Source organism: Macrotis lagotis, chromosome 7, assembly GCF_037893015.1.
Source record: "Macrotis lagotis isolate mMagLag1 chromosome 7, bilby.v1.9.chrom.fasta, whole genome shotgun sequence".
In the NCBI taxonomy this organism is placed as follows: Eukaryota; Metazoa; Chordata; class Mammalia; order Peramelemorphia; family Peramelidae; genus Macrotis; species Macrotis lagotis.
In genome coordinates, this window is record NC_133664.1 from 52,752,102 (window position 1) to 53,318,004 (window position 565,903).

Genomic DNA, 565,903 nt, shown 5'->3' on the forward strand with positions numbered 1-565,903 from the left:
TCTCTGCCTCAGAATTTTCACTGGCAAAATGGGGATAATAATAATAATTAATAATAATAATAATAATAAGTAACAACCCTCTCAGGGTTGTTATAAGGAAGGGTTTTGTAAACCTTAAGGTACTATGGAAATGTAAGTTGGTATCAGTGTTGAAAATAAATTCTCCACTATCCTTACAATCTCAATGGGGTTATGAGACACACACATATGAAATATGACACAATCCACATGATGATGATGATAAGCATTCATGCTAGCCTAGATACTCTGATCAATACATGATCCATGATAATCCCAAAAGACTCATGATGGAAATGCTCCAGAGAGAACTCTGAGAGCAGATTGAAGCATAGTTTTCCCTTTTTTGGGGGGGGGGGATGTTATTTTATTTATTTTTGGCAGCATGGCTAGTAGGGAAATTTTTTTTTGTATGATTTCATATGTATAATTGGAGTCATATTACTTGCTTCTAGGTTACTTCCCCCTGGAGGTAAGGAGAGAATTTTAAACTCAAAATTTTTAAAATGAATGTGAAAGAGAAACAAAGAGACAAAGACAGACAAAAAGAGATAGACTAAGACAGAGAGAATGGGATCTGAGCTGGATCTTAAAAATTGAATAATATAGGGTGCCTCAAAAGTCTTGATGGAGTTATAAGTTTTTTAGTTTATTTTTAATATCTATTAAAGTTTATTCATTTTTAATAGTTATTGAGGCTTACAACTGCACTTAATTATTTGGGACACCTTGTTTTTGGCAGGACGACATTTCAAAGAGGAGAAGTAATCTGAGCATAGGACAGAAGGGAGATCAAACACAGGAGACCAAAGGAACTGAGGGGACAGTGACAAGATCCATCTAACTGGAACAGAACCAAGAAACAGAAGGGGATATAGTTCCAAAGGTAGACAGGGCTCTCAACTGTAGACTCCCCTTGAGTGTCCAAAAGAAGAGTTTGCACTTGGCATGCTCAGCAATGAAGAGCCATAGAGTCTGAGCCTGGAGCAGTACAAAGGGTGTCAAACAAGTATTCTAAAAGGAGAACCTGGTTATGGTCCTACAGGATAAATTAGAGGGGAGAGATCCATAAGAAAACTTATCATCTCTATTACATAGATTCAACGTGAGTTTATTCACTTCAGACTAGGTCAATGAGCTTTCCAATCTCATTTATACACCAATGATTCATTAGAGAACTTGTCATATTTTCTGTCATCTAGTATCAGAGCACTTTGACAAGAATGACAATCATAATCTTGAATAATGTGGGTACTAAATCCATAATAATACAAAAAGAGAAAGTAGAACAATTTCAAAGTGATTTTTTTTAAAACTCCAAATCATTCCCTTAAAATTCTGGAATTTCTAATAACTAAAACACCAATAAATCACATAGGAATAGTTCCCTGAAAATTATTCCCTTGAGATTCTGAAATTTCTAATAATTAAAAATTGAGAAATTACAATGAGTCTAAGTTTGTTCTATCTGATAGCTATGAAGGGTAGTTTTTTAAAAAAGTAATTTTCAAGGGAAAAACCTTTCCCAAAAGTTTTCATTTTTTCTTATAATTTTAGATGGTCTATTTAAACTTACCATTTACAAAAATCTCTCTTTTTGTCTTTAAGGTAACCTACACTGAAGTGATTAGAATAATGATGATAAGGATAATCTGATTTATAAGATGCAATATCTGCATAAGATTACATGAACAGTCATGTTTTTTGTGCTAATGATAAGAGCCTGTTGAATGACTCTGGAAACTTTTGTTCTTTAAATATTATGCATATTTCTCAGAAGGGCCCTATAATTTCTATTCATCTGTATATTAAAAGCAAGTATATGAGTGGGTGCAGCAGATGGATTTTGAAGGGAAACCATTAGGAACATACTGGTAAATGCTTAACAATTGGTTCTGGGAGGGGTGGATGTACCCAAGACACATTTTAAATTTAACCTGAATTATTTAACATGTTCTCTTTCACCTTATTAAGTCCACGCAATCAACAAAACAATAAATCAGGCCCTAATTTCTTTAGTATTTCCCAGTTTCCAAGGTTTTAATGTTCACACTGAAAATTTAACAATCAGCTATCCCAAACTGGTCTGAACTAGCTTTGGCAGGAAATAAATCAATATTTCTCTCTTGAGTAATTTACCTAAAGTCATATAAAGCTTATTTATGTACAGCACCAAAACACTTTTTATATCCCTTGTATTCATTTTCCAGTTTATCTGTTAAATCTACTCCATAAGTCATGAGGACAAGGAATTTTTCATTTTTCATAAACCAGTGTTTAGTATGGTAGATGAAACATGGTAAAAATGTGTTGCTTTGAAATATTGTTGAATTAAATTTTCTGTGATATGCAAGGAGTAAGCTTTAGCATAAAAGTATAAAATACTACTTTTCTTTCCCCAAACAAAATTTGCCATTAGTAAAAAAAAAAAAGTAATAATGCATATCTTTAATAAAATCATGCTCTTTTAAAATAATCTACCAGGTATTAACAGCCCAAGTACTGGTTAAGAAATAGAAACATTATTTGAAGTTGTCACAGTGAAGGCAAAACTGCAGCAAACAATATTTTTTAAAAAGAAAGGAAAAATGAAGAGTCCCCATTATTATACACCTGAAAAGTGGTCCTTGGGCCTTTTTTTGCAGACCTGCTATAGGGGAATGTGAAAGTGCACTACTTTTGGGGCAGCTAGGTGGCACAGTGGATAAAGCACTGGCCCTGGAGTCAGGAGTACCTGGGTTCAAATCCGATCTCAGACACTTAATAATTACCTAGCTGTGTGGCCTTGGGCAAGCCACTTAACCCCATTGCCTTGCAAAAAAACCTAAAAAAAAAAGTGCATTACTTTTAGAGAAATACTATTCTATTTCTTGATAGGTCTAATTGAGGATGATTTTCTGGACATTATCTAGTTTGTGGTAGTTTCCCTTTCTCAGAAGGCTCATGACATCTTCACAATGAGCTCAATCTAGCTGTGCCAGAAAATTGAAGAGGTACAGAAGGATAGACAAGATAACTAGATGCCTAAGACACAACAGACACCTAAAGAATGGGTTACAAGCCAAATTTCAGTGAAAGTCAAGATCAAGACACTTCCTGGTGGATTAGAATCTATCATCAAATCATCCTTAATTGAGGGCAAAATGTCAGCTTAAAAGAAACATGTTCAAGAGAGCCTTTGAATCGGAGGTTGGATTCAATTACCTACTCAATCATGAATCTCTTTTTTTCCTAAGGGAAGAGGGAAGCTGAGCTAATCTAGGGATCTGTGAGTTGAATGCATGGGGGTGGGATGGTATAAGGACAGAGTATTTATCTCCAAGTTCATGCTGAATTCTATCACGGCATGTACAAGGCTAGGGGATCCTTAGAAGGATAATCTGTATGCCATTCAGAAAATACTTCTTTTTTAACCATATAAAGGATATAAAATCTGAGAGCAGCTCCAATCATTTGGAATACAAAAACAGGTTTTTAAGTCCATAAATAAGAGCAATAATTTTTCTAGCATAACAGAGAACCTGTATATATGTTTGTCCATTTATCCAAAAGGTTCAACAGACATAGTTTCTGGATACTTTAATCATTTTATTAGTAATGCTAGCAGGTTCTTAATAAAAGACTGTCTTAGCAGGTTCTTAATAAAAGACTTAATAAAAGACCATCATGGCAGCAGATTCATGGCTTATATAAACTTCAGAATTGCAACTGGTCCACCAAATAGTAATCAAATCTAATTGGTTAATGTGACTGGAGGTGAAGTATCTCTTGGATGTGGAAAACTTGTTTGTCCTGTGACATCAGGGAAGTGATACCATGACATGCAAGTAAATTAGATTTAAGTGAGGAAGGGCTGTACAACAACATCATCAACCATTCTCCTAAGGAATCATCAGGGACCAGTGACCAGATATGGATCTGGATGATTGAAGATGGCCCTGGTTGGTTGATTCTGGTCCTTCATTATCAAGGAAGACCAAAATGACCTTACTGTGTTAAGAGACAAGTGACAATGTGTCCAACAGTGACTGATTAGACCAATACAAAGTCAATCTGCTCTACCAGAGGTCAAGTACAAATAGTTCATGAGAACAACTGGGATGCGTACTCTAAACTTACTCATCCTTTGAACTACTTTAACTCTGCCATGCTCATAGAGTACAACACCCTCTCTGATGAGGGCATGCCATGCTGGTCAGTCTTGTGCCAATATTTCCCATGCTGGACAATCAATTCCAAAGTTTTTAAGAGAGACCTTCAAAATGTCCCAGTATCGCTTCTTCTGACCCCTCTCCAAGTGCTGGTTTTGTGTGACTTCTCCATAAAATAGTCCCATCATAGTTGTAGTCTCTGAGTAATGTTTGAATACTTGGCATTTTAAGCCAAGGCCTTTAACAGGTTTCAGTTTGATTGAGGAAAAGCCCCTTCAGTCTAGGTAAGAAATGAGGCAAAGAATGGCCTCTTTTAAAAAAAAAATATTTTGGATTAGAATAGTGAAAGTTTTTCTGTATCAGATCAATCAAGTCAGTGGTTATCAATTCAAAGAAATGACTCACATAAGCCTGAGCAGAACAATATTAGCTTTTCCACCTTATATTAAATTCCTTGTAAGATTGGGTGGGGTCTGACCAAGATTGAGGAGAGTTAATGAGACCTCCTTCATCAGTAATGCCCTACAAGAAAATAACTAAATTAAAATCAGGACTTTGGAAGAAGAGGGAGCTCTGAATCTCTTAAAAGATATTGGATATTAGGGGTGGCTAGGTGGCACAGTGGATAAAGCACTGGCCTTGGAGTCAGGAGGACCTGGGTTCAAATCTGGTCTCAGACACTTAATAATCACCTAGCTGTGTGGCCTTGGGCAAGCCACTTAACCCCATTTGCCTTGCAAAAATCTAAAAAAAGATATTGGTTATTAATAATTCTTTCATAGTAGACAACAAGAATTTTACCAGGGTTGGCAAGAAATGAATGGCTGTAGCTGACTATTATGGGTCAATAGAGAGAACATGCTAATAATATTGTGGTAGGTTTTAAGAACCAAGTTGGAAGGGGCAAAAATAATAAAGATGTGAAGGGAAACATCAAGGGTTGGAGATCTGGGCCACATGAACTGAAATTTGATTCCTGAGTGGTGAATACTCACCGGCCACTGAGCCAAGATGCTCTATCCACTACACCACCTAGCCACCCCTACTATTATCTTTGCCAGGAAGACCCTAAAATGGGGTTACAAAGTGTCAGACACCATTGAAAGAACCCAACAACAATAAGAGAACTTAATAAGACTCACATGAAATAGCATGTTCAAAATTCATTGCCACCCTTAAAGTGAGATATCTATGCTATCATCATCATCATTATTATTAGAACATTTGTTTTAGAATAAGTCTACTTCATCCCTTCAAAACTTCACCCCACATATTCTTTCTGTATTCCTTCATCTATAAAATGGCAATGATTCTTACTGAAAAGAATGTACTTTTGCAGAGATGTTATTTATTATTATTAATTGTCTCAAGTTTGAAGAAGCAGATTATCTTACAGAGACAAAAATATTCCTAGTGAAACCTCCAATTTGTAAAGCAATGAGCAGTTGAGCACACTAATGCTGAAAAAGATGAGCTTGATAGAGAGAGAGAAAAGGGGGAGCATCACTGCACATTAAGTCACCTTGCCTAATGCATAATGGAGACCCCAGATCCCCAGTCACCATGGTTCCAGTTACACTCTTGGAACTCTGCCACTCTCTTTCCCATAATCTAATACTCTATTCAGGAAATTATGAAAGGCCAAAGGATCATCTACCTTGTCCTTCAGTCACTCATAAGCCCTTAGAACAATCTACAGCTAGCCATCTTCTTCAAAGTCTCTCCCCAAGTCCACACCAAACACTGATCTCTCTCTTCTGTCTGTCTCTGTCTCTCCTGTCTGTCTGTCTCTGTCTGTCTCTCTCTCTCTCCATTTCTCTTTTCTGCTCTTTCCCACTTTCTTTCTCCTTCACTCATATTCTCTTTTTTCCCCTTCTCTCCTCTTTTCTCCCTCCCTCACTTCCTTTCCTGTTGTTTTCTTCCTTCCTCCATCCAATCTCCCCTTTATTTTTAATTTTCTCTTTTTGTTCTTCCTCTCTCAAAAATACTCTAATAGCAAAGATGGTCAATTCCTAGGAATATCTCTCAAAAATGGGGCTGTAAAAATTGAGGCACAAACCTATAAACTCATAACCATTTTTCAGCCCAATAGATTTGGTGCAGTTTATGTTTCATAAAAGCTTGCTAGAGGGGATTACAAACTTGGCCTGCTGTGAGTTACTGCATGCAAAAATACTTCCAAAAACAGTTCTGTACTTGGGAATTTGATAATAGTCTTTATAAACAACTTAAGTTCAATGAATTCTTACTGGTTTTTTTTATTCAATAAACTATTTGTTATCCTTAAATGTACTTAGCTTTTTAAAAAAAATATGTTTGTAGGGGCGGCTAGGTGGCGTAGTGGATAAAGCACCGGCCTTGGAGTCAAGAGTACCTGGGTTCAAATCCGGTCTCAGACACTTACTAATTCCCTAGCTGTGTGGCCTTGGGCAAGCCACTTAACCCCATTTGCCTTGCAAAAAAAAAATATTTGTAGGCCTTACTTGATCCCATAGATACTTTCCTTTAGGGTTTTTTTTATTTTTTTTTGTTTTTTGGGGGTTTTTTGCAAGGCAATAGGGTTAAGTGGTTTGGCCAAGGCCACACAGCTAGGGAATTATTAAGTGTCTGAGGCCACATTTGAACTCAGATACTCCTGACTCCAGGGCCGGTGTTCTATCCACTGTGTCACTTAGCTGCCCTGATCCAATAGATACTTAAAATTAAAATTTTTAAAGAGCAACAAATCACAATTTCATGAAAATATTCACTCAGAATTGTACACAGAATAAGAAAGATCTCCCCTAAATAGAAACTTTTATTAACTGTATTAGTATTATAATAGTTTAGGTTTTAGGGTAATGGATACATTCTAGACTGATGATTTTTCTCATTGCCTCCTCCCTTCTTCCCCTCGATTATCAGAGATCTTTTGTACCTCTTAATATAATGAGATTTATCCCATTCAATCCCCTCCCTCTTCCCATCTCCTTCCTGTCCCCCTTTTTAAGGAGGAAGGATCATTCTATCTGAGTCATAGAAAATTCTGAATATCCATCACTTCTAGTTAAGTATATTCTATCTAATAGAGTTACAATTTTTGAGTTATTAGAGTCTTTCTCCCAAGTAGGGTTATAGCCAGTCTCATCCCATTGGATAGCAGTCTCATGGATAAGTCATGAGTTAGACTGATGATTTAAAAAAAACCTTATTACTAATATTGTAGCAACATAAATGAAATGAAATTAATTTCAACTGTATACTTATATCAAGATAGCCTTAATTCATAATTCCTTTCCAATAAATAATAGCACAAATATCAGTACCTTTCATAAGATCATGGATTTAGAGCAAATGAGGGCCTCTTAAAGGTGAGCTAATCTAAAACCTTGGTTTTATCAATGAGTAAACTGAGGTCTAAGGAAGTGACACAATTTACTAAAAATCATCCTGGAATAGTTAATCTGGGATTTGAACCCAGGACTCATGATTCCAATGTGTAAATCCTCTCCACTATACCATGTTGATTCCCCTTATTCAAGGGGAATTTTATAAATTTTTAAAATTTTATAAATAGATTTTAGCCCCAATGTATCTTAAAGACACACATGGAAAGGGTTGTTAGTTAAATACTCCAACTTCAGCCTCCTACTCAAAGCAATTCAAACAAAAATAATTATCTCCTTCAGCAAGCCTGAAGTGGTAACTGTTTGGAAATCAGTATGGGGCTATTCACAGTGAGTAATTATCTTTATTGATGGAAAAAAAAACAAGTGTAATTATTTGATTTTGTACTTTGACTGGGAAAAATAAAATTGGTGCCCTGAAATTTTAAGATACAGAATGCAGATAGAAAGTTACTTCTATTTGTCATTCAATAACGAAAGTCTTCTCCTGGAGCCCAAATTTTTAATTCATATTCAAGCACTACAGACTTATTCTCAGTGACTGCCAAGAAGAACTACAAAGGGAAGTGAGAATAAATTCATTTTGAAAATATATTCTGTAAACAAAGATATGATGCATAAATGAAAAACAAACTAGTAATCTTAGCAATGTTTCAATGAGCATGGGCATTGTGGAGCAGGGGCAAGGTGCGGGGGTGGGGGGAAGAATAGTAGAAAGTAGTGTTTGTAGAAAGAACCTCTGAATTGAAATCCACCATGTGTGACCTTGGTCAAGTCACTTATCCTCTCTAGGATTATAAAATTAAGACTTTAGATTAGATGACTTCTAATGTTCCCTCTGGTTCTAAATTTATGATCTGATATAAATATCATTGATTGAAACATCTAAATTAAGTCCTTGAAATTACCTATGCTTTGATGAAAACTTTTAGATGACTAAAGTATGAACTCAGTCCTTCCTGCCCCTGTTAATTTCTACCAGCTCTGCAAGTTATTCAGTTTTCCTTTTATCTCCTCAATCATGGTGAACATTTATAGATGTCCTTCTTGAGATAAAATGTGATAGATACTTGAGATACCAATAGTTTTAAGATATGGCCTAAGCTGTTGATGGGTTTATAAACTAGTTGAAAAGGTATCAAAAGATATATAGATATAGATATAAAACATTCTAAAATAAATTCCAAATGGAAATCAGAGGTGGATACTAATTATAGAAATGGTTATATGAAAAGCTATGGTAGACCAGGAAAGATTCACAGAAGCCTGACCTTAACTGGACCTTGAGAAAAGGTTAAGACACAGACAACCAGAAAGGGGTGAGAGGAAAATTGAAGGTAAAGATAGAGAAGTAGGTTCGTGACATATTGAGAACCAGTAGTCAAATATTAATCAATCAACAAACATTTATTAAGCATTGGGTTAGATCCTAAGGCTATAAATATAAAAATGACATTGTGCTTAAGTGTGATAATGTTTATGTCACTTAAATTCTCTGTACCTCAATTTCCTCATCTGTAAAATAAAGGCATTTTCTGATTAATTACCACCAAGCTTCCTGGCAGTTCTTAATCAATAATGCTATGATTTTAAGTGTTATGGTCAGGAGACTGGAAAATGGGGAATAGTTAAGGTCAGAAGGAAATATGATTGCACTGAAATATGTATTAGGTTTGCAGTATAATGTAATTTCACTTTACTAATACAATGTTGGGATGAAGAAAGCTGAGGAAATAAGTCTGGATGTTAAAATGAATTGATGAATGTCATAGGCTAGAAAAAATGTATTGAAATTCAAGCTCTCCTGAACTATTGGGGGAGTGGGAGGAGAGAGGGTCTTTGATAAAAAAAAGTAAGGATATTTTCTGTCTTTAGTTCTTTTAAGGAATTGTGATCAATATGTGAATTCTTTTCAAGAGAGCGACAGACAGTTGAATTGACAAAGGGCTCCATGAGGAAGAAATGGTTACTAGTGACAAAGAATCAAGACCCTTAAGAAGGAAGCAGCCCTGGATGTGACCATATATAGTTATATTTCTTTGTAGATGCCACAATCTTAGGACCAGGGCTTGAAACTATCCAGATAGAGTAAGACGTGAACAAGAACAATTACTTCATAGTATATCAAAGGAAATCTTTCCACTTGTGTTACCTTATTTGGAATCAACTTGAAGATGTGAGTAGTTATCTAGATTTCCCTCCAGGAATGTGCATTTTATAAGGCAATTAATAAATCTGAGTTGGCCAATATATTCCAAAAGCTTACTTTAGGGATTCAAATGGAATGGACCAAACACCTCAACTGGTACAGGATTAGCTTTTTGTGGTATTTATTTGTCCTCCGATGGATTATAATTATAATCCTTAGGATGGTACTGGGGTAGAGGGGGAAGAAATAGATTTAACTCTAATTATTGAGCTCTGTAAAAAAATATCCATAGCCCTATCATGTATTGAAAGCTTGGTCAAGGCCAAAGATGAGTATTATATCAGGCAAGAAGATACACAAATACCCAGACTGATTAGTCCTCTGTTCCATTTAAGTACTAATGTAAGAAAATTCCCATGCTTCGTGTTACTTCTGAGAGGTTTGTCCACTTTTTCTTTTCCTTCTTTTCTCTTCTTTTTCTATCCTTTCTCTCCATACCTTAATAACATCATTATGAACTTATGGTGCATTCCATGAGACATAATTAGAAAACAGAACTCCTACAATGTAAAATTCTTTGGTCTATTCTACCTACACCCCTATATACATGTCAGTTTAGATTTGACAAGGACATTGAATACTAATTTAAAAAAAAAGACTGTTAGCACAGCCTTTTGTCTCTCTTTCAATATAGTCAACATAATCAATCAAGTTAGATGGGGGGGTGGCTAGATGACAAACTGGATAGAGCACCGGCCCTGGAGTCAGAAGGACCTGAGTTCAAATCCAACATCAGACACTTAATAATTTCCTAGCTGTGTAACCTTGGACAAGTCACTTAACCCACTGTCTTGAAAAAACAAAAGAAAACAAAAAAATTAGATTGGTCATCAGCAGAGTATAAGGGACTGTGGCTAGGTGATTTGGATACAAAGAGAGATAAGACCTATACCCCTGCCCACAAGAAGATTATAAACTAGATAAATGAAAGATGCATGTCAAAAAGGTGAATGATCACACAAATGGTTTAGGATAAGTACTAAATGAGTGGTACATACAACAGGCCTGAGGGCTGAGGTTTGATAGATGCTTGTATAAATGCTTATCTATTTTTTCTAAAGATCAAAAATAAAACAAGAATAGTACGATAAAGAAAAAATTCCCAACATTAGCTGATAAAGTGGCTTCCTACAAATATACTCCATCCCACTAGAGTCCCTTGGGAGAGGGAAGACCAGAATGGGGGTGAAAGCTTGGGGATCAAGAGACAGAAATATTACAGTGAATTTGAATGTTACAGCAGTTAAGTGATCCAGTAGGTGGAGTATCAAATCTGAAATCAAGAATACCTGAGTTCAAGTTTGGAATCATACAATAATTGTGTGACCCTGAGTGACTCATTTACCTCCTACTTGCCTCAGTTTTCTCAATTATATCATGGGTACAATAACAGCACCTACCTCCCAGGATTGTTTTGAGAATAAAATAATAGTTGTAAAATGGTTCATTTCAGTTATATCTAACTCTTCATCACCTCATTTGGGGTTATCTTGGCAAAGAGTGGTTGACCCTTTCCTTCTCCAGCTCTTTTTACAGACGAGAAAACTGAGGCAAATAGGGTTAAATGACTTGTCCAGAGTAACATAGGTAGTAAATGTATGACAGATTTGAATTTAGGAAGATGAACCTTCTTTATTCCAAATCTGGCACTCTATGTGCTACTCCACCTAGCTGTCCCAAAGTACTATATAAATGCTAGCTATTATTAGTATTAATTATAATAATTAAAATTATCAAGCACTCAAAAGCAGAATGAAAATAGATAAACAGATATAGATAACTAATGTCTAGAAGCAAAGAGAAAAGTTTTGACTAGCCAACTTGTGGCAGCTTAGTCAAGAGTGTTTAAAGTCAACACAGCAGTGGGAATATAAGACTACTAATAGAAAACAAACAAAAATAACATACTCCCACTCACTACATGTACACATATTTAATCAATAATTTAAAAAACTCATCCAAAAGAAAAACACAAAATAGTGTCTTCTGAAGCTCTTTTCTCCATCGAACAAACCAGAAGAACAGTAGGTACCAGAATGAATTGCTGGGGATGTTTTCCCCTGGTTATAAGCCAGCTCACACTTGGAATAAGTCTCACAGTCAGGTTTTTCTGATTTCACTTCTAGCACTCTACCCACTGTGTCACCTAGGTGCCCACTTGATGAATCTATGCACTGTTTTCCCCTTTTGTGGACATTGACTGGTATTATTCAGCTATAAAATAACCCATGTGTTATGCCAGTATCCCTCTTTACTGAGAAATCAAATATGAAAAGCCAATTTTCAAACCAATGCAATTGTAACTACAATCAACAACCTGTGGAGAGGTGAGAATTCTGATACCAATTTAAAAAACACAACTAATTTCTTTGCACTTAAGAGATTAGTGATTGACTACAGCATCAAGGGAATCATGTTTTTTTAGGTTGCTACATATTTTATATTCACATGGTACTTGATAAAAGTTTTGAAAATGTTAATACAATATCCCCATTAAAAATGCAGCAGGAAATGTTGATATAATTATTTTAAAGGTGAGGACACTGACAAATTGGGTGACTTGTTAAAATAAGGATGGGGAGTTTGTGATAAAGAAAACAGGATGGGGGCGGCTAGGTGGCGTAGTGGATAAAGCACCGGCCCTGGAGTCAGGAGTGCCTGGGTTCAAATCCGGTGTCAAACACTTAATAATTACCTAGCTGTGTGGCCTTGGGCAAGCTACTTAACCCCATTTGCCTTGCAAAAATCCTAAAAAAAAAAAAAACAGGATGGAAAATGGGCAACATTTGAAAAGAAGTAACAAACCAACTAATTCAATGCTCTCCTTTTTGACCCATATTTCTCATCCTCCCAAACCAAGTTTGACCCTGTTCTCACTGAGGTGCCATCTTACAGTAACAAGGGAGAGAACAAGATGGCAGCCCAACCAACATTTCCCAGTCTTCCAAAGCAAAGCTCATAACATAGGTCCCAAGGAAGCAAGGGTACAGAATCTAAGTGATAAACTCAATGTCTCTACCCTTTCCTACCTGAGCCTGGGAAATCAGGAGGATCAGAATGTGGATATATATAGTACAGAGAACAGACCAGTCTCAAAGGGGAGAAAGGAAGAAGAAGAAAGTCTAGAGAAAAGGAGGAAAGTAGAGAAAGGATATAAACGTGGCATGGTCCCACATGCAAAATATGTAAAGCAATTCTTTTTATCATGGCAAAAAATGAAAAACTAAGGTAATGTCTGCTATCAGAATAACTGAATTTATTGTGGTATATGAATGGAATACTATGACACTAAGAAATGATCAAGGGGAATTTCAGAGAAACAGACAAGAGAGACAGAGAAAAAGAAAAGGAGTCATTTTGTTTTGTTCAGTCATTCAGTTTTGTCTGACTTTGTGACCCCATAAATAAATAGCATAGGAGGCCCTTCTATCCTCCACTATCTCCCAAAGTCTGTCCAAGTTCACATTTATTGTTTCCATGACACATCTATCTATTTCATCCTCTGCCATCCCCTTTTCCTCTTGCCTTCAGGCTTTCCCAACATCAGGACCTTTTCTAATTAATCCTATCTTCTCATTAAGTAGCCAAAGTATTTTTCAAATTTAGACAAGAGAAAAGAAGGAAGGACAGAAGGAATTATAGACAAGCAGAACAAATGTAAAAGTTACATTTAAATTTTACCATATATTTAAATGAAAAGCAAGTTATGCATAATGGTCACTCACATGCAAATTTCTTTTCTATTCTATTAAATATAAGGAAATATTCATTTTATTCAGTGTTCAAAGCCAGAACTTAAAAACAACATAAAAATAATAATGTCCTGGATTCATTTCCATTTAGAACCTAGATATGTAGGTTAAGTAGCTGAAAATCTATTAATATACATGTAAATAAATATGCATGTAAAGGAATTTATTTTTAGGGGATTTTAGCCTAGTACATTAGAGTTTACAAAGTGGGGGTCAAACTGAAGAAGTTTCATATACCCTTTCCAGTAAGTTCAGGAAATATGCTCCCCTAAGCCTATACTGATTGTTCTACTTCTAAATGTACATTCCTATTTTACTTATTTACTGCTGAGCTTTGGATCCTGGAACTGGCTATGCTTTGGAATCATTTCCCAAAGCCAAAAGTTCCCACACACTGCTAGGAAAGAGAATTCAAGCAAACACACCATAGCACATGCTATTTTACTAGAGAAAATACAGAGGGGAATTCACAGTCCAATCAATGTGTTCAATGCAGCTAAGCAGTCAATGTTTTCCCTTGATATCTTTAAGCTAATGTACCATGAATGAAAATAACCTAGCTGGTTTACCTTCATTGATCAACAATCAATAAATAAACAAGCATTTATTAAGGCTGACTATGAGCCAGACACAGTTGTAAGTGCCAAGAAGACAAATGCAAACAATTTGAAACAATCCCCACCCACAAGGAGTTCTATCCTCTTAGGTGTACACATATGTGTGTATGCATGTGTGTATGCATGTAATATATATATGTACATTCACATATATACATAGATAGATAGACAGCCTTATACTTGTGTGTACCAAAAAAAAAATACAAAGCCGTTTTTGAGTGAAAGGCACTGGAACCTGTGTTTCTGAGATTCTGGAATCAGTTAAGGTCTCCTGCAGAAGATAACATTTGAGTCGAAGCTTAAAAAAAATTATGGATGGGGCGGCTAGGTGGTGTAGTGGATAAAGCACCGGCCTTGGAGTCAGGAGTACCTGGGTTCAAATCCGGTCTCAGACACTTAATAATTACCTAGCTGTGTGGCCTTGGGCAAGCCACTTAACCCCATTGCCTTGAAAAATCTAAAAAAAACAAAACAAAAAAAAATTATGGATTCTAAGAGGTAGAGAGAAGGAAGAAGTATATTCTACATATGGAGGACAAAACATAATTAAAAATATAGAGATAGCATTATCAAGGAATTATAAAATCAATATGGCGGTTCCATAGACGATGTGAAGGAGGGTGATATGTATGTTGAGGGCAGGATATGAAGGACTTTGAGAACCAGACAAAGAAGTTCATATTTGATCCAAGAGGCAATAGGGAGCTACTGGAATTTTTTGAGCAGTGGAATATCACAGTCAGACTATACTTTAGAAAAAAATCAAATTAATAATAATATACAAATGGAGAATGCACCGGGTTGTGGGGTGAGGGTAGGCTTGAGATTTTATAAGTAATAAAATTCATACTTTATATTTCTTTGTTGATACTTTGATAAAAGATTTATGATCTCATTGCTATAGTAAACTAGAGAAAACAAACAACATATATTTACAGAGAACAACTCTGTGCAGTGTACTATGACAGATACTTGGATCTCAAAACCAAACAGTCGTTGCCTACCCTCAAGGAACTTACAAATTATATCTTATTCATGTCTTCTTTCCTCTCCAATTCTTATTCAAGTACTTTTATCAATACTCAAAAGTACTAAATATACTAAAATACCTTTTAGCAATATCATGGCTCTCAATGAAGAATGGACTATCAATCCATTAACCCTCATTCTTGATATAAAAGCAGATCATGCATTTCCTTGATGATACAATTTAAATTTCTGTTTGCTCTCAAATTGTCTTAGATAATATGATGCAACCTACATAATACCCATCATATCATGTCTCTCTCTATTATTCTTCCATTTTTTCAAAGATTCTATTTTTCCTGATTCTGATATCCTCTTTAGCATCACTAGGAAAATACAAGTACTCAAAACACAAGATTTTTGTATTAGAGAGCACCTCAGTATCATTAAAAATGATTAAATTAAATGATTAATTAAAATCATTAAAAATACACTGCAAATCCCATATTGTCTATTCTCTCAATTTCTTATTCATTAATGGGTTCAGATACGTAACTGCTTACCCAGCCATCTATCTGCTGTCTATCTATCATCTCTCTATCTATTTACAGGATTCAACATCTAAAGTTAGAGAAATCTTAGAAATCATCTAACCCAACCCCTACATGCCATAGAAAATGAAACAATGCAAGGAAGGTGGGTAGAAAATGGCAGAGCCAGTCTTCCAACCTGGATCTAGTAACTCAAATCTGGTGCTCCCAGAAGACAATAACTTCCATTTATATCAGGTTAGAAGGTTTGCCAAGCTAACATGTCTTATCTTTGCAGGACTGTGGTGAGGATCAAAAGCCATAGTATGGTGAAGGGTAGTGAAGTGGATAAATTATTGGGACTAGGACTCAGGAAGATGTGAGTTGAAATCTCTGCCTCAGACACTTACTAGCTGGGGGTGATTACGGGCAAGTCATTTGATTTCTTGTGATCTCAGTTCCTCATATTTTAAAATAACTAGGTTGGACGAGATCAGTTCTTTCAAGTTCTACAGATTTAAGACTCTATGCTCTTGTAGGTAAGGCGTCATGCTAGGCATTAGGGATAGAAAATCAAAAAATAATCCTTTCCTTCAAGTAGCTTACATTCTACTGGGGTGGGGAGTAGGACACATACTGAATTTGGGAGGAGTGGAGTTCATAATCAATAATGTTTCTTATCTTTATTTATTATTTATTTATTTATCTTTATTATCTTTACCTACCTACTTAGCAACCTGCAAACATACATAAATACATAGACACAGAGATGAATTAACTTAACGGGCTGTTTCTCTGACTGTTCTCCATTGACTTGAGTTTTCCTGTATGGAATGTTAGATAGATCTCTTTTAAGTCACCAAGGACTTTATGGATATGTCAAGTTCCTTAGTCTTTAGTCTAGTATTTTCTCTGAACATATGTCTACTAATTAAATCATAAGAATGCCGTAGACTGGAATTGTAAAAGCTAAATATTAGATTATTTCCAATGTGGTAAAGACAAACAAGCAAACAAAAGTACATCAAAATCAATAGGGGCTCAAGACAAAAATACAAATACAAGTGATATTCTTTCCCCAGTTGGTAAATGAAAAAGGATAGGTACAAAGGATAGAGTAGCCTTGAAGAAAAATCATGGGGAGGAAGAAACGGAAGGAAGAGAAAAGGCATTTCTCAGAGGCAGAAAAACATATTGTTATTAATCCCCTGAAAATTGCATAAACTCTAATAATCAGAAGAATGCATGTTCAAGACAACAGAGATGAACTTTCACCTTACATTTATTATTATATGCATAGAAATGCAAAAATTAAGTTTTGGTAGGGCTACACAGAAAGAAGCATGCTATTATATGATAGAGCTGAAAATTGGTATAAACTTTGGGAAAAGACATGTCAAAAAATGATGATTTTGAAAATTTGATGGGTCATTTTGATGCAGTGATCCCATGACAAAGAACTGTATCCTAAAGATGTTACCAAACAATAAGAAGAGAAGACCTTTTTTGTAGAAGATATTAATAATGGTTTGCTTTGTCATATCAAAAAACTGACAACAGCCTATGCATTCAATGATTTTGGAGAACAAATTATAACACAGCCATGTAATTAAATATCATCATTCTACCACAAGTATGAAGAATGAAAAGAACCATGGAAAGATAAAAAGGAAGCAACACACCGCAAAAGAAGAAATGATCAGAATTATTAAAAATAGAGTCACAAAATCTTATAAACACACAGAAGAAAAACAATTAGAAGGGGTTTCCAAAATAGACAAGATGATACTGCTATCCTTTACTTATAGGTAATTTTTCCCTTTAACAAACTATAAAAACTGAGGTTTCTAATTCTATATTTTTCATTCTGTTTGTGTATATGACCACTTTTCTTTAGGGTTGTTAGGTTTGACTAAGAAATCATCTTTACAAAATGAAATATCTGATTGTCTTTCACAATAGACAATGGACAAAATCTATGAAAAACACATGAAGACTAATGTTAGAGGTTCAAATAGGAAAATTGTCATTCTTGGTTTTGTAAAAGGGAAAAAACAATGTTAATGTGATGTTTTTTAAATTCAATTATCATACAACCATCTTTATTTTTTCCAAGTCTTTTAAGCTATAATCTCAATGGGAATAATAAATATGAATACAATTAAGCAGTACATTTTATTTTATATTTTTGACACATATGGCAATAATTCCCACATTGACATTTTGCATACAATAGACTTTCAATATTGATTTTTCCCTATAATCTTTTTCTTATTTTTAGAAATTATTAAAAAAAACCTTCAACCAAAAAGAAATTGTAAAAAACTAAAAGACTTATAATTGTTGCATAGTTTCCTGCCCCTCCCAATGTCCAAAATTCCTCCAGGGTGAGAGTATTTTATTCCTTTAATTCTTGGGATGGGAAAAATTAATAATAGTTATCCACTACTACAGCATACCAATTAACTCTTGGGTTTGGCAGAGAAGTAAAAGAGAATAAAGAAATATTTTCCCTCAAATCTCAGTTTCAAAAAGACAATTGATTCTTATTACTAAAATCATTATTATTTAGTGCTGTCATATTTGTGGAGAACCAATATATTCAGTGATAAAACCCACAAGTCAAAACTACCACAAATACAAGAGAACATTTCACTGTATTAATAACAAGAAATAAATCTCACTATTACCCTGGCACATTACCAGAATGGAATAATAATTTCAGTGTTTATTTTTTTCTTGATGAGAAACCCCTGGGCCTTAATTAAGGCCCATCCTAAGTTTCTTTTTTACTTTATCACTCCCTTCCTCAATCTGTGAGAGAAGGCCTAGATAAAATCAAGAACACTCTTGATTGGCTCATTTCTAATTTCAGATTCAAGCAAACATATTTTGGAGATTGAAACCTATAAAGCCACATCTTGGCAAATGTTATTTTAAAAAAAATCATTCATTTCTCCAAAATGTGATTTTTGATACAAAACTTTTGGCAAGTGAATTGCAGTATGGCAATACAATAGTATTGTGACATAAAGATGAGCAAATATAAGGAATCTAAAGAACTTGGATGTATCGATACTGGGCAAAAAAAAAACAGCACTAGAAAAACAATAAACATAATTATCATAAAAAGAGAAATAAATTTAATGCTACAATAAAACAGGGTTTAGAACAAATGCAAGTAAATAATGATGTTTCCCAGTGATTTACACACTATCTTTTTTGTTAAGATGTGACAGTGGATTATTGGTATAGAATCATTTTTTTTAAATTCAGTAATGTAATTTTTTGGCATAGTTTTCTTTATTTTCTTCTTGGTAACAGGGTCTACAAGGAAGGTAGCAAATGTTATGTAAAAATCTTACCTCAGTAAGAGAATTTCAGAAAAACCTAGAATGCCTTGTATGAATTGCTGCTTAGTGAAGTAAGCAGAACCAGTACCCAATAACAGTCACATTGCATTAACTATGATAGACTTAGTTCCTCTCAGTTCAGGGATTGAGGACAATTCCAAAAGACTTGGGATGGAAAATGCCATTCATATCCAGAGAAAAAAACTCTAGAATCTGAATGCAGACCAAAGCATACTATGTTCACTTTATTTTATATTTTTTCTTTCTCATAATATTTTCCCCTTTAGTTCTGATTCTTCTGTCACAATATAGATAATAAAAAATTATGTTTGACATGTACATGTATGACCCATATCAGATTACTCATCTTGGGGAGGGGTGAGGGAGAGAAATGTGGAACTCAAAAATCTTACAAAAGATGAACGTTGAAAACTATCTTCAAATGTAATTGGAAAAAAATTAAAATTAAAGAATTTTTAAATCTTACCTCAGTTACTTTCATTTATTCATTTAATAACTTAATTAATTAATTAATTTAATAATAAATAATACACCTACTATGTGCCAAGTCTTATACTAGCCACTAGAGATATAAAAAGGAGGCAAAAGCTCCTCAAGGAGTTTGCAATCTAATCTAGCTGTATTACCCTCAGAAAGTCATTTAATCTCTTTCAGCCTCAGTTTCTTCACCTGTAAAATGCCTACCTCACAGTAAATGCACAAATGATAACATGACAAAATCAACCTCACACTATTTTGCAAACCTTAAAGTGCAAATAAATGTTGGCTATTATTGTTACTATTACTAATGAAATAAAAATGTATCAATACTTTTGACTCTCTTCATATTTTCCAAGTGCTTCACAGCTTCTTTTTTTTCCTATTCATTCCACAGCCCTTCTCTGGAGATCGGAACTGAAATTATGGGCCATGGGACCCTGGACAATGAGAACCACAAGATGAACAAATCGTGTGTGTGTGTGTGTGTGTGTGTGTGTGTGTGTGTGTGTGTGTGTGTGTGTGTGTAATCAGCTTCTTCTCTGTCTTGGAGGGTTACCGAAAGAGAAAAATAATAACAGCGGCAATAACAACTTAAACCCAAATTTCTTTGGGACTCATAGAGAAAGGAAAGGACCTAGAGAGATAATGCAGATTATATTAGTTGTGTTTTTTAAAGATCTTCTAGCCCACTTTCATTATCTGCTGTGATTTCTTTTATTTTTTTGCATATACACAACAATTTACTTTCTTGACCAGTATGCTTAGCATGAGTTAGCTATGACATATATAATATTCTAATTGAAAATCTAGTAAACTAGTAGTATGAAAGTAGAATTATTATTCTACTTCCCTTTTAAACAAATTCTCTAATCACACCATTCTTTACTCCATGGATCAGTTGGTACATAATATTGGAAATTTTCATTTGCAGGTTATTGATATAGACCAGAGCATTTAAAGTGCATTGTGTCGTGAAATGTCTGGCATAATTTACTTTCCTCTGGAACTTGAGAAAAGAAAGGTCGTATTTAAAAATGGCAATGGGAGGGAGAAGTTCTAAATGAATTTAACTTCCTTTGGCTCCTCTTAACAATGGTTCAGGAAATCAGATTCAATAGAAATGATGGGGAAATGGTTCAAAGTAGTGCTATTATCTTTAAAATTTCAAAATCATTGTGTTATTACTTTAAAAAGCTTCTAATGAACCTTATTTTTTTTAACTCTGTGAAATAATCACATCTTGCCTAAGCAAACAGAACATTTTGGAAGCTCTAGTAATTTTTCTATGAAAATCAGGTAGTGAGGTTTTTTTGTGCTTTATTCATTTATCTATCTATCTATCTATCTATCTATCTATCTATTTATCTATTAGGTTTTTGCAAGGCAAATGGGGTTAAGTGGGTTGCCCAAGGCCACAGCTAGGTAATTATTAAGTGTCTGAGGTCAGATTTGAACTCAGGTACTCCTGACTCCAGGGCTGGTGCTCTATCCACTGCACCACCTGCCCTGCTTCATTTATTTCTAAATTTTATTTTTCTAGATTTTGGAATAAGAAATCCATGGTGGATTGAAGCTTTTGGACTAGGACCCATATGGTCCTCATCCTATTTGTCACTACTCGGATTAAAATCCCTCATGGGATTATTGGTAAATCTAACATTAATTTATTAGAGAATTAGATTTGATTTTTGGCAAAATACTTAGCGGAATTTGTTTATTCTGGATTGCTGGGCAAAAAAAATGTAAGCTCTCTTTGATTATGGAAATATTTAATCAATTCACTTAAATACTGCTTGCCTCTAGGGGTTTTCTCATTCTGAGTATATGTATCCAAGAGCAAAACAGGAAATATATATGCCCCTGGGAATCCTTAAGGATTGGTTAAATTAGAAAATCTTCCCTTGCAAAAACTCAATTTCTTTCTTTTCAATGTGCTTTATTGTTAATGCATGTTGGGAGGAACATGCAGATGTTCTGTGTTCCATTCCAATCACATCATCTCTTCTATGAAATTTGTCTCTCCCTTGTTTATGGACAAACAAGTGCCTTCCTGTTTTACTTGTGGAGCCATATGGACAATGACCTAGAGCTGATAAAGTGTTTGAATTATTAATTAGCATTTATTTGCAGATGTGAAGTGGGATATAAGACTTTACAAACATCCACGATCATGAGCAATTATGTCTGATGGTGAAATTGTTTACTGATTGGACAGAGCCAGGAAAAGACCCCTTGTTGACTACAAGATGAAGCAATGGGAAGAAGAGAGTACTTGGGGTCCATTTACTGAAAGGAAATGGAAACAACAACAAGCTTCTTCTTATTAGCTTAGCTGCATCTCTCCAATACACCTCTTTCTTGACATTCGATGCCTCAATTTCTATGAATGCCTGCGGTAATTAATTCCAAATGCTCAATATAAAGGAAGTAAGAAATGCTGGAGACATAGCATTTTAGTCAAGACCTTTAGGAGACCCTAGTTTAAGACACTTGGTTAAGAAAAAGTAGCATAGTTTCCTCACCTGTAAAATGAGATCAGTAATTACATATTTCACAGTGAAGAAATGGTGATTAAAATCATCACAATCCCAGTAAGACTGTCAGACTCTTTAGAGAATGGGGGCGATGTTCAAATTTCTTCAATCAACCCTTATCAAACCTTTGCCCCTCCCCTGTCCAGAGGTCTCCCATTTAAAGCTATTGTGTTTTGGCAGATTCAATATCCATAACCTATTTCTTTATAAGGCATCAGTGATATCAAAGAAATCCTGGTTCTTTGGAAATAAGAAACCAGTCATCTGACACATCAGAGGGAGGCAGGTTAAGTACCACAGAAAGATTTTGAAGAGAAAATGTTGATTTGAGTTCTGCCTCAATCACTCGCAATCTTTATGACCTTGGCAAACTCATTTAACCTCTGTGAGTCTCAGTTTCCTCATTTGTAAAATGAGAGTTTGGGACCTGATGACTTTTAAAGAAGAGTCGTTCAAATCCCTACATCTATGGGTGCCAGCTGAATAATGATATACTTTCTCTAAAAAGTCCAGGATTGGGGCAGCTAGGTGGCACAGTAGATAGAGCACTGACCCTGGAGTCAGGAGTACCTGAGTTCAAATCCGGCCTCAGAAACTTAATAATTCCCTAGCTGTGTGGCCTTGGGCAAGCCACTTAACCCCATTTGCCTTGCGAAAACATAAAATAAATAAAAAGTCCAGGATCTGAATCTCAGACTCAAATCAGGACATCCGAATATTCTCATAAAAGAAAAAAAACTATTTTGGTAGTTTGGGGGGGCAGTTGAGGGGAGATGCCATGACTGGAAAAGACTAGAGTGAAGCTGAAAATGTTATCATTTAATACTAAGTAGCTGTTTGTCACTGCTTTTTTTTTTTTTTTAGGTTTTTGCAAGGCAAATGGGGTTAAGTGGCTTGCCCAAGGCCACACAGCTAGGAATTATTAAGTGTCTGAGACCGGATTTGAAACCAGGTACTCCTGACTCCAGGGCCGGTGCTTTATCCACTACGCCACCCTAGCCGCCCCCTGTCACTGCTTTTCAATGTCTAAACTATGAAGAAAGATGACAAATGAGCCCTAATAATCTTTCAGAGCAAGAATTTTTCTTTTAATCAACTAATACCTAACTACTGAAATTAAATACCATAAACTAATCTTTAATTTAAAAAATTATGAATCCCTTCATGAAAAAGTAAAGGGGCGGCTAGGTGGCATAGTGGATAAAGCACTGGCCCTGGAGTCAGGAGTACCTGGGTTCAAATCCGATCTCAGACACTTAATAATTACCTAGCTGTGGGGCCTTGGGCAAGCCACTTAACCCCATTTGCCTTGCAAAAAAAAAAAAAAAAAAACTAAAACAAAAAAACTAGATAATTTGCCACTTTAACCCCATTTGCCTTGCAAAAACCTAAAAAAAAATCAAAGTAAATCTTCTTACAAATATGAAAAGATCATGCCAAAATCTTTATATTAGTGAAAATCAGTCATTTATAATCTTTAATATAAGAAAGTTGTCCAGAGGGTTAGGAGATGGGGAAGTATGAAACTGAAAACAACACTGGAATCTATCTGGACAATGGTACAGTCATGGAATAGAAAACAAGTCATCAATTCATTAAGTTAATAGTGATATCTCTAAGAAATTTGCTTTTCAAGTAATTTTTACATAATCTGGATATAAAACAAAGGAAGTTTATCAATAAAAAGCAAAAAAAATCTAATCACTTAAAAAATTCAGGTGTAGCATGCCAGAATAGATCAATGCAATTAAATTTTAAAAAAAATCTCTGGAAACCAAAGCAATGTGTCTAACCCATGGAATAGCACAAAGAGGGTGGCAACATTCCAATGTACTGAAAAGGGAAAAGAGAAAGCCAAATTTGTCACTCTTCTTTCTAGATTTTGTTTTTTTAATGACACATTTGAATATTTGTACTCAAGCTCTATTATATTTATTAATTAATAAAATTCTAGAATGTAGATTGCTTTTTAGAGGATTAAAAATTATTTTCCTTTTCAGAGGACTGCCCAAAGGAGTAAATGAAATGTGTGATTTCACCCTCATTCACAAATTTACCAGTACCCAAATGTAAATATTCAGTTTCTATGTGGTATGAAATATTTTTAAAGCTTTCCTAACAAAGATAATAATAATAATGGCTAATGTTGATAAAGCACTCACTATGTGCTGGACACATTGCTGAGTACTTTACAATTATCTTATTTGATCCTCAAAACAGAAATGGGAAGTAAGCATTACTATCATTCCCACTTTACAGATGAGGAAACTGAAGCAAACAGAAGATATATGACTTGTTCAGAGTCACACAGCTAGTATGTACTGAGGTGAGATTTGAACTAAATACAAAAATGGACAGCTCTCACTCTATCAGATGGAATTTCTGTACAGAAGCTTAGGTCCCAAAGGGAGCAAAGGAGGCAGCAAATTAAATGAGTTCAAAGGCATTATTTCCAAAAACTAACATTCTGGGGTTGCTGAATTGAAACACTTTTCTAGTTATTTTTAATTTTTATTTTCTTCTTTTCCTTTCTCCTTCTCTTTTCTCTTCCTGTCACCTCTCCTTGCCTCCCTCTATTCCAATAAGCAATGAGGACCATGACAGAATCTCTAACTCCTGCTCCTGGGCATGCTATGAGGCAAAGAGAATGATATCAGAAATTCAGATCTGGCAGGAAGCAATATTCTATACAATGGGATCTCACTATCCATCATTAATATACAAAAATAATACAGGAAGTACCCAGAACATATATACGAAACAAACTTTCCCTAGATAGTAGGCTCACTACCAAAAGCATATAATATACACAGAAGGGAAGACCCCTGTGGACTTCGGCCTTGCTCTCTTGCTATGATGAAAACTCTTCATTGTTCCTTATTTCTCTCCATATACTCACTCCTCCAGCCAGCATCTATAAGATTTCTGGGTCAACCTAAGACAAACATTAAACAATACCTCATTGTTCTTTCCTTTCTTAAACCATTAAATTGCAGCTCTGCTAGAGTACTTCCCTTTATACAAGATGATGGAGTTGAACTAGGTTATCATTAAGATCTCTTCCAGCTCTGACCCTTATGAAACTATGAAGGTGTCCAAGAAGATGCTTGTAAAACTTCTTGACTCTCAGCATAATAACAAGGGTTTCTTTCTTCAGTTTTGGTTCACATAATTGTGTAGTATACAGACTTCTCAGAGAAGTAGCTGCTCCCACTTCCTGTTGCCCCATGGATTAGCTGTGTTCCTCCTCCTATTGTTGTTTTTAAAGAAAAGATGGCAGTCTTGTAAGGTAGACAGCAATGTGTCCACTGGAAAGGTGGGAAAGACTGGGGACAAGGGAAGCAAAGGAGGAAAGGGCAGCTTCTTTTATCCTAGGCATTTATTTGAAAGTAATGAAATGTGATGGTAACAGTTCAGAAAGGGCTTCTCATCCCCAGTTCTTTAAAATCAAATAAGGCAAGTGAAGGCTCCCTGACAGATATGACTAGGGATCTGAATACTATGCAACGGGGGCAGCTAGGCAGTGCAGAAGCTAGAGCGCTGGGCCTGAAGTCAAGACTCATTCTCTAGAGTTCAAATCTGGTCTCCAGTGGAGTGACCCTGAGCAAGTCATTTAACCCTGTTTGTCTCACTTTTCTCATCTGTAAAAGGAAATGGCGAAGAAAACGGCAAATTTCTCTGGTATCTCTGCCAAGAAAATCTCAAAATGGGGTCACAAAGAGTTGGATATGACTGAAAATGACTACCAACAACAACATTGTGCAACCAAGTTTTAACTGATGCAGAAAGAGAGGTTTTAGATGGAACCTGATAGAAATAACTGGAGCCATTTTTGAAGTCAAGAAAGAAGTCCCATTCCCTTGTGATGGTCTTGCAAAATCTATGCAAAGTTTTAACCACAGTATCCTGGATACCTACCAAGGACAATTAGATGATTTTGGTACATTATGCTAAGTGATCTGGTAAGTGATGAGTTATTTTTCTTTGTGACTTTTTTGATATGAGAATCAATTCCAGGGAACCTGCCATAGTGTATCATGAGAATCTATCCTGGATATAGTGCATACAGTTTGATCAAGACAATGAGATGACTACTTTCTGGAATAAAATGATTTCCTCTGCCTAAAGAACATCTTTTAAGACCATATACCTCATATGGACAGCTTGCATTCCTCTGGCAGCTTCTTTGCTTCCCACTCCCTCCACACCCAGTCCAAGACACAGACCAACTGGGATCATGTCCAATAAATTGTGCAATTTCGTCTGCCTAGGAGGACAGTCATTTAAACTTTCAACATTTAAACTTCCAGGGAATGTGGCAGGATATAATCTAATCCCTAGAGTAGCAGACAGGAGCATTTGATAGTGTTCTTCCAGATGTGTAGCTGTAACATTGAGCAAGAGCGCCCAGTGTTTCATATGTGGTGACATGAGGAAGGGTGCTGGTTTATTCTTAGAGGAGAATGGGGATGGGGAGGGGAGGGGAAGAGGGAAGAAGAGAAAGGGAAGGAAAGAAAGAAAGGGAAAAGAAAGGAAGGAAAGAAGAGAGAGAGAAGGGAAGAAAATAAAGAAAGGAAGTAAAGGAAAGGGAAGGGAAGGGGTCTCCAATAGACTCATGGCTTGTAAAAGAGGCAAGTAAGTGGGCATATTATCCTTTCATCTCCTGAGAGCAGTCCCTAGGGTTCGGGAACCAGCCTCCAACGCATCTGGTCTTGAAAAGGGAAGGTGGGACATTTGGAGTGAGACCCAACTGAAGGCGAGAGTGATTTTCCATCATCTCCGAGGGATTTACCCCACATTTAGCATAGGACAAGGAGGTTACTGAGCGACTCAGTGACCAAGCCTAAATATAGATTTGGCTTTCCTTTCTCAGATATTAGGTATCTTGGGCATAGAAAGGTGACATTTTAACTAAGGAGGGAATTTTATATAGTGGAGAGAGTGCAGTACTTAAGATTCAGGAAGATATGGACTCAAATCCTGCCTCAGTTACTTCCTAGCTGTCTGACCCTGGAAAAAATCACTTAATCTGTCTCTGCCTTAGTTTCCTCAATTGTAAAATGAGGGAATCTAAATCTATGACCTTTAAATCCCCTTCCAGTTCTAAATCTCTGAAAGGGATCCTATGACTCTTGGCTCAGGACAAAGGCAAGAAGTAACAGAATATTTTTGAAAAAAGTAACAATGAAAATAGTCCAGGAAAATAGCAAAATGAAATTTAAGTCCTGTCTTTGCCCTTTACTTTGTGTTATATATGCAAGTCAATTGACCTCTCTTGACCTGCATTTTCTTATTTGTGAAATGTCTGTAAGGACACAAGGAGTTTGGGGTAATCATTATCATTCCCAAAATGAAACCCTTATGTTTATAGATACAAAAGATATGAGATGTCTACTGGGAATCTGCCACACTCTGCTTGGCTTAAGCATCTCTCTAAAATTCCAAAAGATACACCTGGAATCCTAGAGGATAGCAAATCCCAAAGCCTCCCCGCATTGGCATGACTTAGAGTTAAATTTACCAAATAATTTTTATAACAATAATAACCCCCAAATTCCCTACAGACAATGGTTCCTGAGCTTCCTATCCCTTTAGAAAGCCTCAGCAACTCAGGCAACAGCTGGTAGCAGGTCTTATTTCCAAACCCTACCCCATGTGGCTCAAAGTTGCTTTTCATAAGTTTCCCAGGAAGGGTGCTCAGTTTATTGAATGAAACCACCCTCTAGCTCCAAAGAACAGCAAGTTCCACCACCATGCCTACTCGTGAACACTACACCCAATGTTTCTGTGCCAGGGCTACCTGTGGCTGCTGCGTGAGCTGGCCTCACCAATACACTGGTGAGAGTACCTCGTCTGTATTATCCAGACAACATTCTTTTCACTACTTTGTTATCACCGATTTAAAAACAAAGCTTACCATACTCCACATAGAGTGAGTCAGGTCTTGTTGTAAGACAATGGCTTGGAATATTCTCTAGGAAACAATGGTAGGTGGCCCTGGTTTTTTCATCTCACCCCCCACCCCCACCCCCGATCCCAGGCCCCATTCCCATAATTCCCTCTCCAGAGGGAGGGTGATCAGGAAAGCGCAGAAACACCACACATGAGGGGCACATTGCCCAATCACAATGACAAACCTCATTCGGTTCTTTATCCTTTTGCAAACTCTCCAGGGCCTACAGAAAGCATGTTTGGTTTTTCCATTTGTAGTCCTCTCTCCATCTCTTTCCCTTAAGCATGTGGACTATAGTAGCCAAAGGGCAGAAGTTCCAGGGCAAGCAGCCAAACTCACAGCATCAGTTATACCCAGTGGCCAAGTCATGAGGGTAGTCTCTCAGGGCAGGTTCCCTAGGCACATGCCCTCCCAGTATCTCTTCCACCTTCACATCCTGCTGGGCTTCTCTGGCCTCTTCTACTGACTCATTCAAATCCATGAGGCCTCACAGAGAGAAATACTAATTAAACACCCACACTCAAAAACAAAGGGCCAGCATGGGTTGCCAGTATTTAGAAAAATGCTAACGAGGCTTTTGTAATTTTTTTTAAATGCTCAGAGAAAGCTTAACTGGTGTGTGTAGAAAGTCAGTGCAAGACACAAGATCTGGATTCAAGTACCACGTGTGACTTGGCTAAGTCACTTGCCCATTCCAGACTCTGCAACTCTCAAAGGACAACTGAAAAAAAAAGGTGTTGACTTGCCTTTTTAAGGGACTTTCCTAACCCATGAGTTTCCTATACCTATGAATTCATACAGCCAGTCCCTATATCTTTTCATGCTTTAATTTTTATTCTAAAATAAATTGTCACCTTAAAAAATTGATATTTTTGTAGTATGATTATTAAATCAGTCTCTATATATCTTCAATGATTTTGCTTTTGCTTTGTGAAACTGACCCTCAGCCTATGAATGCCTCAGAACAATGTTTTTAAATGCATAAATGAAAATGAATAGGATTATAAAGGAAATTGATGAAAATAAAGTCATTTTTCCCATCCAGAGCTATGCACCCCCCCATATGAACCCCCACACACCTTGTGGGAAGACAGTGGACTCCAGATTAAAAATCCCTTCCACAAATCAAGGTTTGCCAAAACAGCTCAGTCACTTGAACCAATTTAAAACTAGAATGACATTTTTTTTCCTTTTGGGCAGAAGCAGAAAGGAAATGTAAACCAGGACAGAGCAAAGTCACCAGAAAAAATCCCATGTCTTGATCCCCTTATTTTTCTAAAGGATGAAGAGCCATAAATATTCATGTCTTTTCCTTTTCTCTGGTCCCTTCCAGTTATAACAGTCTTTCTGATTTAGTTCACTAAAGAAAAATCATACTAAAATTTCTTCTAAAATAATGACCCCAATAAATTCAAAAAATCCAACAATAGGGGTCTTGACAATGATTCAAATAAAAAATTATAACTCATCAAACAATTTAAAGCAAATCTCTCATCTCCCAGTTAAAATCTTTCACCATAATTTACTAACTTAATTAATATATAAATGTAATGTCATTTCTTTAGTACTATTGCTTTCTGATTAGCATTTATTACAGGATAAAAAAGCTAAATACAGAAAAGAGAAATTAAATGGAAAGGAGTATTTGCTCCTAGTAAAATATGGTGATAAACAAAGAGCTTCAAAATGTATTCATGAAAAGACTAAGTTTGCAATTACATATCAACAATAAGCAACAATTAAGTGCATATTTCTATAGAAAACATTATACTAGATGCTGGAGAATATACAATATTCAGATAACATAGTTCTTGCCATCAAGAAACTTATAACCTAGTAGATAATATTATATGAGGGCAGATAGTTATACATGAAATATTACATGATATGTATTAGAAATGTATCAAAAAAAAGTGGGACTGAAGGTTCTTGGATCAACAAAGATCTCTTGGACATAGTGAAATTTGAAGTAGGTTCTAAGGATGGAAACAAATTCAACAGATGAAAAAATGAAAAGAAATACATGCCAAGCCCTATGGGAAACAGTGAGCAAAAGAACAGAGAAGTAAGAATATAATATGTACTTGATGACAAAGGGATCTATCAGAGCATAGGGAGTCCTATTTTGGAGTACCCTAAAAGCCAGAAGGAGCATGGTAAGCTTACTTGACAGGCAAAAAACGTTGAAGGTTTACTTGGTTTTGCATTTAGTTTTGATTTTATTTTTAGCAGAAGATGGACATGTCCAGATCTGGACACAAAAAATGAATATTTTCTTAGTAAGATGAAAAAGAAAGAGAAGACAGGAAGTCAGGGGACCTATTCACACTCATTCAATGTCTCTCCTGTCCAGGTGTGTCAGAAAACATGGGACTTTCTGGTGGCTTGGTGTTGATGGCAGTGATGATCTCTAGAGATGTTTATAAGAATGCAAAATGATTATTGAATGAGTATGTAAAAGTCAGTTGAAGAATAACTGTCAATCGATCATCAAACATTTATTAAACACTTTATGTTAGGCACTGCTAGAAAGGTAAAGAAAAAGTTAAAAAGTCCTTGTCCTCTTTAAGTTTACATTCTACTGTGGGATAAAAACATGTATTTATATAAACAAATACAGAAAAGAAAATTTTAAAAATAATTTTAGGAAGAACACATTGAAACATAGCACCTCCTGAGTGGATGGTGAGTACAGCAGAGAAGGGCAATTTATTTTGCTTGATTATAGACATTTATTACAAAAGTTCTGATTTTCTTTTTTTCCAAGAAGGAGGGTTGGTAGAGAGAACAATTACTTATAAATGGAGAAAAATTAATGTGTTGCATAAAACTTTTTCAATATGTTCTTAAAGAGGAAGGGGAAGAAGAGAGAAGACCTAATCTTGATAGGACAAAAAAACCAAGGGAAAGTTTTTTTTTTAAAACATCTGAGCATTTTGGTACAGTGATGGAAAAAGAAACAATGGCAAGAGGGTGGTTGGAGATCTATGAGGGAAAGAAGATGATGGCTAGAGGAAACTCCTGGAGGAGTCAGGAAAGAGTGAGATGAAAAATGGAAGCTGAGATCAATTAGCCTTGATGAGCATCTCAGATGTTTCATTCTCTGTGACCAGAGAGAAAGAAGGAAAAGAGGCTGGTGCTGCTGAGTAGATTTGAGGAATGGAGGACAGGAACAAAGGGAACTCATGTCAGTGAAGTAGATACTCCTCATACAAAATTTTAAAAATTACATTTTTATAAAAATTTCAAAATATATTCAGCCATCTTTGTGGAAGAGATGGATAAGAAATGGAGCAGTTTTTCTATAATCAAGGAATTTCATTAGCTAGCATCTAATTCAACCACTATTTCAAAGCGTGAATTTCCTTTATGATATCCTCAAAAAACAGTCATCCAATCTGCTTGAACACGACACAACAGGGAGCTCATTTCCTCCATGGGTAGCCTATTATACTTTAACTGCTTTAAGTGCTAGGATGTTTTAAACCAAAATTTTATCCCCTAAAAATTTTAATTCTTTTAATCCTAATTCTCCCATCTGAGGCTATATACAAAATCAAATCTTTCTCCCATATGATATTATGACTGTCCATGAAATATTTGAAAATGATTCGAATTTCTTGTATAATATGACATGGTTTCACCCCTACCACAGTGGTTACTCTTTCCTGATAATGGGCAATGTTGGAAGATTATAGTAGGAAGATAAATGGTTAAGAATTCTTGGAAGCACTATGTTGTTATTGTTGTTTAATCATGTTCAACTCTTTGTGACCTCATTTGGAGTTTTCTTGGCAAGGATACTAGAGTGGTTTGCCAATTTCTTCTCCAGTTCATTTGACAGATGAGGAAACTGAGGCACATAAGATTAAATGACTTACCCGGGGTCACACAACTAGTAAGTGTCTGAGGTCAAATTCGAACTCAGGGCACTCCTGACTCAAGTGCCAAAATTCTATTCCATCTGCTCTTTTCCTCCTAATTAATCTAGGTCTCATTTCTAAAACATTAATTTCATAAGAACTTAAGAGCTGAAGGGAAGTTTGAATTCTTCTAGTCCAATCCTTTTATTTTGCACTTGAAAAGTCTGTAGCCTATGATATGTTCAAAGTCACACTGCCAATAAGCATCAGAAGTGGGATAGTAACCCACTGGACCATAATTACTAGTATTCTGTCTTCAGTCCCTACTTAATCAGATACTCCCTCCAAACAAATAGAGTGGAAAGAATGATTAATGAAACTGAACAGTCAAGTCAGACAGACTTTGAGAGAACTTTCATAATACAGTGAGAATTACCTTAACAAAATGACCCTTTTTTTTGGCTGCCATTTTGTGATCAAGTGTTTTGATGTTTGTTTTTCATAGCTTGTTTTCAAGATTAAGATAAGCAAATGTAAAGTATAGACTGGTAAACAACACTTGTATACTTATAAACACAAGTACCTTCCAGATAGGAGAGACCACTGATAAGAAAACTAGGTAAAAACCCTTGTCATTGGTATATGTCAAGGTAAATAAGTTGGTATTTATTTGATAAATAAATTGGTAAATAAATTGAGTCACTGGGTATAAATTGGTAAATAAATTGGGTCACTGGGTATCAATTCAGGATTTGGATATATACAGTTAAACCCACAACATAACTATGTGAAACCCACTGGAAACCTCCAACCCTTACACTGCCTTTGGATTATGAATGAGACTAGCTCCTGAGTGGCCCTGAACTTCAGTCTCAACTATCCCCCATGTTTGCTTGAGGACAGTGATGATTGACAGAGATTTGTTGACTTTCTATACAACAACCTTAGAAGGAGATACTCAGTTTCCAGCTGTGGAGACAAGGAACCCTGTTGGTAAGAACTAGTAAAAGACATGCCTACTGGGAAGCTTTAGGAAATCAGGTTGGTTGGTTGGTTTTTTGTGGGGTAAATGTTTGTCTAATATAAATTAATATTTGCATGTATTTGATTAATAATTTTGATTTTGCATACACACAATTAGTAATTCCATTGTACTAGTTAGTATAAGTAACAGCAAGTTAGTTTTGCATGCACTGAATTGGACATAATCAGTTTAATCTGTTCTCCAATACACCAGCAAGATCTGGTGAAGGAAACTGGTTTAGGTACTATACTTAAATAAGAAAGTCTTAAAACAAAGATCTGAGTTTGTCTTTCCCAAGCTACTGATTAGCTCTGTGACCTTGGAACAGTCACTTAACTTTTTGTTTGCTATAATTTCCTCATCTATAAAATGGGAACAACATCCTTATGGGATAGATAATATATGTAAAGCCTTTGCAAATCTTAAAGGTTTCTTGTTGTTCATATATTCAGTTCTTTGTGATCCTATTTTGGGGTTTTCTTGACAAAAGTGCTACAGTGGCCTATCTTTGCCTTGTCCAACTCAGTTTACAGAAAAGGAAACTGAGGCAAATATAGTTAAGTCACTTGCCCATAGCCATTTTGTTAGTAAATACCTGAGGTCTGATTTGAATTCAGGTCTTCCCAACTCCAGATACAGAGATCAATGCACCATACTACCTAGCTGACCCTATAAAACGTTCACTTTTAGAGGGGGGTAGGGGGATAGGGAGAAGATAATATGGACTTGAAGTCAGAAAGCCCCAAGTTAAACACTACTTCAAACACTAACCACCTATGTAACCCTTGGCAAATCATTCAACCTCTCTTTGTTCCCAAGTTGGTCTTGATATCCTTGAAGGTCCCTTCAAGCTCAAGTGGTACTGTTTTTGGTATGATACCCAGAGGACAGTTCTATTTAAATGACTTCTGAAGGCAGCTAAGGGGTATATGGAGAAACAAGTAGACTAGGAGGCAGACATTGCGTCTGAATCCTGTCTCAATCTCTCTATGCTTCAGTTTCCATGCTTATGAAATAAGCAGTGTGGGTACCCTCTAAAGTCCCTTTCAGCACCAAATCAATGATCCTATGATGATAATAATGGGGAGTAGGAGAGGGAAAGATTCTCATACAAACCAGGTTACTCCCACTTTCTGGATTTCTATTTCCTCATCTGAACCCAATGGCTTCTAGGGTCCCTTCCAGCTCTAAATTCATGACTCTATGATCAACCAGTCAGTGACATTTTCTATCAGGTATTACCTAGAATGGGGTTGCTCTTTATTAAAAAAAAAAAGCTTATCCTTGCCCTGCTTATAATTATGTAAAAATAAATAAGGAAAGCTCCTAACGGTCCAATGAAAACTACTGTCAAACAGATCTAGCTATTGTCATGTGTTACCAGTTAACAAAGAGGACCTAAAAATGATTCTGTTGGAGGGTTCAGTTTTTCAATGTTATTTCACCATGAAGACTTTGAAGACAATCTTTCATATGGGAAGAAGTTTTAATTGGCAAGTTTTATTACTCATTGATGATACACTTGAAATGGAAATTACATGGTGAAGTGGGAGTTGATCACTTCTATGACCTCTGCTAAGCTTTGTTGTCTATTAAAACATGATGTCCATATGTTAGAAGGGAAAACAAAATTGGAGTGAGGGAGAATTACTTGAAAAATCTGAACCAGGAGAGACCACAAGATTAAATATGTAGAGGCAAAAAGCTAAGAACAAAAGATTGTAAGGCGCCTCCTCTCAAAAGAAGTATATGCTTGGGAAAGAATGTTCAGTGATGTGTTCATGACTGGGGAACACATTTTGGTTCAAAACAGCCACTGTCCCCACTTCAAAACATAGTTTTAGGAAGAGGAATATTTTTCAGCCTGTCATTAAAACCAGATAATTTAGAAGATTCCTACAACAAATGTGAATTTTGGGATTCCTACTGAATCCATCCTCAGAACCTGTCAATATGGTACCATGTACATATGGATTTATGCATACAACTTTTTATTCAATGTTGGCTCTTTCCAGTGGCAGAAGATGCAATCCCTTAAAATGTATAATTTACAGGAAACTACAGGGCTTGAATAGTTCACAAATGTGTTCCTCACTAGCTTGTGATATCACCATACTATCTGGTATAGAAATCTCCACATCAAAGACATCCCCTTTGGGCTCAAACAAGACAAGATACAATACCTCTTGAAGGCTTCTATGAAAATGAATTTGGTAGATAGGTAAGATGGTGAACAATAGAGTAGACTTCCAAGAGTTCGCAAATCACCTCTGAAGTTGACCCTACAACCTTCAATTCTTCTTTATGGCAAGTAAGGATATATTTTCCTTATAAATATCTAATCCCCATGAAAATGATGACATTTTTGAGATCCCATGAGATTTCACAAATTTTAAATCCTTGGAGGTCAGGAAATTCTCAAGATAAGTGAGAAACTAGAAAACTGGGTGGTAGATTCCTGGATGGGTTCAATATTTTATAGAAAGAAATAAGAGCCAGGTGACAGAATTCAGGATAGTTTATGATTATGAATTACTGTAATGATGAAATACACAGATGAAGAAAATTAGTTTGAATTAGTTTGTACCCTAACCTTGATGAAAAATAAAGTGTAATGTAAATTATCAATTTATCATAATAGAAAACAAATGGTGTCTGCAAAGCAAGGAATAATATAAACTTTTAGCAAGTGCTAGACTTATATAAAGTAGGTCCAGTGCCTGTGATTTTGGTTCTCCTATTTATATTTTCATTTGTACAACAATTATCCATCAGTTCATAACCACTTTATTGTTTGATTCACTAAGAAATAGAGGAGATACAAAGTTTAGGTCAAACATGGTTCCTGTCCACATGGAGTTTATAGTCTAGTAGGGAGATCCAACATATAGACAGATAACCATAATATACAAGGACACATGAAAAGAACATTAAAAAGGCATGATGTAAATAGAGAACATTAAAAAGGCATAGGAAATAGCAAGAAAAACTCTGTTTTGGTTCATAAAGATCTGAATTCCGATCCTATCTCTAACCCATACTGGTCTTGCAACCCTAGGAAAGTCACTTAATTTTTCAGTGCCCTGAGGAGATTCATTAGTTATAAATTTAAGAGAAGATGCTAATCTAGACATTTCCACAACTTGAGAGTTCCCAATACCAAAATTGCAGATCTAAAGGAAACAACTCCAAAACAAGAGAGTGATGCCATATCAAATGCTCTGTGAAACATTACCAGAGCTTGGGGAGTGGGTCATTCTTTATAATCTATACAGCTGTTACTAAATAAAAATAGTAAATATAGAAAGAAAAAATCATATCTAAATTCAAGATAGTGAACAGCAGAACTGGGGTGCAAACTCAGGGCACATAAATCCAAATTCAATATTCTTTCTACCATATACCATGTGTCATTCTTTCATTAAAAATAACAAGCACCCGAATTGGATTTGAGTCAGAGAGTGTTGCACTAAGACCCCAGTCTCACTTTCTTCTCCAGAGTCATCTGAATATGAATCAGGATGACTGGAAATGATACTATATATATGTATATATATATAATATATATTTTATACGTATATACATGACAAAAATTAGAATTATTTTTAAGAGTCTGGCTACTTACATTTGCTGTGAATGAGAGTTAAGGGTAACTATTTGCTTATTTGTGTGAGTATGTGTGCATCTATTTAGCTATTTATCCTGTGAAATTTAAGATCAGGCCACTAATGACCATTCATAAATGGAAATATATTTGTTTGTTACAGGTTAATTTCAAAACCTCTTATTTCACACCAGGGAACCAAGCTTAATCAACAATTTTATATGAGAACACTTCAGTTCAAGACATAAGGTTCTGGCATAATAGACTAACCTGTAGCTTTTGGAAATAAAGCATACTAGGAAAGAGAATTCTTTTATTTGCCAGTTGTTCTTCCTTGTTGGTTGAGAAAGCATACATGTATAAAGGCTAAGACATCCCGCAATCCCTTTACTTTAGGGTATTCTGTATTTTCCCAAAAAAGATAGATTCTAAAAATATCTTTTGCTATAATAAAATAATACCAAGAAATGTTGACTTTTATTTATCTGTTGACTAAAACAAACATAGATCAACACCTAGCAAGCATTATTTCCATGAAGGAGTCATACCTGGTTTTAGATACAGCCATGATTGGCAGCCAAACTCACTACCATATATAATAATTAGGAGTTCAATATCTTCTTCCAAAGTCTTAATATTGTAATATAATGAATTTAAGTAAGTTGCACTAATTGCTATTATATACTAATTGTATTCTTGAAGTTAGGATGTGCTAGTTGTTAGAGCTGTTTATATATATATATATATATATATACACACACACACACACACACACGTACATTTATGTATACATATATACATACACACAAAACATTAAGAATTATGTAAAGCAGAGATAACAATAGAGACTGGACCTTTGATTTCAGTGGTTTAGGGAATTACTAGGTCGGAAACTCATACCAAAAAAGGTTAGCACCTTCTCTATAATCTAAAGCCTTACTAGCTGTATGATCCTAAGCAAGTCACTTAACCCTGTTTGCCTCAGTTTCCTCATCTGTAAAATAATCCAGAGAAGGAAATGACAAATCACTCTAGTATCTATGTCAAGAAAACTCCAATAGGGTCATGAAGAGTTGGACATGACTCACTGACTCAACAACAAGAAGCTACACTAATTCTAAATTATTTGTCCAAAATTGTACAGCTAGTATGTGTCAAAGGTTTTTGGACTCCAACCCAGATCTTCCTGGCTCTAAGACAACTTCTAATATGACACAAGGCCACTGCTCAGAAAGTTTAAAAATTCAAGTAATATACAAGTACATCATATGAGGTTACTGTGTGAAGCTGCCAATTATTCAAAACTGAGTCATTTATGATGCCAATATTTTATCTACTGACCTTTTTAATCAATCATTTTAGAAAATCAAATTGCACTAAATAATCTCCTTCAAGAATTTTTGCAAAAGCGGGAATAATTTGGTACCTTAGAGAAATAATGCAACGGATGCTGGTATCTACAACATCTGTTCAAATTGTTGCACAAAAAATGCAAATTATGTTTCTATGCAATTATAGAAAAAAGTTAATTTTATTACAGGCTTTGCAGTGGGACAATAAAAATGTTGGCTCTTCTAGCAAATGCATTTTTTCCAAATGTTTTCATAAATTCATGATTAGAAAAATACAAATAACTCCAGTCTTCTAAATTATATGGAATATATTTTATGGGTCAAAATAAAGTCCACATAAGTGTATATGAATAAATGACTATGTCCTCACAGAGATGAGAATGTTTTATGTCACAATGGTAATTTTTCTCTCTAATCAATATTGCTCCTATGAGGTTATGAAGCCTCTTCCTACTTAGAGCAAAGGGTAGTGCAGCTTAAGATGTATATTAATGGTTAACTGTAAACAACTATGGACAATAAATTTGCAAATATGAACTATAAGGTTAAAGTTAAGATGATGTTTGTGTAAGGGTGAAGTCAAAACCACTCTACTCAGTTTGAATTCTGATGCTTTAATCATTTGATTAAAAGCCTTGAGAGCAAGTCAGAAAGGTCTTTAAACTATAATGACTCTGAAGACTTTGCAGCACAAAGATAGGTCTCCAGAAACTTGAGCATTCCTTGTGCATTGTCTATAAATTGTCAAGAAGGAAGGAAGAGAGGGGGAAAAGAAGAGAATTCTAAAGATAGGGGTGTGGAGTTCTAGCCAAACCCCACTGAGATGGAAATAAGGTGGTGAGGGGAGGAAAGAAAAGAAAGATTTGGCTTTGATTTTGATCAGATCTCTTTCCATTTTCTTTTGACCAGAAGAAGACTCCTGATTCAAAAGATTCATAGGATGGCTGATCTGCCAAGATGGTTAATCACAATGTAGACACTGTGCAGGCTACAGCTTCTTGAAGTTATAGATGGGGTGTATGGGGTATTCATGTAGGACTAGCACCTCTGATGAGGTCTTACTTGGCCTTTTTCAGGGTTGTTCACCCATTTTGGTGTCCAATTGTCACACAGCTTTCACCTGTATTCTATGACTATTAGTTGGGAGATTATGTCACAAAAGTTGGTAGACATATTTTATAACAATTGTGCTTACTCTATCATCATAACAAATACTGGTATCTAGAACACTATTTAAATCTGACTGATTAAATGATTTTCTTTTTTTTAATTAAAGATTTTATTTATTTTGAGTTTTACAATTTTTCCCCCAATCTAACTTCCCTCCCCACCACAGAAAGCAATCTGTCAGTCATTACATTGTTTCCATGTTGTACATTGATCCAAATTGAATGTGATGAGAGAGAAACATAAAGTATAAGAGCTAACAAGATCAGACAATAAGATATAAGATTTTTTTTCCTAAATTAAAGGGAATAGTCCTTGAACTTTGTTCAAACTCCACAGTTCTTTCTCTGAATACAGATGGTATTCTCCATTGCAGACAGCCCCAAATTGTCCCTGATTGTTGCACTGATGGAATGAGCAAGTCCATCAAGGTTGATCATCACCTCCATGTTGCTGTTAGGGTGTACAGTGTTTTTCTGGTTCTGCTCATCTCACTCAGCATCAGTTCATGCAAATCCCTCCAGGCTTCCCTGAATTCCCATCCCTCCTGGTTTCTAATAGAACAATAGTGTTCCATGACATACATATACCACAGTTTGCTAAGCCATTCCCCAACTGAAGGGCATTTACTTGATTTCCAATTCTTTGCTAACACAAATAGGACTGGATGAATGTTTTTGTACAAGTGATTTTTTACCCTTTTTCATCATCTCTTCAGGGTATAGACCCAGTAGTGGTATTGCTGGATCAAAGGGTATGCACAATTTTTGTTGCCCTTTTGGGCATAGTTCCAAATTTCTCTCCAGAAAGGTTGGATGAATTCACAGCCCAGATTTCCCACAACCCTTCGAACAATGATCATTATCTTTTCTGGTCATATTGGCTGGTCTGAGAGGTGTGAGGTGGTACCTCAGAAAAGCTTTTGATTAAATGATTTTCAACAAATGATCTTGGAAAGAAGTGTACCAATGGAGATTTGAATCAATACTTTTAGAAAATCACTCAACTCCTTAAGGGCTATCAGAGAACAATAATGGAGAGATATGGCCAGCCTGGCTCTGGAAATTCAACTTGGCAAGAAAAAAAACAGAGTGGGAGTTGAAAGAAGGATCCTCAAAGCTTGTATTTTCTAAAATGACACAGAGTTCTGCACATGAAGTCAAAAAATACCTAAATGTAAATCTTTCTTCAGATTCTTAAGAGCTGTATGACCCTAAAAGGTTAAATAATCTTTTATCCATAAAATGAAGATATCTGTAGTGTTCATCTCATAGGGTGGGTTGATAGGCTCATAGGTAGTTGATAGGTTCAAATCAGTATGAAAAGCAGTCTACAAAAACCAAAAGTCCTCAATGAAATTTCTTCTTCTCTTCTCCTCCTCTCCTTTTCCTTCTCCTCCTCCTTTCTTCTCCCTCATCTTCTTTCTCCTTTGTCTTCTCTTTATTGTTTTTAATAGTAGTAGATGTATGTGAATGGTGAACTTTTACTTTTGTTATGCTCAATATTAATCAAATATTTATAAATTTTGATTTAGTTCTACAGGTCATAATATCAGACATGTAGAATATACTATGGCAGTCAGAGAGCCCCACAAAATTATTACAGAGTTGGAAAATACCACATATTAAAAGGGTGCTGTAATGGAAAACAAGTTGTCCTGGCCCACTACAAATTTATGTGAGCTCATGCTCACTAGACCAAGCAATCCTACTTCTTTCTAATCAGTTCCCTAGGCTACTCTCCCTAGTGGTTGTTTCTATCTTTTCTTCTCTTAAGCCTTCCACACCATTCTCTCCTCTCCATCTCTTTTGCTGAGGGCTGAAAAAAATGGAGACTCTTTTCTTTTCCTCATCTCCTCAACTCATATCTGTTTGATATCAACCCCCCACTCCCCCTTCAACCCTGATTTGCATAAAGTCATTCTATTGTCAAGAAATTGACACATAACCTTGATCCCTTCCTCTTCTTTATTTTCCATCAGATTGTCCCCTCTGTCATCCCCACTCTCTATTTTCTTCATTCTTTCCCTGTCTATTGTTTCCTTTGCTGGTACCTATAAACATAACCCAAGTTTCCCCATTCTTAAAAAAAAAACCCAAAATATTCTACCTTGCCCACCTACTATCATCTGATATCTTGTCCCCTTCTTGGCTAAACTCCTGTGGAAAGCCATATACATTAAGTCTCTCCATTTCTTTCTCCTCTCACTGGCTTCTAAAATCTCTGTAGTATGTCTTCCTTCCTTATTATTCAACAGAAATGGCCTTCTCCAAATTCACCAGTGATCTCTTAATTGACTGTTCACTAATGGGCTTTTTTCCCTCAGCCTTCTTGATGTCTCCTCAGCCTTTGGCACCACTGATAACCTTCTCCTTCTGGAATCTTTCCCTTTTCTACGTTTTTCAAGCCCTTTTCAGATTTGTCCCCTCTGTCAGAATGCTACTTCTCAGGCTCTTTTGTTGAATTGTCATTCAATTCTTGGCCGCTAATTGTGAGTATCCCTTAAGACATTGTCTCTACCTCCAGAAGCAAGTCACTTAATTGCTCCGGGTCTGTTTTCTCATCTGTAAAATAAGAGAATCAGAATAGATGGACCGCTAATGTCCCTTCCACGTGTACCATTCAATCATTCTATAATTTTAGAAGGGAGTAAAGGAATTCTAACAGCAAAGACTGTCAAGAAGATAGAAGAGTAACTTAATAATAATCTTTAAGTAAAAGAGAGTTACTTATAGAGAAAATTTATCTGTTTCTATTTCCATTAACAACGAAACTAAAAGAAATCAGGGTCTTGAGCTGCAGAGAAAAATATTACGATTTCTGTACATTTCTTTAAGATGAGGACTCTCATCTCAGATGTTCAAAATGCAACAAGAAGGGCAATTTTGTTACTACCTTGTAAAAATTAATATACTTAAAAAAACTACTTAAGTTCATGGTTTCATATTCACCCCTCTTTTAAGTCCTTTGTTTATTGAAATGTTTGTGGCGTAGGTGATTACTAAGTTCCTAATAAAAATGAAAATGTTTTCAGAGATGAAGTTTGTTCTCAAAAAATGGATTAGAAAAAATGGATTAGAGAGTCATTAATTTCTCCACTGTTTTGGACTTTTTAAAAACAAAATTAATCTCAGAATCAAAAAAAAAGGTTAGGATGGGTTTAGGATTCTCTATGGAGATGAAGTCACTTTCATCTTTCTACAATTTGAAGATTTCAGACTGACAACAATGCTCCAAACCGGCAAATCTTTGTCTGAGGTCACTGAGTTGTCAAGTTAGGAATTTTTCTGGATTTCAAAAAAAAAAAATCTCAGAAAATTTGTATTCTCACAATAAGAAAGTCAAAGCAGAGTGAGGGAAATAATTTCTGCCAGCAGCTTAGGCTCATAGTTCTGATGAGTCTAGCTGCTTCTCTCTTCTTCCTGAAGCTGATAGACAGGAAAAAAAAGAGACACAGGACCTCTTGGCTATTGTTTTATATATAGGCTGCCCCACTGTACTGCTGTTGTATCCCCTGACGATTCTTGAAAGAACAAAAGAAGAAACAGAATTTTCAGTGAGGCAGATCCAATGAACAAGACCACTGACTCTGGAGGTTAAGAATTTTGATTCAAATTCTGTCTTTGATGTAACCCTAAAAAGTTTGATTTGAATAAAATACTTAGATTCTTTTAAATTCTCAATGTAGAGAGAATCAATTCATTTTGTAAGGTGAAGAATATTTTATAACATATTAAGCTACTACCCCAAAATATGTTTTCTTATTTTTATTTGAGCATAAATGATTTTATCAGAGCAAGACAAAATCTGTATAATAATAATCACTCCTATTTCCATAGTGCTTTAAAATTTACAAAGCACTTTCCCCAAAATAATCTTGGTAGGTAGGATGTGCAAGAAAAATTATTCCCATTTTACAATTGAGAAGACTGAAGTTCACCAGGTTGAAATGACTCACTCAAGATTACATAGTTAATGTGGTTCATAGAATACACACCATTATAGGACCACAGGAGTTTAGAAGAAATCTTGTCCATTCCCTCTCTTTAATAGTAAGGAAATTCCTTTACTAGAATTCCTGTAAAGGATGTTTTCAAAGTCATGGCTTTGTATCTAAGTGCTACTTTGGCTCCAATTCCATAGATTTTGATACCATTATAACCTCTGATGGAATCTTCTAGTCTTTTTGTAGCTTCCTCTTTTAACTCATCACTATTTAATAAGTATAGTAACTTATCCAAGTCGCACAGATTAGTAATTCTTTTCAACCTGACTCTAGGGCCTGCTCTCCTTCCAATGCTCTGCTATCAGAGTCAGAATTTCAATTTACTATGCAAAGTCACATCCAATTACTCTGATTCTCTCATGAATCACATTTAAAATATTTAGTACTCTGATTATTTTTTTAAAAAACTCAGATGGATCAACTTAATATCTACCTATATGAAAAAATAAGACATGAAGAATATTATCTTCATAACTTCCATTATGGACTGATCATACAAAAATCCCTTATCAGTCTGATTCTATGGGATCCAAATTACCTTATCTCTTCACTGATTTTTTTGAAAGCGCATTGTTTTATTCTAATTGATACTTATACTGACAACTAAGAATTCTAGATCCCATTGTTACGCAATTAATGAGAAAAGTGATTATCAGTGAAATTAAGTGACTTAACCAAGGTCAAACAAGTGGTAAGTATCTGATGCGTATTACCTGTGTGACCTTGCACAAGTCACTTAACTTAACTCACTTCCCTCACCTACAACTGGTGGACCAGATGGCTTTTATAGGGAATGGAAGAGGCATGGAACAATTTATTAAACTCTTAATCTGGACCAAACACTATATTAAGTACTTTAATAAATATTATCTCATTTGATGATAACAATAATAAAATGACCGAAACAATAATAACAGTTGAAATTTATATAATACTTACTACAAGTCAGAACCTTGGCTAAGAATTTTACAATTACTATATTATTTTATTTGCACAAAACCTTGAGAAATATTATTATTCCAAGTTTTACAGTTGAAAAAAAGATAGAGCTTAGATGATCTGCCAAGGGTCATATAGCTACTAAGTGTTTGAAGCCACATTTGAATTCAGGTCTTCCCTGATCCCAGGTCTAGTACTCTATCCACCAAAACACCTAACCACCCAATTAATTGGAAATTCTTTACAATTCTACATCTATTTTCTTAAGATCTTAAGAGCATGACATCAAATAAATACGCTGTTAGATTTGGTGAAAGATTTAGTGAAAAGTTAATTAAAGACTCAAATTTCATTGTATTGTTATACTTAAAAGCTTGTCACTACTGGGAATTTTTGGTATAGAATTACATTATTATTTAAAGGGGAAAAATATGACAAAAGGATGAAATACACATTGAATGAAAATTTTACTGGGTAAAAAAGATGGCATATAAAGAGAATCCATGTCTCAATATCCTTTATACATTCAGAAATATGATCTTGTTCACTGACTCCTGAAATATGACATTCTACCAAATTCTGTTCAATATTTGTTGGTGTGGAGAAGTCTAAGATCCTAGGACATGGAGGTTTCAGGCAGCTTTCTCAGTAGCATGCCTGTTCTTGAAGTCAAATCTCTGTGCAGCTAAGTAGGCTAATGTTTGGTTCATGTACTTACTCTCCTGGGTTCTCAAAGACTAAGCAAGCAAATCTCAAGCCCTGGAAGACTCTACCAAAATATGGGCACAAGAGCAATGGTATTTCTATTGTTGAAAGATAAGTCTTGCCAAGGATAGAAAGATTTATCAACAGGCTGGATGCAAGGGAATGAATTTCTAGCTAGGCTACTCAAAAAGTTTATTAAGTCTATATCTGTGTTTATAGAGGGAAGATAATTAAGGGGGTGAAAATTTCAAATCCTTGAAATCTCTGATTATTTTCTATTATGTGAATTCATTAGCATTGATATCAAGAGTAATAAGACCAAGAGACAAGCAAAAAAGAAAAAATTTACTGACTTACTTTTCAGTCAAAACACTTTCTCCTTAAGCTTACCTATTTTTCTGCTCTGGTGTTTTAAAAAAGGGGGGGGTTGGAAGTTCTTAATACCATTTAAAAGATAATTTAAACACTGGTAGTATAGTTTTCTGTCCCACAAAAATTATAGTAGCTAATTCAATTCAGTAAACGTGCATGAATGCCAACTCTCTACAATCAGTCAATTCAGATCGAAGAAAGATCAAGGGTCAAGTTTTACCTCTGACATATATTGACTCTGTGACTCGGCGGATTCATCGCTTTTCAAGCACTCTAGCCAATTCTCTGAGACTCTAAGTTTCCAAAATAAGGTTCTGATTTGATTTGGGAAAGGAATTTTTCTATTGAAATCATAGTCCAATCCTCATTGCTATATACAAAATTATGTTAGGCACTGTGTAAAAAATAGAATTTAGGAATTAAAGGACTATTTACCTAATGAATGCTTCCTCATACTAATGAATGTGGAAATCAATTCTGGGATACCAGATACATTTTTGGTCATCATTTCAAGTTTGCTTAAATGCCACAAATATATAAACAATGAAATGCCAATTTCAAAGGCAAATGTACTCATAAATTTATTTCCTACTAACTTAATGAATGAAATTTTGACTTTTGCAACTTTAAAATGTCCAATGACTTTCCCTGTTCCTAAAAGACAATATCCAAGTTCCTGTCTGCCATTCAAGAGTCTTTCTCTCTGTTATGTATCTAATCTTTTGTTCCTTGGCCTACATAGCTACCCTTTTAATCAACTAACTTCTAACTGGGGGAAAAAATAAAATATTTTGCATCATTTGTACAAAAATATCCATGGCAGCTCTGTTTGTGATGGCAAAGAATTGGAAATTGAGTGAATGTCCATCAATTGGGGAATGGCAGAACAAATTGTGGTGTATGTACATTATGGAACACTATTAATCTATTAGAAACCAGGAGGGATGGGAATTCAGAGAAGCCTGGAAGGATCTGTATGCATTGATGCTGAGTGAGATAAGTAGAACCAGAACAACACTGTACACCATAACAGCAACAAGGGGTTGATGATCAATCTTAATGGACTTGCTCATTACATCTGCGCAACAATCAGGGACAATTTGGGGGTATTTGCAATGGAGAATACCATCTATATCCAGAGATAGAATTGTGGAGTTTGAACAAAGACGAAAGACTATTATCTTTAATTGAAAAAATGCAATCTTATTATGTAATTTTGCTGTTATATTTTTTTCTTAAGGATATAATTTCTCTCTCAACACATTCAACTTAGATCAACGTATAGCATAGAAACAATGTAAAGACTAATAGACTGCCTTCTGTGGGGAGTGAGGGGAGGGAAGTGAGATTAGGGGGAAAATTGTAAAATCCAAGAAAATAAATAAATTCAAAAAAAAAGAAAGAAAATGTTTTGCTTTGAGTTTTTTTTTAAAGTTGGCCTTCTCATTAACCTGATAATGTTTTATTATTTCCAGCTAAAAGTTCTTGTTCATTTTTTCCCTTCTACCTTTAATGTACAAATATCATCATCATCATCATCTACCGTTAATAACCTTTTGTCTCTACTTATCCAAATTATACCTGTCTTTCAAATTTCACCCTCTCCTAGGTTTCTTTGATCATCCTCTTTGATGATTTATAATGATTCACTTTTTGGAATTAATGTAGCTTATTGTGGAGCTAATCATATATAACCTCTCATTATTACTTTTTTTTAGGTACCTTTCATTGTTACTTAACCTAAACTTATTTAATCTGATATAAAATATTGTGACATCAATCTATATCATTTACATCCCTTTTATGAAGAAAGGATAAATTGCAGCAAGGGATGCATGTTGCACATGTGCTGGGACTAGGATCCGCTAACAAAATTCCAGAGCACATGCCCCCTAGAGAGGGACCAGAGGATATGTCCAGCTCTCTGGGAAGTGACCTATGCTTTCTTGTTACATAGTTCTCCTGTTAGTAGATGTTCTAACTACCAATACTTGGGGGTCAGGGGTGGAGTTGAACTGGGAGTTTACAGAAAGATGTCAGTAAGTCCATGAACTTATATATGGAAACATCACAGTTTTCTTTTTTCTTTTTTTTTCTTTTTTAGGGTTTTTTTGCAAAGCAATGGGGTTAAGTGGCTTGCCCAAGGCCACACAGCTAGGTAATTAAGTGTCTGAGGCCAGATTTGAACTCAGGTAATCCTGACTCCAGGGCCAGTGCTCTATCCACTGTGCCACCAAGCTGCCCCAATTTTATTTTCTTTTAAAGTATTTCCCTGCCTTCCTTCCATTTCTATTTTCTTCCCTCCTTCTTTCCTTCCTTTCTTCCTTTTCATCTTTATTTTCACTACCCCTGAGATTTGCCATTTCCTTCTATTTTAAAAACATTATTCTTAGACTTTACCAGATTATTAAAAACATAAATATAATGACAATGACATAAAAAGATTAAGAACCCCTTATCTAGAGGCAGCTAGGTGGATCAGTGGATAGACTGAGACAATCAGGAAGACCCAAGTTCAAATTCTACTTTGGACTTTTAAAAGCTAAGAGATCTTGGGCAAGTCACTTAACTTCATCAAATTTCAATCTTCTTGGTGGCAAAATGAGGATAATAGTAGCGTCTACCTCATAGAATTGTTATGAAAAGCATAAAATGCTTTAGAAACTTTTAAGTTTTATATAAATGCTAGCTAAAATAGGGATTTTTAATTACTAAATTTCCACCATAATAATTTTGATATAGACACACAGTTACAAAAAACCTTTCTGGGCTTCAGTTTCCCCAGCTATTTAATGAGGAAGTTATGCCATATGCTATCTAAAGTTTCTTTGGGATCTGAAAAAAAAAGCAATTCTATTTACTATCCGTGGTGAGAGATCTGTTAGGGTTTTTATTGTCCCCCTCATCACTATCATTAAATTATTATAATCATTGGTGTGATTACTTGGGTTTTTTACTATCATCATAATCTTCATCGTGGGCCAATTACATTGAGCCTTCATCACCACCTGGGGACCATTCTACAGTCAAGGATAGCCAGCAAATTCAAGACCCTTTCCACAGACATCTTTGAAAATTGTCTCTCCTTATTTTGTTACAGGAACCATAATGGTCTAGTGAAAACAATGATTTTTCATTAAAAAAAAGAAAAATAAGGTTGGGATATTTCATTTGTAAGCAGTTTGGTTTACCTTCCATTGTTTTGTCTGACTCTGCTCCTCTCCTACCTAACCTTGTTGTCACTCCTCCCTTCTTCTTCCCAACCTATATTGGGACTTTACTTATCTAGTGCTTGACAATATCATCTACTGATTTCTGCCATGCTGAGTTATACTCTGGGCTCCCACTCTGAAAAGAACTAAGAAGAATGAAGAAGGTCAAAGAAAGAGTTAGAGAATGAGAGAAAACTTAGTTTGGGTTGCTTTTAGGATAATTTGGTTTTTTCTTTTCTTTAGACCAGGCTTGTGATTTCATTGTTCAAGGGAACTTTCACAGATAAAATGAAAACAGGTAACTTACTCTGCAAACTTAAAGAGGATCTGGGGACATTGAGAGGCTAAGTGATCCAGAAGAACATGATCAATATGTTTCAGAGGTGGCACACAATTCAGTTCTGGCTGATTCCAAGGCTGGCTTTCTATCTACTGGGAAGAATTGACACTACCTTTTTCACAGGTCAAATAATCAACTTAACAAAAAAATTTTTAGAAGTGAAACATTCATGATCTAGGAATGAGGTAATAATTTTCCTATTTTTAAGGGCATTATAAAAGAGATTGCACAATATAGTGTCTAAAGCTGACCCCAGAAACCAGACAGGCTGGAGTTAAGCCCCATTTCTGATATAATGACTTTTGTCACCCAGGGAAATGTTGTCATTGAACTTAGACTCAGAAGTTCAAGAGAAAGTACAGGCTTATTAGTTCCCTATACCAGTGAAATTGCTTGCTGGGTATCTGTCCTGAAAATAAAAATGAACTCTTTACTTAGTGGTAAATTCCAGGAGCCTTAATGGACTCGGTGGAGAAACAATGATTTTGCATAAAAGAAGGAAAGTGAGATTAGAATTGACCATGTGCAAAGAATTTGGCCTACTTTCCAATGCATTTCTGCACTTCTGATTTCAAGAAAAGCTAGCCATTAGATATACAATATGACTATACAATTATGAAAGGAGCAAATTAAGGACAATTCTTTAATAATTTAAGACCTCTGATTTTATCAGGATCCTCTTTCTATATGTGAAAATTATGACCTTTCTTCCAAGCTTAAGGTTTTGCCACAGTGCTGCACTGTCACTGTCTCTTTGTATATTGTCCTTTGGCTAATTCATTTCTGTTTCATGTTACTAGTACCATGTTGCCCATGAGAGTATAGTTTGTACTAGATGTTGTGAGAAATCAGATGAGACAAAACAATCCAAGCCTTAATATAATATATAAATATAATCAATTATCATTATAATAAATTATTATTATTATTATTATTACTGTTGCTGTTTTTAGGTTCTCATATACTTTTTAACTTTTCTGCCACTGACAATGCATAATTATAAGTGTGAATCTATTAAATATTAAACGATGTTCCCTATCATTTTCCTCATCATATTAGCAGACATTGCACTAATCAAACTTACTTTTTCTTACCTTTCTCTACTTTTTATCTTCTACTTATAGAAGTTATTTAAATTTGGATTTCTTAGTGTTACAACTCTTTATATTAATTTGATTTTCTGACTAGACTTTTGATAAAAAAGTCTTTTCTACTCCAATATGAAAGCATTTTGTGGAAAGCATTTACAGATGAAGTCCAACTTCAAATACAAATTTTAGTCTAATTTACCTCCCTTTAAAAAATTATGAGCATGAGCAGCAACTTATCAGAAGCCCCTAATCTGAAACATGTTAGCTTATCTTTTTTTATTTTTAATCAACATAAAATCAAAAGTGCAGAATGTTCCATCTAAGTGAAGGAAAAATATATTTGTCAAATCATAATTGCTATTACAATATAAGTAAGACGCCACTGTCCATAGAGGATATACAGATATCTAGCATAGTTTCATCTTCAAAGAACAATATACCTTTCATCTTTCATAATCCTGTCAGTCTCAATTTATACTCTCATTTTCTTCATATTTGTTATAATAACAGTATTCCTACAGTAAAGACTGTATATTATCATTATCATGCCACTTTGACATAGGTTCATTCTTCCATTTCCACTCAATACTAATGATAACCTTTGTTTTCCTGCATTTATTTCTCTGAAGAGCTCAGAATGTATCAGCACTCAACACAGAATCCAACAATGTGACACCATTAAGGTTTAGATGACCTGGATACAAATAACATCAAACATTTATAAAATGCTCTGCCCCAAGTACAGGAGGGAGACAGTGAGAGAGATGCAAAGTTTAAATAAAACTTTTTCATCCAGATATAAAAAATCACAGCTAGTTATATCACCTATATCCCCTTAGCACTTGAGATTACAAACTCAAAAGAAATGATTCTTATCTTATGATTTCATAATACTAAATTACATTGCAATTTCAATTATATAGACCTGACCTCAGAACCAGAAGACCTGAGTTCAAGTCTCTCTTTTTTCTGACACTTACTGACTGTATAACACTGGAAAATTATTTAGCCTTTTACTGCTAAGATCATAAATTATAAAGAAGAACCTGCACTTGGAGAAATTCTCTTTAACAATGAAATCACAAGTATGGTCCCAATCCCTCAATTACATTACAACTGTCCAGCATCCAACATTCATTTCTTCATATTAACCTTCCACTCATGTTTATTCAATAGTTATTCATTCACCTACAAAGTCATCATCAATGACAAAAACAAATAAAATACTATATCAATTTCATGGAGCCAATGTAAAACTGCCAAGTTATCTCTATAGCAGATAATGAAAATTTGAGGCATTAAAATTGAAGAAAATTTAAGAGGAATATCCAGAGCATGCAATTTAATAAAAGAATAAAAAGATGAATTTAGTGTGACCCTAAGATATCATTCCCATATGGCAAAATACTTACTGGTTGAGTACAACATCGAGAATGAAAGTTGATCCAAAAGCATCAACCTGGAAACTCGCCTGGTCAATGTGAGTAGACTGTAATATTAAAAAGATAAGAGTTATTTGTTAGGTAACCATAGTAGAAAAATATTTAATCAGCTAAGATGTATTCCTATGATCACTGGTCCTTTAAAAGTATTCTGAGGAGTAAAACAATTCAATGGAGGCCAAAACAATAGAAAGAATTAAGATAAATTGGCTTCTTCAGCAGGGATAGGGCACTTGAGCTGAGAATGAGAAAGATTCATCTCATGAGTTCAAATACAATCTCAGAATTTACTAGCTGTGTAACCCTGGACAAATCACTCAATCCTGTATGCCTCAGTTTCCCCCACTGTAAAATGAGCTAGAGAAGGAAATGGCAAACTACTCCATTATTTTTGCCAAGAAAATCTCAAGTGGGAACTCATGAAAAGCTAGATATGACTGAAACAACTGAATAACAACAGAGAGATGAGGTAACACTTTCACAAATTTAGTCAACCAGATTTTATTAAGCACTGACATTATGATAAATGTTAAAAAAAAAAAAAGGAGGGGGGGAAGTCCCTTCTCTCAAGGGACAAAATGTAAATAATGTAGAAGTAAGATTTCTCTTCATTCATTTCAGTGTTCATGACCTCAGTTGAAGTTTTCTTTGCAAATATACTGGAGTGGTTTCCCATTTTCCCTTCCAGCTACTTTTTTTTAGATGGGAAACTGTGATAAATAGGATTAAGTGTCTTCCTTAGGGGCACACAGCTAGTGTCTGATGTTTGAACTTAGGAAAGTCTTCCTGACTCTGGACTGGTACTCTATGCACTGTACCACCTAGCTGCCACCTCAAATAAGATACATAGGATAAACTGGAGGGGGAGAAAAGGCACTGAGATTAAGGAGAACTTGACTCTTTGGAAGTTGGGACTTTAGCTAAGACTTGAAAGAAACTAGAAAAGTCAGAAGGCACAAATCAGGAATAGCATTCCAAGAATAGGGTGAAGTGAAGGGTGAAGGGTTAGCCAGTGAAAATGTTCAAATTGAAATATGAGGTATTGGGGTAGCTAGGTGGCTCAGTGGATAGAGCACTGACCCTGGAGTCAGGAGTACCTGAGTTCAAATCCAGCCTCAGACACTTAATAATTACCTAGCTGTGTGGCCTTAGGCAAGCCATTTAACTCCATTTGCCTTGCAAAAATCTCAAAAAAAAAAAAAAAAGAAGAAGAAATATAAGGTATTATATGTAAGGAATAGGATAAGGAGGTCATTGTTACTGGATAACAGAATGTTTGGAGAAAAGCAAAGAATAATAAGACTAGAAAAGGTAGGAAGGGACCAGTTAGGAAGGAGCTGGAATGCCCAACAGATTTTCCAGTATTTTTCAAGAAAGGAAACAAAAATATTTTTTATTCCCTCTCAGTCTACTACAAGATTTTCCCCAATAAAGTAAAGCTGGGGGGGGGGGGTCATAAAAACTATATTATAGGGCAACTAGGTGTCACAGTGAATACAACACCAGCCCTGGAGTCAGGAGGACCTGAGTTAAAATCCAGCCTCATTCAATTAATAATTACCTAGGTATGTGACCTTGGGCAAGTCACGAAACCCCACTGCCTTGCAAAAAACAGAATTCTCTTTATCTCTCTAATGCTTAAAGGTGCAAATGACTGGTCACCAAGGCTCCTGAAATTTTGCTTGTTGCAATGTCTTTCTACTTAGGGGAAAAAAACAAACAGCACATATGCCATGAATCTGAGAACAAATTCAGTGAGTTTCCTTCATTAGAAAAGTTGTTGGGCGGATCCAAAATGGCAGCATGAAGGCAGCATTTCCTGGGAATTCCTTCCCCAAAGAACTCTAAAAGCCATCAAATTATGACTCTAGCCAAAATTTAGAGGGGCAGAACCCACAGAAAGACTGAGTGATACATTTCCCAGTTCAGGATAACTTAGAAGTTCCATGGGAAAGGTGTGTTTCACCAAGACCCAGAGTTGGAAAAAGCCCCAGTTGCAGCCTGGGAAAACAGCTTGAACTCCTTCAAGTGAGGAGGACCAGCAGCAGAACCTGTAGCAAGAATGTGCTGCAGTGAGAATCAGGAGAAACCAGCCTAAAACTCCAGAGCACAGCCCATAGATGGTAAAGTCAGGGGAAACTGCAGAAATATCTCTGCTCTCTCTGTGGGCAGGACGCTGCTGTTTGCCCACACTCAGATCCAGGTTGTAGTTTGGGCTTCCATACTGAGATAGCCAAACAGGGACCCTTCTTACACTTCCAGGGTAGAGGGGAGTGTTGTGTTCATCTACATATCAAAGCACAGGCAAGACAGCATAAACCCTGGAGGAATAAAGGTCCCGGTGGGGTGTCCTCAAAAACAACCCCAAATCTTTGGAAGTGCTGTAAATTAGTCTTGGGCTAAGAAGATGAGTAAACAACAGAAAAAGAAGAATCTGGCCATTAGAAAATTACTTTAGTTCCATGGAAGATCAAAACATATACTCGATGACAAAAATCAAAGCTTCTGTATCAGAAATCTCCAAGAGAAATAGAAAATGGGCTCAGACTATTGAGGCCAAATGGAAAAGGCAAACAAAAGGCAAATGAGAAGAATGCCCTAAAAAGCAGAATTGGCCAGCTGGAAAAGGAGATTGAAAACCTCTCTGAAGAAAATAACCCCTTCAAATGCAAAATGGAACCAAAGGAAGCTAATGACTTTGCAAGAAATCAGAAAGAAATAAAAATCATTCCAAAAAAAAACAAAAATTAGAAGAAAATGTGAAATATCTCATTGGAAAACTGACCCCAAAAACAGATTCAGAAGAAATAATTTAAAAATTGTTGGGCAACCTGCAAGTTACGACCAGGAAAAAAGCCTAGATTTCATTTTCCAAGAAATAATACAGTAAAATTGCCCTGAGATCCTAGAAGCAAAGGGTAAAGTAGAAATTGAGTGAATTCACCAGTCACCTCCTGAAAGAAATCCCAAAAGAAAAACTTCCAGGAATATTATAGCCAAATTCAAAATTCCCAAATCAAAGAGAAAATTCTAAAAGTTGTCAGAAACAAATAATTCAACTACCGAGGCTCCATGGTCAGGATTACACAGGACTGGCAGCATCCACATTAAGGGCTCTTAAAGATTGGAATATGATATTCTGGAAGGCAAAAGATCTTGGTTTACAACCGAAAATCAACTACCCAGCAAAACTGAACATCCTCTTTCAGGGGAAAAGATGGACTTTCAATGAAACAGGAGACTGTCAAACTTTCCTACTGAAACAACCAGAGCTGAATAGAAAATTTGATCTCCAAGTACAGGACTCTGGTGAACCATAGAGGGGGTGGATGAGAAGGACTAACTATGAGGAACTTAATGATATTGAACTGTTTGTATTCCTGCATGGGAAGAAGATATTGATAACTTATATGAACTTTCTCATTTATAAGAACTATTAGAAGGAGCATATATAGACAGGGCACAGGAAGGAGTAAAATCTAATGGCATAATATAGTAAAAAGATGTTGTCAATGGATAATAAAGGAAAGTACTGGGAGAATGGGAAAGGAAATGAAGAAGAAGCTAAGAAATTTCATATTAGAGTCAAGAAAAAGTTTTTTCAATGGAGTGGACAAGGGGAAGGTAAGGGGGAATGAGTGAGCCTTCATTCTCATCAGAAATGGCTCAGAGAGGAAATAACATACACTTAATAGAGTATAGAAATCTATCTTACCCTAGAGAAAAATGACAAGAAAGGGATGAGATAAGGGGAAATGGAGAGAGGGAAGGGGAGGAATAGGTGATAGAAGAGAGGGAGATTGTGGGAGAGGGTACTCAGATGCAAAACACTTTTGGATAGGGCCAGGATTAAAGGAGAGAGAGATAATAGAATAAATGACAGTGGGGAAGAATAGAGTGGAGGAAAATACAGCTAGTAATAGCAACTGTGGGAAAAATATTGAAGCAACTTCTCTGGTGGACTTAAGATAAAGAAAGCAACTCACCCCAGAGACAGAGTCATTGGAATCTGTACATTTTTTTCCTCTCTCTCACTGTTCTTGAGGTTTCTCATGTTCTGGGGGGGGAGGGTTTGGTCACTCTTATAACAAAATTATTGTAATAATATATAATAAATCTAGATCCTTCATTAAAAATATAAAAAAGAAAAGCTGTTGATTTATAATTTTTAATTACCTTAATATTAATCTACATTTTCATCCCCATTTTTTAAGCAACAATCTTTGATGGGTGTCCAATAAATATGTGTCACATTATCCACCTTCCCCATTCTTGTCATAAAAAGGATGGTGATGAGTCAAAAGACATAATAAGTGACAATAGAAATGACAATAAAATATGATTAAAATGACAACAAAAGATTGTTGTTGTCTGATGACAGTGAATATAGTTGGACAAAGTTGGGATGGGCTGTATTCATATAAAATTGTCAAAATCTTAATTATTCACAAAATCAAACAACACTAATCTGTTTCCCCTTTTAAATAAATATCTAGTTATTTCTGCTATGTTGATAGAGACATCAGAATGCTTATCCAATGCCAAAATCCTGAAGTTGCTTCCAGATTCTGCAACAACAGAAATGTATACCACACAGATACAAAAATTTTCCTAGAAAAAATTGTATTTCATAGGTTTCAATAACTAATTAATACTATGAAAGTACTACCTGTCACACATACATGATTCTCAATTTTTATTTTTTTTAGGTTTTTCGAGGCAAATGGGGTTAAGTGGCTTGCCCAAGGCCACACAGCTAGGTAATTATTAAGTGTCTGAGACCGGATTTGAACCCAGGTACTCCTGATTCCAGGGCCGGTGCTTTATTCACTACGCCACCTAGCCGCCCTGACTCTCAATTTTTAAAACAATTTCTTTAAATATACAGTACTCAAGAATAATGAATAAGTCAATAACCAAGGGACTGGCTGACTTCAGAAAGATCAGTAAGTGATGAAAATCCTTTCATCATCATCCATGGTACTTTATCATGGACCTATGAAATCCTGACTAGGGCAAAGATACTAATTCAAAAGTCATCCAGAATGAGTGTGCTAGTTTATTTAGTGACTGGCTGACATGTTGTTCAGGTTCCACCAACTGCACAAGTGCAGAGAATTCATATGAAATATTGCTGGGCAGAAGCAATTCTTGTGTACAAGAACAGTTCACAGGCTGCAGAATTCTAAAGAAATTTCCACATGTATATTCCATCAGAACCTCAAATTCAACACATCCAAAATGAAACTCTAGCTTTCCCTAAGCCTGCTTTCTATTTTTTTTGAAGGTACAGTCTCTCAGGTTCCTAACTTTGGAGATATTCTTCACTCTTCCAAAAGCCTTGGGAAAAACTATGCTTACAAATCAGTGCCCTGAGGCATCACCCTGGGAAGCAACCCCTGTGGAGATCCAATCTGGCAAAAATGTCTAAGCACAGTGTCTCTGTACAGTAATCACTTTACAAATATTTACTAATTTGACTGAATTGGGTTCTGCAGGGGCTATAGCTAGTTATTGGAGACCCAGAAAAGAAAGCTCTTGCTTGCAAATCCTTGGCTATATCAAATTATTTAACATCAGAAACTGATGGGATTTTATCAATGAAAATGACATTAAAAAGCATTGATATTCCATTTTTGCTTTGTTGTTGTACTCTAAGGACCATAAGCTCTTTCCATTTGACTTTCAGCTGAAACCTTCTAAAAGAACTGTCTCCCCTATTAGAAAGCAATTTCCATGAGAGAAGGTACTGTCTTACTTTTCCATTTTTTATCCTCAGTACCTAGATAACACAATGCTTTGCACATAGAAATAACTCAATAAAGACTCCTTTCCTTCCATTCTTCCTTCTCCATTACCCTCCCACTCTGAATCATTTGCCAGTTTTTGTCAGTCCCATCTCCACACCATCACTTGCATCTGTCCTCCTCTATCCACTCTACTCCAATCCCTTCTCATCTTTTTTTAAAATTAGTGTAAGGAAATGACTAATCAGGAAACATATTTTACCTATATCAGATTGCTTACCATCTCAGGGAGGTGGGAGATAAAGAAGGGAGGGGAAGAAACTGGAACTCAAAAACAATGTTTAAAAAAACTATTGTAAGAGTCTCCTAATTGGTTTATCAAATAATTGAGTGCATCATGAATATCACTAGATTTTTCTTAAAAAAAGGGGTCTTGACATTTTCATTCATGTGCTTTAAAAATTTGGTAGTAGACTATTGTAACACATTTTTCACAAATTAGTCCTGTAGAGCATTGATCTAAAAATTTTAACACACCAAGATTTAGACTGTGTCAACTCAGCAAACCTGGCCGGTAAATATCATGGAGTTCAAGTGAGCATTCTACAGGAAAAGGAATTTTCCAAGCTTGTGCCACATGAAAAACAATCTCAAACTAGTAGCTATAAATGAAACTTCTTAAAATAATGTGGTTTATGCATATTTCAGAATAATACAAAATTTTCACATTTTCCCCCAGATTCCATGAGATACTGGCAAAAATGTTAATGAAAACATTCCAAATTTCTCTTAAAGATCACTTAGAAACATGCTGATCTTCAAAACCAAGTGCAATAAAAACCTTGGGTTTATAAATAACATCAATTTATGAGGTTTTGAGTGATATTTAGATGCTATCACAAACAAGTTAACAAATCTAGAAATGATCCACATTCTCAAATCACTTCCATCCCATAGCTTTTCCTTTTTTTGCATATATAAAAGCTGAAATCAAAATGAACTGTGTAAATAAGCAGAGACCTACAATTTTTTAAAAACCGCAAACTAATTTAAATGTTTCAAAAATATGCCTTGATTTTAAGGATACACTGTCACTATTATGTGAAGGAATAGCTGAAGAGTCTCTCAGTTATCCATTGTCAACTCACAGCACCTAAACTTTTGGGGTACCTTCTGGTTGGACCACCTTTTTTAAATGTCATTCCATTCTAGTCTCTCCTCCACTCTGCTATCAAGCTGATCTTCGTAAAGTTCATGTCTGACCACATCACCTCATTCTTCCATAAATTCTAGCTTCTGCCTGATACTTTAGCATCAAACATAACATTTTTTGTTTGGCTTCTGAAGCCTTCAAAACCTAACCCCTTCCTAAATCCTCAATTTTCTAACACTTCATTCCCTCCCTTTCATGTGCCCACATCAAAGAAGGCACTGTACTCTACGAGTGAAGCAGAATTGCCATAGCTTAAAAGAAATATGAGATGCACAAATTTAGAGCCATGTCCACTTCAAATGTTCACATGGACTTTGATTCCAACAAGTGATGTCATTTTGGTCCTCTACAAAAATGAAGAACAAGGGGTGGCTAGGTGGCGCAGTGGATAGAGCACTGGCCTTGAAATCAGGAGTACCTGAGTTCAAAACTGGCCTCAGACACTTAATAATTAACTAGCTGGGTGGTCTTGGGCAAGCCACTTAACCTCATTGCCTTGAAAAAAAAATCTAAAAAAGAAAAATGAAGACCAACCAGTCAACTTTACAAAGTAGTAACATTGTTCTCCTTGCACAATCCTGTTGGATACATTGTAACACAGTCACTATTTAGCAGACTGCTGGAATATTCTCGACTATCCCCCCCTATCTAGACTCCTCTTCCTCCTCAGCTTGGCCTTCTGGCTTAGATAAAGCACTGAGCTTGAGATCAGGAAGATCTGAGTTTACAAATGGCCTCAGACACATACTAGCTGTGTTATCTTGGACAAATCAATTCATTTCTGCTTGCTTCAATGTCCCCACCAGTAAAATGGGGATGATAAGAGCAGCTTCCTTCCAAGGTTGTGAGAATCTGAGATAATACCTAGCACATGTTTCTATATAAATGCTAGTTAATATTAGTCAAAATCCTACTTGATGCAAAGAGCCTTTCTCAATTCCTCTCAATGCCAAGAGCCTCTCCTCTGAAATTACTTCTTATTTACATTATCTATGTCTTGGGTACATAGTTATTTGCATATAGTACCCCCCATTAGATTGTGAGCGCCTGGAGGAGAGGGACTGGGGTTTTTTGTTTTTTGTTTTTTTTAGGTTTTTGCAAGGCAAATGGAGTTAAGTGGCTTGCCCAAGGCCACACAGCTAAGTAATTATTAAGTGTCTGAGACCGCATTTGAACCCAGGTACTCCTGACTCCAGGGCCAGTGCTCTATCCATTGGGCCACCTAACCGCCCCCTGGGACTGGGGTTTTTTAATCTTTTTTTGTATCCTCCAGTGCTTAGCAAAATTACTGGTAGATAGTAAAGTCTTCATCAATATTATCGCATTGATTTGACTTGAAAATAAATTTGCAGAAGAATTGAATATCCTGCAATTGCCCACCATCCCCTCAGTTGACAATATGAATAAAAGGCAGTAGTCACAGTGGGATGGTTTAAGAAGTCAAATTCAGCCAAGATAGACCTAGAGTCCAGGAACAAAACAACTTTAAGCTTCTAGGAAAACTTCTAAGAGACAGTATGGCTTAAGGGATAGAACATGGGATTTGGAGGCAGGAGGACCTGATGTTTGAAGCATTCTGTTTCTAAAGAGATGCTGTCTCAACTATCAAGATCCTTGCTATATTTCACAGCAAAACTGTTTGCAATTTTTAAAATTCATCAGTTTCCATATGTGAGTGTCAAAGCAGATTATGGCTTCAAATTCCATTGAGATTTCTCAGGAAATTTCACTTCAACTTATGAAAGGATTGAGGAAGTATCTTTTTATTCTAATTGAAAATATATGTTAATAGGCAAAAATTTTTCACTGCTTGGTTTCATTCTGGGTTTTTTTCCTTTTTTTTCAGTTTTTTTTTTTTGCAAGGCAATGGGGTTAAGTGGCTTGCCCAAGGCCACAAGGCTAGGCAATTATTAAGTATCTGAGGTCGGATTTGAACCCAGGTACTCCTGACTCCAAGGCCGGTGCTCCATCCACTGCACCACCTAGCCACCCCTTTTTTCATTTCTTTTCTTCTCTTTCATCAAAAAATTATAGGACAGGAGCCCCAACCAGTGTTGATAATTTGAGACACTGCAGGTGAGTAGAAAAGTGATTCACAAAAACAGAATTGGATAAATTAAACAAAGAGCTATACACAAGTTAGTTGCAAAAAAAAACAGAGATCTTAGTACACAGGAATTTTCTTTAGAAGTGTAGAGTGGTTTTTTAGTTTTTTTGCAAGGCAGTGGGGTTAAGTAGCTTACCCAAGGCCACACAACTAGGTACTTATTAAGTGTCTGAGGTCAAATTTGAACTCAGGTACTCCTGACTCTAGGGCCAGTGCTCTATCCACTGCATCACCTAGCTGCCCCGAAGTAGAGTTTTAAATCACATTTACAATCGTCTAGAGCAGAATCTGAGGTAATGCTTGATGAGGGCCATTGGAAGAGGGCTATATACTTGTAGCCTTTACCAGAGTCTGGGTGGCCCCCTTTCCCAAATTGCCTACTGTTAATTTTGTAAAGACTTATATGTGTACATGGTGTCTCACCTGATATAACATAAATTCCTTTAGATCTAGACTTTCAGTTCTGTCCTCAATTGCCCAACACAGAGGAAACCCAGTCTTACTCTATTCTCTTTACTCTATGGTCTAACAAAAACTGACTTCCTTGATGCTCCTCACACATAACTCCACATTTGTGGACTGACTACATTTACACTGGCTGTCCACAAAAATCTAAAATGTTCTGTCTTTTCTTCTTTACCTCCTGGATTCCATCAAAATACTATTTTCTATTAGAGATCATTCTCCTCAGTTTTCAACATCTCTCAAAAACCTTCTTCCCTTCTGAAATTACTTCCAATTTACCTCGTATATAACACGTATATATGTACAAAATTGCTTACATATTGTCTCTTCTATTAGAATGTAAGTTCCTTGAGGACAGGATTGTTAATGTCTTTCTCTGTAGCACTATTATTTAGCACATTGCATAAAGCATAGTAATGCTTATTTAATAAATTCTTGATGACTTGACTTAGATGTTCGAGGTGGAAGTGCTATCCAAATTTGGATAGCAGTAAACTCTTTTTTTATTTTGTTTTTTTTTGCAAAGCAATGGGGTTAAGTGGCTTGCCCAAGGCCACACAGCTAGGTCATTATTAAGTGTCTGAGGCCGGATTTGAACTCAGGTACTCCTAACTCCAGGGCTGATGCTCTATCCACTGCACCACCTAGCCACCCCAGCAGTAAACTCTTAAAAAAAAAACCTTTTCCTATTTATTGTAGTACTGTGAAAGAGATAACTAAAACTAATATTAAATTATTTAAGATTTTCTATGGTGCTAGACTATAAAATTCTTTGGTTTTGATGATATAAACAATTACTTTGAAGTCATTAAAACAAAATCATTATTAAATCTGCAACTATACATAAGTAACCTATTTTGTTGTGATACTACTACTGCACTCTATCTCTAAATTGGAAAAACATCTTACTAAATTTTTAAGCTGAGAGACTATGTTCACACTTTAATGGTGGGAAGAAGTACGGAGAACAACTTTCAAACCTTTCTTGGGCCTACAAATGCTTTGCTCTGGTTCTAGCCAAAAAGGCTGTGTCTTATTGATTTGGATTGGATTTTAGATACATTAGTGTTCTTAATTATTAAAGAAGCTTAATTTGATTATACCAAGGTCAATGTCATTTGGTTTTCCCAAATTTATTGCACTTCTCAACTCTATTCAGATACCTGAAGCCTAAATAGCTTTTATTGAAGTTAGCTACTTAGTTCCACCAATTTTAGTTTGGATATGTTTTAGGAAGTGGGGTTAAACAATTTTAGCTCAACCTCGAGCCACATATAAAATTTTGAACATCTCTCATGTCATTGCTTTCTGAAGGCCAGGGATCATGATTTTGTTATTTTTCATTTTTATTCCCAGTTTCCAAAATGGTGCTCCAAACACAAGAAATGCTGGCATTGGTGAACTTTTTAAAAATATATTCTGATAAATATATTTTAATATAATTGATTTCCCTTATAATTCTAAATATTGTATTTAATGAATTAAAAAAAGTACTAGGAGAGTGACTAGAAGCGTCATCATAGGGATCCAGGACACAAAAAAAGGTTGAGAACCTATGTCCTGAAGCCATCTTGAACTAGAGAGAATGGTTGATAAAGGACAGCAAGAGTGAAGTCCAGTGAAATGACAGAGTTTGGGTATTGAATTTGGGCTGTTGGGGGAAAGTCTTACTGTCTTAATAGACACATGATAAAATAGCACTTCCTCTTTCCCTTTCCTAGTGAAGAGTACTAGGCTTCCAAGTAGTAATAGCAACTATGTCAACATTAAAGACTTTTTCAGAATGATTAGCCCATAAAAACTCCTTTGGAGATCCCCTTCCTGCTATTCTTTACCATCTTGCTTTTTTAAGCCACATTCTCATGACCTCATACTATAGAAGATCAAGGAAATCCCTGATTTTCTGGTATGGGGCTCCATGCCTGGAACTGGACATAAACAGTAGCAACTTACTTGGAAGATTTAACAGCTCCTAACTAATCCCCAAAGACTTGGGCAGGAGATAATTTCAAAGATACCTAACTCCTGAGTATCTTCTTGTGGAGGAACTCTCCATGGTACATAAAAACTATTGAAATAACTGCCATTTTCTTTTATGCTTCTTCTTTTTTGAGATTCTTTTCTAGTGCTCTCTCTCCTTTGGAACTCCCTTAAAGGGACAAGGCAATTTTCTTCCTTTCCCTGTACTTACTCCCTGTTAATAAATGGCTCCCGGAGGGGCGGCTAGGTGGCGCAGTGGGGGGGCGGCTAGGTGGCACAGTGGATAAAGCACCAGCCCTGGAGTCAGGAGTACCTGGGTTCAAATCCAGTCTCAGACACTTAATTACCTAGCTGTGTGGGCTTGGGCAAGCCACTTAACCCCATTTGCCTTGCAAAAACAAAAAAAAAACAAAAAAAATGGCTCCTGGGTTCATATCTTCCAGATCATGTAGCACCTATCTCAGCTCTACTCTCTTAGGATATCATGACTTTACCCTGATAAGGATAGGTTGACTGAAGGCTCTTTTTTAAAGCCAGGCAGAGTATTTTTCCAACCTCCATGTTTAAGTCCTTTTCAATACATGTGTCTGAGAGATTAAAGCCCACCTGTTACAGAAAGTTAACTGGTTTAGGTTTAGAAAGTCCCAAGAACCTCTAAGATTCTGTGACTATAAGGCTAGTATCAGAGGAGGGAATCAAACTCGAGTCTTCTCTGACTTCTCATTTTGCACTTTTTCCACTACCCTACACCAATTGATGATATTTGTCCTTCACTTTTGAAAAAGACCATGATGTCAGGGAAGTGATGCTATGATAAGCAGTTAGAGTGAGAGGGTGCTGTGCAAAGTCTCTTCTGGAGCCATCTGGGTTCAGTGACTAAATATGGATCAGGATGACTGGAGATGACCCTGGATGTGAGGCAATCAGGATTAAGTGAGTTGCCCAAGGTCATACAGCTGGTGAGGGTAAAATATCTGAATCCAGATTTGAATTCAGGTCATCCTGATGCCAGTGCTGATGTTCTATCCAATGCACTACCTGCTTTATGCTACCTCTCAAATGATGCAATTCTGACATTTTGGAGAAAAATCTGTTATTTAACATAATTAAAATAATTCATATTTGTGGATATAGAGATCATTATAAACCACCAGCCAGGATCTCGTATATTCTCTAGTTTTATTCATTTCCCGTAATAGCTACTTCTCAGAACTACCTGAACTAGACTCAGCATAGAAACAGTGTTATGCAAAAAACTGAGAGATGGTAAAAAGTTGAGCTTTGTGAAAGCATTGAGACTTGCCAGCTCTCACCTCCCTCTGATGACCCCTGCGTAGGAAACAGATGGTTTTTTCTCAGCCCCCTCTTTCCTTTTCCCCAGTGCACATGGGGTTTCAAGGCATGATTTCCCTGGATCCAGTCATTGTTTAAGAGTGAGCAGAAGCCCTGGATTCTTCTACCCAGAGCTCTGCACAAACATAGGAGATGCTAAATAAATGTTTGTTGAGGAGTAACTAGGTGAGATGGCACAGTGAGAGCACTGGCCCTAGAATCAGGAGGACCTGAGTTTAAATCCAACTTCTCACCTTGCCCAGGTCAAAACACAAACAAAATAAGGTTTACTGAGCTGGCAATTTCTATCCACATTTCAGAAGCAAAGCCCGGGCCAAGGGACAGAAGGCAACTATTTGGGAAAGGAGGATTCCAGAGTCTCCCCCTATGACATGCCTAATGTTTTTTCTCTTACTTCAGGAATAAGTCAGAGAAGAAAAAGGATGGGAGTTAAGATCTTTATCCCTAAGGGATTCAAGGTAAGGAAGGAGTTGGTTCCTCAGTAGGAACTCTTTTCTATGCTTTGCAACATCTAGCAGCAAAGTCACCAAGCACAGGCTCCTCCAACATGTTTATGGACTGGTGGGAAGGCTACTGTTACTGCTATTGATGCTAAAGAAAAAAATATTTAAAATGAGTCTCTCATTTATGAAGTCACAAGAGGCCTCACTTTTACACGAGTGAACTGTGGGTGAGCACTAAGAGGGAGGGAGCGGCAGATCAATGGGAGTATTCATTTTGGTAGTTAATCCTTTCTTTTTTTCATTTGTGAATGACTTTTTCTCACCCTCCAGTAAGGAATAGGGTCTAGATCTATGATTTCATCAGTATAGAGAAATCCTTCAAAAGGTAATTCCCTCTACCAATGCAGTCTAACACCTCCTCTGCTGAGAGAGTTAAATTTGAAGCTTCTTACCCAGGGTCATGATCAATAAGTGTCAGAGGCTGTATTTGAACCCATGTCCCTGACTTTGGCATTGAGGCCAACTATCTACTGTGTAAAACTGTATCTTCTCTAGGGAGAGAAGGGGGGGAGGGTATCACACCTAAGATCCAAAGGAAATGTCATCATCTTTATTTGGCAAGATATTGACTATTTGTACAATTTCTCTCTACAGTTGTTAAGTATAATTATTTCTTGCAACTCCACCTTACATCTGGTATTTTAAAATAAGTGTTTGGAGCAATGCTTTTGGAGGAAGACATGTTCAAAATCAAAAGAAACTAAAGAAATGGAATATGGAATATTGATTCAGTAAATGATTACATTATTAATAAAATTAATTGTTATTATTTATTATTTCCTATTTTTCATGCCTATAAAATATTTATGAGAATACAATAGGCAGGCTTTCATAGGCATTTTGTTTTAACAATTTTTTTTATCATACAGCTGATTAAAAATAGTGGGGTAAAAAAACAGAATATCAAAATTTTAAAAATTCAAAAAAGAAAAGTAATCAAAATAAAATAAAGTTGGTTTTAGGGGGGGAAAATAAAGAATTATACAGATTTAAAAAAATAGTGGGGCAGTATTTCCTAACCTATACTCTGAAAAAAATTTTAATCAAGAAACAAATTCTTACTTCCTAAAACTTACATATCTAGAAAACTGAACTTTGATGTACAAGATAAATTATAACTTCATAAATTGAGTAAATAGCCTGAAAGTCCACATAATTTCTTATATTCAAGGTCAAGGAAAGCATGTAACAGCTAGCTGAACAGTCCTTATCTTTCATACACAGAATTTTACATGCTGATATTAAAATCAGTGATCAGCTAGCTATCCATAGGAGGTGCTCATCTTTAATTGAAGATGCTCATTTTAATTTTTTGTAGTTTTGTGTTTAAAGACTCAACCAATGTATTCATTTGATCAAAATAAACACTAATAAATAAAAAAAAGAGTGACAAAACTCATTGTGGGGGAAATATACTAAATAATGCTAGATTTTCTACACAAAAGTAAAAACTTGTCTGGTCACCTATAAAAACTAATCTTTATTCAGGGGTAAAACATTAGCCAAGAGAAGTATGTGATGGTAGAAAAGGAGAGGACCTTGGAGTAAGGAAGACCTAGACTTAAATCTTGCCTATAACATGTACTCTCTATGATAATAGGCAAATCACTTACATTTTAAGCATTTCCAGCAAAATGATAAGACTGTGGAGGTATTTTCCATACTGAAACTTCTCTTTGCTCATGAAATCAAAGGTCTATACTAGCTAAACAATGGGGAGTTGAAAATTAGATTCCAACGTTAGGCCTAGAGCACAATTTGTGTTTTTCAGAGACAACTGATTGAAGATAATAATAATAATAATAATAATAATAATGATGATGATGATGATGATGATGATGATAATAATAATAATGATAATGATAATGATAATATGATCAAATAAAAATAATCCTAATTTATTTATCTATGTAAATTTCAAGGTTGAAAAATTAAGATTGAAAAATAATTATTCAAATAAAAAAAGGATGAGTCAATTGCTCATATATTCAATTTTTGTACCAAATCATATAATTTTAGAACTGGAAGGAATTTCTGAAATCACTTAACCTAAATTGTTCCTAGAAACTTTGTCTTGGAATAGTGGTTGCCAGCAAAAGTTGAATTAGGGAACTTATGATACAGTACTGGTCTTTCATGTTTCTCTTCCTTCTATCATTTTCAGGAATCAAAACATTAAGGCAAGTTCCTGTTGAACTACCAGAACTTTTCTAGGGAATAAATAAATATTAACTTCTTAATGTCACTTTAACCATTACTGTTGTTTAAAAGAGAGACAGCATAGCATAGTTTAGGAATTCTTAACCAGGAGACCAGGATCTTTCTTTTTTTTTTCCAAGTTTTTTGAAAGGTAATGGGGTTAAGTGATTTGCCCAAGATCACACAGCTTATCACACACATTATCTTATTAAGTGTCTGAGTTAATGCTGCATTTGAACTCAGGTCCTCCTGACTCCGGCATCTGTCTATCCATTGTGCCACCTAGATACCCTAACCATGAGCTTTTTTTAAAAAAAGTATTTTGTTTGTATTTTAATATAATTGATTTCTTTTGTAATTATATGTATTTATTTTATGCATTTATAAACATTATTCTGAGAAAGGGTTCATAGCATCATCAGACTCTCACAGGAGTCTAGAACACAAAAAAATCTTAACAACTCCTGCTCCTAATGCTGAATATCTTTGGAAATAATATGAATTTATAAAATGTTTTAAAATTTTGCATTGTCCTTTGCAAATATCTCATTTGATTCTCACAACAACTCTGTGAGGTAGGTACTATTATTATCCCCATATTATAGAAGAGGAAACTGAGGCAGGCAGAAATTGAGTGGCTTTTCCAGGGTCTCAAAGTTAGTAAGTGTCTGAGACTGGATTTGAACTCAGCTATACTTAACTCCAAGCCCAGTGCTCTATCCATTAAGCAACTAGCTGCTTTCTACATATTTTTCCTCTGCCATTGGCATGAAACAGAAGGGAATGAAAAAGTGATCATGCCTTCATCATGGTATCTCCATTGTCTTCCATGGATTCCAGACCAGAAAACATAAAATATCTGGTTGCAAGCTCTAAGTAAGTCAACTTCTCAGTTCAACTAATACTCCTCAGCCACTTAAGGCCACCTATCCTGTTTGATGACTGGCTTTTAATATTTCATTTTTCCTGATACAAAAAAGCTCTGCTTTTAGGAAAAAAGTTCTGAGATCTGAAAAGTTAGGAAAATTTTCCTTTCATGTATGCAGATGCCTATGCAAACTGACAGGCTTTCAAACATGAAAAAAGACAAAAACTGTAATTATGTGAAATTTTAATATTAAAAGCCTTGCGCCTTCTAACAGGTATAGTAGAATCTCTATGAAGAAATTAAGAGAAAACATGGGCAAGAATTTCACTGAATAAGATGGTGCTAGTAAATTTTCATTTGCCCTTTTGAGGATATAGACCAAAAAAGTATTCAAATGAGTTAATTTTTAAAAATTACTTTTTATAGTGTTAATAAAACTAAATTAAGTTGATTCCCCCCCTGAATTCTTTTTTTTAAATTGTTAATTCATTGTTTTTTTACTTAAATCATGTAAACTAAATGAAGAATTTTTTAGCTCTTTGTACTACCTAGGACCATTCAATACTTAATATTCTTATCCCTTGCTTGATATTCTCCTTTACTATCAAAGCAAACTTGTCTTTTCTTCCTGATCCAAGATAGTAGTTCCTCGGTGGTTCTCAACTTTTATCATGTATCTGTCCTCTCCTCATATTATCTTTTTCTGCTATTCACCCCACTCCTTCCACTTTTCTGAAAAGCTAATACTATCTCAGAAAAAGCAAGGGATGAAAAGTAACTACTAGTCTATACCTTTGGCACTCAAGCATCCATAGGAAACACTCTTTACAAAAACAAAATAAGCAAATCCTCAGTTTCCAATGTCAAATTAATTTAGCAATTCAAACATTTATGTTTTTTATATTTATGTGGGATATTTGTTCTCTAACACTGACCAAAACCCCTCTATACCAGTGCAATCAGCTGTTCGAAGGAGTTGTCATGCCGGAAAAATTTCATTAGGAACTTACAAATCATTAATGGGCCAATACTGGAATCTTTTTATAAGTTGACAGACCCTTCTAAGGAGCAGCAAGTGGTGGAATGGAAAGAACACTAGCTGAGGTCAGAAAGACTTGAGTTCAAATCCAGTCTCCAATACTTGCTGGTTATGTGGCTTTGGGCAACTCACTTAATCCTTTGTCCCAGTTTCCTATCTGCAAAATGAGCTAGAGAAGCAAATGGCAAATCTCTTCAGATCTCTGGCCAAAAAAAAAATCTCAAATGAGTTAGACATGACTGAAAAGCAAAGACCCTTCTATAGTTTATACTCCATTGTCATAGCTTTTAAGAACCCACACCATATGAGGCATCAGAGAAGGACTTTAGAGTACCGCTATCCATATGCTTTGAAAAGCATGAAATGTTTTCTATATTTTATGCTATATGCAAATGAAATTACTCATAGCTAGAAATTTTGTGCATAGACTTAGTAACACAAATAGATCAGGATGATTTGCAAAAAAATATGCCCTCAATTTAGCAGGATTAGAGGTAGGATGGGAGAGCCTTCAGAGAACACTGGAGACTGAGAAGATGCTACTGGAATTGGGGGCGGGGGTGACAGAGAAATGCAGTTTAAGACTAGATTAGAGAGTAACTCACCCTGGAACAATCACTGGGAGAAGGAAGTTGGCATCTGTTAACTTCCTCTTGAAAATCATTTTTACTGTTAAGTAGGTGTTCAGCTCAGGTGTTTCTATAGTGTTGAAAACTAAAAGTACTTTCACTCTCCCTCTGAATTTTTGATCCATTGAAATGAGGCTCTAATTATCCCACCTTATTCATAGCACTCTTTACTGTACTGGTTGCTAATTCCAGCCCATAAATACTGTATCAATCAGAATATATCTTTGTTAAAGAAATCCCTGGGGGCGGCTAGGTGGCTAGTGGATAAAGCACCGGCCTTGAAGTCAGGAGTACCTGGGTTCAAATCCGGTCTCAGACACTTAATAATTACCTAGCTGTGTGGCCTTGGGCAAGCCACTTAACCCCATTTGCCTTGCAAAAAACAAAAAAACAAAAAATAAAATAAAATAAAATAAAAAATAAAAAAGAAATCCCTGAAGGAACAGAGTCTTGTGAAAACATTCTGTGAGAAATTAAAACTTTTTATTTAATAGAAATTATCATAGCCACATCAGTAAAGCTGTTTTAGCTGTTGTCAGTTAAGCCATGGAAATAAGTCTTGTTGTGCTTGGCACATTCAAATTCTATTGAGCTCCTATCATAAGCAAGATATTGTGTTTACAGTCTAATAGCTCAAATGAGACATGTTCACATAGAACTATAAAATAAAATAGAATTAGAAGAAAACACTCTAATCATTACAATGATTAAAATGTAATTCCATATTTATCTTAATAGCTGTACTTACACCTATATTTATATATTAGTAATATATTTTGGCAATATATAAATCAAATAATATTAAAAATCAAATATAACATAAAGTATATAATTTGAAATATGCAGTTATATAATAGAATATGTCACATTATAGAACTGTATTAAATAGAACATAAACCAAACATAATATAATGATATTAATCTTTCTATGTTATATAGAGTAGCTAGACAATACAGTGGGTAGTTTCAGACCTGAAGTCAGTCCTGAGTTCAAATTTGATCTCAGATACTTACCGGCTATGTGACCCTGGGCAAGTCATTTAACTCATTTGCCCCATTTTCCTAATCTGTAAAATGAGCTGGAAAAAGAAATAGTAAACCATTCCAATATATTAGCCAAGAAAACCCTATAATACAAGTTGGGCAAGTCTGAAAAATGACTGAACAACAATGTCACAAACCTCCTCTCAAAAGCAAATAGCAAATCTCCCCAAACTACCTTGCTTCTAGTCCTCTCAATCTGAGCCATCTTCTTAGCACTTCTCTACATTTGCTTGTCAAATTCTTTAAACTCAAACTACAATTAGAATTCACTTCCCAGATAAATCAGAAAGAAACCAGTCTCTCTCTTCTGATCTACCTGGACACTTACACCTGTCATTTACCCCAGTTCCTTTAACCCAAGTTGTAAGTCATAAATTAAAATTAGAAGATTCAAAAGATATCAACATTTTCTAAAAATTATGATCTAGGCATTTTCTTACAGTCTTTTATGGAGTATATGGAGTATTTGGGCATGAAATATTGCATGTATTTTCCATTTTTTTGATGCATTGATCAGTTTTGCTGATTGTTTTTTCTTCATCTTCTTTTCTTTTTATAAACATTTCTGAAAGGGAAGGAGACTGGAAAATATCACATAAAAATCATGAAACTATCATATAAAATCATAAAACATAAGAATAAAATGTAATTTAAAATAAAGTTATAGTTTAGGACTATGTCTCCTTTTCTTCTAAAGTCTATTTTTTTCTTGTTATTTCTAAATCTATTTCATCACAGTTTGATGTCCTGGTGCTCTCCCTAACTACTCTATGTTCATTGACGTATTTATTCTCCTTATAATTATTTTGTATGTATATATTCATACATATACAGATGCACATATATAAGCAAATGCATGAGTATATGCATATATACTTGTTACATTCCCCCATTAGAATGTAAGCTTCACCTGGAACAATATGAAAGAACTGATGCTGAATGAGATGAGCAGAACCAGAAGAATATTGTACACCCTTAATAGCAACATGAAGGGGATGATCAACCTTAATGGACTTGCTCATTCTATCAGAGCAACAATCAGGGACAATTTTAGGGTATCTGCAATGGAGAATACTATCTGTATCCAGAGAAAGAACTGTGGAGTTTTAAACAAAGGCCAAAGACTATTGCCATTAATTTTTTGAAAAAAGTTGTCTTATTATGTAATATTGCTATCTCTTATATTTTATTTTTTCCTTAAGGACATGATTGCTCTCTCAACACATTCAATTTTGATCAATGTACAGCATGGAAACAATGTAAAGACTATCAGACTGCTTTCTGTGGGAGTGGGGGGGGGTGGGGAGTGAAGTGAGATTGGTGGAGGGAATTGTAAAATTCAAAAAACAATAAAAAAAAACAAAGAAGATTAAAAAAAAAAAGAATGTAAGCTTCAGAATATGAATTGTTTCATCTTTTGTAACACCAGCTTAGCAAAAGTTCCTGACCCATTATGGCACTTAACAAGAGCTTACTGATTGATTCTCCAAAGTCATGCCAACAGAGGACAAGTTCTAGTTTCTCTGCCTACTTAACTAGCAAGATTTCATATGCTGGTGTCCCCCTGAATTCTGGACCATTACCAGTCATCCTGATTCATATCTGACCAGCAGATCCAGATGGCATCAAAGAAGAAAGTGAAGCTGATGACTCTGCACAGCACCCTCTCACTTAAATTCAACTCATGTGCATGCCCATAGCATCAACTCCCTGATGTCATGGTCCTCTTCAAGAATAAAGGACAAATTGTCTAGGTGGCACAGTGGATAAAGCACCGGCCTTGGAGTCAGGAGTACCTGGGTTCAAATAGTTACCTAGCTGTGTGGTCTTGGGCAAGCCACTTAACCCCATTTGCCTTGCAAAAAAAATAGTACGATAGACATTCATTTTGTTCTCATTTTTGTCTTAGTCTAAACAGAACTGGGTGGCCAAGATTGAGGGATCCATATTTCAGAGTGAGTGAGTGAGTGAGTGAGTGAGTGAGTGTGTGTGTGTGTGTGTGTGTGTGTGTGTGTGTGTGTGTGTGTGACCTTAGCACTGCTTCTAATTGGCCCAGACCTAAAGATGAGACCATTTCAATGCTTTTTGTCTTGAACTGGATAACACTGGCACTGACCCACAGCTGCTCACGTCTCCCTTCAGGAAGTCAGCCAGTCTCATTATCTATTTATACTCTGGTCACTGTCTGATAAATCAGTCTCTCCAGTCACTTGGCCATTACTGTTCATTACTACTACTGCATTTTAAGACCTGAACAACAAAATGCTTACTCATGTTATTTCTAGGTCAGAAGCAGCAGACTGTTAAGGACTCTTAATAACCAGGTCAACAAATGAAAGGTGTCATCTAAAATCCCATTGTTTTATGTCTAAACCAAACCGAAGTCTATATGTGTCAAATCCATCTCATAAATCAGATTTGTACTTCTAAGAACCCCTGTTGAAAAAGGAAAGATCAATTGTAAACTTCTACATAAAACTTTTCCTACTAGTGTCTTCCCCAAATACAAAATTAGTTTCTATATATTTTCTACATCCTTTCTATATATGTCTGTTGCCTTTCCTGATAGAATGTAAGTTAAGGGCAAGGACAACGATTTCTGTCTCTATAGGTCTACTGTTTAGCGCTATGCCTGAACATAGTAAGTGGGCAAAAAATGTTTATTAGTTGATTATACAGGGTTTCTTAGCTTCACCACTTTATTTCTAGCATGTGGAAGGAAATATAGGTGGTGTAAGCATTAGATTTGGAGTATGTAAGGCCTATATTCCAACACCCCTTCTGATATTTATTTATTTGTTTGTTTGTTTATTTTAGTTTTTTGCAAGGCAATGGGGTTAAGTGGCTTGCCCAAGGCCACACAGCTAGGTTAATTATAAAGTGTCTGACACGGATTTGAACTCAGGTACTCCTGACTCCAGGGGCGGTGCTGTATCCACTGTACCACCTAGCTGCCCCCCCTTCTGATATTTATTACTGTATCTTCATCAAGGTTGTGAGTATCCCCCAAGGTTCAATTCTCAATTGTCTTCTCTTCTCCATTATATAATGATTATCTCATTATCCTTCATAGGTTCACTTATCTCTAAGCAGACAAATCTTAGATCCATTCATCTCAAACCTAACTTCTCTCTGGACCACCAATCACCCATCTCCAACTGCCTATTGAACATTTGAAATTTTACTATTGGTATTATAAGCTCAACGTGCCCCAAACTGAACTCACCTTCCCCCCAAGAACTCTACCATATTCTTGACTTCTCCTCTTACTTTTGAGGGTACAACCATTTTCTATTTCATCCAGGCTCAAAACTAGGGAATTGTCCTCAACTCCTTACTCTCACCCATTCAAAGAACAGCATGGGGAGGGGGAAGGGGAATAGAGATTGGAAATGAAAAGAGAATGAGCATGGAAACATCCAGAGAAAAATATATATTAAGATTCAGTGGTAAAGGATGATGACAATCAATCAGAGGCAGATATTGGCAGAGAAAACAAGTGCATAAGGGGAAAAAAAGTGCTCAGTACATGGTTAAGGCAATGTATTTGAAGTACTTAGCTAAAAGTGATTTAGCTCCATATTGAATTTTTTGTTTGTTTAATAAGGATGACTACAAATAAGGTCTGTCTAAAACAGCAAAGTCCCAAAGTCTGGGAATTAACAATAGGAAATGGGCCCTAATGAAAGCATTAAACTTAGATACAAAAGTTCCTTACACAAGCAATTTATCATAGAATCTGTAGATTTTTAGAGGAGAGGCACCTCAGAAATGTCCTGTTTTGTTGTGTTGACATGCTAAGTTTTGTTAGTATTAATTATATCTTATTTGTATTTAGTGATTTATCAGTGTCAATTCAAAAAGTTAACTTAAAAAAAAACACAGAAATGACTAAATTTGTGCTAATTGAGAAGTATAAAACCTCCATAAAGTAAAATAATGCTTATTAATCACAGATTAGAGGACTTAGACTCAGAAGGGACCTTAGAGATGATATAGTCACTTTATAATGGGGAAACTAATCTTTTCCTTCTCAAAACTAAGGCACTTGACTCATAGGATTAACTCTGAGACTGCCTACTTCAAAGGATGTCGCTGTAAATAAGGAAAGCATACTTCAAAACATTTAGTGGGTTTTTTCTTAATGGATTGACTAAGAGACAGCATAAATACAAAGAGTAAAACAAGGAGGAGGAAAAAGGAGGAGGAAGATGAAAAGAAAAAAAGAAGAGAATTATTCCTAGTATAAGTCAACAGAAAATGGTAATATAAATGAAACTAGTGAGTCAAATTTAGTATCAGCAGAAGAGACTATCTATCTATCTATCTATCTATCTATCTATCTATCTATCTATAATTTACATCTTTAAAAACATGTTCTAACTACTAAGAGGTTCCTGAGAATATGGATGAGTAATACATAAACTACTTAAGCAAAATACTACAACAGATGACTACCTATTAAAAAAGTCAATGGAGATCTACCCTGAGGGATATTCCAAAGAGAAAATATGGGTCTTCAACTATGCTCTCAGAGTCAACCACTAAGGACATTATTGACTTGTAAAAGGAAAAAATTACAAAGACAAGGATCCTTTACAGGAAATACTTAGCTTCTGGCTTTCAATCTGGCAATTGTTAGTAAGAGTACTCCATTGCTTAAGAGGAAGAACAAGAGCAAGAAAGAGTAAAAAGGAGAGGAGAGAAAGGGAGAGAGAAGGAGAGGGAAAGAAAAGAAGAAAAAAGAGAAATAAATAGGAAGAATGAGTAAAGGGAACGGGATGAAAAGAAGATGGAGGGAGGGAGAGAAAGATGAGAGCAGAGAAAAGGAAGGAGGAAGAGAAGAGAAAGGGGAGAGAGAGAGAGAGAGAGAGAGAGAGAGAGGAGAAAGGAAGAGACAAGTGGAGAAGGAGAAGGGGTGAGAGGAAAGGGAAGAAAGGGAGGCAAAAGAGCAAAAGAAATACTATTTCAGGAAACTATTTCTCATCCATATTTTAATTGCATTCAGAAATGAATAATTAATAAGAATGGACTGCAGAGTGTGGACACAATATAAGTACTTCACCAACACTGTTAGGCAGCTATCTAGACCACAACTTGTTACAATCAACAAGCATTCATTATGTATGTAGCAGGCACTAAGCTACATATTGTGGATATAGATGCAGAGAATGAAACAGTCCTTACTATCAAAAAACTTAAATCTATGCATTTGTACAGAATAAATATAAAGAGGACAAATACAAATAAAGTATTCATAAAGAAATAAAAAATAAAATCAAAATAGGGATGGGGGTATGACTAATCAGGAGGATCAGGGAAGGTCTTGTGGAAATAAAAAACAAGCTACATCTTGAATGGGATAATAATGAGTATTTACATAGAGCTTTAGGGTTTGCTTTTACAAATGCTACTTGCAATTGCTTTTTTTTTTTTAGGTTTTTGCAAGGCAATGGGGTTAAGTGACTTGCCCAAAGTCACACAGTTAGGTAATTATTAAGTGTCTGAGAACATATTTGAACTCAGGTACTCCTGACTCCAGGGCCAGTACTCTGTCCACTGAGCCACCTAGCCGCCCCCCAAATTGTTTTTTTAAGTTAAGGCAATGGAGTTATGTGACTTGCCCAAGGTCACACAGCTAGGAAATTATTAAGTGTCTGAGGCTGGATTTGAACTCAGGTCCTCCTGATTTTGGGGCTGGTACTCTATCCACTGTACCACCAAGCTGCCTGCAATTGCTTTTACAAATATGATTTCATTTTATTCTCACAACAATCCTGGGAGGTTGGTTTTACTATTTACTTCCATTTTACAGACAAGGAAACTGAGGCAAGCAGAGATTCAATGATTTACCCATGGTCACTTTACCCATCTACTAATATATGAGGTAGGATCATGACCTTCTGACTCCAGGTTCATCTAGTACTCTATCCACTACACCCCAAAGTTGCTATCTGAAGCCAAGGTGAAGAGGGAATATATTTCAGTCGTGAAGGACAGACAATCTACAAAGACATGGGGAGGTGGAATACTACTATGTGTGAAAAATGGAAAGAAAACCAGCTTGACTCGAAGAAAAAGCTGGAAAAATAAGGTGGGGACAGGTTGTATAAGGTTTTTAAAGCTAAACCAAGTGGTTTATATTCTATTTTAGAGGCAACAGAAAGCCACTAGAATTTACTAAGTTAAGTAGTATGATCAGATCTTTGCTTTAGGAACAATCCCTTTGGCAGCAGTGTGACAGATGGACTGGAATGGGTAGGGAACTCAAAAAGACCACAATAATGATGACAGCCTGAACTAAGGGGGGCAGCTGTGTAAGTAGGGAGAAGGGGTTAGATTTGAGAAATGTTATCAAATGACTTTAATGGGTACAACAAAATGGGAGTGCTACAATTATGGTACATATTTTATAGGGAAACAAAATAATATAACATGGGAGAAAAATGTAGATTGTTCATTTCAGTCAATCATGTTGATTAGTTACTTATCTTGTTCTTCTGTTAAAGTAATGAATTAAATGGTTGGAAAAGCATTTATTAGATGCTGACTATAACATTCTGCTGAGCCATCATCCCATCTCTTCCCTACTTAACCTTTAACTCTGTCCACAGGCTCTGACAGATTACTCTTTGCCTCAATGGCCAGACATCCTAACCATCTCCACCCATGCCGGGGTTTTTTGGTAGGTTTTTGCAAGGCAAATGGGGTTAAGTGGCTTGCCCAAGACCACACAGCTAGGTAATTATTAAGTGTCTGAGATCCGATTTGAACCTAGGTACTCCTGACTCCAAGGTTGGTGCTTTATCCACTGCGCCACCTAACCGCCCCTATGTCATTTACTTCTAAGGCCAAATTTGTTCCCTAGAAAAATCAACTACTTTAAAAAAAAAGATACTAATTTCTGGCCATCCCTGTAAGTGTTATAATCTTTTTTTTTTTTTGCAAGGCAATGGGGTTAAGTGGCTTGCCCAAGGCCACACAGCTAGGTAATTATTAAGTGTCTGAGGCCGGATTTGAACTCGGGTACTCCTGACTCAAGGGCCAGTGCTCTATCCACTATGCCACCTAGCTGCCCCATAAGTGTTATACTCTAAAAAATAGCTATGAATATTCTGTGTAAAATAAGAACTATTCTCAACTTCATTCAACTATAACAGAAAAAAACATAATTAATCTAAAGTAACCTCTGGGCAGAGTTAATAACAATTTTAAACATCCAATTCAGTTGTTGCTGTCATTTTTTTCAATCATGTCCGACTTTTCATGACCCCATATGGGGTTTTCTTGGCAAAGACACTGGAGTGGTTTGCTATTTCCTTTTCCATTAAACATTCAAAGGATGGAACTAAAAAAAAATACCACGACTTCAGATTCCACTGATAGAACCAAACACAAGAGAAAATATAACCTGTCACTAAAGCATGTAAAGCTAAAATTGTACAATGACTCTTACTCTTATCTCTGAAATATACCCTTGTGTAGGTCAAGATGTGCTACAACAGTGGAGATTCTGAATTAGATTTGTGCTGTTAAAAAAAAAAAGAATAAAAGGAAAAGAAAGTACTAAGTACTAACTCATTGAGCAGAGTGAACCTGTGCTGCTTTTATAGACAAGAGATCATTGAAAAAAAAAGATGGAACAGGATACCACCTTATCAGATTGAGACAAGGGGAACAAATAGAATCTGAAGTGGCCATCAATCTCTTCAAAGCATTGTGATAGAACATCTTAGCCAATGAATTGGATTCCTGAAGTTTCTGCTATGTAAAGGGCATTGTGCTATGCTCTGAGTGAATTACAAAAGATATATACACAGTCTCACACACAAATAACTATGAGAAAATAATAAATATATTCAGATTTATAGGCCTACTTTAGGTGGGTATCATTTGCATGAGAAAAGAACTCAGGGTCACTGTAGAGAAGCTCCATTTGTTTAACTAGAGGCCTGTATCGTTGCTTCAGATTTATACTGCCCGGTGGGATTATATATTATTGGATTCAGACTCCCACAAGAAAGGAAAAAAACCCGAGATCAGTTAAAAAGCAATGTCTTTTCTACAGGTGTATACAGTCCACATGATTCACAGTACAAGTCAACAGTAAAGTTTAGGTATATCCTTCCTCACTGTGGCTTTATGTTTCACTATTCCTCTGTTTTAGCTCCTATGGCACCCAATTTGAACCAAAGCCTTGGATCAGCTCAAGAATTCTTCTACTACAGGCTTACATGGTCCAGAATTTCCTAGTAATCCATTACTCCCTTTGCCCATTGCCTAGAACCATACTGTTCCCTAGAGTCCATGCAGTTGTATAAGACTCTCCCCAGGGTGGCTAGGTGGCGTAGTGGATAAAGCACTGGCCTTGGAGTCAGGAGTACCTGAGTTCAAAGCTGGTCTCAGACACGTAATAATACCTAGCTGTGTGGCCTTGGGCAAGCCACTTAACCCCATTTGCCTTGCAAAAATCTAAAAATAAAATAAAAATAAAAAAAAGACTCTCCCCAGAGAACTGAGTTCATCTCTGTCTGAAGTCTCCCCTATCATTTCCATTTGATATTCCCAGTCCATTTAGAAGAAAATATAATATATTGATGACAATATATATTAATGATAATCATTAATTATCAACTATTGGGGAATTAATCCATTCAGCTTTGGAAATGTCCTGGGCTAGTGCCACTTGGATTACAGGAAGAGTTGACCATTACCTCAGTATCCAATAGCTATCTTGTTCCACACTTCAATCCCATTTTTCCCCCATCTAGTCATCCAAAAGGATACCCTGGCAAAACTTGGGATCCAGATTAAAATGTAATTGGGAAATGTTCAACAAAATAAATTATAATAATTGAACTAAATCAAAATAAAATCTAACATATATAACATTAATTTGAGATTTTCTAAGTCAATATGGAGCCACTATTTCTATTTCAATCTTATATCAATGGAGTAGCATGTAGGAAAACTTAAGGTTCAAGCTGGCAAGAGACTTGACAAGTTCACATGTTACCAAATCATATCATGCCTCTGAATACCTTCCTAACTGGGAGTTAGAGAGAATCTCAGAGGTGTTAGGTTCTAAATTAGGGGTTCTTTGCCTTGAGGAGGGGATCCACAGGCACCACCAGACTGCCAGTGAGGTCCATGACACAAAAGACATCAAATACCCCTGGCCCAAAAGAAGAAGGCTTAGAGGCCATTGAGTCCAACCTCCTCATTTTCCTGCTGAGAAAACTGAGAGCTTACCCATAACTTAAGTTAATAGAGCACTTTAATCACTGCAAAACATTTCATACATATTGTTTCACTTGATCCTCACAACAACCCTATGAAGTAGATGCTATTATTCCCATTGTGCATATGAGGAAACTGAGGATCTCTTACATAGTACTTGAAGAAGAATATGATTCCAAGTCTTCTTCTGTCCAAGAACAACACCCTATCTCTTGCAGTTTACACCAGTAGTATCAAATTCAAAAAGAAATAATGACTGCTTATTGACTTAAAGAACTACAAATTAACATGATCAATGTTGGATTGTGTGGGCAGTTAGGTGGCACAGTAGATAGAGGGCTGATCCTAGAATTAGGAAAACCTGAATTCAAATGCAGCATCAAACACTTACTAGCTATGTAACACTGTGTGTCTCAGTTTCCTCATCTGTAAATTTAGCTGCCAAGATAACCCTAAATGGGGTCATGAAGAGTCAGAAATGACTAAAAAACTACTAAAGAACATTACAAATGTTGGATTAAATTTTTATTTTGTTGAACATTTCCCAATTACATTTTAACCTAGTTTTCATGGAAAGTTTGACACCCTTATTCTATACCAAGCTACCTCTAATTGGCTAAGCAGTACCATTCCTTTCTGAAAAGGAAAACCCTCTGCATACAATACAGGTTAATAAAAGCTTTTAGAGTCTAACCAAATTCATAGTAATATTAGTAGTAATAATCATAGTAATATTACATTTAAGATACTTATGACCACTTAAGATTCTAGTGTTGAGTCTACAACATTCTCATGAAGTGATCCTCTAGCTCTCTGCTTATACATTGACAGTGAAGGAAAAACACTGTCTCCCACAAATCATTTGTGGACACTGATTTCTAGGGAACTCTTTTTATGTGGAGCTGAAATAGGTCTTTCTGCGGCTTCTACCCATTGCTCCTAGCTCTGTTCCATGGGGCTCTGTAGAACAAGTCTAGGTGTGCAGTGGATAGGATGCTGGATCTGTACAGAAAAAGTCCTGAGTTCAAATCCAAACTAATTCTCAACAAGTCACTCAATCTCTGTCTGCCTCAGTTTCCTCAGCTATAAAAATGGGGATAATAATATTACCTACTCCCCAGAATTACTATGAAGATAAAAATGAGATAGCATTTGCAAACTACTTTTGCAAAGTGCTGGATAAATACTAATCACTGTTACTGTTGTTGTTAATAGCCCCTCTTCAGAATAGTGTACCTTCAAATATTTGAAAAATAAAATATGCCATCATTCCTCAGTTCCTTAACCATTCTATCTACCCTTTCTTGAAATACTCCAGTTTGTCAATATGTGGAGAAAGGCCAAGTCTAATGGCAAAGATCAGAGAACAAAGAATGGTTGAACTGGCTCCAATCTCAAAATGAAAGTTATAGTAGGGCTAGCAAACCTTCAAGTATTATAAAAATGTAAATTATTGTTCTAGAATTACATAATCGCAGATTCAGAAGAAACTCTGAGGCTATATAGTTCAACCCTTATGAGGAAAGGGACAAATGCAGAAAGAATGAGACCAGTGAGCTGACTAGAGTCTTTGTTAACATGCATGATCCTTTGTAGTCGCTTAACAATGAACCAACCTAAACTGTAGATTCTACACTCCAGTGCCCTTTGGGAACCCAAAGACCAACTTTGTCTAGTATTATGCCCAATGAACTAGATTCCAACACAATCTAAGTATCATTTCTCCACAAGGTATAGCCTGAAGAACTGTTCCTGCCTTCTTCTCCACCATGCGATTCTGTTCTCACTGACACAATCCAAAAAGATTTATCTGTCGAATCACTGCCTCTTCAAAGCAAGAGGCCTTCAAAAATAAGTGGGGAATTACAGAAAAGTGAGGAAAGAAAGGCAAATTAACAAGAGAATGAAAATGGGATTTTTTTTTAATGTATAGAATTAGGGGGTTTGAAATAAATGAAATGAGCATCAGCTCAAATCACATAATCATACACATCCTGGGCCCAAGAACTTATAACACATATGTTTAAATATATCATCTAGTTTTGAAAGAGGTTTGGTAATCATTACATTATGAAAATGTCTATCACCTAACAATAATAACAGTATTTATAGAGTGTTTTAAAACTTGAAAAGAACTTAGCAAACAATATATTATTTTATCCTCACAACAATCTTAGGAGGTAGATATTATTAATACCCTCATTTTACAAACTAAGAAACTGAGATAGATAGAAATCAAGTGACTTGTCAAAGGCCATGTAACATCTGAGATGAGATCTGAATTCAGGTATTTCCTGATTCCATATCTGGTAGTCTAATCATTGGACCATCAAGCTGCCCTAGTAGAAACTTGTCTGGTCTACAATGAGGAAGTATTACTACCTTATAACACAGAGAAAGGTATAATTACCCTGTTTTCTCCATGTAATTTTTAAATAATTTATTTTATTACTGAACATAATAGTTTTAAAAAAATTCTACTAATTATTCCATTTTTGAAGATGTATTATCAAAAAATCATTTAATCACACACACTCATCTGTTGGAATTATTAGAGATACCTTGGAAATGTTAACCTGAAGACTAAAATGACTTGTCTAAAATCTGGGCTACAGGAGCATTAAGAGTTTATCACATTTCATAAAAAAAAAAAAGGAACAAGAGCCAAAGATTTTTAAATATTCTTCCATTCTCTCAGTTCTTGCATTATTCAAAGACAAGTCGACAAAAAGAGATCAAGAATCTCTATTTCCAGTGAAAACAGAGTCTCCAGAATGGGAGCTATAAAAAGACATGATTAATAGCTCAAACATAACTGAAATACCAAATTTTAAAAGGCCCAGTTGGAGCACAACAAAGTGAGGTTTCTTCTCTCACCCCAGTGAAATCAATGTACTGTCACTGGCAAAGGAAGCCCATGTTATGTCCCACAAACACTCTTGGCACATTCGCCTATAACTGTGACCCATAATCTAGACCTCTGCATTTCCTGAGCAGCTTTCCCCTCTCACATATGACACCAAAACAAAAGCATATGGACCTATGTGAACCAAATCATTTATCAAGAAAGGGCAACAATACAAAAAAAATTACTTTAAGAGTAACAGATTTTTTCAAAGCCTGTTTAATGAAGAAAACTGGTTGCAATTCAGGCACTCATGAAGGATTAAGTGTTAAATATTTATTAAACATGCAAAATGCACAGCAGTCAAATGGAAGCCCTTTTAATGAATTCAGCACCTAGCATAGTGCTTGTGATGTGGTCCATTATAAACTCTCCCAAACAAACCTGGCCAGAGCACATTGTGGGGCTTGACATTTACTGATGGTACCCAATAATGCCAGTCTGTGGTTCCTAAGTGTTAGAAAAACTTTACACACACACACACAGACACACACAGACACACACACACACACACACAGACACACACACACACACATACACACACACACACACACACACACACACACACACACACGCACGTTGATAAATTTAGGAACAAAGTAAAGACTACTGAGTCTATTTTATCCTCCTCCAAAGTTGTATATAGAATGAATATTTTTATTCCCTATATCATTGTTGCTGTTGTTGTTGTTGTTGTTGTTGTTGTTGTTGCTGTTCAGTCATTTCAGTCATTTCTGACTCTTCATGAACCCATTTCTTGGAAAAGATATTGGTTAGCTATTTCATTCTCCATTTCATTTTACAGATGAGGAAACTGAGGCAAAAAGGATTAGGTGATTTGCTCAAGAGACACACAACTAGAAAGTGTCTGAAACCAGATTTGAACTAAGGAAGAAAGTTTTACTAATTACAGGTCTGATGCTCTATCTATTGTACCACTTCACTGTGCTAATGTAACTTCATATTTAGCATTTTTGGGGAAAATTATTGCTTATAGAGTTTCTATTCATATCTCCAGGAATTTCAGTTTGGGAAAATGCTGGTATATAATAACTCACTAACTGATTATTTAAATGATTTTAGGATCTGTCCATCATAATTATTTATAATATGCTAAAAAAGACTGCAAGGTAATAAAAATCAAACAAATTAAGCAAAAATATAAAGACAGTAATTTGAATACAAGTGAAAGATTGCTAAGAGACAAAAAAACAGACATGATGAACCAAATGCAAACCAACTTAAAATGCAGCATTATATCATTTTTTCTTTTTTTTTCCCCCCTCTTTTTATTTTGGTTTGTAGCAAGCGTTTTTTTTTTTTGTTAAATTCTATCTCTTCCATATGTCCCATGAGTAATTTTTACAAATCTCTAAACATATATCTACACAGGCTAACAAAACAAATTTCCATGTCAATGAATATCTATCTCTTTCTGCAATATAATTTCATTACCACTCCATCAGGAAATGAGTGTCATGAATCTTCTTTCTTTTTGGACTTGTGATTTATCCTTGAACTGATCAGAGCAATAGTCTTTCAAAGTTTTTATTCTCTGCAATGTTATTATAAAAAAAGTTTTTCTTCTATTTCTCCTCCCTTTGGTCTGCATCAGTTCATATAAGTCTTCCCAGCTGTTTTTTCCTGAAATTGTTCATCTCATCATTTCTTAAGGAATAGTAACATTCCATTACATTCACATAATTTGTTTAGTCATTTCCCAATAGAACTTCCTCCTCCCCACCCTACAGTTGATTTCAAATTTTTAGCTATCATGAAAAGAACTTTTAGAAATGCTTTTTTTTTTGCAAGGCATACGGGGTTAAGTGGCTTGCCCAAGGCCACACAGCTAGGTAATTATTAAGTGTCTGAGACCGGATTTGAACCCAGGTACTCCTGACTCCAGGGCTGGTGCTTTATCCACTATGCCACCTAGCGGCCCCGAAATATTTTTTATAATAAAGATATGTTCCCTCTTTAATTTCTTAGGGGTGGGAGATAGGCTTAGTACTGATATTATTGGGTCAAAGAATATGGACAATTTAGTAGCTTTCTGGACATGGGTTCAAAATGCTTCCCACAATGACTAGAACAAATCACAACACATTATATACCTATTTTTCCATAGATCCTCTAACATTTGTAATTTTCTTCTTTGACAATCTAATAGGCATGAAGTGGACCCTCAAAATTTCTGTAATTTTCATTAATTGATTTATTAGTGAACTACAGCATTATAAATGATTGCTACCAGTTTGGATTTTTTTCTTTTGAAAATTCATATTTTTTGACCTTTCATTCATTAGGGAATGGCATTTGGTCTTACAAATTTGAATCAGTTCTTCATACATCTGAGAAATGAGGCTTTTATCAGAGAAATGTGTTGCAAAGATTTTGTCCAGCTATCTATTTCCCTTCTAATTTTTACCACAGATTTACTTATGCAAAAACTTGCAAATTTATATAAAATGAAAATTGTCCATTTTATTATGTGATACTCTCTTTTGCTTTAGCCATATTTCTTCCTTGCTCATTCAATTTGTTATAGTATTACTTTCTAAAGAAGGGAAATTTTGGAAATTACACAAGAGTACCTTATCATAGTAGTTTCAAAAAGTGGGAGCCATTACATCACCCTAAGGAGTAAGAGATTAACCAACAGTTCAGAATTTCATCACCTGTCTCCTGGACTATTCAATAGTATTCTAATTGGTTTAAGGAGGCTTTGGAAAAGCTGAAATAGTGAGTAGGATGGTCAGTCAATTAGGGAGGTGGAAGAGGATTTCCTTTTCTACCATAAATTTGTAGTAGATCCAATTAGTCCAGTTTTGTGATTTTTCCAGTTTCATTTAGCAGCACATGAGTTGTAGCAAAGGCAGCAGATGGTAGAAGTGCTTCAAGGATTAGGTTTGGGAAAGCAAGATCAGCAAGAGAATAGAGGACAAAGAGTCTGATAGAAGGAAACAGGGTAGGGTTGAACTGGTTGACCAAAGGGTCAAGATGGAGAAGGCAGTGAATAAATGCTGTGCTGGGGTGATAGCTTGGGAAAGAACTTAAAAATCAAGGAATTGGAGGCCATGACAAGGAGAAAGAAAAAAAGGTTTGGGGCTATAAGGAGGAGAGGTAGATAGACAATAGGTTGTGATTAGAGAAGAGAATTTTAGAGTTCATATATGTGTGTGTCTGTGTGATACACAGATAGATATATATTTATTTGAATAAACTCTCACCATTTATTTGAAGTAAACTAGTCATGAGAAGGAAATTAGCAAATTAACCAGTGCATTGAGAAACTCTTGGGAAGAATAATGTGAAACCACAATCAGAATTAGTGCCAAAGTTTTTAGTCTCATACTATCTTGGAACACATTATGGTTATCACAGCTGCAATGAAGACTGTAAGTAAAATCTCATGGCTTATGTGCATGCCAATTCTACAGGCCCGATATTTTTCTATATCAAAGATAACTATAATGAAGTAAGATTAGGTGCTGAATAGAAATATGCCCTAAAGAAAAACCAGGGAAAATTCTAGAATGTGATCATTTATAATGATACTGTAAGAATTATGACCAAAAAGTGTAAGTTTCAGGGGCACAAATTTTGGCTCAGTAAATTCCCAAGAATTTTCCAAGCAGAACTTTGTAACAACAAAATATTCTGCCTTTGGAAGGACCAAACTCACTGGAAGTATTTGAGCAGAACTGGGTAACAAAAGAGATACTAAGCAATAAAAAGGATTCCTGCATTCTAGTGGGAGTTTAAGATAGCATGCTCTACTACTACTAGTACTACTACTACTACTACCACTACTACTACTACTACTACTAATAATAATAGTAATAATAATAATAATTAGCATTTATATAGTACTTAGTATGTGCTGGCACCTAGGTGGCACAGTAGATAGAGTGCCAGATCTGGAGTCAGGAAGATCCAAGATCAATTTTAGCATCAGGCACCTTACTAGCTGTATGACCTTGGAAAAGTCACTGAACATTGTTTGCCTCAGTTTCCTCATGTATATAATGAGCCAGAGAAGGAAAGGGCAGACTACTCCAATATCTTTGCCAAGAAAATCCCAAAATAGGGTCACAAAGAGTCACATATGACTGAAATGACTCAGTTCAAATCCCAATTCCTACACTTACCATCTAACCATAGACAAGTCATTTAGCTGCTCTGAACATCAGATTCTCCATCAGAAAGATGAAGATAATAATACTTGTGGTACATCAGGGCAATTTCAGATCATATGTATAAAGTACTTTGAGAACTGGAAAATGCAATATGAGGCACTGTGGCATCACAGATAGACTGCTGGCCTCAGAACTAGGAAAATCTAGGTTCAAATTCTGCCCATATAAATTGTGTGACTGATCAAATGACTTAATCATTCATTTCTTTGGGCAGCACTCTAAGTCTAGGTGCCAACCTGCATTAGAGGCAGACAGAGCATTCTTCTGAGGACTCCTTTACACCAATGAACTCACAGAACTAGTATCTTTGCCATTGTGCTTTCCAAAGTGAGGTTTAAGAGAACTGGATGAATCTCCTAGGTTCCTTCCATTTCTAAATCTATGATTCCAATGAATTTTAATCACTGCTCCAAATCAAATGGATTCCAATCCAATGTGGTTACTACATTAGTCAGATATTCTCTTAAGAACAATGATAAATTCTGCCTTCCCTTTCTCGAGATATTGATTGTGATTTTCTTCCCTTCTACATCTCGGATCTTCTTTTCTAGCCTCTCTCCCTTCCCTCTGCTCTTACATGCTTTATCTACACTACAGTATAAATGACTAATAACAGTTTAAAGTTATACACCTCCCAAGGGCATGAGCATTTTAATGAAGCTCAAAGCCAAACTAAAACAATGAGACCCTAACAGGGATATTTAAGGAGTAAATAAGGGAATCATAAAGTAACAAGGATTGGGGGAGGCATATGGAGAATTTCCATTGCCCCTGAAATCATTACACATAAAAAATAACCACTGTCTAGTTCGAATGAACAAAAAGTAATTACAGTTAGATTTAAAATCATCTAGCCAATATATTGTGAGCAACTAAAGAAAAATTGATAAACAGAATAATTACATCATTCAGGAAAGCAATAGGGGTTTTAATTAAAGAAAAATTAATGAAAACATTAACCCAGTGCCAAATTGCAACAATGGCAAATAGGGTGGGGGGGGAGACCTAACAATTCTTTTGATTAAACAAGGTATAAAGAGTCAACTATATCCTATAATATTTCAGGGATATTTAAATTCATCAGTAGGAGGTATACTGCCTGCATTCTATAGACTATGACCCTTCAATGCTGTTGACAAAGGTCTATGTGAACTTTCATGACTAAAGAAAATTACCTGGTGACTAATCTTTGTGATTTTAATTCTGTTGATGAGCTAGTTTAGCCCTCAGACAGAGGCTATATCACTGTCTCCATATTTAAAGTCTTTCTGGATTAGTTGAATAAAATTCAATCATATTTAGAATATTGTATGTTATTTCTCAAAAAAATAGTGACATAGTAAAAATATATGTTTAAGAAGAGAAAAATTTATAGAAAATTCACATAATATAAAAGAAAATAAGCCTGAAAGCCTTTAGAACTCTAATTAACACAAATTAATCATGACTTTAGAAGGGAAGCTTAACTTCTTATCATCTTATTACTCTGAACTCACCCTATCTATATAATTTTTTTGCCATGTCTTGTTTTTAATCTTCTAAACATCTCTTGTATGCACTTTTTTCTATCCACTAACACTGCTGCTATTTGTGTAGGGCCTCTACTCTCATACTTAAACTATTTCTAGTTTAAACCTAGCTGGTGATCCTGACCTGTCTTTTCCACTGAGCGAGACGCCAAAGTGACTTTCCTAAAGAACAGCTCTGACCACATCATCTCCCTACATCAACTTCAGTGGCTACCTGCACATCCAGGATCAAATATGAAAATGTCTCTTTGGCTTTTAAAGCATTTCACAATTTGGTCTTTTGTAAACTTTCCAATAATTTTATCTAAGATCCAACAACATTGGCCTTCTTGCTGTTTCTCCCACAGAACACTGTATTTTCCAATTCCATGCCTTTTCACTGGCTATCGACCATAACTAGAATGTTTTACCTCCTCACCTCTAATTCCTGATTTTCCTGGTTCCCTTCAAGACCTGACTCAAATCTTCTCTTCTTCAGGAGGACTTAATTGCCCCCCCCACTGCTTGCCTTGAAATACATATATTTCTACTTTAAATTTTTTGTATGTTGTCTCCCTCATTATGAGGGAGTAAGCTCCTTGCTATTGTTCTTAAGAAACCATGAATGGTAGAAGCAGAGAAAGAATTACACGAACTGATGCTGAGCAAAGGGAGCAGAACCAAAGTGAGTTGATCAGCTATGATGGACACAGCTTTTCTCAACAGGTCAGAGATCCAGGACCACCCTGGAAGATCTTCTATGGACAATGTCATCTACATCCAGAGAAAACAAAAATAACAAACATAAAGCATCACAGAATCTGAATGGATACTTTAAAAAAAATTTTCTGCTTTTTTTTAACTTAAAAATCTTCTCATGTTTTTCTTTCCTATTCCATATTTTTTCTTTTCCCTTAGTCCTAATTGCTCATTCACAAAATGACTAATATGTAAACATGTTAAAAACAAATGTGCATGTACAACTTTCTATTTACCACTGAATAGAAGGGAATGGGAAAGAAGGGTGGTAGAAAAATGTATAATTTATAAATATGCAAATGTTGAAAATATGTTAAAGTTGAAAAACTTTCATAACATATAATTGGAAAAATAAAATATCAACAAAACTTTTTCTTTTTTTAAAAAAGAAGAAAATAACTCCTTCATATGAAGAATGGAACTAAAGGAAGCTAATGACTTTGCAAGAATTCAGGAAGAAATGAAACTTCCAAAAAAAGCCAAAAATTAAAAGAAAATGTGAAATATCTCATTGGAAAAATAACCAAACTCAAAAAAAAAAAAGATCCAGAAGAAATAATTTAAAAATTACTGGGCTATCTGAAAGCTATAACCAGGAGAAGAGCCTAGACTTCATTTTTCAAGAAATAATACAACAAAATTGCCCCCAAGATCCTAGAAGCAGAGGGTAAAATAGAAAGCAAGAGAATTCACCAGTCCCCTCCTGAAAGAGATCCCAAAATAAAAACTTCCAGGAATATTATAACCAAATTCCAAAATTCCTAAATCAAAGAGAAGATTCTAAAAGCTGCCAGAAACAAACAATTCAACTACAGAGGCTCCATAGTCAGGATTACACAGGATCTAGCAGCATCCACATTAAGGGCTCATAGGGATTGGAATATATTCCAGAAGGCAAAAGAACTTAGTTTACAACAGAGAATCAACTACCCAGCAAAACTGAATGTCCTCTTTCAGGGGAAAAGATGGACTTTCAATGAAACAGGGAACTTTCAAACTTTCCTATTGAAACAACCAGAGCTGAACAGAAAGTTTGATCTCCAAGTACAGGACTCTGGTGAATCATAGAGGAAGTGGAAGAGAAGGACTTGATGATGTTGAACTGTTTGTATTCCTGCAGGGGAAGAAGATATTGTTAACTCATATGAACTTTCTCATTTATAAGAGTTATTATGAGGAGCATATATAGCCAGGACATAGGAAGGAGAGGAATATAATGGTATAATATAGTAAAAAGATTGAGAGGAAGGGAAAGGAGATGAAGAAGAAGCTAAGAAATTTCACATAAGAGTCAAGAAAAAGCTTTTTCAGTGGAGTGGAAAGGGGGAAGACAAAGGGGAATGAGTGAGCCTTCATTCTCATCAGAAATGACTCAGAGAGCAAATAACATACACACTTAATAGGGTGAGGAAATCTATCTTACCCTAGAGAAAAATGAGAAGAAAGGGATGGGATAAGGGGGAATGCGGGGAGGGAAGGGGGGAATAGGTGATAGAAGAGAGGGAAGATCAAGGGAGAGGGTACTCAGAATCAACACACTTTTGGACAGGGCCAAGATGAAAGGAGAGAGAGAGAATAGAATAAATGAGAGTGGGGAGGAATAGAGTGGAGGTACAGCTAGTAATAGCAACTATGGGAAAAATATTGAAGTAACTTTTCTGGTGGACTCACCCCAGAGACAGAGACATTGGAATCTGAACACAGACTGAAGTACAATTTTTTTTTTCTCTCTCTCTATTCTTGAGGTTTCTCACCTTCTTGGGGGTGGGGGTGGGGAAGGAGTTTATGTTTACTATTATAACACATTCAATTTATATGGAAACAATGTAGAGACTATCAGACAGCCTTCTGTGGGGGGGACTGTAGAATTCAGAGCCTTTGAAAAATGATGGGTACATATTACTATTGTACATAATTGGAAAACAAATAAAATGTTAAAATGAAAAAAAAGAAAAGAAAAAAATTTAAAAAGAATATAAGCTTCCTGAGAACAGCTGAAGATTAAATGCTTGCTTTTCACCTTAAACTTAATTGGAGGTGGTGACTCAAAAAAAGATATTTTATTTAAAAGGGTAGCCATTATTTATTTGGGCAGATGTAGATCTGTGTTTGATCTGGAATTCACTGACATACACCAAAGAAGTGAATTCCTTTAGGAAGAAAACTCCATCAATCAATAAAGTCTTCTTCTACTCTGTAATTTATAGCATCAAAGAGTTGTATGGAGAAATTTAATAACTTAAGAGAATTAGTTAATTTTCTTAATTTAATTAAGAAAATTTAGATAGTTTGACCAGTGTAAATTGCATAGCCAGAAAAAAGGATTTGAACTCAAGCCTTCCTGACTCTGAGGTTGGCTTTCTATCATCTATGTCTTGCCCTAGTCAATGATTTTTGTCCTGCCACTGAACTTTGATGATTCTGGAAGAGAAAGTGAGCTTGACAGCTTTGCTCTGCCTTACTTAAATCCAATTCACATGAAAGTTAAGACATCACTGATGATATCACTGGTCCCTTCAAGAACAAGGACAAACAATATGACCTGCTTTGAGAGCAGGGATTAGTTTTCCATTTTTATTTGTATTCCCAGCACTTACTACTGGGACTGCTTAAAAATATACTTTTTCCACTGATGACTAAATGGCAAAGAGATAATGGACTAGAGTTACAAAATGAGGCATACATTTTTAGGCAGGGCCAATACTTCAGGTTATTTTGCTTAACTATACTTATATCTTATAAGTGAGGGATTTTGTTGGAGGGGTGAGTTAGTAGATAGTGATAAAGATGGAAGGGAAAGAACATTAATAAAATATTAAAAATATGTAAATGAGAAAAAGAAAAATTCTGTGTCAAGAATCAAAGATGGTACTGTTCAGTAAATTTAAACAACAAGAAACTATCAAATGACTTGATAGAATAAGTTTATTGTGACCAAAGTGTCAAAATAATTAAGGGAGTTAATAGAAAGCAAAAAATGTTTGTATACTGGCAAGGATAGTACCAATCAGTGTCCTCTCAGTTGGCTATGGAGCTAATCCTCACCTCATCTTCACCAGATTGGCACAAAACAAGTTAAGAATCCCTGATTTAAGGTTAGGTATTAGATAGTAAGACTGATTAATAAGACTATATTCCATTTTATGATTCTTCAAAGAATCAGGTCTAATGATAAACAACTAGCAGAATTCCCAACACTGAATGTAAATGATCTCTTAAAGGTTTTTGTTTTTTTACTTTAGTTGCTAAGGAAAGAAAGGGACACCTGACATAAATAGAATGTGACAATAACAGCCAAACAAACTGAGGGTCATGGGAAAGACAACTTAAACCCAGCCCGACTTCATTCAGAGGAATATAGCAAATGGGAAGAGTAAAATAACAGGGGAGGGCAGGAAAGATGATTAAATAGAGATGAAAGAAACAGAATTGTCTAGGAAAAAGCCAATGGAAAAATCCAAGCCTGGAAATTGGGTTAGTAAAACCAGGACTTTCTACTAGCCGTCATATTGCAGGTTGGTTTATGTTTGTGCAATTCAAATTAAACCAAGGAGTGTGTACCCTATTATCCTGAAAGAGGGAAGGGGTAGAAGCTGTAGGTTTTATTGTTTAAAAATTAAAAGAATCAAGTCAAACTGTAAATGATTGATTGGTCAAATAACCTCTAAAAAGCTTTATTTTATTAACTGGACAGTAAATATTCTCAAATTGAAATGGATGATAGATTCTAAATTAATGGTATTCTTCCTTCATTAACTATGTGAGAACATGAACTATGAAAGAACATTAACTGGCAAGAACATAATGCTAAACTTAACCTAGGGATTAAATTAGATGTGCTCTCACAGGATCTCAGAACAAATACATTTTTATTTCTACTTTCCTACAGGTTGAGGCTCTCAGGACCCGAATTTTTTTTAAAAGTCCTTAAGAAACATTAGTATATATTTGGCTTATCAATGTGATCATTCTGTTAATAAAGAATGATTTAACTTTGGAGCAAGTGAGTCCTATGCACACATTTCACTGATTTTCTTTCTCCATTTGTCTCCCCAAGTGCTTAGCACAGTGCTTTGTATATAAAAATAATTTACTAAATACTTCATTCATTGTTCATTCATTGGTAAAACAATTATTAAGCAATTAAGCCCCCAAAACAAAATTTGAGTACATAATGATCAGCTAGGTGCATGTACATATGTATATATGTATGTATGTATGTATATAAACACACAAACTGATTAAGTGATTTCATTAGGTTTTTTCCCAATTTTCCAATGAGAAAAGTCCCTCTACCATTGCAGATGAGCAAATGTTTAGAAACTTAATAGTATTAAAGAGCTGACTTGGACACTAAGTGACTTGTCTAGAGTCACACAGCTTGTATGAGTGGATGTTGATAAGCCTGAATTTGAATGGACATTATCCTAACTCTAAGGTCAAGGCCCTCCCCGGTACACCATTCTACTCCTTTTTCTGTTCATTTATTTTACTGATGTCTGTTGCTTTGTGATCCCACATAGGGTTTTCTTGGCAACGATACTGGAGGGGTTTGCCATTTCCTTCTCTAGTTCATTATACAGATGAGAAAACTGAGGCAAATAGATATTGAGTGACTTGCCCAGCTAGAAAGTGTCTGAGGTTGGATTTGACCTTAGTCTTCCTAACTCTGGGCCCAGCACTCTACCCATGGTACCACCTAGCTGCCCATTCTATTTCAAGACAACTATACATCTAGGGCCAGCTAGGTGGTATATCATATAGAGGATTGATCTGGAATCAGGAAAACAAGTTAAAATCCTGCCTTAGGCTCTGTGACAAGTCACTTCAACTTCCAGGTAAAACAAGCTCTTTAAGCCTCAATTTCCTCATCAGGAGTTAAAAGAATATAATAGCATGTATCTGCCAGCATTGTTTAGAGGGAAAAAATGAGACAATATTTGTAAAGCACCTTCAAACCTTAAAGAGGCATGTAAATGCTAATTATTATAATATCAGATAGCCATCTATAACAGTGAGCCCAAAATGTAAGCATTACTATTTCAGTTCAGAATCAAAATTTTCACTTTCTTCAGAAGTCTAATAACAAGATCTAATAACAATTAGAGCTGGGGGAGACCCCAAAGATCATTTCATCCAAGCTCTTCTGTTTACAGATGAGCAAATTTTTTAAAGGTATGATTTCCTATCAAGTCACTAAGAATTTTGTCTATATATGAACTGAAGCTCCATTTTATTCAGGAGAGTGGGTTTGGAAACTGAGCATTTGCTTACCTTGGTTAAAAAAAATAGACTTCTTAGGTATTAGTTAATGTACATTTCAGTTTTATCATTGGGGAAGGCATTTATTAAAACTCATAACTAATGTCATATCCAATCATTTCCAAGTTATAGCATGTAGTTCTATCAGTTGGAGATAGAACTGGGCACAAATCTAAGATGCTAAATTAAAAACAAACTTTCCATCTACCCATTTGAGATAGGTTAAATCATAGACCTGAGTTTAAATCTGACCTCAGAGGCTTACCTATGCTTGCCTCAGTTTTCTCAACTGTGAAATGGGGTTTATAATAGCCCCTACCTCAATCTATATAAATTTTTATTCCCTTTCTCCATTGCTTAAATTACAAGAATCCCTTGGTTCACTTTTTGATTAGTCTCCCAATCTCAAGTTTCTCCCCACTCCGATCCATCCTTCACTTAACTATCAAAGTGATTTTCCCGAAGTATATGCCTAACCATCTCATCTCAGCATTCAATAAACTCCAGTAACTCTCTTTTACTGCCAGCATCAAATATGAAATACTGTCTGGCTTTTAAAGTCTTTCATAACCTGGCTCCTTTCCTATCAGTTTTTTCCTTTCAGTTTTCTTCTACCTTTCCTCCCCTATAATTCAGTGACTCTAGATTCCTTTCTTTTCCTCACATAAGACACTTTATCTCCTGAATGTGGGGAATTTTTTTTCTTTTCTTTTCCTTTTTTATGTGGTGCAATGGGGTTAAGTGAAATGTCCAAGGTCACAAAAGCCAATAAGTATCAAGTATCTGAGGCCAGATTTGAACTTAGATCTTCCTGATGTCAGAGCCAGCGTTCTATCCACTGGGCCCCCTGCCTCTACACATCTTCACTGACTCTCCCCTGTACCTGCAAGTTTATTCCTACCCTTCCTCATCTCAGTCCCCTGTCCTCCCTGGCATCTTTCAAGTCTCAAGTAAAATTTTCCCTGCAAGAAACTTTTTCCGTTCCTCCTTAATGCTAATTTTTCACTTTCTTCTGTACACATCTTCAGAGCTTGTTTAGTACATAGTTTCATGCTGCCAATCCTATTAGACTGTGAGCTTCTTGAGGGCAGGAACTGTTTTTGCTTTTCTTTGAATTCTCAGAGCTTAGCACAATAAATGTAGGTATTTAATAGGTAGGTGCTTAATAAATGACTTGTGTGGGGAAAAAAACAAACTACACGTCAATTATATACAACCAGCAAGTTGCAATGTGGTCAAGGGAAACAAACTACCTAGGAAGACAAGACCCATAACCCTCTCTTCCTCCTGTTCCCACCCAAACAGACTGCCAAACTCTAAAAAACAAACAAACAAAAAAACCAAACCCTAGAACCTGCCAACTAACCCAGAAATTTCTTGAATTACTGGGGTTAATCTCTCCTAATAGCAATTATTGGTGTTATTTTTATTATTATTATCAGTGCTGTTCTTTAACTACTGGATTGCCTTTTCCAAGGTCAGAGGAAGCACTAAGAGATTTGCTTGTATTGCTTCCAAAAGAGTGGGAAGAATGTCCTGACCTCATCATCCTGATCTCACTGTTGGAAGAAATGAAGATTATAATCAAATTGATATGCTTGAGCGGCAGAATTCTTACCCCCCCCCAAAAAAAATTGCTAAGTGCTTGATAAAGGAGGTCAACCTGGGGAAGGAATCATTTGGGAGTTCCACTGACTCAGGTGGAAAACTGAAGACTATTTGAGAAATATGAGTACTCCACTCTCATCCCTTGGAAAGCATTATTGGCTTCCCACACTCACTGGAGATCCTAATCACTTTATTGAGAACAAAAAAAAATCCAATTAAAGATAAGCACTGCTGAGAAGTATAGTCCTTGGCAAATTAGAGTGATTAAAAAAAATAAAAGGTTGAGTTTCCTCTTGTTAATTTATATATTCAAACACACACATTCTGAAATCTATTCTTCTGTTTCAAGAAATAATCTAATTTTTTTAAAAAAAAGATTAATTTCTTTATTTCTCCTGTTTTTATGGAGAACCAGTATATCTAAATGAGAGTAAAGAATTTTTAAATTCTGTTCCTAATCTCAAAATATATATGTATATAATTACTTTGAGAATACAGATCAGAAAAATTGATCTTATTTCAAAAGAAAATCAAAGACATGTTACCTCTTAGACTTCTCTTCTTTAAGAATATGATTTCTCTCTCATCACACCCAATTTGGATCAAGGTACAGCATGGAAACAAAGTAAAGACTGACAGAGTGCTTTCCATGGGGGTGGGGGGAAGCAAGATTGGGGGGGGGAATTGTAAAACTCAAATAATGTCTTTAATAAAAATAAATTTAAAAAAAGAAAAAATCAAAGACAAAAGTCAGGGGAGAAAAGATTTAAAAGACTTAAAATCCTTAGACAGTAAGAAGGATTATCACAGTAATAAACAATAAGCTGAACTCAGAATCAAGACCTGAATTCTAGTTCTATCCCTGACTTACTTGGTTATATGACCACTGAAAAAGTCATGATACTTCTCAAAGTCTGGGTACTTCTCCAAAAATAGAGATCTGCACTCCCAGCCCCACCCTCACCCTATCAAGGATCAGAACTGCATGAAGCAAAACTAATTCAAAAGAAATTCAGAATTTTGGGGGGTTTATAATACTTTTCCTTTCTTTGGGAAGATATAAGGCATCCTTATTTAGCCTTTAAATTTTGTCTGTGGACTTCTAAATAGGAACAGCACCCAGTTAATCTGGTTTAATATCAGATATCAATTGTTTATACAGAAAGGATTATAATCAATCTAAACATCCAATGAAACATATATTTTTCCCCTTTGTAGTTTGATCTTTCTTATAAATTCACTTGTCAATCACAAAAATGTCAAAATGAATATCTGCTATATCACGTAAATCTCTATCACAAAACTTGAAATAGTTCTTCTACAGAATCAATGAGCATCCTATTTCACGGCATTAAGATGGCATAGCAGGTAGAATCCTAGAGTCAAGAGGACTTGAGTTCAAATCTGGTATGACACTTGACACTAGCTATGTGATCCTGGACAAGTCACTGAACCCTAATTGCCCACAAAAAATGAGACAAAACAAAAATATCCAGTTCCTATAAGAAGAGATAACAACAACCCATGGACTTGGTGATCCTGAATTAAATGAAGGAATTATCAGTGGCACCATACTATTCCCCATTACCAATTCTTCCTTCCTTCCTTCCTCCCTTTCCTCTTTCAAATGAGATATATTTAAAGCACTAATAAACTTTAAACTTCTGTATATTTATTCCATATTATTTTCTTCTTTCCTTTTTCTCTCTGCCTCCTTTATCCATTCATTCTTCCCTGCCTCACTGTTACTTATTTCATTTTCTTCTCAAATAACATACATATATATAAAACACTTATAAATCTTCAATTTTTGCATATTTATTCTGTTTTCTTCTTTTCTTTCCTTCTTTTCTCTGCTCCTTCATCCCTTCATTCATTCTTCTCTGTCTCATTTCCTTATTTCATTTTCCTCTTTCTCTTCTTTTCTTCCTTCATATGTTCACACACACATACACACACACACACATTCATTCATTCATTTTCCCCTTCTATACTTATGCCTGTTAGGTCTATGAGCATCACTCACTACTACTCCTACTAAATCTCAGGATATAGGATTCTATAAGGAAAAAAACTAAACTAAACAATTCTTCCATTTGACAAATATTATAGACAGAGAACATAAGACATATTCCAGGTCTTTGACACAGGTGAAGGAGGATAAATTCCTGGGTGTTCCTTGTCAAATTTTAAACCCCCAAAGTTGCTCATTGGTAAGTTGTGGGGTTGTTTTTGCCATCTTGGCTGCCTTTGTGCCTCATAAAATCACTAAGTACCATGCCTAATTCCTAGAGACATAAGGAGCAAGAGAATCTCAAGAGAACTTTAAAGAATGAGATCCAGTAGTGTAGAAATAGTACCTAACTGTACACTTGTAAATTTGCAAATCATAGAATTCAGAAAATAATTGAAAAACACTCCTGTTGTCCCTTCCTTTTTCTCCAGAAGCATTTAAAGTTTTGATCAGTTCCCCCATTTTGTTAGTATTCAGTTACTTTTTTTTAATGAAATTACATTTAAAAAAATGTTTACATTACTCCTGCAAAATACTTAAAGCAAAAACTCCTGGGAACTCTGTTTATGCAAGGATGGCAGTCTTCAGTCAATTCACCATCAAGCTGACTCAGAGTTCCTGAATTTAGGCAGCACAATTTTTTTATATGGCTCATCCTTACTTAGCTATGCATGTAAGAAAGAATCATAAAAATGGTACATGCCTCCTGTATGTCTGGATTTTCCTTCCAGTCATCACTAATTATCCAATGGGATATTACCAATGAGAGAATGTCTTTATTCTTCATTCAGTCCATGATCTGGGAACTCTCTTTGGAGGTATCATCAACTTCCAACAAATTGGAGAATAAATATACAAATGGGTCATCTACTGAAAACCAATAATTTGTGACAAGAGGAGATTCTATTTATAGGTTGACAAAAACATTAGAAGCAAAGAATAAAATACTGAAGAAAATGAAGGGCACACATGCAAAAATGTTTTTAAGAATGAATATTGATGCAAATTTGACCCAAAGACACTTGATACTGTGTGTCTCTGGGCAAGTCACTTAACCAGATTGCCTCACCAAACAAACAAACAAACAAACAAAAAAAGAATGAAAGTTAACATTTGTACACTGTACTAGACTAGGGGAAGATGAACAAGAACTACAAAGAACTTGACTTTAACAATACTATAAAATGATGATCTTTTTACAGACCTCCATTTTACATGAGGACACTGAGGCAGGAAGAAGTTAAAGAGTCACACAGCTAATAAGGCTCTCATACTTGGTTGGAAAAAGATATAGAGAATGGCAGAAAATATGGACTAAAATGTAATTAATAACTAAAGGAGTATAGTAAAAACAGGAGTTATAATATGAACATCTTTAATTTTCTGAAGGTCAAAAAGTTATCTGTAAGATCCAATATGGGGTAGCTAGGTGGAACAGTAGATAGAGCACCAGCCCTGGAGTCAGGAGAATCTGGGTCCAAATTCAGCCTCAGACATTTAATACCAATTTAGGTGTGTGACCTTGAGTGAGTCACCCAACCCCACTGCCTTGCCAAAAAAAAAAGATTCAATATGAAAAGTTTACATGTTTCCAGCAGGTAAATATACACTTAATCAGTACTTTCAGTTGAACTGTTTGTTGAACTGAATTGAAAGTGAATGAAAATAGAAATGTACTCAGAATAAGTTATTTCAGACCAGATGAAAGAATAACTCTTAATGTTTCAAAGTGTCTTGTTTTGTCTGTGGTTTTGAAGAGTAGAGTGTCTTCAGGTTTTGTGAACGACCATGCTTCAAAAGCAAAGGAAGGGTCTGTGACCTGGATCTTGGGCTACTGGTGTTTTGCCATAATGTAAATTTTTTAAAAAGCATAAAGATTTCCTTCAGTCAAGTGTACTTGTTATGAACATCACAAATAAGGCCTTGGGTCATTTTAAAATTTCCATGGATGGCCTAACAAACATCCTTAAGATTTAAAAAAAAGATGAGTGCTTAAAATTGTAAATTTACAAAACTACATATAGTATGGTTTCATAACCAAGAACAAAGATTTCATTCTGACAAAATAATCAACATCTCTGTGGAACTCAATTTTTTTTTAAAAAAAGAAGAAATATAGTTGTATGAAATATAGCTGTATTGATCACATTTTGGAGATAAAAATGAAGTTATGCAGTTGCTTTGAATGCATAATTAATGAGTAATTTGCTGTAGTCTGTTCCTGGAAACTTTTTGTGACATTCAGAAATAACATATTGCTAATGTCTCAGCTGTCTAATGGACTTGATCCTGTCCATTGAGGAGAAATAAAGAAATGTGAGTTCAAGACCTTTCTCTGACAAATACTGACTGTGTGGCTCTGGAAAAGTAGCTAAATCTCTCATTACCCCCCCAAATAACTCTGGAAAATTGTTCACTGAAGAACAGTTCTTGATCCACATTGGAAATTGAGTTGTGGTAACAGCAGTTCTTTATGCCAATGAAATCATGGCTAAACAAAAACTTAATTGAATAGTAGTAGTAGGTATTGATACATATGACGTGCTTTGTTATATGTTTATTGATTGGATAATTTAAGAAACTCTAATGAAAGAAAATAGAGTTCTTTCTCATTTCCTTAGTGTGAACACAGATTCAAACCCCTCTGTAACTTTGTATATATTGCATTTTGAGTTGCTGTAGCTGGGGCGATGGAGTCAAGGTAACATTTTTGCTTAGGTCACTGAACATAACCTCATCCAGAGGATCTATTTAGATCTATTCAGACTAATCAAGACTAGTCTTTGAACAGACATCCAGGCCATCCAAGAAACTATATCAAAAGTCTTTTCAGACTTTATAATACCTGCTACAGATTCTGTTACAATAGCCCTAGATTTCAAAATCATCCCCATGCTACTTAAGCATGCCAAATACTAATGTTTAACACACTTCTTAAGATATGATAAAGATGGGCACCATTTAGCCCACTGTAGCAATATTATAAATATATGAAATGATATACTGAAAAACTTAGTACTTTCATTATATGGCAACTACATTTCTATGTCTTAACTATATTAATCTGATTGCATTCACAGGCATTTGTTAGTGGAATTAACCTCAAACAATTGGATTCAGTTCTTATTTTCAATTAAAATTATTTAATTTTGCAGTCAATGATTTTTACATTAATCCTGTGGGCAATTGAGGAATATTAATTTCTATTGTAAAATGGAAAGGAAGTTGGTAAAAACAAAGAAACAAAAAATAATAATAATAAATAAACCCTAGGGGCAGCATGGAAAGAGCACAAGTCAGAAGAACCAGAATTCAAATCCGACCTCAGATACTTAATTACTTAGCTGGGTGACCTTGGTCAAGTCACTCAATCCCATTGTTTTGCCAAAAAAAGAGTATACTACATATAAAAAAAAAAAACCTTCTACAGATTTGTGAACAGGCCAAACCAAAAATATTGTTATAGTCTTACCATAGAAAAATTATCAATAAATTTTTTTTTGATTCCCTAGGCGTTATAAAGAGCAGCACACAGCTTTTCTGAACTGGTGGATTTCTGTCATATAATCAATACAAATAACAAAATGGAAGAAAAATCCTAATTTCCTAATTCCAAGAAAGGATTGCCTAATACTATAGGGTATTTTCAATTTATACTGACTCTGTATAGATTAGGAATAAACCTCTTTGTGAACAGGGGGTGTCTTTCCCTTTGACGATCCATTCCTTGAGGACAGGAGTTGTTTTCACTTTTTCTTGGTACCCTCCTGTGCTTAGAGATGACTATATTCACCTGCTTACAGTCCCCACAACTAGTTCAATCCTAGCTGGTAAAGTAAGCTCATATAAGAGGCAATGCTAGTTACCAGGAAATGTCAATAATATAAAGACAGAAGTCACCAAGAAAACTTGTTTTAATCTTCTATGTTAATGATTTTCAAGTATCTTCAAAGATACCATTGATGACATGATAAAGTCTTCCTGGTAGTTCACTGGGTGATTTCTTATAAAAATCATATTTTTAAGAAGCACTGTCTATACTTTTGTTTCTGAAATGGATTAATAATTTATGTTTGATAAAACCTGCCTATTTTGTTGATCAATGACACTCAAAGAGTTGTGGGGAAGATAGTAGAGATGAGGAAGAGAAACCAGGGACTATCTATGGAATCTATTATCTCATGAGAATTGAGAACATTTTGTAAAAACATTACTGAATTCTATAGTTTAAAAAAACAACTAGCTGGTGGTAAAGTATAGATGTAGACATCAAAAAAGAGATTTGTTGATATAAATAAAAGTACATATACATAAATATACATCTACCTTTTCTGGATAAATAATATAAGCTAAATCTAATCCTCATTAAAAATAAAAGTATATGAATGTATTTTTGGACATCTAGCAATATTTCACACTTTTAAAGAACCTAAATGTTTTTAAAGCATTTTCAAATGAAGAGCATTTTTCATCTCTTATAAATATATGCTTTTATAAATTCACCTTTAATTTAAGAATTAATGAACTTCTAGAACATTGTTGTCTTAAGTAAAGATCTCTGAGATCTTTCCAGTTCTAAAAATTTATGAATCTATGAATTTAAAAAAGGTTCAGAAATGCTGCTCTAATATGGAGAAAATTGGGGAGGGAGAAAGTCTCTGAAAGTTAAAACTGAGAAGGACCCTCAGAGATCCAATAGTCTGAACTCTATTTTACACAGGAGAAAACTTCCTTCTTCCACCAGAATATAAGAAGAACTTGGAATTGTTCTTTCAATGATACAGGGGAAGTCCCACAGAAGAAAATTCCCTCCAATGATGCAGGTTTACACTTGCTCTTCAACTTACTTTCTTTAAGTCCCTTCCTATGCTGGAAAGACTTCCTGTTACATTTTAAAGAGAGCTTCCTAAAGTTGATTGCTATAAGGACATTGCTATTAATGGGTAAAATGAAATTGTCTGAATAGTAAGGAAAATCAGGTCCTTACTTTCACTTTAAGCCCTGGATATCAATCAAATAGAGGAAAAAATACTATCAGGCTAAATAATGCTATCCTTAATTACTTCATGCAGACTTATTGCTAGTTAACTCACAAAAATTTAACCATTAATAAAAATATTTATTGTTGTGGCCCTTTAGACTATCTGAGAGGCTGCAAAGTAGATGAACTGGATTCTGAGTCAAGACTTGGGGTTCAAAACCCTCTATTGTCTGACATTGTGACTGTGTATCCCTGGGTAAGGCACTATAGGTCACACAAAAATGATCTTCTGCATTGGTAAAGAGAGTTTCTTCACTGGGAGCTCTCCAAATCAGTGAAATCATGTCTGGACAAAGCTATCTCACTACCATACATTAGTTTAATTTCAATTTACTTTAGTTAAAAATTAGTTTAAATTTAACTAATTTGGTTTTAATTAAACTAATTAATCAGTTTTAATTAAATAATAATTTAAAGTGATTAAATTTAAAAGAATTAAGATCTATATAAAGACAAATGCAAATTTTATGAAAGCAAGCATCATTTTAATCACATATCCCTGAAAAAGTTCCTATGACTGTCAAATTTAAAAAAAAAACTAAAATGGTATTCTTCACAAGGTATCTATTTGATGGACTTCCTTACAAAAGAAAAAACTTCATTAGAATTTCTGGTTAAAACCAGAACTATGCAGATCTTCAGACTGCAAAAGATAAAGGCACATCTCCTACATTTATTTCCATGTAAATTAGTATAATTTTATAAAATATCAAAAACCTACACGACCACTAATATTTATGGCGGTTAACTCACAAATCCAAAGAAATTTCCGAATATTAATGGAAACATAGCACATTAATTAAAATTTGAACCATTACATGACTTCCAAATGAATATGTCTTGGGATGATTGCACCTCAAAATTCTCTCCGAGCAAGAGCTAGACCTTTGGAGGGAGCTGGAGGCTGGGCACCGTCGGGATGCGCACATCGGGAGACGCCGATGGAGCCGGAGGCCGGCTGCCCCAGCCTTCTCCAGCCAAGGTGCTTTGCATTCTCACAGAGAAGGTCACTAAGATACAAAGTCCTCTGTCCTGGAGGAAAGCCCTGCCTAGTCTGTCCGGCCCGTCTGGCCCAGTAGTGTGAGCAGCCTTATTTTCTGCTTTGGGGCTTGTTGTGTTTTGAACCAGGGGACGAAGCGACCGTCCGCCCTTTTCTGGAAGGCGGGGCGGCTGCGGGAACCTGAACTTGAGAGAGGCAGCGCGCTCGGGGGGCTCCCGGGGAGGCCCCTCGGCCGCCCGCCCCGCGGCGCGCTCGGGGGGCTCCCGGGGAGGCCCCTCGGCCGCCCGCCCCCGCCCCGCTCACCTGGCCGCCGCCGCCGCCGGCGCCCGCGCCCCGGACCCGCGTGGTGAGCGCGTCGCGGCCCGTCTGGCCCTCGGCTCCCGGGCGGTAGAGCAGCCGCAGGGGCACGGTGTCCTGGCGCTGCACGAAGCGGTCCTCCTTCCTCCGCGCCAGCTCCGTCAGCGAGGCGTCTCCTGGGGGCAGGGCAGAGCCCGGTCAGCGCCGCGGAGCCCGCCGCACCTGCCCGCCGGCCCCGGGCCCCGCGGACCCCCCGCCTTCTCCGCCGGGCCCCGCGGACCCCCCGCCTTCTCCGCCGGGCCCCGCGGACCCCCCGCCTTCTCCGCCGGGCCCCGCGGACCCCCCGCCTTCTCCGCCGGGCCCCGGGCCCACGCACCCCCCGGCTGCGGGAGGCTCCGCAGGGGCTGGCGCGCGCCCCGGCCCCGGCCCCGGCCCCGGCCCCGGCCCCCGCAGCCACCCGGGCCCCGGAGCCCCGCCGCGCGCCGGCCGCCCCTCCCCGCGGGCCCGGCCCGGGAGCTCACCTGGCGGCCCGCCCCGCGCCGGCGGGCAGATGCCCGGGAGGGCCAGCAGCAGCGCGGCCAGCACAGCCGCGGCGCCCCGCATGGCTGCCCCTGCCCGGCCGCCGAGCAGGCTCAGGGGGCGACGCTCATGCTGGAGGCGCGGGCGCCCGCCGCGGGCTTCTCCCCCTCCGCCCCGCTCCGCTCTCCGGGCCGCCGCCGCCGAGCCCCGCGCTGCCGCCGCCGCCGCTGCGGCACCTCGTCGGGCGGGCTGCGGGTGCGGGCACGGGCGCGGGCTGTGCGGATGCGGGCACGGATGCGGGCGCGGGTGCGGGCGCGGGTGCGGGCGCGGGCTGTGCGGGCGCAGCCTCTCCGGCCGCCTCAGTGCCGCATTGTGCCGGAGCCCGGCCCCGGAGCCCGGGTGCCCGCGAGCGCCTCCCAGCCCTCGGCCGGGCGCAGCCTGGTCCTGCCCGGGACCGCTCCGAGGGGAGAGTGGAGCCGGAGCCCTGGAGTCGCCCACCCGGCCTCTGGAGGGGGAGGCGCCGGCGGAGAGCACGCTGGGAAGTGTAGTTCCCCAGGCCCGCAGAGCCCCCGCGGCCCGGCCCCAAGCGGAGACCCGGGCTCCCCGGCGCCCGGACATCTCCTTCCCCAGAGAGTGGAAACAAGAAAACGCTCGATGCCCCAGAAGGGGCCAGACAGCAGATTCTGCAAAACCATGGGTCAGTAAGCTGGATGAGGACCCCTGAAGGGTCATCGGTGGGCACAAAGGACTGCCGGGTGGCGCAGTGGACGGAGTAGCGGCCCTGGATCCAGGGGCCACGAGTTCAAATGCAGCCTCAGCTGTGCGACCTTGGACAAGTCCCTTAGCCCTGACTGCCGCATCCAGGACCCTCTCCAGTCGTCCTGACTCACATCTGGCCCCGGGACCCAGATGGCTCCGGAGGAGAAAGTGAGGCTGGGGACTTAGCACAGCCCCCTCACTCAAATCCAGTTCGTGCGCTTATGATCGCATCACCTGATGTTGTGGTCTTCTTCTTAAAGGCTACAAGAAAAGTTTTCTTATGCACTCTATTTATCTCCACATGAATTTTATATTCCCCCCAACCATCCATCTTCCCTCGACTGGAAGCCCCTTGAGGTTAGGGATATGTCTTCATCGTTTTGATCTCTCATAGCGCTGGCACAGTACATTGCAGAAACGGTTGCTTAATACTTGATTTTTGTTTGTTGGTAAAGTCATTCATCTTTTTTTTTTTGTCAGTTTTTCAGACTGGTAGACCTGGAAATGTCTGTAGACATAATTATTTCTTTACTAGAATGAATCATTTCAAAAAGTCTCTGATGATTTCTTTAAGGAGGATATGACAAAATATTAGTTGGGCGATAGTACAATTTTGTTGATGCAATAAATGGGCTGATTAATTGTATTCAATGTTAATGAAAGGATTAATGCCAACCCAGGGAGAATTCTCTTGTTGGAGGGCTGTGGAATCATCCCTTAATTAAGAACTCTATCAAGAACTTAAAATAGATGGCATATTTGTTAAAGTTACAGATTACTTAAATCTGGGAGGCAGAGTTGAAAAATATTTTTGTTAAAACATATAATTGTACATCTTCTTATATGCTGTTTCTGAGAATGTAAGCTCCTTGAAGGCAGGGGTTGTTTCATTTTTGTCTTGGTATCTCAAAGGTAGATGCTTAATAGGAGGACCAAAATTTAAGAATACCTAGAAAGACCAAGCATATTTTTACATCAATTGACCTTCCTGGTCTTTTCAGTAGTTAACTAATTTATTAGCTAATAAGTGATGGATTAAATACTTTAAGTAAAGGTATGTGTGTTTGTCTATTGATTAGATTGATGATAAAAAAATCAATCTTAAAAAAGATTTTAAAAGTCTGTAACAATTATTGGAACAAAACCTAACAAGATGCACTTTAATGCCCATAAATGTGCATGCAATGCTGTACTTAGGTTAAAAAAGAAAAAAATAATCAGGCAATTTATCAGGAAAGACATGACTAATATATATATATATATATATATATATATATATATATATATATATATATATATATATATATATAATTTCTCCCCTTCCCTTGGGAAGAGCTCTAGTCTTTGTAACAAAAAAAAATTTAAGAAGAGAAAGGAAGGGGCGGCTAGGTGGTGCAGTGGATAGAGCACCGGCCCTGAGTTCAAATATGGCCTTAGACACTTAATAATTACCTAGCTGTGTGGCGTTGGGCAAGCCACTTAACCCCATTTGCCTTGCCAGAGAGAGAGAGAGAGAGAGAGAGAGAGAGAGAGAGAGAGAGAGAGAGAGAGAGAGAAATAGCAGGAGAGTAACACTAACCAAGCTTGACCTAAGAAAGGGTGCTTTTATTTTCTCTTCAGAAGCAAATGATCATATTACTCAATCATGATATTAAGATGAAACACATGCTATTACTCTTATAACAATATAACTAATGTTATTTTTCATTATTACTTCAAGGGTTGCATAGAAGCACTGAAGGGCACAGATTATATATAGTTCTGATTTCTTTTCCTTTAAAGAACATCTAATGAAGAGTGAAATGAACAGAACCAAGAGAACATCTATATAGTAACAGCAACAAGTAAGTGAACAACTAAGTTATTCTGAGAATTATAAATACTCAAATCACCCTGTTCATCTTGGGCAAGTCACTTCACTCCATTGTCCCACAAAAATCTAAATAAGTGCTTAAATCAACTACAAAGGACCTATGAAGGAAGATGCTATCTACCTCCAGAGAAAGAACTTTTAACTAGAAGTATACATAGTATGGTTTTACATACATATGTAATTTTACAAATATATGCCAAATGGATTTTTCTTATGTGGAGTGCAGAGGAAAGGAGGGAGATAGTTCAAAAACATAAAATGTAACATAAATTTAAATTTTTAAAAAGAATATTTGATAAAAATATGTCTCCTGTCTGCTACCCCAAATTTAGAAGGGGTCACTTTAATCTATTTGCCCCTTTAAGCTCGTGAGGTTCTCTCTCACCCATAATTTTTGTTATACAACACCCACCATCTCATTTGGACTCCCTTGGTCAGGCACATCTGTCTGGCTTAGATAAAAAAGGAAATGCAAATAATGACCACCAACATATTAATGAACATTTCATTCTAAACATCTCCCTCTGTCTTTGCTTGCATATACACTGATGAAGAAGGTGTTAAAATATTTCCATTTGGAATATTTACATAGAAGTATTTCTCATCACTTAGTTAAAAAAAATTTAGAATCTATACATGGACAATCAGCTAAGTGGAAGAACTGTTTTCTATCTTCTAATTAGAAAAATGCACAGACCTTCGTGAATTTTCAAATAAACATTTTATCAGCACAGATGTGACAAAATCTTATTTCTAAATAAATTTTATTTAGTGTTAAACTGAATAGCACATAGCCTTAAATCTAGTTGAAAAACCATGTAAATATTCCCTATATGTAAGACAATGCTAAGAAATTATTATGACATGTTCTCTACATCTCTATAACATACATTTTTGAGAAAAGGCACATTTTCCTTTATTTCTCTTGAAAGATTGTTGGCATTTCCACTTGCAGTAGGCATCATTCTTAAGGTTTGTGTATAAAGAATAGAAGAGATATAAGGTCTTCCATTTTCCTGCAAAAAAGATGATAGATAGATAGATGGCATATAAAGAAATAGATGAACAGACAGGTGATATGCATCAAGCATGTAAGTAAATGATAGTCCCTAACCCAAGGAGGTTACATTCTAATGGGGGAAGACAATACATAAAAAGAAGATGGAAGAGGATAGAGAGTGGGGGATACATGAGGGGTACAGACCAAGGTCTAGATTCAAGCCAGTTAAGTTGAAAACTCACAATCAGAGAGAGGAGGTAGACAGGATGGTTTAAGAAAGGTCTAATCACTCTTCAAAATCAATCAATATGTATTTATTAAGTGCTTGCTATATCCCTGGGACAGTAAATAAACATTGGAAATACAACAAGCAAAAAGAACCTTGTGCCTCAAAAAGTTTCAGTTCAAATGAGGGAGAAAACATAAATAGACACATACAAGATATTTTCAGAATAAATGGAAGGCAACCTTAGAAGGGAAGACTAGTAGATGGTAGGGCTGGGAAAGGTTTCCTATAAAATGTAGCATTCGAACTGTCTTGAAGGAAATCAGGGCTACTAAGAGAGGAGATGAAGGAGTGGGGGCATAGCCAGAGCAAAATTACAGAGATGGGAGAGGGAGCACCATGTATGTGAAGAATGGTAATGAGGCCAGTATGGCTGAATCATAGAGAAAGTGGAGAAAGTAGATGTGTAGGAAGACTGGAAAGATAGGAAGAGGCCAGGTTGTAAAGGTCTTTAAGGTAGCAGAGAATCCTTATAGTTTATTTAGTATGTGGGGGGTAACATGAACAGACCTACATTTTAGGAAAATAATTTTGCCAGCTATGTAGAAGATCGTTTGGAGTGGGGACAGATTTGAAATAGGATGATTAATTAGAAGGTTATCACAATAGTCTGAGTGAGAGGAATGAGGACCTGAACTAAAGTGTTAGTGTGAATGGAGAAGAGGCAACATATAAAGACATACAGTGGAGGTGGAATGTCTTAAAAGATTTGACAATGAATGAATATATTGAATGAATGATAATGAGGAATCAAAAAATGACACCAAGGTTTCCAACTTGTTTGACTAAGAGGATGATGGCCCTCTATAGCAATGGGAGAGTTCAGAAAAGGGCTGATTTCATGAGGTGGAGGTTGGGGACTAAGTTCTATTATGGACATATTGTGTTTGATATATGTATGAGACATACACTTAAAAATATCTGATAGGCAGCTGGTGATAAAGATCTGAGCTCAGGGGAGAGACTAGGACTATATGTATAGATCTGGGAATCATCAGCATAGAGATAAATTCAACCAATAAGAATTTATATCGTTGTAAAAAAGAAAAGTGGAGGATTCAAGGCTAGAACTGTTGTTCTATTGGTAACTGAATTTGTTAGGTTCAACCTTGACTAAAGTACCTATAAAATATTCTCTTTTTCACCTCTCTTTCATTTCAAAGAAATGACATTAGATAACATTTAGTTTGAATCCTCTCTTTTTACATGTGAGATAATTGGTCATATATGCCGGTGAGAAACCAAGATTTATACCCAAGCTCCACCCCACGCCCATCCACCATTACTGGTTTGGCATAGTAGAGGGACTTTTGTAGCTCAATGAAACTATGAGCTCTGCCATGCAGGATTCCCCAAAATGGAAAGGTCATAGTGGAGAATTCTAACAAAAGGTAGAAGGAAATAACACACCACTCCAGTATCGTTGGCAGAAAATCCCATATACAGAACTAAAATGATAAAAGAGATGAATTCAAAAGATGAGACCCTTGGGTCAGAAGCTGTCAGGAACAGAGGATAACTATAAGTAACTGCACTATTAATGAAGTAACTGGTCAAAGTTGAAAGGAAGTTCAGCTCCAGATACATTGGTGACAATAAGAAAGTCTGAAGCTGTAAAGATCAATATTGCATAGAAATCTGGAATGTAAAGACTCATTGGAAAAGACTGAAGGTTAAAAGAAAAAGGGAATGGCAGAGGCTGGGATAAACAGATAGTATCAGTGAGCATGAATTCAAACAGACTTTAAGAGAGGGTAGATAGGAGCAGCTAGATGGTACAAAGGATAGAGACTGGCCCTTCATTCATTGACGCTAGTTTTTTGACCCTGGGCAAGTCACTTAACTCCAAGTGTGAGAGGGGATGGGGGGGGAGAAGAGAGAGAGAGAGAGGATAGAAGGATCTGATGTATTGTGGTCGATGGAGATCACTACTGAATGATACCACAACTCACTTTTAACTCCTAATTCAGTTCTATTTCCATGACACCACATCTCTCTATGGTGAGAATAGATTTTATGATCTTAATAAGAGAGTGGGAATACTTTATTTCCCCGTGTATAAGATGCACCCTTTTTCAAAAAATTTGGGGTCTATAAACTGGGAGCATCTTATATGGTGATCGTAGATTTTTTTGACTTGAATTTCCTGCTTTTTCCATGCTTGTTGTCTTTGTGCTCATTGTTTTGCATTTGTTACCTGTATATTAGGTTATGTTTTACCATGTTCTGCCCAGAAATGGCTCAGAAAAGATTTTCATCCAGTGCTGAATTCAAGTTCAAAGTGATCCAGTTTGAAAAAGTGAATGGAAATCATACTGCTGAATGTCAGTTTGGTCCTCTTCCAATTGAGAAAACAATCAGAGAATGACTACGGGAAGAAGAAACCCTACTGAGGGCAGCTAGGTGGCACAGTGGATAGAGCACTAGTCCTGGAGTCAGGAGGACCTGAGTTCAAATCTGAACTCTGATACTTAATAATTGCCTGGCTGTGTGACTTTGGGCAAGTCATTTAACCCCATTGCCTTAAATAAATAATTTTTTTAAAAAAAGAAACCCTACTGAAAACACCATGAGATAGGCAAGTCAGCAAACCAGCCTGATTTAGAGAGGAAATTGAAGAGATGGATGCAAGACCAAAGGGCCATTGGAATTCCTATGTCCACAAAGATTGTTCAGCAAGAGTCCAGAAGAAAAGAAGTGACTGATTTCATAGAACACTGCTGAAGCTTCAAGTTTATGAAATGGAATGGACTAAGCATGTATCCACACACCAGACTTGCCCAAGGAGTGCTTGTGGTCAACCCCAGACCAAAGCACAGGCAGGAGAGTGGTCAGAGCTTCTCCTAAGACAGTGATTTGTCATCAAACACAGATGAGGATGAGCTCATGGATGGGAGTTTTGACATCGATGAGGAGTTGTATGAATTTCATGATGAATAAAACTTGAGTTCAGTAACTTCATGGAATACATTTTTTTTTCAAATTTCAGGCCTCCAAATTAAGATGCATTTTATACATGGGAGCACCTCATAGTATGGGGAAATATGGTGAGTTTTTGGCAGTTAGGTGACTTAGTGGATAGAGTATGAGGTTTGGAATCAGTAATTCAAATCTGGCCTCAAACACTTACTAGTTATGTGACCCTGGGCAAGTCGCTTAACCCTATTTGCCTCACTTTCCTTTGTCTATAAAATGAGCTGGAGAAGGAAATGGGATAACTACTGCAGTATCTCTACCAAGAAAATCCCAGATGGGGAAACCAAAGTCAGGAAACATAAGTGATGATGTTTGTCCTTCATTCTCAAAGATCATGACATCAGGGACAAGTACATGAATTGGATTTGAGTGAGGGGCACTGTGCTAAGTCATCAGCTTCACTTTCTCCTCCAGAGCCATCTGAGTCCAATGGCCAGATATGAATCAGGACTCCTGGAGATGGTCCAGGATGCAAGGCAGTCAGGGTTAAGTGACTTGTTCAAGGTCACACAGCTATTAAGTGACAAATGTCTGAGACTGAATTTGAACTCATGTCCTCCTTGACTCCAAGACCAATGCTCTGTCCTTGGAGTGAGAAGACATGTGTTTCATTCATATTTCTAATGTTTACTAGCTAGGGGACCATAGACAAGCTACCTAACATCTCTAAGTATTAATTTTCTCATTTGTTCAACGAAGTTGTGGAAAGACTACTGAGATTGGAATAAAGATCAGAGTTAAGATTCTACTTTACAAGCTAAATGATTCTGGCAAGTCATTTAGCCTCTCATACAGTTTTCTCATCCATAAAATAGAGACAAAAGTACTCACAAAGTTATTATGAGGGTCAAATTACAATATAAAATAACATTATTTGCAAGATAGTGATCATAGTTTACTATTTTGTCCTTTTAAAAATAAAAACATGAAGTCAGTCATAACACATGGTACAGATGATCTCTAGATTTTGGAATTGGGAAATAAAAATGGAAATAAGGCCAATTTGATAAACATTCATAAAACATATAAACATATAAGCCTTCATATTTTTCTCTATTTCCACTATAGCTGCTATATTATTTAACTTTTCTCTCTTAGATCAGTTTAGGTCTCCTAATTTCTCTTTATTTACCTTTCCAACTCTTCTTCTGTACTCATCTACATAATTTTTATAAGACATAATCATGTTACTCTTCTCTTAAAAAAATAAAAAACACAAACCAAAAAACTTCAACTTGATTTACCAAATGAAATTTAAGCCCTGACCATGGTACTAGAAGCCCTTCATGATTTGTTTAGGCTTCTTTAGTACCATTTCATTGCACATGTGGATTGGAAAACCCACTGCTCACTTACAGCTCTTAAATTCTGTAATTCTACATTCCTTCCAAAATGACTACTCTGTTTCTCATTCTGATCCAGATATCTTAAGTTGTTGTAGCCCCCACATTTGAAAAAAGTATAATGATAATTGATGATAATACCTAGCATTTACATAGTGCTTGAAGATTTACAAATAATTTTACATATATCAACCCATATAACATTTCTGGGGAGGTAGGTTCTATTATTGTATTCATTTTTACTGATAAGTAAACTGAGGCTGAGAGAAAATAAGTCACCAGGTAAATAAGAATACCTACCAGAGATCCTCATTAGGCAGGCTAGGAGAGATGTTTTATCTTAAAAGTTCCTGAAACTATTTTAAGACTTAATTGGCAGACAAAATGGTTTTGATGTTAGTGGCATTGGGGCTTGACATCCTCTCCTTCCCCCACAGAACTGCTAGCTATACATTCAGGCAACATAAAATTCAAATGTACCCCAAAAGTCTGGAGATAAGGACTCTGGCTGTTGAAAGCCTTTTGGAGCCTCTTGTTATTCAGGTTTTTTTTTTTTTTTTAGGTTTTTGTAAGGCAAATAGGGTTAAGTGGCTTGCCCAAGGCCACACAGTTAGGTAATTAAGTGTCTGAGACTGGATTTGAAACCAGGTACTCTTGAATCCAGGGCCGGTGCTTTATCCACTACGCCACCTAGCCGCCCCTAAATGTTTTTTTTTTTTTAGGTTATTCAGGTTACAACACTGGTACCCACCAGTGAGGTTGCTCTAAGAAGGCTCATGTATTGTCTGTATCAGGTGAACAAGAAACTAAATTTCTCAGAGAAAGGAAATACAATTGCTAAGGAGAGTTGGTTTCTGAAGCAGATTTGGAAACAAGTCGATTTAATGAAGAATTCTTTCTCTGGAGAATCTGCAGATGACCCATGTGGCTCTGGGAAGTGGCAACGTGGTGTGAGTGCCTTCTTTGATCTCAGCTGTTACCTGGTTGCTTATCTTTGCCAACACAACAGACATCTACAAATTATTTTGTTCAGTTGAAAATTGTGGAACATGGTATCTTGAAACTTAGAAGTGCAGGCAATGAGCAATATTTAGATATACAGTATAAAGTCCTAAAACCTGAAGTTATTGAACATTATGGCAGCTAAGATCAAAGGAAGTGAATGATATGGACCATTATAAATAAATGGCTACAGCAGAAGGGATAAACAGCTGCAACAAGATGCTATCAGTATTCCCAATATAGCTTTAGACCACAGCTTCTGATGCTGCCTCCCAGCAGCAAGGTGGAGGAAGGGAGGAACTGGCTTGTGAACTTAATAACCTTGATAAGCAAATTAATTGTTGTCTCTGAGAATCAGTGAGGATCATTTCAAGTCTTCTTTTGAGGAATACCTAGAAAGCTTCATCAATGGGGCATCCCTAATGTCAGATTCATGTTGTAGTCATGATGATGTAGTCATGATTATGTAGTCAGTGAGGACGTTATGTTGCAGATGGCCTTACAAGATCTACTTTCTGAGTCCATAGGGAATAATGGATTAAAAGAAAAAAGATTCAATTCATTTAGCAATAAACAAATGACCAAAGAGATCACTTTGCAAAGATTCTTTTTTTTTATAATTATTACAGTTTTTCCAAATGTGGGAGCTACAACAAATCAGAAATGTCTGGATCAGAATGAGAAATCACTTTGGAAGTCACTTTGGAAGGAATGTAGAATTATGTAATTTGAGAACTGTAATGCACTACTTTTGGGGTTGAGGTTGCAAAAAATTGAAATAGGATAGAAGTAAGAGTACCCTCAAGTTATCCGTGAATATGCTAATAAACCAATTGAGATTGCTGCCCTAGAATTTTCTATTTCAAACAATGAAGAAGGTGTAAAGTTGACTCATAATAGGGAAGCCCTCTGGGTCCACAGGTTATCAATGCTACTTGGTCTTTGGCTGAAAAATCACAAAGTAAACTGGAAAACATGGATCTTTTTAAAGAACAGTGGGGAAAAAACTCCAACAAGTCCAGATTCTAAGAGATGACACTAATGACAACTTTTTTTTAAATTTTTATTTTTTAGGTTTTTGCAGGGCAAATGGGGTTAAGTGACTTGCCCAAGGCCACACAGCTAGGTAAATATTAAGTGTCTGAGGTCACGTTTGAACTCAGGTACTCCTGACTCCAGGGCCGGTGCTCTATCCACTGTGCCACCTAGCCGCCCCCATGAATGACAACTTTCCTAGATTACCTAGTTGTCTCAGAGAATCCTATTTTGGAAGATGTCAACAGAGTGCAATTGCTCTCAGAGAAAAAGATGTTGATGGTCTAGAGTCTACACCGTACTCTTGGGGTGAGACAGCCAGTTGTAAATAAATACTTTAGTGATGTATGACTATGAACCTGGTATCTATAATGATAAGGTTTTTGAGATCACTAGGTTGCTTTCTAATGTCACATCATATTGAAATTACTATGGAAGTTCTCAGTTCTGATCCTGTCCAACAAACAAATTAAAATGAATTGATGGATGTCTCACAAATGGTTATGGCAGGGGCAGCTAGTGGATAGAGTGGATAGAGCACCGGCCCTGGAGTCAGGAGGACCTGAGTTCAAACACGACCTCAAACAATTAATAATTGCCTAGCTGTGTGACCTTGGGCAAGTCACTAACTCTATTGCCTTAAATTTTTAAAAATTGGATATGACATCATTCAGAATACTATTCAGCTATGTTGATGCTAAAGCCTTCTGAAGAGTTGGAAGATTCTGACTTTGTAACTGAAGACCTAGTATGACTGGATGATTAACTTATTGATGGTCAAAGTACATGAACTCTCATGGCTCAGCTTCTCCAAGAATAGAAAGCTTTCAAGAAATTATGAGCGGGGCGGCTAGGTGGCGTAGTGGATAGAGCACCGGCCCTAGAGTCAGGAGTACCTGGGTTCAAATCCGGTCTCAGACACTTAATAATTACCTAGCTGTGTGGCCTTGGGCAAGCCACTTAAACCTGTTTGCCTTGCAAAAACCTAAAAAAAAAAGATTATGAGCAAACTGGGATGTCCAAATCCACAAATGGTATAAGAGTGGCAATGATATTGTCCTGAGAAAACAGATATGCATGATCATGATAGCGGATGGCAGATTTCATCAGATAAAGGTCCTCTTAAAATATATATCAGATGTAATTAGAGCAGTGTGATCCTGTCAAGGCAGGATGAAGGATGGATATGTTAAGAACCAGTGCTGACCTTTGTCTAGACTTGGTCTGAAAATAGGATCTCCTTGTATATCTCCGGTATATTAGCAGAAATCCAGGAGTTTGTAATCTCTAGAGTGAATAAAATATGCGTAGTGTTCCCAATCCTAGTGGCCAGGGACCTGATGAATGTTGTGGCCACTAGGATTGGGAACACTACGCATATTTTATTCTGGTACCAAGTACCAGAAATCACAGGGAATAGCTTTCCTCAATCTTCCTGCTGTTTTCCTATAAGATGAAAGCCCCAGAAAAGAAGTCCTTGGTGAAGGGAGAGAATCAGGATGAAATCTAAATGAAAAGCTATCTGGCATCTCAGAAGCAGCATGTGGATCTTGCTGTAGATTTGCAATGAGCTCAAGGCCATGGCCAATGAGTATATAATGGCCTCTGCTTCCACTTATTTTCTTCAAATTCTCCTGTGAACCATTTCTCATTCATTCAAATATATTTACTTATAATTTTATTAGATATAGGAATTGTAGTTTTAAAAAAAACCTGCCTATATGTCTGAGAAGACTGTATTTCAGACAAAAATGTTAGATTCCAAAAGCATTATTTCAAGCTGCATTAAAAAAACAAAAAGGAAAAATTGCTAACACTATTATATCATGAAATGTCTGTCTTAATGATGGAAACTTTATGTATTGTCATTGAGATGTCTGTGTTTCCATCCATGAATATAAACATGAGAATAGATTCTCTTAGTATTCAGGAGGGAAGGTAGTTAAGAAAATATACAACTTTCTAACTCAAAAGCTTTTGTATTTGGAAGATAGCACGTTGGTACATGTTGCCATGGAGAAGGCTTACTTCAAAAAAACTAGTTTAGGTAGATAGGTTGTTATTAAATTAAAAAGTGATCCCAAGCACCGAGGCTTGCCCACTTGGGCATTTCAGGGTACAGAGTGTTTACCAAGGTTGGGAGTAGCCTTTATGTAAGGGAATTCATATATGTCTGCAAAATGATAATCTAGAAGAAAGTAAAACATAATACATATGGAAAAAACTGCTCTAGGACATAGGCTCAGAATTTTAATGTTTGGTTACAAATTACTAATGTACTTTGCTGCAGGACATTAATAAAATTGCTTTCAAAAAAAAAAAAACTTTGGCTCAAGGGACTGCAGGCTCAGACAGCAGCCAACACTTCCTGATTATCTAAGCACAAAAAAGCCTGAGAAGCTGCAGCCTTGGCCTGATGCTTGATACTCGACCCAGAGGCAGGGGAACTATGCTCAGCAGAATCAGTATTATTTTCTTGCTAAATATCCTTGATCAAAAAAGCCTTCTCTCTGATATGGCTGAGTAAATCTCTTGCTAACTATCAAATCTTTGAAGTACTTCACTTTATTCTAAGATTGAACTTGAGGTGCCACACCAGCCTGGTTGGCCAAAAGATTCTCCCACTTATATAGAGGTCGCCATCACTTTTTGATCACTACTCATCTTTTTAATAGCTCATGATACTTTCAGGGAGTTCTCCTTTGCTATTATTTTCCACCATGCTTTATTATTACATTGTACTTCACCCAGTTAAGACTGTAAATTCCTTAGACTGGGCTGACATTTTTAACAGGGTTTGGTAGTATGACCAGAATACCTAATAGGGAGACACCAGGAACCTGCTTGTGGGATAAGACATTCTGTAATGATGACTTAGCACCACTGGAGTATAACCTGTATAGGTGAGGTAGAATATCAGATTTAACTTTTTAATTGTTGTATTAATAACTTTCAGTCTTTTTTCATAGGATTGTTGTCAGGACTTCCTTTGAAAACTGTCTGCCCATATTTCAACAATTTATTTACTGGGGAAGAGCTATTTAAATAACTTTGAATCAGTTCCTTATTTATAAATGAATCAGAGGAACTTGGTGAAATTCAATTTTTTTCCCCTCGGTTACCTTATTTCCTTTACCTCTTGGCTGCTGTCCTGACCTTCCATCAGCTCTAAAAACTCAACTCCTGCAAGATCATATCAACCCTGAAACTCAGGCCTCCCCAACCCCACCCTATTCTTTCCAGTATTTTTAGGGATTGTTTTTGCCCCTTAGATTGTGATCTCCTTGAGGGTAGGACCTGTCTTTTGCCTTTTTTACTCTGGTGTTTTAACACAATGCCAACTTAAGAGCAGAATAACAGAACTTTGATTAAGTGACCTAATTTTTACTGTGGTTTTGTGCAAAACATTTTTCATAAACTTAAAAGTGTCTACTTTAGCTACTGTGATCCTTTCTGTCTTGTTTGGTCATCAAATTTCCTTGTATATTGTGGGATTCCTAGTTTGATTTTTTTTTTATCAGAAAGGAAGTCCTAGGCTTGGTGATCTGGTGACTGGAGTCTTTGCTTGATCACCCAACTAGTTCTTTACTTCTGTATGCTATATACCTGACTTGTACCAATGTACCTCCTTTAAAAAAAAAACACCAATACCAAATCATTTTTGACATTGAGTTAGTAGTTTTGGACTCTCCCACTAAAAAGTATTTTGTAATTGTGTTCACATAGCTTCCAATGTGTTTTTAGTAGATGAGCCCAATATTTTATACATTCTATATTTTTTTGGTCATGTTTTTCCACATTCTCATAGCTTTCCCCAGTATTCCTTTTTCTCGTTCTGAGTGTTAACCTAACAATTTTTTAAAGACAGAAAGTCTTAGAGCATGTTGTATATGTGTAATGTACAATACCTATTTACTGTATCCCTAGCTAAAGGGGTAGGTTGGGAATGTGCTCTCATCTCTTTTCAAATCAAGCTCCATTCAGCTTAAGTTTTCAATCTTTTTTTGGTTAAATCTGCCCAAATCTTAAAGTCCAAAAATTACACCACAACTGTTATTTCCCCCTGTAATTTGCTAAGTTTCCTTTACGCATTAAAGTGGTGTTGTGTATATAATCCAATGGACACACCAATTGTTGACTTTAAGTGCAGTTTCTCTAAATTTCATCTGGTCTAATAGGTATAATAGATTTTATTCCATTCTCTTATTTGTGCCTTGAAGATAAGTTTGGCTACCTCCTACTATGGACAGGGCCACTACCATCTTGACCAGGGCTGGGGGTCTCCTGTGTGCTCCTCTGGCCCATTTTCCTGGCTTCATTTTCCATCTACCCTAGGGCTCTACTCCCCACTTCCACAGTCTGTGCAATCCTGGAACAGATGGCACTAGTTTGGAGGAGTCTCTTTTTCTTTAACCTGTCTGGCATATAGTAGGCCCATGAATGTTTATTCCCCTCCCCCCATTATGACTTCTTTACATTTTCAGAAATTTGGTGGGATGCTGGTGGGGCATTGGGGCTCTACTAGTTGTGAACATGCCACTATCTTCCCATAATTACTCTACTAAGGTCGCTGAAAGAAAGGAAAAGCTTGGCTGTTTGCACAAATACTCCAAAGAACCAAAAGATTAAATTCATTAAGGAGCATTTTTTTATTGTAATTGCATATATTCATTTCTTCAGGAAAATCAAAGGACAAATCGACACAACATACCTTAGAATACTGTTCAAAGGTATCTAGCATAGCTCCAAAGACAGCACTCATGCATCTGAACACTGTAATTTGTAAACATGTTCCTTTTATCATGATAGGTTAATTTTCAGTGGTATGCATTGTCCCAGATCTTAATATTTAAATAATTTAATTGTAACACCCAAATTTGACACAAAGTTTTTATATGGAATCTATAATGTCACTCAAAATTCTCTTTTCTAGTGCAAGTCATTTTCCTTGCAGTGCAAGTTTGTATTTAACCGCTCATTCAGAAACAATTTTATTTAGAAATTCTGTACATAATATGCAAGAGGTAGCAGACACCCTAGCTTCAGTTGCATTTACTTATATAAAAGTACTTAATTCTTAAGAAAATACTAATAATCATCTTTATTCTTAATATTTACAATTGGTTATTAAAATATACAGCTGACACAAATAAAGCAAGAATTTTTACATATATATAAAAAACATTTCCAGGAATACAATCCTCACCATTTGTGAAAAATACAAATTAGAAACAAAAACAAAAAACTCCTCTAAAATCCAGTAAATGTTGAAGTTGAAGAAGGGGAAGAGAAAAACATGGAGAATAAGCTATTTTCATTTTCTTCCTCCCAAACCTCCAAAACATCACATGAACCATGGTTTTCAGAATAGCTCGTAAAACCCAAAAACTCAGAACTGTCTTCACTGGTCTGAAATAATTCCACTAAAGACTGTATTGGTGAACTACAAATACTGTTTTCTTCTTTTGAAGTAGTTAATTCAGGTTTGTTCTTTAAATGTAATTCGACATTATTTTGGTTTCTTTTTCTGTTTCTTCCAAATACTATTTTTACTTTTCGGTGCAGCTTCCCTGATGGTAAACTGTCTGTACTTTTGATGTCCACTTCTTTGAGTTCTTCACCAGGAGGATTATGGGATAATATCTTGGCTTCATCTGTAGTTTGTTCTAGAGCATTATTAATGACTCTAAGACTAGAACCATGTGGGGAACTAGTACCTTTTTTTTTCTGATGGCTATCAGGAAAAAGTGAACTATCTGATTTTCGTTTTAGCTGAGACACAGTTTTGTCTGTTTCATCAAAATCAGAAACATGCATGAATGTCTCTAGGACACATGGGTAGCATCCTGTTTTAAGTTCTACTAAGTCTTTCTCATTTATAGTGCCTTTATAGTCAGAAGCTTCAAGAAGATATCTCTGCGTATCTTTATTCAGAGGTAGTTGTACCAAATCCAGCTTGTTATCCTTCTTTACTGGATTGATTATATAAGGCTTTCTACAATCCAAATGTTCTCCAAATTTGTTTGTTGAGTTGTAAGGACTACAGGAAGCAAATGAATCCATGGAATCTGAACTGAAGGTGATCTTCTGTGAAGGATTACCACTTTCTTGATATTGGAAATCCTGTTTTATTAACTCTTTGGTACTATTTCCCTGAAGATCATTCGGGGAAACACAGTGCAATTCCAGTTGTTTTTCAAGTCCATTCCTTTTAAAAGTATTTCCAATGATGGGGGAAAAAGATCCAATACTGCATTTTACTCTTTAAACAAGGTTTAAAAAAAAAAGAAATAACATTAGACTAACTTCTGAGAAGACAAAATTTAAACTAGTAAAATATCTTTGGAACTATCACGGCATATGAATTAGGCAGCAGAAAGACTTCAATAAGAGAAATCTACGAATTCCATTCCCTAAATAACTACTTTTCACTTTGTTGTAATTTCTCAATAGATGCCATTAAACCCATCTTAATCTGTGTACAGATTTTTGTTGTCACCTGGAAATTAAAGGTTAAAGAGATGGACAGAGGACACAGAGTGAACTAGTCTGGAAGTCTGCAAGATCTGGGTTTCAGTCCTGCTTCTGGCACAAACCAGCAGGTCCCTTGCAGCAAATCCTTTAACAATCTCCTAAGGAGCTGGACAACTGTCCAAAATTCTGAGAGAAGGTGCTAACCTGTACTGGTAGAAGAAGTTTCCAACCAAGAGTTCACTATACCCATGAAATAACAATAGGGTCAGTCTGAAAAAAAAAATGTCAAGGAACTGACCAGAAAATACTATAGGCTATTTTAGCCAGGAGAAAAAAATGAAACCCTCACAAAATTCTGAAACTTCAGAGTTCTATGCTTTATCATAAATGTTATTCCCTGAAAATATCTTAGCAAAAGGTGCATTTCTAAAGTCTATAATAGCAGAAACTTAGAATTCTTTGAAAATCTGATATGTATGAAAATTCTGAATCTTAATTTTTAAAACATTTTCCCAAAATGTAAATAATTAAAAATTAAGAGTATTCAAATAAAAAAATTACCTTCTGGATATATTGCTTTTGTATTCTACAAAGTCGTACACCAACTTGGATATGATATCATCGACAACTTGATATTGAGTACTTTGTGCAAAGTTTCTGTGTTGTTCACTTAGAAGATGCTAAAATTAAAAAAATAGAAGCACATAAAGGATGCAGCTCAGCAAGGTTTTCAGACAACTAAAAGCACCTCTCTGTTCAGATTATTTTGCTAATGTCACCTTGCCTTTACATGTTTCATGGTAAAAAAGTTCTGAAATATTTCAAGAAAAGAATGACCAAGAGCCAAAGTTTCTGTCCAAAGTTGGGGTCTGTCAGTGTAGGTAATGAAGAGCTAAATAACTGAAATATTCCAATGAATCCAAACATGAACCAAACCAGCTAACTAAGAAGAGGCTGAAGACAAGAAGGCAATGCTTAATATTTGGAAACATTTTAAAAACACTTTTCTCCTCTACTAATCTTCATGACATTTCCTTAATTAGAGAAAGGCTAGCATTAGCTCTAATTTTACAGGTATAACATGAGCCATAGAAAAGCTAAAAGGTCACAAAGTTTTCTCATCATTAAAGGCCCTGAATTTTGATTTTGTGTTTTGTTTGATTTTGTGTGTGTGTGTGTGTGTGTGTGTGTGTATGGTTGTTTTGTTTTGCATAGCCAGTGTCAAGAAAAGCATTTAAAGTGAGGAAATCACAGGATAATCCTGACCCAGAGGTAACTGTAGAAGGTCACACTTTGTCCAATTCTGAATCTTAAATATGGGAAGAGGAGGATCCAGGGGAGACCAAAACAAAAAATGAAATGTTTAAATTTCTTGATATATAGGAGATGATGGTACTGAAGGTTAAAGAATATTTGATGTTGAATAAACTAATGTTTATTTATCACCTATAAAGCTATCAGAAGGACAAAGTCCACTAAAAATGTTACAATTTTTTAAAAAGAGGTAAGTGAGAAGAGCTTAAGTTCAGCAGAGATCAAGAGAAATGTGTGCTGACTAGACTGCTCAGAAAGGATTGAGGACAGAGGTCATCTTCTCAAGGGCTTCCCCAGAACCCCTGCCTGTAACATCATTTGCTTGCATCAGATGAGGGAAGTTATAGGCAGGATAAAGATCATGTGTCATTCCACTTTTATGTATGTAATGCTCATAATACTGTTTTACTTGACGAATTAACTGAATTTTTAATAATATAACACAGATGGACATTTTAGAACATAAATTAACTGTCTCCCAATTCTCACTATAGACTGAAGTCTGAGTCTTGTGGTGGTTATCCCTTACAGGGTGAATGACCTTAAGCAAGTTACTTCTCTTGATCTGGGTTTCAGTACCTTTTTCTTTAAAGGGAGCAAACTAAGATAGACTAACAAGTAAAGAAGTATTGATGGAGCACTTACTGAGCTTTAGGACACAGGGACCTGCTGGATCCCCAGGCTTAGGGAGCTCCCATTCTTATGGAAGGTAATGGGGTAGGGCAGGAGAGGTAGCTGGCACAAAGTGGGATCTGAGCTGAGACCCAAAGGAATCCAGGGAAGCTGAGAGGCAGATCTTGGCTCATCCTAGCACAGAACAGGGAGTCTGGAAAGGGGAAGCATAGAGGGACCAGGAGGGGCAGGGGCATCACAACCAAGCCCAGGATAACTCTTCCAGTGTTTTTTATGGGCCAGGGAAGGCAAAACCACCTACGACCCACCCCCTAGAAAAGAGCACCCAGGTCCTGTTCTCTGTGGTAGTCCTAGGCTCCACTGTTCAGGGGAATGAACTCAAGCTTCCAGTCACCCCCATGGACATGTTCCTGGACAAAGTAAACCAACAAGCAACACTTCCTAATTAGAAACAACTTCTTGGAGCAGCTAGGGTGGCACAGTGGATAAAGCACCAACCCTGGAGTAAGGAGTACCTGAGAATACCTGGGTTCAAATCTGGTCTCAGACACTTAATAATTACCTAGCTGTATGGCCCTTGGGCAAGCCACTTAACCCCATTTGCCTTGCAAAAACCTAAAAACAAAATGAGAAACAACTTCTTCAAAGAACCATTTCCAGGCCAATTCAGTTTCTATTTGAGAAGGTCTTTTTTTCTGTTTCCTCCTCTTAGCACGGACTATTGGCATCTTTCTAGAGCAGCAGAATCAGACTCATTCATCAGGAATGTCACAGGAACATTTTTATAATAACAGCAATGTTGCTGAACTAAAACAAATTATGCTATTTAAAAAAAAAGTGAGCAAATTCATACAAAAGTTATGGTTTTTATGGAATGTCACATGGGAACCAGAGCTGCTGAACCAAAAAATTTTAAAGAAAATGTTTAAACATGACAGTTGGTTATGGCTCTAAAATTTCTTGGTTCAATTTTTCTGTCTATACTTAGAAAAACCGAAAATTCACATGGAAATACATTCATTTATCTAATAGCAAGTTCTTAAGATGCTCATATTTCTATGTTTGTGAAATCTATCATGCTCAAGGAGAGCCTCATTTGCCCAAAGATAAAGTGAAGCTTACAGCCTGGAGCGCCTCGTACTTCTGGGAGCAGCACTCGCAGTAGCCCTTCTTCTTGTTCTCTTTGAGGTGGGGTTGCACTAGAGGGCTGTGCCCTTCTTCCCCTTCACCACCTGTTTTGTTCCTGCAAGAACACAATGGTTTTCAATGAACATGGTACAAAATGCTCATTCACATCTATCTGTATAAATGATCAACTTTCATGAAAGAGCTTTTCATTTGAAAATAAAAAAAACAAGATTATAATAACAACAATAACAATAATAATTATCAGAGATAATTATCTATCCTAAGAAAGAGAGGGAGGGGAAAAAATCTAAGTTATTTTCTCAGAAATGCTCTTTTTTGGTAGCTCCATTCAAAAGAAGGGCTTAAACCTTTTTGCTTAGCAAAACTTTTTTATTTGGAACAAATAATGTAAATGAAATTGAAAAATATTTCAATCAATCGATCAACATTAGAAGCATTCAAGAAGCCAGCCACACAGAGATGGAAGGGAAGCATTCCCTGCTCTCTGGAAGCTCAGCCTTGACTGGGGAACTGGGGAGGTCATGGAAGAGTTGAGACAGCAATTAAGGGCAGAGGACCCCAAGAAGGATGACAGGATCAATGCAGGAGGAAACTGTTGGGGTGGGGAATAGTCAGGACTCCAAGGCCAAGGCCCAGAGTGAATTAAAGAGAACATGAACCAAGGTCTGCTGTGGGATGGGGAAAGTCAGCAAAGTGATGTGGTGAAGAGTAGGTGGATCCTGGTGATAGGAGGAAGTGAATTCAAATCCCACTGCAGATACAATAGGGAGGGAACAATCCCTTATGTAACACCTTATGGTATGCCCAATGCTATCTCTCTGGATCCTCCCAATGACCCAGTAGGTGGTTGCTGCTTTTATCCTCCCATTACATCTGAGACAAACAGGTAACTTGTCCACACTGTCAGCAAATGTCAGAGAACAGAGCAAATGTCCAAGGACAGAGCAGACCCAGACTTCCTGACCCCAGCCCCGAGTACCCTCTCTAGCTGGGTGACAGAGCTGCCATGAGGATCACCTGAAATGGGATAGACAAGGTGCTCTGGAGACCCATAAACCCTACAGAGATGTGTCTCTTCTCTTCTAGTCCTCCGGCCATCTAAAGAGGATCAATGACAGCATAGAGAACAACTTGGAGGTAACTTGGTTCTCCATGAGGCCCAGCTACACCCAAGGCCTCAGCCTCACTCTCTCTTCTAGAGAGGCAGGATACCTGGCCAGGTTCTGAGCACTCCAAAGCCCTTTCCTCAGTCTTTTCTGTGGAGGCTGTCTTCATATGCCTAGGGTAGCCACTCACTCACCAGCTGAGGGTTCACAGAACCCTTTTCAGGGCTGCTCCTTCACCTCTCACCTGTGGCTCCAAGAAGCTGTAGCATGCACAGTGCCACACCCCAGAAAGCCCTTTGTCTCAACAGATGGGCTACTTTTTAATGCCCATGTGAGAAATTGTATTTGACCCTGGAGATGACCGAGCCATCCCAAAGGTTTTGAGCAGGGCAGAACTGGGGACAGACCTGTATTTTCATGACTATTTGGTAGCTGTAGGGAAATCAAGTAGGAGGACTCTTGTCCCACTCTTGAAGAGGGACCAAGTTCCTTAACTCCTCGAGGGCATAGTAGCCTCATCTATAAAATGTGCCTAACACTTCCATGGGTGGTTGTTTAAATTATTCTAAATAGATCTCTTATTATTATTTGTGGGTCTGGGAGTGAGGGAATGGAAGCAATTAAAGGTGGCATTAGATTGCAAACCTGAATTACTAGAAGCACAGTGAAGTTCTCAAAAGAAATGTGAAAAGAAGTCTGGCAGAGGGACAGATTGAACTGAGAGCAGAACACATGGATCTGGGGGTCATCTGAGCAAAAATGTCAAGTGAACCCAAAGAAGCCAATGAAATAAGCAGGATGTCTTGATCTTAAGTAGAAGGGTCCAGGGATAGATTCCAGGGACTCCCAAGAAAATTTCTACCTTTATTTTCAATAACCTTTAACTGAAAACAAGCATTTCCTTCAATTATGAAAAAAAAAACTCACAGTAGTAAAGCTTTATCAGCCAGGTTGTCCATGACATAGAACAGGTTGCAAACTGCTGGTATAGAGAGAAGGAAGGAGGCCCTTGGGCCGAGCTCTGGAGGCTTCCCATGCCCGGGGACTAGAAGAGGGGGCAAGGGTGGAAGAAAGATCTGTTCATGGCTGACCCCATGGTCCCACACAGTCAAGGAAGTCACTCCCTGCCCTTGAAGAGCTTCCACTTTAATGGGAGAAAGCACAACCTAAAAGGGAGCTGGACACCAGGAGGGAAGCTTACAGAATCTCCAATTGGTTAGCTACTCAATCAGACACAACCCTGCTTAGCCTCAAAGGCAAGTAACAGGAGAGATGAACAGAATGTAATCATTAAAATTTAAGATTCAAACCAACCTTTGTTTAGCTTGTGTTTGTTTCTGCAGACCAGACGTTTTATCCAAGTCAAAAGGACTGCAGGGCTTAGGAATGGAATAGTTTATAAGAGGTATATTGGACAACTGAAGGTAAAATGGTCTGTAATGACTGGAAAATGGGAGAAAAAAGATTTCAGGTGAAATGAAACAACTGATTTGTAAACACAAGTTTTATGTCAAATATTTCATTCAGCACACCATAGATTCACTTAGTCCTTATAAATATCCAAATAAACACATGGCAAAGTCAAAGACAATCAGCTAGCTGGTATACATTAAGATAAGGCCTAGACCTGCGAGTACACTGCTGAGGGGACTTCTGGATGAGAAACCTTCCTTTGCCCGGGGCCAGGAGCTGGTGGAACTGGAATCTGCCAGCCCTCTCCACTACTCAGATGCCAGTCTATGTACTTGATCTTCTGAAAACCAATGAAAACTCCATCAGCCTGGTTTTCTTTGACCTGAAGAAAGCCCTTCCCCTCTGGGTCCTACAGCTCCCAGAAGGGGATTCACCAAATGCTCTTGAAAACCAGAGGCAAAAAAATGACAGGACACATCTGAAAAGCACTGGGAAGAACTAGCTCCACATTTCTTAGGAGCTGTGACCTCGAGTCGCTGCACACCGTTCAGTCGTTTTCAGTTGTGTTTGCCTCTCCATGACCCCATTTGGGTTCTCTTGGCAGTGACATTGGAGTGTTTTTGCCATTTCCTTCTCCAGCTAATTGTACAGGAGGAAATTAAGGCAGACAAGGTGAAGTGATTTGCCCAGGATCACACAGTCAGTCAATATCTGAGACAGGATTTGAACTCAGGCCTCCCTGACTCAATCAACATATAGCGATTGGTGATAAAAGTGTGTGCAGTTTTCAGGTTTCTCCTGCCCAGTCTGTTCTCAGATAATTGGAGCTGGTGGCCTTGTCCAGACCTGGGTTCTGATTTTACCAACTCTGATGGGAGGAACATCCTTCCACCAAAGCGCCTTGACTCCAAGCTGACTGGTTCATGAGGACCTGCTGCCTTGGGATCTCCTCCTTACCACATGATGATGAAACTAATAGTTCTGGATGCTCCAGGTAGAGAAACTAGAGGCCCTGCTGGAGTAGGCAGAGCTCTGGAAGAGGACTGGGAGGACAGAACTCCTGACTTTTCAAACAAACACCAAACATCTCTCATCTCAGCTCTGATTCCTAATTACATTGCAAAATAATCAAATAAGTCATCTCATCTGCTACATCAAATTTGCCTTTAAATAGAATTTATTCTGAATCGAACCTATTTTGAAACTTGACTATTCTCTAATTAAACTCTATGGAATGTAACTTTGCTTTTTCCTTTAAAGCTGGAAAGTAGAATCTGTAAAAAAATTTACTTAAAATTTTTATTTTTTCGCTCCATCTTAACTTTGTCTTGTAGTTTATACTTACTGGCTTGAATCTTCCACCTTTACAAATGGCTTTTTGAGCCTTCCTGCTGGGAAAGACAAAACATTTCTTTATCATTAAATACTAATAAATTCACGGCAAAGATCTTTACTTTTTCTGACTCCCAAGCCTGGATTCTGCTACCAAAGAGCCATGGAATATTAGCAAATGTCCATTTATGAATTTTACTAACTTTTTAAAATTATTTTTTAAATTTGAGGTAATGGGGTTAAGTGACTTGCACAGTCACACAATTAGGCAATTATTAAGTGTCCGAGGCCAGATTTGAACTTGGGTACCCCTGACTCCAGGCCCAGTGTTCTATACACTGTGCCACGTAGCTGCGCCCTAACTCGTGTTTTAAAGCTTTTCTAAAAATGTAAAAATACTTACTTTTTGTTTTTTGAATACCCAATCGTTTCCCCTGAAAAAATAAAGATGGCTAATGTGAATATTCAGTTTAAGGAGGAGGCATTTCATTATAACTGCGTTGCAAATTTCCTTCCCTAATCAGTAATTCTAAATGTGGAAAAGGTACTGTAAAAACCAGGCTTGATTCACCTAAGTATTGTCTTATTATTGGGGGTAACATGACAATCTACAATCTTTCCATGCCTTGGAAGAATTTCATCCTTTGGTGGGCTGTACTCTAAGTTGTTCCCAATTTGGTAGGACATGGAAGAACTTCAACACTACACAAACAGCTTCTGAGGCTTTGCAGATGCTGCCGCGTCCTCTTATGCCACCAGAGTCAGACTTTATTGAAGTCTTTTGAATAAAAATGCAGCTGACATAATAGCTCCCATTGACACAGGACATTAGGGCTTATAAAGAGCTTCTTCTACATCTCTATGAGGAAGGCAGGGCAAGGGTGATTTTCACTTTATGACTGAAGAAATGAAGCCTAAGACCTTTTTTTTTTAAGAGACTTTTGTCTTTCTTTTTTTAAATTCCATTCCTGGGACCTCATCTAATCAGGTAGACATCTGTTAAAAAAATAACTTGATTTAATTACATTTTCTCAACTGATTAGTTTTTAAAAGCGCTTTCAATAAGGGTGTTGAAACAATAATCACAAACAAATATCTCATTACCTGCTGAAATCAATAGTATAAATTCTTTTTAAAACATAGCCAAGATCATTTGAAATTCCACTCTATTTATGTATTAACAACTATTTAAGACAAAGGCTACATAACTTGTGAAAAACAACAGATTTATATTTCAACTTTAAACAATTTGTCAATAATTATCTCATATTCAAGATTATACAGGAAACAAATCAAGGCAGTTAATTTTACTTCACTAATTCATTCAAAATAAAATTTAGAGGAAAATAAACCTGGGTGATAATAAAGCAGCTAGATATAATAATAATAATAAAGCTCCAGTATTTTTATAAAACTAACTGAAAATTGAAATTTAAAGTTAAAAGAGTATAGGGAAAGAGTTATTTAATCAAATTAGAAGAGAAGTAGAATTTAGAGACAAGAAGAAAACTGTATTTTAACCAAGTACAAGGATAGAAGACTTCTACAACTACACTGTATTATTAGTCACTTCATCAAGCACCTAGCTATTGATCACCCATTAAAGATCAAGTCCTGGGGAGGACAGAAAGGAAACAGACTTGGCACCAAGGTGAATCAAGATGCCCAGAAGTGGGGAGTGCACAACCCCCCAAGGCAGGCACCATTCAGATAAGGAAAAGCCCCTGAAGGAAGCAAGACCCAAGTTGTGCAGGCCTGAAGCTCCAAATATGGAAGTGACACCAAGAGATAAAGCTGGAGCCATCCCCAATAATAAGTGGTCAGAGACAAGGTCAAGTCCAAAAAGGTGCCACAACAGAGGTGACTGAGAATGTCCAGAGTGCCAACTCCACTCAAATCCAGCTCAGCTACTGACCAGTCACTTCACCTGTCTGCCTCTGTTTCTTCCTCTGCAGAATGGGGATAAAAATAGCTCTTCCCTGCCAGGCTGGTTGTGAGGACTGAATGAGATATTTATAAAAGCATTTATCACAGTGTCTGGCTTCTGAATCACCCCCTGGTAGGCACTCCACCCTGTGGGGCACCCTGGCATCTCCTCCCCTACCCCCATTCCCTCCTTGCTTTTCTTATGTGGATTGACAGGGTTTAGTCTGGTGCCAGGGAACTCTGTATTGAAGGTACTCTAACTCTGTGCTTTCACTTTCCATCACAGACACTCAACGTTGCAGTCATTGTGCAAAGCTGGGCACACTGCCATCCTGAGGGGAGGGCTGGTGCCTGTCAGACTTGGGCTCCTGGATTTCTAGCCCAAGCAGGCCCGATGGACAACAGTCAGAGCAGTCCTCTGGGCAGCAATATAAGAAATAAAAAGAGAGCAGACAGTTCCAGGGAATCAATTTCAGTCTGTGAGGACAAGGATAAGAAACAACAAAGAAAGATATGAAGAATTTTATGAACTAGTGCACAGTCAAACACATAGAAGCAAGAAAGAAATGACTAAACACAATTTCACTAAATATAAGATAACTCTGGCTCAGGAAAAAATCCCCTGGGGTCTTGGAGCTAAGATGGTCAAATACGCCTGCCTCCTCCCTCACACCAGCTTGGGAACCAGGATGGCAGACTATTGGGCACAAAGTATCTGATGATTTTGCTCGACTCTTTTTCATCACAAGGGTGGATGTAATGTGGTGGGTGTTATGAGAAACTACTGTGAAAAAACAGAAAAGGAATAAAATACATTAAAAAATAAGAACAGCAAGAGAATTTTATATTCCAGACACCCAAAGGGGGGAAAGAATCTCCTAGAGAAGATCCTTATCCTGAATTATCTCCCCATGAAATCTAAAATCAATTTATCATGTAGTGATCACAGCATCTGATCTTCAGGTATAAGGTTTACTCTATGGATAGTAAGTCACACTTGTCTAAAGACCACTATTTCTGGGAACTTATCAATATAAAGTTTTAGAAAATAATTAATGAATCAGGAGAAGTGGGGTGGTGGGATAGTTTCTTCTGAAAGGAAATTATGATGGAAGTGAGTTTAGACAGGCTGGTGCACTGAAAAAGAGGAGAGTAGCAGCAGTGAGAAGACTAGCTTTGTTTCTGCTACAATCTAATGCAACACATACACCCATAAATCAAAGGGACAGTAAGCCTGGAGACCACCAGGCAATCTAATCCAATGCTATTATTTTACACATGAAGAAACCAGGAGACTTGCTCAACATGTCACAAGGAGCAGAGGCAGAGAGGGCAGATGGACAGACTTGAGTCTAGAAGCCCACTGTATAAAGCCCTGCCTGACCTTTCATTTCCTGCTATGCAGGGAAAATGGGGGGCATACCCAGGGCAGCCTTCCTTTGATTAAAAGACATTTAAAAACCAACTTCAATGCCACTATTTGTGGAGCATTGCCCCTAACAGGGAAGCCAGGCTAGTGGGAGACACTGCCCTGCCCTGCCCTGCCCTGGGAGGAGTGGGCCAGTAGACTATTTTTTATCCCTCTCTGAACTAAGCAGAGACAACATAAAAGCTAAGGGAAAAAACCAAGCAGCAAAAAGAGGCAAGATCCCCGAGAGCTCTGAGTACCAAATCTATATTCTCTCCCAGGCCTAATCAGGTTAAAATTAAAAGCAGTAACACCTTGGAGCCCACCAGAGAAACACTTGGGGTACTAGGGTGGGGTGAAGGGGAATCTGCCCTTTGGGCTTCCTCTGAAAGGAGTTTTTCTCCCCTAACACTTCTTGGTTTGCATTAGAAAGATCTAGGAGAAGGCATTTCTCTGGAACTTTAATGATTTCAAATACTTGGAAAAAATACTCACCAAGTCTTTTAGGGATGTGCCCGAATTCTTGATCAGATACAATTCTTTTTTCTTTTGTTCAATATAATATTTAATATCTTCAATGAAAGGAAAAAAGGGATTAAGGTTATTTTTATGATCAGAATTAAAAGCAAGTAAAAATGATACATAGTAAGATAAAGAGTTCAAAAAGGAAATTGGACACGAACAATAAACAGAAAAATTCCATGCACTGGAAACACTAAATTTTTATTTGACTCTTCTAAGATCTTTTTCACAGATAAGTTGAAACAACCAAAGAAAATAAATTACCATCAATATGAAGAATTTTCACTCCCCAGGATAAAGCATTTGAAAGGATACTATTTGAAGGGATAAATTCCTGAAAAAAAAGTAAAGGCAATGAATATTTTCCAGAACTATTTTGTTTAAAGTGCTAAATATTACTGCGATTGAACAGGGCAGAAGAAACAAGGAGTTTGATTTTTTGACCATCAGAGCATCATTTGTGAATCTGTTTTCTCTCCTTGACAAAAATCTTTGATAAAAAGACCTACCAAGATCTTCTGGCTGCTACAATCCTGTTAAACAGTTCAGGTCTTTGTAAAGTCACTAAATTCATGGCTATGGTTAAAATGAGTTTTGGGTTATATATTTAAATCCAATCCAGTGAACCAGGTGTCTAAGTTAATATTTGCTTCATGAAAATACTGTGCTAATATGGGACATATGGAAAACAGTCCTTCATCTCAAGGAGTTTCTATTTTACAAGGAGGAAATGCATAAATAAACATAAACACACATACAATTATTTAAAGAGAGAGAGAGAGAGAGAGAGAGAGAGAGAGAACACCAGAAGGAGGCTTAAGAAAAGCTTTCAGTAGTTAGGTGGACATGAAGCCTGAGAGGCCCAAGTGAGTTAAGGACCTCCTCTCAGGCTTGAGGTACAGACTGGGCCAAAGAAACATGAAAACAAGTCACCAAGCACAGGCAGCAGCAGCAGCAGTGACATCAATCTGACAATAGTGAAAAAAAAAAATGCTCAAAGAAGACCGTGAAATCAGCCTGGAAAGATGGGTTGGAGCCACCCTTCCTCTGCCATGCGGAGTTTAGTTTTATCTTAGAACTAAGAGGAAGCCTGGTCAGAAATGACCAGGGGAGTGCTGAGGCCAGACGCTGAGAGCAGGAGGGTTATTTCTAGCAGCAATGGAGAGGCCTGATTGAGAGGAGGGAGAATGGATACCTGCAATTCAACTAGGAAGCTGACATACAAGTTCTGGTGGGAGCTCCAGAGGGTCCCAACTATGAGGGGTGAGAACAGAGCAGATGCAAGGTTGTGTTATGGAGAGGAAGAGAGAATCAAGGATGAACCTGATCTGGAAGCCCCAGAAAGCTGGGGTCTTTGCTTTGGATTAGGGCTTGGGTTTGAGAGGTTGGGGAGGAAATTTGACTCTTTAGAAACATTTCTTCCAATAGCAAGATGGCTATGAGACACCCAGTGAGAAATGCCAAAGAAACAGATGGCTATCAAAGAAAATCCTACTACACATTACAATGATCTAATTGTTACATAAGTGAAATGAAGGTCTAATAACCTGGAAAAGTTTCAATTTCAGCATCAATAGCAGCCTGTCTATTGTTTGGAGACAGACTGGCCACAAGGTTAGGATTCCTTTAGAATAAATACAGCTTATGCATGACAAGAGAAGATTTTTTTTTTTTTAGAATAGGAAAGAACCTAGAAGAGACATAGATGGTATGTATAGAGGAGTCAATAAGGGCAAGAAAGGATGAGCTCAGGCTCCAAGGCAGGTGGCAGGGATTGAATCATTGCTGAAAGATTAGATTAGAAAAGTTATAAGGAGTGGGGGGAGTTTTGAGAGAGTTCATGGATGATGCTGTTTTCTCTGTAAAATAGGTGGTGAGATCCTCTGCTGAGGCAGTAAAGGATGGAGATAGAATAAACTCAAGCTGTAGATAATGTTAACTTACCCCATTGCCTTGCAAAAACCAAAAAAGAAAATTACTACATAAAAATTAAGAAAGTAAAGGAGGAATGGGTAGTTAGCATCCCAAACTTTACAAAGTAATTAAAACACTATATATAATTGTACATTTGAATATTGTTAAAAATTTCCCAACTTACATGTTCCTTGATAGCTTTTTCAACTAATAATTTTCCTCTGCTCATACATACCTGTGGGGAAAAAATTGGTTATTTGTAAACTGAAGAAAAAATGAAACCTAATCATATATTTCTATGAGGCACACATAGATAGTTCAGAACACTTCTAAAACGACACTGCTATAATAAAAACATCCCAAGGTTACTTATTGGACAATAAACGGATACAATGGATAATGTAAAGATGTCCCCATCTTTTTAAGGATTAAGTAAAATGCTTATTAATAATTTATATAGCATTGGATGATTAATCATAGAATCTCAGACTTGGAGGGGAACCCAGAAGTCCTCTATACCAATGTCTCTCTCTGAATCATGGATCTTGTCTTCACGGCCCTGACAAATAATTGAGGACCTTGTTTAAATGTCTCCACTGCTGGGGACTTCTGACTTCCCAAGAAGTCCGCTCAGTTTCTGGCTTGCTCTAACTGAAGCTCATTCTCTAAGGGTAGAAATTTTCCAGGCTAACTGTCCTAGTTCTGGACTTTCAGATCAAGAAGAGGAAGTCTAATTCCTCTTCTACATGGCAGTCCCTCAAAGACAAGGATTTGAAGATACAGGCAGACCACATTTATTATCCTTTAAAGATGAAGAAACTTAAATACATAGGAAGCTAATGAGCAGAACTAGTCTAGTTGAATATCACTGAAAATCATTCTCTGAGCACTTTCTTAGCTGTGTCTTGACCCACTGAAATATTTAAAAACAAAAGTGAATTTATTGCATTTTTAATTTCAAATATAATAGGTTCAATGGCTTTTACAATAATAGCACAAATGGATAGCAAGGATATAGCAATTTTTTAAAAGTTACTGTGGAATCTCCCCCCTCATGTTTATTTGAGACAGTCAGAGGCTAATGTGGATAGTACTATGTCAGGAAGAGAGAAGTTTGAATCCTGCCTCATTTCCTTATTAGTGCAATGGGGATAATAATATTTTCCTCCTAGGGCTTTTGTGAGGATGAAATGAGAGAATAGATCTAAGATGAATTGCAAACCTTAAAGTGCTACTTCTGTGAGTATTTTTCTGTTCTTCCTATGGTCTGATTTTCTTTTTGTCCCCCTCTCCTTTCTCCCACCTTTCCATACATTTCCTTACCTTTCCCAGTTCCTCAAACAGGTCATAAAATAAATTTAAAGCACATTTAAAATACATTTGCTGTATTTATTGAACAGAATCTATACTTCCCCTTCTAAATTTTAAAAGCAGGCTAGTTGAGTCCTATAATACTAAGTCATGGTACACTACAGGTGACTCTGAGCTAACACTCTCCATGGTGCTCTATAATGTACAGCTGGTCACTGTCCTCTCTGAACAACTAGCTCCATGACTAAGAGTCCAAGGCCAACCTCAGATTTATTTTATTGTAGCACTTGATGTATTGTAGAGAAGGGGCCAACCTGCATTGATAAGAGAACATTTCTCATTGGAAGCAGCTCACGCTAATGAGATAACAGGGTCATTCCCCTCCCTTTTGCTATCATTTGAAAAAAAAATTCATTGGAAAGCTTAAAGGCAATAAACAATGTTTACTCACATGTGTTACATTTATATATATATAGAGTAAGTATTGCATAAACATTTAAGCTGACACTACAAAAATGGCCCTGACTTTGAAAGTGATGGGAAACCAAATGGAGCATTCACATACATTATTAGAAGCAACAAAACAAATGAATAGAAAGTCATAAGGTTCTCAAATCATATACCCTAGAAATATGTCTAAGAAACTTACTGGATCTGGAGTCTTAAATGAACTTCCATCACAGCTAGGATGAGGTGAAGAATTTCCTCCGGTATATGTTGATTCTGGACTTGGGACAGGAGAAATACACCTCAGTGTCTGAGCATATTTTGCTTCCTTTTTATTTGAAATTAGATAACTTATATCTTTGCTGAGAAATTCTTCAACTCTCTAGAAAAAAAAGAATCAATATTTTTGAAAAAGTAAAAATAAAGCACCAATAATGTAAGACATTTGCTACTCAAAATAAGTTAAACAAATTCAGGTTAGTGCCCTCTAACTTGCAAATGATTCCAATAACATTTATCAAAGAATTATTTTTATGATACATACATTATTATAACAATGAGACAAGTAGTTTATATTGAACAACATCACTGCTAATACTGATTGTACACAAGCATAGCTCTGTCAGTCAATCTTTTAATCAAAAAGCAACTATTAAGTGCCTGCCAAGCACTGAACTGCCAATAAAAAACAAAAAACAAACAAAAAAAGACTCCCTGCCTTCAGGTACAGAGACATTTTAGAACACTATTAAGATAACCCAAAAAGTAACAAGCACAAAATAACTATGGAGAAAAAAAGTCATCATTTACCCATCTGCAGAAATATAAAGGCTTCTGAAAAGGAATTTATTTTAAAGAGATATAATAATAAACTGAAGAAAAATTGCAAATCATATTAATTCCTCTAGAGTTTTACAATGTAAGAAAAATTATAAAATAAGGTTACCTGATTTGAACATACTAGACTCAAAATACCACTCCCTTCTTTTAGTAAAAATAACTCTGTTCACAATCGTATTTCAAAATGGGTCATAAAATACACTGCAGCCAAATAGAAGTTAACTTATGAAGACTATCTAGACATGATGAATAGAATCAAACATACACTGCTCACAGGCTCCTCTCATAAAACCCTAACATTTTGGAGCAATATTTCAAAGTTCCAGCAGATGGGGATGATACTCTGTGAAAGACTGGATTGAAGAAATGCTATTTTCCTCCTAACCTCCAGACCAGGAAGAAATATTTTTCTCTGTGAAAACCATGGATATTAAAGCCCCCTGTTTTAAAAAATGAGATCTAACAATACCCTACCATTCTCTAGCATTCTAAAATTTACCATACTATTCACATGATGTGATTCTCACACACACACACTATTAGGTATTTACTACTGTCCTGCTTTTTTTTAATAGATGAGGAAATGGAAACTCAGGGGGCTGGTTAAGTGGCTTGTTCACAGTGCAATGAGGGGTTAAAGGTGTAACCTGGGTCTGGATCTCTTCTGATTACAAGATTTTTAAAGCTGGTTTGGTCCCCAAGGGCCATCCTCAGGGACACAGGGCCTGCAAGTTCTTACCGACCTCTTACAAAGAGGAGGTTGGCAATACTGGGTCCATATCCTGAAGAGATCATGAAAAAGGCTAAAAACATCACTTGTACAAAAATATTCATAGCAGCCCTGTTTGTGGTGGTAAAGAATTGGAAATCAAGTAAACATCCTTCAATTTGGGAATGGCTTAGCAAACTGTGGTATATGTATGTCATGGAACACTATTGTTCTATTAGAAACCAGGAGGGATAGGAATTCAGGGAAGTATGGAAGGATTTGCATGAACTGATGCTGAGTGAGATGAGAAGAACCAGAAGGACATTGCACACCCTAACAACAACATGGGGGTCATGTTCAACCTTAATAGACTTGCTCATTCTATAACTGCAACAATCAGGGACAATTTTAGAGTATCTGTAATGGAAAGAATTGTGGAGTTTAAACAAAGTCCAAAGACTGTACCTTTAATTTTTTTTTAGGTTTTTGCAAAGCAAAAGGGGTGTTAAGTGGCTTGCCCAAGGCCACTCAGCTAGCCACCTAAACTCCCCTTTAACTTTTTTTAAAAAAGGATATCTTACTATGTAATTTTGCTATCTCTTATACTTTATTTTTTCCTTAAGAATATGATTTCTTGGGGCAGCTAGGTGGCGCAGTGCATAAAGCACCAGCCCTGGAGTCGGGAGTACCTGGGTTCAAATCCGGTCTCAGACACTTAATAATTACCTAGCTATGTGGCCTTGGGCAAGCTACTTAACCCCATTTGCCTTGCAAAAACCTAAAAAAAGAATGATTTCTCTCTCAATACATGTAATTTTGATCAATGTATAGCATGGAAACAATGTAAAGATTATCAGACTGCCTTCTGTGGGGGTTGGGAAGCGAGACTGGAAGAAAATTGTAAAATTCAAAAAACAATAAAAAAAAACCAAACCAATGAGGTTGGACAAAATGACCCAAGATGCTGTGAAAGAATGTGTGAACTGTCACTGGAGTCCCACTGACTCTTTCTAAAATGGGGAACGAGCTCTAACCAAACAACCACATTCTCCAATATTCTCTCACAAAAAGCCCTAACAGGAACTCTGGGTATTTTAGCTCTTTTTAGGAATAAAGGAGAAGTAACTTGTCCCCAACACAGAGCTAGTGCTGGGAGAGTTACTTGGATATTAACAGACCAAATCTAATACTCTTTTGCAAGGAGTCTATTGTTTTATAAATACCAACTTGTATAATCTCATGCTATTTTAAAATTTTTTAGCACTCACCTTCCAGAGTTGTTGTGAGAATAAAAATGAAAAAAAATTTTCTGAGAATCTTGATGCTATCTGCTGTCCAAAGAACAGCTTAGCTAACTTAAGTAAGGGAGGTACAGGAATGGCAGCTCAACATATTGGGGGGACAGCATTTTTGACTCCTCAAAATGATTAGATACTGTAGATTTGGTTATTGCTCAGATTCTTTTCCTTCCAAAAACAAAAAATAAAATGACCATTTTTTCATGAGAATTTTTCTTCCTAAATAAAAGTGTGGTCAATATTTTTTATGGATAAATCAAGTCATTTAACTGCAATAAAAAACAAACTTCTATATAAATAAAAACAGCACAGGTATAATCACTGCTGTATTAATATGGAGATGGTTCTTACATTCTGAGAAGGAATAAGAGAAGACAGCTAGGAGCTGCAGTGAATGGAGCAAAGGTCTTGGAGTCAGGAGGACAGAGATCAAATCCAGCTTCAGACACTTGCCACTTTCTAGGTGGGTGACCGTGGGCAAGTCACTTAGTCCTGAGTGCCTCGTATCCAGGGTGATCTCTAGTCGTTTTGATTCATATCTGGCCACTGGAGCCACATGGTTACAGAGGAGAAAGTGAGGTTGGGAACTTAGCACAGCAGCCCCCCCTTCAAATCCAGTTCTTGCGCTTGGCATGGCATCACCTCCCTGATGTTGTGATCTTTGAGAATGAAGGACAATCATCATCATCAGGGGAAGACAAACAAAAGAGGAAGAGTTGTCCAGGGAAGGTATAAAGGAGGGTGTGATGTGTTCCAAAGCAAGCAAGATATGGCCTGGGTGTATAGCTAGTTGGCATGTGAACCTGAGAATCAACTATCCATATACAGGTATTCCTGAATCTACACCACTAGTTGTTAAATGAGATCACTTTTACTAGTATTGCGATAATGACACTGAGATGTCATTAAGGGTTTAGTGTGAGCAGGTTATAACTTAAACCTAGTGTCAAATAGGAAAAAACCCTTAATCCATCAAGGAATTATATGACCAGAAGAGAAGCTGGTCACAACCCAAAGGAGGGATGACAGGTGGACAGTGAGTTAACTTTTCTCTTGACACCTTTGATATGGCAGGGGAAAGAAAGAGCCTCTTCCAGAACTTTGGGGTGAACCCTCTGTGGCAAATGGCAAAAATAAAAGTTTGTGATCAGATTCACTGGAGGGCCCTGACAAACTGTCCACCTAAGCACTGAGGTTGAAGTAACAAACTACTTTGTCACTTTTTTTTTGGTTTCAGTCAAATGAGGTCTCTGGGAACTCTGGAACTCCTACTGTACTCAATCCCAGTTGCATGATGAGAGTGGGTAAACTGGCTCATTTATTCTAAGCCTACACCATCCATTGGCTAGTCCTAGATACCTGACTATAAAACTATATAATAAACTTACTATATTGTAGAAATATATTTTAAAAAATGAGTAAAGATTGTAGGTCAAGTGCTTAGCAAGAAAACCTAAATCAACAATGCAAATCTCCTACCCTCATGATCTCCAGGTCACCATTTAAATCCAACCTATGCATGAAGCAGGTAGACAACATTCTAGAGAGGAAGGTGGAGAGAGGGGTGGGTCAATGAGGATCCTCCTAAGGAATCAAATCCAATTTTGGACACTCATGAAGTCAATTCTAGCTCCTTCACAGTGCTTCTATAGTAAGATACCAATCCCCAAGGCCTTTCTCTGTATCTACTACAGCATGTCATGGTAGTTTTTTTGGGTTTTTTAGTGAGGCAGTGGGATTAAGTGATTTGCTCAAGGTCACACAGCCTCTAAATTCTGGCTGCCCCATGTCAATGTATTTCCTAGATGAAGTAGCTAGTGGTGAACAGTAAGGAACACTCAGGATCTGGTCTGACCAGGGCAGAGTTCAATGGGGTCATACTCTACACTGTCCCCATCACTAGGTTTATGAACTGACATTAAGCAGATCAACTTTTACTTTTTTCCTTTCTCTTCAGTCTCAGATTGTTTGCTGTCTCCTCAGTTTCAAAATGAAATGCCTATTATGCTTCCTCTCCACCTTGAAGACACCATTCCTATCTCACAGAAATATTCGATAAAAGAGTCCCTCAGTCTCTCATAGCAACTAGTTTAGGAAAGAAACAAACTAGGCTGAGAAAAAGATTTTGTTCAGAAGTCTAATTTCTGCAGTCTTAGGTGCTGTTGGCTCATCTGGCTACCCTTTCCCAATGGAAAGTGACACTGGGTTTGTCCATGCACCCTCTTGTGGCCTTTTCATTTAACCTTGTAGTCTAAGGAGTCCACAGAGAGGCAGACTATCCTGTTCTAATGCAGTTTTTTAATCTCTTTTTTAAGACCAGAAGCATTTTTAGTCTACATATAGAATAAAATATTTGTGGAGTTGGTTTAGTTTTCTGGATCTTAATTCTCTTATCCTAGATATTAGTTAAGTTTTTCAACTCCGTGTCAAAAAACAACAGAAGTACAGGAAAAGCAGGAATTTTTCTAAAAAGTATTCTTACAGAGATAACAATTTGAAGTATTTATACAAAAGCCAATCTATAACAGATATTTCCATAAATATTAATAATCAGGAGAATTTTATCCCTTCCCACAAAATCACATTTTTCTTTTTTTGGGGGGAGGGGTCTACTTTTTTCCCCGTTCCCTGATATACAATACCAAGGAATATAAGTAGTGAATCCTGTCCAAGCCAAGGATCTAAGCATGAATTTGGCACAAATGATTTACTAAGTTTTTGCCCCCCCCCAAAGGTAGTGCATGTACTATGATAGTCATCTTACAATCGAAAAAACTGAGGCTCCAAGAGGTTAGGTGACTTGACCCTGGCCAGGAAACCTGGGACTCTTTCCATTTCTCTGTTACCTGTCCTAGAGGAGCGACTTTCAACTTATACCTCCACTTGGCTCACTCCTCAATCTCACCACCCACTCTTTTAAGCTTGACAGGATTTGCTCTCTCTTCCCCTCCTCCCAAATCCACTGATTTCACAGGTCTAGGACCTCTAGAGCCCACCAGACCCACCGCCAACACTTGTTTCAACTCTACCTGAAGAGAGCCCAAGTTCAATTCTGACAGTCTGCCAATATGAACACATCAAGCACTCTGCCCTCAGAGAGACCCAGAAGCCTCTTCAGAAGACTGTTTAAGTAGGAGGAGTACCTGGAGGTAACAAAGGGTGAACAAACTGGACCCAGGAAGGAGCCAAGCTGGGAAGGGCTTTCAATGCCAACCAGAGGCATTATATTTGATCCTGGAAGGGCCTTCCTGGAGAGAGAGCGGACAGGACTATGGAAGAGGAAAGGCAGAAACCAGGGGAGGGACAAGAGTAGGCCCTGTGAGAAGAGAGTGTAGAGAAGAGGAGAGGAGAGTTAAGAGGGAGGGCTGATCATTGTGAGGGCTGAGGGAGGGAGAAGTGCTCAGCTGAGAAGGTGGGGACAGATTTGAGGAGGGATAAATGTTTGGAACAGTCACTGAAATGAATGGAAAAGTGAATCCATTGGGGACATGAAAAAGGATTGTCTTGTTGCAACAAGGGCCGAAGTTGAAATCATAAAGCAAAAAAATTTTGGTTAAAATATAGCATTTTAACTTACCCCTCCTAGTTCCTTGAGGTCCTTTTCCAGTCTTTCAGAGATCACAATAGATGGCAAATCAAGATAAAAGACTTTTCCCCAGAGTGGCTTATATTTAGACTTTTCTGATTTGTTATCATTTTTCACAGTTTTCAAAGATGGTCTATTTTTCTCATTTTTTATTTGGATACCACCTGCTACAAATAAAGTTTTATAATTAAAACATGTTTTATAGAAAGGTCAAGTTTTACAAAATTATTTTAATTGAATTTTAGTAACATTAGAGGAGAGCTCTGCTTTAACCTCTTACAGAGAAGTAAATGGCTAATAATCCATGGGATTAAAAAAATATAAAATTTCATGGTGAGGTTTTTAAAGTGAAGGAAAATGTATCCTACCACCCTTCCTCTACCCAATAACTATCTAACTTTGAAGACTCCAGGTGACTAAATTTCCACATAGGTTCTGGAGAATATTTCCAAGTGGACATTCAAGAACAGGCTTAACAAGGAAGCCATCACTTCTCTAACCCAAAGTGATGGGAAAACCGAGGTAATAACTTAATGCCACTCTGTTATGTTCTTTGACATGTCACTCAGAAGAGATGGTTATTCTATTTCCTTTGGGGCTAGACTATACATTCTTTAAAACACATTATACTAGCTAATGGGAAAGCAATGACTGTATTTCCATTGTAGATCAATGGTGAATTTATATAATTTCACACAAAAAAGAATATTTTTAAAGTATTCAATAATAATTCTACTTTAGAAGTTATTTTGAAAACTACTGACAACTCATTTCTGTGTCCAAAGTATAATTCCAACTATATAGAAGACAAAATTTCCCACTACCCAAATACAGCCATAACTCATTTATTTTCTTTTGTTATATACCTGGCCATATTCTTTATTTTGTGAAGAAAAATTTCAATGAAGAATTATAAAAACTAAACCATTAACATTCCACAAATGGAATCACTGGAAAAAGGGATCTTAGAGATCATGCAGTTTAAAAACCTACATTTTCAAGATTTCCACTCAAAACAGTTAAACAATCTAGAAAATTGGGTTAAAGAGAATGATGAAATCCCTAAAGATTTCACATGATGATTTTTGTTCTTCATTAGTATGAGTTTATTCAATGGCTTCTAATCCAATCCAATAGGATCTGAACTTCTGAACTGGGTTCTGGGCATAATTATGAAAACAAATCTAATTGTTTCTGTTTGTGAAGGACATTTTATTGACAGGGAATATAACAAACAACACAGAAAAGAACACATATCCTAATTTGAAAAAGAAAGAAGAAGAATCAGAAATGATTTTTAATGTCCAGGGAAGAAAAGGGATGGGAGAATAGTTCAGGCAAGTGGAAAATGTGATGTCATCCTACCAAGTGGGTAAGTTTAGTTAGTACAAAGGAGTAGAAGGTAACTATGTGATACATAGTAGGAAATGAAGATCAAAGGCCAGATTCTGAAGGATTTTGCCAGGGTCTTAGAAAAGAGAGCCCTAGTCCTTGGTGGGGGGCATACAATGGGTCACTTATTTATCAAAACAAGTAGCTATCTAAATGAAATCTAGATAAGGCTGTAGTTGTAAGGGAGAACTCTTGGTAAGGGGATTCAGGAAGAGTTTCCTCTGGGGAGAGACTTCAAGGAAGCTAGCAGTTCTAAGGATCAAAGATGCAGTAGATCACTCAGGAAGCCAGAAATGGCTAAGTGCTGGGGACACCAAAAGAAGCAAAAGATAGCCTCTGTCCCCAAATGGTGGAGACAAGAAGCAAATTTGTATAAATGAGAGGGGGTAAGAAATAAGGAAATTAAAAAGAGGGAGAAGGCACTAAAATGGAGAGGAGCTGGGGAAGACTCCTGTAGAAGAGGGAGAGCATCCAGGCCTGGGGACAGCAATGTAAAGACACAACAGGAGGGGGGTAAGGAGGAATACAAAAAGATCAATGTGGCTTAGACTGTTCTAGTTGTAGAATAGGACTTGATTGTCAGGGGCTTTAAATGACAAAAAACAAACAACCCACCAAAACAACAAGACCTTACCACTTAATCCTAAAGATGTAACTGGGAGACATGGGAATTTCCTGAGGAGGGCAATGACATAAACAGAATTTCCTTTTAGGAAAATTGATGGATTAGCTGAGACCAAATGACTGGGAACCCATTTTAACAGACAGGGTAGAGGAGAGTTGAGTTTGTTTCAGTGGAGAGAAAGGGACTTGAATGAATCAAAGAAGGAATCATTATGTTAAGGCCTGGTATACAGAGCCACACACACAAAAGCCCTCAAGAAGCTTATTTTAAATAAAAGGAGACAACATACACAAAGGGGTGTTGTGTCTTTCAGAATCATAGGAAGGGTAAAAGGAGTCAAGGAGAAACAACACACACATTCACTTTAGTAACAGTGGTACCACTCACCATTTCTAGTTTATAAATTAGATGATACTGTAGTATGACATACATTATACAACCTAAACAAAAATAAAACTTTAAAAAAAAAGGATGCGATTAATTCCCCTGAAGTTGTAACATGGTTGGACCTGCCCCTTAGAAAAGTTACTTGGATGGTGTCGACCCCTAATAATATCCCACTGTAACAAGGATCACTGGGTGGACAGACATCCTAAAGAGGGTCTTCTAGATGTCTCTATGCTTGGTGGAGAAGTTTAGCATAACTGATAAGGCATTCCTTTTAATGGAGTATGGATATTCAGCTCCTCAGCCTCAGCCAAAGTGGGGACCTGCTTGATGGATAAGTCAAAAGCTGCTTTTCAGATCTGCTAAGAATCAAATTGTATGAAAAACTTTCCAAGACTTCATTTTGGAGGGTCTAATTTACAGGCTCTTCATGCACATCTGCATAATCAGCAAACTTAGAAAAATACAAAATGTGCTAATTCTGTTTTGCGCTTTCTTGAAGTCAAACTCTGGAGGTTAATGTTTGTCTCTTATGAGGACAAACTATGAAGGTTAAAACATATTTAATTATTATTTTTAAGGCCAAACTCACTGAGGCCCTCAGTGGCTATATGAAATTGGGATCCATGATGTCATGGCCCTCTTTCAGAATGAAGGTCATACAACAAGCAGTGGGAGTAGCAACACAGCTAATTTTCTAGTCTCCTCTCCTATCTTGCCTTCTTTTGGTCCACAGAAATCTAGTAAAGGTATCATGGGGTTAACAGGCCTCAAATCACTCAGCTCTCCTTGCCCAAGAACAGGTCCTAGAGTGAATAATAATAATTTGTTTGGGTCAGGAAACCCTTAGTTTTCCCCTCCAAAATTGATTTTCTTTGGGGGGGGAGGAGCAGGAGGAAAGGAGGACTAGGTTCAAGAAACCATTCTATGCCTCATTTCTCTAGCCTTAATCATCTAAGATGTCAGGTGTCTTTTTCATTCTCATTTTCTCAAGAGTGAACAGTAGAGCTTTCCAGAGGCTCCCTGGCATATGAATTAAAGATTTAGCTGCAAACATGAAGCCTGAGTCTGCAGAACTGTAGTTGCTTTACAAATGGAAACATCTACACTTGATGAGGAAACTGAGTCAAACAGGATGAAGTTCCTTAGTATATCTCCCCACTGCTGGCCCAGTGCTCTGCTGGGGGGGGGGGGCTGCCTGGCTCAACTCAAACAAACAACCCCCCCACACAAAGTCTGGGCCATTATCTTAGAGTAGACTCAAACATTTCTTACAGGAAAGGACATAGATTACAGCTAGCTCCCATTCTCAACTTTCAACCAATGTAGCCACATAACCAATCACATCACCTTCAACACCATGATGTCACCGGGTCTTTGTTGTGTGCTCCCACAACCTTGAGTATGCCTTTTAGAGATGCACATATTTCAACAGGCACAAGCTAGGTGTTGTCCTTACCCACCCACCCACCTCCCTAGGGGCAGGGGGCATTTTTCTAAAGATCTGCTGGAAACCCTAGGCAACAAATATTAGCATTCCTGAAGGCCCAGTGACCACAAGAGTGTGTAGTGTAGGTATTTGCCCTGATGAGTCAAACTGTGGGCACCTTAGAAGGCAAGGAGGCAGCAGAGCCAGCCTGTCCTGTTCTTCACCCCCAGCATCACAGTAGGAAAAGACAAGGAAATATTAAGCAAAGACAACCATTATCTGATGAATTCTGGATTCTCTGAGCTCAGGCCTAACAGGAAAAGCCCTAAGGGAGAGTGGGCAACCCAGGGGAGTTGAACCAGTGGTTTTCCTGGAGCCATTTTTTACTTGAAAGACTAACAACTACATTTACTAGGACTTGGGAAGTGTCAGTGTAGTAAAAATAATAATTACTCTAAATTTTCATAATTATATTTAGTCAAAAGTCAATTTTCTTCATTATTATAATGAAAGGAAGAGTTGCCTAGTCTCCGGGTACTTAAAAGTTAAAATTACTGTCTCCTCAGGCAAGAAAGAAGTACAGCTCTCTTAGATATCAAACACTAGGAGGGTCTCCAGGGAAGTTTAAGGTTTAATCTACTCTGGTTATGTAAATTCTGTTCCCCAGCCTTTTGGCAGGACAGGTTTTCAGAATTCTCTCAGCATGGGGTAGTCATTACCATAATGGTTTCCACCTATAGGTTAAAAGGTTAATCCCAGAGAATAAAACTTTTATATCTAACCTATATTATCTGTTATTCTATATTTTTAATATTTTATTTTTAAGGTTAACAAAAGACATTTTCTTAAATATGAGATTTCAAATAAATTTGAAGTTTCAGAATTTGCCATCCTGAGTTTAGCATCTTTCCAATACTTAAAAGACTAGTCTAATGAGACCAGTGGTGATTAAAAAAAAAATCTTATAATGAAATGACCCATCATTTAGAAGACTGACATAACTCTGATCAAAGAGCTATTCAAAAATGCAAAACAGACCAATGGGTTTAATGAAACATGGTGCCAAAAATTCAATGATATGGTTTCAGACTCTACACTGCAAATTGTAGTCCTTTGTTGTCTTCTGGAAGACCAAGACATCAGAGACATGATGTCTTGTTATGTGGGGTAGGGGGTTAGAGGCAGGGGAAGTTGTACTAAGTCACCAATCTCACTTTCTCCTCTGCAGCCTTTGGGGGTCCAGTTGATCTGATAAGAAACTGGATTTCTGGAGATGACCCTGGATGTATGGGGAGTCCCTGGTCTTTTTGAACTAAGGTCTTTCCCAGGTCTCAGTTTGACAGAGGCATTCGCTCAGTAATTAAGGCTAAGTAAGAAAAAATGAGAGGCAAAAGATCACCACTTTTACCTAGCGTCCGCCCCCCCATCCAAAAAACTTAAGGGCAAGACCCTCAGGGTTTCTCAGTGATTAAGACAAATCAAAATTAAAGCAAATAATAGTCTCTTTTGCATAGTCCGCCCCCCCCAATCTATCAGAAAGGGGAAAACCCTTCAGGGTTTTTGGCTGAAACTGAAATAATTGCTATTTACATTCACTCAGAGCCATTCAGGGGCCAAACACCTAAAAGGCTTGGCTTGACTTGGGACCTCCAGACCAAAGAGCCAGAGCTCTCTTTTTTTTTGCAAGGAAAATGGGTTAAGTGGCTTGCCCATGGCCACACAGCTAGGTATTAAGTGTCTGTCTGAGGCTGGATTTGAACTCAGGTACTCCTGACTCCAGGGCTGGTGCTCTATCCACTGCACCACCTAGCTGCCCTCAGAATTCTTTAAAAAAAAAAAAACCTTTTAGAAACTACCTATTGTTAATTTTTGTTGTAATATCAAAATATCTACAGCGATCTCAAAAGGCTATTAAAATAATTCTTTTCTAACTAATCTGCATGAGACTGGATTTTCATCTATTTTAACCAATAGAGCAATAATTGTTTTCTATTCAGATATCAAAGAGATTTGCAAAACTATATAAACAGTGACACTCTTCTAACTAAAATAGACTTTAATTTCTAATATGGTACATAATGATTGACGTATCTGATATAAACCAAAGTTCACTGGGATCTTTAATAAGTTTTAAGTATAAAGGGATCCTGAGACCAAAAATTTGAGAACTGCGTCCTAGAGAATGTGACATCTTGTCTGGCCAGAAGCAAGCAAGGTCTGGTTTGTTGGCAGGTCTACCTTTCTTGTTCATACATCACTGAACACGGAAGGAGCTTAAGTCAAAAGTTCCTCTGGGCCTGGAGATGCTATTCTGCATTACTCATTGCCCAAATTTCAGCTCTGATTTTGTGTACTGAATGGGTGTTTAGGGAAACCTTACAATAATAATAATACTTTTTTAAAGGAAAATGTATTGAGTCTGAGAAGATTAAATAACTTTCTTCTTGATCTTATTTACAACTAATTGGTTTTGTCCTGTAACTTCTTAGACCATGGTTCTCTAGCTCTGATCATCTTTCAGAACTCAAGTTGGCCAGTAATAATATTTAAGTTTAGAGATTCAGTTCTGCTAATCACAGTTCTATTCTCGCCTCAAGGAACTCTGCTAACTTTGGGAGACAGAAGATTTGCCATAAAGGCAATATCTTTATACTACCCACAGAGCTATCTCTCAAGGATGTCTCCTTTGCTATCCAAAGAAGTCTGGGCCATTATCTTAGAGTAGACTCAAACATTTCTTTTTTTTTATTTTTTATGTTTTTTAGGTTTTTGCAAGGCAAACAGGGTTAAGTGGCTTGCCCAAGGCCACACAGCTAGGTAATTATTAAGTGTCTGAGACCGTATTTGAACCCAGGTACTCCTGACTCCAGGGCTGGTACTTTATCCACTATGCCACGTAGCCACCCCTGACTCAAACATTTCTTACAGGAAAGGATATAGATTGTTGCTAGCTCCCATTCTCAACTTTCAACCAATGTAGCCCCAGCTACATAGCCAATCATATCACCTTCAATATCATGTCACCTCAACTTTGTTCAGTGCTCCCAAATACCTATAAGAAAAAATTCTTTTGCTCAGGGTCTTTGGTTGAATACTGAGGCGACCAGGGACCCCTTAACTGGCAGGGACCAAGCCCATCAATAAAATGATTTTCTTTTCAGAGAATGCCTTGGTCACCATTTTTTTTTGTTAAATTTCACTAGAGATAAGTCCCAAACAATTGATTTACAAATGAATTTTGAGAAAACAAGTCCAAAGCAAGCTGGGAACTGGTTAAACAGTTCATTTTTGAAAAAAGGCCATCAGCTTTCCCACAGCTTCACTGAGAACTGAACTTTGAGAAGAAAATTAACTGCTATTAATTACAGCCCTGGTCCCAGAGCACTGGGTGCTCCTCCTCTCCCATGCACAGGGTTGGTTACCTGCTTCAGCAATCTCTTCTCTTAACCCTACTTAAAGCTTGAAACAGTGATGTATAGGCCTCTTTCCCACTCCAGTTCATCACTGGTTCCATTTCCTCTTTGCTCCAATGTCTATTCCCAAACTGAGAAATTTCAACATACCTGTCCATGGCCTTGTCTAGGATACCATACTTTCTATGAACTAAAGCCTCTCTTTACCTGGGCTAATAACAGGGATACTCATGCCTTAGGTTTCATAATCATCTGTAATTCTGTGACCTTCATGGTCCGAAACTTTCATCATTTCTAAGACAATTCTTTGCCTTCACCAAAATCTTGAGTCTATCTCCTCTCATTTTCTGTTGTACTGGTGTGTGACTCCTGATCTGTCCAAAATTTCTCCCTCACAAAGTGACCAATCCAGCTTGTTGAGGTAGATGGGTGGTGAAATGGATAGTTGGATTTGAAGTTGAGATAAAATAATTTAAATTCTGCCTCAGATACTTACTGGCTTTGTGATCTGCCACTTAAACCCTTCTGAGCTTCAGTTTTTTCATATGAAAATGACAAACAAAACTAATGCCTACTTCAAATTAGAAATAATATAGCAAAATGCTTTGCAAGCCTTAAAGCAATATATGAATGTTTGCTACTATACTGTATTCTGAATGCTTTGCTCTTGTCCAATTCCAACCAGGGTTCCTCTCTGCCCCCTGGGTGGGGCTGGATAGAATTGAAATTTGGATCAGCAAAACTAGCCAACTTAAAAGATATGGGGTAGTTAGGGAAGACTGGAGGATAATTCTGGTTACAAGCATGAATGATTAGGACAGAAGTAGCCTTACAAAAACAATCAAGTCTGAAGAAGGAGAGGGGACCTGGCGGAAGAATGAGCTGAGGGTACAGAGATCTGGGTCTGGAGGATTTGAATTTAATTCTGGTTTCAGAAGTTTATTAGGTGATCCTAAGTCAAATCACTGAACCCTGTTTGCTCATCTGTAAAATGAGATGGAGAAAGAAGTGACAAACCAGCATCTTTGCCAAGAAAACCCCAGATAGGGTCATGAAGAGTTGAGCACAACTGGACAAGGGGTCTCCACCTAGACTGTTCAGTAAGCCCTTAGCCAGGTCTGCCTGATTTAAATGTAACTGCAGCTTTTCACAACCTGGACCCAACCTATCTTTCCAGACACATTGGACATTATTCTTCCTGTTCATCTTACATCCTGCCAAACTGGCCTCCCCAGGAAGACCAATTTCTGCACCTTTCCATTAAGAGACTGTACTAAAGGCTGGGAATGTAGATCCCCTTGCCTCAGGGAATTTCTCTGTCTCTTCAAAAAATAGTTTCCCCTCCAAGTAAAGCCCTTCCTCATCTCATTCTCCTTTTCAAACTACCTCAAATTTAATTACTTGTCTTCTTTTTTTTAAATTCTGCATGTACTAATGTGTTCTCCTTTCTTTCCCATCTGAAGGTACCCTCCTCTCCAGTGGGGTTTGTTTCATTCATCAGATTTATATTCCCAGGTTCTAGAACAAGGATCCTTGATAAATAACTTATAGACTAATTCCACTTTTCTTCCCTTTCCTCCACTTATTCCCTGTCATTCTCCAAGATCAGGTCCTCCTTATTTCAAATTTAAGACTTGTTGGGAGTAGCCGACTTCCTCACAAGCCTTGCCAATACTTCAGTTATCAAATGCTAGAGGGTCAAACCCTCTCCTCTACTCCTCCCCTCTTCTCAAAAACCTTCAGGGGCCACTGAGTCTAGAATAAAAAGTTAACTCCCACATCTGGTCTTTAAAACCTTCCTCAATCTGACTCCCACCTCGCTTTTCAAGCTTCATTCCTATCACTGGTGCACCCAGTCTACATTCCAGCTTCACTGGGTTTTCCTGGTGACCTTTTCCCCAGGCCTCTTAGAGCATTCCTCCATCCCTACCTTCCTTCTCAGATCAATGCGGGTTCGGATTCCACAGAATCGATGGATCTGTTATTTTGGCTGTGCAGCTGTGCTCCACTCTGGGCCACCTTGGGGGGTCCTAGAGTCCTTTGTATTCCCTTCTCCCGTTCATCTGACAGATGAGGAAACGGGCAAACAGGGTGAACCAGGAGAGTGTGGCCGCATGCGACCTGCAGGCCCAGCCTGCTGCCCTCTGGGCCACCTAGCTCTCTTCAAATTATTCCAGCGATCTATGAAATGCTCATCTTTGGGTTTACCATCTCTCTTCCCACTCACATTGCTCGGGTAGGGGAGTTTCACTTTTTAATGTTCGTTTTCTCAGTGCCTGGTCTAATCAAATAAATGAATTGATTTTTTCTTAAAGCCTTAAAGAAAGGCAGGAACTCTCCTCGGAAATGTGGGCCAGGACGCGTGAGCTCCTCCCGCCGGCCTCAGTGTCCTGCCCTGGAGGCGCGGGGGAGGCCCCGGCCCCGGCCCCGGCCCGGCGGGGCCCGCCCGGCTCCCCCTCACAAAGGGCGCCCCTCCCCCTCCTCCGGGCCCGGCCCCGGCCCCGCGCCGGCAGAGGCCGCTCCGGGGCGCGGCGGCGGGGGCCCCCTCCCCGAGCCCAGCCCCCCGAGTGCGACGTACCGGGGTGATGGCCTCTGCTGCGGATCCTCATGGTGCCGGCTTTCATGGCCGCCGCCTCGCGGCCCACATGCTGGGGCCGGCCTCCGCGGGCCGCCGCCGCCGGGACTGGGAGGGAGCGGGCCGGGCGGCCGCCGGCGCTTCCGGGGCAGGCTCGGGGTGGGGGGCCGAGAGCGCGCGAGCGGGGCCGGGGGAGGGGCGGGGAGGGCGGGGCCGCGCCGGCCGCGGCGGTTGAAGATTTGAAAACCTGTCAGTCACCCGAGCGGCGCCTCGCGCGGCGGCTCCGCGGCCCCGCCCCCGGACCCCGCCGCCCCTCGAGGCCCCGCCCCAGCCCCGCCCCCCGCCCCAGCCGCCTCCGCTGGCCCTCGCGGCTCCACCCCAGCCCCGCCCCCAGCCGCCGCCTCCGCCCCCGCCCCTCGCGGCCCCGCCCCCAGCCGCCTCCTCCGCCCCTCGCGGCTCCACCCCATCCCCGCCTCCAGCCACCGCCTCCGCTGGCCCTCGCGGCCCCGCCCCCAGCCCAGTCCCTCCCCGCCCCAGCCCCGCCCCCTCCGCCCCTCTCGGCTCCACCCCAGCCCCGCCCCCAGCCGCCTCCTCCGCTGGCCCTCGCGGCCCCGCCCCCAGCCACCGCCTCCGCTGGCCCTCGCGGCCCCGCCCCCAGCCGCCTCCACCGCTGGCCCTCGCGGCCCCGCCCCCAGCCCAGTCCCTCCCCGCCCCAGCCCCGCCCCCTCCGCCCCTCTCGGCTCCACCCCAGCCCCGCCCCCAGCCGCCTCCTCCGCCCCTCGCGGCCCCGCCCCCAGCCACCGCCTCCGCTGGCCCTCGCGGCCCCGCCCCCAGCCCAGTCCCTCCCCGCCCCAGCCCCGCCCCCTCCGCCCCTCGCGGCTCCACCCCAGCCCCGCCCCCAGCCGCCTCCTCCGCCCCTCGCGGCCCCGCCCCCAGCCCCGCCCCCTCCGCCCCGAACAGGCTGCGGGGCCGGACGAGGCAGCCGCGGGCCGGGCGCGCTTCCTCTTGGCGCGGTGGCTGCTGCCGGACCCGGGCCGGGCCCCCCGCCGCCGAGACGCCCCCCGCCGCCGGGGCCCCCGCCGCCGGGGCCGGGAGGTGAGTGTCGGGCCGGGGGAGGCGGCCGGCGGGGCGGACGCAGCCGGGCCCTGGAGCCCAGCCCAGCCGGGCCGCCTGACCGCCGGACTGGGGGAAAGGCCGCGCACGGGCCTGGCCCGGGGCCAGGGGCCGCGCCGAGCCTCCCTGGCCCGGGGCGGCGGGGGCGCCTGCAGGGAGGCGCCCCGAGCTGGGGGGCTTTTATCCGGGCTGCGGGGACTCGCGGAGGCCACGCGCATTTATTAGGCGCCTGCTGACTTGGCTCCCCTAATGACCAGAGGGACAGCGGCCAGAGAGCCGGCCCCAGGCCGGCCAGCCGGGGTTCGAGTCCTCCCACAGACTGAGTGATCCTGAGCCCCTCCCCCCCCCCCCCCCCCCCCGGCCAGGAATCCTCGGAGCCCAGAAGTTGTGGAGACCGGCGGGTGGAAGGAGCTTGGAGGGGGCAAAACCCCGCCTTTTGGACCCCAAGTACCAACTACTTCCATTTCTGACCTGTCCGGGAGGTCCCAGCCCGAGGTTGGTCAACATCCGGTCTCCTGATTCCTATCTGTTATCTTAAAATTGTAAGGAAGGCCAGGTGGGGGGAGGGACAGAGCCCTGGTCCGAGAGTCAGGAGGTCCAGGGGTCACTCGGGGCCTGACGTGCCACCTGTCCACTTGAATTTACTCACTGTAAAATGGGATAAATGGGAGCAGCTACCTTCCAGAGTTGTGGGAGGAGGGTGAAAACTCAAGGTGGGACCTTAACAAATCTTGGCCCCCCCCACTTCTTCCCTCTCTCTCTCTCTCTCTCTCTCTCTCTCTCTCTCTCTCTCTCTCTCTCTCTCTCTCTCTCTCTCTCCCTCCCTATTCCCCATGATCTCTAAAAGCAAATAGGGTGCCCTCCATAACCTGGCCCCTTTTGACAAGGAGGGTCTCTCCAGGCTGACCCCTACCCTGGGACTCATTGCCTCTGGCTTCTCTGGCTTCCACCTTCTGCACCTTCCCTTCTAGGTCAGACATTGCCCAGTTTGTGTTGATCTGCTTTTTTGTTTGTGATCTCCTCCATTAGATTGTGAATTCCTTTACAGCAGGGGCTTAGCCTGAGGCTTGACTTACGGATTGATTGATGTTTGTCCTTCATTCTCAAGACCCTGACTTCAGGGAGAGGATGCCATGACAAGCACATGAATTGGATTTGAATGAGGGGTTACTGTGTAAGCTAAGTCCCCAACCTCCCTTCCTCCTCCAGAGCCATCTGGATCCAATGGCTGGATATGAATCCGGAGGATTGGAGAGGGCTCTGGATGCAAAGGAGTCAGGGGTAAGTGAGTTGCTTAAGGTCGCACCACTTCTGTCTGAGGTCACATTTGAACTCTGGTCCTCCTGACTTCACTGGCTACTTAGTTGCTTACTAAATGCTAGTTGCCTAACCACTTCCTTTGATTTGATCCTCATAACACTAAAGGAGGTAATGCAAGTATTATTATACTCCCTTTGCATATGAAGAAACTGAGGCTCCCCATGTTACAAGTTTGGTGCTTTTTTCCTCCAGGCTAAACTATGTTTTGTCCCTGAGTCACACCTGACCCTGTGGACCAGAGCAGACTAGGCTCTTGTTCATGGGGATTTCTTGGCCATGAGACTGGAGTGGTTTGCCATTTTTTTTTCCTCATTTGTCAAAGAGCTCTTCTTTTTGACCTTGTGTAAACCTGCATGGCACAGCTTTGCCAGGACCAGGCGGTGATGTTGCTTTTGAATAAAAAGACACTACCATCCCCTGGCCTGAGTGGAAGGCCCTAGATGCTTAATGGCTACTAAGGGGAGAGGATAAACATACCCTTTCTTTTAGACACACCCAGTGCTGCCCTGAGGGTGATAAAGCCTGCTTTGCTAATGCCAGGAAAGCAACCTGGGACTGGCAGTCCTCCTGGCTACATTTGCTAAACAATCTCATATAATATTGGCTACAGTGTAGTTTGTAACTTCTTCAGAATTTGTTAAAAGTTTCATTAAACCAGAGGAGGATTTGAAGTTGAAACTAAGAAACAGGCAACAGAAGAAGGAATTGTTTTCAGAGTTGAAGTTCCATCCTTAGCTTTGAAACTCCTAGCTCTGTGATCACGGTAAGTCATTTGACATCTTTGGGCTTCGTGTTTCTTTATTTGTAAAATGGAGATTGCATTACTTGCACAAGCTAGACTATTCTAAAAGATTATTGTCAAGAAAGTACTATGTAAACCTTAAAGGAAGTCAGGTAGGTGGCAAAGTGGATAGGGCCCGACCTGGAGTCAGAAGAGCTGAGTTCAAATGCCATCTCAGACACTTACTAGCTCTGTGACCCTGGGCAGGTCACTCTGTCCTTGCCAGGAAAACTCCAAATGGGGTCACAGTCAGACAGTAAAATAACTGAACAGCGACAACATGTAAGGGTAGGAATCTGTTGAATCAGTGACCCCACTTAAGAATAATTATCTTCACTAAGTAAGAGCTGAAAGAAGTAGTTCTTAATCAGTTTAGAAATACTTGAATTCTTTTGGATTAACTTTGGGGAGGAAGTTGATTTAAATTGCTTGAGGATTGATCAAGACGTATGGGTCTAATATAGAAATTAGTGAGCCAATTTGGAATGGAACATTTTGAATATCTGCCTACATAAAGATTGCAGCCAAACGACTCTGGATAGAGCACTTCCTGGAGTCAGGAAGACCCAAGTTCAAATCTGGCCTGGGACACTTGGTAGCTTTGTGATCTTGGTAAGTCATTTAACCTCTATTTGTTTTATTCTACTGGAGAAAGAAAAAATGTCTTAACCAAGAAAATCCCTTGGATAGTATGGATCACAGCATCCTGAAGAATTGGCCACAATTGAACAAAAACAGCATAAAGTAAACTCTAGCCAAACTCTGAAGAGGCTCTGGGCTGAAGATGGTATGCAAGAGGAAGAGAACCCTAACTTTAATCTCAATGTCATCCTTAGTTCTTCCCTGGTCAAGGGAAAATTTTGTGAGTTTTCAAAGGTCTGAAGGATTTTGGACTTCTATCAGGGTCCTGAACAGTGTCTGCTTTAGGAGCAGAACCCAGACCAGATTCAATGGGGATATACCCTGTACTCTATGAGACTAGCAGAAAAGAATAAGATTTTACATAAGAGAGATAGATATCCTGAGGACTCCAGCAAAAGAACTTTCAGGATCTATAAATTAGATCCTTGGCCTTGTGTCCATTTTTCCTCTCTGTGCTTTGGCCAAGACTAAGCAAGGGGGAAACAGTGTGGGGAAAGACACAGGCATGGGGGAGGAGGAATGAAGATAAAGGGTTATGTTTACTGGTACCCTGAGGCCTGCCTTAACTAATCTAGGACACTAGGGGGAGGGGGACTACCATGTTGTGATCCAGGACAATCCAAGGGGCAGACTATTAACTACGAACATGCCAGGGGAAGTGGAAGCTGACATCAGTAGCCAGTAAACTGATGTGAGGGCCATGGAAGCCCTGACCCCCCCCCCCCCCATCCAATAAATCAGGGAAGGGTAAAGGCTGACCTTGGCACAAAGTTCTGAAACAGGACCCTAGACTGGGAGATAGTAATAAAGATAGACTGACAAATTTAGCCAAGTAGCAGGCTCCATGAGCATTTGAATTAAGCAAAAATTCTGTGACCACAGAAGAAAGTAAGAACAAAAGACTGGGGGGGGGGGAGGAATGTATCTAGTATCAGAAATAACTGGTCTGGAAAATAGATAAAGATAAATTTAAGAATCATCAGACTTCTTTTTTGACTTAAAGTTCCACCTTCAACTAGGAAAACTTTCCCATTCCTCCTCAATCTTAGTGCCTGTCCTCTGAAATTACTCCCAAGTAATCCTGTAGATATCTTGTTTGTTCATTATTTTTTATCGTTATCTTCCCCATTTGACTTTGGCCTCCTTGAGAGCAGAAGACAACTTGTTGCCTCTCTTTGTATCTCCAGTGCTTAGAAAAGTTACTGGAATGTAGTAGGTACTTAATAAATGCTGTTTGAATGATGGAGCTCATGAAAGTAATGAACAAAAAAAACCTAGATGGCATACTTCAAAGAATCATAAATCAAGACTCAGGGTAAAGTAAAAATAGAATCTGTCAGTGATCTCTATAATGAAATCCCAAATTGAAAACTTGGTCATGTCAGATAAAAAAATAATGCAAGCAGGCAGGAGGAGAGACTTCAAGTATTCCAGAACCAAAGTTGGGAATCGCCTAGTACTTCACAGCAACTATTGCAAAGGAAACAAAATCTTGGAATATAAATATTGCAAAGGCAAAAGATGAAGACTTATATAAATAAATATAACATTTCAGTAGAATGATTATAATCCCCATGGGGAGAAAAAAATTGGATTTTAATGAAACAGTACTTTTAAGCATTATTACTACATACATATACATAGTTTTATAACAACTCTAAAATGTAGAGATGCTTAGAGGTATATTCCTTTGGGACACCATGAACAAGCAGTTAAGATGGTGGTGGCCATCTGGGTTAAGCCACATACTCTACACTGATAAGGTCCCCTGTCAGAAAAGGCTACCCCAAATTGAATGTATCAGAATCTTTAAAATCATCTGTGGAATATCACAGCATTCTGTGGGTGGTAAATCATCATATTTGTTAATGAATTATGGTCCTCCTGCTGAAACAGTAAAATTATTACCTCAGAAATATGAGGAAACTTGTCTCCAGAAAAGATTGAATTTCTTCAATGTGGAGTTCCAGAGTAATCACTGACAAGCGTATTATTTGTGATTGTCAGACAAAGAGTGGTTATCTTCACAATAAAGGCCTTCAAAATGACACATGTTAAATTGTACATGAAACCAATTAAATATAAGATTCTGTATAAAATGAAGGATAGAAAAGTGAGACATTTATTTCCTAATTTGTTTTATTCAGCTTTCCTAAAAGTAACCCGAGGGTTTGAGTTATTCTTAAAGTTAGGATTTTTTGTTATTTGGATAAAGTAACTTTTGATTTTCAGTTACCTTTAATACTTAATTGTTAAAAAAAAACTCAAGTCTAATTTCCAGTAACCTATCAGAATTTCCATAATTTTTCATTGTTTTTCTCTTTAGGATTAGAAAGTACTAGTAAGGTAGAATCATTGTTTTAGGGGAGTTAACTAAAACTTTTGAGATTAGATAAGAATCTGTGTTATCCTATTCTGAAGGATGAAATTCAACTGGATAGATCACTGAGCTACTGAGAGTGGGACATTAAGGAAAAAATGTATTTTATTGCAGTTATCTAACTTCTGTTTGGTCCAAAATCCTAAAATGGCAAACAAAAAATGAAATGGAAGTAGGGAGATGTGTTTTAAAAGATATTTTGTATATATCTTAAGGGAAGAAAAGGTTCCTGCTTTGATCATGTAGTATGACCACAAATTGAGTTAAATATTTTCCCACTTTTTAAAAAAAGAGATGCTTAGAATTGTAAGTGTATTTGAGCATTCAGGAGAAACTATATAATGAAATAGTTCTCTTCTAATTGGGGAAAAGAGGCAGGTGTCTCTTAAAACTATTTGTGATTTCAAGGTCATAGCGTTAAAATAAGACAGGATCTGGGGGGTATATTTGTTCTCTTTTATTCCTTAGGAAAGAAAAGGGAGAGGGGAATATAGAAGGAAATGAATAAGAAGGGTAAGGAACTATACAGATATGCACAAAGAGTTTGTTGTAGAAATATATTTAAAGGCATGCAATTAGACTGAAAGGTTAGAGGATCAGAGATCACAAGTACAACAAATTTCAGTTTCAGAGGATGGATTGTAACTAGTTTAAAAGGAAAGTATGGACCATTGAGTTAACCAATAGGAGGGGCTATGGGGGTGAGGTAGGGTAGATGCACACTGCCTATGTTACTAGTTTTGATCACATTTCTCCTTTTCTTTTTTATACTCTCTGCTCCTTCCTTCTTTCCCTCTTAACAAAGAGCAAAATAATACAGGCTATAATGGACACTTCTGATGCAGTGGAAATGATAGGTAAAAATATTGTTAAATCTTGTGCCTTTCTACGCTGACTTTGTGTATCCTAAGAAATTATGTTCTTTTAACGCCCCCTTGCTACCATTCCTGAGAATAGTTTTCCATGAACCAAAAACTTCGAATTGATAACAGCCATCTGTATACCCTTTATTCTGCCAACCAGATAGGACAGGCAGAGAGGATCTTACTAGGTAGGACAGGGAAACAGAGGCAGAACCCAACATGATAACAAACTGTTAGCTCTTTGTTAACTAAAATGAGCCCTTGTTTTCCCTTACATCCTGACATAATCACTTGTGCCAACTCCTACCTCTTTCCTAGTATATAACCTGTCCCTCTGTACCCCATACCAGATCTAGCTTTTTCCCTTGTTTGCTTATCCATATTCTCTAGGGATAGAGTTTGCATGCAATAACCTTGCATCTGCATAATAAAATTTAGTTGACCCTTATCACTTTCTTTTTTAATGCAAGGCTTGGGGTTAAGTGGTTTGCCCAAGGCAGCACAGCTAGGTAATTAGTGTCTGAGGTCCAATTTGAACTCCTGACTCCAGGGCCAGCACTCTATCCACTGCGCCACCTAGCCGCATCTTGACTCTTTAGAAATTATTTCACTGTTTAAACCCTAGCTCACCACCTAAACCCCCAAACTATATACTTGATAACTGTGAACATGAATAGGAAGAACTCGTGCACAAAAACACAGGAGAGTAATACATTGGATGTCTTAGGAAAACAAGGGTCCATAGGGGAGCCCCATGCATCCTTCTAGGAGAGACTGCCTTATGCCAGAGGACTATCAAAAAACACTTGGAAAGACCATAAACAGATGCAGTTTGGGGAGAACAGTTTATATAATAAGACACTGTAAAGAAAAGCAACTTTATAGGACTTAAGAATTCCATCTTGATTAATGTGGCGACCAACTACCACTACTGAACACTGATGATGATAAATTGCTTGTAGACCAGAGCTGGAAGTTGAAGCATATACTTCATCAAGCTGACACATGGATTTGTTTTGCTTGTACAGGCTTATTTGTTACAAGGAAGGCCTTTTTTGTCGGGTTGGAGGTGGGTGTATGAAATAGTGTGGTAGGGCCAAAAACAATTCACCCCCCTCCCAAAAGGAGAAGACAGCAGAAGAGAATCAATGAAACATTTGGAAGAGCAACATTTCATAAATGTATTCAGAGGGACACATAGACTAATAGGACAGTTTTGGACTTAATGTGAAGAATTTGTTATTTTTGTTTTTAATTAGCTTCCTTTTATTTGTATTTCCAATGCTTAGGATGATCACATATACAGTAAATGCCTAACACATGTGGTGTGTGTGAGTTTGTGTCTGTGTGTCTGTCTCTCTGTCTCTACCATGAAGGTAGAGGTAGCATACTTAATCAGTTTAGAAAACAAATAATCTAATAAGGATAGCTAAAACATGCAAGAAAGGACTCTCAGAGATGCCAAAATGTGGGATAAGTTATATATAACAAAATATATTAAAATTCTACTATACTTCAAATAAATTCGATAAAAGATGGGAGATAATTTATATGAAAAAGATCTGAGGGCTTTAATGGCCCAAATGTCCTATGAGAGTCAACATGAAAAAGCAACTTGGTCACTGTATCTTTTACAGTCTGTTGTATTCAGTCCCAACTGCTACTTTTTAGAAAGGACAACAGCAAACTGGACTATATTTCCATGGAGCACTCAGAGCAGCGAGAGAACTTGAAATCAAGCTATCTGAATATATCAGTTTAAAAAAAACAGGAATATTTTACTTTGAGAGGAATGGTGGTAATGTGTGGAGCAGAGATGGGATAGTATTTGAAAGGTCGTAAGAGAGTTCAGTCTGTTCTCCTTGACCCCAGAAGATAAGAGATAGAAGCAATGGCTGAAAATTGCAAAGAGAAAAATTTAAGAGTGATATGAGGAAAACTTTGCAACAATTAGAGCTTTTTGAAAATAATATTCATGCTTATTTTTGGGAGGAAGGATGATAAAAAAGATTCAGTTAAGGTATCAAAGGGATTAAATCAGAATGGAGATTTAGCAAAGTAAAGAAGGAAAAGAGGTTTACTGTTCTGCCCAGTCAACTGTAGCTGCAGCCCAAAGGGGATGAACAACATAATGAGAGAGCAGCATAAAGACTGTAAGTAATGGCAGTTATTAGAACTGGGCTGATCCATAGAGTATAAATAGCATCAAGAGAGAAAGTTAGGAGAGTTGCAAGGGTACGGGCAACTAGATTGTCCTAGAGGATGAGCAGCTCATACTGGTCTTTTTCTGGTATTGTTTTTGGTTTGCTAGACACTTAGTTGTGTCTGACCCCTCATTCTCTTTTAGGGTTTTCTTAACCCATTCCTTTTCTAGTTCATTTTATATTTGAAAAAAATGGAGGAAAATCGGGTTAAGAGATTTGCTCAGGTTCACATAGTCTATATCCACATATCCTGGATTTTAACTTTGGTCCTCCTGACTCTGGGTCCAGCACTCTATCCACTGTGACACATACCTATCTATTTTTGTTGTTTTTGATTACTTTAGGGAATACCAACTCCTTTATTACCCTCTCTGAGGAGTAACGCACCAAAAATTTAAGTAATGACGATTTAGTTCTTGCTATATGACTATATGAACAAAGATCTCACATTAAATATATCAGTAGTCCAATGCATATTTGTAAACTGTAACAATGGAAGTTGTGATTTTTCTTGTGTCCTCAATCTGTTGTCATTCAAAATTTTTGCTTTAAAAAGATTATGGGTATTTTCACAAACTTCTTGGAAAATGACTATATTTCAGATTTTAAGCAATTGATTTTGAAAGCAGGAAAAACAGGAAAAATGACATAATAGGAAAACACATTGTTATTGATAAAATTTACATAGTCCTAGTCACTCAATGGGCTATTTAGATGACCTGGTGGGTAGAGGGCAGAGATTGGAGTCAGTAAAACCTGAGTTCAAATGTGAGCTCAGATACTTAATAGCTACATGATCCTGGGCAAGTCATTTCATTCTGTTTGCCTCAGGTTCCACATTTGGAAAATCGAGTTGGACAGGGAAATGGCAAATCACTTCAGTATCTTGCCAAGAAAACTCCAAATGGATTCACAGAGAGTTAAACATGACTGAAAGGACTCAACAACAAGTTGCTCAATTAGCATTGAAAAAAAAAACTTGGAGGGTTTTGTGATATACAGGCTTAATTTGTTATATTTCTTTTCTTTTTGTTTTTTTTCCCTTTCCTATATTAAAACTCAAATACTTCATTGTCTTCAGTTCAGCTAATCAGTTAATTATGTTTGAAACAATAAAATATTGGATTAAGATTTATGTCTGAAGAAAAGACATAAATCAGATTGGTAAAGTTAATAATTAACTACATTATTGTGTTATGGATATGGAATAATGTCTTTTTATCTCAAGGTTACCTCTCACCAATCAGAAACCTTTCACATCCTCCAATAAATTACACATATTTACTCTGGACTTTATATTTGTAAGACATGGGGACCAACACATCATTTTAGAATATCAGTGATCATTACAACAACTAAGAGAAAAGAATTAGATTTGGAGTTGGGAAGAAGGCATAAGTTTAAATTCTGAAGTAACTAGCTGTATGGCCAAGTCACCTAGCTTCTGTCAGCCTTAATTTCCTAAAAACATAGGGTCAGGTCAGTTATACAATGGATAAAAAAAGTGCTATACTTGGAGTCAATGAGATCTTAGTTCAAATATGACCTCAGTCACTTAATAGTTATATGACCAGCCAAGTCATTTAACTTTATTTGCCAGTTTCCTCATATGTAAAATGATCTGGAGAAAGAAGTGATAAACCACTCTTAATATCTGTGCCAAGAAAATTCTAATTTGGGGTCTTGAAGAGTTGGATATGATTGAAATGACTGAACAAAAAAACTGACAGATTTATAGTGAGGATCAAATGATAAAATTTTTAAAGATAAAAATTTTCAGATATTAAAATACAATATAAATGCTACCTTGTGTTGTCATCATTATTGATAGTTTTCATAATCATATCCAAGAATTTTAAAGTTGGAAAGGATTCCTGCAGCCATCTAGACCAATCTGTATGCAAAAAAGATTCTCTACTTCAGTACATAGATTCCAGTTAATCTTGGTTTTGTACTCTTGGGGAAATGAGAGCTCACTACCTTCAAAACGTCTCAGTAACTCCAGTTGTGTGAATTTCCCCCTCTTTCATCAAATTTAAATTTGTCTTTCCAGCTTCAGCACATTTTTCCTAGTTTTTCCTCTGGGATCTAAGAGAACAAGTCTCAGCCTTGCTCTGTCATATAATAGCCTTTCTAGTACTTGAAGGCAACTAATGTATTCATCTGACTCCTCTTCAGACTAAACATGGACTTGAGGCCATTTTCTGGTTGCCCTCCTCTAGATTCTAACTAGCAAGTCAATGCCTTTCCTTAAGAAAAACAAAACATTTTCATTTTAGATGTTTTAGAAATGTATTAGAAAACACATTTAAAAAAACAAAAGCAAATACTTAAAAAATATACTTCAAGGGGCAGCTAGGTGGCTTAGTGGATAAATCACAGGCCCTGGAGTCAGGAGTACCTGGGTTCAAATCCAGCCTCAGACAGACACTTAATTACCTAGCTGTGTGGCCCTAGGCAAGCCACTTAACCCCATTTGCCTTGCAAAAAACCTAAAAAAAAAGCAGCCTTCAATATGCACTCAGTTCATCTGTTCTCTCTCTTCATTGGTCCTTTGAAATTGTCTTGGATCTTTGTCTTGATCAGAGTAGCTAACCACAGTTGTTCATCCTTATGATAGTACTGTTATTGTATATGTTATAATGATTCTCCTCTTTTTCTTTGAATCAGTTCTTGTAAGTCTTCTGAGGCTTTTCTGAAACCATCCTGTTTGTCATTTCTTTTCTTTCTTTCTTTTTTTTTTTTTTAGGTTTTTGCAAGGCAAATGGGGTTAAGTGGCTTGCCCCAGGCCACACAGCAAGGCCTGTGCTTTATCCACTAGGCCACCTAGCTGCCCATTTGTCATTTCTTATAATATCTTTTTTCATATGTCCTTTAAAGTTAATTTACATATCTATACGATCATAATAACTTATTCTTTGATAGTCATTCTTTTTTTTTAAAGATTTTATTTATTTTGAGTTTTACAGCTTTTCCCCTGATCTTACTTCCCTCCCCCTAACTCAGAAGGCAATTTGCCAGTCTTTACATTGTTTCTATGGTATACATTGATCCAAATTGAATGAGATGAGAGAGAAATCATATCCTTAAGGAAGAAACATAAAGTATAAGAGATAGCAAGATCAGAAAATAAGATATCGGGGGTTTTTTCCCCTAAATTAAAGGTAATAGTCCTGTATCTTTGTTCAAACTCCACAGTTCTTTCTCTGGATACAGATGGTATTCTGCATTGCAGACAGCCCCAAATTATCCCTGATTGTTGCTCTGATGGAATGAGCAAGTCCATCAAGGTTGTTTGATAGTCATTCTTAAAACAATATTGTTTCTTTATACATTGTTCTCTTGGTTCTAATCATTTTGCTTCTCATTTTTTTTCATGCATGTCTTCCCACATTACCTAAGATCATTAAACTCATCATTTCTTATAGCACAGTAGTATTACATTACAGTTATGTACTACAACTTATTCTGCCAGTTCTCCAATTGATAGTAATCCCTTCAGTTTCCAATTCTTTTTTTTAGGGGTTTTTTTTTTTGCAAGCCAAATGGGGTTAAGTGGCTTGCCCAAGGCCATACAGCTAGGTAATTATTAAGTGTCTGAGGCTGGATTTGAACTCAGGTACTCCTGACTCCAGGGCTGGTGCTCTATCCACTGTGCCACCTGGTCGCCCTTGCAGTTTCCAATTCTTTATCACCACAAAAAGCTACTAGGAATATTTTTGTACAAATAGGTTCTTTTCCTTTTGATCTCTTCAAGATGCAGGCCTAGTAGTGGTATTGCTGGGTCAAAGGTATGCATACTTTTATAGTCCTTTGGGCATAGTTCCAAATTGTTCTCCAGAATGATTGGACTAATTCACAACTTCTCTAACAGTGCATTGGTGTCCATATTTTTCCACATATCCTTCAGCATTTTCATTTTCCTTTTTGGTCATGTTAATCTGACAGGTGTTTTATAGTACCTCAGGAGTTATTTTAATTTGCATTTCTCTAATAATCAGTGATTTAGAGCATTTTTATGTGTACTTCCAAAAATGTTGTTCCCAGAACTGAACATAGTATACTGTTTACGATCTGATCAAGATAGATTACAACAAAATTATTGCTTCCTTTTTCCTAGAAGTAATCTCTTTCCTAGGTGGATTTGTTTTTTGCTAAACTGTTAAACTTATAGTTCATTAAAATCCCTAATAGTTTTAGAGAAACTATCTCTACCTTGTTCTTTGTATACTTTTAAAATTGATTTGTTGAACCCATGTTTAAAACTTATTTATTCCTATTAAGTTTAATGTCAGTAGATTCAGCTCAGTTTTCTAGTTTCAAGATTTTTTTGGATCCTGACTCATCTAGTTCAACTATCTCTTCTGTCATTATGTCATTGAAAAGATTTGATTAAAAATGCCAAATGGCTCTGGGCAAGCTGTGAATTTCTGGGGTACCTCTCTGGAGATAAGGAGACATTAAGGATTATTTCTCCTGATAAACATCATCCCAGTTTCTGATGTTCTTGAGCCATAATGACTGTGTTAAGGACTTTGGTAGCAAGAATTTCCTTTTCTGAGGCTTCAATAGCTATTGCTGTGGCATTCATGGAAGTAGTTAACAGGTTGCATTTTTCTTTTTTTTATTTAAAAAAGTTTATTTATTTTGAGTTTTACAATTTTTCCCCTAATCTTACTCCCTCCCCCCACCCCCAACAGAAGGCAATTTGCCAGTCTTTACATTGTTTCCATGGTATACATTGATCCAAATTGAATGTGATGAGAGAGAAATCATATCCTTAAGGAAGAGACAAGAAGTCTAAGAGGTAACAAGATCAGATAGTAAGATATCAGGATTTTTTTTTCTAAATTAAAGTTAATAGTCCTTGGTCTTTGTTCAAACTCCACAGTTCTTTCTCTGGATACAGATGGCATTCTCCACTGCAGACAGCCCCAAATTGTCCCTGATTGTTGCACTGATGGAATGAGCAAGTCCATCAAGGTTGAACATCACTCCCATGTTGCTATTATGGTGTACAGTGTTCTTCTGGTTCTGCTCATCTGGCTCAGCATCAGTTCATGCAAATCCCTCCAGGCTTCCCTGAATTCCCATCCCTCCTGGTTTCTAATAGAACAACAGTGTTCCATGACATACATATACTACAGTTTGCTAAGCCATTCCCCAATTAAAGAACATTTACTTGATTTCCAATTCTTTGCCACCATAACAGGGCTGCTAGAAATATTGTTGTACAAGTGATGTTTTTACCCTTTTTCATCTCTTCAGGGTTTCTTCCATACTAAATTCAATTTTCCCAGAAGTTTTTATCAGAGAGAGAGAGTTTATCCCAATGGCTGGACTCTTTGGGTTTATCAAACAGCAGATTACTATAATCTTTTACTGATATTGCAACAGGTTGCATTTTTCACAAGGTTTGTTTCCCAAGAAATCTGTGGGATATCATGGATTGGAAACATTGCTATATTCCCAAAGCTCTTGTTTTGTTACTGAGATAAGACTGAGACTTACCCTCACCAGGAAGTCTCATCATTCTGTCTCAGAACATTCTGATCCCTGCCTTCTCTGAAATCCTTGAGAACCAAGAGAGAACAGGGTCACAGAAGATTTTGCTGTTGAGCGAGTATTGAGAATGAAATGATACTTGATTGTATCAAATATTGCTGAGAAGTCAAGTAGGATCAGGATTGAGATGAGGTTTCTGGAGTTAGTAATTAAAAGGTTCATAACTTTGAGGATAATGCTGAGCTATGATATCTAGTGGGTGTCTTGGTAATCTCAAGGTCCTCAAGATAGTCAAGTCTTCCTGTTTGTCTGGGGGGGGGGGGTGTTTAATAAAGGAGGATCAATTACACTGAAGTAAGAGTCAGGAGACTTGAGTTCTTGTTCTTGCTCTACCATTAATGAGCCATGTGAGACAGCCAAGGCATTTAATCTTTCTGGGATACAAAATATAAAATGAAAGGATTGAATTTAATGATGTCCACAATTTCTGATTTTTTCCTTTAAAGTATACAAGCCTGTTGTAAAATTGAACCTAATAATATTTTTAAACACTGATTTTGAAAGAAGATATGTTTTATATTATGACATATGCCCTTCATCCTTAACACTCATTTTTAGTCTCAATGCTATGACTGGTAACAATGTTTTATTAATAAGACAAACCATAATAAGTATATTATATTTACCATCCTTAACAGAACAGTTGTGTTGTTCTTTTAATCAATCAGATTCTTATCTAATCAATTCAGATATTATTCCTGGAAAAAAAGTCTGTTCTGCTGGTAATAGTTCAGTGGTGTTAGCTTCATATGCATCTTTTCATTTTTGGAATGAGTTATATAACAGATACTCTTTATTAAATCATTTGATGTTGATGTTAGTTTCCCAAAATAGTTAAAATATGTTGGTATTTATATGCTGCCTACTATTTACATTTTGTAGTTGTCAGTATTTTTCTTTTAATTGGAGGGACTTGTTTAGTTTTTCTCACCAGGTGTTAATATGGATGGCGAACAGACAGCACAAATGTTTCCTGCAGTGACACCTTTGCAGCAAATGATTGCCTCATGTACTGGAGCTATTCTTACATCACTAATGGGTAAAAGCAAATTCAAACTTTTGTCTGGGAATTTATGTAACTTTTGTAAAAAAGATTTTAAATGGGAAACAGGGAAACTAGACACTAATACTGTTGAGGGTTAATACAGAGAACAATGGCATACTCGGTACTTGAAAAATAAAAATAAGCTAAAAAACAATTTCTAAAATAAAATTGTGAGCAAAAAACCCAGAAATGAAAGTTCAGTGATTCTCCTAATTCAGATAAACATTATGAAAAGAAAAATATTTGTCTTCCAGGAACTCAAAACCTGAGAGGACATATGAAATCTGTACACAAGTAATTATTATAGAAAATGAAATAGAATAAGTGTATAAGAGTAATACAGTTAAAATGTTTTGAAAAATCAAAGGATGAACAAATGATGTCTTAGCTTTGAAACTTAGAGTTACATGGGGCCTTTGAGTCCAACCCTCTCATTTTATAGATGAGGAAACTGAGTTTCAAAATTTTCTTGGATTTTAGCACTGGTAAATTCCTAAGGTGAAATTTAAACACAAGTTTTCCTCACTTTTAAGTTCAGCATTTGTAAGTGTTCTACCATGCAACTTCTGAGTCATCGTAATTCTTATTTTTACCCTCTATAAGGTCTTTTTATGGTCTAGAATTCTGAATGTGTAATGACAGATGTGAAAATACTCTTAGTACAAAAATGTCATTCATGGTAGTCAGCAACTACCTACAGTATCATTTGTTTGCATTAATATGTATAGTTGGGTTTTTTTAAGACCCCTTTGGTCCACAATAACAAGGATGTTTTGGCAAAGAATAGTATTTTAATATTGTCTAACTTAATATTGTCATATAACAGATTAAAAAAAGCACAAATACTTATAATGTCCATTCTTAATGACAACTGCCTGACTTTTGATGCCGTTATTTATAGTTGAACCTGACTATCCTGTAGTAATTTAAGATTCTTCTACCATAATTTTCACATGTTAGCACAGCCTGATGGTAGAATCATTTTCTAATTATTCAGTTTAAATTATCTTCCTCTTTGCTATAAATTCTTTTTTCATGCAGTGTAATTTTAATTAAAAGACTAGGGAAATAATAAAGGTTGAATGAGAGTGAAATTGTGACTTCTTAAATGAACAAAATTGTGAGAACTTTCAATTTTTTTGTTTTAAAGAACTTTTTTGCTTTATATAATAATCTAGTTCTAGATATTAATGAAATGCATCTAGAATCAGTACTATGCTTGACGTCATTTAGAGTACATCTTAGTGTTTGCAAGAGAATCTCCTTAGTTCTTCTCTTTGGAAAAGATTCAAAAAAAAGTGCAAATTAAATGTTACTCAGGAGCATTAGACTTCTGAGACAATTTTTTTTTAGATCATGCTTTAAAGAAATTCTATAAGAATTAATGTTGTATGGTGCCATGTTTTATATTCCTTGAAAAGAATTTCTAGATAATTATATGACTATCCTCTAATAACCATTTATATGTTTTTCCTAGTGACTCCTTTGGATGTTGTTAAAATTCGTCTCCAAGTTCAGAACAACCCTTACCCCAAAAGTATGTACATATTTTAAAATTATATATAAATAAACTTAGGGAATTTTTAACTGTACCATATTTATTTGTATAGCTACAGTATTCCTTGTTTTCTTGATTTTGTATAAAGTTTACTTCTTATTATCATGACCTCAAAGTTCTTATTAATTAAGTGGCACAGTGGACAGAATGCTGGACCTGAAGTCAGAAAGACTCTGGGTCATATAATTAGGTTCCTACTTCACAAAATTTTTGTGAACATAATGCCTTATATATCTGAAAGTGAGTTGTTATAATGATCCTAGAATACCTCCCAATTGAAGATTAGAGGCTAACACTAATTAGGGAGTGAAACAAGTGGGGGTTGGAAAAAACACTGAATTTGAAGTCCCTAATTGTGAAGTCTCTGAGCTTGAATTCCCAATCCCTGATCTTGGGTTCTTTGAACATTGGGTGAACTGCATTCTGGTGTGTCTTTTCTAGGCTATGCTCTTTGTGCACTCTGTGTTCCAACTGATATGGCTTTGTTGCTACTTTCTGTACTTAGCATTTGATCACCTGCCTTTGCTTTGCCCAGGATGCCCTTTTACCTGGAATGCATACCTCCTTACCTTTACCTCCAAGGATCTGTAGCTTTCTTCAGAGTTCTTAATTCAAGTCTTTCCTTTCTGAGGTCATTATGTATATACTTATGTTTACGTATTTTATTTTCCTTTTCCTAAAAGTGAATTTGAATTCCTAAAGGGTCAGGGTTTTGTTTTGTTTTTTGCCTTACATGTGAAAGATCTTAATAAATTCTTATTAGATTGGATTAGGAAGTTGTCAAGTCTGAGAATGGCAAGTAAACCAATTTCTTTTTTTTTCTTTTTAGTTTTTGCTAGGCAATGGGGTTAAGTGGCTTGCCCAAGGCCTCACAGCTAGGTAATTATTAAGTGTCTGAGGCCAGATTTGAACTCAGGTCCTCTTGACTCCAGGGCTGGTGCTCTATCCACTGTGCCACTTAGCTACCCCTTGCACCACCTAGCTGCCCCTAGCCAATTTCAATGTAATTATTAACTATATGAAGAGAGCAATATGAAAAGTGCCCATATTATGAATGACTTTAAATGTCAAACTGAGGAATTCATATTTTATTTGATTCTTGAGCACAGGAATGAATAACATTTCTGAAAATTTAGAAAGATTTCGGTCCAGGCCTTTTAGGAATCATTCTAGGATGCTAAAAACTTAGAATGAGGTGGATCTGACAAGGAATACTAAGGACAACTCCGTAAAAAGCTTTATTTGTTTTTGTTTTAGACATATTTGGGGAAGGAATAAGATTAAGGAAGGGATAGGAACAAAGTTTGGCATGGATGGGAAAAAGATATAGCCGATAGAAGGGTGAGTTGCTCAACTATTATTTCTTTTTTTATGCCAAGGAAAATAATCTCTAGACTAGAGAATACAGAAAAACATAGCTAATAGGATATTTATGCCCAAGATAAACAGGAAAGATGGTAAGAGACCATGTACACATGCCCTGAATGACTTTTGAGTCACTGCTCCAGATGAACTACATTCTCATTTAGCAAAAGAACTGGCAGATGTAAGTGCAGGATTACTATCAATATCTATGAAAGAAGATGGAGAATGGAAGAGCAAAGAAGGGTGAACTGTCCCAGTTTTCCAAAAAAGGGAATAGAATAGAATCTGAAACTGTAGACCAGGGAGTGTCACTTTTCTTCTTTGCCACATCTGACTATGTTTGTAAAGAGATCATGAACCTTTCAAAGGGAAGTAATGATCACAAAGAACAAGGATAGATTATCCAGAATAAGTCATTTTATTTTAATCTCATTTTTCTTTTTTGATAGAGTTATTAAACTGGCAGATCAGAAAAACTGTGAAATTCATTTACCTAGATGTTGTCAATGCATTTGGCAAGTCTCTCATATTATTTCTGTAGAAAAGATGTGAGCTGGGGCAGCAAGGTGACACATTGGATAGAGCACTTGCCCTGGAGTCAGGAGGACCTGAGTTCAAATTCGGCCTCAGACACTTAATACTTACCCATGTGAGCTTGGGCATGTCACTTAATCCCATTGCCTTGCAAAATCCCCCCCAAAAGAAAAGAAAAGATGTGGGCTACACTATGAAACAGTTAAGTGAAATCAAAACTGGCCAAGTCCAAAGAATCATGATCATTTGGAAAAGGTCTCTGGTGGAGTGACCCTGGGACCTGTGTTTGGCCCCATACTGTTGGGCCATTTTTATCAGTGATGTATAACTAAAATACTTATCAAGTTTGATGTAAAGGTAGGTAGTTGGCAATAGCGAAAAGGTTTATTAACAGTTTCAGCATCCAAAACCATGCTGGAATGTTAAGACAAATCTATTGAGATGAAAGTTAAGGTAAAGGATAAGGATTGGACTTGTTATTTCATTGGCACAGAGAATCTCTCTCCTTAGTACAGGTTAACACCTTCAAAAAAGATTATGGTTTTAGAGAGTTGCCTAGAAAATTATGAGGGATTTTATCTAGATGACAGAGCCCCTATATGTAATAGTACGAAGTCATGAACTCTGAGGTCTTCCTGGCTGAGATACCAGCTTTTCCCTCCACTTTGCCACACTGTCAGAAACTGAAATTTAATTGAAATAAATGCAAAGTCTTATACTTGTGGTTAAGATGGGGTAGGTACAGCTAGATAACGATCTGGAAAAAAAAATCAAGGCATTTTTAGTATTCTGCAAGCCCAATATATGCAAATGTTGTCATATGGCAGTCCAAAGAAGCTATGTAATCTCGGGTAACATTAAGAAAACCCTGGTATCCAGGACAATAGAGATGGTCATCTTTCTCTAATCTTCCCAATTCAGATCTTATGTGGATTTAATATTGAGTTCAGTTCTAGATATTTAGCTCAATTGTCAAATGGGGAACAACCGTGAAAGAATTGGTGGAAAATAGTGGGAATATTCATACTAAACAAAAAAAGGTCATGAGAGCTATTTTTCAAGAAGCTACTTCAAGCTACTCATGGATACAAGGAACAAAAATTTGTTCTGCTTGGACTAAGAGGGTATACCTAAAATCACTGGATAGAAGTTGTTACAAAGAAAGGAAGGAGGGAAGGAGGGAGGAAGGAAGGAAGGAAGGAAGGAAGATTTCTTTTTTGTACAAGGAAAAGCTTCCTAACTAGATCTATTCAGAATTGATATGAGCTGCTTCAAGAGGTTCCTTCTTCTCTCTCTCTTTTTTTTAAGGGTTATTGCAAGGCAAATGGGGTTAAGTGGCTTGCCCAAGACCACACAGCTAGGTAATTATTAAGTGTCCGAGGCCAGATTTGAACTCAGGTACTCCTGACTCCAGGGCCAATGCTCTTATCTACTATACCACCTAGCCACCCCAAGAGGTTTCTTGTTGGAGCTAGCCAAATAAAAACTGAATGACCTGCTGTTGGCTCTGGTGTAGAGATTTTCCTTATTTACATTTAGGTTGAAACTGATAGTCTCTGGGATCCTTTACAATTCTGGTGTTCTGTGATTCTCTTATCTGAGGTTAATGTTTAAGATCTGCAAGTAAATTCTCAGAGTGTTTATAAAGAGAATGCCTTTATTTGGAGTGACTTCTGGTATTTTTTATTAGGAAGATGTTTTTTATATTGTAATGGACTGATGGATCATCTGTATTTCTGTGACGAGGGTAGCCACAAAGCATGGTACAAGAAGCCTGGCCGCTTCAGTGGAACATTGGTAAGAAAATTATACTAAATCATAATTTTCCATATTTAAGCCCTATACCATAATGTAAAGTCTCTTCATATATCAATTCTTAGTTATCATTAGTGGAAGCTGGAAAAGGACCATAAAATCTCTTCCAGTGCCTGTGTGCCCTTGGACAAGTTACTTAGACCACCAATTCCTCATTGCTAAAATGAAGAAGTTTGAAATTTAATAGTATTTGAGGTCTCCTCTAACCTCAGTACTGTTTTATTCATTTCCTTATTTATATTCTCATTGCTCTGTTCTACTGTTTGAAGATTGTTTTAATTCTCTGCCATTATTTATGTTGGGTAAAATGTAAATCTTGTTTGGGTCATAGTAAGTTTGAAAAGTTCTGTTGCCCATTCTTAGTAAGGAGAGAAATAACAAGGAGGTGTTAAACTAAGGACAGGAAGAATAACCCAAATCCCTTTTGATCATCCCCCTTCACTCAGATTTGATTTCCTACTGGATAAGTTCATTTGCTCTCTTCGAACCAGTTTTCTCATCTGTAATTAAGGGAATTGGACAGCATAATCTCCAGTGTCCTTTTAAGCACTTATATTTTGTGATTATATAATTTTGTGGTTTTTGAGGTCTTATTGTAAATAATTTATTGAAATATTATAAATTCCTAGAAGTAGCATGGAGTAGTAGTAGATGGAGGACTTTTCTCAATGTCAGGAAACTGGGATTTAAGGTTTATCTGTGACACAAACTAGAAGCTTGGCCCCAGGCAAGTCTCTTAATCTTTCAGTGTCCCAAAAAGCCTTCTCAAGACTTTTAAGTGATGGAATAAGTTGTGGATTTGCATTAGTTCTGAAGGTTTCCTCATCAGGGGATTCAGTGTACAAATGAAACATGACTCAAACTGAAAGGTTATTTGATTCACTCATATTAAAATAAAGCTGAACTCAGAATATGTGCTAAATATGACATGTTGGCCAGTGGGTACTGTCTGTCACCCCCTTTATGGCACCTTTGTGAACACCTTTGCAAATTATTTCCTTTGTTCCTCCACCCACCCACTATGTGGGAAGGTCATTAAACATAATCCTTTCCTTTAATGATCCTATAATAGAGTCGGACATAGTACAACCCGGTGCCTTATAAATGTTTATTGAATAACTTATTGACTGAAATTGAAATAGATATGAATGAGAACTGAAGATCAGGTATTCAGTTCATGTATATCCCTTAATTTGTTCAGCTAATCTCCAATCCTTGCAAATATTGTTTCTAGAGTTTTTTCTATCATAAATAATAACTTTTTGTGATATTTTATACAGATCATTTTTCCCTGTCAGTGGTCTTAGTAGTGAGATCATTGTGTCAAAAGGTATGAATAGTTTCATGACTCATATTCTCTAATGCCATATTGCCCTCTATATCAAGACCTAGAAGTAAATACAGAAGTTAAGTATTAGATAAACCCAACAACACAACTCTGGGACACTGTTCATCACTAGCTGAGAAAATTATAAGGCAATTTAACAAAAAATAGATTTAGGCCATTTAATAATGTATACCCCACCACAATAAGCTACAAAGCCTTAAATATAAAAGACTATGTATATATATTATATATATATATATATATATATATATATATATAAACAAAAAGGGATATTATTCATAATTTTGATTCAGAGAAAATTCTTAACTGATAAAGGATAAAGGTGATTATACAAATAAAATTGACAATTTTAAAAAAGTGAAATGAAAAAACTTTTGCATAACAATTGATGGATATAAGAATAAGAAGGAAAAAGTGATGAGACTATGTAAGGTATTCTTTGTAGTACCAAAAAAAAGTGAAACAATATAAAAAATGACACCATGTCTTTTTCCCATCTCTGCTTTTTCATAGTCAAAGAATACACTCCCCTCCTTACTCCACCTCCTAGAATTCCTAGGTTCCTTCAAAGTTCAGTGCAAGCGCCCTTTGCCCTTCCAGTAATTTTCCTGACACTCTCTTCTGAGCTGGTACTACCTCCTTCCTTTGCTCCTCCCTCCCCTCACCCTAGCATTGGTTTTTTTTATGTCTCATCCATGCACGCGCGCATGTGTGTGTGTGTGTGTGTGTGTGTGTGTTTGTGTTTGTGTGTGTGTGTGTGTGTGTCTGTAGAAATCTTAATCTTTGTTCTGTTCTGTGCTGTTCCCCTCTAGAATATAAGCTCTTAGAGATCAAAGACAGTTTAATTTTAGTCTGTATTCCCAGTGTCTATGGAGTGATAAATATATCTCAACTTCTTAGACTTGGAGTCTGAACAATTTTTTAAGTGATTATTGAGAAAAATAGGTTTCTTTTGAGAATCCACTCTTATCAGTGAATCCTCCCTTCTCAGGCCACTGTGTGGGAGGGCTTCCAACTGTACTTCACACACTTCATTCTTGAGAAATCTTTTCTCCCTCCTTATCCCCTCCCTTGCCCTATTCTGCCTCCCTTGATGATTAATTAATCCTTATGTGTTGTCTTCCCCATTGTAATGTAAACAACATGAATGTAAGTATAGACAATCTATGTTTTCTTTGCTTTATTTCTGTTTCCAGCATATAATACTATGGCTGGTGCTTAAATACATCTGTATCTGTTTAGCTATCCTTCCTTTAAATTCTTTGAAATGTGATTGTAATAAAATCTGTGTATGTCAGATTGTTCCTGCCTTTCCTTACCTTTGTCACAAAGTTATCCCCAATTGTCTCATCATTTACACTCTATCAGTTCAGAGTCAGATTTAGAATGAAAATTCTGTTATCATTATTTAAAGAATTAAAACTTAAGAAATTGTTAGCTGCTCTGTTTTTGGACTAACTCTCCCTATCCCCCTCCCCCCTATCAATGCAATTGAAGTCTCCTATCACTACTGTATTGTTCCTTCATGTTAGATTTAATTTGTTGTCTCATCTAATTTTCTTTTATTTGATCGATCTTTAGTATACTGATTACTTGAGGGTTTTTTTTTACCTCTATTGGTGTCTCAAGTTCAAATTCTTTTCTTTGTGATAAGATCTCTAGTTCATTTTGCTTTTTAAATGTTTTATCTGAAAATAAACATCTGAAGTTTTTATTAATGACTTCTTTTTTGCTTGTCTCCTACAAACTTTTCACTTACAACTCTTATTTCTACACAGTAGCTACTTTTTTTGTTTTTTGTAAGGCAATGGGGTTAAGTGGCTTGCCCAAGGCCACACAGCTAGGGAATTATTAAGTGTCTGAGGCCGGATTTGAACTCAGGTACTCCTGACTCCAGGGCTGGTGCTCTATCCACTGTGCCACCTAGTCCCCCCAACTGTAGCTACTTTTCATGGTATTTGAATTAGGGGCTGTTTTCTCCTTATTTATTTCTATTAAGTATCCCATTGGTATTTTGATTGCTATGGGATGGGTGAATCAATTTGAGTAATAGCCAACTTTAGTATATTGATTTGATCTAGCCATTACATGGAATAATTTTGTACTTGAGTTTTTAAAAAATATTTGTTAAAATTGTTTTGTCATCAATTTTTTTTCTGGATTTTTTTAATGTGACTTGTTAGGTTATTGCCCAGTCATTTAATAGCCTTTGTCATTATTGTAAATGGTGCTTCCTTTTCAATTTCTTTTTATTTTATTGGTGATAAAAAGTAATTATTTTTGTCAGTTGACTTTACATATTATTATTTTGCTCAAACCACTACCTTTTTTTTTCTTTTTAACTGACTTGGGATTTCTAAATAGCTATTTTCATATACTTCTTTATTGTATTGGAGAGGAATCTTGTTTTAAAATGTGTACTGCCAAATGCTTTTCTTTTTTTTTGTTGTTGTTTTTTTTTGTCAAATACTTTTCTTAAAGATAAAAAAATTTGAGTTTTCTTACTAGTAAGATATTGAGCCTACTGTTTTCCTAATATTGAACCATCCTCAAAGTCCTGAAACTAATAATACCTGATCATAAAAATGATTATTGGTAATACTAATAATAGCTCTAGCTACTAATAGCACTTTGGGATTTGCAAAGTAATTTAAAGTTATTCATCCTCAACAACAGCCCTTTCCAAGTAGGTGTTATTGTTCTTATTTTCCACATGAAGAAACTGAGATTGACAGAAGTTATGATTTGCACCCAGAGCCTTACAACTAGTGAGGAAGAATTCAAACTTAAATTTTCTGATTGTCCTTGAGTATTCTTCTTGGCAGTATGTATATAATAATTTTGTATTGTTCATTCATTAATAACAGATATGTACTCCTTTTCATCTCTAATCTTTTTTAACAATATACACCAGCATGAAAGGTGTACTTAATAAGAATATTAGTATGAAAAAGGGATACTTTGAAAAGTGGTGTTCTAAGAAAATCTCATCTTTGCCATCATTCAAGTGATTAAAAATAGAGAATATAAGGAATGTCCCTAAGGATACTATCAAGTAGTGAAATGGAGAGGCAGTGAACAAAGTGAACCACCCTCTTAAGTTATTTAGAAAGTTATGTGTGGGATAAAGATCCACCTAAAAATATAGAGAGAGCCTCCTCTGAGCAATAAGTTTATTTTGACTTTTCTCGAGAAAAGGGCATGCTCCAAGTCTCACATAGGTAGTGAAGATCAAGGAGCTGCCCCAAATTGACTGTCAAGCAAGATGATATTGCACCTCCTCCTCCCTATCATTGTTCTCTGTTGACTCATTCATTGGTTAGTATTCAGAGTTACATTCTACTTGTGAAAATCTACCCCAGCAACAAAGAAAAGAATGAAAGGTTTTCATAAAACATTATCTCACCATCCAGATGGCGAGAATATCAAAAAAGACTTTTAATGACCTTCTATGTCTATCTAAATGAAATAATGTCTGAGTATGCAAGGTTTTCTACTGTCCTCCTAATCAGTAAAAATACTCTTATCATCATGCAAGAGGCTTATGAACTTCTTTGGAATACAAGGTTTTTCTCATGGGAAAAAGTCTACTATCCTTCTAGTAGTCATTAAAAGTAGTCTTATCAGGGCAGCTAGGTGGTGTAGTGGATAAAGCACAGGCCCTGGAGTCAGGAGTACCTGGGTTCAAATCTGGTCTCAGACACTTAATAGTTACCTAGCAGTGTGGCCTTGGGCAAGCCACTTAACCCCATTTGCCTTGCCTTGCAAAAACCTAAAAAAAAAAGTAGTCTTATCAAAAGTTAGGAGAGTGAGCCACTCTGAGTGGAATACAAGGAGCTTTCTTCTAGAAATAGTTTAAGAATAATAGTTTGTTCTTTTATATTTCTTACTGCTGAGAGGACTTCACTAGGAATATTAACCCTGAAATGGTTTTATTGGAACTATTCCACCCAGCTATTTGTAATGGCACTTCAATTTGTAGTCTGTTTTGCATAAATTTATAAGAATTTAGGTTTTTAGGATACCAAAATTGTACACCTGTGCATATAAATGCCTAAATTGGACAGTGATATGATAAGATCAGAATTGATTCTGGTAAGAAGAAAAAGTCATTTGGATGATGTTTCATTAATCCCTTTCATGTGGAGAGAGAACAGCTTTTTTCTAAATGTACATGCATAATGAGTGATACTAGCAGAATGTTAGAGGAGAAGAGGCTTTAAAAATCATTTAGTTCAATTCCATATTATAGAGGAGGTCTTTAATTGAGGCAGACTCACCTGGCACAACTTTTGAATGGCCAAAACAAGACTCAAACTCAGATCTTCCTAATATTACTACAATGTTCTTTGCATGTATTACAGATGTAAATTTTTTAACATGAGGTAAAAAAAAAATTAAAATTACAATATAGATTAACAAAAATTACTATCAAATTTATGTCAGTAAGGTCAGAAGAACATTCTTAGGCATTCTTTTCTAATTATGTTTTAGGATGCCTTTATAAAAATTATTCGAAATGAGGGCATAAAATCCTTGTGGAGTGGTCTTCCCCCTACACTGTGAGTTGGAATTTTATTTTTTATACTATTTGGGTTTTGTTTATGTTTGATGTCACAAAAATTAAATGGGCTAAAGATATATTTTAATAACATTATTGCTTTATTTCACTTTTTAAAAAAATATGAAGTATTGCTAATTCTCTAGCTTGACTCACCTGTCCTCCCAAAGAACTAAGAGATATTTGTAATATGAAATATATTATGATTTTTATTTTCTGTACAAATAGTTTTCATTCTCTTAAAATTTCACAATAGCTATTGTAGTATATGATTAATGTCAACTAAAGTAGATTTTAATGATAAAATTATAATCTCTGTCTATATAATAAAGAATTATATCTGCAAAGCTATTCCTTTGAAGTGACAGGGTCAGATTTTGTTTGTGGCATAAAGGATAAGTCAAAATGTTAATAACTAATGCCCAGATTAGCCCCCATGTTACCAATTTTTCTTTCTGTTAGATCTTATTATAGATTGTGTTTTTTTGTTTTTGAAATATCATTGAAACCTTTAAAGTGTCACATAAAATTTGGAAATTTATATATTATTATTTTATGAATGTAAGATATTTCTAAGTTGAGAGTGTCTGTGCCTTGGTTCATGGCTTGATTACTATGCAATATTTAAATAAAAACATAACTTGGTATCCTATCAAGCAGGACACCCAATAATTCTTTAGTTCTTAAAAAGGTATTTTGATTTTTCTTTACTTCATAAAAGTAGGTTCGTATAGGATAAGTTGTTTGCTCCATTGAAGAAGTGAACAAGTTAGGCCAGAAAGTTGGAATTTCTATTTCAGAGTACTTTGCTACATTCTTCAACCAAATTAAAGTTTTAGATTTAATTTAATTTAGCTTCCTTTTATAGTGAGTAGAACAGATGATTCTTTGAGCATGTACTAAGCTTTATGATCTTTGTGGTCTTAATTGATCTCTGTCTTTCAGAGTGATGGCAGTTCCTGCTACAGTTATATATTTTACCTGCTATGACCAGTTATCTTCATTTATGAAGTCTAAAGTAGAAAATGATGCCTACGTACCAATTTTTGCTGGAACTGTGGCTAGATGTGAGTCGTAAGTCTTTTTCTTTTTAATTTCACTTGTGTTACTTTATTTGGATATCCCCCAGAGATTTCCTAGGACCAGCATCATTCAAATAGCTTTAATATAGTTTACAGAGGACTTTTCTTTTTAATAGCCCTGTGCAGAAACTGAACCTCAGATAAAGCAGTTTACTTAAGGTCTTAGAGCTCCTAGATAAGAAGGGTTTCAGCTTCCAGATCTCAGGTGCTTTCTGTGATAATGCTGCCTCAGGTATTAGATAATGCAGATCCTCACACTTAATGGCCACTCAATAAATTGCTGTTGAATTACATTGCTGCAGTCAGGCCTTTTTAGAAACAGTTGTGCTTCTGTAACAGTGTAAGGTATTTAGTAACTTAGCTTTGACTTCACTCCTTCTGAAGCCCTGGCCTTTGAGTATATGGATCCAGAATTTAGCAAATCCAGTGCATCCATTCCAAATTTTGGTTACCCCAAGAGTGACTGATTTCTTCTGTTTGGAGGGTTTCATATCAATTTTAACATAATGCTCACTTTCAAGGACTCACTTGAACCCAAGATGAGTCTGGATCAGGCCAAAATCTCCAGATCCTTCTCTGTCTAGACATGGACTTTCAGAGTTGAATAAGAGGCAAGATAGCCCATAATGGGAGTGAAGTGGCAAGATACAGATTTAAAAGATATTTTTGCCCTACTCTTTGTTGAGTTATAGGCATGAACTGGTATTATATTGAATGGATAGGAGATTGAAATGAGAAGCCAGACTGTCATAAGAAAGAAGATTTCACTAAATGCTGTCTTATAAAAAGTTTTAATAACGTGGTGACAATGTATATTTTGGGCCTAAAGTTTGTGCATTCCTCAAGAGAAATTTGGAACTTATATTAATCACCAGTAAAACATTAAATCATGCTTTCTATGTGCATATTGACATGTGTGTGTGTATATATTATTTTCAGTAGGTGCAGTAACTGTAATAAGTCCCTTAGAGTTGATTAGAACCAAAATGCAATCCAGAGCATTATCTTATAAGGAATTACATCTGTTTGTCAGACGGAAATTGGCAGAAGATGGTTGGATTTCACTCTGGAGAGGCTGGAGTTCTACTGTAATGAGAGATGTACCTTTCTCAGGTAGGATTTACCTTTTTAATAAATGCTGAATTTTCAGTTGTATTGATTATTTATATGTGTACTTTGTAGGTGAATCATATCTTGAGCTCCTTAGGGGTTATGTTTGTTATCTTTTGAACCTACAAAACATAAAAATTAATGCTGAGCTTCTGGATATTTGATAATGTTTATTAAATTATAATGGGACTTTATTGAGCATGTTTATAATTTAAAAGTTTTGTCTCTCTTACTCTACGATTTGGTTCACTGTTAAACAAGTCATGGTTAGTGGATATAAACTTATTTTATATTAATCTGAGCATAACACAATTTGTAGAGTAAATTACTGCTACAAAAAAAATCATAAAGGTCACACATGAGTGACTTGGGGTTCAAAGTAAAGAATGGGATTTTTTACCATTGGTAGCCATAGAATCATCACAAATAATTATAAGGTGATTATATCAATTTACCTTGTATGGGCCATGAGGAATTACAAGATTATGAAAATGAACCAGTACAAAGTAACTATCCTTAGTACAATTGAAGGATGGTACTTGATGTTAAACCATAACAGTTTCTACTTGCCTAAGAGCTAAATAAATTATGTTTTTTCCTTCCTATGGTTTGTCTTTTCCCTCTTCATTATTACCTTGTTTTGTCCTTTTCCTTTATACTCTTTCTTTTTCTTTCCTTGTTTCTTTTATATATAGACATATAATATTGGGAAATGTAAAATACCAATTTAATCATAGAATTATATAATTTAAAATCAGTTGAACACAAATATCTCAGTCCTCTCCCCTTCTCAAACAGTTGTCTAATCTTTTTCCTCTTTTTTGTTTGTTTTTGCAAGGCAAATGGGGTTAAGTGACTTGCCCAAGGTCACACAGCTAGGTAATTAAGTGTCTGAGCCTGGATTTAAACTCAGATCCTCCTGAATCTAGAGCTGCTGTTCTATCCACCTCACGCCACCTAGCTGCCCCTGTCTAATCTCTTTTAAAGGTGTCCAAAGAAGAGTCTATGGCATTGCTTCTTTGCAGCCTGTTCTTCTACTTACTCTTAAGCAGTTAAGATCTTAATGTAATGAAAGCTCTCTTCAATTCAACTTTTTATATTCTGTATTCTTGTCTTATGTGGAATAATAAAATATTAAGCAGTGACTTCTTATATATTTATAAATTAGGTACTTATCAGAGGCAGCTATTGGCATCGATAGCTGGAATGGGAGTAGAGAACACTTGCATTCAGATCCTGCTTCAGTCATATAATAGCTGGGTGACCCTGGGCAAGTCACTTAACCTCCCTCTGCCTCGGTTTCCTCATCAGTTGTTATAAAGACCAATTAAGATGTTTCCAGTGCTTTGAAAACCTTTATGAGGCATATAGATGTTTGCTAGTATTGTCACTTCTGGATTTTTCTTATACATTTCCTTATTTCAGCTGTTCAGAATGTGTTTTTCATAGTACCTTTTCCCTTGTTTCTTATACGTTTCTGAACTCTATAGTTTTTCCATTTTTTTTAAAGAAGCAAAAACCAAAACTTAAGCTGAATCTAAGAATGACTTCTTAAAATGATAGAAATTATTTACTGGTTTTGTATATCATTTTCCTTTTAAAACATAAGCTCCTATGGTATGTAATGTATGTTTTAGCAGTAATACATTGCTAAATCATAATTTAATTACTATTAGCTACCAAGTTTTTTGTTGTCCTTATGTTGAACTAATCTTCCATCCTCTGGATTTTTTTTTTGGAGAGGAGGAAGGAATAGAAGAAGGTAACTATAGCTACCAATTGCTATCATAGCATAAAAATTAACTATCAGTTAGTAACACCTTAATGTTCATGTAATTTCAGATTCAGAAGTAGGTTAAGTTCTTCTATTATTAAACTTGAAAAATTATCAATCACTGAATTTGTACTGATTTTGATTTTAATTCATAGACTTGAGTAGTCACTTATCCTGCCTCCTTTGTAGGAGTTAGAAACATTCTAGGAAGTACTTATGAACTTTGCATTTCTGTGTGGTAAAATTTCACTTCAACTACCTTGCCTTATCAGTAAAAATAGGTCAGTTGAATTGCAACTTTTTTCATAGCTCTCTATTTTTTCCTTTATAGTCACAACAAAAAGTTCTCCGCTGAAGGAGGCCAGAAAAGTTGGACTCATTCCACTTAGTGTCCCTAGAATTGCCTTGTTTTCCCAGTCAGAAAAAAAGTTAACCAGTAATTGTTGATCTATTTCCCTTTAGTTCCTTGTTTTAGCTATATTTCATTTCCAAATAAATTCTTCCCAGTCCCTTAACCATATTGACTGCCTTTGTAACGAAGGTGGGAAAAAAAGTTAAGCAAATCCAACTTAAAAGTCAGCTGTATCTCAAAGTATATTATATAATATTCAATACCCATAGTCTCTCCCATCCCTTCAGTGAAAAGACTGAGCCTTGTTTTTAACTGTTTTCCTCAGTCAAGCTTGATCCTTATTATTACATAGCTTTTAATTGTTTTTATGCTGTTCTGATAACATGAATAAAAAGTAATCATGATACATAGTTTTTGATAAATTCTTGGATGTGTGCCTTTAAAATTGTGGGGAATAAGGTGGAATTTTTATAGAAATGTTGGTGTGGATTATGTTGAATATTAGATTATGCTAGTGGTATATAAATGTGAAACTGGGCCACTAAACCAGATATAAGTATCCCAATTACATTTAATCTGATGCACTTGAATTCTTTTTATTTTTTTAAGGTTTTTTTGGCAAGCAATGGGGTTATGTGGCTTGCCCAACGCCACAGAGCTAGATAATTATTAAGTGTCTGAGGCAGGATTTGAACTAAGGTACTCCTGACTCCAGGGCTAGTGCTCTATCTACTGCACCACCTAGCCGCCCCCACTTGAATTCTTTTTTTAAAAAAATTTTTATTTATTTAAGGCAATGGGGTTGAGTGATTTGCCCAAGGTCACAGCTAGGCAATTATTAAGCGTCTGAGGTCGGATTTGAACTCAGGTCCTACTGATTCCAGGACTGGTGTTTCATCCATGGCGCCACCTAGCTGCACCCTAGCACTTGAACTCTTAACCTATAGGTTGTATAGCTGAGCAGAGAAAAACTGATCCCAAAGCAAATAATCAATGGCCTGTGTTGGTTCTGACCTAAAGGTTTTTTTCCTCTCCATTTATAAATGTAATATAAATTTGTAATAACAAATTTTATAGTTAATGTCTCAATATTTCTTTTTTATTTTCACAGCAATGTACTGGTATAACTTTGAAATGTTTAAGAAGTGGCTTTGCAAAAACTCTGATAAATATGAGCCAACCTTTGGAATAAATTTTGCTGCGGGGGCAATATCTGGTTCTGTGAGTCATTTTTCTGTTATTAATATTTTGGAATAAAGATGGTCATAGCTTAAAATTGCATACATAACTAGTAAATGAAATAATTGTAAATGCAAATTTTGTGGTTGGGGGGAAGGGAACTGACCTTAAAATATATTAGCAGGGGGTGGCTAGGTGGCACAGTGGGTAGAGCACCAGCCCTGGAATTAGGAGTACCCGAGTTCAAATCCGGCCTCAGACGCTTAATAATTGCCTAGCTGTGTGGCTTTGGACAAACCACTTAACCCCATTGCCTTGCAAAAAAAAAAAAATGTATTGGCAAAAGAAATTCTTCATATTAAAACACATTCTAACAATGCTGATTATCAACTTCTCTGTAGATGATGGTTGTAGGGAGTTGCCTGGGTAGCTAAAATTTTAAGTAACTTGCTCAGGTTTACACAATGAGGGTGTGTGTGTGTCAGAGGCAATATTGGAACCTAGGTCTTCCTGACTTGAAGACTAATCCTTTGCCATTGCATCATCATGCTTCTCGTGCCATATAACTTTCTTGGAACATTTAAAACATTTTTGTTTTGTTTTTGCAAGGCAAACGGGTTTAAGTGACTTGCCCAAGGCTACACAGCTAGGTAATTATTAAGTATCTGAGATCAGATTTGAACTCGGGTACTCCTGACTCCAGGGCCGGTGCTCTATCCACTGTGCCACCTAGCTGCCCCTTATTTTTTCATTAAATAAAATGCTTTAAATATAGTAAAATAGATAACTACTAAAATATATACTTTCTTAAAAGGCTATCTTATATTGGCAACTTATGACAAACATTTGACTTTGACTAACTTAATAGAGGGTTATAGATTTAGAGCTGGTGAGGAGTTCAAAGGCCATCTAGTCTAACCCTTTCAATTTTATAAATGAAATGAAGAGACTGAGGCCCAGGGAGTTTAAATGACTTATCTGAGGTTATCCAGTAGAGTCAGGTAGATGAGCCCATTTTTGAGCCTTGTTAGTTCATTGATATCTGTAGATAACTGGTAGTAATATTTATATTATGTCACTTACTTTCACATGTATTATCTCATTTATCAAACCAGATTTCCTGAGTGCCTCACAGTACTCCTAATCGTTTTATATTTATTTCTTGTACATCTTACATTGATTTATCTCTGAATATGTTGTACCCTCCAGTAGATTGTAAGTCTGCTCCTTGAGATCAGGAACTAGCCTGTATGTGTATTTGCATTTCTAGAGCCTAGCATGGTTTCTGGTACATTTTTCAGACATATCTAACTCTCCATGACCCCATTTGGGTTTTCTTGACAATGACATTGAAGTAGTTTTTATCATTTTCTTCTCCAGACCATTTTACAGATCAGGAAACTGAGGCAAATAGGGTGAAATGACTTGTCCAGGATCATATAGATTGAAGATCTCTGAGGTGGGATTTGAACTCAGGAAGATGTCTCTTTGACTCCAAGCCTAGTCCTCTATGACCTATAGTATCACCTAGGTCAAAGATCTTCCATGTATGCAAATAAAACCTGGGCCATGGTGGTAAAAGTGCTGAATCCTGACCACTAGATCACCAGGGATTCTGGAACATTATTTTAATAAGTGCTTCCTAAAGTCTCATTGATTGACTTTAAGCTTGATTATATTCTTATGAAGTGGCAAGGAGAGGTTTTTGCATTTAAAGAAACAGACTGATTGAGTTTGTCACTTGCCCATGGTCTGACTAATTCCAAGTTCTTTTTTTTCCTGTAAAATCTTACTATCTTTCATTAGGAAGTAATCTTGTGCTTGTACCTCAAATGAGCTGTATCAATGTTCAAGTAATTTGTAGCATTGAAATCAGTTGTAGACCCTGTTGCTAACACTTTCTTGAAAACATTTATAATTAGTAAGCAAATACTGCCTAAAATAATTACAACCCTAAAATAATAAACTGATCTCATTACAGAGTTGAATCAGCTTCCAAGCTCATGTAGCTTAGCTTTTCCACAGAGAAATAATATGTACATATCAGTACACACATAGAAAATTGAAGGTAATTTTGGGGTAAGTATCAGAAAAGGCTGCATGGTTAGAAGATTACCCTGAATCTGAACTTTTAAGGAAGCTAAGGATTTTAACAGACTGAGGAAAGAATAAATTCTTGAGAGGAGGGATCTTTTGTGCAAAAGTACATACAGAATATGAAGGCCAGCTTGACAGACTGGAAGATTTCAATGAAATCTATGAAAGCCTATCAAAGCAGTTTGAGGCCAGACTATGAGAGCTTTCAATAACAAAAATAAGAATTTGCATTTGAAAGGAGAGGCAGTTCTGGAGCTTGTTGTGCAAGGCAATGGCTTAGTTTGACCTGTGCTTTCAGAACATTATTTTTTTTAACTTTTGTTTGTTTGTTTGTTTGTTTTTGCAAGGCAATGGGGTTTACTGACTTGCCCAAGGTCACACAGTTAGGTAATTATTAATTACCTGAGATCAAATTTGAATTCAGGTTCTCCTGACTTCAGAGTCAGGCTCTATCCCCTTGTACCACCTAGCTGTCCCCAGAACATTATTCTTATAGCTGTTTGAAGGATGGGGGATCATTTAGGAGGCTCTTGAAGTAGTTTAGGCAAGAAGGGCTAAGGATCAGAACTAGAGTTGAGATATAGACAAGAGAGTTTGTAGAAAGAGAATGCATAAGACTACGCAATGACTGTGGTGAAAGGCAGTGAGAATTCAAGAATGACCGAAGTTGTGTCTCCTTAACAGGATCCATTGGACAGAAGAGAGATTTAGGGACAAGGATTAGGAATTCTGTTTTTTTGTTTTTGTTTTTTTAGTTTTTAGGTTTTTTTTGTTTGTGCAAGGCAATGGGGTTAAGTGGCTTGCCCAAGGCCACACAGCCAGGTAATTATGAAGTGTCTGAGGTCAGATTTGAACTCAGGTACTCCTGACTCTAGGGCGGTGCTCTATCCACTGCACCACCTAGCCGCCCCTAGGAATTCTGTTTTGTGTGGGTTTGGTTTGAATTGTCTGTTAGGCAATTGATAATGTGGAATTGAAACTCGGGAGACTAGGGTTAGATCTAGATATGAGAATCATTTATAAAGATATAATAAGAGCTTTTGACCTGCTCTCAGAGGAGTGGGATTTAAATCAATCCATAAGCATTCAATAAGCAATGCCAATCATTCCATAAGCATTCAATATTCTTAGTAATGTTGCAGTGAAGAAATTGAGAAAATATGATTTGATAATAAAAAAAACCAAGATAACAATTTTCAGGAAAATTCAGGAGAGAGGAGTAGTGTCAAACTCAAATTAAAATGGCAGCCACTAATCTGTACATAAGAATCCATGCATGCCACATATTGAGTTAATTTTAAATGCAATTGTCTATATTTTAATGTATTTTAATTTGTTAACTATTTACCAGTTGCATTTTTGTCCAGTTTAGGCTACACCTAAAGTGGTTAGCAGGTCATGTTTAATATTTTTGGGCAAATGTCTGATGCTGTAAATCAATTTTTCATGTGACTTCTTTGTATTAGCACCATTTTATGGAATTCAGGATATGAAACCATCCTTGCCTTCAAGGACCTTTACTCAAGGACCTTTACATTTTATAAAACTTCAGGGGTTTGTAGAAGACCAAGGAGTAGCATACCTGTCAGATCTAAGGAAAGGAAAGCAGTTTATGACCAAGGAAGAGATGGAGAACATCATTAAAAACAAACTAGATAATTTTGATTACATTAAATTAAAAAGCTTTTGCACAGACAAAACCACTGTAACTAAGATCAAAAGAAATGTAAATTGGGAAACAATTTTTGCAGCTGGTATTTCTGACAAAGGACTCATTTCTAAAATATACAGAGAACTGAGTCAAATTTTCAAAAAAAAAAAAACCATTCCCCAATTGACAAATGGCCAAAGGATATGCAAAGGCAATTTATAACTGAGGAAATCAAAGCAATCCATAGTCATATGAAAAATTGCTCCAAATCATTATTTATTAGAGAAATGCAAATTAAAGCTTCTCTGAGATGCCACCTCACACCTTTCAGACTGGCCAATATGACCAGAAAGGACCATGATCAATGTTGGAAGGGATGTGGGAAATCTGGAACACTAATACAATGTTGGTGGAGCTGTGAACTCATCCAACCTTTCTGGAGAGCAATTGGAGTTAGCTCAAAGAGCAACAAAAATGTGCATACCATATGTTCCAGCAATACCACTATTGGGTCTGTACCCTGAAGAGATTATGGAAAAAGGTAAAAAACATCATTTGTACAAAAATATTTGTGGTGGCAAAGAATAGGAAATTAAGTGAATATCCTTCAATTGGGGAATGGCTTTACAAACTGTGGTATATGTATGTCATGGAACACTATTGTTCTATTAGAAACCAGGAAGGATGGGAGTTCAGGGAAGCCTTGAAGGATTTGCATGAACTGATGCGGAGTGAGATGAGCAGAACCAGAAAAACACTGTACACCCTAACAGCAACATGGGGGTGATGATCATCCTTGATGGACTTACTCATTCCATCAGTGCATCAACCAGGGACATTTTTGAACTCTCTGTGATGGAGAATACCATCTGTATCTAGAGAAAGAATTGTGGATTTTGAACAAAGACTTACCTTCAAATTAGAAAAAAAAATCCATTATCTTATTATGTATTTTTGCTATCTCATACTTTATTTTTCTTCCTTAATAATATGATTTCTCTCTTATCATGTTCAACTGAGATAAATGTATACCATGGAAACAGTGTAAAGACTAACAATATGCCTTCTGTGTGGGGATTGGGGGGAGAGAAGCCAGAATAAATAAAATCTTTCTTAAAAAAAAAAAAAAAACTCAAGCATTTGAGAAAGGGCCTTTGAATTTGGCCAAGAAGTCATTGCTAACTTTGTTTTTGTTTTTAAATTTTTATTTATTTTAGGCAGTGGGGTTAAGTGACCTGCCCAAGGTCACACTGCTAGGTAATTATTAAGTGTTTTGAGGTCAGATTTTAACTCTGGTCTTCCTGGTTTCAGGACAGGTGTTCTATAGTCTGTACCACCTAGCTGCACCCTTCATTGTCAGCTTTGAAGAAAGTAGATTATCAATTGGGTGTTGAAATCAGAAGCCAGATTGCAAGGGATTGAAATGCAAATGAGAAGAGAGGAAATGGAGGCAGTCACTGGACTGTGAAAGGCAGGAAGCTGTAGTCTAAGAGCAGAAGTGGAGGATAAGTTAAGGGAAGATTCTTTTAAGTGTTCAGGGAACCTTTGAGGCAACTTTTAAGAAGGAGCTTATCATAGAGGAAGAGGATGAAAGGAATAGTGTCTGGGAGCTATCTATTGAAGAGTTAGAGGGATTGATCTTGGAATTATTTGTACTTAAATGCCATCTGTCTTTTTTTTCCTACACTTTTATTATAAAAGGAATCTAGAATGGAAAGTTCAAATAGTTATCTTCCTCAATTTCTAGTAACCAATATGAGAAGAATGGAACCAATGAAAGCATCAAAAGTGATCACTTTAAGAATTAGGCTTATTTTCTGTTTGCAGGCAACTTTTATTTTTTTCCCCCCATATTTTTTTAATAGTTCCAAGTTTAGGATTTTCTTAAAATATTCATGTTAAATAGTTCTTAATTGTACTGACTCTGATGTATGGGGGGGGTTGCAGGAAATTTACTGTCAATATACTATTTAAAGATAAAGAATAATTAGTGTTTACTTTCTGATAGATTGCATCTATTGTGACTTTACCATTTGATGTCGTAAAAACACAAAAACAAACCAAACTTTGGAGACATGAAAGTGCTCGAGGTAAGTTTTGGACTTTTTCAATCGATTTTTAAAAATTAATATTGCTTAAAGATTTTCTTTGACATTATATTATTATGTAATTTTACTATCTCTTATACTTTATTTTTTTCTCTGTCAACACATTCAATTTAGATCAATGTATATCATGGAAACAGTATAAACAGTGTAACAGACTGCCTTCTGTTTTGAGGGGAGGGAAGTGAGATTGGGGAGAAATTGTAAAATTCAAAAATAAATAAACTAAAAAAGATTTTCTTTGCTCTTCTATTTGAAGGAATATGGTCTATTTATAGAATAACCTAATTAGGAAATTTAAATTTTAAAAAATATCTTCTGTTTTTCTCTGCTGACTTTAATGATTTATTTCTTTTGATGAGGTTTTTCAGAAATTCATAACTGACTCAATTTTCAGAAAAGTGATTTTTAAAAGAACTTTTAGAGGAGAAACTTCCTATATTTCGGGCCTAGTATATTCTTTCCCTAAATATCTCAGCTTATTGAGATTCTTCTTCTTATCTTTCTTCTGTCATATTTCTTCATGTTGTTTCTTCAAGCCTTTTCTTTTCCCTGCTTTTCTTTTCAGTCTATCATACCATACATGTTTTTATTTGTCTTAGTTGGGATTTAATTGTTAAATTTTAATTTTTAAAAATTTTCCTCATTAATCAAGTCCCATGATTGAAATGATTAGAAAAAGGTAGAGTGGGGTGCCCAACCTTTTAGCTCTTCTGGGCTTCATTGCCCAATAAAAATTTGTCAGGAGCAAATTTCCCCTTGACCTTGCCTTGTTTTGGCTTTTGACAAGTTTTTGTTAAGTGACACAGAAGAACTAAAAGGTTGGATATCTCTGAGATAGAGTATCCATGAGGTCTAAATATAAAATGGTTTTAATGATCTTCTCTTATTTTTCTATTTTTCTATTCCATTCTATTTCTTCTTTTCTTTCCTATCTAAGTTTTTAAAAATACCAACAATAAACTAAAGTATCAGGAAGGAAAAATAGAGGGAAAATTTTCTCTTTCTTCTGTTCATTGAATTATTTCCTTATTTTTGCTTTCATTTTCTTGATATATAGTTTTTTTATTCATTTTTTAACTTAAAAAAATTATAGTCTCTCCCAGAAGAACTGCAGCGAATTGATTGGCTCTACAGAGTCGAGCAACATTTCTCTTTGATTAGGGAATACTGACACTAATAAATTCTTGGTGGATCTGTGAATTGGTTCAACAATTCTAGAAAGCAGTTTGGAATTACGTTAGAGAAATTGCACATTTGAACATTTACATCTTTTGAACAGATATCACACTCCAGGGCATGTATCTCAAAGGAAGGGTCAATGAAAGGAAGAAAGGTCTAATGTATATCCAGCTATTTGTAACACTATTCTTTGTGAAAACCATAAACTGAAAATCAAGTGAGGAGTCTATTCATTGGGAAATGACTGAACAAATAATAGTATGTTAAATATGTGTAATATAGGTCATTATGCCCAAAGAATTATATAAATGTTTCAGAGAAATAGGAGCAAACATGAACTGATGAACAAAGTAATCAACTGGAGGAAAACTGTATAATGACTTACAGTAGTAATATAAACAAACACAGTAAGAAGCAACTGATTGCTGTATAATTATTATGACTAATCTTGCTGAGGAAGAGGTGAGGAAATGCTCCTCCCTCCTTTGATTTGTGAAATGGGATCCTCTGGGTATGGAATATTTCCCAGGCTGTATGGAGGGGGCAAGTCCTAATTTAGAAAGGAGAAAACAGGTATCAGTGACGGTTTTTAAGGGATTCTCCATCTTTTTGGTATCTCTTCAGTGATCACTTTAATGAGGCCTTTGTTGCTTTGACACTCCCCACATAATGCATTTTATTTTTTAACTCATTTTGCTTAGCTCATAAAATATGCACATAGTTTAATTTGGTTATCAGTATTTAACTTTCCCATCTTCATTTTTCCACCAGTCATAATTGTTGAAGTAAAGTAGATTTCATTTGATTAAATCTTAAAAGTAAATTTCAGTTTTTGAAATAGAAAATGAATATCATGCTTATTTACAGGATAATTTTCTCATTAACTTTTTTCCAATTAGCAGTAGCTACTAAAAACTTATTTACTATATGGTATAATAAGACTTTTATATACAGTGATTTTTTTTTATAATTTTCAGAGAATAAGGTTCCACAAGTAAATTTTTCAGATGAAAGCTTACTTTTTTAATTTAAAAATTTTGATAGGAATTTTTTCTAAGATATATTGCATATAATTTAATTAGATGCCTCACTGTGATGATTACAGAACAAGTATTATTGTTATTGAACTATACAATCACAGAAACATAGACTTTTCATAGTTGAAAGGGATCTTAGTCCACACATTCATCTGTTTTTTGTTTTTGTTTTTCTCTATAACCTAGCTGACAAGTGTATCCAGCCTTTGCTTAAAAACTCTGAGGGAAAAAATGATCTCCCAAGTTAATCTATTTCCCTTTTGGCCTTATGGCCTTATTGGCTGTTCCTCTCAGAGGATACTTCAACTCCTGGCTCTGTTTCATGACCCTTGTAGCTGAAGTAAGTTTTCCTTCTTTTTCCATCAGTGCTCAACTCAAGTATCATCCTTTACCTTAGGACTTTTCTCATCCACCCTCCTCCAAATTATCTGATATTTAGTTGATATATGTATTTGTGCCTTCCTGTTGTCTCCATCAATTGAATGTAAGTTTCTTGAGGGTAGGAATGATTTCATTTTTGTCTTGACCTCTATCACTGTGTACTTGGCACATAATAGGTCCTTCATAAACAAATCTTTCATATCGTTCAGGACCAAATAAAGGTATGTGGGCAGGATAGTATTGTAGTCGATGACAATTTTAACTTTTAAAAAGGACCCATGTAGGGATGACTAGGTGGCGCAGTGAATAAAGCACTGGCCCTGGAGTCAGGAGTTCCTGGGTTCAAATCTGGCCTCAGACACTTAATAATTACCTAGCTATGTGGCCTTGGGCAAGCCACTTAACCCCTTTGCCTTGCAAAAACCTTAAAAAAAAAGGACCCATGGAGTCATCATTCATGGGGGCAGAGCCTCTCTAAAGGGAGGTCTCTCTGAGTTGACTGAGGGCCTTTTTGGCCTTGTTCATTTCAACATTTTTATCAGTGATTTGAATGAAAGCATAAACATAATTAACATGTATCACAATTTTCAGAAGACATAAGGCTAAAAAGGGAACATGCTGGGTTATAAGATTCAAATCATATTGAGAAACTAGAATGATGGACCAAATAAGAAAATTTAATAAAGGAAAATATAAAATCTTAGCTGGATTCAAAAAATTTTCTTCAAAATAATATCTTGTAGGAAAGTTTGGCTAGTTAACAGTTCATTTGAACAATGTTTTGGGGTTTTATCAGACTATGATTATTTGAGTTAACATAGTGGCCAAACAACTGATATAATCTTGGATTGTATAAAGAAGCATAGCATCAAAAACATGGAATCTAGTCCTGGCCAGATCACATCTAAAGTGTTCACTTCTTGGAACAATATTTTATTATTTTTTTTCCAGTAATGAAAATCCATCTTCTCTCTCTGCAGCTTCACCCAAATGAAAAAGACAAACTAAATCCTTTGTAACAACTTCTTCCTTGATTGCTCCCCCCCCCAAAAAAAAAAAGGTCTTAATACACTTGGTACAATATTTCAGTAAAAGGATTGACAAGATTGAGAACAACCACAATAGGGTAATCAGGGTGGTTAGGGAAATGGAGATTGGATGCTGAAAGAACTAGTTTAGAGAACATCTGAAAGATAGTCTTGTGGGCTGGCCAGAGCCAACTAGGGGAGCAGTGGGTGGAGGCTGTCCCTGGAGATCATATCACAGTGCTGTGATTTAGTTATTCCCGAGGCTATCTTTGTTCAGATACTTATTAAATTAGGAGGCCCCTGCGGGGGGGGGTCTTTTTTTTAATTATAAAGATTTTATTTATTTTGAGTTTTACAATTTTCCCCTAATCTTACTTCTCTCCCCTCACCCCCCACAGAAGACAGTTTGCCAGTTTTTACATTGTTTTCATGGTATACACTGATCCAAATTGAATGTGATGAGAGAGAAATCATATCCTCCAGGAAGAAACATAAAGTATCAGAGATAGCAAGATCAGACAATAAGATCAGTTTGTTTGTTTTTTAATTGCTTCCTTGGTCTTTGTTCAAACTCCACAATTCTTTCTCTGGATACAGATGCTATTCTCCATGGCAGACAGCCCCAAATTGTCCCTGATTGTTGCACTGATGGAATGAGTGAGTCCATCAAGGTTGATCATCACCCCCATGTTGCTGTTAGTGTTTTTCTGGTTCTGCTCATTTCACTCAGCATCAGTTCATGCAAATCCCTCCAGGCTTCCCTGAATTCCCATCCCTCCTGGTTTCTAATAGAAAAGTAGTGTTCTGTGACATACATATACCACAGTTTGCTAAACCATTCCTCAATTGTAGACTATAATTTTTAAGGTTAAAAGTAACAAAAAATTAAATCAATTAAAACATATTTGGCACTGGAGGTTCTTTAATGTCACAGTTAATATCTTCCTATAGCTTATTTTTTACTAGAGAAGAGGACTTCCCTAGGGAAGCCCGAGCTTTTTCTATCTGATCTAGAGCAGAACTTTTCTATTAGATGAGCACCTAAAGAGTCAGCATTGCCTTGTTTTCCTTTTTTTATCTCCAGGTCTTAGCACAGTTTATTTGCACCATTTTTTTGTGGCCCAGTCAGTTTTCAGTCATATCCAATGCTTTGTGGCCCCATTTGAGGGTTTTTTTGGCAAAGATAATGGACTGGTTTGCCATTTACTTCTCCAACTTATTTTTATGAATGAGGAAACTGAGGCAAATGGTGGAATGCCTTGTTCAGGATCACACATCTAGGAAGAGTCTGAGGCAGGATTTGAACTCAGGAAGATGAGTTCTCCTGACTCCAGGACCAGGGTTCTGTGCATATGGCTAGCTCTACTTTGTAAATAGTAAGTGCTTAATAGATGTTTTTATTTATTCATTTACATATCACTTCAGTCTTTCATATTGTCTTCCCTTGTTTGTGCTCTGTATACTGTAGGCACAATCAATCTTTAATTGAATTGAGTATTATAGCTTAAACAGAAGAAATGAGAAATACTTCATAACAGTGTTCTTTCATTTTAATGTTTGTAGATGTTGCTCTACGTGCATCCACATGGGACATTATGAAGCAGATTGTTGCTAAGCATGGAATTTCTGGATTATTTGCAGGTGAATCTCAAATGTATAAGTTATTATAAAAAATTTAAATAGAATATTTAAAATCCCTCAAATTTCAATTTTTATCAGATTTCAGAAATGGTAGTTTTCATATTTATTTTTCCTTGCTTTTTATAAATTAAAACAGAAGTTGATGTTCAAATAAATAATTTAGATAACATTACATTTTATTACATTTCTGATAACTAATCGAGCAAGGGATTTATTATTTTGTAAATATTTGATGAGTTTAAAATGAAAAGGAATATAGCATAATATAAAGTAGTTATAAATCCTTTGCTCAAAATTTTTCATATGATTGATGGTGACTTAATATGACTTACTATAATTTATCGTTAAAAAAGATGAAAATTGTGCCCTTGATTTTCTTATTCTTTTTCAGGACTAATTCCCCGGTTAATTAAAGTTGCTCCTGCTTGTGCCATAATGGTCAGTACATATGAATTTGGGAAGGCTTTTTTCATTAAGCAAAACCTCAAAAAACAAGAACATCATACTTCTGGCTATTTGGACTTGAAATAATTATGGTCATATTATTAACTGGAAAATTCTCAGAAATGTGTAAACTTCAGCTCTGTTTAAAATGATCTTTTCTTTATTTTTTAAAAAATATTATTTTCCCAATTCTAATTATAATTTATGAACACATCTTCTGTTTTATTCTGTCTTTGGAAAAGTTTAAGAAAATTCTTCATAGGGTATCCCTAACCCTTGTGAGAATATTAGAAAGGAAAAGAAAAGCTTGATGAGACAGCAAGAATTCTTTATTGAATTCTGTACTTTTCTTTGCTACTCGTTACCTCCCATGACATGATAGGAATGGAGTGTTAAAAGAGAAAAGGGGCAAATCTTAATCATGTATACAAATAATTATTTTTTAATGAAATGGAAGTGGAAGACATTATATAATGTCATTACTAGCACTTGCCAAATATTGCCAATGTGTTTTATTTAATTCTAATATTCTTTAGATTTTTTTTTTGTTTGGGGCCCTAAACATATTAAGATTGCTGCTTTCTAACCATGATTGTTTTACCTTTATGTTCAAAAATGATACTTTTTTTTTGCCACTATAAGCAAGAGTTATACATCTTTTGCTGTGTTCTGCCAATTTTGAAGAATATGGATATTATTCTTGGAAACTTTGTGCTCATTTCAAATTATGGTTCATCCTAATTCAGCACAGAATAAACTATTTTAGAAAATGACTATCTTCAGTTCAGATAAATGGAGCACTTGAAAAGGCAGCCTAGTTTGTGATATGATAATTGCTAAGAACTAGGATCTTCTGCTATTGAAAAAAGTAAACAGGAAGTGCTTCATTACTTTCTGATGCCTCTAGTTATCTAAATTCATTTTAGCACTTGAGGACTACATGATATTTAAAATGTGTAAGATTCACCATATAAGTCCTGTACTTTTTATTATGCAATTAATAGGTGTCATTTTATTTTTCCCAGCTCAATTTTGTAGGTTTGTTCTATGGTAGAGATTATCACATCATCAGTGGCTAAATATTTTCATGTGACTTCCAGTTTTCACGTATTACTACATTATACATTTGTATTGCTGACCATGAAAATAAGCAATGATCAAGGGTAGTGGTATTTATTTTTAAAGAAACCTTTCATGTTACAGGCCAATAGTGTGTGACGTGTCAAAATGAAATGAAGAAAGATGTAATGACAGAATAGGAAGTAGCATAAATTTTTAAAATTACTCTTTGATCTTTTTTCCCTCAGAATAATTTATGAGACAAGCACTTTATTATGGTCTAAGTATTTTTCATAGAAATGTGAAAAATTTCAGAAAAGAATAATTGAAGGAAATGGGGATTTAAATGTTATCTAGTAAGAGTTAGAAAATTAATGCATTCTATACTAAAAACTAAGAGAACTGTTCATATATTTTGCTAACCAAATCATTTTATATCTCATATTTTGAAGTGTCACCATGTGTATTTCATCTTATGTTGATTTGTCATAGATTTGGAAACTATGTATGTCTATTTGTTTTTAACTCATTTTCATTAAAGATTTTGCTTCCTTTATTAATTCAAAGTTTTTGTAGTGGTTTTTAGTGACAATTATCTGAAATTTTGTTATATTAAGCTATGTGAATGATAGGTATATGCATATATATACATAATACACACGCACACATTGTGAGTTTATCTGGCTATCATTAACAAGCATAAAATCATTTTATTTCTATTTGATTTGCTTTGATAATAAAATGAAGAAAACATAAATCTGTTTTCAAATAGTCTTTTCTCCAGTGTGTATTTCAGCTTCAAGAATATGGGTAAATAAGACAAAGATTAATTAAATGTCATCTATTTACCCTGGATTGTTTTTAGTATAACTGACAGTTATTATTTATTTTATTTGTTTATTTTAGTTTTTGCAAGGCAGTGGGGTTAAGTGACTTGCTGGAGGTCCCTACAGCTAAGCAATTACTAAGTGTCTGAGGCTGGATTTTGAACTCAGGTCCTCTTGATTCTAGGGCTGGTGCTTTAAATGCAAAAGATATAAAAAGCTTCCTGTGCAATTAGCCACAGAAGTTACTTTAGTGTAATAAAAAGAATGCAGAATTTGAAATCCTGATTTAATTTCAAATCCATACTTCTGGTATGATTTTAGGTAAATTACTCAATCTTTTTGGATCTTTGTAAAGAGGGTTAGATCAGACGAGCTCAAATGCATTCCAACTCTAAACCCTATTATTTTCCTCAGAAAGTAAGAGAAAATTTTCTTGAATTCAAATAGTTTTAGCAAGTTATTTACTAACCCCCTGATTATATGAGGTAGTGCTGGGGGATACAAAGATAAAACAGTTCTTACCTAGGCCTCCTGAGACAGATTAATAGATAAAAAATATCAAGAGGTAGAGAATAATAGCTACCTTGGTATTTTCAGAACAAAGCTTATTTCAAAGTGGATGAAGAAAGCAAAGGATAGCAATGGACAACAATGCACTCAAGTTAACAAGTTGAAATTTAGTGGGAATAAGTCTCATACTTGTTAAAAATCCTCTTTTAAATGAAGACATACCAAGTTAGAATTAACTGCCCATGAGTATATGACTACATTGTATCTATCATGGTTCAGAGGTTAAAGATGGATGTTGGGCGGCTAGGTGGCGTAGTGGATAAAGCACCGGCCTTGGAGTCAGCAGTACCTGGGTTCAAATCTGGTCTCATACACTTAATAATTATCTAGCCTTGTGGCCTTGGGCAAGCCACTTAACCCCATTTGCCTTGCAAAAAAACCTAAAAAAAAATGGATGTTTAAAAAAACAAAAAACTTTAGTATCCACTGTTATTGAAGAAATTACATAAACATTGTCTAACCAAGAGTGCTATACTTAGATTTATATCTTTCTATGAATTCAAGGGATTGATGATCAACCATGTCACTCAGGAATATCATCAGTTTTCCTTTCTTAACGTACAATCATACATGTTAATTTTCTTGGTGATTTGATGGTTCCAGAAGGAATCCCTACACTTGATGACAAAAAAAGTCTGAATGTAACTCCATATCCTTAAATTTGATTGGTATCTGGAGGGAACAAGTTTTTTCTCCAAGTATTAGATTAAATAGCTTTACTGGGTGTGAAAGAAGATTTTTATATGAGTATAATTATTTAACAATAATTCTTCCAGTTAGATTATAACCATTATACTTACTTAACTTAATATAAATTCTTTTCTGGTTTAAACTATCTGCTGTGGGGAGGCCAAGAAAAATCACCCTCAAATTTGATTTAGTGTGCTACTTTAAAGGTTTACGACTGGCTCCACAATGGTATAAATGTGAAGACATTAAGTTCTGAGTAATTTTTAATTTTTCTACTATATCAGAGACCTATTTTAAAATAATACAGTCTTTGATTTGTCATTGTGACAGCTGAATAATCCTTTGTTCTCTGATTTCTAATAGTTCGTGTTACAAGAGAGGCAAATGTTGAAAAAGTAGTCTTTTCCCCTTAAGAAAGCTGGGGGAGGGGGCTGCTAGGTGGTGCAGTGGATAGAGCACCAGCCCTGCAGTCAGGAGTACCTGAGTTCAAATCCGGCCTCAGACACTTAATAATTACCTAGCTGAACAAGCCACTTAACCCCATTTGCCTTGCAAAAAACCTTAAAAAAAAAAAAAAGCCAAGGAATGCACTCTCTGATAACTATTTTTAAGCACATAGCATTTTTGTAAAGAGATAAATCAATATTCATCAGTTTATATCTGAAGAGCCTATAGCATTTTAGGCACTGTGTTTTAGGAATGTTTCCTTTTATAATTGAAAATTTAAGAAATTTTCACCCATTTGGTAAAGTAAGATTTATTATTAAAAATTAGTCACTATAGAATGCTTGTAATTTAATTCTCATATTCCCTAAGAAATACTAACTTACTAATTATGCTAATACTAATAATACTAATACTAATTTATTTTGCAACTGAGGGAACCTGAGGTTCACAAAAAAAGAAAATTGATTTATGCTCACAAATGGATGTGTCAAAATTGAAAACCAAAGACATCAAAAAATGGACAAAAACGTTAGGCTTTGTATCAGGGAGCAAGGAAATAAATTCATATTTTAAAATTATATTTTTTATTTCAAATAATATAGATAGAAGATATATAGACGTTCAGTGATTTGCTTAAGGTTATAGAGCCCAGCAGTGGTAAAGCTAGGACTAGAAGAATCCCAGGTTCTTGACTTAAGTTCTCTTTGCTACGTTATCTCAGTCATCATTAGACAATTAATAATAAAATTCACTACTTAATTTAAATGTACTTAGTAGCAAGCATGGAGAAAACTAAAGTTAGTTTCAATCTAAAACCCTAGCTCTGGCACAGCTAGGAAATAATAGCTTAAGATCCTGCTTAAAATAAACATCATAATATTGAATTTTTACCTGATGTTGAAGTGTATTTCTCCAAATAAATACCCATCAAAAATACGAAATAATAAATTCTAAGCACATTTTATATTCTGGGTTAAAATCAGCTTGTGGAAAATAAAGGAAAATAGTCATTAGTGATGGCTATAAAATGTTTAATTTACATGCAACAAATATATATATATATGTATATACATATATATATATATATACACACACATATATATATATATATATATATATATATAATCAAGGCAACAAAATACACAATACAAGTTTTGGCTTTAATTCAACATTCATGATATTTTTTTTCCTGAACAATGAACATTGCCATTTAGAAATGAGGCTTGAGACATACAATCAGTTTTCTCATGCACAGACAGCTATAAATTCTATGACTGTTATGAAATGACCTGTGTAGAAAGCTGAAATTTCACAAAAGCAAATGAACTTTACTCCAAGAAAAGGAGCATGACAGAAGTAAAAAATTGTGATTGTGTTTGTTTATATGATGGGCTGAGAAAAATGTTGAATTCTGTACACAGTAAAATGTAAGAATGCACAAGATATTGACCATATCTATTAAATAAAATCTGAACACTAAGGATTCCACCTTTTTCCTGTATACTAAAAATGTATGCAAATTAGTTATTTAATAAATAACTTAAAAATAGAATGTCATAAAGGTAAATTGATAGTTACAATAAATGCTGGCGGATCTTGTGAAAGTAGCACTATTAATCCAGGACCAAGGCAAAAATTACAAAGGCAGCCATTTTGTGGCATTGTCCCTATTATTTGTATCAAAATTTACTCTTCAGTCATCCGTTTGTGTCAAAGTACCTTAAACTGTAAGCTGTAATTTTATAAGGGAGATGCCGGGGGATACAGTTTTTATTTTTTTTCCTCTTAAATATACAATTTTAGCCTACTTATTTCACCTACAAGTTCTATTATTTTTTTTTTAGTGTAAATGTATCAGGCCAGGTATCAGCTAAGTAATTTAATAAATTCCCACACTCATTTCATTTTTATTCCAAAGAATAACTAGGTTAAACTTCTGTTACTCCAACTATGTCTTCATGGAAATAAAGTAAATAAGTAGTGCCAAATACTTAAAAGACCCACATTCCTCTTCATTTTAAAATTTAAACCAATCACTTGTGTCCATCAGAAATAATAAGTATCATGTCAAAATAAAGGTATGAAGAGCCCAGTTGTATTGCATTAACTTCATGTAAACAATTTTTAAAACTTCTTTGGCACAACGAAATATACACTATGCTCTCCCTCTCCAAAAAAAAAAAAGTAGTTATGGGAAATAAGTTATCTGTTTTTTACTCTAAATTAGTAAATTTAATGGGATTTATGAATAGATAACTATTTGCTGCTGTGGAAGCTGAAACCTAGATAAGTAATCCATGACTTCGGCTCCTACCTCTCTTTACACACCAAAAAATGTGAAACTTACTAGATGTTAGAAGATTCAGTCCAAACTCATTTTATAGATGAGAACATAGATTCTCAGAGAGGTCAAATGATTTGCTTAGTGTCACATAGATTAGTTAATATTTGAACTATGGAGTAAACTTTAGAATTATTTTTATGTTTTTAATGGACTAATGTGATTTTTTTAAAAGCCTGGGAAAATATACTTTGTTCCTATTTATTAACACTTGAGAGAAAAAATTTTAGTGTGGTATATATGATTTTATCAGGATGCTTAAATTTAAGTCATCCAAATGGTTTCTAATGTTATATAATCTTCTAGGTGTTTTTAGCAGTTTTTCTTTTGGAGTGTGTATGTGTGTCCACATACATGGCAACTTAACAGTTGTTTTTAATAAATTACAGGGAAGCCTGGCCAAGGAATTTAATCATTTCACTAAAGTGCATCTAGGTTATTATAAATCCCTTTATAATGGACCTTATCAAATACATTATCAACTATCTAAAAAGGTAAATCTCTACAAAATTTACAAAAGGTAAAGTGGAATGTCAGTATTAACTGGTAAATGTTAAAAACCGAAAAGTATTTTCAAATTAATTGAATAAGCTTCTTCAAAATCTAAACAGTTCTTACAATCTTAATCTTACATTAGAAGACATTTAAGCATGGGATTTCAGCAGGAAATCAATGAACCTGAAGTTGTGAAGCAAAGCCTAGACTGGAGAGGCAAATAGGAGGTCCCTAATGACACTGGGCCATGGAGGGCCAAAGTAAGGAGTGCCATTTTAAAAAAAATACCATGCCAGAAAAGTTTCCATGCCAGATAGGTATATATTTGGTAGTATGCAAGGATGTATATGGTACATGGAGGCACAGAGTCTCAATGTCTCCAATAGACAATAAAACAGGGTCCTGAAATTTCAGCTCTTGCATACAACAGTTTTGTCTGGTTCCTTTATGGGAGGCATGCCTTCTCTATCAATATATGAAAATGGTTTTGTTTAAATCCCATGAACTCTGGTCTTAGTTGCTAAAAAAGATTTAAATAAGTATGTGGAAAAAATCACTTGATTAGTATGTGTATTTTGCCACACAATTATTGGGGGGGGGCTATCTGCTTTAAATTTTTGTTAAAATCTTTTATCAATTCACCTTTAAAAATTGCACATTTTTCAGAGAAGTTAGAAACAAGAAAAATCAGTTGAGATTTTCTTCATTGAGTATATGAACTGTTTTCTAAATAAGAATATAAATGAAATTTTTAAAAAGCATAGAACTATTTGCTTAAGATTAATGTTTTCCCAGCAGTCAAAACCATGGAATGTAGACTGAATGTATGCAACATGAGAGATCTTTTCTGGCTGGCATTACATTCACTTTTCAAGATGGAGTTAAGCCCGGACTGGTCATCTCTGTGGTGGGACTGGCAAGGTAGTCACTTGATTTCAGACTTGTTAGAGATTTGTAACTTGCTACTGAGGTTAGAGAGCCACAGAGACCAAGTAATGAGGGAGTGTCTTCTTTACCTGGAATTCAGATAATAATAAAAATTAAGTCATTGTATGCACTTTTAACAAAATGTCTGTAATAATGACATTGAGAACTGCTGCATTTTAAAATCCTACTAGTGAAAATGTAATAATAGAAGCCTTTTGCATCAAGAGATTTTTACCTTTCATTATTTTCGGCATTAGTGATAAAAAAAACCTGTAAAAAAGATAACCTATTTTCACATTTGATGTATAATTCTGAAATATTTTTCATATTCAAAAAGCTCCTTTCTTCTCCAAATATTTGGCTACTTAAAAAAAGGGGGGCAAGTTTAGTTCAAAAGAGAATTCAGAGAGCATCTTGGTGCTTTTTATATCCTAAGTAACCTTTTCAGTACCTGAACATTAGAGTTTGCAAAAAAGATGCCTATCGTTCAGTGGGGTTTTAACTTGTTACCACTGCAGTGGCCTTTTGGTGACTCTTCCTCCACTTTCCCACTCCATCCTCCATTCCTTTGATAAAACGGAGGCCCAGTCATGTCACCACCTCCTCAAACTATTTCCTCCAGGAACAAAAACAAAAATACTTTTTTCAAAACCAGAACTTAAGTCCCTCCTACCTTTCTGGGCCTCTTTCCAATTCAATGACAGTGGTTTCCTGGCTGTTCAGCAAACAAGACTCTATTTCTCACTCCTGCCACTTTCTTGGGCTATCCCCCAGGCCTCCTCCACACTGACTACTGACCTACTTGACTTCCTTTAAGTAACAAAATCCCTTCCCCAGCCCCGATTCATTCCAGTGCTTTGACACTTTTAGTTATTTCCTATTTTTCCTGTATTCAGCTAGTTGTAGCATATTGCATCTCCCATTAGCTTGTGAGCACCTTGAGGTCAGGGGGCTGTCTCTTTGTTATCTCTATCACTTAGTTAAAATGATCGCTACATCCTAAGCATTTAATAAATGTTGATTAACTGGAGTCAGAAGCCTGGGTTCAGATCCTGCCTCAGTTAATTTGTGATCATAAAAAGCAAGTGACTTTGAGAGCTTCAGGTTCCTATCTGTAAACTATAGATCCTATTACTTGCACTCCCTTTTCCACAAGATTGTTTTGAACTCTTTACAAACCTTAAAAGGCCAAGAAAGTGAGCTTATTTTTATTCAATATGTGGAGCCTGATGTGGTGAGGTCAGAGCTGAAACTCCAACTTTCAAATACCTACGTGCTAAGTGCTATGGGTAGAAAAACTTGACTGCCTTCAAGAAGCCTCCAGCATACTGGGGGGGGGGGGGGGGGGGTGGACAAAAAAAAAGGATGGAAAATATAAAATTCAAATATAATAATGGAAAATATAAAACAATTGGGGGATGACAGTAGGACCCAGGAGGATTAAGATTAACACTGACCCGAACTGGGCTTTGAAGAAAGCCAGAGTGTTCTGGTTAGAGGCGAGGAAAGAATACAGTCCATAGGCATGACAGGCTAAAAAGGGTTTTAAGTTCATGCCCTTTCACCTACCAAATTCCACTATTGAGCACAAAAACCAGTTATAGAAAAAATTTATAAAAGTGGAATATACCCATTATTGAAGTATGTCTGATCAACCTGGTGTGCAAAGGTAATATAATATTGCACCCTTAATCTCACTAGGCCTCAATTTCCTCATCTGCAAAATGGGGTGGTAATGGTAGATTAGATGTCCTCTGACCCTTTCAAGTTTTAAATCTATAATCCCTAAGCACTGACAAATAGGAAGAATTCAAGAGAAAAATGAAGACTTGATACAAATGATACAGATCCAGGAAAACAACCTATACTATGACAATCATAATTTTAGTGAAACAGTGCTTTTATACATATCTCAAAACAGCACTAGGATGGAGGTAGGTTTTTTTTTTATGCCCATTTTACAGATGAGGAAACTTGAGGCCCAGAGTGATTCCCTAGAGTCACACAGCGCCTAAGTCTGAGGCAGGGCTCAAAACCAGACCTTTCTAAATCCAATCCTAGTCCTGTGACACTAAATGACATCAGATTAAGGTATACTTAACCAACCAGTTCTAGAAGACCAATGATGAAAGATCCTTTCTTGGTGGATGATTAAACAATTTGCAGGTAAAGTGTCACATATGCTATCAGGTAAGATTCTTACTTGGATTCACTACTTTGTTCTTACAAGGAATTTTATGGTGTGTGAGGGATAACTTCGTCACTGGGAAATTTTATAAAAAATAAAAAAATGTTAAAAATTATACATAAAAATTAATGATCCTATGGCTGGTCTAGTGATAAATCTCTGCATCTAATCTCTTAAAATAATAATAGCTAACATTTATGTATTTACTGCATGTGTTAAAACTTTACAACTAACTCACTTGTTCCTAAAAATAACTGAATAGGATGAAGAAACTGAGGCAAACAGGTTAAGTGACTTGCTTAGGGGTCACACATCCCATAAGTGCCTGGGGTCACCTTTAAACTTGTCTTTGTGATTTGAGGCCAGCTGTTCTAGCTCCATTGCCCCACAAATCGGATATACCTTCATCTACCTGAGATAGGTGGAAATTCAATAATTTATCTCATATCAAATTAGATTTTGTGGGAGTTAGTATTATACAGTCAAAGTTAGTCAGTTGACCATCAGTGCAGACCTAGAAGGAATCTCAGAGGTCATCTCTTCCAACACTACCTCCTCCAATTTGAAGGAGGTTTTTGAAGCAATCTGCCCAAGGACCCAAGTGGCTGTGAAGGTTTGAAAATCACAGCCTGCCTTCAAGTTATGTTTAGCCTAACAAAATTGACCATCATGATAAAAACATGGTTTCATCCTTAAGAGCAAACCCTTACAGTGTTTGTGATTGACCACAAGATGGTGCACTTTTGTAAGTTATAACATGATGGCTTCTTGGTGCGATTCAATCTCAATTCCCATTGGCTTTGGTGCAAAGGAATTTATAGGTTGGCATGTAATTCTATAGAATCCTTAAGACTCTTCTGCATTCCACTCAAAAAAGAAAGTCACAAAGAAAACAAGCACACGGTGGAGATTCGGACTGATTTACTGTGGTTTAAAAAATAAATCACCTCATTTTAAGACTTATGACTGGACATTCTAAGTCCAATGTCTTTTACTTGTATCATCAGTGCTGGACATCAGCAATAAGTTATATTCCCCATGTAGTTAGTTAGAAATTTAACTGTTAGTTAAATAGTTAAATAGCTGTTAGATAGTTAGAAATTTAATGGCTAGGTTAAGTGACTTGTCAAGGCTTCACAGCTAGTAGAAAGATACATGGATTGCAAATCTTCAAAGAAATTAGAATATCAATGATTCAACATACTGCATTAAAAATCTAGTGAAAGTAGTCAGAGACTATTATGCCTGGGCACTACTGGAAAGAACAATGAACTTGAGCTCAACAAACCAAAGGTTCACTTTTGCCTACCATTGACTAGCTCTTGAGTGAGGCCTTGGGGCAAGTTACTTAACTATTCAATTTTCTCATCTGTAAAATGGGCAAAAATGGACATTTGTAAGAACTGCCTCCTGGGCTGCTGAGGGTAATTGTAAACTATAAAGCACTAGTCTAGATTATTCAAATCGTCCTCATCAAAAACGACCAGGAGTGTATGGATCAATAACAACTGGCTCTGCATACAACATACTTTTAAGCTTCCCAGGCATTATTAACATTTTCTCCATCCTGTTTTTGATGTCAGCAGCAACAAAACAAATAAAAAATCATGCAAGATGTAAATGCTCCTACTGAAAATTTTAACAACCAACTTTTTTTTTAGGTGTTTTGCAAGGCAATGGGGTTAAATGGCTTGCCCAAGGCCACACAGCTAGGTAATTATTAAGTGTCTGAGATCGGATTTGAACCCAGGTACTCCTGACTCCAGGAGTGGTGCTCTATCCACTGTGCCACCTAGCCACCCCATTCATATATTTTTAACCAGGAAGATAGGTGGTGCAGTGGATAGTACTGTTCTTGGAGCCAGACAACAGGAGTTTGAATCCAGCCTCAGACACTTGCCACTGACTAGCTGTGTGACCTTGGGCAAGTCACTTAACCCTGACTGCCTCCCATCCAGGGCCATCTCCTGTTGTCCTGGTTCATTTTCTTGGCACTGAACCAGATGACTTTGGAGGAAAAAAGGAGGCTGGTGACTTAGGACAGCATCCCTCAGTCAAATATAATTCATATGCAATGCCACGACATCACCTCCTTGATGTCACAGTCTTCTTCCAGAATGAAGGATAAAAAAAAAGCAAACATTTTCAATCTGGATCACAGATTTAGAGATGGAAAGGACCTACAAAACCCATTTAATTCAAGCTTCCATTCCCTTTTTAAAAATAAATGACTCAGGGTGGCTAGGTGGCACAGTGGATAAAGCACCGACTCTGGAGTCAGGAGTACCTGGGTTCAAGTCTGGTTTCAAACACTTAATAATTACTTAGCTGTGTGGCCTTCAGCAAGCCACTTAACCCCATTTGCCTTGCAAAAACCTAAAAAAAATAAAAATAAATGAATGAATGAATGACTCACTTGGCCCAGAGTTTCAGTGACTTGTCCCAGTTGTCTCCTGGGTTAATAAATGCTGGCTGATGAATCATAAAACTTAATTAACCATAAATAATCTATTCTTTGAGCTTTTGTGTGACTTCTAGTATTTAAATACATCAGAAGGAAAAGAGAAGAAACCATTGTCACAGAGTGGTGTAGCTGCCAGAAAGAGTCCTAGATTTTGAATTCTTTATCTCTTACTTCCTACTTTTCTAACCTTGGAATGTTATTTGATGTTCCTGTATCTTGTGTCTGCTTCTAAGATAAGGGAATGGGACAAGGAAATCTTTTAAGTCCTCTTTATAGGTCCAGGTAGCCTTTCCATTATGCTTCACAGAAAGTTCATATCCTAAGAGCATATTATTATTCTCTACAACCATAGCAAGAGAGAAGAAAAAGAATGTTGCACGTAAACATTTCTTACCTTCATTTAGTATATTTAACATGTCTTGTTTGCCATCTCCATCCTGTGAATGGGCTGGACCCAGAGATGTTTGAGATAGACTAACTTCAGCTGATAACTGGTCCAGACTTTGAAAACTCTTGCTGTAAAACAGTTATTGAATCACCATTTGAATTTCCTCTCACAAATGAACACTTGAAGAACCAGTCTGAAATATTTTTTCCCAATTTATTCACTTTGGATGAATTTCTCATCTACATTTTCCCTTGAACTCTACCTCAATTTTATCTCACTTATCACTAGAGAAGGGGGGGGAGAAGAGAATTATACTCGTGAAACAAATTCATATCTTTATACTATTATCTCCATTCTCCAGAATAGTTGAGTAATCATACATTCTGGATAGTTAGAAATTTAATGGCTAGGTTAAATGACTTGTCAAAGCTTCACAACTAGTGGAAAGATACATGGATTGCAAATCTTTAAAGAAATTAGAATATCAATGCAACATACTACATTAAAAATCTAGGGAAAGTAGTCAAATTTCTTTAATGCTCCAAAAGATACTTCAAAATCTTATTAAATCATAGCATTCTTATCACAATCATCACAGGATGCTGAAGTGCTGGTTAATTAATAGAATATAACATTTTGCTGTATATATAAGCATTAATAAGGTAACTTCTCTATTTGGAATAACATCATCTGATTGCTCTATTCAAGCCTTTTCCTCTGAAAAACTTCCATTAAAAATGTCTCATGATGGTAGAAAAATGGCAATTTTTCTTTTCACGTGTAAAGGATAAAATCATGAAGTTTCCTACCATTTCTCCCACTTGGTCCTTCAGTTTAAAACTTAAAGTTAAACCTTGGTATTAGCTATTTAGTTTTATGTGTCTTTTTTTTTAACCATTTCCATATCTATGTAGTTCAAGCTGGAAATGGTCAACATATACTTAAGATTAAATCTCAGTTAAACCCCCCCTCCAAATCTATTGTCTTTTTTTATAATAATGATGAGTATTTTATATTAAATACTTTATTGAAAAGCAAAACTTGAATTCCATTCTACCATAACTGATTTTCCTTCATATGTGCATGAAGAAATAATCCTATAAATGCTATGGAGGGTTAAATATATTTTGTTCATCAAAACTCAAATTAATCAAAAGGCCCTAGAATGGCATTATAAAGAACCAATTTATAAAAATAAGGTCCACCATTTTTTGGTAGGCAGATCCCGGCAAGTGGTCCACAGCAGCATTTTAGATGGCCTTTGTACATGTTCTCCAGACCAATTTTATTAAGAAAAACAAAAAAAGGGTTTTATTAAGAAAGAAAAAAGCAATTTTTTTCCATTTAGAAATGAAGCACATACTGCTATAATGGAAGAATTTTACCAGTATATGAAAGCAGTACTCTTATTTTCCTATGTAACAGCTTTTTAAACAATTTCAAATATAAAAACAACAGATTATTTTCAAATCTATTACAGTAGTAACAACAGTCTTATCAGGAAGGTATATATTTTTTGTTCTACTAGAATCAAGAGCTACCCTGAAAATATGCTCCATTTCATCAATATTTGTGATAACTTAAGAATTTAGATAGTTTAATAAAATAAAATTGGCATATTTGCAAAACAAAACATTATTAGCTAATTGTTTATGAAAGAAAACAAAAATACAGAGAAAGCAATTTCAAGCAGAATGGCAGAGATAGCTCTGGAATTTGGATTCAGAAAGCCTAGGGTCTGAGTCCTAGCTCTACCACTCTGAGTTTCAATTATTTTACCTATAAATCAGATCTAGCAATATTAAAGTTATTATAGGCCTCAGATATTAAATTTTATGTAAAAGTTCTTAAATTTAACAAATATAATTACATCCACCAATGAAGATTATGACTCCCCTACATGTAAATAAGCTACTTCATCAATTACTGGGGCCAAAATCCTTATCAACCTAAAATTAGACAATTTATCAATGTCTCTCTCTCTCTCTCTTAACTTAGGTAAACTGGTCCTTAGAGGATTGATACACATTATGCAAATGGGTCCAAACTTAATAACTTTCTACCTTTTGAGAAGCTGTCAAAGCTTCTGTTTGCTAGTGTGGCCTTCATGAATCTAGGGAGAGCATTATATTCCATATTACAGTTCTAGAAGTAGGCCTTCAAGGGAGCCTTGATAAGGTTAATTTAAAAGTATTACAGTTTTATTGTACTTATTTTATTCTTCAGAAAATTGCTACCATTTTTTAAAAGAAAAACCATGCTACTCAGCCATTCTACGTAGAAACAAAGGGGGTGATGCTATTTATCCTTCATTTTGAAAGAGAACCAGTGACATCATGGGGTAATGTCTTGATTTGTGAGTGAATTGGATTTCAGTGAGGAAATTATCGGCCTCACTCTCTTCTACAATCATGAAAGTCCAATGACAGGAGTCAAGGTAATGGAGGACCTTTGCATCTTCCATGTCTGACCAGCACCGGCTTCAGCCTCCTTTATGGTCACTGAAATGAATTGTTCTTATCCACACATTTGTCAGGGGGAAGCCTTCACATGCTTAGGAGAGATCCTCCCTAACTTAGTTCAGTTACCTTCAACCTAGTTAGCCCATCTGCTAAGATGTATGGTTACTACTGTGCATGCTATAGCTTCTTGGAGTCATAGTTGAGAATTGGGTGATGGTGGACACCAAAGGTATATGAGCAGCCCTGAAAAGAACCCAACACTCAAACCAGAGATGCTAATCCTCCCTGAACACCCCACATACCCAAAAAACAAAGGTATATAAGATACAATGACTGAATAAAATGTGAAAATAATTATATATGGATTTTAAAAGTGAGTACTGATAGTCCAAAAGCATCATCTTTCTCAGAAACCTAGGTGTCAATAATAGCGAATTGAAAAGGAGCCTTCTTCATTTCCTAGATACCTTTCTGTTGACATTGCTGAATTATCCATTTTGATTGGAGTGTTGATTTTGGAAGACAGCTTGCTAGGTTTAAGAACCTGATCACACATTTTTATTTTCTTAGGCTTCAGTGACTCCAAGGTTAATTTACATTGATAATGAATAGAGAAACACAAATCAGGAAAATTACTAGCCTAAAAGCACTTACATAAAAGTGTTCTTTATCAGTAGCACTAAGATTAATCCATTCAATTTTCTTTATTATGCGATGATAACATGAGAGATTCATCATACATCACAGTGTCTGGCACATAATAGACATTTAATAATTGTTTATTGATTAACTGACCATTTGCAATGGAATGAGTTGGATTCATTCTAATAATGATTATAAATATGTGCTAAATGGAATAACAATGACCTTTTGGTACTCAGGGCAAGTAGCAGAATATGTAACAATGGTAAGCAACATGAAAAAGACCTTCACATCAAGTTCACAATTCATGATGTGAAAATAAAAGTAATTTAAAGAAATTCAACTGAACATAAAAGAGAATTAGTCAATATAGCAACTTGCAGATGGGTATTAAATAATAATAGTGGCCCTAACAGCAACATGGGAGTGAAGATCAACTTTAATGGACTTGCTCATACTAACAGGGCAACAATCAGGCACAATTTTGGGATATCTGGGATGGAGAATGCCATCTGTATTCCAAGAAAGAATTGTGGAGTTTGAACAAAGACCAACAACTATTACCTTTAATTTTTAAAAAATGTTATCTTATATAATTCTGCTCTATCTCATACTACATGTTTCTCCCTTAAGGATATAATTTCATTCTCATCACATTCAACTTAGATCAATGTATACTATGGGAACGATGTAAAGACCAACAAACTACCTTCTGTGGGGCTGGGGGGAGGGAAACAAGATTGGGGGGAAAACTGTAAAACTCAAGATAAATAAAACCTTTCTAAAGTTTAAAAAAAATAAAAAATAATAATAGTGGGTGTTAGTTATTTTAGCTAACTAGGAACTGGGTGCTGAACTCTGTTGTTTTTGCATCAAATTCCTGCAACCCTTTAAATTCTAGTGACTTGGGGGTAAACTCCTTGGCACCCCCTTCTCTAGGTAGAATTCTGATCCTAAACAATCCATTCATTTCCTTTTTTGTCTTCTACCCATCATTCATAAATCACCTAGCCATAGTAGAGTAATTTTTTGTTACAGAAGTTTCTCTTATTGCAATGGTCTCATATGAGGAATGATCTCTAAACCTTAGTCTGGCTAGCCCAATATTTAATCAAACAACCTAATATATCAGACATTAATCTAACCATAAGCACTTGAGCACACAAAATAGAAAAAAAATAAAAAAGAATTAGCTGTCCACATTCTCAGGCAAGATTAAAGGCATTAAACTTCATTATTCTTCCCATTCAGTACATGGAGTAGTTATTCAAAAATTAAGGTTGTTGTAATTGTGCCTTATGCCCTATAACTTCAGCAGAGGAGACATTCTTTTAAAATCTAAAGTCAAGTATTTAATTTAATTTGAATTTTGTTTTAAGATAATATAAACCAGTCAGGAATAGAGACTTCTATACATACATATTCTTAGAAATGATATACACTTACACAACTTTTAATTATCTCTACTAATGGAAGGGACCAGAAGTGATTTAGCCTCCTAATGGTTTGGTACAGTTTAATACTCATTTGTCTTAGCCAAACATACAGCAGGGTAAGAGAGATAGTACACTGAGAACTTCACATACAATGGACAAGGGAGAACTAGTGTAAATTTAATTTTCCACAGATAGTCAACAAAGCATGTCATCTGCATGCAGATAATTAAGACTTGATAGAACTTTGTGCATCAACATGTATATTAAGTCTCATTCTGTGCCTCAATTTTACTTGCTTTATGGTTTGAATTTCAAAGCATATGCCTGGAGAATAGGCTGACATTTACAGTAAGAGGAGAATGTTTGTGTGCATTCAATTTACTGATAGGATACTGGAAGCTGATAAGTCAGGACCGAAAATTCAAATAGGAAGTAGGAAGCGAGGCCATGCAAACTATATAAATCAAACAGGATTTTTGCAACCTCAGGACTTAGGAAAACTTTGAAAGCTCATCATCAAAAGCTGTAAAGGACACACATCCTCTCTTTAGGCCATGTGGTACATATAAATGGTGCGTCAGTAGCCCTGTGTATCTTAAGTGATATGATATGCACTAATAAGTTATCCAGATAAATAAAAAACATCTCTATTATAGACCATGAAAAGAATCAAGAGTTTGTTAGTTATACAATAACAATTCAATCTGAAGCATAAGGAAGATCTGACAAAAGTGGATACGGATAAAAGGACAAGCTAGAAAGTTCTTGGGCAATATGGTAGCACTATAGCTCCTCTTGACGCCAAATCAAGTGATCAGAGTCAGGAGAACAATTTATTCAATAATAACAATACTGTAAGGACAACAACTATGAAAGACTTGGGAATTCTGATCAACACTCCAACAACTACAATTCTAATTATTTTACAAAGCAATCCAAATTGCAAAGGGATTTTTCTTGTCTTCTCAATGGGTAGGGGAGGAAGGGTGAGAATTTGGAACTGAAAATAAACTGCGGGGAAGCAAGCAATATGTATTAGAGATTCAGATTTTCACATATCCTATCTTTTATTCTGTTTTCTATATGGAAATATTTTTGGCATTCATTAAGTTCAAAATACAAAAATTAATCTTTATCTTAAAGTAATAAAACATTTAATATATATATATATGTATATATAATTTTGGAGAGAAATAAAGAGATAGTCTAAAGATTCACTGTAATCTAAACTTAATATTTTAAAGGATATATTCAAAAGAGGACCATAATTCTCCAAATGACTAGCTATCCAAAAAAGAAATCTTTTAATAACCCAGAACATTAAAGTTCAATTAATGAAAAGTTTACTCCCCTAATATGGGCTTAACTGAGGTTCTAGAGACCTTAAAAGGGATCCCCTTTCTTGTAAAAATAGCTCTGGCCTGGGCTTGCTGAATCTGTGAACAGATATAAAGTGTAGAAATGTTTCTTTCACAGAAAAGTGAGTAGAATCTTGAGTTCGTGAGGAAAACTCCTTGACTTTAGTAGAGGATTAAAGCTGCCAGTACTTAAAGGATTATTTTAGTAAAAGACCTGACTCTTAGGAAGGCCAAAAGTGTACACTTGTGATAGTCATCTCTCTTCTTAAGGATGGCTTTATGGATGAGTTGGAAGGGGTCCAGTTGCCATTGCACAAGGAAACAGACATTGAAGGGCCCTCAGCTGAGAGGAGCATTGTTGATTCTTCAGGTAAAACAACCTAAGTTACTGAAAACTTTTCTATTCAGACAATTCAGAAATAATTTTTTAAAAAACAGAAGGATGGCTAAATTGGAGATACAACTTCTAATAGCAATTGGAGGAGAGAAGGCATTTTATATTGAGTGAAGCTAGAAAAAGAATGCAGAAAAGAAGGCAATAGCAGGGTAACAGTGGGGTGAGCACTGAATCTGGGGTTGAAAGACCCAAGTTCAGACTCTAGTTCTTCTGTTTACTATCTCTGTAAACTTAGACAAGTATAAAATCTAATGTTCAATTTGCTCATCTAAAAAAGGAGAAGAGTAGGTCCAATGATCTCTTCCAATTTCCCTCCCAATGGTAGAATTTGCAGGTGAATGAATATTGTCTCCTCAAAAGTAGAACCTTTATGGCTTTGTTCCTGACCCTGCCGTTCCTGTACCAGCAACTCTCTCACTTTGAAGATGACTCTGACCTTGCAGTCCTTTCTTATTCCTGAGATCCTGCCTAGGGCCACCACTTCAGGAAATGTCCTGGTCATCACTGCTCACTCCTCCCTCAGTCCTGCTCCTTTATCTTTGAACTCTTCCACCTTTCCTTGGCTGAGGAACTGTTAGCCCATACGTTTATGTGTTGGATCCCTCATAAGAATGTAAGCTCCTTGAGGGAAGGGACTGCCTTTTTTATGCTTGTATTTGCAACTTGTGTTTAGCAGTGTGCTAAAATTTTGCACTTTTCTAGTCTAAATCTACCTATCTCTCTGTCTATCTATCCCAGGCTAGGAAACAAATTAATTTCTGCTTCACTATACAGCCCAGGAAAGCTGAGGTCAGGATAGTGGTTCATGCTTTCAAAACTTCCTTTTACTGTGTAACAACTAGTCATTTATCTTATAATTTAAATCCTTTCCTGGGTTCACAAGTGAGTTTATGGAAGGGGAATTTCAGAAATCTGTACCCTTCTCTGTGATGCCCTGCCTTTACTTCCTTTGCTTAAAGTAGAAAATTTGGAAATTTTACAAACAAGCTCTCAATTATTCAGTTAATTCTGCAAGAGAATCTCACAAAATATTTATAATCAATCATTCTTATGAGTTCTAATTTCCAATTATAATTTGGAACTCTAAATACAATGATGATATTTTTTCTTTGAGAGTAAAGACTCCATAGGAGTCCTTGGGCAACATTTCCAATTTAATTATAAGATTTAGAAGAAGCAGAAACCTTAGAGATCTAATAATAATAATAATGATGAACTTTAAGATCTGTAAAGCACTCTACAAATGTTATCTCATTTATTCCTCAGGAGCATTCTGGGAGGTAAATACTATTATTATTATCATCATCATCATCATCATCATCATCATCATCATCATCATCATCATCATCATCATTTCATAGATGAAGAAACTGAGGTGAGATCAGGTGATGTGTCCAGGGTCACACAGCTAGTGAGTACCTGAGCCAGGATTCAACTAAAAGACAAATTATATTTTCCACAGGGTTACCTTCCTACCTGAATCAACTAATTCATCCCCTTCACTTTACACAAATAAAGAAAAATTACTTATAGGAAAGGTATCCAGTGGTCTACAATATTGCCCTTCCAGCCAGTCATACTGAACAGAAGAAAGTTATGGTATGGAAATCATACTCTCTGGGCATGCAAAAAATTTGCATATTTGCATAGCAAACTTCTCTATGGAGAATTCTGTCTTAGCTTTAGTAATACCAATTTGGTACTTTCAGATTCCCAGAAAAAAAAATCAATCTTCAGGCAACTATGAACTCATTGTCATGAGTTCAACCATTAGTGGTGTCTTAGAACCAAATTCATACTGTATGACTACTCATTTTTTTCAAACTGAATAGAAGGAAGAAGTGAGAAGTTGATGCAGCACCTGTATCTTTTACTTCTCTAGGGTGCTTTGATTTGAAAACAGTCCATTCAACCCTGGCCCCTCCAATCATTACAAAGCACTTTCTTGTAACTGGTTATGTATCCCATTTTCATCCCACAGTCCTAAACCAATGTTGAATTCAGATAGAAAAATCAAAATACTAACTCTTGATTATAGGTAGCTTTAAGGTTTACAAATGTCTTTCTCTATAACAAACCTGTGAAATAGTCCAATAAGCATTATTCTCCCTTTGCTGATGACTTAATTAAGACCCATAGATGTTAAGTGACTTGCCCTAAATCGCATAGCTTGCAAGTGTCCTGGTGTTTTGACTCCACATTCAGACTATACCCATTGCCTCAAGAGAAAGGGATGGTCATATGATTTTAGTACATCTGAAATTTTTAATTAATTTGAAAAAAAAGCATTCCACTTACTCATCCCACTGTTTATTGTGTTTTCGGTAAAGCAAGGTATCCAAGGCAACAGCATTGACATCCAGAGCTCCTGGGGAAGGCCACTGATTGGTGAGGTGGGTAGTTAACTCTTGTCTTGATCTTAAATCATTATTCTTTAGCACAGTCCTGTAAACATTCAGATGGAGAGTGCTTTTGTTTCTACTGTTCTGAAATGGTAGATGACCCTACTGACATCAAAAGAAGCCCCAAAACTCATCTTTTAAACAGGCATGTTAATATTCAGCAAAAAGATGAATAACAAGGTGAGGTGGGCAGCAGCTCTTCCCTGAAGTATATATTAATTCTGTCCCTACTTACTGCTGCATGGTGGTGCTTGCAAAAGACTGCCCATTATCTCCTCAGAGACTTCATTAAGGGATAATGTTTATCTGAGATTATAAGAGAAAAACCCAATGAAACAATAATGGCTGCATCTTAAGGAGCAGGAAGGAATAAGTATTTTTATGGGATCTCTTGTACCAGGCACTTTACAAATATAATCTCATCTGATTCTTACAACCAAACTCTCTGGTAGGTAAAAGTGCTATTTTTCCCATTTTACAATTGAGGAAACTGAGGCAAATAGTGGTTAACTGATTTGCCTGTTAGTAAGTATCCATGACTGGGCTTGAACTCAGGCCTTCCTGAGTCTATACCCAGTACTCTTAACCACTGATCCACTTAGCTATCTCTAAAAATGTTAGCAAAAAGTAGCAATAAAAATGTGAAAAATAGCAACTATATGTGGGTAAGTTTCCCATACTCAAGCTCAGTAACAATTTAGGAAAGATTTAACTAAGTTTAAAAGAATTCCTCTATAGAAAAAAAGCAGAAAATCAAATCAGGGTAAGGAGTGGAGAAAGAGAGGGAAAACTTATAAAACACTAATAGACAGTGGACAAAAACTGTTTTTGTTTAAGATTCAATACTCTCACATTCTAAATATTATCACTAAACTAAGGAAGGAACACAAGTCACTCTATTAAGCACATGGCTGTTCTTCTTTTGCTTTTGGTGGGGGTCCATCTTACCCAGGATCTATGACTTATTGAGGACAATTAGCAGTTGCAAATTGCTTTTCCAACAAGTTTTTAGAACATCATCGATAAACCAATAGTTACCACATAATCTCAAAAGATTTGGCTATTATCCAGTTCAACTATCTTATTTTACGAATGAATATCTGGTATTCTAGTGATTTGGTATTGGGGTCGATGAAGATATTTGAAAGCAGGACTTTCCATTTAGGTCTTTACTCAACTACTATTACTAAAATAGTATTTCAGATAACCTGTATCCTCTAATAGAGAAAGTTTTATTACCTATGTAACCCTGAGCAATTCACTTAACCTGTTTGCGTCAGTTTTCTCATCTGTAAAATGAGAACAATAATAGCACCCATACCAGTAGTGAAGTTCAAATGAGATAATAATGTACATACCACAGCATATAATAAGCATTATGTAAACGTTAGCTACTACCACCACTACTACTACTACTACTACCACCACCACCACCACCACTACCACCACCATTTTGGCATATGAGTTGACCAAATCTTAAGTTAACTTGTGGGAAAAGGTTGAGAGCTTGACAAGAATTCAGAAGCTACCACTAATGCTATTAGGTGAAGCAATTCTTTTTATCACAGGAGGAAGTATCAAAGATGAAGGAATGTTTTGGCAGTAATTGGCCATACATATGAAAAGCAGCCCATGTGCTATCTTTGACATATATGCTGCAGGTGTCCAGTCCTTCCCTCTAGTGACTTGAAACATAAACTGGGTTTACCTATCTATAATAAACCTCATAAATATTTATGTGCTTTTCCTGCTGCTTAGAGGCAGTTAGGTAGCACAGTGGATAGCACACTGGCCCTATAGTCAGGAGAACCTGTGTTCAAATCCAACCTTAGGTACTTGATACTTACTAGCTGTGTGACCTAGGGCAAGCCACTTCACCCCATTGCCCCACAAAAGCAAACAAAAAAATCTGGGGGCTGTCAGCTCAACACTATCAACAGCTCACAAAGTTATAATTAATTACTTCCAGCTGAATTGTGGATACGACATTTTAGGGAGGATTTTGTTACACTAAAATGTGTCCAGAGGAGGCTTGCAGGATGGTGACACACCAGAAGTTGTGTCATACAAGTATCATTTGAAGAAATTGAAGACTTTTAGCCCACAATGAAAACTCTGAGGTAAGGACTGTTTTAGTTTCATCTTTATATTTGCAAGGGTTAGCACATAACCTATCCTTTATCAGTGCTTGCTGAATTGATAACTGAATGATAGTTGTTTGAAAGTATCTAAAGGGCTGACACATGGATGAAGGATTAGATTTGTTTATAAGCATAACAAAGAAGAGTGAATGAATTTCATACAGACTTTTTCTTGATATAATAAAACACTTCCTTTCAGTTAGAGATATCCAAACATAGAGTAGGCTGTCCCTAGGAAGTAGTGAGCATTCAAATAGAGGCTAGATGGTTATTTGGTGCTATAGAATGATCTTTTCTTTGGGGATAAGGTAAACTAGGTGCCTTCTGATAAATACCTTACAATGCTGATACTCTGATTTTGTAAAAAGACTTTATTTAGAAGGGGAAAATACTTTTGATTATATAATTTTCAATTATCACCTAAAATGCCCCCCTCCCCATAAATTACTTCACAACAATATTCTTCCAGGTTAGGATTTTGCTTTATTTTCCTTTCAGAAAGAGAGAAAAAAAGAGGATTGCTGAAATAGCATGTCACTCTCATTAGTGAAAGGAAAATATGTTAAGTTCTTCTCTGAAAATGTAAGTAAAATGTGAAGAAAGGCAGTTAGTCATACCAGATCTCAAACTGAATTACAAAGGGATAATCATTAAAATAATTTGGTACTGGCTAAGAAATAGAAGGTGTCCAGTGGTGGATCAATGGAATATATTAGATATACAATACACAGCAGAAAAGGATCATAGTCATCTTGTATTTGATAAACACAAAGATCTAAATTTTGGGGACAAGAACTGCTTATCTGACAAAAATTGAGGAAAATTTTGAGAGCAGTTTAGCAAAATCTATGTTTAGACTAACATCTTACACCCTATACTAAGTTCAGGTCCAAAATGGATACATGATTTAGACATAATGGATGATACCATAAGCAAATTAGGATAAGGATAAGGGAAGAATTGATTACAAAACAAGAAATAGAAAGTATTATAGAATATAAAACAAATACATTGAATACATTAAATTAAAAAGATTTTGTGGGGGGGGGGGGGCGTGCAGGGACAGAGCCAAGATGGCAGGCAGCTGGAAGGCAGCATTTCCCAGGAACTCCTCCCTCCACAAACTCCAAAAAACAAACAAATTATGACTCTAGCCAAAATTGAGAGGGGCAGAACTCACAGAAAGACTGAGTGATATTTTCCTGGTCCAAGATAACTTAGAAGTTCCACAGGAAAGGTGTGTTTTACCAGGACCAGGGGATGGAAAAAAGCCACACGTGCAGTGCAGCCCAGCCTAGCCCAGTCCAGAGATCACCAGCAACCACTTGAAGGGGCAGGGAGAGAATTCTGCTACACCAGAATGAGTGTGGAGTGAGGAGCACTGGCAGCAGAATCTTCAGTAAGAATCTGGAGAAGCAGCCTGCACCCCAAGAGATGGTAAGGGAATTCTACAGAGACTTCTCTGCTCTCCCTCGGGGTAGGACTCTGCTGCCAGCCTACACTCAGATCAAGGCTGCTGTTTGGGCTTCCATATTAAGATAGCAGGACCCTCCTTATAAGCCCCAGGGCAGAGGAAAATGGGGAATCTACATTTCAAAGCACAGGCAAGAGAGCATAAGACCTTCGAGAAATAAAGGTCCCAGTGGAGTGTCCCCCCCAAAAAAAAACCCAAAGCCTTGGAAGTGCTGTCTTGGGCTGACGAAATGAGTAAACAACAGAAAAAGAATCTGACCACAGAGAATTATTACTTTAGTCCCATGGAAGATCAAAACACATACTCAGATGATGACAAAATCGAAGCTTCCATATCCAAATCCTCCAAGAGAAATAGAAAATGGGCTCAGACTATGGAGGAGTTCAAAAAAAGACTCTGAAAAGCAATTAAGGGAGATGGAGGAAAAATTGGGAGGAGAAATGAGAATATGCAGAAAAATCATGAAAACCAAATCAACAGCTTGGTGAAAGATATACAAAAAAATACTGAGGAAAATAATATGTTAAAAACCAGTTTAGGCCTAATAGAAAAAAGCAAAACAAAAGGCAAATGAGGAGAAGAATGCTTTAAAAAGCAGAATTGGCCCACTGGAAAAGGAGATAAAAAAGTTCCCTGAAGAAAATAACTCCTTCAAATGCAGAATGGAAATAAAGGAAGCTGATGACTTTGCAAGAAATCAGAAAGAAATAAAACTCTTCCAAAAAAAGCCAAAAAATTAGAAGAAAATGTGAAATATTTCACTGGAAATACAACCAACCTTGAAAACAGTTCCAGAAGAAATAATTTAAAAATTATTAGGCTGGGGCAGCTAGGTGGTGCAGTGGATAAAGCACCGGCCCTGGAGTCAGGAGTACCTGGGTTCAAATCCCGTCTCAGACACTTAATAATTACCTAGCTGTGTGGCCTTGGGCAAGCTACTTAACCCCATTTGCCTTGCAAAAACCTAAAATAAAATTATTGGGCTACCTGAAAGCCACAATCAGGGAAGAACCTAGACTTCATTTTTCAAGAAATAATACAACAAAATTTCCCTGAGATCCTAGAAGCAGAGAGTAAAATAGAAATCAAGAGAATTCACCAGTCCCCTCCTGAAAGAGACCTCAAAAGAAAAACCTCCAGGAATATTATAGCCAAATTCCAAAACTCCCAAATCAAAGAGAAAATTCTAAAAACTGCCAGAAACAAACAATTCAACTACCGAGGCTCCATAGTCAGGATTACACAGGATCTAGCAGCATCTACATTAAGAGCTCATAGAGATTGGAATATGATATTCCAGAAGGCAAAAAGATCTTGGTTTACAACTGAGAATCATCTACCCAGCAAAACTGAAAATCGTCTTTCAGGGGAAAAGAAACAGGGGACTTTCAAAACTTTCCTATTGAAACAACCAGAGCTGAACAGAAAGTTTGATCTCCAAGTAAAGGATTTAGGAGAACCATAGAGGGAGTACAGGAGAGGGATTAACTATGAGGAACTTAATGATATTGAACTGTTTGTACTCCTGCAGGGGAAGAAGATATTGATAACTCATATGAACTTTCTCATTTATAGGAGCTGTTAGAAGGAACATATATAGACAGGACATAGGAAGGAGCAGAATATAATGGTATAATATAGTAAAAAGATGGTGTCAATGGGTGATAAAGGAAAGTACTGAGAGGAAGGGAAAGGAGATGAAGAAGAAGCTAAGAAATTTCACATGAGTCAAGAAAAAGCTTTTTCAATGGAGTGGAAAGGGGGAAGGCAAGGAGGAATGAGTGAGCCTTCATTCTCAACAGAAATGGCTCAGAAAGGAAATAATATACACACTTATTAGGGTGAGGAAATCTATCTTACCCTAGAGAAAAATGAGAATAATGGGACAGGATAAGGGGGAATGGGGGGGGGAGGGGGGAATAGGTGATAGAAGAGAGGAAAGATTGAGGGAGAGGGTACTCAGATTCAACATACTTTTGGACAACAGGATGAAAGGAGAGAGAGAGAATAGAATAAATGAGAGTGGGGAGAAAGAGAGTGGAGGTACAGCTAGTAATAGCAACTGTGGGAAAAATATTGAAGCAACTTCTTTGGTGGACTTATGATAAAGAAGGCAACTCATCCCAGAGACAGAGCCATTGGAATCTGACCACAGATTAAAGTACAATTTTTTTTCCTCTCTCTCTATTCTTGAGGTTTCTCATCTTCTGGGGGGGGAGGGGATTTATGTTTAATGTTTACTCTTATAACTCATTCAATTTATATCATTGTATAGCATGGAAACAATGTAGAGACTATCAGACAGCCTTCTGTCTGGGGGCAGGGAAGGGGGGGGGGAATTGTAAAATTCAAAACCTTACAAAAATGATAGCTACATGTTACTATTGTATATAATTGGAAAACAAAATTTGAAAAATTTGGGGAAAAAAGGTTTTGCACAAACAAAACCAAAACAGCCAAGATTAGAAGGAAAGCAAAAACCTAGAGAAAATCTTTTACAGCAATTTTTCCTGATAAAGGCCTCATTTCTCAAATATATAGAAAATTAAGTCAAATTTATAATATGAATTATTCCCAATTGATAAATGAGCAAAGGAAACAGTTTTCAGAAATCAAAGTTATCTCTAGTCATTTGAAAAAAGTTCTAAATTACTATTGATTGGAGAAATACAAATTAAAACAACTCAAATTCTACCTCATACCTGTCAGATTCACTAATACGACAGAAAATGAAAATGACAAATATTGGAGGGGTGTGGGAAAATTGGGAGAGCAATACACTTAGTAGAATTGTTAATTGATTCAGCCATTCCAGAGAGATAATTAGAGCTATGCCCAAAGGGCTATAAATCTGCTTGCTTTTGACTATTAGTTCTATATCCCAAAGAGATAAAAACAAAGAATCTATATGAGTAAAAGTATTTGTAGCAGTTTCTTTCGTGGTGGCAAAAAATTGGAAATTTAATGGATGCCCATCAATTGGGAAATAGCTGAACGAGTTGTGATACATGATCATGATGGAATGCTACTGTGCTATAAGAAACGATGAGCAAGATGTTTTCAGAAAAATCTGAAAAAATTTACATGAACTGAAGCAAAGTGAAGTTAGCAGAACCAAGAGAACAGTGTACAAGTGTACACAGTAATAATAATGTACAGTGATCAACTGTGAATAACTTAGCTATTCTCAGCAATATAAAAATCCAAGACAATTCTGAAGGACTTATAAATAAAAATGTTATCTACCTCCAGAAAAGAACTGTTAGAATTGGAATTCAGAATGAAACCTACTTTTAAAAAAAAAAACCCTTTCTTTTTTTTTTCTTTTTTTTGCCGTTTCTTTTTTCTTATGTTTTCTTTCACAACATGATTTATATGTTTTCTTTTATCAAATTACTTGTTTCTCATTGAGAGGGTTAGAGGAAGAAAGGTAGGAAAGCATTAGGAACTCAAAATTATTTTAAAAAATGAAGGTTAGAAATTATTTTATATGTAATTGAAAAAATAAATTAAAACTTTAAAAACAAACAAATTATTTTATCATTTCACATAGGGAAAAATAAAAAAACCAGAAATGTTGATTTTTCACAGAATTGTCTTAGAAGTTCACTAATTACTAATATCTTAAATAATTAATAATTTCCCAACTAATCTTCTCTAAATGCCATTTCAACATCCTCAGGGCATTGGGGACTGAAGAGTTAAGGTCCAAATCTGGGAATTCTACTATCAGTGACCATGAAAATATATTTCAGAAGTTAAATTTATTTAATTTTTCCATCTTTTTTTTCCTATTCTTCTACATTCCCCTCTATGTATGTTCTTGGAATGATAAAGCTCAAGCTTTCTCTAGTGTTTTCCTTTCGATGCTTTTTTGCTGTGGAAAGGCAAAACATAATAAAAGGCAAAATAAACAAACAAACAAAAAGGCAAAACAGTTTATAATTTTCCATTATCCTTCTTTGAGGGAAAAACATCTCTACATCCTGAGCCTCCTTTTGCAAGCTTCAGATCAGCATCCAAAATAGCCTTTTAGTAACATTGGGCTGAGGCTGGCTACTATCCATAAAAGGCCTTAAAGTTTCCACATTTATAGTTTGTTTCCAAGGAGATGATGACACAGAATTTTGATTTTGCTTCTGTTGTTATGGATCAGTCATAAGATAATTAAATTAGCTTATCCTTACTGCAATAATCAACAGTAAAACTTAATTAGAGCATAACAGACTTTCCCTTTTGAGCCAACATTTTTGTTTTTTGTTTTTGTTTTTTTGGGGTTTTTTTTAGGTTTTTGCAAGGCAAATGGGGTTAAGTGGCTTGCCCAAGGCCACACAGCTAGGTAATTATTAAGTGTCTGAGGTCGGATTTGAACTCAGGTACTCCTGACTCCAGGGTGGGTGCTCTATCCACTGTGCAACCTAGCCACCCCTGAGCCAACATTTTCAAAGGAAACTGAGTCTTATCTTTAAACATGGCATAAAAATAAATAAGACCAAAGCTCTTTCAAATTATACCCTAGACTAAAATCACGTTTACCCTATGTTAAAATAATTTAGTATAGAAAAACGTATTTAACTTATTCTATTTGTTGTTATATGGAGATAAGGCACCAAAGTAGTATAATGTCATTTATTCTGTTGCATTAGCATTTGATTTTTTTCATCAACATATACTTAGCCAACAAAAGACAACCTGTTGAAATTCATAAAATCAACAAAAATATTCTTGAGGGAAAAACTAATGAAACTGTTTGCTAATATTATTTTAGGTAATGTTCAAAATTGAAGGTCTTCAATCAGAGGCAAAATGACCACTTGGAAAATAGGCCCATTCCTTTTCATTTTTACCACCTTCCCTCTGAGAATATCTTTCATTTACAGTCTCTATATATTGTATTTACAATTATTTCCCCATTATCTCCTTTATGAGCATGAAACTGTTTGTTAATATTATTTTAGGTAATGTTCAAAATTGAAGGTCTTCAATCAGAGGCAAAATGACCACTTGGAAAATAGGCCCATTCCTTTTCATTGTTAACACCTTCCCTCTGAGAATATCTTTCATTTACACTCTCTATATATTGTATTTACAATTATTTCCCCATTATCTCCTTTATGAGCATGTGAGCTCCTCAAGGATCAGGTCTAGGCCTTTTGCCTTTGTTGCATACCCTGCCCTTAGCCTGGAATTTACTAGCAAGTATGTATTAGAGTAAATTACCTCTGAGGTCCTTTTCAGATATAAGACTGTGAAATTCTGTCACATTAACATTAATGGAAAAAGAGTACCATATTAGTAACTTAAAATTTGGAAAGTATTATTTTCTGGAATATGCTATATAAAGTGATGAAATCTATTAATTAAAAAGAAAAACCATGGAAAACTTGCAAGAAATAATGAAGAGTGAAATGAGCAGAGCCATGAGAACACTATGTAATAACAGCAATATTGTTTGAAAAAAATGGTGAAAGACTGAGTTATTTTGAGGATTACAAATATTCATATCAACTACAATGGAACTATGAAGAAAGATGCTATCCACCTCCAGAGAAAGAACTGATAAATAGAAATATGCAAAGTATAGGTTTACATATATATATATATTGTCTGTGTGTGTGTGTGTGTGTGTGTGTGTGTGTGTGTGTGTATGTGTGTGTGTGTGTGTAACAGTGGCCTTCTCCAGCATGGAGTAGGGGAAGAGAGAAAAAAGTCCACAATAGAGAACAATGACAACAACAAAAATTCAGAGGAAAGCACTGAAAAAAGGCAGTTTTGAAAATGATATGTAGTATTATAATAGTTTTTGAAGTGTGAAATGGAGATTCATGGTTTCATATCAAATCTTTTCTTGCTTTATAGGTACTTGGAATTTTTTATCTTTTTATATTGAAGCTCAAAATGAATAACTTTTTAAAAAAGTATTGTCCTCACAACAGTCCTATGAGGTAGGTAGAACAAGTATCATTATCATCAACTCAAGAAGAGGAAATAGCTAGTTAGAGATCTTAAAGTAGCCCAAGGTCAAATGATTGTGTTAGATGAAGGATTTGAAATCAGGTGTCCTGACACCAATAGGGGTTCTTTTTTTAATCTACCCTGATCCTTTCATGAAGTTCTGTCATGAAAGTAAGCTGCCAATCCTCAATCCCAAACATAAGAAACATCATAGAATCGTAAGAGTTTTAGAGACAGGAAAAAATCTTTTTTTTTTTTTTTTGGTATTTTAGTTATTTAGTTATTCATTTATTCATTCATTCATTTATTTATTTATTTAGAATTTTTTACAATTTTCCCCCTAATCTTCCCCACCCCACCCCAAGAAGGCAGTTTCCATGGTATACATTAATCTAAGTTGAATGTGATGAGAGAGAAATCATAGTGCCTGATTGTCGCACTTAATGGAATGAGCAAGTCCTTCAAGGTTGGTCATCACCACGGGAAAGAATCTTAAAAAAATCACCTTAAAACTTCAGATATTTTTCTAAAGAAGGCATTCTATCTTTTACCTCAAAGAAGTCTTTGTATAAACATATTTCTACTTATAAAATTCGACCCCACCATATTTTTAGTGCTTAAAATCCACAGCATCATATAGGGTTTAAACCATATATAAAAATGAATTAAACTGTCAATATTTTACATGGAGTATCTTTTGTCAAACCACCAAACTGACATACTAATGAGAGAAATTAATTCTATCATTACTTACTTTTTTATGAATTAAACTAGAATTTAGCAGCAATTTGTAGCTAAATGGAAGGAAGGCTAATGGCTCTCCTCAGAGAGGCAAATAAAGGAGCAATCCTGGGACTGTTGGTATTAATATATGCAAAAAGATTACAATAAATATGGTTTCATGGGATACTTTGTCATCTCATTTTGTAGTGGTTGTGAAGAGCATAAGCAAAAACAAAAGTCGAAAACCCCACCATTAAAGCTGTTGCAACTTATACCCATTCATTTCAGAGAATGAGATAGAGAAATTTTATGAAGAACTCAGGTACCCTTGTATTAAAATGACATATACTTTAACACTCTGATTTCAAAGCAAAGGTAGCCAAATGGGAGGATTGAATAATGATGGAATATATGCCTCGAGCAAGAAAGTAAAAGAGGGAAAATGCTATTTAGTAGACTCCATGAAAGTCTCATACTTTCTATATCATCACAAATCCTTTCTTCATGATAGGAGCTGAAGTCTCCATTTTTTTTCATGAAGGCACAGCACAAAAATATGAAGTCATCCATATGTTAATAGAAAATACGACAAAATATGAATGTGTGAGTGTTGAGTCCCTTTCCTGGACTCTTATGTTGAGTCCCAGTTCTGGATTCCTTCAATCTTCCCCAGGTGAGTGTGGGAGAAGTGGAACACAAGGATGACAAAGGAGACAAGTTTTTCCCTCAAGATCTCCAGGTGCTCCATTTATTTACCAAAACACCAGTGCTTAAATACCTTTCCAGTCTCTCATCCACTCCCACTCCCAAGGCAGTTAGTAAAACAAGGTTCTGATGTTCAAAGGCACCAGGTGATGATAATCTACAGTATTCCCACACACAACAGTACCAAACGTGAGATTTTAAAATTAGCAGTAGTGGAAGTTTTGACGACTAATCAGAACAAAGATAAAAGTCAAGGCCAAATTAAAAAGATGAGAATTAAAAAGGGCACAACTAAACAGCTCTAACCTGCCCTACTTAAATGAACATTTGATGCTGGAAAATGACAAAAGGAACAGATATCAACAATAAACTACTATCTTTGGAAGCTTAACCAGCATCAAAAAACTGTCACAATGAGGAGGTCAAAAGACAAACTGCCTCATCCAACAAAACCTTTAACTCCCAACATGAAAACCTGCCAAAGTGATGACAACCAATTTTTTTTTTTTTACCTTCTGGCTCTTTTGTTGTTTCTCCTGCTATGATTGAAATTTCAAAACTATCAGTGAATGAAATGAATCAACTTTTGATACTCTATTTGTATTTTTTTAATCAATAATACTTTCTCTTATTTTGTTTTTTGTAGACATTTTGCAACTGGTTAGGTCTTTCTTCAAACTTAAATGCATTTGGAGAGTATTGTGTTAAAGGGAAAGGGTGCTGGCTTGGTGCCAGAGAGGGATTTCTGTGATTCACTTATACTCTCTAGTACTCTTTTCGAATAAGTAAAAATGAGGAAGGAATGGGATATATGACATCTAAGATCTTTCTATATCTAAATCTATCATCTGAGGTTCCTATGACCTAAGTCCTAATTTTGTCTCTTCCATGTATCTATGTGACATTGGACAGATAATTTAAGTTATATGAGCCACAGTAAGCATTTGTATAATGAGGGGATTAGACCAAATGGCTTACAAAGTTTCTTTCTGCTCAAAATCTATTGTCTCATAAATTTGAGAAATTCTACCACTGATGTATATCACAACTTATTCATGCCTACATGTTATATACAACTCTTGTCAATATTCTGCAATAATTTGACCCAGGGGGTTTACCCACAATACTGGAGGCAGTCCTTGCTTTGTCCAGACAGTTAAGGGTGTCTATGAAACATTATGGCTGTTCCAGCTCTATTATCTTTCTATTGTACAATTCCTGGATGATATAGTTAGTCTTATTAATTTTCAGAGTTCTTTAATGATTGTATATTGCCATCTACTCATACCCACCAGAAAGCTCTCCAGTTGATACTCATTTTTAATTCTTCATTGACTTTTGCATTCTACATCTTGATGTCAAACAGAAATGATAGTAGAATATTAGCATTAAAAATATATGGCCATTTTCTGCTTTAGGAGTCAATGATGGAGTTTTGCCATTTCTTTTTTTGGGGAGTGGGGGTGGTGCATTTGCAAGGCAGTGAGGTTAAGTGACTTGCCCAAGGTCACATAAGCTACTTAATTATTAAGTGCCTAAGGCTGGATTTGAATTCAGGTCCTTCTGACTCCAGGGCTGGTGCTCTATTGACTATACCACCTCCCTGCCCCAGGTTTGCAGTTTCTTAAAGGCAATCTGGCCCTTTCTACTCTTCTTGTACAACTTGGCCCAATTTGTTGTCCATCTGTAATCATAGATAATATCCATAGATTGTTCATCCAAGTGCATGTTAGAATTTGGCCAATAAACATTCTATATCCATTTATTCTTTCCTATGTGAAAGGACTAAAGACTAATTTCCTTTGAAAGATTATAGATTTTTTTTCAAGGGGCTTTATAAATACCAGGGCTTAATGCAACCAACATAATGACATCTACTAATAGGCGCTTCTGGAGGATCTCCTCATCTGTATGGAATCTCTCTTTAATTTGGTCTCTTGGTTTTCTATCATAGTGATAAACACACATATATGCACTTTTGGAAAACTACCATTAAATAAGAAGTCCTGCATTAAGTTATTTCATTTTGTCAAAAATGTATTTCAAAGTAGAGAATAAAAGAGAAATTGGATAAGTTTAGAGCATTTAAATGTTAAGGAACTCAAAACACAGAATCTATTTAAACCAAGAGTTGCAAAATAGCTAACATGACCAATTCAATCTTTCCCACAAATATTCTCAAATTCCACAAGATGGCAAGATTTCCCCATCTTGAAAAGCTGCCCATTTGAGATCAAGAGCTCAAAAGTGGTAGAGAGAAAAGGAGAATGAAGGAAAAAATACCCTACTTTGATTCCTCACTAATTCGATGGTCAACTGCTTATATGTTCTTTGAACAAGACCAAGATCATATATATTATAACCCTTTGATGCCTGCTATTACTACATTTGTTTCTTTACCTTTTCTCTTTGTGAAACAATTTTGACTATTGTGGCTGTAGGTCCAAAGGTTTTCCCCTACCCTGACTTCTTCCTGTTGTTTTCAATAGTTGGGTAGTATTAGATTCCAAACTATGAACTCAGTCAGAATATCCATAGTAAACTATAGCAACTGAAAAGTTGTGTTGGAGAGCAGAGTGGCTAAAAAAACAGGATAAAAGGTTGGCAGGCAAGGCCCAACACTAAGGAGTGAAGGCACAACTATATCCCTGACCCCCAAACACCCAAGAATAAAAGGGTCCAGTTTTCTCCAGATCTTTTCCAACCTTCGAAGAATTAGAAAAGGGACAAAATCAATCCTCTTCCATAAAATTTATTGGGAATATTCTCCCCCAATTCCCCAAGGTACAAGAATATTATTTTTTCAAGTGAATATCTTTTTCCAGCCTTTGTTACCATACAAATATTATTTCCACAGTCATGTGTTGTACTAACATTTGAATACCTCCATAAGAGCAGTGGGCTTAAAATCAGAAAGGCTGATCTTCATCAGTTCAAATCCAGCTTCAAACACTTAATAGTTTTGTGACCCTAGAAAAGTCACTTAAATCTGCTTCATTTTCCTCATCTGTAAAATGAGATGTAAAAGGAAATCGCAAACCATTTCAGTATCTTTGCCAAGAAAATGCCAAAATGAGGGTCACAAAGAGTTGATATGACAGAAACAATCAACAACAAATAACAATTTTCATTTACTTTCCTTTGAATGAAATATTTTGAAAGAGGTTATAAAGAAACCAAACTATTGCAAGTTCTAGAATTATCTGATTGAATCCAGTATCCCTTCAGTATATATAGATATTAGTGAGCAATTTAATTGAAATAAAACCATCAGAAGCCTTACGTTTGATTTTTATTTTAAAATGCTTAAAATAACTTTAAGAACATAAAGTGTTATTCAAGCATTTATAAAATTCACATTCTGGAGAAGTGAAAATTTATGGCAAAAATCATGACAGAGAAACATATGGTAAAATGTAAGGGCTTCTTTTGTTGTTTTTTCTGCTTGTATTTAAAATCAACATTTATGAAGCAATGCCCATGGCATTCCTTGTTATTTTTCTCATTTTAATGACTTACTGCTGGCCAGCAAAAAGCAGAGATTTATTTATAAGCAACAGCACCATTCCATATACTTCCAATTGTTGCAAAGCATTTGCCTCAAGTAGGGGGACAGCTGGTCCCTCACTGAATCTCTCAACAATATAAGCAATCTTTATCATTACTAAACCCAGAAAGATAAATACTATTCATGGAAAGTTAACATCCTTTAACAAACACTGCAAGGAGTCAAAAAATAAAAAGAGAATAGATAAGGGGTATATATATATATATGCCAAAAATATTCATAGCAGCATTTTATGTGTGCATGTATGTGTTTATGCATGTTAGCAAAACATAGAATAATGTAATTGAACATCAATGGAGGAATGAATGAATACATTTTTATATAAGCAAATGATTCAATATTATTATGTCACAACTAGGATGAATTTAGAAAAAATAAGATTTAAATAATTTGATGCAGAAAGAAATAAAAAGAACCAAGAGAACAATACTCACAACAGGCAAATTAAAATAATGGAAACTAACACTAAAAACATCAGAATTCAAAATAACAATGTTTTAATTTTGATTCCAGAGAATTATGATGAAATGTACCTCATTAGACAGATAGGAAACTAGAAATGCCAAAGAGGGCACATATTATTAAATATGGCCAATGGTTCAGTTTGTTTTCCTTAATTATATTTATGAGGTGAGGATTCCAATTGGCAGAGAGGTTTTTTGGGGTGAAGTGTTATGATATACAGAATTTATCAACTGCAATTAATGAGAATTTATCAATTGAAATTAATGAACAGGGCAATCATGACTTTTCCCTAATAGATAATATATGATAATATGAAAATCTATAATACATGAAGGGGTTGGTCAGCTTCACATAATTTTCTCACCAATGGAAGGAGAGAAATAGAGATTAGTCAAAGAAATTTGGATATAAGCCTGCATTTGGATACAAGGAAAGGATAGAAGTTTGTAAAGGAAATCTGTACCTATGTTTCCTCAATGTAATATGCGGGGCGGGGGGTGAGACTAGATGGCCTCTAAGCTTCTTCCAGCTAGAAATCTAGGATCCTATTATATTATGATTAGCTGAAATTTCTTATCATATGGAACTGTTCCTTTCTTAATGGAGTATAGTATATTAGAGGGGAGCACTGGATCTTGGAATTAGTATATTTGGTTTGAGTCCCAGCTCCCTCACACACTGGGACCAAAAGCAGATTACCTACAATCTCTGAGCCTCAGTTTCCCTATCTGTAAAATGGAGAGAATACAACACTCCCCCCTTCTGAGACTGAAAGAAAAGAGTCTTGTTTCTCTTAAAGTTCTATAGATAGGGGCAGCTAGGTGGCACAGTAAACAGAGCACTGGCTCTGAAGTCAAGGGGACCTGAGTTCAAAACTGACCTCAGGGACTTAATAATTACCTAGCTTGTCACTTAACCTTGTTACCTTGCAAAAACAAAAAATTAAAAATAAAAAAAATTTGAATTTAAGTTATGCGGGCAGCTAGGTGGTGTAGTAGATAGAGCACCAGTCCTCAAGTCAGGAGGACATGAGTCCAGTTCAGCCTCGGAGACTTGATACTAGCTATATGAACTTGAGCAAGTCAACCCCCTTGCCTTGCAAAAACAAAAAAACAAAACCAAAAAAGAATTCTATAGATATTTGAAATATTATTTTTATTTAATCAACTTCTAACAGAGAGAGAGAGAGATGCCAAAATTTAAAAATCATCCCAAGAATGCCAGAGATAGAGAGACAGAGAGACAAAGACAGAAAGAGGAGAGGGAGAAGTGAGAGAAAGAAGAGCTAGAGAGAGCACATCCAATTTGGGAGAGCATGAAAGGTTTTCCTTAGGAGGTGGTCTCTGAGTAGCAACCTGAAAGAAATTAAGGGCTCAAAGGGGCCAAGGTGAAGAGAAAGTTCAGGTGTCCCAGGAATGAAAGGAAATAAAATGGAGAGTCTGGTGATAAGGAGCCATTGAACAACCTTGAACATGGGAGTGGAAGGATCACACCTGTGTTTTACAAAGGTCATTTTGACAGCTATGAAGAACACATATTAGTGACGGGAGAGAAAAGGAAAAGGGATGGGGAGGAAGGAAGGAAAAGAAAGAGAATAACATTTATTTATGGCACTTACTCTGTACCAAACTGTGCTAAGCCCTTTATAAATATTATTTCATTTGATTCCCTCCCAGTAACCTTGGGAGGCTGATGCTATTATTATCACTATTTTACAGTTGGGGAACTGAGGCAAACAAAGGTTAAATGACTTGCCATGGGGTCAAACAGCAGTGGATATAGCATGGAACTTGGAGTCAGGAAGACAAATCTTCATGAGTTGAAATCTGGCCTCAGACATTTAACCCTATTTAACCCCATTTGCTAACTCCTCATCTGTAAAATAAGTTGAAGAAAAAAGTGACAAAACACTCTGGTATTTCTACCAACAATGGGGTCACAAAGAGTTTGACATGACTGAAAAAAATAAGTGAATGACGGCAACAATTTCCTGAATCTACACCACCTCTGGAAGCAGAATGACCTCTCGGCAGGCTATTTCCACAGTCCAGGGGAAAAGTATTAAGGGCCTGAACTAAGGTGGTAGCCATAAGAGTGACCAGATGAACATTGATGCCAGAGATTTTGTGGAGGTAGAACCAGAAGACTTGGCAATTGATTGATCATGCAGTGGGGGATGGGAAGTTCAAGTAAAGTGGAAAAAACACAAACCTGCCTGCAGAGAGGGAAGGATGGACGGCATAAAGTATGAAATGAGAGAAGAGAGTATAATAAAACCTCCAACTTGTAAATAACACACAACAATTCTCTTCCACAAACATACCATCTTCTCTGTCATTTTCAAGCATGCTATCTTCTGCAGCCTAACAAAATATCTCACACAATCTGAGAGACTTGTGCAGCTTTTATAGAACATGATAATCTACAGAAATTTAACTGCACTGTATAGGGAAAAGGAAAATCTCCAGTTGAAAAACAAACTGGAACACTTAATCTCAGGAAGTTCTGTTTGACAAAGTCACTTCAAATAGCACATTATATCATCTTCAAAACATCTCAAACTTGTATGTTATTTTGAAATATGCTTATTTATATATAAGTCATAGATCTTCCAATACACTGTAAGCTCTCTAAGAGATAAATGTTGACTTATCTCTACTATAGGAATTGTTAGAATAATATAGATGATGGAGAAAGACATTCCATTTTATATCCATTCTTACACACATTCTGACACAAAATAGAAATTTTTTAAAAAGTGACATGTTGTTTCTTATTGTCAAACACTTAATTATGGATCCCTTTCTCTTCCAAATTTCCAATTTCTATCTGCTGGTCCCTACCCTGGTGCACACAAACATGCCAAGAACTCCCCTATCTTTAATAAGCTGTGATGTGATTCTCCAATTCGGAAGAGCTTTATTACCTTTTCAATAATGAACTCTTAGGAAAGGTTATTTGTACTTGTTGCTTCTACTTCCCTGCAGTCTGGCTTTAGATCCTGCCACTAAATTGAAGCAACTCTCTCCTAAGTTACCAATGATCAAATCCTAATAAACAAATCCAATGACCTTTTCATAGTTCTTACCTTCTTGACCTCTCTTACCATCCCTCTGCAGATGACACTGAAATCTACCTATGCAACTCTCACCTCTCTTCTGGTACCTCATTTTTGATTGCTTCTTCATTTACAGTTGGGACTCCTGTTGGCATCTTAAACTCAATATGTACAAAGAAGAACTCTCATTATTTTCCTGTTCAAACCTTTTTTATTTTTTAATTTTCAACTTCTTTACTTCTGTTCATAGGAGTCTATTTAAAGTTCACAACCTAAGAATCATTATCAATTTTTCTCACTCTTACCTCCCATATTCAATCTTTCCCCAAATCTTGTCATTCTACCTGCACAAAACCTTTTTCATCCATCCCTTTCACTCTATTCATATGATCTCCACCCTGGCTCTTCTACCACCAAATCATATTTAAATTATTACAAAAATCTCCGAATTTGTCTCCCTGCCTCTTAACTTTCCCTTCTCCAGACTGTCTTTTACAAAGCTGTCATACTTAAATCCTTGAAGCACAGATATAATTTTTTTTTTTAGATTTTTCAAGGCAATGGGGTTAAGTGGCTTGCCCAAGGCCACACGGCTAGGTAATTATTAAGCGTCTGAGGTCGCATTTGAACCAAGGTATTCCTGACTCCAAGGCTGGTGCTCTAGCCACTTCGCCACCTAGCCACCCCCGAAGCACAGATTTGAACATACCATTCCTTTACTCAAGAATCATCAGAGATTCCCTATTCCTTCTAGAATAAAAGACAAATTGCTATAAATATAATAGTTACATCCTTTCATAGTCTGATTTCAGATTTCAACCTATCTTTCTAAGCATATCATATTACTCCCCTTTATAAACTCATATATCAGTGAAGTTGGTTCACTTGTCTCCATATATAAAATTCCATCTCCCACCTTCATATCTTTGCATGTCCTGATTGCCACAAATGTTTTAGATCAGTGATTGTATAGATGTGCCCATCAGCTCAGAAAGCAATAACTGGTAATTAATATGGATTCCTACTAGAAGGCAAGTGATCAATTCACTGTATAGGATTTTCAACAACAGAGATCCAGGAATCCTTAAGCCAGGGTCAGACAGTTAATCTCTCTCTGAGAAATAAATTTAAGGCTGTCATTTAGTCATTTAGTTGAATTTGTGTGCACTGTTACAAGACACCACTTTACCATTTTGTCTGTACTCATCACAGAACTTTTTAATCATCTCTTTCAATCCCTCCATTTTACAGATAGACAAACTAAAAGTCTAAAGAATTTAAGTCTAGTACTGGTGGTGAGCCCCAGATAGAAAAAGCTTTTGTACTCTGTGGGATCCTTGACAAGTCCCTTAAATCTCTCTAAACTCAGTTTCCTGATCTGTAAAATGAATATAATTATAGCATCTACCTCACACACAGGGTTGTTGCGAAGATAAAGTAAAATTAATATATATATATATATATATATATATATATATATAAAACAATTTGTAAACCTTAAAGCACTATATAAATAAATACATAAATGCTATTTAGGATTTTATGACATGTTTTGATATTAAATAGCCAATTATGTGTCTAATTTGTATAAGCACTTAAGCACTAGAAAAAGTAATGTGATCCTGGTTAGAGTCTGATCTCTGACACCCACTGTGTGACACTGGTCACAACACTTATTTAGGGCCCCAAGGCAACTCCAAGACTCAGTTGTAGAACAAAAGCCCATCTGTATTTGTAGAAGTTTCTCATGAGGGACCACCTTACATCAGTGAAATAACAGGAATAGTAAAAATAAAATAAAAAGAAAATAAAGTTAACCGGCATTTATCAAGTGCCTACTATAAATCTTAGGACAGGTGGGCAATGCAGTTGATAGAAACTGGGTCTGGAGTCAGGAGGACCTGAGTTCAAATTGTCAACACCTAATCACAATGTCATGAGACTTATGTGATTTCACTTATGTGAAAACTAGATTTCTCACAAGAGAAATGAACATGGAGGGGGAACCCAAAGGATTCAGTCCTTACAGAAGTTTGCATAGTTATAAAAATAAATCAAGGGAGGAGTTAAAAACAGACAAGGGTTTGGCATAGGAGGGGAAAGGTGAAGTAATCCCTCCTGAAGGCAGTGAGGAAGTGAGACAATGGCAAAAGCCGCATCCTTTCTTTTGGGAACTGCTAGACTATGAAAAGGATGGATCCTTTTATATGCCAAGGACCCTAGCAGTATAAGCATGATCCCAGTTAGGCACAGACTGGCTGGTGTCTCCCAAGGATATATAGGGGATTCAACTGAGATACCAATAATGGTTCATGTCAGCTGGTGGGGGAGGAGGAGGGTTCATCCTAGACACATTCAGGGGCTCCTGCAGGCTCTAGATCCAGTGTTTCTGGAAAATAAGACAACTCAACAAAACAAGTTCTGGAAACCCCTTAATAGGCCTGAACAAAATCCAGCCTCAGGTACCTTATAGATATGTGACTCTGGGTAAGTCTCTTGACCCTGTTTGCCTCAGTTTCCAAATTTGTAAAATGAACTGGACAAGGAAACCATGCCAAACCATTCCAATATCTTTGACAAGGAACCTCCAAATGGAATCACAGAGAGTCAGACATGACTGAAATGACTTAACAACAGCAACAACAATAAGCATTGTTATGAACTTCTTCTCTTTATTTCTTCCTTCCTTCCTTTTTCATTTCTTTTGTCCTCTTTTCCTTCCTCCCTTTCCTTTTTCTTTTAGAGGCAATCAGGTTTAAATAACTTGCCCAGAGTTACAACTAATAAGTGTGTGAAGGGGCGGCTAGGTCGCATAGTGGATAGAGTACCAGCCTTGGAGTCAGGAGTACCTGGGTTCAAATCTGGCCTCAGACACGTAATAATTACCTAGCTGTGGCCCCATTGCCTTGCAAAAACCTAAAAAAAATAAGTGTGTGAAGTGCCACATTTGAACCAGGACTTCCTGACTTTAGGGCTGGTACTCTTTCCACTGTGTCATCTCACTGCCCCAACAGTAATCTAAATAGAAAAATGTACCAAGGTTAGTGATTTTTGTCTGTAACACAAACTCCCAGTACAGAAACTCTCTCTACCAAAGCAGATTACAACTTCTCTATGATTTAGGTGCTAAGACCTCCAGAGCTGGATGAGAGACAGAGAAGTGACTTTGCCATGGATCCCACAGTTAGTATGTGTTAATACTTAAACTCAGATCTTCATGACTCTGAGGACAGTTCTCTAAGCCACTATAGCCTACTCCATCTCTAAATTTAATGACTATACTTTTTTTTTTAGGTTTTTTGCAAGGCAATGGGGCCACAGCTAGGCAATTATTAAGTGTCTGAGGCTAGATTTGAACTCAGGTACTCCTGACTCCAGGGTCGGTGCTCTATCCACTGTGCCACCTAGCCACCCTCAAGGACAAAGAAAAACCTATAAACAAATAATTAATAAGGTGGTAAGTAACTTTCATGGGTTCAGTCCCATTCAATGAAATCATATTAGTGTTTCTTAAATTCCTATTTTTATTTTTAAAAACCCAAATTAGACAAAATACATAAGTTTCATGAATACAAGGAAAACTAAATTCATGTCTCCATAGTATTCAATTAGTTAATTTCTTTCCATTCAGGAAACTGAGAAAACCACTATGTATAAGCAGAGAATTGCAAAACCAGAGGAACCTCAAAGATCATGTACTTCAACCTCTTTATATCACAGATTAAGAAACTGATTAACTATTATATAAAACTAAGAAAATGGACAAAAAGTGGACAAAATTCAATAAGATGGCCATGTGACACATTAAAGGAATTTTTTCCTCTCCAATTAGTTATTTCTTTGTCATTTAAGGGCAATTAGCTAGATTAATTGATAAAGTGCAGCACAAACCTGGCTTGGTACATTTAGGGGGAAACTCTCTTAAAAAGGAGAAAAATTGCATTTATAAAGCAATCTGAAGACAGAAGTAATTTACAGGACAGAAGATTCCCTGTGTTCTTAGGAAACAAATTGTCCTCATGGCTAGATGACAATGCATGAGAGAAAACAGGAAGTTTGGAGGGAAGCACAGACCAAAAGAGGTGTTGAAAGTAACATGGAATTCATTATGCTCTTGGTTTTTTTCCCCCTAGGAAAAGCAAATGGTATGAAATGCAGAATCATAAACTGAATCATTTAGGGTGTTCTGTCACGTATTTGGAAATGCTTCATTTTGAGGGATCTTTAATGATGAAATAAAACAGTTAAATTTAAAAAATCTTTAAATATGATTTTTAAAGAAAGTATTTCACCCAGCCACCTTGGCACTTAGATAACCAAAGGATTGACTTTGACATAGATTTCTTTACACATCTCACCAAAGTTTTGGGGGGCTCTGTGTGTATATGGGAAAAGAGGGAGAAAGGACTATTTTTAAAGATTGTCACTTACAGCTGGTCCTGCAGTTCCACAATAATGTACTCCAACTGTTCCTTCTCTAATTTATGGGTCAAATCAGAATCTTCAATCCTCTGAAGCAATAACTTGTTCTGAGAAACAGATTCAGCCAGCTGGTTCTCTCGGAGTCGTAACAGTTCTTCAAGATAGCCCTGGAAATAGAGGAACACCAAGATAGCTCACTGTAACAACGATGTGACAACATAATGTAACATTTCTTTGGCGCCCTCCCAATAGTTGACATCTTGGTCTCATAATATTATGAAAACATTTTTAAGTATAATATCTTATGATTGATAACAAAATATTTTTATAAAGACTCAACCCTCAATGATTTTAGCATTTTTTTTAGCTGGAAGACACCTTGGATCTCATCTCCAAAAGTCTATGCAATGCAGGAAAGTTTACCTGATAAATAGTCATTTAAGCTTTTCTCAAATACCTCCAGAGATAGTCATTTACAACGTTACTAGACTGATGCAAATATTAGAAAATTTTTCTTTTTACTAAACTGAAACCTATGGTCTTGCAACTGCTCAACAGAGCCATATGGCACTTAGAAAGTTCTCAAGAATATAACATGAAAATATGTATTTCATGATATTCAATTATTACTTCTATTATCACTCCAGAAAACATATCTGTCCATTTTCTGGTTATATATATCCTTAATTTAGTTTCCATGAGCTATTGCTGTCCATGCAACTGTATGCCAGAGTCTGGGCACTATTCATTTTTTTCATCCACCTTGTTTTCTAAACCTGTTTGGCTTACCTAATATCTTTCAAAAGATAATTATTAATACTTATAGTCAATGAATATTATTAATTTTATGGGGGATGCCATGTAGTAAATCCAATCAGGATATTAAATGCAATTAGGAACATTTTGAAAACCAGATTATACAGGAAATTTCTCTTCAGCTTGATTTCGGCTCTGGATTTTCTCTCTTTCTTTCTTTCTTTCTTTCTTTTTTAGATTTTGCAAGGCAATGGGGTTAAGTGGCTTGCCCAAGGCCACATGACTAGGTAATTATTAAGTGTGTGAGGCCAGATTTGAACTCAGGTACTCCTGACTACAAGGCCAGTGCTCTATCCATTACACCACCTAGCCACTCCTCTGGATTTTCTCCATCACAGTGGCAAACACCTTTAGTGTTTGCTGATATATATATATATATATATATATACATATATACATATATATATGTGTATATATATACATATGTATATATATATACATATATATATGTATATATGTATATATATATATATATATATATATATATATATATATATACATTCATTAGCCTTCAATTTGACCTTCAGTTTGGACAACCTCTATGAAACTGGCAAACACTTGAAGGGAGCCTGGCTCCCTGTTCTGAACTTTACTTAAAGTTCCTGAATAAAGTTATCACCATAACAAAATATTACATCACTTTTAATAGTTGTATATAGGACACCTGGTTTGAGACTTAAAATTAGCATAATTTTATTCTACTGAGTCAAATGCTTCTTTTTCTTATTCTGATCAGAACTTCTATTCTACTCCTGAAAACAGGAGCAGAATGTCAAAGATGAGTTTTAATCTTATCTAGTTCAAATCCAGACTTCTATCTCACTTACTGGTCATCTCCAAACCATGCCACTACATTAAATTTTACTCTCTTCTTCCCCAATTTTCAGTTCCCCTTTTTGTCTTCCCACATTGAACTCTATAATGGTAAAGACTGTCTTGTTCACTTGTATCAGCATCACTGTTATTTAATATGATTTCTGGCACACAGAAAAGATTTAAATGCATCTGTTCATTTCTCTCTCTCTCCCTCTCATTGAAAATTCTACCCCCTTAGAATGGATGTGAGTATATCTGGTTTTGTTTTTGTTCAGGTCCAGCTCTTCATGCCTCCATTTGGCATTTTCTTGGCAGAGATTCTATTCTGGTTGCCAGCACGTTTTACACATGAGGAAACTGAGGCAAAAGGGTTAGGTAATTTGTCAAAGGTCACACACAGCTAGTAAGTGTCTGAGGATTTGAACTTGGGAAGATGAGTCTTTCTATTCTGCACCACCTAGTTGTCATAGATAGTCTTATTCTTTGTATCTATATCCCCAAAGCACAGTGGAAGTAGTACAAAGAAAATGTCTAACAAAATACTTTTGATGAAATGCACAATAAACAGAATGATGAAATCTTTAAAAAATCAATAAATGATATTCATATTAAAATTTTATATTCTTCATCTTTTAGATCAATGACTTTAGACAATGATACATGAAATCACACCTATATGTCTCACATTTTGACCTAGAACATACTAAATGCCTACAGGGTCCATTCTCACAGGATTTTCAAAAGAAGAGAAATAAGTTGTAAGAATTGCTTAATACTTGTTACTGTCTTTTTGGTCACCTTTTCATAACTTTAAAATACATTTTACAAACAAACTGAGTTTGGGGAGCTTTGTTTTGTTTGTTTGGGGTTTTTTTGGTCAGACCCAATTCAAAATTTCTGAATTCAACTTTTTAAAAATAAGTTTTATTTTATTTTTTTTTAGGTTTTTGCAAGGCAGGTGGGGTTAAGTGGCTTGCCCAAGGCCACACAGCTAAGTAATTATTAAGTGTCTGAGGCCAGATTTGAACTCAGGTACTCCTGACTCCAGGGCTGGCACTCTATCCACTGGGCCAACTAGCTGCCCCTAAAAATAAGTTTTTGTGGATGTCTTTTGTTTTTATATCACCATAATTTCTCCCAGGATTCCTCCCTCTGTCCTTCCTTGAGAGTTATCCCATTATAACAAATAATATTTTTTAAAGACAAAGGAAAAGAAAAAGAAGAGGAAAACAATCAGTATAATTGATCTTTAAATTTTAATGTCTGAAGATTTTTTCCTTTTATTTCTACAAAGAGATAGCACAGGAGTGTCTTCACACATCTCTTATTTCATGCTATGCTTTTTTTTTAGTTTTACAACATTTGACTTTTGATTTCTTTTGTATGTGGTGATCTTTCTATTTATAGTCATAATTATTGTGTATACTGCTTTCTGATTTTGCTTATTTCACTCTTCATTAAATATGTAGATCTTTCTATTATTTCTCTGCATTCATAATTTCTTATAATATAGTATATATTATATATAGTATATAGTATATATATAATAATTTCTTATAATACAGTAATATTTATTCCATTCCATTCAAACCCCAATTTGTTTAGCCATACCCAATCAGGTGGAAATTTACTTTATTACTGATTCTTGGCTTTCACAAAAAAGTTCTGCTTTAAATATTTTGGTGTATAGGGGCCTTCTCCCCTCAGAGACTGACCTCACAGAAACAAGACTGAGGTCTTTGTCTGCCTTGATATTTATTCTTTCATTTTAGTTCAAGAAGATTAATTTGGAGGCTCTGAAGTTGAGTCAGAAGAAATAACCTCTTGGAGTTGAAGTCTACAAAGCCAGCAGTTCTATTCCAAGGAGTGAGAAATGGATTTCAGGAGTGAAGACACTGCTAACAAACACAAGCATTCATCCAGCAGCATTGATCCATCTGGAAAAAACTAGGTGAGACCAGTTCAGAGTTTCTATATATAGAAACTCTGCTATAGGCCCTTTGTCCCCAGATCCCAGGTAGGGAAGAAGAGAAAGTACCCTTTAGGCACTGGGAAGGGGGGATGCACTTATCATCTTGTTATATCTTCAAAGTGAATATACCTATTTGATGTTAGATAGTAAAAACGGGACTAGTTAATGGCAGTTACCTTGGAGAACACAAGATAACCAAGAAGGGTCTGACCTAAAAGCATTAGAGAAGAGACACCAAAAGCTGTCAGGACATCACTGGGACCTGGAGAGAGAGATCTTGCCTCATAGAGTCAGTGAGGTCCCAATGTCCTCCCTATACTAGTTCAAAGCTGATCTTTGAATAATCTGTCTTAAATTTCAGGACAAAATTTTATTAAACAAGGAAATTGCTGCAATTTCTATCTCTAGGTTCCCAAAGGCCAGTGGTCTTTGTACTCTATTTTCAATGTCCATAGCAGCTTCAATCTAAAGAAACATACCTGGTATTTCTTCCAGATTCAGTGGAATTGGAAAATGAAGTACAAAGACTCCTGTTTTTCAAGGAAGTCATATTCAAGAACATTTGAGGTAGAAAAGCAGGCACTCCCTAAAAGCACTCTTCCTGTATTCCTCCTCCTTCTCAACATTTAGGACAGCCACTCCTTCTCCTGACATTCTTCTGTCTGAGTCACTCCCTGCTACAGGAAACTCCCTATTATCAAATGGGGTCCGGGGATGAGCTTCTGGTTATTCAAATATTAAAGGGTTTTCATTTGTGAACACTGTGCACAGCCAACTTTCTGTTAGTCTTAGAACATAATGAAATGGTCTTAACATCCAAAATATACTTAGATAATCTAATCTTTCCCATGCCTGGGAAGGAGCTTCAGGATTTTATAGCCTCTGGATAGGATTATACTCAAACATATCTGTAGGCAGGCAGAAGGTTCACTAGAGAGCTATTTCTATGGGACAGATCAAATAAACCTGTGTAAGAGAGGCAGTATGGTGCAGAGGAGACAATACTGACTTTAAAGTTAGGAAGACTTACATGCATAGTTTCTATCACTGATACAAGTTCTGTGACCCTGGGCAAATCATCGAAAACTACTGAATTTCATTTTCTTTATCTGTAAAATGAGGATAATTAGAGTACCTAATTTGCAGGACTGTTTTGAGGCTCAAGTGAGAAATCTGAGTGCAATGTAAAAATGTTAGCACTGCACTAAGACTTTTGGGACACCCTGCCTTCATCAAAAAGCTCTCCAGACAGTTTATTATTATTATTATTATTATTATTATTATTATTATTATTATTATTATTATTATTAATTACTGCTATTACATCTATAAGCTAATTTGGAAAGTAAATCAACTGCATGATATTATGTCACCCAAGAAGGTTTTTGTAAAGAAAGAACCCAATGTGAGTTTCTCTAGATCCTTACAAAGAACAAAGGGGGAATAATGGTATATGAGCATCCTAAGAACCTGAGAGCCAGCCAACTGAACCTGTGACAACAGAGATATTTATCACACTGTTTCCACCAAACCCTCTTATCTTATCTACCCTCATTCCCCTGTGGAAGAACAGTGGCATCAACAAACACTATTACAATAGTCTAAATCTTTCTTTTGAGTGCCAAAAGTAATAAGTTCAATTTGTGAATGAGAATGGAGGTCTTTAGAAGGGGGAAAGGAAATCAAAACTGGGATATGTGAACTTATCCTTTATCCTAGTATACAAGAGAATGACAATGAATTTGCCCAATAGCTTCAAGAAATTATAAATATGATAATATGGTTTGGTATGGAGAATAGGAAATGTTCTACTCACTTAGGGGCAAGAAGCTGGGAATTGTGGGGGAATAGCAGAAATAGTAGAAAACAATTAGACAGCAAAGTGCTCTAAAGGAAGGAACTGTGTCAACTACTTTCCTATGTCCTATTGTGCCATATCTAGCACTGAAGACATCAATATGACAACCTCTATTTATTAAGCTCCTACTGTGTGCCAAGCTCTCACTAGGGAGTTGCTGTGGTCAAAATAAGTCATCACCTAGTGGCCAGACTTCTAGTAGTGAGATCCTTTGTTAGAACGATGTTAGTCTTCCAACAAGAGAGAAATAATCCATCACCAAGCAGGGATTTAGATCCTTTAGATAATGCTTAGCATTACTTTCCAAAGCTTGAACTTAAATGTTAGAAAATAATAGAACTGCTGCTCATCTCCACACTACAGTGAAGTACCAGATTAATAAATGAATGAAAAGAAAGTCTTCGTGTGAATGCAAAATATTTTTAGGAGCATCATTCTGGCTTAAAGCAAAGAACTAGCAACAAAACAGATGCCCACCAAGTGGGGAATTGAAACTGCGGTACATGAATGCAATGGGATATTACTAGGTTATAACAAATGATAAATATGATGACTACAAAGAAAACACTGAAATATTTACCTAATTTAGGGTTAAGAAGGCAGAACCAAGAATATAATAATGTAAATAGACAGAAACAAAATAATTGAAAGTAATTTACAAAAAAAAAATCACAAAGAACAAGCACAGCCTCAGAGAAAGGCTTTAAAAAGATGTCTCTCCTTTTCCTTTGCATATTGTAGAATAGTGCCCATATTTTCAGATTTTTTTCACTGATTGTTTCCTCTTTTTTTACTTTTTTTAACATATTCTTTGTTATACAGCATCTTTGTGAGATGTCTCTGGGAAGTGAGTCTGCAGAGGAAAATCAAGCTATTTAAAAACAAAAGACACCAATAAAAATTTATTTAAAAATAAGGAAACTGAAAATAACCAACAGGTTCACATATCTCACTGGGAGAGAAAAATAGTTATATATATATATATATATATATATATATATATATATATATACATATATATATATATATATATATACTTTATCTAAATCAAATGAATGTCTCATATACTGCCACATTAAAATCACAAACATGCATGAGTGTAAAAAACTATCAATTTGGAATTAGAGCTGCCAATCATTATTTGTGTGCTCAATCTTCAATTTCTACATCAGTAAAATAAGGAGAAGGGGCTAGATGATCTTAAAGATCCTTTCCAGATTCTGTTTCCTATGAATATCAATAAACAGAATAAGGAAGAAAAGGAAATTAGGCTGTTGAATTACGGCACTAAATTAGTAACTGTCAAACAATAAAAGTCTAACTGATGTGATGATGAACTCTTACATTCTTAATTAGAAGGAACAAAAAGAACACCAAAAGAAAAACTTAAAAGATCACTTTATTAAAATCCTTTTAAAGCAAATGCTGTAGAAATTATGGACAGTTAGGTGACGCAACAGATAGAGTAGCAGTCATGGAGTTACAAGACCTGAGGTCAAATTTATCCTCAGACAATTTCTAGTTGTAAGACTCTGGGAAAATCACTTAATTTCCTCATCTATAAAATGAGAAGGAAATGTAAAAACCAATGGTAAATGGTAAAAACCTCTTTGCCAAGAAAACCTCAAATGGGGTCACCAAGAGTTGAATTCAACTGCAAATAACTGAATAACAATCACAATGCTGAATTATACAGTATGAGAAACAAGAGATAGCATGACAAGATATATAATGGGATTTTGAAAAAAACTTTGTATAAACAAAACCAAGACTAGAAAGAAATCAGAAAGCAAGGAAACAATTTTAAGGTAGATTTCTCTGATAAAGGCTTTATTTTTCAAATATATAGAGAACTGAACCAATTTATAAGAATAAAAATCATTGCCCAATTGAAAAATGGTCAAAAAAATAAACAGGCAGTTTTCAGATAAAGAAATCAGTTACCTGTAAGTATACAGGAAAAAAATGTTCCAAATCATTATTGATTAGAGAAATATAAATTAAATCAACTCTCAATTATCACTTCATTCATATCAGATTGGTGAATATGACCAAAAAGGAAGATGTGAAAAAACTGGGACTCTAATACACCATTGGTAGAGTTCTGAACTGATTCAACTATTCTGCAATGCAATTTGGAACCATGTCCAAAAGGCTATCAAATTGTGGTACCCTTTGACCCAAAAATACCATTATTAGAGGTCTATATCCCAAAGAATCAAAAAGGACAGGTAGGTGACACCGTGTATAGTGCCCCAGCCAGGGAGACAGGAGGACCTGAGTTCAAATCTGATCTCAGACACATAATAATTACTTAGCTATGTGACCTTGGGTAAGCCATTTAATCCATTGCCTTGCAAATGCATATGTCTCTCTCTCTCTCTCTCTCTCTCTCTCTCTCTCTCTCTCTCTATCTATCTATCTATTTCAACTCTTTTTGTGGTGACAAAGAATTATCCATCAAATGAGGAATGGCTAAACAAAGAATTACCCATCAAGTGAGGAAAGGCTGAACAAATTGAAATACACGCTATATCAAATGATGAAAACCTCAAAAGATTTAATGACCTAATGCAAAGTGAAGTGAGCAGAACCAGGAAAACAATGTATACAATAAGAGCAATATTATATAATGTTCAACTGTGAATGACTTAGCTATTCTCAGCATACAATGATCCAAGACAAAGGACTTAAAAGATAAAAGATATTATCTGCCTCCAGAGGGAAAACCTAATGGAGTCTGAATGCAGATCAAAGCATATTATTTTTCATTTCTTTTTTTTGGTCTACATTTTATTTTATAATATTACCAGATAAGGAAATATTTTGCATGACTGCACATATATAACATACTACATTGCTGTCTCAGGGAAAGAGGAATAAAGGTAGTTAAGGAGAGAATTTGGAACTCAAAATTTAAAAAAAATTGTTAAAATTTTCCATGTAATCAGGGAAAGTATTATTAAAATAAATTTAGGCTGATGTAAAGGATCAAATTAATTTCTGATGAACTGGTTAATTACCTTTTGTTCCAGGGTAAGTTGATATTTCTGCTTAACTCTCTTACATTTGTTGAACCAACTATTTTCATCCATGATAAAAGGAGGACCAATATTCTCGGGAGTACTACTTTCACTACCACTGCTCCCCAAAGTCCTTAATTCTTCTTCATCACTGCTGATACTATCAGAACTATAAAAACAAAACATCATGAACAAGCAAATATTGTTTAAATGAATTTTTGAAATTGAAAATATTATATTATTTAGCTTTAGTTTGTTTTCGAGTAAATATTTCAAAAGTCAAGTCTAGTTGAAACTTCTCATTTTTAAAGACTTGAGCTAAAGACTTAGAGGGAAGAGGCTTGAAAGCTTTGGGTGAATATGAACACAGCTGGAATACAGATTTTATCATATTGCAAAAACTATATTCTGTCTGTTCTCAGTGTCTATGAATAATTGTGACATGAGTTATTTCAATGCTGGAAGGAAATCAGACCACTTTCGATTATTAAAAATATGGATGCATTAGCACACAAAAGCAAATGAAGCCAATGTATACTTCCTCTTCTTAAATGTATCAATGCAATGTTTCTATCATGAGATTACTGACCCTACACCAATTCTACTAATTGCTCTAAGCAAATTTCCAATTACTATTATGGGTTCTTTCACTAGAGTTAAATGAACTCAGGAATTTAATGACGATTTCTAAGAAACACAATATTATCACAGAAGGAAAAATCCAACGAATATGGAATATATTTTTAACATGAGTACTTTGGAATACTGCAGTGCAGGTCAATAGTCAGAACAGAGTTGAGTCTAATGTTTACTAATATAAATGCTCAGAATTTGTTATGGAAAGAATAACAGGAATGTTCATTAACTATTTGCATAATGTTTGTCGGGAAAATTACTGTCCAAAAGAAAATGGAACAAAAGTTGTTAGATATATTATGCGCTTTGTGACATCCTTGCCCTAAAGGAGCTTATATTGAATAACAGATTCTCTACTTTTGTTTAGGATGCTGCAAAATCCACAAAACATATTTTACAATATCTTACTTAGCTTTATGCTAAGTAACTTTGCATGTATGCTACAATGTATGTTCTTCCCATTTTATTGTCACAATTATGTCATAATTTCAGTCCTCTACACCATTTATCAGGTGTATATAATCCATCTTTGAACCAGTGATTTTGATCTATGACATCAGTGTAATGGCTGGACTTGCTTCAGACTAGCCAAGCCAACAACATGTAAAACATTTAAGTCAGGGACATCTTGGACCTTTCTTTATAGTCAGCGTATAGTAAGTGGTTGTTGATTGGCTTCAAGCTCTTGTGGTCAGTTTCCTCATCTATAATAAGGGGTGGGGATGGGGTTAGATTTGATATCAATAGGTTTTTTCCTAATCCAATGTCTATGACCCTGTGATCATTCTCAGAGTTGATTTGACTATACCCTTTTTTATAGTGTTTTTAACAGTTCTATGTTGGTTATTGCTTTACTTTTTCAGTATAGAAAATTGACTAATTTATTTTTAATGAATTAAAAATGAAACTACTTTTTGAGACCAGTCTATGACAGTTGTCTAATTTTTATAATTTTCTAAAGCAAGGAAATATGGATATTCATGTTTTCTTGATTACAACAGTTTCTCAAAGACATTTGAAAATTTATTAGATTAACACAAAACTTCAAGAAATAATTATGAGGTATACAAATGTAAAGTACTGCAAAATAGCCAAAAAAAGATGAGATACCTCTGGGTAAATTTCAAATATGGAGTATAATCTATGACAGCTGGAAAGTTGCCATCCAAGCCTTCTCCCTTCAGGCAGAAGCTAAGATAATAAAGACAATAAATAAATATTTTACATGAAAAAAAGAAATTAAAAGAAAAATTTAGCAATCTTGATCATTTGATTTTGTTATCAAATTGATTGTAGAATAAAGTTTACATTAAGTCATCCTCAGTCGTTGCATACTAAAACTTAAAAATAAACACTGCTAAACTCTACTGACAAGTCATTTCACACAGTGATGGATTGTATAGCATAAAAAGTACCTTACAGAAATATAATCATCCCACATATATTCTTTTGATGTGGAGCTGTATTTTCTCTTTTCTTCTATTAGATTTTGAAAAATTATTTCCACAAGAATGCCAATGTGCTCTCTTTAGATGCAGCTTTCAACATAATGCATAAGATTACTTCAATCTTAAATAAAAGTAAAATATTTTGAAGAAACTTACTATTGTTGAAGACATGATATATATGTATATATATATAATAGTATATATATATATATATATACTATTGTTGAAGACATGATATATAATGCTTTCTGTACAAAATGAGATTTGATTCAGTATTTTATTTTTGAACTAGTCTTGAGATCTCACCGAGATAGGAAGCTCTTGGTTAGGAAACTCCTCCCACTGATAAAGATTGAAATTTCATATGTAACATAGTCTCAAGAGTTATTTGAAGCTCCAAGAAGCTAGGTGACCTTCTTATGGTAACAAAGATGAGTATTAAAGAAAGTACTCAAACCTAGGCCTTCCTGACCCCAAAAGCAGTTCCTCTGTCCAAAGCTTATTTTTAAATAATAGAAATCATCACTAAATCTAATTGCCTCAGTTTTTAGTCTCCAATCTATCATTTACTGGCAACATGACTTTCAACAAATTATTTACCTTGTTAAGCCTCTCTTGAAACACTAAGCAGATTAAAATACATGCCCTATAAAGAAAGTATGCTGACCTCTAAATTACTGTACTGCTCAGTAATCATATGCTATCATATGCTATGAAATTGTTAAAAAGATTTTTTTGAATAATTGCCCTTCATTACCATGATCTCAGTTTTTCTGCTCAGTTTTCTACAATTTCTACCTATACTACATTATGGTGTAGTGATACTTCAGAAGAATGAAGGAATAACTTCTTTGCTATAAACTCTCTTCATTTCATTATATTTCAGTTAAAATATTATGTATGGTTAAAAAGTTATTTTCCCTTCAGAACTTAAAACAGTAGTAAGTCAAAATATCAACTCCTTGTGATTTTGCTGGTATAGGAACTCCCTCCACCAAGAGAGATTGCAACTATCTGTGAACTTAGTGAGACTTATCTGAGACTCACAGAGGGTTAGTAACTTAACCATGGTAACGCAACTTAGAAGTTTCAAAGGTAAGCTTTGAACTTGTGTCTTCCAAACTTCAAGTCCAGCACTCTATCCATTAATCACACTGCCTCTTTTAATAGTATATTAGTACACTAATCATTTTTTGGAACATCTTATCTAGAAAATCAAACCAAGTTAGCTTGATCAAAATAAGCATCAACTTCCAAGAATGCTGCATAATATAGGAATAAAGACCAAAACCAGGGCTTAAAATATCATGTCAGGAACATGGTCACACCAGTATAGAAGTCACTTTAATACATCTCTTTCTACATTAAAGATATTCTCCATGGGGCAGCTAAGTGGCATAGTGGATAAAGCACCAGCCTTGGAGTCAGGAGTACCTGGGTTCAAATCTGGTCTCAGACACTTAATAATTACCTAGCTGTGTGGCCTTGGGCAAGCCACTTAACCCCATTTGCCTTGCAAAAAGCCAAAAAAACCAAAAGATATACTCCCTCCCTCAGCCCCCCCCAACCTCTACCTCCCCATTCAAGACAAATGCAACATTCAGAGGGAGTCAGATCATACTCCAGTGCTTGGTATGAGGGGAAGGCAGTAAAAAATTGTGCCCTGGCTGCATAAGAGCCATACACCAATGCCAATCAACTTCTCAAGTTTCAATTAAGTCAAAATCTCTTCCTAAAACGAACCATTTTTAGAATTTTTGCCATCAAAGTTTGGAAGGGAAAAAAAAATCAATATGTTAAGTAAGTTATCAGGACCTATTGGTGTGATGAAAGACAGCAGAGCTGCAGAATAAGGAAGATTCATGTCCTGCCTTAGAATCACACTGTGTGGCCATACCCTAATCATTTAAACACTCAGTGCCTCCGTATTGCTAAACAATTGCTGATGTATACTAGTGGATGGAATTCCCAGGAGTCTGAGGTGGCTAGATAGCACAGTGCTGAGCCTGGAATCTGGAAGTCCTGAGTTCAAAGGTAACCTCCTATAGTTATTAGCTTCTGAGTGAGTCAGTTAACTTCTAGTTACCTCAGTTTCCTTATCTCTCAAATAGGAGATATTTTGCAGGGTGGTGATGAGGGTTAAATGAAATAATAATTATCAATCAATCATCAATAAACAATTGCTAAGCCCCTACTATGTGCCAATATTTTTACATGGAGTGAGTAGTTCATAAATGTTATTTACTTAAGATTTTTATTTCCACACAAGGCATTCCTACCTTGAAGGGATCGTAGATCCAGACCTTCCTCCCCCCATTCCTTAAAAAAATTTCAAACAGCACAAATTTTTTGCATACATGTAAACTAAAAACAATAAAATGCAACTAGAACCCATTAAAAGAAAGATTATAGGGGAATGTATTAAAAGCTATATAGAACTTGACAGGATAAATACCTGAAATCAATAGCATTGAGTCCAAGCAGCATGCCAGCAAGCATATTTGCTTCTTCACCCAAGACAATTGCTCCATCTTCATAAAATCTCCTGGGGGAAAAAAATGAAACAGTTGACTATGCCAAGTCAATAAAAGCAAATGACTTTGATATAAAGAACAATGACCTCAATAAGAACTCTGATTCCTTATGTGATATGTGCTAGAAAGATATATGAAAAACCGTTTTCATATATTTTAAAATATTATTAATATACCTAGACTTATCCACATTTTCAAAAATGCAGAAATACTCATTCAATCTATGAAATTCTTTTCCATTCAAAGGGAGTTTAGCAACATTTTTACAAAATCTTATATCTATAGTTTAATACCTACATGCTACTAGGTCTTATATTATTCTTATGTTACATCTGCCTATATATTCAGAGTTCTCTGGCTACAGATACACAGGAAAATGCTTAAGAGAAGCAATTTTTAAAAATAATTTATGCTTGATGTCTGACTTTTCTTGAATCTCAGAATACATGCTTAAGATTTCTGTGGATGATTTTTTTTGAGTTGCTAAAAAAAACCCAACAAAACTGTGGAAAGCCTAATTTTTGAAAAATATTCTAACCCTCAACATTGCAGTGGTGATAGGGTAGGTGAGATGCCAGAGTAACGAATGATACATGAAAAAAAAAATTACTGGTCAATGTCACTGCCAAACTTGAATAAGGAGGTAATTTTTGTCTAAATTCAGTCAAGGTTTCGTTTTTTTCATTAATGCTAAGAAGAAAATTTCTGGAAAAATGAGATGTGATTCTTATAAACACTTCTTATAAGTTCTATAGGAGACTTTGAAGAATTTTAATCTGTTATATTAATGCATCCAAAAATCTATTGTTTATCCATGGTTGGATAAAACATGTTATTTCCTCTAACAATTATGATGACCACTCTTCCCATGACTTAATTGGTCATGTTCTATGAAATTAAACCATGTCCCAAGAAATTAGCTCTATCCTAGCAGCCAAGTTTCTGGTAATGAACTTCTCTGTACTTAATTATGCTAGTCTTCTGATGGGAGACACATGGTCTTATCATCTGAACAGACCAGTAGCCTTTCCAGTTTGGAAGCACATGTCAGAATCTATGGCTGGCTAGCATTTCCTTCAAGAATCAAAGCCACTGGGGCAGGGAGGTGGCACAATGGATAGAGTACTGGCCCTGGAGTCAGGAGGACTTGAGTTCAAATCCAGTCTTAGACACTTAATAGTTATGTAGCTGTGTGACCTTGGCCAAGTCACTTAACCCTGCCTTGCAAAAAAACAAAAAAGAATCAGTCACTTTCCTATATTGATGAGGTAACTGAATAGGACTTTAATAGAGCTTTATTTATTTATTAATGAGATGATAATAAATGGAAACTATGTAATAAAATAATACTAATGATATAACTGGTGGATATAACTAATTTGATCTAATGAGCTATCACCAGAGGTCTTTTAATTAATATTTACATTAACACAGGCAATGAAGAAGGTAATTTGTTTTCAAAAAAGGATTTCACTTAATCTATTTAGGAGTAGCAACTGTTTTGTTTATTTTTTTCAGCATACATGGAACTGATTTTATTATTTTTTTTTTGCAAGGCTGTGGGGTTAAGTGACTTGCCCAGGGTCACACAGCTAGGTAATTATTGTGTCTGAGGCCGGATTTGAACTCAGGTACTCCTGACTCCAGGATGGGTGCTCTATCCACTGCGCTACCTAGCTGCCCCAGAACTGATTTTAAATCTAAGAAGGACAGAAAGAAAAGAACAATTTGTTAATATTGTAATACTTAATGTAGAATTTAAATAAACAAAAGGCACTGAGAAAAATAAAAGACAACCATTTATTCTCTGTCTATAAGGTAGGCTATGCGTTTTCAGGAAGGAGACCCTTACTAGCAATATGATCCTCACCAAGTACTTTAACTTCTCTCAGTCTGTTTCCTCATCTGTAAAAGGGCATAATAATGGCACCAATCTCACAATGTTGTTATGAGGAGCAAATGAGTTAACATATAAAGCACTTTGCAAACCTTAAAGGGCTATATAAATGCTATGTATTACTAGAGGATGCTCTAAGGTATTATAGTTTATTATTATTACTACTACTACTACTACTGTTACTTTGAAAGTTGTCTTTTGATACAGATGGCTTCCTTTATAAGGGTTTGCATTTTATTTTATGTACCTAAAGCCATTATTCTGAGAAAGGGCCCACAGGCTCCCCAGACACTGCCAACAGGGTCCATCATACACAAAAGATCTACACTAAAATGAATTGGAAGACCTTGCCCAAGCCTCTCAACATTCCTAGTTTCCTTGATAGTAGCTCTATCTCATGAATCACATGAAGTTTTTTTTATCATTTTCACTGGCTGCTAGTACTCTCCTTCAAAATTAGATGATTATACATATAAACAAATACACATCCATGTGTGCATCTCCCCCAGCTCCACTATCAACTCTTTGAAGTCATGGACTATCTCACTTTTCTCTTTGAATATTAGTTCCTAACACAGCACATTGTCTATAGTAGGCTCTTAGTACATACTTGTTGATTAATTCCCCAAGTTCCCCCAGGTAGTCACTGTTAGAACTGTTCTTTGTTACTCAGTTCCTTTGATACCAAATCCTCTGGGTTTTTAACTTCTTTGAAAATTTTTGCATATGTCTTCATCTCTGATGCTTTAATCACAGCTAGGGTATCAATATTTTTAAAATCTAAATTGAATTCCTATTACCAACGATTTCAAGGAATTTCACATGATTACAAACAAATATTATCTTTCCCATTTTTTTTCTCATGGAAAAAATTGAGACAAATGAGATTTGGTCATGTCAACAAGAAATACAACAATTGAGAGAATAAAAATCCAGGGTGACAACTCAAATAATGTTTAAATATGTGCTTTAAGACATTCCCTTTCTCTCTTGAAAAATATTTCTTTGTTCTAAAGAAAATATTTCTATTACAAGAACCTAACCAAAATAACAGCGTGAACTTCAAAAATATATTACAAAGGATATTACAAAGGTCCTGTTCTCAAGCTTAAAAAACCATAAAGCAAATTAGTTCCAATGGAAAATTAACTCTTTTCTTCCAAGACATTTTTGTTTAAAAGCAAATATGTACCAAGTTCCTTGCCCAAGCAAGAAGAAGTTGTTCACTTTTTTGGAGGTACATTTATTTTTTTTCTTACTATTAGGACATTTAAGATACAAGAAAAGAATCTAAGAAACAACTGTACTTCCAGATGTACCTGGCTCATCTATATTGGAGGTCTGTGGAAAGTATGGTGTAATACATAGAGTGTCAGACTTGAAGGTAGAAAGACCCAGGTTTAAATTTCACCTCAGACATAGGGTGTAGGCTTCCAACTCCTTAGTTCCCCAGGAAATTCTCTCAGACTATCAGGTGAAGAGTAGTTACAGCTTTGCATTCCTTTGGAAAGTTACCTTACAGGAATTCCCTACACTAAATAAATCACTGATGGGGAGCAGATTGCACTATAACTGAAACATATTGGAATTTCATGATGTTCTTTTATGGTTTCTATTCTTTATAACTTCCTGGAAGGTCATTTAAACACTTTTGGTCACTAAAGAGGTAAAATTCTATGGGCTTACCTATCTTAAATCTATTCTTGCTTTCAATGTCAAATTCCCAGAATGTTGCCTGTATTCACTACCTGTCCTTCCTCTTCACCTGCTCACTTTTCAACTCCTTATGGTCTGCACTCCAAACCTGCCACTCAGCTGAACCTGTTCTCTCCATAGTTGTCAACAATCTCCACATTGCTCGATCCTTTGGCCTTTTCTTAGTCCTCATATTCCATGTCAACTGTGTCAAAAGCTATTGAGAGATTAACTTATTCCACCTGAGCACTTTCCTTTTGCTTCTGTGTCCCAGTTCTAGAATCCTATTCCTTCCACCAGTCCGAGAACTCTTTCACCTTATTGCTAGTCATCATTATTTCCCATGCCTTAAGTGTGGTTGTCCATGAATGTTTTTTCTAGGGCCCCTTCTCATCTATTCACTTTCTTTCTTGGTCATTTTATCAACTTCCAGGGGCTCAATTATCACCTTCATGTACACAATTCAAATCTCTGTGATCAGGCTGAGTTTCTCCTCTTTCTTAAGCTTCAGTTCTGTATTACAATTACCTAAACAGCTCCACCTATAAGCCACATTGGCATCTCAAATGCAACATGACCAAATGAGACATGATCATTTTAACAAAATCCATCCCTCCTCCAGACTTCCCATTTCCATTGAGGGTACTACCATCTTCTCAGGTTCATAACCTAGGAATCATCCTTGACTCTTCCTTCTCCTTCACCCCTGAAATCCAAACAGATAATTAAATTGCATTGATTCTATCTTCAAAAGAATGCTGAATTCATCTTCCTCTCTCTTCAAACAGCCATCCTAGTTCTGGTCATTATTACCTCTCATTTAGATTAATGCAAAAGCCTCTTAACTGGTATCCGACTCCAAAAATCTCTCTCCAACTGATCCTGCCATTTGAGCAGTCTAGCTACCAAGATAAACTTCCTCAGATACATGTCTGATGATATTACTGTACTCATCAAAACACCTCAGTGATTCCCTAATGTTTTTAGAATAAAATATAAACCTGTCAATCTGATATTGAGGTCCTCAGGTGGCTCAAGCTTAGTACTCCAGCTACAATCTCTATTAAGCCTTCCCTGATCATTCCACCCTTTCCCCAGGAGTTAGTGCTTCATCCCTTGTCAGAATTCCCTTTGTAGTTTCTCTGGATACATAGTGTACCCTGTCCAAGAGAATATAGCTCCTAGAACGGAAGCAGGGGGAATCTCAGATCGTGAGGAAGATTTGAGGTCCACTTCATTACAGGAGACCATGGAGCCTTTATTAAAGTGCCACAAGCTCAGAGCTCTGCCTCAATCTCCTTTATTGTAGTTGGAACAATTTTATTTGCCACAAACTCCAACAGTGGACATAATCTCACAAAGGTTTAATGAATGTTGTGCATATATTAGAAACTTCATCTAATCTAAAACCATAAAACATTAGAAAATTATCTTCACTATTCATAGTTCTGACTCTATTTCCTTCTTACACCATTACTAATAATAATAACTGATCTGTATATAGCATGTTCAAGTTCAGAGGGCAACTGTCAGACAATTCATTTGAATTTCCCAATTTATGAGAACCACAGATATTATTTCTGTTTTACAGATAAAGAGAATGAAGGGCTGAGAGATTAACTATCTTGCAACAGTCACCCAGCTAATATTATCTCAGGTGACACTTGAAGCCAGATATATTTAAATTCTAAATTCTGGTACTATCTAAGTACCCAAGAGTATGAATAAAGCATCTAAATGAAACTAGAACCAAATTAAGTGAGCAGAATTAAGAGGAAGATTTGAAGATCATAATCAAAGATAAGCTCATAGTGATTAATCACATTTCTGAAATGATATAACTTCATGAGAAAAGAACACTAGACTTAGAGTCAGTAAGATCCAAGTTCAAATCTCATCTCTTAGCAGCTGTTATGACACTTTCTCATTAGATGACTGGGAAAAGTCACCTCTCTGACCCTCTAGAAGCCAAGATTATACATGGAAAGGTTTCCTGCACTGCTGAAATTATAGGTCCTTGAGATAACTGCTTAATTTTCTTACTATAACTTCAGAACTTCAGAGTTAATGGTTAAACTTAAAAATATACATTATTTGTGAATTCATTAGTTAGATCTATTTTTTTTGGTAAGTACATAAGCAAGAATTATATAAGATTAAAAGTCATATGTACTCATGCAGCTGGAATGACATATCCATTAAGTATACTTGAGTAGAATTACATCAAGTTTCATGACTGAATTTGTTCAATAATCAGAGCTAGGTAAAGGCTATAAAGAACTTTATAACCATAGCTAAGCCTACCCATCTTCTTTTATACAAGCAATTTTTCTTCTTTTTCCATTTTTATTACTAGCGCTTCACTGTCATTTGAGACATAGGGAGAGGGATAGTGACTGACCCTGTTGAAGTCACTTGTTACAGGGGACTTCCAAATTGAGAACTCCCTTTGCCAGTGAGGGGCAGCATGTTCTCTGAAACTTCAAGTCTTAGAGAATTGCCTAGAGCATTGAAACATTAGGTTCCCATATGCTCACCTTGAGCATACACACACACACACATATATGTATGCATGTGTATGTATTTATTTTTGTGTATGTTCCCATATACATAGATATACATATATAAAAGAGCTGGGGTTTCATTCCATGTCTTCCTTTCCTTGAGACCAGCTCATTTACAACATCATACTGACACTCTTGATATGCAGAAAACCCTTAAAAACCTATGAAATGTAGTCAGCTATCCAAACAATTTTTGGCAGGGAAAAAAAGGCTTTCTATTAAATTAATGGTAGTTTTGAATTCTCCTTAAGTGGCAGAGGGGGAAGGCATACTGTGGGACTATTTGCTCTTTGCAGGGGAAGTCTCTGCCCAGATGGCTAAGTTAATTTATATCTAAATTTGACTGAAAGAGTAAATCACACAGTCCAGTACTGATCCCTGAAGCTTCCAATTCTAACAAGCATTTATGAAGCTACTGCAGTTGAAAAGGCAAAGGTCCTGGGCATCAGGCTTCAATGAATGTTCTTGATTACTTTTTAGCATATGAGCTGATGATGAAATTATTAAAATATGAATCATGAAGAACTGAGTCATCACCTGAATTTTTTCCTATTGAGAATCATCCCCCACCCAGTATTATTAGAATTCATCAGAATATTAGGAGTTTTAAACTCAAAAGTACTTGGAACCATCTTTAGCTATGAGACACATGCTGACTCAAAGAACACCTTTTCATTACTCAGATGAGTTCTGATTTTCATATTCCACCCACAATGTCTTTTCTTCAGTTATAAAAGTATTTATAACTTAGTATATAGAGAAGAGAACTGACTTCAAAATCAGGAAGACCTGGGTTCAAGGTCAAACTGCATGACCTTGGTTGAATCACTTATGTTCTCAGTGTCCCCTGATAACCCTCTAAGATTATAATTTGTAAAATAATTGCCAATCTACATTGATAGAGGAACTTTATTCAATGGGCATTCCTTATACCAAAAGATCACATATGCAAAACAAATTAAAAAAATCATTCCATGACTAATTCCATAAGCCTACACAGATTTCTTTTTCATGTCTTATCTCAAACATGAGAACCCTTTTCTTCAACAGACCATGAGTTCTTCTAATTACTGAAACGCTTTGGTGATTTGCTTCTACTCAATTCTATCATAACTATAAACAGCAAGAATGAACTAATCTTTTTCCATAGCAACTCAACAAATGCTGAAGTGTTACAGTTAAATTCACTTCCCTTTGTCCCTAATAACAGTACTTGGAAAAAGTCACACTCCAGGGTAAAAACATCACCTGTACAAAAATGTTCATAGCAGCTCTGTTTGTGGTGGCAAAGAAATGGAAACTGAAGGAATGTTCATCAATTGGGGAATGGCTTAACAAACTGTGGTATATATGTATGTGATGGAACACTATTGTTCTATTAGAAACTAGGAGGAATGGGAATTCAGGGAAGCCTGGAAGGATTTGCATGAACTGATGCTGAACAGGATGAGCAGAACCAGAAAAACATTGTACACAACATTGGAGTGATGATCAACCTTAATGGACTTGCTCGTACCAATAGGGCAACAATCAGGCACAATTTAGGGATATCTACAATGGAGAATGCCATCTGTATCCAGAGAAAGAATTGTGGAGTTTGAACAATGACCAAAGACCATTACCTTTAATTTTTAAAACATTGTCTTATTATATAATTCTGCTATATTTCATACTATATGTGTCTTCCTTAAGGATATGATTTCTTTCTCACATCACATTCAACTTAGATCAATGCATACTGTGGGAATGATATAAAGACTAACAAACTGCCTTCTGTGGGGGGGTGGGGGAGGGAAGCAAGATTAGGGGAAAACTGTAAAACTCAAAATAAATAAAACCTTTCTAAAATCAAAAAGAAAAAGAAAAAAAATCACACCACCTTGAAAGCAAACACGTGTTCACTTTTAAACAGGATGTACTTGCCATGATTAACAAAGTAAATTAGAAGGATGGATATCATCAACCAACAAAATAAGTAAATGTCATTGCCTTCAAGCTATAATATGCATATTCATATACATTTTTATAGAAAATTTCTTCAATCTATTTTAGCATTTCCAATCTTTTGGATTCTCCTTCAGTTTTAATCTCTAACTAGTTTGTCAGTCACTAAGGAGCAGGGGAAGGAGGAATGAGTTATAAATGTACTTGGGGGAGGGAATGGAGAAGGAAAAAGTCCATCTCACTTCTGTCTGCAATTCAACTCCTCAAAATATAACTCAATCAATCAATAATTATTTATTAAGCACATGTCTTCAAGCAGCTTACATTTTTAAGGTAACTTTTATTTTATTTTTCCCCCAATTGACAAATTTTTTTTAAAACTTCTCATCTCTCCCTTCATTGGAAAATAAAAACAAAATCCCTAAAACAAACACTAACAGTTCAGCAAAATACACTGACCATGTTGAAAAATGTTTGTAGCCTGCCTCATCATCATCAGTACTTCAGAAATGCGGCTGGGCAATATATTGATCAGAAATTTTAAATCTTTCAAAGTTGTTTGTCTTACCATGTTGCTGTCATTGTTTAAATTGTTATCCTAATAGGACCTTACATTCTAAGAAGTGAGACACTATGTTAAAAGTCATATGAAACAGTTACAACTTAACCTTAATGGGAGTCCCAGAAAGCAGCCCATGAGTGAAGTCTTCAAGGAAACCAGGAATCCAAGAAAGAATATAAGATCCCTGAGGACAAAGACTATTTTGCCTTTTTCTCTATATTCCTATCAAGTAGCAGAACATCTGGGATACAGTCGGTATTTAATAAATTCTTGTTGACTGACCAGTGCCAAGTTTAAGAAGCAGCAAGAGGACATCATTGGCTGGACTGTGGAGTGTGGGAAAGGGAAATAATGTAGAAAAAGGTTGAAAAGGGAAGAAGAGAACAGGTTGTTCAGGGGACTTGTATGTCAAATGGTGGAGCTTAAACATCATCCTGGAGAGAACAGGGAGGAGCTAGAGTTTATTGAGTTAGTTGGGGATATGGCCAAACCTTGGCTTTCAGAAAACTGTTCTCTTGAAGGTCCCCTATTCTTCCCTGGCTCCTATCAATACAGAACTCCCCAATTTTTCAGTTTCAGGGTCCAACTTTCCTTGTCAACTGCCAGTTGTGGCCATTTTCCAGAGGCACTCCAAGTTAAGCAAGCCCCTCCCCACCAAAATGAAACTCCTTGAGATTTTATTACATTTCCTCACCATGATCAGCTCCATCCTAGCAAAGAGGTCGACTGAACTTCTCTCCTGCTCTGCAGCAATAGGCATGTCTGGCTTCCCAAGAAGGAGCCTTACTTTATCCCCTCCCTTTCTAGCCCATCCTAGGATTCTCACTGGTCAGCGCTTTCCAACTTGCCCACCTTGGCTCAGGCTGCTCCTCCTCCTGCACTGGGGTGAATTCCTGGATCACCTTTTTAGGATTTCATTACTCTTTATCTGTGAAGGGCAGAACAAGAAGAAACCCATTTGATTTAGGTGCTCTCAGGCTGGAAGACCAGTGCGTTTGTTTGTCACCTCTATCTACACAGCTTTTATTGGTGGGGCTACTAAGCTAAAGGTAAGGATATTCTGTTTTATTTTCTGCATTTTTTTTGATAATGCTATTTTTTCTGCAATTTGTTTTCAGTCAAAATGACTTATAATCAAGAAATTATTTAATTGGGTTCTGGAGGAATGCTTCAGTTTGAAACAAAAAGCCATAATGAGCCTTTTGACTTTTATTCTGCTCAGGAGCTGGACAGGGGGGCTGATATAACTGTCCATCTACTCATCTCTTCCCTACTTAAATGTGCCATTTCTGTGAGGGAAAAATCTCCCTTTGAAGGACAATTACTGGATCACAAAAATGAAAATTGCAGACCATTTTCACTGGTTAATATATATATGCAAAAACTGCCCAGAAACTGTTTTCTTTGAACAGTATATATAAGAAAGCATTTTCATTCTGTGGGCTTTATCACAGTTGAATCATTTCCTTTACAACAGAAAGGAAGGCTCACACCTCAGAGCAGGACAACAAGCATTTCCCTGTAAATATTTAAAAGACTTGTTCTAAAAATATTCTTTTGAACAATATTTTCACTCAGTTCAATCCCATGATAGATGTTATGAATATATATACGAATATCAACACATTACTGGATACTTTATGGTAAAAATTACTGCTCCTAAAATGTTGTTCATCATGTTTAGTCCACATCAAATTGCTACTGTCTCAGGGGGGTGGGGAGGGTGAGAGAGGGAGAGAGACAATTTCAAACTAAAAAATGTTTTTAAATGAATGTTCAAAATTTTCTCTCCATAAAATTGGGGGGGAATATTTTTGAAAATAAAAAAGTTTTAAAAGAGAAAAATTAAATACAATCAATGCTCCAAAAAAAACCTCTTCATGTATGGAATATATGTATATTTATATTGTCTGTAAGTATATATTTAAGTATGCAAGTATGTATTTATTTATGTATACATAAAATTAATTTTGTTTTCATTATGGTGAAATTCTTAGTTTGGCATTTTCTAAATCTAGTATCTAATCTAGACTTCTAAATCATATGTTGTGGACCCTTTTTGGCAGTCTGATAAAGACATTTTCAGAATAATGTTTTTAAATAATTGAAGGAAATCCTGAATTTCAGTTAGAAGCTAGTGGAAAAAACTATTTGTTTTGATATTCAAATTTCTAACTCAGCTTAATTATTAATGATGATTAATGAAATAATCTTTAAAACCAAATATTTTCTCTAAGAGAAACATATAAATAAATTTTCAAGGTGCTTTTCTCTATTGGTATAATTGCCTCTACAATCTCTTTAGAAATATTCTGTTAAAAACATTCATTTTAATGACTAGTAAGAACATATTCATAATTATTTCCCACACACAGCTTGCTTGAAGACTCAACTCTCCTTTCCTTAAATAAAAAATATAAGACATAAAAGTTTCTTCCTAGCTTTCAAGCAAGTCAAGAGTCTCACAGCTATATTACCTCAAACTATAAGTGCTCTAAAAGGAAAAGAGACTGGGATGACCCAAAGAATAATGCTTCCTAGGATCTAGAATCTGCTTTTTCCTAAGCTGTTATGGAATGTCAAAAATGGCAGCCTCCTCTAAAATTTGTTTTCCAAACACTGGGAGCCAAGACACTGGAGTTTAGTGTCCAGTCTCTGCTTCAAGGCACTGGCAAAACTTTCCATCTCTTCATGCTGCCATTTTCTTATTAATGCCTGCATCTCAGTATATTGATAATAAATGCCATCATCAGTACAGTAACTAAGGGAAGGGTTATCCCACTTAAGGTAGCAATAGGGTTTTTCTTTATTTTATAATTCCTATTTTGTATTCTTGATGAATAACTACTTTCTTGTGTTGTCCTCTTCTATCAGAAGGGAGGAAAAACAAATTTTCTCATTTTCTCAGTATTTAACACACAATTCAGTGTATCAGTCCTTAAAAAGAATAACAGGTACACAAAAGACCAACCACATCAGAAATATCATATATATATGTATATATATATATATGTATATATATGTGTATACACATACACACATATATGTGTTCCATGTATATAAAACCTTTGTACTATTTTCATTAAAGTCACTGACTTCTGCAAGTTTACAGGAGACAACAGTGATGTAGAAGAACATTTGAAGGAAATAACTGCATAAGAATTAAAATAAGTAAATTAATTACAATTTTTACAAAAGATGCATCAACACTGGGGAGAAGCAGAGAGATGAGAAGTGGTGTAAAAGAAAAGATGAGAACCGAACACACAGAGGGAATTTCCTATACCCCTCTGGAAACTGATCAGGGCAAACTTCATGAATAACAATTTGAATAAAAATAATGATTTTGATGAACCCAGAGGGAGAACATTCCAAGTAGAAGATACAGTCTCAGAAAATATTTAGAGACAGAAATATGTCTATCCCAAGGAGATCACATTCTCCTGAGAGCAGAGGAAAGAGCCTATTGAAAACAGGGAGAATAAAATAGTCTGGGATAGCAGAAACCAAATAAAATTCTGAAATTCATTCCTAAAGCTAAGTCTTTATGTGATACCTATAAAATATATCAAAAATGATTTAAAAAGAGGGCTTTTAAACCTGGTTGTTTTGAAGTCTCTCAGTGCTGTGGAGATATATTCGGATAAATGTTTTTCCATGAGTGCTACTCTGATCCAGGCTCTTCCCTAAAAGAAGGAAGAAACAAAATCAATATTTAATAATAACAGCAATGAAGCAAAAAAAAAAGTCATCTGTGTATCAAGTTTTCAAAAAAGCAAATAGAATGATATACTGGCTGTCCCAAACATTCTAGTATAGTTAAAGTTCAAAACTGCATCAAGATTTTAGGGACATCATAAATAGATACTTAAGCAACCTGCCATTTACAATGTATTTGGAACTAAATTTTAAATAATTTTTAGCCAGATGCTTTAATGCTTCTTTATTGAATCAGATAAAAATATTTAAATATATATATAGGAGTTATTTACCTGTATCCTGCTTTCTCTGAAGGCATATTCTCCAATAATTACTTTCTCTCTGAGAATCAGAGTTACATAATAGAAAGAAAATTTCTGATTTAGTCTAAAGGCTTAATTTTAAACTGTCAAATTCTGCTATAACTTGGGTAATCACTTTATGTCCTCAGGGTTGTTTTGTTTTATTTTGCTTTAATTTGTAAGATGAGAAAGCTGAATTGGATAGCAGCTCTGGTTTCTCAAAACAGTGTTATGATTGTGATCACCATTTTCCCAGAGATCCTAGGAAACACACAAGGGAAATTCCTAACTAGATTTCCAACAAAAAGTCACTACACTGTTGTTATGGTGGGAAACAAATGAGCCAGGGAAAAGCTATGAAACTAACAAATAAAATAATACTACCTAGTTTTTCTTTCCTTACTCTTTTTTTTAAAGTGAGATTAAGGGGATGAGGAGTACAAGATATAAGGAATCTATTGATGAGATTTATACTTATTTCTACCATCAAAAAGATCCAGCACCTTTTATAAGAAAGAGGTGCAGAAGAATGAAAATCATTTGGAGCATGGTAAGGGACTTTGCAACTTAATTAGGATGACAAGAGGCAACATAATGTGTATGTGAGTTGGATTTGGAATACTTGGTTTCAAATCCTAGGTTTGTCATTTGCTATGTGACCTTAGACAAGGTACTTTACCTAACTGGACTTTATTATTTGCAAAATTAAGAGCCTATATGATTTTATAGATCTAAATATAGAAGAGACCTTAGGTCTTCTAATCCTCCTCCCTCACTTGACAGATAAGGGAACTAAGGATACTCTAGCTAACTTTTAACTTTAATATGTATGCTTCTATAATTTTAAAACCATACTAAAACCCAGTCTGTCCAAGTATGTCCAGGTTCTGAATTTCTACATGTCCATGTCACAGCACCATCATTTTCCTTTTGGCTTATCCACATTTTCTCTTCCATACTCATCTGAAACCAATTCAATAAAATGCACAAATTTATCAAGCTTCCACTACATCTAGACCATGTTGCTATCACTACAAAGGATTTTTTCTTTTTTTTAAACTCTAAACTTAAAAGGTGACACTCTAGTAGGAGAATGAACATTTATTCAAATATTTTCAAAAATTAGAATAAGATTCATCCACTGGAGAGGTAAAACTAAGAGGGAATAAATATCCAGAAAAGGAATGATTATTTCTTGCAGCTGAACTAGACCCTGGAGGAAGAAAAGAATTTCAAGAGGTAGAGATGGGGAATAAGTCCATTCTAAGCAAGAAGGACATAGAGAAAAAAGAAGGAATGATGAGGTTAGGGAGGAGATCACAGTCAAATTTGTCTGATACTATCTGTCAAGGAGAAGAGAGCTAGAATGCTGAAAAAGGGTAGGATGCAGATGCTACTCTGGGTGGGTGGGGGAGCAGGAATTGGCTACCAATAAAAGAGATTATATTTTTTTTTTCCAGAAAGCAATAAGGAGTGGCCTAGTTGGAGGGGGGGAGGTAATGGGAGGGAGCAGAAAAGTTCAATCAACTCTGTGAATGAACAAGTCGGTTAAGGGACCTTGGGAAAGTAGGAAGTCTAGGAGGTTATTTCAGTTGTTAAAGGATCAAAATTCAATTTCAGACTGAAAAGCATCAATGGGTTGTGTAAACAGAACTGTTCTCCATAACTTTTTCTGCCATTTGCCTTCAGGCAAGGAGATCAGAAACATTTGACTAGGGCAGACATAGCAAGAAATGGGTTTTATTAGTGAAGCTAAAGGCACCTTGTTTAAGAGAGGGTTACCTCATACTTTTAGATAAATGAAGGGGTTGAATTAGATAATCTCTAACTGGGGGTAAATTTGTGATCCTATCTTGGAACCGGCACCAGATCACTAGTAATGGCCCCCTCCCCCAAACTTACCTGTCATGGTCTGTCTTACTGGTTGTTAGCCCAAAGTTTCTAGGATACGCACTATCTGATTATCTAAGCCAAGGGACATATATTGATAGAATGAAGTCCCAGAATCAGACAATTTAATCTGAATGTTAACAACTGATATCACAATATTCAATTGAATCTACAATATCATCAATTTGGGTGTTCCTCCATTCATATAGAGCCCAAGTCATTCAACCCTATCCATCTTGTGTAATTCTTGCCCATGCCCTCTAACCTGCCAGATTCATCCATAGACATCAATCTAACGTTCAGGGACCCTCCTCATTTTCTTTTGATGTTTCAAGGATAACAGTTTCTTTTTCACTCAGACATCTTTTAGTGTAGAGATCCTTGAATTTTCTTGGTGGTTACATATTTCCCACAATGAGAAAATTGGCTGTATGATTAATTTTGAACTTTTTTGTAATACTTCCCTGCTCAATAAACTCCAGTAACTCCCTATTACCTTTAGGATCAAATTAAAAACTCCTGTTTGGCTTTCAAAGTTCTGCACAAATTTGCTCCAACCAAATCTTATTATATATGAGTACCTTTCACCAAGTATATAGTCTGTGCAAACAGGCCTTTTTGCTATTTTTTCACATATTTTAATCTTTAGTCTCTGGGGTTTCACTCAAGACTTCTGCTAATACCTAGAAAGTATTCTCATGCCTTCTACCTTTTAGAATATATAATTCCCTTCAAAGTTCTGTTCAAATGTCCTCTCCTAACTTATTTATGTACAAGTTGTCCCTCCTGCTAATCTTGCGATCTCCGAGAGGGCAACAAATCACCAAGCATTGATTATGTGCCAGATGCTGTATTAAGTGTTAGGGGCACAAGGGCAGGGCTATTTCATTTGTATGTTTGAATCCCCAGCACATGACCAATGCCTAGTAGTTGTAAATATTTAATAAGTATTTATTTATTGACTAAGGAAATCTGATGTCAATATATTGGATGGTATTCTGAATGGATCATTTTAAATATTACTCCCAGTAATTCAATTTAGTAAAAACTAAATACCTTCTATTTGCAAAGCATTGAGCTAGATGCTAAGAATGAAAAAGAAAATCTGTACCCTTCAGGACTTTACATGCTTCCAGGGGACCCAATACTTGAAAAATACTAAAGTAAGCATATTTAACTGTTTAGATCATCACTGTGGGTTTGAAACAGACTCTAATAGAAAATTAATGTTTTTGAAGTTCATTTATAACTCTGATGTACACAAGGAGACTGAAAATATAAATATCAACTTCACCAAAAAGCATATTCCACAAGATCAATTTTAATGAACAAATTAAAAATAATGAATTATATCTTTAATTAAATCCTACAGCTACATTTAAATATTGAATGATGCTATCGCTATTGGGTAACATTTTAAATTGGGACCCAACTTGTTTTTACCAAATATAAATTTATCAAGAAAAACAAAATGGATTTAGGGGGAAATTTTTTTTTTAGACATAAGTTTACTTATTGGTATTACTATATTTGACTAATATGTGGTTTAGTCAATGTAATCTGATGAGAATAGGCTCTTGTAAAGCAAAGAATGAATTTCAAAGTTTTGTTTAATTGTCAATTTAACTGAATTGAACCAAGACAATGGAGATGAAAACATCTTTAAGCAACAACAAGAAGAAATCAGAACTTGGGGGAAAATGGTAGTAAAAGTCCATTCTGTATTGCACTAATTGCCTTAAATTAGTACAACTCTAAAACCAAAACAAACTGCAATCTGGATAGGTATTTCTTTCTGAGAATAAAATTGTTGCTTCTATATTCTACATATCACTGTAACTTACATACTGTACATACATATACATATGCATGCATGTATGTATGTATGTATGTATGTATAAAACACTTAGACTTGGGCTATTATTCTCTTCCTTACCTTGGCTCTTGAAGAGCTGACATTTTCCATATTCTCAATGCTGCAGATACAGTTCTGTGAAACTTTGCGGCAGGCCACTCTTATATAGTCCCAGAAGCTACGAGGACTTTCATAACCAAACCAGGTTACTTGACCTTCAAGAGACAAATATCAAGATGGGGAAGAGGAGGAAAGGTAAAATAAAAACTAGATTGGAAAGTTCAAGATGCCTGAATTCCTAAATTCCATAAGCTGAAGAGAAATGAGTTGGAAGAAGCAGTAGACAGAGTCAGGAGATCTGGTTTTGCCAATGACCTTGGGGCAAGCCATTGAAATTTTCTGTGCCTCAGTTTCCTCATATCAAATAAATTGAATTAGATTGTTTTGAGCTCTGAATTATTTTTTTCCTTGAGCTCAAAATCTAGATTACTTGAGCTCAAAAATTCCGATTTTTAATAGTCTAATGGATTATTTACTGATTCAGAGACATGATATCATTATGGCTTAAGTTATGCTCTAACCAGTCAAAATTTCTCAATTTTAGTTTATCCAGATATAAAATAAAGATTAAAAACAAGCCAGTTTCCTTCTATGAATATAATTCAGAACTAAAGTCTTTTGTAAACTGTTTTGAAATAAGGATTTTTGTCTAGTTCCTTTACTTTATTCTAATTAAGTAACCTTCCTACTCAATTCTCTATCTACATTTCTCTCTTCTCCCTAGAAACTTACATTTTCAGTTACCCATAATTCTTACTTTTGGGGTATTTAAAGGTTTTGAGAGAGCTATCTTAATTCAAACAACCACTCATGTGTCATTACTAGTTTAAGATCTATGAAAAGTTGTCTTCTCAGTAATTCCATTAGGTGGGTAGTGCAAAGAGTAATCCCATGAAGAAAGGCATGTTAACTTGGTCAATGTCACATTGCCAACAAGCATATGAGCCAAGTCTCCAAGCCCACCACATTTATTTGTTTATAGTGCTTTATGACTTGATAAATCATCTGCTTGTTTAGATGAGATGGGGCAAGGTGAAATGGAAACTACTACACATTGTTATTTTTTCCAGGTTGTGGAGTTATAATCATCTGAGACCCTGCTCCTTTCATTTCTATAATACTAACTGTTTCCATGTGAGGCAGATAAAGGCCTGGAATGAGAAGAATACTGTTTGCTTATATACTTACATATTTTTAGACTTCTTAGGTTTATATTTTTAGTTCTTTCTCTAATGCTTACCTTACCCTTGCAAAATGCAGGTTGCTGTTCAGCAAACTGCAAGAGTTAACTGTCAGCAATCAATGATGTGGAAACCATCTTAACAATAGCAACAGGTCAGTTTTAGTTACTGTTCAAGGACAAATAAAAAAAAATTATGTTGCAGATGGGGAAATTTGCATAAATTGTATAGGTAAACTTAAATGTGAAGAAAGATAAAAGGCAAAAGGTTTTCACATATATGAAAACTAGAAACTTTTTCAAAGTATTTGATTCTGTAGCAAGTTATATTAGGATTAACCCATATTAACCAAAAAGAAAGCAAAAAACATGCCAGTGTCTACAAACACCTTGTTTGATACTTGAGTAACTTTTTGTTTCTCAAAAAGATTCAGCCGGTCCCTAAAGTGGTTATCCATGAATATAAATCAATCACATCTTTCTTTTTCTCTTAGAGAAAAAAAATGTTAATGCTACAGAATTACTATAGAAGATTTTTCTATTAAGTTATTTCCTGAATCAATTTGTTGTAGTAATAATATAAAAAGTATAAACACTCATATTATTTGATATGCATTTATAAACATAGATTTTCATTTTTAGTATACTATATAAATAAAAACAATCCTTTCTGTTTCAAAGGATGGAGGGAAAATATGGAAGAAGTTTTGTCTTATTATTTCTGTGGAGGTGCAGGAAAACTTTCAGGAATATTGTTTAAGCCTTACTGCCCAATCAATCCTATCTGATTCCAGCTCCAGCTATTTTTCCTCTCCTATTACCTCTAATAAATCCATGGGTTCTTATGCAAAGGATAGCTATAATAACAAAGAAGGAAACCTCATTCCTTCATGAGGTAGCACCTAACAACTAGGGGAAGAAATCTGAGGAAGGATCAATTAGAGCATTCCTCAACCCCCAACAAGAAAATCAGTTGAGGAGAGAGGAAGATATAACAGGGGAAGCAGTCCCAAACCATGGGGAGTACACACACATATGAGGTCCATATCTCTGATGCAGATCTATTTCCTGGACAGCTAGAGGCATGATCCTGGAGAAATCAGAGGACTAAGTCTACCATACATCAAATGAACAAGCAACATTTACAAGTTACATTTGTAACAGAGAAACCCAATAGAGACATGAGAGTATATCTAACTTCTTACAAACTGCTTAATAATTATTTTATAAGGCATTCCTCACAGCCATTCTCCAAACCATCATTCTGCAAACACAGTGAAGAATAAAGTGACCATGTCTACCTGAGTTAAAGAGTTAACCTCAAAGAGTCAAGAATGGAGTTTGATCTGCTTTCCTATCTCAATAACTTTCTATTGATACAGACAATTTATTCCTTCTAAATGATAAAGTGGAAAAATCAGACACATTAAAGGAACAATATCAATATAGCTTCCAAGGTCATGAAAGAAAAAGGTACCTTTAAAATATTTTCATCCACTTATCAAACTATATATAAACTTTAGAATTATACTTAAATATATCCTTTCAAGATCTAATACAAGTGCTCTATTTTAGAAAAAAGCTAAAAATATTAAATGAGAATAGGTATTTGATTACATGGTACATCAATAATTCACAGACATCCTTCTGTGTATAATATATTAACTATTAAGCAAAAAAAATTGGTTTTAATTTATAACCTTCACTCAGTAAGATTAAATGTAAAGTCAGAGGGATGATTATTGAATTATCCCTTCAAAAAGCATTAATTAACTAAACAACCATTCAATTAATCAGAGAAGGATTATTGCTAAAGTACTGGTTTTTCCATAGGAAAAAGAATTCATCAAAGACACATCAACATGTTAAAAATTAGAACTTTCAATTTGGGGGAAAATTCTATTTTGGGGAAATTCTAATTATCCCTGACAGAAGATGTTGCTGAAGTCTTAGATGCTGTCAACAATAGGATTCTGATATCTTTCTTCCAGGAAACATCCCTTTGATAAGGAATGACCAGGAAGATAGAGGATCTTTTTTTCAACTCATGTACTCTCTCTCTGGCTGTTTTGTTGCATTGTGTTTTATTTTGTTTTGTTTAGAAAAGAAGATAGTGCCCCAAACCTTCATGAGGAAGTAAAAATGAATGGCCATTTTTTCCCCCACCACTTCAAGTCCAGCCCACTTTAGAGAATAAATTCACTGAACATGTAAATTCCTAAAATTCCTATATGGCACTAAATGTCTTTTAACATCTTTGACCAATATGTTTCTTTATCTACTGTGTCTGACTAGATTGATGTTGTTTTAGAATAATGACTTCAAAAGTGCTGGGGAAAAGTTTTCTGATGTGGTTCTATATCTCCAAGGTTATTGCAAAACACCATCACTAAATAATTTTTTTATTTAAGGCAATGGGGTTAAGACTTGCCCAAGGTCACAAAGGCAATTATTAAGTGTCTGAGATCTGATTTGAACTCAGGTACTCCTGACTCCAGGGCCGGTGCTCTATCCACTATGCCACCTAGCTGCCCTAATAAATAATTTTGTTATTTTTATTAGTTGCATATGCATTTATACCTGATTCAAATCATATCCCTATTCTGTCCTTCTTAATAACATTCACATCATAAAAATGTTCTGACCAAGTTAGATTCTGTTGTTATACAATACTTGGCTAGTATCAGGAAACATAACATTTAAGGTGAACTTCTCTTCATAAATAAGCAACAATAGGAAAATAAAACTGTTTTCTCTTTAAAAGGTTAAGGTTATTCTGATAATATATTCTGAACATTAGTAAGGTTTTAAGATCTTGAGACAGTACCATATGCAGAAACTGCTTCACATTCTAAGTTTAATCCTTTGGGGGAATTCAGTTTTCAAATTCATTCTAAGCTTCTATTAGAGAGTAGGATTCTTTTTGAGAATAGAAAAGTCTCATCTTTTGTTTGAGAATCAGGATCACTCCTAAATTTCTCTTCAGAAAACTTAACCAAAGCTAATTTGATATTTTAAATCACTCCTAATTAAACAAATTAATCATTTTAATGGGAAAACTGATTTTTAATATATTTATTCTCATCATTCTTGATTACGGCTTATATTCATCAAGTTTTGTAGGTAAAACCACAACTGGAAATTAAATCCTTTAAGTGAGAAAGACCTAAGTAATACTGTTCAGAGAATAAAGACAAATAAGTTTCTTTTATCCTAAGGTCATATCTGTTCAAACACAGCAGACTTTGATAAGCCTAAATTATTCATAATTGATTCATAATAGCTTGTTAAAATAGTATTTCTATGTCATTATTCATGGGGCTGTGAAAACTGACTGAAAAAACTGAACCAAATAAATTACTATCACATCCAAATAACCAATGTAATATTCACAGTCTTAGTCAAGTAAACACTGATTATTAAGATGTAAAATCATAAATTTCAGTATAGTGGGAACTACTACAAAGGAAATAAGACTAAAAGGAATTAAGAAGTTTGAAAAGATAATTATTCAAGCCAAATATATTTAATTTCTATGCCTTTTTTTCCATAGTTTGCAAAACTAGCAAACTTTACCAGATAAAATTTAGAAAATGCTACTTGTTATTTATAAAGTCTGAATGAAAAGAATGCCTGATTGCAGATTTCCTCAGCTATACCAACACCTTTGAATATGATGATTTTCTTTGCATTATGAGGATTATCTGAATGATACATGCTGTCTTTTACTCAAAATAGACCCCCCTCCAAAAAAACCTGATAGGAAGCATCTAGAATTCCTTCTGTATTTGTCTTAATAAAATTTGTGTGCTTCTAAATTTTAAACTTCTTCCAAAGGTTCAATAAACTAAACAAAGAGCTTGCCTTCTTCCAATGATTTAAATAATATATAAGGTAAATTTTGAAACTGACATCTAGCTTGAATATAAGATAAAACTTGGTGACATCTGAGGTAAGGAAAAAAGTATAAGAGCAATCAATAAATTTGAATGAAATGAATATTTTATTTTTAAAATTCACTAGCCTATCAAAATATTAGAAGTGTTTTGGATTTCCCTTCCAAAAAAAAATATAGCATGACCAAACAGTAGGACAGTTTTTAATTATAACAAATTCTCTTGTGCCTTCCATTGACACTACTCACTCCTTAACCAACCTGAATCTGAAGAATTTGAAATCCAGTAGTTAAGGGAAGGTGTTAATCTATATGTGATATTTTTGAACATACAGCCGTCTGATAAGAATTCAAGAAATGGAGATTCTATTATTGGGTCTGTCTTTCTAAATAAGATAGGTATTTATCTACTGTGAAGTAATTTATACCATCTATTAAATATAATTATCACACTTAATAAATGGCCTGAGGTTTCATCTGATGTTATTCTAAGACCCACAAACGCAAAAGAACAAGTAGCTATGTGATCAGTGCTATATGCTCATCCCCAGTAAAGCTATGACTGCTTACCCCCCTTCCTCAATATTTCAAACACAAAAGCAAAGTGACATTATCATTATTAGATTCTCCTTTCTGTGATTCACTCATGGCTATTCAGGTAGTATATGTCATTGAAATGACCAGGACTCAGGTCTCCCTTACTGCCTCATAGGTCATGTGAAGGTATTTATTTTAAGTGTGAGTTTTGTTGTAGATCAGATTCCTTTAGAGGGCTGTTGGGCTGTTACTCCTTGACATCTTGACTTGGACTATACAGGTTGTGACATTACTAATCCATAGTCTGTAGACTGTGGTGATCAAGGAATATGATCTGCCCATTAATTCAAGTATAGCTAAAGAGATTCCTGAGTATAGATTATGGATTTGCTCTGAGCCAGAGTGGGAATTTGACCTAATTTCTCTGAACATCAAGTTCTTTAAAGTACAGGCACAAATTAATTTAAACACCTCCCAAAACTAGACTAACCTATCTAAAGCTGTTATTACAAATAAATAACAAAAATGGAAGAAAATTCAGAATATGGAAATTGCTTTATATATGATTAATAAAATAATTTAAAATTCATTTAGGCACCATGCTACCCACCAGAGATATAGGGCTTCAGTGTGGAAAAGAATGTAGTAAGAGTTAATGATTTATTATATTGTGTGGGTTTACAATATAACTTGATTTTTTTTAATTAACATAACATTTTTTCTACCCTTTAGGGTAGAAAAAAATGAGAGCTTTGCAAACCCATGCAATGTACTAAAAAAGGTCACTTAACTGATACAGCCCTCCCCAGTAAGTCAATTCCATGCTCCCGAGCAGCTCAGTGGCGGGAGATATCACCAGCATAGAGTACCTTGAAGAGTTATTTGGAGGTGAGCCAGCCATCTGCAACTTTGGGAAATCTCTTTAAAAAATAAAAACAACAACAAAAAAACACAAGAAACACACAAATTTAAGAGACCTGCAAACCAGTTCAAAATTCCAAATTTGAGTAATCTAAATAGGATGTTTACACACAGTCTGTTTTAAAGTAATAAATATCATTCTTACCTAATAACCACAGTGTATTTATACATGCAACAACCTAATGATATAAATAAGCTATACTACAGAACCAGCCTGTTCCAGTTAGAAATATAACATGTCTAGAGACCATAAAGATGAAGAACTGCAATATCTTTCCTTTTAATTTTCCATCTTTTGTTAGTTGACCAGAAAATAACTACAAGTTGTAGCTTGAGGTCTTATACCTGAGAGTTCAGCTTACTGACTACAAAGATTGTTTTCAGTCAAAGTAGAAAAAGAAACCATGTTATTGATAGCAGAGCAATATCAATATTACAAAATGTTTAATTTCAGGAAGTTGAAATTTTACAATGTGGATTTTAAAGTGAAGAGACAGATGAATTAGAACTTGTATTTCCTTTTTTTGTTTGCTAAGTATTAAGCTATTTGGGGACTCCAGGCTTAAGATAAGAGCATCACTCTAGATCTAAAGTCTATATTACCCTTGAGTTAGTATCAAGCAAATCACACAACCCTCCTTGGTAGGGCTTGGTGAATCTTTAACTTTAGCATCAAATTTGTAACATACAAAAACAAATTTCCTTTCATGGTAAGATATCATAACTGCACCTAAGTGTTTGCCTTTCTCAGAAAGGTACTTTCTTATCCAGAAAATCACTACTATATGTCAGAAACATAAGATAACAGGACAGGTATAACTCTAAAGTTGGTGACATTTGTGGCAAATATTTCCATATTCTTTTTTCCTTCTTCCATTGGTACAGAGGATATATATGCCAACATATGTAACCTCAGAAGAAGATGGTGAAAAGAAAGTAGCTATTGTTTTAGTTGTCTAGCTGTTACATCATCAACCATTTACTAAATTGTAAAAAAAAAAACCCTATAACTAAAAACCTAGATATTATACTAATCTCTCCTACCCCACCCAAGGTGGAAATGCTAAGCTTATCCTTGAAAATATTAAAGAAATATAAATAAATATTAAAGATTTAAAAATATCTATGATACAAGTACTTGGGATACAATTCCCAAAATCCTTGTTCAGTTTTTGGAATCAGCAAAGAAAAATATATTTTCTATATAATTATTACTTTTTTTAAAAAAAAGAAAAGGACATTAAAATGGGAGGGGGTAGGAGGAAGTAGAAAAGACCTCAGACTCAGTACCTTAGGGTTGAATACATACTAAGACATTATCACTTGGAGGCTGCAACACAGAAAACAAAATAGCAGAATCATGAAGTTGCTTTTTCAGTTGCATCTGCCTCTTTATGAGGACCCTGTGGATCATACTGTCCAGGAATTTTCTTGGTAAAGACACTGGAGTGATTTGTCATTTCTTTCTCCAGGGATTAAGGCAAACAGGTTAAGTGACTTGCCTGGTATCACATAGCTAGTAAGTGTCTGAGGTCATATTTAACTCAGGTCTTCCTGATTCCAGACTCAGCACTCTATCCATTGAGCCACTAAGCTTCCATATTCAAGAAGTATTACTTTGTTTACATGTCTCCTTTGAAGAAGAATGTATTGATCTTGACTATTGACATTGCTATTGAGTGTGTTGAGTGAATAAAAGGCAGTTGCTTAGCTACTAAAAGCTTTAATGAAGGCAAAATATTGGACTTTCCACAAAGAACAAACCTCAATAATTGCAGGGTAAAGGTAATCTTAATTTATGAAAGTGAGTGTTCTTTGCCATTCTGAATGCTAACCCTGGTTTTATTTCCTACTATGTACTCATGACAAGGAATTGTAGAGGTAGAGTTGATAGGGATCTTCGAAATCTTCAAACTCTTCTTTTTTATATAGGAGGAACCTGAGATGCAAGAGGTTAAGTGACTTGCCCAGGGGCACCAACTGATGTATTCCATTGCTTCAACAATTCATCCCCTTCCCCATCAATAATTTGGCTGAAAATGATAATGAAGATGGATGATCCTGAACTATTTGTTGTTGATGGGCTTCAGGTTACCTGTCTTAGACAATGTATTCCCTTTATGTGATCTGAGTTTGAGATGCTTCTGAACATCTCAAATAACTACTGTAGCTCCTGAATGCACTAAGGGAGCTTCTACTAGAAAGAACTCCAGAGGGCTCTTGTTGTATGGTAGGATCCTTTTATAATGGAAAAAACTAAAATTGATTAAGGAGAGAATGATTCCATTTGATTTTCACACTATATAACTTTTTAGATTTTAAGGAGATAAAAACATCACTGGGTGAGTGATCCCCTCTTTAGTTGTGTCTCTTTAAAGTTTCTGTGCAATATTTCAGTTTAACTTTTACATTTTGATAACTTTGCTTTTTAAGTAGGATAGAAACAACACAGATTACTGATAGTTTAAATGACCAATTATGTGTTGTTTCTCAGTTGTGTCTGATGCTTCATGATCACATTTGGAATTTTCTTGGCAAAGATACTGGGGGGCTTTCTATTTCCTTCTCTAGCTCATTTTACATTTTACAGAAACTGTGGCAAACAGGATTAAGGGATTTGCCCAATTTCCTGAAGTCAGATTTGAACTCAGAAAGATCCTTCCTGACTTCAAGTCTAGCACTCTAGCTAGAATGCCACCCAGCTGCCTTCTAGCTAACTGGTAGTTAAAGGCAGACAGAATTACATTCTTATAAACAAGGGCAGAAATCCTGCTATATATAAATATATATATATATACATATATATATGAAATGTTTATATTTTCATCTCTAAAGGTCATTATAACAAATTGTCACATCTTGGAAAAAGGAACATTCAGTGAAATATGTTTACTCTAAACTGTAACAAATATGTTTTCAAATTTCATATGCAAATTAGGTATGAGAGGAAAACAAATCCTCAAAAATGTATCAGCATCCTGGATGCATTAAGTCACAAAGAGCTTTAGAAAGTCCTTTGATAGAGGAAGAAACAGAGTAGCATCATAAATCTACTGTTAAAAGAACCTTAGATGTCATAAGGTCTAACTCTCTCATTTTCCAGATAAGGAACATGGCAATCAGTGATGAAAAGTGACCTAAGAGTTAAGTAGTAGAGAAAGGATTGGAGGTCAGATTTTAAGATTCAAACCTTTAAAGTTTAAGAACGCCCAACAAGGTTTTCTTGTATGTTGATTTGAAATAGGAAAATTACCACCAAACAAAACACTTATTTGAAAAGTAAATATAAAATCTTTTGTCTACTTGCAACTGCTCCAAGAGGAATTCTGTGCTCCCAACTACTTTCAAAACTTGGAAAACATGGTTATTTTCAAAGATATAGACAAAAAGATATATAAGACAAATACATATATAGATATATTTATATATCTATATATTTATCTCTCTCTATCTCATATATACATATACATATATACAGAGACATATTTATATGTCTATATATATATATACAGTGTCCAAATATACATACACATATATAAACACTCATAAACCAATTTTTAATCACTGTGAATAGATTATATCAGGAAAATAATATATGTCATTGAATAATAAGCAATTATAATGACTAGAATTTATAAAATATTTTAATGACTGCTGGTGCTGATGTTTGTCTTCATTCTTGAATAAGACCATGACAACATGAAGGTGATGCCATGACAAACATGTAAATTGAATTTGAGTGAGGGGATACGCTATGCTAAGTCACCAGCCTCACTTTCTACTCCAGACTCATTTGGATTCAGTGGCCAGATATGAATCAAGAGAACTGGAGATTGCCCTAGATGAGAGAAATCAGGGTTAAGTGACTTGCCCAAGCTAGATAATATTTAAATATTATCTCATCTGGGAGACAGCAGATGGGGAAACTGAGGCACAGAAAGGGTAAGCAACTTGTTCAGGATCACAGACCTAGCAAGTGTCTAAGACTGTATTTGAATTCAGATCTTCCTGACTCTAAGGCCAGTATACTTTACAAGGAATCACTTAACCGAGTCAAATTTAATAGATTTTAACTTTCAAGTCTCTGTAAAATAGCTTTTGATAATTCAGTTTTTCTCATTGGGAAATCTGATACCCATAACAAGCTAACAATACTTGTATGACCCTTCATCGAAGTTCAAGAACTTCAGTTTCCCCATCCAGAAAATGGCAGTTGGGCTCAAATTTTCTGAGGTCCCTTCCAGGTCTAGCTGGATGAGGTTTTAAGTCTACAAGTAAAGGGTCTTGAACTAAGTTGATAATATATAAATAAAATTGGGAATTTGGGAATTTGGGAAACTGGTGGCCTCAAAAATAAACTAAATGTAGCCCCTGCTTATGTCACAAAAGTCCTACTTACTCATTTGACTCATAAATTCAAACACAATTTTGACTAACTAAAACAAATCAAAAACCCTAATAAAAACAATATTCCATTAAAGAAAATTAAAAAATGCCATTTTAGTCATAACCAGATTCTATACTGAATTATTTTGTACTAAATGTGATGAGGGTAAAAATTATTGTTTCTCACTAAAAATATTCCATTATTTTTCTGGCAGGAACACAAAGGTCTTGGGACATAGAGGAATAAGCACAGAAGTAACACTGACATCAGAGAAAGGCTGCATTCTTCCTGCCCTGAAATAAGAATTGGATCACCTGGGAGAGACACCAGGTGATTTACATGTGTTTTTATACAATTCTGGAAATGTGTTTGGTTTTTTTTTTTAATCAAACTGAATCCCCACACAGAAAGTAGGGAATTTAAAAATGTTTAATTCTTATTTTTGTCTTTTTTTAAACAAGGCAATGGGGTTAAGTGACTTGCCCAAGGTCACCAGCTAGGTATTTATTAAGTTTCCGAGGCTAGATTTGAGCTCAGTTTCTCCTGACTCCAGGGCTGGTGCTCTATACACTGTACCACCTAGCTGCCACCTAATTCTTAATGTTACTTGGAAGCATTCTGAGTCTCTGAGAATTTCCTAAACTGCTATATCTCTTACATTTCAAAGTTTTGCAGTCTTTTAAAAAGTGCCCGAGCAAGTACTATATTTACTGTCAAATATTAATTTTGGTGACATTTATTTATGGAAAATGCCTCCTGGAAAAGAAATTGTTCTTTGTTTAATTTCAAATAGCTGATTTTTTTTGAAGCACATGTATTCAACAAATTCTTATTTTTCTCATCCGAGAAATGTTGGTCAGATGAAATTCCAGTTTAACAAGGAGAATTATATGGTAAAATCAAAAGATACTTAAAACATTAATATTACAAATGAACATTACAAATTTCCATTCCAGTTGCTTAACTATAGCTACAAGTTTTTAATGTAAAATGCTCCAAAGTGCCAGCAAATAAATAGCTACTGTCACCATGTCACTAGAGAACCCTAAGGAGAAGATAAAAAGTCCTCCCTCATCACTACCGAATAATAAAGAAAAGCCCTTCCATGGTAAGATAGAGTTAGGTAACCAGATGCAGGTGGGCCACCAGATGGCATTTAAAGTGAATTTTTAACTAGTTACCTTCCCAGCTCCACTCAAATCTAACCTCCCACAGGAAATATTTCCCATGCCCTTCCAACTGCTAACACCTTCGATCTTCCCCAAACCAGTCTTCTCTGTGGGTATGTGTGTATGTACAGGTGTGGTTTGTCCAGAAAGAAGGGCAGGGGTTATTCTTTTTGCTTCAGTACTCCAAGTGCTGGCACTGGCACACAGCAGGAATTGAATAAATGATTATTGGTTGAGAACCACAATCAACCAATTCATTGGAATTTTTCTAATTCCATCTTCTTAGCTTCTCACCTCTCTCAGGAAGTGGCAACAGTAAGAAAATGATCCAAATGAGTCTGTAACAAAAAACATGGACCCTGGATATTCCACAAACTATTACTGTTAACAACAGCTAGCATTTATAGAGCACCATTGTGTGCCAGACATTAGCATGTCTTACAAATATTATCTCATTTTATCCTCACAATAACCCTGTGAGGAAGGTACTATTATCCCATTTTATAAATAAGGAAACTAAAATTAATGGAGTTTTAATAACTTGCTCAGGATCACACAGTTCATACAGATCAAGAGCAAAATTTGAACTCAGTTCTACCTAAATTCACATCAGGTGGTCTATCCATCCTATCACCTACCTGAATCTATAATTCTCCTCCAGACATTGAAAAGCTAACCTTCAAGGGACCAGTTCTTACTTATCTCAATCACTATATCCTAAATGGAGACAAAACAAATTTGGAAGTGTGATACTGAAAGAAGCTGAGGAAATGTTCTCCTTCTATGCTATTCATCATCACTGGGAATTGGCTTCTGTCCTACACTATCAAGGGATACCCGGAGGTCTAATCCTCCCCAGGCCCAAAGTCTTGAGGGGTAGGTCTAAATCTAAGTCAGGTCTAAATCCAGACTAAAGATTAGTGCCAAATTACAGATGCTCATTTCTAAAACAATTCTAGATTTAATTCTATCTTTTCAAACTGGGAATGACTAAATGAATCAGATACGTATCAACTCCAACAGCACCAACTGCCTCACACAGCTATTCTCTATTAGAGTATTTCATTAATCATAGTTATAGTAGTAAAATCTTGGAGTTAAAAAAAGGGAACTCAGGGCAGCCAGGGGGGCACAAATGACAGATCACCAGTTCTAGAATTAAGAGGACCTGAGTTCAAATCCAGTCTCAGACACTTTTCCCTGGGCAAATCACTTAACCCCCAATTGCATCACAAAAAAAGGAACTTTTTCTTTAGCTTCTCAGTTATATAAAATATGAAAGAACAATAGAATAAGTTTACAAATGTTTCTACTCAGAGATGACAATCAAAACCACAAAAAAGGAATGAAAAGTTGAATATAAAACACTAAATGAGACAATAAGCAGGTAATTAGAAAAGAAGAGCAAAGCACAAACTTCACCTGATTATCTAGTTAATGTGAACTGAGGAAAAGGCAACAGTCCTCTATGGCTTCTAAGGAGAATGTACCCCCCAAAAATATACACACAATTTTATATATAAGATGGGCTACTGCAATATGGCAATGATCTCCTTCCAAGTTAAGGAGTTTGAATGAGTTAGCTTTATTGCCAAAGGCAATTTAACTGATGTAGCTCTGTTTACCATGATAGATCTCTGTCTAATGTAGTTTGACTCTGGATATTCAAGTTAATGTTTGGGACAGAGAAGATATTTATGGAGGCACTTCAGCATTTCCAAAAGTCAAACTTGGAAGGCAGACTAAAAACTGGGAGGGTGTTTTTGCACTGTGACCTTGTTCATTGTCTAATGGATCCAAATTCCGGTTACCTTCAGAGCCAGTTCCTTATCTTTCTAATCAGGCTTTGCCTTGGGTTGCCTGGGTTCTCACAGGGGTAGTTGTGTGCACTATGGAAACAATGCAGTTCTCATTTTCTGTGTATGTGTGTGTATGTGCAAGCAAAGAACCAAGTGTTGGACACACTTCTATAAATCTGAAAATAAACACATGGAATTCAAAAGCCAACTGGATGGGTTTATCTATACCCATTGTTTCTAACAAAATACAGTGTTTATCTTGTACTTCAAAAGATGGTCTCATGGGGAGGTACCTTTAGCCTTTAAGCCAGGAAGAACTTTGAGGTCCAAGCCAGAGTTCCTGAGGTCTGCTTGAGTATCAGAACAGTCTGATTGGTCAAGAGAGAATGCATCATCATGCCAAATTACACTGGAAAGGAAAACTTTGAGGGGGGGAGACTAGTGGGGAAATAAATGTAAAATGTATAATATTATAGTATAATCTCACTGCAAATACTACTTGGTCTGAACAGGGGGTTGAATCTTTGGCCAGCATCCAGTCTAAAAAAGGATTATCAGTCACAATGTCTCTCAAGGAACAAAAGTAAGGTATAGCTTTCAGATGACACTAGAAAGATCGTGTCCAGAGGAAATTTCATCTCGAGTCCAAACACTCACTAAGTAGAGGCAGCAGGATGGAGCAAAAAGCGCTCCAGGTTTAAGAGCTGGATTCAGATCCTGAATCCACTGGAGCACTGAGCAGATCACTGAATTTCTTAATTCCTCTTTAAGTGGAACCTCTGCAGTGGAAGGCTATGAGACTGCTGGGATCTATCTGATGGATGAAGAGCTTTCAATGTCAAACAAAGGAGTCCATATTTGATCCCAGAGATAACTGAGAGCCACAGGGGTGTGTGTGTGTGTGTGTGTGTGTGTGTGTGTGTGTGTGTGTGTCTTCCAACAACATATGTCAGGTAGGAAGTGATGAGGGCTTGAATTAGAGTTAGGACTGTGAGCATGAGACCTACACAAGAGATGTGGATAGAAAACAAGAGCTGACCCCATAAGGAGTTAAGGATGACCCCGCGGTTGCAAGCCTGAGGGACTGGGAGGATGGTGATAGACTTAACAATGACCAAAAAAATTAGAAAAGATAGAGTTTAGGGTGAAGATTTTTACTTCTATTTGGACATGTTGATTTTTGAGATGCATATGGGACATTTGCTTCAAAAGTCCAGATGCTATTCAGGTTCACAAGGATAAGCAAGGGTCTAGTACATAGCTTTCTAAGACCAACTAAGTATGATGGCCAGCACAGAATTAAAAAAAAATAATTAAGTTTCATCTATTACTTCTTTTTCTGTTCCAATCCCTTTACACTCTCAGCCCTCATATTTTAGCACATACATTTTATTTTCACAATCTAAAAATATATCTAAATTTTTTGGTTTACCTTTAAAGGTATAAAGAACTCTGACAAACAAAAGATCATCAAATTCACCAAGCCTGTTTAAGTAACAAAACAAAATCCCATTTAATCTGCTACTCTATCCTCCAGTCATTACTTGCCATGTAAAAATTGGTTTTGAATGTGTTTTAATATCATAAGAAGATTAGTATTAGCATTTGAATCTTGGCAGCATACTGTATGCCAAAGAGCTAAAAGGATCCAAGTTCATTGCTAAGATTAATCTTGTCAGGTTTCACCATTTTATTAAGATCCCTAGAGTGGATAGAGCTGCCTGGATTAAATAAATGAGTGATTTAGATTGTCTCAGAAATCGAATGATTATTTCCAAGGATTGTGCTAGATAAGGAGGAGGAAAATGAATCGAAGATCATAGGTTGAGAGCTGGAAGGAATGTCCAAGGCTGTCTAGTTCAATCCTCATTTGATAGATGAGGAAATAGAGATTGTAGAAAGTTATATGATTTGCCCAAAGTTACAAGCAGAATTTGAACCCATGACCTCTGACTCCTGAGCCAGCCCCCTTTGCACTCTCCCAGTCCACAAACTTCATTCCAGTGATTCGTAAAAAAATTAAAAAATGAAATTGGCTTTCCTTAAGATAACCCTTTTAAGATGAGACAATACAATTTTTTTGTTGCCACTATTTCCTTCCGAAATCTGTTCTTAATTTTCAACAAAGATCTTTGAGTGTGTGTGCGCATTAAAGAGTTTAGCCAAGCAAACCAAACCCTTTGGCCTATGACTTACATTGCCCCCAAAATCTGAAGAGTCACTTTAAAAATTTCTGAACACCCACCTATTTTCCTGTAGTATCAGTTAATTGCATGAAATTATATTTTAAAAAGATCTCAGTCTGCCAAGATACCAAGGACAGAAGCCTCTAACCTGGGAGACTGGATTATATAAAAGACTTTCCCCCCCTGTGAAAATGTAGAAAAGGGCTATGGAGAGGGAGGAAGTTTGTGGAGAAGAGGAGAAAGAACTTGCCTAGAAGTCAGGACAATGGAACCAGGGTTGACCATGGGACTCCAAACAAAGGATAAATCTCCAGTTGCCTGTATCTGGAGGAGAGAGTTGGAAGAGAGATCTAGCACCTTCCTAACCCAAACAGGAATCTCTTCTCCACCATTCTGAGAAGCAGTCATACAGTCTGGCCTCTGAAGTGGCCATTAAACTTTGGGACAGCTTGCTTTCTTTTCAAGATTTTCTGAACAGGGAATCTCCATCTGCCCTTGAAATTTCCTCCCTTTGCTGCCCTCTGAAGCCAAGAAAGACAAGTCTGATCCCTGTTCCAAATAACCTATCTTGTCAACCCCAGGTCTTCTCTAGAATAAAACAACAACAAACTTCAACTCTGTTCCTGCAGCTGATGCTCATATTTAGTCCTATTAATATCCCATTAATAATTTAACAATAATAATAATGAGTTAGCATATGCAGAAAGAAGCAATGTTTTTTGAAAAATACTTTATAATATTATCTAATTTAATACTGACAGCAATCATGAGATTATCATTATTCCCAAATGAACTGAGGGAGGCAGATGCAAAAAGATTTGCCCAGGATCACATAGCGCAGAAATGTTTTGGATCAGAGTTGAACTTAGGTCTTCCTGACTCCAGGTCCTCTACCCAATGTATATCCAGTTGTACCTAGGAGATGTTCAATAAGTTTTTGTATTCAAATTGAATTCAGAATTCAGCATTGCATGAGATAATCAATAAGGTCTCCTTTAATCCTAACTTCCTATGGTTTTATGTGTCCTACATTTATATAAGTAAAAAAATTTATACCAAAACCACCAAGTCACTGGACTTTGGAAAGTTGCTAGGAGAAAAAGCACAAATAGCAGTAGAGTACCAGAGAGATATAGGGTCAATTAAGCTAGCCTTTTCAAATAAAGTCAACTATCTATTTCCAGCATGAACCCAAGGGTATAACACTGGCACAGATGAATAAAAACAACATATCGCACCATCAAAATAGTGATGCCAGGAGAATTTCTGGAAAAATAGCATGTGATTGAGCTCAGATCCCAAAGTCATCAAGCTGAGGGTGGGAATAAGTTCAGGTCTGTTTGACCATCACGCAAGCTGCTTCAGTGAATTTACCTACTATGGAATGAGAAAGGGACCAGATCACAGGTATGATCAACACTCTATCCAAAGTTCATAAATAACATATACAAAAATCTAAGTTCTATTTCTGCTCATATTTTTGGCTGCCTGCCTGATGAAAATCCATGCTCATAGAGCATTGGGGCTTACAAAACAGCATCTCATGGACATTATGAGAAGATAGGTGGCTTAAATGTAAACTCCATTTTACAGATGACAAAACTAAGATTCAGATAAAGTATAGCCTCTTGCTCATTGTCAAACATCTATTTAATGGCAAAACCAGGATTTAAAATTCAGGTTTCTGAACTCTGACTCCAAAATTTTTTTTTGATGAATTATGTTATTTCAAATCATGACATAGTTTTCTGCTCTGAGTTAATTTTTTTTGGCATTGCATTTCTTAATTGCATGGATAGTTTTAGACAATAAAATGAAGAAAGCACCACCACAAAACCAAGTTCACATGAAATATTTCATATTCTCAAGTATTTACATAATAAATTTTAATTGCTTTACTTTTGTAATTTCTTGTAGATTTCTTTGTAGATTTCTTCTAATATTCTTCTAATATTCACATTATCCAATTGTACATCATGGAAAAACAAACCCCTGCAGGAGCTATTTATATAAGCAAACTAAAGGACTTTACTAAAGAGGGGAAATGTGGTAAAACAGAAGGGGAGAAAAAAATTTCTATTTCTCCAGGTCCTTCTCTTATGAAAGATCACTGGGGGGGGGGGGTTTTTCTTTCTTTCTTTCTTTCTTTCTTTCTTTCTTTCTTTCTTTCTTTCTTTCTTTCTTTCTTCCTTCTTTTCTTTCTTTCTTTCTTTCTTTCTTTCTTTCTTTCTTTCTTTCTTTCTTTCTTTCTTTCTTTCTTTCTTTCTTTCTTGCAAGGCAATGGGGTTAAATGACTTGCCCAAGGTCACACAGGTAATTAGAAAGTGTCTGAGGCCGGATTTGAACTCAGGTTCTCCTGACTCCAGGCTGGTACTCTATCCACTGGGCCACCAAACTGCCTGAGGGGTCAGGTTTTCTAAAGAAATAAGATTTTCAGGAAAATTTATGAGCATTAATTAAGGACCTATTTTGTTTCAGACATCATTCTAAGCACTGGGAATACAAAGCAAGGCAAAAGATAGTCCCTGCCCTAACAGGAGAGATAACATTCAAATAAGTTTGTATGAACAAGACACTTACAGGATAAATTGGTGATAATCAAAAGCGAATCTTCTATTCTCCACTCTCTTTCCACCCATCCATTCTCAAACCCATGTGGCCTGGTTTTTGTTTCCACCTCTCTAATGAAACAATATATATAAGCAAGGCCACTTCAAGGTCACTAAAACTTTTCCTCTGACCATATTCAGAGATTCTTTTTTTGCCTAGTCTTCATTCTCTTCCTCTCCTGATTGCCCTCTTTTCTCTTAAGAGAGGAAGTGAGGTACAGTTAAAAAAAAAAAAAGAACATTGAACTTGGATTCAGGAGAATCCTGGACTTCAAATCTTGGCTTTCCCACTGATCCTGGGCAAATCACTTTACATTTCCAAGTTTCTATTTGCTTCTCAATTACACAGAGAAACTAATATTTGCTTCACCTCACAGGTAGATTATAAAATGTTGGATGATTTCAGGTTATGATGGTGTGTTCTACTTCTATGACCACTCTTGTTCTATCTTGATCTCCTCTTCAGTGTGTAAATAAGAATGTTTTCCAAGGCTCTGTTTTTGATCATCTCCATTCTACCTATACTTCTCTCTTCTGTGATCTCATCACAACCAAGTTTTCAATTATTGCTTCTACGTGGATGAATTACTTATTTATCTCTCTACTCCCAATTTCTTCCTCTTCCCAAAATCCACATCCATATTTCCAATAGCCTATTGGATATTTCCACCTGGATGCACTACTAGGCTATCTAAAATGGAACTCATCATTTTTTCCCCCTTAAGTATGTTGTTCTCTTGCAAGTTCTCTATTTCTGTAAATGGCGACATCAACTGCCCAATATCAGAGACTTGCGATCTTGGAGTCATCTTTGATGTTTCTCTCTCCTTCAGTTGTCAAACTGTTACACACATGAAAACCTACAGCAATTATCCTCATTAAGGCTCCCTCCTCTTCTCTCATAGATTACTATAATAGCTTCCCAACTAGTCTCCCTACTTCCAGACTTTCTCTTTTCCAGTCTAGCATACACACTGCTATCTAAATCATCATTCTAAAAGCACTACTATGATTGTGCTGCTTCTCTACTCAAAAATCTTTAAAAACTCTCTACTTTCTTCTGGATAAACTCCAGAATTTGGCATTTATAGCCATCAGTTGTCATTATTGTTGTTGTTGGCCCTTTAATCTACCAACTTACCTATTCAGACTTTCTTCTTATTCTTCTTCCATCTAGTTTTTTTTTAATTTTTAATTTTTGCAAGGTAATGGAGTTAGGTTAAGTGGCTTGCCCAAAGCCACACAGCTAGGTAATTATTAAGTGTCTGAGGCTGGATTTGAACTCAGGTACTCCTGACTCCAGGGCTGGTGCTCTATCCACTGCGCCACCTAGCCACCCCCTTTTCTTCTTCCATCTAAACAACTATCTAGCCCTCATCTTCCTCCATGTCCTCTCTGGTTTCTATGCTTTGGTCATGTTATCACCTATGCCTAGAATGGATTCCCTTAACCTATCTACCTACCGAAGTCTTTCCCATTCTTCAAGGTCCAATTCACATACCACATATCATTACCTTCTTGAAATTTTCTCTCACCCTCCCCAACACAATTCCAGGGAAAGTGGTGTCTTCCTTCACGAATTTCTTATAATATCTTACTTGGATATTCTATTCACTGATCTCACCCTCCCCTATAGCATAGATATGGGTGGACTTATCTCCTCCCATACTCAGGAGAATAATCTTGACAGCTACATACATCTCTGTGTCTCCAGGGACTGGCTCAGTGCCTTACATAAAAATGGGTAGTAGTAGTAGTAGTATTAGTAGTATTAGTAGTAGTAGTACTAGTAGTACTAGTAGTAGTAGTAGAAGTAGTGATAGGAGGAGGAGGAATGGTGGAGAAAGAGAAGAAAGAGAAGTAGGAGGAGGAATTAGATGAAGGGAAGGAATAAAAGGAGGAGAATGAAGAAGAGGAGGAAGAGGTAGAGAGGAAAAATTGAAGTTGTAGTAGCAGCAGCAGAAGTAAATGTAGCAGTAATAGTAGCAATGATGATGATGATGATAAACACTATATTTAACTGAATTACATACAAAATATGTTCATTCTAAGTAAATCTGATGAATTCTCATATGAATAAAGTATATAAGGTCAGAGCATGCACTGTGTGAAACATGTAGTGGCAGTTGACATGTCTGTGACAAAGTCCCTCTTGATTGTTTTATGAATAAATTATTCATTAGCTACTTTAATAAGCACTGGAGATAGAAAGGTAAAAACATACACTCTAAATATGAGATTAAGAACTGTGAACTGAAACATAGTATTGCCAGGCAGAGTCATAGTTAGACTGGGGATTCAAAAAAAATGGCAATAGGCCAAAATGATAGATTATATCATGTCACTCCTTAACATCACAAGATACATTCCTTCTTCTATGGAATTTCTCTAGAAATTCTTACCCAAGAAGTTCACTCCACTCTTGGGCTTCTCAGACTGAAATTATACCCTGTTCACATGTCTTCTTCCTCTTATTGGCTGGTCCCTCACACAACTACCATTTTAAGAAAACATCTAGGCTGAGCGTGTCTTCATTACCCTCTAGACTGCTAACTCTGGACCTTCTCTCCCATGCCACAGAAGACTCCTCACCATCACCCCAACTACTTTTCCCTTTATGTGGTTTCCTCCTCTATTAGAATATAAATTCCTTGAGGGCAGGGTCATCTTTCTGCTTCTATTTTTATTCCCAGTTCTTCATACAATAGCTGTCACATAGACTTGACATTTATGTGTCCCAGACAAATTTCAAAATTCTATGTCTAAATTCAGAACATGAACTTTACTATCACATGTTAGGATTGTGTCCTGAACATACAATCACAATTTAAAAAAGCATATAATTGTTGGTGAGTCAAAATAATAAGCTAACTGAACTTGTAACTTGTTATAGAAGTCCAAGCTCCAGATCACTGGAGACATGTCAGGATACATTAGATGACTTTTAGCCACTGGGGGGTGCCAGCGTGCAGAGTCAGGAAGAACTGGGTTCCAATTCAACCTCAGATACTTTGTAGCTACATGATCCTGGACAAGTCACTTCTTTTAGCCTCAGTTTCTGTAAAAAGAGGTTTCGTGGGACTCAGTGTTCTCTAAGGTCCCTTCTACCTCTAATTCTATGCTTTATAATTATGAAAAACCTTCCAAATCTGAGATTTTATGATTGGTGGTGTTAGTCCTACTAAGATTTCTGAACAGGGTAAATACTGAATGGATCTCTTGAAGGCACATTTTAAAGATACTAGTGAAATTTAAGGGGGTGCCTTGAATGATAGCAAGTCCCATATATAATATGAGATGTAGGATACTGTAGATGTTCACATGATATAGAGAAGACTTGGTAGAGATGTTGGAGCTCTTAAATCCCTGAAAAGTCATCATACAGAAGGAAGATGGGACCTACTTGGCTTGGTATTAAAAAAAAAAGATGATAACAAAGAGCTTTCTACCAACTAGAACTGCCCAACAATGTAATGGGTTGTGAGGTAGCAAGCTCCTTGTCACTGGAAATAGTGAAGCGAAGACACATGGATGATCACCTTGAAGGGATATCATGGATGGCATTACTGGATTAGGTGAGATGTTAATAACTGACATTTCCATTGTGCCCTATTTATATTATCTCATTTGATCCTCATAATAGGAAAACACTACAGGTCTTAATTATCCCCATTTTACAAATGAAGGTGAGAGACAGTATGGTACAGGACAGAGATCCAGCTATGGAGTCAGGAAGATTTGGGTCTGAGTTCTGTGCCTCACACATATTAGCTGTGTCATCACTGAAACCTTTCCATGCTTGGCTTAGTGGTGCTCACTTGTAATTCCTGCTATTTGGGGGCCTACCTTCCATAAGCTCAGGAGTTCTGAGCTGTCATGGGCTCTGCTCAGAGAGTATCCACATCAATTCTGGCATTAGTCTGGTGAGCCTCTGGGAAGGGTAGCAGGTTGCCTTAAGGGGAATGAACTAGTCCAACTCAGAAAACAGCAGAAGTCTAAGCTTCTCTGATGACTAAAGTCGGTCGGTCTTTGAGTTACCTGACTTTGTGGGTGGAATAAGGACACCTTTCTTTAAAAATAAGAACAACGATTTTCAGCATCTCAATCAATTCAACAAAAACTACAAAATTAGAAAACTAAACTTCAGAGAAGCTATGAGACAGGATTTGAATTGTCCCTAAGTCCGGTATTCTACCTCTCAAGCCCATCACCTTTTTCTGGGTTGGTCCTGCAAGGTTCCGACTCCTTTTACCTTTAAGATTTCAGTCTATGCTTCTAAGTTTATGATGGGGGGGCAGGTTCTAGCTACTGAGGGTAATCTGTCAATGAGATCTGGATAAATGAGTTATTACAATATTCTGATTGATATCTATGGTCTCAGTTTCTTTGTCTGTAAAATGAGACTGTTTGCCTGGTTGGCTTCCTAACAAATCTGTAGCTACAATCCTGCCCTTAACAAGGGAAGCAAGTCTCTCTTTCCTTAATATCTAGAATTTTAAAAACAAACTATTCTTTTAGCTTCCTATTTTACTTATACTGAAATAAACTACCATGTGTCAAAGGGGGTTTATTCCTTGCCTGAGAAGATAGTGAAGTGAATGTGGCATTACATCTAGAGACAGGAAAACTTGCCTCAGGTCCCCGCAAGTTGTGTGACTCCAGGCAAGTCATGTAACCTCTGTGGCCTCCCTTTTTTGTCTGTAAAATGGGGATAATAACACCTATCTCCCAGAATTGTGAGGATAAAATGAAATATTTGTAAACAAATTTATACTCACTTTGAATACTTTGAAGTGCTGTATAGTTTGTATATGATTATCAATATTTTTTCTTAGCCAAGCACTTTGAAAGAAGTAGTTTCAGAAATAATAAACACAAAAAGTCAAGAAAATAGAAGTCCTAAATTTTCATCTGTCAAATTGCCAAGAATTATTCAGCTTTTGTATACTATAAAGTTTTTCAGTTTATAAAACAGAAGTGTATAAAATCCTCCCCAACTGCCCCTAAATGCAATGTCATTCATGAGCCATCAGAGAACTAAGGGAGTCAAAAATAATAGAAACTGTCCTTAAAAGCGAGGCCCTTTAAAATCTTTCCCAAAGCTCTGGATCATTATTTCCCCCAGTTCATAGCTATACTTATTTCAATCTCTCAATGACTTAAGGTGACAGTAAGTCATCCCAAAGAGAATGGCAAAAACACAAAGTAATAAATTATTGATCATGCACCATTATTCTTTGCCTACAATAGGTACAACTTTGAAAATATGAGCTTTTCTCCTAATCCCACCATACAGCTTGCTGACACTATTTAGTCATCTACAAGTTCTCATTTATATTATTCTCCTAAATTAAACTTATTTAATCAACTCTGAGAATATCTATATGAACATTATTGAAACATAAGGAAATATCTTCTAAAATAAATGCTTTTAATTAAAAAAAACAACAAATGATCATCAGAGAGGGAGTCACCTTGTATGTGGCCAACCACTTTAGGATACAACTGGTTCCAGATATTTTTCTAGAATAGTATAGGCTGCATATATCAATATGGGGTTCCTCAGTAGGGAAGGAAATAAGCACTTACTACATGAATACTATCTATCTATCAGACACTTTGCTAAGTACTTCACAAAAATTTGTTATGTGCCCTATAAGGTAGGTACAATTATTAGATCTATTTTACAGAAAAAGAAACTGAGATCTATATATATAGAGAGAGAGGTTAAGTGATTTGCTCAGGGTCAACAGATAGTAATTGCCTGAAGATTTTCACTCAGGTCTTCTTTACTCCAGTAAGTATTCAATCCTCTGGGCCACTCAGAGGCCTTATTAAAGACTTCTTAGATAAACTAAAAATAGAACTTAAGAAACTCTGATTCTATGTTCTTTTATTACTCCCAAAATAGAGAAAAATTAAGATTTCTCCTTCTAGACAGCAGAATACTATTTTACACTTTTTCCCTGAACTATCATTAATAGTACCAAAGATAACCTCTCCCAAAACCCACTTTCTCTTAATATTACTTCTAATTTCCTTCAAAAACTTAGAGAATGGCCATTTTAAAAGAAATTATTGCATGACAAGGGTAATACAATCTTAAAAATGAAGTTATAATAAGATTTATACTATATAATAAATTTCATGAATATTATATTTTCCTGTATATATGTAAGTTGGTTGCATTACTATCTTATAAAACATTATTCTTCATTTTTTATTTTTAGCATAGCTATTTTCTATTTTTAAAGACTACTTTCTCTTAAGTCAATAAAAGTCAAACATTGCTCACATAATCCCTCTCTTTTTCAGAGATGCCACATTTATAAGTTTTCAAGTCCAAGGAAGCAGAGGCAAATCACAACCAATAATAATATCAATCTTGGAGGCTCTGATGATTTGCTACAGCTAGCAATCATCCCTTATTTAAGTTTCATACTGTTATTTCAGTTGTTACATATTGTTATTTAAGCCCTAGTTGAGATGATGGTTTCTTTGCTTAGGGCAAATAGCTTTCTTACTCCCTCTACTTGAAAAATACACCCTAATTTCTGCTTTTGTCTCAGAAAGGAGAGTAAATATTTCTGAGAGCTAGTTCAATGATTTCTAGAAGCAGGAGTCTTCATCAATTACTCTCCAGCTCAGAGTTAGTTCTGTTTCTCATTTCTCAGGGATGCAGCATCCTCAGTCCCCAGTCATAACCAATTATATAGATTTAATTTAGAATAACAAAAAATGCTGGGTAGGGAAAATGTGGTGGGGAGTTGATATTTACCTTTTAGCCGATGACTTAGAATCTGTTCCAAAATAGCAGCGAAATTGTTAAATTCTGGTGACGAGTCATCAATTGTCTCAAAACAGGATCGGTCAATCAGGGTCTTGACAGAAAACCTAGGAAAATCAATAGCATTACTTATGCTTTTGTTGTTTCATTAGCAGGAGTCAAGTTAGAGCATTTATTAAGCACTTAATATTTGCTATGCATTGAAAAAAGGGGGGATATCTGTTTGGGGCAGAATAAGTTAGAAGAGTAAATATTCTACTTAGATGTTTGGAGAAGTTGTAAACTATGAAAACGTATTATACACAGACTTGAAATTGGGAGAAGCCTCCAATTTAAATTCACTCCCGGAATGTATTAGCCACATAAATAAGTCATAACCTCTCGGAGTTTTTGTTGTTATTGTTCAGTTATTTCAGTCATGTCTGACTCTCTGTGACCCCATTTCAGGTTTCTTGGCAAAGAACGGTAGTGGTCTGCCATTTCCTTGTTCAGATCATTTGGCAGATGAGGACAATAAGGCAAACAGGGTTAAGTGACTTGCCCAGGGTCACACAGTTAGTAAGGGTCTGAAGTCAGAATAGAACTCATGAAGACAAATCTTCCTGATTCCAAGCTAGGTGGGGCTCTCTATCCTCAATGCCAGCCAGCTGTCCCTCTGAGTGTTAGCATCTTCATTTGTGAAATGGGAATAACGATATTTGTGAAAACCTAGCTGACTGGGGAGGTGGTAAGGAACAGATGATCGAATATATGAAATGCACTGTATAATCTTTAAAGTATTCTACAATGACATCAACTGTTGCCGTTATTATAAAGGGATACCCATCCTTAGAACTGGAGCAGCTCCCTCCAAGTTATTTTATCATTCTGTCAGGTTTTCAATTTGTCCTGTGTACCTAATGGCAAGGATTTCAATCACTTATTTATTCAAAGCATAGACTGAGTGAATTAATCAGCTCCACAACAAAAGCCCTCTGGTTCCACTCCTGCTACAGTTTTTGAATAATACATTCAGGGGTTACTGAATTAGGCCTCAAATGTCAAGACATTAATATCAGAAGTTTTAGTTTTATCTCCACATATTTTGACATTTGGAGGATAAGATAATTGGGTATGAACTTCTAGGCAGCTTGGTGCAAAGATTTCTATGGAAATTAGTTAAGTTTCTTTCTTGCAAGTTATATTTTCAAAGATTAAAAGTCTTTAAATTGGACTAATCTCATTATAAATATTGGTAAACAGCATCTACCAATCAGGAGTCTATAATAATGAGATGAGTTTTCATTCTATTCTCACTCTAGAGTGAACTCCTTATGAAATTATAAGGTTAGTTAAAATGATAAAATTTACCATTTATTAAAAAACTCTGTTTTAAAAGTCAGAAAAACTGTACAGTTGGTTCAAAGATCAATTTTTTTAACTTATGGGGCAGAATATCATTATTCTTGAGTATAAAATAAGGACTTCAGTAAAATTCCAACTGAATTTAGAAGTTGATTTATATTTATAGTTAATAAAAGAGGATTTCTATTTGGCTTTTCTGATTCAAGATTTGTTATCTTGATTTATTTTCCTCGATAGCAAATTCCCTAGAGTCAGAGTTTATGTTGAAACTTTTCAAGAAAATTATGAAATTAAATCCCCTAAAAGAAAAACAAAAAACTGACCCATCATACATAGATTGTAAGCTTTGGGTGACCCTGCTCTTCCAAGCCAGCAAATATTTCCCACAGTGAATGAGATGAGGTTGCCTAATCTTCATTCTGGCAGATATTTGTTTTGTTTGGTCTTGTTTAATTTTTTTAAAAATTTCTTTAAGGTTATGGGGTTAAGTGACTTGCCCAAGGTCACATAGCTAGGCAATTATTAAGTGTTTGAGACCAGATTTGAACTCACGTCCTCCTGACTCCAGGGCTGGTGCTCTATCCACTTTGCCACCTAGCTGCCTCCAGACATATGTTTTCAATGTCATTAGCTGTCATTTTTACTATAACATTGCTCCATTTGGCTCTCAAAGTATAAAATGTGAGCATATCATGGTTTCTGTCCTGAGCACTATTCCTAGGGAAAAGAAACTTTTTAAAATCATTGGTTTGAAAAAAAAACCCAAACCCCCCCAAAATCCAAAACAATAATAACAACAACAAAAGCATTGCTTTGTCATCTTTAAGACTACTTCTCCTGAATGGAATGTAAAATGTAGAGTCTTAGATGAGACAACCATATGGTAGTGTGTCAATAGCACTGAGGAAATTTAAAAAAACATAAACCCATAATGGGGCCATAGGATATTAATACGCTAATGGCAAGTGGAAAAATCAACTATATTTCATCACCCTGGAACCATAACTACAAATACATTAAAGCCTCAGTGTGCACCCAAATAGTAATGGTAGAAGCTAAAGGAATAATTTACTTGATCTAACAAATGATATAACAGATTTAAGGGCTAAGGAATAAAAAAAAGTCAGGACCAGGACAATGTGCTAGCAAATCAAAATCTGAATAAACTTACTGCTCTCTCCCACTTTTTTTTGGTTTCTACCCTTGCCTTCTCCCTCAGGGTACAAGCTACTGCTATTTAAGGAAAGACATTAAATTTCCATGGCATCAGGCCTCCCAAATCCCTGTCCAACACACTAAAGCAGTGCCTGCAATCACTAGTTAGGAGTCAGTGATTCAGAAACTACCTGGTTACATATAATTACTTCTAAAATTACTTAGATCTTTCAACTGTGTTTACAGTTATCAGTTCATGGGAAATGAGCTCCATTTATAGATGTAAGATATCTCCATCCATTAATCAGTTTGATTTTCATAACAAGTTGTAAGATTTTGAAAGGCATTATAAGTATTACATTCTAATAGAAACAGAGCATCCATTTAGAGATTCAAGTATGCAAAAATTTACTACAGTGTGGCAAATATTTTGAACCTGGGATCATACATTTCTAAGCAATATGTTTTATGGGGGGGGAATTGTTGAAGATTTACATACAAACATTTTGAAATGCATCAATTCTTCAGTCATCTCTATTACCTAAAGTGCTTAGCACAATCCTATAAATTGTAGCTTTTATTATTATTATTATTATTATTATTATTATTATCCAAATACAGGTGAGTGAAGATTTAAATGGATTCAGGGAAAAAGAAAAGAAGGTACCTAAGGGAATCTCAGGGTACCAGCTTAGTAAAACCAATTCTGTACTGCCCATCAGGGGATTTTCTATGAGGTTTTGCCAGGAACTTCTTGCTGCTTTTGGAAAATAGACACAGTAGAGACAGGGTTCAGCTTGCATCTACCAACTATGTCAAAAGCTCTTTAAAGATGCTTAGGAAACAAGAAGCAATAGGAAATTAAGAGAGTACCAGACTTACATGACTTTTGAGGGACATTCAATCATTAGAGGTGTAAGGGATAATTTTCCTTGCTAAAGACAATTAACTCCATGGGTACTAACTAGTGAGAAGATTATTTTTCTAAACTATTTTTTAAAAAACTATCAAGCATTTATCTTCTCCCCTCCTCCCCTAAAAAAGAAACAGAGAAACCTTGTAACAAAAATGTAATGGTCAAGCAAAAACAGAAATTCCCCAAATGGCCATGTCCAAAATTGTCTCATTCTTCATATTTCATTGCCTAGGAAGAGGGTAGCATTATTCATTATCAGTCCCCCTAGAACTGTAGTTGAGCATTACTTTGATCAGAGATTTCGGGTCTTTCAACTGTTTATTTTTACAACATAGTCATTATCATGTAAATTGTTTTCCTGATTCTTAGTCAGCTTAGATATAATTGACCCTCTAAATTAGGGGTTTTTCACTTTTTTTTTGTTATACACAAACCCCCTAGCTAGTCCACAGAAGGTTATGGATCCTTTCTCACAATACCATTTTCAAAGGCATAAAATAAGCTATATAAGATTACAAAGGAAACCAATTATATTAAAATGCAATAACCAAAATATTTTTTAAGAATTCAAGTTCATGGACCACATATTAAAAACCCTCTGATCTAAATAGAATGTTTGAGAGCAAAAACAAATGCTTACATAATTCAAAAGTACTTGGTGACTGAAATCATCAACTGATTGATGTCAATTTGGAAGGAGATTTTTACTAGGAGTGTGTCTCAGGCTTGTCTGTGAGTACTTTGCTGCTTTGGGACAGCTTAGTTTGAGTTATCACAGTTTAGATGGGCCATTCAGTGTACAGTAGAAAACATCCAGAGCAGGGCAAGCAGGACAGTTAAAAATCTACATCATAAAAGGCTCAGTTGAACTGGGAATATTTGACCTAAAATAGAGATTCAGCGGGGACAGGATGGCTGTCTTCCAGAATCCAAAAGTTTATCAAGTAGAGGGTTGAGATTGGTGCTGTTTAGCTTCAGAGGGAAGAGCGAGGGACAATGGGTGGAAGTTGGAAGAAAGGCAAACTTGGACTGGAAGTCAGGGAAAACTTCCTATCAGAGCTCTCCCAATGTGCAATGCCCTGCCTAGGATATGGTGGACTCCTCTTAGTTGGAGGTCTTCAAAAAAGAGGCTAGATGACCACTTCTCAGGTATGTCATCGGGAAGTGTTGTGAGTTAGGCTGTATACATATGGAGATCTCTTTAATTTTACAATCTGCTAATATTTAAATTCATTTGAGCTACCTTCTCTGTTAAGTCAGAAATTGGAATAGACAAGGGATAATTAATTCAATTATTTTGATGGATAGATTTGTTTGTGCCATACAGGACCAGTACTTTTCCTATGGGATCTAGGAACCTGTATACAATTTTTAAATTCATTTGTTTTTAATGTTACTATAGAAAGCTTAAATCCTTAGGGAACCTTCATCCAATAGAGAGATTATATCCATCCCTGTCTGCCTTTTTCTCATAGCTCCCCAAGAGGGTAAACAGAAAGAAGGGGGAGGAGGGAGGAAGCCACAACAAAGAATGAAACAAAAACAAAAAGATAAAACAAACTCATTTTTCTTCTTGATGTTTACTTAGATTGGAAGCAGAGTTTCTAGCTCAAATATGATTTGGGGATAATTGTGAATTTTAGCTATTCTTATTTTCCTAAAAGTTAAAAATGTTTTTTATATAATTATAAAATGTCATATAAATTATATTATATATTATGAAATTGTAAAATTATAATAATATGATAATTTAAAAGTTTGTCTCTGGAAAAATTTATATGGTAAGAGTTTCATGAGGTCAAATTTTACTTTGGAGGTGAGGGAAAAGGAAAGCCAATCCGAATTAGAAGATAAGATTGAACAAAGGGTAAGAGAGTATTGTCTGGATGACAATTTCTGTTCTCTTCCCTATCTAGTCCTGTTTTACCAATTTCAGATATTTCATTTTTATCACTTTACCCAGGGATGGGTAACAGAGTCATGCTAATCAAATACATGGGAGTCTTGTGCATAAACAAAAAATGATCATTTATTAATTTATAATAGAAACCATGACTCAAAAGCTAACATACCCTTTTACAGCGGCCATTTCTAATTCAACTCAATAAGCATTAATTCATTCATGTAAGCTTGGTCAGGGCACCCCCTTCTGGTCAACCTGGGAAGCCTGATTAATAGCAAAATATCATTTGATGAGTATGACACAAAAAATAAAAAAAAATTGCATATTAAGCAGTGGAAGCTTTGGTAAAAATCCATTCCTGCTACTGGACTGCCTACCATATGGTTTGGAGCAATTTTAGGTAATGGTCACTCAAAACAGGTCCTTAATCTCTAGTTTTTGTTTTTTGGGGATCCTCTCTTCTTGAAGTTGCATTATGTTATTCTTCCAACATATTTACAAGTTGAAATGTCCAATTTAATAATTCCATCTATTATCAATTATAACCATGACCCATTATCCATTGGTTACTAATAATTAAGGAAGTAGTACTCTGGTTGTCTATAAAAAGGGCACTGAATTTTAACTCAAGAGGCTTACATCCTATCCTAATGATTAGTTTTGTGGTCATAGGCTCACTATGCTCAGCTTCCACACCTGTAAAATGACAGTATTTATAATACTTTTTGTGAAATAAGGTAAAATTGGACTATTGCCTTCACAAATGCTTCCTTTGGAGCTTACTGTAACAAAACTGGTCTCAAATATGCCTCTGGTCCTCCGTCTTGGGATGGACCCTAAAACATTCTATAATTGCCAGTTAGTAACTGACACTTAACACAATTATTTCATCTAGCCCTGACCACATCCCTGTAAGGTAAGATCACTACACACACTTTGATCCCTGTTTTGCATTTGGAGAAACTGAGACTCTAAGACATTGGTGACTTGCTCAGAGTGACACAGACAGCAATACTCTGAAATGAGAAGACTCGGGTCTTCCTAGCTCCAGCACCAGTAATGAGTCTGATATATTATACTACCAATTAGTATCTCATTGTTAGACCACTGTCTATTTAGTATAGTAAAGAAACTAATGAAGAGATTACTTTCAAAGAAGTGCCTACTTGTGTCAGCAAAAGGGTATTGTCTACTGTGGCCCTTTTGAGGAATGGTTTTGATTAATAAAAAGAAATTTGAAACACTATGTCATTGTTTGGTTAGTTATGCTCTAAATGGTACTTGTAGAATACTTGAAAATTGTTTTTCTTAAATAGTGAAAATAATTTTATTGTTCCTCCCACCCTTACCTTCCTTCTGGTAGGAGGGTGGGTGAAGAAAGGGAGAGAAGGAAAAGCAATCTGATTATCGTGATTAATGTATTTTGCAAATACCCTTCATTAAAAAAAAACACAAAATGAAATTGTTATCCTAATTTGGAAATGTTTTCCAAAGGACTGAAGGGTAGGTTTACACACTTAAAGATTTATAAAAGTTAAACAACAATGCTCCCCAAAATTAAATGTATATTGAATTGTATGGATCATTACTGCATAGTGGAGGAAGAGCTGGCCTCAGCATGAGGAAGACCTGGGTTCAACTTCCCTCTATGGGATTCTAGAAGTTACTTATACTTTTCTGTACCCTCAAGCAACTCTGAAAGTCTAGAATAACATCAGGCATTTTGCATTGGGAGATATTTCCTCCCCCTATAAAAGCATGCACAGGGTACCAGAGAAATTCCATTTTTATTTAAACTATACAGTAGACAGAATGCTAGGCATAGAATGAGGAAGACTCATCTTCCAGCATTCAAATCTGGCTTCAGATACTTCCTAGCTGCACTTAACCTGTTTTCCCTCAGTTTCCTCATCTGAAAAAAATTAACTAGAGAAGAAAATGGCAAACTGCTCCAGTAGTAGAAAAACCTAAATGGGGCAACAAAGAGTCAGTCACAACTAAGTGAACAACAACAGATAAAATAAATAACTTGAAATTATCACTTTGGTAAATCTGATTCATCAAATTCTTATTTCTTATAGTATAATAAACATATTTTACATAGGAAAGTTGTAAAATCTTTGAGGTCAGGGGCTAACCCTTATTTATGCTTACATTTATCCAACACATTGAATGTACATAATAACAGGTCCTTCACAAAGGTTTGACAAATGAATAGATGCTGACATAAGAAATGATCCTAGACATAAGTAATACATGCACACAAAAGAGCAAAGTGATAAATGATGAGGAAACCATAGACTCCATCAGTAAGTTTTATGTTTTACATTTAGTTTTCTAGTGTGGAGAACTCATTTGAGTCACAAGAAAAGACAGGATGGGTACTTAAAGGTATCTTTAGAATCAAAGAAAATGAAAACCTACACTTTTCATGAAGTATACAGGTATTATATAACAGGAGTCCCGGAATGGGAGAGTGTGCTGTTGAATGTAGGTAGTTGTGTTTGTTGCTTGGGTCTGTTGAAGGGTAAAGCGTGGGGAGAGGTTAAGGGGAGATCTATTGTTCTGTGCAGATGACACTAGAGTGGCCCACAAAATTGATATTAATTAATCTGCATTAAAATTTGCATTAAGGAAAGAAAATTCCCTCTGTATTTTTTACTTGGTCCATGTAATCAGTTTCAATAGAATCTGATGGAAAATTTCAATAACAAAAAATGCATTCTTTTCTGTAATCTAGACAACATTGAAAGGTTTAGGTTTTTTAAAAGATTCTTAAGACGTTAAGAATAATTTCTTGTTTTTAAAAAAGATATTTCTTCCCTTCAATTAGAGAACCTATCTAAACCTATCTAACCCTATCTAAATCAGGGATTCATAATCATTCTGGTGTTATGGACACCTTTGGCAGTGTTCAGGGAAGCCTGAAGACTCCTCAGAATAACTGTTTTAAATGCACAAAAATAAAATGTATATTGTAATCAAAGGAACAAAGATACTGAAATAAATTATTAAAATATTTTAAAAGCAAATTCACAAATCACAGATTAATAACTACTAAATGAAAGACTTTTTTTAATCAAGCAACATTTTTTAAAACATTAAAGACATTAGAGCCATAAGTAAGCAGCAATACTATTAATAAATAGCCAAGACAGTTAGGTAGAATACTAGGCCTGGAGTCAGGAAGATCCCTGTTCAATCCAGGCTCAGACACTTATTGTCTGACCCTGGGGCAAATCACTTGACCCTCTATTTATTTGCCTCAGATTCCTCAACTGTAAAATAAGAATATCAGCACCTACCTTAAAGGGCAGTTGTGAAGATCAAATGAATATCTATGAAGTATTTAATGTTAGCTTAGTATTAGCATCAGCAGTAGTGGTAGTTGTACTTTAAAGTTTATAATGTGCCTTAATGTAGGTACTTACATTATCTCATTTGAGTTCCATAATAGATATCTGTTAATAGTTATAGGTAACCTTTATTTTCCTTTTGTTGATAAAGACTCTGAGGTTTACAGAAATGAAAACATTTCATTTTTAAGGACCATGATTTTTTTCTCCCATATAGTTAACTGTCAATTTATCTCACAGCTGTTGAAATTTTTTAACTCAAAAGTTATGGGACCCCTTCTTGGAATAATGTTTTTAAATAATAGAAGGAAATATTAAATTTTCATTAGAGCTTAGTGAAAAATCAAGATTATTTTTCCTTATCCAAATTCAAGAACTTCCTTCGGTCTGTAGAGTCCAAGTTAATAATTCCTGGTTTATCTACTGTTCCATTAGTACTTCTTTTTTGCTTTTCTTCAGTCACTTCACACACACAAACACCCACACACCCACACACCATGGAATGCCAATTCTCAAAGTTTCAGTAATGGGCATAAATTCAATTCAATAAATATTCAGGATTAAGTCTAACTCTAATGCCCTATTCTGGCAAGGAAGTGATTGATTTCTTGAGGAAGCCAATGGAAGCTAGGAGCTGGCAGGTTCTATTATACTACAGAAGCTGAACATATGGGTCCTATAACAAATCATGTCTAATTTCCAAGGACCAAGAACAGAGGACCTTATTACTGGCCGGCCGACCACATGGTGATGAATTCTTTGGCTACAGCAAACCTCTGAAACAAGGGTTGCCATTTTGTACTTGTGCAACATGGCCATTGGTCCTGTGCTTGTACCTTCTCTTTCTTCAATCATGTCAGCATGTCAGCAAGTAGAGGAAAAGGTGTAGAGGGTACTACAAATCACAGATTTTCAATCATCTTCAATACTGAAGCCTATTGACAACACTCCTAATGTAAGATTCTTTGTCTAGTAAGGATATGAATCAAATCAATCTTGCATTTCTTACATTGAATAAAAACTAAAGAGGAAGTAAGTCATCTTTCCATTTAGCTATAGCAGGTTCTCCTTGGATGAAGAGAGAGGGGGGGAAAAATGAGTTTTGTGTTCATTCAAAGGCAAAAAGAAAGGAATGTCATCTCATTAAGAATTATGTCATCCAATCTACACTGGTCATTTGCAAAAAAAGATCATTATCAAAGTTTAAAACAGGGTTTCCTAATCATTTTGTGTTATGGACCCATCTGGTGAAGCCTATCAAGCCCTTCTAAGAATACCATTTTTATTGTATAAAATAGATAGAATTACAAAGGAAATTCATTCTACTTGAAATGCTATTACTGGGAATGGACCAGTAGATGGTCTAGTAAAGCACTGACCCTGGAGTCAGGAGGACCTGAGTTCAATTCCAGTCTTAGACACTTGATACTTACTAGCTGTGTGACTTTGGGCAAGACAGTTAAACCACATTACTTTGTAAAAACAAACAGAAAGTAATTCTATTATTGGAACATTTTAAAAAAGAAGTTCATGGTCATTAAGTCAAAACTCCCTGGTTTAGAGGATACAGGGGCAGGGAAATTAAATGAAGAACCTTAGACCCTTAAAATTATATCAATATATATTAAAATAGACTGTGGTGACTTCAATGAAAAGGCATAAGAAAGGGGGAAAATTGGAAAATATATTCAAGAGTAATGAAGGAGAAAAGTCAAAGGTTTGTAGACTACATAGCAGTATCACATCTAGATGCCATGAATACTATTTTCAAGAAAAAGAAAGTATTAGATATGGACAGCATAATATCACAAAAATAAATGAAGCTGCTTTTATGTTAGGATAAAGGAAATGACTGATCATCAATTTGGGAGTGATTTTCAAATCAGTACTTTATGTATAGTCAAACCACTAACATGTTAGAAGAAAGATAAAAATTAATGTGAAGTTCAAAGAAAGAATAAAACAATGTGATGTCTTGTCCAACTGAAACCAACTTTAACCTGACCTATTTAAGTGAGTGTAACACAAGTTGACATACACTTCCCAAGGAAGCATAATCAATGTAACTTCAATTGGTGGAGGTATCATGGCAGAGTAGCTAGAGAGCTGAACTCCAAAACATGAAGACTTAAATTCAAGTCATGTAATGTCTATGTGACCCTGGGCACATCACAACTTTTGAGTGCCTCAAGGAAATAATTAAAATTGTCAGTTGTTCATGAGGTGATGATCTACATTACTGATAGTGTTCTTATCTAGAGTTCCCTATACCAAGTAAATTAAAGACTGTCAAAAAAAAGTACAAGATTTCTTGGGCACTGTACAGGATATAATGATAAATAATTCATGGACCCAAATCTCAAGGACTATATCACAGGACTTCAAGTATTTAGAAAAATGATTAGAATATAAAAATAAATTTAAGAAATAAATGTAAGAAAAGTACAAAATACAATGAAAATTCAGAAGAGAGAAAAGAGATCACTTGGGGCTTAGGATGACCAAGGAAGGTTACCTTGGAGGTAGCACTTCAGAAGCTCATGAAAGAGAGGGTTGACTTCAGTATGAGAGGGGAAAGAACAGATAAAAGCAAGGAATTGAAGGAGGAAAAAATTACTGCCAACTTTAGAAGATGATAAATAATCCTGATTAACAGGAATAGGATGGGATAGGGCTCAGTGAGTAAATTGGGTTAGTAGAGGAAAATCTGAAAGTGGGGAATTACTGTGATTGCCTCAGCAAAGAATAACTAGATCTAAATAACAATGTTAGTAGCAGAAATGGAAAAGAGAAGATTATATTAAGAGACACTACAGAGACAGAAATGATGGAAGCTGATTTGGAAGAAGGGGAGGAAAGGGGTCAAAGAGAACTCCATGATTTTGAACATTGATGAAAGATAACCAGAGATGGGTGACCCTTTTTCATACTTGTCAAACTCAATATTGCCCAGCCCAGATTAAATGCAAAATAAACAAAAATACAATAAAGATGATTTTAATTTATGGTTTTCTAAGTCAATGTATCATTGCAGAGATCCATTTCTATTTGAGGCTGATACCACTGCTTTAACAAAAATAGGAATATCAAAAATCACAAACAGTTTTTGTGGAAATAAGACTACAACTTTAGAACTGCTGAATTTAAAATTGTGATGAAATTATTGCTAAAGAGAGAGTTTCCATTGGTCATTAAAAGCTATTTCCCTGGAGTTCAGGAGAACAATTAGTACTAGAGATATAGACTTTGTGGCCTTCCACATGGCTGTAACAGAATATAAGCTCGTATAGGATCTAAGTTCCTGAAAGGCACAGACTCTTATTTTTGTATTTGAATTTCTAAGCATCTAGCCCAGCATTTTGTGCAGATTAAAGATTTAATAGATGTTAATTTAAAAAAAATCAGACCTCAAATCCACTTAATTATAATATTTGACATTTTTTTTCAGTTTGATAGATGAGTTTATGGCATTAATAAAGGCAGCATCTAGATTAGGAATTCAAATCATTTATCTATACCTATAGATCCCCTTCTCCTTCATAGTGAGTATTCTGAAAGAAAAATTAAATTAGAAACATTCTTTTAGGAACTGTGATTTCATACCCCAGGCAGCTCTCAAAGACAATTTCATACAGATGAACAGCTAAGTTACCATGCATTAGTGGATGTTTGTATATTATAATCAAATTAAAAATTGCTAATTTAATTATGAACATTTTGATTGAAGTTTTCTAGTTTCATTTGATTTGCCTCTCCCTTGAAATCTTTTCACTGCCTTATTTTTAAATTAATTTTTCCTCTACATTTTCACTCCACTGTCTATTCCTTGCTTTCACCCTCTTTGCCTATTTCTTCCTCTGGGAATTCTTTTACTTCCTCTCTTATTTAGATTTTTTTCCAGTATATACCCAACCAAAATTTCATGCTTTTGTATCACCAGTTACTGTCTCATTTTAAATGGAGCACATTATGGTGGTTGCTAGGGGATGTCACTCATTTATTCTTCACTGAGGCAGAAATAGTCCTACATTTCTCTGGCTAGCATTAACATAATTCTCTAAATTGATTACAAAGGCATGACTTCAGGTCCTTTGCCAGATGTTATACTGTTATACAGAGCAGCCAAGGCTTACATAACTGTTACTAAAACCAAATCTTGCTTTCATTTGCTGACCACTGGAAAACTTGGTACAAAAATCATCACTCCAATAATACCCTGAATACTTAGCACAGTGATTGTGAACTGGGTCATATCCAATACAATGACATCTCATTAGGTTGTATGTGTAATTTCTGTTTATGCAGTATGTATACATATACTTGGATATTTATACACATACATACACACACACACACACACACACACACACACACACACACACAATTTTTGTCTGCTTAGCCCATAAATACCATGCTATAGTCAAATAACTAGACTGTCAGGTTAAAATTTATCTGATCATCCAAATGAATATTTTTAATATTTATTCTATATCCACCATTTTATAAGTTCAATTATCTTTTATGCAGATTACTTACCAACCTTGGACAAGTCACTTCCCTATTTCTTCATTTTCAATATGAAGCAGTTGGTTTTGATGATCTCTCAATTCCCTTCCAACTCTAAATCTATGATCTTCCCATCCAAAAAAAGGCGCTCTTCCCTAACTTCCCTGTTCTGTAAGAGGCACCATTTCATCCAGCAACCCATTTAAAAACGTTTCTTAATCATTCTTGATTCCTGTTCTCTCCATGTCCTATCATCAAATTTGGTTTGGTGAATCATTCCCATATTGCCTTTTCAATAATCAATCATTAATCAACCAATACGTATTTATCATGTGGGCATTGTGATAAATTCTAGGGATACAAAAAGAGATAAAATACCATTTCTGCCATCAAGGAGCTCACAATCTAAATTGCTACCCTCAGTAATGTCTTCTATACAGTACATTCCTAACTTATCTCCTCTCAGCCTGTCTATTCCTTTTTTAATCCATCTTATATATCACTGATATACTTATTTTAGAAAAGTGATCCTGCCACTTAAAGTTTCAAGAAACTTGCCAGTTCTCTACTAAATAGAAGCCTTATCTCATTAACTGGGCATTTAAAATCCTATATAATCTCTAAAATTTTCCAACATCTTTCATTATATATATATATATTCAATTATCCAAACAAATTCCCTCTCTACTCCTTTATGTCCTTCTTTCCCATCTTCTCCACCTAATATGCCTTTATTTTTCCATTTCCATCTGTCAAAATCCTATATTGAGATTCAGTCAAAGGTCATTTCCTCCTCTAGTCTTACCAGACTTCCTTCTAATAGTTCTCTACAACTCTCAATTATGGGCACATAAAACAGAAGACAAACACTGATACTACATTCCCTGCATTATAAGACCACATTTAAAAGGATTTGTAAAAAGAAATTCAAAAGTTTGTCCTGCTGATGAACCTTTCTACTGAGAACAAGATACTATACCCCATTGCCTAAAATAAAAAAGGAAGGCGCCTATTTTCTCATCTTGTCCCTACTCCAAAAGTGTCAGCCAAGAATCGAAGTTCCATCTGTGCCAGTCAGATAAGAATTTCAATCATTGACATCCTCTATTTATTTTGTAAGCAAAATTAGCTCTCATGAATAACTTGACTTATAAGATGAAGGAAGTACAAAGAGCTAACATTCATAGGTTACAGAAAAAGCCAACAGCCCTGAGTCATGATGCAAAGTCAGAGGGGAAATCAAGTTCCCAGAAGTGACTGTAGGGACAATAGAAGGAACCAATGAAATTTCACATCCATGCTGTTCTCTCCCTTCTCAAGTTTTCATAAAGTAATTTTTGTTTGGATCTCTTCTTTATGCAATCACCTTCTTAATGTTTAGTATGCTTATTTATGCTTTTTTGTGGGTTGTGTGGCTCTTATCAGATCTCTTTGACTAAAAATTGTGAGCTGTATAAAATTTTAAGATGAAGGTTAAAAGTTAATATCATAGTGCTTATCTTTTCAATGACTGGCAGAAGGGAGAGAGAATTTGAAATTCAATTTAAAAAATATATGTTAAAATAAAGTTGTGAAGAGGTATTGACCCTGCATTGGTATAGGGAAATCAAAGATCCAGCCCAAATTTTATTTTTATATCACAGTATACTGTCACTCAAAAGAACATAAGCTTATTCTCAAAAGCAGATATTACATTAAATCTTTGTGTATCTCTAGAGCTTAGCAATACCTTGCTCATTCATTTTGTCTAGATATGTGATTTCATCTAGGTGGGAAGTTCCTGGTATAGAAAATCCCTCACCAACCTGGACTATAACCTTTCCAACTAATAGTCTTCAGGATTGCTTGGAGATTCAAAAAATTAGGTAACTTTTCTATTTTCACATAGCAAGTACACTTTGAAGTCAAAATTTGGACCTGTTCTTTCTGACTCCAACTCCTGCACACATCACAGAGCCTCTCACATCACACACAACATAGTAGGTATAAATGAGTAAAAATGACATCTTCAAAAATGTCAAAAGATTTAGATTTTTTCAGTGTTATTAAGTAATTTAAGTTTTCTTAGTTTTTTTAAAAAGGGGACCATGCCACAGGATATTGGAGGTCATATCCAGCTCTTAAAGTCTGCTATCTATAATTTTTATTGACAGAAGGAAACTTAACAGCAATTTCTCTAGCTGTTCAGTATTTCTTCCACACTTTTCTTATAGTTTCCTTTCATGATTTGTAGCCTCTTCACCCCACTTACCCGCATTTCAAAAGTTAAATCAATCCCTTGGGTTCCCTACTTCTTTTACTATTTTTTACATCAACTCACCTGCTTGCCATATCCAGAAAACCCTGGAGTCATTGGCATAATGAAGCTTCTTTCCATAGCAACAGTTGCTAGCTAGACCGTGAAATGAATACCAACTTGAAGAAATCATTTTACGGGGTTTTTTTCAGTCAGTGATGTTGAGACATTTCATGATGACATTAATATTAATTATCTTTCTTTCTAGCAAACTGATAGAATTCCTAATATATCAGAACAAGACTAAGGACAAAAATTAAAACAAATCAGGAAAGCATAGAAAGGGTTCTTGTGGTTCAGTTGAATTCAACTACTCTTTATCAAGCACTGCCATTTTCTAGGCATTCTGTGAAGTACAATGAAAGGGACAAAGTTTAGATTGGACCCAGTCCCTGCCCTTGTGGACCAGTTCAACAGGATAACTGGAAGGAGCACTGGAAAGGCACACAGTCATCTGCTAGATCAAAAGTGGAGAAGGACTCCCTACCTTAGAAGAAATGGGCAGGAAAGAAATTGAATACTTTACATAGGAGGTAGTATTTGTTTACAAGAAACACACTTGAAACAGTGACACACAAAGTAAAGGTAAAGACTGGAGCAGAATCTATTATGCTTTAGCTGAAATTTTAAAAAACTGGGTAGTAATCCCATTCTAAGAAAAAGCAAAAACAAAAATAGTCATAGTTAAAAGAGATAAGGATGGAAACTACAACTTGCTAAATACAAGTCATTCCCCAACTGATAAATGGTCAAAGGATATGAAGAAGTAGTCTTCAAAAGAAGATATCAAAACTATCTGTAGGAAGAAGAAATGTTCTAAATAATTTTTGATTAGAGAAATGCAAATTAAATCAACCCTGAGGCACATCTATCAGGTTGGTTAATATGATCAAAAAAAGAAAAAGAAAAATGATAAATGTTGGAGAAGATGTGGGAAAATTGGGACACAATTCCCTTTTGGTGAAGCTGTGAACTTATCTAATCATTCTGGAGAGCAATTAGAAAGTAAACCCAAAGAACAACCAGACTCAGCATATTCTTTGATCCTGCAATACCACTACTAGGTTTGAATCCCAAAGAGATCATAAACAAGGAAAAAGGATACACATATGTAAAAATATTTTAATAGTCTTTAATATGGTGGCAAAATATTAGAAACTGCAGAGATGCCCATTAATTGGGAAATGGCTGAACAAGCTGTGGTATATGAAAGCAATGGAATACATTGTCCAGTGATGAGCAGATAGATTTCACAAAAATCTGTGAAGATCTGTATGAACTGATGCAAAGTTAAATAAGTAGAATGAGGAAAACATTGCACATAGTATCAGCATCATTGTGCTCTAATCGATTATGAATGAATGAATGACTCAACTTTCTCAGCAATATAATACTATTTAAATCCAGATAAAGAATTGATGGACTCTGAATGCAGATTGAAGCATACATCTTTTACTTCATTCTTTTTTGTTCTTTGTTTCTTTTGATTGATTTTTTCTTTCACAACTATGGCTAATATGGAAATATGTTTTACATGATTTCATATATATAACCTATATCAAACTGTCTACCATTTTAGGAAGAGGGAGGGGGTGGAAGGGAGGAAAGGAGTAAAATTTGAAACTCAAAATCTTGTAAAAATGAATGCTAAAAAAGTCTTGACAGGTCCTTGAGGGAAAAATTACTATTTTAAAAAAAGATGTTGGGGGGGCTGCTAGATGGCACAGTGGATAGAGCACAGGGCCAGGAGTCAGGAGGACCTGAGTTCAAATCCAACCTCAGACACTTAATTACCTAGCCGTGTGGCCTTGGGCAAGCCACCTAACCCCATTGCCTTGCAAAAACTAAAAAAAAAAAAAAAAGATTAAAAGAAAGATGGTAGGAAGGTGAAGAGTGGAATGGAACAATAAACTGCTTTTAAGCACAGAGTTAAGAAAGCGCAGAGCATGGAAAAGTGACAGAAAATAATCGAGTCATCCAGTTTGGTTGAAGTATAGAGTAGATGAATAGTAATAGACATTGCTGGGAAGGTAGGGTGGCCAAAGACAGTTTAAGGCCCTAAACCAAAGGAACAATAACTGACTCCAAGCAAAAAGAGCATTGACCTTGGAGTCAGGAGGAGGAGAGTTCAAATCCAGCCTGACATTTGACATTAGCTGTGTGACCTTGGGCAAGTCACTTAACTCTGATTGCTTCAAGTCCAGGGCTATCTCCAGTCATCCTGATTCATATCTGCTTACTGGACCCAGGTGACACTGGAGGAGATAGTGAGGCTGGTGACACATTCTCTCACTCAAAATCCAATTCACTTGCTCATCATGGCATCACCTCCCTGGTATCATGGTCTTCTTCGAGAATGAAGGACAAATATCATCGAGGCCCTAAAAGGCAGGAAAAGATGGTGTCTAGATCCAGGCAACACTTTTAGACTCTAAGTTGTATTACTGCAGATCTGCAGTGGTAGAAAGGAGTTTCTACACTAGTAGTTCCCTAATGCTGATTAAATCATGGGCTTGGATCATATGCTTATAATCACAGCTGCCAGACATGTAAAGATTAAAACAAAAATGTAAAGCCTATATAGTAGCTATTATCAGTTCTCCACCTTAACTATATTACACTCTCTCTTGGTTTCTCATAAAATTTTAACTTTTCTATCAGCAAAACATTGAAAATTATTTGCAGTCTTCTTGGAAGCTGTGCGATGAAAAAATGCTCAAAAATTCTAAAACTGTAATTTTTATTTTTTTTTATAAAACTGTAATTTTAAACTCTTGATCCAAAGCAGGTATTTGGGGAAAAGAAGATTAATTGGTTATTTATCATAGAAGTGCATTATCTCCCCAAATAGATTCATTTCAAATACTTAACATCATATATTACATTACATTAAACAAATAAAATATGGTTGTTAATCCATATGAAGAAAACTTCTTGAGATCACATTCAAACATAGGTCTTCCTGACTCTTCATAATATTAAAAATGATGATGATGATGATGATGATGATGATGATGGTGCACATTTATAGTGCTTTAAAGTTTGCAAAGCACTCTACAAATATTAATCATTTTATATTTATAACATATATGATACTATCTTCTGAAGATTCAAAAGAATTTATAGGTTATTTTCCTTTTCTTTAAAAGCAGCATGGTGGAAATTTCAGTATAGTGTGAGTCATGCTCCCTTGAACAAATTAATAATTTGTACTCTTTAAAGTGAAATTTAAATTTTTTCATTGAATTAAAAATGCCAAAACTTAAGACAGTGACAAAAGAATTTAACACTTTAGTTTCATGGTGTTCAAAGAGGGAGGAAAAGAGAAAGGAGGGAGGGAGGAAGGGAGGAAAGAAAGAAGGGAGGAAGGAAGGAAGAGTGAGCTTTGTATTGTAAAGGATGATGTCTAAGTTTTAGGCCTTACTGATGGGCTTAGAAATTCTAGACCAGAACTTTCTTCTTATTCTAGGTTTACTTTTACTGATTTTTCAACTTCTATTTGAATTATTGAACACCCTGACCTTCTTTGTCCTTCAGCCTACTGGTAGAACCCTTTCTGGATTCAAAAATCCTCAGTATTGTCATCACTCATTCCTTTTGACCTTTTTTCCTGTGTCATGTACCAGATCCTGTTTTCTAGTTAAAATATTCGTTCTTTCTTCTTCTTTTTCTTCCTAATAAATACACTCCAGATTGGTAAATGTATATACATTAACTGACTTAGGAAAAAGAGCAGTATGCAGAAAAATCATATACAGATATACATATATATATGTATATATACATATATATGTATACACACACACACACACACACACACACACACACACACACACACACACATCTCCCTGCTACAGACTTAATGGTGCCCAAGCTATTTAAGCTGCTCTTTTTTTTCTAATTCAAGTGAAGGAATTTATTTGGGGGTCATGGTCCCTAAGAGTAGGCTGGTTTCCCAAAGGGAGACAGCAACTCAACTGAAGAGAGGGTAAGTTAAACTTTCTCACTAAAGTATTATGGACCATTCTCTTGCCCCCATGCTACTTCTATTCCTCAAGACCAGGCCATATTAGAATCAGCTGAAGGAACTGGGTATGTTTAGCCTAGATAAAAAAAAACCAATAAAATAGGTAGAATCCAGATTTAAAATTTAAAATTTAAATTTAAGTTTGACATTTAAATGTCAAAGCAAAGATCTTATATTTTACCCTTTTAAGAGGCCATATGGAGCCACTGAAAATTTTTGAAAAAGTGAATTCACATCTAAACATTTTTGGAATTAATTTGGCAGCTAATGGAATAGACTAGGAAAATACTAGAATTATTTAAGAAGCTTTTGTAATCATCCAGGTGAGAAATGACGAGGTTCTGAACTAGTATCATAGCTGTGTAATAAAAAGAAGGGAATAGCTTTTTAAACATTGGGGTGATAGTAATATTTGGTAACTATTTGGATGGAGTAGATGAAGCAATCCATGAGAATTTCTTCGGTAATTACTATGTATCAGACACTGTGTTAGGTTCTTAATAATGACTGAAACAATTTCTACTTGGAATGAGTTTCCATTATAATAGGAGAAACAATAACTAGATAACTAGATAGAATAGAATAGAATAGAATAGAATAGAATAGAATAGAATAGAATAGAATAGAACGGAACAGAACAGAACAGAACAGAACAGAACAGAACAGAACAGAACAGAACAGAACAGAACAGAACAGAATAGAAATGCAAACAAATAGTCTATACAAGTAGGTGAATGCAAGGTCCTTTTGGAGGAAGGACCGAAGTGGAGGGGATCAGAACAGCTTCATGCTAAAGATGAGAAAGGTGGTCAACTCACATCACTGGAAGGATGGAGGCATCCTCCAAAAAACAAAAGGGAAACTGGGAGCTAGGTTAGAAATTAGGGGTATTTGAGTAAGAGCATTTTGGAAATCTGGCACAATATACATAGATACATATATATGTACACGCATATGTATGTGTTAAATGTATATGGAGAGAGAGGGAGAAAAAGGCATGGGGGGAAGGAGTGGGGAAAGGGAGAAAGAGAGACAGACAAAGATAAAGAAAGAGAGGGAGAGGACATAAAAAGAGAAAAGGGTCCTGGAAAGAGTCTTTTCACAATCATATTTAATTCATTATAAAGGACCTACTATGTAGAACAGTGCTAGAGACTTTTGGGGATAGTTGATGTTCTCTTAAATGTACCTTTTGCTTTCTTTATCCACAGAACAATAGCAGCTAACATACATATGTGTTACATATGTGTATATATGTGTACACATATGTATCCACACATACACATATATGGGTATGTGTGTATATAACTTTAAGGTTTGCCTAGTGCTTTACATATATTATTTCATTTGATCCTCACAACTCTGTAAAGTAGGTGCTGTTATTATGCCAAAGATACTGAAGTTGTTTACCATTTCCTTCTCCAGTTCATAGATGAGAAAACAGGCATATAAGGGTGAAGTGACTTGCCCAGAGTCACACAGCTAGGAAGTGTCTTGAGGTTGGATATAAACTCATTATTCCTGACTCCAGACCTGGCATCTTAGCCACTGTGCCATCTACCTGTCCTCATGCCCATTTTTTTCCTTGTCCATTTTTCAGATAAATAAACCAAGGTCTAGAAAGTTTAAGTGATTTGGTCATAGAACTCATTAGTAGCAAGACTGGATCTAAAGCCAAGCTCTCCTGATTCCATATTTTTTTTTACTATTACCTGGCCCTCAAATCAATCAAGTTACCATAGAAAAGAAACATTCAGGATCTGACAATGGAACTTTCAAAGACAAAAGGTACAGACAAAATATTTACTTCATTTATTCTGCTCCACTCTTAAATCAAGAGCTAATGTCCAGAAACTTTTTAATGGCCCTAATGACTCTCTGGAACTTCCTCAGGGCCTATCAGGACATTTGGGAAATACACCTAATTTCTGAAGATAGAACATAAAAACGTTTCAAATATGCCATCAACTCTGTTCTATTTAGGGTCACGAGGTTTGGCAAGTTTGCCCTCATTTAATAATCAATGAAACATGCAAGCTCTCAACTCAATTCAATAATTATTTATTAAGGGCTTACCACAAAGGTATTAAATTAAACTAAAATATACATAGATAAAATATATACATGTGTATATATATATATATATATATCATAAAACTTAAGCTATATGTAAAAGAAAAGATACTTTTAATTATTCAGCAGAATACCTTATAACTAGCATACCATATAAATAGATACCCTCTTTGCTCTCCCACTTGGAAAATGTGCCCAATATAACTCCTAAAAATTTTTTTTTTAGGTTTTTGCTAGGTAATGGGGTTAAGTGGCTTGCCCAAGGTCACACAACTAGGCAATGATTAAGTGTCTGAGACCGGATTTGAACCCAGGTACTCCTGACTCCAGGGCCGCTGCTTTATCCACTGCGCCACCTAGCTGCCCCCAAAATCATTTTTAAATGATTCATTATAATTTCTCCATCTCTCTCTTTTCTAATCTTGCTCCCAATGAAGGTATAAACCAATAGCCAAAAAGTCTAAGGACAGAAAAGCAGAAACTAAGAAAAAGAATATCCTTCCCCAGAATAATCAGGACCAGTTTGACCTTTTTATAAGGCATAAAAGATCACCTTTAGATGTAAAGAAGAGCATTCTTTTTAGGCAAAAGTCTAGTATAGGGGGCAGCTAGGTGGCGCAGTGGATAAAGCACCGGCCCTGGAGTCAGGAGTACCTGGGTTCAAATCCGATCTTAGACAATAATTACCTAGTTGTGTGGCCTTGGGCAAGCCACTTAACCCCATTTGCCTTGCAAAAACCTAAAAACAAAACAAAAGTCTAGTATAGAACATAGTCATTAATATGTTCTGCCAGTAATAAGCTTTCATCTTGTCTGTAATTTACATAAATTCTCAACCTCACTTTTCTTGTCTATAAACATTATGGGATTGGACTAGATGAGGCAGATTCTTAAGCAGGGTTCTGTGAACTTAAAACAATTACTCTGATAACAGTATTTCAATATAACTGGTTTCCTTTTAATCCTTACCTTATTGCAATCCTGTACCTTATTATATATATATATATATAATATATATATTACATATATATTTAAATACATATATTATCATAACAGAAGAGGACCAAAATGACATCACTATGTCAGGGTTGATGCATAGTATATCAATCTGAAGCTGATCAAACCAAAATGAGCTTGGAAGGCTCTACCACAAATAGTCACTATGAACCTTTAGGAAGATGTCTCTAAATTTGCACATCTCACATTGTTTTTGAGCTATAGCAATTCTGCTTTGCTCAAAGAGCACAGTACCTTCTTTGATGCAGGCAAGCTATAACAGTTCTGTGACAGCACTTCCCATGTTTACAATGGATACCAAAGTTCTTCAGAGAGACCTTGAAACTGTCCTTGGATGAAGGGGTCCATAGATTTCATTAGACCACCAGAGGGTTCTGTGGCATGAACAGGGTAACCCTTGAATAAGTGATTTCTAAGATTCCTACTGGTAGCTCACTTACAAAGTGGCTTTGAATGGCTTTAAATCAGAGATTTTTAATCCTTTTGTATCATGAACCTCTTTGGCCATCTGGTAAAGCCTGTGACCCCTTCTCAAAATAATGTTTTTAATTGCAAATTTTAAGATCACAGGATTAAAAAGGAACCAATTATATTAAAATACAATTATCAAAAAAATTTTTAAATCACGTTCATAGACCTCAGGTTAAGAAAACCCTTTAATTGTTCTCCACTGGGCAATACTCCTGTTTCTGACAAATTGGTTACATGGAAAAGAATGACACTCAGTGAGAAGTACAACAGACTTTAAACCTTAGAGATGATCTAGTCCAGCTCTCTCATTTCACAGAGGAGGATATTGAAGCTAATTAACAGGTCCAGATGTACACTAACACTGAGTAGCTGAAATAAGATTTGAACTCAGATGAAGACACCAATCATTTGCTCTTTTCACTATACTTTGCTACACACACACACACACACACACACACACAGACAATACTTACACTGTCCACAAATCATAAACTATTAGAACTAGAATGAATTTTTAGAGATCCCATAGAAATTACAATTTTTCATGTTATTGAAGTGAGAATTAAGGGCAGGTGACTTGTCCAAGGTCACAGTGTCAGAGGGGATTCCAAACCCTATAGCCTAATTCCTCTACAAGAGTTGAGGGAGCATCTTGACTAAAAAAATTCAGTATAAATTCCAGTATAAGAAATAAACATGCCTGTTTTATTATTTATTAATTTTAGGAAACAAAACAGAAAGAATCAGAGAACATACAATCAGGGTACCTAGACAAATGGTAGACAATGTTTTTTTTTGTTGTTATTCACATCCAGCAATACTATACAATATCAGAAATACACAGGTGGTGATTATTTCTAAAATGAAAACCCATATTATTTGGCTGTGCAAAACATAATTCTGAAATAATGAACTACTTTTTTTCTTTGCAAATTAAAAAGAGACAGAGATGGATGGATTCTGTTTGGCTTTTGGGGGGGTAGGGAAGAAAGAAAAAGAAACCAGATTATGATTTCATTGAGAGGAGTCTCAATTGAGGACATTTTTTCCCTAATGCTTTGCAATTAACAATAGCTAGCATTTATATACAGCTTTAAGACTTACAAAGTATCTTGCATAGGTTATCCCATTTCATCCTCACAACAACCCTATGAGATAGATGATATTATCTTTGTTTAACAGAGAATTAAACTGACGTTGAGAGGTTAAGATTTGCCCAGGGTCACAATAAGTAGCAAATGTCTGAGTCAAGATTGGAACTCAGATCATCTTTCTCAGCAATACTGTCATCCAAGAGAACTCTGAAGGACTTAGGATAAAGAATACTTGCCATCACTTAATTTTTCTTGAGTTTTCTCTTTTTTTGGGGGGGGAGAATTATGTTTACTTTTATAACATGATGATTATAGTAATATTTTTCATGACTTTAATTTTTTTTTGTTTTTTTGCAAGGCAATGGGGTTAAGTAACTTGCTCAAGGTCACATAACTAGGCAATTATTAAGTCTGAGGCTGGATTTGAACTCAGGTACTCCTGACTCCAGGGCTGGTGCTCTATCCACTTCGACACCTAGCCGCCCCCATGACTATAAATATTAAACCTATAACGAATAACTTGCTTTCTCAATGAGGAGGAGTGGAGTGGGAGGAAGGGAGAGAATTTTGAACTCAATGTTTTGGAAGTCAATGTTGAAATTATTTTTTTGCATGTAGAGGGGGTGGAATTAAATTAAATTTAAAAAAAAGATTGAAACCTGGGTCTTCCTGACTCCAAATCCAACACTAATCCACTGTACTACCCAGGCTTCATCTAATAGACATAGAGGATGTCAGGCTGGATGCAGAGAGAAATAAAGACATTTGTCAGTCTCCCATTAAGAATCTATCAAAGGCAATACTTGAATACAGATCTCACCTCTCACCATCAAACAGATTCTCAAAGTTAACCTGCTGCATTATTACTTTCTTAAAAGCCAGTAAGGAAAAATGGTTGGAATGTCATTAGGTTATCATTGCCCTGATGATCATCATGTTCATCCTCTGGAAGAAGAAAATCATGACATCAGAGAGGTGATACATGACAAGCAAGTGAATTCGATTTAAGTGGGGGGGAGGGGGCTAGGCTAATCACCAGCCTCACTTTCTTTTCCAGAGTCATCTGGGTCCAGAGGCCAGATGATGCTTGTCCTTCATTTTCATTTTCATTGTCATTTTTTTCTTTCTCTCTGTCTCTCTCCCTCCCTCCCTCAGCAATGGGGTTAAGTGACTTGCCCACAGCTAGGTAATTATTAAGTGTCTGAGGCCAAATTTGAACTCAGGTACTTCTGACTCCAGGGTCAGTGCTCTACCCACTGCACCAACTAGCCACCCCTTGTCCTTCATTCTCAAAGAGGAACATGTTATCAGGGGAGGTGATGCCATGCCCTGCTTTCCTAGGGAATGATGGTACCCAAAGTGGGTCTCTGCTTCATCTGGGGAGCATCTCTTAGCTAGAGGCCCACCTCTGATCCTCTCCACTCTTCCTCCTGCTCCTCACAGCCAGGAATTCAGTCTTCACTCGCCATCCTATAACACCCCACCTCCCTCCCTCAGAGACTGAGCCTGGGGTAGGTGAGGGTGTGTCAGACCCTAAAGGAGGCTGTGTGGATGTCCCCTAGGGACACACCCTGGACCACCCGGGATTTGTGACCCTCTCTCTCTCTCTCTCTCCCGGCTCCCAGGGAGGAAGTCTGGGAACATTGCCTCCCGGTCCCCCCACCCCCACCAGCTGCAGGCCCAGAAGGAGAGCGCCTGCAGGAGGTTGCATCTGGCCCTTTCTCCTCCCCCCCCCCCCCCCCCCCCCCCAGGGAGGCCTGGCCTCCCCCGCCACCTGGCCGACAGGAGGGGGAAGGTGGGCCCAAAGGATGCTGCAGGTAGCAGCTGCGCAGGGGGAGGGGCGGGGCAAGGACCTCGCGCAGCTGGAGGAAGAAAAGCCAGCGGCGGGGACCTGGCGCTGGGGGCACCGAGGCGGCCGCGGCCGCTGCTGATCCTCCTCCTCTCCCTCCTCCTCCTCCTCCTCCTCCTAAACCACCACCTCCTCTTCCTCCTCCTCCTCCTCCTCGTCTTCCTCCCCCCTCCTCCTCCTCTTCCTCCTCCCCTCCTGTACCTCCTCCTCCCCCTCTTCCTCCTCCTCCTCCTCCTCGTCTTCCTCCTCCCCTCCCCTCCTCCTCCTCCTCCCCCTCCCCTCCTCCCCTCCTCCCCCCCGAGGGTCCCCGGGCCGGGCCGGGCTGTACCTGCAGACGGTGATGAGGTTCCTCCTCTCCACCGCAGCATTGCGGGCGTTCAGGCTCTTCTTGCAGCCGCCGCCGCCGCGGGTCACGCTCAGGCCCCCCAGGCTCAGAGAAGCCATGGCCGGCTGCGCCCCGCGCCCCCTTTGTCTCGCCCCTCGGCCCCGGCGCTCGGGGCCGGCTCGCCCGGCGAGGGGCGCACGGGCTGGGGGGGGCGGAGGGGAGGTGCGAGGCCGCCGGGGAGGGGGCCGCCCCGCTGTGCTCCACACACGCCGGGACCCCGCGGCTGCTCACCACCAGCCCCTTGCGCCCCCCGTCCTCCTCCTCCTCCTCTGTCCGCGGGGCCCCGGGGACGCGGGCCGGGGCGCAGCCGAGGGACCGCTGACACGCGCCCCGCTCTCACACCCGCACCCCTCCCCGGCCTCGCTGCTCCCGCCCAGCGGCCCCGCCAGCCAGCCAGCCAGCCAATCGGAAGGGCCGGGGAGGGGCAGCAGAGGGGCTTTTAAGCAGGCGTCCTCGGAGGTCCCCGGCTCCGGCCCAGCTGGCCCTGCCCTAGGAACCGGGGGCATGAGGGACGGCAGGCCCAGGCTGCGACCTCGCTCTCGGGCCAGCGCTCTGGGAAGGGGCCAACCTGGAATGCTTGGGGGAGGCCGCTTAGGGGGCCAAAGAGAACAATGCCTCAGCTTTACTAGCGGCTCTTTTCCCGAGGCCTTTTGGTAGCTGCAGATCCTAGGGACACAAACACACCAAGCATTTCTGCAATCCATCATCATCATCATCATCATCAATCCCCCCCCCCCCATCATCAACAACCACAGCATCATCTTCCCTTTCATAGTTCTCCCTGGCTCTGGAAGTCAGACAACCTTGGGTGTGACCTTGGAGAAGTTCCCTAGAAATCCCATCTGTAGAATGAAGGGGACTGAGCCAGGGCTCTTGTGGCACCGAGTTACAATTTTGTGATCCATTCACATAAGCTGTCTCATCAAATATTCATTCTCTCAATAAACATTTATCAACCATTAATATGAGGCTAGTTCCAGAGGGAGGTAAAAGCTGGGGTAGCAAATATGCCATCTCATCCCTTCATAGAGACCCTGCTATACTAAAAGGGGCATAACGCAAATTCAGATACCTTTAATAGGCAATATCCCAACAAGATGTAGAGAGTTGACTTCAGAGGTCTGAGTTCAAATCCTACCTCTTACCTATATTGACAAGTAAGTCACTTACCCCACCACCCCAATACCATAAGTCTATGGCCTGTGGTCTATGACTACAAATTGTAGAGAAGATGCCAGGTTACACTGGTAGAGGTCAGTACAGGGATGAAATCATAGTTTAAAAAGAAGCACACTACAGAATTTTAAAACAAAATGATCTCTCAGCAGAAAGGATGCTAGACTTTGGCACCCAAAAGTTCTTATACTACCTTTTCTACTGTATGACCTTGACCAATAATGCATTTCATTTCTTTAATTTCCTCATCTGTAAAATGAGAGACTTGTACTGAGCAGGAGTTTTTGGTTTGGTTTTTTTTTTTTTTGTCATGAATCTCTTCAGCAGGCTAATGAAGCCTAAAGATCCCTTTTCAGCTAAGTGGTGATTCACTACCCCTTTTCAGAAGTGAATAGAATTGGACCTGGTGTAAGGAAACCCTTCAGCTTCAGACACTAACTGTGTGATTCTGAACAAGTCATTATACCTCTGGCTGCCTTAGTTACAAAATAACAATAGCACAAGATGTTGTAAGGATAATATGAGAAAAATAATTATTAATATTTATTTATATACATATAAGCCAGCTATATAAATATTAAATGTTATTCTCCGAATAACATTTTTAAAGCCAAAAATAAGTAAGATTACAACAGATATCAATTGCATTAGAATAGAGTTGTTATTTTTCCATCTAAGTTCATGAATCCCTAAAATCTATCCACTTGGGGAATCATTAATTAAGGGGGGGTTCAGCTCAAGAACCCACGAAATAAACACCAAAATTCTTATAGCTATGAATTATACGTTCCTATGATCAAGGTATTCTGACAGAAATTTAAAGGCTACATTGGAGAGTAGCAGGAATAGAAAAATGCATGCATAGGCCTTTGTCATAGTTCCTGGATGGAGACCTACACTAGACTTGTAACAATGGAGGAAAAGGAAATACAAGAGAGGCTAAAGATATCATATATATATATATGTGTATATATATATATATATACACATATATATATGGGTATATACATATACACATACCTACATATATGTAGATTCAGTCATATATTTGCATATATATAATATTCAAGATACTTAGCATCCTATACAGGGAAAAGGAAACTAAAAAAAATAGGTTTCAAGTTTTGAACATGGGAGTGTGGGTGAATAATACTGATAAAGAAGCTAACATATATATAATGAGGAGCAGCTTAATCATTAGTGTCCTTGTTTTATAAACTGAAACAACAAACCAAGTTGTACTGTGGTAAAACAGAGTGATAAATAGGCATTCCAAGGACCAGTCCTTTCTCCTTTTCCCTTAAATTTACCCTTAACCTAATCTCCCCTCTTCCTGTGACCATCTCCAGTTTCCTGGACTATTTGACATTATTTTAGTTAGTACTCTCTCTACAGAAGCAACTCTCAATGCCCCCACATTTTAATCAGTGTTTTAATATGAATATCTGTAACAAAAAAAAACAACTTTAGCATCTGATAACCAGCATCTCCAAAACTAACTAACCCAGTGAGTCCAATAAGCATATATTAAAGACTTACTAAGGGCCAGACCCTATATCAAGAGTTGGAAATACAAAGAAAGCAAAAACAAACAAACAAAAAATAAAACAAACCCATGGTCTCTGCTCTGGAGGTACTCACACTCTAATGGGGGAGACAACATGCCAATAATATACATTCAAAACATTTAGTAGAGAGTAATTGGAAGAAATACTCAAAGAGAAAGCATTAGCAGGAAGAACACAGATGCTTGCTGCATCCCAGGCATTCTGTTGTTGTTTTCAATTATTTCTAATTCTTTGTGACCCCCTTTGGGGTTTTCTTGGCATTGGCAAAGGAGTAGCTTGCCATTTCCTTCTCCAGCTCCTGTTACAAGTGAGGAAACTGAGGCAAACAGGGTAAAGCCTTTCCAACAGAGAACTTGCCAGAGCTTTGATTGATGCTATAGCTTTTGAGAGTGAAGAGTCACTTCCACATCACAATGAGGCACTGGGATAGGATTTTATAAGGGGGAACTTTTTATTAATCACTTCCTAACATAATCTTTGTTATCAAAGTTCGAAAACTGCTAGGTTATTTCCACCTCCGGTTATAAAGTTTCTGACAAGGGAGTGAGTCATCAAAATAACCTTAACAATGACTCACTAAAAGTAGAGTTATGATTCTAGAGGTACTTCTATGTCAGAGAGTCTTCATTCTGGGTTAGCAAGGGATCTGTGGGTAGATTTTGGAGGGATACCTGAGCTTGAGTGGATAAAAAATGGCATCTTTATTATTTGTTTATTTTTATTTATTTATTTCATTATTGATATCTTTATTTCTTTATTAAATTATATCTTTATTATTCTCTGTCTGCTTCAGTTTCTTCATCTGGAAAATCGAGATATTGATAGCTTCTACTTCTCAGGCTGTTGTAAGAATAAAATGAGATAACATTTGTAAAGCACCTCTCAAATGTTAACGTGCTAGATAATGTTAGCTATTCTTATAATAATGTTTTTAAATGCTTAAAACAAAATAGGCAGGATTGCAATACTAACTATTTGGTAAGAAAGATGTCATTTTTTCTTTTAAAAAAATAGCATTTCTTTCAATTTCTTAAAAATTTGATTCTGAGAAGGTTCTATAGTTTTCACCAGCCTCCCAAAGGGATCCATGAAAAAAGAGGAAAAAAAAGTTCTTGTTCTTCTTTGCCTTCTTTCCCAAGCTTGTTATCAATTTAAAAAAAAACCTCTGGAGAACAGATTTTTGCAAACTGAAATCAATTGTAATGAAATAATTTGAAATTCTATTAACCTTTCATTCATTTCCCATACAATGACAGAAAGTGTGGCATAAGCAAAAGAGAGCTGACATCAGATTTCAAGGATTTCCACTGACACATTATTTGTTGTTTGTGTGGAGACATTTCTTTCAAGGCTAACTAACCCTTCATAACCCCATTTGGGATTTTCTTGGCAAAGAGACTGGAGTGCTTTGCCTTTTCTTTCATCTGCTCATTTTGCAGATGAGGAAACTAAGGTTAAAAAGACTGAGGTGACTTGCTCAGGATCACATTGCTAGTTAGTGTATGAAGTCAATCAGGAACATGAGTCTTCCTGATTCTAGACCTAACACTCTATCCCCTGAACCACTCAAGTGCCCCCAGATGTGACCCTAGGGATATTAGTACTTCTCAGTGTCCCAAGCAGTCCTCTTAATTTCTTAATAAAACTATTAAGTTACAGCAAAAGTGCTAGTCTAAAGGGGATTGATTTCCCCATACTGGAAAAATCAAAATTTCAATGAATGTAATTTGAATATAAATGATTAATAATAATAGTTAACATTTATATAATACTTACTATGTAATAGATATAAATATTATAAAAATATTATCTCATGTGTTCTTTTATAACAATCCTTGAGTAGGTGTTATAGTTGAGGAAATGAAGATAGATATAGGCTAAATGACCTGCGCAGGGTAACACAACTAGGAAATATTTGAGGTCAGACCTGAATTTAGTTCTTCCTGAGTCTAACCCAGTGCTCTAGCTCCTACATTGTTTAGCTGCCTGTTAGTACATTTATGACATACCAGTGTACTTGACTGTAAAGATTTTCCATTCACTTTGCAATTTTATTTCTGGAGATGAGATTTTCTCTATTAGGAGCTACTATTGGGAATTGCTTTTACCTATTCTTGTCTCTCAGATAGTCTAATTTCAAATACAACAAAGAATGAATGGTAGAAAGAAAATGTATAGGTATATTGGCTGACCCGACAATCTCAATAGAATTATTATCATCATTAGTAAAGACAGTAGAGAAAGGAAACAGAAAGCAGTATTTGAATTTGTTTTCCTAATTCCAAGCCCAGCTCTTGAAGCATCATGCCACCTAGCTGATAGTTTAGTAAGTGCAATATGGTTGAATATGCTCTATTATTTTTTAAATCTTGATCTAACATGTGAAATGGCAAGTCAGTGGACTGGTTCTAAATTCCATTTTTTTTTTTACACTTGATTTAAATGGCTGTCATAGATGAAAATGCTACTTCATAAAGAGACATAAATCTTAATGGAAGCAATGATCACTGACTACTCTCACTAAATCATGATACTACTTTGTCAATTCTATCAGTTATGCTAAGGTCATTGTTGAAATTTAACTAGTAAATGTCCACTTTCCTTATGACAATCCATAATCATTAAAAATTCTTCAAATGTTATTGCATTTTTGTACTTTTAACAAGCATTTTCAAAATTCACTGAATACATTGGTTTAGAAAGTTTTAAAATAGGTTTTAAGATACTATTTCCAAGTTTTTAAAAGTGTACTGACACAAGTATTGTTATGGATGACATAGTTTTTATCCAGAAAAGCTAAAAATTTTTAAATGACTTGTTAATCTAATTAGCTAATAACAAGAAATATAAAGTATACTTAGAGATTTCTTCTTAACAATAGCTGGTGTCATCCTATGTTTCTTTTTTGATAAATTATAATTTTCATTTTTTCCTTTATTTTCTTTTTTTTAGGTTTTTTTGGCAAGGCAATGGGGTTAAGTGGCTTTCCCAAGGCCACACGACTAGGTAATTAAGTGTCTGAGGCCAGATTTGAACTCAGGTACTCCTGACTCCAAGGCCAGTGGTCTATCCACTGAGCCACCTAGCCGCCCCTCATCCTATGTTTCAATAATAATTTTGAATTTTTTGGCTGATCTCTTGTTAAATCTAATTAAATTTTTAACCTCATAATGTGTTCTATGAAGAAGAACTAGGAAAAGAAGTGTCAATTCAGTCAATTTCTTGTTTGCAAGTGCTCAAATTAATAAAATTATCTTTAATCAGGGGTTTTATTACAGAAATATTTTTAGATCAACTTAGATCAATTAACTTTGTCAATTTAGATAAAACCACCAAAAATAATTCCAAAATCTACCTAAATAGGCACACATGAAGTGCAGTATGCCACAATATACTGAAAGCACATGAATGAAAGGGTGCTACAATCATCTCTTTGACATAATGGAACTCCAGTTTTTACTTTAGGATCCCTTGAATTGAGCATATAATATGTGACCATCTTATATACAGTCCTAGTATATATTCCACTGTCAATCTGGATCAATTTATTCTTACATAAAAATAAATTAAATAAAGTTGTTCTCCAAATCCCCAATGGGCAATGGTCCATTGCACAATTCACTTTAGAGGCTACTACTCTAGCTTGACATTCCTAAACTAATGGAACTTTAAAGATGGTAAGCATGTTGCTGGAAGGCCTTGAGATTATACTGGAAAACACCAGAATGGGGAAACTATAATTGTTTTTAAATATTTTGGAAGATGGCCACAAGGAAGATAGATTAGACTTGTTCTGCTTCACCTTGGGGATAATTTAGTACTAAAAACAAAAGATAGAAATCTCATGAAAAACTTTCTAAGAATGGCAGTTAGCCAATCATGCAATGGGTTACCTGGGAGGGCAGTGAGTTCCCTCTCATTAAAGGTATTTAGGTATATGCTGGAGGAAGGAAGAAGGTCAGGAATGTTGTAAAAAGGGAACACTTGGTCAGGTACCAGTTGGATTGGATAATGGTCTTTGAGATCTTTACTGTGAGTTTCTTATACATTGGCCATTCAGTAATCCCAAGTTTTTTCAAAATGTGAGGCTTTTTTTTAAACATATGTAATATTTTTCTTATTATGAATGCTATGAAATTATAGCTACATGACCTTTTTATGCTCTGGGATTTTTACTAAAACATTACAGTTATTTTAGTTTATTTCTCTAAGGCTTTATATGGATATAGAAGCAGAGAGTTACAATAAAATCATTTTTAAAAGCTATTTCAAATTTTATGAGCCTAGCTCCTGTCCAACTGGATGAGCTGATACTGACTCCTCACCTTCTCCACCCAAAAAAGTACAAATCTTCTTGCTTTTGTAAAATGAACAGGAAATCCAAACACTAGAAAATGTGGAGGTTCCCTAGTCAAGGGTCATTTTAAAAGCCTTTTATTTCTCTCAATGTTTTCATAGAATATGAATGGGAGGAGTATACCTGTATTTACTTAAGGGCATTGATGCACAGTAAAATTACCCAAGAGCTATGTATGAGAGAAAAAAACAATCTTATTGGTGGAAACATTATAAGAGACAGGAATTCAAGACTTTGTCTAAGGTAAAACTTAGTTTATGAGGGCTGAGATTCAATTTTCAACCTGAACTAGATGAGTAGGAGACCAGAAGGTTGGGCTCGGTAGTTTGAAAAAAAAAAAAAAGAATAATTAAACCTTAACTTAATATGCTGACTAAAGAAAGTGGAAGTGAAGAAAGGGTGGCAGCTGTCAATAACCTCAGGATGGCAGTCTAGAGAAGGTGGGAGGAAGAAACCAGAAGGTGGGAGGAAGAAACCAGGCAGCTGTGTGCAAAGGTCTCAAAAAAGAGCAGAAAGAGAAGTAAATTTTTCGAGAAAGATTTTAAAGATTAGAAATATTGAGGTCCCTTGGAACCTAAAATGTGAACATACCATCTTTTGTTCCTTCACTTTTGTCTAGTCTTATCATCAGGTAATCCTTAATTGTCTTCTCAGTATTGTTAGCTGTTATTATCCTAGGCAAGTAATCCTCTATAAAGCTGCTTAGTGTTAGTATGAAAGCACAGGTCTGGTTGTACTTTCTTGCTTAAGAGCCCTTTACTCACCTAACTCCCCTGTCCTGTACACTCAAGTGTCTCCCTCTTCTCCTCTAGGATCAAATTCAAACTCAGATCTTGATAGCAATTCAGCAGTTGTTATCAGAATAACTTCATAATTATATGAAATAATGGTTACTTTCCCCACAGGATCCAGAAAATTACTTGGGTTTTAGTAATTTCCTTTTAAACATGAAAAGTACTAATCATTTTATTAATTATTCCTGAAGGTACTTTAGACACAAAAGAATTGTCTAATTCCTAATTCAAATATTTGAGAGAAAAGGATTACCCCATTCCATGTTACCTGAGAATTATAATTTGAAAGCAGTCTAGTATGTACTCAAGGAACACAGCAGATAGAGTGCTGAGCCTGGAGATGAGAAGACTTATCCGAGTTCAAATCAGACTTCAGATTCTTACTAGCTGGGCAAGTCACTTAACCCTGTTCGCCTCAATTACCTCAACTGTAAAATGAACTGGAGAAGGAAATGGAAAACCAGTATCTTTGCATAGAAAACATCAAATGGGGTCACAAAGAGTTGAACATGACTGAAAAATGAACAAACAACAATGATAGTGTATGCTAAGCTTTCTGCTAAGTAATGTCTGTTTGTGTATTTGAATCTTTTAAAAATCAAATTTAGGATCTGGGACTACTTGATTTCCAGAGGAAACAGATTGTGTGTTAATCAGCGGGTTGTGGGGGGGAAGAAACAGAAATAAGTGGATAAAATAAGCCTGAGCTATTTCTATAGTTTGAAAATATTTTAGTTCCATTGAAATGCAACTAGATGGGGTGGCTAGGTGGCTCAATGGATAAAGTACCAGCCCTGGAGTCAGGAGTACCTGGGTTCAAATCTGATCTCAGACACTTAATTACCTAGCTGTGTGGCCTTAGGCAAGCCACTTAACCCCATTTGCCTTACAAAAACCTAAAAAAAATGCAACTAGATGAAAGCTAACTAATAAGTAAATAATTAATATCTAAAGTGGGGGGGGTTAAGGTGTATATGTGCCACCCATGTGTAAGAAGTGTATGGTCACATTAGTTGTCTTATGTGACTTACAATAGGCATCAATAATATCTGTGAAATTTTTTCAAAACCTTTCCAAAACAGATTAAAATTTTTATAATGAAGAAAACAAGAGAAGAGCTTCAAAACTGACCTCTCTGTTCTCCAGTTTCTGAGAGGAATACTTGATTGTATTTATCTGTCCCCTTAAATAAACTTCAATATTCCAATAAACTTCAGTATTCCTAACACTATTCTTTCAAGACCATGGTAACTTTCTCTTCATCCACACCTTCCTGTCCTGATTTCTTCTATTTACTCTATGTGTTTTTTAAAAATGTAAATTGATCAATTTTTTGCCACATTGGGTTCTTTAGATAGTTCTCCTTTTTCTTAAGTTTCTCATCTGTCTTGGGGTAATTTCCACTGGTGAATCTAAGACCATGGATCTACCTGTTTTTTTCTCTCTGAAGAGAGACTCTATTCTCTATGATATAATCATAAAGGGCATCTATTCTCCCCAAATCTGGGATATGTGTCCGAGTGTATCCAACTTTCCTCTCTTATGCATCCTGGATTCTAAGATGGAGTGGTCACCTCCTTCAAGGCTTTCCATAATTTTTTATTTAAGCAACCCTTTGTCCCTTCCTGATCAGAACTGGGTCCAGTATGACAGTTTCTCTCATTGTTTCCTCTCTCTTTTAAAGAATGAAATGATTACAACAGTAAGATAAAAATGGATATGGCTTTGCATTTGGCCAAAAAACAACCTCCAGAGCATCTGAATAGTGAAACCTTCCCATCATGAAGACTGGCTGAATTAAGCATAGCCTTAGTCTACTCCTACTTCTAGTTCTGGACCACACTTTATTTTATTCCCAGGAATTATCATCATATGATAAGAATGGTGCTGTTCCTTCTTCCTTTTCTGTTATGGAAACAATCAAAGCAACTCTGCTTTTGCTCCTTATAGAGATTATTAATGTACTCCCCTATGGCTTCACTCACCATTCTCATCACCTTCCAAACCAAAATACCTCTCTTTGGATTCCACTTTCCTCTTTGTTCTGACTCTCTTCATTAGAAAGTAAGTTCTTTGCTTTAGTTCTATAGACCAATTGCTTAGCACAGACTTCCTCTTTCCTTCTCTCTTTCCTTCCTTTCCCCTCTCTTCTTTCTTTCCTTCCTGTCTCTCTTTTCCTTCCTTCCTCTTTACCTCTCCTTCCTTTTTTTCCTTTTCTTTCCTTCCTTTTTCCCTCTCTCCATCTCCCTCTTTCCTTTCTTTCCTTTTCTTTCCTCCTTTTCTTCCTTCTTCACTCCTTGCTACCTCTTTCCTCTCTCCCTCCTTCCTTCTTCTTACTCTCTCTTCTTTAATTTGTTTTCTTTCTCATTCCTACTATATCATTCCTCTCAAATTTCTCAAATTCCTATTCTATTTCTTTCTTCTCCTAAGTAGTCTATGATATGTTCCCACAATGCCGCTTGTTTTCACAAGCACAGAGAGAGAGCTAGGTGGTGTAATAGATGATGTATTGGCCTAGGAGTCAGTAAGATGAAAGTTCAAATCCTCCCTTAGAGATTAACTACCCATGTGCTTCTGGATATGTAAGCTGACCTATCTGCCTCAAATTCTCCATCTGTAAAATGATGATAATAATAACACCTATCCACAAAAGTGTTGTGAGGACTAAATGAGATAATATACATAAAGTATCCAGCCACAAATGGCCTTCTGTCATCTCCATTCTAATTACTGGATATCTAACATATGTCATGAAATACTTACCATCACTATTTCCCAGGCACATTTCCATCATGGGTCTCAAGTCACAAAGATTCAGAGATCAACAAGGCTGCATTTGTTTTCCTTCATCAGTGACACTCATTCAACATGGTTTCTCTGTGAGCCCATGGGATTTATTGCTGGCTCTTGGCTTGGATATTATTCCTTTGAATTACTGGTCTTCTCTATTGACATTTTTTCATCCTATGTGATGACTGTAGTTTTCTGTGGAATCAAAATTGGCAGATATGTAGGCAGGTAATTTTTTTCCTTTCCCTCCATTTCCATTTTCAAGCCCTCTTGATCAGATTTGCAAGATTCCAGATAAATTTATTTTTATTATTACTTAGTTCACTTTCTTCATGGCCAAGACCTTTTGAACCAAGGTCTGAAAATCCAAATCTTTTTTTGAAAGCACCATATTGAATGTTGATAAGTAAAATCTTATTTGGATATATGTGTGTGTTGCTATTATGGTTATTATCATATAATAACAGTCACTATTGTTATTACTTCTAAATTCACCTTTCTTTCCTGAATTTCTTGCTTTCATTTGGTAATAGTTATATATCTCTCTTATACAACAATCATTTTTCTTTGTGTTCTGCATACATAAAAATAAAACACGGGGTGGCTAGGTGGCGCAGTGGATAGAGCACCGGCCCTGGAGTCAGGAGTACCTGAGTTCAAATCTGGCTTCAGACACTTAATAATTACCTAGCTGTGTGGCCTTGGGCAAGCCACTTAACCCCATTTGCCTTGAAAAAACCTAAAAAAAAAAACCCCATAAAAATAAAACAGTCCCTGTCCTCAAAAATACTAACATTTTATAGGAAAACAATACTTATATTTCCAAGATCTTCATTTACTTCATCCCACTAACTAACAATGCTTTTGTTCTTTCTGGTGACACTATTTATCTTAATGTGAATCATTAGGAATGAGTCACTGTAGTTCAGGTCATCATTTCTCAAGAGGCTTTCTCTTCTCTTCCAAATCCATTCATAGGGAAGATAGAAGACCTACCTTCTGTTCATACCAGATCAACATATGTTGATCTGGTACTTATTATCTAACCATGGTTATTTGTCTCTTCCTCTGAGATCTTTATCTTAGTAACACCTGTGGATACATACAATCATTCCTTGGAGCATATGAAACTCCTCTTTTAAAAAAAGTATTATTTTATTTTTTGTTATTTTAAATATTTTATTTATCCTAATTTGATGTAAAATAGTTTTTAACACTCATTTTTAAAAATTTTAGTTCAAAATTCTCACCTCTTTCCTCCTCCTTCCATGAGATAGGAAACAATTTAATATAAGTTATACATGTATAATAATTTAAGGCATATTTCCATATAAGTCATGTTGTTAAAGAAAACACAGACAAAATTTTTTTTTTTTTTTTTTTAGTTTTTGCAAGGCAATGGGGTTAAGTGGCTTGCCCAAGTCCACATAGCTAGGTAATTATTAAGTGTGTATGAGGCTGGGGCGGCTAGGTGGCGCAGTGGATAAAGCACCGGCCCTGGAGTCAGGAGAGTACCTGGGTTCAAATCCAGTCTCAGACACTTAATAATTACCTAGCTGTGTGGCCTTGGGCAAGCCACTTAACTCCATTTGCCTTGCAAAAACCTAAAAAACAAAAACAAACAAAAAAAGTGTGAGGCTGGATTTGAACACAGGTACTCCTGACTCCAGGGCTGGTGCTCTTTCCACTGCGCCACCTAGCCACTCCTAACAAATTTTTTTTTAAGTGAAAAAATCAATATTCCTTGATCTGCTTTCAGCCTCCATCTGTTCTTTTTTTTTTTTTTTGGAAGTAGATAGAAGCTTCTCTTTTTAAGAGGGTCAAGTTCTATCCTTTACTGGAAGGACCTATATTGGCATATGTTTAACAACCAGATTTCTGGGAGGGGCGGGAGAAATATGTTCTCAGGACCTACTTTTAAGTTTAATTTGCATTATTATCATTTTCTCAAGTCTAGACAATCAACAAAATAATAAATTGAATTCTGATTTGTAGCATTTATTGATTTTTGAGGTGTAAATGCATATATTGAGAATTTAACTATCTGCTATTGTAACCAGTAAAAGATGACTCTAGCATATCCCTATTCATGATTTTGTTTCAAAGGTTCTAGGATTTTTCTTTTCTTTTTTTTCTTGGACATATTCCTTTCCAATTTCTTAATATAAGCAACAACTCCCTTCTTCTTTTGTTTTTCCTTTTAAGTATGTCTTCTATTCTTTCAAGGAACCTGGAGAATAGAAACACATTGCTTCAGGTCTTTTGCCTTCTCTTATGGTAGATGAAGGATTAGCTTTTTAGCAATTTTAAACTCTTATTTCTTCTGGGGGGGGAGCTCAACCTCAAGGTAAAACTGAAAGGTTAGAGATCTCATGGGTATCTTGGGTGAAGGTGAAACTCAGTAGAGTGTTAAGGGCTGCCTCTTGCTCAACCCTAGGTTTTTTCCTTAGGTCAGAGGAGACCAAGTCCTTAGAGTAGTCTACTCTGGTAGATCTTTATAAGTCTTTGGGATAGAAGGTAGAACTCATTGGAAAGAGAAATATTATTATATGGATTCAATATGATTTACTATGCATTATCTATTTTTATTCACTATGCAATTGTTATTCTGGGTGGCAGGGATAGGGCATAACTCTAGATTCATTTTATTTTATATATATATATATATATATATATATATATATATATATATATATATATATATATATATATTTGTTTTCCTAGAAACTGGCAGTAATCAATTATAGGTTTAGAACCAAAAGGAGTCCAACTCTAATTTTTATAAGAAACCGAGACACAGAGTGGTCAAAAGACTTGCCTTTGGTCACATAACTGCTAAGTATCATAAACAGGAATTTAAACTTAGTTCTTCCTTATTCCCAAATCAAATGCTCTATTCATTACACTACTTTACCTCTGGTTCACAAAGTAAATGCTTAATAGTGTCCACTTATTGAATGCCTCCAAAATATCCCTCTATTTTCCAACTCATGTTCTCACTGAAGTGAGGGAGTTGATTGTTGCACTGATGGAATGAGCAAGTCCATTAAGGTTGATCATCACTCCAATGTTGTTGTTAGGGTGTACAATGTTCTTCTGGTCCTGCTTATGTAGTAAATTGGGAAACAACTTTTATGACTAGTATTTCTGACAAAGGAGTCATTTCTAAAATATACAAAGAACTGAGTCAAATTTTTTTTAAAAAAGAAAAGCCATTCTCCAGTTGACAAATGGTCAAAGAATATGCAAGGGCAATTTATAGAGGAGGAAATCAAACCGATCCATAGTCATATGAAAAACTGCACTAAATCACTAATTATTAGAGAAATGCAAATTAAAGCATCTGAGGTACCACCTCATACCTTTTAGACTGGTCAATATGACCAGAAAGGTCAGTGATCAATGTTGGAAGGGATGTGAGAAATCTGGGACACTAATACATTATTGGTGGAGCTTTGAACTCATCCAACCTTTCTGGAGAGCAATTTGGAATTATGCCCAGAAGGCAACTCAGCAATACCACTACTGGGTCCATACCCTGAAGAGATTATGAAAAAGGGTAAAAATATCACCCATACAAAAATATTCACAGCAGATCTGTTTGTGGTGGCAAAGAATTGGAAATTGAGTGAATGTCCATCAATTGGGGAATGGCTTAATAAACCAGGAAGGGGGCAGCTAGGTGGCACAGTGGATAGAACACTGGTCCTGGAGTCAGGAGTACCTGAGTTCAAATGTGGCTTCAGACACTTAATAAGTACCTAGCCGTGTGGCCTTGGGCAAACCACTTAACCCCATTGCTGTGCAAAAACTTAAAAAAAAAAAGAAACCAGGAAGGATGGGAATTCAGGGAAGCCTGGAAGGATTGCATGAACTGAAGATATTTTATTGACATTATTTTATTGACAGAATCTTTGGCAAGTGGGGCCTTTTAAGATCAGGGCAAGAATGCTGACACATACAGTTAAAGAGCTCAGCTCTGATCCATAAAGAAAGCTACTCAGTACAATTTGCTACCTTCAGAGAATTTACAACTATTGCTTTGGACTATGATACCACGATTGTTCTACCTCTCATCTGCTTATCTGATTGACTTCTCACACCATCTGATCCAGGTCACTTCAGTTCATTTATCCTCAGATCATCCTTCCCAAGACCATTCCCCTCCTTCCATTCCCTTTCTCAACTTGGATGATTCAGCTTCTGACAAAGAGCTACCCAAGCAGTCACTCACCTGACCCTTATGACAACTGGGCACTGTCCCTTCCACACTTCAGTCCTTGCTTTTCCTCAGAACTTCTGAATTACATAATCAGTAGCTATCAAACTCTACCTAGTCTCTCTCAGGAGCCAATGCCAGGGTTCTTGGCTTGGCTGAATATGGCTAACTTGAATCATTTTAGGTGGTCTATTATCCACTCTTACTTCCATCACTCTAGACCAAGACCCTCTTCCTTTTGCATCTGAACTATCACATTTATCTCCTAACTGATTCTTCTTTTTTCATTTATTTATTTTGCACATTACTACAATAATCTTGTTGTAATAGTAAACAATCCCCCTCCCCCCACAAAGACAGAGAAACCTCAAGAAAAATAAAGTGAGAGGAAAATAAAGGTGTGCTTCAGTCTGTATTCAGAGACCATCAGCTCTGTCTTTGGGATGGATTGCATTCTTTATTATAAGTCCATCAGAGAAGTTGCTTCAAATACAGCTTGCTAGCTGTATTTCCCTCTATCCTATTCCTCCCCAACCCCATTTATTCTATTCTATTCTCTCCTTTCACCCTGTCCCTCCTCAAAAGTGTGCTATATCTGACTACTCTCTCCCATGATCTTCCATCACTTCTATCACCTATACCCCCCCTCTCCATCTCTCCCCTTTAATCCCATCCCTTTCATCTCCTTTTTTCCTCTAGGGTAAGATAGACTTCTATACCCTATTGATTGTGCATATTATTTCCTCTCTGAACCATTTCCAATGAGAATGAAGGCTCACTCATCCCCCCTCACCTTTCCCCCTTCCATTCCATTGCAAAAGCTTTTTCTTACCAATTTTATGTGAAATATCTTAGCCCACTCTACCTCTCCTTTCCTTTATCCTGGTACATTCCTTTCTTGCCCATTAACTCTATCTTTAATATATTACACATTCATATTTAGCTCCCTGCAGTGCCTTACCTACATATGCTCCTTCTAACTGTCCTAATAAATGACAAGTTTCATATGAATTATCATTATCATCTTCCCATGCAGGAATACAAGCAGTTCAGCATCATTAATTCCCTCATAATTAGTCCCTCTCTATGCCTCACTTACATCCTGTACTTGAAGATCAAACTTTTTGTTCAGCTCTGGTCATTTCAATAGGAAAATTTGAAAATCCCCTATTTCACTGAATGTCCTTTTTACCTGAAAGAGTATGTTCAGTTTTCCTGGGTAGTTGATTCTTGGTTGTAACCCCAGCCCTATGAGCTCTTAATATAGACACTCACTGCTAAATCCTGACTATAGCTCCATGATATTTGAATTGTTTTTTCTGGTTGCTTATAATATTTTCTCCCTTGATTTGGGAGTTCTGGAATTTGGCTATCATATTCCTGGGAGTTTTTATTTTGAAATCTCTTTCAGGAAATGATTCAGTAGATTCCCTCAATTTCTATTTTACTCTCTGCTTCTAGGATATTAGGGCAATTTTCCTGGATTATTTCATGGAAAATAAAGTCTAGACTCTTTTCCTGGTCATGACTCTCAGGTAGCCTAATAATTTTTAAATTATCTATTCTAGATCTGTTTTCCAGGTTAGTTGTTTTTCCATTGAGACACTTCACATTTTGATCTCCCTGGGACCAAAGTAATTGTCTATGGTCAGGTTCTTTTTCTTCTGTTGTTTGCTCATTTCCCTGGCCTGTGATTTGATCTTAACTCTTTGTTTAGGTGGGGCTCTGTTTCCAGGATGGATGCTTTCCCAAGCTTTTCAGGGTTTTGCAGCTGTTTTCAGGGGCACCCCACCCAGGGACCTCAATTCCTTAAAGTCTTATGAGAGGCCCTGATTGCTCTCTTGGCTTGTGCTCTTGTCTGTGGATGGCCACCAGACCTCCCCTCTGTTCTGGAGTTGTGAAGAGGGTCCCTGCTCCATTATGGTAGTATGGGGCCCAAGATTATGAACTGGATTTGAGTTTGGCCAAAGCAACAGAGTCCTACTCTAGGGATAGCAGAGGGACCTCTGCTGTCTCCCCGACCCCCTTCCTGTCTGTGGGTTGAGCAACTGCTGTGTGACTCCGTGGGCCTGCTCCTGATTCCCAGGCTGGATCTGTGCTGAGGTCTACAGTGGCCTGGGCTTTGTGCTCACTCTGGTGTGGCAGAGTTTTCCCACTGACTTTCCTAGTTGTCCTTGGCAATTCCTGGGTTGAGAGGTTTGGAAACCTCTCCCACTGACATGGAACCAGGCACCCCCAGAGATCCAGGTGCCCTCAGGCTATTCTTGAATGATTGGAGTTGGTTTGCTCTAGCTGCATTGTGGCCCTTTCCAAACCCAGTGGAAGAGACCCTTCCCATGGATCTTCCAAGTTGTCCTGGGCTGGGAAATTGTTTTTCACTCAGTCTTTCTGTGGGTTTTGCCACTCTAGAATTTTGTTAGAATCATAATTTAAAGGCATTTGGGAATATTCTAGGGAAGAGTTTCTGAGATTTCCTGCCTTCACTCCACCATCTTGACTCTGTTGCCTCAAGTTGATTCTCTTGCCTAGTCTCTTTCCCTCTCAATTCATTAATCCAGTTTAATATTCCTAAAATACTAAACTCATCGAATTCTTCCCCAGGCAAATAACTGACAGTGTGCTCTTATTGCCCATCCTATAAAGCCCTCCTTTGCTCAATTTTTCATTCAGAACATTATCCCCACTATAATTTGCCTAGCCAATCTAATTTCCCATTCTTTTCCAATATATACTCTCTGCTTTAGTCACTGTGCTTCCCAAAGAACCATGCACCTCTCTGCTTCTGTATTCTTACTCAAGATGCTTCCCGCAGAAGGGACTGCCAACTTCCTTCATCTCCTCCTATTAACAAATGCATGTCAACCAGCATTTAGGAAGAATATTATGTGTTGCTAGGTATTGTGTTAATCATTGCCTACCCAAACAGAAAAGCAAAACAACATCCTCTCTCTGAGAGAGATACAAATCAGACTTAATTGCCCCATGGCCCTTAAGGTACAGAAGCAAAACAGATGGTAATGCATCTTTTTTTTAAATTTCATTCTATTTTTAAAATCCTATTGATTTCTGATAGAAGAATTTTTAATTTTAATTTTATTATATAGTCAAAATACTAATGATGAAGATATATTTAAAAACAAATTTGAAAGAATGCTGATTTAAACTGAATTAAGAAGAATTTAGGAAGAGCATGTAAACTTTTAAAATAGTTAATATAGGGCATAGCAGAAATTCCTAGAAGCAAAATACAAGATATCAAAAGTGATTTACAGGGGTGGCTAGGTGGCATAGTGGATAAAGCACCGGCCCTGGAGTCAGGAGTACCTGGGTTCAAATCTGATCTCATACACTTAATAATTACCTAACTGTCTGGCCTTGGGCAAGCCACTTAACCCTGTTTGCCTTGCAAAAAAAAAACACCCTAAAAAGTGATTTACAGCTTAGAACATGGAAAGCATGGTACTATCAATATTTAAAAAATTTAAAAATTAATATAGTAGCAAGAATAAAAAGATTTTGGTTCTATTAATAAATATTTAGTGTTTATTTCACCTTTATCTCATCTTATCACCTATTTTTTATTTTATAGTGTTTGGTACATTAGTTTAGTGGCATATGCACAAAATTTCTAAATCAACACAAAATTTATACTCAGAGGAATACTTTGTCAAACTGGTTTGGAGTCTTCCAAGCTCACAGTGGTCTGTCTGATCAAGCACAATTGGACACATTGAAACTTGATCCTAACATAGTAATATCACTTTTATCTTCTTCTAGCCCAAAGACAACAACCAATCAATTACTTGGATTTCACCATTTTCACAGAGCTCATAGTTTAATAGGGGGAAAGAACTGGAAGCAGCTATGTACAAACAAGATACGAGACAATCAAGAGAAAAAAGCATTGGCAATGAGGGAGATCAAGAAAGGCTTCTGATAGAAGGTAGGGTCTTAGCTGAGATTTGAAGGAAGCTAGGGAAGTCAGGAGCTGGAGAAGAGGAGGGAGAGAATTCCAGGAAAGGGGAATAGCAAGTGGAAAAGTATCCAGAGTCAAGGGATGGAATGTCTTGCTCCAGGACAGTGTAGACAGCACTGGCCAAGGACAACAAGGACAGTGTGACAGGATTAGTGTATTTAGGTGAGAAGTAAGAAATAAGATGAAGAGTAAGGTGTAAGAAATTGAAAAAAAATATGAGGGAGCTTTTATATTTTATCCTAGGGGGTGATAATGAGTCACTAGAGTTGAGTGAATGGAACAGTAAGGTCAGATTTGCTTATTAAGGAAATAAATTGGACAGCTTAATAGAGAATGGATCAACGGAGTTATATGGTCAGGTTTGTCCTTTAGGAAGATGAATTGGACAGCAAAGAGGAGAATTGTTTTGCCTTTCTTTGCATCCTAGCAACTCAACAGTGCCTTGGTATGCAATACAGATATATCATTTGTGTGTGTGTGTGTGTGTGTGTGTGTGTGCGTGGAGAGAGAGAGAGAGAGAGAGAGAGAGAGAGAGAAAGAGAGAGAGAGAGAGATACATATGTGTGTGTGTGTGTGTGTGTGTGTGTATATATATATATATATATATATATATATATATATATATATATATATGTATATGTCAACAATAGAAATTTTTTTTGGAATAAGGATATTGTCTTCCAAGGTTACTACTTTGAAGTGAGTTCCAGTGAAGTCTCAATATAATAGATTTATCTCTGAGAAGAGAAAGTTTATTTTGGCTTCTCATACATTGTCAATTTTCATTGGGCTAAAGATACAGTTCTGCATTAACCCTAACAGGACCTAATTCATCTTGTGCCACTCAACATATTTTATCTTGTACAAGAAGCTGAACTTTCTGTAGGATTTATTGTTATTTGCAACCCTCTCTTTACCTAATAAGTATTCACCTTAAAAAATAATGTCATTTCAGGGGCAGCTAGGTGGGGCAGCGAATAGAGCATTGGCCCCGGAGTCAGAGGAACCTGAGTTCAAATCAGGTCTCAGACACTTAATAACTAGCTGTCAAGGGCAGCTAGGTGGCATAGTGGATAAAGCACCAGCCTTGGAGTCAGGAGTACCTGGGTTCAAATCTGGGTCTCAGACACTTAATGATTACCTAGCTGTGTGGCCTTGGGCAAGCCACTTAACCCCGTTTGCCTTGCAAAAAAAAAAATTACCTAGCTGTGTGACTTTGGGCAAGTCATTTAACCCCATTGCCTTGCAAAAAAAAAGTCATCTCATCTGCATTTATGAGGCAAGGTCACATATGAACTTTGAAATATCAAATATTTCAAGACTTCTGAATGAGTTGCCAGATAAATAACTGTTTCAATCACTTCAAGATCTTTTCAGCCAGGACACAAATAATAAATATGAATTTTTGTGTATAATGAAGGGTATACCACTTTTCAGTCTGGCTAACAAATTAAAAAATACAGGCAAAGGATATTGAACAGAATGAGGGAGAGTCAAAAATTTATTAGAAATCTGACCATTTCTTTTTCTTTTTATTCATTTTAAAATTAAATATAAAATAAAAAAGAAAGGAAAAGTATTTTCATGTATACTGCATAAGAGAGTATTCAATATAAAACAATAAATTTCCATTTTGGTCATTTCTTTCCAACAGAAACTTTTGTTGTTGTCAGTGTCTCAGAGAGAATTTTTAAAATCCATTGCTGCTAGTAATAAAATTTCATATGTATAGAATGTTTAAAAGTTAACAAAGCTTTTCTATTGACAGCTTTGGGAATTAAGAAGTACAAGTATTATCAAACCAATTTTACAGATGAGAAAATGAGACATGAGAGAGAATAACACATTTTTACAGACCTTTAAAGTTTGCAACATGACTGCCTTAAGAATAATTCTGAGGAAGCAATAACAAAGGGGAAAGAGCATTCGACTGGAAATCAGAGGACTTGGGTTCAAATTCTTTCCCATTTTCTTACTCCCCATGTGTCTTGGTCAAGATATTTAATTTTCATCAGTAAAATGAGAGTGTTGGACTTAATGACTTTTGAGGTTCATTCTATCTTGATGAGCTAGTTTCAATATAAAGAACTCAAAAGTTCATTCAGTTGAAGTTAGGTCTCTATATCTCACAGCTTTTAAGTAAAAACACATTCATCAAGTGCTTTTCAGTTCAGTATATGTTTGACCCTTTTTGACCATATTTGTTGTTTTCTTGGCAAAGATACTAGAGTGGACAGTCTCTCTTTGGGAAGTCAGATCATTCTTGGGGAACATGATCCTGCAAATAAACTCGCATGATCCTATATTCTTTGTTACTTCTTATCCTTTGATGGTAGCTGCTGCTGCTGCTAATTCTCTTAGGAAATTAGTTACTTCTTATTGCCCCAACTGCCTATTCTTAGTTTCCTCTCTTAGCTTCTATTAAGCACAGTAATATGTCAATAAATCTTTTTTTTAGTCTCTTAAAAAAAAAGAAAATACTAGAGTGGTTTGTCATTTCCTTCTCTGGCTAATTTTAAAGATGAGGAACTGAAGGAAACATGATTAAGTGACTTGCCCAGGGTCACGCAGCTAGTGAGCCTACATTTCAACTTGGGTCTTCTTGACTCCAGGGCCAGAGCTCTATCCACTAAGCTACTAACAGCCTATTTCAAGGGGTTCCAATGCATCAGTGCTAAGTGTTGGGAATACAAATAAAGGCAAAAGCAGTTGTCCTCAAGGAGCACATTCTAATAGGGGAAACAACATGTAAATATAAATGTATACAAGGTATATGGAAGATTAATCTTTAGTGTCAGATTTTGAATCAAAGTCACCTAACTCAAAGGCTGGTAGTCATTCATTCTCTCTCTCTGTCTCTGTCTCAAAAGTTGCAATATAATCAGATTTATGTTGGAGCTGTCCAAAAGTGGAATGAGCCATCAGTGAGGGAAGGATGCAGCTCTCCTTGGAGTTCCTTAGGGAGAGGCTGGGTGACTCCTTGCCAGGTATTAAGGATTTTTCTGAATGGATTAGACCAAATGGCTTCTAAAATTCCTTCTGACTTTCAAATTCTGTGGATAATATAGCCATCTATACCAATTATCCAAGTCAATGATAACAATGTTAAATAACAGGGCCCAACATAGATTCCCTCGAACACCCTACTGTTGACTTCCTATCGATTAGACATTGAACCATTAATATTTAATCCTTTGGGTTTACCATTGCTAATTTATAGAGTCACCCATGTATAGTTTCAAAACAGCCATACTTTTATTCAAATTACCTGTCTAGTTGACATGTTATCTTTATAGTTCTCTTCCTCTAGTCAACCTAATCTTTGGAACTCCTTGAAATTCTTGTTTTATTAGATCATTGACAGTTATACACCCTCCATTTTTCACAAGTCAAGTATGCTAGAAATAGAGGATTTAAATGAGTAAGCTACCTTCAATATTATTTAGTCTCACTGGATTATCACTGGATCATAGATACTGAGCTAGAAGATTAGTTTAATCAACCCCTGAATTTTACAGATAAAGAACTTATATGACTGTCCAAAGTCACACAGTTAATTAGTGTCAGAGCTAGAAGAAAAATGAAAGTTGGCTGAAGACCAATCACCTTATCTGATCCCTTTAGTAAAAATTTCCGGGGCAGCTAACACAGTGGATAAAGTACCAGCCCTGGAGTCAGGAGTACCTGAATTCAAATCCAGCCTCAGACACTTAATAATTACCTAGCTGTGTGGCCTTTGCCTTGCAAAAACATAAAAAAAAATTCCATCTACCTACAGTCTTGTCAACCCTAATTCTCCCTTTTTAATACATCCCAATCATGAGTAGCTAAAATTTCTTTAATGGGCTATTGCTTGTTTTACATAGGAAGAGCATGATCTGGATATCAAGAAAAAGATATTCTTGTTAAGAATAATAGATAATAGATAAATAATAAATAATAGAATAAAAGATAATAGATAGAATTTTATCCATTCAATAAACCTATATTAAGCTCCAGCCATAGACCAGCTCAGTTCTACTGTTTTTCATATGCTAATAGAGACATTTGAAGGGTTTCACCATTCATTTGGAATCTAGACTGGCCATCTTTAGATAGTGTGGGGGAGCATACATCTTTTTCCTTAGAGACTTTACTGATAATGATAATCAGTTCACCTTTGAACAGTTGTCTCAATGTTTGCATCTTTCAAGTAATCTTGTGTGATCTTAATATATAGACAGGGAACACTTTGTGAAAGGAAAAGATTCTATTTTACTCTACAAGATAAACATTTTTTATTTTAATCAATAAACAATAAAATATAGCAGATACTGAATTCTCTAGATCTTTCAATCCTTATAACTGAGTCTGTTCCAGCTCTCAAATTCTCTGGTTCCCTGATATTAGGGCCAGGATTCAAATCTAGCCTTAGATTCACCATTTAATGTCCTCTCTAAAATAACCTGACCCTTCCTTTCTCTACAAACTCATGTGCTCACTTATCTCTTTTATTCTATCATGTTAGGTAAAAATACTTTTCTTGAATTTACTGGTATTGCTTCAAAAATTAAACCAGTTTTTTTATATTGCATTTGAAGTTAGTGGTTTCAGTTCAGAGCTTCTGTTTTCCTTGGAATTTCCCTTCATGGGGACTAAGATTTCTAGGCATCCTAGTATGACACCACACTTTTATGATATGTTTTTATAACTAGGAAGTTGGGACAGTTGATCAGAGGTAGTGAGGCAGCAGTTTTTCCAAGATATCTAATGTGAGCACTAGCTGCTTCTTTCTGCATATAACCAGCCCATTAAAAGTAAGGAGAGTAAGGGAAATTTAGTAGGAATAGGGGTTGTGTGTGTGTGTGTGTGTGTGTGTGTGTGTGTGTGTGTGTGTGTGTGTGTGTGTTTGTGCGTGTTTGTGTGTGTGTGTGTGCGCGCTCGTGCTTTATGACTGCACTTCCTTCTTCTTTCTTCTTCCTTCTTTCCTTTTTATCCTTCTCCCCCTTCCTTTCCTTCCATCCTTCTTTCCTTCCTTTACTTCCTTTCTTTCTCCCCAAAATCTTAAACATCATAAACAATTAAGTAAAGGAATATAAAATGGGTTGCAAAAGACTGTATATGCAACTTTTTCTGCCATCAGATCATATAAGAAACAAAAACAATATATGTGAATGTTTTTTTCTCTATTTTTGGTTTATTTATTTCATATTATTACAATAATCTTGTGAGAGTAAACATAAACCCAGCCCCCAAAGATGAGAAACCTCAAGAGGCTCTGTCTCTGGGATGAGTTGCCTTCTTTAATCGTAAGTTCACCAGAGAAGTTGCTTCAATATTTTTCCCACAGTTGCTGTCACTAGCTGTATTTCCCTCCACTTTATTCCATTCTCTCTCTCTCCTTTCATCCTGTCCCTGTTCAGAAATGTTCTATCTGAGTACCCTCTCCCACGATCTTGCCTCTTCTATCACCTATTCCCCCCTTCTCTCCCCCCATTCTCCCTTATCCCATTCCTTTCCTCTCATTTTTCTCTAGGGTAAGATAAATGTATGTGAATCATAACAAGACAACGCACATGACATGTGTCATATTTGCCATTAGAATTGCTGATGTCATCCTCCTTTAAACAGTCAAAATCAGTGTTTAAAAGGGTTTCCTTCCCGTCTTTTTCCATCCTGTACTATTTCAGGTCTTCTCATATTTATTATTCAACTCTGTCATTTCTTATAGTGGAAAAATTATATTACAATAAGATAACAACAGTTTATTTAGTCATTCCACAAGTCATTAGTCATGTAAGTTCTTTCTGGGATTTTTTTTGGCTCTTAATATATTTGTATATGTTGGTCCTTCCTCTTCCTAATCTTAATTATAAACATAAAAACGGAATTGTTGGGCTGAAATATATGACCATTTGATGATGTTTTTCTTTTTTTTTAGTTGGTTTTTTTTTTTTGCAAGGCAATGAGGTTAAGTGGCTTGCTCAAGGCCACACAGCTAGGTAATTATTAAGTGTCTGAGGCCGGATTTGAACTTAGGTACTCCTGACTCCAGGGCCATTGCTCTATCCACTGTACCACCTAGCCACCCCATGATGATGTTTTTCTTGTGTAATTTCATAAGACTTTTCAAAATGATCTAATCAAATCCCATAAACTACATATTTTTGAGGATTAAAAAAAAACTCTTTGTAAAAAAGCAATATGTCTCTGGGGAGTCTGGTTGCCCAGGTGGCTTTCCCTGTAGGTCCATGTGGATAATTCTCCTTCATTGTGTGTGACTCTTGGGGCATTTTTCTGCAGTGGTCTAAATGGTGAGATAATTATGTTCTTATTAAAAAGCCATACCCAAAGGCTGAACAAAGATACCACTGATGTGCCACAAGGTCAGTGACTGATGCCTTCTTGATGATACCTTCTTTTTTTAAAAAAGATTTTTATTTATTTTGAGTTTTACATTTTTCCCCCAATCTTACTTCCCTCCCCCCACCCCCTGTAGGAGGCAATTTGCCAGTCTTTACATTGTTTCCATGGTATACATTGGTTCAAATTGAACGTGATGAGAGAGAAATCATATCCTTGAGGAAGAAACATAAAGTATAAGAGAAAGCAAGATCAGACAATAAGATATCAGTGTTTTCCTACAGTAAAGGTACTAGTCCTTGGTCTTTGTTCAAACTCCACAGTTCTTTCTCTGGATACAGATGGTATTCTCCATCGCAGACAGCCCCAAATTGTCCCTGATTGTTGCACTGATGGAATGAGCGAGTGCATCAAGGTTGATCATCACCCCCGTGTTGCTGTTAGGGTGTACAATATTTTTCTGGTTCTGCTCATCTTACTCAGCATCAGTTCATGCAGATACTTCCAGGCTTCCCTGAATTCCCATCCCTCCTGGTTTCTAATAGAACAATAGTGCTCCATGACATATATCTACCACAGTTTGCTAAGCCATTCCCCAATTGATTGTCATTCACTCAATTTCCAATTCTTTGCCACCACAAACAGAGCTGCTATGAATATTTTTGTACAAGTGATGTTTTTACCCTTTTTCATAATCTCTTTAGGTTATAGACCCAGTAGTGGTATTGCTGGATCAAAGGGTATGCACATTTTTGTTGCCTTTTGGGTGCAGTTCCAAATTGCTCTCCAGAAAGGTTGGATGAGTTCACAGCCCCACCAACAATGTATTAGTGTTCCCAGATTTCCTACATCCCTTCCAACAATGATTATTATCCTTTCTGGTTATATTGGTCAGTCTGAGAGGTGTAAGGTAGTATTCAGAGAAGCTTTAATTTGCATTTCTCTAATAAGCAATGAGCAATTTTTCATATGACTATGGACTGCTTTGATCTCCTCATCTGTAAATTGCCTTTGCATTTGATGATACCTTCTAACCAATCTCTTTCCTTCTTTCTCTGCTCTGCTTCTTCTAGTCTGATAGTCAAGGCAGTTAAGTGGTACAGTGAATAAAGCACTAGTCTTGAAGTCAGAAGGATGGGAGTTTGAATCCAACCTCAGACACTTGCCACTAACTAGCTGTGTGACCTTGGGCAAGTCACTTAAACTAGATATCCTCACATCTAGGGTCACCTCCAGTCAACTTGATTTGTATCTGGCCACTGCACCCAGATGGCTCTGGAGGAGAAAGTGAGGTTGGTGACTTGGCACAACACCCCCTCCCTCAAATCCAAATCTTGTGCTTGTCATGACATCACCTCCCTGATGACAAACATTATATTTTGATTGTCAGCCTTTATAGGACCCTGACAATATCCTACCCAGGGATCAATGATTGTGGAACTCAAAGAAAGACTTTAGAAAGTCCTCCATTAACCACTGTCAAGTCATTTTAATCATTTCACAGAAAAAAAAATTCTTGATGGTATTAGATTGATCCATTTAAGAACATTTTTCTGGACTTCCAGACAGTTGCTGACTTCTGAGATTGTTTTATCAAATTAGGATAAACAGGAACTGCTGTTTCTTTCTAATGTTTTAATTTATAATGTTAAGCTAGGTTTAGCTACAAAATATCAGATAAAACTGAGGCACCAATGCTAACTATTAAAGTATATGTTATCCCTTATAGAATGAAATTTCATACAGATCAATAAAATTACCAATTGTTGTTATCATGTGAGTAAAGAAGTTTTATGGGGCAGGTAGGTGGAATGGGGATAGAATGCTGGGTCTAGTGTAAGGAAAACTCATTTTCCTGAGTTCAGATACAGTCTCATAAACTTACTAGCTGTGAGACCTTGGATGAGTCACTTAATCCAGTTTGCCTCAGTTTCTTCATTTGATTGGAATATTCATTTTTATAATGAACTGGGGAAGTAAATGGCAAAATACTCCAGGATCTCTAGCAAGAAAACCTCAAATAAAGAGTCAGACACAACTGAAAAACAAGCCAAAACAAATGAACAACAAGCAACAAATTATTTGTCTGGCCTTTACAATTAAGATCAGATAATCCTGGATTAGAAATGGAAAGTTCTTCAGCTGTCACATAGTCCAAATCCTCTCTTTTTAGAGATAAACTGTTAACCCCAAGATGGAAAGGAAAGCAACATGTTCAAAGTCATATGGCCAGTAAGCAAGCAGAGATAGGACTTCAGGTCCTTTTTATCACTCTTTCCACTCCTCCATGCTGCCTAAAGGCAAACCTATAGTATTAATTATGTCACTCTGAATTTATCAAGTGACAGCATAAACACAATGAAGCCACGGAATGCAGATATCCAACAGGAATCAAACAGAGTCATATGAATTTGGTGAAAGCCAAATTAACGTAGTCCTATTCAGTAGTGGCAACTGTTGACAAAAGACAAACTGAGAGAAAAATAAAGGTTTAGGCAAATCTTAGAGGGAAATTAGCCATTCCAATAACATAGTTAAAGTGATTCTCATTGGTTGCATTCTCTCATTGTGAGATATTCTTAGGAAGTACAAGTGACTTAATTCTACCCTTCTCAGGCTAGCTGAGAGCTTTATCACTGAGGAGGACTATCTGTATAACTTCACAGTCAGAGGATTTATATAGGACTAGGTGAACAAGTAATCCTGCTCCTTGTTTTCCATATCCCTCTATGCAACTGGTCTGAGTTTAAATGCCTCCTTCTAGGTCAAAAAATATATGAATGGCCCAAGGAAAACTAGTCCCAGACTTAGCAAACTAGATTGGAATATTCAGATTCCTAAAAGTAATAGTTACTGATCAGAATTGTCCACAGATCATATTAATTAGGCTCTTATCCTTTTCTTATCCTTGATACTGCCTCTGTGTCTACCTGAAATGATAGATATATCAAATAAAGGAGATGGCACCTTAACACACTTAACAGAATCTTTTGTTCAGTATTTATGACTAAATGAATTTTAATTTTCAGGTTGTTGATATGTTTTTAGTCATGTCTAACTCTTTGTGATCCCATTTGGGGTTTCCTTCTTGATGAAGAGATTGGAGTGGTTTTGTCATTTCCTTCAGCAGTTCATTTTACAGATGAGGAATTGAGACAAACAGGGTAAAGAGACTTGCTCAGGTCACATAGGTAGTGTCTGAGGTGGGAAAGAAATATCTAATGTTGATGCCCTTAGAAGCCATGGAACAATGGGATCATAGTAATCCTAAAGTTAAAAGTGAAAGGAACTAGAGACCATCTTGCCCAGGGACAGGGAATCTCAGGCAACTGCAGGTAGAATTAAAAATTCAACAAATTTAGTTTAGTGGTGAATCAATTAAATGTTTGACTAAATATAGTCTGTGAATGATGTTTTAAATATATAAATATTCAAATGACCCTTGACAGAAAAACAATTCCCCATCCCAGTCTATTCCAATCCCCACCCCCCCCCACACACAGATTCCTGACTATGTTATATCAATATGGCTAACATTTTTTATAAAGACCTTCCTGATACACCTCTTCAGACTAATCAAATTACATGATGAATTATATGGAATGCTATATTGAGCCATGGTTTCCATTGGATGAGTAGAAAGTACAGTAGAGATACTGTCTGAGGAATTCAAGCCATTCACAAGCTGTCACTAGGCAATATCTGCTCATTATATGCATTTGATTACTAAATTTTATTGTTGTACTATAGGGCAATTGTCACAATATCTTGACCACACCATATAAGTCATATTAGGGATTTGTTGACATGGAAGCACTCAATAGAGGCTCCACCTGTTGATTTGGAACTAATTCTGTTATTGGAAAAAAAAGGAGCATAGCACACACCTAGATATCGGTATAGTTCAACACATGTACTTTTTTTTATGGGACTTAGACAAGAAGTTTTGATCAAGAACACATTCCAAAGAGAGATTATTTTCATCACAGTAGCTTCCTTCTCAAAATGTTATGTATTGGGGCAGCTAGGTGGCACAGTGGATAAAGCACTGGCCCTGGAGTCAGGAGTACCGGGGTTCAAATCCGGTCTCAGACATTTAATAATTACCTAGCTGTGTGGCCTTGGGCAAGCCACTTAACCCCATTTGCCTTGCAAAAACCTAAAAAAAACCCCAAAAATGTTATGTATGATAAGTTATTAAAAACCAGCTGTCATACTGATCAATTTTCTCTAATAAGCCCTAACAGCATCCTTTATAGAAGCCTACTATCCATTAGACATGAAAGATGCTCTATGGCAGACTAGAGAAGCATGACCAATGATGGTTAGAGAAGAATGGTCAATAGGATTTTAGTGACTTCTCAAAGTCATGGAAATTCAGAGTTGGAAGGAACTTTAACCTTGAACCTGAATCTAAACAAGTATCTTCTTTATCTCACAGGCATGCATATATATATATATATATATATATATATATATATATATAATATCTTTAATTTCTTTATCTGAGAATTGCCTGTTCTTTGGCCATTTATCAATTGGGAAATGGTTAGCATTCTTAAAAATTTTATTCAGTTATCTATATATTTTAGAAATAAATCCTTTGTTAGAAATAATAGTTATAAAAATTGTTTCTCAACTTACTACATTCCTTTTAATCTTGATTGCATTGGTTTTATTTATGGAAAACTTTTCAATTTAATGTAGTTAAAATTGTCCAATTTTCATTTTATAATGCTCTCTATCTCTTCTTCAGTCATAAACAGTTCCCCTTTCCATAGATCTGATAGGCAAACTATTCCTTGTTCTAATTGGCTCATGATATCATTGTTTATGTCTAAATCTGTACCCATTTTAATTTTATCTTGGTATAGGATATGAGATGTTGGCCTATGCCTAGTTTCTGCCGTGCTATCTACCAGTTTTTTTCCAGCAGTTTTTATCAAAGAGTGAGTTCTTATCCCAGAAGCTGAAGTCTCTGGGTTTATTAAACAATAGATTACTATAGTCATTTACTGCTGTTTCTTTTGCACCTAATAACTTTATTATATCTTTAAATGGGATAACAAGTTGTCCAATAGATTTGCAGTTTTATACACAATATTTTTATTATAGAATTTTGTAGAAATGCTTCTTTTAACCTTTAAACTAAAAATAAAAAATTTAAAATAAAAAATGAAAATAGTTAGAGATACTATTCATTTAAAAGTCAGAAAACCCTGAGCCTTGTGACCATCTACAGAACTTCTCTAAGTCAGAATCTCTAAAACTTTTTGATTGTAAGGCTTTTTTTTGCAAGGCAATGGGATTAAGTGACTTGCCTAAGATCACATAGCTAGGTAATTATTAAATATCTAAGTCTGGATTTGAACTCAGGTCCTCCTGACTCCAGAACCAGTGCACTCCATTCACTGCACCACCTAGCTTCCCAAGTCCTTTTTGGTTAAAAAAAAAAAGACTATTAACAACTAACACATAAATATTGATTTATAAATCAATTATGTACATTTACTTTTGTACTAATAACTATGTGCACAATTAGTGACACTTTCCTCCTACCCATCTGACCCCCTCCTCTTTTATCTCCTTTGCTAGATTTTCATCTATATCCCTCATTAACTGGGGAGGTGGGTGTCCCTAATGCTCTGTCCTGGACTATATTAGACTTTTTCACTTGATGGTTGCCATCAGTTCCCATGATTTCATTGATCATCTTCCAGATGTATTTGTATAGACCTAAACTCCATACTAAACTCCAGTACCACTTTTTTAAATTGGCTATTTGACAGTGCAAACTGGATGTCCCATAGCCATCTCTATTCTTACCTTTTTCAAAACTGAAGTCATTATCTTTCTTTTAGGGTAACAATTATTCAGCAACATTAGAAAATGATTTTAAAACACAGAGATAGTAAATGGACAGTTCAGCTCAGGCATCAGGTGAGATGAAATGTATTTCTGAAAGTGAATCATTTGAAACGAGATTAGAAGTGCCAGCCTGAGGAATGAATGTTTAATTCTACAGGTCACTGAAGGATCTTGGGCAAGAGAGAGGCATGGTCAGATCCATGTCTTAGCAACATTATTTTGGCACTCATGTGGAGGGTAGATTGGAAAAGGGAAAAATTATAAGCTGAAAGATTGATGAGGAGATTATTGTAATAATCCCAAACAAGGTGTGATCAGAACATTAACTGAGCTATTGGTTTAGGAAAATGGAAAGAATTGGACAGATGTGAGAGAGAATGAATGAAACCTGACAAATAACTGAATATGAAGAGTCAAGAAGAAGGAAGAAAATTCAGAGGTTGCAAACCTGGGTGCCTGGGAAAATGCTGGTGTCCTTAATAGAAATGTTACTCTCATATTCACTGAACTCCAGTAGTTCCCTACCACCTTTGACCAAAATACAAACTGTTATATTGGGATTTACAGTCCTTTATAATGTAGTCACTTCCTACTTTTGGTCTTCTTACTCCCCAAAATGTATTCTTCAGTCCAGTGACAATGCCCTCCTGGCTCCTCCACAAATAAGATCCTTCATCTCTCCACTCCAACAGGCACTCTCCCTGACTGTCCATCTTGTCTGGAATGCTCTCCTTCCTCAAACAGTTGACCTCCATTGCTTCTTTTATGACCCAAATTCCACCTCCTATAGGAAACTGTTCCTAACCTCTCTCAATTCCCTCTTATTATTTCTTATGTATCCAGATAAGCCGTCAAGGGGCTATCAAGGAAATGACTTTATCCTAATATTATGTTATATCTGAATATAGCTTGTTTTGCATATTTTTTTGTTTGCACATTGTCTCCCCATTAGATTGTAAATTCCTTGAGGGCAGAGACTATACTTCGCTTTTTTTTAAATCTCTAGCACATTGCTGAAACATAATAGGTGCTTAAAAATATTTATCAATTGATTGATAGAAGTCTGGAGGAGGACCAAGTTCTGAGTGGAAGATTATTGGTTCCAACATATTTTGTTTGAGCTGCCTGGGGGACTTATAGGAACTATCCAACAGGAAGTTTTCCACTAATTCTATCAGCCTTTTAGCTTGTCTGTCATAACCTATCTTAACTACTTTAGCTCAGAAGATAACTTAGGATAGGAAATATAAATTTGGAAATCATCTATGTAGTTTGAAACTGAGAATAGATGAGATGATCACTGGATAGATTATAAAAAAGAAGAAAAAGAGGAATAAGACAGATTACTTAGGTACACTTAACCCTACAGGAGTTGCAGATGAATCTAACTAATAGGTAGAAAGAAGTCCATGAAATAGCATTGCTATTGGACAGGGGAGTAATTATATAGAATGAGGAAATGATTGGGAATAGTAAAAATTACTCTGAAGAAGGACAGAGACATACAAAGAAAGAGTCAGAGAGACACACAGAGAAAGAAAGAGACAGAGATGAAAAAGACAAGAGAGAGACAGAGGCAGACAGAGAATTTCAGTTTAGAATTTGAGGAAAGAAATGTGAGATCTGAGCTAGGTATTAAAAATGGGTAGGGTTTAGAGAGATGGAAAGGTTGGAAGATGACATTCCTTACAAAAGGAATGAAATGAGCAAAAAAGTATGAAGGAAGAAAAATAGAAAGTATATTCAAGGGGATATCAAGGTAATGATTTTAACTGAAATAATGGGATTAGAAGGAGATAGTGGTAGGATGGAGTCAGATTGTAGAAGGTCTTCAAAATTAGGCTAAGAAGTTTGGATATTATTTGGTAATTAATGAAGAGTCACTGGAAGTTTCTGATTGATACAGATGGTTGTAGCGATCAAGATTTGAGGATTGCATAGTGAACAAGGCAGAAGAGCAGGTAGACATGGGAAACTCAAGCAAAGATAGCACTGAAGTAGCTGACCATTAAGTTCAGAATAGATGGAATAAACTATGGATCCTAGGGGAAACAAATGAAATGGGTTGAGCAGCTATAGGTAGCCCAGAAGATAGCACCAACCCTGGAGTCAGAAGGACTTGAGTTCAAATCTGACCTCGGACACTTGAAACTAGCTGAGTGCCCTTGGGTAAGTCACTTAATCCTGATTGCCTCTCATCCAGGGTCATCTTCAGTTGACTTGATTCATAACTGGCCACTGGACCCAGATGGTTCCAGAGGAGCAAGTGAGATTGGTGACAGCACCCCCTCATTCAAATACAATTTATGTGAATGTCAGGGCATCATCTCCTTGATGTCATAGTCTTCTTCAAGAATAAAGGATGGGGCAGCTAGGTATTGCAGTAGATAAAGCACCGGCCCTGGAGTCAGGAGTACCTGGGTTCAAATCCGGTCTCAGACACTTAATAATTACCTAGCTGTGTGGCCTTGGGCAAGCCACTTAACCCCATTGCCTTGCAAAAAAAAGAATAAAGGATAAACATCATCATCCGTGAAATGAGAGATTGAAAGCCTTATTGGGGGCACCATTGTGGTTGAAGAGCAGGTTCAATATACACAGAATAGTGAAAGAGACAAGCAAGTAGACTCTGGTTACAAAGGGAGAATCATATTTGAAATCTTAGAAGCTGAACTTGTGATAAAGCTTAGTAGGTCTCATATAGAGTAGAAATAAGTTTCAAAAGAGTAAGATTAGAACAAATACAAGGTAAGAAAATAATAATATATGATTTAGGAGGAACTTTAAAAATACAGAAGGCGACTTAGTGCCACAAGAGATAGAGTGCTGGACTTGGAGTCAGAAAGATATTTTCTAGCTATTTTACTCATGAGTGTCATTTACTTCACCTCAGTCTCCTCAACTCTAAACTGAGGATAATAACATTGAACATCAAATGAGAACTCATGTAAAGCATTTGGAAAACCTTGGAAAGTTATTTCTCAATAGCCAACCCTCTCCAGTCCTTCAAATAAATTTCTTTTTGTCCCCTCAAAGATGACATGCAAAATTACCTCATTTATTTAGTTCTTCATTTTGCCTTCAGAATGTGGACAACATTCAAAATCAACAGTTTCAGGTTGTCCCCTCATATTTCAATATTCAAGGACTCATGATTTCAGCATTGTGGTTTCTCCTTCCAGAGTCTATAACTCTTTTGTGATGGCCTTCAGGAATTACTCTTGCCAAAATGTTCATTACCCAGCTAGTTTGATGATGATAATTAATAATAATATCTAATATTTATATTATATAGGCATCATTCTAAGAACTTCACCAATATTATCTTATTGATCCTTATAATTACCCTTTTGAAAAGATGCTATTATCATACCTGTCTTACATTTGTGGGAACTGAGGTAAAGAAATATTAAGAGACTTGCCCAGAGTCACACAGTTAGTAAGTATCTGAGGTCAGATTTGAACTTAAGCACTCTAACTCCAAGTCAAGTGCCCTAGCCACATCACTGCCAGGCTGCCTATGTCTTTTCTCTCTCTCTCTCTCTCTCTCTCTCTCTCTCTCTCTCTCTCTTTAGATTTTTGCAAGGCAAATGGGGTTAAGTGGCTTGCCCAAGGCCACACAGATAAGCAATTATTAAGTGTGTGATATCGGATTTGAACTCAGGTACTCCTGACTCCAGGGCCAGTGCTTTATCCACTGCGCCACCTAGCCGACCCCCTTCTCTATTTTTCAATCTCAAACAATCAATTAATCAATATTAAGGGTCTACAATAACCAGGCATTACGCCAGACACTGGGAAAAAAGAGATACAAATGAAAGAGACTTTTATATATAGATAGATATAGATAGATAGATATATATATAGACACACACACATATAAGTGTATCTATCACAAATATACAGACAAAAGCTACAAGATAATTTGTTAGAATGGAAAAGTAGCAGTTGAGGAGATTAAGGAAGTCCTCAAGTAGAAAATGGGACATTAGCTAAATCTTTAAGGAAACCATAGAATTGAAGAAAAAATGGAAAAAGTGCATTCTTGGAGTCAGTGCAAAAGTGAGATGATGGGAAATGGAATATTATATGGAAGGAACAATATGGTCAGTTTCTTTGGACCATAGAAAGAATGATGGGAAAAAATATGTTAAAAGGCTGGAAAGGCAGGCTTCAATAAGTTTATGAAGACTTTTAAAGACCAGATACAGAAGTTTATCTTACACCATGATAATATTCTATTACATTTAAGTATCTTAATTTTTCAGCTTCTCTCCAAATAATCAGTGCCCTTTCTTCATTTCTAATTACTTGCTGCAAGGTTTTAATAGACAAGTTCATTTGAATATTTTGCTTTTACATATCATTTTAAATTAAAATTTTATCAAATTATTGTCTTGGAACATGGCCAAAATGGGCACTTGGAAAAATCACTTTGCCAGCTAGGAGAAGGAAGAATTGGACTGGGAAAAGATCTGAGATGGAGTATCCAATTAAGAAGTTACTGTAATAATCCAAGGAAGAAGTGATAAGGACCTGAACTAGGGTGATGGCTCTGTGGTGGAAAGAAGGGAATAAACAGGAGTACTGCTATGGAGGCACTGATTGATTTGCTATTTGAAATGAGTCACAGTGAAGATTTGAAGATGACCCCATAATTGTAATCCTGTGGGGCTGAAAGGATGGCCAGAAATAGAGAAGTTTGAGAAAGAACAAAAGATAAAGAGTTCTATGCCTATAGAGTATCTATTTAGAAATGCCTGTAGAACATTCAACTGGAAATATCCAATATGCTGTTGGTGATGAGGAGCTCTGGAGATAGCCTAGACTGGATCTATAGATCTGGGAATCATCTGCTGAGAAATCATAATTTATTTGTACTTAAAATAACTAGTAATTATATGGCACTTTAAAGTTTGCAAAGTGCTTTACATTTGTTAACTCAGTGAATCTTTATGGATTCTACCATTAGGTTGATATCTTTGGCAATGTGTTCTTCATTTATGAATGAAACAAAAACTTATCCACCCATTCAGGTATCTCTAAATTTCTTGATTCTGCTCATTTTATTTTAATTAATTATAAAAGCATCTTCTAGACCTGCTATGTCATTTTGTTTTTGTGTTTTTTTTTTAGTTTTTGTGGGCAATGGGGTTAAGTGACTTGCCCAAGGCCACACAGCTAGGTGTGTCTGAGGTCAGTGTCTGAGGTCAGATTTGAACTCGGATACTCCTGACTCCAGGGCCGGTGCTCTATCAACTGCACCACCTCCTGCTATGTCATTTTGCATTTTACCATCGTGTACTTGAAATACAATAGGTTTGGCCAGAGAATCATTCCATATCTATACCCTGACATTGTCAAAAATCTATACTTAGTATTTAAAACACAATGCTTTGTATGAGAACACGCTCTAGATGACCTTTTTGTGATGATACATGTGATGCACTATGTGGTTATGTAAGGTCATGTGGTTATGTAAGTGCTTTTTAAACCACTTCCTTGTCTCTGTTTCTCCATCCCCAAGTAAATTAATATGAGAGTATTGTTCTTTTAGATATTGTATTTTAAAAGTCAGTGTAGGAGTTCAAAGAGACAAATACAGTCAAGCCTGGAATTCAAAGGAGACATTCCTATGAAAGACAATGTAATTTGAAATTCATTAAGTGGCTACTGGATAAGGAAAAGGGGACCTGAGTTTAGTACTAGCTCTGTCTCTGATGGTGTGATGTCTGGTAAGTCATTTCATTTCTATGGACCTTGGTTTCTTTATTTTAAAATGAAATTGTTGGGAAAGGGGATCTCTGAGATTATACACAAGTCAAGATTTTGTGAATTTATTAAAAAAATATTGGACGGAGATCTGGGGACAATATTTGATATAATTTTAATTTTAAATTATATTTAAAAGGCAAATACTTGAATGTAGACTTTACAGCAAGTAACTAGAAATGAAGGAAGAGCATTGATTATTGGAGAGAAACTGAAAATTAAAATACTTAAACATGATAGAATATTATTATGATATAAGAAGTGATGATCATGAGGAATTCAGAAAAACATGGGAAGATTTATGTGAACTGATGCAGAGAAAAATAAGGAGAATAAAGAGAGAAATATATACAATGATTATAACAATGTAAAGTGAAAAGCTGATTTGGAGGAATTCAAATGCATTCAGTAAAAGGCAATGAAGGTCCTGGAGAACAGATAATGAAATTTGCTTCTCTCCTTCACAGGTTGGGAAATACTAGCATTAACTTTATTCATTGTCACTCTATTGGGTGTTTTTGCTTGCTTTTCTTTATGATAAGGGAGTTCTCATGATGGGAGGCAGTTTGCTAAAATGGATAAAGAGCTGGGATTGCAACCTAAAGACCTAGTCTCAAGACCTGCTTCTGTGACCTTGGGAAAATTACTTAATCTCTTAGTGTTCCAGGCAACTTTCTACAACTTTATATTGCAACAAAAATGGAACCTGTATTTGTGTCTCCTTGGAGGTCTTATATCAGTGAATCACAGATTTGATCCTAACCCTAAGGAATGCTTCTGTCTGGAGTGGGAGTGGGGAAGGTTGAAATCACCTTGCTATAAGAGCTCAAAGAAGTTTATTTACAAATCAAAAGGTATGAAAAAGAAAAGGAGGTCAGTACCATGCAGAGACTGTCTGCATCTCCTTTGAATATTACAAAGGGTTGGCCATTCCTTCCTTCTTGTCTCCCATAGATAAGTTGTTTTCTTTGGTTTTGGTTTTGTTTTTTTGAAAGACAATAGGGTTAAGTGGCTTGCCCAAGGCCACACAGCTAGGTAATTATTAAGTGTCTGAGGTCGGATTTGAACTCAGGTAGTCCTGACTCCAGGGCCCGTGCTCTATCCACTGGGCCACCTAGCCACCCCTAAGTTGTTTCCTTTGGAAAATGGGATTCAGTGAGAGAAGTTCTATACCACATGTCAAACATCACTATTGATCTTACTGGCCTACCTTGGAGAACTTTGAATGGCAGAAAGATGTGGCAGAAGGCATTATCTTCCATTCTGTCTTAAAGACAATAAAATGCTGCTGGTGAAGATGACATTCATTGTCTATTTTATTTGACTTTTGGTTTATTTGACTTTGGTTCAATACTTTAATGACAACAGGCGTTTATTAAATATTAACTATCTGTCAGGGTCCAATGGCCTTATGATCTCATAAATTTGAATAATGAAATGATGCATATATCAACCCATCCCCTACCTTCATAATCCTTTTAGATCCTTATCCATGTTCTCCCATACATTTAACATAGAAGATCTACTCAACACATCAGGGAATTTGAAACTTGTTACAAAGATGGAATCAAATCATCATTAATAGTTTGATGCTACCTAGCTACATACACAGCTGGCATGCTTAACAAATATTTAGATGATACAGGGCTAGAAGGGATAGCTAAAATGCTGGATGACAAGGACGTAGTCATTAAGATTCTTATTTGACCAGTAGGTCAAATCTAATAAGATAAATTCAATAAGAGTAAATGTAAAATATTGCATTAGTATTTAAAAAAACTAAATTTGGGAGGCAGCTTGGTAGCACAGTAGATAGAGCAGCAGTCCTGGAGTTAGGAGGACCTGAATTCAAATCGTCCTCAGACACATTAATTATCTAGCTGTGTGACCTTGGGCAAGTCACTTAATCCTTTGCCTTGGAAAAAAAAAACAACTAAGCTTTCTAGGGATAAGGTAAGGAAGATAACAGCTTATCTGAAGGACAAAAAGATGTTTTTTAAAGAAATAGACAAGTTTTGTTTTAGTAGGCTTTATGATAACTATGAACAGTATGGCACAATGGTCTTTAGCATCCTGGACTAGGGAGGTGCTTTGCTGTTGTCATATCCGACTCTTCATAAACACATTTCAGGTTTTCTTGGAAAAGAAACTGAATTTCCTTTTCCAGTTCATTTTACAGAGGAGGAAACTGGGGCAAGTACAGTCAAGTGACTTGCCCAAATTTGCCCAGCAAAGTGTTTGAGGTCACATTTGAACTAAGCTCTTCTTGACTCCATTCTTCTTAAATAGCTAAAAGAATATCAATGGTAAAAAAAATAAATTAAAAAAAAAGGAATATCAGTGGAGGACTGAACTCATTTGAACTGGAGCTCCAGGGAGAGAGTTCAGTTGAGTTTGTTATTGACCAAAGTCCACTTGGCCACAAAGCAACAAAAGCACATACCTAAAAAGAAAATGACATTTTAACTGTCTCCTCTAAAATTAGAAACCACCTAAGGTAAATTTTTTATCAAGACTTTCTCTGCTAAGATTCAGCACAAAAAAAAAAGAATATGTGGTTAGAAAGTTATGAGACCTTAAAAATATGCCCAATATGGCCAAATCATTACTGTTTTAAGAGATCTCCTCTCCAGTTTCACTTCAAACTTTTTTCAGAGCCAAAACAAGCACAGACATGTCAACTACTTTATCAACCAGGTACAGCTCCAAATGAACTTTTGGTAGTTTGAATATTTTTTTTTAAAAAGTATATTACTTTTAAATGACAAAGCCTTGAGCTCTCAAGGGAATTCCAGAATGTGCTATGAAAACATTACTGGAAATTAGGTACCACTTTCCAAGGTGACTACTAGTTTGTTTTTATTGTTTGGTCACTTTTCAGATGTGAGTACTTATTTGGACATAAAAACAAAACAAAACAATAAAATTTTATTTTAAGGAGCCCCTGTCCTAAAGTTCTTTCTTGAAATAGGGTTGGCCTATTTCATCTTTCCTCTTGAAGCTTGATGATTTCCAAAGAAGACTAAAGAAATCTCAATCTCTACCTAATTTGATCATCTCTGCTCAACCCCTTTCTGAGGCCAATGAGTAAAGATTTCCAGGCTAATGGGTTTTGAGACAGGGGCTAGATATTTAGAAAAGAAAATGAAAAATTACATCTTTTTTCTTTAGAAGACTGAGTATAAATTAATACCAATTGATTCTATGAAGTATAGAGAAAGGATTAGGGGAAGAATGGAAACTTATTAAATTTAATTAAAAGACTATTGGGGAAGCTAAATGGTGCAGTGGATAGAGTACCAGCCTTAGAGTCAGGAAGAACTGAGTTTAAATCTAACCTCAGAAACTTACTGTGAGACCCTGGGGAAATCACTTAACCCTGATTGCCCTGAAGAAAGAAAGGAAAGAAGAAAGCCTATTAAATTTTCTGGTCTTCTCAATGTACAACATAGAAATAAAGTAAAGACTGACAGATTGCTTTCAGTGGGGGGGGGCGGGGGGGAGGGAAGTAAGATTGGGGGAAATTGTAAAACTCAAATAATACGTTTAATAAAAATAAATTTAAAAAATTTTCTGATCTTCTAGAACCTAGTACCTCTCCTAGAAACTCAGGTCCAGTGGATAGAGTGTTGGAAGTGGTGTTAGGAAGATATGAGTTCAAATCCTACCTCAGGATCTTTGCTATGTGGTTCTGGGCAAGTCAATTTACTTAACTCCCTATTTCTTCTTTTATAAAATGAAAATAATGATATCTTGTTCTCAAAGAGTGGGGAGGATCAGGTCAGATAATAAATGTCAAAGTGATTTCCAAACTTTAAAGTATCATATCAGTATTGGTTATTATTGATTGTTCCACCCAGTTCCATCCAGGGAGCTCATTATGTGTAAAGGAACATTTAGATGTATAATATGTGGGGTGGTTTTGATATTAGGTGTCAGTAGCTCTGTTCACTAAATCATTAACAAGAAGGCAAAGGCTTTCGAGATATAAAATCTGGGGTTAAGATCTGATCTATTCCTCATAAACTTTTATCTCTCTGAGACTTATTGTCCTCATCTATAAAATGAAGAGATTGGATTATTTGATCCTTATATTCCCTAATCAGGAAATTCTAAATTCGAATCAGGCCTCAGACACACACTAGCTTTATGACCTCAGACAAGTCACTGCCTCAATTTCCTCAAATATAAAATGAGCTGAAGAAAGAAATGGTATATCACTTCTGCCAAGAAAATCCCAAATGAGGTCACAAAGAATGGGCATGACTGAAACAACTGGACAGTAAGTAGTTCCCTTCCAACTCTAAACTTACAAGACAGAATAAAAGAAAAAAAAAGAAACAAAATATAACCAGTTAGCTAATAGGCATAAGTTCTAGTCATTTCCAGAAAGTTGATTTTAGTTCAAATGTACCTCTGGTTAATATACTTCCATTCTTCATCTATCTAACTTTCTTTCATGGCTGATTGACAGTTATGTTCTTTCACCATGTCAAGGAGAGAAGATATTTGAGTTGTTTATCAGATAAAATAGGCCAATGTCAAGGTTGATGCATTAGCTCATTACTTAATGTTTACTTATGCTAAGATATTTAGTTTTATGCAGACATTCTTGGGAAATGTGATGTAACTTCCTGAAATTGGGTAATTATATCTCCCCACAATCTACTGTGATTATCCTTGAATTTATTCTGCACCATCCTTTCATTCAGATAAAGTGTTAAGCATACAATAAGTGCATCAATGGATCTATGATTTCATTGGTATAGTTAATTCTTCTGATGGTAGAGTTAAGCATCCATCTATACCTTCTTATTCCTGTGTCCTTGTCTAGATCTCCCAAAAGTCCTCTATAGAAGGTCTTCCCAGAGTGCTAGAGAATTTCCTTTAGCGTTTTTACATTCTGTGGCTATGTACACTTGAGCCATCAATCTCAACTTCCTTTATTGTATCTCTGGAATCTGTTCCTGGGTCTCCTAGCTTTCACAAGTGGGATTTTGTCTTGTCTTACCTAGAATCATGCCACCATTTGTTTTCTTGGTTATCCCTACAGGATTCCTCATCACAAGTATCTCTCCCTTCCCTTTCTATCTCTGTCTTATGTGTTGTTCTCTCTTATTAGAATCTAAGCTCCATGAGAGCAAGTAATGTCTTATTTATTTGAATTTGCATTCCTAACACTTAGCAAAGAACTTAGGATAATAGTAATTATTTGATACCTGATTTTTCTATTCATTCATCTATTTTTCTATCTATGCATCTATCTATCCATAACATTTATCTATCCATAACTTACCATCTATTAATTTATCATCTGTCTACCTACATTTATATGTCAACAATCAGTTATCATCAATCTGCCATCTATCTACCTATCATTAAACTATCATCTAATGATCTATTTATATTTATTTATCTATTATTCATCCATCCATTTATCTATTTTGTAATCTATAAATCACCCATCCATCCATCCATCTAGTTTATTTATTTATCTATTCATTCTACTTATCCATATATTATCCATCCATCTATCCTATTTATCTATTCTATCATTTATCCTTGATCTGTCATTTATCAATCTATTACCTATCTCTAAATATCTATTGTTCTATCATCTCTATCTCTTATCTTTCTTTTTTCTTTGAATTTATTTATTTTCATTCATATGCACACATATATTTTTAAGTTACAAAATTTCCTTCTACCTCCCTTCCCACCCCCTCCCCTCAGTAGCATTGTACATATATGTTTTCATAAACATGTTTACAGATTAGTCATTTTCAGTATAAGGAAATAGAATTGAGGGAAAGCGATACATAAGAGACAAATTTTATGAAGTGTTCATCAGATTCTGAAGGGCTGTTTTTTTGTGTCTTGTTCTGTTTTGTTTGTCTTCCTCTGGATGGGAATAATATAGTCCACAGCCAGTCTAATACAGTTATCCTAGCTCTCTGGACTGCTGAGAGGAGCTGTTTCCAACAATGTTGTTACTGATGTGTGCATTGATCTCTGTATCAACCAATCATCTATTTACCTTCCATTTATTTATTTATCACTCCATCTTCTATCCTCAACTGGCATATTGATTATTTATTTATTTATATCTATTGATCTATCATTCATCTGTTTATCTACCATTGAGGCACTCAAGTGCCTTATATCCCCCCAATCTTTTTTGCAGAACTGACCTATTTCCTTTCCTGAACATATATTTTCTCCACAATAGCCATCATGCTACTTTGTTAGAATTTTTTATTATTTTGGGTTGATATCAAGAAAAATATCCTAACAATTAGAATTATGCAAAAGTAGAATAGGCCAAATCAAGATGGAATAGATTTCTCCTCCTTCAAGGTCTTCAAGCAGAAGCAGGATGGTTATTGATATGTTATACTGAGGATTACATATGAATATAGGTTGGACTAAGTGGTCATAAAAAGTAAGAGGGAAACACCTCAGTTTACTAAACAAGAGAGTGATATGGTCAGACATGCTTTAGGAATATCCTTTACAGTCCTATTGAGAATTGTTATAAATGAGGAGAGAGTTAAGAGAGGGAGACCAGTCAAGTTACAAGCTCTAGCTGCCTTTCTTCAATTGGTAAATGGTCAAAGGATATGAACAGGCAGTTTTCAGATGAAAAAATTAAAGCTATCTATAGTCATATGAAAAAATGCTCCAAAACATTATTGATTAGAGAAATGCAAATTAAAACAATTCTGAGGTAACAACTCACCTATCGGATTAGCTAAAATGACCAAAAAAGGAAAAAGATCAATGTTGGAAGGGACGTGGGAAAACTGGGACACTAATGCACTATTGGTGGATTTGTGAACTAATCTAACCACTCTGGAGAGCAATTGGGAACTATGTCTAAAAATCACTAAAACTGTGCATGCTCTTTGATACAATGATACAACTACTAGTCCATATCCCAAAGAGTTCATAAAATAGGAAAAAAGACTCATATGTACAAAAAAATATTTATAGCAGATCTTTGTACAAAGAATTGGAAATTGAAGAGATGGCCATCAATTGCAGAATGGCTGAACAAGTTATGGTATATGAATGTGATGGAGTACTATTATTCTGCAAGAAATCATGAACAAAAAAAAAAGCTTTTAAAAAAACCTGGAAAGATTTGCATGAACTGATGCTGAGTTAAGTGAACAAACTAGGAGAACATCATATACTTTAACAGCAACATTGAGATGATCAACTTTGATGGAAGCAACTCTTCTCAGCAGTTTAGTGATCAAAGACAATGCTGAGACTTGTTATGGAAAGTGCTATCCACGTCCAGTTAAAAAAACAATTATGGAGTCTGAATGCAAAGCAAGCATACTATATTCACTTTCTAAAACTTCTTACATTTTTCTCCCTTTCTTTCTCTTGATTTTCCCCGCCTTATTCTAATTCTTCTATTATACCATGACTAATACAGAAATATGTTAAATAAAGTTGTACATGTGGCCATGGGGTGGGGAGGGAAACATGGAAGTCAAAAACCTGAAAAAAATAAATGTTGAAAACTATCCTTGCATCTAATTGGAAAACAGTTTATCACAGTGCCCAAACTGTTGCTCAGTAAGTTAAATAATAATAATTAATGAAATTACAAAGAAAAAGAAAAAGAAAGATGTGATAACTAGGCAATACATTAGATGTGCTGAATGAGAAGATGACTCTGAGGTTATTAAAAAATGGTGGTGCCCTTGAGAGAAAGAGGGAAGTTCAGGGGATAGGTTGTTATGATCAAATGAGATAATGCCATAAAACATTAGGCAAATCTTAGAAGATTGATGTCAGTGACTTTTAGTATTTACACAATCTCACCACATAAGGTTTTGGAAGGACAGTGATCTGTAAAATCCCAAAGGGCTGTGTGAATGTTAGTTATTATTAATATAATAAAATGCCATGTTGTTCAGATAATCCAGAGTTCAGTCATCCAGAGAAGAGAAAGACCAACACTGACTTGGAGTACTCAGGGGAGGAAGTGGAATTTGAACCTAGTCCTTGAAAAGTGGGTAGGAGTTAGGTAGGCAGAAGGGAATGAGCAAATCAGGGAGGGACACAGCATGAGAAAAAGGGTTGGAGGCTTGACAATAAGCATGATAAGTGCTTCATATGGGACATGGATGAAGATTTATGAAGTCTAGTTAGAAATGTTAAAGTAGAAAAAAAGGCAGAAATAAAGAAGAATACAAATCAAGTTTAAAGTTGTTTTTGAAAATTGGGTAATTAGATGGTGCAGTGGATAGTCAGGAAGTTCCTGAGTTCAAATCTGATCTCAGACACCTATTAACTGAGTCACCCTGGACAAGTCACTTTATACCGTTTGTCTCAGTTTCCTCATCTGTAAAATGACCTGGAGAAGGATATGACAAAACACTCTAATAGTTTTTCCAATACAACCCCTAATGGGGTCACAAAGAGTTAGATATAACTGAAAAAAAAAAGACAGAACAAATGAAAATTAGAGAAGATTCCTGGTAAGGAGGTAGAAACAATAGCCAGAAGATAGAACTGAAGAAGATGCTATAATTTAATCTCTTCAAAAAGAGACTACTCAATTTATAAGCTCTAGCTGCCTTTCTTCAATTGGTAAATGGTCAAAGGATATGAACAGGCAGTTTTCAGATGAAAAAATTAAAGCTATCTATAGTCATATGAAAAAATGCTCCAAAACATTATTGATTAGAGAAATGCAAATTAAAACAACTCACCTATTGGATTAGCTAAAATGACCAAAAAAGGAAAAAGATCAATGTTGGAAGGGACGTGGGAAAACTGGGACACTAATGCACTATTGGTGGATTTGTGAACTAATCTAACCACTCTGGAGAGCAATTGGGAACTATGTCTAAAGGTCACTAAAACTGTGCATGACCTTTGGTCCAACAATATAACTACTAGTCCATATTCCAAAGAGTTCATAAAACAGGAAAAATATAAGATATACATATGTGTATTTACATATATATGATTCACTGTTTACAACAGAATAGTATTTCATCATAATCACATACCCCAAACTGTTCAGCCATTCCCCATTTGATGGGAATTCCCTTAATTTCCAATTGTTTGCCACTACAAAAGAGCTGCTATAAAGATTTTTGTACGTAATGGTCCATTTCTTTACTTTTAGAATCTCTTTTAGAACACAGGCCTAGTAGTGGTATTGCTAGGTCAATAGGTTTTATAGTCATTTGGGTATAGTTTCAAACAGCTCTACAGAATGGTTGAATTAGTTCACAACTCCATTAACAGTGCCTTAATGTCTCATTTCCCCCCCCCAACATTTGTTATTGTCCATTTTTCTTGTCCTATTAGTCAATCTAATAGGTTTGAGGTAGTATCTCAAGATTGTTTTAATTTTCCTTTCTCCAATCAGTAGTGAGTTAGAACAATTTTTTAATATGGCTATGGATAACTTTGATTATTTCATCTAAAAACTGTTCATATCTTTTGATCATTTATGAAATGGGGAATGGTTCTTTTTAAAATAAATTTGACTTAATTCTTTATATCTTTGAGAAATGAGGCCTAGGGGAAAAATATTTAATCTGGGGTTCCAAGACTTGGGGTATGAATTTTTTAATGTTTTCATAATGGTATTTTGATAATAGGAGATTTCCTTTGTAATTCTATATATTTTATCTGAAGCTTAAAAAATATTATTGAGGGGGGGCAACTAGGTGGCACAGTGGCTAAAGCACTGGTCCTGGAGTCAGGAGTACCTGGATTCAAATCCGGTGTGAGACAATAATCACCTAGCTCTGTAGCCTTGGGCAAACCACTTAACCCCATTGCCTTGCAAAAAAAAAAGTTAAAAAAATATTCTGAGAAGGAATTCATAGGCTTCTGCAGGCTGCCTGTGACATTAAAAAAGGTTAAAAAGTCACACTTAGTCTAGTTGCTATTTGCCTTAATTAAAATTCTTAACACCCCAGCACATGTGTGTTATATCTAAAATAAATTAAAATTTACAAATTAGTGTCTGTTTAAAAGATAAATTTATTAAATCTTGTCTATGCTCAAAGACTTAGAAAATAATTGTTTCCCTTCTTTAGCAAATAGGATGCTCTCTCAAGAGGATTAATCCTGTTTCTATTTGCTAAAGAGAGAAAAAGGGATGAATGAATATGCATTTTATGTTTTGCTTTCTTAAATTCCAATCCTTAATAAACTTGAGACTTCCAACCAAAGTACCTGCTGAGTTGTAGAGCTGATTGGCTGGGCTTAAGAGGGTGTGGACAGCTTGTCAAAGGTTGAAGAGTTTCTCCCCACAAGTCCGGGCTCATTTGCGCGGCGTGCAAGAGGCTCCTTTGTTAGACTGTAGCCGTTTTGCCTCTTTCCTCTTCCGATATCGACCCTCCACAGAGCTCTGGAGGGAGCTCAGCTCAGGTGAGTGCTTGGCTCAGGGAGGGGCAATCGGAGAATCTGGGAACTGAGAGATGGAAGGGAGAGAGCGCAGTGGTACAGCGCCCAGCGAGAGGCTGGGCAGCCCAGGACAGGATGGGTGACTAACCCAGAGAGAAGATGGGCAGCCCAGTGAGAGTCAGTGGGAGGCTGGGCAGCCCAGTGAGAGAATGGGCAGCCAGTGAGAGGCTGGGCAGCCCAGTGAGAATATGCGCAACCCAGTGAGGGATGGATAACTAACCCAGAGAGAGGCTGGGCAGCCCCTGCAGTCCAGGCGGCGGTGGCAGAGCTGTGCTAGCTTGCTCTGCCTCTGGGCAGTGCCCGGGCCGAGCCCAGCCTGAGCGATGGCCTCCGCAGCCCCGGGGCTGCTCCTTTCCGGGGCCGGAGTTCGCCCAGAGCCCCCCCGGGGAGAGGAGCAAGGAGGGGAGAAGCGGAGGCTTCGGGCGGCCCCAGCCTGGGGGGCGGGGGCGGGGGCGGCGGGCAAAGTCCGCCCCTTTGCACCCCGCCAGCTGTGCGGCTGAGGGGGGCGCGAAGCTGGCCCTGGCCGGCCTCCTGCCGCTTCCCAGGCCCGGAGGAGCCGGGGGAGCCGGGCCAGCCCCCCTCGGGCCTCTGCGAGCTGCAGGCAGGGCGGGGGCCAGTCCTGGGTTCTAGTCCCGGCCGGGCTCCTGCAGACTCACCTCGGTGCGCCCTTGCCTTGGCTCGTTGGGGCGGGGGAGGCCGGGGCCGGGCAGGGAGGGAGGTGAGCGGGCCGGGAGGTGAGCGGGCCGGGCCGGGCCGGGCAGGGAGGGAGGTGAGCGGGCCGGGCCGGGCCGGGCAGGGAGGGAGGTGAGCGGACCGGGCCGGAGCCGGGCCGGGAGGGAGGTGAGCGGGCCGGGCCGGGCCGGAGCCGGGCAGGGAGGGAGGTGAGCGGGCCGGGCCGGGGGCCGGGGCCGGGCAGGGAGGGGGGAGGTGAGCGGGCCGGGCCGGGCCGGGGCCGGGCAGGGAGGTGAGCGGGCCGGGCCGGGAGGGAGGTGAGCAGGACGGGCCGGGCCGGGCAGGGAGGGGGGAGGTGAGCGGGCCGGGCCGGGCCGGGGCCGCCTCCCGGGACTTGCTTTTCATCTCTCTTCTCTCCGCTTTCTTCCAGGGAGAGATGAGCTGGGACGGCGATAGCAACGGGGCGGCGAGGAGCCCCCCGGAAGAGGGCCCGGACGAGAGCGCGGGGGGCAAAAGGTGGGACTTGGAGCGCCGTCCTCGCTTAGACGTGAATTAAAAACACAAGGAGGCCTGCGTTCTGGCGGGTTCTCCAGAGCCGCAGCCGACATCCTCGCACACGGGTCCTGTGGGTGGCACAGAAGGCGCCTGTGTCCTGTGGCACAGAAGGCGCCTGTGATGCTGGGAACCCGCACGCACATCTCTGCCTGTTTATCAGCCTAACTGAACCTTCTCGGCATTTCTGTAGATGCGAACTCGGAGCTTCCTGTGTGGTCGGGAGCAGAACTGCCCGAGCCTCAAACACGCAGAGTCACCGCTCCCCGAAGTTACGGTCTCTGAAGGCACTGATAGAATTAAGGAAAACTCTAGCACGCTATTTTTAACTGGTGACTAATAACCTCGAAATCCTTAAAGGGGAAGCACGAAAGGGGGTTTGGAAGTATATTTGGGTTGTTAAGGTCAAAGGGTCGTGAGAGGAAGGAAGAGAACTGAGACAGAAAAGGAGAGGATGTTCTGAGGTAATTGTGAAAGTTGTTATTTGAGTACAAGAGCAAAGGAGTGATGAGAAACTGTAAAAGTAGAAACCAAATTCACATGCAAAATTAGTTTTATTACACATCTCCACTTCCTCCAGTTCATGGCCATATTGAATGGAGGTAAAAAAAATCATCTTTTTCAAATGCTAAAGTTGTGTTCTCAGTTGATCTAGCCTGATCAAAAAACATGTATTTATACGGAATTGTCCTCTGCTGCTGCTGTTTGTCCTGGCTTCTCAAGGGGCAACTATGACGTCAGGGAGGTGATACCATAGCAAACACATGAATTGGATTTGAGTGAGGGGGGGCTGTGCTACCAGCTGCACCATCCCCTCCAGAGGCAAATGGGGCCAGTGGCCCGATAGGAATCAGGATGACTGGAGATGGCCCTGGATGGGAGACAATCAGGGTTAAATGACTTACCAAGGTCACCCAACTAGTAAAGAACTCTAGGCCCCTTGATTCCAAGGCCAGTGCTCTGCCCACTGGGCCACCAAGCTGCCTTTGTTTACTACCAGTAAATGAAGAATGGGATATGACATTAGAAAAGCCTAAAGTGGAGACAGGTTGTAAATGAACTCGTGGTTCATTTAGGATCGGCTAAAATGTTACTGGCAAGCTAGTAACACCTACTTCATTAAGAAATGATACTACTGGTACCACACGGCTAGTGAAAGAGGATACCATTCTTTTTAAATAGCCAAAGAGTTGGAAACATCCTGGAGCTTTTCCTGTACCTCACCACAAGGAAATCCAATATCCAAAAATCATATAAAATGTAGATTTGGAAGGTGATTTATTCACCTATTTATAGGAAGAAACTTCATCTTGTAAAAGGGTTCATCATCCCAGATTTACTTTTACAAGTCCTTTCCTCTAGTGGTTTTAAAGTAATTAAATTTAATAATTTTTTAGAAAAAATGTTTAATGACCCTGGAGTCAGGAAAACCTGGGTTAAAATATGTCTTCAGACTTTTGTCACAATGGCTATGTGACCTTAGACAAATCACTTAATCTTGCCAAAAAAAAATCTGATGTAAATAAGTCTAGTTAACAAAACATTTTATTATGTGTGTATATTATATTCCAGATACTTTATTAATAAGTGTTGGTGATACAAAGAAAAACCCTCAAGGAATTTATAATCTAATAATTTTGATGTGCAGTGCTTTGCTTAATTTTAAAAAACCTTTGTAAACATGTTGAAAACTTCTATATTTCTAGAGGGCTAGCTGTGGCTAGATTTAATGACATTCAACCTTGGTTAATTTTAGGAGAGGATGTGCTTGGAACCCCATGATTAAAGTAATTTACAATAAATAGCTTAATTTTTTGTCAGGTCCTTTTCAATTCAATATTCTTTTTTTCCAAACTAATCTATTGCTTTGAGTTAAATAGTACTGACTCAGAACAAAGAGAAGTAATGAAAATCTTTTGGGAAAAACATCTATCTCTTTTTTTTTTTTTGCAAAATTTTATAAATTTAGCTTTGTGAAAAATTTCTGGGTATCATCAGTACTATTGAATATTCATTTATCTAGCATTTTTATATTATCCTCTCCCTCCACTCCATACCCATGTGCAAAGCAGTGTGCTAGAGCAGATTTGAGGGTTAAAAAGTGAAAGAAGAGATAAATATATGCACATATAATATATCAACTAATGTTAAATGTGATAAATGTGCTAAACACTCCAACAGTGGCACATACAGTGCTATGAGATTTTAAAGGAGGAGGAAATCACTTCAATTAGATAGATTAGTATAGACTTCCCAGAGAAGGCATCTGAACTAGACCATCAAGAGTGGCCAGATTTGTATATCTATTGTTATTAATCAGACTCCCTCATTATAAAACTCTTCTGTCTGAGTCACATAACCTTTTGTCAGAAATCTTATATAAGCTGTTAACCTATTTTTTAAACATTAACTTTTTTTAAAAAATTAAAAGTCCATCTTTTTTGAAGATAATTATACTATTTCCTCATTGGGGAAATAAAGATTGAAGAAGCTCTTTTAGCAATGTCTTTCTGCTTTTAATACTTACAGGCTTTTGGAGAAGAGAACTTTTAACTGTTTATAGAACTGTCTCTTTTTAGTAATAACTTCTATTAGTATAATGGCCTACTTTGGGTTTCAAGAATTTATTAAATAATTATTAATGACAACTGACATGGGGACTTTAAAGTTTGGAAAGTACTTGATACAGGAATGATCTCGTTTGAGCCTCATTTCAACCCTATGAGATAGGCACTAGAATATTCCTGTTTTGCAGATGAAGAACCTGAGGCCGATGGGAAATTATGACTGCCTCTTGGCTAATAATTTAGTTAGTGTCAACTCTGACCATATAGAGCAATTTTAGTTAATTTTTGTTCTTGGGATAGATAGACTTGTATGATGTACATGTCACATATCTACGAGGACCCCATTAGTCAAGGGAAAAAGAAATATTTGACATCAATATTCAGAAAACATAAGCCAGAGTCATCTAAGTTTCCAAATGAGAGAAATCATTTTAAGCCTAAATTATTTAAGTGGTTTGTTTTCTTCCTGGCTTCTCTTTCCCATTTAAGTTTTAGACATTAGTGTAATATGATTCCCCTTGAGGCATTAGCCAAGCGTTCAGCAGTCAGTTGCATGTTCAACTTTCTCCCTTTTATCTCTCCTATTATCTCTCTAATTGTACTATTCTGAGATTTTGGGGATTTTTTGATGTGGGGGTTTGAGAGAGTACTCAAGTATTGTGTTAGATACTTTTTTTTTTTTGGTAAGGCAAATGGGGTGAAGTGGCTTGGCCAAGGCCACACAGCTAGGTCATTATTAAGTGTCTGAGACCAGATTTGAACCCAGGTACTCCTGACTCCAGGGCCGGTGCTTTATCGCCCCCGTGTTAGATACTTTTAATGAAAAGCAGTCTAATGACAAGGGAAGTCCAGTGGCCTTGGAGTGAGTACACTTGGGTTCAATTGCTGCTTCAGAGACTTGCTAACTTGTAAAATGGACAAATCACCTTGCTTTTCAAAAACTTCAGTTTTCATAACAAGGAAAAAATAATACCTGATCTTCTCAGAATTGTGAAGAAAGTACTTTATTGACCTTGAAGGGTTAAATCAATGTTTTGTTCCATTATTATTTAATGCTCTTCGCTTCACATTTTTTACAAAATTAAATATTTAAGGCATTATATTTTTGTTTCCCATGGAAATGATTTACTAGCTAATTTTGTTTTTTTAATTATTTTTATTAAAATAAACTTCCAATGTATTTTAAACCTATATAGTGTATAATGATAAACCTATGTCTGTATAGTGATAAACTGCAATTCTTGAGGCACCTATTTGGACATGTTGATGTGACATAGATTTCTAGCTTGCAAATAGGACATATGGGAAGTCTTCCATGGGAAAGGTATATGATGAAAATACTAGGAATGCTAGATGTTTGTTTTTAAATCAACAAATAAGAAACAATGATTCTGACATCAACTACTGTTAAAGAAATCAATGGGTTTTTAAGGTAATTAAGCCACAAATTTAATTTTCTGCCATGAGAAGATTACTTAGGTAATTAAATTTTGAACTGTGTCCATAAGTATAAAATGATGAATGTCTTTTCTGTTCTTGTTTCCTTTTCTAGTAAAAAAAACAAGAAAAAGCAAAAACAACCAACCGTCAGTATATTCACAATGGTGAGTTACTGCTTTATTTTTGATTCAAAAAGGAAAACAAATTTCTAAACAGATTTTCTTCTTTGAATGCTTATATTTATCACATTTATGTTAGCTCTTGGATAGAGATAATATTGTATTAGGAAAGTTTATAAGTACAGGAGTGCAAGGGAAAGTAAGCTTTTAGAGGCCAAAGACTTTTTCGATGATTGTGTTTTATCTTCCCAGTAGCTATCTATCACTATGCATGTTACACATATAGTGAGTAATAAATAGACATTTGTTGTATTGTATTGATTTTACTTAACTTCTTCTAAGATTATAAAAGTACAGAATAATAGTGTGACCAAAAATCATAATCATAGCTAACAGTTATATAATCCTTTAGGGTTTTGTGAACACCTTACAATTTGTTATCTCATTTGGTTGAGTTATATCAACTAACTTTTGTTAAGTACCTACCATATGCCAATTATTTTGTTATTCTTGGAATACTAAGAAAAGCAAAAACAGTTCCCACCTTCAAAGAGCTCTAACACAACATGGAAACATTTTTGTAAGAACAGAATAAACTAGAAAAATTCTCATGGGGAAGCATTAGAATTAAGGGGATTGGGAAAAGTTTATTGCAGGAGGGAGGATTTTAGTTGAGATTTGAAGAAAACCAGCAGGCAGAAGTGAGAAGGAAGAGAATTTCAGGCACAGAGAACAGCCAATGAAATTGCAAGGGACTTGGGATATGAAATATCTTTGTATAAGGAACAACATGAAAGCCAGTGTCAGTGGAGTATGGAGTATGGGTATCAGAATAAGGTACAAGACTGACAAGGTCAGAAAGGTCAGGTACTAGAGAACATTAGGCAGCAAACAGGATTTTATATTTGATCCTGGAAGTAATAGGGAACCACAGGAGGTCATTAAGCAAGGGAGTCAATCCTTACGACTCTATTGGCCATAAGGCATTAATATGTTATTATCATCTCTTAGTCTGGCACTAACCTACTGATTACTTGTGATTCAGTTAGTTCTGCCTTCACCCCTAATTCTGTGCATCCAGCTGCTTACTACCTGTGTTGTCCTTCATCTCTCTGAATCCTAGTTTCCTCATTGGTTAAATGAGCAGGTGATATCCCTTCTTGCTCTCTATTGGCGCTTGTGATTCTAAGTCCATGATCGTTAACTGGAGATCTGTATAAGCAAGGTGTAGGAAGGAAGGAAGGAAGGAAGATAGATAAGAAAAGTCTCTTGAAGTAAGAGTGATTGCTAGGTTTCCCTAGATTTGAAACATTATGAGTTTGGAATCCAAATTCCTGTTACTCACATTAATGAGAAGAATCAATAATTATTCATTGTTTGGACCTTATCATTGGTCTTCTCCACTAACAAAGTTAATGCTGAGCAACCAAGAATATCTGGGATTGACAAAGACCTTGTAACTTCTTTATCCCAATGACTACAGGAAACTTAATTAAGAATTACTACTTATCTTATCCTTTCTTTTCCTATGAGGCAGCATAGTGAGGTACAAAGAGTGATAAACTTGGATGTATGGGACCTGAGTTCAAATCCTAATTGCCATTCTCTGGATTTCTTGGGCAAATCACTTGGTCTGTTTCCTCATGTAGAAAATGAGAAAATGAGACTATTTGAAATGAGTCTTCCCATATTTCAATCTATGAGCCTACAGTCTCCTCAAGATGAGATCATGAATTTTATAAGTGTGGTTGGAGTGTTCCCTACCTTGCTTCTTGCTATATTTATGATACTGAAGGTTTAGAGAAAAAATGGGAACCATAACTTAGAACCTAATCAGTCACACAAGAAGATAGAAAGCAACACCATCACTCACAACTTTGATGAAGGACTCAGAAGTAATATAGACTCTTTGTTCAGGGCAGCTTACTAAATGTGTGCACAAGTTAATTGGAGGTTAGGAGATAATAACCAAATTCACTGGACCCTGAAAGTTAATATTTTCCCCTATTAATAGCTCCATTATTATATGATAGACATATTGATACTTCAGTGTCTGCTTTGTATTTCTGTCCCTTTAGAATTTTTTTGGGGGAGTAATAGCATAAAATCACTTGTCTGCTCTACTCTGCAAAATTCCCAAGTCATATTTTGGGGGTTCATATATTTCAGTCTTTGTATAAGAAATCTTTTTGAAATATTGATCTATTTAGAAGTTTTCATTTCTAATCTCAAACCTGAATTTTCTTCTTTTACAAATTGTACTCAGCATAAAATTGGGGAAAATTCAGGGCTCTTACTATATAATACATACATACATATATATATATATATATATATATATATATATATATATATATAATTTGGCAATAAATCATAAGCTTATCTGGGTATTTATATATGTTATTTATGCACAAATATATATATTTTGTGTACATTTATAATATGTCCCTCCCACTGTTCTCCCCCAGATTGACCAACAGCAGCAAAAAAAACCCAAAATATAAAATTATCATGATAAACATGCATAGTTCAGCAAAGCAAATTCTCAAATAGATGATGCTCCAAAATATGTTTGTTTCTCTGAATTTTAAGTCCCATGTCTCTCTGGCACAAGGCAAATCATATGTTTCATCTTTAATCTTTAAAAATCTTTCATATAATATGGTAGTATTGTTGTAAAAATTATTCTCCTTCTTCTGTTCATTTTACTCTTCATTAGTTCATAAAATATCTTGCTAGTTTCTTCAAAAACTGTTTGTTTTATCATTTCTTAGAGCCCAATATTGTTGCATTCATATACTATAATTTGTATGGTCATTATTTAATAAAGATACACTATTGATTTCCAGTTTTAGGGGTACTATGAAGAGAGCTACTATACATGTTTTTAACTTATAGAGTTTTTTTTTAGTTTTTTTTTGCAAGGCAGTGGGGTTAAGTGACTTGCCCAAGGTCACACAGATAGGTAATTAGTAAATGTCTGAGGTCATATTTGAACTCAGGTCCTCCTGATTCCAGGGTTGGTGCTTTATTCACTGTGCCACCTAGCTACCCCACATATAGATTTTTTTAAGGAAATCTTCTTGGAGTCTAGGACTAGTAGTGATATAACTGAGTCAAAGGATATGTACAACTTATTAACTTGGGAATTATAGTTCTAGAACAATGGGACTAATTCCAGTTAATCATTGGACTAGTTAATCACAACCCTTCAAACAAGTGTCATTTTCCTTTTTTATCATCTTTGCCCACCTGAAGGATTCAAAGTTGTTTTAACTTATATATCTAATTTTTAGGAATTTAGAACATTTTTTCACATATTTACTGATAATTTAAATTTCCTCCCAGAAAATTACTTGTTTATATTCTTTGAACAATAAATGCTAGACATGCAAAATTCACATAAATTTTCTAAGAATCACAAATCAAAGTCATATTTTTGGAAAGGGAATTGTCCTGGGGTCATTGCTTTCACTTGTTTCTTTAGCTGAATAAATCATGTAGAACTTTGAGAAAACCTGTACACAAAATAGAAACTTATTAAGGAAGTTTTTGGGTGAGAGGCTAATGTTCTTCCCAATACTATTAGTTATAATAAGCTTCATGAAAGGTCAAAATAATGTTACTTTGTTAATTAAGGCCCACCTTGAGTTTTTTTCCTCTACCCGAAAAAAAGGTGGTGGTGAATTAGTAAAGAAGGAGAAAATTGAATTTTCCCCTAACCTTTAAGTATCCTGGGGAAAATTTAAATTTTCTCTTCAGAAAAACAATTGTAAAATAAAAAAGGCACAACTTAAAATATTTTGGTTAGACAGTTTGCTAGTCTTAATATGGTCATATTTCCATACCAATTAAGGAATAATAATAATAATAATAATAGCTACCATATATAAGTTGTTTTACAGTTTGCAAATTGCTTTACAAATACTTCATTATATCTTCACAATAGCCCTGAGGAGTAGGTGCTATAGTTTCCCCATCGTATAGATGAGAAAATTGGGGCAAATAGGAAGTTAAAAAGGGTTATATGGTTAAGTATGTATATAAGACCAGTTTTAAATTTAGATTTTCCTGACTCCAGTTCAAGTATTGTATCCAGAGTGCCAATAAGGTATTTCATAGAAAGTAATATTTTGGGTCTCTTTCTTCTTAAGGTGCTATCTACTCACTTCTTATAGCCATGCTTTATACAAACTTCCTATACCTGACAGTGTTGTGTACTTTAAAATGGCTATATTGACATTCCCATCTTCTTCTTCATATTAATAATTATCATTCATTTACTGAGTGCTCAGAACCTACATGGAATGGATGTTGTTAGGTACAATTCTATTTCATCAAAGGCTTCCAGACCATCAGAAGATCTTTAAATATACTCTTAGGTCTATTCTAATTGAATTAATTACTCTAATTGAAAGACAATACAATCTTATTGACAAACAGATCTCTGATCTTGGTTCTCTTTCTAGTCTTGCAAATCTTCCCTTTTAGAAGCAGGGTGGCTTAGTGGAAAGAGCACTAGTTTTTGAGGTCAAAGGGCCTGAGTTTAAATCCTGCATTTATCACCACATATATGATTGTGACAAGACCTTTTGTCTTTTGGGTCTTCATTTCTTCATCAATAAAGCAGGTCATTGGATTAAATGCCCTTGAACATCCCTCCCAGGTCTAAATTCATGATCCATCAATATTTATTCATCCTGTGTGATTCTTATCTATGTCTTACGTGGACAGCCCACTGAGTATGCTGAGGACCTGCCTTAGTTTGGCCTGTAAAGTGATGTCCATCAGTTATCTGTAGTTTTTTTTTTTTTTTAGGTTTTTGCAAGGCAAATGGGGTTAAGTGGCTTGCCCAAGGCCACACAGCTAGGTAATTATTAAGTATCTGAGACCGGATTTGAACCCAGGTACTCCTGACTCCAAAGCCAGTGCTCTATCCACTACGCCACCTAGCCGCCCCTTCTGTAGTTCTTATGGTGTGATTAGCCCAGATTATTTCTTTTGTTCATGTATTTCTTTTATTACATATTTTACTCTGGCTCTTCTCTGTGATTCCTTTCATCTGTTATCATAACCTATTCATACCTAGTTTACAACTTTATGTCCCCTTCTTGCTGATACTTATTTTCATTTTTTTTTGGAGGATGTGGTATTCTTGACTCAGAGCTCTGGTGAAATGCTGGTAGAATCATGGTTCTTCCACTAATAGAAGTAACCAGGTGGCTTAGTGATAGAGTACTAAGCCCGGAGTCAGAAAGACTCATCTTTCCTTAGTTCAAATCTGTCCTCAGACACTTACTAGCTATGTGACCCTAGGTAAGTCACACCACTCTTAGTTTCCTCATCTGTAAAATGAGTTGGAGAAGGAATGGCAAAACATTCCTTTGTCTTTGCCAAGAAAACTCCAGTGGGGTTACAGAGAGTCAAATATGACTGAAATAATTAAAAAAGAATAACAATATTTCTTATTCTTGTTGAACCTATTGTTGGTTCAGAAAGAAGTTTTATGTTAAAGATAAAACCCAATACATTACAGTTTTCCAGTATATTTTCATCCTTCTGTACAGGTCTGAGTCTAATGCACTTGCAGTGATGGCTAAGTATTATAGATCATCTATATATGCAGCTGTCTGGAAGCAGCTAGGTGACTCAGTGGATAGATAGGGCTCTGAATCTGGAGTCAGGAAGACCTAAGTTTAAATCTGGCCTCAGATACTCAAGAGCTATGGGATCTTGGGCAAGTCACTTAATCTATTTTTCTTAGTCTATTGGAGAAGAAAATGGCAAATCACTTGAGTATCTTTATCATGAAAATCCCAGATGGGGTCATGAAAAGTCAGACATGACCAGACAGTGAAAACAATGTATATAGATATCATAGGATGAAAAATTGGCATTCTTGGGGCAGCTAGGTGGCACAGTGGATAGAGCACCGGCCTTGGAGCCAGGAGGACCTGAGTTCAAATCCGGCCTCAGACACTTAATAATGACCTAGCTGTGTGGCCTTGGGCAAGCCACTTAACCCCATTGCCTTGCCAAAAAACCTAACCCCCCCCAAAAAAAAACAATTGACATTATTTATTTTTTTTCTGTGAGCATAGCTAATTAGGCCAAACTCGAGTGATTTTTAAGCCCAATTTAGGAGGGTCCATAATGTGGGGAGGGGGGGACTTTGAGTCAATCAATATAAAGCATATTAAAAAAAATGCTCACTGGTCCTCAGTAATTCAGAAAACTTGATGATGCATTATTTTTAGTCACTTGATTCACAGAATTTAATCTTCTGAGAAGAGATAGAGTTTGACTGACATAGAACTTCTTTTCCCCAAATAGTAATTTATGTTACACCATAGAAATGACAGTGCTTAGATAAGGCCTGGCAGAGAATAGGCATTTACTCTGTGTTTGATGATTAATTAACTTGACCTGGCTTCCAAGTCAATAGAAGTAAGGGAAATAAATGATTTCTTTCTCATTTCTCTTCTCTCAGTGGTGGTAGATAAAATATTTACTTAAAGTCAAAGTTTGTATTTTTGATTTGAGAACACCTTACTGTTTATTGGCTGACGAGAATAACCCAGAGCTTTGCTGTCTGAATCCTCCTTTGACTTATGCAGATGAATGGAAAGACAAAGAGATGAAGACAGAAAGCTTGTGACTGGTAAAATGTACCTATGAAATGAAACTGATTATTTTTAGGTTAAACAGTCTGACTAACCCTTGGAGTGCCATCTTTTTTAAGACTATTTTTCTGCTATTTCCTGGTTTGGGGTTTTTGAGGTTTGTTCTTATGAAGATAGGTACTTTCTGAAATATCCTGTGCCTGAAATTCAAATAACTTTCCTTCACAGTATTATTATTATTGTTTTAGCTGAAGTATAATAATAATAGCATTTATGTAGGGTTTTATAAATATGATTTCATCTTATCCTCATAAAGGGGAAGTAGGTACAATTATTTTACCAATTTTATGATAAGGAAACTGATAAGTCTACTTAATTTTAAGTATTATTTTGAGGCAGATAAATAACAAGTAAAATTTAAAAAAAATTAAAAGGTGCCTAGTTACACTTTAAGCCCCCTTCTCCTAATTAATTTCTAACTATTCCCCCAAACCAAACAAATAAAAAACCTTTGTTTAACTCTAATTTTTCCCATCCTTCTTTAAGAAATGTTCCTGGTTTTTGCCTGTTTTTTCCTAAACTTTAGTTATATGTCCCTCCAGGCTAATTCAAATTGGTAAATACATAATAAGTAAAGGAGCATAAAGCAATACCATATTACTGTGCAGTAGCGCCTTATGTAGTTACCTAGATTTTGTCCCTGGGCTTTTAACTTCTTGCTATCCAAACTTCTTCCTTGAATCCTGACTTCCTAATAACCAGTTTGTCTCACTAAGTCTGGAACTTGCTGTTTAAATAGACCTTTGAGATCTTTCTTTGTCCTGGCAACCTGCTGCTATCAAAGCCCAGCAGCCACCTAATTAAGGTATCATAAAGATTCAGAATTCACTCTTAGCTCTACAACAATCTGCTGTTTTCTTCTTGGTCTTTCTCTATCTTTGATCTTTTTAGGTACTTAAGATGTATCAAAGAAAAGATGAAAACTGCTTCCTAAACCTTCCTACTTAGTTCATAATCCCATCTTCCATTCCTCCCTTTTTTTTCTTCCAAGTGATTTTTCCAAGGAGACATAAAGAATGCATACATAGGGTATGATTCCCTTTCTGATATGTAATAGGTCATTCTAGCAACTATATTTTAATTTACTCCATTTACTTTTTAATTGGGATCTAATGTATATTAAAAAAATTTTCTTTAATGAATTCTGTCATTTTATAACTTAAGTTATATTCCTAGAATAAACTGTGTCTTTGTTAGAGGAACTAAGACATTTCTTTTCCTCTTTGACCATCAAAAAAAATGATTAGACCAGTGTTTATATTTTTAAAGGACTATCTCCTCAAAAGAAGTGCTTTGAATCTGGCGCATAAGGTCTATGAGAAATATTGATGATGGGGTGATCATTTTAAATCATGTTTCTCACTTTCCATACACTCTTTCATTCAAGCCCTCTGAAAAAGGATCACTAAGTAAATTAAACTTTTAAAAATTCATTTTATTTCTAATTTATTGAATAAGACAAACATTTCTATAGCATAATATAATAAAAAAAAAAGATGAGCAGGCAAGTTAAACTTGAAGGGAAGTTTCAGAACTCATTGGAGTTTTGCACTTAAGACTTTATTTTGGGGCAGCTAGGTGGTGCAGTGGATAGAGCATTGGCCCTGGAGTCAGGAGGACCTGAGTTCAAATTCGGACTCAGACACTTAATAATTACCTAGCTATGAAGCCTTGGGCAAGCCACTTAACCCCATTGCCTGACCAAAAAAAAAAAAAAAAGATATAATCTTTATAACATGCTAATTAATTTTTCTATTTTATGTTTCCTCCCCAGTTTCGATATTCTGATTGGCTGGATAGATTATACATGGTGCTGGGAACAACTGCAGCTGTCATACATGGAGCAGGACTCCCTCTCATGATGCTAGTTTTTGGGGAGATGACGGATAGTTTTGCCGAAATGGGATCCCAAAATCCAGATGTGAATATGACTAATCCAGATCTGAATATGACTAATCCAGATCCGAATATTCCATGTAAGTATCCTATCACCTTGAATAGTATTATTATTATTATTGTGTTAATTGAAAAATGATAAAAATAACATTTATGTAGTGCTTTAAAATTTGCATTTCATCTTTATCTTCATAACTTATCCTGAGAGGTAGATGCAATATTTATTACAGTTTTACAGATTACTACGAGACAGAGGGAGACAGGTTGAATTGTCATGCAAATAAGTGTCTGAGAGTAGTCTTCCTGACTGCAAGTCTAGTATTTGCTCCATTGTACCATCTAGTTTCAAAATAAACCAGCCAAGTGTTTAATGAGCTTTGTTCCATAAAGGAAATTGAATTAGAAGATGCGAGTCCTCTCTTTGGGGAACTTAAAACATATTTGAGAGACAAGAGAGATATAAGTTTATATTACATTTGGCAAGTTACTTGGGTCTCTGCTTCCTCATCTTTAAAATGAGAGGAACTGAACTGATGGTTTCCAAAATTCCTCTATGTCTAGATAGCACTCTTGCCCTATACAAGTAATGGAAGAAAATATATAATTTAGTAATAAAAGGTGCTTTATATTTGATCAATATTGAAGGAAAAGTTAGAGTTTATTAATTGTTTAATGGAAGAGATGAGACAAGCTAGGAAGGATTTGGAATAGGAATAAAGGTATACATGAAGGATATGAAGGAAGGAATGAGCATGGTGTATTTGTGGGAAAAAGAGAAATGCTTGTGAATTGATGGTCACTTTGGTTCTTGAGTTGTACTGGGATAGTTGGAGGAAGTGAGACATCATGATCCCTGGCATCCTCTCCAATACTGGGGCAAAGATCTCAGTCATAAAAATTCTGACACCACCCAAATCTGAGTCAACCTTGAGTCAGATTATGGAGTGTTTTGAAAGATGGATTAAGGAGTTTATATTTGATGGGAACAAGAAAGAATTGTTGAAACGTTTTGAAGCAGAGGAGTGACATAATGAAAATTACATTTCAAAATTAGTTTGTTAACAGACTACTTTAAAGAAACTGAATTCTGGATAGATTAAAGTATGATAAATTGAAGATTTCATCCAGAAAACTCTAAATTTAGCTATGCAAAGATGAAGACTGGTTATGGGGGAGGAGGAGAGAAAGAAATGTAAGAGAGAGGCAGATATATGAGTGCATTAAAAATCTGGCATTAAGCTAATGTGGGTAAGGAGTGAGGGAATTCTCTATTAGGGTACACTGAACCCTCTCTGTAATTTAGTAGATAAGTCCCTTGGTATTCACACAAGGAAGGAAGGTAAAATAGATGAATGAAAAATTTTTTAAAAAGTAAATAGGTTATGAGGACAGAATGAATATAAGAATAAAGCGGTAAATCATAGTCAACCCTGAGATTTTTGAGATTCGGTGCTTTGGAAAGATGGTAGACTGAAATTGTAGGAAATAAAGCCAAATTTGAGAGTGTCAGAATTTCCATGACCAAGACCTCTGCCCCAGCATTAGAGAGGATGAACAGAGATCATGATATTTACCTTCCTCCCACTATTGCAGTTATCCCAGGACAGGTAAAGAATCAAAGGATCAATCAGCTCACAAGCATTTTTCAGGACCTACTATGTTCTAAGTGCTAGAATATGAAGAAAGGCAAAAATAGACTCTTTTCTCTCTAATGGGAAGACAAGTGGCAAATAAATATGTACATACAAACCACTACATACACATAGATACATGGTTATATAGACATAACACATAGATATACTTGTATATATGTATATGTCTTTGTTTATATACATACAGACATATAGATATGAAATGAAAGGAAAGTTAATTTCAAAGGCAAGGTATAGTAATGGGGGGCAAGGCGGAAAATGTTTTAAAAAGATGGGGTTTGAGTTGGATTTCAAGGAAAACCAGGAAAACCAGGAAGCACAGATGAGGAAGAAAAGAATTCCAGCAGGTGGGAAAACCAGTGAAAAGACATGAGGTCAGGAGATGGAATAGCTTCTATGAGAAATAGCAAATAGCCCAGGGTATCTGGAGTATGGAGAAAAGAATAAAGTATAAGAAGAATGGGAACATAAAAAATTAGATAGGTTTTGAAGGCATTTAAATGCCAAGGAGAGGATTTCTATTTGATCCTAGAGGTAATAAGAAGCCCCTAGAGTTTGAGTAAATAGGTGACATGATCAGGACTGCACTTTAAGATGATCACTTTAGCAGTCAAGTTGAGGATGGATCAGAGTTAGCAGAGACTGGGGATAGAGTGGTCAACCTGAAGACTATTATAGTAGTCCAAGCATGAGGTGTTGAGGGCCTTCACCAGGACTTTCGCATCTGTTTCTGTAGAGAAAGGGGAATATCTATGAGAGATATTGAGAAGATATCCAACACATTGGAATGAGTGTAAGTGAGAAGTCAAAGTTGGCATGGATGGAGATTGTAAGCTTAGATAACAGCACAACTGTTGTTGAGCTCAGTAAGAACAATAACAATAATAATGATGATAGGAAAGTTGGGAAGAGAGGAAGATTTGAAAGGGAAAGATGATGAATTTATTTTGGGCTTGATGGATTTGAAATGCCTACAGGGCATCCATTGTGAAAGGCTATTGGTAATATGAAATTGGAGCTGAGAGCAGAGAATCTAGAGACTTGCTTGAGATGATGATAATTGAGCCCATAGGAGTGTATGAAATCACCAAATGAGATAGCCTAAAGGGAAAAGAAAAGAGTGTCCATGATAACCTTTTGGGGACATGCATGTTTAGTGGCTATAACCTGGATGAAGAATGAGACTGAAAAGAAGTAGTTAGGAAAGTAGGAGGAGGAGAACCAGGAGACAGCTGTGTTTTTTTTAAAAAGGGAAAAAAGGAAAGACTATGCAGGATGAGAGAATAATCAATAGTATATTAAAAAAAAAACTTCAGAGAGGCCAAGAAAGATAAAGATTGAGAAAAGGCTATTAGATTTGGCAATTGTTAACTTGATAGTTAATGAAGCAGTGAAAAGTTAAACTGCAAAAGGGTTTAGAAGAAAATGGAAATAGATAGCCTTTCAAGGAAGAAGCAGAGAAAAAGAATGATAACTAGAAAGGGTGTTTAGTTCAAGTGAGGGTTTTTAAAGATAGATAGGAAAGTATAAATGACAAAGGGTGAGAGGGAGGAAGGAGAGAGACAAACAGAAGATAAAGAGTTCATGTGGATGATAGAGGGAGTAATGCACAGGAAAAGATGGGAGGGATTGGGATGAAGGGTTCCAGATGGAGAGTTGACTTTGTCAGGGAGAAAGAACATATATTCATTTGAGACAGGACTGAAGGAAGAATGGGGAGGGCTTGTGATTTAAGATGAGGAGGATGAGAGACGAGAAAGTGAATAAATATAGTTTACCCTGGGAAATAAGAGGCATGGTCCTTAATTAAGAGAATGCAGAAATCAAGAAGGTAGAGGAATGAAAGAGATGCTCTGGGACAGCAAGTTAATTAGGTATATTTGTAAGGTTTGTCTTACTGCAGTGAGTATCCAGCTGAAACTAAAACAACTTTGTCTTGGACCCAGTCGACAAAGTTTAGTCATTTTCTCTAATGCTGGTGAGGAATGAGAGAATTGGTTGGTAGGAGTAGTCCAAGGATAAGGTTTGTTGAGGTGACTGGCAGACAGTAGCATAAAAGGCAACATATTTGACTATAGAAGAGACTGTATCATTCAACTAACTTACCATGGGTTGAGTTAGAGAAGGACAGTATATAACCAGGTCAGAATGTTATGTCTGGGAAATAACTAAGGTATGGACAAGATTAGGGAAAGGAAAAGATAGAATGGTAAAATATTACCATAAGTTAAAGAGAATTCATCAACATGGTGGTAAAACTCTGATGCTATAAATCATCTCTGTGGGCATCTAAGGTGGTATAGAGGAGAAGATTATGAAATTTGAATAGAGAAACTAGAAGACTGGGGTATTTAGTAGACATCATTCAATATATTAAATTTCCCTAGGATGAGGAAGGGACTTAGGATGGAAAGAGGGAATGATTCAGATACTGTACTGTACTTAAGAAGGAAGGAGACTACCCTGGGGAATCTATATAGAGTTAATGGGTCACCAGGACCTGAATTATGTGATAAATTCAAATAGCTGGACCTTAAAGAAGGGAGGAGAGATTGTTGAAAGATATTGGTCACTGTGGGGTGGCTAGGTGGCGCAGTGGATAAAGCACTGGCCCTGGAGTCAGGAGTACCTGGGTTCAAATCCGATCTCAGACACTTAATAATTACCTAGCTGTGTGGCCTTGGGCAAGCCACTTAACCCCGTTTGCCTTGCAAAAAATCTAAAAAAAAAGATATTGGTAAGATTGGGTAGGAATGACTATGGAGAGGTAGCAAAGAATATTCTTATCCCTCCCCACTACCTGTGTGTCTAGGGGTTTGGGGAATGAATGAGCAAGCAACTAGTACTTGGAAAGGGTAGTCAGGGATATGGTGCTACCAAGAGAGAGCTAGATCTCAGGGATGGAGAAAATGAAAATGGAAAAGGTTTAATGTGACTAATATAGAAATGTTTTGCCTGACTGTATGTGTATAATCTATTTCAAATTGTTTTGCTTTTAGAAGGAGGGAGATAATTTGGAACTTAAGCTTTTTAAAAAGTAAAAGACTAAATTTTTGTTTACATTCAGCTGATAAAAATAAAAATTAAATGTAAAAATGATTGAAGCGACTTTCTTCATTTTTAAGCAAGCATTTCTCTGTGTGTGTTTACATGCACATATGTCTCTCCCTTTGTAAATATATACATATATATTTAATATATATATATATATGTCAGTGAAATTATTATAAGAGAAGATATCTGTTAGGTCCACACTTTTCCCCTAGTGCATAAATTGAGATAGCTTATAGTAAAAAAACTATTACTGGAGTAAGGGCCCACACATCAAGCTTTTAGACCTTGGCAAATAAGATAATAAATAGGGATAAAATTCTTTTGCTTTGGTTTCTGTCATCAAATGAAGGAAGGAAAAAATTCTGATCCTAATAATTAAAAGGTTATGTTGTGAAGGTACAAGTTAGGTGAAAATGACTTTGAAATGCCCTTGATTCCCCACTTTGCCATTAGCTATTTACATTGTCAAAAAGCTAGAAATTGCTGCCTTATTCAGTTGAAATAACATTGAAGCAACAAGAAGAGACTCCTTGCAAAGTTTTGGTCAGTTGACTTGTGGCAGAATGAGTTTCTGTTGTTAGGAGACTTTATTTCAACTCAGCTCAATAAAGCAAAGAGATATTTAGAAGGATTTCAGACTTTGCTTGGGGCAGCTAGTTGGCACAGTGAATAGTGCACCAGGCTGAGAGTTAGCAAGACCTGATTTCAAATGTGACTTCAGACATTTATGACCTTGGGCAAGTCACTTTTCCCTGCCTGCATTAGTTTCCTGATCTGTTAAATGAGCTAGAGAAGGCTGTGGTAAACTAATCCAGTATCTTTGCCAAGAAAATTCCAAATGGGGCCATGAAGAGTCCAACACAATTGAAAAATGACTGAAAGAAAACAAAAGTAAAGCCAAGATACTTTTAAAGTTTCCTCCCCTTTTAGCCCAGGACCCCTTTTCCATTATCCTTTGTCTTCTTCTCACACCTCAGCTCATTAGGACCTTGATTGCTCCTGACTCTCTTATTATTAAGACTTCAAAGCTTTTTTTAAAGTTCAAACTTTAAAAGTTCTTTCTACACTATCACAAATAACTTTTCCTTTCTGGACTGTCATGAATGGGATTTGTATGGTTGTTAGTTACAAGCACGTGTATAGCTTCTCCACAACCATGTGAGCACTAGATGGTCCAAGTGTTATCTTGTTTTATAGATAAGAATCCTGAAGTCCAGAGGGCTTGAATATTCTCCCAAGACCTCATGACTGCTAAGTATCTGAGTCAGAGCTTGAACCTAGCTCTTTTGACCCTGCTTTCTCCTACACCCTGGCTCTTAGAGGCTTTATAGAATAACACTGGATAAATGAATGCAGTTAACTTCTCAGTGACAGTACTGCTCTGAGTGACAGAAAAAGTGTCTCCGTGACAGTTCCTCATCCATTCATAGTATACCACCAAAAAGAAAAAAACTCAAACCAAAATGTACTGTGGTTTAAAAAATAATTTATATGTTAAGTAATGGTCTGAAGCCTACAATCTTATAAATGCCAGATATACAATTTGATGATTTAATATACTGTTATAAACTATACATGAGTCTTAAAGGAGAGATTTTACATTTTCTTTCAAAGTAGAATTATAAACTATCAGAATAATGTTGTAATTTATGGATATAATAGGGACAGTATATACAACAGATACTGTGCCAATTTTGTTTTCCTAACTCTTAAGTTTTAAAGTACAGTAGGAATAGATTTTGACTTATGGAAATATACTTATATTAAATAGCTGTATTTTTAAAGATCACATATATAAGGCTAAGCAGGGTCCTGTGTGTCTTTCTAATTTAACTTAAATATTTCTTTTTCTTTCTTTTTTTTGTGTAGTTGGAGATCCCTTCAAAGATCTGGAAGAGAAAATGACCAGGTAATTAATTATATTTCTTATTTGTATGATCTTAGTTTTTATTATGCTTATTCTGTGGGTATTTTTAATGCCTTCAGTTTGTGCTATGCTAATAGAGAATGAAATTATCAGTAGTCATATTGTCATTCAATATGTAGTTGATGTAATATAGAAGAACTTGATGTTTACAAAATAATGTTTATTTAAAGTTTTGGTAAATTTTCCTTAATGTATTAGTTTGTGGGGTGGCTAGGTGGTGCAGTGGATAGAGCACTGGCCCCAGAGTCAGGAGTACCTGAGTTCAAATCTGGCCTCAGACACTTAATAAATACTTAGCTGTGTGGCCTTGGGCAAGCCACTTAACCCCATTGCCTTGAAAAAAACTAAAAAAAAAAAGTATTAGTTTGTCCCTTAATAGAATAAAGATGAAAGAAGCTGAATAACTTTTAAATCATACTCTCTTGCTAGACCTGGTGGTACATGCCTATAATTCCTGCTTTAAAGGGAGGTTGTTTGCTGGATTGTGTGAGTTTGGAGGGCTATTGCAGACTGGGTATTGAACTAAGTTTGACACCATATAATGAGCAAAAGAAGAATGAATTGACTCAGTTAGGAAGCAAGATGGGTCCACACTTTCAGTATCAGTCCCCATCAATACAATTGGATTCATGGATATCCTCTCTTCTTCAACATGAATGAGAGAAACCCAGTCTCAAAATTATTATTAAAAATAATAGCAATGAGGGGAGGCTAGGTGGCACAGTGGATAGAGCACTGGCCTTGGAGTCAGGAGTACTTAAGTTCAAATATGGCCTCAGACACTTAATAATTACCTAGCTGTGTGGCCTTCGGCAAGCTACTTAACCCCATTTGCCTTACAAAAAAAATCCTAAAAAAATAATGACAATGACATCTTGATTCAGTTTAAAAATATTTTTATCAATCATTTAATTCTTATATGTCATTGAAACCAGAGAATTTTAGTTTGCTTCTCAGGTTTTTTTTTTCCATCATACTCATATGGCACATGAGGATGATGCCATCTGGAAGTAAAATGATCATTTTTGTTTAGCCACAACCAACTCTCCAGTAATAATTTGCTTTTGCAATTCTTCCTTTCTCCTCATTCCATGTTCCTGGTTTTCCTTTTGATGAATGATATAAGAAATTTAAGAGAGACTTTGATTAATACTTATAATGAAGCTACTAAAGATACATAAGAAAAGGATAATACATCCAAAAGATAGGACTTATCACAGGATGGATTGGATGGGCATTTGAACCTTTTGGGGAAAGCCAAAAATTTCAGTGTCCATTCAAATTTTAATTTTTGGTTTTTATACTTAACATTAAATGGTTCAGAATGGCACAGGTTATTTTCACTTTTGAATTTTTTTTGTTTTCTTTTTACAATGTACTATAGCACTGGGAGGGGGTTATATAACAAACAACAAGCTGTAAGACAAATATTATTTTATTTCTGTTAAACTGAATATACCAATTATTTTGTTCCCTATGCAACCAACCATTTCTTGTAACTACAATTTCACATTAACAGAAGAAAGCACATTAGATGGTAAAAAGACAAAAATTTTAATTGTGAAAATCTAATTACAATAATAAAGTAATTAAAAAAACATCAAATGGGAATCTTCTAATGATTCCTGAAATTTATTTTTTTCTTTGTTTTTTTTTAAAAAAATAGCTAATTACAAATATATGGGATTATCGACCTTGAATTGTTTTAGACTTTAGAGAAATACTGTTTTTCTTACTTTGGAATATCTATTCAGTTCTCTTCTACTATAGATTACCAACACCGGGATAATAATTCACCAGTGAGTAATCATTAACCAAAGTTTTATGGCTCTATCAAAATCATCTGTTGAACTCACCTTAGAACCCCTAGGGAAAAGGCTATGTGCCAAGATGCTTGATTATGATAAAATATTTAATTACAATTTTGAGATATTATTCTCTGCTCCTCTATATTGTGCAAAATTGATACACACTGTCAAAAGTTGTAGATTTTAGTTATAATATAATTCTACTTCATTTTCTTTGTTCTGACATTTTACCTTTAAAAGCAGTTGTTTGACAAAGCTCTCGTGTGTGTGTATTTGTATGTATGTATGTAAGTGTGTATGTGTGCTGTGTCTGTGTATCTGTGTGCTTAATACCAAAGAGCAGGTCCAGAGAATGTTTGGTTTCTCTGGATGGTTGGGGGGTAATGTTAGAAGATGCTAATCTAGTTTATAACTTATTATTATTGAATTTTAGTTTAAGAAATGAAATTAGCCCTTTTGAAAGCCATAATGTTTAATTATAATAATCCCCAAACATACCCTTCTTTCTAGAAGTTTTCCTTTATTTCTAATGGGGTTGATGGCTGTCCTTGATTCATTTGACAGAATCTTTTTCCGTTGACCCACCTACAGAAGTTATCTTACCTATTCAGTAACAATGAGAAAAAGTAATTAGAATTGGGTAGGAGAAGTGCTATTACATAGATGAACATCCAACAAAGGATGCTGACAGTTGTCTCAATTTAAGGTCCATTCTACTTCTTGTGGAGGGTCAGATTAGGAAAACTGAGAAAACTTGGAAAAGTCAAATTGTCCCTAATAGACTTGATTTAACTGAAGGAAGTAGTTGCAGTGCTTTTTTCATGTTTTCCAGGTATGCACTTTATTATAGTGCAGTAGGTTTTGGAGTGCTCATTGCTGCCTATATTCAAGTTTCATTTTGGACTTTAGCTGCTGGAAGACAAATTAAGAAAATTAGACAAAATTTTTTCCATGCAATAATGCGTCAGGAAATTGGATGGTTTGATGTCCATGATGTTGGGGAACTGAACACTCGACTAACTGAGTAAGTATATTATTGAATATTTAATTTCAAGGTGATTCTTTCTGTTCATCGACTTTAAAATTTTTTTCCTATTTTTAAAAGATCTGACTAACTCTGAAGGGAATAATCACTAGATTATAAGTACCCTGAGGACAAGAACTGTGTTCTATTTATTTTTTTTTATCAGAAAATAGGGTCTATAATTGTTGATGCTTAATAGTGATTGTCAAATGACATTATGGAGTATACCAAATTAACATTTTCTTCATTATGGGGAAAACTCACATTTTCTGTTTGCATTTTGACATGATGGTATGCATTTTTAGACCTATCAATAATGATTAAAAAATGTGAATATGGGTGGTTTGTTTCTTAACTTTTCTCTCTGGGGATATAGACCTGATCTATTTGAAATGTCTATCCTCAGTTGTTTTGTACCACTTATACATGTTCACAAATGTGAGTCACAGCTCTTTGCAGGAAATATTCATCTTAGTAGAACAAAAATCAGAGTAACCTTAAAATAATAAAAATTATAAGTATTTATGATTTTTGACAGTAGTACTTATATTCTTCTTTTAGTGATGTCTCCAAAATTAACGATGGCATTGGAGACAAAATTGGAATGCTCTTTCAAGCAGTAGCAACATTCCTCACAGGTTTTATACTTGGATTTACAAGAGGCTGGAAGTTAACGCTTGTGATTCTGGCCATTAGTCCTGTCCTAGGACTGTCAGCTGCCGTCTGGGCAAAGGTATGTAAAACCTGTGAATTTTTACAGAAATGTTTTCCACCCATAGATAAAATACACCTGCCATATTTAATGAACCAACAATCCCCTGACTTGTCTGTTCCCTGGGCTTTAGATCTACTGCTAAAAATAAATGGGAAGTAGCAGAGGTGTCCCCCTGTTAATGAGTCAAATGAGACTGGTGTATCTTTGTGACTATAAATTTTCCTATCATTTTTATTGTTGTTACTTTATAATCCTAATGATAGAATACTAACATGGGGAATTGTGCTTCTGACATTGAATTTGGGGATGGAATCAGGATGGGGTGGGGAAATAGGTCTCTGGTACTGCTGATAGGACAGGAGAAATGGAGAGGGAAGTTCCCTCCTACTAGTACTTTAAAAAATTAAGAAGTTTGAAGCTGATTTTGAAAAACTGCTTCTCCTCCACTAAAGTTTTATGCCAGTCAGCTCTATAGGAAGGCCATGCCAATGGCGGGCAAGCTTTGGGAGACCTCATCAAGCTAGAAAGTCCTTGAGTACAGAACCAACTGTATATTCTCCTTCTAAGACCAACAGAGTTAAATGTAGAGACCCTCATGTACAGAAAGCTTTGTTGGTCAGTTGCTGCCATAGAATCTCATAATGCCTTGCTATTGAGACAAGAAGGTGTTTCTGTTTAGATTGGTAGAAGTGTGTGTGTGTGTGTGTGTGTGTGTGTGTGTGTGTGTGTGTGTGTGTGTGTACATACAGAGGAAATCACGGTTCTTTTGAAATAAGTGAAGATCACCAATTTCCCATTGTCACCGTGGCTAAAGCTAGTAAAACTGACTTTGAGATTTCAGTCATAAGTTTAGAACTGGAAGGGATTGCAGAGGTCATTTCTTCATTTTACAGAAGAAGAAACTGAGCCTAGAGAGGTCAAGCAACTTGCTCAAGATCCTATAAAGAGTAAGTGTAAGAGGAAGTCTTTGAACCCCAGGGACTCTGATTGGAAAGCCAGAGTTCTTTCCACATATCAGGATGCTCTCAGATCTTTGCTGTCCTTGAAGTGAAATATTTTGAATTTGATATTTATTATGATCAGTGTAAAATATTTTAGCTATGTGATTAGCCCTGACTCCTTAATCTGGAATCAGTGAATTTGCTTAAATATTTTGATAACTGTATTTCAATAGAATTAGTTTCCTTTTAGAAATCTAGACAATTTATATAATACTATTGGAAATATTCTTCTAAGAATGGGTCTCTAACATAAGAAAAGGTTAAGACCTCCTGCCTTAAAGGCTTCCCTGAGATACTAAGAGGGTGAGGAATTTTCCCATAGTCAAAGAGACAGTATGTGTTAGAGGCTGGAGATGGACTTTTCTTGACCCTGAGGCAAGCTTTATCCACTTATTGCTTCTCAAGATGCTTAATGTACAATGCTAAAACAGAGGTGGGAAACCTTTCTTCTGTCAAAGGTCATTTAAATATTTATAACATCATTTTCAGGCTATATTTGATCAAATATTTAATTCACCCCAAGAAGCTATTAGATTTATTGAATTTTGAGACCCCCCCCATGGTTGCCTTGGTAACACCAGACCAATATAGTCCAGAGCCAGAGGTTCCTCACCCCTTGACTAAAATCAACTCTAGCATACTAGAATGCTTAAGAAATTAAGTCACCCCTCATTGATAAACTAATTGGCATTTTAGTGAAGTGATATTGAGCAGCACACTTTTTTCTTTTCATCCTTGTTGATTGAAAATCACCCTTAAACCATGCCCAAGGAGCTATAAAACTGGGCATACTCATTGATCCAACAATATCACTATTTGGTCTATAGCCTAAAGAGATTATTAAAAAAGGAAAAGAGTCATATGTACAAAAATATTCATAGAAGTTCTTTTTGTGGTGGCAAAGAACTGGAAATTGAAGGGAAATTGAAGGGATTCCCCCATTAATTGGGGAATGACTGAATAAGTCACTATGCCACCTAGCTGCCCCTTATTTTAGCCTTTTTTGTGTGTCATAGACCCTTCTCAGAATGATGTTTTCAAATACAGTCAAGCAGTCAGTATTTGTTAAGAACCTAGAGTATGCCAGTCTCTGTGCTAATTATTGGGGGATACAAAGAAAGACAAAAACAGTTCCTGCAGTGTAATGAGGGAGACAATATGCTATTGGGACTGTACAAACAAGATATGCATGGGATAAAATGAAGATAATCTTGGAAAGATGAAGGAGGTCTGGGGAAAACTTTATGAGATGAAGGAAACCAGTCTTCTTCATGCTGAAGAAGAGAGGTTATCCACGAATAAGTATATACTTATATAAGTATATGAATGTAATGGAATAGAATTTGCCATAAGAAATGATGAGTTGGCATATTTCAGAAAAATCTTCAAAGACATGTGCAAACTGATGCCGACTGAAGTGAGAGGAGTCAGGAGAACATTGTATATAACAATGGCAACATTATGTGATGAACAATTATGATAGACTTAGCTCTTCTCATCAATATATTGATTAAAGACAATTCCAAAAGACTGATGCCCAAAAATGCTAGCACATGCAGAAAAAGAACTGTAGGGTCTGAATAACAATCAAAACATACTATTTTCACTTTTTTTTGTTTTGTTTTTTCCTTCTCGTGTTTTTTCCTTTTGTTCTGATTCTTCTCCTTTTGCAATGCTAGAGTGGAAAATCTGTTTAACATGATTGTGGAGGGAGGGAGAAAAATTTGGAACTCAAAATCTTATAAAAAATGAATATTGAAAATAAATCTTAAAAAATTGAATGTTGAAAACCGTATATTTAATTGGAAAAAATAAAATACTATTACATAGAGGGAATAAAGAAAATCACTTCTAATTTAACCAACTTACTTTATTGATATAGTAAATTCAGGATAATAAGCATAACTTATCTTTCTATATTATACAATGTCACTCATCTTAGTAGAAAGAAGTGGTGTTCAGGTGCTATAGTAGATTTGAGTATGGTCTTTTCCACTACTGAGTTTGACCTTTGAGAAATATTTAAGCCTCAGTTTCCTCGTGAGCATAGTAATTACTCTAGGATCATAGGATCAGGGATTTTTAGTTTAGATGTGATCTTAATAATTAGCTAGGCCAATCTCTTATTTTACTGATGGGAAACCTAAATTAAGAGAAATTAAATAATATTGACAAAAATATTAAATTTTTAGGGGAAAAACTAGAATTTGAATCCAGGTCTTCTAGTGCTCTTTTTACTCTGCTGTTGTACCATAGTGGATAAAAATATGATAACATATCTAAAATCCTTTGTAAACTATAAAGCATTATGCTACTGTAAGTTTTTATTATCTTCATTATTTATTTGGTTGGTTTTTTATTTGGGCCTGTAATAGGCTATAGGAAACTCCTTCCAATACAGGTAAGCCCTTATTCTGTTATTTACTGCCTTAGAAATTACCTAGAGTCCTGAGAATCTGTTATACCTAGGATCATACAGCTACTGAGTGGCTGAACCAAAACTTCCTGCCAGTTCATGCAAACCCGAGGACATTACTAATCACTAATAATAACTTCCATTTCCTCAGCTAATGTTTGCAAAGTGCTTTTCTATTAAAACTGGTGTATGCGAGTAAGAAATCTGATTAATTTAAGGCTGTTTGTTTTAAGGATAGAAAATTTATAAATAATTGCTAGCATTTCTATAGTACTATAAGATTTGCGAAATATAGATAAATGTTAGCTATTATTATCATTTCATTTGATCCGAGACATCCCTTTGAGATAAATGTTGTTGTTATCCTTATTTTGCCAGTGAGGAAACTGAGGCTAATGAAGTTGAAATGCTTACTTAGGGCTACACTGTATATGTTTGAAGAAGTATCTGAATTTGGGTCTCTCTGCAACCAAGTTTAATCCTCTTTCCATCATATCACCTAAAGATGGTGTTTTAAAACTTTAATAGTTAACAAACTAATAATATATCTTTGAAGTTATAATCCTAATGACTAATGCATCACTTATATACTTAAGTCCCAGAATTATCTGAATGATTTAAAATTTTAATAACAGCTACTTTAGTTAATTGGTTATTTTGTATATGTATTTGATTGATTGCTGGCTTTTGACTTTAAGTTCTAGGAATAGACAATTAAGAAGGTATTTAAAATGTAGGCCTGTTTTTTGTTTAATTGAAAGTTTTAGAATACTGACTTAACAGCATTAATAGGAATGGAAGTATTGACAGACCAAAGAAGATCCATGGAACTTTTTAGGTAGCTGGATAGATGGGTTTCCATTGGATAATGCCAAAGGAAGCTTTTTTGTTGCCCCTAGAATTAGGCATCTACTTGAGACTTACAGCCTATGAAGCCAGCCTGACTTTCCCTGCCCCCCATTCTTCATTCATGGTCCAACATGGATGAGATGCCAGTATAAAGATGACAACTGTAATAATTGATTTTTGTTCTATATAAATTGTCTTATATGCACAGTTCTTTCCTTTCTCTTCCAATATATAATATCTAGGAGAGAAAAAATTGCATATGACTGCTTTGTATAGAGGAATGTATGGGGTAATGTCCTAAACTAGATATTTTAGCCTTGTAAAAAATTTTTTTTTAGTTTTTTTTGCAAGGCAATTGGGGTTAAGTGACTTGCCCAAGGCCACACAGCTAGGATTATTAAGTGTCTGAGATCACATTTGAACACAGGTCTCCTGACTCCAGGGCTGGTGCTCTATTCACTATGCCACCTAGCTGCCCCTTATTTTAGCCTTTTGTGTGTCATAGACCCTTCTCAGAATGATGTTTTCAAATACAGTCAAGCAGTCAGTATTTGTTAAGAACCTAGAGTATGCCAGTCTCTGTGCTAATTATTGGGGGATACAAAGAAAGACAAAAACAGTTCCTGCAGTGTAATGAGGGAGACAATATGCTATTGGGACTGTACAAACAAGATATGCATGGGATAAAATGAAGATAATCTTGGAAAGATGAAGGAGGTCTGGGGAAAACTTTATGAGATGAAGGAAACCAGGAGGCAGAGAATTTCAGGCGTGGGATACAACCAGTTAAAAAAATCTGTTAGGGAATGGAGTACTGGGTATGAAGAAGAGCAAAGAGATCAGTGACACTGGACTTCAGAGTAAGTGAAAGGGTGTAAGGTATAAGAGGACTAGAAAGGTAGGGGGGAGCCAGGCTATGAAAAGTTTTAATAATTCAATATATGATTGCAAAGGAGGTCAATTATTTTGAAATGCATTCTTTCTGTCTCTGTCTCTCTGTCTCTCTGTCTCTGTCTCTGTCTCTCTCTGTCTCTCTCTCTCTCTCTCTCTCTCATATATGTGTCTGTCTTTCCTTCCTTTTTCTTTCTTTTTCTTTTATCCTCCCTCCCTTCCTCCCTACCTCCCTTCTTTTCTTCCTTCCTTCTATTCTTTCTTTTTCATGGATTCCAAGTTAAGAAACAGAGGCCTAAAATGTTATTTGAAAGATTTAAAAAGGCTTTATCTGCCACAGCTCAAATAGCAATGTCTCTGCCTCTCTATAAATGGACTTAATAAGTTGCTAGGGTCAGAAAAATGGATCATTTGGTGGCCATTCTTCTGATGATGAGTCTCTCCCTACTTCTTAAACTAATCCTCAGACAGCAGTTCATCACTGAGGTTGCCTACCTGCATCAAATTTCCCAGAGTTGACCCTCCATTGGTGTAGCCTTCAAGATCACCTAGGTGTCATTGCCATACCATCATGAATCATTATTGTAGCATTTTAGTGAAGGGTTTTCTGAATTATGGATTCAAAAGAGTATTTGTCTATTTCTTTTTAAAACAGATACTGTCATCCTTTACTGATAAAGAATTATTAGCATATGCAAAAGCTGGAGCAGTGGCTGAAGAGGTCCTTGCAGCAATTAGAACTGTAATTGCTTTTGGAGGACAAAACAAAGAGCTTGAAAGGTTGGTCTCTCTCTCTCTCTCTTTTTCTCTCAGAGATTTGGTAAAAAAAACATGGTGTACCTTAAAGTATTTCCTTGTATCCCTTGTTTTATTATATTGTACATAAAGAAAACACTTTTATAATGCTTGATATTGTTATTTTTTGTTGTTAAGGAGTGTTCCATTCTCCATGACCCCATTTGGGGGTTTTCCTGGCAAAGATACTAGAGTAGTTTGCCATTTCTTTCTCAGGCTCATATTCTAGGTGAGGAAACTGAGACAAACAGGGTTAAGTGATTTGCGCAGGGTCACATAGCTATTAAGTATCTGAGGCTGGTTTTGAATTCCAGTCTTCCTGATCTTAGCTCTGTAATCTATCCCCTGGTGTCTACATTTTCATAAAATATGATATGTTAGAGCTAGTCTTCCAATAGATTCCTGATATTCAAGGGTAATCATGTATTGCTTTGATCAGTTATAGTAGTTTTATCATCCAGTTGGCTTGAATGCAAAAAGGATGGAAAATAACTTTCATTCTAGCCTGAGTCAGTCATAATAAGGATAATAAATTTACAGGGAGAGAAAGTCTTTGCCATAATATGTTCTATATTATTTTGATTTATCTACTACATGGAATTGCCTGTGCCTAGTTTCTTTCTATTACGGGACAAATTAAAGTTGACTTTTATTTGTCTTGAAATTTGTAATAATAGCTCCAGTGTATTCTGAAGATAGTGGAAAATGTTTAATTTTGAAGTATATTAATGAATAAATGACCTTGATTATTTGTCATTGAATATAAGAATGAAATCAGTTTTCAAACATCTTGAAAGCAGAGAACATAAGAATACCTTTCTTCCTGAAAAGCCAGTCTAGTTGAATCTAGTTTTTCATGACTAAGAAACAGCCTATTAGTTTAAGGGAAAATAACAATTTTGCATTATGTTATTAAAGCCTTTAATTTTTATTTCAAGTGGCATTTCCCAAGCTGATTAAGATTTATAGCTGAAATTCCCCAATTATTACATATGTATTTAGCAGGTTCCAGGTCAGATATTCAGATCAGTGGTAGTTTTGATTTAAAAAAAATTAATTCAGCCTGGCATATGATGTAAGCTAACCCAGAGGAGAACTATACTTTTGCCCAGTAATATGGATGAGAACCTCCACATTTTATGCTTTTTCAGGGAGGAAGCAACCTTTTTTTCCCTTACTGACAGATTAAATAAACTTTCTCTCTTGGAACTTTTCCAGTAACTTGGCAGCATTGGGGGCTGCCCTATCTACTTTCTGGTAAATAATCAGACTCAATTGGAGGTGATTAGACCTGGGGTGCTCCATGGACCACTCCATTATTCTTAATATTTTTGACAGGGAACTCAGTAATGAAACATAGGACTTGCTCTTGTAATGAATAAATGCAGGCAGGAGTAGGTAGCACCTTCCAGAAAGCATTAAAAGTTTAAGCAATTTTGGTACATTAGATGTGATTACATAAGCTCAACTTTGTTTTTGAGGTTTCCTCAATAAGAGTAAGGATAGGATAGTAGTATAAGTAGAAAGAAAAACAAAAAAATCTAAAGCCAAGGTGGGAGAGAATCACTTGTTAAGAATTACTTTTAAAATGATTGTATAAACAAAACAATTTTAAACAATTAAAAAAACCCAAAGTATTAAAGATCTTGGTTGTATTCTTGATAGTTCCATCACCTTGGAAAAGTCAGTTCACTTCTAATCATCCCATTCCATCAAATGAGAGGAATACTAGTAGGAAGAACACCATTCTATAGCATGTCCCTTAGAGTTGATTTATGTGAGTTGTAAATATGGGAAAGATTGTAAATATGGGAAAATATGGGTTGTAAATATGGGAAAGATCTGTGATTTTGCCATAATAGTGTATGCCAATATAGGTGCTTCCACTTCAAATATTGTGATACCCTATGACTTAGCTGGTGAATCCTAGGGAGCTTCCTAATTCAGAAAGTGGTTTAGTCATTTGCCCAAGGCCACATAATTAGTAAATGTTGAAGGTAAGCTTTGAATTTAGGTTATCTTGATTCTGAACCAAGCATGCTAACTACATCACCATGTACTCTCTGAGTTTTTATAACTGCTGTTAAAAAAAAAACAGAAAATAGTTCTTTTTATTATCAAAATTTTTCTCCCCCCCATTTCCTTATTGATCTTTTCTGAAATCTAAATTATTTTCTTTCTCATTGTTGCTTCTTCTTGTGTGTAATGTTTTCTTCTGACTACTTGGGACAGCATGATGTCAATGAAATGGCTTCCACCAGCATTAGTCTGGGTAAGCAAGTACATGAAGTACATGAGGTTACAGATGTGAGCTTCAGCTCTGAGTTTTTTTTATCATTAGCATGGATAACATGCTTCATGATTGGATAATTAATAACCAGCTAGAAGGTACTAACTTTTTGAAGTTCATTAGGAAAAAATAATCTTTTCTAGTTCCAAGATTTCTTCCAAGAAGGTAGAGATTTCCAAATTTATTTGGGGAAATACCTTTTGTTTTCTTTCTTCTCTTAGTGATCTGCCTTTTTAAAAAAATTATAGAATCATAAAATTTAGAGCTGAAAGAAGATCATCTGTTCCTATGGTTTTCTACCTTTCAACTGAGGACTTACTTTATACTCTTAAAATCTATTGAGGACCTCAAACAACTTTTATTTATGTGGGTCATATCTATCTATCCTTACCATATTAGGAATTAAAATGGTTAATTTTTTTAAAAATTTATACTTTAATTCATTTTAAAATAGCAATAGTAACCTCAATACATGTTAACATAAATAACATTTTAATGAAAACTAACTTTATTTTCCAAAACAAAAGAAAGAGGGATTTATTTTTGCATGTTTTTGCAAATCTCTTTAATGTGTGACTGAACAAAAGAGAGCTCAATTGTCATACCTGTTTGTGCATTTGATCTGTTATGTTGATAGGTTGTTTTGGTTGAAGTGTATCAAGAAAATCCAGGCTCCTACAGATTTGTAGTAGGAAAAGGGGGGGTAGTTAAATAAACAAATAATGCCTTTGTATTATTATGAAAGTAACTTTGGTCTTGAAAATGTGCTGAAACAGGCTTGAGGACCCCAGGGATCCTTAGGAGTCTTGGAGACTTGGAGAATCAGTGACCTAATCCAATCTATTCAATTTAGAGATAAAGAAATTAAGTAGGGCAGCTAGGCAGTGGATAGAGCACCGGCCCTGGAGTCAGGAGTACCTGAGTTCAAATCCGGCCTCAGACACTTAATAATGACCTAGCTGTGTGGCCTTGGGCAAGCCACTTAACCCCATTGCCTTGCAAAAAACAAAACAAAACACGAAATTAAGTCCCAGAGATTTAGCATTTTACATTTTTACTAAGAGGTTCAAAAGCAATGTGACCTGTTCAATCAGTACTACTCAGTATACCATTTTGGAATGTTTCCTCAAATCCTCAAATTTATTTTTTGCTGCATAGTCTTGAAACTGCTTTGAGGAAAGCTTGTGATTGGCAAAGATAAATACATTAGGTAAAGTCTACCACAAATAGATCCAAGAAAGCTAAAAAATCCAAATGAGAGAGCAAACAGTACTAAAACTAAGGGAAAATCATGCTCATTGTCTTCAGAGATGAAGTTATTGAATGAGATTTTTTTTAAAATTTTATTTATTTAAGGCAATGGGGCTAAATGAGTTGCCCAAGGTCACACAGCTAGGCAATCATTAAGTGTCTGAGGTTGGATTTGAACTCAGGTCCTCTTGATTCCAGGGCCAGTGCTCTATTCACTGCACCACCTATTTGCCCTCCACTGTGCCACCTAAATGCTCTACTAAATAGGGGGGTTTTTTAGATTTTTTTTTTTTTTTTGTAAGGCAATGGAGTTAAGTGGCTTGCCCAAGGCCACAAAGCTAGGTAATTATTAAGTGTCTGAGGTTGGACTTCAACTCAGTTACTCCTGACTACAGGGCCTGTGCTCTATCCACTGCGCCACCTAGCTGCCCCCTAAATAGGTTTTAATTTTGAGTGATCTTCATGAAAGCTTATATATCCTGAGCCTTAGAATTATCAAAATACTAATTTAATTAGTTGTTCTAATGTAATTCATATTTGTCATCATGTAGAATCACAAGCAGAAAGAACACAAAGTTTCTTAGTTACATAGAAATTGTTTTTGCATATAAATGAAGTTTTGTAGCCTCAGATACTTATTAATTATGTAAAACTTGGGAAGTTACTTAACTCCTCTCAATCTCAGTTTTTCTTCATCTGTAAAATGGGGCCATAATAGCAGTTACCTTCCATGGTTATTGTAAGGATAAAATAAAGCACTTTGCTAACCTTAAAGTGCAATATAATTATTAACTGAAAAGGATCCAGTCTTGAATCACGTTGATAAATGTTCTAATTCAGCACACACACATACTCATAAATATATACTTCACTCATTCAATTGCTCTTCAGTTATGTCTGAATCTTCATGATCCCATTTGGGGTTTTCTTGGCAAAGATACTGGAGGGACTCACCATTTCCTTTTCCAGCTTATTTTACAGATAAAGAATTGAGGCAAACAAAGTTAAGTGACTTGCCCGGAGTCACACACCTATAAGGTGTCTAAATCTAGAAGAGTCCTATTTTGAAAGAATTAGTTTTAGAAAGTTACAAAGGCAAATTAATTTATTTGACTTAAGTGGAAAAGAAGTCGTTAAATGACGCTGAAAAGAAAATATAATATAGCACATATAAAAGTCAAGATCATAGATGGATATTTGGAATAAACTTAACAGTTTCTGAAGCGTCTGTGGTACCACACATTGTTATGGGCTTTCATTTTCTCTTTACCTAAACCTCATGGGTTTTTACCTCTTTGATACTTTCAAACCAAAGTGAATGTTTTAAAATTCAGAATAAAAAGTTTCAGAACTATGTCTCTTGATATCAGGAGTCATCCTTTCTCCAAGGATAAAAGTTTATGCTTCAGTGAGAATATAGGCAAAATTTTTTAAGTTATCAAATATTGGATTGATGGGGAATATTTGGGTAGCATTATGCAATACTTTGGACATCCCTGACCTTGCACTAGCTGTTGCTGTTTATGAAAGTGTGCAGATTTTTTAATTGCTTTTCTCTTTTGCAGGTACAACAAAAATTTAGAAGAAGCTAAAAATCTTGGAATAAAAAAAGCTATTACGGCCAACATTTCAATAGGAATTGCTTTCCTATTGATATATGCCTCATATGCACTGGCATTCTGGTATGGAACCACTTTGATCCTCTCCAAGGAATACACTATTGGAGGAGTGCTCACTGTAAGTGAGTTTGCTTGAAATTTTTAGGGAGTTTGTTTTGCTTTGATTAGAGTTGTATTTAGTAGGATGGGGGAATAATAAAATAAATGTTCAAATAGAAATATGTAGGTATTAGATTAGAAAAGTAGAAAAGAATTAGTTACATTATGAAGTTAAACAGCAGTAGCCAAGGAGTGAAAGGTCCTGATTTCAAATTCTGCCTATGAGGCTTATCATTTGTGTGACCTTGATCAGGTGACTGAAATCTCCCTGGGCCCCCCATGGGTCCCTGGGTAAAATAAGGGTGGACTGGATGGCCTCAAATTCCTGATGCTCTGAAAATATAATCTATGTTCATTATCTTTAAGTAGATGGCTCAAATAAAATCAAATATTTAAAGTTAAATCTTATTTTATTTTAAAAATTAACATCATATATTTTCTCTCCTTCCCACTTGGTCTGAAAAAGAAAGCCTCTTGAACAAATATGCATTATTAAGCAAAACAAATTCTTCCATTGCCTATGTCCAAAAATTAGGTTTAAAAATGTTTAATAAGAAACATCAATAAGAATAAGAAACTCAATAAAAAATTCAATAACAAAGAAACATTACAAATTGCATAAACTAATTAACTTCTTAGCTACTTATGTTACAATTTTGTTTAAGTTACTAAAACTTAAAATCAACAACGACATGCTGTGTTTGTCCTCTTCCAATCTCTGTTCCATCTGTATACTTAGTAGATTTTTTTTTGCTGTTTATATAGTGGTACTCTGCATATATGCAGAGTATACATGCACTGTCTACTCAAATCTTGCACAGGTAGCTTTATATAGCAAAAGAGCATCTTTCGGTTTAGCCTTTTTTATTCTGCATAATTTCATAGCAGTCTGTCTGTACTTCTTTGTAATCTTCATGTTTATCACTTTTAATGGCTTTAAAATTTCACTCACTCATTATGCCACAACTTAGGCATTTTCTGTTTCTCAGGCATACCCAGGTCTGTTGTTAAAAGTAAAACCAGGAATACTTTTTGAACTGCTCTTTTTTTCCTTTTAAGAACATCCTTAAGCCATAGTTCTATGTCCATTCATTTTTCATAAAGCATGGCTAAAGCTAATATGTCTAAAACTGTATCAAGTTGCCTAGATAATTAAAAAAATTAAGCATTGATTTAAAATAAATGGAAATAGTTATTAGAGATTTTATTTTTAGGTCTGCACATGTGATCTTTTAGGAGATAAAAAGCATTAGAGATCATTTACTCCAAGTGGCTAATCCTCTCATTTTTATAGTTAAAGAAATTGAGATTCAAAGAGGTGAAGTGATTTAGCCAAGAATTCACAACTAGATGTGCTAGTACCTTCCATACCATTGTTTGCCCCATCTTCTAGCTACCTGTGCAAGATTTGAGTAGATAGTGCATGTATACCTTATTTATATATATTATATTATATTATATATTATATTATATTATATTAATTTATTGTATTATATTTATTATATTATATTAATAATGTCCTAATGAAAGATGCAGGTTACTTGGTTTACCTTAGGAAATCTTTCAGAGACTGTTTGCTGAGCTAACAGTGGAAAGTCAATATTGTTAATTTTAAGTAAAGCGTGCCCTTGGCTTCACCCATGCAATAAGGATCTCAGAGTAGTTGATTTCCTTTATTCCTTCCATTTCTAAAATGTTATTCTAAATTGAGCCAGGGACAAAATCTAAGTGATAAAAATAACCCATGTCACAGATGATGATGTTTTTGTTTAGAAGAGCAGCTTTGTCCATAATAATCTAAATTTGAGGCAAAAAGGAATGTTTACAGTAATGGGAAATATCTTTTAGTCATTTCTAAGCAAGTTAGAAAGTGAAGGATTGCCTTTTGGGGAGAATAAAGCATTTAATTGATGTCTTTTTGGAATATGTGTTAAAAGAAGGGAAATAATCTTCCAGGATATTTTCCAATTTGTCTTAGGGAAAACATCATTAAAAAATAATGTCTTATATTCTGGTCACAATTTATACTCTGTTTACAAGAAATATAAATAGTTTTAATTTTATTTACTATTCAGATCCATACTATTTAAGATCAGAAAAGGACTGAAGACAGAAAAAATAGTGAGGGGGATGGGCTGAATCCAAATGCTTTTTTAAAAAAAAAATTGTATTTCATCACTATCTCTTCAGTGATACCAATTAACTAGAATTCTGTCCATCCAAAAATTAACTCCATTATAGCTAATGATTTTTTTGGTATAGAATAAGGGTCCAAATGATGCTTATGACCTGGTTGTTATCCATCAAGAAATAGGAATATTGGTTTATAATCTGAATTACAGTTCACAAGTATGTAGTGAATGCCAACCATTGGCAAGGTATTATCTTAAATAAATTTGAAACCTAATTCCTGTATCTTTTCATCCTTGTTGCTTTTTACAAACAATTCAGTTCATCCTATGAACTTTTTCAACAATTTCAATGCCTAAATTATGTTCTTTCCCTCTATCCCATTACCTTCCTTATAGTCTTGAATATTCATAATGATAATCCCTTGTATGACCTGCCCTTTCACCTTCTCAACTAGTTGTCATTGTCATTTCCTCCTCCTCTTTTTCTCCTTTTCCTCCTTTTCTTCTCTTCTTCCTCTTCTTTTTTTTAAATTCATTTTTAATCTCATTTTGTACAAATTTTTTTTACATTAATAAAATATTCTTGTTTACAAGTAAACAAAATACCACTCCCCCCATGAATATAGATAGACTTGCTTGGGCGAAAAAAGTAAAGGGGAGAGAAAAAAATTAAAATTAAAAACAATAATAGTAATAATTGTAGGTATGGCCAGGTGGCACAATGGACGAAGCACCAGCCCTGGAGCCACGAGCACCCAAGTCCATATCCAGCCTCGTACACCCAACAATCACCCAGCCATGTGATATGAAAGCCACTGGATCCCCACTGCCCTGCAAAAACCAAAAAGAAGGGGGAAAAAAAGACCCAAAATAAAATAAAATAGTAATAATAGTAGGGGTGGCTGGGTGGCAGACAGCATTGGCCCTTGGAGCACCCGGGTCCAAATCTGGCCGACACCCAAAGATCACCCTGCTATGTGACCCCAGGCAGGCCATCCAGCCCCACTTGCCCTGCACCCTCCCCCAAATAATAATAATAACAAAAAATGTGCTTCAGTCTTTGTTCCAACACCAACAACTCTGTCATGGGTGGATCACATTCTTTATGATAAATCCATCACAAAAATTACTTCCATATTTTTCCACCATTGCCATTGCTAATCGCAACTCCCTCCTTTCGTATTTCTCCACTACCATGTACTATATTTTCTCTCTCCTTTCACTCTGACTCTGCTGTAGGGTCGCTGAGTGGTGCAGCAGACAGATCCCTGATCCTGGGGCCAAGAAGCCCTGAGCCCCCATACCACCCCTTAGGTCCAGAATCCACCTGGCCCTATGGCCCTGAGCAGGCCTTCCAATCCCAGCCCCTTGCAAGAAGTAAAAAAGAAAATGTGTTATATCTGACCACTCTCTCCCCATGGTCCATCCTCTCCTCCTTTATTCACATCCCCACCCCTTCCCCCTGCTCCCCCCTCCTTCTTACTCCAGATGTCTAAACCCCATTGAGTATATTTGCTATTTCCTCTGCTAGCCACCTCTGATGAGAGCAAAGGTTCCCTCATTCCCCCTTGTCCCTCCCCCCTTCCATATCATTGCAATAGCTCATTGTAATAAAAAAAAATCTTATTATGTGAAATATCTTGGACTATTCCCCCTCTCCTTTTTCTTTCTCCCATTGCATTTCCCTTTTTTTCTATTGACACCATTTTTACACCATATTTTATCTTCGGATTCAGCTTTCTCCTGTGCTTCAACTATAAAAGCTCCTTCTACCTGCTCTATTAACTGAGAAGGTTCATATGAGTATTATCAGTGTCATTTTTCTATGCAGGAATACATGCAGTTCATCCTCATTAAGTCCCTCATATTTCCCCCCTCTCCTCCAATCTCCATGCTTCACCTGAGTCCTGTATCTGAAGATCAAACCTTCTGTTCAGCTCTGGCCATTCCAACAGGAACATTTGAAATTGCCCTGGTTCATTGAAAGTCCATCTTTTTCCCTGGAAGAGGACATTCAGCCTTGCTGGGTAGTTCATTCTTGGCTGCATTCTAAGCTCTTTTGCCTTCCAGTATATTGTATTCCAAGCCCTATGAGCTTCCAATGTAGTTGCTTCTAAGTCCTGTGAGATCCTGACTGCAGCTCCACGATATTTGAACTGTGTCCTTCTGGCTGCTTGTAATATTTTCTCTTTGACTTGGGAGTTCTGGAACTTGGCTATAATATTCCTAGGGGTTGATTTTTTGGGATCTCTTTCTCAGGGGGATCGGTGGATTCTCTCCATTTCTATTTTGCCCTCTGCTTCTAGAACATCAGGGCAATTTTCCTGTAGTAATTCTTTGAAAATGATGTCAAGGCTCTTTTCCTGATCATGACTTTAAGGTATTCCAATAATTTTTAAATTATCTTTCCTAAGTCTGTTTTCCATATCAGTTGTTTTTTCAATGAGATATTTCACATTTTCTTCTAATTTTTCATTTATTTTGGTTTTGAAGTATTGATTCCTGATTTCTGGTAAATTCATCAATCTCCCTGAATTCTATTCTTTGTCTGAAGGATTTATTCTCCTCAGAGAGTTTTCTTATCTCTTTTTCCATCTGGCCAATTTTGCTTTTTAAAGCATTCTTCTCCTCAATAACTTTTTGAACTGTTTTATCCATTTGACCTAAGCTGGTTTTTAGCATGCTATTTTCTTCAGCATTTTTTTTGGATTTCCTTGACTAAGCTGCTGACTTCATTTTCATGTTTTTCCTGCATCTCTCTCCTTTCTTTTCCAAGTTTTTCTTCCAACTCCCTCATTTGATTTTCAAAGTCTTTTTTGAGCACTGTTATAGTCTGAGCCCAATATCTGTTTTTCTTGGAGTCTTTAGATGCAGGAGCTTGTGCTTCCTCATCTTCAGACTGAGTATTTTGATCCTTCTTGGGCTCATTTGTAAAGTATTTCTCAATAGTCTTCCTTTTGTTTCTCTGCTTGCTCATTTTCCCAGCCTGGTCCTGGTTTGGGGCTGCTTCCTGAGCTTTTGGGACACTTCCACAAGGGTCTCAGTGTGTGAGGCTCTGTCCTCCCTCCTGGTCTGTGAATGACCATAAGCGCCCCGCCCCCTGCCACTGGGCCGAGGTTGGGGGACTGCTGCTGTTCTGTGGGGGGGCCTAGACTGCGATCAGGATCTGAATGCGGTCAGAGCCCCAGAGTCCTGTTCCAGGGGCAGAGGACAGAGCTCTGCAGTCTCTCTTCACTCCCCTCCCTCTGCTCAATGGGCTCATGCCCTGGGGGCTCCTGCTTACCAGCTCTGCTTGCTTCTGTTTCCTGGTCTGGGCTGCAGAAAGACCAAGCTGCTCCCTGTGTGCCCCGAGGGCTGGGCTCCACGTGCTCGTGCTCGCTCTGGCAGAGGTCCCCCCTGTTCCCCCACTTTGTGCCCGGTGCTCCCCAGTGTGCATCTCAGGAGACTCCCCTGCTGCTGTGAGCCGCAGCTCCCAGTGCCTTGGGGCTGCCTCCGGGAGGCTGAAGTTCTTTGGCTCTGGTGGGCCACCCCTCTGGCAGGCCGCCCTGCCAACCCCGGGGAACAGAGCCTTTCTGCTCTTTTCCAGGTTACCTTGAGTAGGAGAACTGCCTCACTGGGTCCCTTTGTGGGTTCTGTCTCTTGAAAATTTATTTAGAGTCCTTAGCTTATGAGTTTTATCAGAGAGCTCCTAAGACTCAATCTCTTAATGTCGCCATCTTGGCTCCGTCTCCCTCTTCTTTCTCTTCTTTCTCACCTTATTTCAGCCTTATATTGACACAGAGGCAGAGGAAGGGAAGGTATTTCTAAACTGAATTATAAATTTCTTGGGAATACCAATCAACTCATATCCTTGGCAGATTGTGGGAGGAAAGAATAGCCTTGGGATCAGCTAAACATCAGGGAGAAAATTTGGCAGGGAGATGTAGCTCGGGACTTATTCTCACCAACCAATTCATATTAAGGGGCCCTGGAGGCATTCATTGTAGTGCTTAGATATTCTAACTGCCCGTTCAACAGGCAATTTCCTCAGAAACAGGATCACTCAGATTCAAGGTGCACTCTGTGTCTTGTTCAAAGTACTTTGTGGGGGCAGCTAGGTGGTACAGTGCATAGAGCATTGGCCCTGAAGTCTGGAGTACCTGAGTTCGAATCCAGCCTCAGACACTTATAATTATCTAGCTGTGTGGCCTTGGGCAAGCCACTTAACCCCATTGCCTTGCAAAAACTAAAAAAAAAACAAAAACAAAAACAAAAACGAAGTACTTTGTGGAAATGCATATACTAAAGTCATGACTCAACCACCCCTACCAGTATATTGATCTTTAATATCCAGAGGACACAATTAGTTCCAAGTATTTAATGAAAAGAATAGACCTATAAAAGGGTACACATATAAGGGACATCCATGTCCAGGGATCACATATAGAGAGGTATATTACTGAACCACAGGAAAAATTCCTTCTGAACATTCTGAATGGTGCCACCCAAAGACCCATTGGACTCATGTCTTCTCATTAAATTCAGCTGAAGTCTTGGTTTATAGTTTTATCTCTAGAATTTTTAAAAAAATTGCTTAGGGGATTTTATATATATATATATATATATATATATATATACACATACACATTATATGTATAGATAAATATAGATATTATTTTAGACAAGCAGACACTTTGTTTTCATCTTTAAGATCAGCAGCAGCCTTAGGAAGAAACATTTCTTACCTTTCTTTTTCTTTTCAGAATTTTGGTTAGTAGGCATTGATCTCCAGCAGGATTTTCCTTAACTTAGGTGCCCTACTCTTTAGGACACAAAACAGGGTTATCCCAGTTGAATTCACTCAGTCTTACTCTTCAATTAATATTCATTTAAATTCAATTAAAATTAGATGCCTTAGTTTTGATACTTGAGGTGTTCGTGGGCAATCTTACTCCAGCTCATGGGAAGCATTCTCTATATGTACTCTAAAAACTTGTAAAAAAACATTGTAAAGGAACAGTGACTACCAAACACTTTGGAGTTCAGGGTTTTTCAAATTTTTAACTCCAAACATCTTCCATTTTTTCTTGTAGGTAAGTGGGTGTGAAGTGAGGGGAAAACTACAGTGATGTACCTAAGATCAGGTGCAAAGTCATTGCTTCCTCTCACTGGTCAGCTAAATCCTAAAAGGGTTTTGGACTCACCCTATGTCGGTTAATCACAAGAGGAAATTAATTATTCACAAATTTGACTTTTTTATTTACAAATTTGACATCTTTTTCTAAGATTTTTTACAATGCATTTTGAAATGGTAATAAATACTGTTAAAAAGACACAATCCATGTTTGGCAACTGATAATGTATTTTAAAAAGAAAATATGGATATGGTTTCCATAATATTAAAAACATAGAACCTTTTGAATGTTTTTATGCTATACTTCTGAGAACCTAATTTTTTTTTATCTCATAGAACAGATAGCATTCCAAATTCCATATTGTAAGTAATTTTAGTTCCATTAATTTGTTATGTTTTTTCTGTAATTTTACCAGTTGTGGTGACTCTTCTTTAAAAAATGGCTCCAAGACAATTTTTAAGGGACTCTAGGGAAAAAAAACAAATGACATTTGAGTGCAGATTGAAGCATACATTTTCCTTTTAACTTTATTCTTGGTGTTTTGGGTTTGTTTGGTCTGCATTTTCTTTTTCAACCTGGCTAACATGAAAATGTTTTGATTATAGGTGTATAGTCTACCTCATTGCTTATCTTCTCAAGGAGAATGAAGAAGAGGAAAGAATATGGAACTCAATTTTTAAAAAAAAATTAATGATAAAAATGTTTATATGTAATTGAAAAAATTGAATGTTAAAAATAAAATAAATGACTACATAAAGGGAAATGAAATTACTCAATAAAAAGGATTAGGATTAAATAACCTCATATAACTATCTTCCCATTTACCCAGGTCTTCTTTTCTGTATTAATTGGAGCCTTCAGTATTGGACAAGCATCACCAAGTATTGAAGCGTTTGCTAATGCAAGAGGTGCAGCCTTTGAAGTCTTCAGGATAATTGATAATGTAAGTCTCAACTTTTCCATACATATATATCTCCATATTATACATATACATATAAACATACCAGTTGAGAATGTATCTCTTATACCCTTCTCTTCATCCTTACCTTGAAGTAAACATGTTAACATTCCTTTAATATAATATATGAAAACCCAAATTTGTAGATGAGACTATCAAGGGTTGAGAAGGAATATAAATGTGCAAAGGATCATAAGTCAGGGCTTTTATTACTTACAAGCATGCAAGTATATGTGGAACCACAGGCACACATCAGTGGTGGCTAGGTTAGCAGTGTATCCCAATTGAGAATGTAGATCTTCAGGTTTCTACTCTCATATTTCATTGTTGCTGAGCTGATTCACAGGGATTATGTGGGAGGAGGACTCCTCAGTTAATCAATGACTGTTTTGGACTGTGATTACTCTCAACCACCCATTACACTGGAATTACTACTGCTAACTTTAAATACTTGGATTAGATGAAAATGAAATTTGCTTAGATAGTTTGTTAACTTTGTATCTCCAACCCTAATTATAGCTGACCAAGCCAGTTGTTGGATGCATAAGAACTTTTTAGTATATTAGTGATAAAACATGGAGTTACCATTATCAACTAGGTCTTAGCAATAGACCAGTCCTCACAGTAGAGAAGAAGAATTCCACATGTATATTGTCAGACATTATTTATGTGTTGATTAGTTTTCCTTAACCACTTCTTTATCTTTTTATTTTTTTAAACTTTGTTATAAGAAATGTCTGGGTGGATTGAGAAGGGAAGAGAATTATGTTTAGAAATGAGAGTGATAGAAAATCAAAAAATATTTATGAATATAAGATTTCAAATGAGAAAAAGAACAAAAGGTTATTATTTTATAAGATTAATCCTAAGGTTATTTTAAATAGCAAGAATTCATAGCACATTAAACATTTGATTTGATTTATCTTTCACTATTAAGAGTTCTTCTGGTTTCTGTCTTCTAGAGAAGACTGTCAGAATTCCAGGCTCTCAATAGCTTCACCCTTTATAATGCATTGAGTAATCATCTTCACCAATGTTGATGAGAATCTTACACAAATACCGAGACCTGAGCCATGAGTTACTTTTTCAAAAGACTTTCTATGGAATAAGTCTTTGTTAATACAAGTTGTAACCCTTAAAAAAAAAAGAAAAAAATTCAATTCTGAATCGGTAGTATGATAGAATCAAAAAGTATTCAAATGAAAATTGAATTCTGATTCTAGTCCCAATTATGTTACTTACTGCTTAGATAAGTTACTTCAGCTTCTTGGACCTTAATTTCCTCATTTACAGAATGAATGATTTAGATTAAATTAAATCTAAACTTCTTATCATTCAAATTTCTGTAAAACTCTGCATTATTTAAATTTTCTGAGTCCTATTAAAAGCTGTAATGCTCCACTGAATTTTGATGTACATTTGTTTTTTTCCTGAATTCTAGGCACCAAGATTATTTTTTTTTTTTTTTTTTTGGTTTTTGCAAGGCAATGGGGCTAAGTGACTTGCCCGAGGTTAATAGCTAGGTAATTATTAAGTGTCTGAGGTCAAATTTGAACTCAGGTCCTCCTGACTCCAGGGAGAACCGGCTCTATCCACTGTTCCACTTAACTGTCCCAAGATTATTTATTTATTTTTTGAAAATAGAGTAAGAAATTTGACTTCATATTTATACTTTGAATTTTCCCATAATGTAATAATGAACATAATCATTTGACTATGAGTTGTTGATGTTCTTCAGATGTAGTCAACTGTTTTTGATTACATTTGGGATTTTCTTGGCAGAGCTACTGGATTGGTTGACTATTTCCTCTTATAGCTCATTTTATGGATGAAGAAACTGAGGCAAATAGGATTAAGTATCTTGCCCAGGTAGCTAAGGTCCGATTTGAACTTACAGAGTACAAAGTACAAAGAAAGTCCTGGCACTGTCTCTATTATGCTACCTAGCTGCCCCAGAATATGAGATATGTCTGTACTATACATCAATACCTCAAGGACCTGTGATTTTATTGTGGGAAGAGGGAGAGAGTGATGAATATCATTCCAACCCATACTGCCTTATTGCAATACTTATAAAAGTTTTATCCTTATAGATTTACATGAATCTTTGCAGACACATGGGTTCTTCAGCTAAGGTTCAGAATGCTCTCCATTCCTTTTTTCCTGTTCATCTGTAAAATCAGAAATAACTTTCAGTGCTTGTTCTGTATGGGTTAGCATGTTCTGAACATTAACCAACTCTTCTTGAGTTGGGTCAATAGTAGTGTTCATGAAATCACACATAAATTGTGTATTTTATTTCTTGGAATTTCTTTTGTATTCATTGTTACCAGTGAGACATGGACCTTCAGTTCCAAAACCCTGTTATATAACACTGTCTCTCTGCCTTCTCTGATAAGTATGATGGTTGTGATGACTTCTTACAAAATTCTCACAGTATAATTAAGATACCCACTCTTATTCTTCTTGGTCCATCAATACATTGTGTTTAAATTCCTTGGGGAGAAAAAATACAATTTTGTAATCAAGATGTATTCTTATTTTTTCATGTTTTGTTTTATTTAGAATCCAAGTATTGATAGCTATTCAGTGAATGGTCATAAACCAGATAATATTAATGGAAACTTGGAATTCAAAAACGTTCATTTCACTTATCCATCTCGGAAAGACGTTAAGGTAAGTGACTTAATTCTCAAATCAATCTATCATTTCATCAGTTTCTATGTTCCCTTCTGACATACAGATCATCATTCACCAATACCTGCCCTTTTTGTCTCTTGCCTATATCCTCCCATCAGTTCACTGGAGGCTTTCTTGCTTTCTTCTAATTTTGAGAAGATACCAGTGGAGGACTTGGGCTATTCTTGCTTTGTTAATTTGTGACTAGGCCATATTTTCTTCCTGTCATATAGTAAGCTGATAATATCTTTTCCCCCCTTGTCTTTTGGAGTCCCTCATTGGTTATATATTGCAACCTTCATACATTCTACCTTGTACTGCTCCATTGCCCACCAAGAGATAGTCATTCAGTTCTTCAAAGATTGTTATATCCCATGTCTCACTGTCAAACAACACTAGTGGAATATTGGTAATAAAAAGATGGGCATTTGTTTCCAGGAGAACCAACTCATATTTAAAAATAGTTGCACAAACTAAAACTATGAGTTGTTTTTATGGAGGAAGAATTTCTGTCAGCATCCTATATTCATCAGTTTTTGTGTTTTGCTTAGAGACTGTTCAATAAAAATGAATTCATATGTCATGCTTAAATTGGAACAGACTAAATTTCAGTCATAAGTTTTGGAGAATCTCTATTTCTGATTCGTATTAATACCAGTTGCCTTTTTCTTAACTGTCCATACAGATTTTGAAAGGCCTCAATCTCAAGGTTAATAGTGGACAAACAGTAGCATTGGTTGGAAACAGTGGCTGTGGAAAAAGTACAACTGTTCAATTGATCCAGAGATTGTATGATCCCACAGAGGGCACAGTAAGTATTAATTCCACCAATATTTTTATAGTGCTTACTACATGAAAGGTATGGTGGGCTACAAGGATACAAAATTTATTATCAGGGAGAGCTAGTATGGTATGTGTGCTTACAAAGCTCTTTTCAGGGTTGCTCATCCAACTTGGATATCTACCTATTGCCCAACACTCATCTGTGGCTCCAAGAAACAATAGCATGTGTGCAGCAGCTACATCCTATTAAAATTGTCTGGTCAGGTGGACTAAGCCAGGTTGAAGGTAACCAAGAGGTGTCAAACCTGTCATAGAGTTAAGAAAATGTCTTCCCCAAGGCATATGAAGCCTCCCCTCCACCTAGTAGAATGGGCTGATGGGAACCATTTGTTCTAAGCGTCAGCTGAAGCAGGTGCTATGGAGCATTTAGGACTTGGTCAGACACAGAAGATGCCAAGGTCATCTATTGCATCCCAGACCACAAATTACTGTGATTTTTACCTACCTGTGAACTCTGAGGACTCTGGAAGAGAGAGTGGAGCCAACAACTTTGTGCAACTCTATCTCACTTAAAAAGAGCTCACTTGTGAATTAAACCATCACCTATCATAATGTCATTGGTCCTCTTTGAAAATGAAGGATGAACAATAGCAGTTCTACTAGAAGAATATACTATATACACAGATGAGTTTTTTTTTAAGATTATTTGTGGAAGGTGTGAATCAGGAAAGTTTCTAATGAAGGATGTGATATGCATCTAACTGAACTTTGATTAAAAAAACTGACAGAGAAGAGGAAAGAATGCATTTTTGGCATGGGTGGTGATCAGAATATAGATGGCTAAATTTTGGATAGAATAAGCAGTCCAGTCTTAGCTGGAATGAAGAACAATGATGTGAAATATGGCTGAAAAGGAAGTTACAAGTCAGATTGTTGAGTTTCAATATTTTATTGAGAAGTTCTTATTTTCCTTTAAGAAGAGAAAAACCACTGAGGATTATTGAGTGAAAAAGTGCCATGATCAGAACTATAATTTTAGTAACTGTTTGGAGGATGGATTATAGAAGAGAGAATGGAGACAGAGAGATCAATCAGGAGCCTAGCGAAATTTTCTAGATAAGAGGTAATGTAGTCCTTCATTATGGTGTGAGAAAAGGGCAGCTAGATGGCACAGTAGATAGAATGCCAGGCCTAGAATGAGGAAGACTTGAGCTCAAATGCAGCCTGCAGAAGTCCCTCAACTGGGTTTGCCTCATTTTCCTTATCTATAAAATGAACTGGAGAAGGAAATGGCAAGCCAATTTAATCTTATTGCCAAGAAAACCCCCGAAGGAGTCATGAAGAGTCAGACACAACGGAAACAACTGAACAACAACAAATATGAGAAAAGAGAATGATAAATAAGGGGGACATGTTTTGGAATTATATTGGCAAAAGTTGGCAGTTGAATATGTGTATTAAGAGAGATGACAAGTCAAAGATTATTTTGAAGTACCTAAGAAAATGGTGTTGCTTTCGATAGAAATGACTTTAAATGAACATCATAATTTAATGATGCATTTTCTTGGTATTAGCTTGACAGTAATCTTTTTGACTTAAATTTGTGAAGGTGGAATTTACTTCTCTTTCAGATCACCATTGATGGACAGGATATCCGGACCCTAAATGTAAGGTATTTGAGGGAAATTACTGGAGTTGTGAGTCAAGAGCCAGTACTCTTTGCAACTACAATTGCTGAAAATATTCGTTATGGCCGTGAAGATGTCACCATGGAAGAGATTGAGAAAGCTGTCAAGGAAGCCAATGCCTATGACTTTATCATGAAACTTCCTCATGTAAGAAATTTTCCATTTTACTTGTAGGTAGTGTAAACTGGACTCCTCTTCAACATGGGCCAATGAAAACTGTATTTCCCTTCCCCCTCCAAATTTAGAGCATTCTTTGTTCAGTAACTTTTCAAAATTGAAACTCATAAAAAATCAGACTAAATCAGAGGACATATTCAAAGCATAAAGCATTTAATTAAAAACAATAGTGAGCAAATAACAAGGAAAATACCACCATAGAATATATGGTCACAGTCGTTCAGGACCCTTTGAAAGCAGTAAACTACATAATCCAGAATATTCAATTTCCTAATTTCAGCTCAAGTAGAAAACTTCTCTGTCTACAGAGTTTCTGATCCCTGCTTCCACCCAAAACAATTGGTGTTCCCATATTTGTTCCTTTGTCTGCTTCTCTGTCATCTGCTGATTCTCTACTCAGCTGTAGTTTCTTAGCAGCCTTCCCTACTTAAGTGATCACAGCTCTTTTCCTGAGCAAGTACAAGTCTTTTGGCATTTTGTCTTCACATTGTTTATCTGGCATGGGGTATATATGCATGTGTTTTCCATTTATGTTGTGTGCATGTGTGTATTCATATGTGATTGCATTATGTGTGTGTGTATATATATACATATATGTGTGTGTATATACATATATATACATACATATACATACATATACATATGTATGTTGTATGTGTTTGGTTTGAGTACATTAATTGGGTTTCAAGGGACTACCATTTAACCTGATAATGGCAGCTTACCTGATAAGAGTGCCTTTACCTGATAATGACTTTCCTTCTAATGGCTATCTGGAACATTGTGTTTAGATGTTCATTATGAAACAACATCAAGATTAATGATTTATGAAAGGACATCAAGAGCTACTCTGATGTGGATTTTTTTTTCTACATAACAGAAATTTGACACTCTGGTTGGAGAAAGAGGAGCCCAGTTGAGTGGAGGTCAGAAACAGAGAATAGCTATTGCTCGAGCTCTGGTTCGGAATCCCAAGATCCTTCTGCTTGATGAGGCAACATCAGCCTTAGACACCGAAAGTGAAGCAGTTGTACAGGTGGCCCTGGACAAGGTCAGTGAATTTCAGTAAAATGGATTTAATTAGTAATGGGAATAAGAATATGAAAATTGTATATTCTTTTGAATTGTTCTAAGAAAATGGAATTTTTGCCAGTAATTTCAAAGATAATCTCCCACAACCAGCTAAAGAAAACATCCTAGCCTTTGTTTTTTTATAAGCAGAATTTTAGCTAAGAAAAATAATTTTTTACTATTTCAATTTTGATAGTGTTTTAAGATTAGGAAATATACATACACACAGCACAGATGTATGTATATATATATATTATATATCATATAATATATATTATATGTCTGTGTAAAGTCCTAGTGAAGTTTGAAGCTTTAATAGGTCAAATACCTTTACACTGTATAAGATCTAAGATTTTGGGGGATGAGGGAAGAGAGAGAGAGAGCAAAAGAGAAAGAGAGAGTAGAGTAGGCTGACATATGCAAGGGGAAAATATTTGTGTCTTAGACCATTTCTAAACTATTTGTTTTTAAAATTTTTATTTGTTTTCCAATTATATACAATAGTAAATTATACCCATCATTTTTTTCAAGGCTCTGAATTCTACAATTTTTCCCCCTCCTCCCTTCCCTCCACCCTCCCCGAAGGCTGTCTGACAGTTCTACATTGTTTCCATGCCATTGAATGTTATAAGTAAACATAAGAATAAACATAAACCCCGCCCCCCCCAAGAAGATGGGAAACCTCAAGAATTGAGAGAGAGAGAAGAAAAAAATTGTATTTCAGTCTGTGTTCAGATTCCAATGGCTCTGTGTCTGGGGTGAATTCCTTTCTTTATCATAAGTCCACCAGAGAAGTGCTTCTATATTTTCTCCACAGTTGCTATTACTAGCTGTACCTCCACTCTATTCCTCCCCACTCTCATTTATTCTATTCTTTCTCTCCTTTCATCCTGGCCCTGTCCAAAAGCATGTTGCATCTGAGTACCCTCTCCCTTGATCTTCCCTCTCTTCTGTCACCTATTCCCCCCTTCCCTCCCCCTATTTCCCCTCATCCCGTCCCTTTTCTCCCATCCTTCTCCAGGGCAAGACAGATTTCCTCACCTTATTAAGTGTTTATGCCATTTCCGATGAGAATGAAGGCTCACTCATCCCCCCTTGCCTTCCCCCTCCCCCGCATTGAAAAGGCTTTTTTTTACTCTCATGTGAAATTTCTCAGCTTCTTCTTCATCTCCTTTTCCTTCCTTCCAGTACTTTCCCCCATTGCCCATTGACTCCATCCCTTTACCACATCATACCATTATATTCCACTTCTTCCTATGTCCTATCTATATATGCTCCTTTTAACTGCTCTTATAAATGAGAAAGTTCATGTGAATTATCAATATCTTCTTCCCCTGCAGGAATACAAACAGTTCAACATCATCAAGTTCCACATAGTTAGTCCCTCTATTCCACTGCCTTTATGGTTCACCAGAGTCCTGTATTTGGAGATCAAACTTTCTGTTCAGCTCTGGTTGTCTCTTTAGGAAAGTTTGGGAGTCCCCTGTTTCATTGAAAATCCATCTTTTCCCCTGAAAGAGGATGTTCAGTTTTGCTGGGTAATTAATTCTCGGTTGTAAACCAAGATCTTTTGCCTTCTGGAATATCATATTCCAATCCCTATGAGCCCTTAATGTAGATGCTGCCAGATCCTGTGTAATCCTGACTATGGAGCCTTGGTAGTTGAATTGTCTGTTTCTGGTAGCTTTTAGAATCGTCTCTTTGATTTGGAATTTGGCTATAATATCCCTGGAAGTTTTTCTTTTGGGATCTCTTTCAAGGGGTGATTGGTGAATTCTCCAATTTCTATTTTACCCTCAGCTTCTAGGATCTCAGGGCAATTTTGCTGTATTATTTCTTGAAAAATGAAGTTTAGGCTCTTTTCCTGGTCATGGCTTTGAGATAGTCCAGTAATTTTCAGATTATTTCTTCTAGATCTGTTTTCAAGATCAGTTGTTTTCCAGTGAGATATTTCACATTTTCTTCTAATTTTTGGCTTTTTTTGGAAGAGTTTTATTTCTTCCTGATTTCTTGCAAAATCATCAGTTTCCTTTAGTTTCATTTTTGCATTTGAAGTAGTTACTTTCTTCAGAGAGCTTTGTTACCTCCTTTTCCAGCTGGCCAATTCTGCTCCTCATTTGCCTTTTGTTTTGCTTTTTTTCCATTAGGCCTAAACTGGTTTTTAATATATTATTTTCTTCAGTATTTTTTTGTATTTCTTTCCACCAAGCTTTTGATTTGGTTTTCATGATTTTTCCACATTGCTCTCATTTCTCCTCCCAATTTTTCCTCCACTTCCCTGAATTGCTTTTCAAAGTCTTTTTTGAGCTCATCCACAGTCTGAGCCCATTTTCTATTTCTCTTGGAGGTTTTGGATACAGAAGCTTCGATTTTGTTATCATCAGAGTATGTGTTTTGATCTTTCATAGTACAGAAGTAATTCTCTATGGTCAGATCCTTCTTTTTCTGTTGCTTACTCATTTCCTCAGCCCAGGGTTAATTTACAGCACTTCCAAGGCTTTGGGGTTTTTTTGGGGGGGGCACCCCACTGGGACCTTTATTCTTCCAAGGTCTTAAGCTCTCTAGGCCGTGCTTTGATATGTAGATAACAGCACTGCCCTCTGTCCTGTGGCTATGAGGCAGGATCCAGCTATCTTAGTAAGGAAGCCCAAACTGCACCCAGAGTCTGTGTGTGGGCAAACAGCAGAGTCCTGCCCCAGGGAGAGCAGAGAGATCTCTGCAGACTTCCCTTACCTTCTCTGGGGGTGCAGGCTGCTTTCTCCCAATTCTCACTGCAGGTTCTGTGGTCGGTGCTCCTCGCTCCACACTCACCCAGGTGGAGCAGAGTTCTCTCCTCTCCCCTTCAAGCTGTTGCTGGTGATCTCTGGGCTGGACTCCACTTTTAAACTATTAAAGCATATGTATATATGCATATAAAGTCATTTAATCTCCTAAACTTAAATATCTGTTATTGGCTCTCTGTTGAGTCCCATTACCAGACTCTTACGTTGAGTCCCTTTCCTGGACTCATATTGAGTCCCAGGTCTGGACTCCCTCAATCTTCCCCAGGCAAGCATTGGAGGGGCAGGAGACAAGGAAGACAAAGGAGACAAGTTCTCCATCAAGATCCCCAGGTGCTCCAAGTGTTCAGTTTATTCACCAAAACACCAGTGCCTAAATACCTTTCCAGTCTCTAATCTACTTCCACTCCTGTGGCATTTAGCAAGACAGGACTCTGGTGTTCAAGGACACCAGGTGAAGATAATTCACAATACTCCCATACACAAGGTTCCCAACAGCTCTCCTGTTTATTTATAGTGTCACAAGTAATTTTAAAAATAATTGTCAAAGCTGTATCAACTCTGAGAATGATCACAGCCAAAGTTAACTTTATCCATTATTATAACTGCTAACTTCTCAAAACACAATTCCACCATTCACTAACCCAAGATTCTGGTTAAGATGCTCTTGTTAAGAATTCTTTTTCTGGAGGCAGCTAGGTGGTGGCAGTGGATAAAGCACCAGCCCTGGAGTCAGGAGTACCTGAGTTCAAATCCGGTCTCAGACACTTAATAATTACCTATCTTTGTGGCCTTGGGCAAGCCACTTAACCCCATTTGCCTTGCAAAAATCTAAAAAAAAAGAATTCTTTTTCTATTTCTTGACCAGGAAAGAATTAAATTCTATTTTCTAGGGAATTAAGTTTTTTCTTGGTCTTTTCCTCTCTTTTGTTTTGTGTAGTTTCTTGTGAGCCTTCATAATGAACAGTATCTAAACTCTGACTACTTGTAGACTTTTTCTAGAATAATAGTTTAAACTGTTACTATTCTATTCTCTCTGAAAGATAACAATAACTATCTGTAGACTCTTTGGTTGAAGCTATTAAAACTGGCATTTCATATAACCAAAGTAAGTGCTTATCCTACTTACTATATTAAACAGCTTTTTAGAAGTTTATTGAAGTAGCAGTCACTTAAATTGAATTTGGAAATCATAAAATGAAACTAAGAATTATAGCTACAGTTAAAAGTTTTTCTGTTTTTTATAAAAAACGTTATTTTTTAAAAAAGTCTTAATTAGTAATATAAATCTAGAAACCAGCAGTGCAGTTGTGAATATTTAGGTTTAGCATTATGATTATATTAAGCTGACTGTCAAAGAATCATAAATTTAGAATTAAAAGGGATCTTAGAGACCATTTACTTTTTCTTCCTCCTCCCCTTCCCTGCTCCAAATGAGTGCAGATAGGTGGCAGCCACCAGACTTGGAGTCAGAAAGACCCAAGTTCAAATCCAGCATCATATATGTGCTAGCTGTGTGACCTTGGACAAGTCACTTAACCTTCTTTGCCTTGGTTTCCTCATCTGTAAAATGGGCTGAAGACAAAAATGGCAAAACTACTGAAGAATCTTTACCAAGAAAATGCTAAATAGGAAATAGGATCACAAAGAATTGGACATAATCAAACAAAACCAACAAAATCTACCCTCTGCCATATTATAGATGAATACCCTAAGGTCTAGAGAGAGAAATCTATTTACCACAGGTCATACACAGTAAAAGAGGCACAGTTTGAATTCAGGCTCTCGAATTCTACATTCATTATACTATTTTGCCTCTGTGCTGCAGGCATAGTTAAAATGTCAGTAAAAATTTAATCTGTGACTCAGAACTTAAGCTTTTAGGCCATCAATTATCCTATTTGATGCATTTACATTATTAATTAATCATTAACTTATTAAGTGCCTGTTATATAACAGATTCTTTGCTGGGTGTTGGAGATAAAAATATAAGGAACGAAATACCCTCTAATGATAATATTGTCATCAACAGCTTAATGACAAGCTGACTAGTTATTTTTGGTACTCTTACTCTGACAGATTTATGATCTCCTTGATGTGGGTACTACCTTCATTGACGCAGATTACACTCTTTAATGACTATTGATATTGTGAAATTCCTATACAGATCTTCCCATAAATTATTCCAAAACTAAATGTTCAAAGTGCTGGAGACTTTCTTTTAATTATTTGAATATGCACGGCTACTAATACTATGCATTGTGAGAATGCTTAATTGCTTAATTCAGAAATTCCACTTTCAGGGTTACTGTTACCTCAATACCATATCTTATTTGTACTTGATCTTGTATCTGTAGCAATTTTCAAATTTTTGCTTAATTCCAGTTTGCTTTTTCCACAGGCAAGAGAAGGCCGTACCACTATTGTCATAGCCCATCGTTTGTCTACAGTCCGCAATGCAGATGTTATAGCTGGCTTTGAGGATGGAGTTATTGTGGAGCAAGGAAACCATAATGAATTAATGAAAGAGAAGGGTGTTTACTTCAAACTTGTTACCATGCAGGTACATTTTCATTATTTATTTTTTCAGTTCTTCCATATAAACTTGGGTTTAGCTATGATTTATACTGTAAGTGGCACCTCTCTTCAAGATCACTTTGCAAAAAGTACTATACAAGAGTAGTTTCAGACTGTTGTTTTTTAAACTTCTGCCCTTAACATAGGGTAACCAAAGAATAAAATTTGTGAATTTAAGGTAGAACTATGATTAAGATCAAAGACAGATAAAAGTGATTATGTCCCAGTAATTACACAAGAAAGTTGATATAAAACAGCACATGTGAATCATTGCAGAAAAATAAAAAGAGTGAATTAGACTTGTTATATCACATTTTCACACTGAGTTTCTAGATTTTTGAAAAATGTAATTCCCCTTGTGTCATTTAATTCATTTCCTCCATGATTATCATAGTGAATTTAATGACATTAAATTCATCTTTGAATACATAGAATATATATATATATATATGCACATATGTAAATATGTATTTGTATTTGTCATTTCAGTTGTGTTTGAATTAGTTTTTCCATGTTGACTTTTTTGGGGGCAAGGCAATGGGGTTAAGTGACTTGCCCAAGGTCACACAGCTAGATAATTATTACATGTCTGAGACTGGATTTGAACTCAGGCCCTCCTGACTCCAGGGATGGTACACTATCCACTGTACCACCTAGCTTCCCCTGTGTTTGACTTTATTTTGATCCCACTTGGAGTTTTTGAGGCAAAGATCCTGAAAGGATTTTCTATTTCCTTCCTTAGCTCATTTGACAGATTAAGAACCTAAGGCAAATGGGGTTAAATAACTTGCTCAGAGTCATACAGCTAATAAGAGTTCAAGATCAAATATGAACTCTGGAAAATGAGTCTTCCTGTCTCCTGGAGCTCTGTCCACTACATGCACACACACACACACACACACACACACACATATATATATACATGCCTCCATCCATATATACATAGATATAGTGATATAGTTAAACTGTTGAATATCTATTTCCTAGAAAAGAAACAAACAGAATATTAACCTTAGCACCTCCAGTTTAAAGCTTAAACTTTCTTTTTTTTTAAAACCAGATTAACTAGACAGCAGATACTGTCTTTAAAGCATGTTTTGCTTATTTTAGACAGTTGGAAATCAGATTGAATCAGAGGGTGCTACAGATGAACTGATAGAGGAAAGAATTGCCTCAGATCCAGTTACAAAAAGTTTTGAATCCAGTATCCTTAGAAGACGATCAACTCGCTCAAGTATCAAGAGGCCACAGACACCATCAGAGAAAAAAGTCACTGAAGAGGAGAAAAAGATTGTAAGTCTGTTGATATTTTCTGCTCATGTGACTGGGACTGTGTTTTCCCTAGGAGTATAAGCAAGATCAAAATTAAGTTTGAACTTTGCTAAATACCATCTAAAATTTAAAAGAAGCAAGTAGCCCACAAGAGAAACTCAGTTTTCTTTGCCTGCCTTTGTGACTTTCCATCAACTGCCTACTTTTCTTTGTTGATTTCCTGCTTTCATGATCTTTAAAGAAAAAATGATATAGCAACAAAAAACTCAATAGTTGTTTTCCTGAAATAGTTCAAGGATCCTCAATTTCCTTAGTGTAAAATTCTCTTTGTATATCAAGAAACTGTTCATGAGTTGCTATGAACCAAAACAATTCTTTATTAAAAAATGAACCCCTCCTTTTTTTGTAAAGTTGGTGGACTGTATGTGAAAAAGTACATTTGCACCAGAGACAGCTGATGTTATCCTTTTTTTGATTACAAGAATAAAATGTTTCATTAAGTAGTATATTTTTTGAAAATCAAGTGATATAATGATATGTTTTATATCTATATTATAATACATATAATAGCAGAAACCAGGACAAAGTCTTTCAGCCTTGCTCATCTTATCAAATGGAATACTTTCCATAAAATACACAATTTAAATGAGTATTCTCTGGGTGACATAGAGGAAAGAACATAGGGCTCTAGATTCTGAGATGATGGATTCAAATTCCTCCTCTGAGACTTACAGCTATCTACTTTACTTGGACTTTTGTCTTCTTATCTGTAAAATATCAGAATTGGATCAAAGATGGCCTCCAGTGTCCTTTTCAGTTTTAATATAATTTCATATTAATCGTGTGAAAATTAGAAGATTGATATATTGATGATACCTTTAAAAAATACCCTTAAAAATGAATCCTGAAAAAAAAATTTTAAATGAATCACTTAAATTGCTTTTGTGAAGTATGAGATCTAGAATGGAAAAATGGAAAAAAACAAAATGGGTTCTTTTTGTCTTTATATGATCATCATTTGACATCCTGTGTTTTAGACATAGTTGATGCTTATTAGAACAGAGAAGAAAAACTATGGAGGTCCTGCTTTGTGTACTGATTTGAAAATTTATTAGTCTATTTAGTTGAGAGTACAGATAATTTCAAGTGAAAAATGCAAAAACTAAATTTGAGTAAGTGTGACATGCCTGGAATGATTATTAGAAGACTACAAACAAATGTCTTCCCTGTTGCCCAGTAGAATTGATATTGGCTTGCATCTAACTACTCATAGTTGAAAGGAGATACAAGTGCTGGATGGCTTCTCTTTGATGGGAGTTACTTATTCATCAGGCTGGAGAAAGTTTTGTTCCTCTTAGCTTTAACTACAAGCAGACAATGAAAATTCACTCCAAATTATTTGGTTTTGGAAGATCTATTAATTATTTGCCATGATATCTTTATTTTCTAGGATGAAAATGTGCCTCCAGTTTCTTTTCTCAGGGTTCTGAAGATGAATAAGACAGAATGGCCTTATTTTGTGGTTGGTATTTTTTGTGCCATTATCAATGGAGGTCTGCAGCCAGCATTTTCTGTAATATTTTCCAAGATTATTGGGGTAAGAACTATGAGTAGCATGATACATTCCATTGACTATGGGATTTTGAGTCTTACTTTGTGTGATCAAGTGAAAACTTTGTATTATAATTAATTTAAAATTTAAGCAAATTGAAACAAATTAGCTCTTGTGAATATAAAGAAAAAGGAGAGCCATTTAATGTGTTTCTGGTTCTAGGAGCAAAAGAATAAGATCTGTGGGAACTGTCATTTCTGCAAATTTCTGTTTTACTGATTCTTTGGTATCTAGGATAGGGATATAGAATGATAAGCACCATCTGTGTCCTTTTAGAAAAAGCTCACAAAAAAGTCTCAAAATGATTCCATTAAGCTATCTATAGATCTAATTAAGTATAAGCAGTGCTTGGAGCAGGGAAAAGGCTGCTGAATTTGGCTTTAAGAAATGTGAATTTGAAGTGACTTTGCACTGTATTTATTTTTCAAGCAAGTCATAATCTCTCATGATTTGCAGCCCCCATCTATTAAGTAAGAAGGTAGATTAATTAATTTTTAAGTTCTGTTCCAAATCTAAAGTCTAATTTAGTCCCAATTTAAAATTGGATTTGTTCATTATTATCTATCTTATTAATGGGTGACGTTTGATGAGTGGTTGGATATGAGCCTTGAAAGGGAGCTATGAGTTAGAGATTACACCAAAGATTGGCACCAGATGACACAGATTGCAGTAGTAGAGTGAGAAGAGCAGCATTTGAAATTCTGGTGATATACTCAAATGAGATTCTTTATGGAGGTGGAGATGTGGATCTGGAGCTCAGAGGAGAGGTCAGATTAGTCCTCTTTGTCACTGAAAGCTATAATCTTGGTATTGCAATGAAAAAAATTAACCTTTGCCAAAAAAGAGAGTCTTTTGTGTCAGTTTGTTTAAAACCTTCAACCTAGCTTTCCTTTAATATTTGTAGAGAACTGTATCTTTAAATATTTTCATATATGGCACTCATTACCCTCAAAAGTAGTCTGCATAAAATGTAAATGGATTGAATTAAGAATTTTAGATAAATGTATGAATGATAGACTTACTAAGAGAGATGCATAACCTTTAAGCTGGATGAGCCACTATGACAATTCCTTCATTCTTTAATAATTTCTCTTCTAGATCTTTACAAAACCTCTGGATGATGAAACTAGACAGCGAAACAGTAATTTGTTTTCACTGTTGTTTTTAATACTTGGAATTATTTCTTTCATTACCTTTTTTCTTCAAGTAAGTATCCATATTTTCAATTATTTTACTACAGATTTGTTTATATTTATATTTATATAAATATATTTGTTTATATATTAATAATATGATGTAATATAATATAATAATATAAATAATAATATATTTGCTTATATAAATATATTTGTTTATATTTATATTATATTTTACTCTCCAATAGAATGTAGGCTTCTTGAGAGAGCAGGAGCTGTTCCATGTTTGTCTTAGCATGATCAGTCAATTAACAGGCATTTATTATAGCTTCTGAAGTGCCTGGCCCTGGGTACTGTGGATACAAAAACAATATAAAAGGATCACTGCTCTCAGAAGGCTTATATTCTATTGAGAGAAATGATGTATCTATGTAGAGGCGATGTGGAATAAATACAAAGGAAATAAAAGCCACATGCAAGGTAGTTATGGAGAGAGGTCATTGGTAATGAAGGAATTCATCACAGTTGGTCTGACACACAGAAGATGTTTAATCAGTGGTAGTTGATTATCTGGTGAAAATTAAAAGTATAACTAGATCTTGGTTTGTTTCAGATTATATTCTGTTGATTTTGTTAAAAGGTGGATCAACCTTGATAAACTATCTAATGGCTTCTTCTGTCTCCTCTTTGTTTCATTTCTTCATTCCCTACCAATTTCTACTTGACACCTTCCTCCCCACCCCACTCCCAACTCACATAATTGAGAATAGAATTAGAATCAATGATTACTGAGCATGGGATTTAATATAATTAGATACAGAATTTGAGGGGACCTTAAAAATCCTTTCATTGATCCAAACAAATAAGTTATATTAATGCAATGTCAATTTTTGACCTAGAAAAGCAAGTCACAGATGGTTTAAAATGGAAATATATATACCATTTTCTTTCCTAAAAACAACAGTAGGAACAAAAAGCCAATAAAGAACATAGTTTTCAAAAATCTAATATTATTGCTTTCAAATGACTTATTGCAATTTTAAAGATGAAATTTTGCTAAATTTGTCCATTGTAATTCCTTCTCAATGGCCATACTTTCTGAACACCTATAATCATAGAATTAACATTTAGCAATCCAAATCAATCCAACAAAAATTGGTAATGGACCTTTTCTTTAGACAACATTGTTCCAGTGGCCAAGGCTTCAAATCCATGAAAAAAATGGCCCCTACCCTTAAGGTGCTTCCATTCTACTGGGAAAATACGACATATAAATAGTGTATTTGTGATAATATGGGGTAGAGAGATAGAAGGTGATGATGACGCATGAGCACATGGGTCCCAGATAGTCAACACACAAGCATGACAGAAGGAGTGGAAAAATCAGACCTCTTCCTTTCCAGATGGTGGGGAGATAAGATAGGTTTACCTAGAACAACTTACGCATGTACAGAGGCAAAATAATGTCTAAGACCGTACAGCACCAACAACTAGAATTCTAAACATTCACAAATGGGAAAGTTCTTAGAAGAGTTAGAATAACTGAGGAAGACTTCATTGAAACAATGTGTCTTGAACCATGGCTGTGAAGGCTACCGTTCTAGAGTATAGATAAACAGAGAAGTCTAAATAGCAAAAATCACAGTGGGAGAAATATGCCTGCTTATCCTATGAGGGGACTGGTCTAAAAGTCTAGACCAAGAGAAGTATTTAATCCATTAAGGTCATATGGTAAACCCACGCTAGGAATTAGATGAGCTGTTAAAGTGCTTGTGGCATTAAAGTTCCCCACCTCTGCCCCTAGTCTTCCATTTCAGAAAATATAATGAGGTAATAATTTTAAATATTGTAATATTTATAAATAAGCCATGTGCTTAGCAGAGTGCCTGACCGCATAATAAAGGCTTCTCCTCTTCCTTTCCCTAATGTGTTCTTTCTTTCTTCTCAACAGGGCTTCACATTTGGCAAAGCTGGAGAGATTCTTACCAAAAGGCTTCGCTATAGGGCCTTTAAATCAATGTTGAGACAGGTATTTTAAATCCAAAAATTGATAGTGCTGACAAAATGACCGCCACCTTTCTTTTTTTTTTTTTTAAGGTTTTTTTTTGCAAGGCAAATGGGGTTAAGTGGCTTGCCCAAGGCCACACAGCTAGGCAATTATTAAGTGTCTGAGAAAGGATTTGAACCCAGGTACTCCTGACTCCAAGGCCAGTGCTTTATCCACTATACCACCTAGCCGCCCCCTTTCTTTTCTTTTTGAGGATAATTTTGCCACCATTTTACAAATGAACCATGGTTGTATCCCTGAGTGAAGAGTGATAAATTCAATCATGGGAAAATTAGAATATTACCACAAACTCAAAATCTTTCTGCATAAGACTTCATGTTCATTCTTGTTTGGGTCACTAATATTCTTGGGTGCTGGAAGCACTCTTGCTTTTGCATTTTCAAATAGAGGAGACAGACTGGAAATTGCCACAGGGGTTTACTAAATCTAAAAAAAAAAGATTTCTTTATGGTTTGAGATGAGTACTTTCCTCAAGGGAAGAAAAACTGTACCCTAGAGCAGCATATATAAAATTTTTTCAGTCCTAGGATATATCAGAAAAAGCTGGTACTTTTAAAGATGTGACCAAGAGATATTTATTAAGAACTTGTCAGTAATCCCAGAGTGTGATCCAGTGTGATGAATGAAATAGCTCTCTGATGGCAGGAGTGAAGTGCATCAGATACACCGCAGCTAGTTAGAGATCTAGAAAACTACCAAAAGATTGAAAGAGTTGATTCCTCCTTAACTCAAGTATGATGTGATTTAGAGTTCAAGGGAAAAAAACAGAAACCCAGAGAGATGATTTATCAAAATTACAAAGATAGTTAAGTGTGATATCCAGGCCATTACACTTAAGACAGGGGTCTTTCTGTGAGCCATTTAGCATTTATCAACCACAAGCTCAGTGATAATCACTGAGAATACAAAGAAAGAGGAAAAAAAATCTCTGCTCTCAAGGAGAGTCTTAAAATTACAAAGAGTAGACAACAAGTAAACAGTTATGTGCAAAAAGATACAGTCTGAATAAAAGAGGGGTGATGTCAGAGGGAAGGGACTGGGAAAGTCTTCTTATAGAAGGTGGGTAGATCTTTCTGTGGAAGGGGGTTTGTCTTTAACTCTTGAATTGAGTTCCAAGATCAGAGTTCAAATTCTGAATCTGTCAACTTTCTTGGGCAAGTGGCTTCACCCCTCTGGTAAAATGAGGGGTTTGATTTAAATAATCTCAAAAGGCCTTATGTCCACCAGAATTTGAATTCAAGGTATATAACTCCGAACTTCAACCCTCCAAGTTGAGCATTCTTTCTTTTACATCTTTTAAAGATTCCAGTGGCACAATGAGCTTTTATTTCCACTTAGAGATATAATATTTAACTACTCAGAAAATCAGGTAAAACAGCAAGTAACATCTGAAAGCAATTTATGCATATTCTCTTGTTTGATCCTCAAAAGAACCCTATAAGGTATATGAGACAATTTAGTCTGGCAGTTGGTCCCTAATGCTTTCATTCCAATCCTCTGTCTTCTTCCTATGGAGGGGGTCTTAGAATTAGCAGATATAACTTTCTTATTTTTAGATGAGGAAACTGAGAAAGGTTAATTGACATTCTTAGGTTATACAGCTAATAGATGTCTAATCTGGCTTTGAACTCTGATCTTTCTGTCTCCCAAGTTCAGCACTTAGTAAATTCTCCATTTTTCTCTCGTCAACATTGGTATTGGTTGGATATATCCACATCATTTAGGAGGATGGCATAGGACCAGTGAAGAGAGCACTGTCTCTGGAATCAGAGGACCTAGATTAGAATTTTAACCCTGCCATCTGTATAATCAGAAGGATGGACTAGATCTCTCATTGCTTTAGAATTGTCCATAGGAGGGACCAATCACCACCTGTCTTCCCAGAAGAAACTATCTGTCAGTATGGTATATGCTTTGAGAATTGACTGGTGAGAACAATGGGAGAGCAGTAGGAGAAATAGAAGTTAGAGATCAGAACCGCCACTTTGGCATCCTTCTCTCTCTTTTAATTCTAGGCAGGGACAGACCCAGGTTGGAAAGTTGGATGTTTTATACAAAGTTCATTCATTGATTTTCTTTTTAAAAAATTTATTTTTAATTTATGAAATAAAACAAGAATCTCCATAAAAAAGATGAAACACATGAAATTGCAAATATACCAGCCACTACTTCCCTCTTCTTGCAAATACTCAAAAAAGTTAATGTGTAAATGTTTTTTCCCTTTCTTTCTTCCCTCCCACTAACCTAGAGAAGGCTACCATCAAACCCAAATAGGTATGGTATATACATACCATAGAGAGTATGTATATATAGTATGTACATGTGTGCAATTATTCTATATATACTTGTATTTATTAGTTCTTTCTCTGGATAAAGATAGTATCTTTCTTCCTATGCCCTTTAAAGTTAATGGATATTTGTAATAGTCAGAATCACTTATCTACTCAAAGCCATCCTTAAAATAATATCACTGGAATTGTAAACTACGTCTCTTGTTTCCTACTCATTTCATTCTTTATTTTTACATTTTCATTTTATTCATGGCTTTTCTTTGACCATATCCCAAATCTAAGGGGAAGGAAAGGAGGGTTAAAGAGGAGAAAATTTAGCAAAAGTAGCTGAAGCATTAAAAATGGATATAATATGCAATATTCTCTACCTACAAGTGAAAAATTTCTTTTGTGCTATAGGATGTTAGCTGGTTTGATGACCCGAAAAACAGCACTGGTGCTCTGACGACAAGACTTGCTAATGATGCCTCTCAAGTCAAGGGGGTGAGTATCAGGTTTCCTGTTAGCTTTGTTCCTAACATTCTTTGGGTTAAGTAAGAAAGTGATAGTCTTTTGTACATTTTTATCAATTTAAGAACATTTTATAAAATTATTAAATACATATACGTGTATGATGTCTGAAGAAGCTATAAAAATTGTAAAGTCTGGAGACTACCAATTCAATAAGCTTTTATTAAATTTCCACTATTTATAAGTACTGGACATTGGAGACTCAAACATGAAAAGGAGTCTCTCTAACCTCAGTGGATAGAGTCCTGGGAGTCAAGAAAAGCTGAATTCTCGGCTCACCTCAGCCACTCCTTTAGCTATGTGACCCCTGGCCAAGTCACTTATCTTCTGTTTATCTTAGATTCCTCAACTGTAAAATGGAAATAACAACAGTGCCTACCTTATGAGATTGTTATAAGGATCAAATGAGTTAATATTTCATTTAAAAAATGTTTAACAAAATATCTGGTACATGCTAGGGACTATATAAATACCTGTTCCCTCAGGAAGCTCATCAATCCTGCCTTCAGGTAACTTTCACAATGTAGGTGATTTGATCTTTGAAGTGGTTAGAGGATTAGGATTATAGATGAATGATTTATAGTATTTTAGAACTACAAGAAACCTTAGAGATCATAGTTTTTACAAGGGAGGAAACAGAACCAAGACAGATTCAGTGATTTTGCCCAAGGTGATACAGCTATTTACTAGGAGGCACAATACCTAGAGCTCTGTACCTATAGACAGGAAGACCTGAATTCAAATCCTGCCTGAGGCACAGACCAACTGTATGACCCTGAGCAAGTCACTTAGCCACTGTTTGCCCCTATTTCCTCGACTGTGAAATGAGGATAATAATAACCAAACCTTAAAGTATTGTTCTGATGTGAGTTAGCACAGTGTCCAGTATATAAGTACTATTTAAATATTAATTATTTTTAATTATTATCATTACCTGGTATAATAGTGATAAAGTGAAGAAATGGTACTCAGGCAGACCAGAGTTTGAATTTTGCCACAGTTACTAACGATATGACCCTTGATCAGTCAGTTAAGCTCATTTCTCTTTGTAAAATGGTTATAATAATGATATCTGACTCACTTGATAGTTGCAAGAATTGAATAAATTAGCATATGTCAAGAACTTTACAAACTTTATTGGGTCATATAAATGCTAGCTATTTCTGTTATTTCACAAACAAGATAATCAGTTAGAGATTCATGTGATTAAATTCTTCTATAAACCTGTTGACTTTTTATAATACCTTTGTTTTCCAGGCTACTGGTGCCAGACTGGCCATAATTGCCCAAAATATAGCTAATCTTGGGACAGGAATTATCATCTCATTGATATATGGCTGGCAGTTAACACTTTTGCTCTTAGCAATTGTACCCATCATTGCAATAGCAGGACTTGTTGAAATGAAAATGTTGGCTGGACATGCCCAGAAAGATAAAAAAGAATTAGAGGGTGCTGGAAAGGTCAGTCAAATTAAGTTTATCTCTGTTTATTTATAGCTTCTGATCATTTATTCCTTGAAGTCACTGTCATTCCTCAGAATGGCCAGATTGTCTGCTTGTTGGATTTGGGAACTGTCATCACTTAGGTAGAAAATGAAGTCCAGGGCTTCATGATATTTTGCCTTCAATCTCCTACAATTTGTCTAGTTTTAGAAAAATGTTTAATATCAATTAATTTAACATCACATAACCCACCAGTTAAATGTTCTTAAATATACGATAAGAATTTATCAATAAATACCTCTAAAATCCTTTCCAAGTTGTGTATTCACATGTAAGGAAAAGATATTCTTTGCATGATTTTAGTTTCTCAGTGTACATACTATTCTCAGTATGTTTTATTTTTCTTTGCAAAATTTTAAATGAGATTTTCCATATCTCCCCTTCTTTATATTTATTTTTCTTAATAGGAATCTAATATTCCAGGTCTGTTTAACTAAACAAACAAAAACAATGGAGTATTGGAATGTTTTCAGCTTATTATTACTACAAATAATATTTATAAATGTTTGGATATTTTTAATTGCAAACTTTGGAGTATAATTCAACATGAACTTTCTTTTTTATTTAGTTTGATTATTTTTTCCATTATCAAGTTTGGTAAAACTCTATATCTTTGTTTGGGTCTGCTGAAATGGAATGTAAGAGGAAAGGTTGTCAAAGAGCAGTTGAATAGAGAAAATGTAAAAAATAGTTGTTTAGTTGGATGGTTTTATGGTAAAGCAATGGTCTGATCTTAACAATGTCCATGTGTAATGACTGGTTGGGAAGCATAATCCTCTAACCCAGCAGCACAGCAGTGGTGATGATTGGTATTTGTGATATGCAGAGCTGATTGATTGAAGATGGGCACTCTCCCCCACTAATTTTTGCACCTGTGATTGTGTTGAATTAATCTGAGCTCCAAGCTCTGAAACCAATCCTGGACTTTGACATGGTCAGTTTATGAAGATCAGCATGTTTATGCCAAATCAGATCAACAAACATTTAAAACTTTTGGTGGACCAGACCCTGTGCTAAGCTCTGGGAATACAAATTAAAGCAAAATCAGTTCTTGCCTTCAAGGAGTTCACAGCCTATTTGGGGAGATAACAAGTAAATACTTTTGGACAAACTATATCCAAAGAGATGTACTCACACAGACACAGACACAAAGGATAATTTGGAAATTATCTCAGAGGGAAGGCACTAATATTAAAGAAGATCAGGAGAGAGTTCTTACAGAAGGTAGAATTTGAGTTGAGACTTGAAGGGAACCCTGGAAGTCCTGAAGAAGAGAGAATTTTAAATTTGAGTGACAGTGCATAGGGTCAAGGTAGAGTGTCTTGTCACTGGAAACCAGTGCCCCTTGATCATAGAGTACCTAGAGGGGAGTAAATATCAGTAGGAAGAGACGAGGCTATGAGAGATTTGGAAAAAAGCCAAACAGGATTCTCTACTTGATCCTGGAGATAATAGAGAGGGATTAGGGTTTATTGAATGAGACTGATGTGGTCAGTGAAAGATGGGTAAAGTGGGGAGAGCCCGATGGCAAGGAGATCAAACACATGTCTATTATAATAATCCAGATTGTGATTCCCTACACCCAAGTGGTAACTGTATCACAGGGAAGAGAGATGAGGAAGACCAATATGTGAATAAAATCCTTGCAATCAAATGCTTAATAAAGTAAGTTCTATACTTAGGTTTTTTTTATCTGTAGAAGCAATGTAAAAATCTAGGAATAAATAACATATCTGAAAGCTTAGTATTGAAGAGCTTTTGTTATGTCTTATATGGGGACTCTAGAGGAAAAGCAATCCTAAACTGTGGTTTCACTACTATTCTTAACCTTTCACCATCAAGGAAAATGAGAAAAAAGGGAATAAGGACAGATGCATTCCTGGTAGCTTTTTGATTCTTATAGTGGCAAGAGGTCAGTTTTTGAAAGTGATAGGGAAGAGCCAGCTCACATGACTCTGAACAGTCATCTTTTATCAGAAGAGAGATATAACCTGTCAATCCATTTTTAAAAGTCATTTCCAGTGTTGTAGGGACACAAACATTTTATCTTTTTGGTCTTTTAAAAGTTGAAAAACCTGTTTCTGTAACAGTTGAGGCGAGTAGGGAATGGATAGATGTGATGAGACAATTAGCTCTGTTAGAAGCTCTGTTTATCATTTCCCTTTTTCCTCAACTGTGTGGTATAAAAAGATTTCCATAGGAAACCCTAAATGCTACTTAGAAAGTATTATCTCAGGGCACTAGTTAAGCTTTTCTTTAATTATTTCATTCTCCTAGACAATAAATTCTTTCATCATTATGTGATTATATGATTTTGTTTAGAGTGACTCATACGTATTCCTACTTTTGTAATTTTTTTCAAAAGTAACTGATTATCCTGTGTACAAGAGTTGACCAGCTGCTGAAAGTAAGATTAGAAAACTGAAAATGTATTTGTTAAAACCTTCACATTTCAATATGTAGTAAGACTTCAAATGGAGTAAGAGCTAAGTCAAAGAATTTTCTTTTAATCTTTGGAATTGAAATGATAAAATACAAATTCCTCTGTTTGGTATATAGAGACCTTCACAATCTGAACACTTACTAGCCACAGTCACCCTGGGCAAGTCACTATTGGTGACTCTGTCTGCCACTATTTCTCCTTCCATGAAATGGAAGTGATAATGGCACCTACTTCCCTGTATTGTTAGGAGGACAAAATCAGATAATATTTACAAATTATAAAGTAAAATATAAATACTTCTGTTATTATTATTATTATTATTTCCCTTCCCTACCACAAATTCCTTTGTCCTCACAGATCTCAAAAAGACAAATTTTTTTAGGTTTTTTTGGTAAGGTGAATGGGGTTAATTGGCTTTGCCCAAGGCCACACAACTAGGTAATTATTAAGTGTTTGAGACCAGATTTGAACCCAGGTACTCCTGACTCCAGGGCTGGTGCTTTATCCACTGCACCACCTAGCCGCCCCTCAAAAAGACAAAATTACAAATTTTTTTTTATGAAAGTCTTCAAATCTGCAACCTACCACTCCCTTAAATGGTTATTTCTTAATTTTAGAGAAGTCATGATGAGATGTTTAATTATGAGGAATCTCAGTGTCCCTGAGGTAGCAAGTTGATGCAGGTAGAAGAGATTTAATGAAAAGTTTTGGAGCCTAGAGTAAATCTCTTTAACTACCAGATTATTTTTAGTTTTGCATATTCTGGGGTGAAACAGGAGATTAGAAAGCATAATTTATACTCCCAGGGAAAGAATAAATACTTAATATACAAAATGCTTCCAGATACTGTAACTATATTTATAGACACCATAATTTGTCTTCTGAGGATTCTTACATTTATTATTTTGAAAGCATCATAGTCTTGTTTAAAACTTGAGTCATATGAGAAAATATACAAGGGAATTATTGATCTAACTCAGCTGAGTAATTAATCAATTAAAATGTGAAATTTTGCAGTAGAAGGAACTTTAAAATAGTGAGTCAAAAAAAAAAAAACTGAATCTAGTCCCAATTCTGCCAGCAGTTTAACCTTGGACAAATTCCCTAATCCCTTAGGGCCTCAGTTGCCTTATTGGTGAAATGAGGAAGTTAGATTCTTGATGACCTTTCAGATTCCTTTATCCCTATGTAGGTATGAATATGTTCACTTGGCATATCTACACTTACAGACAAGAAGCTTGGGGGGGGCATTTTTTTTCAAGTTAAATCAACAAGCATTTATTAAGAACTTACTTCAAACTATGACTTTTTGCTAAGCTCTGAGGATCCAAGAAAGGCAAAACTAGGCCCTTCCCTTCAAAGAGCTCATTGTCTGATGCAGGAAACAACCAGAAAACAACTATGTATAGACAAGATCCATATAAAGTAAATCTCTGAGAGAAGGCATTAGCATTGATGGATGTCTCTGGAATTATGCCTACCCCTCTCCAAGGAATCTGAAATCCCTGCCTTGAGGGGGAACAAGAGGAGGGGCTATGAGACTTAACACTATATTTTTCTCAGAGAAGCCTACCAGACAAGAATTGTGCCTTATTGCCCCTGTAAATATTGTTAATAATAGGGGAAGATTTTTAGAAGTAAAAACTATTCGGTTATTTGGTTACTGTCCCTTAAAGGGGAAGTAGTAATCTAAACTTATACCCATTGACTTGGTCACTTCCCATCAATTTTTCAAGCCAACAGGGAGCAGAAATCAAAGACATTATTAGAATTAGAATGGACCTGAAAATGCAAAAGAGTCAATGAGCTCTTTAAATAGAACCTCTGTTCAATCAAGAGAAAGTCCCTGATCTCACCCAATGGGAAATTCCCTGAAGTTTTTAGGGAGGCAAATTAGAAATCAGCAACATGGTAAGGAAGCAGTTTCACTGATATGTCTTCCTTCCAAAATTGGTCTCATTCTCTCTAATCATCCCTAGATTATCCCTAGGATTTCTGGAATCACAAATCTCTCAAAGCAGGAAAGAATACCAGTCTTCTTAAGAACTCTCAATCTAACTGTCCTTCATACATTCAACTAAGAATATGTGTCACCACTCGCTGTACCAATACTTACTTATATTTTATGGGAAGTGGATTCTCAGGGTTCCTCACCCAGCTTAGTTTGGATTGTTCTTATAATCAGATAACTCTGTGATTCAGTGATCAAATGGGGAGTAATTGTGCTGTCCATATTGAAAAAACTGAATAAGAGAAGAATGAATTCTGGAGTGAGTCCATGATTATGAGATGCAGATTATTTTGACTTTCTTATGCTATCTTAGGCAGATTTTTTATGCTGTCTTATTAACTTTTGACTTTCTTATGTTGTCTTATACAGATCGCTACTGAAGCAATAGAAAATTTCAGAACTGTTGTTTCTCTGACTAAGGAGAAAAAGTTTGAATATATGTATCGACAGAGCTTGCAGGGACCATACAGGTAATGAAGGATGAAATGGGATGGCATGGCAGAGTAAGGAGGGTGACAGGGAGAAAAGCTGGGTCTACTTTTAATTACAAAGGCCATTTTAAGACTTTTTTTTCCTATGGCAAAGTTGTACCTCTAGAATGGGAAGCTTACTAGCAATTTAATGATTATGGCATCAGTGTTTTAATTAGTATTCTTTTAGGACTGACTTTGTTTAGATCACAAAAATCAGTTGCTGTATGTGTGTGTATATGTGTCCTTGTAGACCAAATCTTTAAGAACTCCTGCCTTGATAGCTGTGCCTGAAATGATTGGATATCATCCTATCATATCTATTTTTCTTTGTTATTCCCTCAGAATCTCTGACTGAGAATTTCTGGTTAGCTCATGGAAATTCATTGGGCCCTCAAGATCAATAGTTCTAGTCACAGCATCCTATGGTAGCAGTGACACAAAGAATTCCTTGATAGTAGCCACTACTATCACTTTTTCCATCTTCTCCTTCTCTTTCTCTGTTCTCTTCCTTGAGTATTTACATTTCCCCTTCACCTCCCAGAATTTTCTTCTCTTCATTATCTAGTACTGCTTCCTTTCCTTACCAATCATTTCAAAGCATTTTAAACTCCAACTTTGTGCCATGGGAGTGGCATACCAACACAAAAAAAATTGAAACACTCTCCTCTCAAGGAGATTATATATTCTACTAGGGAGACAATAAGTATGTGTACTAGTATAGATGGAATCAATACAATGATAATAAACACAAGGTATTTGTGGTCAGAAGGAGAGGAAGTAGTTTACCTAGTGGAAGAAGTGTAACAAATTTCAAGGGGGCAGTGACCTGCTCTCAATTCACTTCATGATGACTAAATAGTTCATCATTTAATAAGAATTAATTGAATTTTTTTTTAAAAAAAGACAAAACCAGTTATTTTGGTTTGGTTCTGAAAAGAAAAGCTTTTCCCTTTAGAAGAATGCACAGATAACTAATGCCTCATTCCATTATTGAATCTGACTCATAAGTGTTGGCATAGACTCTTGATTTAAAAGTACATCATTATACTAAATTTACTTGTTCTTCCCTGAGGGCCATGATTCATTTTTTAAATATTCCTTTCAGAAATTCTGTGAAGAAAGCACACATCTTTGGCATTACTTTTTCTCTCACCCAAGCAATAATGTATTTTTCCTATGCTGCTTGTTTCCGGTTTGGTGCCTACTTGGTGGCAAATAGACATATGAATTTTGAAGATGTGCTTCTGTAAGTATCTCAGTTTGTTTCTGCATTATGCTTGTGATATGTTCTAGAATTAAAGTAAAAAATCTGAGACAAATAGAATTGTTGTGGTATTTCTGTCATGATTATGGAAGACAAGTTCTAGGGACTTTAGATAACTGTTTCAAAGTGACATTTCTGGAGACTTTCAAAGGGTTTTCATTCCTTTGGGAAATACCTGAAGATGAGGGAGAAATTCAAATGCCCTCTTTAAATTTAATTGGGAAGGGGAAATTTTGAAGTCTAACAACAAAGAGTTGTAAGATGACATTGGATATCATTTCATTCAAACTTCTCATGTTACCCATGAAATCAGTGGCACTCATTGATTTACCTGTGGTTTCAGTTGTGTTTAATCCATCAATGGAGCAATATTTATCCAGTACCTATTATGTGCCAGACTCTGCTATAAAGTAGGTCTGTAAACACAAAAATGAAATAGTCCCTACCCTAAAGAAACTTTCTAACTTTCTGGTTGGAGCCAAGATGATGGTGTAAAGCTAGGAAGTTCCCAAAGCTTTTCCTGAAGCAACTTTAAATGAAGCCTCTAAATAGACCCTAGAGCTTATAAATGGAGTGAAACAACTTTTCAGTTCAAGATAGCTTGAAAGAACTTTTTCATATGGGTAAAAGGGGACTGTAGTTCAGGATAGGCGAGAGAGCTGGGAAGCCAGTGAGAGGTTCCTAGCCATAGTGCAGCATCAGGTCCAGGCTCAGTAGGCCAGCTGTACAGCAGACCAGTAGTAAGGGTCCCAACCCCAGCTTGGAAGTCAAAGTTTGAATTTGGGGACATTGATACATCCAGATAGTACTAGAATGGTAAACACAAGCACCTAAGAATCCAGGGAGGAAAGTTATAGACTAGATACCTCCCCCTACCTCCTGATTCCCACCACAAAAAGCTTGGGACAGTACCCCGGTGCCTCAGGAGCAAAGCTCAACCATCAAAATGAGAAAAAAAGAAAAAGGAGCAATAACTATAGAAAGCTATTATTCTGATAGGGAAGTTAAAAATGCCATCTCAAAAGAGGAAAGCAGTGATAAATGCTTACATATGAAGCTTCAGAGGTAATTGTGAATTGGTCTCAAAGACAAAAAGACCTCTTGGAAGAGGTCAAAAAGAATTTTAAAAAACCAAATAAGAGAGGAAGAAGAAAAATTAAGAAAAGAAATGAGTCATGAAGAATTATGAGAAATTGGCTGGAGAAAACAATACCTTTAAAAGTAAAATTGGCCAAATGGAAAAAAAAGAAAATTCTTTTAAAAGTAAAATTGACTATTGGAAAACTCATCCAAAAGTTAAATTAACCAGCTGGAAAAGGAAAGGCAAAAGCTAACTAAAGAAAATAAAACTTTAAAAAAATGAGAATTGGAAAAATGGAAACATAACTCTATGGGACATAAAGATTCCATCAAACAAAACAAAAAAATGGAAAAAAATAGAAGAATCTCTTAGGAAAAAAATGACTGACCTGGAAAATAGATCCAGAAGAGATAATTTACTAATTATTGGTCAACCAGAAAGCCAAGATCAAAAAAAGAACATGTAAAATATCTTTCAGGAAATTACCAAGGAAAACTGCCCTAGAACAAAAAAGATAAAATATCCTTTGAAGGAATCCATCAAATACTCCTAGAAAACGATTCCAAAAATAAACACTCCAAGGAATCAAAATTGTCAACTTAAAGGACAAAATATTGCAAGCAGCCAAAAAAGAAGAAATTCGGATATCAGGTAGCCACAGTCACGATTACACAGGACTTGTCAACTTCAGTATTACAGGATCAGAGGGCCTGGAATATAATATTTTGGAGGGCAGAGAAGCTTGGAATACACCCAAGAATCAACTACCCCACATTTTCTATAGCATCTTCTTTCAGGGAGAAAGATGGATTTTCAACAAAATAAGACTTATCTGATAAAAAGACAAAAACTGAACAGAAAATTTGATCTTCAAACACAAAGTTCAAGAGATGCATAAAAAGAAATCATGACCAGACCTCAGAAAAACCTAGAAAGGTGTGTATGAACTATTCTGAATGAAGCGAGCAGAACCAGGAGAAAATTATACACATTTACAGCAACATTGTGAAATGATCAGCTATGATGAGCTCCTCAACATTTCATTGATCAAGAACAATCCTGAGAGACTTGTTATGGAAAATGCCATCCACATCTAGAGAAAAAAGTGTGAAGTCTGAATGCAGAGCAAAGCATACTCTGTTCATTTTTAAAACTTCTTTTATGCTTTTTCTTTCTTTCTCCCTACCCTAAAAAAACTTACATTCTGATTTCCTGGGTGGAGTCAAGATCCTCTTAGTTCTAATTCTTCTTTCACAGCATGATTAATATGGAATTATGTTAAAATACAGTTGTACATGTCCAATCTATATCAGATTGCTCACTGTCATGGGGAGGGAGAAGGAAGATAGGAGGGTAGAAAAACATGGAACTCAAAAGCATGCTTGAAAGGGTGCAAGTTGAAAACTATGCATAAAATTGGAAAAAAAATTTAAAGAAATTTAAAAAAAGAAACTTACATTCTATTTGAAGAAAATAGCATGCCAATCTATAAGCATATATAAAATTGATATTAGACATTGGGGTTGAAGTACCACCTAGAGGTGCTAGAGTTGAGAGATAGAGAGATTCTGAAATATCTTCATATGAGAGAGAGAGAGATATCTTGGCATCATGGTTAGAATGCTGGATTAGGATTCAGGAAGACCTAGGTGAAAATCCTACTTCTGATATTCTTTGTGTGACTCTGGAATAGACACCAAACCTTACTTCTATCAAATATAAAAGCATAATGTAGGAGTAGTTGGACTCTGAACTTAATTCCAGTTCTACCTCTGGCAGAAATGAATTTTTTTATATGTATCCACAAAAAAATACAGATTATTTTTATAGCAGGGGAAATCAAAATTGGTTATCTTTGCCATCAGGTCTCTGATAAGATAATTATATATTTCTTCTCTCTGAGGAAAAGCATTGACTCATTGGAAGTTTTTGCTACTCTTGTAGTAGGTTTAAATTTTTAATTATCTAAGTATTGGATGGGAGAAAGCAGTTAATGTAAAAATGACAGATTTGTGGGAGACTAATTGAACACAAATCCTGCACTATGAGCCAGCAATGTGCCTCAGCTGCTAATATAGATAATGTAATCTTAGTCTGGACACCTAATGGAAGTAGGTATCCAGATCATGGTACTGATAATGCTCCTGTGTCTTGGACTACTTAGATTGTATCTAGAATATTATGTTCAGTTCTGGGTACCACAGCTTGAGAGTCACTGACAAATTTGGACAATATAGGAGGGAAAAAACAAATGGTGAGAATCTCAGCTCCATGTCATATGAGAATTAATAGGATTAATGAAAAATATTTATCATAGAGAAGGCTGAAGTAGGGAAAGGGAATGGGAATGATAGAGGGCACGAGACAATAAAAGAGCTGTAATAAGGATACCTTTTACTCTAGGGCAAGTCAGAATGCTATCTGAAAATGAAAAGGAGGCAAATCATCTCTCAGAAGCGAACAGGGGCAGTAGATGAAGTCAGGAGGCCCTGAGTTCAAATTTGTCCTCAGATACTAGCTATTTGACCCTAGTTAAATCTCTTAATTCTGATTTTTTTCCTTCCCCCCAAAAAAGGTGAGTTTTTTTTTGTTTATCTGTGTGACAAAAGGCTGACATCCTCAGGAATGTTCCCACTAGCTAGAAATGAAAAGATCTTTATATTAGTTAAAAGTTGGACAAGGTGACTGATGATACTTGAAGTGAAGACGATCAGAGTTCAGATCTGGTCTCAGATACTTACTGTTTGCCTCTGGACAAGTCATTTTAGTATCTCTCTCAGTCTCAGTTTCTTCATCTGTGAATTAGGGGAAATAACATTTAACCTTAAAGGGTTGTTGTGAGGATCAAGTGAGATAATATATGCATAGCATTTTACAAACATTACAGCTAGTTAGTGGTGCTATAGTTACATTCCTATGATTGTACAATTTCATCATGTATAGATTAAATAATTATAGATCAAAACAATAGCTATAGATCTCTGATACTTGTCCCAGAAATTATCTAGATCTCCATGAGAATCATTTTCTCTCCTCTCCATTGATATAGGGTATGGTGATTCTAGAATTCACAAATGGGACTTGGGCAAAGGGACTTATTTTTTTTTACTTCTATTATAATTAGACCTATTGTTTCAAGGTGAAGAAATGTTAAATTGAGATCACTGTGATCATGATTTTTTAAACCTTTGGTCTTTTACAGGGTGTTTTCAGCCATCGTATTTGGTGCCATGGCATTGGGGCAGACAAGTTCATTTGCACCAGACTATGCCAAAGCCAAAATATCAGCATCTCACATCATTATGCTCCTGGAACAAAAACCTTTGATAGACAGCTACAGTGAGGAGGGGGAAAAGCTGGTCAGTTTTACCTCTGGAATTTATGATTTGCATATTGACTCTTCATTTGCTAATTTGATTATATGGTAAAATGTCACTGCCTCCAGAACAAAGAATTTCATTTTTTTTTTGTCTTTCCAGTGTCCAGCCTAGGTACTTTGTAGACAATAGGTACTTAATGAATGTTTGTTGAATGAAATTATGTTACCAAATCAATGGAACTTGCCCTTTATGCTTGTTGTTGATATAAATATAATTTTCTAGAACACCAAGAGAAATTTTTTTTAAAGAAACTAGTTACTTAGTGTAGGTTTTTAATGTATACATATTTTATTTTGTATAATAGAATATAAAATATACATTTAAATGAATACATTTTGTATATAAAATATATAAATGTATGGTTTATATAAAATATACATTACTATAAAATAGGTAATATATACATTATATATAAAATACAGGTATTTTTATTTTCACTAATGTCAATTAGAAGACACCTCTTAAAGACAGTAAACCTTTTCATATCAGAATTTATCATTGTAATATTATTTAAAGGAATGATTTGCCTTAATTTATTTGTTTATTTATTTATTTATTTTTGAGGCACTCGGATTAAATGACTTGTGCAGGGTCACACAGTCAGTAAGTATCTGAGGCTAGAATTGAACTCAGGTTCTTCTGACTTCAAGGTCAATACTCTATCCACAGAGACATCTAGATGACTGATTTGCCTTAATTAAAAAAAATATATTGTTAATGGGTTGCTTGCACTTATTGAGTCTTAGCATGTCTGAAAATTAATAGTTAATTAATTAAAATAGTTTTAAAAAATAGCTTCTCACAAGGCAGGAGAAAAGAATTAACCTCTAACCCTTTTTTGCTCAAAATTTTATTTGGATTTTAGGAAATGTTTGAAGGAAATGTGTCATTAAATGGAGTTGTATTCAACTATCCTACCCGACCTGACCTCCCTGTGCTTCAAGGGCTGTCCCTGGAGGTGAAGAAGGGTCAGACCTTGGCTCTCGTGGGCAGCAGCGGTTGTGGGAAGAGTACTGTGGTCCAACTCCTCGAGAGGTTCTATGATCCCCTGGCTGGAGAAGTAGTAAGTGAACTGTCCTCATCCTATCAGACCATGAAATTGTGTGTCTCAATTCAAGTGCCTTGTTTGCTTTACAAAGTAATTTTCAGGATTTTATCACAGAAGTCCTCTGATTAACCAAAGTCTTTTCCTGAGGTATAAAATTTCCAAGATGGGAAAAGATCTTAGGATCCAAGATTTAGAACCAAAAGAAACGTTAGAGGTCATTCAATCCAACCTCCTCATTTTATAAAGGAGGAAATGAGGGCTCCTGGTGTTAAAAATTACTTAGCCAGGTCACCCAATTATTGGTGGCAGAGTCAAGCCTGTTTCCAATTCCATGTTGTTTCTTCTCCAATATTAGTCTTGCTTTTCAAGATCATTTGGAGCCCATTCATAGAATGATTTGAGGGAGAGGTCAGGTAATGTATTGTATAGAATATTGGAGAGCTACTTTTTGGCATTGCAAAAAGTTTAATATATACAAAGGAATAATGTTTTAAGGAGACTGGTCTGACAGCCCAATGTAGGAATGGTCAGAGGGTGGAGAGACAGAAGACAAAGAGAGTAGTGATAAAGTAAAAAGACCGTATAGTTAGAAACCTTAAATACATTGATTGATGATTGATATTTGTCCTTCATTCTCGAAGAAGACCATGACATTAGGAAGGTGATGACATGACAGACACATGAGTTAGATTAGAGTGGGGGGGGGGGGGGGGGTGCTGTGCTGAGCTTATCTCACTTTCTTTTCTGGAGTCAACTAGGTCCAGTGGTTAGATATGAATTAGGAAGACTAGACATGGCCCTGAGTCTGAGGCAATTAGGGTTAAGTGACTAGCTCAAGATCACACAGCTAGTAACTGTCAGTGTCTGAGTTCAAATTTGAACTCAGGTCATCCTGACTCCAAGATTGGTGCTCTTTCCACTGCATCATCTAATAGTCAATAACATATACACTATTGATTTGTTATATTTTGTGCATTGTATAATACAGAAGTGTGTAATCATAACTAGGAAAATTGACCCATTATTTTACTTGTATAAGGAACCCCAAGTGAGACGCTTCCTTCAGCAATTCAGATTTATCACCATTCCTACAGAATAACTAGAATTCTATCTCTCCTTGAGTCCACATTCTATAAGAAGCCTTTCCTAGTTCTGCTTACTACTGGTGCCTTTCTCAGAGATTCTCTCTCATTTACCCTGTTGGAAAACTTGATTAAATCCCTTCAGGGATGAGAAACAGTATGGCAGAATGAACAGAGCTTTATCCTTAAGGTCACAAAGACTCAGATTCAAGTTTTACTTTTGAAATAACAAGTTTAGAGATTCTTGATCTTGTGTATGTGTGTGTGTGTGTGTGTGATTCTCTTGGCCTATAAACTCCCTATTAGAAAAATGTTTTTAAATGCATAAAGCAAAATATGATACATTACAAAGGAAATAATGATTTAGTTGTCAAAATTTTTTAGAGTATTGATAGACTCCAGGTTAAGAAACCCTGTGCTAGCTCATATACTATCTATTATATATGAAGCCTTTTCTGATTCTCTCTCCACCTCTTGCCAATTTTTTTTTAGTGTTCTTCCTCTCTAAAACACCTTATACTTATTTTATATTTATTCCACATATACATATGTATTCATATATTAACTTCTTTAACTAAACATATAGGAAGACACATGCATAGGGCATATTTGAGGAAAAGGATGTGTTTCATTTTTGACTTTTATCCCCAGGATTTTGTACATTGTGGGTGCTCAATAAATACTTATTGACTTGGCTTGGAGAATCATCGTCATAATGCATCGTATTTATGTGATTATTTTTATATGACAATTTGTCATGAAGATCAAATGAACTCCTCATGAACTTCATCTTTTCCCTCACCAAAGGATTACCATTGACACATAAGAGAGCTCGTACAGCATGATGCATCTATTCAGGTGTTGGGATCCACAAAGTTGGGAGCCAATGTCAAAGCACAGTAATCACAATCAGTATTTTCACAAAGCTCTATAGGTGTGAGATTTCTGTTCAGTCAACTCCAGGAAATGAAACAGAATGCTGTTATTCCAGCATGCATTGACAAACTGGCAATCATTCAAGTAGTGATGAATAAAATAAAACTATTTGTCTTAGAAAATTAAAAAAAAATTGCACAGTTATTTGTGTTTGAACTTTTCAGGCTAATTGCATATTCCTTCCCTTCTCTCAATCTGCAGTCTACACTGCCCTTCTTTACTGTTCCTCAAGCATGATGCTCTGTCTTCTCTCCTCATCTCATTGCACTGTCTGTCCTTCAATCCTGAACACTTGCCCTCCTCACATCCTTCTCAAGTACCCCCATGTCCATGAAGCTTTTCCTGTTGAGTTTTTTTCACCTTTCCACCCAAAATTGCATTGTACCTATATTATTTGAAGCCTATAAGGACTCATATATGAGTGTATATAAGCTCCATCAGTAGAATGTAAACTCCTTAAGTGGAGAAATGCCTTCATTTTTATCTTTTTAAACCTAGAGCCTGATACTTAGTAAAGACTTGATAAATGCTTATTCACAAATTGGACTTTTGCTTTCAGAGTGTTGATGGCCAAAATGTCAAGAAGCTTAATGTCCAGTGGCTCCGGGCTCAGCTTGGCATCGTGTCTCAGGAGCCCATCTTGTTTGACTGCAGTATTGCAGAGAACATTGCCTATGGAAACAACAGTCGAGTGGTGTCACAGGAAGAGATTGAGAATGCTGCCAAAGCCGCCAATATCCATCCTTTCATTGAAACACTACCTAAAGTAAGTTTTGTTCTTACCTTTTAAAACCAGGGAGAGATACTGGTCACCTAATCCGTCTGCTCTGTTATCTGTCTCCTGTCAATAGGAAATTCAAGTTCAGAAGACATAGCATCATTTCCTTCAGTTAGTAAACCCAATTTTACTATCCAAAAAGGAAGATCACTCATATAAATATTGTAAAATGAAATGAGCAATGAATTAGAGCCAGATGGTGTGGATTCAATTTTTTGTTCTATTAGTTCAGTGATCTTGGGTAATAATAGTAACTGGGATAGCTATATGGCACTGTGGATAAAGTGCAAGCCCTGGAGTCAGAAAGACTTATCTGATTTCAAATCTTGCCTCAGATTCTTAGCTGCTGTGTAACTCTAGGTAAGTCACTTCACCCTGTTTGCTTCAGTTTTCTCATCTATACAATGAGCTGGAGAAAGAAATGGCAAAGCACTTCAGTATCTTTGCCTAGAAAAGTCAAACAGAGTCCTGAAGAACTGGCACAGTTGGGGCAGCTACATGCTGCAGTGGATTGAGCTCCAGTCCTGGAGTCAGGAAGACCCAAGCTCCAGCTGTATGACCTTGGGCAATCCATTTAATCCCATTGCCTTAAAATAAAACAAAAAGAACTTTAAAAAGAATTGGCACAACTAAAAATGACTGAAAACATCATTTTACCCAAGGTCTTTGAATAATAATAATAATAATAATTGTCATTATTGCTAATAATAGAGTTTATATAGCCCTTTGGGGGTTGAAATCATTTGACAAATATTGCATTTGATCCTCATAACAACCTTATGAAGTAGATGCTGTTATCCCCATTTTATAGTTGAAGAAACAGAAGCAAACAGATTAAATGATCCGCCCAGGATGATATGGCTGCAAAATGTCTCAGGCTAGGTTTGAATTTATATCTTTCAGACTCTAGGTCCCACATTCTCCATATCCACTGTGCTACCTCTCCAATGGTCTTCTCTGAATCTGTTTCTTTGGTCATAAAATGAATGGACCTGCACTAGATGACTTCTGAAATCTATTTCAGTTTGAAATTAGTGATCCTGTTAACTAAACTGTAGACTACATTAAAACATAATTACACAAATGAGATACAAATGAAATGAGAGGTAGTATAGTAGAGTGGATAGAACATTGGACTTGCATTCAGAATTATGGGTTCAAATTTTGACTGAGGTATATGCTAGATATATATATGCATATACATATATTCTCTTTCCATATCTCTCTGCTTCTGTGTCTTGTCTGTCTCATGTCTCCTCTCCCCCTCCCTCTCCCCCTCCCCCCTCCCCCTCCCCTCCCCCTCCCCCTCCTCCCCTCCCCCTCCCCTCTCCCCTCTCCCCCTCCCCCTCCCTCTCCCTCTCCCTCCCTCTCCCCCTCCCCCTCCCTCTCCCTCTCCCTCTCCCCCTCCCCCCCTCCCTCTCCCTCTCCCCCTCCCCCCTCCCTCTCCCTCTCCCTCTCCCTCTCTCCCTCTCCCCCCCCCCCTCCCTCTCCCTCTCCCTCTCTCCCCCTCCCCCTCCCTCTCCCCCTCTCCCTCTCCCTCTCCCTCTCCCTCTCCCTCTCCCTCTCCCTCTCCCCCTCCCTCTCCCTCTCCCCCTCCCTCTCCCTCTCCCCCTCCCCCTCCCTCTCCCTCTCCCTCCCCCTCCCCTCCCTCCCTCTCCCTCCCCCTCCCCTCCCTTTCCCTCTCCCTCCCCCCTCTCCCTCTCCCTCTCCCCCTCCCTCTCCCCCCCCCTCTCCCCCTCCCTCTCCCTCTCTCCTTCTGTGCAATATGCCAGGCCCTATATGCCCTTAAGAAACTTACAGTCTTATTTATTTATCCTACATCTATGATTATACAGAATGTTCTGTGTCTGGGTAGAGGGGTTATTTCTAACAAAGGCTTCATGGAAAAGATAGATAGGAGTTCAACCTTGAAGGAATTTTCAATTCCAGGAGGGAGAGAGGAGCATGAGCTCAGAGAACCATGAGTGATCCAGTTTTGCCAGAGCATGAATGTGAATGAGAACATTGACAAAATGCAGTTGAAGGGCTATACAAGGGCCTGTGGGAAAATCCATTCATGAACTTGAGGCTTCAATGATCTGAGGTTGGTTCTTAGAGATTTTAACTTCCCTGTGGAACCAGCCTGTTGAAATTTTTGGTTTTTGTCCAAGGATCTTATGCTTTACCTATTTTACCTATTTTCTTAACTTTTTAACAGTACTGAAGCTTCCATCTAAGCTTAAATTGGGTGCTGACTTTGCTTAATCCTGGAGCCTGGTGGGCAACCTGGAGTCTGAGATCTGTTGTACCCCATCCCTAAATATTTCCTTGTTCCTTTATTTTGATGCCCATTCACAATTTCCGTTCTTATCCCCCCGGGCTACACTGTCCAGGCCACAATGTTTTGTTCCCCCCACTCCCATAGTTCATTGACAAGGGATGGGATAATAGACCTCAAATTTCACTCATTGAAATACTCCCAGTCTAAAGACCTGAACTTTTCCCAGAGAAAAACCTATCTTTGAGTTACAGAGAAAGCTATGTTACTTCCTGATTATTCCAGGGAACAGGATCAATATCAGTGTGGAAGCATTAACACTCAATCTCTCTTCAGCTTGTCATCTCCTTGGTCTTGAACCCTTACTTAGATCAATGTAGAAAAATCAGACTGTGGAGCCAAGAGGGCAGATTAGAAGCAGCAACCCAACTCTCTCTCCATATTCCCCTGCACACAACTTTAAAATAACACCTAAATCAAATTATGGAGTGGCAGAGTCAACAGGAGTTTTTGGTGAAATTTTTTTTCATCTTAAGAAAACTTAAGAGGTTGGCAGGAGAATTCTCTGACTATGGAGTAGAGGTCTTTCTGATAGCACCAGAGAAGCTATGGGACCTCTCAGCCCTGGGTTGGTGAGGAGGTTGGGTGACAAACAATAGACAAACCTTTGCTGGTCCTGGGTACACCTGATGCGTCTTTTGCCCATACACAGTTCTGAATCACAGTTCCAGAGCAGAGAGGAGCTACTTGTGGTTGGTCACAAAGGAGCAAGGGGCCTGTTCACATCTCCAAGACAGAGAGGAGCACTTGTAAGGGGCTATAGGAGAGGAGGGGACTTGGTGACAGTCTCACGGCCAATAAAAATATTAGTATATGTGGCTCAAAAAAAAAAATCCTGGAAGAGTACAAGAAAACAATGAGTGGTCAAAGGCAAACTGGGGAAATAAATGAGGGGAATGCAAGAAAATTATGAAAAGAAAATGAGCAGCTTGGTAAAACAGCACAAAAAAGCGTAAAAAAAAACCTTAAAAAATAGAACTGGCAAATGAAGCACAAAAATTCACTGAAGAAAAGAACTCCTTTAAAAGCTAAATAGGCTAAAATTTTTAAAAAGATAAAAAATTTCACTAAAAAATAATGTCTTAAAAATTAGAATTAGAAATCATGAGATTTCAAGAAGCAATAAAATAAAGTAAAAAAATGAAAAGGGGTGGGATCTGAAATATCTCTTTGGAAAAGCAAATGAGGTAGAAAATGATCCAAGAGAGATCATTTAAGAATTTTGAACTACCAGAAAACTATGATCAAAAAAGGAGCCTTAAACAAGTACCTCATACTGTCTTAGGCCCCTAGGAGTTCCCTGTGCTTTCTTCTTCCCTGGGCCTTCCCTCCTTAATGTGCTAGGTAATGGAGCTTAAATCCCATGTTTCCACCAGCTCCTTTCTCACTGACTGCTGCTCACTTGTGTTCCCAAATCCTGAAGATGATCAGTCTCATAGGATTTGTGGGTCATATCTTTTAGATAGCATTATGGATCTGGAGCTGGAAAGGACTTTGAAGATAAGAAAACTAAGACTTAGGGGTACATACCCAATGTTTGAAGTAGAATTTGAACCCAAGGCCTCTGGTCTTTCTACTGGACCTCGATGCCTCTGTAACTAACAATTAAACACTATGTGTTAAGAATAAAATCATAAGGGGCAGCTAGGTGGCTCAGTGGATAGAGCACCAGTCCTGGAGTCAGGAGTACCTGGGTTCAAATCCGGTCTCAGACACTTAATAATTACCTAGCTGTGTGGCCTTGGGCAAGCCACTTAACCCCATTTGCCTTGCAAAAACCTAAAAAAAAAAAAAAGGAATAAAATCATAAATTTCATGAAGGGTCCTTTCTGATATACCCGTGGAAAACAGTGATTCTAATCTTTATATGAGACCTTTCTCAACAACAGCTTATTGCCATTTTGATGGACCTGTGCCATATTTCTCCTTGCCTACTCCCAGACCAAATATTATTTTTTTGAAATCTTTTTTTTTTTTGCAAGGCAAACCGGGTTAAGTGGCTTGCCCAAGGCCACACAGCTAGGTAATTATTAAGTGTCTGAGACCGGATTTGAACCCAGGTACTCCTGACTCCAAGGCCGGTGCTTTATCCACTATGCCACCTAGCCGCCCTTTTTGAAATCTTTAATCTGTTTTTTTTAATTTATTTATTTATCTTGAATTTTACAATTTTTCCCCCAATCTTGCTTCCCTCACGCATAGAAGGCAATCTGTTAGTCTTTACATTGTTTCCAGGGTATACATTGATCTAAGTTGAATGCGATGAGAGAGAAATCATATCCTTAAGGAAAAAAAATAAAGTATTAGAGATAGCAAAATTACATAATAAGATAATGGTTTTTTTTTTTTAATTAAAGGTAACAGTCTTTGGTCTTTGTTTAAACTCCACAATTCTTTCTCTGGATATGGATGGTATTCTCCATCACAGATACCTCAGAATTGTGCCTGATTATTGCACTGATGGAATGAGCAAGTCCATTAAGGTTGACCGTCAGGGTGTACAGTGTTCTGCAGACCAAACATTCTTAGAGTGATAGATAGTAATAGTAATAGATCTTCTAGACCAGGGTTTCTCAACATTTGGTGTGGCATTCCTTCTTTTGTCAGTCTAAGGACAGGCAGTCCCTTCCTCAGAATAAAAATATTAAGTAAATAAAATTTCATGGTAAAATTGGTGTACAGTTATCAAAAAAAAATTTAAATCAGTCCACAGGCCACAACATTAACAGTTGTAGAGTTGGCATAACTCAGCATGGGCTCTAGAGTCAAATAATCTTGGTTCAAATTCATATCCAGCAATTGTGTTCTGAGGCAAGAGACTTAACTTTCTTCAGGCCCTCTTAAAATAAAGGTGGTCAGATCACATGACCTCAGAAACTTTGTAATTCCTCTCTTAGTCTCAGTTTCTTTCTATGAAAAAAAATGGTTGAATTAAATGGTATTTAAAGTTTCTTCTCTTCTAGAAGTATCAGCATTGAAACCTGAAGAGAGGAGAATCTACACTTTTTAAAAATTGAATCCTCAAATAATATTACACTTAAATATTTACAGCAGCTAGGAATTTGGGGAGGAGTGAAGAGGGAAAAGTGGGGAGGAAGTGGCCTCAATTTTCATCTATATAGGAAACTCCAAGGTAAAAGCTTCTTTCATCAACGAAGATTAGTAAATAACATCTCAGGGACTGAGATCTTTTTTCTTTCAGCCATATTGTGCTGCTTCTCTTAACTGAGTACAGCTAGGAATAATCAAAGAGAGATGATGATTAAAGAACTAAAATTCTCTTTTAGGATGCTTTTTATTTTAGCAATGCCAAGAGCACCAACCTGTGGACATAGTTCAAATAGCAATTATTTGTAATATGTATAAAATTAATAATAATTTTATATAGTAATTTAGATTGTACAATGTGTATTTTGCTCAGCATGTCAAATGATTTCCCCATAAATCTTTTTAAAATTAAATTAAATTTTTTTCAATTACATGTAAAGATAGTTTTCAACATTTATTTTTTGTAAGATTTTGAGTGCCACATTTTTTGCCATCCTCCCTTCCTACCCTCCTCCTTTTCCATGAATAATCTGATATAGTTTATGTATTGATGCAGTCATGTTTAACATAGATTAATATTAATATTATTCATATTGTGAAACAAAAATCAGAACAAAAAAAACCAAAACATGAGAAAGAAAATAAAACCAATATTAAAATGTGAAAATAATTTGGACTCTAGTTTTTTCTCTAGATGTAGATAGCATTTTCCATCACAAGTCTTTTAAAATTGTCTTTGTTCACTATATTGCTGAGAACTAAGTTTATCATAGTTAATTCAGAGTTGCTGTAATTTGCATTACTCTAATCAACAATGATTTAGAGTATTTTACATGACTATAGCTAACTTTATAGACTATAGACATCTATAGACTATAGATAACATCTGAAAATTGCATGTTTGTATCATTTATCAATTGGGGAATGACTTATATACTTATAAATTTGATTCAATTCTCTATATATTTTAGAAATGAGTCCTTTATCAGAAATGCTAGCTATAAAATTTGTTTCCCAGCTGTCTGCAATGTTACATTGATTTTGTTCATGCAAAAAGGTTTTAATGTAATCAGAATTATTCATTTTGTAATTTATAATGTTCTCTATCTCTTGTTTGGTCATAAACTTATCCTCTCTCCATAGTCTGACAGATGAACTAATTCTTGTTCTCCTTATTGGCTTATGGTATCATCCTTTATATCTAAATCCTGCACCCATTTTGACCTTATCTTCATATAGGATGTGAGATGTGTGTTTGTATTCCAGAAGCTGGAGTCTTTGAATTTATCAGATAGTAGATTAGTAGTCATTTGCTACTGTTTCTTTTGCACCCAATCAATTGCTATGATCCACCATTCTTATTTCTTAGCCAGTACCAAATATTTTTAGGGACTGCTACTTTATAATGTAGTTTTAGACCTGGTATTTTCATTAATTCCCTTGATATTCTTTATCTTTTGTTCTTCCAGATGAATTTCATTACTATTTTTTCTGTCTCTATAAAATAATTTTTGAAAGTATGGCACTGAAAATTAATTTAGTGAGAATTGTTATTTTTATTATATTAACTCGACCTACCCATGAGCAGTTGACATTTTTTCAGTTGTTTAGATTTGACTATTTGTGTGAAAAATGTTTTGTAATTGTGTTTGGTTTGTCTTGGCGAATAGACTACCAAGTATTTTATGTTGTCTATAGTTACTTTAAATAGAATTATTCTTTCTATCTCTTGCTGCACCCCCTACAAATCTTAATCCTCGACTTGATCACACACACTCTCTCTCTCTCTCTCTCTCTCTCTCTCTCTCTCTCTCTAAATATACTTCTATTTATCAATTCTCTCTCTGGATACAGATAGAGTCTGCCCATATATATGCCCCTTAAAGTTAATTTGGGTAATTTGTTTATAAGTCAAAACAAGTTAGTTACTCAAAGTTGCACTTAAACAATTACTGTTATTGTATACAATGTTCTCTTAGATCTGCTCATTTTGTTCTTCATTATTTCATGCAAGTCTATCAATAATTTCATTAGGGTTTAGTTAATCATGAATATTTTATTAATATTGCATCAAATTATAAGTTAATTTGGGTCACATTGACATAATTACTATGCTGTGTCAATCCAGCCATAAATGGGATATTTCCCTAATTATTTTATACATTGTTTCTGTAAAAATTGTTTTTATTTTTATCTTCCTGTAGTTTTTATGCATACCATGATATTCTTAAGTACTCAATATATTTCATTAGTAATAATAAATGAATTTATCTTTCTATTAATCTCTCCTGATTTCTTTCAGTGATATATAGTAGATGGGGGGGCATTATATTTTTCATCCTGATAGTTTTCAAAAGCCTTGATTACTTGATTAACTTCCTTGTTGAATATCTTGAGATTTTCTAATTAATGTCTTTTTATTCTTACCAAAGAGAGATAAGGTTTTTGATAAAGTTTATTTTTTTCATTTCTTTTTTCTTGCCATATAGCTATGGGTAACACTCTAAAAACTATGTAGGAGATCAGCTAGGTGCTGTAGTGGACAGAGCACCAGCCCTGGAGTCAGGAGGATCCGAGTTCAAATCTGGCCTCAGATACTTAATAATTTCCTAGATGTGTGACATTGGGCAAGTTACTCAACCCCATTTTCCTTAAATAAATAAGATAAAATAAAATAAAAAAGAAATTTTTAAAAACTATGTAGGATAATAATGGTGTGAATGAACAGCTTTACCTTTCTTTTTAATGGATATATCTTTAATGGTCCATTGCATATGATACTAGCTAAATCTTTATTTTAGATAGAATGAGGCTGTTCATTATTGGAAAAGGGTAGGTGCAGGTTTCCTTTTTTTAGATTGAATCTATAATTTTGTTTGGTGGCCGGTACAAGGGATTATTAAATATTTATTTACTTACTGATGAGTACAACCAACTCTTAATGAGTCTATCTATCAACAGTTTTCCTACAATTCAGTCTTAAATCATTGCCTTTTTAAGGCACTAGGAAGGTGACTTGCCTACAAGAATCACATCATGCAGTAAGTTTAAGATGCAGACTTTCCATTGAAAGATTTCATCACACCACCTCTCTACAAATTGCCAAAGACAGAGAAGCAAAAATCAGTTTAACACAAACAAATTCTTTTAAAATTACCACTTAAAATTGAATTCCATTCCTATATCCTTCCCTGATTAACAAAATTGTGTATCTTGCTGTTGTTTTTGGTTGTTTCTTGCTGGTTGTAATTATTCTTTTCCCTCTATTCTTGAAGAGGACTATGACATCAGGAAGGTGATATCATAACTAGTAAATGAATTGGATTTAAGTGGGGGAGGGCTGTTTGTCTGTGAGGAAAATATTCATGAAACCTAAAATTTCTCAATAATTTTTTCAGCCATGATTTACTCTTCATGAGCCCATATGAAATTTCCTTGGCAAAGATACTTGAATGGTTTCCTTCTCTAGCTCATTTTGCAGCTGAAGAAACTGAGGCAAACAGGGTCTGGGGTCACACAGCTAGTAAGTGTCTGAAGTCAGATTTGAACCCAGGAGGATGAGTCTTAATCATGTCAGGTCCAGCACTCTATCCATCTTGCCACCTAGCTACCCAACACTCGATGCCCCAATACAGAAGATTATTACAATTACATTAAGGAAAAACTTTTCTATTCCTATAAGTACTGTTTCTAACATAAATATATGCTTGTATTCTTATTAAAGTATATCAGATGATGCAAATAATAAAAAATTAATGCTAGGAGAAAATATAAAGAATCCTTGAATTCTCATATAAATGGATGAATTAATCATTGAAAAATTCTCTTTTACTGCAAACTCATTGTCAGGGTAATAACTTTCATTATCACTAGCATCTGCATCTTTCACATTAACCAAATTTATGTTTATACACAGAAATATGAGACCAGAGTGGGAGACAAAGGGACTCAGCTCTCAGGGGGTCAGAAACAGCGCATTGCAATTGCTCGAGCCCTCATCAGAAACCCTCAGATTCTGCTCCTGGATGAAGCCACTTCAGCCCTGGATACAGAGAGTGAAAAGGTATGAGTTTATTGTACTCCTGCTTTGAATTATTTGACTATGAATACTTAGTGTATTCACAATCATAGATGTGGGAATGGTAGCATAAAGAAAGCAGACAGGAACATAACCTTTATTAAACACCTACTAGGTCCCAGGAATTGTACTAGGCACTATTCTCTCATTAATGTTAGGATTTAGGTGCTATTCTTAAACTCATTTGGTTGACAAGAGGTTAAGTGACTTTCCCTATTTCCAAAAACCCAGTTTTTCCTGACTCCAAGCCCAATGACCATCTTAGCTGCTTATAAAATTTTGGTCTTGGAATCAGAAAAACTTCCTCCTTAAAGGACATTCTGTAGCTGCTGTAACGCTGGGCCAATTATTTAAGGATACAGTGCTACATCTAGCTCTCTAAGACAACTGGATCTCCATTAATAGGAATTAGTAATCTCTCTTAAATGGTCCTATTATTCAAATTTGAATGGCATATTTCCATTGAACTAGGACCAATGAATTTATTCTTATATAATTTCAACTTTGAATCGTGTGAATTTGAATAACTAGGCATAAGTTGCTGACTGTTACTATTGCCCTTCTTCATGGATGAGGAAAGTGTTTGGATAGAACAATTGCTTTTGTTGTTTGTTGTTGTCATTTTGTTATTGTTTTACGTGGAAAGGAAATCAAATACACACAGATCTCTTGAACTGTGTCCAGAACTTGCAAATAGGAAAGGCTTTTTCCAGTCTTTGAGAGGACTCTTGTTTTAAAAACCACCAGATGGAATTGAAGCATCCATACTTACCTACCTGGGGGCAGCTAGGTGGCATAGTGGATAGAGCACTAGCCCTGGAGTCAGGAGTCCCTGAGTTCAAATCCGGCCTCAGACACTTAATAATTACCTAGATGTGTGGCCTTGGGCAAGCCATTTAACCCCATTTACCTTGGAAAAACTTAAAAAACAAGACAAAAATATACTTGCCTACCTGCCCACCTAGCTGATAAGGCCAGAAACTTTCCAAGAACCTTGAGTTATACATGTGCAAATATAACATAGTAGCACATGCAGAAAAAAGCTAGTCTTATACATGTTTTTAATGGTGGAACAAGCTCAATAAAAATTAATATTCATATCAGCTCTTATTATTATAACTTATATGAATGCTATGATTATACATGAATAACCTATATCAAATTGCTTTGGGTCTCAGGGAAGGGAAAGGGGAAGATGTCTGAAGGATGAAGGAGAGACTTTGGAACTCAAAATTCTAAAAAAAACAAATGTTAAAAATTGTTTTTACATGAAAAAAATAAAATATTTAAAGACAAAAATAAAGTTATGCTTGTTATAAAATAGTCTCTTTGCCTATGCAGTTCTTAGTTTTGCCAAACCTGGCTTATATCTTGCTGACATAAAACCACAAACAAAACACATTTAGGAAAATGAAATAGAAAGAATTTTGAGGGAGAAAGAATTAAAAGTTAGAATTGACTTTTCTCTTAGAAATAACCATGTGTGATTCCTTAATAGATTGTCCAAGAAGCCCTGGACAAGGCCCGAGAAGGTCGCACCTGTATTGTGATTGCTCATCGCCTCTCTACCATCCAGAATGCTGACCTTATTGTAGTATTCCAGAATGGCAAGGTCAAAGAACAAGGAACACACCAACAGTTGCTGGCTCAGAAAGGCATCTATTTTACAATGGTCAACGTTCAGAGTGGGGCAAAGCGCATGTGAACTCCTTTCACTTGGTGCATTTCATAAGTTAAATATTTCCTGTTTTTGCGTTTTGAAGTGGAATCATAACCATAAACAGTTGCCTTAAGTGCCAGAAAGCAGTCATGTGGGTTGTCTCATCTTTCATCAACTCCTGCTACAACTAGAAGAGAAGGAACAACACTTAAGGAGGACAAGGAAGATACCAATACCCCATGCATTATGAAACTTATGGGAGTATTGAGGCTAGTTAGTCTTTTTTTTTTAAACAAATGTCTAAACCTTATTTTTTATTTCTAGTCTCTGTCAAAAAGTAGCTGATTTTCCTTGCTTAAAAAAAGATTCTGTGACCAAAGAGTGGGAGAAATTCCTGAAATAATTGTTTTGTAAAATATAAGAGCTTATAATAAAATCTGAACATTTCTTGAATTAGTATATTTTTTAAACCTACATTGAGAATACTACTTCCCAATCAAAATACTATAGATTTCAGCTATGAGGTAGTTGGTTCAAAATATGAGAATCCTACTCTGCCTTTTTGTTATTATACTGGATCCTACAGAGTTGTATGACCCTGTTCACTCTTGTGTAACCTGTTGTTTCTTAGTTTTCAACTTCTATTATTATGGTCAAATAAGTGACAGTGGGAAATCAATGCAAGATTTGTTTATGTGTTTGGGGCCAGGACAGAAATGCTGAATAATAGGACTGAATTTTTCTTTGGTGTGTTGTTAATATTTTGTACTGACCTTGTAAAGTGTTGTTAAGGAATTCTATTATTTTTGCATTTCAAAAAATACAAAACCTCATTACTGTTCTCATTTCAATACTGACTCATCTTCCTACAATGTCAACTGAAACCCATAATGCAGGAGAGTTCAGATTCTGGGACTTTATGTGTTGGTTTACAAGTTCTCCTCTCTCAAATTATAGTATTATTAATCAAAAATCACAGAGCAACAATATACAATGCTCATACACACACTCATATAAATATATAAAATGTGCATGCACATGTATGTATAGACTAGGACCCTCTTTTAATTAGTGTTCCCTCAAGCACAGTGTGATTCACAATTTTTATGAATTCATTTCCAAGTGATACACCTCTTCTGTGATATTGTAAAGTCTCAAGATTATTAATTACACTGTCCACCAGGTTGTGCTAGTATATTTGGAAACCTAATTATGCCTAAAGACCTTTATAGAAGAAAAATTTTAAGGGGAAAACTACAGTATTAAGATAATGGTCAACTGAAATTCTTTCACACAAACATGGGTGTTTGTGTGATCACACAGAGGAAGTCAGGTGAAAATTTAAAAGATTTTGGTAGTGCATCATATGTATTGATTGTAATGTGGTAACTACATTCCCAACACTAGCAAAAGTAGGATCAAGATGAGAGTAACAGAGGTCAGTTTTGTGAAAGGTGGAAAAACCCCTCCCCAACATGTGTGTAAGCTTACAGGGTTAGAGGAAATGGTCTTTCTTGTCTTGCCTTCAGTATGTAACAGGGTTGATGCCCCAAGGCTCAGAGACAGGACTACTGGAAATTCCTGTTTTTACCATCTATACCTTCTGGGCAATCCTCTTAAATTATAAATCATCAGTCCTTTCTCACTTAAGTAGCATGTTAAAGTTCCAGAAATAACTGTACTATTTAATTGTGGTAGGCTCTATGGTATAGATGAAGAAAATGTGAGAGCTGGTCCTTAGCCAAGATACAATGTAGTAGGAGATATAATTAATATGTATAAAACAGCCCTGACTATAGAAGAAATTCTTAAATAGACACTGCTATTAAAGTATACAGAAAGCACTTCATTTGCAACCTGAAGACCTGAGTCCAAATCATAGCTCATATTATTTACTAGTTATGTGACCTCTAAGTCTCAGGTTCATCATTTGTAAAGTCAAATTAGGGGGAAAATATCTAAAATTGTTTGCAACTCTGTAAGAAAACACTGTTAGGGGCAGTTGGGTGGCACAGTATGGATAGAGCATGGGCCCTAGAGTCAGGAGGACCTGAGTTCAACTCTGACCTCAGAAACTTAATAATTACCTAGCCGTGTGACCTAAAGCAAGTTACTTAACACCATTGTCTTAAATAAAATTTAAAAAATAAAACATTTTTAACCATAATTTTCTTAAGGTAAAAATGAAATTATAAAAATTAGTTTTATAAATGAAGTTTTATTCTCTAGGATCTTACTGAAACCCATCAATGGATGATCTTATTGAATAGGTCAATCCTGATACAAAATTTGGGTGACATTTTATACAGAAAGGACAAAGAATGATAAAACTGAGTCAGGTAACCAATGAGATTTCATATAGATGACACAGTTCTACATTATCTTCTCATAAGGCATAATATTTGCTTCAATATTTGCTTCAAATATTCCTTTTGATAAGAATCCCACTTAGGCTGGAGAGGAAATGTTTACAAATAACTATAGAATTGCTCTCTCCTTATCCAAGATGTCTCTTATCTTGTGTTTTTTTGGCCCAGGTGAAAAAATGTATTGTTTCTATTATACAAATACTACAAAGGTAGTATTTACACAGGCCAAGTCAATATTTAGATGTAGGAGAAAGGTCTTGGCATGACAGATTGACATTTTTTACACATAGAGACAACATTCTCTCTCATTATACATAGAGAAAACATTCAGATTTATAACTATTAGTTGGAGGCTGAGAAACCAAATTATTTTTTAGATTTTTCAAGGCAATGGGGTTAAGTGGCTTGCCCAAGGCCACATGGCTAGGTAATTATTAAGTGTCTGGGATCGGATTTGAACCCAGGTACTCCTGACTCCAAGGCCGATGCTCTATTCACTGTGCCACCTAGCCACCCCGAGAAACCAATTTTGATCAGAAATATGGGATTAAAGATTATCAGACTTAAACAATATAAATATTTACTATCATTGATCAAAGAAAGTACAGAGGAGTGAACCAATGGCCAAGAGTCAGTGACTGGTTATGAATGAAAAAAGAAAAGGATCAAATATGATTTTAAAGTTTTGAGAATGATGTGTTTTTGACACATTGAAACTTGGGGAGGATGATAAACTTATTTTGATATTGCAAGAAAGCTATGCAATTAGAAACTGAATTAGACATTTGTAGATAAGACACTGGAGTCCTGGGTATATATAAGGTATTATATCTCATTCTTGTTCTTCCTGTACTCCTTACAAAGTCAAAACTTTCCATTTCTATCCAGTTTCTAATCCTAATCTATTGGCCTCCCTTTATAAATAGCCTTAGTCTAAATGAACCTTGAAGAAAAGAGGCTCCTTTTTTTGTTGTCTAGACATAATATCCATTTCTGCCAGCCATGCTAGAAATATTTCTCTGATTTTTACTCAAAAAGTTCAATAGTCTTTTATGGATTTTTTTGATATATACTTTCATCCTTTCTTGTTGCTCCCATTTCCCAGGTTGCTAGATACCTAAGCTTGGATTCCCATTTTCCATTTTCCAAGGCAATCTGAGTCTTTCACAAATTCTAAAATTCTATCATATATATACATAGGATCTATATAAAATGGCTCATTTCCAGTTAGCATATACCTAGGAATGAGTGCATTCAAAATCAAAATGAATCTCAACTAGTCCTGTCTTGGTGACTAGGGATGCAGCACTGTTTAAAACACCACACTGAACTCATGGAGGATTGGAGAAAAGTGGAGTGTTGGGTGAAGATTTTCTTTTACATTATAAATTGTTTTTAGTCTTTTTAAAGAAATCTATGTAGAATATCATTTAATTTTACCTAAAAGAAATGCTTTCCTTTAATAATTAAAACAAGATGTCCAAGTTTATTTGGGAATGGAACTCTTCCTTTTATAGCTCTTTTCCCAATTTCCCTAATACTTTTATAGCTCTTTTCCCAATTTCCCTAATACTTCCAGTCAGACAACCCCTTTGAACCTTAAACTCAAGATGAACAAACGCGACCCTTTGAGCATGGAAACATCAGCACTGCAGAGTAGGAGAAAAGCAATGCAAGCAGATGAGTTATACTATTCATTTTCTGTTTATGTAAAAAACTCTTATTCTAAGGCAGATTTCCAGAGATATAACGGGTCAAGGAACAGGGGTTTCAAGGAAGCTAAGTGATCGAGCTGAGGAAGAACTATAGTCCCTATGAAATGGTATAAAGAAGGAAATGAAATATTTAGTTTAAAAAAAAGACAACTAGCAGGGTGAGAAAGGCATTAATTTAGAAAGACCAAGGTCATCACTATAACCCAGGTCATCACCAGTCTTCTTGACTTTAGTCTTGGCACTGAATTTCAGTGTAGAAGAGAGAATGAAGCTGATGACTTTTGGACAGCTCTATCTCACAAATCCAAATCACAAACAAGTCAAAGTACCACCCTCATAATGCCATTGATCCTCTCAGAAACGAAGGATCAAAACAAGAAGACCAATTTGGCTGTAAGATTCAGTGCATGAAGGGGAGTGGTGTGAAGTGGTATATTCAAAGCACACTTGAGTCTCCTGAATACTCCAGCTAGGAATGATGGAATAAGACCCAATTCTAATTTCTTGTGTTTTGGAGTTGGGAACATGATTAAAAGGGATGACTGAGAGTATTTATGTTGTGCCCATTAGAGATGAAATTCTTGGACTGGTGCAAATCAGACCAAAAGCAAAAGCTTTTGCCAGGAATGTTTTAATTAATTAAGAACAAAAGTTAGAGGTTTGATGGTGTTCAGATAGTGTTACACTTCTGTCAATAAATGATGCCAACTAGCAATTCAGTGGCATTACTCCCATGACCTTCTAGGAAACTTCTGGGAAGCAATGATCTTTGGGTTCCAGGAGGACTATGATAGCAGAATGTAGTGGATTAGATCACTGAATTACAGATTATGAGACTGATAATTGATCATTGAGAGGTCAGTTGGATATACCCTGTTCTTGCCAGTTTTTGCCAGAAAACACCATGCTGGCTCACTGCCTGGCATTGCTGAAATACAGTGGTGCCTCATTGATATAGGAGCATCCACATCCAAAAGACCAATTACTCCCACAGAATCCAGGTTATCACTAGAAGTTCTATTTCCTATCAAATCAGTCCATGCAATAAAATAGTTCTAGAAATGGCAGCGAAAAGAATGTCTTTGGGGACTTCTGAACAAGATGGTGGAGAGAAGACAGGCACCATATTAAAGTCTCCTGATCTTCCCTCATAAATAATATGAAACAAACATCTTAACAGAAATCTGACTGACAAAACCTAGAAAGAAAAGCTAGGAGAAGAACATCTCCCTCAAGGTTTGTCTTCCGAGATCATGGTTGAGCCTGGGCGCAGAAAGCAGACTCTGCCAGGAGCACAGGATTGGGTGAGAGCCTGAGAGCCTGAGAGTGGGACTAGCCTGATCTGCCCCAGGAATGGGGGCCAACTGGGGAGCAGAGGACTTGGTGGTGGTACTGACTGTCTGGAGCTTGCTAGCAGGGCTGGAGGGTGAGTTCCAGTGCAGGAGAGTTGCAAACATTGATCCCTGGGCTCCTCTGGTCTGGAGGAACTCAGAGTCCATACCTTCATCTCAACCAAAGCTTCTTCCCCAACAAACACAATTATAACCCACATCTGCCCCAGGCTCAGGTGTGAGCAGCAGAGTTCCCTCAGCTGTGAATAGGGAGAGTAATTACCTTGCTCTAGGGCAAGGCACACCATTGCTCAAAGAAAAAAGAATTTAGCAGTTTCAACCAACCCCTCCAAACCAAGAGAGAGAGGGCCTCAAATCAAGGTCACAGACACTCCAGAAAAAGCAACAGGCACCCCTACTGGCTGGCCCTCTTTGAGGTACTAAACCCAGCGAGTAAAGCCTCCAGGGATCTCAACACCAAACCTCTGCAAACCAGCCCCTTCTCAATACAAGGTCTTAGGAAAATAAAGAAAGGCCAGTGAAAAGAAGGGTCTGTAGAAAAATTCCTAGAAGTAAAAGACCCTAACTCAGAGAGACCTAGAACCTCTGAGGAGAATATGATCTGGTCTCCAGCACAAAAAAAGAATTCCTTGAAGAATTCAGGAAGAAGTTTAAAAATCAATTGGAAAATTTGGGAGAGAAAATTAACACCTTGAAACAAGAAAACAAATCCTTGGAAAATATAATTGGACAAATACAAAATGAGAATAATTCTCTCAAATAATTCTCTCAAATCCTCAATTGGGCAAATGCAAAAAGAAAATAATTCTCTCAAAACATCAATTAGTCAAATGGAAAACTCTTACTGAAATAGAATTGACCAGTTGAAAAAGGAGTTGCAAAAGGTAAATGAAGAAAATTCTTCTCTTAAAAAAATGGAGTCTGTGGAAACCAATGACTTCATGAGACAGCAAGTGTCTGTTAAAAAAAAACAAAAAATTGAAAAAAATAGAAGAAAATGTAAAATATCCCATCAGCAAAACCATGGACCTCAAGAATAGATCAAGAAGGGACAACTTGAGAATTATTGGTCTTCCTGAAAACATTAGGAAAAAAACCTGGACTTACTATTACAGGATTTAGTGATGGAAAACTGCCTTGATATCATGGAACCAGAGGGCAAAATAGTTATTTAAAGAATACATCGATCCCCTCTGGAAAGAGATCCTAAAATGAAAACACCAAGGAATATTGTGGCCAAATTACAGAACTATCAGATAAAAGAGAAATTTCTGCAATCATCCAGAAAAAAACAATTTAGATACCAAGGAGTCACAGTAAGGATTATGCAGGACCTGGCTACATCAACTTTAAGGGATCAAAGGACCTGGAATGAGATATTAGAGAGAGCAAGGGAGCATGGAATGCAGCCAAGAATCACTACCCAGTAAAGCTGAACCTTCTTTTCCAGGGGAAAAGATGGACATTTAATGAAATGGAAGACTTCCAACATTTCCTGATGTAAACATTAGAGCTAAATAGAAAATTTGGACATCAAACAGGAAGCTCAAGAGACACATGAAAAGGTTAAAAAAAGGGTAAAAAAAGTGCTATCCAATAAGATGAAACTGGCTATATCCCCAACTGGGAGAAAGATTCTCATAACTCTTGAGGACTGTAACTTTACTAGAGAGAAAATATTTAGCCAGAAGTGATGGACACTCATGACTTATCCATGAGCTTGCTATCCGATAAGATGAAACTGGCTATATCCTTACCTGGGAGAAGTACTCAAATAACTCTCAAAAATTGTAACTCTGTTAGAGAGAATAAACTTAGCCAGAAGTGATGGACACTTATGACTTTTCTGTGAATCAGATAGAATGATTTAAAAGCAACATCTCCTTAAAAAGGGGGACAATAAGGAGACAGGAAGATGGAGGAGAGTGAATTATATTAAGAGGTACAAAAGACTTATTGTAATAGAGGGGAAGAAGGGAGGAGGTGAGAAGCACCTGAATCTTCCTCTCATCATACTTGGCTTAAAGCTAACTTATACACACACACACAGTTAAATTAAGAAACTTATCTTACCTTTCAAATATTAAAAGGGGAAAATGGGGATGGGGAAAGGGTAATTAACAGAAGAAAGGGAAGGAAGAAGGGGAAAAGGGAAAGGGGAAAGAAAGGGGAAGGGGTTGACATAGGAGGCCAACACACAGAAGGGGTGGTATTCAGGAACAAAATGCTGGGAAATATGGATAAAGTGAAAAAAGGGGAAAAATACAAACAGAGGGAAGAGAGCATGGAGGGTAATAAAGAGTTAGTAATTATAACTTTGAATGTGAATGGGATGAACTTTCCCTTAAAAGGTAAGTGAATAGCAGAGTGAATTAAAAATAAGAATCTTTGGGGGTGGAGCTGGGATGGCAACGGGAGGTGATCGGGTTTTGGGCACTCTCTAGTGAAGCTTCTGAACTGGGGTCTCTGGTTGAACTTTTGGGAGATGGAGCCCGCAGGGAGACCCGGTGGGGCAGTTTTCCTACTCAGGGTGGCCTGGAGAAGAGCAGGGAGGCTCTGCTCCCCGGGGTCGTAGGGGCAGCCGCCGGAGGGGTGGAGCGCCTGAGTGGGGGAGTTTTGGCCTCCGGGGGCAGCCCCAGGGCACTGGGAGCTCCAGCTTGTGGCAGCACGGGAGTCTCCTGGGCTGTGCCCTGGGGAGCACTGGGCACAAGATGGGGGAACAGCAGGGTACCTCTGCCAGAATGAGCACGTGGAGCCCAGCCCTTGGGGCACACAGCGAGCAGCATGGTCTTTTGGCAGCCCAGATCTGGAAACAGAAGCAGGCAGAGCTAGTGAGTGGGAGCCCCCTGGGCATGAGCCCGTTCAGCTGGGGCGGGGGAGTGAAGAGAGACTAGCTCTGTCCTCTGCCTCTGGAGCGGGATTCTGGGGCTCTGACCACATTCAGATCCTGATCAACGTCTAGGCCCCCCCATAGAACATCAGGGCCCCCCCACCTCATCCCCACGGTGGAGGGGGGCGCTTGTGGTCATTCACAGACCAGGAGGAAGGACAGAGCCTCACACGCTGAGACCCTTGTGGGAGTGTCCCAAAAGCACAGGAAGCACCCCAAAACCAGGCCCATGCTGGGAAGATGAGCAAGCAGAGAAGTAAGAGGAACACCACTGAGAAATATTTTGCAAATGAGCCCAAGAGGGATCAAAATACTCAGTCTGAAGATGAGGAAGCACAGGCTCCTGTATCTGGGGACTCCAAGAAAAACAGGAATTGGGCTCAGGCTATGACAGAGCTCAAAAAAGACTTTGAGAATCAAATGAGGGAGTTAGAAGAATGACTGGGAGAAGAAATGCGAGAGATGCAAGAAAGGCATGAAAATGAAGTCGGTGGCTTAGTCAAGGAAATGCAAAAGAAAAATGCTGAAGAAAATAGCATGCTAAAAAACAGCTTAGGTCAAATGGATAAAACAGTGCAAAAAACTACTGAGGAGAAGAATGCTTTAAAAAGCAAAATTGGCCAGATGGAAAAAGAGATGGGAAAACTCTCTGAGGAGAACAAATCCTTCAGACAAAGAATAGAATTCAGGGAGATTGATGAATTTACCAGAAATCAGGAATCAATACTAAAAACTAAAAAAAATGAAAAATTAGAAGAAAATGTGAAATATCTCATTGAAAAAACAACTGATATAGAAAACAGACTTAGGAAAGATAATTTAAAAATTATTGGAATACCTGAAAGTCATGATCAGGAAAAGAGCCTTGATATCATTTTCAAAGAATTACTACAGGAAAATTGCCCTGATAATCTAGAAACAGAGAACAAAATAGAAATGGAGAGAATCCACCAATCCCCTTGAGAAAGAGTTCCCAAAAAACCAACCCCTAGGAATATTATAGCCAAGTTCCAAAACTCCCAAGTCAAAAAGAAAATGTTACAAGCAGACAGAAGGACACAGTTCAAGTATCGTGGAGCTGCAGACGGGATCACACAGGACTTAGCAGCAACTACATTGGAAGCTCGTAGGGCTTGGAATATAATATGCCTGAAGGCAAAAGAACGTGGAATGCAGCCAGGAATGAACTACCCAGCAAGGCTGAATGTCCTCTTCCAGGGAAAAAGATGGACTTTCAATGAACCAGGGGAATTTCAAATATTCCTTTTGGAATGGCCAGACCTGAACAGAAGGTTTGATCTTCAGATATAGGACTCAGATGAAGCATGGAGATTGGAGGAGAGGAGGAAAATATGAGGGACTTGATGATGAACTGCATGTATTCCTGTATAGAAAAATGACACTGATAATACTCATATGAACCTTCTTGGTTAATAGAGCAGGTAGAGGGAGCTTTTATAGTTGAAACACAGGAGAAAGCTGAATTTGAAGATAAAATATGGTGTAAAAATGGAGTCAATGGAAAAAAAGGGAAATGTAATGGGAGAAAGAAGAAGGAGAGGGGGAATAGGCCAAGATATTTAATATAATAGCATTTTTCTTTATTGCAATGAGCTATTGAAATGATATGGAGGGGGAGAGGCAAGGGGGAATGAGGGAACTTTTGCTCTCATCAGATGTAGCTGGGAGAGGAAACAGCATATATACTCAATGGGGTATAGACATCTGGAGTAAGAAGGAAGGGGGAGCAGGGGGAAGGGGTGGGGATGTGAATAAAGGAGGAGAGGATGGACCATGGTGGGGGGAGAGTGGTCAGATATAACACATTTTCTTTTTTGCTTCTTATAAGGAGCTGGAATTGGAGGGCCTGTCGGGGACTGTGGGGCCAGGTAGATGCTGGGCCTAGGGGGTGGTGTGGGGACTCGGGGACTGTTGGCCCCAGGACCAGGAATCTGTCTGCTGTGCCACTCAGCTGCCATACAGTGGAGTCAGAGTGAAAGGGGAGAGGGAATATAGTGCATGGTAGTGGAGAAATGAGAAAGGAGGGAGTTGCGATCAGCAATGGCAACGTTGGAAAAATATGGAAGTAACTTTTGCGATGAACTTACCAGAAAGAATGTTATCCACCCATGATAGAGTTGTTGGTGTTGGAACAAAGACTGAAGCACATTTTTTATTGTTATTATTTGGGGGAGGGTGCAGGGAGGGTGGGGCTGGGTGGCCTCCCTGAGGCCGCATGGCAGGTTGATCTTTGGGTGTCTGAAGCTGGATTTGGACCCGGGTGCTCCTGGCTCAAGGGCCAGTGCTCTGTCTGCCACCCAGCCACCCCTACTGTTGTTGCTATTTTATTTTATTTTGGGTCTTTTTTTTTCTTCTTTTCAGTTTTTGCGGGGCAGTGGGGATCGGGTGGCTTGCATGTCACATGGCTGGGTGATTTTTGGGTCTACGGGGCTGGATGTGGGCTCGGGTGCTCGTGGCTCCATTTGTCCATTGTGACACCTGGCCATACCTACAATTATTACTATTTTTTTATTTCAATTTTTTTTCTCTCCTCTTTATCGCTCAAGCAAATCTATATTCATGGGGGAGGGGGTATTTCGTTTACTCTTAAATAAGAATATTTTATTAATGTAAAAAAAATTTGTACAAAATGAGAATAAAAAAATCAGAACCCTACAATATGCTGCTTACAAGAAATTCATATGAAGCAGAGAGATACATATAGAGTAAAGGTAAAAGGTTGGAGCAAAATATATTTTTCTTCAGCTCAAGTGAAAAAAGCAGGGGTAGCAATCCCTATCTCAGACAAAGCAGATGCAAAGATAGATAGTGCTGATAGAGATAAGGAAGGAAACTATATCCTCCCAAAAGGTACCATAGATAGTAAAGTAATTTCAATACTAAATATGCATGCACCCAATGGTATAGCATCCAGATTTTTAGAGAAGTTGAAAGAGCTATAGGAAGACATAGACAGCAAAACTCTACTAATGGTGGACCTCAGTCTCCCACTCTCAGATTTAGATAAATTGAATCATAAAATAAACAAGAAGGAAGTTAAGAAGGCAAATAAATTGTTAGAAAACCTATGAGTCGGTGGCTAGGTGGCATAGTGGATAAAGCACTGGCCCTGGAGTCAGGAGTACCTGGGTTCAAATCTGGTCTCAGACACTTAATAATTACCTAGCTGTGTGGCCTTGGGCAAGCCACTTAACCCCATTTACCTTGCAAAAACCTAAAAAAAACCCAAACCAATGAACCTATGATAGACTTATGGAGGAAATTGAATGGGGATAGAAAGGAATATACTTTTTTCTGCAGCAAATGGCACTTATACAAAAATTAACCATGTACTAAGACATGAAAAACCTAATGATCAATTGCAGAAAGGCAGAAATGGTGAATACATCTTTCTCAGATCATAATGCAATAAAAATCATATGCAATATTGGGCCAGGGAGATACAGACCCAGAACTAATTGGAAACTAAATAACCTCATTTTAAAAAATGAATGGATCAAAAAACAAATTATAGAAAGAATTAATTATTTCATCTTGGTTAATGACAGTAATGAAACAACATACCAAAACCTATGGGATTCACTCAAGGTGGCTGGCAGGGATATATTATATCTTCAAATGCTTACATGAATATATTAGAGAAAGAGGAAATCAATGAACTAAATATGCAACTAAAAAATTAAAGAAAGAACAAATTAAAAACTCATAATTAAATACCAAATTAAAAATTCTAAAAATTAAAGGAGAAATTGATAAAATTGAAAGCAAGAAAACTATTGAACTAATAAATAAAACCAAGAGTTGGTTTTATGAAAATAACCAATAAAATTGATAAACCTCCGGTCAATTTCATTAAAAAAGAAAGAAGAAAACCAAATTGTTAGTATCATAAATGAAAAGGGTGAATTCACCACCAATGAGGAGGAAATTAAAGTAATAATTTAGAATTATTTTGCCCAACTCTATGACAATAAATTTGACAATCTAAGTGAAATGGATGAATATTTACAAAAATATAAGTTGTCCAGGTTAAATGAAGAGGAAATTAAATACCCAAACAACCCTAACTCAGAAAAAGAAATTCAACAATCCATCATTGAACTCCTAAGAAAAAATCTCCAGGGTCAGATGAATTCACTCATGAATTCTATCAAATATTTAAGGAACAATTGTTTCCAATTCTATATAATCTCTTTGGAAAAATAGGTGAAGATGGAACTCTGCCTAACTCTTTCTATGACACCAATATGGTGCTGATACCTAAACCAGGAAGAGTTAAAACAGAGAAAGAAAATTATAGATCTATCTCCCTGATGAATATAGATGCAAAAATCTTAAATAAAATCTTAGCAAAATGATTACAAGAAGTTATCACTAGGATAATACACCATGACCAGGAATGCAGGGTTGGTTCAATATAAGGAAAACTGTTAGTATAATTAATTATATCAATAAAAAATATTTGTCAGAAACCATATGATTATATCAAAAGATACTGAAAAAGCTTTTGTTTGGTTTTTTTAAGGTTTTTGCAAGGCAAACAGGGTTAAGTGGCTTGCCCAAGGCCACACAGCTAGGTAATTATTAAGTGTCTGAGACTGGATTTGAAGCCAGGTACTCCTGACTCCAGGGCCGGTGCTTTATCCACTATGCCACCTAGCCACCCCAAAAGCTTTTGACAAAATACAGCACCCCTTCCTACTAAAAACTTTAGAGAGTGTAGGAATAAATGGATTATTCCTTAGAATAATAAGATCTATTTGAAACCATCTACAAGCATTATATGCAATGGGGATAGGCTGGAGGCATTCCCAATAAGATCAGGGGTGAAACAAGGATGACCATTATCACCACTACTATTCAGTATTATATTAGAAATGTTAGCTTCAGCAATAAGAGAAGAAAAATAAATTGAAGGAATTAGATTGGGAAGGAGGAGAAAAAACTCTAACTCCTTGCAGTTGACATGATGGATACCTAGAGAAAACCAAAATATCATCTAAAAACTACTAGAAATAATTAGCGACTTTAGCAAAGTTGTAGGATACAAAATAAACCCTCATAAATCCTCAATATTTGTATATATTACTAACAAGATACAGCAGAAAGAGTTAGAAAGAGAAATCCCATTCAAAGTAACCTCAGACAATATAAAATACTTGGGAATCTATCTGCCAAGGCAGACTCAAAAACTTTTTGAAAAGAATTACAAAATCAGATTTAAATAACTGGGCAAACATCAACTGCTCATGGATAGGTCAAGCTAATATAATAAAAATGACAATTCTACCAAAACTAAACTACCTGTTTAGTGCCCTACCAATCAAAATTCCAAAAAATTACTTTAATGAGTTAGAAAAAGTTGTAAGTAAATTCATATGGAGAAATAAAGTCAAGAATTTCCAGGGATTCAATGAAAAAGTGCAAAAGAAGGTGGCTTAGCCTTCCTAGGTCTAAAATTATATTATAAAGCATCAGTCATCAAAACTGTCTGATACTAAGAAATAGAGTAGTAGATAAGTGGAAAAGACTAGGTACAATAGTAGGAAATGATTATAGTAATCTGCTGTTTGATAAACCCAAAGAGTCCAGCTACTGGGATAAAAACTCTCTCTTTGATAAAAACTAATGGGAAAATTGGAAGTTAGTATGGAAGAAGCTTAGATTAGACAAACACCTCACACCCTATATACCAAGATAAGATCCAAATGGATACAGAATTTAAACATAAAAAACAATATTATAAGCAAACTAGAAGATCAAGGAGTAGTTTACCTGTCAGATCTATGGAAAGGGAAGTAGTTTATGACCAAGGAAGAGGAGAACATCATTAAAGACAAACTAGATAATTTTGATTACATTAAATTAAAAAGCTTTTGCATAGACAAAACCACTGTAACCAAGATCAAAAGAAATGTAGTAAACTGGGAAACAATTTTTACAACTAGTATTTCTGACAAAGGACTCATTTCTAAAATATACAGAGAACTGAGTCAGATTTTCAAAAAAAAGCCATTCCCTTATTGACAAATAGTGAAAGGATATGCAAAGGCAATTTACAGATGAGGAAATCAAAGTGATCCATAGTCAGGAAAAATTGCTCTAAATCATTACTTATTAGAGAAATGCAAATTAAAGCATCTCTGAAGTACCATCTCACACCCCTCAGACTGGCCAATATGACCAGAAAGGACAATGATCAATTTTGGAAGGGATATGGGAAATCTGGGACACTAATACATTGTTGGTGGAGCTATGAACTCATCCATCCTTTCTGAAGAGCAATTTTGTTGCCCAAAGGGCAACAAAAACATGCATGCCCTTTGATCCAGCAATACCACTACTGGGTCTATACCCTGAAGAGATTATGATAAAGGGTAAAAACATCATTTGTACAAAAATATTCATAGCAGCCCTGTTTGTAGTGGCAAAGAATTGGAAATTAAGTAAATGTCCTTCAATTAGGGAATTGCTTAACAAACTGTGGTATATGTATGTCATGGAACACTATTGTTCTATTAGAAACCAGGAGGGACGGGATTACAGGGGAACATGGAGGGATTTGCATGAACTGATGCTGATTGAGATGAGCAGAACCAGAAAAACATTGTACACCCTAACAGCAACATGGGAGTGATGATCAACCTTGATGGACTTGCTCATTCCATCAGTGCAACCATCAGGGACAATTTTAGGCTATCTGAGATGGAGAATCTGTATCCAGAGATACAGAATTGTGGAGAGAAAGAATTGTGGAGTTTGAAGAGACACCAAAGACTATTACCTTTAATTTAGAAAAAACCCATTATCTTATTATTATGTAATTTTGCAATCTCTTATACTTTATTTTTCTTCCTCAAGGATGTGATTTCTCTCTCATCACATTCAACTTAGATAAATGTATACAATGGAAACAATGTAAAGACTGACAGACTGCCTTCTCAGGGTGGGTGGGGGAGCAAGATTAGGGGAAAAATTGTAAAACTCAAAATAAATAAAATCTTTCTAAAAGAAATGTCTTTGCACATCATTCCTTTCACCATAAGCAACCTAATGTGCATGTCATGTCATCATACATTTGCTGTCATGCCTTCACATATGAAACATATTAATTCATCAAATCAAAAAAGTGTGTTGGAGCCAAATTATTGTAGATTTTAATGCTGAGCTGAGGAGTTTGTATTTTATTCTATTCTGAGCCACTTAAGACTTGAACAAAGAAGTGCCATGATCAATCTTATGGGTGTCCAACCTTTTAGCTTTTCTGGACCACATCACCCAGCAAAAACTGTTAAGGGTTGCATTTTTAGAATTTAATATTTATTTAAGACTACAATGTAACCCATATTACCAATGAATATAATAATAAAAGTAATAATGTAATAAAGTATGGGTTTTGAGGATTGTATGCAGGTCATGGGTTGAACACAATGTGTTTCCTTGGTTCACTTTGGGTATTTATTCTAGCACATAAATATCATCTGACTTAATGTCTGACATAATCTGGTATCTGATGGCTAGTGACTGATCCTTACTAGCTTGAGAAAAAAGGCAAAAAGTCCAAAGAGGGCAACAATAGCAGTCTATCTACTCTTGCTTGATGGATGAATCTTAGCTTATGCTTTTTGTTTCATGATTCTATTACTATTAATTTCCTAATTTTTCAGTGCATCTGACCCTACCAAACTCAAAAAGTGATCATTTTTCTTTTCCTTCTGGCTGATTTTTCTTTTCAGTTAGCACACATAGACATTCAATCAATTGCTCCAGATCTACATATGTTTTTATTATTTGGAGGTTATATTAATTTTCCATCTTTAGCAACAGTTCTATTATTAAGATTTTTGTGTTGGAAAATAATTCATTTATCTGATGAAACAAAGGTAAAGTATGTGAGATAGAGGTTTATTCACTAATGTTAAATTGACAATATGAGATTATGGTCCCAATAGATTGCTTTTCTTGTTATCAACATGGAGAAAATATATCAAACACATCCCATTCTCTATGCTGTGGTGTTATTATTGATGACTGAGAATCAACTAACTGAGTTAAATATATTTTTGAATTTGGCCCAGACCCCTGACCTTGATGAGGAAACTGAGTTGTGGCATATTCAAGGTTATACAGGTCTTTCTATAAATCCTCTCTAGTGTATTTTTCCAATATATTGGAAACTTTCATTTACTTTTCTTTTTTTTAAGTAAAGGTTGGTAACTATTTTGACATCATAACACAGTTGACTTTCCAATCTATGTATGGGATTCAGGAAATTGCCAGACATTTTAGAGATGAAAAAAATCTATACTATTGTGTAGATTCCTATTAAGGAAACAGTAGAAAATAATGGATAAGGGGAATAAATTAAATTTATATGTATTTTCAAGAATAAAGTCACAACTGGAGCAAGTTCATTAAAATTTGATATTGTGAAAAGTCTTTTGCATCTTTTTGAATGCTAGTAAACAAAACAATACCTGTTTCCTAGTTCCACTTTGACTTTTAATTATTTAATAATAATAAAAAATAATTAATGCAGGGCAATGAGTGGCACAATGAATAGAGTGCTATTCCTGGAGTCTGGAAGAACTGACTTCAAAATTGAACTCAGATACTAGCCGTTCATCTCTGGGCAAGTCACTTAACTCTATGTACCTCAATTTCCTCTTCTATCAATGAACTAGAGAATGAAATGGAAAACCACCATAGTATCTTTGACAAAAATAAAATACAAAGGGGTCATAAAGAGTTGGACACAACTAAAATGACTAAACAGCAACAACAACAAATCATACAAAATGGGAAGTGATGTTTAATAATTGGAGTTTATTACATTAAAGAAGAGATCAAAACTGCATTCCAGATTGTTTAGCAGAAGAATCTTCCATAGAGCCTTCTTCCTAATTCTTTCCTTTTTTGAAAAGTTATAATGATCTTATTAAAGGATGGATCCAGACTCTTTCTCTCTACTGTTTCCTTCCCTCTAACCTTGACTCTTAAGTGTTTAGGAGGAGGGGGGAGGAGGAAGAGGAGGAGGAAAAAGAGGAAGAGGAAGAAAAGGAGAAAGGGAAGGAGAATACAAGGGGGCACCTGAGATATAAGACACATTTGACCACTTGAAGAACTGGTTTCTCTGGTGCTCTAGTTTAATCTTTTAAGAACCATAGAAAATGTTTGTTATAGAGACCAAATACATCCACTGCTGCTATTTGTGGGGGGGTATCCTCTCTTCTACTGCTTGGACACTTTCTTGCCCCTATTCAACATGTATATCTTCTATTCATCTTTAAAGAAGGGAATGACAGGACAAGGAAAATCCTGTCAAAACATTTTTTCAAATTGGGGTGGGGGGATGCAGTACCTCATCATGACCCTGTTAAAAATAAGAGTAGCTTCAAATTGTCTGACAATTTGCCCATTGTCAGATCCACTGGGCATGTCCCACCTATGTCTAAAAAAGTTTAGCCACATGAAGGTCAATTAAAAATCTTACCCATGATCTCTCATCCCTGGAGTATCATTCTATTTTGTGATAACAGATACCTTACCTTAACTAAAGTGAGTCACTTTCTTCCCTGAGTTGAAATCCTAAAAAAAAAAAAAAAAAAAAAAAAAAAAAAGCTATTTTCTGGTTCCCCGGTCTCTTTCCATCAATTCCACTCAGGTTCCCCAGGATAACCCTCATTTTTGGACTATATACTTCATGACTCTACAAATTAAGACTCACTCAACGTGAAGCAGAACATTACTAGGTTCACTGGACAACAGAGTGAAGAATTCATGGTGTCTGAATAATACACAAGGTACCATATCCCTTACTAGGGCAACTTGATGACTCAGGGGATAGAATGTTGGATCTGGAGTCAGGGGAGACCTGAATTTAAATGCAGCCTCAGACACTTATTAGCTGTGTGATCTTGGAAAAGTCGTTTAAAATCTGCTTGCCTCAGTTTCCTCCATTGTAAAATGGGGACCCTAAAGAAGGAAATGGCGAAGAAAATCCCACAGATAGGGTCTTGAGGAGTTAAACAGGACTTAATAACAACAAAAACTTCCTACCACTAAGATAACTGAGTTGAGGAAATAGAATACAACGTAACACAACAAAACAAATTAGTGTGTAATCAGTTCCTAAGACTCCGGAAAGGAATCATTAGTTAATTTGTAGAAACTATTGCTATGGAAACTGGGTTCTTAGACTCATACCATGTACTTTTTTTAACCTGTGATGTCACTGATATAGGTCTGAGGCATCAATCATTGGTCCTACAGGTCACATGTGGCCCAACACACTCCAAAGGGTAGCTCAAACTGAAATAAAAATGTAATTCCTATATGACTTTTATGTGTTGATGACTTAATATGTATACATATATCCATATCTTTGTGCATATACCTGTGTATTATATACACACACACACATATATATATATATATAAAACATACACACACACACACACACACACACACACATATATATATATATATATATATATATATATATATATATATATATATATACATGCATTTACATCTGCACACACATATACACACACATTTTCCTAAGTCAATATGTGGTCCATAAAGTTCCTTATGTGTGGCTTAGTTTCCAACATTTCAAGTAAGGTTGATACCACAAGGATAGGAACCTCCCCTTACTTATATAAACCAGCATCTGCTTTGTGATTTATAGTCTTGAAGAGTTTATTGGGTACTGGCAGCTAATTCTAGAAGTTATGTGACCTATTCAGTGTGTCATATAGCTGGCACGTGTTAGAGGCAGGGATAGAAATCAGATCATTCTTTAGTGTCCATGCCAAGCTGCTTCTCATCATATACCACACTCTGCAATAAATCTTACTGGATCAATTTTTTTTTTTGGCAACACAATGGGGTTAAGTGAATTATTCAAGGTCACACAGTTAAGTATTAAGTGTCTGATGCAAGATTTGAACTCAGTTCCACCTGACTCCAGGGCCAGTTCTCTATCCATTGTACTACCTAGCTGCTCTTATCTAAATAATTTTTAAATATTCATAACACAGAAAAATAATATTTTTTCACCTCTAGGGAAAAAAGTACATTTTTTATTAAACAGTGAGACGATAGTTTTGTAAGTTAAATTAATTTCATAAAAAATAATTTTTTAATTGAAAAAATTTTCAAACAGTCTTTCAAATAAAAGTCTGACACAAAGAATAGCTATAGAATTGATGTATATCTTTAAGAATAAAATAATTGGGGGAAGCTAGGTGGTACAGTGGATAGAGCACTGACCCTGAAGTCAGGAGGATCTGAGCTCAAATCTGGCCTCAGACACCTAATAATTACTTAGCTGTGTGACCTTGGGCAAGTCACTTAACCTCATTGCCTTGCAAAAGCAAAAAAAAAAACCCTAAAAAAAGAACAAAACACTTTACCCATTGGAGAAATAAAGTACATAAAAAGCCATTTTTGAAAAAAGGAAATACAAATTGCTTAAATAGCCTGAAAAGATGCCCAAATTTCTTGCTAGAGGAATAAAAATCAAGAAAAGCCATTAATAATAGACTCTTATATTAACTAAATTCTCAAAATAGTTTAAAAGATAAAATTAGATACTTTAGGAGATGGGATGGCTAGGTGATGCAGTGGATAAAGCACCAGCCTTGGAGTCAGGAGTACCTGGGTTCAAATCCGGTCTCAGACACTTTTTAATTACCTAGCTGTGTGGCCTTGGGCAAGCCACTTAACCCCATTTGCCTTGCAAAAAAACCCCTAAAAAAATACTTTAGGAGCTGTGAAGAAACAAGTACTCTACTATAGTACCTATTGTTATACAACAATTTATTAACAAATATTTATTGAAATTATGAATTACATTGTTGGTGGTATTGTAGATAATTATGATCTTTTTGAAGCTCAGCATGAAAATATACAATAAAAGTCAGAGTCATCAATTCTATTACTATAATTTTTCTAGTATCTGGAATTTGCTAATTACTTTATTTAGTCTAAAGATCATGAAAAAAATCTTCTCTATATAAAAATTAATAGCCACTTTCTTTGTAAGAGGAAAAATCAGAAACAATTTATATGCTTAATGATTAGAGAATGACTAAACAAATTATTAATTTAAGAAAATTATAAATATTCATGCCATATTATATAAGGAATATGGGACGACATATGAAATAATTAAAAGAAAGACAAGCGGAACTAGAATAGTATACACATTGATCAATGGATTGATTGGTTCTATTAATTTTTCTGACATCAAGGGATGTTGTGAAATCATCTTTTTTTAAAAATTGCATTTTTTATTCTGAAGTTTAAAAATATCAAAATAAATGAGTATTTCCATATATATTGGGGAAAAGGAGAAAATTTCTAAAGCAAAATCTGTCTAAATCTATTCTGGAACTCTTGGAAGGGGAAGAATTAATGATTAAACAAACAATGATAAGGTTTTGCAACTTTTAAAAATGCTTTGGTAATAAATGATTTAGGATTCATTAGTCCTTTTTAAATATTTTTCTTTCTTTTGAAGGTATGGTTTTTATTCATTTCTCTGTTGGCATCTCTTTCAGAGAGTAGAGAAGAAAAAAAGGAGGCTATTAATTAAAAGAAATATACACTACAAAGATTTGGGTCTGTCTATGGCTATTCAGCCTACATGCAGGACTGTGAGAGTAAGACAAAAAGGGAGATAAAGGAATTGGCCCCAACCAATCACAGAACTGGGAGAGGTCTTCCAGCCTGACCTAAAAATGCCAGATTTGAGATTAGACAAGACTTGCTCCAACTAGTCCTGGATTGACCTAGGGTCTCTGACCTCTGTAAGTGTGCTTGCTTAATGAGGTCCATACCTATTACTATATACGCCCCCTAGTGATGATTGAGGGTCATCAGCATAACATGAATGGTAAGACCAGGGTTGGAGGTGGGGGGAACATATTAATGAGTGGTATGAGGTGGGTTTATCGATCAGATTATATCCCTGATGTTTCAGACTAATGACTGGCTTGGAGAGGAGGAGAAAGACTTTCAAATTGCATGTAAGACTAGACATTGTTATAAGTTGGAGTTTTTTCCTACTATAGTGTTAGTGATCTTTGAGGACCACAGCTGTGAAATAACAAGGACAAAGTTCTCCATGACCCTCTTGCTTTTCTGTTGTTTCGTAATACTGCTGGCTTGGTATCTCAGGATGTTTTCATCCTCCGACTTTTGTGTTTGCCCAAGAAGCAGCTCATCCTAAGATAACAGGATATATATACCATACCTGTAAAGATAATAAAGTATGCCAAGAATTTGGACAAACAACTTTATGACCTTTTTGTATGGCTGGCTCCCACTGATTAACTCACGAGATATTTATGTGCTGTCCATGGGCACTGGTAAGATGTATAGAGGCTAAGGATACTGAATAAAGTGGCCTTTTGTTCCTATGAAAGAGAGTCATGTCTTTTTTCCTTTCACTGTAGATGAGAACAAGTTCTTTGCTGGTCAAAGTCAGTATTTGGAAAGAATTTGATTTAAAGTTGATGGTCTATATGAACAGTTGTGAATTTGCTAATTTGAGTTATGGGGGAAATCTGATGGACATCATGTTAAATTGATCCCTCAGCACTAAATGATTTTAAAGCAATATACACTCTTACCCCATTCCATTTTTCAGGTTCTTGAGATAAGGTGAATCAACTTCTAGCTCCTTTATTACCTCATCTCTGAACTGGACTTTTGGAGATCACTTTGAAGATTTTACAGAGGAAAATGGAATAGAAATGTCTAACTTTGCTACAAGATATTTTTATCAGTATTGTTAAATTCTGCAAAATCCTTATACAGAATGGGGAGTGATTATGCAATTTAGATTGTTAAACTGCTTTCATCTAAGAATATCCTTATGTAAATTAAGTTGGAAATGTGGGATTATTTCTAGTACCAAAGAAAACTTGTATTTTGAAAACTTTATCAAGAAAAGTGGTACTTAGAAGTTTTGTGGTAATTAGGATTTATTCCATGTGAAGAAATTTGGGGAATATATGTATAATATAGATTCCAGTTTTAAAGATTTATTTTACTTTAAAGTTGAATAACTAATCCTTTTAACAACAGATATATTTATTGATATCTTTTAAGAAAGAGAAACACTCTCAGGAGAGACATGATTTATAAAAGGCATTTATGTAGCAGGGCCTACTAAATTCTTAAATCTATAAGCTAATTTGTTGTAATATTAACCTAATATTAATAGCAATTGTGTTCAAACTATTTTAATTAATGAGACTCTGGGACTTTAAGCATTCTCTTAGGTTGAGTTTTGAATTACGAAAGGTATGTTATAGCAAACAGAATAAGTGAATTGAGGTTTCATCTAATGTCCTAGTCCTGTAAAGCTTTGCTATTTGAAAACTAGAGACTACATTGTCAATAGTTCCTCAAAGTCTTTTGGCTCAGAAAGTTTATGAAAACTTTGTCTTATCCTTCATGTTTATGGAAGGGAATATATATATATATATATATATATATATATATATATACACACATATATATAATATTTGACTAAGGTAACTTGTTTAACATATGTTATTTGAAAATAAGAAAATGTTTCTATTTGAAATATTGTTCTATGTCAGTGTAACACTGCTGCATAAGAAAGAGTTATATTGGGATGTTGAAATTATTATGTATAAGTTTAAATACTTGGAGAATCTCATTTTATTTTTGAAAACAAAAGTGTATTTGGGATAGGAGGTAAATAAGCTTGCAAAATAAAAACAGAAAAGATATTAAATTATAAGGTGAAGAAAAACTTTTGTTGCTTTGTTTTGTTTTAAGGGAATAAGATGTCAGCATGGAAACTTTATGTTTTAGTGAAGGATAATAATTCAAAAGTTATCTAATTTGGAATCTGATGTATCTTAAGTATGTTGCATCTGGAATTTAGGAACACCTATATAGGAGGAGGAGCCAAGATGGTGGCGTGAAGGCAGCACTTCCCAGGAACTCCTTCCTCTCCCTCAAACTCCAAAAACAAACAAATTATGACTCTAGCCAAAGTTTAGAAGGGCAGAACTCACAGAAAAACTGAGTGATATATTTTCCCAGTCCACGATACCTTCTTCGGGGAAAGCTGTGTTTCACCAGGACTGGGGGTTGGAAAAAGCCACGGCCACAGCACAGTCCAGTCAAGCCCAGCCAAGCCCAGCCCAGAGATCACCAACAACAGCTTGAAGGGGCAGTGAGGGAACTCTACTACACCAGAATGAGTGTGGAGTGAGGAGTACAAGCCACAGAATCTGCAGTGAGAATCTGGAGAAAGCAGCCTTCAGATTGTAAGGGAAGTCTGCAGAAATTTCTCTGCTCTCCCTCTGGGTAGGACTCTGCTGCTAGCCTACATTCAGATCCAGGTTGCAGTTTGGGTTTCCATACTAAGTAGACAATCTGGATCCCTCCTTATAGCCCCTGGGCAGAGGGAAGTACTGGGGGGGGTAGCTACATATCAAAGCACAGGCAAGAGAGGATAATACCTTTGAGAAATAAAGGTCCCAGTGGAGTGTACCCCCCCCCCAAAAAAAAACCCAAAGCCTTGGAAGTGCTGTCTTGGGCTGAGGAAATGAGTAAACAACAGAAAAAGAAGAATCTGAGCATAGAGAATTACTTTAGTCCCATGGAAGATCAAACCACATACTCAGATGATGACAAAATTGAAGCTCCCATTTCCAAAACTTCCAAGAGAAATAGAAAATGGGCTCAGACTATGGATGAGCTCAAAAAAGACTTTGTAAAGCAATTAAGAGAGATGGAGGAAAAATTGGGAGGAGAAATGAGAGTGATGCAGAAAAATCATGAAACCAAATCAACAGTTTGGTGAAAGAAATACCAAAAAATACTGAAGAAAATGATATGTTAAAAACCAGTTTAGGCCTAATGGAAAAAAGCAAAACAAAAGGCAAATGAGAAGAATGCCTTAAAAAGCAGAAAAGGACAGCTGGAAAAGGAGATAAAAAAGCTCTCTGAAGAAAATAACTCCTTCAAATGTAGAATGGGGAAGCTGATGATTTTACAAGAGATCAGGAAGAAATAAAACTCTTCCAAAAAAGACAAAAATTAGAAGAAAATGTGAAATATTTCATTGGAAAAACAACCAACCTCAAAAACAGATCCAGAATAAATAATTTAAAAATTATTGGGCTATCTAAAAGCCACAATCAGGAGAAGAGCTTAGACTTCATTTTTCAAGAAATAATACAGCAAAATTGCCCTTGAGATCCTAGAAGCAGAAGGTAAAAGAGAAATCGAGAGAATTCACTGGTCACCTCCTGAAAGAGATCCCAAAAGAAAAAGCTCCAAGAATATTATAGCCATATTCCAAAACTCCCAAATCAAAGAGAAAATTCTTTTTTTAATTTATTTTTTATTCTCATTTTGTACAAATGTTTTTCTTTACATTAATAAAATATACTTGTTTACAAGTAAACAAAACACCCCTCCCCCCATGAATATAGATAGACTTCCTTGGGCAAAAAAAGTAAAGGGGGAGAAAAAAATTAAAATTAAAAAAAATAATAGTAATAATTGTAGGTATGGCCAGGTGGTGCAATGGACGAAGCACCAACCCTGGAGCCAAGAGCACCCGAGTCCATATCCAGCCTCGTAAACCCAATAATCACCCAGCCATGTGACATGCAAGCCACCCGATCCCCACTGCCCTGCAAAAACCAAAAAGAAGAAGAAGAAAAAAAAAAGACTCAAAATAAAATAAAATAGTAATAATAGTAGGGGTGGCTGGGTGGCAGACAGAGCATTGGCCCTTGAGCCAGGAGCACCTGGGTCTGAATCCGGCCCCAGACACCCAATGGTCACCCTGCTATGTGGCCCCAGACAGGCCACCCAGCCCCACTTGCCCTGCACCCTCCCCCAAATAATAATAACAAAAAATGTTTCAGTCTTTGTTCCAACACCATCAACTCTGTCGTGAGTGGATCACATTCTTTATGATAAGTCCATCACAAAAGTTACTTCCATATTTTTCCAACATTGCCATTGCTGATCGCAACTCCCTCCTTTCTTATTTCTCCACTACCATGTACTATATTTTCTCTCTCCTTTCACTCTGACTCTGCTGTAGGGTTGCTGAGTGGTGCAGCAGACAGGCCCCTGGTCCTGGGGCCAAGAAGCCCTGAGCCCCCATACCACCCCTTAGGTCCAGAATCCACCTGGCCCTATGGCCCTGAGCAGGCCTTCCAATCCCAGCCCCTTGCAAGAAGTAAAAAAGAAAATGTGTTATATCTGACCACTCTCTCCCCATGGTCCATCCTCTCCTCCTTCATTCACATCCCCACCCCTTCCCCCTGCTCCCCCCCCCTTCTTACTCCAGATGTCTATACCCCATTGAGTATATTTGCTGTTTCCTCTCCTAGCCATCTCTGATGAGAGCAAAGGTTCCCTCATTCCCCCTAGCCTCCCCCCTTCCATATCATTGCAATAGCTCATTGTAATAAAAAAATCTTATTATGTGAAATAGCTTGGACTATTCCCCCTCTCCTTTTTCTTTCTCCCATTCCATTTTCCTTTTTTTTCTTATTGACTCCATTTTTACACCATATTTTATCTTCGAATTCAGCTTTCTCTTGTGCTTCAACTATAAAAGCTCCCTCTACCTGCTCTATTAACTGAGATGGTTCATATGAATATTATCAGTATCACTTTTCTTTTAATCCTCATTAAGTCCCTCATATTCCCCCCCTCTCCTCCAATCTCCATGCTTCACCTGAGTCCTGTATCTGAAGATCAAACCTTCTGTTCAGCTCTGGCCATTCCAAAAGGAACCTTTGAAATTCCACTGGTTCATTGAAAGTCTATCTTTTTCCCTGGAAGAGGACATTCAGCCTTGCTGGGTAGTTCATTCAAAGAGAAAATTCTAAAAGCCGCCAGAAACAAAGAATTCAACTACTGAGGCTCCATAGTCAGGATTACACAGGATCTGGCAGCATCTACATTTAGGGCTCATAGGGATTGGAATATGATATTCCAGAAGGCAAAATATCTTGGTTTACAACCGAGAATCAACTACCCAGCAAAACTGAACATCCTTTTTCAGGGGAAAAGATGGACTTTCAATGAAACAGGGGACTTTCAAAGGTTCCTATTGAAACAACCAGAGCTGAACAGAAAGTTTGATCTTCAAATATAGGACTCTGGTGAACCATAGAGGGTGGATGAGAAGGACTAACTATGAGGAACTTAATGACATTGAACTGTTTGTCTTCATTCATGGGAAGATGTTGATAACTCATATGAATTTTCTCATTTATAAGAGCTGTTAGGAGCATATATAGACAGGACATAGGAAGGAGCAGAATATAATGGTATAATATAGTAAAAAAGATGGAATCAATGGGTGATAAAGGAAAGTACTGAGAGGAAGGGAAAGGAGATGAAGAAGAAGCTAAGAAATTTCACATAAGAGTCAAGAAAAATCTTTTTCAATGGAGTGGAAAGGGGGAAGGCAAGGGGGAATGAGTGAGCCTTCATTCTCATCAGAAATGATTCAGAGAGGAAACAGCATACACACTTAATAGGGTGAGGAAATCTATCTTACCCTAGAGAAAAATGAAGGGATGAGACAAGGGGGGAATGGTGGGAGGGAAGGGGGGGGATAAGTGATAGAAGAGAGGGAAGATTGAGGGAGAGGTTACCCAGATTCAACACACTTTTGGTCAGGACCAGGATTAAAGGAGAGAGAATAGAATAAATGAGAGTGGGGAGGAATAGAGTGGAGGTACAGCTAGCAATAGCAACTGAGGGAAAAATATTGAAGCAACTTCTCTGGTGGACTTATGATAAAGAAAGCAACTCACTTCAGAGACAGAGACATTGGAATCTGAACATAGACTGAAGTACAATTTTTTTCTCTCTTTCACTATTCTTGAGGTTTCTCATTTTCTTGGGGGGGGTTATGTTTACTCTTATAATACATTCAATTTACATCAATGTATAGCATAGAAACAATGTAAAGACTATCAGAAAGCCTTCTGTGGGGGGGAGGGAAGGGAGGGGGGAAATTTATAAAATTCAAAACCCTACAAGAAATGATAGGTAGATATTACTATTGTATATAACTGGAAAACAAATAAAATGTTAACAAATAAAAAATATCTCACAAAAAACCACCTATTTAACTATCTACAAACTATGAGAATCATCTAAGGATAGTCTAATTGTTTTAAAGTATTTTGGAAGTGGGGTGGCTAGATGGACAGTGGATAGAGCACTGGCCCTGAAGTCAGGAATCCCTGAGTTCAAATCTGGCTTCAGACACTTAATAATTACCTAGCTGTGTTGGGCAAGCCACTTAACCCCACTGCCTTGCAAAAACCTTAAGAAAAGAATTCTGGAAGCAATGGTGTTGTTAAATATTTGTTGGATCTGCATAATAAGTGAAGATATTAATAGAGAAATTTTTTCCTATACAAACTTTCTATATGTAAATTGAGATTATTATAATTAAACATCTCAAATCTTTTGTTGTTTGCTTTGACCTGTGCAGCATGCATAAAATACTTTGAGATTTTTCTGTGATAATCTCTTGCTATTTCTAATGTGAGATTATAATTGGTATTTAATCCTTGTGAGTTAGAACATGAGTTCTGATTATTTGGAGTTTACTATTTAAAATCTTATAAGACTGTTGAATTGGCCTCCAATTCTGTGTCTGACACTAGGAATGATCAGCAAAGGAAATGTTGGGGCAATGATCCTTTGAAACTATAAAACCCAAATTGGGGTGGGGCAGTGAGTAGAACACTACAGGTGACAGGCTCATTGGGATAAGAGCTGAAAGGGCAACTTTTCAGAGTAATCTGTTTTTGACTTGGTTTCCCAAATGTGACATTTGGAAAATGTCTCACCTGGCAGATTTCAAGTCTGGCTTAAGGCATTTGGCTACCCACATGACTGATGTCTAAAAACTGATAGATAGACATAGATAGGTAGATAGATAGATAGATAGATGATAGATAGATGGATGATATATACAGATATAATGTGAATATATATGAATTTTTCCTTGGATTAATATCTGTCTATCTATCTATATCTACATCTATATCTATATCTATAAACATATACATATGAATTTTTCCTTGGAGTCCCAGATCTTTATAATAAACTGCTATGATCAAGTCAGGTAATCAATATTAAAATCAGGTCTAGAAATTTTGGGGCATTCTAATAGACAGATAGGCTAGTGTTGCAAAGCTTGGCATCTATTATCAGCTATTTGTTCCTATGATAATTCCTTTTAATGTTAGGGGGACATGTAAGTAAAACAATAAAAAAAATTTGAGTTGTTTTAAAGAAAGGAATGTGAGTCAATTAAGTATATAAGAAGAAGGATAACCTATGGTCTATTTGGAAATAGTTTGAGGAGAAAAGTTCATTTTAGTTAAGGATGTTTGAGTCATTTTAATAATAGCAAAAGGTTAAAACTTTTATTTGTAAATCACTTACTGGACATTCTTGTTCTGGATTAATTATCAACTGTATATATTACAAACTCAAGTTAATCTGGCAATTTTCAGTGAATTCACTTTTGTAGTGAAATATTTATAGAAGTTTATTTTGTTAAGTGGAGTAGTACCTTTACCTAAATGATTAAAAGGAATAAGACAAAGCAAAAGTAGGTTAATTCCTATTTGTAACTAAATTTTCTGTGATCAGCATGAAAGTGGGCAAGTCAAAATGAAAATTGCTATGATCTAAGAAGCTCAAATTGGTATGATCTAAGAAGCTCCAGAATTTTGTTTTCTAGTGATGAAAATATGAGTTTAGGTCTGATTAAAATATTGTGACAAGAAATTCTTTTACCAGAAAAGATCTCTACAAGTCACCTGGAGAGACTTTTTGGAACAGACTCTGAAGATACAGAAGCACATCAGATATCTCCAGAAGAAAAAAAAATTGGATCAGAAGTTAATCTCTTGCATGTTGCAGCTATGTGTATGGGTTATTTACTCAAAGACAACTGCCCCCTTTTGATATCTGTAATTTTCTACTAGATTTTATAAGTGTGTTGCCCATACTTACGTCCCTCCTTGAAGATAAAAACCTCATGTTTGTGGCCTGCCCAATACCAGAACAAGAATTGAGGTTATTGAACTCCAATTTATATCCTCAACAAAACTCATGAGATTATAGGCAATGGTAGAGCTCATCACCAACCAAACTAGAATTATTAGTCAGTCAAACTACAAAGACAATGAAAACTACTCATGTGCTTCCCATGTATGATTCAGTTGATAATTCGAATAGTGCAGGAAGTGCAGGAATCAATTAATAAAATAAGACAGATAGATGTCTCTGATATGAAGAGATAAAGATTTGGGGGGCGGCTAGGTGGCGCAGTGGATAGAGCACCGGCCCTGGGGTCAGGAGTACCTGAGTTCAAATCTGACCTCAGACACTCAATAATTACTGTGTGGCCTTGGGCAAGCCACTTAACCCCCTTTGCCTTGCAAAAAAAAAACCCACTAAAAAAAAAAAAAGAGAGAGGTAAAGATTTTGATAGAAACAACCATCAGTACTGCCAATGATGAAGATTGTGAATTAATGCTAAAGCAATTTGAGGAAGAAACCTGTGTGTGTGTGTGTGTGTGTGTGTGTGTGTGTGTGTGGTGTAAGTTTTTTATTTTAAAAAATGGGAAAAATTGTGAGAAATGTTGTTGGTTTGGTTTTTACAGATCATAATCAGAATAGTACATCACAAAGGGAGGGACCTTTGGGTGTTTGATGAAGACTTAAATGACACAAACATAAGCACAGGAATGTAGAAGCAAGAGGAAGGGTAATAAAATGACCATGACCAATCACATAACTGGTAGAATTCTTTTAGCCTATCTTGAAGGCATCTATGCTTAAACCAACTCAAACTTCATGAATAGAGTCAATAAAGGGTCTCTAATCTGTCATGAGCATGCATGTTTAACAAGTTTCATGCATATTAGCTTAAACACCCTCTGGGGGAACATATCAAGGAGTTATATGAGGTGGGTGCATTAGGTAGGCTGTAACTCCAAAGGGTTAGGACTAATCCTGGCTCTGATGGAAGGAGTAGGGTTTAACTAACAGTATATGAACTTGTTGTTGCTTCTGTAAAGGTGTGGGTGTCCTGAGGAGCTCTCCACCCGCTTCTCATGAGAATCCTAATAAACACTTCCTTCACTGACTTTGGTTTAAGTTTTGTTTCTTAGGGGGAGATGACTGATACCCATTTCTAACATGCCCTAATATAGAATTGTTGCTGTTGGGATAGTTCATGGGAACTCTGTTGGAAAAGGACTCCCTAATTAGTCAATCAAGGACAATTAATCAGTGACTGGTCTGGATTGTGATCACTACCAATCTCCAACACACTGTGATTACCAAAGTTTATTAATGAGACATGGCTAGATTAGATGAAGCTTGCTAAGCTGATAGTTATCTCCCTAGCCCTAACCCTAAATGTAGCCAGTTTTGGATGAAAAAGAGCTTGCATTAGGAAGGAAGGAATGAAAGAAGCATAAAGGAAGGCCACTGGGTTGCTGTGTCAAATCTGCCATCTTTGCTGCCATCTTTTCTATATTGATCTGAGGAAGGGCTCAAGACCAAGGAGATGACAAATTGGAGAGAGACTGAGTATTAGCACTTCCACACTGATATTGATTGACTGACCCACTGCCAGTCAGGAAACAATATATCTTTCTCTATAACCCAAAGATAGCCTTTACCTGGGAAAAGTCCAGGTCTTTAGATGCTTGGTATTTCACTGAGGGAAACTTGAGGACTATTCTCTCTTCCCTTGTAAATGAACTAACATTGTGATCTGGACAGTATACTCAAAAGGGCTAAGAATGGAAATTGGTAATGGATATCAGAAGGGGGGGAATAAGGAAATATTTAGGAATGGGGGTACAACAGATTTCAGAATCCAAGTTGCCCAACAGACTACAGACCTAAGGAAGGTCAGGGCCCAACTTCAGCTTAAGTTAAAGGTTCAGCATTGATAGAAAGTTTTGAAAATGGATAAAAGATGAAATCTCTGAGGAAAAAACAAAAATCCAATAGGCTGGCTCCCAAGGGAAACTAGAATCCCTAGGAATCCACTTTGTATATTGAGTTCTAAAGTTCATAAATAATTTTCCCACAGGTCTGGTCTATCTTTTCAACTGAATCTTGTCAATGTTCTCATTCACATACCATGCTCTGGCCAGACTGGATTATTCCATTTCTCTGAGCTCATGGTCAACTCTACATCTTGGAATCCAAGATCCTATCAAGGTTCAACCCATGGGCCATGTTCTTCATGAAACCTATTTCAGATCCCCTTGTTAGAAAGCTTCCTCTTCTCATGGAGATCCAACTGCTTTCTATAAGTGGTATCAAAGTTCTGTAACTATTATTTTAATCTATATGGGAAGAAATTGCACAATCTTATATATATAACAACACTGCTAGTAAGCTGTAAGGCTTTCAAAGTGCCTTACATAAGTTATCTCAATTTATGCTCACAACAACCCTAGGAAGTTGAAAATTATGAACCTCACTTTACAGATGAAGAAACAGGCTGAGAGAGAAACTAAGTGACTTATCCAGAGTCAAACAGTTAATGAATGAAGTCAAATTTGGACAATGATCTTTCTGAATTCAAGTCTAACCTTTATATAATACAAGGATCCTTTCAATTCCAGCAAGTATGAACATTACTGGGAATAGCTGTCTACTGTCAAATAGGTTAACCAAAAAACTTCTTTTTTTTCCTGAGGCATTACAGGTTAAGTGACTTGCCCAGGGTCAAACAGCTAGTAATTATCTGAGGAATATCTCTGAACTCAGTTCTCCTAAATCTTTGGTCCATGCTCTACCGTACCACCTAGCTGACCCTCCTTACTTCTGAGCAGAAGTTTGTACTCTTCTCATTTTCAGACATCATTCCTACTTTTGCCCTCTAGAACAATAAAGATTTCTCTCCATATTACAATCCTTTTTAATGTCTTATACCCTGTATCATTCCCATTCCCTTTCCACATCTCAACCTTCTCTAAGATAAATATCTCTCATGAGTTTATTAGTTCTCATATACATGGTTATGAGATACTCACCTTTGGGTTTTCTCTCCTATGGGTATCTTTGAGTTTCTCAGTGTCTTCCAAGTTGTGGTACCCAGATCTGAACATAATATTCCAGAGATGATCTAAGTAGTCCAGGACACAGGGGCATTATCAGGGCCATGATCTGGACACCTACTTCCATTAATACAGTTTAAAATTTCATTATCTTTATTAGTAGTGGAGGTACACTATTGGCTCTTAGTCTTCCCCAAAGCCAATAATCATTTTTACATTAACTATTTTCAAGCAAGGTCTCTCACATCCTGTACTTGGATAATTAAAATTTAAACAAGTACAACAGTAGCAAAATCTTCCATTGAATCACCACTTTTCCTCAGAAAGAAATATGTAAATTAATATATCAAAGATCTGATGGCAAAGATAATCAATTCTGATTTTTCCTAAGGCTAATATATTGCTATGAAAAAATATCTACATACTTTTTTTGGTGGGCATATATAAAATAATTTCATTTCTAACAAAGGCAAAGCTGGAACTGACCTCAGAGTCCAACTACTCCAAACTTATCCTTTTTGCAGTTGGGGGTTCAGTGTCTCTTCTAGAATCATTCAGAGTATCATAAACAGGATTTCCACCCAGATCTCCCTGATTCCTAATCCAGCTTTCTATACATGATACCATGCTGTTTTTAATATGAAAGTTTTTCAGAATTCTATAGATCCTTCAATATTGTTTTTTCATTGTTTGTACTTCCACTCAAATATCTAATATAAATTTTATATATGCTTATATACTGGCATATTATTTTCTCCCAATAAAATGCAAATTTCAATAGGGTAGGGACTATTTCATTTTTGTGTTTATAGACCTGCTTTTTAGTTCAGAACCTGGATGGCATAAAGTAGGAACTGGATAAAAGTCACTCCATTAATCAATGATTTACTACATCTGCAACATCAGTCAATGGACTCTAATAGTTTCATGAGTAACATGAGAAATATGCATGTAATGATTTTTAAGATCATTTTCCAATTCTTCATCCTATGCTACAGACCTCAGAGTAGGTCTTCATGTCAAACTTTCTCCTCATCCTCTGTCTAACTGGTCTAATTGAAACCCTTTAAAGAGAACAACTGAATTTCTTACCCCTCTTGAGGTATTCCCCAAAGGGACAAAGTCACTTTGAATGTCTCAAGAAATGTCACTTTGATACAGGTTTCAAAAGTGTCTATAATTTGTGTCCCACAGCCATAACAGATACACCACTAAAATAAATTCTATGTGTCTTAATTTCTAACTTTAATTCTAGAACACATCACAGGTCTAAGGCAGGAAAAGAATGAGATACTAAAAGACCACATCTTGAAAATCCTTATGTCCATTTGTCACAAAGAAAGCACCAAACTGGAAATCTGCAGCAAAGGGAAACTGTTTCATTGCTTGGATGAGAGAAAAATGATACCAAATGTATGCACTTTGTTCACACAAATTCTGAAAGGAATTTTTTAAAAAATGAATCAAGGCATTCAGGTAGGAAGATGTATATTTAGTGTAATGGTATACTTTTAAATCAAGGATCTATGCCAACACTGATGAGTCAGGTTTAAAAATGGCATGAGACATTAGTTATCTTTGCATTCTTCTTTGTGGTATCCAAAAGGAAAAGCTATTCTTTTCAGAATCAAACCAAAATAACTGGTTTTGTCTTTTTTTTTAAACAACTCAACTCATTCTTACTAATTGATGAACTATTTAATCATCACTTAAGTGAATTCAAATCAGATCACTGCCCTCTTGAAACTTGCTACACTTCTTCCTTTGGTCAAATGACTTCCTCTCCTGCCCACAACTTCTTTGTATTTATTATCTTTTTTTTGTTGGTTTTTTGCAAGGCAGTGGGGTTAAGTGACTTGCTCAAGATCACACAGCTAGTTAATTATTACCTGGCTGAGGTAACATTTGATCTCAGGTCCTCCTGATTTCAGTGCTAGTGCTCCTTCCATTGTGTCATCTAGCTCCCTCTATTATCTTTGTATTTATTCTGTCTATATTAGCACACTAATGTTTCTTTTTTTTTTTATTGATATGCCACTCCCCTAGCACAAAGTTGGAGTTTAAAATGTTGATTGATTGACAAGGAAGGGAGCTAATACTAGATAGTGAGGGAGGAAAATTCTGGGAGACTATGGGGACATAAAAATACTCAATGAAAAGAACAGAGTGAAGGGATGAGAAGATGGAGGAAGTGACATTAAAGGCAAGAAGTCCTTTGTGTCACTGCTACCATCGGATGCTCTGACTGAAACTAATGCTCTTAAGGGTCCAATGGGTTTCCATTCTCAGGGAGAGATACTGAGGGAATAGCAGAGTAAACGTGATATGATGGAATGATACCCAGAAACAGCCATCAAGGCAAGTGTTCATAAAGCTCTGGCCTAAAAGGACCCATGCACACACAGCAATAAACAACTGATTTTTGTGATCTCAACCAAGTCAGTCCTAACAGAGTCCTAATTAAAACTGATGATCCAAGCAACAAATCACTATTAAGCCTCATTCTAGAGGTACATTAAGCTACATTCTAGAGGTTCTTTGGCTTCTAGGGGGGAAAAAGTTTTAAAATTGTCTTAGCAGTTGAAAGAAAATCCAACTTTTCTCCCTGTCATTCTCCTTATATTAATCACCATCATTTAATAACCAGATGTTCCCAGCAAAGTTCATCAATACATAGAATCAATTTTTTTCTCTTTAGTCAGAGAAACAACAGTTTGGGAATTTTCTATTGCTTTAGGAGTGATCTGCTCAAGATAGTATGAGAAAGACAAAGGTGAGGATGTGATACATAATCTGCATCTCATAATCATGGACTAACTCTAAAATTATTCTCATACTAATATGCTTCTTAAGCATGGACTACACAATGAGTACTCATTTGCTTATCGAATCACAGAGTAACCTAAGTAAAAGAACAATCCAGCTTCCAACCAGGCTAGGTGAGATTGAAACAACCCTGAACGACCCACCACCAAGAAGCATAATCAGGTATCAATGGAGAGAATTCAGAAAGGTATTTTTGTGCAAATGCATGAATAACAGAGTTGAATTAAAAGTTCTGAAAAAAAGATTGGTATTCTTCCTTCCAGCTTTGAGAGAGGATTTGTGATTCCAGAATTCCTAAGCATAGTCTAGAGACAAAAAGAGAGAATGAGACCAACTTTGAAAGGAAGACCCACTAGTGAAGTTGGCTCCTTACCATGTTGTTGATTTCTAATTTGCCTCACTAAGGCACTTCAGGGAATCTCCTATTTGGTGAAATCAGAGACTTTCTCTTGATTGAACAGAGATTCATGCTAAAGAGCTCATTTTCAAGTATATATTCTAATTCTTATAACTTCTCTGATATTTTACTCATAGCTGGGTGAAAAAAAATGGTGTTCTTGGCTATTCACTTTTGTGAGACATGCTTTTGGTGGGAAGAGACCAAGCCAATAGGTGTAAATTTTGAAGTACCACTTCCCTTAAAGGGAAATCAACCGAATAACCTAAAGACTTTTGAACCTAGAAATCCTACCACTATGAGTGGCAATATTTCAAGGGCAATGAGATACAATTCTTGTATAGTAGCCCTCTCTAAGGAAAACATAGTGGTAAGTCTCATAGCCCCTCCTCCTGGTCCCCTCATGGCAGGGATTTTAGAGCCTTGGAGAGGGGCAGGCATGTTTCCAGAGATAGCATCAAGACCAGTGCCTTCCCTTCTTTAAGCTGTATGGAGTTTGAATATACATAATTGTTTGCTTGTTATCTCCTGCATCAGACTGTGAATTCCTTGAATGGAAAGACTAGTTTTGGCTTTCTTGGATGTCTTTCCCCTCAAGCTGCTTGTCTGTCATTTTGCCTTTGTAATTTTGTAATTGTTGCAATTTTGCATTGTTGACTTCTGTGAAGGAAAAAAGGAATTTGTGCAGGGAGGGAAAACAACAATAATAGTAATAATAATGATGGCCGCTTTATGGGTTACAAAACACTTTGCTTTGTAAATATCTCATTTTATCTTCATAACAATCCAGAGAGATGGAGAAATGGTGGCAGACAGCAGCCATCAGCAGTGTCTTGCCCAGGGTGACTGAAGCTCATAAATATTCAGACTGTGAAGAGAATTATGTACCAAATAGAGGAGTTTGTATTTTATCAGCTAACACTTGAGATTTTCAGTTACAAGCATTAAAAGAATGTTCAACTTAGCTCTCCTCTCCATTACTTTTCAAATAAAAAACTACAAAAGAAGAAACATTTTTGAGCCCACTAAACAAAATCAATATAATCCCTTAATGATGAAAGAATTCATTGTCTAAGAAAATGAAAAACTAAGGAAACGCTTAACTAGTGCCCTGAGATTTTATTTTCTAATCAGAGGAATGGTAAGTAGCATTCAGCATTTCCTATGGAAGTCTTTTCTCATTCAGTTGGAAGAAAAGGGAAACGATACTTTCTGCTTTTAGTAGAGTTAACTGTCTCATCACATCTATCTGTTCCCCACCCACCCTAACTGTTACAGAGATGTATTTTCCAACTGTTAAATACCAAAAAGATAAAATGTTTGTTTCCCTAAAACAATCATGATTAGAAATGGCCTTTGAAAAATCAATCGACAACTTATAACACTTGTGATGAAAGAGTCTATGAAAGACTATTCAGACATGTGGACTGGCTGTTTCTCATCACTTTTATAAACTGGATCCCTGCCAGTGACTCAGGTCATGCATGACCATAACTCCCTTTCTTTACCATTGTTACATCAGATGATAATAATAATAATCATTATTTAAATAGCATATATTAAGTGCTTTTTACAAATATCACCACAAGGGGCAGTTAGATGGCACAGTGGATAGAACACCAGCCCTGGAGTCAGGAGTACCTGAGCTCAAATCCGACCTCAAAAACTTAATGATTACCTAGCTGTGTGGCCTTGGGCAAGCCACTTAACCCCATTTGCCTTGCAAAAACAAAAACAAAACAAACAAACAAACAAACAAAAAAACAAATATCACCACACCAAATATTCCCAATCCTTTGAGACAAATGCTACTATTAATCTAATTTTGCAGAGGAGGAAACTGAGGCAAACACAGATTAAGTGACTTACTCAAGGTTCATGAAACTAGTTAGTGACTAAGGCACTGCTTCCTGGACCACAGCTCTATGTATTGTGACAACTAGTTAATAGATGTATCATCTTGGGCAAATCACTAAATCTTTCTAGGTTCTGTTTTTGTCCTTTGTAAACCATGAACTTCAAGGTTCCTTGAAATTCTAAAATCCAGCAACTCATTCATCCTATCCACTTCAGTGATCACATTACCAGAATGTATGATAGATAAGCTTCCTGAGGGTAGGGCATAAACATTTATATAATTGAATATGTGGGAGGCATTATGGTAAACCCTTATGTAACAAATGGTAACTCATTTGATTCTAACAAGATAGGTGCTTTTGTCATTCCCATTTTTCAGCTGAGGAAACTGAGATAAACAGAAGTTAAGTGACTTGGCCAAGGACACATAGCTAAGGAAGTGTCTGAGGTTAGATGTGAATTCAGATCTTCCCGATTCCCAGAGTTCTAAGGGTAGAGACTCTTTTTTATGCTTGAATCCCCAACACTCAGCACTTACACAGACAGAAACTTAATATTAACTTACCTAATTGGTAGCCCCCAGAATTTAAAAAAGATAGAGTTCTTTCATGAAAACATGTGGCTTCTCCAGACATCATACAATATAGGTACTTTATATTTTTATTATATGTCCTTAAATTGATGAAAATGTAGACAAGACTATCAAATTCATACTTAACTCAAAGAATGTATGGAATAAAGCCAATAGGAAACTTAGTACTTACCCCATTGTTTTGAGGTCAATTGACTGATTGGCATCAGTAGCAAGACTTGTCATCAGAGCAGCAGTGTTGTCTTTAAGGACATCAATCCAGCTGACTCCCTGCAGCACAAAACAAATTTGGACAATAAATATTATGTCCATTTTTTAATGCTTCAGTTGCCTTTGCCAAATTTTACCTTCTTTAATCCTCCTTTCATTCCCTGAGAATAGGGACAGGTTCAAAGAAAGGCAACTACACAAAATGAATACCACCATTCAAAAAAATTAAGGGTGAAATGAACAGAATGAAGAAAACACTGTATACAGTGATAGCAATATTGTTTTAAGGGTGACTTTAAGCAAATAAGTGATTTGTAGTTATCTTTTTTAATATTATGTTAGAGATTAAATAAAAATTAAATTAAATTTTAAAAAATGGCAAGGAGGGAATTCTGTATAAAACAGACTGTTCCTGCCTTGGGACTCAAAAGTGACAGTCCTAATCTTTAACTTTTCCCATTGCTCACAAATAGAAAATCAACTCTTAAGGAAAGCATCATACCAAAAAAATAGTTTCTAATGAGAGCACAGGTGGTGATTGTTCCCTGCCATGGACATTTGGCAGGGCTAAGATACAAGATACTCACTCAAGTGCTCAGACTCCAGAGACAGTACTCTCTTAACTGGCTCCATGCCATCCTCCTAGATGATGGTGTTATACCCACTGAATACCTAATAATGATGATCAGAGGAAGCTGTAAAATTTGCTTCCAACCTCCTAGGTTGAAAAGAGCACTGGACTTGGAAGTCAAAAAGATCAGAATTTAAAGCTAGCATCAGACATGTGATGTGATCCTGAGCACATCAATTTTTCTCAGTTTCCTCAATTAGAAAATTAAAATGTTATATCTGATACATATCTTTCATCTTTAAATCTATGATCTTGTAGGTGGAGCCATAGAGAAAAACAGGCTTTGAATGAAAGCATTATAGACCAACAACTATTTGATTTGGTTTCCTTATCTGTAAAATGGGGATATTAATATCATTTAGTTCACAGGATTGTTTTGAGGATAAAATGAGATAACATGTGCAAATTGCTTTCATACCTTAAAGGGCTAAAAAAATGTTTTCCCTAATATTCTGAGTGGCTAAAAACTTATCCTGAGTTCAAATTCTGGTAGATCCTTTTGAGAACATTTAATTCAATCACCACATTTCATCAGAGAGGTGAAGCCACTTAACCAAGAAAATTGACAAATACAGAATCTGAACTCTGTTCTTCAGTCTCCAATTCAAGGGAAGGAAGACAATACCTGTCTTAGCAAGATCTGCCCACCTTCTATCAGAAGTCTTTCCCAGTTCTCCTTAATCTTTGTCTTCCCTCTGAGATCAACCCTGTTTTATTCAGACTATATCCTTTTTGCACATAGTTGTTTATTTGTGGACTCCCCATTGTGATTTTAAGACTGTGAGTTCCTTGAGAGTAGAGATTGTTTTTTTTTTTTCAGTATCCACTTGTGTCTGATAAATTACAAAAGACTCATGGGAAGATGCCAAATCTTAAGTCAGATGGCCTGGGTTTCAATCCTGGATCTCTGGATCTCTGGATCATCTCTGTCACACTCCATTCCTTCCAGGAGCCCTAAATTACATAACACTTAAGATAAGAAGTAATCAGCTCTTTCAATCTTTTGGTAATCTTCCCAGTTCCATAAATAGCTGAGAGGTATTTGATTTTTCTGCAATCAGAAAGCTATTTCATTCATCATTCTGGATCACTGTTCCAGTATTCATTAACAAGTACTTAGCAAATATCTCTTGGTCACATCTTTAGAAGTACCAGCTTTGCCTAACAAACTCTAGGACTGAAAAATGTCTTTACATGTGCAGTTCCAGAGTAGAGTTTTCCTTCTTTGAGGTGAAGAAGGACTTATCTCAAACCATAAAGTCATTTGCCAAATTTAGTAAACTCCTCTGGCACTTCCCACGCACTCTTCTCTATTTGAAAATGCAAAAATAAGAGTATTTCCAGTGCCCAAGAGCACTAGTGACCTAATCATGAACGAATGTAAAATTCTTATTTGGATAAATTTTAATTTTGCATTAACATTCTAATTTCCACCTGATCAAATTTATTTAACTCTTGAATTTTATAGCTAGGATTAATTTGTAAGATGTTGGTGAAATTATGTACAAAAAGAAAACAATCCCTGCAATAGGCAGCAATCATTTTTTCATCACTATCAATTTTTGAATTTGAAAAAGAACATCTGTCTCAACATAGACTTAAAGGCCTGATATCAGAGTCTTTTTGTAAGAATCTCTCCAGCTTTGCCAAATGTTAAGACCTGTTAAAAAGAAAGAACACACTAGGGAAAGGAAGGGAAGAAGCATTTATTGAACCTTCAACATGTGATCAAGCATTCCACTAAGCATATGGCTTATCTACAAATATTTCAATATTTACAATATTATCTCATTTCAGGGTTTTCTGCAACAGAACACCTAAAGTCAATGTTACAGGTACTTTTAGTGGTTTGCGTATAACCTTAAAGAACAAGTGCTTCTCTTGATCTAAATTTCTGATCCAGTTGGATTAGTCCCTTCATAGGAAAGATAAACATGCTTATTTCTTCTACTGTGATTTTTGCCATTTAGACTTCTCTGGTTATTTCAACTCTACACTGTTAATCCTTCAAAGTGCAAAACCCATTGTTTAAATGCATCTTCCTTCTTTACTTTCACTCTCCTAATGAGCTTTCCCCTTTTGTAAATGCTTATAATTCTAGTAGTTGGCAAAGTAGTCTTACACTTGATTGTATTTTGCCTTTGTACACATATAAGATATTCCAGGTAATCCTGCCTTCTCTTTAGGTGCAGCCTGTGGTGACTATCTGGTATTTATTTAATCCTGTGTCATCACCTTCTGTCTTCCTAGTTCTTAGTTCTCTCTCCTTGCCAATATTATCATGTATACACTCATGCTATATGCCCCCAGTAGGATGGAAGTCCCTTGAGCTCAGGGGCCATTTTTTTCATTTTGCTTTTGAAGCCTTGATCACTAGAACAATGTTGTCTATTGAGAATTACCTTAATAAATTCTTCTTGGATTGGATTGGATTGGATTGGACTGAATTGGATTGGATTGGATTGGATTACTAAAAGTTAAATCCATGAATATAGGCCTTCAGAGAGCAAGGCCAGATAAAAGGAATTACAATGAAAAATAAAGTGCAGTGGTCAAATTTAGATAACTCTTCACCTTTAAGTTTGCAATTTAATTCAAGTCATTTCAAAGCTAGTATATTGAATTTTTCAGAACTATGTTCTATTGTAGTTTTCTTTTTGCTATTGTTGTTTTTGCATCAAGGCACAAGAGAAATCCTTACTTAGGAAAGGTTCATATATCCATAAAAAATAGAAAAATAGTAACCCTAAGAAAGAAAATTCATATATTTTTTCATATTAAATCTTGTTTGACTTTGCAGTTTCATTCAAGTCATTTGAAAGCTATAATATTGGATTTTGTAAACTGTGTTCTCTATTGACTTTTTATTGCTATTGTTTTTACCTCAAGGCACAAGAGTAATCCTTAATCAGAAAAATTTCCACAAAAATTTGGGTAAATGGCAGTCTTAAGAAAGAAAACTTTCTGTTTTTCCTAGGTCAAAGGTGGACTTTGCATTGAGTGTAACTTAATTGTTTGGATCAATGCAAGGATTTTTAAGGTCCCCTCAAATTCTTTTTCTAATTAAATTAAATTCCATGATCAGTAACCACTGATTCTAATCCTATTCTCAATTATGTGAGTTGGAGGATGGAAAGGAGGGTGACAAGTGGTAATTGGCAGAGGTTGAAGAGATAAAACAAAGAGAAGAAGCAATTACATATTTGATCATGGTTGACCCATTTTTTTTTTAGCAAAATCAACAGAGAACATTCCATATAAACCAAGGTCTACTTATACTTTTAACTCTAACTGGATAATCAAGCAATATTGATTAAACATCTACTGTGTCAGGCAGAGATTTTGATGAATTCCTTCAGTACTATTGACTTTTCTCCATAACTATCTTACATGTAATGTATTTATTCCACATCTCCTTCTATATAGACACATCATCTCTCTTAATAGACTATAAGCATCCTGAGAGCAGTGATCTATCCAGCCATAATAAATGCCTGTTGATTGATTGGTAAAGCTAAGACAAACATAAAACAGCTCCTGACCTCCAGAAGCTAACATTCTATAGGGGAGAAAACATGTAAACAAATCTGTAGAAAAATAAGTGAAAATATGGATACTTACCTGAGGGAAAAAGGCAATGAAGGGAATAACTACAGGTATTAAAAACAATGATGAAAACAAATTACTATTATCTCATTTAGCTTCACTATCTGTTTATTTTGTAAGGATCTAGAAAAAATTATTTATATTAAAGAATGAAAGAATTGTCATATTGGCTTGGCACAAAAGTCTGTATGCTCCATATTCTTTTGCCAGCCCAGGTCTTAAAATACCAATGGAACCACAATTTTTTTGAGGACATCCAGCTTAAAGTTAATGCATATATTAAATTTCTCTTTGTAAGTCTATCATTCATACATTTGTCTAAAATTCTTAATTTAATCCATTCACATTTTATGTGAACCACCTTTGGGAATAATGAGTACCATATATGAAAATATCTTAAAGATACAGTTCTTGATAAATATTAAAGGAAGGGAAAGTTGAGGTTTTAAACATATGATGAACTAACACACAGGGTTTTCTTCTTTGGTAAAGGTGGATTATTTCATTACAGTACAAAGAGCATAGCATTGAGTGCCATAGGGAATCATCTGGTCTCTTTTCTGAGCTCCAAACTCACATCTCTACTACATAAAGAATCCCACTTGGATGAATCACCAGAACTTCAAATGCTACTATTATATTCATTCTACCACTGCAATCTGTGGCTCTTGGTGTCACTCTTTGGTGTAATCTCTAACTCATAGCTCCCTTTCATTTCTTATATCCAACCAGCTATCAAACCTCACCCATTAATAAGATAGACAAGAGTCAATGACCAAATTCAACTTTAAATTAGGATTGTAGAATTTCAGTTTTGGAAAAAAATTAAAAACATGTAATCTACAGTCTTATTTATGAGAACGGGAGTGATGAGAGATTGTGATTTGCTTGAAAACCATACCCAGAGCAAAGTTGCTTCAAATCTATACTTCCTGAACCCAAATCCAACATTCTTTCCCCTACCCTAAGCACTACTTATATTGAAATAGATCTATGAATCATCAAATTGAATCATTTTGAATCTTGTTGCTCTTTCTAAAATGACACAGATGGAGTTTATCTTTCTATATCCCCCCCCCCCCCCCCAGATAGCAAAGAATCAGTACAAAAAGAATTTGCAGAAGTGGCAATTTCTATAGGTCTTATTTCCTTGCTCCTGGAACTAGAAATGCATTAAACCTTTCTCATTTTTCTTTATATTCCCAAGGGCTAATTTTGCTGAAGTTTGCTTGGAGTGATTTTTTTTTTATTTTTTAAATTTATTTATTTTTTAATTTTACAATTTCCCCCCTAATCTTGCTTCCCTCTCCCTCATCCCCCACAGAAGGCAGTTTGATGGTCTTTACATTGTTTCTATGCCATACATTGATCTAAATTGAATGTGTTGAGAGAGAAATCATATCCTTAAGGAAAAAGAGTTATTTTTTTTTAAAATCCCATCCTTTATTACAATCCAGAAAGTTTACTAGCTCATGTAAAGTGAGGTTCAAAATCCCAAAATCATTGGGATGTGTTGTACTACTCATAACAATTACCACAATAATCCTAGAAATTATTATAGAATATGCTGGTTGTAGAGCTTCATTGATAATATTACAGAAAGTGCTAACCACAAAATAAGGCCATTCTGTCTTACTCATCTTCAGAACCCTGAGAAAAGTAACTGGAAGCACATTTTCATTTTAAAAAATAAAGATAACATGACAGGTATTTAATAAATCTTTCAAAATAAAATAATTTTGGTGTAAATTTTCATTATCTGCTTGTAGTTAAATTTAAGAGAAATAAAACTTTCTCCAGTCTGGTGAATAAGTAACTGCTGTCAAAGAGAAGACATCTAGCACTTGTTTCTCCCCTCAATTCTGGCTTTTTAGTGAGAAAGCAGATGCAAACTAAAAATCAATCCAATTGCACAATAGAAAAGACATTTGTTTTGTAATCTTCAACAATGGCCAGTAATCATTCAAACATGTCACACTTTCTCAGATTTAGCACTTACAGATGTCATTTGATTATATCTGTGCTCTCTTGCATAATTAGACTAGTAAATTCTTGTATCAGTCCACAAGACAGGACATCGACAGTTTTCCTTCTCCACTCTCATAAACACCAACTATGTACAAAATAAAGGGTGTCAGATAATGTTGATATAAAGACAAAAATACAAAAACTCGTTTTGCTCTTTTACATTTTACATTCTGGATCACATATTTCAAAAAAACATCTTCAGTGATTCATTTTAAAAAGTTAAAGTATTTTTAAAAAGTATCATCAAATCAATTTTTTAATTTTTTACACTATTTAAGGACCTTGGAGATCATTTGATTCAATTCTGTCATTTTATAGATAAGACAGAAGTCCAGGTAGGTTAGATTAGAGGCAAAACATAAATCTAGGTCCTTAAAATTTAGAATGCTATGTTCTCCTGTCGCCTAGAGAATACTCACTTAGAAATTATATATTTTATGGGAAATATCTCATTTGATAAGGAAAGCAAGGGCGAAAGTTTTTCTCCTAGCTTCTGCTTCCACATTATTGATGATTTCAGATAGAAACTTTAAAAATTGTCCACCTTTCATCAATTATGGATTATTAAGTATTAGTAATTATTAATATCTAACTCACCAATAAATAAGAATAAAATGTCACAAAACAGGTAAATATCAGCTGATTCTGGTGTACCTATACTTTAACACATATAGTTTCTCATTTCTCTAAAGAGAAAACAGAGCTGCATTTTTTTAAAAAGGAATTATTTTTGTCCATAGTCATGAACAGTCTGCTGAGATGCAAAGATGTTCTCATACTAAGGAAATTAAGGGTCTTTGAATTATTCCAGTAAACAACTACTAAGCTTTTGATGGTACATCATTTTGTTTTTTAATGAAAGCAGAAAGCCAACAGAGAAAAGTAGATAGCTGATGGAAAAAAAAAACAGGCATGTAAAGGTAGGCAAAGAAAATTGACTTTCTGTTGTGGGCCAATTGTTTCTTTTAATTTTGAATTCTATATAGCAAGACTTTGGTCTTACTCTGTCCTTGCTTGCCGGCCTAGGAAAAACACAGCTCTGGACACATACACACAAAATAACAACATTTACAAGCTTTTTCTCCATCCCAAGAACTTTTTTTCCTCTCTGATGCCTGTGGCTTTGATCTAAATCATATTTTCAATTTGTATTCATAAATTTTCTTCTTTAGTTATCCCATGGTGAGGGCTGAAACAAAATAGCAGCCTGAAGCTACTCTTGCCTAGTATTTTTCCTCCTTTTCAAAGTGATCTTTGAAGAGGGGTGCCATTGACTCACAGAAAAAATCATAGTTAAATCCATATCTATATAGAAAAACTGGAAAAATATAGAGTGAAAATGAACCTGCCTGGTAGCAAGTTTAAAGTAAACACCTTACTGTTTCATTAATTCATAATGGTTTCCTTGCTCCATGATAACTCCCTCTTCAAAATCAGCTATCATATCTGTATTACAGAGAGTAGACAAACAATGGACGGTGACAATGATGATACAGCTTACTTTTACCTGTGAAAAAAGCAAATTGGAATTAAGGAAAAAATTAAAATAAGATATGTTATTGGCAGTAACAGAAACCTTGAAATTTCTGAATCTTGCAATACCACACTTTCTCACAATGCATACCATTAGTACCCATGAACGTTAAAAAAAAAAATTAAAGAAAAGACTTCAGCACTCTGGACAGTTCCTTTTGGACTAATTTATGGGAAGATCTGTATAAGACTTGCATAATACCAATAGCCATTAGGAAGGGCGCAATCTGCATAGATGGAGGGAGTAACCATACCAAGGAGATCATGAAGCTGAAGATCATGAATCTGTCAAAGTAAGACTATCAAAAATAATTAAATGATTTGCAAGCTTGTTAATAAAGTGTTGATGACAATTTATCGGTAGAGGAGATTTCATTCTTTGTATTTTTATCCTGAACACTTTCTAGAGTATCTAGTCTATAGAAGGTACTTCATAAATTAATTGGTGATTAATTGATAATGGCAATACATCAAATGAAATGACTGATAGTCTAAAAATTTTAAGTTCTAATTCCTAATTTAATTTTTATTGGCATTTAAACTTGACTGCAGCATAGAGGTACCATGGCATAATAGCTATAACGTCAAAGAGCCTAGATCAAATTCTGCCTGGCTAATTTGGTAGCTGTGTGACCTAGGACAAAGAGATTTACTTCTCAAAGCCTCAGTGTGCTCATCTACAAAATGAGCGAAGGTTGTTGCTGTTCACTTAAGTCTGTCTCCATTTAGGATTTTCTTGCTGAAGAAGTGGTTTTGACATTTCCTTCTCCAGCACATTTCACATCTGAGAAACTGAGGCAACTGGGTTAAGTGACTTACCCAGAGTCACATGGTTACCAGGTGTCGAAGGCTAAGTTAAACCAAGTCTTCCTGACTCCAGGTCTGGTGACTCTATTCACTCTGTCAGGGTGAAGGGGATTAGATAAATTACAAGGTCGCTAAGGTACCTTTTAATTCTAAATTATGACTCTTTGAAGACCAGCTTAATATAATAGTAATTCTAACCTCAACTGTACTACTGGTTTCTAGACTTATATAATTAATTTAAACTTTTTATAAAAAAGCCAGAAAAATTTGTAACTATAATTATTAGTCTGCATTCTATAACTTTCAAGCTATATTTAAGTAACTAGATTTCCAGGGTTGAGCCAAGATGCTAGCACCCAGAACTTTGCCCAACACAACTTTAAATGAAGTATTTACAGACCTTAAAGCCACATATCCCACCACAAAAAGTGTGGAACAAGTTCTCAATTCAAGATATTATGGGGAATCTTCAGTAAAGGTCTGTCTCTTCTGGGTACCCAGCATAGGTGAGAGAGCAGAAAAGTCAGCAAAACTCAGATCTAGGCTCAGCAAGTTAGCTAGGTAGCAGGCTGACAAGGACAGTCCCAATTCAAGACAATGTTTGAGCCATGGGAATGCTAGAGCAACAGACAGGACTGGATTGGGAACAAACCACTGAATAGGCAGGAAACAAACTTCTGCATAGGCAATGCCTTGGCTGCATAGGCAACATTTTGGCAAGCAATAAGCCAGGGAGCAGATCCCAGCCCACACAAAAAACTTGGGACTATACACTCTCTGTACCCCAGGAACAGAGCTCAACTATCAAAATGAGCAAAAACACAAAAATGAGCACTAACCATAGAAAGCTGCTATCCAGATAGGGAAAATAAAAATGCCATCTCAGAAAAAGAAAGCAGTGACAAACTGCCTCCATGTGAAGCCTCAAAGGAGTTTATGAATTGGCCTCACATCCAAAATCTCATGGAAGAGCTTAAAAAGGATTTTAAAAACCAAAGAAGAGAGGAAGAAGAAAAAAAATGGAAACAAGAAATGAGAATCAAGCAGGAGAATTATAAAAATTTTACTGAAGAAATCAACTCCTTTAAAAGTAAAAATGATGAACTGGAAAAATAATGTAATTCTTCAAAAAGTAAAATTAATCAGCTAGAAAAAAGATTCAACTCATTTAAAACTAAAATTAGCCAACCGGAAAAGGAAATACAAAAGTTAGCTGAAGGAAATAAGCCCCTAAAAATAAGAATTGGACAAATGGAAACTAATGACTCTCTGAGTCACTAAGACTCCATCAAACAAAACCAAAAGGATGGAAACAAATAGAAGAAAATGTAAAGTACCTTTTAGGAAAAGCAAACGAAAAGCAAACCAAAAGAAAATTGATGCAGAAGAGATAATTTTCTACCTGAAAACCTCAATCAAAATAAGAGTCTGGAAAATATCTTTCAAGAATTTATCATGTAAAACTGCCCTAATATCCTAGAACAAGAAAACAAAATAGTCCTTGAAAGAATCCAAAGAAGACCTCCAGAAAGAGACCTAAGAATTTAATAACTGTCAATTCAGTAAACATTTTAAAAAGTTGTTTGATATATAGTAAGCAAGATAAGCACTTAATTATGTTTCCACGCATGACCAGCTTCAATAGCCTCGATCAGAGTCTACAGATAGTTATTGTATCTTTAAAAGAGAATGGAATGGAAACAGTTTCATTCTTATTCTAGGAAGAGATTATTAGGAAACAAGAGTTCAAACACTGTTAACTATGATGATTAACAAGAAACTATGAAAAAGGGACAGCTAGGTGGTGCAATAGATAGAGCACCAGCCCTGGAGTCAGGAGGACCTGAGTTTAAATCCAGCCTCAGACACTTAATAATTACCTAGCTGTGTGACCTCGGGCAAGTCACTTAACCCCATTGCCTTGCGAAAAAAAGTACTAAAAAAAAAGACACTGAAAAGACGGAAGGGAAAAAAGACCAAGAAAAAATTTAATTCCTTAAAAAATGGAATTTGACTCTTACCTTGTAAAGAAATGTAAAAAGAATTCTTAATAGGAGATTAATTACTATTTTGAGATAATTGAATGGTGGGACTTTATTTTGGGAAATAAGTTAGCAGTTAGAATAATAGGTAGGCTGTGATTCTTCTCACAGCTGGTACTACTGACAATTATTTTTCAAATTACTTGTCACACTTTGAATAAATATTATAGCCAATAACTCTGATATTTATTTAAACCTGGAAAATTAAAAGCTTCTATGTGAATAAACACTTAAGCTTCAATAGCTTAAAATTAGACACATTATGTACATATGCCTGGCTGTTCTCCCCGCCCCCATCCTTTCTCTTTCTTTCCCTCCAGAAAGTCGAGTCTTCAGTGCAGTTTTAAGCTACTTAATCTATTAAAGCTTAAAACTTCACTAAGACTTCTGAAACACCCTGTATTTTGGATTCACAGACATTATCTCTATCTCTGTCTCTATCTGTATCTCTATTTGTATCTCTGTCTGTATCTCTCTCTCTCTATCTCTCTCTATATCTATAATCTATATCTATATCTATGAATACATGTGAGTTTGTATGTTTGTTAACTTTAAAGCACTATCAAAATTTATATCTTTTATAAAAAAATCTTGGGGCAGCAAGGTGGCACAGTGGATAGAGTACCAGTCCTGGAATCAGGAAGACTGAGTTCAAATCCAGCCTCAGATGCATGACCTTGGGCAAGTCACTTAACCCCATTGTATTGAAAAAAGAAATCTTCTTAGCTAAAATTCTGCTAATAGAAACCAAAGACCAGGCTGCTTTCTTTAGATGACCAGACAGATGATCAGGAGGGATTTTCTTTGAAATTACACGAGAGAAAATTCCATTTTCAAAGAAAAATTCAAAAAGGTGAAAAATTGGCACATTCTCATTCTCATTTCTAATTAAATCCATTTTACTGACATTCACTGACATTGTCCAGGGCCACCTGTACAACTGCTTCACTTTTGGTGTCTAAGACTGAAGTTACCTCATCAAGCAGAAGGATCTTGGGATTCTGAACCAGAGCTCGAGCAATAGCTATTCTCTGTTTCTGACCTCCACTCAGCTGGGCCCCTCTTTCTCCAAATAGAATGTCAAATTTCTATTGTGCAGGAAAAATATCCCCACATGAGTACATCTCTTAATGTTCTTAACATGGCCCCTGCAATAATGAGCATCTACACACCATGTTCCAGATAGACATTACTAAGAAGGAAAGTTGTTATCAGGTAAAGTCAATCCTATCAGGTTAAATGGCATGGTCCATTAAAACTCAATAAATGGATCCAAGGCAAATACACACACACACACACACACACACACACACACACACACACACCACACACACACTTACACTTACACTGTTCTTATATAACACATGAATGCAACATAAATATAACAAGTATGCATATGTAGAGAGATATAGATATATGCATATACACTTCTGAAGTCAAAATACCAAAAAAAAGTTGGAAAGAAAGCAATATTTTGGATGGTACTGAAACACTATGGGACAAAAGCACTATAGGACATTAAGGGCAGCTAGGTGGCACAGTTAATAGAGCACTGGCCTTGGAGACAGGAGGAACAGAGTTCGAATCTAGACTCAGACATCTGACATTTAGTAGCTGTGTGACCCTGGTTACCCTCACATCTAGGGCCATATCCAGTTGTTCTGATTCATATCTGGCCCCTGGAACCAGATGTTTCTGGAGGAGAAAGTGAGGCTGGTAACTTAACACAATACCACCTTGCTCAAATCCAATTCATGTGCTTGCCAATGGCATCACCTCCCTGATGTCATGGTCTTCTTTGAGAATGAAGGACAAACATCATCATAGGACAAATGTCATTAGAGTCAATCCACCCTTTCCACTCTTGCTAAGTAAATCTACTGAGAGTAATTCCTTTTAAAGGTACCTCACAGAAAGATAGGAAGGGAGTTTGATCTCCCTAAATCCAAGTATCAGGGAAGCCTTGTAAAGTTGTCATCAAAGGGTAAGGTAAAGTAGTCAAAATGATAGATATGACCTGAGGAATTCTTGCTGAATGGAAGCAGCCATGATGCTGCCCTACAAAGGAGCACAAATAGATCCCATTAGACTATTTGATCAGGAGAAGAGCTGAATCATATGAGTAGGGAAGGCTGCTTAGAAGCTGTAGCTGAGTGAAGAATCAATAGATGACAGTGTAGCAGGCAAAGTAGCCAAAATTCAGAAAACATCAGTTTTCCTGTGGTTTACAGGGTAAACATCACTATCACTTTAGCAGATAACATTATGATATATGAATATAAATCATCAGCATTTATGTTTTGTTTTGTTTTTTTGCAAGGCAGTAGGGATAAGTGACTTGTCCAAGGTCACACAGCTAGGTAATTACTAAGAGTCTGAGGCTGAATTTGAAGTCAGATCCTCCTGACTCCAGTGCCTGTGCTCTGTTCACTCACTGTGCCACCTAGCTGCCCCCCAGCATTTATGAATATGGCAACATATCCCAATCAGAAGAAATAGAAAAAGAAATTCCACAATCAAACAACCAAAAAATTATTTTACAGAGCTAGAAAAAATAGTAATAATATTCATCTGGAGGAACAAAAAGCCAAGGATATCAAAAAATTAATGAAAAAAATAGAAAGGAAGTTAGCCATACCAGGTCTAAAACTATATTATAAAGCAGTAATCATCAAAACTGTCTGATATTGGTTCAGAAATAGAGGGGTAGATCAGTGGAATAGATTAGGTTTAAAGGAAACAGTACTAAATAACTAAAGAAATCTAGTGTTTGATAAACTCAAAGACATTAGTTTTGGGGATAAGAGCTCATTATTTGACAAGAACTGCTGAGGTAACTGGAAAATAATATGACAGAAACTAGGCAGAGACAAATATCTCACACCCTATACCAAAATAATGTTGAAATGTATCCAGGATTTAAACATAAACAGTAATACCATGGGCCAATTAAGAGATCAAGAAATAGACTTTCTATAGATCTATGGAGAAGGGAGAAGTTTATGACCAAACAACAGATAGAGAAGAATATAAAATTGCAAAATGGATGATTTTGACTATATTAAATTTAAAAGGTTTTGTACAAACAAAAGCAATAAAGCCAAGATTAGAAAGAATGCAGAAAGCTGGAAAACAATATTTTTCATAAATGATTCATTTCTAAAGTATATAGAAAGATGAATCAAATTCATAAGATTACAAGCCATTCTCCAGTTGATAAATGGTCAAAGGATTTGTACAGATAGTTTTCAGATGAAGAAATTAAATCTATCTATAGTCATATGAAAGTATGTTCCAAATCATTATTAGAGAAATTCAATTGAAAACAGCTCTGAAGTACCAACTCACACCTATCAGATTGACTAGAGTGACAAAAAAAGGACAATGATTACTGTTGGAGAGGATGTGAAAAAACTGGGACACTATTGCACTGTTGATGGAATTGTGAACTGATCCAGCATTCTGGAGAGCAATTCAGAACTATGCCAAAGGGTTATAAAACTGTGCAATATCACTACTAGGTCTATATCCCAGAGAGACAGGTACAAAAATATTTATAGCAGCTCCTTTTGTAGTATTCAAAGAATTGAAAATTGAAGGGATGTCCATCAATTAGGGAAAGTCTGAACAAGTTATAGTATATTAATGTTATGGGGTACTATGGTTCTGCAAAAAAATCACGAGTGGGTGCACTTCAGAAAATCCTGGAAAAACTCATATGAACTAATGTTGAGTAAAGTGAGCAGAACCAAGATAACACTCTACACATGAACAACAACATAGCGAGATGATCAATTATGATGAAGGCAGCTCCTCTCAGCAATTTGGTAATCAAGGACAACCCTGAGAGACTTATTATAGAAAATGTCATCCATATCCAGGAAAAAAATATAAAGTCTGATAGCAAAGCAAAGCATATTATGTTCATTTTTAAAGACTTCTTTTATGGTTTTCTTTCTTTCTCATGGCTCCCCCTCCCTTAATTCTAATTTCTCTTTCAAAATTATGTTAAACACAATTGTACATGTGCAACTTCTCCCAGATTGATAGCTGTCATGGGGGGGGGGGATGGAAGGGAGGGCAGCAGAAAAATGTGAAACTCATAAACTTCCAAATGGATGAATGTTGAAAACTACCTTTACATGTAATTGGCAAAAAATAAACTTGAAAATCTTACTTGAAACCTTTTTCTGGCCATATTTCACATTCCTGTTTTTAATATACTCCGCGTTCCAGCTAAAAACTGGAATGCTTACTGTATCCCAAATGTATCTATCAATATTCTGCCTGTGCATTTGTACTGATCATCCCCCATGACTAGAATATATTCCCAGCCTCATCTCTGTCAGTGTTTTTAGCTTTTTTCTAGTCAACTTAGGTAGGTGCCATATCCTACAATTTCCTGATTAACTCCTTTGACAAATTACCTTTAAAAAAAACCCCTCATTTCTGTATATGTTATATTCTTCAGTAGAACTGCTGTTGTTTTTATCCTACATTTTCCTACATTTTCAAGAAGGACCAATGACATCTGGATTCATGAACTGGATTTAATTAAGGCATTGCTGCACAAAGTTGTCAGCTTCACTCTCTTTTCTAGAGTCATCAAGAGTCCAGAGGCATGACAAGAATCAAAGCTATTAGTGATGGACCAAGAAACAATAGATAACCTTGGCATTTTCTGTCTGACCAAGTTCTAAGTCCTCTATAGCACCTGCTTTGGATGCCTTTGAGGTTGTTTAGAAAAACTTGTTCTCATACTGATCAGTTCATTCTGCCAGGAGAAACTCTTCACATGCCTTTGGGTAGATACTCTCTTAACTCACAGACAGGTTTATCACCTTTTAGTTACCCTCAACCTGGTTTAGTCTGCCTGGCCAGACAGTTTTACCAGAATGAAGCTGCTTCATATGCTATAGCTTTGTGGAGATTCAGGTGAATGCTGGGTAATATCTAGTCCTTCCTGATCATCCCATATACTCTATATTCTTGAACTACAACTGTCTAACACACAGTGCCTTGCATGAAGTAGGCATTTTAAAAATATTGGTGGAATTGATTCCTATCACACCCTCTGTGGAATCCTATAATCTTTGTTTTAACTGATGAGTTGTACTTTTCCCCAAAATCACTGTTTTCAGCCCAAGACTACTGTTTGTCCCCTGTTAACTTTGAGATTGAGGTCCTTCTAAATCTGTATGGCCTGGGTCAAAAAAAAAGACAGCTGGTATTCAGAAATTCTGAAATAGAGATCTTATGAAACTTGTGATTGAAATTCAGTAGTTTTCTGTTCAAAGTCCTGTTTCAACTTAAGAATTTATTTTTATTGAATGGGTCCCTAAGCAAAACATAAAAATAGATGAACATAAGATCCTGAAAGAAATTTTTCCTCCATAAAAACAACTCTTCATTTTAATTTGTGCACCTATTTTTATATGTGAGATGGTTCACCTGGAAACAAAGGCCCATCTTTATATTGCACTGTGTTCCCCTGATATTGTTTGGTTGTGAGACATGGTACAAAACAATCTCTGAAAATTGAAGGTGAGTATCTCTTAGTGGGACAGATACAAGGGAGAGTGTGCACAGGCTGCAATATATAAAACCAATGAGGAGGTCCAAAGAACAGGAATAAAATGTAGAGTAAAGTTAGCAAGGCAAAGGATGACAGTTGAAAAACTGAAGTCCTCCACTGGTATCTTCTCAAAATTAGAAGAAAGCAAGAAAGACTCCACTGAACTTATGGGAGGATATAGGCAAGAGGAAAAACAGGGCAGGAATTGATAAGTGATGATCAGAGGAAGAAACATAAATTGATAAGATTCTAGATCCATTTGAGGACTCTGAGTCACGAAACTTAACATCTTTCTGAGATGGGCAAGAGAAATGAACATTTTTGAACTCCAAGTTTCCATTAATATTATCTGGTTTATGGTCACTCATTGAATAGCTGTCAATAGTTGGATTCTAAATAAAATTAAACATGAGAAAATCAGAATGCTTCTAGGTTGCAAAACTGAATTTTTTCTAGAGTCTAAAGAATTTAGCACAATGTCATGGATGGACCAAGAATAAGAGGGGACAACTTAATTCTAGTATTATGAGTTAAAATCATCATATAGGGCAGGGAGATACAGGGTTCCATAATAGGGCATTGAAATTGAATTCAGAAAGACCCCAGTTTATAGCTCATTGGTAAGAATGAATGCAAAAGAAATTCCAAGAAATAAAACACATAACCCTTGTGTAATTTTATGAATGCCATGAGATGGTAAAGCACTTTGTTGTTGATCCAACGCAAGATGAGTTGGCTTATGCTCAGATGATGCTAACTCATACAAGCATTTAAAATCATGTCTGATTGTAAAGCTAAACAAGTAAAATGTCAGTGGAGAGCATCCTGAACATGTCTATGACTGTGATAGCTAAAAAAGTACCATATGACTATCGACAACCTCATGAATGTCTATAAGGATGAAAGTTTTATTAGGATTTCATAAGGCAATAAGGGAGGGATTGATGTTCACTACTCATCTGTGTTTCCATAATAACAAAATCAGGCATCTAGGTAACAGAGTAGAGTGCCAGGTCTGGAGTTAGGAAGACTCATTATTATGACTTCAAATCTGGCCTTATTTATTAGTTGTATAACCTCGGGCAAGTCACTTAACCCTGTCTGCCTCAGCTCTCATCTATAAAATGATCTGGAAAAGGAAATAGCAGACCACTCCAGTATCTCTGCCAAGAAAATCCAAAATGGAGTTACAAACAGTTGAATATAGCTGAACAGCAGCAGCTCATAGTCAATTGATTTCCTCCATTATTTATTTGAAAATTTATCCTAAGAGTAAGTATAAGGGCAATTTTTTGTTACAACTTTTATATACAATTAGATGCGCTACTGGATATAGAAGGAGGAAGCCTGGATGAGGACTCAATTCTATTTCTACTAATAAATTATTTTAACTCTAAGTACTGATTTCCTTTTCTATTAAATTGGGAGGTAAGACTACATGATCTCCCAAGTCCTTTTCTGTCCTAAAGCTCTTATGGTTCTGTAATAAGATTTCAAGACTAGTAACAGTTCTAGAGACCCAATACCAAGGGAAAAACAAATTGGTTTCCCCCTTTGAATGGATCTGAAATTATATTGGCACAAAGAACTCTGATTCACTTTGCAACCTGGAGTCTTAAGCCTGTTAAATGACTTGCCCAGGGTCACACATCCAGCAGGTGTAAGAGGTTGGATTAAAAGTCAGGTTTTCCTTACAGTGAGGTTCTCTGATCAGTGTATACAATAACATAATTTTTAATCTAAAGAGATACAAAGCAATCTATTACTCCAATAAAGAATAAATATACTTGATGCTTAAATTTAGGAAAAACTATATGTACAGTCAAAATTCAGTAGGTCTTTTTTTTTAGGTTTTTGCAAGGCAAATGGGGTTAAGTGGCTTGCCCAAGGCCACACAGCTAGGTAATTATTAAGTGTCTGAGGCCTGATTTGAACTCAGGTACTCCTTATTCTCTATCCAATGCACCAACTAGCCACCCCTCATTTATTTGATTTTTAATGATTTTTTTCTCAATGACATATAAACAAAATTTTTAATATTTAAAAAAATTTAGTTCCATATTCTCTCCTTCCTCTCCTCCCTTTTCCTTGAGAATGTAAACAATTTGAGATAGATTCTGCAAGTGTAATCATACAAAACATTTTCATGCTCTCCATGCTACAAAAGAAAAATGCAACCTGAACAAACCCAAAACACCAAGAAAAATAAAGGTAAAACAAAAGAGTATGCTTCAATCTCCTTCAGTTTTATGTCTAGAGTCCTTCAGAATTGTCTTGGAGTCATATATTTAAGAAGAGTTATCACAACTGATAAAGTTATAAGAGAAACAAAACAAATTAATAATCTTAATTACTTACAATATGGAATTTGAAAAGTTATCTGCTCCATAAAAAAAACTAAGCTCTCAAAAGAGTAGCATGGGGGTAGCTAGGTGGTGCAGTGAATAGAGCACTGGCCCTGGAGTCAGGAGGACTTGAGTTCAAATCCGGCCTCAGACACTTAATAATTACCTAGCTGCGTGGCCTTGGGCAAGCCACTTAACCCCATCTGCCTTTCAAAAACCTTAAAAAAAAGGGTAGCATAAAACAATGCTATCCAGGTTGTCATTTTAAAATACATTTTCAACTGCAAAATATGTGCTATGTCTTTTTAATAGTATTCACTAGCACCTTAAAATCTTAGAAAAAGATTTGCTTGACTCTCCTGCAAATTTGTGAATAATTAATTTCTCCTTCTCAATTACTGACATAGATTATTTACTGTCCTAAATCCTTTTAAGATTTAGCTGGCAAGGTAGGGGAGGCAATGACCTTGCCCCTAGCCTTAGGTACACCATTGTTATTTCTCTCACTTCATACCCATTCACCATATGCAAAAATGGAAGGAGTTTGGAGATAGAAATTTGGGAAACTCTGAATCCCAGAGTGTGCAGTAGCTACTGTCCTTTTACAAAATTTGACAAACTTTTCCGAGTACACATAGAGGATATCTACCATGAATTAGAGTAAGATTGTCCAGAGACCTCAAGTTCAGAAACTAAGGCATATAGTTTTAATTGAATATTAAATCTAAGGGCACTGATCTGAAATAATTCTGTTTTGTAGCCTAAAGATTATGGCACCTACAAGACAGACTCAGAATCTTTTTGAAAACAATTATAAAACACTTCTCACACAAATTAAATTAGATTTAAATAACTGGGCAAATATCAACTGCTCATGGATAGGTAGAGCTAATATAATAAAAAATGACAATTCTACCAAAACTAAACTATCTGTTTAGTGCCCTACCAATCAAAATTCCAAAAAATTACTTTAATGAGTTAGAAAAAATTGTAAGTAAATTCATATGGAGAAATAAAAAGTCAAGAATTGCCAGGAGCTTAATGAAAAAAAGTGCAAACGAAGGTGACTTAGCCCTACCTGATCTAAAATTATATTATAAAGCATCAGTCATCAAAACTGCTTGGTATTGGCTAAGAAATAGAGTGGTGGACCAGTGGAATAGACTAGGTGTAAAAGCAGGAGATGATTATAGTAATCTGCTGTTTGATAAACCCAAAGGGTCCGGCCATCGGGATAAAAACTCCCTCTTTGATAAAAATTGCTGGGATAATTGGAAGTTAGTATGGAAGAAACTTAGACCAACACCTCACACCCTTTACCAAGATAAGATCCAAATGGTTACAGGACATAGACATAAAAAACAATACTATAAGCAAATTAGAAGATCAAGGACTAGTCTACCTGTCAGATCTATGGAAAGGGGAGCAGTTTATGACTAAGGAAGAGTTGGAAAACATCATCAAAAACCAATTAGATGATTTCGATTACATTAAATTAAAAAGCTTTTGCACAGATAAAACCAATGTAACCAATATCAAAAGAAATATAGTAAATTGGGAAGCAATCTTTACAACTAATGATTCTGACAAAGGACTCATTTCTACAATATACAGAGAACTGAGTCATATTTTTAAAACAAAAAGCCATTCCTCAATTGACAAATGGTCAAAGGATATACAAAGGCAATTTACGGATGAGGAGATCAAAGCAATCCATAGCCATATGAAAAAATGCTCTAAATCATTAATTATTAGAGAAATGCAAATTAAAGCTTCGCTGAGGTACCACCTCACACCTCTCAGATTGGCCAATATGACCAGGAAGGATAATGATCATTGTTGGAAGGGATGTGGGAAATCTGGGACACTATTACACTGTTGGTGGAGCTGTGAACTCATCCAATCCTTCTGGAGAGCTATTTGGAACTATTCCCAAAGGGCAACAAAAATGTGCATACTCTTTGACCCAGCAATACCACTACTGGGTCTATACCCTGAAGAGATGAGGAAAAAGGGTAAAAACATTACTTGTACAAAAATATTTATAGCAGCCCTGTTTGTGGTGGCAAAGAATTGGAAATCCAGTAAATGTCCTTCAATTGGGGAATGGCTTAGCAAACTGTGGTATATGTATGTCATGTGTATTGTTCTATTAGAAACCAGGAGGGATGGGATTTCAGGGAAGCGTGGAGGGATTTGCATGAACTGATGCTGAGTGAGATGAGCAGAACCAGAAAAACACTGTACACCCTAACAGCAACATGGGAGTGATGATCAACCTTGAAGGACTTGCTCATTCCATCAGTGCAACAATCAGGAACAATTTTGAGCTGTTTGCAAAGGAGAGTACCATCTGTATCCAGATAAGGAGCTGTGGTGTTTGAACAAAGTGCAAGGGCTATTTCCTTTAATTTAGAAAAAAACAGATACCTTATTGTCTGATCTTGTTACCTCTTAGAATTCTCTTCTCTTTAAGGATATGATTTCTCTCTCATCACACCCAATTTGGATCAAGGTACAACATGGAAACAAAGTAAAGACTGACACAGTGCTATCTGGGGGGGGGGGGTGGAAAGAGAGAAGCAAGATTGGGAGAAAATTGTAAAACTCAAATAATATCTTTAATAAAAATAAATTTTAAAAAAAGATTATGGCACATAGATTAAGAAATCTCTTGCTATAGATCAATGCCTACTCCCAAGATTCTGTGAAAAGAAAAGTTGACTCAAAAAAAGGTAAGAAAAAGTTTCTCCTAAGGTTGTTTCTGGGCTTTAAGATGAGACAAGAGTGGCTGTTTGTGGAAAAGATAAATACACACACACACACACACACACACACACACACACACACACACACAAATACCCTAAGCAATATTTTAAAAATAAAATAGCATTCTAGAAGTAGAACTATAAATCAAAGGCTTCAGTTGAATTTGGACATGGTGAGAAGCACTAAGATTATGAGTCCAATGATGCTTCAGGGTGACACCAGTAAGAGAGACAATAGGTCCAAAATGTACAGAGACCCAAGTTGCCTCTCCACATAAGAGTCCTAGACACATATGTTCCCTACATGTGTAGCCTTTGATATATCTACTCTTCTCACTAAATTATTTTATTTTGAATTAATTGGGTGCTCTGGATATCAAATATCAGAATGTTGGTAGTGGTTCATGAGTCATGGTTTTTAGTATAAACAGACCCATGAAGTATTTTGAATTAGACACAAAGAGCACCTTGAATCTGTGTGAGCCCATCTCTAGATCTACTAAACACTACAATATGGGCTTCCAGGGTTCTTAACATCAGTTGGCTGGTGAGAATAAGTGCAAAGCAGCATTTGCTTTCCAAATTTTCTCTCTGACATTCAGCTGATTCCAAAGATATTCTTTCCTCATGGTGTCCCAAGTACATAAGATATGCTTCCTATGCCCAAGAAAATTATAAATCAATTTAGAAGGCTCTCTCCCTACCCCTTTCTTGCATGTTGCCATGAGACTGAAATAAGATGGAGAAGAAGGAGGAGAAAGAGGAAAAGGAAAAAGAAGAAGAAAAGGAACAAGGAAAAGGAGAAGAGGAAGAAGAAGAGACAGAGGAGGAGAAAGAGAAGAAGGAAAAGGAGAAGCAGAAACAGAAGAAGAAAGAAGGAAGAGGAGAAGAAGAAAGAAGAAGGAAGAGGAGGAGGAGGAGAAGGAGAAGAAGAAGAAGAAGAAGAAGAAAAGAAGAAGAAGAAGAAGAAGAAGAAGAAAAGAAGGATGAAGAGAAAGAAGGAGCAGGAGAAAGAAAGGAAAGAGGAGGAGAAAGAAAGAATGAGGAGAAGAAGGAGGAAGAGGAGGAGGAGAAGAAGGAGCAGGAGAAAGAAAAAAGGAGCAGGAGAAAGAAAGAAGGATGAGGAGAAGAAGGAGGAAGAGGAGGAGGAGGAGAAGAAGGAGGAGGAGAAGAAGAAGAAGAAAAGAAGAATAAGGATGAGGAGGAAGGAAGGAGGAGAAGAAGGAGCAGGAGAAAGAAAGGAGGAGGAGAAAGAAAGAAAGATGAGGAGAAGAAGGAGGAAGAGGAGGAGGCGGAGGAGGAGGAGGAGAAGAAGAAGAAGAAGAAGAAGAAGAAGAAGAAAGGAGGAGGGGAGATGACAATTACTAACTGAGATAAAGTCAGATTTTACAAGGGATTATCAATTTAAATATTCAAGACCATGAGGAATGTAATGGAATAGAAGTAAAGACCATATTTAGGCACTGAAATCTTTGAAAAAGTTCAAAGATGAGCTGAAAACAGCTAATGGCAGCAACAGGGCTGGGGAAATACAAGATTTAGGTATCAAATTTATTGAGTATAATACATCATATATCATTAGCATTCAGCGCATGCTTCAAATTATAAACTTATATCCCTATTTCTCGAAGGAGAAAGACCAGGTCATAAGCATTATTCGGTCCCTTATTTTCAACAAAAAGCATTAACTAAAGTGGAGTTAACTGGTTTTCAGATGGATGAATTCTAGTTAATTGTAGCAGCATTGGAGAGACAGTGCTGAAATACGTTGAAAAATATATTGGGATTCAGTCTCTCCCCTCACTGTTATTACTGTTCTCAGTTTTTTTTCCAAGGATCTATATAATGAATAAAACTAAAACTATTTATTTATTTATCTTATAAATACTTAAGTATAAATTGTAACCAGAATGAAAGGCATCATTTTAAATGATGTTCTCCCTAAGACAAATTAGCAAATATCCTAGATTATTTCCCTTCTTTTAAAACCATTTTCTGAAAAGACATCAATTGAGCACTCTTCCCTCCTAGAAAAAGTAATGCTTTATTTTATAACATGCTTAAAAATGGCTGAGACACTTTATGTTACTGTACACATTTCTTTTTTGCTTCAAGTTCAGATGATTATGAAAAAAGGACACTCTTCTAAATGTAAACATAATCATATATAATATTGGGTATTTTTACAGGCTAAAATCCTGTCCTTATCTCAATAAGGAATAATGTTTTAGAAAAGGAATAATAGAAATCAATTATTCTGACCTTATGTTATGGGCAAGGTACAGTGCATATCTTAAATAAAATAGAAGATATTGACTTTCCTTTGTTTTCATCGTCAGTGAACAATTGTTCTATCAGTTTCTCAAAGATTTCCTAAAGTCAAGTAATGTACAGCTTTCATTAGGAAATATTTATCAGATATATATGCACCATTTACTCTGAAATCTTGCACAAGAAGCCAAGATAGGATAAACAATGGTAGGGAAAGCACTGTGTTTTCTTGACCAAATCACTTCACCTCTTTGGGCTTCAGTTTCTTCATCTGTAAAAATGAGAAGTTTAGACAGTTGGATTAAATGATCTCTAAGGTCCTTTTAATCTCTTAAGAGATCACATGTGCAGCTTAGAAAAATAAAAATCTCTGAAAGCTATTTAAATCTGAAACAAAAGATTAAAATGCTTTTAAAAATTATCTAGGCAACTTGATATAGTTTTTAGAAACATTAGCTCTAGTCATATGATATGAAAAATAAATTAATGGAATGGGCATTAGGATCATGGCTCAAGGAAAAAATACATTTAGCTTCTCTTGAAACAACAAAGATCTGGGCAAGTATGAGAAACAGAAAATTAAGTTATGGTATAATGAGTGAGTGAAATATTAAAGCCATCAATAGTGACATGAAAATTACAAAAAAAGCAAAGATAGATTGCTATGAAATTACACAGAATAAAGATACAATACCTGTGACTATATAAACAGCAAAAGTAAAAAAGAATCTGCTAAGTACACAGATGGACAGAAATTGAAAGAAGACAAACAAAAGCTCTAATTGTTGATTTTAAGCTTTAGCAACTTAGATATAAAATATAACATATTTAAATAGTTATAAGATAATTGGTTTATTTTTTGTAATTTTTCTTTTTTATTGAGTTTCTTTAAAAAATTAAATCTAATTTTTGGACATAAACAATGGAGGAATTTGTTTTGCTTAACAATGCATATTTGTTAAAAAGGGTTTTCTTTTTCCTAAAAGGGCCAGGTGGAAGGAAGAGAAAATAAATGATTGTTAATCTTAAAAATAAAATAAAACAACTTTAAAAATTTGACTTAGATGATGAAATAATTTTGAGTAATTTATTGAAAAATAAATATCACAGATTATATTTTCATAGGATCATAGGTTTTGAGGTGCAAAGGATCTCAGAAGCAAGCTAGTCTACCCTCATTTTACCCATGAGTCCATGGGACCTAGGGAGACTTTAGTGACCTGCCCAAGATCACACAGATGGTAAGCCTCACAGGCAGAATATGAACTCAGACCATTTAACTCCCAGGCTAGTGCTATTTATCATCATGATACAGTCAATCTCTTTTCTATATTTTTAATCTAATATAGATTTCCACTTTTAAAAGTTATTATATTATTCTCCATCCTACCAAAAATAACCCTTGTCAAAATACAATACAATCCTTAATAATTTCTCAAGCATCTTTCAAAGCCTCCATAATTTCACCCACTCTGCTTAGAAAATCTTATTTCTCCATACTCCCCTTTCATGTACCTTCTATGCTAATAAGGCTGATTTCTCTCTTGCCCACAAATACATCATCCTCATTCTGGCCCTCATGTCTCATACTTCCTGTAATGCCTTTTTTTTCCTTTTCTTTTCCAGGCCAAATCCTGCCTAGCTCATATCCCATATTCCACTAAACAGTTATTAAATTTTAATTTTCTCTACAATATTACCAAGTATATCACACTCTTTATTACGTAATGATATCTTTTCCATTACTTGTATAGCACAAGACTGTCTAGAAGTAGAAGGAATTTTAAGATCCATCCATCCAATTACTGTTGTTCTAAAGATGAGGAAACAGAGGCCCAGGGAGGCTAACTAACTAGCTCAATGTAATACAAACATTGTCTTAAGTATATTTTAAGTTCTCCAAGGAGAAAACTCACATCTTCTAATTTAGTATCCTTCCTGGCATAATAAATCACTTGACGGTTTATTCTGAAATTAAGTGGAACAAAGGATCAATTACTAAACTTGCAGTCAGGAAGACTAGGCTCAGACATGTGGTAGCTGTGTGACTATAGGCAATTCAACCTCTGTCTCCCTCAGTTTGATATAATGTACTTGTCATGGCATTACTTCCCTTAATTGATATAATAATTCTACCTACCTACCTACCTACCTACCAAGGTAGTTATGAAGATAAAATGAAATATTTGTAAAGTGCTCTATAAATCTCAGAGGACTACATAAATGGGTTTTTTTTGTTATATTTCAATTAAAACAATAAAAACACTGCCAACTCAAGTTATGAGATACTTACTTGAATTATTCAGATGTGGAGCAGTTATATTTTGGTTTCCTTTATTTGCAATGTTATCCATCATCTCCCCAAAACTAATATCATAAGAGGGAGTCCTGCTCTATGTATGATGGCTACAGCTATTCCCAGCAGTATGTTTAATCTGGCCAGTCAATCTGAATATTGAAACTGGGGGTGGGGAAAACATATGAAAAAGGAAAATTAATTAGCATATTTATAAAGATGAAATCTTAAATGCATACCTCCAATGAGATCTGAAAACTGTCCAATTTTAGCTTGTCCGCTCATTTTTTAGCATTACACATTATAGAATTACTTGTCTTATTCTAAAAATTTTAAATAAAATAAAAATTTCTTAAGTTTAATGTACTTGCTCATCTTTTCTCAGAGGGCTTGAATGGAAAAATGTACTGAAAGAGAGAAACAGGATTTAAAATGACCACAGCATCAATGTCTCATAGACCTTATATGCCAGATTCAAAGCTCTTTTTTTGAGGAAAAATTCTTTAAAAAGGCTAAACACTAATTTTATTTATTTTTTGAATGTTCAAAGAAGAAGAAATGATTTAGTCCCTCTAAGTTTATTCTAGGCATTTGACTTAAACTATAAAATGGTAGAGTTCATTAAAGAAACCTTTTGAATATAAATTAAACCTTTATTAAAATAATAAAATAAGTAAATTAAAATATAGTTGCTAGAATGACCTTTTCATATGAAAAAGAAAGTCATTTATGTCTCCACAATCTCTACTTGGTACAGAAGAGCCACATGGAAGAAAGAAAGAAAGGATGGAATGGACAATATGATGAGCTGAGTTGGAAGGGTTTCATCTTTTCTTGGATATATCTTAGGTAGTCAAAAATGATCAAAGGTAGGGAAAGACCAGGGTAACAGAGCAGGTTGTTGTGGAGTGAAGGGTGAATTCTGAAGTAGGTTGTCAGGAAAAAGAGAGATCTCAAACTGCAGCTCCATGACTTAGTGAGACAAACTGGTTATTAGGAAGTCAAGATTCAAGGAATGAAATTGGGTAGCAAGGAGTCAAAAGCCCAGAGACAAAAATCTATGCAACCAACATAAGGTACCACTGGACAGCAGTATAGTTGCAACTCTGCATATTATCTTTCTGAGTATGGTAGTAATCAATCACCAATTTGAATAAGCTTATGGGACACATGGCTAAAACAGTAAAAACAAGGAGAAACCTGGGATATTTCTTATAGTTGGAAGAAAAAAATTAGAATTAAACACAGGAAGGGATTTTTTTGGGGAGGGATATGTGAGAAGGGTCCTTAAAGTATAAGTAGGTATTTTAAAAATTTTTTTAAATTTTACTTGTTATTCATCTGCCTCCAAATAGCACTTAAAGTTAAGGAACCTAAACGGATTCTTTTTCTATAAAATTAGTATAATAATTTCATCTACCTCCCAAAGCTATCATGAGGATAGATGAAATAGTATATATAAAGCACTACAGAAATGCTACCATTATTCTATTTCAGTTAAAACAATGATAATATTATGAGGGGAGGCTATTGATATATGAAGTATCTAAGTAGAGAATATCCTGGGAATCAGGAGGATAGGAGTTTGAATCTGGCCTAAGATATTTGACACTGTGTGACCCTGGGCAAGTCACTAACCCTGATTGCCTCACACTCAGGGCCATCTCCAGTCGTTCTGATTCATATCTGGCCACTGAACTCAAATGCCTCTAGAGGAGAAAGTGAGACTGGTGACTTAGCACAGCACCCCTTTACTCAAATCCAACTCATGTACTTGTCATGGCATTACTTCCCTTAATGTCATGATCTTCTTTGAGAAATGAAGGACAAATATCACTTAACACAATACTCCCCTCCCAACCCCCCCACCTCAAAAAACCATAAATTCCAGCTCCCAAGAACAAGATGAGCATCAATTAAAAAAAAAAACCCTTCCCTCACCTGAAAGGATTAAGTTTTTAGGCTTCTGTTACCAATACTTATCCTTAATTAACTCTTCTTTTCTCTCCCAGCTAAACACACCCCTATCCCAATCTACAAATTCCTGATTGCCTCATCTCTACCCCTTAAAAGTTCGCCTTCTCAGATGAATTGTTGTCTCCCTATGGTATACTAGCCTGCTCCTGGGGAGCATGACGCCCCCCAAATAAATGTACTTTGCTTGACTTGGAGAAAATCTGAGTCTGAATTTTTTTTTGAGAGATTACCTGCATCCTTACACCTCAATATTTTTCTTCATCTTAACAAAATGATTTCTTTTTTTTGGAAATTTAAGATGACCATGATTTATTTTTTAGACAAGTTTCTCATAAGAACAAAAGTAAAACTCCAAATTTTCATATCTGATTTTGAGAGTGTTCTCTATTAGATGGGGCTTCTTGAGGATCCATTGCTATCATCTTCCTAATTCATCTCAATTTTAAAAGAAAATGAAACAAGAAGACAGATTAAAAGCATCTTTTTTCCCCCACAAAAGAAGGTTCAAGTGATGGGTAGCATACAGCTGGTGGAGATGTGGTCACAAAAAGATGCCTCTACCTCTACAGGGAGTAAAATAGGAACTTAGGCCTATAACCACCAGCACTCTGAGCACGCTCACTCACTATCTTGGTTCTCACTCAGGGCAAGTACTCACTTGGGAGAGAGAGGGGTGTCAGAAAAAAATGATACAAGGACAATCTCAAGGACTCTCTTAAGAACATTGATTATTAACATTGATTATTCAGCATGGGAGACACTGGCACGAGGTCACCCAGTATGCATGCCCCCATCAGAAAGGGTGCTATGCTCTATGAGCAAGGCAGAATGGAAGCAGTTCAGAAAACATGAGATGAGTAAATCTAGAGACATTCCCCCATCCCCCCAACAAGGGGATCACATGGACTTTTGACAGTAGAACAGTCAGAGTTCTTATTGGTCTGAGCAGTCACAGCTGGGACACACTGTAATATGACTCTAACAAAATGAGGCCCTTTTGGTCTTCTTTGAAAACACAAGACCCAACTACCTGGGCTCCAACCTCCCCTCCCCCTCCCCCATTGTATTGGCAGAGCTAGAAGCAGAGAGAGAGATGAAAAGGCCAATCCCTTCATGGTATTGACACAGAGAAAACTAGGCATGGGAATGATGAGATCAGTTGGAGACAAACTTTGTAAATCTTTTGTTCGCATTGTAAAGGGAGTCTTCCTTTATAATTTTTCTCATCCAACATTAAGAAATATCCCAAGTTTCTCCCTGTTTTGGCTGTACTTTAGTCATGTGTCCCACAGGCTTATTCAAATTGGTGATTGATATCCTACTCAGAAACTGGTGGCGCAGGTCCTGGAAGACCACACAAAAGAGACCGCTCCCCAAGAGGCAAAATCTCCAATGAGGGACTTGGGTCATTCCCATGTCACTATCCTCTCCCATGGAGAGGATTTAAGGAGATCCAAGGAGGAGATGGCTCTCTTCAACCTTCCAGTCTCCTGATGAACCCTGGCCAGCTGGCCTAGCCAAATTCAATCAGCAATCCACATAGTCTTCTCTTAAGACTCTTGCTCATTTTTCTATTACTTTGTTAATATGCTGTAACTTCCTTTTAATAAATCTCTATTTTCTTTCCAAAACCTGCATTCCCGAGTCTGAGTCACAATTCTTCTCAGGGCAGAACTAAACCCAAGGAACAAATCAGAAGCTAGTTTCATTGAGTAAAGGGGAAGCCAAAGGCATACCTTCACACAACTCTTTAAGAGCACAGTCGAGGGGTGGTTAAGTGGAGTAGTGGATAAAGCACCAGCCTTGGAGTCAGGAGTACCTGGGTTCAAATCTGGTCTCAGACACTTAATAATTACCTAGCTGTGTGGCCTTGGGCAAGACACTTAACCCCATTTGCCTTGCAAAAAAACCTAAAAAAAAAAAAGAGCACAGTTGAGACTAGAATCCAGGGTTGCCCTCCCTGCCATCCTTCCTCAGGCCAGTCCTTCCACTGTCCAGGGAGGTCCCAATGAGGGGCTGCGGCTCAACTTCAGGCTCCCTCTGGGCCTCAGTTTGCTGTCTGTGAAATGATCTCCACCACAGTAAACAGTCTAGTAAGTGCCAACTTCACCTTTCCCTCAGAACTACAGTGAAGGAATCTAAAGAGGGCTGGACTTGGTTGCTTCACCTATTCCCCCCACCCTGCCCCCTTCATACAAGTTGTTAACCAGGTTGAAGCCTCCTCTTTTTCATCTTCCTCCTTTTCTCCTTGTGGCTGACTTTTCAGAGGGTTTGGGGTGTACTCCCTCCCTGGGAAAGTATCCATCCCTCAGACTTGGGCATAGGGCTCCTCCCCAGCTTGTGGGCTTGGCCCCAGAATTTCCCAGAGGCTCATGTGTGACTCTAGAGGCAGAGCAGACATATTTCCGCAGTCCTCTCTCCCTGCCTCTTTAAAACCCAGCATCTGGAAGGGCTGCCCATCCTCACGCTGAGTTGGTTACCCATCCCCTCACTGAGATACGCCTCCTCTAGCTGGGCTGCCCATCCTCTCATTGGGCTGCCTATTCTCTCACTGGGTAGGTTGCCCACCCTTTCACTGGCCACTGTGCCACTGTCCCTTCCATTTATCAGCTCCCAGTCTCTCCAATGGCCCTTCCCAAGGCCATACACTCTCCTGGGCTGTGCTCCCTCCAGTGCTCTATGGAGGTTCAATGTTGAGAGAGGAAAGAGGCAAAAGCCTGCCCTGGATTCTTACTGCTATAGTCTAGCGGATGCGTTTTTTGTTTGTTTGTTTTTTTGCAAGGAAGTAGAGTTAAGTGACTTGCCCAAGGTTGCACACCTAGGTAATTATCAAGTGTCTGAGGTCGAATTTGAACTCAGGTCCTCCTGACTTCAGAGCCTGTACTCCATCCACTGTGCCACTTAGCTGCCCCTTAGAAGATGAGTTTTTTTTTTAAGTTGGTCCTTCATGTTCAAGGAAGATCATGACATCAGTGAGGTAATGCCATGAGAAGCACATGAATTCGATTTGAGTGAGAGGGTGCTGGGCTGTCACCAGCCTCACTTTCTCCTCCAGAGACATCTGAGTCCAAAGGTCAGCTTTGAATTAGGATGACTAGAGGTGGATGAATATGAGGCAATCAGGGCTGTTGACAAAATGTCTATACTTTCTCAAACCCAAACAGTCCTACAGCTCAGTAGGTTCTTTGTTTGAAAGACTGCAATTTATTAAGAACTGGTACTAAAAAACCCTTTTGGCAGAGTGTTCTACTTTATACCAAAGGAGGAGAAGCTGGACTATTGCAAGAGCACAGGCATCTTTTTAAAAGACATTAAATATGTCTTTTGTTTTTTATTTTGTTTTATTTGATTTGATTTTAGCTCTAGGAGTTATATACTAAGGTGTTAGGAAGTTTGCCTAGGGCAATTAGATGCATAGATCTAGGGATTCCTATCTTTTTTTTCTGTCATAGACATTCTGGCAGTCTGCAGAAACCTATAAATTCCCTTTTCATAATAATGTTTTAAATGTTTCAGAAAATTTAAAAATACATAAAATTTTTCAAAATAAAATATAAAGGAAATGGCAGAAATTTCATTAAAATGCATCAAAAACACATTTTAAAAATTATATCCAAGTTCATGGGACCTAGGTTAAGATTTTTTCCTCTGGGTCTCATTTCCCAAAGACAGAGAGCTGAATCAAATTTTAAAAATAAAAGCCATTCCCTAATTGATATATGATCAAAAGATATGAACAGGGGAAGCTAGGTGGCACAGTGGCTAGAGTATTGACCCTGGAATCAGTAGGATCTTAACCCCATTGGACCTCCCCACACAACCTCCCCCCAAAAAATATGAACAGTTTTCAGATGAAGTAATCAAAACTATCTATAACCATATTTTTTAAAATTTCTAACACAACTGATTGGAGAATTGCAAATTAAAACAATCCTAAGGTACTACCTCATACCTAGTTAATTTGACTAACAGGACAGTAGAAAACAATGTTGGAGGGGATGTGGGGAAAATGAGATATTAATGCATTGTTGATGGAGTTATGAAATGATGTCACCATTATGTAGTGCTGAAGGAAGGGGAATTATTGCCCCTTCTTCGGAGCAATTTGGAACTATGTCCAAAGGGCTAAAAAAACATGCATACCCTCTGACCTAGCATTATCATTACTTGGTATATAAACTAAAAGAGATTTTAAAGAACAGTAAGGAAAGGACCTATATGTGCAAAAATATTTATAGTAGCTCTTTTCTGGTGGCAAAAAATTGGAAATTGAGGAGATAGCTATCAATTAGGAATGCTTGAATAATTGATGGTAATTGATTAATGAAGGAATGTTATTGTGCTCATGAACAGTGAATTTTATATATATATATATTTTTTTAAATTTATATTTCTTTAACACAAGGGTTGGAAATTCACCTTTCCCATAAAGTCTCCTTTTAAATAAATTACAGCAGAGTTTTGAGTGTGGTGATGATGATGATGATGGTGTTTGTCCTTTGTTCTGGAAGAAGACCATGACATCAGGGAGGTGATACCCTGACAAGCACATGAATTAGATTTGAGTGAGAGGGTGCTGTGCTAAGTCACCAGCCTCACTTTCTCCTCCACTTTCAGCTAGATGGCGCAGGGGACAGAGCACTGACCTTGGAGTCAGCATAACTAGGGTTCAAATCCAGCCTCAGATACTGATTGCCTCACAGCCAGGGCCATCTACAGTTGTCCTGGCTCATATATGGCCAGTGGATCCAGATAGCTCTGGAGGAGAAAGTAAGTGTGACCATTTAATCGAGCCTGTCTAGCAACTGAATTGCTTGCTTATTGTAAACAGAATAATTAAAGAAAACAATGACCCCTCTTCTTCATGCATCAAGAACTCCTCAGGCTATAATTTTGTAATTTTCAATTACAAGAGTTAAAAGAAAGTTCTTTGACTTAGCTCTCCCCCCAAATCTTACTTCCTAAACTTATTCCATTTGAAGTCTTATGTTGGAGTATGAAGGTTTTAAACAAACACATTCTCAAGTTTTCTAATCTTACTTTTCACAGCTAGCCTATTCTTTCACAAGATAATGCATTACTTTGAAAATAAAAGCTACAAAAGAAGAGCACTTATGAGTCACACTAAACAAAATTATATAATTGCTTAATGATGAGAGAATTCATTGTTTAGGAGAATGAAGCAATTAGGGAAAAAAACTTATCTAGTGCCTTGGGATATTATTTTCTAATCAGAGGAATGGTAAATAGCATTTAAGATTTCCTATGGTAATCTTTTCACATCATCCAGTTGGGGGAAAAGGGAAATGACATATATATCTTCTAACAGAGTTAACTGTGTCATTGCATTTAGCTATTTCCCACCCTCCTCAACTGTTGCAGAAATATATTTTTCAAATTTTAAAAAATCAAAAAGATGAAATGTGTTCCTAAAGCAATCATTACTAGAAATGACCTTCAAAAAATGGATTGACAACCTGTAGCACTTGTGATGAAAGATGACTTTTCAGGGCCATGTGGACTGGCTCTTCCCCATCACTTTTACAAACTGGCCCTCTACCAATGACAGCTAATGCTACCAGGAATGCATCAGTTCTTATTCTCTTTCTTCTCACTGTCTTTAATTGCAAAATGTAAGACTAAAGTGACAGCTGTTTTTGACTTATGTCCGACTTATGTCCAACATCCAAAGCTTAAGATTGTTTCCTCTAGAATCCCACATGGAACATAACAGCAGTTCTTCACTGCTAAGCTTTCAGATTTATAATTTATGACTACACTTTCTCATTGCTTCTATAGATAAATAAAAGTAAGTATTATTAAGTATTTGTTTACAAGGATTTTATTCACATATTGAGCTTCCTCATCCCTCTTCTCTTTGACACATACAACATTTTGGTGTAGGGAACCATAACCTGGTAACTGGATTACTACAACAGACTTGTGTTTGGTCTCCTGTCTTCAGGCTCTCCCCACTTTATTCCATCTTTCACTGACTATGCCATTTTCATTCAAAATCCTGTTGGCTTTTAGAATCCTTCATAACTCAATCTCTTTCTACTTATATTTACTCCCTTCTAGGTACTCTGTGATCCAGGGGCACTGGTTTCCATTGACAAGGTACTCCACCTTGACTCTCTTCAGCACTTCCAGGGTTCCCTTAAAGTCTCAACTCAAATTCTACCTTCTTTAAGAAGCCTTTCCAGATTCCCTTTAATATTGGTGCCTTCCCTCTGAGATTACCTCCGAGTTATCCTGTGTGTCTGTGTGTGTGTGTGTGTGTGTGTGTGTGTGTGTCTCCCTGGATATCCTTTGTACATATATATTTTCCCCTTGTGTCTTCCATTAAGCTATGAGCTCCTTGAAGGCAAGGATCAATTTTGCTTTTCTTTTGTATTCCCAGAGTTTAGCACAGGGCCTGGCCCACTGTAAACTCTAAATGTTTGTTGACCTGATTTGCTATAAATATGATGACCTTCAAAAACCGACAAGTTCAGTTACTAACTTAGAATTATTAACTCTATATTCAGGCCAAAGTCCAGAATTGGCTCCAAAACTTGGAGAGCACAGCTATGAAAATTAGTGGCGGGGGAAGGACTGTGGCGGGGAGAGCCCGTCAACATTTTTGAACAGTCACAGACCTCAAACTATGATGCCTTCAGATCAACTTTCCATATCTCAAATGCTTCCTGGTCATCGTCACTATTGTGTACTAGTCTAGAGGATTATATTCCCCAACCAAAGTCATATCCAAGAACATCATTAAGATCAAACTATCATAGACCTAGTTTTATCATGAAACCATTCAACTAATCAACTATCTGTTACATTTTCTCTACTCAAGTGATCTTTGACAGCATTTCCTCTTACATTCCATTTCAGCAGACCCAAAGATAATGAATCTTTACCTCACTTGATAAAGAAAAAAATGAAATAAATAAAAGAGAAAGTTCATGTTGAATTATGACAATTAAAAGAATCTCTAAATAACAACATTATAATAATTATCTGTAATAAGGATAAACTGGAAACAATTTAAGTGCCCCACAGCTGAGGTTTGGCTAAATAATGGTAAATCAATGTCCCAGAATATTAGATTCCCATTAAGAAAAATAAATATGAAGAAGCAGAGATATGTAAGAATTCATTTTAAATTTTACAAAGCAAAATGAAATATACTGAGAAAAGTATGTGCAACATGCTGAGAAAGATATGTATATCAAGAAACTAATATCATATAAAAATGTATTTTCCTAACTTATGAAAAAACAACTTAGAAGGGGTTATTAGGAGCCAGAAAAATACGGTACACCCTAACAGCAAAATGGGGGCAATGATCAACCTTGATGGACTCACTCATTCTACCAGTGTAACAATCAGGGACAATTTGGGGTTGTCTGCAATGGAGAATACCATCTGTATCCGGCGAAAGAACTGTGGAGTTTGAACAAATACCAAAGACTATTACCTTAAATTTAGAAGAAAAAAAAACCCTGATTATCTTATTATCTAATCTTGTTATCTCTTATGCTTTATGTTTCTTCCTTAAGGATATGATTTCTCTCTCATCATACTCAATTTAGATCAATGTATACCATGGAAACAATGTAAAGACTGACAAATTGCCTTCTGTGGGGGATGGGGAGAGGGAAGTAAGATTAGGGGAAAAATTGTAAAACTCAAAATAAATAAAATCTTTAAAAAAAAGAAGGAGCTGTTAGAGGGATTTATGGATAAATTCTTATTTATTGCATTTTTTTACAGCAAACAGTAACGAATTTAAATGTGTGATGGGTTATGTGATAGTAATTCATATTAAATATTTTTAAATGAAAAAATTGTAGTAAATAGAAGATAAAAGACCAGGAAGATCTTGACTTCAATTTCATCCCAACTGAAGTCCTTCTTTGCTTCAGTTCAGTATTGAACAAGTGGATATTTTGATTATTCTGAGGAATGACAGTTACTTCAAAGGATAAATAATGAGAGTCTTTAAAGAAATGGAGAAAGCTTACTTTGACTGACCTTTCCAGTACCCTTTAATTCTTTTTTTTATCTTTCGGGTCATGTCCAGTCAGTATTTTCATATGAATAAATTCCTCTAATAAAATGACAGGTACAATGGCTAAGAGCAAAAATGTTAACTGCCAACCATAGATAAATAAGATGATCCCTAAAATGGATATAGTCTCAGCAATAAGGGTCAACTTGTAACCAATAATCTAGAAAACATAATAGTATTTTAAAATGCAATATACTTACCATTAACTGATGTTATAAAATAATTTAATCACATGAACTTTCAGCTTAATAGGATTTCTAAAGCACTTTACATATGTTAATTCATTCCATCTTTGCAACAACCAAATGAGGTGGACGCCATTATTATTCCCTTTTTACAGATAAAGAAAGAGATAAACTTAAATGACATACACAGGGTCATATCACTAATAAGTAATGGAGGCAGAATTTGAACTCATTTCTTCATGGCTATAACTCCCTCATGTTATTACTATTATACCAAATAATAATAATAATAATAATAATAATAATAATAAATATTTAAATAGCACTTATTATATGCTAGTAATTCTATACTATTGCTAATTACTTTTTAAAAAATATCATCACATTGCATCTCCATAACAGGCCTTCCAGACAGATATAGTAATAGTTGTCCTTTGTTTTTCCACCTCCCCTCCAACCTGTCATTGTCCTTTTTTTCTTTTGTCATTGAGGAATAAGTATTTTGTCATCATAAAACATTTGCATATCACAATAGTTAAGGCACTGGAATGCAAATTCATTTAATTAGTTATTATTTAAAGAGAAAGCCTTATAATGGATGAGCCAACCTGAGAACTATGAAAATCTGGATTCATGTACAAATTAATGTCTTTTTATTGATATTTTATTTTATTTTTTTCAATTACATGTTATGCAAGTTTTTCAACATTCTTGCACATGTATTTACATATTTTTAAGTTACATAATTTCCTTCCACCCTCCCTTCCCATCTCCCTCCCCTCAGCAGCAGTCAGGTGAGTATTATACATAGATATTTGTGTTTAACATGTTTACAGATTAGTCATCTTCTGAATGAGGAATTCAGATTAAGGGAAAAGAAAGAAAATCATGAGGTAGGAAAGATACATAAGATAAATTTTTAAAAAGTGGATGTAGTGCTCATTCGGATTCTTAAGGGTTTTTTGTTTTGTTTTTCTTCCTTTGGATGGGGATAGCATTGCCAGAATTGATCTCCCAGGATTGTCCTAGCTCTCTGAACTGCTGAGAGTAGCTGCATCCATCAAGGTTGATAAACTCACAATGTTACTGTTAATGTGTACTATGTTCTCTTGGTTCTGCTCCCTTCACTCAGCATCTGTTCCTGTGATTCATTCCGTGCTTCCCTAGAGTCCAATCATTTATGGTTTCTTATAGAACTATAGTATTCTATACCATTCATATATAATAACTTGTTCAGCCATTCCTCAATTTCTAATTCTTTGTCAATACAAAAAGAGCTACTATGAATTTTTTGGAATGCGTGAAACTTTTCCCTTTTTTTTGTCATTTCTTGTGGATATAGACCTAGTGTTGAAATTGCTGAGTCAAAGGGTATGATCAGTTTTATTGCTCTTTGGTCCATATTGCTCTCCAGAATGGTTGGATTGGTTCACGACTCCACACCAATGCATTAATGTCCCAATCCTCCCACAACTTCTCCAACATTGATCCCTTTTTATAATTTTAGTCAATCTGATAGGTATGAGGTGATACCTTATAATTGTTTTAATTTACATATCTCCAGTCTATAATGATTTGGAGCAGTTTTTCACATGATTATATGGAGCTTTAATTTCTATTGAAAATTGTATGTTCCTATCCTTTGACTAATTATCAATTGGGGAATGACATAACCTTATAAATTTGATGCAATTCTCTATTTTAGAAATAAAACCTTTAGGGGCAGCTAGGTGGCACAGTGAATAGAGTACCAGCCCTGGAGTCTGGAGGACTTGAGTTTAAATTGGGCCTCAGTCATTTTAATAATTGCCTAGTTGTATGACCATGGGCAAGTCACTTAACCCCATTACCCCATTACCTTAAACAAACAAAATTTAAAAGAACAAGAAAAAAAGAGTAGTTTAAAAGAAATAAGACTTTTATCAGAACCCCTAGCTGTGAAAATTGTTTCCCAGCTTTCTGTTTTCCTTCTGACTTTGGCAGCATTGGTTTTATTAGTGCTAAACCTCTTTAATTTAATATGATCAAAATCATCCATTTTGCAATTTATAATGTACTCTATTTCTTGCTTGGTCATAATTTTTTCCCCTTTCCATAGATCTGACAGAGTATTTCTTGGTCTGTTAATTGATCTATGGAGTCAAACTTTATATCTAAATTCTGTACTCACTTTGGTATAGGGTATGAGATGTGGGTTCATGTGTAATTTTTGCCATACTGTTTTCCAGTTTTCCCAACAATTTATGTCAAATAGTGAGTTCTTATCTTAAAAGCTAATGTTTTAGGATTTTGTAGTCATTTACTACTGTTTCTTTTGAACCTATCCTAATTCACTAACCTATTACTCTATTTCTTAACCAAAATTAATGTCTTTTAAAAAGATACATTTTCTTAGTATAGAAGAAACTTAGGTTAGCCCAACACCTCACACCCTATACCAAGATAAGATCCAAATGGTTACAAGATTTAGACATAAAAAACACTACTATAAGCAAATTAGAAGATCAAGGACTAGTTTACCTGTCAGATCTATGGAAAGGGAAGCAGTCTATGACTAAGGAAGAGTTGGAGAACATCACCAAAAACAAACTAGCTGATTTCAATTACATTCCATTAAAAAGCTTTTGCACAGATAAAACTACTGATCAAAAGATCAAAGATCAAAAGAAATGTAGTAAATTGGGAAACAATCATTACAATAATGATTCTGACAAAGGACTCATGTTTAAATATACAGAGAATTGAATCATATTTTTAAAACAAAAAGCCATTACTCGATTGACAAATGGTCAAAGGATATGCAAAGGCAATTTACAGATGAGGAAATCAAAGCAATCCACAGCCATATGAAAAATTGCTCTAAATCATTAATTATTAGAGAAATGCAAATTAAAGCTTCTCTGAGGTACCACCTCACACCTGTCAGACTGGCCAATATGACCAGAAAGGACAATGATCGATGTTGGAAGGGATGTGGGAAATCTGGGACACTATTACACTGTTGGTGGAGCTGTGAACTCATCCAACCTTTCTGGAGAGAAATTTGGAACTATGTCCAAAGGGCAACAAAAATGAGCATACCCTTTGACCCAGCAATACCACTGCTGGGTCTATACCCTGAAGAGATCATGAAAAAAAGGGTAAAAACAGCACTTGTACAAAAATATTCATAGCAGCCCTGTTTGTGGTGACAAAGAATTGGAAATCAAGTAGATGTCCTTCATTTGGGGAATGGCTTAGCAAACTGTGGTATATGTATGTCATGGAACACTATTGTTCTATTAGAAACCAGGAGGGATGGGAATTCAGGGAAGCGTGGAGGGATTTGCATGAACTGATGCTGAGTGAGATGAGCAGAACCAGAAAAACACTGTACACCGTAACAGCAACATGGGAGTGATGATCAATCTTGATGACTCGCTCATTCCATCAGTGCGACAATCAGGGACAATTTGGGGGCTGTCTGCAATGAAGAGTACCATCTGTATCCAGAGAACGAATTGTGGAGTTTGAACAAAGTTCAGGGACTATTCCCTTTAATTTAGGAGAAAAAAACTGATATCTTATTGTCTGATCTTGTTAGCTGTTATACTTCCTTTATGTCTCTTCCTTAAGGATATGATTTCTCTCTCATTCATTCTCTCGCATTCAATTTGGATCAAGGTACAGCATGGAAACAAAGTAAAGACTGACAGATTGCTTTCCGTGGGAGGAGGGGAGGGAAGTGAGATTGGGAGAAAAATTGTGAAATTCAAATAATATCTTTAATAAATAAATTTATATATGAATAAAAAGGTGCATTTTCTAAATATTGTCTGTGCTCCAAGGTTTAGAAATAGTGTAACTTCAGGGGAACGGTTGAATCTCCATTTTTGAAAAATTCCAAGCCTTGATAAACTGGAGTCTTCCAACCAAAGTAGCAGCTGAGCTATATGACTGATTAATTGGACTTAAGAAGGTGTGGATAGTTTGCCAAAGGTTCAAGAGTTTCTCCTCCTTAGGTTTGGGTTCATTTGTCCTGGGTCCCCTGCTACACCATCCCCATAGGTCTCAGGGCAAGTTTTGCCCCCTTTCCTCTTCCAACGCGGAACCTCCACCGAGCACTGAAGGCCCAGGAAGGATTTTCGGAGAGTCTGGGGGCTGAGAGAAGGGAGACACTCATTGGCACAGTGGCCAGAGAATGCTTGAGCAGCCAATGCAACAAGAGGATGGGCAGCCCAGTGAAAGGAGGGGCAGCCCGGCGAGAGGAGGGGAAACCAGTTCAGGAAGTGGGTGGGCAAGCCAGTGAGAGGATGGGCACCAACCCGGTGAGAGGCTGGGCAGCCCCTGCAGTCCAGGCGGCGGTGGCAGAGCTGTGCTAGCTTGCTCTGCCTCTGGGCAGTGCCCGGGCCGAGCCCAGCCTGAGCGATGGCCTCCGCAGCCCCGGGGCTGCTCCTTTCCGGGGCCGGAGTTTGCCCAGAGCCCCCCCGGGGAGAGGAGCAAGGAGGGGAGAAGCGGAGGCTTCGGGCGGCCCCAGCCTGGGGGGCGGGGGCGGGGGCGGCGGGCAAAGTCCGCCCCTTTGCACCCCGCCAGCTGTGCGGCTGAGGGGGGCGCGAAGCTGGCCCTGGCCGGCCTCCTGCCGCTTCCCAGGCCCGGAGGAGCCGGGGGAGCCGGGCCAGCCCCCCTCGGGCCTCGGCGAGCTGCAGGCAGGGCTGGGGCCAGTCCTGGGTTCTAGTCCCGGCCGGGCTCCTGCAGACTCACCTGGGTGCGCCCTTGCCTTGGCTCGTTGGGGCGGGGGAGGCCGGGCCGGGCCGGGGCCGGGCCGGGGCCGGGCAGGGAGGGGGGAGGTGAGCGGGCCGGGCCGGGGCCGGGCAGGGAGGGGGGAGGTGAGCGGGCCGGGCCGGGCAGGGCAGGGAGGGAGGTGAGCGGGCCGGGCCGGGCCGGGCAGGGAGGGAGGTGAGCGGGCCGGGCCGGGCCGGGGCCGGGCAGGGAGGGAGGTGAGCGGGCCGGGCCGGGCCGGGCAGGGAGGGAGGGAGGTGAGCGGGCCGGGCCGGGCCGGGAGGGAGGTGAGCGGGCCGGGGGCCGGGGCCGGGCAGGGAGGGAGGTGAGCGGGCCGGGCCGGGCCGGGCAGGGAGGGAGGTGAGCAGGACGGGCCGGGCCGGGCAGGGAGGGAGGTGAGCAGGACGGGCCGGGCCGGGAGGGAGGTGAGCAGGACGGGCCGGGCCGGGCAGGGAGGGGGGAGGTGAGCGGGCCGGGCCGGGCAGGGCAGGGAGGGAGGTGAGCGGGCCGGGCCGGGCAGGGAGGGAGGTGAGCGGGCCGGGCCGGGCCGGGGCCGGGCAGGGAGGTGAGCGGGCCGGGCCGGACCGGGCCGGGGCCGCCTCCCGGGACTTGCTTTTCATCTCTCTTCTCTCCGCTTTCTTCCAGGGAGAGATGAGCTGGGACGGCGATAGCAACGGGGCGGCGAGGAGCCCCCCGGAAGAGGGCCCGGACGAGAGCGCGGGGGGCAAAAGGTGGGACTTGGAGCGCCGTCCTCGCTTAGACGTGAATTAAAAACACAAGGAGGCCTGCGTTCTGGCGGGTTCTCCAGAGCCGCAGCCGACATCCTCGCACACGGGTCCTGTGGGTGGAGCGGGGCGCACAGAAGGCGAACTCAAATCCCATTGGGGCCCCCTCCCAGATGTCAAGGCCTTTTGGAAGAAAGGACAAACATCCTCAGCAATGAAAGGGGGTCTAGAACTGTTTTCTCTCCCTGGCCAATGTTTGTCCTGACTGAATGCTGGCTATATTCCATTCAGGAGTTAATGCTTCCCACTGGGTGTGGTTCTGCCCCCTTAGTTTAGGAGCCAGGAGAAATCTGGAGTAATCTCATCACTCAGCCCCGCCTTCCCATTCTGCCCCATCTTCCCTGGTCCTTAACAGGAACAGGATGAATTATACATGAATAATTAGTAATGTACTGATAAAAGATTAATATCTCTCACTAGCAATACAATAAGATGAGAAAAAGTGAAAGAAAGATAGGGGAAAGAGAAGATAATTATCCCTGTTGCTAATGATATGATGATCTTTGTGGAAAATTCTAAAGAATCAGCAAAGATACTTATTGAGAAAATAGCTTCAGCATAGTGATGAGGCCATAAAATAACTCTTTTTTGTTTTGTTTTTAGGTTTTTGCAAGGCAATGGGGTTAAGTGGCTTGCCCAAGGCCACAGGGCTAAGTAATTATTAAGTGTCTGAGGTAGGATTTGAACCCAGGTACTCCTGACTCCAGACCCAATGATCTATCCACTGCGCCACCTAGCCGCCCCCATAAAATAACTCTTAAATAATCAATAGCATTTATATGTAATAACAGAAAACCTATTATAAAATGGGGAACCCCATTCAAAACAACAAAATATATAAAATATCTGGAGATTGATCTACTATAGCATAAAAGATTTATCTAGAGTCAATTACAAAGTACTCCTTAAAGAAATAATAACTTAAGCAGTTGTGAGGAATGTAGGGCATTCAGCTTCACAGAATGTAAGAGGAAATTGTTAGTTTAATATATACACACACACACACACACACACACACACACACACACACACACACACATTACAAAGACTGGGGTCTGCCTGTGATTGTTGTGCCTAAGTACAGGGATATATAAAATTATGTCAAAATTTGGTTTCCTGGAGAAGTTCGTCAGTATTGTACTTAAGTTCCATGATGGTATGCATGCCCAAGTTCTGGATAATGAACAATTTTCCCAAGATTTCCCAGTCACCAATGGAGTAAAACAAGGATGTATACTTGCTCCCATACTTTTTAGCATGTTGTTTTCATCCATGTGATCAAATGCCTTCATTGAGGTTGAACATGGCCTTAATTAAGGTCAGCTACCTTACTGATGGCAAATTCTTTAACTTGAAAAGGCTACAAGCCAAGACTAAAGTGTAGGGAGTATTGGTACATGATCTTCTTTTGGCAGATGATTGTGCCCTCAATGCAGCCTCTAAAGCTGAGATGCAACAAAGGATGGATCTATTCTCTGCTGCTTGTTATGATTTTGGTCTAACAACCAGAAAGAAAACCCAGGTGCTCCATCACTAGCATCACACCATATGTGAAATCATTGATTACAGCAAATAGAGAAGTTTTGAGTATTTTGGACAAAGTCACTTACTTTGGTAGCATCCTTTCCAAGGAGGTACACATTGATAATGGGATTTACATTCACATTGCCAGAGCTAGCTCAGTATTTGGGAGCCTCCAAAAGAAAGTGTGGGAGAGAAGAGCTATTAGACTGACTGGCAAGCTGAAGGTCTACAGAGCCATTGTGCTGAGCTCATTGCTATATGCCTGTGAAACCTGATTAGTCTACCAGCGCCATGTCAGGAAACTGAATCACTTCCATTTAAATTGTCTTAGCAAGATTCTGAAGATCACCTGGCAAGAGAAGATACCAGACACAAGGTCCTTTCTTGAACTAAACTGCTTAGCATTACAACAATTCTACAGAGAGTGCAACTACAATGGACTGGACACATTGTTAGAATGCCAGATTGTACACTTGCCAAAAAAACTATTTTATGGAGAACTCACACATGGCAAGCACTCACAAGAGGGGCAGAAGAAGCCATACTGAGTCACTTTGAAGAACTTTGAATTAAAGAACTTTAGAATTGATTGTGCAGCTTGAGAGAGACATTAGGGCAGGACCATCCAGCATGATGTGCCTTCATCAGTGAGGGGACTTCACTCTATGAGGAAGGCAGAATTGAAGCAACTCAAAGAAATGTGACATCCATAGGTTTGGAGTACCCACCCCAGGTGTTCACATGGACTATTTGTGCCCCACTTGTGGTAGAACATTCCAAGCCAAAGTAGGACACACTGTAATTTGTCTCAAACATAGTGATGTCATTTTGATCTTCTTCTGCAACAATGGACAAAAACCAACCAGTGTGAGTGTAAGACAAAAAGGGAGACCAAAGAGATGACCCTGACCAATCATTGAGCTGAGTGAAGTCTCCTCCAGACATTAAGCCTCCTTACCCAGGGGGAGGTCAAAAACTAGTTCCAACTAGTCAAGGTTGACCCTAAGGATACCGATACCTCTACAAGGGCTTTGTGTGTGTGTGTGTATTCCATTAGAGGAAACAATCCTTTTCTTCAGAAAAGTTAATTAATGAATTAATAAAAGCTTTTTTTAATTGCCCCAGACTAAGTTTTTATAATTATGAACCATTTATACTTGAGTATTCAATGATCAGGGCTAGACTGTGCCAATATAATAAAAATTACAGTATGACCAAAATTTATGCTTTTTGGCTAAACCAATCAAATTATTGAGATACTTTATAGAACAATAAAATCACTATTTTGAGATGCAAAATGTCTAGAATAACAACAAAAAATTAGAAGAGGAACTATATATTTCCTCTCAACTATGGGTACAAGATTTATTCTATCTTTTTTTTTTTAAATTTAAGGCAATGGGATTAAGTGTCTTGCCCAAAGTCACACAGCTAAGTAATGATTAAGTATCTGAGGTTTGATTTGAACTCAGGTCCTCCTGACTCCCAGGCTGGTGCTCTATCCACTATGCCACCTAACTGCCCCAGAAGATTTATTCTTAAACAAATAATCTATATTTTGTCACTAATAAAAACCAAAATAGATAAAATTTCCTTTTTTAAAAATAAAAAACTTCTATTTAGATAAATTAATTCACCTAAGATAAGAAAGTTATCCAGTGGGTAAAAGTCTTTGTATCAAATTTCTCTGATAATGGTTTGGTATGTAAGATAAACAATAAATAAATACCAGTGGAAAAAATAAAAATGATATTTTGGTTCAGGAAGAAGTTTAATGTTAAAAAACCCCCCAGCATATTAAAGTTTTCCAAAAACAGTACACTTTCATCCTCCTGTGCAGTTCTGACTCTAACCTTACTTGCAAATGAAGACTAGGATTGTGTGTGTGTATATGCAGCTGTCTGGAAGCAGTTAGGTGTCTCAATGGATAGAACACTCGTCTTGGAGTCAGGAAGACCTGTGTTCAAATGTGACTTCAGATACTGACTAGCTGTGGCACCTTGGACAAGTCACTTAACCTGTTGTCCTTAATCTACTAGAGAAAAAAAATGGCAAACCACTTAAGTATTTTAGCCAAGAAAATCCCAGATGGAGTCATGAAAAAGTCAGATATGACTTGTCCACAAAAGCAATATGTAGATATGATAGGATGAACAACTGGCATTTTAGCTAAGAAAAAATATTTTTGATATTTAAATTTTAATAATGCTTTATGGTTTGCAAATACATACACAGTATACATGTATGCCTATATATGTATATATGCTCAATATATATGATATCTCAGAAGTTTTAAGCTTTAATAGGTTAAATAGTATTAAATGGTGCCAAAGATCTAAGACTTTGAGGGATGGAGTGGAGGAGAGAGAGAGAGAGAACAGAAAACTGGCATATTCAAGGGGCAAATATTTGTGTTTTAGTGCAGTTTTAAACTATTGAAGCTCAGGTTTATATGCATATGATGGTCAGTCAGCATTTGGGATATGGAAAGCTGATCTGAAAACATCATGGTTTGTGGTCTGTGATTGTCCAAGAATGTTGACTGGTCCTATCCCTCATTAATTTTTGCAGCTGTGGTTTCCTTGGATTTATCTGAGCTCCAAGCTCTGGAAACCATTTCTGGACTTTGACATTAATTTAGAGTTAATATCCCTAAGTCAGTAGCTGATCTGGTCAGTTTATGAATGTCATCATTCCCTGCCATCAAGGAATTCACAGTCTAATGGGAGAATCAAGGAGCAAAAACTTATATACAAAGGACATCCAAGGAAATACAGACACTCACATGATGCTGATGCTGATGATGGTAGGTAATGATGTTTGTACTTCATTCTTGAAGAAGACCAGGACATCTTGGAGGTGATGCCATGACAACATCACTTGGATTTGAGTGAGGTGGTGCTGTGTTGAATCACCAGCCTCATTTTCTCCTCCAGATCCATCTGGGACCCATGGCAGATATGAATCCAGATGACTGGAGCTGCCCTGGAGGAGAGGCAAACAGGGTTAAGTGACTTGCCCAAGGTCAAACAGCTAGTAAGTGGCAAGTTAGCAAGCAGATTAGAACTCCCTACCCCTTCTGGTTCCAAGGCCAGTGCTTTATGCACTGTTACCACCTCACTGCCCACAGAGCAAGGTAAACCTGAGAAGAAAGAAAATATATTTACAATCAAATGTCTTAAATAGCATGTAGCCCTTAGAACACTGCTGGTGTGTAGAGGTTATAAAAATTATGTCTTACACTAAACAGAAATGTTGGTTTGCTTATTTAAGGACTTTATAATATATAATAGTTTATATGGTGTACAATATACAGTAGTTTAATCAGAATATTTTCTTGAAAAAATTATTATATTCACTGGTGATTATCCAAAAAACTAATGAAAATATAAATATAATAAGTCAGATTTTCTTATTTCTATTTCCAAATATTATACAATCATGTTACAAAATTCATTGTAATCCTTTTTGACTTTGAGTCTGAGCTTGGTTTTAAGTTTTAGTGTTATAGACTAAAACTATAAATTATATGGAATTTCAAGTGATGTTTGGAGAACTTCCTTCAGTAATAGGGCCCAAGCAAAGGTTATTTGGACTATTAACTTCTTTTATCCAATATCTATAGTAACTATATGCCATAATAATGGAACATTTATAGTACAGCAGATGCCATGGGGAAAATTCCCTGATGGATCTTGTCTTTAGTTTGATCAAATTCTTCTCTTATTGAATTTTAATCCTTCAAAGGATTCTAGGCAAGTAGGCCTAGAGCAAAGGCTCTTTTAAAAAAAATTATTTAAGGCAATGGGGTTAAGTGATTTTGCCCAAAGTCACATAGCTAAGGCAATTACTAAGTGTCTGAGGCTGGATTTGAATTTAGGTCCTCCTCATTCCAAGGCCAGTGCTCTATCCACTGTACCACTGAGCTGCCCCTCCCAAAGGCTCTTGTTTTATGATATTTTATTTTCCTTTAATTATATGTAAGGACAATTTTTAACATTCATTTAAAAAAAATTTTGAGTTCCAAATTTTTCGCTCTCATCTCATCCCCTCCTTGAGATGGTAAGCAATTTGCTATGTTCTACATGTTCAATCATGAATAACATTAACATTTTAGTCACATTGTAAAAGAAGACAAATCCATAGGAAAAAAAACAGCATGAAAAAATTCAGTTGTCTGAGGTCAGCTTCAAACTCCCATCCTCCTAACTATAAGTTCAGTTCTCCATCCACAAAATCACCTGGCTGTCCACACACACACACACACACACACACACAAACACAAACACGATAACTTGGAGATAATCTCAGATGGAAGGTACTAATATTAAAGGAGATGAGGAAAGGCTCTTATAGAAGGTGGAATTTCAACTGAGATTTGAAGAGAGTTCTGTAAGTCCTGAAGGAATGAGGGACATCCAGTGACATTGAATATGGTCAAGATGATGTGTCCTGTTTCCTGGGATCAGGGAGTACCTGGAGGGTAGTAAAATGTAAGTAGGAAGAGACCAATTATGAGAGATTTTAAAAGGCAAATGAGATTTTCTGTTTGTTCCTGAAGGTAATAGAGAGGGATTGGGGTTTATTGAATGGAAATGACATGACCAGTGAAAAATGGAGTAAAATGGGAATAGCTTGGAGGCAAGGAGACCAAACACTAGTCTACTGTAACAATCCAGGTACCAGGTTATAATCTCCTACACCAAAGTAGAAATTCTCTCTGTCAGAAAGAAGAAGGATGTGGAAAATCAACTTGTGAATAAAGTCCTTGTAACCAAATACTTAATAAAATAAATCCTATACTTAGTTTTGTTTATCTGTTGAAGTAGTGTGAAAATCTAGGAATAAATTATATGTCTGAAAGCTTAGCATTGAAGAGCTGCTATGTGCCATATGGGGACACTCTGGAGGAAGCAAACCTAAACTTTAGATGTTAGAAACAAGTTGTGTACCTGTCAAAATGAGGCTGTCACTTTTAGTCTGACATTTTGTAATTAAGGAAATTTTGTAATTAAGGAAAGTAAGAAGAGAGGGAATAAGGATTGATGCATTCTTTTTTAAAATTTTTTTATTTTTTTAAGGCAATGGGGTTAAGAGTTACTTGCCTAAAGTCACACAGGCAATTATTAAGTGTCCGTGACCAGATCTTGACTCCAGGGCCAGTGCTCTATCCACTATCCACTAGCTGCTCCAAAACTGATGCATTCTTGATAGCCTTGGTTCTCACTGGCATGCAGCCAATGAGTTGTGAATCCCTCTTTTTTTTTAAGGTCATTTCTAGTAATAATTGTCTTATGGACACAAATATTTTATCATTTTGATCTTTTGAAAGTTTAAAAGCATTTCTGCAGCAGTGGGTGGGGTGTGGGAGGGTGGGGAATAGCTAGGTGTGATGAAAAAATAAATTCTACAAGAAGCTCTATATACCATTTCCCCCACCCCCACACCATTTGTGTGTTGGGGAAAATCTTTCATAGGAAACTCTAAATGCTACTTACCATTTTTCTGATTGGAAAGTAATATCTCTAGTTAAGCTTTTTCTTAATTGTTTCATTGTCCTAGACAATGAATTCTTTAACCATAAAGGTTTGTTTAGTATAACTCATAAGTGCTACTGCTTTTGTAGCTTTTATTTCAAAAGTAATTGATTATCATGTATAAAAGTAGACTAGCTGTGTGTTTATTTAAATGTGTTTATTTAAAACCTTCACATTACAGTATATAGTAAGACTTCAAATGGAATAAGTTTAGGGAGTAAAGTTTGCAGGGAGTTAAATCAAAGAACTTCTTTTAACCTTTGTAATTGAAAATATTTCTTAAATGTATTGTTTTAACTGAGAAAATACAAACTCTTCTGTTTGGAATATAGTGCCCTTCACAAATGAAATACTTACAACTATAGTCGCCCTGAGCAGGTTTTGCCTGGACAAGTTACTATTGGTGGCCCTGTCTGCCACATTTCCCCATCTGTAAAATGGAATTGATAATGGCACCAAACCCTCCAGATTGTTTTGAGGATAAAATTAGATAATATTTACAAAGTGCTTTGTAAACCTTAGAATGTAAATAAATACTGCCTTTGTTGTTACTCTTATTTTCTCTCCCTACCACAACATTTTTCCTCACAGACCTCAAAAAAGCAAAATCACAAACTTTTCTTATGAGAATCTTCAAGTCTGTAGCGTACTATTCCTTAGAATGATAATTCTTGGGGCAGCTAGTTGGCACAGTGGACAGAGCACCAGCCCTGAAGTCAGGAGTACCTGAGTTCCAATCAGACCTCAGACACTTAATAATTATCTAGCTGTGTAGCCTTGGGAAAGCCACTTAACCCCATTTGCCTTGCAAAAACTTAAAAAAATGGTAATTCTTAACTTTGGACAGTCATTATAAGATGTTTAGGGGACTCTCAGGTCCCAGATGTATATCCAATTTGATACATGTTTAAACAATTTAGTAAGAGAATTTTGAGCACAAAGTAAATCTCTTTCCTTTCCTATCAAATTATTTTTAGTTTAGTGTATCCTTGGGTGAAAAAGGAATATAGAAAGTAGACATTAACAGTGGATAAATAGAAACTTGGGATACAGACTGTTTCCAGATATTATAACCATACTTTAACACACCACAATGTTGTCTTTTGAGAATTTTTTACTTTCATTATTTTGACAGCATCATAATTCTGTTTAAAATTTGGCATATGAGAAAAGACACAAGAGAATTATCAATCTAAACCAATTAAGGAATTTATCATTTAAAATGTGAAGTTTTGTGATGGAAAGAGCTTTGAATGGTGAGTCAGAAAAATGAATCTGGTTCCAATTCTGCATGCTGTTTGACCCTGGGAAAGTTAACCTAATCCCATAGGACCTCAATTTCCTTTTTTCTGGTGAAATGAGGAAATTAGATTACCTTGAAAAAATGTCTCCCCCCCCCATATAATACTCAGAAGGAATCTGAAAGGCAAATCTACAAGTATTTATTGAGTGTTTCCTATATACCAGGGATTTTACTAAGGATCCAAGAAAGCCAAAACCAGTTCCTCCCCTGAAAGAGCTCACAGTCTGATGTAGAAAACAACATGCAAACAACTTTGTATATACAAGATCAAAAAGGATAAATAGGAAATAACCACTGAGGGAAGACGATAGCATTGATGATATCTCTGAAATTATGCCTGCCTCTCTCCAAAGAAACTGAAATCCCTGCAACAATTATTACTAGAAAGGGATTGACAACTCATTGGCTGCATGCCAATGAGAACCACACTGAAATTCAGTGATCAGACAAGAACTAATTGTGTTAACCATGTTGAAGAAGCAGAATCAGTAATAGTAGGAAGAATTTTGGAGTGAGACCATGATTATAAGATACAGATTATTTATCATGCATCCTCACCTTTGACTTTCTTATATTTTCTTGAACAGATTGCTCTGAAGCAGTAGAAAATTTCTGAATGGTTGTTCCTCTGATTAAAGAGAAAAAAATTGTATCTATGTATAGACAGAGCTTGTTGGGCTCTTACAGGTGGTATGCAAGGTATAGATGTAGGTAAGGAGGGTGACAGGGAGAAAAGTTGGGTTTTCTTTAACTACTAAGACCATATTAATTTTTTTTTCCTAGAGGGCAAAGAAAAGTTGTACCTTTAGAAACAAGAGCTCACATTATTTGTTGCTTAGGGCATCAGTGTTTTACTTAGGACTCTGTTAAGACTGACTTGGTTTAGATCAAAAAAATAGTTGGAAGCATCAAAAACTTGCAGGCCCCCAGAACTAACTCTGAAAACAGGAGCATGAAATGCCTGAAGCTTTTTTGGAACAGGAACTGTGTCCCAAATCAGAGTTCTACTTTAATAATCAAGGATGCTTAATCAAATGACAGCAACATTAGAACTTGGTCATAGATTGTAGACATTTAATGAAACAGGATTTTCAAGCATTCCTGATTGGGGGTTGGGGAACATAATTGAATGGAAAGACATTCAAACAAGGCTCAAGCATAAAAAAAGAAACATGAAAGAGAAATCAATAAGGTTGAACTGTTTTACATTCTTGTATAGGAAATGATACATAAGAACTTTTAAATTATTACTAGTTAAAAGAAGTTTCCATGGACAGAGAGCAAGGATGTTAGCCAAACTGTACCTTCCCTTTAACCCAGTAACATCACTCCTAGGTCTTTAGCCCAGAGATCAAAGAAAAAGAAAAAGGATCTATATATACAAAAACATTTATAGAAGGGTTTTTTTGGCTGCAATGATTTGGAAACCAAGGGGACACTTATCAATTGGGAAATGACTGAACAAGTTGTGGTACATGATTGTGTTGAGTACTATTGTGTTCTAAGAATTAATGAGAATGATGATTTCAAATAAAATATGACAAGACCTATGTGAACTGATGATCAAAGTGAAAAGAGAAGAGTCAAGTGTAACAGCAATGCTGTAATGATGAATAACTGTGAAAAACTTGACTACTCTGATCAATACAGTGATCCAAGATAGTTCCAAAGGGCTCATGATGGAAAAAAATGCTCTCCCCCTCTAGAAAGAGAGAACTGGTGAACTCTGAGTCTAAATTGAAGTATAATTTTCTCACTTCCTTTTTATTATTTTTTTGTGACATGACCAATAAGGAAATGTGTTTTGAATGCATTCACTCTATAATTAATAACATTTTTTTGTCTTTCTCAGTGGGTAGGGGAGTGTGGGAAGGAAGGAAAGAATTTGGAATTCAAAATTCAACAAGAATGATAAAAATAATGAAACTTTTTTTAAAAGAAAAGAAATATCAGCCAAAAGGAAATCCCAATTCTCCCTCTTCTAATTGCCATTTGGATGTACTCTGTGGCTTGCTAAGGAAGAGGACAAATCAATAAGCATTTATTACTCTCCTAGTATGCTGAGCACACTGGTGATAAAAAAAAAAGCCAAAAAAAGATAAGAATTAGACTGGGATCTCCAGGAATTCATGTTTAATGGGAAGGAGATAATATGTAGACAACTATGTATAAATAAGATATTTGTACAGGATAAAATGGAAAGTCTCTTAAAAGAGTTAAGCAAGAACCCCTAGGAGTTTTCTGTGCTATCATCTTCCCCATCTCATATTTCATTCCCTCTTTTCTATGCTCCATAAGGACAACAAGCAACCATAAATCCCATGCTTCCACCAGTTCCTTGCTCAGTGAGTTCCAATCATTACATTCCCAAACCCTGAAGAATATTATCCATTTAATAGGGTTTGAGGATCATCTTCTTTAGATAGCATTATGAATATAGAGCTGGAAAGGGGGGCGGCTAGGTGGCGTAGTGGATAAAGCACCAGCCTTGGAGTCAGGAGTACCTGGATTCAAATCAGGTCTCAGACACTTAATAATTACCCAGCTGTGTGGCCTTGAGCAAGCCACTTAACCCCATTTGCCTTGCAAAAACCAATAAATAAACAAACAAATAAATAAATAAACGAACGAAAAGAACGAATAAATAAATAAATAAATGCATGACTAACTAACTAAATAAATAAATAAATAGAAATAGAGCTGGAAAGGACATTACAGGCCATTTAGGCCAAATCTTTCATTTTGAAGATAAGGAAACTAAGACCTATGGATACTAGGTGACTTGTTCAATGTTAGAAGTAGAATGTGAAGCCGAAGACCCTGGTCTTTCCTCTGTACCTTGCTGCCTCCATAAGTAATACTTATTTAGACGCTGTGTGTCCAGGATAAGGTCAGACATTACATGAAGGGATCATCCTGATAGGCCTATGGAAAATAGTGATTCTAGTTTTTATATGAGACCCTTCTCAGTATTACCCTGTTGCCATTTTGTTGGACCCGTTCCATATTTCTTCTTGCCTACTCCCAGACCAAAATATTCTTAACGTGTAATAGATTATCTAGACTAATGTTTCTTTACATTTTGTATGTCACATCTTCTTTTGGCAACCTAAGAACAGGCAGGCCCCTCCTCAGAATAATGTTTTTAAGTGAATGAGTTCACAGACCACCTATATACTTCTATAGACAGGTATAGGTTTGGATAGGCATAGTCCAGCATGGACTCTGGGATCAAATGACCTTGGATGAAATTCAGCCCTCCAACACTACTCTTGTGACCCCAGTCAAGCCCTTAACTTCCTTTGGGCCCTCATAAAATGGGGGTGGGGTCAGACCACATGACCTCAAAGCCCCTGTAAACCCTGTTTCTTCATCTGAAAAAAAAAGTTGGTTTGCTAATCTCTAAAGTTCCTTCTCCAGAAGTATGAGATTTGAAACGTGTAGAGAGGGACTCTATACTTTAAGAGCCCCCAAATGCCATTTATTCATTAAGAAAGTCCATTAAAAATATGTAGAAGTTACAGATGTTGTTGTTGTTGTTGTCGTTGTTGGGAGGTAAGGTAGAAGGGACCCGGAACTCATATTTCATCTATTTAAGGAACTCCAAGGTAGAACCTTCTTGCATCAATGAAGATCAGTTAGTGTCTCAGACTGCCTTCTTTCTTCTGTCTGCCATATTGTGCTGCTTCTCATCACTGAGTACAACTAGAAATAATCAGAAAGATTGTAATTGAAGAACTAAAATTCTTTTAGGATGCTTTTTATTTTAACAATGCCAAGAGTACCACCCTGTGGCCATAGTTATTTTAACAACTATGTGTACTATGTACACAATTTTACATAGTACATTTATATTATACTACATGCATTTTGCTCAACAGATCAAATTATTTTGTCCTGCAAATATTAATCCCAGACATGATAACATACACGCACATACACACACACTCATTCTAAATATACTTCTATTTATCAATTCTTTCTCTGGATACAGTAACATCTTCCTTCATAGGTCCTTTGTAATTATTTTGGGTATTCATAATAGTCAAAATGCCTTAATTGCTCAAAGTTATACTTAACAATATTGCTGTGACTGTGTACAATGTTTTCTTGGTTCTGCTCATTTTACTCTTCATTATTTCATGCAAGTCTATCATATAAATTTAATTAGGGTTTAACTAAGCATGAAATTCTCCTATGGTATAGTATTAATATTGAATCAAATTATAAATTAAATTGGGTCATTTTTGACATTTTATTACACTATCTCAATCTAGCCCCAAATGATATAATTTTCTAATTAAGTCATTAGTTCTGTTATAATTATTATAGTTATCTTCCTTTAGTTGTTGTACATACCTTGATATGCTTAAGTATTCAATTTTTTATCAATAAATTGAATTTATCATTCTATAAATCTCTGCTGGTTTCTTTTGGTGATTATATATATATTTGGGTGGTTGGAGGGCAATTAAATTTTACATCCTGATATCCTTTAAAAGTCTTGACTTGCTTGTTGAACATCTTGAGATTTTTCTAATTATAACTTTCTCTCCTCACCATATGGAGTTAACTTCTTTGATAATACTTATTCCTTTCATTTTTTCTCACCTTTTGGCTATAGCTAACATTCTTCAAAGTATGTAGGATAATCTTGATGTCAATGAACAGCTTTACTTCTCTTTTTTGTTGACTATTTCTCTAATTCTCCATTGCATATGATACTAGCTTAGTCTTTATTTCAGATAGAAGGAGGTTCTTCATTATTCTACAAGGGTAAGTGCAGGTTTCCTCTTCTTGTTTTTACTAAATCTATAATTTTGTTTGGTATCTGGTGGTGCTTAATAAGTATTTATTGATTGGCTGACCAATATAAGCAACTCTTAATGAGGAAGTTTTTTTTACTCACATTTATCAACAACTCCAATATATTCAGTCTTAAAACATTGCCTCGTGGGGCGGCTAGGTGGCATAGTGGATAAAGCACCGGCTTGGAGTCAGGAGTACCTGGGTTCAAATCCAGTCTCAGACACTTAATAATTACCTAGCTGTGTGGCCTTGGGCAAGCCACTTAACCCCATTTGCCTTGCCAAAAAAAAAAAACACTAAAAAAAAACATTGCCTCTTAGATACTGGGAAGGTGACTTGTCTTCAAGAAGAGTCACATAATTCAGTAAGTTTAAGAGGCAGTTCTTATATATTAGTCTTTCTAACTCTGAGGCAACAGCAACTCCCTACAAAGTGGCAAAGAAAGAAAAGCAAAGATCCAATATAAAATAAAAAAGATTCCTAATAAAGTTACCACTTAAAAATGAGTCCATTCCAACATCCTTCCTTGATTAAAACCATGATCCATCCTGCCAATTTCTTTGGATGTTTCTTAATGATTGCTGTTTGTCCTCCATTCTCAAAGAGGAGTATGATGATATCATTAAGATGATGCCATTAACTTGGCCAATGAATTGTATTTAAGTGAGGGAGGGTTGATGAAATCCTCAACTATTTCTCTTCCAAAGACCCCCTCAGTCATTGTTTTATTCATTTCCAACTTTTTGTAACCCTATTGGGGTTTTCTTGACAAAGATACAAGAGTGATTTCCCATTGCCTTCTCCAGCTTATTTTACAGTTGAGGAAACTGAGGTAAACATGGTGAAGTGACTTGTACAGGGTCACACAGCTAGTAAGTGTGTGAGGCTGATTTTGAATTCTGGTCTTCCTGATTCCAGACCCAGTATTCTATGCACTATGGTATCAAATAGTCAGCCAACCCTCTCTATAATAGTGCTTTTAAGGTTTAATCTAAAGTGAATATCTGTTCACACATGCTTTGCTCATTGTAAGAGAATAAACTTGCAATTTTAATGTATTTTATTAAATAATATGAAATGAAGTTTTCCAAGTTTTAGGTTTTCATGATTTTATCTCAATAAAACTTATTATTGAATATTTACTCAAAAACTTTGGTCCTGGGACAGCTAGGTGGTACAGTAGATAGAGCACCAGCCTTGGAGTCAGGAGAACCTGATTTCAAATCCAACCTCAGACACTTAGTACTTACTTATCTGAGTGATCTTGGGCAAAACTTAATTCCATTGCCTTGCAAAAAGCAAACAAAAAAATTTTGGTCCTCATTTTAAATAGATTCACTTCAATTGATCTTTTTTCTGGTGCAGTCATCTTCAAATAAGGCAGATTTCCTGTAAATTCAGAAGATTTTAAAATTTGTATTCAGGAAAAATCTTTCTATTCCTATAAATATTTTTCCAACATAAATGTTTGTTTGTATTCTTATTAAAGTATATCAAATGATAGATTAATTCTATAAGAACAGTACAGGGGCGGCTAGGTGGCACAGTGGATAAAGCACCGGCCCTGGAGTCAGGAGCACACGGGTTCAAATCCGGTCTCAAACATTTAATAATTACCTAGCTGTGTGGCCTTGGGCAAGCCACTTAACCCCATTTGCCTTGAAAAAAAACTAAGAAAAAAAAGAACAGTACAAAGAATCCTTGAATGGATAAATTGATCATTGATCACAATGTATACCTTTTAAATTCACTTAACTTTCTTCTCAATATTACCACCGAATAACATTGGTGTGAGGATTTTTTATATAAGTATTTTATATATTGCAAAGCACTATATTGCTGTGAACTATTATTGAAACTTTCAGTTTGGCTGCCTGTGTCCCTGAAGCTCTCATTTGATCATTTATGATGAATCCCTTTCCCAATTTTGATTTTGATAATTTGATTATTTTTTGTTCTCCATTTTTCTGTTTAAATTTGTGAATTGACCATTTTATTGAGCTTTTCAAAAAGCCCTTTGTATATGAGTCAGTTGTATTTTTTATTTTTTCCTGTAGCTTTTTATTTAAACAATTTCCTTCTTACTTGCCTTAACATAACTTTTTCATTTTAATTTCCCTTCAAGAAACAAAACTTTATTTACTGCAAACTCATTGTCACGATAATAGCTTTTGTTTTCACTTGCATCCCCATTTTTCACAACAACTATATTTATCTTTAAACAAAGAAATACCAAAACCAGAGTGGGATGCAAAGGATCTCAGCTCTAGAGGGTCAAACACAGAGTACTGTTCTTTTTTGAACCCTCATCAGAAACCCTTAGATCCTGCTGCTGCTGGATCCATCATTTCTGGATATAGAAAATGAAAAGCTATGATCTTATTGTACTCCTACTGTGAATACTTAGTATATCCACATTCATAGAGGTTGGAATTATAGCATTAGGGAAAAAGAAAGGAATATACATTTAATCATGGGTCCCCGGATTTGTGCTAGGCACTATATATCTTAATAATTCTGGGAGTTAGGTGCTATTCTTAAATCCATTTTATAGTTGAAGAAATTAAGGTAGACAAGAAGCTAAGTGATTTTTCCATGATCTCCTAATAATAGTCTGTATTTGAATTCAGGTTTTCCTGACTGCAGGTCCACTGAACCTCTTAACTGCTTATAATAATTTGGTCTTGGAATAAGAAAAACTTCCTCCCTAGAGAACATATTGTAGCTATAGTAACCGTAGGCTGGTTGCTTAAGGCCTCAGTGCCCCACCCAGCTCTCTAAGACTGTACAGCTGGGTCTCCATTAATGAGAATTATTAATCTCTCTTAAGTGGTCACATTATCCAAATTTGAATGGCATATTTCCATTGGACCCTATTCTTATTTAATTAAAAATTTTAATAGTGTAAATTTGAACATGTGACCCCTTCAGGGAGATTCATTATTTCAACTAATGAAGACCTAGGTATAAGTGATAGATATGTTGCTATTCTGCATTGACGAGAAGAGAGAAATCACTTTTACTGTTTGTTGTTGTTTTGTGTGGGAGGGAAACCAAGTACACACAAATCTTTTGATGTGTGTCCAAAACTTGCAAATAGCAAAGGATTATTCCTGGCTTTCAGAGACAACTCTTGTTTCACCTGATAGAATTGAAACATTGAAAGTTTTCTACCTATCTCTCTCTTGCTGCTAAACCAGGTTCAAAAGTCTTCCAAGGGCCTTGGTTTGTACATATGCAAATACATCATGGTACCACATATGGAAAACAAAAATTTTCTTAAATATTTTTAATGGTGGAATGAGCAAAAGAGAGAATTGAGAATTAATATGTATGCTATGATTGTATATCTATATCAGTGTTAAAATTGTTTATACCTGCAATTGGGAAAAAGTAAGATATTTCAAAACAAAAAATGAAAAAATGTATGTTAGTTACAAAATGATCTCTTTGACTACACAGTTCTTAGGTTTTCAAGACCTATCTTTCATCTCATTGACACAAAGTCATGAACAAAACACATTTTGTTAGAGAAATGAAATGGAAAAAATTTTGAAAGTGAAGGAATTTAAAAGTTAGAAGTGATTTTTCTCTCAAAATAACTCTGTATGTAATTACTTAATAGGTTGTCCAAAAAAACCCCTGGATGATACCAGAAAAGGTTGAACCTGAATTGCGATGCCTCTCCACCAATCAGAATGCCCACCTCATTGTGGTAGTCCAGAATGGCAAGATCAAAGAACAAGGAACACAACAAGGGGCAGCTGGCTCAGAAAGATATCTATTTTTTACAGCTCAGCATTCAGTGTATGGCAAAGCACATGTGAACTTCTTTAATTCTGGCATTTCATAAGTTAAATATTTCCTGTATTTGTGTTTTAAAAGTGGAGTTGTCATAGTTATAAACTTCTGCCTTAAGTACCTTAACTGCCTTAAGCAGTTCTGTAGGTTGTTTCATCTTTTTTTTTTTTTATCAACTCCTGTTACAACTGGATCTCTGCCCATAGAATTCAGTGCCTCCAGAAGAGAAGGAACAACACTTAAGGAATATACACCAGTGCCCTGTGCAATATGAAATTTATGAGAGTGTTGACACTAGCTAGTTTTTTTTAATAAATATGTAAGCAATTTTATTTTTATTTCTAGTCTCTATCAGAAAGTCATTGACTTTCCTTGCTTAAAAAAAATTAGGGGCAGCTAGGTGGAAGTGGATAGAGTAGATAGAGCATCGACTCTGGAGTGAGGAGGAGCTGAGTTCAAATCCAGTCTCAGACACTTAATACTTATTTGTGTGACCTTGGACAAGTCATTTAATGCCATTACCTTGCAAAAAAACCCCAAAACTTCCTGAAATAATTATTTTGTAAAATAACATCCATAATAAAAACTGAATACATCTTGGATTGGTATACTATTGTTCAGATCTACTTTGTGAATACAACTTCCAATCAAAATGCTCTAGATTTCTATTGGGAGGTAGTTGGTTCAAAAATAAGAGATGCCTACTCTGTCTTTTTCTCATACTTAATCCTATAGAGCTGCACAACCTTGTTCACTCTTATATTTAAACTTGCTGTTTACTTTTCAATTTCTATGATTATGACCAAATAAGAGATAGTAGGAAATGCAAAATTCATTCATGGGGGGGGCAGGATAGAAATGCTGAATCATGAACTGAATTTTCTTTAAGTATATTGTTAATATTCTGCCCTGCCACTGCAAAGTGTTGTTAAAGAATTTTATTCTTTTTTGCAATTGGAAAAATACAAAACTGCATTACTATTTTCATTTCAATACTGATTTACTTTCCATAAGAATCAATTCCCTATAATGTCAGCCCAAACCCCCAATACAGGAGATTCTATAAACTTAGATGCATTCAATTATAAGATCCCCTCTCTCAAATTAAATTATTGTTACCCAGAAATCACAAATCAATAGTATGTGAAGAAAAATAGCTAGCCTAAGACCCTCTCTTAATTAGTGTTCCCTGAACCATAATATGATTCTCAAGTTTTATTGAGAACAATCCTGACCTAAATATAAACTCCTCTTCTGTGATACTGGCTCAGGTTTATTAATTATGCTATCCACCAGGGTGTGCTAGTAATATTTGGAAATGTGATCTATTAATACCTAAAGACTTTCTTATATAAGAATAATTTTTAGGGGAAAATACAGCATTAAGATAGTGGTCAACTGCATTTTTTCCCATAGGAACATGGGCATTTGTGGAAACATACAGAGGGTCCAGGTGAAATATTTTGAAAGATATTGATAGAGCATCATAGATGTCTTGCTGTGAGTACTTCATGTTAAGCATTCTAGCAATAGTAAGACCAAGATGATAGAGACAGTTTTGTAAAAGGGTGTCAAAACCCCTTCCTGGTGTGAGGATAAGTTTACAGGGTGGGAAGAGATGTTTTGTGTGTGTGTGTGTGTGTGTCTTGCCATCAGTAGATAACAGGGTTGATGCCCCAAGGGTCAGGGAGAGAAAGATTGTAGATATCTATTTTTACCATCTCTATCTCTTGGGCAATCCTCTTAAATAATGAGTCATCAGCATTATCCCACTTAAATAGCATGTTAAAGTTTCAGAAATGACGTGACTATTTAGTCTGTTTAGCATATATTTGGTACCTATGAAATTTATAACTTGATTCTCAGCATTGAGCTAGGTTCTATGGTAGATATAAAGAAAGTATAAGAGCTTGCCCAAGACACAATCTAGTTGAAAATACAATTAATATCTATAAAACAACCCTGAATATAGAAGAAATTAGGTAGGCACTGCTATTAAGTCCTAAATGTGTAGCTATGAGGTATTTTAGGGAAAGCACTGATTCGCAGTCTGAAGACATGAGTTCAAATCACACCTTGTACTATTTACTAACTATATGATCCTTAAGTCTTAAATTCCTTACTTGTAAAGTGAAATGTTTGAAAAAAGATATTCTATAAAATTGAAGTAAGTAAATATAAATATTTAAAATTTAAATAATTGCTATCAGTATGCAAATGAATTGTAGAGGAAAGGACTAATATAAAAAAGGTGACAGGAGTGAGTGACTGAATATGAATGAGAAAGAAAAAGTCAGAGATGACTTCAAAATTTTGAGAAAGATGTATCTTTGACATAGAGAGGCTAGGAGGGAATGACTTGGAGAGGATGTTAGGTTTAGTTTGCTATGTCAAGCAAGATATACAAGTGCGGGGCAGCTAGGTGGCGTAGTGGATAAAGCACTGGCCTTGGAGTCAGGAGTACCTGGGTTCAACTCCGGTCTCAGACACTTAATAATTACCTAGCTGTGTGGCCTTGGGCAAGCCACTTAACCCCGTTTGCCTTGCAAAATAAAAGATAAAAAAATAAGATATGCAAGTAGAAATTGAATTGGATCTTTGCAAATAAGAGACCTATGAGGTAAGGAAATTATTGCTACAGAGTATAATTGTAGAATCCATTTATACCTCATTCTAGTACTTCCTCTTGCCTACTCCTTACAAAGGCAAAATTTCTGATTTCTGTCCTGCTTCTACTAGCCTCCCTTTCTTTATAGCCTTAGACCTTGAAGAAAAGAGGCTCCATTTTTGGTTGTCTGGGTGCAACACCCATTCATTAAGAAATGTGTTACCCATTTCTGCCAGTCATGCAAGAGATGTTTCTCTGATTCCTATTCCAAAAGTCCAGTTGTCACATATAAATTTCTTGACATATCCTTTCATTCTCTCCCTTTTCCCCAGGTGCCAGAATTGGACTTCATTTTGCATCATCCAGACAATCAGAGGCTTTCACAAATTAATATTCATACAACTCTGTCATTTATATAGAATCTGTAAAAATGGCTCATATACATATGAGCACTGAACATATGGAGGAAGGAGGGAAGGTAGGGGGAAGAAGAGAAGGAAAATCTATTAGTAGCTTTTCTTTTACATTATAAAGTGTGTTCAATCTTTTAAAAGTATCTAGGTAAAATATCATTTAATTTTATCTAAAAGAAATATTTTTCTTTAATAATAATTAAAATCAAATATACAAGGTTATTTGGAGATAGAAAAAAAATACCATATCTTCCATTTTTAGCCCTTTGCCCCAGTTTTGCTGCCAAGTACTTCAAGTCCAGGTATTCTCTTTGAACTTTAACACAGAGGTGAACAAACTCTACCCTTTGAGCACAGAAACATCAGCATTCAGAGTAGGAGAAAGGAAATTCAAGCAGGTGAATTTTACTTTTCATTTTCTGCTGATGTCTTATCCTAAGACACATTTACAGAGATGCCTCTGGACACAGAACAAGGTGTTTGTAATCAGATTAAAAATGACTGACTTGCAAATTTTGCGAGAATGTCAAGTCCAAAAGAGACGATAATTCATCGTAATTTCTATGACTAATTTGAATAAATATTGATTGTATATGACTACTGCATGCTAGCTATTCTAACAATATAGTAGGACCAAGATGATGATGGCAAATCAATTTTCTGAAAGGGTGGCAAAACTCAGAAACAGGCTGGGTGGGAGGAATCATGTTTTTCTCACATGTAATGTTTCATTCTATTCAGCAAGTATTTAAGGACTTTCTGTGTGCAAGGCGAGGAGCCTAGAGAGCCAGAAATCAGGAAGACTTGCACTCAAATACAGCCTCTGATATCTACCCTTGACCTGAGGCTAATCACTTAATCCCAGAATACACTAGGCCATGCTCTAAAATTCTAAATGGCAGAATTGTTTCAACTCTTTATTGATATATTGAGTCTTCTTATTCCTCACCCCAATGAAATTACAAATACAGAGAGATGGTGGAATTGTTCAAAGTACCACAAGTAGGGCTTCACAAGCAAAAATGAGCAAAAAAAAATGTGGCAGGAGGGGAAAGATTTGATCTGAAGTCAGTGTAAGTTTGAATCCCAGCTCTGTCACTATGTGACCTTGGGTAAATCACTTATCTCTGAGCATCTATTTCCTAAACTGAAAAAAGGAGAGGTTTGAAGTAGCTGACTTCTGAGGTTCCTTCCAATTCTAGATCTATGATCTCTAATCCTAAAAATTACATTGTCCTGGGAGATTACAATGTAGGTTAGTAATTTGAGGAGGAAGAACTCCCTCTCTCAAATTAGATTCTCAAAGGAGGAAGCCCCTGAGCAGGTCTGAGGAAGATGTATAGCCCCTTTGCAATGATATAAGGAAGCAAGAGATGAAAAACTAAAGAAACAGCAAACAAACAGGGGCCAGAGAAAGACCTTAATTTAGAAAGGCCAAAATCATTACTGTATCCTGGATTATTGCCAGTCATTTTTACTTTTATCTTGCCACTAGACTTCAATGACTAGAATGAGACTGATGAGTTTTGGGGGGGCTATACTTCATAAATCCAAATTCATAAACAAGTCAAATCATCACCCTTTTTAATATTGAGCTAAGGAGGTTTTTTTAATTTTGTTCTAAAATGTACCACTGAAGATTTGAACTATAAAGTGACATAGTCCAATTTAGGAAAATTATTTTGGTAGCCATGTGGAGGCTCTCTGGTCTAGATTTGTTTCCTTGTTCAACTTTGGGTATTTATTCTAGCACACAGATATTTTCTGCCTTAGCCATATCCCTCCTTTTTGAAATGTTACTTTATTTTTTCTAAGGACATGCAAAAATAGTTTTCAATTCATCTTTTTGTAAGCTTTTTTCTACCTCATTTCTTTCCCTATCTCTTCCCCACAACAGCAAATAATCTAATATGGGTTATAACATGTACAATCAAATCATATTCCTCTTAATCTGGTTTCTACTAGCTGGTAATTGGTCATAATTCGATTAGGATAAAAGGCAAAAAATCCAGAGAAGGCATCACCACCAGTTTAATCTCCTCTTGCTTGATGGATGGGTCTTGGCCTATGCTTTTTGCCTCATAATTCTATTATTACTGATTTCCTAATTCTCAGTACATCTGACCCTGTCATGCTCAAAAAGTGACCTTATAAAGTGTAAAGAAACCCGTGGGACCAGATGGTGGCAACATCCAGCTGCCATTCCTCTGGACTTATCAAGGCTGAAAGATTCTGAATAATTTAAAACCAAAGAAAATTCACAATTACCTGTTCTTATCTCTAATAATTTCACTATGCTCTTCTAATTCCCAAAAGTGATCAATTCCAGTTTCAAAGTTTTTTCTTTCGCTTCTTCACTCTTTGAAATATCAACAGAAAAATGGACAAAAATAATGTCTTCAAAAGAAAGAAAAGTATATAGAAAGGACTAATAAATTCCTAAGTTATTGATTACAAATTGCTTTTAAAAGTTGCAGCACCCTTGCAGTTTACTTAGTGACTAATTCTTTCCTCTCCTACGAGTGCCAGAGTAGATTCAGAATAGATTTTGCTTTAGAAGTTCTCCTCTGTTCTGCAGTGTATAAAGAAATGCTCATTTAGTTTGATGTTTGCTAATTTCAAAATAAAGATAATTCTTTAAAAAAAAAAGAATTTCACAGCATATCTTAATGTCCCAGAAAATATCATAGGACCAATCAATTAATCATCCAGTATTTATTGTGATCTTAAAATTACTGATTGAGGTAAATTGGTATGGAATTGTAAATTTAAGCCTCATAGGAAATAGTTCACTCCCTCCATTAATTTGTTTTGATCCATTTTAGATGGTGTTTACAAGTACTTTGATTTCTGACTAAATTAAACAAAGAGTGAATGGCAGTTTGCAAAGTTATAATTTTATAATAACCTCAAGTCTCCATCAACAAAAAAATCTCCAACATTTGACTAGTGTCTGTCTATTCTGTTCCTCTCCATGTCATACCTATCCAACTCAAATTCCATGAGGCAATTTGACCTTGGACCTCCCAAGGCTATCCTTGTGTGTCATTTCTTTAGTCTGGAATAAACAAAATTACCTCAATGTTTACTAGCAATGTCTCCACTGAATGTTTCTAAAAGTGAAATGTAGAGCTGCCCACAGGTCCACAGTGGCCTAGAAAGGTCTAAAAAACAGAACGCAAAGGATAAAATCATTATCACTACCATCACTGACTCTATCGAGTCCCTGGGAGTGTACTGGGCACTATGTACTTTCAAAAAATCCTTTTTATCTCATGCATTTTATAAGGAGGGGGGGAAAGAATAGGGATTTAAGAAATAACTTTTAAAAGGAAAGTTATCAAGGACTAGCCATTATTTTAGAGATGGGGTGATGAGAAAAACCTCTAGAAAAATGTAAGAGTGTGATGGTGAACTGAATGGAAACATGACTGGATCTGGAATCAAAGGACCTGGGTCTGAATCCTGATTCTGCTCCTTATTTTCTTTTTGATCCTGAGCAAGTTATTAAATCTCTCTGGGCCTCAGTTTCCTTATTTGTAAAGTATTAGATGACCTCCATCAGAAGGCACACACCTGATCTAAATTTATGATCTTATGACCTGGGTTGGAGTCTGTGAAGCTAGGGGAAACTAAGCTATGAAAACCAAGGCAAGGTGTGTGAAATTCAGAAAGATGTCAAGGGATTAAGCAGTAGAAATTTTGAAAATAACTGGGATCTTGGGTGATGGACATGTGAATATGGCAGTTCAATTGGGAACCAATTGCAAATTAGGGAAATAAAAAGATGGAATCATTAGCTATAAACAAACACAACCAAAGCAGAAAAAAGACTTTAGTATAATCAAATTACAATCTCTGAAAGTACCTTGGGAAATGTTTTTCTATCTTGTAGCAAAATCAGTGTTCAGTTGTTCGTCACTTATGGCTGATTATTTGGGTTTTCTTGGCAAAGATACTGGAATGGTTTGCCATTTCTTTTTCCAGATCATTTTACAGCTGAGGAAACTGAGGCAAATAGGGTTACTTGACTTTCTTACAGTCAGTAAGACTCTGAGGCCAGATTTGAAATCAGGAACACCTTAATCCAATGTGATAACCTAGCCTTTATGGTCCAAGTAAAATCACATCAGCCTGATAAAAATCTGTCAAATGAGATAATATATTCAATGTACCTTATAGAACATAATGTATTACAGAAATATGTTATTATTATCATCTTAAAGACCCCCAGAGAAAAAGATTCTATGTGGTACTGTTTCAATAATAGTAGTAATGGCTGACATGCATGTGGTTCTATAATTATAACTGATTATTATTGTTATAGTATATTTATATAGTATATATTATAGTATATTTAATCCTAATTTATATAATAAAATAAAAATACTAAATCCTAATATTTTCATTCGTATAAAAAGGCAATTATTTTGCCCATCTTTAGAAGAATCCATCAGAAATTATACATTATATTTAAATATTATATATATATTCTATTTATAAATGTCTGATCATTAGAGAAATAAAAATTAAAACACTTCTGAGGTTCCACTTCACATCCATAAGATTGAGAAAGGCTACTACTAAAAAAGAAAATGACTGATGTTGGAGGATCTGTAGGGGAAAAAATATGAATGACTGTAAAAGGTCCCAATCAAACTAGAAGGTGATTTTGAATGATACACAGAATGTTATAACCTCTATTGAGTCTATCCCCCAAAGAGATAAAGAAAGGGGGAAAAAAAAGGTCCCATGAGAATAAAATACTTATAATAGCTTTTTTGTTATTAAAAAAAGGAAACTGAGGTGTTGCCCATCAGTTAGGGAATAATAGAACAAATTGGTATATGAATGGAATTAAAAACTATCATAATTTAAGATATAAGGATTAAAGATTATTTTAAAATACATGAAAAGACTTAGGTGAACTGATATAGTGTGAAATGAGCTGAGTTCCAAGAAATATGTGTGTGGGTGTATACATACATACATACATACATACATCCAAACAATTGTAGAAAAATGAATTTTTCCTTGCTGGCTCTCTGAAATGACCTTCCCTTTAGTTGGATGGATTGTTAGCTGGGCCCTGTGATCGTAAAGTCTTCTTATTGAGATAGTTTCCAATTTAACATATATATATCTTATTTATACATAATTGTTTGCATTAGTCAATGGATACTTCTTGAGAAGCAGAAACTGTTTTTTGTCTTTGTATCCCCAGTCCCTAGAATATTATTTTTCAGTTATTTTCCAGTTTGTTCAGACTTTTCATGACTCCAATTAGAGTTTTCTTAGAAGAGATTGGAGTAGTTTGTCATTTCTTTCTCTAGCTCATATTACAGCTGAGAAAACCGAGGCAAACAGAGTTGAGACTTGCACAGGGTCATCCAGCTAGTAAGTGGTTTGAGGACAGATTTAAACTGTCCTCTAGGACAGTTTATTGTTATTATTGTTGCTTTTCCTTCATGTCTGATTATTGGGGTTTTCTTGGCAAAGAATCTGAGACTTCATCAAGTAGAAAGATCTTGGGATTCTGAGCAAGCTCTCAAGCAATTGCTGTTTTGTTTCTGCCCTCTGTTTTGCTTGGGTCCCTTTCTCAAACAAGACTTTCATATCTCTGTAACAGAAAGCAACTGAAGAAGCATGTAGTCACTACAGTAAATAGAGAAGAGCATCAGATTTAGAATCAGGACTCTGGTTTAGAGTCAGGACTCCTGACTCTAGGTCTGGCACTCTACCCACTATACCACCAGCTGGCTTCCTTTTCAGAATAAAAATACTTTAAAAATAATAATCAAAGGAAATATAAAATTTCAGTTAGAGGTTCATGAAAATAAAAATGTAATTTGTTTGAATTTTTTCTACCTTCAAATTCATCAGTCTGAGAAGCTCTGTTCTATGGCTAAATAGATCACTAAATGATCAGTCTATTGATGTTGTCTCTGGATACTTAGCTAGATTGATTCTCAGAAAGCAGAGATTGTCGCTGGGACTGCATCCAAAGCCTTTCCATCCTGCTAGAA

At 36.3% G+C, this 565,903-nt stretch overlaps 5 protein-coding genes, 1 long non-coding RNA gene and 1 pseudogene across 25 annotated transcripts in view; 3 read left to right on the top strand and 4 right to left on the bottom strand.

Annotated features, from left to right (window-relative positions):
• LOC141494049 (disintegrin and metalloproteinase domain-containing protein 22-like) overlaps positions 1-104,670 on the bottom strand; it is a 160,400-nt gene extending 55,730 nt beyond the window's left edge. The window contains exons 1-3 of the mRNA XM_074195226.1: positions 104,325-104,670; positions 104,083-104,243; positions 51,058-51,137 (exon numbers count right to left, since the gene is read on the bottom strand). Coding sequence (XP_074051327.1) covers positions 51,058-51,137; positions 104,083-104,243; positions 104,325-104,670 — 587 coding nt within the window. The remainder of the gene's footprint in view (positions 1-51,057; positions 51,138-104,082; positions 104,244-104,324) is intronic.
• A 6,868-nt stretch (positions 104,671-111,538) lies between these two features.
• LOC141494050 (catenin alpha-1-like) lies at positions 111,539-115,680 on the top strand (annotated as a pseudogene).
• A 2,388-nt stretch (positions 115,681-118,068) lies between these two features.
• On the bottom strand, positions 118,069-152,254 carry DBF4 (DBF4-CDC7 kinase regulatory subunit). 3 transcript variants are annotated; one of them, XM_074192874.1, is made up of 12 exons: positions 152,067-152,254; positions 142,234-142,406; positions 136,012-136,191; positions 134,236-134,286; positions 132,402-132,471; positions 132,111-132,187; positions 128,685-128,715; positions 128,295-128,340; positions 126,851-126,979; positions 124,404-124,524; positions 121,896-122,014; positions 118,069-121,122 (listed from the first exon to the last, which is right to left on the bottom strand). In XM_074192874.1, the coding sequence occupies exons 1-12, from the start codon at positions 152,110-152,112 to the stop codon at positions 120,111-120,113; spliced, it is 2,055 nt and encodes a 684-aa protein (XP_074048975.1). In that variant the 5' UTR covers positions 152,113-152,254; the 3' UTR covers positions 118,069-120,110. The 3 variants fall into 3 exon arrangements, with proteins under 3 accessions (XP_074048975.1, XP_074048977.1, XP_074048978.1); XM_074192876.1 differs by having other exon boundaries at positions 128,295-128,337; positions 142,234-142,409; XM_074192877.1 differs by having other exon boundaries at positions 118,070-121,122; positions 142,234-142,409; positions 152,067-152,249.
• Positions 152,255-153,053: 799 nt separating this feature from the next.
• Positions 153,054-196,463, top strand: SLC25A40 (solute carrier family 25 member 40). 12 transcript variants are annotated; one of them, XM_074192883.1, is made up of 14 exons: positions 153,055-153,158; positions 153,542-153,671; positions 154,225-154,457; positions 155,128-155,259; positions 167,853-167,970; positions 169,454-169,513; positions 173,124-173,230; positions 179,091-179,158; positions 180,103-180,224; positions 181,179-181,352; positions 184,587-184,696; positions 190,411-190,492; positions 195,699-195,776; positions 196,168-196,463. In XM_074192883.1, exons 5-14 carry the CDS (start codon positions 167,874-167,876, stop codon positions 196,305-196,307), a joined length of 1,038 nt encoding a protein of 345 aa, XP_074048984.1. In that variant the 5' UTR covers positions 153,055-153,158; positions 153,542-153,671; positions 154,225-154,457; positions 155,128-155,259; positions 167,853-167,873; the 3' UTR covers positions 196,308-196,463. The 12 variants fall into 12 exon arrangements, with proteins under 12 accessions (XP_074048991.1, XP_074048984.1, XP_074048981.1 ...); XM_074192880.1 differs by lacking the exon at positions 155,128-155,259 and having other exon boundaries at positions 154,206-154,457; XM_074192879.1 differs by lacking the exon at positions 155,128-155,259.
• Positions 196,464-200,946: 4,483 nt separating this feature from the next.
• Positions 200,947-321,331, bottom strand: RUNDC3B (RUN domain containing 3B). Of its 4 annotated transcripts, XM_074192898.1 has the most exons (12): positions 321,201-321,331; positions 294,857-294,972; positions 275,877-275,927; positions 269,417-269,550; positions 265,190-265,275; positions 252,849-252,938; positions 250,056-250,136; positions 248,310-248,478; positions 239,834-239,991; positions 217,210-217,356; positions 208,623-208,744; positions 200,947-203,665 (listed from the first exon to the last, which is right to left on the bottom strand). In XM_074192898.1, the coding sequence occupies exons 1-12, from the start codon at positions 321,314-321,316 to the stop codon at positions 203,520-203,522; spliced, it is 1,416 nt and encodes a 471-aa protein (XP_074048999.1). In that variant the 5' UTR covers positions 321,317-321,331; the 3' UTR covers positions 200,947-203,519. The 4 variants fall into 4 exon arrangements, with proteins under 4 accessions (XP_074048999.1, XP_074048997.1, XP_074049000.1 ...); XM_074192896.1 differs by lacking the exon at positions 275,877-275,927; XM_074192899.1 differs by lacking the exon at positions 217,210-217,356.
• ABCB1 (ATP binding cassette subfamily B member 1) lies at positions 262,512-461,966 on the top strand. Of its 4 annotated transcripts, XM_074192893.1 has the most exons (29): positions 262,512-262,638; positions 280,530-280,645; positions 369,671-369,756; positions 373,912-373,963; positions 382,376-382,577; positions 389,073-389,112; positions 391,771-391,962; positions 392,524-392,695; positions 398,490-398,614; positions 403,736-403,907; positions 411,964-412,077; positions 414,658-414,768; positions 415,457-415,582; positions 417,186-417,389; positions 418,297-418,467; positions 423,669-423,830; positions 424,955-425,137; positions 426,567-426,713; positions 427,827-427,934; positions 429,816-429,893; positions 432,623-432,706; positions 433,991-434,194; positions 439,060-439,160; positions 440,269-440,409; positions 444,711-444,867; positions 445,754-445,951; positions 448,514-448,720; positions 458,014-458,160; positions 459,674-461,966. In XM_074192893.1, exons 3-29 carry the CDS (start codon positions 369,677-369,679, stop codon positions 459,878-459,880), a joined length of 3,885 nt encoding a protein of 1,294 aa, XP_074048994.1. In that variant the 5' UTR covers positions 262,512-262,638; positions 280,530-280,645; positions 369,671-369,676; the 3' UTR covers positions 459,881-461,966. The 4 variants fall into 4 exon arrangements, with proteins under 4 accessions (XP_074048994.1, XP_074048993.1, XP_074048995.1 ...); XM_074192892.1 differs by lacking the exons at positions 262,512-262,638; positions 280,530-280,645 and adding an exon at positions 367,573-368,532; XM_074192894.1 differs by lacking the exons at positions 262,512-262,638; positions 280,530-280,645; positions 369,671-369,756 and adding an exon at positions 369,838-370,256.
• LOC141492533 (uncharacterized) lies at positions 321,795-369,080 on the bottom strand. The gene is made up of 3 exons (XR_012469952.1): positions 368,338-369,080; positions 331,916-332,137; positions 321,795-321,923 (listed from the first exon to the last, which is right to left on the bottom strand). It is a non-coding gene; the product is annotated as an uncharacterized LOC141492533 (long non-coding RNA).
• Positions 461,967-565,903: the final 103,937 nt, after the last annotated feature.

Excerpts from the sequence above, each read along its gene's own strand:
- DBF4 (XM_074192877.1), bottom strand. The coding sequence starts at position 152,112 with ATGAAAGCCGGCACCATGAGGATCCGCAGCAGAGGCCATCACCCCG. Across the intron at positions 128,716-132,110 it reads GCACATCCCTAAAAGACTTG|GGGAAACGATTGGGTATTCA; the intron begins GTGAGTATTTTT and ends TTATTTTTTCAG. Across the intron at positions 128,341-128,684 it reads GGGTATTCAAAAAACAAAAA|CAGGAAGGCTCAAAAAGCCA; the intron begins GTAAGTATTTTT and ends TGTCTTTCCCAG.
- SLC25A40 (XM_074192880.1), top strand. The coding sequence starts at position 154,401 with ATGGCTGGATATGAATCCGGAGGATTGGAGAGGGCTCTGGATGCAAAG. Across the intron at positions 173,231-179,090 it reads GCCGCTTCAGTGGAACATTG|GATGCCTTTATAAAAATTAT; the intron begins GTAAGAAAATTA and ends ATTATGTTTTAG. Across the intron at positions 180,225-181,178 it reads TGCTGGAACTGTGGCTAGAT|TAGGTGCAGTAACTGTAATA; the intron begins GTGAGTCGTAAG and ends TATTATTTTCAG.
- RUNDC3B (XM_074192898.1), bottom strand. The coding sequence starts at position 321,316 with ATGGCTTCTCTGAGCCTGGGGGGCCTGAGCGTGACCCGCGGCGGCGGC. Across the intron at positions 275,928-294,856 it reads TCTAAGTCATCGGCTAAAAG|AGATTTCCCAAAGTTGCAGA; the intron begins GTAAATATCAAC and ends TATTTTTTAAAG. Across the intron at positions 239,992-248,309 it reads AACTTACCCTGGAACAAAAG|GGCTATCTTGAAGAACTGTT; the intron begins GTAATTAACCAG and ends CTCTATTTCCAG.
- ABCB1 (XM_074192893.1), top strand. The coding sequence starts at position 369,677 with ATGAGCTGGGACGGCGATAGCAACGGGGCGGCGAGGAGCCCCCCGGAA. Across the intron at positions 426,714-427,826 it reads TATTTTCCAAGATTATTGGG|ATCTTTACAAAACCTCTGGA; the intron begins GTAAGAACTATG and ends TTTCTCTTCTAG. Across the intron at positions 448,721-458,013 it reads TCATTGAAACACTACCTAAA|AAATATGAGACCAGAGTGGG; the intron begins GTAAGTTTTGTT and ends GTTTATACACAG.